The sequence below is a fragment of the Lissotriton vulgaris genome, unplaced genomic scaffold, assembly GCF_964263255.1.
Source record: "Lissotriton vulgaris unplaced genomic scaffold, aLisVul1.2 SCAFFOLD_461, whole genome shotgun sequence".
NCBI lineage: Eukaryota > Metazoa > Chordata > Amphibia > Caudata > Salamandridae > Lissotriton > Lissotriton vulgaris.
In genome coordinates this window covers 1-521,607 of record NW_028254792.1, presented here as the reverse complement: position 1 = coordinate 521,607, position 521,607 = coordinate 1, and the positions used below count along the sequence as shown (strand labels likewise).

Sequence of the window (521,607 nt, the reverse complement as noted above, 5' to 3'; positions counted from 1 at the left end):
CAATATTTTATTCTCCTAGAGTTGTCTTCCTATCCCAGTGTGCATGTTGTGTGTAGCCCTTTGTCTCTTTGTTTTGAGTATTTCAGCATGTATGCCCCAGTTCTAAGGTCTGTGGCCCCTCATCTCAATGTTTGTGTGCCGGTCTCGCATTGTACCTATCATAATTTGTATTCCCCTACTCCTAGCTAGCTTGTCTCTTGTAATGAAGCTAGTGCTGCAGGGACTGGAGATGGGTTGGAGGTCCCAGTGACTCTGGCTAAGCAAGGCAGAGTGGAACCATTGCAAGCAGCAGCGCGCCTGGAAGAGCTGATGAGAGTCACGCGGGAGAAGTCGTCTGGAGACCGTAGATATTGCCAGATGTAAAGGATAATTGGATTTTCACCTTGTTTCTTTTTCGTTAAGCGCTCCATGAGAGGGCATGCGTTATCTTTATCTCATTCCCTTTTGCGCGTGTCTTCCTGTCAAATACCCACCCTTGCGCTGTGTTGCTTTCTCTTTATGTGTAGCTTTCGCATTCTCTCCCTGCCACCCTCACCTCAGTTACATGTGCTCTGTTTCTCGTGTGCTGCTTTTCCATCCAATTAAACACCAAAGGATGATCGGTCAAGGCAAGTAGGACCACAGATGCATTACTTAAGATTGCTAACCAATAATAGGTAGACACGAGCTCCCTTCAAAATGGTCTTCCATGCTGCAACTTGCCTGGCCTGTCATATAAAATGGTTTCAGTGCACTACACCTGTACTTACCGCCCTAAATAGGCTTTCCATCTAACATCACTCAACGTATAGGACTGCATGCATTACCTACAAGTTGAAACACCTGAACAAACTTGAATACCCATAACAAAAAGAAGCCGAGCTCGGATCAAACTGGACATTCTCAGATTTAGGAAAGAAACTCACTCAAACCAGCAGCAGTGTAGCGGGAGCAAGAGTTTTGGGGCAGCAGTCTCCCCCCACCCCTGCTCTTACCTGTGGCTGCCGGGGGGTGGGAGGCAAACGCAGGGGGCGCCACTGGCAGCCTAAGCCATAGCTACGCCATTGCAAACAATCCTTATATGGAAAAGCATCAAAGATTTGGAGTACTCCCCCACTACACATCAGACAACTTGTAAATCCACAGCTTCAAGAGGGTCCTCACACAGCACTTTCTTAATACCTTGACTTCTCCCGCCCATGAAGATATTGGAAATTGTACGTATATTGTAAATTATGTCACATCCAGTAGTAATTCGCATCACTTTACTTTTTTTGTAAACTGCTCTGCTACCCATGATCCTGATGGCCTATATCAACTCAATTAATGTATGAACCCTACAGCGCAGACGCACTGACAAAAGTTGAGTCCATATTCACTGCAGTCATACATTTTTAAGAAGCTAGTGCTGCAGTTCTAATAAGGGAAGCGTTTATGGGATACTCGCACCTCTCCTAAACTCATGGTACTTCATTCTATTCGTCGGCTTGTTTACGGCTTGCAAATTGACTCTAGTAGACTTTAAAAGTCACATTGAAACATGGGTATTTAACAATGAATGTACTCGTCTTTTACTTTTAAATAATCTCCCAGCGATGCATGTTATCTGGTATCTACCAAATGGAAGACAAACTATTACCCAGCAGCAGAGCTTATATAACTAGGGGGTTAATTGTGCAATTACTGAGAGTCCTGAATGCTAATGCTCCTAGCACACATTTGTTCAGCTTTTGTTTAATAACACACCTCAGAGATGGGGAACACTCAGTGTTGTGAAAAATACCCCTCACACACCAACAGGCCCCTTGGTGTCATGCTTCATCATCGGGGTCTTCGCATCCCGCTAGAGGGATGCGGCGTGCTACGACCAGCGACTACGCGGGAGCACTATCGAAGTTGACTATGTGTGGTGTGTGTTAAGTTCAAAAGATGGGGTATTAGAAGTTACTACAGTATTGGAACTTTCATAGATTCCCATTGCTTGTATCATTCCCCGTCGTCGGAATGGGAGCCTCGGTAATAATATATATATATATACACCTAGGTAAATACACCCTAATAGGTGTAAAAAAGGTAAAAAATTAGGCCTAGGCCTCATTATCTTTTGCAGCCTATTGCTGTCATTATGTAAAAAGACCCAAAGTCCCCTTAGCAACCAATCAGATCAGCCTCACCCTGTAGAACCTTCCTGAGAAAGCTCAGAGCCTCAGATTTTCTACCGCTTCGTTGGTGACAGGGAGTCTCCTTAGAGCTCTGCTCTAACTTCAACTTGAGGTACTGTTTAAACAGTTTTTCTTTGAGGATTTCTTTCAGCCTTGTCATGGCTGATAAGGAAAAGAAGAGCCTTTTCAGGTCTTGTGCCACTTGTGGCAAAAAACGACTTTATGCAGAGGATCAACATCAAGACTGTATTTACTGTCTATACCCAGACCATAAGGTTGATAAGTGTAGTATATGCAGGAGAATGTCTGTTAAAACCCTCCGTGATCGTGAGGGACGGCTGCTTCTGTGGCTCAGGAAGTTGGAAAGGAAGGATGAGGTAATGTCTGGTGATGAGGAAGATGCCAGATCGACATCTTCAAAGACTTCATTGAAGAGGGGCGGATCGTCTGTGGACACTTCAACTGAACCCCCCTTAAAGGCTGTGCGTGTGACCTCTGATAGGTCTGGCAAGCCAGGGCCTATCGAATCTCCTCACGTGAGTGTAAAGGAGAGGGAAAGGCAGGCACTGCAGGTGCAAAAGGCTAAACTGGATGAGAGCTCGGCTGGGCCTTCCCACCAGGTTAAAGTAGCCAAGTCCGTCAAGAAACCGACTGTAGAGGCCTCTACAGGGGTCAAAAAGGACTCTAAAACATCTGAGGTGATTTTGTCTCCTCAGTCGTCGACGAGCCACCCAGCGACGACGAGGACGACGACGAGAGCGTCGACTAGGACCTCTATGTCGATTCCGTCGACGAAGACCGGATCGACGACGGCGTCGTCGACGATGACCACGTCGACGGTTACCACCACGTCGACGAAGACCATCCCGTCGACGATGACTATTCCGTCGACGGTGGCAATCTCGATGACGACGATCCCGTCGACGAGGACGACGAGCCCGTCGACGACGACAGCTCCGTCGACGAGCTCGTCGACGGTGGACCCGTCGACGATGACAGTTCCGTCGACGATCCCGTCGACGGTGGACCCGGCGACGATGATGGTTCCGTCGACGATGCCGTCGACGGTGAAGGGACTCTCGTCGACGGTCCCGTCGACGACGATTCAGAACAAGGAAACGGTGGATTTGTTTTCAACGCCGTTGACGACAGGAGTGCCAGAAAACAGCAGAAGGAGGAGGATAACCCCAGATATGACTTCTCCAAGGAAGGTGCCATCACTTCCTCCACCCCTTTTGTTAGATGAAGACGACTACTCAGAAGAGGAAAATGAGATGTATGGGGATGCTTACAGTCCATCTCAATTGAATCTGAAATACCATGATTCGGATTTGGATGAGGAATATTATTATCAAAAGGAACAGCGGCCAGAAAGACAGGTTGCATACCAAGATACCCAACCGCAGCAGGGCATGGTAACGATGCCTATGAGTCTTTTGACAGACTTAAGGGCAATGCTGGAGGAGTATAGGAGCAAGAAAGGGTCGCAACCTGTGGAAGGTCAAGCACAGGTGCAACCGCAGGTGGTGGCACCACAATCAGTACGGCCTACACAGGAAGAACATGAGAGGGAATATCCTCGGCAAGTCCAAGAGGATACCTCGGATGAAGATGACACGGGGCAAAACCAAGATCAAGACCAGGAGAGTGAATGGAACCAATATATAGCTCCGGATCCGGCTTCACCAGTGCCAGACCCGGTCGACTCGCCACCGGCTGATGTAGGAGGTTTCTTCAGCCTGATGGAAAGAGCCACAGCGCGCTTTAAGTTAGCAATGCCTACAACATCTACGGATTGTTTTTTATACGATTTCAAGGAGGCATACCGTAAGGCCGTGCGCTCGATTCCCATTGTGGAGCACATATGGGAGTAAGGAAAGAAAGTGATGCAGACCCCAGCGACGGTCATTCCAACTCTTCCGCGCTTGGAGAAAAAATATAAAGCTCCGGATGACAGTCCCGCCTGTTTGATTGGACAACCTAGACCTGACTCGGTCATATCGCAGGCGGCACAGAAGAAATCGCGGAATCCTTCGGCCACCCTCACGACTCCGCCGGATAAGGAGGGTAGGAGGTTGGACAACGCTGGGAAGCGTTTTTCGTCAATGGCTAGCTTGCTGGTCAGAGCGGCGAATGCCTTGGCGATCCTAGCAAGGTACGACCGCCAGATGTGGAGTGATGTTGCACACTATGTGAATCTGCTAGCGGATGACCAGAAAGCGGAAGCACAGAAACTTCTGGAAGAGGGACAACGTTCCTCTTCGGAAATGATTGATTGCGCGATGGACATCGCCACCATCTCTTTCCGTGCCCTAGGCAGTGCAGCGGTTCTTCGGCGACAAGGATGGCTGAGAGCTACATACTTCCGGCCAGAGGTCCAGAATAGGATTTTGGATTTACCCTTCGACGGAGACATGTTGTTTGGGAAACATGTCGACGAGACCCTACAGGGTATAAAGAAAGACACTGAGACAGCAAGGGCTCTGGGGAACCTGCAATATAGAAAGACACCGTTCCGTGGAGCACGAGGAAGAGGTTTCTCTTCACCTAGAGGAGGTTATCAGCAACAGCGATATTCACAGCAGTCGCAGTCTTACAGACCACAGTACGGCAATCAATACTATCAGCGGCAGTCGCAATCCCAATCTTTCTCTCGCCAGAACGCTCGTGGACGACAGGGGCGTCAGGGCAAGGACGCTGGCAAGCGTCAATAGCGGCCTCCCGACTCTGCCAACTGTTCCTCCGCTTCTGAGATCTCCAGTGGGCGGCAGGATATCACAACATCTGAGCAGCTGGGAAGAGATTACATCGGATCAGTGGGTATTAAATATCATCCGGAATGGGCATACTCTAGAATTCCAGGACTTTCCACCTACAAGAGCTCCCCACGCCACTACTTCCAACCATCTGAACCTTCTTCAAGAGGAAGCTCAACAAATGCTTCAAAAAGGGGCGATCCAGCGTGTTCCCCTATCACAGAGGGGAGAAGGTTTCTATTCCAGATTTTTTCTGATCCGAAAAACAAAACAAAAGTGGCGTCCTATCCTGGACTTGAGGGAGCTCAACACCTATCTCACGAAACTATCGTTTCGGATGATTTCACTCCAGGACATATTACGCCTCTTGAACCCAGGCGACTACATGGCAACATTAGACCTGGAAGATGCCTATTTTCATATCCCGATCCATCCAGCTCACAGACGTTTCCTTCGCTTTACAGTAGGCAAGAGTCACTTCCAGTTCATGGTGCTCCCATTTGGATTAAAGTCCGCTCCTCGGATATTCACAAAGGTGCTGGCACCGGTAGCTGCATTTCTGAGGAGACAGTCGCTGGAAGTATTCCCGTACTTAGACGACTGGCTGCTGAAGGCCCCAAGCTTGCAGGAGGCATCGAAGGCAGTGGACACGTGCTTGAACCTCTTTATACATCTGGGTTTACAACTCAACAAGGAAAAGTCAGTTCTTCAACCTGCAAGTACGGTGAAGTTCTTGGGAGCGATACTCAATACTCAGGAGTGCAAAGCCTTCCCATCGGAAGAGAGACAGATGAAACTCATATCGTCAGCCACCCGTTGCCAAAAGAGAAGTTGGATGACGGTCAGGATGTACAAATCTCTTCTAGGGTCGATTTCATCCTGTATTCAATTGATCCCGCATTGCAGACTGCGAATGCGCCCCCTGCAGGAGGAGCTGGACCTTCAGTGGAGACAGGTGGAAGGTTCGTTCGACGACAGGGTGACGATAACCCAGCGGATGAAACGGTCGGTTTCATGGTGGATAAAAAGATCTCACCTCACTGTGGGACTCAGTTTCAAGGCTGCAAGGGCTCCTCAGGTCATTACCACGGACGCTTCTCTTCAAGGTTGGGGAGCGGTCATGCAAGACCTCCAGGTCAGTGGTCACTGGACTCCGGAAGAACGTCGTCTACATATCAACGTTCTGGAGCTAAGAGCTATTCGACTGGCAATGTTGGCTTTCCTCCCAAGGATTACAGATTCAGCAATCCTGGTGCGGACGGACAACACCACCGCAATGCATTACGTCAACAAGCAGGGAGGCACAAGATCGCCACTGCTTTCACAGGAAGCCCAAATACTGTGGGAATGGGCGATAGCGCAGAACATCACACTCGTAGCAGAACACCTTCCAGGAGTGTGCAACACGAAGGCGGATACGCTAAGCCGCCTGAGAGCAGTCTCGCACGAGTGGGAATTGGAGGACGCAGTGATCAAGGACATCTTCTCCCGTTGGGGGACCCCAGCGATCGACCTGTTTGCAACACCGGGGAACAAGAAATGCCGGTGTTACGCAAGCAGGGAACACCATCGAGGGTCACTAGGGAATGCCCTTTCGATGTCCTGGTCAGGCGCGTTTGTTTACGCCTTTCCGCCATTTCCCCTAATTCCTCGAGTCCTCAAGAAACTCAAGATGGACAGGTGCAGGATGATACTAATAGCGCCTGCCTGGGCTCGCCAATTTTGGTACACGGAGCTGCTTCTTCTATCAGAGACACCGCCCATTCATCTGCAACCCAGACTGACACTTCTCTCTATGTACAACGGCCAGGTTCTTCACCCGAACCCGAGCTCGCTTCAGTTGGCGGCTTGGCTCCTGAATACAGAGAGTTTAAGGATTTAAACATCCCAGAAGAATGCAGGACCATCTTGGCACAGGCATGAGCCCCTAGCACTAATAAGACATATAGAGCGAAATGGAAGAGGTTCCATTTGTGGTGTCAGAGGGAAAAAGTACATCCTTTCTCGTCAGCTCCGCATCAACTCTTACCTTATATTCTTTCTTTGGCACAAGCAGGTCTGGCTCATGCTTCTATTAAGGTCCACTTGGCAGCTATTTCCAGGTATAGGAGAACAAGATCGGGTCCCTCTCTATTATCAGCGAGAGTAATCAAACAATTCTTGAAAGGACTGTTTAGAGTTTTCCCGCCAGTTAGGCCCCCACCTCCGGTGTGGCACTTGAATGTGGTCCTGGCCCAGCTAATGAGACCGCCATTTGAGCCAGTACATAAAGCGGACCTGAAGTTCCTATCATGGAAAGTGGCGCTTCTTTTGGCACTCACCTCTGCAAGGAGAGTAGGAGAGCTTCAGGCTTTAACCATCAAAGAGCCCTTCTTACAGTTCAAGAATGATACAGTTATCCTACGGATGAACCCCAAGTTCATTCCGAAGGTACCGACGGACTTTCATCTTAACGAGCCAGTGATTTTGAAATCCTTTTTTCCTCGGCCTTCAACCCAGGCTGAGAGGACACTTCATTCTCTAGACGTTCAGAGATGTTTGAAATTCTATCTACAACGCACAGCTGGATTTCGAAAGTCACCCCAACTGTTTGTGGCTTTCGGAGCCCCAAGGAAATGATTTCCTTTGTCAAAACAAGGGATATCTAGATGGATAACTAGTGCGATCCGGTTCTGCCACCAGGCGGCAGGCAAACCTTTACAAGGACAGGTGAAGGCACATTCCACAAGGTCGGTCTCAGCATCAGCGGCGCTGTTTGCTGGAGTATCCATAAAGGACATTTGCAGAGCAGCCACCTGGAGCAGTACGCACTCCTTCACGAGACATTACTGCCTGGAGGCGGCTGCGAAGGAGGATTCGGCTGTTGGACAGGCAGTCCTGAGAAATCTCTTCCAGTAAGAGGTGAGCTTTCCTCTCTTCCCTCCTCCTGTTTTTTCAAACATTTCGTTTATTATGCTTTGTTACTGCTTTATAGTTGTTATAATCTGTGATGTCATTAGCTTATAATGATTCTATACTGTGCACGAAATGTTTGAGGTATGCTAACTGCTATCTACTCTGATACAAGCAATGGGAATCTATGAAAGTTCCAATACTGGAGTAAGAAACAAGTTACTTACCTGTAACTTTAGTTCTCCAGTATTGGTAACTTTCATAGATTCCCATGCGCCCACCCGCCTCCCCTGGGAAAGCTCACTTTAGGGCTAGGTGATTATGTGGCAAAGCAACGGCTACGAAAATCTGAGGCTCTGAGCTTTCTCAGGAAGGTTCTACAGGGTGAGGCTGATCTGATTGGTTGCTAAGGGGACTTTGGGTCTTTTTACATAATGACAGCAATAGGCTGCAAAAGATAATGAGGCCTAGGCCTAATTTTTTACCTTTTTTACACCTATTAGGGTGTATTTACCTAGGTGTATATATATATATATATATTATTACCGAGGCTCCCATTCCGACGACGGGGAATGATACAAGCAATGGGAATCTATGAAAGTTACCAATACTGGAGAACTAAAGTTACAGGTAAGTAACTTGTTTCATGTGAGTGGAGGGTGTGATGAGGATTAAAAAGTACCTGGCTAGTGGGTTCTATGAAAAAACTTTATTTGAGACCCCTAGCTGGTGCTATTAAAAACAAGTGCAAAGTGAGGTCAGTTGTCTTTATTATGGACACTACCTCTGGTGTGCGTCGACATGTTTCGGAACTCGGTGTTCCTTCTTCAGGACGGGTGCCAACTTCCCAACCCTACTCACGTGTCTTTAAGAAAAAATGTATTTCTCTTAAATTAGAAAAAAGTGAATTTATTTACAGTGAAAAAAAGGGCTACTCTGTGCCTACAGCGGTTTCTTTGGGGTCATGCAGTTGCATGTCCTAAAAAGAAAAAGAAGATGAATCAGTTTGGTTTCCACAAGGGATTGGCTCAGAAAGGTGCAGTCACCTGGAGCCCCAAATGGTTAAATAAACCTGTAAAGAGAAAAGACACACATGACACATAACACAGATCACACACTGCTTGTTTGTAATGGTTCTGAAAATCATACTCATAGTGACTGTTGTGTCCTGCCTCATGAGCATATCCAGGACGCCAGGGTAGGTAGGTGGATTCTCAATCTGTGTGGGTAAAGAGTTGGTTTCAGTATTTTTACTCACTGTCTGGGTTCGTGCCAGGTAGGTCTCTAAAGGATTGTCTATCAAATACTCACAAAATCCGCCTGAGTCAGCCTCCTTCTACCACCCTGCGATGCTCCGCTGGTAATGCTTAGCGTTCAGGGTTGTGGTATATAAGGACCTCGAGGTGCTCATTGATTCGTTAATTGACGGATGTGGTGTACTGACCAAATAAGGAACATCCGCCTTAGCGCCTATCATAATCATGGACCTGTACCATGTGTCGTTCTGAGCATGTTAATTTTGGTAGTGACTGTGGAGCCAATGGGGCGCATGCGTGTATGTCATAGATACTGACGTCAGTCGCTACTACTGGGCGCATGGGTAAATGGTGTAGTCTATGAGATGTGCGCTTAGGTTTTGTTACACTACTCCCATACTAAGTGCTAAGGGAATATTACTGATATGTGGCACAAGGGACAGCGTATAGGATGGATAAGTGAGTATTAACATAGGTTTGTTAAAAAAAGAGGGATTACACAGGCACAGCCCTTACGGTTACAGATTGATAAGAACCATTATTTCTCTAAATACAGGCACGGCCATAGGTTGCAGATCCTTCGAGGTTTTAGGTTTTACCCGGACAAATGGCCCCATGGGATATCATCATTTAGGCCTTCAATGTGGGTGCCCAAACGAAAAACCCATCGTTGTTCTTTTTGAAAAAGGCCGGTTTCTGATTGCATGCGTTCAATTACGGTCCAATGCAGATCATTGACACAATGTTGTTGTTCCAAGAAGTGGGACGCCATCTTTGTGGTTGTTTTTTTGCAGCGTATGTTGCTTTTATGTTCTCCTATTCTCACTTTTACAGGTCGGGAGGTCATGCCTATGTACTCGAGGCCACATGGGCATGTTATCATGTAGACAACATTTTTTGTGTTACAGTTAGAAAATTGTTGTTGCTCCCATGATGTCCCATTCCTGAAATTTATGACCTTGCTTTTGTGAGTTAGGTGGCAACTACTGCAGTCTCCACAGGGGAAATGTCCTTGGACTCCAATGGTGGTCTGTCTGCCGCTTGGATTTTGACGAGGTCTTGTGTGTACCAGTATGTCCTTGATGTTTCTGCCCCTGCGGTGTGCATACATTGGTTTTTCGAAGTCCAATTTGCCACAGTTCAGTATCCTCCAGTGTTTGTTGATCACTTTTGATACTTCGTTGGACATGGTTGTGTAGGTCGTGACACATATTGGTCTTTTGATCACTTCCTTGTCTTGTGGATTGTCTTCAAGGAGTGCGTCCCTGTGATTGTTCCTGGCCCTTTTCATTGCCCTATCAATGGTTCTGACCGGGTATTGTCTCTGTATTAGCTTTGTTTTAAGATCTTTGGCCTGTTTTGTCCATATGGTAAGTTCTCCCTGAGGTGTCTGGGGTGGAAACTATCGTACCGTAATAAGCAGTTCCTGGAGGTGGGTTTGAAGTGGGTTTTCCTTTTCAGCCTGCCATCCTCCGTGTATATGCTTAGATCCAGGAAGATCATTGATATGTAGGATATGGTGCTTGTGAATTTCAGATATCTATTCTGATTGTTCAGCCATGTCACAAAATTGGAGGCACTCTCCAGATCGCCATCCCAAATGATGAAAATGTCGTCTATATACCTTTTCCAGGTATTGATCTGGGAGTGATATGGGTTGTCTGTATTTAGGATTCTGTTTTGTTCCAGGTGATACACATACAGACCAGCCAGACTCGGAGCAAATGTACTACCCATGCTTGTTCCATGGGTCTGTAAATATAAGGTCTGGTCGTATTGGAAAATTTTTTCTTGCAAAGCCATGGAGATGCATTCTAGGACCAGATTTCTCGGAGTTTGGTATTTCCATCTACTACTGAAGAGAACTTCCTCTATGATTTGTAATGTCTCATCATGAGGGAGACTGGTGTATAAGCTCTCTACATCAAGGCTTAGTAGGAACTGTTTTGATGGATCAAATTCCTTTTCTTCGAGTAGTTGTAAGACTGCCTTGGTGTCTTTTAGGTAAGTGCTGGTGGCTTGTACCAAAGGACGGAAAAATGCATCCACAAATTTTGACAGGGGCTCCAGGATGGACCCGATCCCGGAGACGATAGGTCTCCCTGGTGGATTGTTGATGTTCTTGTGTATTTTGGGGATGCAATAAAAGTACGGTGTCCGTGGTGATGGTTGTTGTAAGAAGTCAGCCTCTTTTTTACTTAACCAGTCGTGGGCTAGGCCCTCCTCCACCATGCCTCCAATCCTGATACGTAGTCTTTCGGTTGGGTCATCGTGCAGAATTTTGTAGTTACGTTCGTCGGATAGTAAACGTCTGCACTCCGTATCGTAGGCCTCATGGGTTTGTAATACGATAGCACCCCCCTTGTCTGCTGGTTTGATAACCAGTTCGCTATTGTTTGTTAATTCCCTCAGGGCTTGATGTTCATCACCACTGGTGTTGTGGAAGGTGCTCCTTTCTGTCCTGTTGAGTTGGTTGACCTCAGTAATGACCGCTTTTTCGAAAGTTAGAATTTCGACTGGTATTGTAGAGTCCGTTGGGGTGAAGGTTGATTTTACCATCACCACGGACACCGTACTTTTATTGCATCCCCAAAATCCACAAAAACATCAACAATCCACCAGGGAGACCTATTGTCTCCGGGATCGGGTCCATCCTGGAGCCCCTGTCAAAATTTGCGGATGCATTTCTCCTCTGTAGGAACACCGGCGTTGCAATGTTACCTCACCCACAGGAAGTGGGTGCACAGGGTCGAAGTGGCGTCGGGTTTTGACACGCAGGTTCTTGGCGCTTGGAGCTGAAGATGCTGCAGGCGATGGGAAGCAGAAGTGTCCGGTGGATCCAATGGTGGATCTGAAGTGGTGAAGACCTGAAAGCAGAGGGGACAATGTTCAAAGTCACTGACCAGTGACCACCGTGGAACCAGATTGGAACCAGGCAAAGTCGGGTGCAAACAGGTGATCAGGGGTTGCTTCTCTCTGCAGCCACGTGGACACGAAGAGGTCAAGGACGTCCAGGAGTCGATCACGAGCTGTCCCTCAAAGGCTCTAGCTGATGGCGGTGTCGGCAACTCGATTGAATCAAACAAGCCTTGGCTAATGCAAGCCACGGGGAAAGTGAAAAAGGCTTATTACTCGGACCAGCAAGGTCAGAGCGGGTACTCCTTTCTACAGGAGCGAGGGCAGGTCTGGAGCAACCAGACCCACAGGGTAAATCGTAGGTTTCGTCGCCAAGATGGCCGCTGACCACGTGACAAGCGGCCGGGATGGCGAGTCGAGTGTCACAAAACAAAAGGGCCCCACGCAGATCGTGGAGATGCTGGAGGGCTGATCTTTGGTGGAAATGCTGCTCGGTTGTGGGGCTTCCTAAACCCCAAAGCACAGAGTCGAGGATGCCTCGGGTGCTGCGCAGTCAGCGTCTCGGGGGTCTTTCAAGATGTCCGCTCCCACGTCTCTCGGTGCCTCCACGGGTCCCTTCTTTGCAGGGACTGTGGATCGGGCTGGGTGAAGTCTGGATAGCTGGGTCTTGTCAGGCTTTGCACTCGGGCTCCGGCGGGAGGCGGCGGCAAAGCAGACGTCGAGGTGCTGGGTGATGCCTGTGTTCACATGATGGCCCCTCCTAGGCCACAAGGGAGATGCTCTTCAGTCTTCTGTTCATCAGAATGTCGAAGTCCAGTCGTCTTCTTAGTTTAATTTCAGGATGATCTGAGTTGCATTGGCACTGCTCCCACTCTTATTCCAATCTGAGGGGTGGATCTCCTGCTAGGTCCCTCCCCTATGGGTGGGACCAGGAAGGGGGGTGGTTACACCCCCTTTCCTTTGTCCAGGTCTCACTGGAGCTGGGGCTGGGCTGCCCCAGAACCGGTTTGACCGGATTATGCAAGGGGAAGCCTTGTGCTCCCCAGGCACTGTCTGGTTTCTTTCAAACCTCCCTGCTACAATCCACTATCTCCTGTCTGGGGTGGTGTCACACCTCCCTGTGACAGGAAAGCCTTTGTCCAGGCCTCCTCTGCTGAGTTTCGGTCAGCAGCAGGAGGTCAGACATGTGTCTGTGGCAGAAGCATCCATTTTGTGGATCTGAGGCTCTTTTAAAAATCAACCGCGTTTTAGCAAAAGTAACATGTCGTCCCCTCTAAAGGGGTGGAATGCTACCCCCGTCGCCAGGACTGGCGAGGGGGTAGTATTCCAGTTCGTATGACACCTTACACAACATGTTTTGATAAAGCCAAACCAAAGTTAACATATAACCGCGAGGATTATAATGCACTTAATAGTATATGGTTTGGCATTATCCCGGGACAGCTAAGGGAATTGGTCCCGACCGCTGCAGACAGGCTCAGCTCATGCTAAAGCACCATCTCACATTAAACCACGCACTCTGCCTTCAGGATTGTTAAGGCCTGCCATAGGAGTGGCTCACAGGTTTATATGTGTCCAGATAGGTTTAGATATAGGCATACTATATCTAAGCAAGGGGTGATTACACCACCTTGCCCCAGCTGAGTGATCAGCCAGTTGTGTCAATTTTAGATAGCCAGCCAGGGGTGGCAAAAGATATGCTGCAGCCCCTGGTAGGCCTTGGATGCACCTATGCCCTGGGCACCTATAGTGCTCTGTACAGGGGCTGATAAGGTGACCCAAGCCAATCTAGTTATGCACCTAGGGTACATGGAATCCATTTTACAGAGAGAGCAGATAGCCTGGGGCCCTGATTAGCAGGGAACCAGGCCAACTAAGTCGAAAACCAGCTAAACACAAGGCAAAAAATCTGGGGTAACCATAGTCAGGTAGCCACCTTCCTACAACCCATATCACTCCCAGATCAATACCTGGAAAAGGTATATAGACGACATTTTCATCATTTGGGATGGCGATCTGGAGAGTGCCTCCAATTTTGTGACATGGCTGAACAATCAGAATAGATATCTGAAATTCACAAGCACCATATCCAACACATCAATGATCTTCCTGGATCTAAGCATATACACGGAGGATGGCAGGCTGAAAAGCAAAACCCACTTCAAACCCACCTCCAGGAACTGCTTATTACGGTACGATAGTTTCCATCCCAGACACCTCAGGGAGAACTTACCATATGGACAATTCTTGCACCTGAGAAGAAACTGCACAGAATTGAACCAATTCAACAAACAGGCCAAATATCTTAAAACAAAGCTAATACAGAGACAATGTCCGGTCAGAACCATTGATAGGGCAATGAAAAGGGCCAGGAACAATCACAATCGCACTCCTTGAAGACAATCCACAAGACAAGGAAGTGATCAAAAGACCAATATGTGTCACGACCTACACAACCATGTCCAACGAAGTATCAAAAGTGATCAACAAACACTGGAGGATACTGAACTGTGGCAAATTGGACTTCGAAAAACCAATGTATGCACACCGCAGGGGCAGAAACATCAAGGACATACTGGTACACACAAGACCTCGTCAAAATCCAAGCGGCAGACAGACCACCATTGGAGTCCAAGGACATTTCCCCAGTGGAGACTGCAGTAGTTGCCACCCAACTCACAAAAGCAAGGTCATAGATTTCAGGAATGGGACATCATGGGAGCAACGACAATTTTCTAACTGTAACACAAAAAATGTTGTCTACATGATAACATGCCCATGTGGCCTCGAGTACATAGGCATGACCTCCCGACCTGTAAAAGTGAGAATAGGAGAACATAAAAGCAACATACGCTGCAAAAAAACAACCACAAGGATGGCGTCCCACTTCTTGGAACAACAACATTGTGTCAATGATCTGCATTGGACCGTAATTGAACGTATGCAATCAAAAACCGGCCTTTTTCAATAAGAACGATGGGTTTTTCGTTTGGGCACCCACATTGAAGGCCTAAATGATGATATCCCATGGGGCCATTTGTCCGGGTAAAACCTAAAACCTTGAAGGATCTGCAACCTTTGGCCGTGTCTGTATTTAGAGAAATAATGGTTCTTATCAATCTGTAACCGTAAGGGCTGTGCCTGTGTAATCCCTCTTTTTTTAACAAACCTATGTTAAATACTCACTTATCCATCCCATACGCTGTCCCTAGTGCCACATATCAGTAATATACCCTTAGCACTTAGTATGGGAGTAGTGTAACAAAACCTAAGCGCACATCTCATAGACTACACCATCTACCCATGCGCCCAGTAGTAGCGACTGACGTCAGTATCTATGACATACACGCATGCGCCCCATTGGCTCCACAGTCACTACCGAATTTAACATGCTCAGAACGACACATGGTACAGGTCCATGATTATGATAGGCGCTAAGGCGGATGTTCCTTATTTGGTCAGTACACCACATCCGTCAATTAACGAATCAATGAGCACCTCGAGGCCCTTATATACCACAACCCTGAACGCTAAGCATTACCAGCGGAGCATCGCAGGGTGGTAGAAGGAGGCCGACTCAGGCGGATTTTGTGAGTATTTGATAGACAATCCTTTAGAGACGTACCTGGCACGAACCCAGACAGTGAGTAAAAATACTGAAACCAACTCTTTACCCACACAGATTGGGAATCCACCTACCTACCCTGGCGTCCTGGATATGCTCATGAGGCAGGACACAACAGTCACTATGAGTATGATTTTCAGAACCATTACAAACTAGCAGTGTGTGATCTATGTTCTGTGTCATGTGTGTCTTTTCTCTTTACAGGTTTATTTAACCGTTTGGGGGCTCCAGGTGACTGCACCTGTCTGAGCCAATCCCTTGTGGAAACGAAACTGATTCATCTTCTTTTTCTTTTTAGGACATGCATCTGCATGACCCCAAAGAAACCGCTGTAGGCACATAGTAGCCCTTTTTTTCACTGTAAATAAATTCACTTTTTTCTAATTTAAGAGAAATAAATTTTTTCTTAAAGACACGTGAGTAGGGTTGGGAAGTTGGCACCCGTCCTGAAGAAGGAACACCGAGTTCCGAAACATGTCTACGCACACCAGAGGTAGTGTCCATAATAAAGACAACTGACCTCACTTTGCACTTGTTTTTAATAGCACCAGCTAGGGGTCTTGAATAAAGTTTTTTCATAGAACCCACTAGCCAGGTACTTTTTAATCCTCACCACACCCTCCACTCACATCTTCTAATACCCCATCTTTTGCACTTAACACACACCACACATAGTCAACTTCGATAGTGCTCCCGCGTAGTCGCTGGTCGTAGCACGCCGCATCCCTCTAGCGGGATGCGAAGACCCCGATGATGAAGCATGACACCAAGGGGCCTGTTGGTGTGTGAGGGATATTTTTCACAACACTGAGTGTCCCCCATCTCTGAGGTGTGCACTCTGAGTAGGATTCTTCTTGTTTAATTACCAGTGCCCGTGGAGTGAGAATCCTATCTCTATACTCTACCTCCCCCCATTGTTATTTTTTGTTTAATAACATGCACACCATTGTCTCAGCACAAGTTTTGTATTGGCAGTTTTTCTTAATTTTTAATACTGTAAAATTTGACGGAGTCCGTTCCTTAGAAAAGAATAGTGGTCTAAATACCAATCATCAGTTGGCACCATTTCCATACAGATCAAATTCCTGCCTATCAAACACATCAAAATTGCCGTCTAGCTCTGACAAATTATAGTGCAACCAAAGTCTGAAAATCAAAGAGTTTTTTATAGTGACACTTTCTCACTACACCTGTTAACGTCATTATTGCCCATAGGTGCCCTCAGTAACGCTTAATTGTGCTGTGTCTATTTGTGAACTGGATAAACGGCTCTTCTATTTTTTAGACTTTATTCTCTTCAGTGTGTATGACTTGAGGCTCTAAAGTATGCTAATTATATGCTCCCATATACTTTTGCCATGATTATTTTACAGTCCTGCTCCGTTCAGTAATCTCCAACTCTTTGGCAGAAAAGTGCCTCTAAACACCAAAACCCGCATGGAGAATGTCTGCTTTCCTGTTCTGCAAAGTCCTTGTGCCTGTGGCTATCATGCTAGCGCCAGTTACTGAACAATTAGCGAGTGCTGCTCTTTGGTTCACACTTAACAGTAGACTTGTAGCTGAAAACGTATGCGTTTTTAGCAAGATTTTTATCCCCCAAAAATATTTCTAAGCACACAAGTCTAATGTTTGGTAATATCTTGGGGATAATATATTTTTAGAATTTCTAACGTTTTTCGCCTGCTCGCTTCTTCAAAACTCAACGGCGGTAATGTTGATAGCAGATGTGGTACAGGGATCCTCAGTCCCAGAAACTATGAGGCAAGTGATTACAGATCAGTGCTGTGGTGTAGCAAGGATGCTAAGGGCCATAATGCAAGCACGGAAAATTGAACCCTCACCCGCCTGTCATTCGTAGGTTTTTAAAACCAGACATATTTGACTGCCCACACACACCCCTCTGGGCACCGGTACCACTCCACATGCTGCATTAATGACGTTTACATCAAGTTTTAGTCCTTTAGTATGATGAACAAGATATGTGACTACCTGCCTTTACATGTGCTGATTTTTAGCTTGCCAGGCAGACTGTGAACGCCTCTCCAAATGGATAAAACACATAGTTGATTAATTTCATTTCCTTATACAACTTCCACTGAATGGTATTTTGTACCTACAAGGTCCCTATAATATTGTTTCGAAAAGCGCATTTGTTTTAAAGAAACCAAAACCTATTTTAGGAAATACCTCCATTCTTTAAACTGTGCGAAGAAAGAATAACTGAAACGTATTTCTTCTCATAGAATTAAATTAACAAGCATTTGCAACGCAATAGGTCTCGTATTAGTGAAAGTTTAAAATATTGGCGTTGCAAATGATAATGTGTTTTTTATTTTAAAATATACCAGCAGTAGCATTAGTAATAAAAATCAACTCAGCAAGGAATGGTTGTAGTACCACAGACTGTTACTACGTGTCCCTGTGGTGTTTTAAAGGGACCTCTGTTAGTTACATAAGATACAGCACCTTTAATGCAATTATTAATAGAATAATTGCAGCTGAGCATACGTTTTCATTTGGTTGTAAGTGAGATTTTTGTTAGTTTGCATTTTAAAAACACTTAAACAACAATAATGCACTTTTTAAATACAAGCTCACAAAAAATCTCACTTAAAATAAAAACAAAATGGATACATCCTGAGCTGCAATCTTTCTCTTTATAATTGCATTAAGGGAGCAGTACCTTATGTGGCGAATAGTAAATGTACAGGTATTTATATAGCGCAACTCACCAACCGGTCTCTAAGTGCTTGCTTAGGGAACCCGTCCTGGTATTCCCCTGTGAGATAACCCCGGCAGGGTTTCCGCAAGGTGAAAGCCAGGCATTCCGCCGCTATGGGCCGTTGTGGAGATTAAGCAAGCTATTGCCCAGAGTGTGAACCCGTGAATCGAGTAGGCACCGGAGCGAGAATTGTCGAGTCCATGGACATTTTAGTACTCAAGACCCCGCCGAGCCGGGAATTGAACCCTGGTCCCGGGCTGACCTCTGCTTCCACGTCTTCCTCCTCTAACCAGTGAGCCACACTTCTCCACTGTGGTCCCTTTACAACTCCACAGAGACACCTAGTAACAGTCTGTGGGGCTGCACCTTTTCCTTGTTGCAGGGAATATATTGTATTACTTATGCTACTGCTGGGATCATTTTTATCCAAAATAACCCCAACAAACATTAGCATTTACATCGGCAATAGCTGAAAGTGTCACTAATGCTAGACCTGTTGCATTGTAAATGCTTCTGCTTGTTCTCCCATGGCTCCCTATCCTTTCGGCTGTATCGCAAGGTTTACATGCTCCATTGCCACCAAGGTTCTCTTCAGTGGTTGGGTTTATCTGCCCCTAGTGCAGTCTGTGTCTCCAGGTGGCATTGTGTTGGATTCCCTGTTTCCTATTTCTCACTCCTTGTGGTTATGTCTCCCTGTCCCAGTCTCCTATCTTCAAGTCATAATGGATGCCTCGCCAGGCATCCAGTCGGACTTGTGTCCATTTCCTTGACACTCTCTGTCCCAGTATCTGCCTCCCGTTTCTCTGTCTGACTGGCTCTTTTTCCATGTAATATGGCTTCCTCTCCAATTCATGGCCCATTAGTATGTTTATGTACCCATGACCTCTGCCTCTGTCAAACTAGCACGGTCTCTGCATTCATTTCTCACTGTCTCGCGATCCATGTTTGTGTTTCCCCTCCAGCACAGTGCAAGTGTTTGTTTACCAATGTGTTTTTTTCTTAATCATTTATGAATAAGACTGTTGGCTCACCAAAGATCATTACCTGTCTCTGGTCCAGGAGTCCTTTATGTGGTTTCAACTATCGAAGCAGAACCATGGGGGAGGATTTAGGGGAAGGTCGGTACCTGTGGTACAGGTGCAACTACATTAGAGTTCTATGGTTCATTAAAGCCCAACATTCACTGCATTGATTTACGCAGGTTTGGAATGCAGCATCAGTTAACATGTAGACTACGATGCCTCCCGACACTATGTCTCCACAGGCTTCTGCACCAGTGCCTATGGTGAAATCAAAAGCCTCCCGATGCTGTTCCTCTACAGGCTTGTGCCCGGTGCCTATTGTGAAATCGAAAGCTGTTAGGACGTTGCTACGTGTTCTCTCCGGTCCTTCTTCAGCAGCGACTTCAAAACAGAGTGTGACACCATCCACTGAGCCGACTTTGGCCATGGAGCTGATAGGAGAAAATATCATCTGTGTGGTAATGAAGAAGGACAGGGCTCATTTTAATGATGAACCATACTATGGGTCCATCACATGGCCCGAATTACACCTGCTTGGAGGCTATTTTCCATGCAGATATTTTGGCTTTGGAGGGTAATTACTAAGGTGTAACACAGTCTATACCACTAAGTAGAAAGGGGGTTGACAACTGAAATCCTATGGAAGGCCACTACTCCAGCATCTGAAACAGAACAGAAAAAACAATACTCAACTGGAGGACAAAACGAAATCTATAACATACTCCTGTTACCCCCACAGAAGCCGACGGATAGATATTGAGGTAGGACAAACGCCAAGATTTGGTGCATGACAAGGAGGAAGAGAGAAGGGCATGGATACATTTGAGAATGAGGAGGCAGAGATAACAACCAGAGATGTTGAAGAAGAAAAAGGAAACTGATGTGACGCTACCTGAAGCTACTCAGCGGTGAACCAAGCAGCTCCGTCACTTCAATTTTTTTTTTATATATATTTTTATTATTGCACAGTGGGAGCAATTTTTAGAAAAAAGAAAACAATTAATACAGTCAAAAGTTTAAACCATAAATACATACATCAAATAACATTATCACATCTCCATATGTTCATTAATTGCCCCCCAAATCACCATGCCAGCTCTACGCTTTTTTGCCCCTTTTATAGCATAGACTCCATTCTTTTTCAAACAAGTTGTACAATTTTGCACGCCAAAATTCAAAAGCTGGAGGTTCCAGTTGTAGCCAATCCGATGCAATACATAGGCGCGCTGCGGTCATTGCTACAAATAAAAAGTACCTATATTTATATAGAGGTGTTCCATTTCCCACAATTTGCCCTACACCTAATAACATAAGTGCTGGGGAAATCTTAACGGTGGTCCGAGTTATAGCTGTGAGAAAACTTTCAATACTAGTCAGGAATTGATGCAACGTAACGCAGCTGTAAAATATATGCAAGCTGTCAGCGTTATCGCTCCCACAGCGAAAACATTTGCCGTCATATCGAGTTCCCCATTTAATCATACGATCGGGAGTGTAGTATAGTCTAAATAAAGTTTTAAAAAATTGAGCCTTCAGATTGGCAAAAAAAAGGCTGCTTTGAATATCAAAATAGCACCCTCTATCATCAAATCTGGTTCCCCCAACATAGACTGCCAATATGTATTATGTTTCTGTAAATCATCCGATCTAAATTCTAGCAGTATTTTATACAGGCCACTAATTTTTTTCTGAGAGCGAATCGCCTCAACTAGGGCATTGGGTACAGGGTGTATAATATGTTAGTTTCCCTAGTTTTCTCTTTCTAGATACCTTCCTCCAGACTTTAAATGCCGAATCCAGTACTTTGAAACGAGTTCTTATATAGTAGTTACCTTCAAATTCTCTAAATAGACACCTCCTAGCTTGAGTCCCTAGAAGTAACTAGAATATTGATGGTGCTTCAGCAATTTCGTCTATCTGCTTCCCCGTCAGTAAAAGACGCATTCTTTGCAAAAAACAAACATAGAAATACAAAGTAAAATCTGGAATAGCCCGCCCCCCTCTTTCAACAGTAAGTGTCCTCAATCTCATCGCCCGCCGTGGTTTCCCCGGAGCCCAGAGAAATCTCGAACGTAAGGATTGCAGTGGTTGCAGATATATTAAAGGTATCTCAAGAGGAATAGCTCTAAATAGATATAGTGCTTTTGATAAAATACTCATCTTCATGATATTTCCTCTTCCAATTAATGTTAATTGAAGACGTCCCCATCTGTCTAAAGATTGTTTTATATGTTGTAATGTGGTCACCCAATTGACTACTATTTCTTTCATGGTTGTCTTGATTTTGATGCCCAGATACGTGACTTCTGATACTACTCTGGGATCCAAAATTAGATTGTTATGCGTGCACAAGACTTTAGTTTTTGAGGCGTTTAATTTATATCCTGAGGCTAGACCAAATTCATTGGCCAGCCGCTCGATCTCTGCTAGAGCCTCAACCGGATCCACTGTAACCACTGCAATATCATCCACGTACACGAATACTGAATGCGAGATGTTTTGCACAATAAATGGTTTTATTTGCTGACTATTGGATAATCCTTCTATAAAAGGGTTTATATATAGACCAAAAAGCAATGGGGAACAAGGACAACCCTGCCTTGTCCATCTTGTGATTCTAATCATGTCAGATTTCATACCCATAGCAGCAATTCTTGCATTTGGAGAAGAGTAATACCTGAATTGCCTTTAAGAACTTTTCTACAAACCCTGCTCTGTGCATTACCTCCCATAAATAATGCCACTTTACTCGATCGAACGCTTTCTCAGCGTCTAGTAAAATCAGTCCAAATTCACATTTTTCTACTTGAGCAATATCGAATAAAGTGATAACTTTATTTATGTGTGTCACAGTTCCTCTGTTAGGGATAAATCTGTGTTGATTTATTGAGACTAATGGAGTAATGATTTTTGAAATACGATTAGCTAAAATTTTGGAATAGATTTTACTGTCACAATCGAGCAGAGAAATCGGGTGGTATGAACCAGGCAACTCCGGAGGCATACCCTTCTTAATAAAAACCACGATGGTGGCATCATCCCATGATTTCGGTGCACTATCTAGCTGTGCTGCTCTAAAGGTTTCTAACATTACAACTTTTAGTTGACCGAAAATGAGTTTATTAACTTCTCCCGAAATAAGATCGGGGCCAGCAGCCTTCCCATTCGCCAAGATTTTTATGGCATTCTCTAGCTCTTCCATAGTGAAGGGGCTCTCCAGCCATTCCTTCTCACTAGCCTCTAATTGTCTAAAACTCCCCTAGTCTACTGTTAGGTCTGCTCCCACAACTTTCTGCTATGTATATAGTTCTGTATAGAATTGAAGAACAATATGTAGAATCTTCTCTGGTTCGTGACATAAGTTTCCATTCTGATCTTTTAAACTTACTATAAGTCTTGAGGTTTCCTACATCCTTAACTGTAAGGCAAGACATCTCCCTATTGCTTCCCCATACTCATGACATTGTCGTTTGTATACCAAATATTTCCTAGCTATCTTGCTACTCCAAACCCCCAATATTTTGTCCCGACAACGAGCCACTATATCCTCAAAATCCGAGATATTCCCTTGGTTAATTGTTTTTTGGATTTCTTTTGTTAAATTCTCTTCTGCAGTTCTTAATTCAGCATAAAGATCTCGCATTTCTGCCCTTAGTTTTTTCTGATGAAAATTCCCATAGCTCAAGACTTCACCTGTAAAACAAGCTTTGAAAGACTCCCATACAATATCAATACTAGTGGAGTGCAAATTAAAATTAAAAAATTCCGTTATCCAATTTGACATGTAGGTTTTAAATTGGTCACCCAGACATAATTTTCTATCAAAGGTGAAACCTCTCCGTATATATTTAATCTTTAAGTCCGGTATTTCAATTAGGATTGGAGCATGATCGGATGATATTCTTAGAAATAATTGCACATTTGCCCCAGTTAATAACGACAAAGGGGTGAAGAAATAATCTAATCAGGCCATTTTCTTATTTGGGAAAGAGTAGAAAGTGTACCCCAGGCTAGTAGGATGAAGATTACGCCAGGCATCAACTAGACCCTGATCTACTAAAAGATTATAAAGAGCTCTAAAGACACGGGATTTACGGCTTGTGTAATTTTCAGGCCCCCTGCTAACTCTTGCGTAGTCAAATTGATGTTAATATCACCACATATAATCAGGGGTGATGCCCAAGTTTCCAGTTCTATGTTCAACCCCTCCAAAACCTCTGCCTCTTCCAAATTGGATCCATAAATTGAACATAGAGTAACTTGAGAGCCACTGATCTTTAGTTCCGTTATGGCCCACCTTTCCCATTTGTCAGTTAAACTACGAACAGCTATACAGAATTGTGGTTTAGACAATATCATAACTCCCCGGGTCATCGACGTTTGTTGTGAAGCAGAAATTAAAGAATATCCTAAGTCAGCTACTAGATGCCTATTGCTCCATGACAAGTGTGTCTCCTCTGGACATAAAATATCTGGTTGTATATATTGAATTTCCGCTGCAACCCTCTTTTTCTTATTTGCTTTATTGACACCTGACACATTTAGGGAGCAGATTTTAATACTACTCGACACCATAATAAATCGTGTTTGATATACACATTGTACACATTATACCAAGCTTAAGACTATTTTACCGATTTTGTTTTATCAGTATTTTCTCTTGCCCCAACTGTGGATTTTACCCCTTTTTTTCCCGGCCACACTACATTCACCCCCTAAACGCCCACCCCAAATTCTCTCCCACCCCCTTACCGAGACGTTAGGACTGATAGTCCTGTAGATGTAAAGCTTCCCGAAACCACCTGCCTTTCCTCACAGGGACACAGAGAAGTAAAATAACTAAGAATTAAGAGGAAAAGAGAAAAAAATATAGGAAAAAATGTCCGTAATCATATGAGAAAGAAACAAAAAGAAAACCCACAATTTGAGATCCGTATTTGCATACTAGCTATTTCAACACATCATACTAGGCCTACATAGAATATAGGAATTCTTTCGCAGCCATCGCATTTGTAAAAAAGCTTGTGTTCTCTTTATAAATAATTTTAAGTTTAGCAGTATTCATTAAATACGCTTGAGCGCCTTTACTCTGAAATTGGGTAATCAACTGGCGGAGTTGCCAGTGGCTCTCCATTGTGTATTTACAAAAATCAGGCGTAGCGAAAAATTCACAGCCATCCCCGCTCTTTTCTTATTGGGTCTAGTATTCAAGAACACATCCATCTAGCAAGAAAGCTGTTAAAAGAGATAAGAAGGGGCCTAGGTTTAGACTCCACTTGCCCTGGGCGCGGGCGAATATTAAACGGATATCTATGCGCCCTTTCAATTTCTCTCACCCAATCCCACTTTGTGATTTCAGGAAAAGCGGTTTAAAATAACTCTACAATTCCGTCACTTCAGGAGGCAAAAGCAGAACCCAAAGATCCTCTTGTAGTTTAAATCTCTGTAGAGGCCCTTGGTCCCGCCGTGCTGCAGGAGAAGCATGGCTTTCCCAGGTGAGTGCCAGACTACGAGGGGTGGCAGGTACAGGTATTAAAAGAAACCATGAATACTAGATCATTAAACCAGACAAACCAAAAAGTGAAATTGCTTCTGTTCTACTTCTCCCCGAGACCCTATACTACATTACAAAAGACAAGAAAAAAACTCCTAAAGATCCAAGGAAAAGGGTTTTCTAGACCTATAAACAAGGAGATACCTAAAACGATGATAGTGGTACTCGTGTATTTCTTTGTAGTTGGACTTTTAGGTTACAAACCATGAATTGAGATAATACCTATGTAAACTTCTAAGAACGATGCAGCCAATGCTTGTGGGTATATTGACAAGCAAGAGCAAAGGAAACGACTATCCTTCTCGGAAAAGGGGGGGCTTCTGCTCAGAAGCAGGAAAGGATAAAGAGAATGCAATATACTTACCTGGGTTTTGTTTTCTTTCTGGGGTCTCTTGATGGGATTCATCCTAAATAGAGAGTAAAGTTCATGACAAGAGAAACACACTAAGCAGCCTGTACCTGAGAGCGGGATCAATTTAAAGGATGGCCAGTTCCTATTTGGAGTTTGTAGAGTCGTGTGAGATGCAATCCTACACTTGAGTTGAATAACGATCTAATAAAGACTTAAAACTGCATTGGTTCCCAAGATTTATTTTTTTAAACAATACCAAACCTACATATGGCATGATAGAGGATGAAGACTCTGATCACCTACTGCAGTCATACTATACTGATGCTTGGCTCTGCTGGACTTTCAGAATTCTAGCGGCTGGAGTACTTCTCCAGAAAGTGACATTTGCTACCCATTTTTTCCCTGCCTCAAATATAGTTTCACTTTTTCCAACAATTGGTTCGAAGGGCTGGAAGCCTTAGAATTACTTTTCCCTCTGCAGAAGTAAAATTTAACATTATGATGGAAAGCGTTTGGTTCCATTTAATGAGACTCTACTAGACCCTTTCATAGGTCGAGGGAGAAACACTTTTTATGCCCTTTAAGGATTTCTCCAAACAGCTTTTTTTAATACACTATGATTGGGTTTCTAGGAATATTTCTATGTATTCAAATTGGACTTCATTCAGTTCTAAACAGATTAATAAACAATCTCGGAGGTTTTCGATAAATTCCTGCAACAAGGTCCAGGGTTCAGCAACAATGCTCCCTGTTCTGAACCATGCAGTAGTTATACTCAACATCTTGAGAATACCACCTATCTTTGAGGCCGAAACATCCATCCCTTATGATATTTGCTAAACATGCAGTTATCACTTGGCCAAAGCACATGAGAAAGCTATTCTCTGACATAGTCAGTGATGGCCTGGGTGCATCAAAATAGGATACAATCCTTTGGTCTGCGTTTTCCTGCCTGAATTCCACTGGATTTTTAGATGTCCACGCTACCATTATAAACTAGCCCTTGGATGGTGATCATCTATTTGGAGCTGATTGAGACTCCTCCTTACTTCAAAGACTGCAAGTTTACAAGCCGCACACCGGGTGCGGCCTCGCCTGCAAAGCAGTGAGACTCGCAATATCGAGTGCTATGGTATATTTTGGGCTCCTCAAATGCAGCCATCTCCGCTTGTTCCACAGACAAAACAACTATATCACTCTTTACGGGGCAGAGGAAGTGTGTAGAGGGAGTTGCCTGTAGCGATCCAGTCCCTACTATCCTTTTCAGGCTTTGAGGTTCACCCCAACATCACGTTCCATTGTGTCATGCAGTAGCTATAAACCTATATCGGATCTGCTCGTTTGAAAAACATAGACTGTGGGAATGGTGTCCAGACTGATTTCAGAAACCCCCACCGAGTATGTTTGCCTGTATACCAGCTATCTCACTGTGCCACTAGAAACCCTTCTTATCAAGGAGAGAATAGTTCTTGGCAACTATGGAACATTACCAATTTATCCCTTCATGGATCGTGGAAACAGTACAGTAGTTTTCGCTGTGTCACTCCTGCTCACTCTGTCTCAGAGAGAGATATCAAGACGGTACACCAGACTAGAATGATATAAGACTAGGCCCCTGAATAGGCTGCCTGTACCAGGGTATGCCACTTGCCCCTAAAGCACCTAAGTTTAATGTTAGAAAAAGGGGGTTCTACACCATGTACAAGTAGAAACTACCGCTCTAGTCAAAATAAGTTTAGTACACGCTAAAAGTTTACCTGTGCTCTGGTAACTTGGCACAGAACAGTCAGGCTAAACTAAAGAGGCAATTTGTAAAGTATATGTGCACACACACACACAGTAACACAGTGAAAACACCACATAAGTACTCCACACCAGTTTAGAAAAATAGCCAATATTTATCGGATTAAAACAAGATAAAAACAACATACACAAGTCAAGATGTACATTTTGCAAACTTTAATAAAATCATAGCGTAGAGAAAACTATAACTCCAACTGGGGCTATCTAGTTGCATCTTACCATGACAAATCCACAAATCAGTCTGACCTTGATGGTGCCTGAGCTCCATGGGTGAGTCATGCAGACCCGGCTCAAAGTATCTTGGATGTGTCAGAAATAAAACGTGATGCTAGGTGCAGAGGAGGTGGGGCATCACAAAAGCAGGTGATACATCAGTTCCTGAAGGTGGTGCATGGTTGTAGGAATATTGGTGTTCTGGGATAATGACTTACGCAAAGGAGATGTTGCATTACTGTAGCAAGGGAAGCGTTGGTTCCTGGAGGTATTGCAGCATCTTTGAGCCAGTAACGCCCGGGGGCGATGGCATGCCCAGAGGAAGTGATGCGTCAGTTGTAGGTGCAAGACCTCGGTTCCTGAAGGCAACATGGTGTCAATGGTGTACCGATGTCATACTGCGATGCGTCAATTCCACAGCTAAAGATGTCAAATCATTGAGCAACAGGCACTGCCTTGGAGTCACAGTGAGGCGTCACTGACTTCCAAGAAGCGGTGCACGAGATGCACGCAGTGGTGATTTTTTGGAAGTGCTACGGCAAAGTCAGGGCTTGCATTGTAAGTTGTGGTTCTTGCATCGCGCACCCAGTGAACAGGGACCATGGGTTTAGTATAGGCAGAGATGATGAATATGACTCGTTATTTCACATACCATTACTATGCAGCTTTTTACTACAAAGTTTTTACATAGCAAATACCGTTACTACTAAAGTTTTTAGTTTGCATACCTTTACATTGCAAGTGTTAATGTATGCGAACTAAAAACTTGCCTAGTAATAAAAACAGACATTTACCCCAACATTACATTAAATACTAAATACACTCTAAACATAACAAACTCTAAAACACTACCCAAGCCCCCAAACACTACCCTACACTACTCAAACACCACTATACTACCCTAAAACCATAAATCCGTACACCCCTGCATGACCCTGCCCCCAGTCCATTCCCTACACTGAATCACTACCCTGCACGACCCCCCGACACTACCCTAAACCCTAAAACACTACCCTACACTAAGCAAACACCACATTACTACCCTAAAACCTAAAACACTACCCCCAGCACAACCCTGCCCCAACCTACGGTCCTGTCCCTACACCCAAACACTACCCTGCACAACACCACCCAAAACCGAAACACACTATCCTACACTAACACCACAACAATACCCTACAACAATACCCTAAACACTAAAACACTACCCCCAGCACAAGCATGCCCCCACCCCAGTCTCTACTACCCTAACACCTAAAAATAACTACCGCCTGCACGACCCTCCCCCTAGGACAACGCCCCGGCTTACCTCTCCTGGCGTCCTCGTAGGTGAGGAACCCTATCCTGGACTCCTTGGCGCCCATGGCCCCCTCACTTCATGACGACGGGGGCCGCTCTCCCTATCCCTGAGCCGCTGCTCCCTGTCACCTCCCCTGCCTCGGACACTGCTCGCTCCGTTTCCTTCTCACTCTGCCGACGCACCATAATGAGGCAGTTGTCATTGCACACGTTCCTGGGTGTGCTCATTCAGGTCAGCCTAGCAGCGTCGCCTCCTTGGAGGAGTTCTGTCTGAGCCGCCTTGACAATACCGTTATTCCCTCAGTCGAGCACAATAAGACTATGACTTCACACCAAGGATACACCCATTTGTATCTCTTTGGAAACTGTGCACTTCCTTCATTTGGAATGGTACTGGCCAAATAATTTTCCTGTTGTTTACTGACGTATGCAGGGTAAAGGTCATGTGTAAAAAGTCGCCTTCTCTGTGAGTGAATGCAGTACCTTTAGCACCGTTGTTTAGTCATTACAACCATGTGTTGTTACAACGCATTCGATGTAACAACTTGCGAAGTAAGGGCTATGCGTTGTTACACTGCATGCGTTGTAACGCTTGCGAAGTAATGGTATGCAGAGTAAAGTCTCCTTAGTAATGGGTAATTACCAGCGGTGATGCGTCAATTTCGCAGAGATGCACTGGTTCCAAAGTGACACTTGTAGTTTATGTGTTGGTTTCTCGTTGCAGCACAAAATCTCCCTTGCAAGAGCTCAGAATAAGATTTTGCACCACTTGGCAATGAAGGGCTCTCAGCAGAGGAGCCCATGGACTACAGGCGAAGTGTTTGACAGCCCTGAGACTTCAAAGAGGAGTAAAGCCCAAGTCAGTCCCTTAGAGAAACTTTAGGAAGCAGGATGTTCAGACCAAAGTCTAGTCCTCTCACTCCCAGGACAGAAACAGCAGGCAGAAGACCAACAAGCAAAGCCAACAGCAAAGTGGTAGTCCTCCTGGCAGCACAACAGCTCTTCTTCCTGGTAAACTATCCTCCTTCCAAAGTCTTCTGAGTATATGATGTCAGAGGTCCAGTACTTCTACCCATTTTAGCCTTTGAAGTAGGGAGACTTCAAAGAAGTATATTTACTAGCCCGAGCTCCAGACACTATGCAGTGGGGTAAACAGCTCTTTATATGGACACATGAACAGCCTGTCAAGTGATAGCTCCTCCCACCACTCTAGCTCAGGAAGATCCATCAGCATGGTGATAGGCCATCAGGATATGCAGGACACATCTCAGCTCACTTTCTTGTAACTGTCTAGAGTGAATGCACAGAATGGTATACAGTAAGAAAATGCCAACTTTCTAAAAGTGATTTACAAAAGGGGGTGGTGATGAACAGAGTGTCTGAATTGAGCAGACCACTCTTACCCAGTCCAAAGATCAGGGCTTGATCCATCACCGTTATTTATCTCACTGCCCCATCCCAGCTCAGAACCTGGCTATATGCAAATCAGTCTGTCCCTGGCCCAGTGCATCATGGGAACAGGGCAGACTAAACTACCAAGCCAATTCTTTACCAGAAAGGAGACAAGCTACCGGGGACCGGTTTCTGGCATTTCAGCCTCTTCGGCCCGGCTTGCTTGAATCCTGATGGAGCAGTGAGAAAGGGACTCATGTCTGAGTATACCCTGCCACACCTATAGTGGCCAAAATCGATTTACAAAAGGGGGTGGTGATGAACAGAGTGTCTGAATTGAGCAGACCACTCTTACCCAGTCCAAAGATCAGGGCTTGATCCATCACCGTTATTTATCTCACTGCCCCATCCCAGCTCAGAACCTGGCTATATGCAAATCAGTCTGTCCCTGGCCCAGTGCATCATGGGAACAGGGCAGACTAAACTACCAAGCCAATTCTTTACCAGAAAGGAGACAAGCTACCGGGGACCGGTTTCTGGCATTTCAGCCTCTTCGGCCCGGCTTGCTTGAATCCTGATGGAGCAGTGAGAAAGGGACTCATGTCTGAGTATACCCTGCCACACCTATAGTGGCCAAAATCGATTTACAAAAGGGGGTGGTGATGAACAGAGTGTCTGAATTGAGCAGACCACTCTTACCCAGTCCAAAGATCAGGGCTTGATCCATCACCGTTATTTATCTCACTGCCCCATCCCAGCTCAGAACCTGGCTATATGCAAATCAGTCTGTCCCTGGCCCAGTGCATCATGGGAACAGGGCAGACTAAACTACCAAGCCAATTCTTTACCAGAAAGGAGACAAGCTACCGGGGACCGGTTTCTGGCATTTCAGCCTCTTCGGCCCGGCTTGCTTGAATCCTGATGGAGCAGTGAGAAAGGGACTCATGTCTGAGTATACCCTGCCACACCTATAGTGGCCAAAATCGATTTACAAAAGGGGGTGGTGATGAACAGAGTGTCTGAATTGAGCAGACCACTCTTACCCAGTCCAAAGATCAGGGCTTGATCCATCACCGTTATTTATCTCACTGCCCCATCCCAGCTCAGAACCTGGCTATATGCAAATCAGTCTGTCCCTGGCCCAGTGCATCATGGGAACAGGGCAGACTAAACTACCAAGCCAATTCTTTACCAGAAAGGAGACAAGCTACCGGGGACCGGTTTCTGGCATTTCAGCCTCTTCGGCCCGGCTTGCTTGAATCCTGATGGAGCAGTGAGAAAGGGACTCATGTCTGAGTATACCCTGCCACACCTATAGTGGCCAAAATCGATTTACAAAAGGGGGTGGTGATGAACAGAGTGTCTGAATTGAGCAGACCACTCTTACCCAGTCCAAAGATCAGGGCTTGATCCATCACCGTTATTTATCTCACTGCCCCATCCCAGCTCAGAACCTGGCTATATGCAAATCAGTCTGTCCCTGGCCCAGTGCATCATGGGAACAGGGCAGACTAAACTACCAAGCCAATTCTTTACCAGAAAGGAGACAAGCTACCGGGGACCGGTTTCTGGCATTTCAGCCTCTTCGGCCCGGCTTGCTTGAATCCTGATGGAGCAGTGAGAAAGGGACTCATGTCTGAGTATACCCTGCCACACCTATAGTGGCCAAAATCGATTTACAAAAGGGGGTGGTGATGAACAGAGTGTCTGAATTGAGCAGACCACTCTTACCCAGTCCAAAGATCAGGGCTTGATCCATCACCGTTATTTATCTCACTGCCCCATCCCAGCTCAGAATCTGGCTATATGCAAATCAGTCTGTCCCTGGCCCAGTGCATCATGGGAACAGGGCAGACTAAACTACCAAGCCAATTCTTTACCAGAAAGGAGACAAGCTACCGGGGACCGGTTTCTGGCATTTCAGCCTCTTCGGCCCGGCTTGCTTGAATCCTGATGGAGCAGTGAGAAAGGGACTCATGTCTGAGTATACCCTGCCACACCTATAGTGGCCAAAATCGATTTACAAAAGGGGGTGGTGATGAACAGAGTGTCTGAATTGAGCAGACCACTCTTACCCAGTCCAAAGATCAGGGCTTGATCCATCACCGTTATTTATCTCACTGCCCCATCCCAGCTCAGAACCTGGCTATATGCAAATCAGTCTGTCCCTGGCCCAGTGCATCATGGGAACAGGGCAGACTAAACTACCAAGCCAATTCTTTACCAGAAAGGAGACAAGCTACCGGGGACCGGTTTCTGGCATTTCAGCCTCTTCGGCCCGGCTTGCTTGAATCCTGATGGAGCAGTGAGAAAGGGACTCATGTCTGAGTATACCCTGCCACACCTATAGTGGCCAAAATCGATTTACAAAAGGGGGTGGTGATGAACAGAGTGTCTGAATTGAGCAGACCACTCTTACCCAGTCCAAAGATCAGGGCTTGATCCATCACCGTTATTTATCTCACTGCCCCATCCCAGCTCAGAACCTGGCTATATGCAAATCAGTCTGTCCCTGGCCCAGTGCATCATGGGAACAGGGCAGACTAAACTACCAAGCCAATTCTTTACCAGAAAGGAGACAAGCTACCGGGGACCGGTTTCTGGCATTTCAGCCTCTTCGGCCCGGCTTGCTTGAATCCTGATGGAGCAGTGAGAAAGGGACTCATGTCTGAGTATACCCTGCCACACCTATAGTGGCCAAAATCGATTTACAAAAGGGGGTGGTGATGAACAGAGTGTCTGAATTGAGCAGACCACTCTTACCCAGTCCAAAGATCAGGGCTTGATCCATCACCGTTATTTATCTCACTGCCCCATCCCAGCTCAGAACCTGGCTATATGCAAATCAGTCTGTCCCTGGCCCAGTGCATCATGGGAACAGGGCAGACTAAACTACCAAGCCAATTCTTTACCAGAAAGGAGACAAGCTACCGGGGACCGGTTTCTGGCATTTCAGCCTCTTCGGCCCGGCTTGCTTGAATCCTGATGGAGCAGTGAGAAAGGGACTCATGTCTGAGTATACCCTGCCACACCTATAGTGGCCAAAATCGATTTACAAAAGGGGGTGGTGATGAACAGGGTGTTGGATCTAGCCCTGATCTCTTGACTGGGTGAGAGCTTTCTGCTTAATTCAGAGACTCTGTCCCTCACCACCCCTTGTTGTAAATATTTTTGTCCACCCTAAGCGTGGAAGGGTATTCTCAGATGTGAGACCCTTGCTCATTGCACCATCAGGATTCAAGCAAACCGGGCCGAAGACGGCTGTAATGCCAGAAACCGGTCCCCGGGAGCTTGTTTCCTTCCCAGTGTAAGAATTGGCTTTTGTAGTTTGGTTTGCCCTGTTCCCATCATGCACTGGGACAGGAACAGACTAATTTGCATACAGCCAGGTTCTGAAACTGGGATGGTGCAGTGAGCTAACAAAACGGTGTTGGATCTAGCCCTGATCTCTTGACTGGGTGAGAGCTTTCTGCTTAATTCAGAGACTCTGTCCCTCACCACCCCTTGTTGTAAATATTTTTGTCCACCCTAAGCGTGGAAGGGTATTCTCAGATGTGAGACCCTTGCTCATTGCACCATCAGGATTCAAGCAAACCGGGCCGAAGACGGCTGTAATGCCAGAAACCGGTCCCCGGGAGCTTGTTTCCTTCCCAGTGTAAGAATTGGCTTTTGTAGTTTGGTTTGCCCTGTTCCCATCATGCACTGGGACAGGAACAGACTAATTTGCATACAGCCAGGTTCTGAAACTGGGATGGTGCAGTGAGCTAAAAAACGGTGTTGGATCTAGCCCTGATCTCTTGACTGGGTGAGAGCTTTCTGCTTAATTCAGAGACTCTGTCCCTCACCACCCCTTGTTGTAAATATTTTTGTCCACCCTAAGCGTGGAAGGGTATTCTCAGATGTGAGACCCTTGCTCATTGCACCATCAGGATTCAAGCAAACCGGGCCGAAGACGGCTGTAATGCCAGAAACCGGTCCCCGGGAGCTTGTTTCCTTCCCAGTGTAAGAATTGGCTTTTGTAGTTTGGTTTGCCCTGTTCCCATCATGCACTGGGACAGGAACAGACTAATTTGCATACAGCCAGGTTCTGAAACTGGGATGGTGCAGTGAGCTAAAAAACGGTGTTGGATCTAGCCCTGATCTCTTGACTGGGTGAGAGCTTTCTGCTTAATTCAGAGACTCTGTCCCTCACCACCCCTTGTTGTAAATATTTTTGTCCACCCTAAGCGTGGAAGGGTATTCTCAGATGTGAGACCCTTGCTCATTGCACCATCAGGATTCAAGCAAACCGGGCCGAAGACGGCTGTAATGCCAGAAACCGGTCCCCGGGAGCTTGTTTCCTTCCCAGTGTAAGAATTGGCTTTTGTAGTTTGGTTTGCCCTGTTCCCATCATGCACTGGGACAGGAACAGACTAATTTGCATACAGCCAGGTTCTGAAACTGGGATGGTGCAGTGAGCTAAAAAACGGTGTTGGATCTAGCCCTGATCTCTTGACTGGGTGAGAGCTTTCTGCTTAATTCAGAGACTCTGTCCCTCACCACCCCTTGTTGTAAATAAACTTTCTAAAAGTGACATTTTCAGACCTTCAATTTAACAACCAGCTTCACCAAAATATTTGTTTCTAAATAGTGAGCTTAGAGACTCCAAACTCCAATTTTCAAACTGCCCCAATGGGAAATACCAATTAAAAGATGTTTCAAGGTAATCCCAACTGAAACATATGGGGGAAATCGATTAGTTCATAATGTGGTATTGGTATATCTGTAAGATCAATGCAGACTTTGTTATAGGGTTGGTTACCACAAGGAAATCATGAAGCTCTCCTTCTTTTGCCGGTCAGCAGAAAGGATGAAGAGTTCAGAGTCAGACAGCAGACTAGGGTGATACATATGTCAAAAGAATCTCATATCGGAAAACGTGGTTGTGGCAAGATCTTGGGTCTAGGTAGTGAGGAAAAGAGCAACAACAGATTGAGGAACAGCCACAATCAAGTAGAACTCAATGTAAAGGTTTCAGAGGCTTCAACAAGGTGGAAAGTAGTTGCTATGGAGCAGTATCACAAATGGAGTCTACTGCTATGGGGTCTAAGGAAGAGGAATAGTATGCTATGGGCTTTTACTGATCATCATGATCCTTCCCGAGTGGGATGGGTATGCTCAGACGTGAGTCCCATGCACTCCACACCACTGGATTCAAGCAAGCGGGGCTGAAGACGGCTGGAATGCCAAAAACCGGTCCTCGGAGGCTTGTTTCCGGTCCAGGGAAGGCATGGCTTGGCAGTTCGGGCTGGACTGTTCCCATGAGGCACAGGGTCAGACTGATTTGCATATGGCCATGTCTGAACTGGGGTGGTGTGGAGTGCAAAAAAACGATGGATTTAGGCCCAGATCGCTGTACTGGGGTGAATGTATGACATTGTTCTGCATTCTGTCCATCAACTGTGGTTTTTGAATCATGATCCTTCGCCAGCACTCCAGGGCCAAATCCATCTTGTTCACTGCAGCACAATGTAAATAGTTGTGCATAATCGAGAAGCTATAAAGCGGGCAGAGAAGGAAGAACTTATTTTATTTGTATAAATGGAGGGTTAGCTTCTTTAGACCATTGCAAAGGTTCAAGGATTCCTTTTTGACATCATTTTTCGAAGGATTTCCCAAGGTGATATACCCAAGAATCTACTGTTTACAATAAGACGTCATACTCAAGAAAGTTTGAATGTGGTTATTTGAAGTGGTAACTTCAATGCATTTGGTCACTGGTTGGCACTTTGCTTTGGAGATCTCATCACCTAAATGATTCACCTAGGGAATTCAAAAGTGCAGTGTCTGTTCTGAATCCTCATACCCTTTCTTAGCCAGTTCAGTGACAAGACAGACAGCATTGTTCTAATGTAACATAGACAAGCAGAAGGTCATCATTGGGTTCCATCCTCACACCAGAACCAAATGGTACCTGGTGTGGGCTACAACTCTCCTATGTAGGGGCACTGAGGTGTTTTCAGTTTTACATGAGCACTACATATGGATGGGAGGCAGTATGTTGTACAATGTGGTGAGTCTAAATCTTCTTCTAGTAGGCTGAATGTAAGTTTTATTCTGGTGCCCCGTGGATAGGAGAAACATGAAGGCGATTTTGAAAAAAGAGCTCTCCTTAAAAGGTCAACATGTGTCTGCCCTAAAGTGGCCTATCTAGGCTTGAGAGTGAGCAGAAATTCCATTTTGAGGGTAAGATTGTTCATCACTTCGCCTAAATCATTGGTGGTGGGCACTCTCTCACTCGGATCTATGCACATTACTTTGTTAGTGGACTTGTGTTCATTGATATATTTTTTGAATGCTTTCAAATGTTGTCATTTGTCTCTTTACAATTTAGTTTAATGGTGGACCCCAATAACAAATACATTGGGAACCATTTTCTGTATCTTCTGGCTTATGATGAATAGGTCAGAACCAGATTTTATATTTATGTTTGTTATCACAGAGTGGCTGACACCAACTGGTCCTGACGAATGTCCCTGAACCCTGAGCAGGGTCACTCTAAGTCAGAAACATGTTGACTCTTTTTAAGGGGAGCATTTTTTCCAAATTCTTATTCACATTTCTTTTATTCCTATTCACTGGGACACCAAAATAAACGTACCCAACCAGGAGGTAGTTTTATATTCAACACATTATATACATAGCACTCTGCCTCTTACCCATATGTAGCGTTCTTCTAAAACTGAAAATGCCTCAGCTCCTCTCCGTTGGAGAGTTGTAGCCTACACCAGTTACCATTTGGTCCTGGTGTAAGGAGGGAACCCAATAGTGAAGCATGCCACCCTTGGGTGTGTGAGGGTTCTTATCCTACAAAAAGTGTACAATTATACCCGCCTGTTAACCAGATGTACCCTTGTGGGTGTTTAATTGTTAGGGAGTAAGTCAAGTCAAGTCAGAAATTTATATAGCGCGCTACATACCCAGAGGGTCTCAAGGCGCTTGAGGAAGGGATGGGAATTACTTGTCGAATATCCAGGTTTTAAGTTGTTTTCTGAATGTTAGGTGGTTCTGAGTGAGGCGTAGGTGAGTGGGGAGTGAGTTCCAGGTTTTAGCTGCAAGGTAGGAGAAGGATCTACCTCCCATGGTGGTTTTATTGATGCGAGGAATGGTAGAAAGGGCTTGGTTGGAAGATCGTAGCTGGCGAGGGGGGGTGTAGAAGGAAAGTAGTTTGTTGAGGCATTCGGGTCCAAGTTCGTAGAGTGCTTTGTGAGCGTGGGTTAGGAGGCGGAAAGTAATCCTCTTATTGACGGGGAGCCAGTGGAGGTTTTTCAGGTGGCTGGAGATATGGTCTTTGCGCGGGATGTCTAGTATGAGTCTGGCTGATGCGTTCTGGATGCGTTGGAGTTTTTTCTGGAGTTTTGCGGTGATACCGGCGTATAGGGTGTTTCCGTAGTCCAGGCGACTTGTGACCAGTGCATGGGTAACTGTTTTTCTGGTTTCGGTGGGGATCCAGCGAAATGTTTTTTTGAGCATGCGGAGGATGTTGAAGCATGAAGATGAGACTGCGTTGACTTGTCTGTTCATAGAGAGTGATGAGTCCAGGATGATGCCCAGGTTCCGTGCGTGGTCCGTCGGGATGGGCGCTTTTCCAAGGGCCTCTGGCCACCAAGAGTCGTCCCAGGCGGAGGGGGAGGTGCCTAAGATAAGGACTTCTGTTTTGTCTGAGTTCAGTTTCAGACGGCTGTGCTTCATCCACTCTGCTACTTCCTTCATACCTTCATGTTGGTTGGTTTTGGCGGTGTTGGGGTCTTTGGTGAGTGAAAGGATCAGTTGGGTGTCATCTGCGTAGGAGATGATGTTGAGGTTGTGTTGGCGAGCGATGGTCGCGAGGGGGCTCATGTATACGTTGAAGAGGGTGGGGCTGAGTGAGGAACCTTGGGGTACGCCGCAGATGACTTAGGTGGCCTCGGACTTGAATGGTGGGAGGCGGACTCTTTGGGTTCTACCGGTGAGGAATGAGGTGATCCATTCCAGTGCTTTTCCTTGGATTCCGATGTTTTTGAGGCGCTGTAGAAGGGTTCTATGGCAGACTGTGTCAAAGGCTGCGGATAGGTCGAGGAGGATGAGGGCGACTGTGTCTCCGTTGTCCAGTAGAGTTCGGATGTCGTCTGTTGCTGCGATAAGTGTGGTCTCCGTGCTGTGTTTGGCTCGGAAGCCGGACTGTGAGGAGTCGAGGGATTTGTTGCTTTCGAGGAAGGCGGCGAGCTGGTTATTGACGGCTTTCTCGATGACTTTGGCCGGGAATGGAAGGAGCGAGATGGGGCGGTAGTTTTTGAGTTCGGTGGGGTTCGCTGTGGGTTTTTTCAGAAGGGCGCTGAGTTCGGCGTGTTTCCAGCTTTCCGGAAAGGTGGCGGAGTTGAGGGAGCAGTTGATGACGTCTCGAAGGTGTGGTGCTATGATGGAGTCTGCTTTGCTGAAGATGTGGTGAGGGCATGGGTCTGTGGGGGATCCTGAGTGGATGGAGTTCATCAGGCGGATGGTGTCCTCGGTGGAGATGGGGTTCCAATCGTTAAGGATGTTCGAGGGGGGTGAAGGTTCTGCAGAAGGTTGGGTGGGTTGGTCTCCGGGTCGGTTGTCGAAGCTGTTGTGGATGTCAGCGATTTTGTTGTGGAAGAAGGAAGCTAGGGAGTCGCAGAGGGCTTGGGAAGGGGTGATGTCGTTGGAGTTGGCTGATGGGTTGGTGAATTCTTTGACGATGTTGAATAGTTCCTTGCTGTTGTGGGCGTTGTTGTCTAGTCGGTCTTTGAATGCGGTTTTCTTGGCAGTCCGGATCAGTTGGTGGTGTATGCGGGTGGCGTTTTTGAAGGCGTCCCTGGTGCTGGTGTTTGGGTCTTTTTTCCAGGCCTTCTCGAGGGAGCGGCAGAGTTTTTTCGATTTCTTAAGATCATCGTTGAACCAGGAGGCGTTTTTGCTGCCAAGTTTGATTTGACGTTTTTTCTGCGGTGCTAGGGTGTCAGCGCTGTTGGATAGCCATTGGGTGAGGTTAATTGCTGCTTGGTCGAGGTTTGAGGAGTGGGCGGGGGGGGTTTGAAGAAGCGATGAGGAGATCTGGTCGATGGTGATTTTGTTCCAGTTTCTTCGTAGAGTAGGTTGGGGTTGGTTGCGAGTGGTGGTTTTATTGTAGAGAAAGTGTACGCAGCTGTGGTCCGTCCACTGGAGGGTAGTGGTGTGACTGAAGGAGACATGTTTGCTGGAGGTAAAGATGGGGTCAAGTGTGTGACCTGCGATGTGGGTGGGTGTAGAGACAAGTTGTTTGAGTCCGAGGTTGGCGAGATTGTCCCGAAGGGAGGTGGTGTTGCTGTCGTTGCTCTTCTCCAAGTGAAAGTTGAGGTCTCCTAGTAGGATGTATTCCTCGGAGGGGAGAGCGTGTGGGGTGATGAAGTCAGTGATAACGTCGCTGAATTTTGCGCGGGGTCCTGGAGGCCTGTATAGGAGGGTTCCTCTGAGTGTGGTCTTGGGGTCGGTGTGGATCTGGAAGTGAAGGTGTTCGGCGCTAGCGAGGTTGATGTCTGAGCTGGTTGAGATGCGGATGGAATTCTTATGGACGATAGCGATGCCTCCTCCTGTTTGGTCGGTGCGATCCTTACGGATGATCTTGTATCCTTCCGGGATGGCAATGGTGATGTCAGGAGCTGATGAGGCGTTCATCCATGTTTCAGTCAGGAAGGCGACGTCGGGAGAGATGGTGTCTAGTAGATGCCAGAGTTCGATGGCGTGTCTGTGGACTGAGCGGGTGTTGAGCAGGATGCATTTTAGGTGGTTGGAGTCAGGTATCTGATTTGTGTCCGTGGATGAGGAGTTGATGTTGCTGCCTTCGAACTTGCAGGATTTGCAGGAGAAGGGACCATGGGTGTGTTCAGGAGTGGCTTGGACGCAGTGGGGGAGTCGACCGGGGTTAAGGGCTAGGAGGGTGGTGGCATCGTAAGTAATGCAGGGGAGTTGGGTGGTGCGAGGGCCAGGGGGTCTGGCGCTGGGCGCGCTCCAGGCGCGGACGGGCGTAGACGGGCTTACCTTTGGCGCACCTTTGGCGCGACTGGGCTGCGAACGCTGCGCGTGGACGCTGCGCGGAGAGGCATCTGTCATATATGGGTAGTGGGAGGGGGAGGGGCGAGGGAGGATCCTATGGGAGGCGGTTGCGTGGTGGAGGGGGCGGTCTCAGGGCAACAACAACAACACAGCAAATGGCGGCGGAAATAACACGCAAGCAGACCGACTTACAGGAAACTTTGAGCGTAATTGATGAAAACACGATCCCAACAGTGAACAGAATCAGCTTTTCATGCACAAGGGTTAAAAAACATGAGTCTTAGCAGGTACAATTGCGCACAATCAGGCAGGCACGTTCGAGCGCTAAGCGAGGGCAGCAGCGCTATGTACAGTAAGTGTGAAAGTGAGGAGAGCAGCGTTAGGAAGGCTTAGCAGCGCAATGAAAACGATACCAGGCAGCTCTGGGTAGAAGTCAGCGAGGGCAGGAGGGAGCGACCGTTCTCAACCAGGTCGAGGCGGTCACAGCGCTGTGGTGGACAGGGGTGAGCCTAAATACAAAGTGGGAGGGAGGATCCTATGTGCGGCGGTTGCATGGTGGAGAGGGCGGTCTCAGGGCAACAACAACAACACAGCAAATGGCGGCGGAAATAACACGCAAGCAGACCGACTTACAGGAAACTTTGAGCGTAATTGATGAAAACACGACCCCAACAGTGAACAGAAGCAGCTTTTCATGCACAAGGGTTAAAAAACATGAGTCTTAGCAGGTACAATTGCGTACAATCAGGCAGGCACGTTCGAGCGCTAAGCGAGGGCAGCAGCGCTATGTAAAGTAAGTGTGAAAGTGAGGAGAGCAGCGTTAGGAAGGCTTAGCAGCGCAATGAAAACGATACCAGGCAGCTCTGGGTAGAAGTCAGCGAGGGCAGGAGGGAGCGACCGTTCTCAACCAGGTCGAAGCTTTTTGGTTAGATTTCTCACTCCCAATGACTCATTTAAATATTTACCATAATGATGGTTCTCAAATCATGGACAAATCTGTATACATTTTGCTTACCCGCCTTTTTGATAGGAAGTAGAGAAATATTACAACTGCTAGCAATCAGTACCTGTTAGACCTGGCAGCCTTAGTGTGGTCTTCCCCCAAACCATTTGCTGGCTTCCCTCCATTTTGTGTGTGCTATAAGTCATTGCTGAATGTCTTAGGACTCTGTGCACTTCACCACTGCTAACCAGTGCTAAAGTTTTTGCGCTCACTCCATTACACATGGTAACATTTGTTCATACCTGATCGGTATCTTTAATTTACTTATCAGTCCCTTGTCAAATGGTAAACTATATACCCAGGGCCTGTCAATTAAATGCTACCAGACTGCCTGCAGCACTTATTTTTAGCACACACTTAAGTCGCTCCTTGAAGCATGTCCCAGGTCTACCTTGCAGCCGGAATGCAGTTTTAAAATGTCAATTCTACTTGTCAATATACACCTCTTGTCAAGCCTTAAAAACTCCTATTATTGCAAATATGTAACAGCTAACGTAGGCCCTAGGTAGCCCATAGGCAGAGTGCAATGTAATTAAAAGGTTAGAAGCGTACTTTTAAGTTGTCCTGATAGTGAAAAACAGCTAAAATAATCATACACTACTGTGAGGCCTACTTGTCTCATTTGATAACATTGGGTTGACTTGTTACATTTAATAAGTGCTAACTTTTGTTTGGGACCAGGTAAGCATTTCAAGTCTTGTATGTGTGAACTTTTAATACAATTCCCTCATTAATAGCAAAGGTGGATTTTAGATTACAATTTTTAAATTTCCACTTTTAGACAGTTGGCATTTTCCTGCGCTTAGCCATTGGGTACCTGCAGCCTGTATTAGGACACATGACTGGGTGTAACAGTCATTTAGACCTCGTGAAATCCTCCCCCAGTTACACAATAGAGGGATTAGGTGTACCTGAATTGGCCATCTGCAGGCAAGATGGGAGGTTTTGCTGGGAAGAACTTCACTTGCAAAACGATAGGCTGTGCTGTGCCATCACACAAAGGGGTAGTCACCACTGCATTGTTCCTGCAGCCAGCTTGAAACGAGGGCAAGAGAGTCACGAAATTCCAAACACTTCAAGACAGAACTTCTAGAAACTTCTCCCAACTTCAAATAAATCACAGAGAATACAAATATGGTCCTAATGACTACTCTTCAGTCTACTTTCTGTACATGGGAAAGGTTACTCGGAGGACTGCCTGCTGATGTGGCTTACTCTGTACTCCATAAGACTGTGATGCTGCACCTGCACAGACTGCTTTGCTACCTGGAGTCTGTCTTGAACCCTCAGAGGCCTGGCCTGCTGCTTGAGCCCTATTTCAACAATTGAACCCAGGACTACCAGAGTGACTCCAAGGGCTAGTTTGCTTGCCTCCTGGTTGGAGCCACAACCATCTGCGATGCCCAGCCTGCTCTACATACTACAGTGACGACGATCTGCAATGCCCGGCCTGCTCTTCACTTTACTACGAAGACCACCCACGACACTCTCCCTCCTCCGTGCGGCCCCTTGTAATGTAATGTAGTGTAACATAAGGTGGATTTGTAGAGGAATGCTTGTCACCCATGAGTATTTCAGGCCCTTGCCACCATGAACGGAACTCGTTGCACTGGACTGTGAAGTGAAATCTTTCATAGGTACTCACATGCTCCCTGTATCTCTCCCGCACTCCATTGCGGTCGACCTGAACTTGTGACTTTCACCCGTTCTCGCATAATCAGATTACTGTGGCTTTTTTTTTGCTCTATTTTCACTTACATTTTTTTAAACTTCATAACTGTGGTTCTACTGATTACATTTGTTTCACTTTTGTGCCAAATAATTTATTAGAATTTACTGTTGTTCTAAATTGGTGTGGGGTTTTTCTTTGCTGTATTTTCACTTAATTATTGTTCCTGTGCTTCATAAATACTAAACACAATGCTGTTAAGTTAAGCCGGACTGCTTTTTATGCCAAGATACCTAGGGTTAAGCAGAGGTTAATTTAGTGACTTTTTGTGATTCACCCTGACAAAGGCTGTTGCTTGACCAGGAATCACACATAACCAGCAATCTAATAACTCACAGTACCAAAGCAATTTGCTTGATAAAATTTGAGATTGCTGGTTGAATTCTTGCTTTTACTTCAGGTTTTTCAGGAAACTGTGGAATATGAGGCAACTTTTTTTTATATGATTCCACTTCGTAGTTACTGGCTTAGTTGATAAGATGCAACTCAGGTTGTTGAACACTGTGTGCCATAAAGTGGAGGACACCTGAGCAAGCAATTCAGACAGATCTTGAAACATTTCAGTGTTATAAGCAGTAAGTATACAATTCATTTCACACAATAGGGTAAGCACCTCGTCTTCCTTGCTCTGTGGCACATTAAGATGGATTCCTTCAGGTGCATGGATAAACAATAAACTAAGTGTACAAACAAAATCACAACCCAATAGGTTAGTTCTTCCGGTACAGCCTGAAAGGTTGCTTGTTTGTGATGGAACCATGAGGTATTGAAACACAATTCGCAATGGGGAGTTTCACTCTTTGATGTCAAATACCAAATGGCGCCAAGACAATACATACAGTGGTAGTGAAGGGAGCTCAGAGCTTTCCACGACAGAGCAGCTTGAGCTAGACTCAAGTGATAGCCTTTCCATCTATCATACAATCACTTTAAGTACCTTTCTGGTATATGGAAATCAGGGTGTTCACAGTACAATTGACATATATCAGGTTGCCCTAGTATTCAAGATAAGGATTTTGTATAATCCGATTAAAACCTAGTAGGACAGTTGAATAAAGCACATTTGATACAACAGTAGAACAACCTCTCTTCCAATGTCCCACCTGTCCACAGGTAAGACATGACACTCTCACTTCTGACTCTTCTCCCTTGCCTCTCATATTTCCTCTGCCCACTCACGGTCCATCCTGTCCCCCTCCTTGTCTCCCACCTGAATGAGTTCCCCTGAATTCACCAAATCCATGTAAACCCCAATCTCATCAAATTACTGATACAAAGCCCCTTGTCCCCACAACATGTAATGTGCGTTCTTAAAGAGTCGATGAACAATCTCGATCCGACTCCTCAAGCAGGGAGTAACTGGAATACCAAAATCTCATAAGCACAACCACTCCCCATAGACCAGCTTCTAACAGCAGATGCATTTCCTATTAGCAAGCTGAAATAACTGAAACGAGAATTGGAAAAATATATGAAATGACCATTTATGGGTTAGCTGCAAGGTACATGGCAAATGCATTTCACTGAGAGTAAAGTTAGATAGGATTCTTGTAAAAAAAATTATAGTAATATGCATGAAAATCTGGGTTCAAGAAGGAGCGAAAACTTTCGGAGATACATGTTGAGCCAGGAAAGGGTATGGAAGGGTAACCTGGAAAAGGCTAGGAAGATTGGGCTTAAGAGGCATGATTATATGAATTTGCCAAGCCTTGAGAAGGCCGTTTGTTATGGCTTAGAGAAGAAAAGACTTGGAAATAACCTTTGAACAGTGGAGCTGGAGGAACCATGGCGTATCTGCAACAGTAATTACAGAATGTTTTGAAGGAGAGATGGGCATGGATGTTGGTAGTAGGAAATGATGTATGGAAGAAGGTAGAGGAGAGACCATGGCACTAGCAGTGGATGTAGAAGAAACCTAGGAGGTAGTCTTTCATGGGTATGTACAGAGTGTCTGAAGGGGGAGTCTACAAGGTACAAGGGGTGATGGTCTTCAAGTTGAATGAAAGAAGAGTCCACAATAGTGACTCGGGAAAACAGGACTGTAAAAAAGCTTGAAAGGGATTGGTTGCCAAAGTACCTTGGCAAATCAGAAAGCAAAAAAAATTTCATGTTTAGGAGGAACAGACAGAGGAGAGGCTTTTGTTTTAAGCTCATGACTTGTATTCACTGCACTCCTTTCTAACTAGAAGACGTAACAAGAGTGGCTGATGCCAAAGAGTTGACTAATGCTTGTCACAGGTGAGCAGCAACTCGGTCAGATGTAAGGGCAGATATAGACAGTGGTGAGGCAGACCTAATCAAAGATGAACATACTTCTTAGCAGGCAGTTTGATCGCAAGACTAACATCTAGAGTTGGAGAGCTTAATGGAGAAAAAATGCTTTGGATGGAAATGGCTGAATTAATTTTAACTCTTGGCAACAAACCTGGTTCACAATCTATTGCGAAATGTTTTGCTCAATCTGCCTTTGCTGCCAGTGGATGTCACCAACGGGAAAGAGCTCTGCCAACCAGGAGGCAATGTTCCCTTATAGTGTGAGTAGAGCGGCATGAGATATTTGACCTTGGCACAGTAAGGTCTAGTAGGAGGCTGAAATTGCAGGATGTAGATGCCATTTTATTGTCATTGATCATTGCATGCTCCTCCTTAGATGTGTCAGACCACTTCATTTGAACTGAATTTAATCTGTATTCTCATGTAGGGAACACTCACACATATGCTCCTAAAAAAGGAGCCATGGGATGAATGACAAGGCTTTTGGTAGCGGATCAAATTTTGGCCATACCCAGGGAACTGAAAATATTTGGCAGCAGGGATGGAGGGAAGTACAATGCTTTCTGTGTCAACTATGCAAAAATCTGGGAGGGAGAAATATGTTTGGATCTCAGTGAATGTGATACTGAAAGGGTTGGATTGGGTTACGGTTTTACTAATCATCTCTGCAAATAGTTTTGTTTATATTTTATCAATAAGGAGGTGAGAGGGAGCACTTGCATGAGTAGAGACAATTTCAAATCTATAATTATTTCACACTTTTCCTTTTCTGAGGAGCTAGGTTAGCCAAATGATGATAACTGGTTTTCCACGACCAATGTACATTAACTTTACTTAGTCTGTGACCATGGAGGTGGGACAGGAGATATTGGGTACTGTTGAAGCATACGCTCTTTTTTTTTCTCGCTGTGGAAACTAAAAGGTCAGTTGGGGCTGGAGTCAAGGCTGGAAATATTGCGCCAAGTTATTCGATGAAAGGAGAATTCATGACTTTCTATAGGCTCAGTTATTCACATATTCAAATCTTCACTATCTTTACATCTACCAACAGAACCAGATATAGCCATCCATCAGAACTCACCTCGCTGGAACATGCCATCATACACTTCACCCCCACCCACCCACCACACACTACACCCACCAGAGACAACGCACCCTACTGCAGCTGGACCAAAGCCACTCAGCAATAATGGACAGAAACCCTCAGCACCTCCAAGCCAATCATCACTCCCAACCTGGACCAAAGAGTAGATACCTTTGACGCCTCTATCACCCACGCTACCAACCAAGTGGCCCCCACCAAACCACCCAAGAGAAAAAGACCTACTAAACAAACCAGCTGGAACTCACCACACACCAGCATCTGAACATCGATACACAAATGCAAACAACTAGGAAGAAGATGCCAAATCTGCAATAACAACACTGATGAGCCACCTACAAAGTAACTCTCAACAACTACCACTGCCAGCTCAAAGCTGCAAAATAGTCCTTCACATGCCACATCGAAACCAGCTCCAATCTAACCAAGGATCTCTTCACCATCATCAGAAAATTCTCCCGGCTTTCAGCCACGGAAAACGTGATCCTTCACTTACAAGAACTCGACAACGCCCTCGCTGACCACTTCTTTAACAAGATAGCAGCTATCTACATAAACTTCAAAACCCAACCCTCCGACAACCTTAGCTACCCATCAAACACAACCAGCAACTACTCACTCACCACAGCGTAGTACACCAACAACCACCACCACCCTGATGAAATCAATCCATTCTGGAACAGCCACTGACCCCTGCCTCACTCGGATCTACAACTGTGGAAGCAACAAGATCAGTTACCAGCTCACAACCACTCTCAATGCCTTCATCACTACAACCATCTTCCCTGATGCATGGAAGCACATGGAGGTCTGGCCTCTTCTGAAGAAACTGTCAGCAGACCAGAACTACTGACCCATCTCCCTCCTCCATTCCCTGCCAAAGCCCTGGAGAAAGCCATCAACCTCCAACTCACCGATCATCTGGAAAGAAACGTGCTACTGGATCCATCCCAGTCATACTTTAGAGTCAACCATAGCACTGAGACAACCCTGATCACAGCAACAGATAACATCTGAGCCCTACTTCACAGAGGAAAAACGGTCATCGTCATCCTCCTTGACCTCTCCACAGTCTTCACCATCTCTCCCACCACTCACCCATCCAGCAACTTTGCTGAATTGGAATCCCACACGATGCACTCAGATGGATGGCGTCCATCCTCACAGATCACACCCAGAAAATTCACCTCCCCCCTTCACCTCGCACCCCAAATGCATCATCTGATCTACACGACCGCTAACCTCGCATTCGCACAGACTTCATGCATCCACCACAGTCGCTCTTGGGGATGCTCCTTCTCTCACCTCGCTGCCAAAGCCTGGAAAACCTTCCCTCTCCACCTCCTATCCTCACCATATATGAACCACTGCAGGAAGGAACTCAAGAACTGGCTCTTTGACTGAAACCAGCAGCACAAGACCTGGAGACATCCCTGGGTGACAAGCCGCAATCCTGAAATGCCTTTTGATTGATTTATTGATAGATAGTTATAACAAACTTCATTGAGAAACTGTTCTTTGTGTTAAATGCTTAAGTCCATTCTTGTCTCATTGTTTTCTTTACTGTGCTGCGTGTGGACGTGATAAAGATGTGAAACCTACTCATTTCTCTGTAGTGTGCGTCGCACTCTCAAGGTAAAGATCACACCAACCAGACATAAATGGCTTAAGTTATTTGTTCTTGGGAGATGGAATGTTTAAACATGGCAACTCTTCAAATCATATGTTTCTCTCCCTATCAACAGCCACAATCCTGACCTCAGTCATGGGGGAGCGACTGGTCATCACACGCAGCATCATTTAGTAATGGCGACGAGCACGTGTATGCACGTGCCACTGCAAGGATATTGGTGGGATGCAAATGGCAAACAAGAAACATCCATGCAGCACCAGATATGTTACTAAGTTCTCACACTGTCACTCACCCACCATGCTCCACGACTCATGTTTCTCAAGGCGGCTCTCAAATACACTCCCAGTCCTCCCCTCCCAGGCCACAGCTGCCAGCCTGGAAGGGGTTCACTTGTCATAGCTCTGCACTCTTGGTGGCCAGGCTTTTCTCTCTACATGACTTTTAACCTCCCACCACTTTTGTAGAACATGAATAATGTGTATGGTGGCTTATTTAAAAAGCAAGGTAAAATGTCAAACTTTTAAAATGTCCTTTGCCACGTCAAATAGCACATTGTATTGTGAACCACCTTCTTTTCTTGTTCTATGGGGAGTGGGGGTCTTTTCCTACTCGTTTAAACATTTTCTCCACCATGCTTGCTAACAGGTAGTTTCGTGTGTTTAGTTCTCTTTCCATGAATCAGAATGTTCTCTTGTACTTCTAAGTTTTACCATCAACGTGTCCTTATTACTTAATAAGTATAGGTTTGAGACATCAAATGAAATGAAAGCAATAAAATAGATAAAAATAAGAATCTGCTGTTCCTTAACTTCTGTTGTTCAAAAGTGAGAATCTTATTTTAAGAGCAGGGTAAAATGTCAAAACATTCCACTTGTCCCTTGATAAATTAAATAGCACATTTGGTCACAATTTCAAGATTTTTATTCAACTGACTTATGAGAAGTCAATTATAGTTAGTATGTAAACTTATCTAGATTAATGGGCCAATAAAATAAAGTACTTGTATACCTACGTGCACTTAGAAACACTTAGAAAAACAAATACTTTCACTTACAAGTTAGAATTCACATTAATGGTACACAAAATGGACATTTAGACTAACAAATGGATGTATTACATTTAGAGTTATGCCAGCATTGCATAACTTTAAGTATGACACATCATTGGTGTATCTCTGGTGTTCCAGGTCAGGAACACCAGCTAAAGATGACAACACCCAGGTAATGGGAATTTACAAACCATCTACAGATAGTTTCCATCCTTGAAGACAGTCTCATAAATCCATCTCCATCGAGGGAAAAAGAGAGACAGTTCGGAAGTTGTTGGCTTTGTTGGAGGAGTGGTTTCTCCAAAGAATAAGCTACCACTCCATGAAGAAACAAAAAGGTTCTGTAGTGATAGACCACATTTTTACATAAACATTTACTCCTGGAAAGCCAGAATAAACTGATCTTTTTTTGTAAATTAGACCTGTACTGAAAAGGTGCAGTATTTATTTTATTATTGTAGGAGTGTGTGAACGTGTGCCATATTACAGCTCACAACTATGTATAGTATCTTTGAAATTATGGGAGGTATGAGAATTTTTAGTGCAAGTATGTATAAAAAGCATTGGTAAAGCCAATAGGACGCGCCCATGCGAGACCTGTTTTCTTTTCCAAAGTCTTTGGCCATGTAGTACAGCAGCCAGGCTACTGTGAAGCATGGCTAAAAGTTTGAAAAAAAGTACTATGATGTGACCAGCGCTGGTTACGTCATAGCACTTTTTTTCTTATGGTCGTTGGGGATGTGCCAACATGGACAATGAGAGGGAGGGCGCTAGACAGCGGGCAACACAAGCAACAGGACCGAAGCTAGCAGGCAACAGAATGGTAAATAAGAGTGCAAGGATGTGATCAACGCTGGTCCTTTCATAGTGCTTTTTCAATATGGCAGGTGGGGGATGGGCGGGGTGAAAAGCAACATGGACAGAGGTGAAGGGGTTAAATGCAACACAGAGAAGGGGATGGCAGGCGTTAAAATCAACACAGAAACAGAAATGAAGGAGGCTTTCAAAGCAGCACGAACAACGGCAGGGAGGGAATGTGTTTAAAGGCAACACAACCAACCTGGGGAAGAAGGGGGTTTAAAAGCAAACCATACACAGGCATTAAAAGGAGCAAGGGGCGTTACAAGCTGTCATAGGCCAGACCGATAAAGGAGGTTCATCTCTAGGTATCTCGGGAATGGAGCTCCTAAGCTGATCTGCTACCTTCCTGGAGAGTCAGGGCTGGCCCCCATACCTACACAACCAACTAAATCATGTGTACCCTTCTTCTCACAGTGTAGTCTAGCCTAGCATGTCCAACCCCCGTCAGCCTTTTCTCCCCGCTTCACTCTGCTCTCCTGCCAGCCATTCTATTTTCTGTCCTAGAGAAGTCTATACTTTCGCTGTACTGAAACCACTTACATCATATATGGAAGCCACAACTAATATATCACCTAAAAATGGTAGAGTCTAGCTCTGTGTATGTTATTAGCTAAGCATAACATCAATAAATTATGCATCACATAACAACAAATATCTTATTAAAGGTAATGGAATCATTTATTTGCATGGCTTGCCATCAAATTTTACTTCTTGGTGCTGTGTGTGAACGAGGCTTCATAAGAATCGCACCCTATGTCTTAGCAAGTGTTGTCAGGTAATACATTGACATTTCTACTGCAGATCTCCTATTGTAAGTATCAGCATATTTAAATATGAAGAGGAAGGAAATTGCACTTGACTGTGGCGGTCTAAATTCTGATGTACGTAGTGTATGGTTTGCTATTACCAAATTTGTGCAATTTGCTGTTTGTTTATCGCAAACACCAATGTACGAATGTGTCTTTGATCCATTTAGCAATTCCCAGTGAGTCGAAAATAGACCTACTTCATTAATATTCATGAGGTAGGTCTTGGTTTGCGATCCATTGGTGTGAGAAGTTGGCCTGATATGTAGTGTTTCCAATTCTCGAACCACTTGGTATCAGTCCAAACAAACCCCAAAGATGTCTGGTTGTAAGTCAACCTTGTTAGACAAGCGATCCTAGTGGTAGCATGGACTAAGCAGCCTTAAAGGCTTAACTTAAGAGGTCGTGTTAAGCGAGCTGTTTTACCACATACAATCCAGTAAACAAATGAAAGGACACCACACAAGTATATATTGTAAAAATATATGTATTTATTTCTAAATTACTCCCCAGTACTCTTTATGAGGAAAGGGGCACAAGCGTTAAATCAAAAGCACAGTATAACATACAAAGTTGCACAATTTTGGATGAGAGCCGGTGGCCACTCAAACCATATACTAAAAAAGTGGTATAAGAGATACCAATCGAACAGTGGTTAGGCCTAGGGCCTAGAGAATCGCTGGGAGCAGTCAGGACTAGCAATGCTGAAGTCGGGAGTAGCCCACGGAATTCGGGTGCAGCACGGAAAGTGCGGCTTGCACCAATGCAATGTCAATGGTGCGTAAAAGTTACACAAAGTGAGTTTAAAGATACTTCCGCTGAACCTAGAGGAACAAAACTTTAGACACAGACCCTATAGGTGTGTACCAGTGTGGGAACACCGGTGTTGCAATGTTACCTCACCCACAGGAAGTGGGTGCACAGGGTCGAAGTGGAGTCGGGTTTTGACACGCAGGCTCTTGGTGCTTGGAGCTGAAGAAGCTGCAGGCAATGTGAAGCAGAAGTGTCCGGTGCGATCCAAGGGTGGATCGAAGTCGAAAAGTACCTGAAAGCAGAGGGGACAGAGTCTGGGTCACTCAGCAGTGACCAGGGTGGAACCAGGACGGAACCAGGCAATGTCGGGCGCAATCAGGTGGTTGTCGAGAGGCTTCTCTCCGCTGTCACGTGGGCTCTGGGGCATCTGTGACGTCCAGGAGCAGGTCACAATCTGTCCCACGTAGGCTCTCGCCGTCAGCACCGTCGGCTTCAAGATTGCAGCAAACAGCACTTGGCAAAAGCAATCCACGCGGAACCGGGAGATTGCTTCTCACTCGAACCAGGAGGGTCAGAGTGGGGGCTCCTTTTCACAGGAGCTGGTGCAGATCTGGAGCAACCAGAAAAGCAAGTTGTATTCGAGTTTTCGTCGGCACAGGGGCCACAAGCCAGCTGGCAAGTGACCGGGCCAACGCGTCGAGCCAACATGAGCAGAAGGGCCCCAAGCAGCACTCGTCGAGTGTGGAGGGGGTAGCTTTGGTGCAAGTGTAGCTCGGGGTTGGGGCTTCTCAAACCCCGGTGTACAGCTTCGAGGGTCACTCGTGGGCTGCACGGTCAGCGTCTCGTGGCCTTTTCAAGATGGCATGCCCCACGCTTCCGGTCGCCTCCACTGGTCTCAGCTCTGCAGGGACTGTGGATCGGGCTGGGAGAAGGCAGGCAAGCTTGATCTCGTTGGTCTCTGTCGCTCGAGTTCCGGCGGGAACTGCAACAAAGCAAGGGTCGAGGGCTGGATGGTGCCTGTTTGCACAGGGTGGTCACTCCTTGACCACAAGGGAGATTCTTCCATCTTCTATGTTGACTAGAATGTCGAAGGGTCCAGAATTCGTTTCTTATGTTTCTTCAGGATGATCTGAGTTGCATTGGCACTGCTCCCACTCTTATTCGAATCTGGTGGGCTGGACATCCTGCTAGGTCCCCTCCTATGGGTGGGACCCAGAAAGGGGGTGGTTACACCCCTTTCCTTTGATCCAGGCTGCGCTGGGACTGGGGCTGGAAGGCCCCAGAACCGGTTTGGCCGGATTATGCAAGGGGCAGCCTTGTGCTCCCCAGGCAGTGTCTGGTTTCTTTGAAACCTCCCTGCTACAATCCACTATCTCCTGTCTGGGGTGGTTTGACACCGCCCTGCGACTGGAAACCCTTTGTCCAGGCCACCATTTGCTGAGTTTCGGTCAGCAGCAGGAGGCCAGACCCGTGTCTGTGGCAGAGGCATCCATTTTGTGGATCTGAGGCTCATTTTAAATCAACCGCGTTTCAGTAAAGTAACATGTCTTATCCCTCTAGAAGGGTGGAATGCTACCCCCGTCGCCAGAACTGGTGAGGGGGTAGTATTCCAATTCGTGTGACACCTAACACGACATGTTTTGATAAAGCCAAACCAAAGTTGCTATATAACCGCGAGGATTATAAGGCGCTTAAGAGTATATGGTATGGCATTATCCCGGATCAGCTTAGGGAGTTGTTCCCGACAGCTGCAGACAGGCTCAGCTCATGCCAGAGCTCCATCTCACATAAAACCACGCACTCTGCCTCCAGGATTGATGAGGCCTTCCATAGGAGTGGCTCACAGGTTTATATGTGTCCAGATATAGGTTTAGATATAGGTATACTATATCTAAGCAAGGGGTGATTACACCCACTTGCCCCAGCTGAGTGATCAGCCAGTTGTGTCAATTTAAGAACCAGCCAGGGGTGGCAAAAGCTATGCTTCAGCCCCTGGTAGGCCTTGGTGGCACCTATGCCCTGAGCACCTATAGTGCATGGTACAGGGGCTGACAAGGAGTCCATTTCCAATTGTGGTATGTACCTATAGCACATGTATATAAATTTAGAGAGAGAACAGCAGGCTGGGGGTCTGATTAGCAGGCCCACAGCCTCAGTCAGTCGAAAACCAGTGAAGCAAAAAGCAAAAATTGGGGTGACCATAAGATAGCAGACCCTACTCTCCTACACAATCCCCCCCCCAAACGCAGGGACATTAAACTTAACCTTGACCAGATAAGTCTTCATGTTCTAAGTAGAAGTACCTGGAGAGACCATCTGCATTACCATGGTCAGTCCCTGGGAGGTGCTCCACTGTAAAGTCCATCCCCTGTAGGGAAATGGACCACCTGAGCAGTTTGGGATTTTCACCCTTCATCTGATTTAGCCACAAGAGGGGCTTATGGTCTGTCTGAATTAGGAAGTGAGTACCAAACAAGTATGGCCTCAACTTCTTCAGGGCCCAAACCACAGCAAAGGCCTCCCTCTCAATAGCTGACCAACGTTTCCCCCTGGGGGTAAGCCTTCTGCTAATAAAAGCAATGGGCTGGTCTTGACCATCTTGATTAAGTTGTGAAAGCACAGTTCCCACCCCCAACTCAGAAGCATCTGTCTGTACAATGAACTGTTTGGAGTAGTCAGGACTCTTCAGGATAGGTGCAGAGCACATGGCCTTCTTCAGGTCATCAAATGCCTTTTGACAGCTAACTGGCCACTGAACCTTTTTGGGCATCTTCTTGGATGTCAAGTCATTCAATGGTGTCACAATGGACCCATAGTTCTTTACAAATTTTCTGTAATACCCAGTCAGGCCCAAGAAGGCTCTGACTTGTGTCTGGGTAGTTGGAGGGGCCCAGTCCTGTATGGTCTGGATCTTGCTCTCCAGTGGTTGAACTTGACCCCCACCTACTAGGTGGCCCAAGTACACAACCTTGCTCTGCCCTATCTGGCACTTGGTAGCCTTGATAGTCAGGCCTGCCTTTTGCAGGGCCTCCAGAACCTTCTTCAGGTGGATCAGGTGATCCTCCCAGGTGGAGCTAAAGACAGCAATATCATCTAGATATGCTGCACAAAAGTCATCCAACCCAGCAAGGACTTGATTCACCAACCTTTGGAAGGTGGCAGGTGCATTCTTCAAACCAAAGGGCATTACCACAAATTGATAATGTCCACTAGGGGGAGAGAATGCTGTTTTGGCTTTTGACTCTTCAGCTAGTCTGATTTGCCAGTAGCCAGCTGTTAAATCAAATGTGCTCAGAAACTTGGCAGAAGCCAATTTATCAATGAGCTCATCTGCTCTTGGAATGGGATGGGCATCTGTCCTAGTGACAGCATTGAGACCTCTGTAGTCCTCACAAAACCTCATTTCTCTCTTCCCATCTTTGGTATGAGGTTTTGGCACAAGGACCACTGGGCTAGCCCATGGGCTCTCTGATGGCTCAATCACTCCAAGCTCCAACATCTTTTGCACCTCAGCCTTTATACAATCCCTGACATGGTCAGGTTGCCTGTAGATCTTATTCTTCACAGGCAGACTGTCACCAGTGTCCACCTCATGGGTGCACCAATTAGTCTGGCTGGGTGTGAGTGAAAACATATGTCTGTGGGCCTGCAACACCTGTCTGCAGTCCACCTGTTGCTGTTCAGTGAGGCTGCCTGCCAAGGCTACTCCATCAACTGAACCATCATCAGGGTTCTGGGAAAGCAGGTCTGGGAGAGGGTCACTCTCTTCCTCCTGATCCCCATCTGTGGCCATGAGGAGACTCATGTACTCCCCGTCAACAAATGCTTTCAAGATGTTTACATGGAGCACCCTGTGGGGGCTCCTAGGGGTGCCAAAGTCAACCACATAGGTGACTTCTCCCTTTTTCTCAATGATAGGGTAGGGTCCAGTCCATTTGTCCTGGAGAGCTGCTGTGCCCACTGGGTCCAACACCCACACCTTCTGCCCTGGCTGGAACTCAACCAGAACAGCCTTTTGGTCATGCCAAGCTTTCTGTAATTCTTGACTGGCCTCAAGGTTTTTGGATGCTCTCTCCATGTATTCAGCCATCCTGGAGCGGAGACCAAGTACATAGTCCACAATGTCTAGTTTAGGCTTTTTGAGAGGTAACTCCCATCCTTCCTTCACCAAACTTAATGGACCCCTCACAGGGTGGCCCAACAAAAGTTCAAAAGGGCTGTAGCCAACCCCCTTCTGTGGGACCTCTCTGTAAGCAAAGAGCAAGCAGGGTAAAAGGATGTCCCATTTCCGCCTAAGCTTCTCTGGTAAACCTTTTATCATTCCCTTTAGGGTCTTGTTGAACCTTTCAACAAGCCCATTGCACTGTGGATGGTAGGGTGTGGTAAACTTATAGTTTACTCCACACTCTTTCCACATTGCTTTTAAGTATCCAGACATAAAGTTGGTACCTCTGTCTGAAAGAACCTCCTTTGGAAAGCCCACTCTTGAGAAAACTGCAATGAGGGCTTTTTCCACCACAGGTGCTGTGGTGGTCCTCAGGGGAATTGCCTCTGGGTACCTGGAGGCATGATCCACTACCACCAGTATGAATCTGTGCCCAGATGCTGTTTGAGGATCCATGGGACCCACAATGTCTATTCCAACTCTTTCAAAGGGTACCCCCACCACAGGTAGTGGTATCAGGGGGGGCTTTGTTGTGCCACCTGACTTACCACTGGCTTGGCAAGTGACACAGGAGCGACAAAACTCCTTGACATTTTCTGACATGTGAGGCCAGTGAAAGTGTGGAACAAGCCTGTCCCAAGTCTTATTCTGGCCTAAGTGTCCTGCAAGGGGAATATCATGGGCCAAGGTAAGAAGGAAACCCCTAAGCTTCAAAGGTATAACCAACCTCCTGGTTGTGCCAGGCTTGGGGTCTCTAGCCTCTGAATAAAGGAGTCCTTCATGCCAATAAACTCTATGGGTACCTTGAGCATTTCCTGCAGCCTCAGCAGCAGCTTGCTGTCTGAGGGGTTCAAGTGAAGGGCAATCTAATTGGGCCTGCCCCAGGTCTGCCCTTGAGGGTCCCCCTGTCCCCAGAAACTCAACCTGGTCAGGTTCAAGCTCCTCTGAGACAGTCTCCTCTTGGACTGCAGAATCAGTTTCCTGTGAAACTTGATCCTCAACCTGGGGCAAGTGGGAAGGCACAGCCTTAACCCTCTTGCTCCTTATCTTGGGTTGTGGTTGGTCTATTGTTTCAAGATCCACTACTGGTTCAGGAAGGCACTTCTTAGCCTGAGACCTTGTCACTGCAAGGACATGAGCTGAAATCCCTAGCATTTCTGCATGAGTCCTGTACTCCACTTCTGACCAAACTGAGCTTTCAAGATCATTGCCTAACAGACAGTCTACTGGGAGGTCTGCACTCACAACAACTTTCTTTAGGCCATCTACCCCTCCCCAGGAGAAGTTCACAACAGCCACACTATGTGAAGTAGTGGAGTTGCTTGCATTGGTCACTAGGTAACTTTCACCTAGTACAATCTGACCAGGGTCCACAAAGTCTGGTGTCACCATAGTGACACTGGCACAAGTGTCCCTGTAGGCCTGAGCCAGTTTCTCATTGATTAAGGGAGTCTGCCTATATTTTCCCAGGTTACTGGGGCTCACTGCAGTGGTCAAAGATAAGTCCACATCATATAGGAGAACTGCCGGTGTGGGGATTCTGACTAGGCCAGATTCCACCTCAGTACCCAAGGTTAACCCTACTATACCCTTAGGTTGTGCACTACCACTGCTGACTGTACTAGGGGGTGCAGTTGCTTTAGGAGCTGCAGTGGTAGGAACTGGATTTTTCTTAGTGCATTCACTGCCCCAGTGTGAAACTGATTTGCAGGTATTACACCAAGGTTTCTTTGGGCCATCATTCTTCTTTTTCTTGTTTCCATTTTGGGAACCCCCCTCCTTATTGCTAGTTTGGGGGCCTGAAGACTTCTGGTCCTTTTCTTTATCTTTCTGATTCCCACCCTTCTGGTCTGTTTTCTTCTGGTCACCTTGGTTCTGGTTTTTCTGCTTAATCCTTGTTCTGACCCATTTGTCTGCCTTCTTTCCCAATTCTTGGGGAGAGGTCAAATCAGAGTCAACAAGGTATTGATGCTAAAGCTGGTTCTGACAGTTATTAAGGATCTGTTCTCTCATCATAAGATTGTACAATCCTGTATAGACTGAGACTTTACTTCCCTGCAGCCAACCCTCCAGAGCCTTAGTGGCACAATCAACAAAATCAGTCCAGTCCTGAGTCTGTGCTTTTTGGGTGTCTCTGAACAGCAACCTGTATTGCTCAGTGGTTAGGCCAAACCCTTCAATAAGAGCACTCTTCAGGACAGAGTAGTTTTTGGCATCCTCAGGTCTAACAGTGAGGAGCCTATCCCTCCCTTTCTCAGAAAAGGAGTACCATAAAATTGCTGCCCACTGATCCTCAGGGACCTGCTGTACCATGCAGGCCCTCTCAAGAGCAGTCATCCATTTTTGGATGTCATCCCCTTCCTTGTAGGGGGGCACAATTTTTGTCAGGTTTCTATTGTCATAGGCCCTGTCTTTTTCTTTAGGAACTTTGCTGCCACCAGTGGCATCTAAGCCACACAATTTTCTTTCTCTTGCTAAAGCAAGTTTAGCTTGAGCCAAGGCTACCTCTTCCCTCTCTATCTGGAGTTGGACAGCCCTCATTCTAGCCCTATGCTCTTTCCTCTGGGAGGGAGTCATCCCTCTTTGAGATTCTCTTGAGGCACTAGAAACATGAGAGGCCCATGATTGAGATCTCATTCTACTGTTGCCTGGGAGAATTAGGTTATGAGATCTGGAGAGGTGCTGGCCCTCTCCATTCCCATGTAGGTCTAGGTTGGCCTGGTTAAGCCTGCCAAACTGTACCTGGGTCACCCTCTGATCCTGATCTTCAGGCTCTTCTTCTTCTGAGCCTTCCTCTTCCTCCTCCTCTTCTTCTTCATCTGGAAGATCCTCATTCTCAGGGGAGTTTACCCCCTCACCTGAAACTAAGGGAGCCTGACTCACCTTATCTAAGTCATCCTTTTCCAGGATAGCTATCAGGGAAGGAATAGTAGGGCCTCTGCCCTTTTTTAGCCCCCTGGCTGTGCAAAAGGCACTCAGGTCTTTGTGGCTAAGGTTGTCATATCTGGAAGTTGCCTTGATAGGGTCAACTGCTACAGGAGCAGAGCCTGAGGCTCCACCTGTATCAGACATGACTGCTAGTGAGGTGTAAGTGATGCACTTACCTACACTAAGTGTTTTCCTACTGTACCTTGCTAGTGAGTTGTAGTCAGGGTGTGCTAATCCCTTTAATCTACAACTACTAAGTTCAGTAGAACTTAATATGCTAAGCTTTTGATTTATATGTACCTAAGGTACTTGATGTGATCTTTCAATTTGATATAAAGATTGCAATGGTAAAACAAACAGCAAGCTCAAATCCGCACCGCTGCAGACCAATGTGAGAAGTTGGCCTGATATGTAGTGTTTCCAATTCTGGAACCACTTGGTATCAGTCCAAACAAACCCCAAAGATGTCTGGTTGTAAGTCAACCTTGTTAGACAAGCTATCCTAGTGGTAGCATGGACTAAGCAGCCTTAAAGGCTTAACTTAAGAGGTCGTGTTAAGCGAGCTGTTTTACCACATACAATCCTGTAATCAAATGAAAGGACACCACACAAGTATATATTGTAAAAATATATGTATTTATTTCTAAATTACTCCCCAGTACTCTTTATGAGGAAAGGGGCACAAGCGTTAAATCAAAAGCACAGTATAACATACAAAGTTGCACAATTTTGGATGAGGGCCGGTGGCCACTCAAACCATATACTAAAAAAGTGGTATAAGAGATACCAATCGAACAGTGGTTAGGCCTAGGGCCTAGAGAATCGCTGGGAGCAGTCAGGACTAGCAATGCTGAAGTCGGGAGTAGCCCACGGAATTCGGGTGCAGCACGGAAAGTGCGGCTTGCACCAATGCAATGTCAATGGTGCGTAAAAGTTACTCAAAGTGAGTTTAAAGATACTTCCGCTGAACCTAGAGGAACAAAACTTAAGACACAGACCCTAGAGGTGTGTACCAGTGTGGGAACACTGGCGTTGCAATCTTACCTCACCCACAGGAAGTGGGTGCACAGGGTCGAAGTGGCGTCGGGTTTTGACACGCAGGCTCTTGGTGCTTGGAGCTGAAGAAGCTGCAGGCGATGTGAAGCAGAAGTGTCCAGTGCGATCCAAGGGTGGATCGAAGTCGAAAAGTACCTGAAAGCAGAGGGGACAGAGTCTGGGTCACTCAGCAGTGACCAGGGTGGAACCAGGACGGAACCAGGCAATGTCGGGCGCAATCAGGTGGTTGTCGAGAGGCTTCTCTCCGCTGTCACGTGGGCTCTGGGGCATCTGCGACGTCCAGGAGCAGGTCACGATCTGTCCCACGTAGGCTCTCGCCGTCAGCACCGTCGGCTTCAAGATTGCAGCAAACAGCACTTGGCAAAAGCAATCCACGCGGAACCGGGAGATTGCTTCTCACTCAAACCAGGAGGGTCAGAGTGGGGGCTCCTTTTCACAGGAGCTGGTGCAGATCTGGAGCAACCAGAAAAGCAAGTTGTATTCGAGTTTTCGTCGGCACAGGGGCCACAAGCCAGCTGGAAAGTGACCGGGCCAACGCGTCGAGCCAACACGAGCAGAAGGGCCCCACGCAGCACTCGTCGAGTGTGGAGGGGGTAGCTTTGGTGCAAGTGTAGCTCGGGGTTGGGGCTTCTCAAACCCCGGTGTACAGCTTCGAGGGTCACTCGTGGGCTGCACGGTCAGCGTCTTGCGGCCTTTTCAAGATGGCGTGCCCCACGCTTCCAGTCGCCTCCACTGGTCTCAGCTCTGCAGGGACTGTGGATCGGGCTGGGAGAAGGCAGGCAAGCTTGATCTCGTCGGTCTCTGTTGCTCGAGTTCCAGCGGGAACTGCAACAAAGCAAGGGTCGAGGGCTGGATGGTGCATGTTTGCACAGGGTGGTCACTCCTTGACCACAAGGGAGATTCTTCCGTCTTCTATGTTGACTAGAATGTCGAAGGGTCCAGAATTCGTTTCTTATGTTTCTTCAGGATGATCTGAGTTGCATTGGCACTGCTCCCACTCTTATTCGAATCTGGTGGGCTGGACATCCTGCTAGGTCCCCTCCTATGGGTGGGACCCAGGAAGGGGGTGGTTACACCCCTTTCCTTTGATCCAGGCTGCGCTGGGACTGGGGCTGGAAGGCCCCAGAACCGGTTTGGCCGGATTATGCAAGGGGCAGCCTTGTGCTCCCCAGGCAGTGTCTGGTTTCTTTGAAACCTCCCTGCTACAATCCACTATCTCCTGTCTGGGGTGGTTTGACACCGCCCTGCGACAGGAAACCCTTTGTCCAGGCCACCATTTGCTGAGTTTCGGTCAGCAGCAGGAGGCCAGACCCGTGTCTGTGGCAGAGGCATCCATTTTGTGGATCTGAGGCTCATTTTAAATCAACCGCGTTTCAGTAAAGTAACATGTCTTATCCCTCTAGAAGGGTGGAATGCTACCCCCGTCGCCAGAACTGGCGAGGGGGTAGTATTCCAATTCGTGTGACACCTTACACAACATGTTTTGATAAAGCCAAACCAAAGTTGCTATATAACCGCAAGGATTATAAGGCGCTTAAGAGTATATGGTATGGCATTATCCCGGATCAGCTTAGGGAGTTGTTCCTGACAGCTGCAGACAGGCTCAGCTCATGCCAGAGCTCCATCTCTCATAAAACCACGCACTCTGCCTCCAGGATTGATGAGGCCTTCCATAGGAGTGGCTCACAGGTTTATATGTGTCCAGATATAGGTTTAGATATAGGTATACTATATCTAAGCAAGGGGTGATTACACCCACTTGCCCCAGCTGAGTGATCAGCCAGTTGTGTCAATTTAAGAACCAGCCAGGGGTGGCAAAAGCTATGCTTCAGCCCCTGGCAGGCCTTGGTGGCACCTATGCCCTGAGCACCTATAGTGCATGGTACAGGGGCTGACAAGGAGTCCATTTCCAATTGTGGTATGTACCTATAGCACATGTATATACATTTAGAGAGAGAACAGCAGGCTGGGGGTCTGATTAGCAGGCCACAGCCTCAGTAAGTCGAAAACCAGTGAAGCAAAAAGCAAAAATTGGGGTGACCATAGGATAGCAGACCCTACTCTCCTACAATTGGGAACCGCAAAAAACACAGGGATGGCGGCATGCTGTGGCCACTAGACCACCATGTCTGTGATTGTTTTCAATAAAGCAATTTTTTTGTAAATGCAGCCCTTTTTTCTTAAAGGAAAGTGTGATGCATCTCAAAAAGAAAAACATTAAAAGTTTTCTCCTCATTTTTCAAGAGTAGGCAGTGATGTGTGAGACCACTGTCTTAAAAAAATTTTTTGCAAACATTCTCAAAGAGAAAAGGGTTCTGTAGGGACCTGTTTCAATTTGCAAATGGGCTACAACATACTTCAAGTATGCAGTAAAATTCTAATGTTTTGCTTCTTCATTTCGGTAAAAAAGCATTCATACATACCATGCGATTCAGTATTAGTAACGGTTGCCCTAAACATGCGCTTCCTAATACCAAATCGCAAACTCGATTCAGTAATAGATTACTAAATTGAAATTTTGGACCTTTGTACATTAAAAAAATGTGGAGTGTCGCAAATTTCCCGATTTTGTGATTTGAGCCATGTGCGACCTCACAAAAGTTTTGTGCATCTGGCCCTAAGTGATTACACTAGCAGCTCTTCTGTTTAAAGGTACATTATAATACACAAGGTTAGCTTGAAAAGAATGTAAGATTGTCTGTGAGAGACTGATAAGAAACCTATGTGGCCATTCCTTTTCGTTCAAATCATTTTTATTAAGGACAATTCAGGGCCTAACAATACAAGAAAGAAAGAAAAATCAATAAATACAAAATGAAGACATCATGAAAAAAATTGCAACCTGAGTAACATTGCCTGATCGGAATAAAGCAAAATCATTCAAACACAATAATGACTCTCCTGTGTACATAGTTATAATGGCATCAATGGTAAGAAGACGATCGCAAAAGAAAGGAACACAGGAGAAAGGAAAGAACAAAGAATAAAAAGGACAATAGTTAGCGTAGACTTATGCAAGAAGTCGCAACAGTGACAGTAATTATATAAATATCTGCGCCCAATGTGATATGACAGAGTCAAAGTGTAAAATATAGGGTGATAACTACTAATCAAGGCTCATGGCGGGTCATAGCATAGTTCTGAGGAGTCAAGTGAATTCCAAAATTTGTTGTGCGATTTACGCCACGATGAAGTATGAAGTGTTTCATTGTCTGCACCTCATAATGAGAACAGCCACTCCTGCCACATTTTTAAGGAGACCTCATTGGCACTCTTCCACTTACTTAGAATAACTTTACACACAAGTGTAAGCATAAGATCCATTAGGTGTCGATCGTGATCATTCACTAGCGTCGGGTCTATGGCCCCTAATAACACATAGGCGAACTCTCTGGTAGGGCGGTAATGAAAGGTTTTTTTAATATAATTATAAATCTTGTCCCAAAAGGATTGTAGCAGTGGGCAATGGAAGAGCATGTGAGTCAAGTAACCCACCTGAGGCTTGCAATTCCAGCATAGGGGGCTGTCAATGAGCCTAAGCTTAAAGAGTTTCTCTGGGAACCAATACGTTCTATTTATAAGCATTAGCTTGGTCTGAGAGAGTATCAGTGATATTTTGTTGGAATGAGGGGTCAGGTATATCTTCCCCCAATCAAATGATATGTTGGAAGAGTTATGTTCTTTTTCCCAGGATACTTCACACCTCCTATGGGTCTTTTGAGAGACTGGGGAGAGGATTTTGTATATCTTTGAAACCATGTGACCCAATTTTATGAGTTGGGACAATTTACCGCATATTGTAGGGTCGTGCGGAGAGATGGCACTGGCAGAATTTAATGATTTGAGGCGTTAAATCCTATAGAGGTCAATAGTTTGTAGACATAACTAGGACTGTATAGTGGAAAAAGGTAGAGGCGAGGAGCCTACAAATAGATTCTTAACTAAATTCACCCCGCTTTTTGACCAGTATTCCCAATAGAGGGATTTACCATCAACTTCGAAGCACGGATTATACCATAAAGAGGCTAGGTTGGATATGATTAGTTTGACCTTGACTTTATAGTGTCTCTCCAGGTTTAGGAGGGCCCTCTTAGTATTGAGCAATATGTATCTAGACTGGGGAAAGGCAGAGATATATGTCGTCATTATTGCTGATAGAGGTAAGTACTTAATGATCGCCTTTTCAATATGTACGCGCACAGGAGTATATTCCGAGTGAGGCAGAAACCAATTTGCTCCTTGTTTGCACAAATATGCGGTCTGATAGCACCTGAAGTATGGCAGCTCTATGCCTCCCTTATCTTTCGGCAGTTGGAGTTTCCGTAGAGAGATTCTTGGCTTTTTTCCCTGTCTTAGAAAAGTATTGAAAAGTTTGTACACCTTTTTTAAGAATTCGTCCGACAGCAGCATAGGCAGCATACATATCAGATAATTGACAAGGGGGGTAATCATCATTTTCAACATTTCTGCTCTGCCCCACCATGACAAGAATTTTGGGGACCATCTGTCTAGAAGGGACAATATATTTTTGTGGAGGGCATGCTCATTTATTTTTTATCCCAAAGGAGTCGGTAAGAAACCTTGGTGTAATGCTGGACTCTAGCCTCTCGTATAAGACCCATGTCAACAAGGTCTTAGACCTTCTCCCCCCCGCAGCCAGAAAAACTATTGTCCATGCTATGGTGACTCCACACCTGGATTATGGAAATGCCATGCTGATAGGACTAAATCAAAAAGCCCTTCATCAACTGCAGTGCGAGCAGAATGCCGCCGCTCGCCTAGTACTTGGGCTCCCACGCAGAGGCTCGGGGAAGTCAGCTCTGGCTAAACTCCATTGGCTCCCCATCAGGGAGCGAATACAATTTAAAGTCCTCACCTTTGCGCATCGCATTGCCCAAGACAAAGGCCCGGACTACCTAAAAGATCTCCTTGTCATTCATCGCCCGACCCGGAACCTAAGATCGTCTGATGTGATGCTGTTTAAAACTCCCCGCATCCTTAGGGCCAGAATGGGCGGACGCTCATTTAGGTACCTTGCCTCCAAACACTGGAACGCTCTCCCTCTGCATCTTAGGATGGAGCCGTCTGGAATTAGATTCCGGCAGAAACTAAAAACACACTTGTTGCCTATTCTGTAAGTCCTGCGGCCTTGGCATCTTCGACCCCTTGGGCATTTTTTCAGTAGTTAGCGCAGGGACACACAGTTCCTTGTGTAGCCAGGCGCTTTACAAATGACAAAAAAAAAGGGTGCTGATTAGATCTTTTTCAAATTCCAGACCAAGATATTTAAAGCTTTTGCCAAAACAGGCCTGAGTTACCCATAATGCTTTTGTCCCCTAAACTATTTAGGAGTTTTACCTCCGTTTTATCTCTATTTAGCTTGTATCTGGACATCAGGGTCGAGATGGACGAAAGACAACCGCCTGCTCTTACTCTTGCAGAGGGGTAAGGATACAAAGCCATCACCATTCGAATAAAGTCTGCTTCCAGATTGAATTTATTTAAAGCAGCCTCCAAGTAGGTCCAGTCGACCTTATCAAAGGCCTTCTCGGCGTCTAAGGTGACTGCCACGGTTGGTGAGTCGATCAGCCTTGCCCTTTCTATTATATGTGCCAGGATACGTGTGTTATCGCTAGACAATCTGTTGTTTAGGAACCCTACCTGTGAAGGGTGAATGAGTTTGGGCAGGACTCTCTGAATCCTTTTAGCTAATATCATAGCGTAGATCTTGCAATCAAAATTAATTAGCGAGATCTGTCTGCAATTCTTCGGGGATGACGGATCCTTCCCATCCTTCAGAATTACAGCTATAATAGCCTCTGCAGGGGGGCCATTGACTTGACCACTGTTAGTGAAGTCTTCATACAGGTCTTTGAGGGGCTCGGTCAGGATTTAGGAGTAGCTCTTATAAAACACAGCGCTAAACCCGTCCGGTCCGGGGCCTTTCCCAGTTTTGAGAGTTTTAATTGCATTTCCAATTTCCTCTGCAGATATGGGGAGGTTAAGTTCTGATTGGTCTTGCTGCGAAAATGAAGGAAGTGAGCATTTGTCTAAGTACTCTCCTATTTTTGAATTGACGAGATCTTTGTTTTTGCTGTATAAGTTGTTGTAAAAGTCTTTAAAGATGTCAGCAATTTTAATGGGATCTGAGTGTGACGTCCCAGATTGGTCAGTTAAACTTTTGCTAGCTGTTTGTTGCAATTTAAATTTCAGGTAGGATGCAAGGCTCTTTCCAGCTTTGTTGGAGTTACATAGCCTAAAGCTTTTTTGATTCTTTAGCCAAATTTCTGCTCTATCACTTACTATTTTGTTGTACTCATATTTTTTATTCATTAAGTCGCCCAGTATGAGAGGGTCTTTCGAGATTATATGTCTCTTTTCTAAAGCTGATATCTCCTGTTCTAGACGTTTCAGATTATGATTGGCGTCTCTATTCATGGCTGCCCGTATCTTAATTATTACACCTCTAACGGTGCTCTTAAGGGCATCCCACCTTGTGAGATCAGCAGTATCCCCCTTTTTATTGTTTACATGGTAATCTTGTATGGACAATTTAATAGTGAGTCTATTCGCATCTTTTTTCAAAACCGCATTATTGAATCTCCATAGGTTTGTTTTTTTAACCTCATTTTGTACTGCTAGTGTCACCGTGATGCAAGAGTGGTCAGAGATCACACGTGGCTCAATTGAAGTTTCCTCGATGTCGGCAGAGGAGTGACCGGAAGTGAGAATGTAATCTATGCATTAATATGAGTTGTGGGGAGGTGAATAGAAAGTGTAGGCTCTCCCTGTGGGATTCAGTAATCTCCATGAGTCTATCATGTTGAAACGGGTACAGAGATTAATGAGTGCTTTATGCGAATTGTTAAAACGTAAGGTACAACGAGAGTCCCTTTCTAACAGAGGGTCTAGAGGGAGATTAAGGTCACCACCTTAGATGTGTGTAACATTGTCCGGTAATGTGTTAATGTGATCCCACAACTCCTTCCAGAAAACCGAGTTGTCCTTATTAGGGGCATAGACATTTGTGACATAGATTTCCCTGTTATCTTTCGAAAGTTTTGTTGAGACCCACCTACCCTTGGCATCCGCAGTGCTCTGTAACACATCAATATTGGCCTTTTTTGCAATTAGAGTCAAAACTCTGTTTCTTTTCCCTAGAGCATCAGAACCAATTGCCTCACTGTACGTTCTGTTCTTCATAGAATTAAACTGTGACAAGTCAATTTTTGTTTCTTGTAGTAGTATTATATCACCTTTTTGTTTGTATATATAATCAAGTATCTTCCTTTTTTTGATCGGGTGATTGATGCCCTTAACGGTCAGCGAGACAATTTTAATAGTTTCATTTTTTTGAGCCATGAGATTAGAGGGAGTATGTCTGAAAATGAGTCATGTTGAGTGTGCCATATGTTGCTCTAATTACCAGGTACATACACTGTAATGGGCGAGTGAACCAAGAATTAGGCGCATATTGAATGAGAGCGAAGGCAATAATGTGGTATAAACCTAATGATTCATCATGTATTGAAAGGTACACAAATCGGGTCCTGTCACTGAAGTACAAAGATTAGCTATTTAAGATTGAAATCAGACTGGAAAAAAGAATAAAATAGAAAACAAACAACAATACAATCAGGGCCCCTTCCCAAACCCCATCTCCCCGAACCCTCCCCCACCCACCCCAAAAGTAATCCATGGTAAATCTAGAATTCACCCTGCTTATTCGCAATTAAATCTGGAAACAACCAGTGCTAACTGAATCCAGGAGCTTAGCCAGTGAATAATACATAAAGGTTAACGAACATTAACTAGAAATAGCATACACAGCTTGTACGGTAGAAGAATGCTAACAATATTCGGTTCTGACCATACTGCCTCTGAGATTGCATCCTACTGCTTTTACCACACCGTGGAGCACATCGTGGGACATAGCACACTGCGTCTTACAACTGCCATAAGAACTGTGAGTGGATCGACATGCGGACCTGAACCCAAGGGAGACCTAACTGTAGACAAAAATGCCAAATGTAACAATGGAAACTGCATGTCTATGGACAAAGGAATGCCAATTGACAGGCCTGCTAGAAGATCCGATATAGACATTAGACTTGGAAGGCTTGGATAGCGATGCGATGGACGTTAAGTGCCCACACCAAGAGCACTCGATGCCGCTGTATCCATTGAGAAGTCGTCCGTGCCATCTAAAAACTTCGACAGATGCGTCGGGTCTGTAAATATTTGCGGACCAACTTGTATTAGGACTCTGAATCTTGCTGGACCTACAAAGCCATACTGATAGTTTAGGTTACGTTGCCTTGGTCTGACAGCAAGAAAGCCTTTTCTTGTGTCTACCGTCTCTATGCTTTAGTCCTGGGAGATGAATATTATGTTAGCTTTCCATAGAATGTGATTGTTTTTGCACATGAAGGCCAGGATTTGTTCGACGTGCTGGTACCTGAGAGGTTTACATACAATTGGTCTAGGTCCCCTTTGACTTGGTGTAATGAAGACTGGAACTCTGTTGGCCCGATCAAATTCTAACGAGTTGTTGAATGAGAGGTTAGTGGCTTGCGTGAACCAGGACTCCAGGAATGATATGCACAATACATCTTAATCTTCAGAACCCTCTGGAATTCCGGAAATATACAGGTTCCCTCTTGGGTTCCTGTTTTCCAAATCAGAGAGTCGTCTTGTGATGGAGGCCGTTGTTGTTGATAGCTCCTTGATAGATTTGCTCACCTTCACCTCGGTATCTTCCAATTGATTTATTCTGCATTCTGTCTCGGATAGTCTGACATTTGTGTCTCTGATGTCCTACCTGACCTCAGATATTTCCTCTCTGGTGGACTTAGCCAGGTCATGGAACTCAGCAAGTGTGAGCAATATTGTATCTAGTGTTGCGTTGATGTCGCGCTTCCCTTTAGTTTGATTCTGGATACGGAGGGGTCTTGAGATTTTTAGCTTCTTTTTCCCCCATGGTTGAGGAGCTGATAGCCACTGTAGTTTGCAGGCCACAAGTCGTAAGGCACGGCGCAGAAGTAATCTCTGTGCTGAAACTATTGCCTGGTATTTGTATTGCTTGAAATGTGTACACTGCTAGTTATTTGCAGTCGTAGAGCATAGCTGAAATAAATGAATGAAATGAATTTGTACTTGTATAGCGCAGTTATACCCTGAGGCGTCTTGGCGCTGTACGCATACCGCTATGGAACCCTTTCTGGCTTTTCCATGTGAAATGCCCACTCCTGGGCACCCCCAAGGTGAAGCCAGGCATCCCAGCGCTGTTGGGGCCGTTGTGGAGATTAAGCAAGCTATTGCCCAGAGTTGCAGAGTGGGACCCATGATTAGAATAGGCACTGAGGCGAGAATTATCAGGTCCGAGGAAATTGAGCCCAAGACCCGCCTAGGCAGGAATTGAACCCTGGTCCCGGGCCAGACCTCTGCATCAGGGTCTGCCGCTCTAACCATTGAGCCACACGTAGGTAGCGTAGAGAGGCTGGAATCCGCTCTCCGTTAGATGAGTGAGGCCCAGATATGTGACAAGAACCAGCCCCAGAGCTACACTGGATTAAGAAAAACAAGATGTGTCTATATTGTCGGCCATCTTAGGGTCAGGCAAAGATAGTGATGTTAAAGGGTCCTGTGATCAGCATCCATTTTGAGGTCAGGCATCAACAGTCCATAGCAAAGAACATTAGGTGAGTTTAGTCAAGAACATAATTTATGACAACTGCGATGCTTACATCAGGAAAAGTAGCTGTTGAAGTAGGGTTACATTGGGTAAAATTGGGTAAAATCGGTTGCATTCTGCTACTCGTGCTGTTTACCTGTATGACCTGTTGTTGCTGCCGAGATAACATGACAGGGCGGCCTCCCTCGTCAGGTACTAAGCAAGGAGACATAAAATGTGAGCAAAGTCAGTATTCGCACGTTTCGTCACGCTGGTGCATAAGGTGAGAGGAGACAAGCAAGAACGATCGTATCCAGGAGTCGGAGCTGGCTCAAACGATTATGGCCGCCATCTTGAGAGCTAGCGCATGTCGTACCTCAAATGTAAAGGAGAGCCTCCATGTGTTACAGGTGATCTCCGGACTCCGGTAAGCAGAGCGAGGCGGTCGTCAGCATAGGCAGGTGAAGGTTTGGGGGCTCGGGTAACTCGGCGGCGTCACAGGGCAGTGTAACGGGGTCCCATACATGTTGTCATGCCAGCCGCTACCAACACTGCATAAAAGTATGTACAAGGGCGCATTGAGGGCATCCAGGAGCTGTCATCAGGTTCCACGCGTGTTCTGCTGCATTACCCCACCTCTGAAGTAAGTGGTCGGTTGCAGGGAGGTGCCGAAATCTTGAGAAAACTCGGTGCCACAGGAGGAGAGAAAAGCTCACACCGCCATCTTCTCCAGCGTCCAAACCACGCCCCCCTATGTGGCCATTCCTGTCCTACACTGGCTCCTGCCCTACACAAAGAATGAGACCGTATTTGCCTTCATGGGGAAAGTGGCCAACTCTGGCATATCATTTCTCAAATGAAAGCAGCTACTATTGGCCAGTCAAAGCCAGCACATTGCATTATCTGTAATTGGACCAGTGTTCTTCTTTGGCTTAGAGCGCATTCTCTGAATTATTGTGTATGTTTGAGTGAAAAAACTGACCCTATCAGTCCACACCATGAGAAACACATAAAGGTAACTAAGGGCTGGTGTTGTATTTACTATTGTTAAATGTTGTATTTACTCTTAGCATATGACTGATTTCAAGCACTACAGCTAACTTATAGTATTTATCTTTCTCCTGTCATTACAATTCTCTAGAATTCTGCCCGAGTCCAGACACCACATTTTTGGAGAGCTACTAACCATTGCATTAAGGGAAGATCATTCCTCAAAATCTTGACTCCTTAATACTTTGGGCAGAAGATCAGGACAACCTATCTACTGGCATATCCCTGCCCCCGATGCTTAACACAATGGGAATTGTTCCATCAATATTCCAATCTGTGATTGCCAAACTTAAAGTTAATCACCCACACAGCCAGCCAAATTCGACTCAAACAATTGACCTCAATTTTGCCGAACTGAAGCATTACAGCTAATTCAAAATTGGCAAAATCAAGGCAAACTAGGGAAGTTGTTGCCTCTGCTGAGATTCACTGACATCTTGCACAAAGACAAGATCTAAGTGACATTGTGTTGACACACTTTGCAACAGCAACACACAGGATAGAGTTACCAAGCTGAGACTGACTTATATTTACCAAGATTAGCTATGACTCTCTGTCCAATATTGCCTACAGCATGCCATACAAAAAAGAAGAAAACAATCAAACCCCTGTGAAAAAGCCTGGGCTCGTAAGGAAAGAGCCATCGCCCACCTCAACAATGAACCTATTGAAGAGAAGTACGAAATGGTATTAACAGAACTGTTCCGCTATCTCCAAATTCGTCATGAACTCATGACCATCATTCCAGCAGAAACTACCCTCCCAGAGGTTACCCCATTGGAGGATAGGTTACCTTTGGAATGTATTGACCGGAGGGCTATCTCTCTGACCTACCATTAATTAATAAATAACCAACCAGACCCCACAGTGAGTCTCTGCGAGGAATGGCAGGCAAACATTGGGGAGCTAGATAATATAGATAGGCAGGAAGTGCGAGAGTGACTGTGGATAGTGGCAATACCCTCTAGATTGCGACTGGTGCAGCTCTAGGGGCTCCACACTCCACCCTAATGGAACTTCACTTTTTGTGGTGGTCCGTGGCGTAGAAACCAGCGTGATATTTATCAGGCAGCACTAAGCCACTTGTTTTGGCTTAATGCTGCCTGCTAAATATCAGTCCCTTTAACGCAGTGTTCTGCGTTAAAGGGGCGTACAATGGGTGTTGCTGGGGGCGTTCCCTTTTGACCCTGCCCTAGATTTACGAGAAATCGTAAATCTAAGGCAGTGCCAAAAGCTTTCGCCTCTGCAGGGGAGGCGTAAGGGAGGCTCAACCGAGAGAAATATCTTTATTTCTCCCAGTTTTTCCTTTTTCTATTCTGCAGCACACATAGAAAGAGGAAAAGCCTCTTGTGATTATTTTTGTACAGATAGGTTTCCCTTCCTGTACAAAAATAACCCTTGCACCATTGTGAAAGGTGCCTGCGTTGGCGCTCGTCAGCCCACTATGCGCCGTCGCAGGGGGAAAGGACATGAATGCGCCGTATCTCATAGATACGTCGCATTCCTGCCCTTTTCTTTTGCTGTAGGGAAGTGCAGCAGGAAGACCTGCTGCGCTGCCCTACGGCAAAACCTCATAAATGAGGCCCTATGTATTTCTCCAGGCTGACACTAACCATAATGGGGAGAGCTAATAGCCAGCTCTGTTGGCGGCAATGTGGGGCCATAGGCACATTCTTCCATACGTTATGGGCCTGCCCAGACATTCAAGAATACTTGTGGTATTGGGTTCCCAAGGCCTACATACTCCGCAGAATACCCATACACCGAAAGAACTGTTGGCACGGAAACTGAAAAGTACAAAAGACAAGTTTATTAAGACCCCATGGGGTGGTGGTACATTCCTACAGCACCCTTTGGCAATGCAAGAAGTATCACCCCGAACGTTGGTGCGAGTCCTTCTTTTATACAGATTTACAGTAATAAAAAGGTAGGCGGTACATGGTTACAGAGTTTTAGGTACATATATGGTCATTTTTGGAACACAGCCAACTCATGGGAGGGGTTACAACACCACTGGTCAGTTTGGCGGAACATTCCTAAGTGGTGACTGGTCAGTCAGAACTGCACATGTACAGGCTTGACCGTTACTAAAAATAGCCTGTTGCTGGGCAAACTCGAGTGGTCAGTGGTACGGACAAAGGACTAAAGGGCACGCGGGACACGAGGCGGCTCATTCTCTAAAATGGCCGCCGTAACATACAAGATGGCATTTTCGAATAAGGCCAAGATAAGGGAAATAACGTGTAGCAAAGCTAAGCGCTAACCCAGCCATCGTCAAATTACGACAGACGACCCTTTTAGCGTTTAGCTGAAGCTACCTCATAGTGGACAGAGTCAGGATACTCATCTTCTATATCAATTGACATAATTTGGGCCACTTCTTTATGAAGCATCAATTCATTTTGGGCAAGAGCTCGTCTAGATGGAATACAAGCTGATAGACACATAGAACATAATGCAGGGCCACATTGTATACATAGACACAAGAAGAATAATATCCCAACTATGATACATAAGATTGTCAGTAGCTTCCAGCCCCATGTACTAAGCATCGACCAGAACCACCCCGAAAAGGTCCATGTACCATTGTCCGGATATATCTCAGCAGCAATTTTGTGTAATTTAGATATGGCATCATATACAGATGGTGAATTGTCTGGAACGTACACACAGCAGCTATTTCCAATAATTCTACATGCTCCCCCTCGATCGGCTAGAACTACATCTAGAACCATCCGGTTCTGGAGCGTGACAATTCTAGATATTTGAAGCTCTTCAGTTATATTTCCTAATGCGAAAGCAGTATCATTAGCTACAGCCTCGACAACACGAGTCAATCGTCGTATCTTTCGACTGTTTAAAGCAGCTCCCACAAAGGAAAACAACCCCAAATTAAAGTCCACATATTGTTGCAGAGCAGTATCGGTCTGATCGATATCTTCAAGGACTACAGCACGTTTGACTCTATTTAGCACAAAATCATGATATAAAATATAGTCATTATGGTACATTGGTGAGGCAATGAATACAGGGGGCAATACAAAAGAGATATAGCACGTGCCTAACCATCCTAACGGGAGACGATGATAGCCTTTATTACCACAGATGAAGTATGTATTTCGGGATGCCACAAATGATATGCCATTCGGACTCTCAAATGTAAGTGTGGTGTTACATTCACTTTTTCCAACAGGGATTGTACCTTTATTTCGTATGCAAAGATCAGCCTTAGTATCTATAATATTAATAACATGAGAGCTGGACATATTGATGTTCCGTTGGTTACTGTAAATTCGAGGTGCTGACACATCGTCGGGGCAGTACTCTTCCCATTCGAATCGAGTACCCTCAGCTTGTGGATAGCCGTCCCGATCATGATAACATATCTTGTTTAAACGGAAAAGCAGCCCCCCCCTTTCGTTGGCCAGCGCAAAGTGAATAGAAGAGTATACCAAGCATTGCAGGAACCATTGTGGGAAAACGGGAGTGGGATAAGCGGTGTGCCTCCTTTCTTCTGGTGCTCAGGCAACATCCCACATACCCAACAGTTAGAAGTGTTCGTCATGTTGTGAGTATGATGCAAGATTTGAATAAAGCTATTGTTCAAATAAGTCTGTCGGTGCCGTTCTTCATGGTAGGGTAAGGTGAAGTGAAAATGTTCAGATGGAGCAGGGGTAGTCGGCAACAAATGTTCTCGTACAGGCACCACAAGTTCTACTACCCAGGCTATCACTGCTATCACCACAATTGTCAATACAAACAATATAGCACCAAGAATTCTTTTGTCTCGTGATGCAGAAGACGCCATAGTTCAAAAGAGTTCACAATGTCCTAAATATACAACTAAAAAAAACAAAAATGTGAGTGCTGAGCTCCGAGGTAGCCGTTGTTTTCTTCTCCGGGGTTAAGACGGGTGTCGCTACTCTTGGCAGAACTGATCCCCCCCCTTGAGATTCCCGGCTTCCGTTTCACAAACCCCAGAGCGGTAACTCAACCAGTCTCGCACCAAAAAAAAATCTTCTTTCTATCGTGGCCGCAGATTGTAACGCTGTTGTCCAGAAACGGAGTGGTCCAGGAAGGCTCCCTCAGATTCGGTCGACGTCACAGCTGGGCTTTTCTCCTCGTCCAAGATGTCTCTGTAATCAGACAGCACGGTGGGATTCACAAGGTCCAGAGAGATGCGACGGCAGTGAGTTGAATGCACCCACCGCTTCCTGTTGGTCACTCGCACAGCCGTTCGAGTTGCAAGCAGGACTTGCTCGGGGCCACGCCACCTCGGTTCCAAGCTGTTCGCTCTCTCAAACGATTTTACCATAACAAAATCACCAGGACGAAGATTGTGAGCCTCTCCAATAGAATTGTCGGGGAGCGCTTCTCGTACCTGTTGGTGAATAGAAAGTAAATCATTTGTTAATCGTGCCAAATAATCGTTCATCATTATACAAGGCACATCATGTAACAATCGCGGCTTAGGAACTCCCCATATATTCATTGGTCTTCCAAACACCACTTCATAAGGTGTGAGACCAGTTCGAGAGTGGGGCACTGACCTAATAGAGAGTAATGCTAACGGCAAAGCATCCGGCACTTCAAAGACGTGGATGCCACAATCTTACCCAACTGTAGTTTCAAAGTGGCACTGTACCGTTCGACAAGACCTGCGGATTGAGGATGAAACACAGCATGAAACTTTTGCTGAATCCCCAATCCCTTCAGCACATACTCCACAATTTTCCCAACAAAATGAGGACCATTATCGCTCCACAAAAATTTGCAAACTCCATATCGAGGGAAGTACTCTTTTAGCAAAACCTTAGCCGTTGTCAAAGCCGTATTATCTTTCGTGGGGAAGGCCTCAACCCATTTTCTAAAAGCACATACCACCACTAAGACATACTTAAGGTTATTGCAACGCTCAAGCTGGATATAATCCATCTGAAGTACCTCAAATGGCGCAGAAGGTGGAACGAACCCTCCTTTCCGAGTATGCGTCCCTTTTGCAGGATTGTGCTGTAAACATATCAAACAAGTCTGCACTACTCTCTTGGCGGTGTTGGCAATCTCAGGATGCTCCCAAACTCGTGTTAACAATCGAGTGATTGCAAGAGCTCCAACATGTGCCAACCCATGTGTCATCTGGACCATCGCTTGCAAGTAAGCTGCAGGCAATTTCCATCGTTCCATGTCCTTGCTCCTCCAACAACCCTCATCATCCAGCACCCCCTCTGCTGCCCATGTTACAAGTTCTGCTTCAGTCGCTGATTTCTGGATGTCTAATATCTCTGCTCTAGCATCATGCCATCGCTCGGCCTGCGACTTCACTACATACATGGGGAAGTCGTTTCGTGACATAGCTTTTTGTCTTGCTATACTATCTGCAAAAGCATTGCCTTGTCCCACTTTCTCAGTGACCTTTTTATGTGCACTGCATTTGATTATCACCACTTTCTTTGGAAAAAGCAACGCATTTAGGAGGTCACGCACTAGCTCTCCGTGCATAATGTGTACTCCATGCGAAGTCAAAAACCCACGCTCTCTCCAGAGTAGGTCAAAGTCATGCGCTACTCCGAAGGCGTACCGGCTGTCTGTGTAGATGTTCACACATAGGCCAGCACTCAGTTCACAGGCTCTTATCAAAGCTATCAGCTCCGCTGCTTGGGCTGATTTCTGGGGTATTCGTGCTGTTTCTACCACCGTCTTAAGTGTCGTGATCGCATATGCTGCAGAAGTTGTACCATCTGGCAGCCTTAAACACGATCCATCAACCCACAGTTCCCCATCTACATCTGGAAGTGGCATATCCTGTAAGTCGACACGACCCTTTGTTTGTTCCTCAGTCAGGAAAACGCAATCATGGTGCTTTTCCTCCTGGCCCTCTTCAACCGGATATGGCAATAAAGTGGCAGGGTTCACGGTAGCGCATCTTTTCAGTGTGATATGTGGCGCCAGAAGTGTGAGCTCATATCCTGTTAAACGTGCGCTCGTGAGATACTGTGTTTTCGTTTGATTTAACAGGGCATCTACTGCATGGGGAACTAGCACCAACAATTTGTGCGACAAAACTATTCTCTCACTCTGCCGTATAGCTACTGCTGTTGCTGCAACTGCTCGGAAACACCCAGGTAACCCTCGCGCTACAGGATCCAGGATGGCTGAGAAGTACGCACATGGCCTCTGCTTATCCCCGTGTGCCTGCACTAACACTGATAACGCGCACCCATCTTTCTCGTGCACGTACAACGTGAAAATCTTTGTATAATCTGGTGTACCTAACACGGGTGCAGAGCAAAGGGCTTGTCTCAATTGATCAAAAGCATTTTGACATTCATCTGTCCATTCAAGGGGCATCGGTGTAGTTTTGGACAATAACGCTAACAAAGGTTTGATAATGTGCGAAAACCCCATAATCCATTGTCTACAAAAGGACGTTAATCCTATGAAGGCGCGTACATCTCTCTGAGTGCGGGGGACTGGCGTATCTAAAATCGCTTGAATCCGATCAGATGTTAATGCACGCCCCTCCTTAGACAAAAGATGACCGAGGTAGGTCACCTTGGGTCTACAGTATTGCAGCTTTTTCTTAGAAACTTTATGATTGTTCTGAGCCAAAAAGGAAAGCAAAGCAAGTGTATTCTCCTCACATTGTTCATAGGTGTCTGCAGCCAACAGAAGATCATCAACATACTGTATAAGGGCTACTCCGGATTGCAATTCAAAAGAGTCAAGCTGTCTTTTTAAAGCCTGACTATAGATGCTAGGACTCTCTGTGTAACCTTGAGGAACACGACAAAATCTATACGATTTATTATTTAACGTGAAGCCAAATAGGTATCTACTGTCAGGATGGATGGGAATGGAAAAGAACGCGTTCTTAAGGTCAATAACAGAAAAGGTCGTTGCAGTTGGGGGGACCAATGTAAGCAATGTCGTGATATCAGACACCACCGGATATTGGGGAATGACAATTTTGTTAATTTCTCTCAAAATCAATAATAAATCAATAGACTTTGTCATCAGTGTCTTTCTTAAGAATCAGAAGAATAGGGCTGTTACAAACATTGTAAGGAACTTCCTCCACTACTCCTGCAATGATTAAATCCTGAACAATGTGCGTCAGGGCAATTTCACCTTCCCTAGAGATCTTATACTGCGGGACACGTGGCAAAAGTACTCCATCCTTGACAGTAATTCGAATAGGCGGATTGAGCATCTGTCCCACATCCCTATCTGAGGTCGCCCATAACGTGTGCGGGAGAGAGGCTAATGCTTCAATTTCCTTCATTGTACAAAATCTGTCTGAATCTGGGTAATTGTCGTTTAAAATAACCCGCACTCCTTCAGGAGCGCAGCGTATCGTTGCTCGAAAATATTTGAGCAAATCAATACCCATAATGTTATCTGGAGTGTGAGGCGACAACAAAAATTTTGCAAAAGCTAAAAAATGTGTCAATACAAAGTGCAAGAGGCTGTGATAATGGGCTAGGGGAGGGTGTGCCGTCAAACCCTATACATGTTATCGTTTCGCCAGACAGGGGAGCCCTTGGAACCAAGTTTTTAGACAAAGCACTACGAGTAGCTCCTGTGTCAACTAAAAACTGATTAGTAGAACCCAAAATGCCCGCTGATACATATGGACCTCTTTGATCTACTGGCACTTCAACCGATTCCACACCCCATCCTACGCAATCCTATGCATGCACATAATCCTGATGCTCCACATTCTCACCCTCCGAAAGGTGTTTCGTTCATCCTGACCACGACCCCTCGCTTCAAAACGACCACGATCACTTCCGCCACCTCTCGCTCCTGAATAACTATTCCTCGACCTTCCACCTCCTCGCCCGCGCTGGCTACGTTGCTCACGAAGCACCGGACAATCTTCAGCCCAATGCCCAAACTCTTTACAATATGCGCATTGGTCCTCAGCAATATCGGTACGACCGTATGACGCATTACCCCCTCCACGCCTGCCTCTATCATTCCCTCTAGATTGCGTACCACAAACCTGTGCCAACATCACCTTCGTTTTCGATTCCATCTTTATCTTATCAACACTTTCTTTAGCCTCTATTTCCTGCCGCCCGTAATACTGAGCCATAGTTAACAAAGACGCAGGGGTCGCTGTGGTCCAAGAAATTTCACTTGCTTTCAATCTTTTTGCAATCTCCGGTAGGAGATTAGCCACATACTTATCTACAAACAAATGCCTACCCGTATCATCTATTAATGATTGACCACTGTAATCATGAAACGCTTCTTCAAAACGTGTGAAAAAGTCAGATACCGATTCGTCTTGCTTCTGTTTGCACGAAGCTAGCATAGTCCAATTGATCTTTTTAGGGGAAACAAGCGTTTTTAATTTATTCAAAATAGCCGTTGGAAGGTCTAAAATTAAATCACATGGTATGCATGCAGGTTCCCTGTCTAAGTCAGCCTGGCCTATCTCCTTCCAGGTTGCCCCAAACATCGTTTGGTCATTAGTCTTACGAATCGCTCTCCACATATCCGGGGGAAGTATTAATCCAAAGAAAAGATCTATATCAACAAGAGTCATAACACAAGAGGAAATGGCCCCCTCCACCCCTTCATAGAATGCTGCTGGATTCTTACGGATATCAGGTAAAGCGTTTTTCAATGCCATAACATCTGCTCCGTTCCAAGGCGTATACACCCAATTATATATAAAATACCCCTTTGCATTTGCCGACATTTTATCTTCATCTGTACAGTCCCCTTTAGGGGGAACATACAAAGGTGCAGCTTCATGCATAGGCATAACATGCACTTTAGAATTCTTATCTGAACCCAGGATAGAACACTGTTTGGATTGTTCCGTCGACCCTGGCGCGGACTGTTTTTCTGCTTTTCGTGCTTCCCGCAATCTGGACGCTTCATCTCGTAGCTGGACCAAACGTAGGAAAAAGTCATCTGCATCTGAAATATTAAATAGACCTTTACGCATATGCTCATGATAAACTGATATGTCCTTAGATTCTAATTCCTCTGCATTTTTACGAAATCGGGCAACGACTTCATCTGCAAAAGTACTTAAAAAACACATCTGTTCTCGTTCTGACCACTTATTCCGTTCAGCATTAAGTTCTGACATAGTTATGCTATTCAGATTCAGTTTCCTAGCAAAACTACGCAATTCCGCGGCTCTCTCAGCAGTTAACCTGGTACTCGACTTATCCCGACCTTCATCACCGGAATCCTCGGACGGGGCTGTAGGCTGAACATACGGAGGCGGAGATCGATCTAATAACGAAAAATCATCAACTTCATTATTAAGGACAGGATAAAGCGGATGACGAATAGGAAATTGACCGGTCGTTTGCAAATTACGTTCCCGTGCCTCCCTATCTTTCTTCTCCTGCGCCTCCTTCTCCTCAAGCTGTAAAGCTTTATCTCGAGCAGCCTTGCGCTGCTCTTTGTCCGCCAAAGACAACCTCAAGCTTCATACGTTCACGCACTGCTTTCTCCCACATTCGCACACAATCAAACATGTCCTGTCTAGACCTGCACTGAAACAAACATTTCTCAACAAACTGAACCTTTCGCAAATCAAACAACCCATGTAGTGGCCATTGCAACTCCGGATCGGTTCTAGTATATTTATGCCATAATTTACTGTACAGTATAGGGGGAAGGCCAAATTTGACATACATATCACGATTAGGTGTCCCCTCTGTGGGAGCCGGCTGATATTCGTTTAACCTATATGAGGCACCATTTCCAAGACAGCACATCCCTCGGAGTGTGCTTAAAACAGGCATGTTCAAAAAGTACCACGAAAGCGTGATACCGTAAAAAATGGCACTTACAATACTTCACACAAATGTGCCGCTCAAAGTACGAACAAAGTTAGAGAAACATCTCTACATGCCTGCCTATGTGAAGTCCACTACACATATGTTTCAAATTCACAAAGTCAAAATGTTAGCTAACTCAAATCATAGTCATATTCATAGAACTTCAGTAAGCGTCCGCAGACTACCTTACCGATCACAAATCTTACCCAAATCTCAAATATCCAGATTCCAACTGCCAAGGTCTTTGATCGAATCAGCCAAACGGGCACTGTACAGCAACACAGACGAGCAGGATCTCAGTCGGAGACCGGCGCCACCTGGAAGGTCAGATCAGAAGGAAGGGAAGAAAACACCGTGGGTGCCAAGACTCGGGTCACTCAGTGGCAGCGTACGCGTCCATGGCGAGTTTCCAATCCTTCGTCACGACCTCTCCTTCGAGCATCCGAGTCGCCGATGAGTCCCTTCGTGGTCATCAATTTGTGGTATTGGGTTCCCAAGGCCTACATACTCCGCAGAATACCCTGAGGAAAAGTGTAAAATGACTCAGCCTCCCCACCAGGGATCTATCCAGCAGTTTGCATAATAAAGCAGCAAAGGAATTGACAGCCAATCTGTAAAATTAAAAGACATCTTACACCTTCGGGTGTGATGCCGGCGCGTAACAAGCCCATAAATAAATAAATAAATAAATTATAATTAATTATGAGGCTTCGTCGTCCAACCGTAGTTTTACAGCTGAAAGAGGGAGCCTGCTTGAGCTTTCTCAGGCAGGCTTTTTATACAAAAAGTTTGGCCCTAGGCTCACATTCTTGCTTTGAGACACATCATTGTAGGTCACTCCCATGTTACTAACAAAGCATGTTATAATTACAAATACCAGTTTGCTTGCCCAAACTGTCCAACCCATCTTCCATCATGAACATATGTCAAAGTTCACATATTTTCCTGTGCAGGCCGGAGAAACTCACAATAGAACTGGTTTCCTCCCCATCATATAAACGGTCACCTCCTCATTGTAAAAGCCCAGAAGCAGAGAAACAGAGCCAGGTGTGGAAGATAGAAATGTAGGATAAGGGAGGCTTGTGGGTCATAAACAGGCATGGCTACTGTATTCGGCCTTCTAATCTTGCTCAGGCCAATGTACACAACAAGTTGCTCAGATCTTTAATATAGATTGACTAGAGGGCATGGAGTGGTTAGGTGAGGCCAACATCACGTAGGCAGATTCAGCCTGTTTAGGTCAAATGGGAGTCAGGAAGAACTCAAGCTAAGGAATACGTGTCCTTTAATACTTGCTCTACCAGAATCATTGGCTCATGTATATGCCTATGTAAAGGGCAACACCTAAGATGGCTGCTGTTCGCAACATGGGACCTGTGGGCTCAGAATGAATTTGCCAATAACTCCTGCATGCATCATTGTATTGTGATGAAAATACACACACATATAAAACTTGCCATTTTCGTTTCTCTGATATCAAAATCATAGCAGAATAATGATATTTTAAACACAGGTTCAGATTTCAAAGAACCTCAGACGCCCCTTTTGCCCTTACATAGGCAATTACTCAGTCTATATTAGCAGCTGTGTCCAAAATCCGTTATAAGCCTCTTGGAAGGCTTCTATTGTCCATCAAATCCGCTTCCATCATCTTCTTCCTCGTTGGGCCTCTCGATCCAGGCCTTTTCATGCTCAATAGGAGTGCCCTCCTGGAACACCCACGGTTCATTCAAAGTCTCAATGTCTCAAAACAAATGCACCGGTGTCTCTTCTCTGTGATACCTCAGGAAATGTGCTCTTCATTGATCAAGGGCACAAAACATCTTGTGCAGAAACAAGCACCACTGAGAAACACTCTCTCAAGATCAGTAACTCCTTTCAGACTCCAACACTCATCAATTAGTGTCAGAGGACGATCAAGCTGCTCTTCTCATGGGCACCGGAATGTAGATTCTCAGGTGCACTGCCTTTCTGCTGGAGCAAAGGCAAAAGAGGTGTGTGTGGGGAAAGGCCAAAAACTCAGGCCAAGGGGGTCAGGGGACCGCGCGCTGCCAGAGGTTCAAGCACATGACAGTTTGAACAAATTGCACAAAGTGGATGACAGTCCTGCCATCAAAAGCAGGGATCCTTCGCATCTTTGCACTGAACTTCTGAGGCAAAACAGAAAATCAGCTCCTTTTTTCTTTTCTTTTTACAACGCCTTCTGATGAAACAAATGGCTTGCTTAGGAGGTACCACTGGAGGCACGCTGATGATCGCTGTCCATGCTGATGACAGCTGCCCACGCTGCTGATTGCTGTTCACGCTGCTGATTGCTGTCCACGCTGCTGATTGCTGTTCATGCTGCTGATTGCTGTCAGGAATTTCAGGGCCAAGAAGTCTGTAGTCGTCTGCCAAGCTCACTGATGGGGACCAGGCTTTTTTTTTTGATCACCGGTCTGCAGGATAACATTCTTCCTTTTTGACTCTGGAAGATCCCGCAGGACCTAGTGATATAATAAATGTAACACAATTTTTAGTTTCCTTCAAGTTAGATACAAAAACAGTTAACGGGTTGGCTTTTTGACAAGAGGACTGCAAGCAAGTGGCCTGCAATCTGCAAAGGAGTGGCAATACGTCATGGGAACCTAAATGGATGCTCTAACACAGTGGCATTATCTAATGGGATACATTATTTAATGGGGTAAATACATATTTTCCTTAATGATGAAGCCTAGGTGTTGCTAAACTCCTTATCTAGAACATCTCAAATAGAGCAATGACATAATACACATTATCAAGGACATGAAGAAGTCCCTTCTTTAAACAATGTGCATCAAATGCGCTATGTAATACAAAGGCTACTGATCAACTGTGCAGACAAAAGGGACAAGAACTAGAGAGTCCTGGTATCTGCATGATTAGAACACATCTTATAAAAAAATTGGAACAGCAGAAACAGAAGAGAACTGAAAAATTAAAAATAGATATTAAAAATATGTTGTACTAAAAAGAATGTAAACTTGAGATATCTCCTATTGAGATGGAAAATCTCCTATTGAGCTGAAAAACTTGTATTGGGTCAATTAACCAGGCTATCACTATCCTGACAGTCAGTCTGAAAAGACATTTGAAGTGGGCCTAAAGAAAATTCTTGAAAACTAGTCTGATCAATCAAAAGGGAATGTATGTGGCATAAGGGGGGTTCCTACTACATCACTGCAGTTTAGAAGTGTGAACATGAACAATACACCCATAATAATAAATGGGTTGACTGGTGAAAGGAAGATGGAGAAGGGAAAATGGAAGTAGGACACAACTAAAATCTTCAATAACTCAACATGATGCAACATTGGTCAGGGAAGAAGCAAAAAGAAAAATCTAAAGGAAGGACAAGAGTTTGCTTGGGTGGCCTAAGGCATGTGACACAGCACCAAGAGCACGGGGATACATGAAAGACCAATGTTACAGAAATGTAACTCTACCGCTGACAATCTATACCCTACACGGTAATTCTAACTAATGTTCAGTTGTCTCTTCAGGGAAAAAAATGAATCCATAGGCTTATTCAGGAATCAAAAAATGCGATAAAAAAAATGTGATATCGAAATTAGGCCACCTTTAGTCACGGATCTATAATTCCATCCTTAGGCCCAATCAAGGATACATAAATGCAGACCTGCCTGTCCTTAAGGAAAAAGGGCAGTTAAGTGACTAACAACGGATAGCACACTTTGATCCAGTATATCATTTTAGTTTTCTTAAAAATCATTACAGCCAAATTTAGGCATGCACTGGAAAAACTGCTGCCTTATTCGCTCACAGTATGAGGTCCATATCTGTGAAATTTATCTTAATACAATATTCATCCAAATTATTGTGAAATAACACATATCGTCATATGTGTTCCTTCACAACACAGGGGAACTTGTAATTCAAAGTAGCACCATAGAACAGAACATACACACAAAACATTAAAAAAAAAATACACATATCAAGCCATCTCAAGCCATAAGATATACTTGCTGTATATCAAGCACAAGGAAAAACAGCCCAGACAAACAAACAGCATATATGAATAAACGGTCATGCATAATACCATGGCACATGTACTGTATACTATAAACCTGCAGCCCAATCTCAATTGTCAAGTCTAAAATCCTATACCCTTCTTTTGACAGCACGGCATCAGGTAATTGATACACTGCAGTCAAATATAATGTCGCTGTGTCAAATAACGCGTTTCAGTGGACCAAATGTATAAATGAAACATAAACACACACATTTTTTCTTAAAGAAATAACGCAAAAAAAACCTTTCTCTTCAACCAGCCAACTCACGTGTCTTGTGAATTAATCCATGAATTATCTGTAGGAAGAAGCAGAAAAGATACACAACACACACATTTCTCATAATACAATATCAATTATAACCCTTTTATCAGACTACAAAACATGACACAATGTGACATACAAAAAATTTTCATTATTTACCTGTAACTTTTTGTCCATGTACCTTGCAAAAACGCCCATTCTCACTCAGGCCTAAGGCCTTTAAGTTGCAGAATTTTGGGGAAGGGCTTCTACTTATTGCCTATCTAAAACTTAATGTAACACTTCGTTTTTCTTTTTGTCAAATAAACTTAACTAAAAAAAAAATTAGTTCCTAGCATGGAGACACACATATACCAGTTCTACAGATAATTTAGCAGAATGTTTGATATTTTTTTTTTCAAAGAAATCACTTTTGCATTTGCCCTTTTTAAATCATGTTCCCTCATTTTACACAGTGCTTAATTTGTAAGACATGAAGTGCAGGTGCTACAATTTTGCATGAGGAATACCTTTCCTATTTGTTTATTATCTCAGATGTGCGCTTTTAACGCAGATGTAATGTGAATGCGGCAAATGAGAACAAGCCAGCCTGCAATGAATGAAGGTTACAGATTTAAATCATATACAATCAACTACATCTCATATAAAGCGCTTGTGTGCAGCATTTTGAAAGCAACTGGGAGCTATGCAAACCACGTGTGGGCTCTACAATCCTTCAGGGTACTGACAAATGAGGCTGCAGTTTTACAAATTAAATAGTGTTCCTTTTATTATTATTAGCGGGATGCAATGCTGTGTCAGCCCTGCCGTATTTCTAATTTGAGACAAATGTGTTGATGACATAATTTACCGAACAACAAGCGTTTTGTAGGAACATGCTGGAGCTATTATTTATTCTTTGGCTAAAATGCAACCATCATTTGCTGCACATGGCCCTGCATCCTTTGCTCATTTTAGTTCCCAAAAACGAAAATCCCATCCCAGCTAATGTCAGATTTGTAATGCTCTAAGAAGATACTTTTAAATTATAAACATGAGCAGGAATTAAATTTATCGGAGCAAGTCAGGCTATTCAAGTGACCTCAGGTCAGGACCGTGGCAGGGGCAAGGATTTAAATACAAAGAGGCAGCTGAAGTTAGCATCAGATGCATGTTTTACCATGTCATGCTGCATTCCACAGGCGAGGCCCTAATTAAAAGGTCACAAATGTCAACAAGACAGCCTTACAAGATAACATCTCAGCCGCTACTGCTGGAACACGTTATACAGGTTCTGCCAGTCCCCTGCTCGTGGTAACTGAAGCTGACAAGGCCAGTAGGTTTAACCACTTCCACATAACCTGCAATATTTCACTATATTTAAAACAATAATTTCTCTCTTTTTTCTTGCAATTCTATGACACATTGACTCGCTGAATCATAAGGAGGCACAACCTGCAAACATATATATTAAGATCTAAATGTATCTATTTACTAAAGAGACACTTTAAAAAGGGGCCCTGAAACCATTTAAAACAGTCTATTTATCTGAAAATCGACTTTTGCATTCTGGATACTAAGAAATAAATATCCTACAATTTTTTTGCATAATGGGTATTACTAGAATGTCTACTACCCAATTTACGAGTCATACATTTGAAAATAATAATTTATACCTTATAGAAATGAGCTTGTTTGCGCCTAGGGTAAGGGAAATTGCGCACAGAAGTGTTTGGTCATTTTCGTGGTACAACATAACTTAAATCAAACATTTTAATGCTAGGGGGTCATAGTATGAGTGTTAAGCTTCACAAATATTAAAAAACGATTTTTGTAGCACTTTGTTTTTAATAATTATTTTTCATAATTAATAATTATTTTCTCCTAATGAAGCCTAATTATTGCTATTTGTGACTGTTCTACATATAAAACGCTCACTACATCCCTAGCCTATTATTTAGATACATTTTAACACACAAGCCTAGGTGCAGCTGCCTAACTGGGAATGCGTGAGATTACTGCGCCATATTTATTTAAAAAGGACTGTTTGCAAAATTCCACCACCCGTGTTTAACTAGAGAGGTGCTGGCTGAATGAACATTCTTATTAGATATACTACAGCTGAAAAGACTTGGCTGTGAACATCTAACACCGTGCGTCTAAAGAACAGGCAATTTCGTTTTTTCATTTATTTTTCTTTGGAGCCTTATTTACATCTATTGAACGTGACCCATACACATACATACATTGAGCTCATTCCAGACACAAAACAGAAGGGGGGTCAAACACACATTTCTATGACCTCACTATCTCACCTAGAATTAAAGATCAAAGAAATGCTCCCACATCTGGTGCTTAATAAATTGAACAATTCAACAGTAGGCTACACAGTCACTACTCATTTACGAGGTAAGGCATAGGGATCTCAGCAAATTGGATTTGCAATAGAGTTGCTATTCATTTACGATGTAAGGCGCAGTGATCGCAGCAACTTGGGACAACCAGGAAGATTCTCCCCTCAATACCTATGAATTTAAGGGACACAGTGGTCTCTGTGTTGATATCATCAAGATTGGATCCTTGCAATGCTCTTTTGACTAGTGCTCCCAAAGCGCTGTATTCAAAAGCTGCAGACTGCGCAAAATGCAGCAGCAGGAGCACTATTAGGAGTTTCCAAATATGAACAAGACACAATATATTTTGGGTAGGGTTAGAGGCCAAAGTTTATAGACACACCGGAATATGCAGCCCCATTATCAATTTGTCAATACACAATATATTTGACCGATGTTTACCAGGGAACGGCTATTTTTTGAAACTGTCCCTTTGCACTGTTTTTAACTTTTGATCGTATCAGACATCAATAAAGTTGGAGTCTGATTTGGCTTTGTAGGAAGGTGGCTACCTGACTATGGTTACCCCAGATTTTTTGCCGTGTGTTTAGCTGGTTTTCAACTTAGTTGGCCTGGTTCCCTGCTAATCAGGGCCCCTGGCTATCTGCTCTCTGGAAAATGGATTCCAGGTACCCTAGGTGCATAACTAGATTGGCTTGGGCCACCTTATCAGCCCCTGTACAGAGCACTATAGGTGCCCAGGGCATAGGTGCATCCAAGGCCTACCAGGGGCTGCAGCATATCTTTTGCCACCCCTGGCTGGCTATCTAAAATTGACACAACTGGTTGATCACTCAGCTGGGGCAAGTGGGTGTAATCACCCCTTGCTTAGATATAGTATACCTATATCTAAACCTATAGCTGGACACATATAAACCTGTGAGCCACTCCTATGGAAGGCCTTATCAATCCTGGAGGCAGAGTGTGTAGTTTAATGTGAGATGGAGCTCTAGCATGAGCTGAGCCTGTCTGCAGCTGTCTATGGTATGGTATGGTATATGGTATGGCATTATGCCGGAACAGCTTAGGGAGCTGTTCCGGCATAATGCCATACCGTATACTATTAAGTGCCTTATAATCCTCGCGGTTATATAGCAACTTTGGTTTGTCTTTATCAAAACATGTCGTGTAAGATGTCATACGAATTGGAATACTACCCCCTCACCAGTTCCGGCGACGGGGGTAGCATTCCACCCCTCTAGAGGGAGAAGACATGTTACTTTGCTGAAACGCGGTTGATTTTAAAAGAGCCTCAGATCCACAAAATGGATGCCTCTGCCACAGACACGGGTCTGACCTCCTGCTGCTGACCGAAACTCAGCAGATGGGGGCCTGGACAAAGGGTTTCCTGTCGCAGGGCGGTGTTACACCACCCCAGACAGGAGATAGTGGATTGTAGCAGGGAGGTTTGAAAGAAACCAGACACTGCCTGGGGAGCACAAGGCTGCCCCTTGCATAATCCGGCCTAACCGGTTCTGGGGCACACCAGCCCCAGTCCCAGCGTTGCCTGGATCAAAGGAAAGGGGTGTATCCACCCCCTTCCTGGGTCCCACCCATAGGAGGGGACCTAGTAGGTAATCCAGCCCACCAGATTCGAATAAGAGTGGGAGCAGTGCTAATGCAACTCAGATTATCCTGAAGAAACATAAGAAACGAAACTCTGGACCCTTCGACATCCTACTCAACGTAGAAGACTGAAGAATCTCCCTTGTGGTCAAGGAGTGACCACCCTGTGCAAACAGGCACCATCCAGCACCTTGACCCTTGCTTTGTTGCAGTTCCTGCTGGAACTCGAGCGACAGAGATCGACGAGATCAAGCTTGCCTGCCTTCCTCCAGCCCGATCCACAGTCCCTGCAGAGCTGAGACCCGTGGAGGCAACCGGAAGCGTGGGACACGCCATCTTGAAAAGGCCACGAGATGCTGACCGTGCAGCCCACGAGTGACCCTCGAAGCTATACACCTGGGTTTGAAAAGCTCCAACCCTGAGCTACTCCTGCACCGAAGCTCACCCCTCCACACTCGACGAGTGCTGCGTGGGGCCCTTCTGCTTGTGTTGGCTTGACTTGTTGGCCCGGTCACTTGCCAGCTGGCTTGTGGCCCCTATGCCAATGAAAACCTTAAACCGACTTGCTTTTCTGGTTGCTCCAGATTTGCACCAGCTCCTGTGAAAAGGAGCCCCCGCTCTGACCCTCCTGGTCCGAGTGAGAAGCAATCTCCCAGTTCTGCGTGGATTGCTTTTGCCAAGTGTTGTTTGCTCCAATCTTGAAGCTGACGGCGCTGACGGCGAGAGCCTGCGTGGAATAGATCGTGACCTGCTCCTGGACGTCGCAGATGCCCCAGAGCCCACGTGACAATGGAGAGAAGCTCCTCGACAACCATCTGATTGCGCCCGACATTGCCTGGTTCCGTCCTGTTTCCACCCTGGTACTGCTGAGTGACCCAGACTCTGTCCCCTCTGCTTTCAGATACTTCTCGACTTCGATCCACACTTGGATTACACCAGACACTTCTTCTTCCCATCGCCTGCAGCATCTTCAGCTCCAAGCACCAAGAGCCTGCGTGTCAAAACCCGACGCCACTTCGACCCTATGCACCCGCTTCCTGTGGGTGAGGTAACATTGCAACGCCGGTGTTCCCACACTGGTACACACCTCTAGGGTCTGTGTCTTAAGTTTTGTTCCTCTAGGTTCAGCGGAAGTATCTTTAAACTCTCTTTGTGTAACGTTTACGCACCATTGACATTGCATTGGTGCAAGCCGCACTTTACGTGCTGCACCCGAATCCCGCAGGCTTTTCCCGACTTCAGCATTGCTAGTCCAGACTGCTCCCAGCGATCCTCACCATAAGGGATTGTTTCGACTGATACAAGGTGGTTCCAGAATTGGAAACATAAGATAAATCAGGCCAACTTCTCACAGGCTTCAATTTTAGAATTCACATCACATTTTTGCACTGCACCCGTCTTTCCCATACACTTAACAAATTATATCTGCTCACATCTGTACCTATAACTTTGAAAACATCCTTGGGCTCCTCCATCATTAGGGTGGATTGTTAGCCCTGTTATAGGAGACTCAGATGATGAAGCATGTCACCTGGAATGGTGAGTGATGGGAATCTCTACACATTTTGTATATTTTTGTAGAGTCCTAGTGAGTTAAAGTATTCTTTGTTCTTCTTCATCAGACTTCGGGGTATATATTGTGTATTGACAAGTTTCCAAATATGATTCTGTATCCACAGGCATACTCCATCTGTAACGGCTGCTGGTAGTTAAACCGATCAAGTTTAAGTCGCTTTGCATTGCCTTTAAAACACTTAATAACTTAGGGCCAATTCTGCTGGCGAATTTCCGGAAGCCATATGCTCCAGCAAGATCTACTCCTGCATTGGGCCCAACTTAATTACAGATTGGAAATGGACTTACAGCACAGGATGATGTCATGACTTTCCTTTGCCTCCAAAACGTTCCACATCCGAACATTCTCTTTCCATGATCCGTCTGTACACCGTGATCCGAGATTGCCTTCATTTCTTCCTCCTTCTTAGATTAGGAATCCAATGTGTTCTCAACCTCTATGCTCATAGCAGCAACACCATCTTCATTACTTGGTCACCCAGTGCCTTGAAGTTCTTGTTAATGCCCAAGAGAGACTGGAAGCTAGGTTTGCTTTCAGGGCCTACATTTGTGTTGTCACCATGTGGTAGGGTTTATCATGCTTTTTAGATCATCCATCGTTATAGACTCCCTGTGAGAAGCTGGCCTGGTATATGATGTTCACGTATGTAAGCAGGCACCCTGCACCAGTACAGTCAACCCTTATGGTGATTTAAGAGGTCTTAGACAACCTTTGAAAGCTCTCTAAGCGGTAGCTGTAGAGAGCAGGCTTCAGGCTTAGTCCAGAATGCGTGTAAAGCAGCTTGTTTTACCAGAATGAAATCTTATGGTGTAGATTAAGTTAAAAAGAACCACACAAGGTATTTATAAAAATATGTATTTATTATATGATACTTTCTAACACATACAAATCTCTCCTACCTGCAGATATGCACAATGCGCACAATGATTTGAACAGAAATCACGTAAATAACACGAAATACACATTGGACCCCAGGGGGGACCAAACCATAGACTAAGAAAGTGTTATAAGAACCACGGCTGGGGTGAAGACAATATCGAGAGGATGTAGAAGTGACGTTGACCCAAGTAACCACCCAAGGTGAGTGACTAGAAACCACACGGAGAGCGTTTGCAGTATGGGAACCCGACCAGTGCTCGGTATAAATGAACTTGTGGATACCCTAGTACCCACGTTACCTACACCAGGGAATCTGGTTGAATATTTGTGAAGTGGTTTTGGAAACCACCATTAAACCCAAAAGAGGACTTGAGGAAATTGCCACTGCTAAAGAAGGAAAAATGCAGTTGTGAGGACCAAGTAATGCTGAGGAAGACCAGGAGCCAAGCACGATCTGTCCCACGTCGGATGGAGCACCAACCTTCTTTGGCAACTGCAACCCATAGAGAAGTCAAAGAAGGTGAAATGTCAGGACCAGCAAGGTCCAGGGAACTCACCACAAGCAGGGGAGTCAGGACAGGCCCCGAGAAATCAGGGGAGCACAAAAGAAGTAAATATGACCCTCAACAGGAACCACGGCCAGAGGCATTGCATTCGCAAGAGGACCTCGAGCAGCTCACCAAAAGATGCAGGCCACAGTACAAACAATGTGATATGGATGAAGACCTTCGTCACTGGGGGTGCTTGAGGTTGGGGCTACTTGAAATCCAAAGAACTTGGTCAACAAGCCTTTGCAACTGCAAGTCAACCTGTTGCACAGTAGTTCAGTTCCTGCGAGGGATGCTGTGAGGGATACTGGCCTTAAACTTGGTGAGAAGGCAGGGCAGGCCTCGGGAGCTGTGGCTAATTGCCATCTGTGTTGCATAACCTGTCAGAGTCTGTAGGAGCTCAAGATCAGTAGACCTGTCAGCTTTAGAGGTACCATTAGGCTGAAACATGTTGACCAACACCAGTGCGATATACCAGTAACTGGGTCTATACAAGGACAAGTGTGTTTTTAATTTTCCACATAAAAATCTCAGGAATAAAATACACACGAGAAGCGACGTAGGGAATTTTACTAAACACATCTGAGCACGAGCACGCCCTCTTTTTATTCCTGGCCACTACTGAAAAGCCAGTTGGTCTTCCTCCATGTGGAGGTCAGCATACTGACAAAGGAAAGAACCCTATGATAATGCTGTTACGGTACAATGAGGCGGAGAATCAACATATACTGCCCATCGCCTGTGTACCTATATGAGGGGTTTTTACAATGATGGTCTCCCACGTTAACTAAGACCCTGGTTATACAGGACAAGTGGTCCATTCTCTACCCATTTAGATTTTTGTATCAAAGAATTAGTCATGATAGTGAGTGTGAACCAGTATTAGTGCGAACGTGAGTGAAACTTACTGAAACAATATGAGTAGATTGTAGGAAAGTCATAGACCCATTTCTACATTATCAATGGTTCTAAAAGTTTGACCTTTAAGAATAACGTAAAATGATGTTACCAGATTATTATAATGCGAATGCTTCTACACGCATGCTACTGTACTCAGACTTACCCGTTTAGTAGCATGGAGTTACGTAGACCGATTTCCGTGGTGCCATAGCCAGTGTGTTCCGATATATGCAGTGAACCAGTTTTAAATCCTAACTTGACCCGGAAGTGTATAACGTACACAAAGCTTAAATGGTGAAAAAATGGAGACAAGACTCGCAATAAAAAGAACAACGGACAATTTAAGCTGTTGTTAGAAAGTGAATGTCAATGGCAAGTAGGTGAGTAATGGAAAAAGCCTCCGGTAATTCAAATATTTATCAGCTCATCCCCATATAATATATCTAGTGTCAACAAAAAGCTGTCTCTGTGTAATACCTTACTGTTTGGAAATCACTACCCAAACTTTTCTTCCCGATATAATATGTACAAAGGAATATATAGCAACTAAAAATACATCAAAAATATACTGCTGGAACAGGAAAATGAAATTATAAAACAAGTCATTCATATTACAGACTTTCCAAAATCCCCTTAACACATTCTTTCATGCAATTACCGAGCGATGGGAGTGTAAAGGATTCACAATGTACAACATAAATCAACTGAAAGATGCATTTGTTGAATAAGCTGAACAACTCTTTTAAACAACGCTTTTGATAGAGAGCCCACTCCTATGAGATATATATTCTATATGTCCGACAATGATATTAACTATCTATCCCAACAACTTAAATCCATGGGTTCATTTAGGCCTTTGGGAGTGACAGTATCAAAATGGTTAATCCAGAAGATGTCTCTTTGTAGAAAAATTGGGTATTGTCTCTATGTTGAAGGAGGTAAAGGCGAAATCAGCGAATGATTCTGAAGAAAACGCCTAGTCAACGATGTCTTTGACGAGAACGTCATTGACAGATATAGAGATGTAAGAGTTAATGTTGACGGTTGTTTGAGGCTCACTGTTGTATGCAGCATCATCAGCTTTGTCGATGGTAGTTGTGTCTGTGTCATCGACGAGGACATAGTGGGAAGCAATGACAAAATTATCGTCTCCATCATCGTTGATGTGGATACTGTCGTCGCCGTTGCAGTTGTTGTTGACGAAGAGGTGGTCATCGACGACGAGGATGTACACATCATAGAGGAAGTTGTCATTGACTGAGTGTACATTGTCGAAAAGGAAGTTGTCGGCAGTGAGGGTACCTTAAGCGCTGGTACAGGCATCGTTGGTGGAGCTGCCGTCAATGGCGCATCAGAGATCTGCGTCCATGATGAGTCATCGATGGCAAAGGAGTGGTAACATACCCAGGTGGTGATTTCTGCGTTGACAGAGACCCAGAGGACAGTGTCGTTGACGACAAGCTTTTTAGAGACTGTAATCTTCATAGAAGGCTATGAAGAGGGTGCCTCATGTTTTGAGGTTAGATGGGCTTTCTCCTCAGCAAGAAAAGGATGCTTTCCTTTTTGTGGGGGACCTGCTGCTTCATGACTGGATTTTTTAGAAGATTATCTGTTACCCTTAGGAGACTGCGACCTCTCCTTTTAGATTTTTCCAGAGAGGTATGTGAGGTTGAGCTACCCTCATCATCAGAGACAACATCAAATTTACTTTTAAGTCTCTGTAGCCAAATCAACAACCTATCCTCTCTATCTTTAAGGATTTTGGTTGAGAAGGTTGTACAAATCTTGCAGTCCTTTACCTTATGCTGGGGGTACAAACAGTAACTACAATTCTTATGGGGATCTTCAGCATGGAGCCTCTTCTTTCGGCATGCTCTACACGACCTGAATAGACTTTTCTTTGAAGAATCAACATTTTCTAGAAGGTATCTGGTAGTATGAAAAAAAAACTGAGCTGAGCCCAGGGAGACTTACTCTCATACGACATGCAGCTAAACATCTACAGGGTACTGTTACCTGATTTGTTATAACTTCAGTTTGGTAAAACACCTTCACTCCGCATTTTTTACTCCGCATACCTTTACTCCTCATACCTTTATAACGCAGGTACCGTTACTCCGCAAAATATTACAACATATGCCATTATATATTATATACTTTTACCACGCATGCTTTTCTAACGAAATTCGTTGTAAAAGCATGAATGGTAAAAGCATATGTTTTTTATATTTAAGTGTAAGGTAAGATATGGTTTTAGTTTGTGGGTGTTGGAGTATATGTTTTAGGGGTTCAGGGTTATTTTAAGGGTGGGTTTGGGTTATGGGGTACAGGGGTATTTAAGGGTTAAGGGATAGGTTTGGGTATTGGGGTATAGGGGTATTTTTAGGCTTCAGGGCTAGGTTTGGGTTTTGGGGTACAGGGGTAATTTTAGGGTTCAGGGCTAGGTTTGGGTTTTGGGGTAGTGGGGTATTTTTAGGGTTTTGAGCTAGGTTTGGGTTTTGGAGTACAGGGGTATTTTTAGGGTTTAGAGCTAGGTTTGGGGTACAGGGTTATTTTTAGTGTTCAGGGGTATTTTTGGGGTACAGGGGTATTTTTAGGTTTCAGGGGTAGGTTTGGGTTTTGGGGTCCAGGGGTATTTTTAGGGTTCAGGGCTAGGTTTGGGTTTTGGGGTACAGGGGTATTTTTAGGGTTTAGGGCTAGGTTTGGGTTTTGGGGTACAGGGGTATTTCTAGGGTTCAGGGGTAGGTTTGGGTTTTGGGGTACAGGGGCAATTTTAGGGTTCAGGGCTAGGTTTGAGTTTTGGGGTACAGGGTATATTTATAGGGTTTAGATGGGTTAGTGTTTAAGGGTGTTGGGGTATTTTAAGGAGTAAGGGTGGGTTAGGATTTTGGGGTGCTGGGGTATTTTAAGAGAGCAGGGTGGTATTAGTTTTTAGGGTGAAAAGTGTATTTTTTAAAATGTAATATAATAATAATAATAAAAATATAAAATTTAATATATATATATATATATATTTTTTTTTACAATTATTTAAAAAAAATATAAATGTTAAATATATATATATATTTATATACATAAGCATTATTTGGTATATATATATATTTTTATATATTTGTATGTATGTAGATATATATATATGTATGTATGTAGATATATATATGTATATTACCTACTGGCGTGTCGCCAGTAGGTATATATAGTTAGGATTTTTTCCCTATGGGATTTTTGAAAATTCTATGTCTAATAACTTTGGCGTTTGTGGACGGAATCGGCTGAAATTTTCAGGAAAATGGCATATTTTGTTTCTGAGCAGCCCCTGAAAATTTGGGGGGGTTTCGTCAAGGGGGGGCCGAGAAAAAAGGGGGGTCCCAAAACGCGTTTTTCCCATGTTAATTTCCAAGGGGCCTTTGGCCTCACTTTTAGCTCGAACGGCTGAATGGATTTGCACGAAACTTGGCAAAATTGTAGGGACTGTTAGCCCGATGTGCCTTTGCTAGGTCTCAATATATGTGCTCCAGTGGATTTTGAGAAATTAACGTTCAAAACAAGATATATATCTGTAACAGCGCTCCGGGCTGCGCTCCGGTCCGCTTACTTTTCGCGAAACGGAACTTTGCGATGCGAAGCTGATTGGCTCCCCGGTGTCTGTCAACATTCTAAACAGTCCGGAGCGGCCGCCATCTTATCTCTCGGTAGGATCGAGAGAGAAGAAGAGGTGAAAAACGAAGGGGGAAATTAATGAAAGGGGGCAAGGTATACCCCTCTTGACCCCCTAGGAATGTTGTTGGGGTTATTAAAGGGTCCCGTGGGGAAAATAAAAAAAATTATTTTTCACGGTACAAGCGCTTCCCGGGCCGCGCACTGGGCCGCAAACTGGTAGCGAAACGGGAATTCGCCATTTTGTGCTTCGTTTTAATTAAATTACTAGGTATAAGGGGGTGCGGGAGACCATTTTGTGCTTCGTTTTAATTAAATTACTAGGTATAAGGGGGTGCGAGAGACGTATCCTAATCCCTTATGTTTTCTGAGGGTGGCTGAGGAGGCTCATATATGTTGATACATGTCTTCCAGCGGCTGTGCGTGAGCTTTTTTTTTTTTTTGCTGCGTGACGTCTGTTAACGTTCGATTTGATGGAAATCAGGAAGTGTTGACCACCAATTTGTCAGTGCGATAAAATATTTTGTTATAAATGAATCCTTATTGATAAACATTGTCTGCGCCATCTTGCCTTTTTTCCAATGCCACAATTTTGTCGTGCACGGCAGCCATTTTAGATGCCAGGCCGGTCCCAGGCTATCACCTAGCCCTGCGGATGTAGTTTATGGCCCCAGCTGTAGAGAATCCAGACATGCCAACCCTCCCGATTCAGGCGTGAGACTACTGATTTCAGTGCTAGTCTCCCGCCTCCCGATTTCTGCAAGCAAAAACCCGGGGGCATATTACGAACAACTAGCGATAATTTTTGTCTCTAACTTGTTTAGAGACAAAAATTATCGCCGCACATCGGCGATTTTTATCGCAGATAAACCTTGCTATTATCGCAGAAAAGTCAGCGATATTCATGTATTATCGAGCAAATGCTCTTAGCCATGTTATCCACCTGCCAGCAACTTCCAGGCCAGGCAGTGTTCAACACTTGCATCACCCTTTCTCTGCCTGCTATTGCGCTCCATGCTTCGGAAAGGTAAGAAAAAGAACGTGCATTTGAGTTTGAAATGTCCGATCCTGTAGCAGTACACTTGCAAAGCCCACACATGACAATAACCCGATTCAAGGCCCCATTCACCCGTTGTTTAAAAAAATATATAACACTCCAACAAAGTAGGATTATAAAACTTTATTAACTTTTAAATATAACGAACGGAACAAAAACTGTAAAAACATTTAAACATTTTTGACAAAAAAAAGCAACAATGGTCAGAAGCTGTCTTTTGTGCGAATAGTCCCAAGGCAGCACAACGTGCTGAGTTCTGGACGGCACCCAGGTGATGTCACCTGGGTGCCGCACTGGTTTTTGGGATCCTACAATGCAGCAAAGAAAAACAGCGTGGGGCGTCCAGGGTGGTGCGGAGGGAGGCCTCGTCAGTAGCGGTCTGTTGTGCGAATAGTCCCAAGGCAGCAGAACGCGCTGCGATGTTGATGGCACCCAGGTGATGTCCAGTAAACTGCCGCACTGGTTTTGGTATCCTACAATGCTGCTCCGAAAATTGGCGTGGGGCGGCCCGGGAGGGGGCGTGGGGGAGGCGGCGTGAACGGGCCTCCCCAGGTGGCGGCCATCCAGCTGAGTTGCGCCCGCTCTTGTGGCTACAGCGTCTCGCTCACCATGTTGTTGAGTTGCTCCCACTCTTGCAGTGCAGCGATAGGCGGCTGCCACATGACTCTTAAAATGGCGGACGGCTCTTCGGTTTTGGGCCTGGTCCACTAAAATGGCCCTGGGACACCTTGGAACTCGGACGCTTGCCTGCTAGGGCTTGGGCTCCATTCTCGAAAGCGTCCCCTCAGCTGTGAAGATTCTACAAAAGTCTTGGGGGCCCTCGACTCCTGCAGGCTTCCGGTGGGGAGCGGCTGCCATGATTGCTCGCAGGAATGACCACGACGGAGCCACGAGATGGTGGTGCTCTCATGCTGACGCCAGCTTCAGTCTGAATCATCCAGAAACAAGGTGGGGCTTTCATCGTTTGGGAAAAAAAAATGTTCTAAACCAATGAAAAGTGTTATTTTTAGGTCATATGACCAAGCCTTCCATCTTTAGGAAACCAAAAGTAAAATGAACCAATGAAAAGTTTTATAAACAAGTCACATGACCTGTTATGCGGCATAGGGCTACAAAAAGCGTAGAAAATCCGTTGGCACGTGAGGCGGCGTCAGTAGCGGACCGATGTGCGAATAGGCCGAAGGCAGCACAACGCGCCGAGATTCGGATGGCACCAAGTTAGTGTCCAGCAAGTTGCTGCACTGGTGTGGCTATCCTACAATGCTGCGCCGAAAGTCGGCGTGGGGCGCCCCGTTGGCCTGTGAGGTCGCGTCAGTCAGTGGGGGCTGTGCGTCTCCCCCAAGATGGAGGCTCCTCGGCTGCAGTGCGGCGCCCCTTAGCGTTTCACTCGCCGTGCAACTGAGTTGCCTCCGCACTTGCGGCTACAGTAGGCCGAAGGCAGCACAACGCGCCGAGATCCGGATGGCACCGAGGTGGTGTCCAGCAAGTTGCCGCACTGGTGTGGCCATCCTACAATGCTGCGCCGAAAGACGGCGTGTCCAGCTGAGTTTCTCCCGCTCTTGCGGTACAGTGACTCGAACGCGCCGAGATCCGGATGGCACCGAGGTGGTGTCCAGCAAGTTGCCGCACTGGTGTGGCCATCCTACAATGCTGCGCCGAAAGTCGGCGTGGGGTGCCCCGTTGGCTTATGAGGTGATGTCAGTAGTGGACCGATGTGTGAATAGGTCCGAACCAGCACAAGGCGCCAAAATCCGAATGGCAAGTCCTGGATGTTGAGTGCCATAGTTGAGAGTTCTGAGCAGTGCTTGTAAGACTGTCTGAAGCTTATTTGCACCTGCTGCAGCTTCACTATTGCCCTGGTGTGGCCAAAGATCGCACATGACATAGGCGGCCGGCTCCCGAGGTCCGACGGAACTTTTTTCCTTTTCCTTTTTGCTTCTTGTCCCACAATCCGTTTCATCTGAAGACATGACCAGGTCCCTGAATGTGTGCAGGGGGACGTTATTGATTGAATCAAAATGGCGGCTTGACACAAAGCTGACTCAAGCGTTGCTGTTGAAGCTATACAGACAAAAATTGGTTTTCAGTTTGTACATTCTTCAGGATTTTTTTTTCCATCCAAGGCTGATTGAGAGTTTGTAGAAAAATGGCTTCAGATTTTCCACATACTACTCTTCAACATTCTTCCTAAATGTAACAATGTGAGACTCACTAGGAGAACGGCTGTTTATGTTTCCTTTCAAAATGCTGCCAACAATATTTTCTGAATGGAAGACACCATCTTGTAGCATAAAGGGCCGAAAGGGGTTCTGGGCTGGCCGATGGTTGGTGGAGACATTTTGACTATATCTTGGACCTGCCCGGCCTCGCCCAAAATGGCGCCAGTATAAATGGGACTCGTAACTCATTGTTGTGTACTGGTTGAACAACCTTGATATCACGAGATATGAATGCAGTTTTGATGCTCATGGCGGGCGGGGACGAGAATTGATTGAATATTTCGACATCCCTATTGATATTAAGTTCTGATGTGTTATTGATTACTGTACTATTGAAAGTTCGAATTAACGTCACCCATGGTACTTGCACGCAAATGTATATCTAGATAACTTTTTTGTAAGTGGCCCTGTCGTATTTTAATTACAAAATGTACGTCCACCGATTCCGCAACTGTTAGACACCTTAGTTCTTGCAACCTAATGGCTTGTTCGTTACGTTCCTCTATAATGTAAATGTCTCCTCATCATATACGATTTCAGTTTGCTCCGTGGCCGGCCCACGTGATTATAGGCCCGTATTTGTATACTGACATTTTCACAATAAAGGTTTTTAAAACAAAACATGGTAGTAGTATTTACATTGGTAAAGTTTTTACTTTTAGTCACTGTTTTCGAATCAGTAAAAGGCAAGTGAAATAAAGCAGTCCAATTACATGACGGATAAAAGGTATAATATGTAGGAACGCAGTAAAGATAAATGGTCAAGGGCAGTTGTGTTTTCCACTCTTGCAACATAAAGTGATCGATAAGAATCTGATAATCAGGCGTATCGGCGACTAAGACAGCAGGCCGAGTCTCTTTTACTCAACGGCTCCGTCATGGAACGAAGAAACGCCCTTTTTCTCGAAAAAGGAATATATTTTACTTGCAGGACAGTTGTAAATTTTCCGGGAAAGTACATTAGCCTGGAATATTATAACATATATGTTTTTTAAAAAAAAGTTTGAAATCAATAAAAAGCGTATTTTTTAGGTCATATGACCAAGCTTTTCATTATTAAAATAACCAAAGTAAAATGAACCAATAAAAAGTTTTATTAACAAGTCACATGACCTGTTATGCTTACGTTACGCGCTGCGCGCCGCGCCCCGGATTACTTCCGGGTGCGCTAACGCGGCGTGTCATATAACGCATTACGCGACAACGTAGGTCAAGAATATAGTTAAAATGTCTCCACCAACCAGCGTTCGGAACACAACCCCTTTCAGCAGTCCAAAAAGTTCTGTAAAATGACAACAGAGGGGACAGGCAACAAGAACCATCAGTCAAAGAGGGGAGGGCAAGTTCTTCTCTACCGGGTCATGTTGGGGCGCTACCGGAACTGATCGAATTGGTAGTCTACAGTGTTTCTGGATGTTTCAGACTAAAGCTGGCGTCAGCATGAGAGCACTACCATCTCGTAGCTCCGTCGTGGCCATTCCACGAGCAAACATGGCAGCCGCTCCCCACCAGAAGCCTGCGGGAGTCGGGGGCCCCCAAGATTTTTGTAGAATCTTCACGGCTGAGGGGACGCTTTCGAGAATGGGACCCAAGCCCTATCAGGGAAGCGTCCGAGTTCCAAGGTGTCCCAGGGCCATTTTAGTGGACCACGCCCAAATCTGAAGAGCCGGCCGCCATTTTGAGAGTCCTGTGGCAGTCGCTTATCGTTGCATCGCAAGAGCGGGAGCAACTCAACTACATGGTGAGCGAGACGCTGTAGTCGCAAGAGCGGGCGGTAAACAGCTGAATGGCGGAAGAGGCACAGTGTAGCAAAAGCGGGCGGAATGGCAACTAAAACGGTAAAGGGGCGCCCCACTACAGCGTGTCTTCAGGTCAAACGGATTGTGGGACAAGGTCCAGAATAGAAGAGTCATCAAAAGGCAAAAAGTTCCGCCGGACCCCGGGAGCCGGCCGCCTATGTCGGGGGCGATCTCAGGCTACACCGGTGCTATAAGACTTGGAGAGGGGGTCGGAGCCAAGCGTCTTCTCCGAGTCCATGGCCATCACACCGCCCCTCAGGGGCCTCCGTCAAGCGGTTTAGGAAGGTAACATATCACATTGTTTTCAAATGCAGTCAGGTCCACAAACGACACTCACTTACTTTGAGAATAGTGAAGCTGCAGTAGGTGGAAATAAGCTTCAGACAGTGTTACAAGCGCTGCTCAGAACTCTGAACTATGGCACCCAACATCCAGAACTTATGCCATTTGAGAATGGCAGTGACATTGAAGCAACTCAGGGACCAAAACCATTAACGTACTTTCACGTATGAAAATCTTACTTGGGGAGGGGGCAGGAGCGAAGCGCCCCCTCCCAGTCCGCGCCACCACACCGTATGTTGAAAATCTGAAGCCATCGTTCTACAAAGTCAACCAACCTTGGATGGAAAAATCTAGAAAAATGTACAAACTGAAAACCAGTTTTGGTCTGCATAGCATCAGTAGCAACGCTTGCTATCAGAGTGCATGAGTTTCATGCTCGATCGATTGAGCTAGCCGGATCGGGCAATAAAAAGTATAAAATAGTTATGTAAATAGTTATTTAATAAAATGTTTTACCCTGTTTCTTTGCTGGTGTGTTGTCTATATTTTTAATATTTGCATAGGGTTTGTCGTTATTTTGGGCGGGGTGGGTGACGGAGCCGAGCTGTCTTGCAGCCCTCATGGTGTGGAGCTCAGTTCATCTCACTATTTTCGTATTTCTCATGAAGGGTTGTTCGTAATATTTCTATTTTAGCGAGGTCAAAAAGAGATCCAATTAGTGGCCTACTGATTTTGCTTGATTACTTTTATTTTTTTACACGATTTTTCATGATTTTTCACTATCTGCAAAGACTAAACAGAGTATTGCGACTTTGTGCTTGTTAGTAAATAGAGAATGAACCAAAGAGAATCAATTGTAAAACAGTAAATGCTTGGATAACAATCAATCAAATGGAGAGACAAGCAGGCACGACGGATTACAACGGGGGGTAAAGGCCTGCGTTAACTACTCTTCACTATCTGCAAAGAGAGAGTACTACTAAGAGAAAAGAGGGGAGGGGGGCAGCATTCAAAGCACATCAGCGTGCATAAACACGAAAAAGTTTTTACCTATCACATACTTGACATTTTACAGCTTTTGATATTTGCTATTAAAAAACCAATGAAATTCACTGAAAAAACCATAGGTTATAGGCCATATATAGTTAGGAATTTGCATTTACAAAACCTTGAAAATTCACTGAAAAAACCATTGGTTATAGACCATATATAGTTAGGGATTAGCCTTTTCAAAACCTTATTTTACTCACACAAAACCATTGAAATTTCATATATAGTAAGTTCCACTAACTATATATCGCGCACCCGCAATCCACTGCTGATGATGTCACATATTACATCATTCATGACATGGTTAGTGACATCACTGATGACATCACTGATGACATCTCAAATGACATCACTGATGACATCTCAAATGACATCACTAATAAAATCACTGATAACATCTCATTTGACATGACTGATCACATCACTGATGATATCATTCATGTGATAATACCATGAACCTCTTCAGACTCTGATATAACCTTAGATACAATCAGTGTAAATAGACAGTCACAGACTGTCACTCATCCATAGAGTTACTCACACACCTAGTCAGTTATGCAAAAAATCAATCACACCTCCATTTTCTCAACTATACAGTTATACACACCTTACTTATTCAAACATATACTAACACATTTACTTTACTCTCTTATACAATCCCTGATACATGTTCACAATGATCCATACAGCCACTCACACATTCACTGGCTCTTATGCACAGTTATTTATATATGTCAACTCTCACATGTACTGTCTTTTACATATGTACTTACTTTGACATGTAGCACTGAGATATCCATTCACTCACTAATACACTCATGCACAGTCAACCGCCCATACAGTTGTTTCCACATGCACTTTTGAACCCATACATATAGTGAATCAACTACTCACACATCTATGTACAGAGTCACACACCTCCCAGCCACCCATACACACACACTCAGTTTCCCATACAAATACTTGGACAACCAATGAATAACCCATACAGTTACTCATATAGCTACTGATCAACATATGTAGCAGGTTGTAGAACAACAGATATAATGATGCACAAATTAAAATAGTTTAGTCACTAACCCATGCACTCAGTGAGACACATTTAATCACTCACTCATACAGTCAGTCATGCACCTACTAAATCCTTCATCCAGACACTTATACATCCACTCATTCTTCAATATGTAAGACATATTTTAACTTTACAGAAACATACAGTCACTGGATGTTGTCATCAGTGATGTCATCAGTGATGTCATTTGAGATGTCATCAGTGATGTCATCAGTGATGTCACTAACCATGTCATGAATGATGTAATATGTGACATCATCAGCAGTGGATTGCGGGTGCGCGATATATAGTTAGTGGAACTAACTATATATGAAATTTCAATGGTTTTGTGTGAGTAAAATAAGGTTTTGAAAAGGCTAATCCCTAACTATATATGGTCTATAACCAATGGTTTTTTCAGTGAATTTTCAAGGTTTTGTAAATGCAAATTCCTAACTATATATGGCCTATAACCTATGGTTTTTTCAGTGAATATATATATACATATCTATCTATCTATCTATCTATCTATCTATCTATCTATCTATCTATCTATCTATCTATCTATATATATATATATATATATTCACTGAAAAAACCATAGGTTATAGTCGATATATAGTTAGGGATTTGCATTTACAAAACCTTGAAAATTCAATGAAAAAACCATTGGTTTTAGGCCATATATAGTTAGGGATTTGCATTTACAAAACCTTATTTTACTTGCATAAAACCATTGAAATTCCATATATAGTTAGATGCGCTAACTATATATCGCGCACCCGCAATCCACTGCTGATGATGTCACATATTACATCATTCATGACATGGTCAGTGACATCACTGATGACATCACTGATGACAACTCAAATGACATCACTGATGACAACATCCAGTGACTGTATGTTTCTGTAAAGTTAAAATATGTCTTACATATTGAAGAATGAGTGGATGTATAAATGTCTGGATGAAGGATTTAGTAGGTGCATGACTGATTGTATGAGGGAGTGATTAAATGTGTCTCACTGAGTGCATGGGTTAGTGATTAAACTGTATTAATTTGTGTATCATTATATCTGTTGTTCTGTAAACTGCTGCATGTGTTGATCAGTAGCTATATAAATAACTATATGGGTTATTGATTGGTTGCTCAAGTATTTGTATGGGAGACTGAGTATGTGTGTGGGTGGCTGGGAGGTGTGTGACTCTGTGCATAGATGTGTAAGCAGTTGATTCACTAGGTGTATGAGTTCAAGAGTGCATGTGGAAACAGCTATATGGGGGGTTGACTGTGTGCATGAGTGTATTGGTGAGTGAATGGATATCTCAGTGCTACATGTCAAAGTAAGTACATATGTAAAACACAGTACATGTGAGAGTTAACATATATAAATAACTGTGCATAACAGCCAGTGAATGTGTGAGTGGCTGTATGGATCATTGTGAACATGTATCAAGGATTGTATAAGAGAGTAAATATGTATTAGAATATGTTTCAATAAGTAAGGTGTGTATAACTGTATAGTTGAGGAATTGGAGGTGTGTTTGATTCTTTGCATGACTGTCTAGGTGTATGAGTAACTCCATGGATGAGTGACAGTCTGTGAGTGTCTGTTTTCACTGAGTGTATCTAAGGATATATCAGAGTCTGTAGAGGTTCATCGTATTAACACATGAATGATGTCATCTGTGATGTTGTCAGTGATGTCATTTGAGTTGTCATCAGTGATGTCATTTGAGATGTCATCAGTGATGTCATTTGAGTTGTCATCAGTGATGTCATCAGTGATGTCACTGACCATGTCATGAATGATGTAATATGTGACATCATCAGCAGTGGATTGCGGGTGCGCGATATATAGTTAGCGCATCTAACTATATATGGAATTTCAATGGTTTTATGCGAGTAAAATAAGGTTTTGTAAATGCAAATTCCTAACTATATATCGACTATAACCTATGGTTTTTTCAGTGAATTTCAATGGTTTTTTAATAGCAAATATGAAAAGCTTTAAAATGTCAAGTACGTGATAGATAAAAACATTTTCGTATTTATGCACGCTGATGTGCTTTGAACGCTGCACCCCCCCCTCCCCTCTTTTCTCTTAGTAGTACTCTCTCTTTGCAGATAGTGAACGGTAGTTAACGCAGACCTTTACCCCCGTTGTAATCCGTCGTACCTGCTTGTCTCTCCATTTGATTGATTGTTATCCAAGCATTTACTGTTTTACAATTGATTCTCTTTGGTTCATTCTCTATTTACAAACAAGCACAAAGTCGCAATACTCTGTTTAGTCTTTGCAGATAGTGAAAAATCGTGTAAAAAAATAAAAGTAATCGAGCAAAATCAGTAGGCCACTAATTGGATCTCTTTTTGACCTCGCTAAAATAGAAATAGTAGGAACAACCCTTCATGAGAAATACGAAAATAGTGAGATGAACTTAGCTCCACACCATGAGGGCTGCAAGACAGCTCGACTCCGTCACCCACCCCGCCCAAAATAACGACAAACCCTATGCAAATATTAAAAATATAGACAACACACCAGCAAAGAAACAGGGTAAAACATTTTATTAAATAACTATTTACATAACTATTTTATACTTTTTATTGCCCGATCCGGCTAGCTCAATCGATCGAGCATGAAACTCATGCACTCTGATAGCAAGCGTTGCTACTGATGCTATGCAGACCAAAACTGGTTTTCAGTTTGTACATTTTTCTAGATTTTTCAATCCAAGGTTGGTTGACTTTGTAGAACGATGGCTTCAGATTTTCAACATACGGTGTGGTGGCGCGGACTGGGAGGGGGCGCTTCGCTCCTGCCCCCTCCCCAAGTAAGATTTTCATACGTGAAAGTACGTTAATGGTTTTGGTCCCTGAGTTGCTTCAATGTCACTGCCATTCTCAAATGGCATAAGTTCTGGATGTTGGGTGCCATAGTTCAGAGTTCTGAGCAGCGCTTGTAACACTGTCTGAAGCTTATTTCCACCTACTGCAGCTTCACTATTCTCAAAGTAAGTGAGTGTCGTTTGTGGACCTGACTGCATTTGAAAACAATGTGATATGAAACCTTCCTAAACAGCTTGACGGAGGCCCCCGAGGGGCGGTGTGATGGCCATGGACTCGGAGAAGACACTTGGCTCCGACCCCCTCCCCAAGTCTTATAGCACCGGTGTAGCCTGAGATCGCCCCCGACATAGGCGGCCGGCTCTCGGGGTCCGGCGGAACTTTTTGCCTTTTGATGACTCTTCTATTCTGGACCTTGTCCCACAATCCGTTTGACCTGAAGACACGCTGTAGTGGGGCGCCCCTTTACCGTTTCAGTTGCCATTCCGCCCGCTTTTGCTACACTGTGCCTCTCCCGCCATTCAGCTGTTTACCGCCCGCTCTTGCGACTACAGCGTCTCGCTCACCATGTAGTTGAGTTACTCCCGCTCTTGCGGTGCAGCGATAGGCGGCTGCCACAGGACTCTCAAAATGGCGGCCGGCTCTTCGGTTTTGGGCCTGGTCCACTGAAATGACCCTGGAACACCTTTGAACTCGGACGCTTCCCTGATAGGGCTTGGGGCCCATTCTCGAAAACGTCCCCTCAGCCGTGAAGATTCTACAAAAGTCTTGGGGGCCCCCGACTCCCGCAGGCTTCTGGTGGGGAGCGGCTGCCATGTCTGCTCGTGAAATGGCCACGACGGAGCTACGAGATGGTAGTGCTCTCATGCTGACGCCAGCTTTAGTCTGAAACATCCAGAAACACTGTAGACTACCAATTCGATCAGTTCCGGTAGCGCCCCAACATGACCCGGAAGAGAAGAACTTGCCCTCCCCTCTTTGACTGATGGTTCTTGTTGCCTGTCCCCTCTGTTGTCATTTAACAGAACTTTTTGGACTGCTGAAAGGGGTTGTGTTCCGAACGCTGGTTGGTGGAGACATTTTGACTATATTCTTGACCTACGTTGTCGCGTAATGCGTTATATGACACGCCGCGTTAGCGCACCCGGAAGTGATCCGAGGCGCGGAGCGCAGCGCGTAACGTAAGCATAACAGGTCATGTGACTTGTTAATAAAACTTTTCATTGGTTCATTTTACTTTTGTTATTTTAATGATGAAAAGCTTGGTCATATGACCTAAACATTACGCTTTTTATTGTTTTCGAACATTATTTTTTTTTAAACATATGTTATAATATTCCAGGCTAATGTACTTTCCCGGAAAATTTACAACTGTCCTGCAAGTAAAATATATTCCTTTTTCGAGAAAAAGGGCGTTTCTTCGTTCCATGACGGAGCCGTTGAGTAAAAGAGACTCGGCCTGCTGTCTTAGTCGCCGATACGCCTGATTATCAGATTCTTATCGATCACTTTATGTTGCAGAAATGAAAAACACAACTGCCCTTGACCATTTATCTTTACTGCGTTCCTACATATTATACCTTTTATCCGTCATGTAATTGGACTGCTTTATTTCACTTGCCTTTTACTGATTCGAAAACAGTGACTAAAAGTAAAAACTTTACCAATGTAAATACTACTACCGTGTTTTGTTTTAAAAACCTTTATTGTGAAAATGTCAGTATACAAATACGGGCCTATAACCACGTGGGCCGGCCACGGAGCAAACTGAAATCGTATATGATGAGGAGACATTTACACTGTAGAGGAACGTAACGAGCGGGCCATTAGGTTGGAAGAACTAAGGTGTCTAACAGTTGCGGAATCGGTGGACGTACATTTTGTAATTAAAATAAGACAGGGCCACTTACAATAAAATTTTCTAGATATACATTTGCGGGCAAGGAGTTACGAGTCCCATTTATACCGGCGCCATTTTGGGCGAGGCCGGGCAGGTCCAAGATATAGTCAAAATGTCTCCACCAACCATCGGCCAGACCAGAACCCCTTTCGGCCCTGTATGCTACAAGATGGTGTCTTCCATTCAGAAAATATTGTTGGCAGCTGTAGGAAGGTGGCTACCTGACTATGGTTACCCCAGATTTTTTGCCTTGTGTTTAGCTGGTTTTCGACTTAGTTGGCCTGGGTCCCTGCTAATCAGGGCCCCAGTCTATCTGCTCTCTCTGTAAAATGGATTCCATGTACCCTAGGTGCATAACTAGATTGGCTTGGGTCACCTTATCAGCCCCTGTACAGAGCACTATAGGTGCCCAGGGCATAGGTGCATCCAAGGCCTACCAGGGGCTGCAGCATATCTTTTGCCACCCCTGGCTGGCTATCTAAAATTGACACAACTGGCTGATCACTCAGCTGGGGCAAGGTGGTGTAATCACCCCTTGCTTAGATATAGTATGCCTATATCTAAACCTATCTGGACACATATAAACCTGTGAGCCACTCCTATGGCAGGCCTTAACAATCCTGAAGGCAGAGTGCGTGGTTTAATGTGAGATGGTGCTCTAGCATGAGCTGAGCCTGTCTGCAGCTGTCGGGACCAATTCCCTTAGCTGTTCCGGGATAATGCCAAACCATATACTATTAAGTGCATTATAATCCTCGCGGTTATATGTCAACTTTGGTTTGGCTTTATCAAAACATGTCGTGTAAGGTGTCATACGATTTGGAATACTACCCCCTCGCCAGTCCTGGCGACGGGGGTAGCATTCCACCCCTCTAGAGGGGACGACATGTTACTTTTGCTAAAACGCGGTTGATTTTTAAAAGAGCCTCAGATCCACAAAATGGATGCTTCTGCCACAGACACATGTCTGACCTCCTGCTGCTGACCGAAACTCAGCAGAGGAGGCCTGGACAAAGGATTTCCTGTCACAGGGAGGTGTGACACCACCCCAGACAGGAGATAGTGGATTGTAGCAGGGAGGTTTGAATGAAACCAGACAGTGCCTCGGGAGCACAAGGCTTCCCCTTGCATAATCCGGTCAAACCGGTTCTGGGGCAGCCCAGCCCCAGCTCCAGTGAGACCTGGACAAAGGAAAGGGGGTGTAACCACCCCCCTTCCTGGTCCCCCCCTTAGGGGAGGGACCTAGCAGGAGATCCACCCCTCAGATTGGAATAAGAGGAGGAGCAGTGCCAATGCAACTCAGATCATCCTGAAGAAACATAAGAAACGAATTCTGGACCCTTCGACTTTCTACACGACGTGAGAAGACTGAAGAATCTCCCTTGTGGTCAAGGAGTGACCACCCTGTGCAAACAGGTACCATCCAGCCCTCGACCCTTGCTTTGTTGCAGTTCCCGCCGGAACTCGAGCGACAGAGATCGACGAGATCAAGCTTGCCTGCCTTCTACCTGCCCGATCCACAGTCCCTGCAGAGCTGAGACCCGTGGAGGCGACCGGAAGCGTGGGGCACGCCATCTTGAAAAGGCCACGAGACGCTGACCGTGCAGCCCACGAGTGACCCTCGAAGCTGTACACCGGGGTTTGAGAAGCCCCAGCCCCGAGCTCCACTTGCACCAAAGCTCACCCCTCCACACTCGACGAGTGCTGCGTGGGGCCCTTCTGCCTGTGTGCGCTCGACGCGTTGGCCCGGTCACTTGCCAGCTGGCTTGTGGCCCCTGTGCCGACGAAAACTGAAATACGACTTGCTTTTCTGGTTGCTCCAGATCTGCACCAGCTCCTGTAAAAAGGAGCCCCCACTCTGACCCTCCTGGTTCGAGTGATAAGCAATCTCCCGGTTCTGCGTGGATTGCTTTTGCCAAGTGCTGTTTGCTGCAATCTTGAAGCCGACGGTGCTGACGGCGAGAGCCTACGTGGGACAGATCGTGACCTGCTCCTGGACGTCGCAGATGCCCCAGAACCCACGTGACAGCGGAGAGAAGCCTATCGACAACCGCCTGATTGCGCCCGACATTGCCTGGTTCCGTCCTGGTTCCACCCTGGTCACTGCTGAGTGACCCAGACTCTGTCCCCTCTGCTTTCAGGTACTTTTCTACTTCGATCCACCCTTGGATCGCACCGGACACTTCTGCTTCACAGCGCCTGCAGCTGCAACAGCTCCAAGCACCAAGAACCTGCGTGACAGAACCCGACGCCACTTCGACCCTGTGCACCCACGGCCTGTGGGTGAGGTAACTTTGCAACGCCGGTGTCCTTACACTGGTACACACCTCTAGGGTCTGTGTCTAAAGTTTGGTGTCCCTAGGTTCAGCGGAAGTATCTTTTAATTCACTTTATCCAACTTTTACGCACCATTGACTTTGCATTGGTGCGAGCCGCACTTTCCGTGCTGCACCCGTCTCCTGTGGGCTACTCCCGACTTCAGCATTGCTAGTCCTGACTGCTCCCAGCGAATCTCTAGGCCCTAGGCCTAACCATTGTTCGATAAGTGTTCCTTATACCACTTTTTTAATATATGGTTTGAGTGGCCACCCGCCCTCATCCATAATTGTGCAACTTTATATGTTTTACTGTGCTTTTGATTTAACGCTTGTGCCCCTTTCCTCATAAAGAGTACTGGGGAGTAATTTAGAAATAATACATATATTTTTACAATATATACTTGTGTGGTGTCCTTTCATTTGATTACAGGATTGTATGTGGTAAAACAGCTCGCTTAACACGACCTCTTAAGTTAAGCCTTTAAGGCTGCTTAGTCCATGCTACCACTAGGATAGCTTGTCTAACAAGGTTGACTTACAACCTGACATCTTTGGGGTTTGTTTGGACTGATACCCAGTGGTTCCAGAATTGGAAACACTACATATCAGGCCAACTTCTCACATTGGTGTGCAGCGGTGCGGATTTGAGCTTGCTGTTTGTTTTACCATTGCAATCTTTATCAAATTGAAAGATCACATCAAGTACCTCTAGGTACATATAAATCAAAAGCTTAGCATATTAAGTTCTACTGAACTTAGTAGTTGTAGATTAAAGGGATTAGCACACCCTGACTACAACTCACTAGCAAGGTACAGTAGGAAAACACTTAGTGTAGGTAAGTGCATCACTTACACCTCACTAGCAGTCATGTCTGATACAGGTAGAGCCTCAGGCTCTGCTCCTGTAGAAGTTGATCCTATAGGGACAACATTCAGATATGACAACCTTAGCCACAAAGACCTGAGTGCCTTGTGCACAGCCAGGGGGCTAAAAAAAGGGCAGAGGCCCTACCATTCCTTCCCTAATAGCTCTCCTAGAAAAGGATGACCTAGATAAGGTGAGTCAGGCTCCCTTAGAATCAGGTGAAGGGATAAACTCCCCTGAGAATGAGAATCTTCCAGAAGAAGAAGAGGAGGAGGAAGAGGAAGAGGAAGGCTCTGATGTAGAAGAGCCTGAAGATCAGGATCAGAGGGGAAACCAGGTACAGGTTGCCAGGCTTAACCAGGCCAACCTAGACCTACATGGGAATGGAGAGGGCCAGCACCTCCCCAGATCTCATAACCAAATTCTCCCAGGTAACAGAAGGGAGAGATCTCTATCAAGGGACTCTCACCTTTCTAGTGCCTCAAGAGAATCTCAGAGAGGGATGACTCCCTCCCAGAGAAAAGAGCATAGGGCCAGGATGAGGGCTGTCCAACTCCAAATAGAAAGGGAAGAGGTAGCCTTGGCTCAAGCTAAACTTGCTTTAGCAAGAGAAAGAAAATTGTGTGGCTTAGATGCCACTGGTGGCAGCAAAGTTCCTAAAGAGAAACCCAGGTCCTATGATAGTAGAAACCTGACAAAGATTGTGCCCCCCTATCAGGAAGGGGATGACATCCACAAATGGATGACTGCTCTGGAGAGAGCCTGCATGGTACAGCAGGTTCCTGAGGAACAGTGGGCAGCAATCTTATGGTACTCCTTTTCAGAGAAAGGGAGAGATAGGCTCCTCACTGTCAGACATGAGGATGCCAGCAATTACAAAGTCCTGAAGAGTGTTCTAATAGATGGGTTTGGCTTAACCACTGAACAGTACAGGTTAAAGTTCAGAGACACCCAGAAGACACAGACTCAGGACTGGACTGATTTTGTTGATTGTGCAACTAAGGCTCTGGAGGGTTGGCTAAATGGCAGCAAAGTACATGACTTCACAGGATTGTATAATTTGATTATGAGGGAGCAGATCCTAAGTAATTGTCAGAACCAGCTCTTACACCAGCACCTGGTGGACTCAGATTTGACCTCTCCCCAAGAATTGGGAAAGAGGGCAGATAAGTGGGTCAGAACCAGGATTAGGCCTAAGAATCAGGACAATAACCAGAAGAAGGAGTCTACCAAGCCTCAAGATAAGGGTGGGGATAAAAGTAAAGAAAACACTTCCCCAGGGCCCCAAAACTCCAAGAAGGGGGGTGGGTCCCAAGACACTTCATCAACTGAGAAAAAACCTTATTGTCATGCCTGTAAACAGGTTGGGCATTACAAAACAGACAGCTGTTGTCCCAAGAATGGCAATAAAGAAAACATACCTCCAAAGTCAGCTCCAACACCTCCTGTTACTGTCAGCAGTAATCCCCCAGGAAGTGGGAGCACACCCAGGAATCTGGGTGGGTTTACTTTTGGAGCCCAAGGGGACCCTGGCCTATCCAGGTCCCCATCCCCAAATAATCTTGTTTATGAGACTGGCATGGGGTTTGCCAACTTCTCTGTTTGCCCAAATACCTTGAGCAAATATAGACAAGAACCCATCATCAATGGTTTGAAAGTTGAAGCTTTTAGAGACACAGGGGCTAGCATCACCATGGTGGCTGACTGTATAGTCCCCTCTAAGCAACTTTTACCAGGTGCCACATACCAGGTAACAAACATTGATGGTATCCAAACAAATCATCCCATGGCAGTAGTAAGTCTCAGCTGGGGAGGTGTCACTGGCCCAAAGAGAGTGGCAGTGTCACCAAACTTGCCTGTAGACTGCCTACAGGGTAATGATTTGGAAATCTCAGCCTGGGCTGAGGTTGAACAGGAAATCCATTCTAGAATGGTAAACTCGAATGGAAAGGTTAGTGGGGCTGTACTGGCTATAGCCCCAATTCAAGATGTCCTTCCTGAAAGGGTTGGTAGGGCTGAGCAACTCTCTGCCCCATCTTTACAAGAAGCTCTTCCAAAACAGAATAGCAAAGCTGTTATGATAACAGCAGAAACCCAAACTGAGTCTCCTCCTGAAAAGGTTGGTGGGGCTGTGATGGCCACAGCCCAAACTCAAACAGATATGTGTGTTGTGAAGCCTGAAATGATGGATCACTCCACCCAAACTGAGAGCATGGAGGAGGAAGAGAAATCTCCCCCTCACCAGACAGTAGGACAGGATCAGCCTCCTCAGGGAACTGATCTTACCCCTGATGAAGGAACTGCCCCAGAGGTTGTTAGGCCTGGCCTGACAGAGCCTCTGATGGCAGTGGACCCTTCTCAGGTGGGATCCAGTCTGGAGCAGGTAACCTGCCCCTCTCTACCTTGCCTTAGTCAGCCCAGGGCTGCAGAGGACAAGAAGGACAGTGCGACCCAGAGGGCCCCCTGTCAAATAAAGCACCCCCATCAACAGATTAGGGGCACCAAAACTAGTAGCCCTAGTAAGGTGAAAACTTTAAAAACTCCTGAGGGAGCCCCCTTAAAAACAGTTAGGGACCTCCCACAGATGGATTCTGTTGGGCACAGCCAAACCTGGGACCCAAAGGGCCCAAACCTGAACTGTCCCTCCAGCAAGCCACACAGAGGGACCCAGCCTCCAGCTTTAGGTAGCCAGAGGTTGACCCTGAGAGCTCAGTGCAACTCAGTTGAAGAAAGAAAGGCACACATGGTGGAAGATAATTGGAGGAAGTTGAGCCCAAAATTAGTGGAGCCTCACTTCAATACTCCATATCCAAACCAGCCTTTAACTTTGCATAAACACACCCAAGGTAGTGATTCCCTATGGTGGAGACCCTCTAATACCCCTAGGGTGAGGGACTGCTTAGTGGACCATGAGACAGGGGGTACCCATGCTAGTGCAGGTACTTCCTTATATGGCCACTCAGGCAATAAAGGCTTACCTGGACAAGGATAGCCTTATCTCCTTTCGTTTGGGGGGGGGTTATGTAGGAAGGTGGCTACCTGACTATGGTTACCCCAGATTTTTTGCCTTGTGTTTAGCTGGTTTTCGACTTAGTTGGCCTGGTTCCCTGCTAATCAGGGCCCCAGGCTATCTGCTCTCTCTGTAAAATGGATTCCATGTACCCTAGGTGCATAACTAGATTGGCTTGGGTCACCTTATCAGCCCCTGTACAGAGCAATATAGGTGCCCAGGGCATAGGTGCATCCAAGGCCTACCAGGGGCTGCAGCATATCTTTTGCCACCCCTGGCTGGCTATCTAAAATTGACACAACTGGCTGATCACTCAGCTGGGGCAAGGTGGTGTAATCACCCCTTGCTTAGATATAGTATGCCTATATCTAAACCTATCTGGACACATATAAACCTGTGAGCCACTCCTATGGCAGGCCTTAACAATCCTGAAGGCAGAGTGCGTGGTTTAATGTGAGATGGTGCTCTAGCATGAGCTGAGCCTGTCTGCAGCTGTCGGGACCAATTCCCTTAGCTGTTCCGGGATAATGCCAAACCATATATTATTAAGTGCATTATAATCCTCGCGGTTATATGTCAACTTTGGTTTGGCTTTATCAAAACATGTCGTGTAAGGTGTCATACGATTTGGAATACTACCCCCTCGCCAGTCCTGGCGACGGGGGTAGCATTCCACCCCTCTAGAGGGGACGACATGTTACTTTTGCTAAAACGCGGTTGATTTTTAAAAGAGCCTCAGATCCACAAAATGGATGCTTCTGCCACAGACACATGTCTGACCTCCTGCTGCTGACCGAAACTCAGCAGAGGAGGCCTGGACAAAGGATTTCCTGTCACAGGGAGGTGTGACACCACCCCAGACAGGAGATAGTGGATTGTAGCAGGGAGGTTTGAATGAAACCAGACAGTGCCTGGGGAGCACAAGGCTTCCCCTTGCATAATCCGGTCAAACCGGTTCTGGGGCAGCCCAGCCCCAGCTCCAGTGAGACCTGGACAAAGGAAAGGGGGTGTAACCACCCCCCTTCCTGGTCCCACCCATAGGGGAGGGACCTAGCAGGAGATCCACCCCTCAGATTGGAATAAGAGGGGGAGCAGTGCCAATGCAACTCAGATCATCCTGAAGAAACATAAGAAACGAATTCTGGACCCTTCGACTTTCTACACGACGTGAGAAGACTGAAGAATCTCCCTTGTGGTCAAGGAGTGACCACCCTGTGCAAACAGGTACCATCCAGCCCTCGACCCTTGCTTTGTTGCAGTTCCCGCCGGAACTCGAGTGACAGAGATCGACGAGATCAAGCTTGCCTGCCTTCTACCTGCCCGATCCACAGTCCCTGCAGAGCTGAGACCCGTGGAGGCGACCGGAAGCGTGGGGCACGCCATCTTGAAAAGGCCACGAGACGCTGACCGTGCAGCCCACGAGTGACCCTCGAAGCTGTACACCGGGGTTTGAGAAGCCCCAGCCCCGAGCTCCACTTGCACCAAAGCTCACCCCTTCACACTCGACGAGTGCTGCGTGGGGCCCTTCTGCCTGTGTGCGCTCGACGCGTTGGCCCGGTCACTTGCCAGCTGGCTTGTGGCCCCTGTGCTGACGAAAACTGAAATACGACTTGCTTTTCTGGTTGCTCCAGATCTGCACCAGCTCCTGTAAAAAGGAGCCCCCACTCTGACCCTCCTGGTTTGAGTGATAAGCAATCTCCCGGTTCTGCGTGGATTGCTTTTGCCAAGTGCTGTTTGCTGCAATCTTGAAGCCGACGGTGCTGACGGCGAGAGCCTACGTGGGACAGATCGTGACCTGCTCCTGGACGTCGCAGATGCCCCAGAACCCACGTGACAGCGGAGAGAAGCCTATCGACAACCGCCTGATTGCGCCCGACATTGCCTGGTTCCGTCCTGGTTCCACCCTGGTCACTGCTGAGTGACCCAGACTCTGTCCCCTCTGCTTTCAGGTACTTTTCTACTTCGATCCACCCTTGGATCGCACCGGACACTTCTGCTTCACAGCGCCTGCAGCTGCAACAGCTCCAAGCACCAAGAACCTGCGTGACAGAACCCGACGCCACTTCGACCCTGTGCACCCACGGCCTGTGGGTGAGGTAACTTTGCAACGCCGGTGTCCTTACACTGGTACACACCTCTAGGGTCTGTGTCTAAAGTTTGGTGTCCCTAGGTTCAGCGGAAGTATCTTTTAATTCACTTTATCCAACTTTTACGCACCATTGACTTTGCATTGGTGCGAGCCGCACTTTCCGTGCTGCACCCGTCTCCTGTGGGCTACTCCCGACTTCAGCATTGCTAGTCCTGACTGCTCCCAGCGAATCTCTAGGCCCTAGGCCTAACCATTGTTCGATAAGTGTTCCTTATACCACTTTTTTAATATATGGTTTGAGTGGCCACCCGCCCTCATCCATAATTGTGCAACTTTATATGTTTTACTGTGCTTTTGATTTAACGCTTGTGCCCCTTTCCTCATAAAGAGTACTGGGGAGTAATTTAGAAATAATACATATATTTTTACAATATATACTTGTGTGGTGTCCTTTCATTTGATTACAGGATTGTATGTGGTAAAACAGCTCGCTTAACACGACCTCTTAAGTTAAGCCTTTAAGGCTGCTTAGTCCATGCTACCACTAGGATAGCTTGTCTAACAAGGTTGACTTACAACCTGACATCTTTGGGGTTTGTTTGGACTGATACCCAGTGGTTCCAGAATTGGAAACACTACATATCAGGCCAACTTCTCACAGCAGCATTTTGAAAGGAAACAGAAACAGCCGTTCTCCTAGTGAGTTTCACATTGTTACATTTAGGAAGAATGTTGAAGAGTAGTATGTGGAAAATCTGAAGCCATTTTTCTACAAACTCTCAATCAGCCTTGGATGGAAAAAAAATCCTGAAGAATGTACAAACTGAAAACCAATTTTTGTCTGTATAGCATCAACAGCAACGCTTGAGTCAGCTTTGTGTCAAGCCGCCATTTTCATTCAATCAATAGCGTCCCCCTGCACACATTCAGGGACCTGGTCGTGTCTTCAGATGAAACGGATTGTAGGAAAAGAAGCAGAAAGGAAAAGGAAAAAAGTTCCGCCGGACCTCGGGAGCCGGCCGCCTATGTCATGTGCGACCTTTGGCCACACCAGGGCAATAGTGAAGCTGCAGCAGGTGCAAATAAGCTTCAGACAGTCTTACAAGCACTGCTCAGAACTCTCAACTAAGGCACTCAACATCCAGGACTTGCCATTCGGATCTTGGCGCCTTGTGCTGGTTCCGACCTATTCACACATCGGTCCACTACTGACATCACCTCATAAGCCAACGGGGCACCCCACGCCGACTTTCGGCGCAGCATTGTAGGATGGCCACACCAGTGTGGCAACTTGCTGGACACCACCTCGGTGCCATCCGGATCTCGGCACGTTCGAGTCACTGTACCGCAAAACTGACCGGAACTCAGCTGGACACGCCGTCTTTCGGCGCAGCATTGTAGGATGGCCACACCAGTGCGGCAACTTGCTGGACACCACCTCGGTGCCATCCGGATCTCGGCGCGTTCGATTCACTGTACCGCAAGAGTGACCGCAACTCAGCTGGACACGCCGTCTTTCGGCGCAGCATTGTAGGATGGCCACACCAGTGCGGCAATTTGCTGGACACCACCTCGGTGCCATCCGGATCTCGGCGCGTTGTGCTGCCTTCGGCCTATTCGCACATCGGTCCGCTACTGACGCCGCCTCACGTGCCAACGGATTTTCTACGCTTTTTGTAGCCCTATGCCGCATAACAGGTCATGTGACTTGTTTATAAAACTTTTCATTGGTTCATTTTACTTTTGGTTTCCTAAAGATGGAAGGCTTGGTCATATGACCTAAAAATAACACTTTTCATTGGTTTAGAACATTTTTTTTTCCCAAACAATGAAAGCCCCACCTTGTTTCTGGATCATTCAGACTGAAGCTGGCATCAGCATGAGAGCACCACCATCTCGTGGCTCCGTCGTGGTCATTCCGTGAGCAATCATGGCAGCCGCTCCCCACCGGAAGCCTGCGGGAGTCGGGGGCCCCCAAGACTTTTGTAGAATCTTCACGGCTGAGGGGACGCTTTTCGAGAATGGAGCCCAAGCCCTAGCAGGCAAGCGTCTGAGTTCCAAGGTGTCCCAGGGCCATTTCAGTGGACCAGGCCCAAAACCGAAGAGCTGTCCGCCATTTTAAGAGTCATGTGTCAGCCGCCTATCGCTGCACTGCAAGAGTGGGAGCAACTCAACAACATGGTGAGCGAGACGCTGTAGCCGCAAGAGCGGGCGCAACTCAGCTGGATGGCCGCCACCTGGGGAGGCCCGTTCACGCTGCCTCCCCCACGCCCCCCCCCCCCCGGGCCGCCCCACGCCAATTTTCGGAGCAGCATTGTAGGATACCAAAACCAGTGCGGCAGTTTACTGGACATAACCTGGGTGCCATCAACATCTCAGCGCGTTCTGCTGCCTTGGGACTATTCGCACAACAGACCGCTACTGACGAGGCCTCCCCCCGCACCACCCGGGACGCCCCACGCCAATTTTCGGAGCAGCATTGTAGGATCCCAAAACCAGTGCGGCACCCAGGCGACATCACCTGGGTGCCGTCCAGAACTCTGCACGTTGTGCTGCCTTGGGACTATTCGCACAAAAGACAGCTTCTGACCATTGTTGCTTTTTTGGGTGAAAAATGTTTAAATGTTTTTACAGTTTTTGTTCCGTTCATTATATTTAAAAGTTAATAAAGTTTTATAATCTTACTTTGTTGGAGTGTTTATATATTTTTTTTAAAACGGGTGAATGGGGCCTTGAATCAGGTTATTGTCATGTGTGGGCTTTGGAAGTGTGCTGCTGCAGGATCGGACATTTCAAACTCAAATGTACGTTCTTTTTCTTACCTTTCCGAAGCATGGAGCGCAATAGCAGGCAGAGAAAGGGTGATGCACGTGTTGAACACTACCTGACCTGGCAAGTTGCTGGCAGTGCCCCCCCGCCCGCTCCTGAAAGAGGGCACACACACACCGCCGCCCCGAGTACTTCACAAATCTTTAAAAGACCATGCGCTTGTTCATGAGGCTTAAATGGTTTATCACCTCTTCTAGAACCCCTGCATCGACCCTCTGACGTTTCCTGGAAAAATTACCACGTAACACAATACCAAGCCCTGTCAGCTGAAACCCCCGAGGAATCGTGGGGCATATTATCAAGGGGGTTTATCTCCGCTTTTTTGGCTTTAAAAGCCATGAAAGCGGAGATAAAATTATCTCCCTATTACCAAGCTGTCGCTAACACCAGTTAGTGACAGCTAAAAGGAGATAGCGACCATCTTGGGCCCCGCTTTGCATGTCAGTGATACTTATCACTAATGACATGCAAAGTGGGCGTGCCAAGATGTTAGCGACTGTAAACAGTCCCTAACATCGCTATCTCCTATTACCAACTTTTGGAGATATTCGCGCTAAACGCGAATATCTCCAAAAGCTAACACCTGCCCTGAGCAGTTCTCAGCCATGTTATCCAATGGGAGGTGGATAACATGGCTAAGAGCATTTGCTCGATAATACATGAATATCGCTGACTTTTCTGCGATAATAGCAAGGTTTATCTGCGATAAAAATCGCCGATGTGCGGCGATAATTTTTGTCTCTAAACAAGTTAGAGACAAAAATTATCGCTAGTTGTTCGTAATATGCCCCCGGGTTTTTGCTTGCAGAAATCGGGAGGCGGGAGACTAGCACTGAAATCAGTAGTCTCACGCCTGAATCGGGAGGGTTGGCATGTCTGGTTTCTCTACAGCTGGGGCCATAAACTACATCCGCAGGGGTAGGTGATAGCCTGGGACCAGCCTGGCATCTAAAATGGCTGCCGTGCACGACAAAATTGTGGCATTGGAAAAAAGGCAAGATGGCGCAGACAATGTTTATCAATAAGGATTCATTTATAACAAAATATTTTATCGCTGTGACAAATTGGCGGTCAACACTTCCTGATTTCCATCGAATCGAACGTTAACAGACGTCACGCAGCAAAAAAAAAAAAAGCTCACGCACAGCCGCTGGAAGAGATGTATCAACATATATGAGCCTCCTCAGCCACCCTCAGGAAACATAGGGGATTAGGATACGTCTCCCGCACCCTCTTATACCTAGTAATTTAATTAAAACGAAGCACAAAATGGCGAATTCACGTTTCGCTACCAGTTTGCGGCCCAGTTCGCGGCCCGTGAAGCGCTTCTACCGTGAAAAATCATTTTTTTTTTTATTTTCCCCACGGGACCCTTTAATAACCCCAACAACATTCCTAGGAGGTCAAGAGGGGTATACCTTGCCCCCTTTCATTAAATTCCCCCTTCGTTTTTCACCTCTTCTTCTCTCTCGATCCTACCGAGAGATAAGATGGCGGCCGCTCCGGACTGTCACGCAGCAAAAAAAAAAAAAGCTCACGCACAGCCGCTGGAAGAGATGTATCAACATATATGAGCCTCCTCAGCCACCCTCAGGAAACATAGGGGATTAGGATACGTCTCCCGCACCCCCTTATACCTAGTAATTTAATTAACGAAGCACAAAATGGCGAATTCCCGTTTCGCTACCAGTTTGCGGCCCAGTTCGCGGCCCGTGAAGCGCTTCTACCGTGAAAAATCATTTTTTTTTTATTTTCCCCACGGGACCCTTTAATAACCCCAACAACATTCCTAGGGGGTCAAGAGGGGTATACCTTGCCCCCTTTCATTAAATTCCCCCTTCGTTTTTCACCTCTTCTTCTCTCTCGATCCTACCGAGAGATAAGATGGCGGCCGCTCCGGACTGTTTAGAATGTTGACAGACACCGGAGAGCCAATCAGCTTTCTGCACGCAAAGTTCCGTTTCGCGAAAAGTAAGCGAACCGGAGCGCAGCCTGGAGCGCTGTTACAGATATATATCTTGTTTTGAACGTTAATTTCTCAAAAACTACTGGAGCACATATATTGAGACCTAGCAAAGGCACATCGGGCTAACAGTCCCTACAATTTTGCCAAGTTTCGTGCAAATCCATTCAGCCGTTCGAGCTAAAAGTGAGTCCAACCGCCCTATGGAAATTAACATGGGAAAAACATGTTTTGGGACCCCCCTTTTTTCTCGGCCCCCCCTCGACGAACCCCCCCCAAATTTTCAAGGGCTGCTCAGAAACAAAATGTGCCATTTTCCTGAAAATTTCAGCCGATTCCGTCCACAAACGCCAAAGTTATTAGACATAGAATTTTCAAAAATCCCATAGGGAAAAAATCCTAACTATATATACCTACTGGCGATAGCCAGTAGCTAATATATATATATATATATATATATATATATATATATATATATATATATATATATATATTACCTACTGGCGGTCGCCAGTAGGTATATATAGTTAGGATTTTTTCTCTATGGGATTTTTGAAACTTCTATGTCTAATAACTTTGGCGTTTGTGGACGGAATCGGCTGAAATTTTCAGGAAAATGGAACATTTTGTTTCTGAGCAGCCCCGGACAATATGGGGGGGTTTCATCAAGGGGGGGCCGAGAAAAAAGGGGGGTCCCAAAACGCTTTTTTCCCATGTTAATTTCCATAGGGCGGTTGGCCTCACTTTTAGCTCGAACGGCTGAATGGATTTGCACGAAACTTGGCAAAATTGTAGGGACTGTTAGCCCGATGTGCCTTTGCTAGGTCTCAATATATGTGCTCCAGTGGATTTTGAGTAATTTAGGTTCAAAAAAAGATATATATCTGGGCGGAGCCTAACCACACATCTGATCTGATTGGCTGTCAGCACTTCATCCAAGAAGTGTTGGCAGCCATCTTGGGACCAATATACATGATAGCACCTCATTAAAAAGCATTGTAGTTAATAGAGGGTTTTAGGACTTTAGTTACATTATAAATCATTTGTTGATGGTACCATACTCGTTTTAGGAATTGTGGTAGGTTCTAAGGTGATTTTACCATGTGAAAAAACCTTCTGCTGTGATATCAAGAATATTGTTTGAAAGAAAACTAATATCTCATGATTTTCCCACAGTGGTTTGGAAGGGGATCTATAATCTAAACTGAAAGCATATTTTCTGTAAATTCACATTATCTTTCTCAGTCATGTGAAAATGAAGTCTGACATTCTCAGTAAAACATGTACATCCAACAAGGACAGAGACTGTCAGTTGATTCCTTTGTGTTCTACTGCCGCCTCCTGGAGTGTTCTAAAGAACAACTAGAGCGCTAACAGTCCTACTTATTACAAAGGTATGGCACACCTGAAGCCATCTTGATTGGAATAAAGTGGTAACTCTTAAAACATTTAATTTAAAAAGGGGTATATTTTGCCATAGAAAGTATGATTAGTGCTGCAGAAAGAAAAATTAGGGCACATTTTGAGTGACTTCTCAAATCCTTTTCTATTTCATTAAAACATTCTGACATGCAGTCTCCCAAGATGGCCACCAGAGACAAAAGAGCCTAAATGTAGCCCAAATATCACCCAGATGTACCCCAAGTATAGCCCAATGACAGAATGTCCCAGAGTGTTCTAAAGAACAACTAGAGCGCTAACAGTCTTACTTATGACAAAAGTATGGCACACCAGAAGCCATCTTGATTGGAATGAAGTGGTAAGTCTGAAAACACTCAATTTAAAAAGGAACAACATGGGGGGGGTTAATTTTGCCATAGAAAGTATGATTAGTGCTTCAGAAAGAAAAATTAGGGATCATTTTGAGTGACTTCTCAAATCCTCTTCTATTTCATTAAAATAATTCTGACATGCAGACTGAAACATGCACTTTGAATACCAGCAGCAGACGTCCCTGGTGAGCAGTAGCTTTACTACAGTGATCTAATGTGCAACTAGAGTGCTAACATTCAGAATTTATGGCAAATGTGTGACACATCTGAATGCCTTCTTGATGGAACCAAAGTAAACAAGCATTGAAAATGCAATAGATCTCGCCCTCGTTTAAGTTAAAGCCATTCTGTTTGTAATGAGGTGGCTTTTTAGCTTTGCTTTTATTAGTGTTTTTTCAACTTTCATGTAAATAACATGCATCTGTATGCATATAAGTATATGTATGCATGCATTTATGTTTGTATTTATTCACTGAAAAAACCATAGGTTATAGACCATATATAGTTAGGAATTCGCATTTACAAAACCTTATTTTACTCACACAAAACCATTGAAATTCCATATATAGTTAGTTGCACTAACTATATATCGCGCACCCGCAATCCACTGCTGATGATGTCACATATTACATCATTCATGACATGGTCAGTGACATCACTGATGACATCACTGATGACATCTCAAATGACATCACTGATGACATCTCAAATGACATCACTGATGACATCACTGATGACATCTCATTTGACATTACTGATCACATCACTGATGATATCATTCATGTGATAATACGATGAACCTCTTCAGACTCTAATATAACCTTAGATACAATCAGTGTAAACAGACACTCACAGACTGTCACTCATCCATGGAGTTACTCACACACCTAGTCAGTCATGCAAAGAATCAATCACACCTCCATTTCCTCACAGTTATACAAACTTTACTTATTCAAACATATACTAACACATATTTACTCTCTTATACAATCCCTGATACAAGTTCACAATGATCCATACAGCCACTCACACATTCACTGGCTCTTATGCATAGTTATTTATATATGTCAACTCTCACATGTACTGTGTTTTACATATGTACTTACTTTGACATGTAGCACTGAGATATCCATTCACTAACCAATACACTCATGCACACAGTCAACCGCCCATACAGCTGTTTCCACATGCACTTTTGAAACCATACACCTAGTGAATCAACTGCTCACACATCTGTGCACAGAGTCATACACCTCCCAGCCACCCACACACACACTCAGTCTCCCATACAAATACTTGGGCAACCAATCAATAACCCATATAGTTACTCATATAGCTACTTATCAACACATGCAACAGTTTACAGAACAACAGACATAATGATGCACACATTAAGACAGTTTAGTCACTAACCCATGCACTCAGTGAGACACATTTAATCACTCACTCATACAGTCAGTCATGCACCTACTAAATCCTTCATCCAGACACTTATACATCCACTCATTCTTCAATATGTAAGACATATTTTAACTTTACAGAAACATACAGTCACTGGATGTTGTCATCAGTGATGTCATCAGTGATGTCATTTGAGATGTCATCAGTGATGTCATCAGTGATGTCACTGACCATGTCATGAATGATGTAATATGTGACATCATCAGCAGTGGATTGCGGGTGCACGATATATAGTTAGTGCAACTAACTATATATGGAATTTCAATGGTTTTGTGTGAGTAAAATAAGGTTTTGTAAATGCGAATTCCTAACTATATATGGTCTATAACCTATGGTTTTTTCAGTGAATATATATATATATATATATATATATATATATATATATATATATATATATATATATAGTGTAAGTACATTTTCTAAGTTTACCCCACATATAACTTCACCACACATGCCTTTGCGTTGTAAAGGCATGCGTTGTAAAGTTATATGCTGGGTCAAATTTTGCTGCGTGATTGTACTGCGAAGTAATGGCTCCGCGTTGTAATTAATGCGTAGTCATGGTATGCAGGATTTTTGATTGCAGGATTTTGTCACATATTCCTTAAGTTTGGTCCTTTTTTTCAAAAGAAAGTGGTTAGGCTATAGCAGTGACTGTTCGTTGCATTGTTGCCTACGATAGTATTCGCTACTTGTTTTATAAGGATACTGTGGGACTCCCACTACTATGACAGGGATGATTCAATCATGTGAATCTATGATAAGATCCAATACTGGGGAAAAATTCTTTTTTTGCCTAAATGCATCCACTGGCATTGTCGGTGTGCATCTGTTCGTAAATTTGGTACTGAAATTGTCTTCCATTCGCTCATCAACTCTGTGTTTTTTCATGCATTGCTGCACTACCTGCTTTTTTTATTTATCTGGGACACAATGCGCACATTATTGCACTACATGTGAGCTAAAAAAAAACGCTTTTATTAAAAGAGAAAGGTTTCGATGAAATTGAAAAGACTGTTCAGTTTGATAAAAGTAGCCAGTACCCACTATTCTGTCTACCAATTAAAAAATGTTTGTGCTTCTAGCCTGGGAATCAGATCACTGAAGTGTGCTTATATTTCTTAGTGTGTTTAAGCATGCAGTATTATCTCATGTCTACAGAGACAGAGGTGAGTAAAACATTAAACATACATGATGTAACACAGTCTGTCACAAGGTACATTTTTAAAAAGTTGTAAAAATCAACACAGATGTTTCTGATTTTGTTTTTGGTCATTTAAAGGACAATGCCTTGTGGGCCTTGAAATCAACAGTGTGTGTGTTATCACACATGAGTCTACACAATGATAGTAACATAACTCCCCTCACCCCCACCCCCCCTGCCGTACCAAATGCTAACCATTAGAGGACAATGAGTGACTATTTCATGCTGTTTTTAACATGGAAAGTGAGGTGGTGGGGAAGAGTTAGAAGGAAGACATGGTGTTAGCTCTCTCTTCCACTGAGACAGGTTAGAAGACGCTGCTACTGATAGTATGGCGCATGCTACAGCTCCAGATCCCACCCACCATTCGCTCCCTATGCACAGTCAAAGGATACTTAAAATAGTGGCAGCTGTATGCTTCTGAAAATACAGAGCATGGCGCTGTTACATGGATCCTTCTTACACCCCTGGTAATCAGTTATGGCATAATGTTAGCAAAACTGTTGTATTGGTATTGGAGGAACCAGAGGAACCAGCCTTTGGGTTTCGAAACTTCCACATCTCCAGGTATCCCACACTTAGGGGCATAATTACAAGGGCTTTATCTACGCTTTTTTGGCTTAGAAAGCCAAAAAGCGGAGATAAAACTATCACCCTATTTACAAGAGGGTGCTAACATGCATAATCGCATGTTAGCACCCTTTTCATCTGTAATGAGATGCAAAGTGGGTGTCACTGGGCGTTCCCTGGATGGACTACCTTGTAAATATCGCTGAAGTTCACATCGCTATATTTACAAGCCTGCCCCAGCATTTTAGCACACATTAGTTTTTGGAGAAAACCGCTGTTTTAATCCAAAAACTAACATCTGCTAAAATGCAGGCTTACCTATCCCTAACATTGGGGTGAAATATGTTGATACGATCCTGTGGGTCGTATCAGCAAGGTTATCGCCGTTTTGCAAGGAACATGGCTGGATGTTCCCTGCAAAACAGTGTTAACCTCGCTTTCTCTGGAATTTTTATCACCCTGCAGAAACACGTTGTTGGTAACGCGCTACCAGGACGATAAATTCCAGAGATAGCCAGCGATAACAGAATTATCGCTAAGCACCGCCAGCGATAATTATCGCTGGCCATTGATAATATGCCCCCAAGTTTCTCCTAACGTTGAGCTATGAGTAGCCTTCAGCTCTGAGGGTTGGTGCTGTCCATTTCATCAAGACACCTCTGCTGTTACAGGTCCATTTTGGTAATGCTGAGCAGGCTGCTCGTAAAAGGTAGTTAAGAGTCATGTTTTGGGAGGTTATGACTCATGTGGTATAAAATAGTATTAGGAGACAGAGGAAGCCTGTAGGCTAAACATCATGTAATTAATAAACTGCTGTTAGTAAGCCACATCAGTCATGGGCATTTTATCGTCCAAAGAGAGATGAAGGTATGAGTCAGCCCCATTGTGCTTGTAACTCCCTCTGACTGCATATAGCATGGGTATTCACAAACTTTCTCTCGGGGGCCAAATTTATAGTGTGGTTTATGTCCGAGGGCCGCACCGGTGGGGGCGGGGTCAGTGGGGGAAGGGGCGGGGCTAGAGCAAGAAAAAAAACTGTGACCATGAGGTTGATCACAGGTCCCTGCAGCTGACGCCTTCGTCCACTTAGCAACCAGACCCGGCATACAGACATCTCTCTCTCTCTCAGTCTTTCTCTCTCTCTCTCTCTCTCTCTCTCTCTCCTGCTCTCTCTCTCTCTCTCTCTCTGTCTCCATCTGTCTCACTCACTCTGACTGTCTCACTCCCTCCCTCCCTCTCGCTCACTTTGACTGTCTCACTCCCTCTCTTCCTCTGTCTCACTCACTCTGAATGTCTCACTCTCTCTATCTCCCTCTCCATCTCTGTCTCCCTCTCCATCTCTGTCTCCCTCTCCATCTGTCTCCCTCTCCCTCACTCGGTTTTCCTCTCCCTCAGTTTCCCTCTCCCTCCCTCAGTTTCCCTCTACCTCTGTTTCCTTCTCCCTCACTCTGTTTCCCTCTCCCTCAGTTTCCCTCTCCCTCAGTTTCCCTCTCCCTCACTCTGTTTCCCTCTCCCTCAGTTTCCCTCTCCCTCAGTTTCCCCCTCCCTCACTCTGTTTCCCTCTCCCTCACTCTGTTTCCCTCTCCCTCAGTTTCCCTCTCCCTCAGTTTCCCTCTCCCTCACTCTGTTTCCCTCTCCCTCAGTTTCCCTCTCCCTCACTCTGTTTCCCTCTCCCTTCTTCCCTCTGTCTCCCTCTCTCCTTCCCTCTCCCTCCTTCCCTCTGTCTCCCTCTCCTTCCCTTTCCCTCTGTCTCCCTCTCTCTCCCTCACTCTGTCTCCCTCCCTCCCTCTGTCTCCCTCCCTCCCTCTGTCTCCCTCCCTCCCTCTGTCTCCCTCCCTCACTCTTGGTGAGCTCCCTCACTCTTGGCGGGCTCCCTCACTCTTGGTGGGTTCCTCACTCTTGGCGGGCTCCCTCACTCTCCTTCCCTCTCCCTCCCTCTCCTTCCCTCACTCTCCCTCACTCTCTCCTTCCCTCACTCTCTCCTTCCCTCACTCCCTCACTCTACTTCCCTCACTCTACCTCCCTCACTCTACCTCCCTCACTCTACCTCCCTCACTCTCCCTCCCTCACTCTCCTTCCCTCTCCCTCCCTCACTCTTCTTCCCTCACTCTACCTCCCTCACCTTACCTCCCTCACCCTACCTCCCTCACCCTACCTCCCTCACTCTCCTTCCCTCACTCTCCTTCCCTCACCCTCCTTCCCTCTCCCTCCCCCACTCTCCTTCCTTCCCTCGCTCACTCTCCTTTCCTCTCCCTCCCTCACTCTCCTTCCCTCACCTTCCCTCCCTCACTCTCCTTCCCTCCCTCACTCTCCCTCCCTGACTCTCCCTCCCTCCCTGACTCTCCCTCCCTCCCTCACTCTCCCTCCCTCACTCTCCCTCCCTGACTCTCCCTCCTTCCCTCACTCTCCCTCCCTCACTCTCCCTGACTCTCCCTCCCTCACCCTACCTCCCTCACCCTACCTCCCTCACTCTCCTTCCCTTACTCTCCTTCCCTCACCCTCCTTCCCTCTCCCTTCCCCACTCTCCTTCCTTCCCTCTCCCTCGCTCACTCTCCTTCCCACTCCCTCCCTCACTCACTCTCCCTGACTCACTCTCCCTCACTCTCCTTCCCTCACTTTCCCTCCCTCACTCTCCCTCCCTCACTCTCCCTCCCTCTCCCTCACTCACTCTCCCTTACTCACTCTCCCTCACTCACCCTCCCTCACTCTTCCTCACTCTCCCTCCCTCTACTTCCTCACTCACCCTCACTGTCCCTCCTTCACTCACTGTCCCTCCCTCACTCACTCTCCCTCCCTCACTCTCCCTCCCTCACTCTCCTTCCCTCGCTCTCCCTCGCCCTCGCTCTCCTCTCCCTCACTCTCCCTCTCCCTCACTCTCCCTCACTCTCCCTCACTCTCCCTCGCTCTCCCTCGCCCTCGCTCTCCCTCGCTCTCCCTCGCCCTCACTCTCCCTCTCCCTCACTCTCCTTCCCTCACTCTCCCTCACCCTCGCTCTCCCTCGCTCTCCCTCGCCCTCGCTCTCCCTCGCTCTCCCTCGCCCTCACTCTCCCTCTCCCTCACTCTCCTTCCCTCACTCTCCCTCACCCTCACTCTCCTTCCCTCACTCTCCCTCCCTCACTCTCCTTCCCTCACTCTCCCTCCCTCACTCACCCTCCCTCCGTCTCTCTCCCTCCCTGTCTCTCTCCCTTCCTTTCCCTCCCTCCCTGTCTCCCTCCCTCCACCTTGCCTGTGGGTGCCCGGGCTGAGACAGCTTCTGGGCACACACAGCCTCACCGGAGCACTTCACAGGTCTTTAAAAGACCATTCGTAAGTTAATGAGGCTTTGTCACCTCTTAGACCCTTGCAGCCCCACTTTGACTACGACAGAAATCGTCCGGTCCCCACAGAGCAGCAGTCTGAGTCGCGCTGCAGCAGGGGTGTTTGCTGACACTCTGTAAAAAAGAAAAGTTAAACACGGGTACATGTATGCAAGGTCCGCGGGCCGCCAGGGAAGGCTTGCCGGGCCGTACTATGAGTACCCGTGATCTAACTGGACTGTAGGTGCATAGTAATGACGTGCGATTTAGGGATTCTGTATTGAAACTAGATGCTATACCCTTTGCTTTCAAACATTACTTTTTGGATTCCAGTAGCCTGCTTAACTGTTTTACCCTAATTGTAAACCCACAACAAACTAGCTGCTAAAAATAGAGAAGGTGGGCGGGCAGAGTGGCGCTGTGTACACCTCACAAGCCTGGTGCAAAGTGCAAGGTTAATCGTTTTCCAACTCCTACTTTAACAAGCCCCGATGTTTCTTTCGGTCTCCTTTCCCTCCCTCCCTCTCCCTCTCTCCGCCCCACTACCTCCCTTTGTCACCCTCTTCACCTCACCCTGCATGTGTCAGCCTGGGCCGAGACAGCCTCCTGGCACACACAGCCCCACCCGAGCACTTCACAGGTCTTTAGAAAGACCATTTGTATGTTAATGAGGCCTTCCTGTACTTAACCTCTTCTTAGGCCCCTGCAGCTCCACTATCATTGGAATCATCCGGCGGCCAGCCCCCACAGAGCAGCAGAGTCTCTCAGACTCGCGCTGCAGCAACCAGCAGTGTTTGACATTTTCATTTTCAATTTAAATACAACACGGGTTTACATTTTCATTTAAATACAACACGGGTTTACATTTTCATTTAAATACAACATGGGTACGATGTCAGGAAGGTCAGCGGGCCGCCAGGGAAGGCTTGCCGGGCCGCCACTGGCCCGCGGGCCGTACTATGAGTACCCGTGGCATATAGATATCTGTAGCAGTTTTAGCAGTGATAAATCTCACCAGCTAGCAAGACGTTCTCAGTATACTGACTGTACAGGGTATGCACCTGTTACAACGCATTTTTTACAACGCACTACCACTACAACGCAGGTATTACAACGCATACCATTACAACGCATTGCGCTGGGGGGCGCTCTAGGATAAGAGGTAAGTTTAATTTACTATCCAACACCTTCCCTAGGGTCCACGGGGACTGGAGTTAGAATAGTAAATTATACTTACCACTATCCAGCACCCCAAAGCGCTATGCGTTGTAATGGTATGCGTTGTGAATACCGCGTTGTAATGGTATGCGGAGTAAAAGTATGCGTTGTAACGTCATACATCCACTGTACAGTAAAGCTGGCTCCTCCAGGCTGAGTGTTTTCCACAAAGAGATAAGAGACAACAGAGGAACCAGTCATTGCCAAAGCCACCAGGCCGCGTCTGTGGCCCTGTTGGTTTGCTAATGTCTTCTTGTGATACTGTAGAACTTCAGAACAATACATTAAGGTGCTATGACATGGACGCTAACGGCAGCTGCGTCATTTCAAGCGTGCACACAAAAAAGCAAGCTTAATTCCTAAAGAAGTCCAGGTTCTGGTGTGAACCTGGGCTTCTATGGAAATTGACAAGGGCATATTATCAAGCCCATTATCGCCGCTTTAGCAAAAGTTTCCTGCCGCAAAATCGGCAATAATTTTAACGCCGTTGTTGATAATATGGCCCGAGTGCTTAACCAAAAAGTAAAAAATAGGTACCTCAACATGAGCAGTGCAAAAAGAATACAAGTCAGCAGATCAAAATAAAGGAAGAGAAGCTGTTCTCCAGAGGAGGGACAAATACAAGATGGGTCAATGAAAACTATTGAATAAGAAGCATACAAATAAGAATAGCAATAAAGCCAAACAACAAGTGCAAGCTCATGGTCAGCCCACAAAAGGTCATTTGCAATGTTGGCTAGTAGGCGGGACTTTATTATATCTCGTTCCTTATATTTTATTTATGGATGTATGGACCATTTTCAAGTGCTTTTATCAAAATTCACGTTACAGTGTTTATAGTACCGTCCGGCATGCTCCAGCTTTTACCCCAACTCTCTATATCTTCTGGTCATGCTGCAGAAAGCTTGCCACACTGCCCCTACTCAGGTGTTCTATCCGGATACAAGCTGTGTGCACAGAGCTGTCACCTACAGACATCCGGATTCAGCGGTGCTTCAGATGCAATCCAAACATGGCTCATTGGAGACGAACCCTTACCCTGCCAACTGATGAGGAGCGATGCTTGTGTTTTGATGCCTGATTGCAATGGATGCTACTGCCAGTCATTCGCTTGAAAGCATTAATTAACAAACATATATTTACATTGCTACAAGCAAAATATATATTATATATATATGTATATATATTACTTTTAAACAAAAATGACGCCACACTCAGGATTCACCGTTTGTATTTATTGAACAAACAGTTCCAGTCTGTCCGGTTTGACTCTTTGTTCAATAAATACGAAGAATCCTGAGTGCGGTGTCGTTTTTGGTTTAAAAAATTAACTCAGGCCACGGATTTGGCCTCACGACGGCAACTGCTGCCGAGCACTCTAGCTGGGAATCCCACCTATTGTATGGAATGTATGATGTTACTTATCATGCCATTACTTAGCATGCTTTTTTTACGAAGTTTTTACTTCGCAAAAGCCTTTACTTAGCAGTATTTTACTACGCATGCCATTACTTCCCAAAAGCAATTAAAAGCATTAAAGTGGCTTTACTTAGCAGTACTTTACTTCGCTGGTTTTTACTACGCATACAGATTCTTTTTTTCTTTTTTTCCCTACACACCAACACTACCCTCAACGCCCCCTACACTTCCCTAAACCCCAAAACCCTACCCTACACTACACATGCACTACAACACTACCCTAAACCCTAAAAAACTACCCCCGACACTACACATACACTACACTACCATAAACTCTAAAACACTGCCCCCTACACTACACATGCACTACAACACTACCCTAAACCCTAAAACACTACCCCCTACACTACACATACACTACAACACTACCCTACACCCTAAAACACTACCCTACAGTACACATACACTACAAAACTACCCTAAACCCTAAAACACTACCCTACACTACACATACGTTACAAAACTACCCTAAACCCTAAAACACTACCCTACACTACACATACACTACAAAACTACCCTAAACCCTAAAACACTACCCCTTACACTACACATACACTACAACACTACCATAAACTCTAAAACACTACCCTACACTACACATACACTACAACACTACCCTACACCCTAAAACACTGCCCCCTACACTACACATACACTACAACACTACCCTACACCCTAAAACACTACCCCCTACACTACACATACACTACAACACTACCCTAAACTCTAAAACACTACCCTACAGTACACATACACTACAAAACTACCCTAAACCCTAAAACACTACCCTACACTACACATACACTACAAAACTACCCTAAACCCTAAAACACTACCCCCTGCACTACACATACACTACAACACTACCATAAACTCTAAAACACTACCCTACACTATACATACACTACAACACTACCCTACACCCTAAAACACTACCCCCTACACTACACATAAACTACAACACTACCCTAAACTCTAAAACACTACCCTACAGTACACATACACTATAACACTATCCTAAACCATAATGCACTACCCCCTACACTACACATACATTACAACACTACCATAAACTCTAAAACACTACCCTACAGTACACATACACTACAAAACTACCCTAAACCCTAAAACACCACCCTACACTACACATACACTACAAAACTACCCTAAACCCTAAAACACTACCCCCTGCATTACACATACACTACAACACTACCATAAACTCTAAAACACTACCCTACACTATACATACACTACAACACTACCCTACACCCTAAAACACTACCCCCTAAACAACACATAAACTACAACACTACCCTAAACTCTAAAACACTACCCTACACTATACATACACTACAACACTACCCTACACCCTAAAACACTACCCACTACACTACACATAAACTACAACACTACCCTAAACTCTAAAACACTACCCTACAGTACACATACACTACAACACTTTCCTAAACCATAAAGCACTACCCACTACACTACACATACATTACAACACTACCCTAAACCCTAAAACACTACCCCCTACACTACACATACACTACAACACTACCCTAAACTCTAAAACACTACCCTACAGTACACATACACTACAACACTATCCTAAACCATAAAGCACTACCCCCTACACTACACATACATTACAACACTACCCTAAACCCTAAAACACTACCCCCTACACTACACATACACTACAACACTACCATAAACTCTAAAACACTACCCTACACTACACATACACTTCAACACTACCCTACACCCTAAAACACTACCCCCTACACTACACATACACTACAACACTACCCTAAACTCTAAAACACTACCCTACACTATACATACACTACAACACTACCCTACACCCTAAAACACTACCCACTACACTACACATAAACTACAACACTACCCTAAACTCTAAAACACTACCCTACAGTACACATACACTACAACACTTTCCTAAACCATAAAGCACTACCCACTACACTACACATACATTACAACACTACCCTAAACCCTAAAACACTACCCCCTACACTACACATACACTACAACACTACCCTAAACTCTAAAACACTACCCTACAGTACACATACACTACAACACTATCCTAAACTATAAAGCACTACCCCCTACACTACACATACATTACAACACTACCCTAAACCCTAAAACACTACCCCCTACACTACACATACACTACAACACTACCATAAACTCTAAAACACTACCCTACACTACACATACACTACAACACTACCCTACACCCTAAAACACTACCCCCTACACTACACATACACTACAACACTACCCTAAACTCTAAAACACTACCCCCTACACTACACATACACTACAACACTACCCTAAACCCTAAAACACTACCCCCTACACTACACATACACTACAACACTACCCTAAACTCTAAAACACTACCCTACAGTACACAAACACTACAACACTATCCTAAACCATAAAGCACTGCCCCCTACACTACACATACATTACAACACTACCCTAAACCCTAAAACACTACCCCCTACACTACACATACACTACAACACTACCCTAAACCCTAAACACTACATCTTACTCTACATATACACTACAAAATCACCCTAACTACACTGCCCCACTTACCTCTCTCTACCCACACTACATGTACACTACAACACTATCTTAAACCCGAAAACTCTACCCCCTACATCACACATACACTACAACACTATCCTAGACCCTAAAACACACACCCCTACACTACACGTACACTACAACACTACCCTAAACCCTAAAACACTACCCCCTACATCACACATACACTACAACACTATCCTAGACCCTAAAACACACACCCCTACACTACACGTACACTACAACACTACCCTAAACCCTAAAACACTACCCCCTACACTACACATACACTACAACACTACCCTAAACCCTAAAACACTACCCTACACTACATATACACTACAACACTACCCTAAACCCTAAAACACTACCCCCTACACTACACATACATTACAACACTACCCTAAACCCTAAAACACTACCGCCTACACTACACATATACTACAACATTACCCTAAACCCTAAACACTACACCTTACTCTACATATACACTACAAAATCACCCTAACTACACTGCCTCACTTACCTCTCTCTCCTCGTGGTCCCTCTCTTCATCTTCAACCATGGATCCACTCTTCTCCTGCGAAGTAACGACATATGCGAAGTAACGGCATATGCGTAGTAAAGGCATGCTAAGTAGAAGCATGCGTAGTAATGGACTATGCAAAGTAAAAGTTGCTAAGTTGCTAAGTAAAAGAATAGCGAAGTAAAAGTTGCTAAGTAATGGTTATATATATATATATATATATTCACTTAAAAAACCATACGTTTCAGGCATTTTTTAGTTAGAAATTAGCATTTAAAAAACCTTAGAAATTCACTGAAAAAACCATAGAAACAAGGTAACCGCGAGGATTATAATGCACTTAATAGTATATGGTATGGCATTATCCCGGAACAGCTTAGGGAATTGGTCCCGACAGCTGCAGACAGACTCAGCTCATGCTAGAGCACCATCTCACATAAAACCAAGCACTCTGGCTCCAGGATTGTTAAGGCCTGCCATAGGAGTTACTGATAGGTATATATGTGTCCAGATAGGTTTAGATATAGGCATACTATATCTAAGCAAGGGTTGATTACACCACCTTGCCCCAGCTGAGTGATCAGCCAGTTGTGTCAATTTTGGATAGCCAGCCAGGGCTGGCAAAAGATATGCTGCAGCCCCTGGTAGGCCTTGGATGCACCTATGCCCTGGGCACCTATAGTGCTCTGTACAGGGGCTGATAAGGTGACCCAAGCCAATTCAGTTATGCACCTAGTACATGGAGTCCATTTTACAGAGAGAGCAGATAGCCTGGGGCCCTGATTAGCAGGGAACCAGGCCAACTAAGTCGAAAACCAGCTAAATACAAGGCAAAAAATCAGGGGTAACCATTGTAAGGCAGCCACCTTCCTACAGATGCTTTCTGAAGCAAGCACGACCTTTTTGTCAAATTTGGTGTAATTCTGTTCAGCAGGTTCAGCTATAGCCGTGTCTAAACTTTCCTATGGAAAATGCATTTTTTTACCTCTTTTTTAAACATTTCTCAGGAACTACTGAACGGATTTACACCATTTAAAAAAAGTACTCTTCTGAACCAAGGGCTACTTTTTGCAAAATTTGGTGTAATTCCGTTCAGCAGTACAGGCTGTAGCCGAGTCTAAAGTTTCCTATGGGAATTAACATGGAGAATACACGTTTTGGGACGCCCCTTTTTTCTTGGCCCCCGCTTGCCGAATCGCCCGAAACTTTCAAAATAGGAGCTGACTGGAGTGCCCCACTAGTTTTGAAACTTTTGCTAAGATTCATCAACCGGCGCCAAAGCTATTAGGAAAAACAAAATGTTTTTTAATAGAAACAAGGACCTAACTGTAACTATCTACTGGCGACCACCAGTAGGTATGAGATATATACTTTCCGACTATTACCTACAGAAAGACTAAATCCATGCAGAGCACTTTGGTAAAAAATAGTCCAGAATTGGATACTTCAGGCACATGGCTGAAACCAAGGCAAGGCTTTTTTAAATGTTCTTCCTGTCATGCCTGTAAGTTTGATAATAATACCGCCAAGTATACAACCCCATTTTCAGATGTGGACATTGTCATCAAAGGGAATTACAACTGCAGGATGGAGTATGCTGTATATGGCCTGGCGTACACCTGTGGTTTGCGTTATGTGGGAAGCACAAAGCTGCAGGTGCAAGTAAGGATATTGCAGCATATTAGGCCTGTAGTTATTGTAAGTTGGACATTTCACTCGTACAAAACCAGAGAAATTCTCCTGTTATAGTTAGTTCAGCTAACTATAACTCACGTCTGCGTAATGCACTCCTGATGACGTCACATATTACAACACTCATGACATGGTCAGTGACATTACTGATGACATCTCAAATGACATCACTTCCAAAATCCAAACCAAGTTTGCTATGATAGGCAGGATCCGCACGATCCTCAGGGCCATCACAGGCTCCAGGAGGGGGGCCACCTGACCCCCCTCCCAAAGTGTTGGAGGTGGTGGTCCCCCGGGCTCGGGGGTCCATCATGGACCCCAAAATGTGAATAATTAGTGCCCCTAGGAGTTGGTGGTCCCCGGGGCATGTGGGGGCTTGAGCCCCCCACACAGTTGTTTTCTTTTTCTTAAAAAAAAGCCCTATGGGTGGTGGTCCCCGGGGCAGCGGAGGGGCGTGTGCACCCCGCAAATTAAATAATAAAAGCCGCGGGGTGGCGGTCCCCGGAGCTTGGGGGGCCTTGGTGGCACCCAACCCATTAAAAAAAAGCCCCATGTGTGGCGGTCCACGGGGCAGCGGGGGGGGGGTTGTGTGCCCCCGCAAATTAAGAAATGAAAGTCCCACGGGAGCCCGCACTTCGTTTTTTTAAATTTTGTGGCGGGACCGCGATCTTCTGTGAATTTTGCGGATTTTTTTTTAAATGTTTATTTTGGCCCTGGGGTCCTTGTGGGACACCTAGGGGGTCAGGGTGCTTTTACCCTGCCCCCTTTTCTTGTTTTGCATGCTTGTTTTACTATATTCTTGTGCCTCGGTTCCACGAAGGCACAAGATGGCTGCCAACACTTCCGGGTTTGGAGTGTTGACAGACAATCAGCATAAAGCTCGTGGTCGGGAGGGTGCACGGATCCTCTGTGGCTCTAAATATCAAAACTTTTCATTTTAATTTTCTCAGCAACAACTGAACGGATTTACACCATTTAAAAAAAAGTATGCTTTCTGAAGCAAGCACTACCTTTTTGTCAAATTTGGTGTAATGCCGTTCAGCAGGTTCGGCTGTAGCCGTGTCTAAAGTTTCATATGGAAAATGCATTTTTCGACCTCTTTTTAAAATATTTCTCAGGAACTACTGAACGGATTTACACCATTTAAAAAAAAGGTCTCTTTCTGAACCAAGGGCTACTTTTTGCAAAATTTGGTGTAATTCCGTTCAGCAGTAGGGGCTGTAGCTGTGTCTAAAGTTTCCTATGGGAATTAACAAGGAGAAAACACGTTTTGGGACCCCCTTTTTTTCTCAGCCCCCGCTTGCTGAATCAACCCGAAACTTTCAAGATAGGAGCTGACCAGAGCGCCCCACTAGTTTTAAAAATGTTGCAAAGATTCTTCAACCGGCGCCAAGTTATTAGGAAAAAAAATGTTTTTTGAATAGAAACAAGGTCCTAACTGTAACTATCTACTGGCGACCACCAGTAGGTATGAGATATATACTTTCCGACTATTACCTACAGAAAGACTAAATCCATGCAGAGCACTTTGGTAAAAAATAGTCCAGAATTGGATACTTCAGGCACATGGCTGAAACCATGGCAAGGCTTTTTTAAATGTTCTTTCTGTCGTGCCTGTAAGTTTGATATTAATACCGCCAAGTATACAACCCCATTTTCAGATGTGGACATTGTCATCAAAGGGAATTACAACTGCAGGATGGAGTATGCTGTATATGGCCTGGCGTACACCTGTGGTTTGCGTTATGTGGGAAGCACAAAGCTGCAGGTGCATGTAAGGATATTGCAGCATATTAGGCCTATAGTTAACAGCGATACGTCCTTCCCTGTAGCGAGACATTTTCAAGAAGACACATGGCAATGATCTGAGCTGTCTCACGTATTTTGTGATGAATGCGATACCACCCCCTTAGAAGATGAGGTAACAGGGAAAAGCTTTTAAGACAGTAAGGCCCCATATCGATTTTAAAGGGTTATTAACGACATATCAATATGTGTTATGACTGACTATAGTTATGGTGTCTACATCTATAGATAAATTGTTCTTAACTGAATATGTATTTTTTTATATTTTTTATATATTTTATACATATTATAGTCAGTGTGACTTTTAGCATATTCATGCTTTTATACATTTTTGATATATGTTTATTTATATATATCATAATGATAGGTTTTAATATGTGTCATTTTTAAGCCCGTTTTATTCCACCATTTTTCTGGGAAAATATCAATTCTACTATATTTTAAAGTTTCATCAAATTAGAATGGCTATAAATTTCAGTTTACATGTAGTAATGAAAGCTTTTTATCCGGTAAAGATAAAATGTCAACAGCACTGATGACGGTTTCTTCTATATCTATGGTCATGTGACACGGGTAGGTGCACACCCAGCAGTTTAAAAAGTTATGGCGAAATGGCTGTTTGTGTGTGAACAATGGCACGGCTGTGCTCAAAACACATCAATAAGTAAGAAAATACATTTGTTCCTGCCATCACTATTTGGGTCTGATTCCCTCTGTTCGCCGCTGCTGATGCTGTTGCGCTGCTGTGGTGGTTCCAGAGTTCTTGGCTGTATATATATATATATATATATATATATATATATATATATATATATATATATATATATATATATATATATATATATATATATATATGCGGTATGTGTCGTCCTCAGCTTGTTAAAGCTCAGCTACTTGCAGCCAAAGGAAGATGCGAGACCCGATTTCTTAGGTGTTATTAAGTATTTATTTTGAACCCAAACACCAGTTTGCCACGACGCGTTTCGGCCAAAGCCTTGATCACATGACGCAGTCATGGGGGCTGGCCACCCATTTAAAGTGAAAGGTGCATGACACGCAAATGGACATAGAGGAAAAACTTTTTCTATATATAACTGCATAAATGCTTGTACAGTCTAGGTTAGCACTATAACGTTTCATAATCACCGTATAAATACATTGGCTAGTGTATAGTCATAAATTCCATATGTTGTATATTGAACAACCTGATCTATAGGAGAGGTTAAAAATTGTGCATTACATGTTATAAGTAAAATTGCAACTATAAATAGCTAAAATACCATAAAACTATGTAATATTTTCAACTGGATCTAAAACTAATCAGTCAAAACATGTTTAAAATATCAACCGTATACTAAAATAGTAACAATAAGATATGTAAACATAATACACATTAAAACCTCTCTAGAGTGGACCTGAAATGACAATTAACATTTAATAATGCGTCTAGCCCATGTGGGCTGAGGTCCTGGTGATTGTGCAAATTGCGCAAGTGTAATTAAACCTAGTTGTTTGCATATAAAAATTTGCGTTAAAAAATGTGATGTAAAGTGCTACCAGTGAATAAATATAAAGTGGACTAATCATGGTAATATACTTACAGATGTACAATTTCAATATGTGTTAAAATCATCATGTGGAGATCAAAGGGAATGTTATCACAAGCTGTAAAGATGTTGATTAACAGTATAGACAAAAAGGCATGGTCATAATACATCTGTATTATACAGAACTACAAGTTACATTGAAAACTGTATAGTATCAAGTTCAAAGGTGTGTGTAACAATCCTCGCTATTGTTTAGGCCATTAGGAGTCTTAGTGTCCAACATAATGATATACCTAGTCTCTAATTTTCGCAACATCATCTCCCGGTCACCACCACGCCTCTGTGGGGGGACATAGTCAATGACGTAGTATATGAGGCCCGTGGGATTTTTGTCATGTTTTACTTCAAAATGTCGTGCAACAGGGTAAGTTGGATCAGCGTTGTTAATTGCTCTCAAGTGCTGCAAGATTCTTTTATGTACTTGAGGACGTGTGCTGCCAACATATTTAAGCCCACATGGGCATTCTAATACGTAAATATATATATATATTACAACAAAGGTTTGATCCCTGAGGAAAAAACGATGGTCACACCAGGAAACTCCGTTTCAATTGTCCTTTAATGAATTTAAAACAAGCAGCTTGCGGCTTAAGTCCGACATGTTTCGTTCCGCTTGGAACTTTTTCCAAGGTAAGCCTCGCTCATGCATCACCCCACAGTCCGATGTTAAAGTCATTTTGTTTGCCTCCAATGGCATTCATTTATGGAATCACTTCCTGTTGAAATGCATTATGGGACTTGTGGTCGTGCCCTAATCCCAGACCCTTTGGTGCACAGTCCGAGTTTTTTAAGGGTCGTTTTTCATTGTTTATTTCGTGTCTCCCTTGGTGTTGTCTCCAATTAAATTGTTATTTTCTGACACTTGAGGTCGGACTTGTGATTCAAAGAGTCTGTTCAATTTTTAAAAACCCTCCAGTGGGTAGAGCGCTACGCTGCTGTTCTTGCGGTGCTTGTTTCAGAGTACATCAGTTGGATGACGAGCTTCCGCGGGTCAGCCTGCATGGAGACTGACACTGACGAACCAATCTCGGCGGCTGTTGTGGGTGACGGATTGTATGTTACTACGCGGATACCAGTACCGCGCTAAGGGGCCCCCGTTTCACCAAGGCGACTCTGACCCTGCTGGTGGCTGCTTTGGTGGCGTTCTGGAGTTGCCCGGGGTACCGGGATTTGTTGGAGTCCACCTGCCTGTCTGGGTCCAATACGGCGGTGTTGGGGTTAACTAGCTCCACGCTGGACCGGGCTTGCATTACAGCCTTGTCCCCGCTTTTTCGACACCAGGAGCAGGCAGGTTGAAACGGAAGGAGACCGGAGGGGGCAGCGTGTTCTTCCACAGTCCGATGGGGAACAATTGGAAAAGAAAGACGCTTTGCCATCTCAACGCAACGCTTTCCAGACATCAAGCAACAAGCATTCTGGGAATGGTAGTCATCAAACTAGACTAGCCAATGGACATTTGCGTTTGCCTTGGGGCCGAAGGAGGTGGAGCAAAGCAGGCCAAGTCAGGTGGGGCGTGACTTTGGGTCAGATAAATGTGCCGCTGCCTGACTGATGGTAAAACACTCGCGGCGCTGAGGAAGGCTATTTTCTAAGCCGAAATGCATTCGCCTGGATAGCGAGTGTGCAATGTAACCCTACCAACTGCGGAAGAATAAAGACTGTTCTCACCTGTTCTCCTGTGCAGGCCTCTTCACTCTCGGCGGCTGTTGTGGGTGACGGATTGTATATATATATATATATATATATATATATATATATATATATATATATATATATATATTACCTACTGGCGGTCGCCAGTAGGTAGTTATAGTTAGGATTATTTTGAATAGGGAAATGGCAACATTCTATTGTGAATAACTTTGGCGCCGGTTGAGGAATCTGCCTGAAAATTCCCTCAAATTTGCTCATCTCGATCCGGTCCTTCCCTGAAAGTTTGGTGGGGATTCGTCAAGCGGGGGCCGAGATAAAAGGGGGGTCCCAAAACGTGTTTTCCCCATGTTAATTTCCATAGGGCGGTCGACCTCACTTTTAGCCCGAACGGCTGAATGGATTTACACCAAACCTGGCAACATTGTAGGGACTGGTAGCCCGATGTGCCTTTGCTATGTCTCAAGATATGTGCTCCAGTGGATTTTGAGTTATTTAGGTTCAAAAAAATATATATATCTATAAGCGTGCCCCGGTACTCGCACCGGGACGCGCTCCAGCTCGCTACGCGAGTTCGCGCGCGTAAAGCTGATGGGCTCTCGGGTGTCTGTCAACATTCCAAACAGTCTGGAACGGCCGCCATCTTGTGTCTCGGTAGGATCGAGACACAAGAGGTGAGAAAAACAAAGGGGGAAATGACCATAAGGGGGCAGAGTAGACCCCCCCTGACCTCCTGATTTGCGCGGGGGGAGCGCCCGGTACTCGCACCGGGGAGCGGACCGGGGAGCGTACCATGGGGAAAAAAGAATGACAGAGTTTTTAAAAAATTTAGCCTTTTTTATAAATTGGAGTTAGTTCTAAAAAGAACTGTTTTTTTTCTTCTTTTTGTTGTTTTATATTTTTTTTGTTTTTTGGAACATTTTATACTTTTTTGGGCTGTTATGAACAGTTTTATATATATTTTTTATTTTTTTATTGGGATAAACAAAAAACCGGGAATTGTAAACAGCTCAACTGGAGCAAAAAAAAACAGGAAAAAATGAAGGCTTCTTTGGGTACCGGTGGTTGTCTCCAGCACGGTTTATAAGTTTGATGCTCTGCTCCCCATAAGAAATGGTAGTCCCACAAAATATACAAGTAATATTGTATTCTCCAAACTGGCGTTGGATGCATGGGACCATCTCTCTAGTTTTAGGACCCGATGGCTGGGTTCTTTAGAGGTGCTCGGAGAAGATTAGGGAGGGTTTCGGGTCAGTTCTCTGACCTCTGCTGCAGAAAAGTTATTGGGGTGCTTTCGTTGCATGTGGCATAGCATTGTGGGATTCCCAAATGAATATTTTTTTGCAGGGTTCCCCCTGGAAAGTTCAGCGCCACAGAAGAGACAGGTCACCTTTGCAGCATTAACTTTTTTTAACCCTTTGGGAATTAAAAAAACTCCCATATAAAGTGCTCCTTAGGTGTATATGGGGGATTGTCTTCATGCAGGAACTGCCTTCTCTCCTCCTCCTCCTCCTCCTCCTCTTCTTCTTCACAGCCAATGTGATGTTGTGGTGGTCTTTGTGGTGGTGGTTATGGTGGTGCAGATGCTCCAGCTGCTGCTGCTACTGTAGCCATTTCTCTATCAATAGAAGCAGGTCTTCCTCACTCAAAGAATAAAGTGAGAATAAGGAAAAAAGGTGGGGGCTTTCATCATTTGGAAAACAAAACTGTTCTGAACCAATGAAAAGTGTTATTTTCAGGTCACATGAGCCGGGCTTTTATCATTTGGAAACCAAAACTGTTCTGAGCCAATGAAAAGTGTTAGTCTCAGGTCACATGACCCGACGCGCATACGCTACGCGCCCCAGTGCGCGCCCGGCGGCGCTTACGTAGCGTGTTCGTATGCGCGTGGATGCTGCCGGGTGCGCTCACGCCGACGCAGCTACGTGATACGTCAGGATGATGTTTTCGTTTGCGGCAATAGCACAAACGGGACGCTCACCGGTACGCGCCCTGGGGCGCACTGCAAGACTGCGCTTACTGTTGCGCTCACCGGGACGGGCACCGGGAGCGCTCCAGGGCAAAAAAAAAAAAAATGAAGAATATACATATAAAAAATAGTATTACATAAATATACAATATAGGATTCATTAAAAAAATATTATATTTCATAGCTATAGAAATTTGCTATTAAAAAACCTTTGAAATTCACTAAAAAACCACAGGTTTCACACCAGTTATAGTTAGGAATTAGCATTTAAAAAACCTATAAAATTCACTGAAAAAACCATAGGTTTGACACCAGTTATAGTTAGCTGGAAATTTTACTGACATAAAACCATTGAAATTCCCACATTATAGTTAGTTGGACTCACTATAACTTGCGCGCCTGCAATTCACTGCTGATGACGTCACATATTACATCACTCATGACATGGTCAGTGACATCACTCATGACATATTGAAGAATGAGTGGATGTATAAGTGTCTGGATGAAGGATTTAGTAGGTGTGTGCCTAACTGTATGAGTGAGTGATTAACTGTGTCTTACTAAATGCATGGGTTAGTGACTAAACTTCCTGAATGTGTGCATCAGTATGTCTGTTGTTGTGTAAGCTGCTGCATGTGTTGATCAGTAGCTATATGAGTGGCTATATGGGATATTGATTGGTTGCCCAAGTATTTGAATGGGAGACTGAGTGTGTTTGTGGGTGGCTGGGAGGTGTGTGCATAGGTGTGTGAGCAGTTGATTCACTAGGTGTATGAGTTCAAGAGTGCATGTGGAAACAGCTATATGGGCGGTTGACTGTGTGCATGAGTGTGTTGGTGAGTGAATGGGTATCTCAGTGCTACATGTCCAAGTAAGTACATATGTAAAACACAGAGCATGTGAGAGTTGGCATATATAAATGACAATACATGAGAGCCAGTGAATGTGCGAGTGGCTGTATGGATCATTGTGTACTTGTATCAGTGATTGTATAAGAGAATAAGCATGTGTTAGTATATGTTTGAATAAGTAAGGTGTTGTGTGTATAACTGTATAGTAGAGGAAATGGTATTGTGTTTTTGTTTCTTTGCATGACTGACTAGGTGTGTGAGTGACTCCATGGATGAGTGGCAGTGTGTGAGTGTCTGTATAGGTGTATGAGTGCATATGATAGTGTTGTATTGATGAGTGACTGTATGTATGAGTGATCCTATGGGTGAAGGAGTGAATGTGTGTGTAGACCTAGGAATCAGTGAGTGCGTATGTAGTAACTGGTATTGGTGTGTCAATGGTTTCAAGAATGGTAGTCTGTATTTAACACTGGGTGTATTAAAGGTTATATCAGAGTGTGAGGAGGTGCATCGTATTATCACCTGAATGATATCATCAGTGATGTGATCAGTGATGTCAAATGAGATGTCATCAGTGATATCATCAGTGATGTCATTTGAGATGTCATCAGTGATGTCACTGACCATGTCATGAATGATGTAATATGTGACATCATCAGCAGTGGATTGCGGGTGTGCGAAATATAGTTAGTACAACTAACTATATAGGAGCAATTTTAATGGTTTTTTTAAATGGTAATTCCTAACTATATAAGGCCTGAAACCTATTGTTTTTTAAGTGAATTTGTAAGGTTTTTAAAATGCTAATTCCTAACTATATAAGGACTGAAACCTATGGTTTTTTAAGTGAATTTGCAAGGTTTTTTAAATGCTAATTCCTAACTATAATACTATATAAGGCCTGAAACCTATGGTTTTTTCAGTGAATTTGCAAGGTTTTTTAAATGCTAATTCCTAACTATATTAGGCGTGAAACCTATATTTTTTTCAATAAATTTCAAAGGTTTTGTAAATGCTAATTCTATTAGCGGATAACGTTTATATATGTTATTATCCTTCTGGGACCACCTGAGCAGCCACCTTGTTTCTCAGGAGAAGTGAGGCACAAGAGAGCACAAAACAAGAGTGGAAAACGCGAAAAGGGGGCAGGGTAGAGACCCCCTAGTCCTTCTCAGGGGTCCTAGAAGGACCACCAAGTGCAAAAACAAAAATAATAATTTAAATCGCGGGGTACGCGCACAGTACGCATACCGTACTCGTACGGTGTGCATACCCCTCAATTTTTTTTTTTTTTTGAGGGGTCAATACCCTGCCCCTTTTCGTGTTTTCCACTCTTGTTTTGGGCTCTCTTGTGCCTCAGTTCTCCTGAAAACAAGATGGTAGCCAACACTTCCTGGTTTGGACAGTTTGGAATGTTGACAGTCGACTGCCAGCCAATCAGACACTCGCTCGCGCACGTAAGGGTAAGCGCACGTATGCGTACTGTACGCGTACCGTACACGTAGAGTGCGCGTACGGTGAGCGCATAGAGATATATAATTTGCTCAAATTAAATTTTCTCAACAACTACTGGATGGATTTTCACCAAATATAGAAAAGGCACTACTGCATACCTGTCCCTACCATTTTGCCAAGTTTGGTGTAATTCCGTTCAGCTGTTCGGGCTGTAGCCGTGTCTAAAGGTCCCATAGAAAATGCCATTTGAAAACATTCAAATTCAATTTTCTCAAGAACTACTGGAGGGATTTTCACCAAACATAGTAAAGGCGCATTTGCAAATCAGGCCCTGCCATTTTGCCATGTTTGGTGTAATTCCATTCAGCCGTTCGGGCTATAGCCGTGTCTAAATGTCCCTATGGAAATTAACATGGGGAAAACACGTTATGGGCCCCCCCCTTTTTTCTCATCCCCCGCTTGACAAATCCCCCCGAAACTTTCAGGGAAGGAGCGGAGCATAGATGAGCAAATTTAAGGAAAGTTGCACGCAGATTCCTCAATCGGCACCAAAGTTATTCCCAATAGAATGTTGGTGATTTCATATGGTAACTAGGTCCTTATTATATATACCTACTGGCGACCGCCAGTAGATAATATATATACATATATATACATATATATACATATGTATATATCGTGCTCCTGGGTCTGCCACACAAATAAGGGAACACTCGAACAGCTGCCAAAAGTATGACCCTTAACCTTTTATTCATTGGTACAGATTGCACTCGCACGCAGACAGGATAGCAGTACCTTCGTCATGCCTGACGCGTTTCAATTAATTCTTCCTCAGAGGCTTAGCGACGGAGGTCACATGCACACTTCCCTACACTGATGTTTTGAGCCATATTGTGCCTACTGCGTAATGGGAGTTGCAGGTCCTTTGATGGACGCCCTTTCTTAACTGCTGCTCTTTTAGGAGTCCAAGCTCTGGATGAGCCCCCACGTGCGCCTTTAATATATATATATATATATATACGATCAAGTCAGGGGATTTTGCAGAAACGCGTTATAGCCCTCAGAAAATGCCAATAAAATAATTCTGGAGCAAGATACATTGATCGCTGTGTTGCATTCCGGTGTCAGAAGGATACGCGCTGGTTTTTGTTCAGATATATATAAACATCCTACTCAGATTTGAGTTCAGCCATCGAAAGTGAGGCGGAAAATGAACCAGTTCAAACATCCACAAGTGGAGGGCTCCCGAAACCATCGCCAGCAGAAGAGCTTGATTTTTTAGAAGAGGAGTGGATGCAATTACTCTGCCCGAGGACACAAAGGAAGCAAGCAGGAAAAAGAGAAAACGCCGCCGTCGGCAGAGGCAAAAGGCAAAAAGGGAAGCCAACCTCAAACAAAAAAAACGGGGCCACGACTGGTGGAACCGCAAGTAATAATAATAATAATAATATGCCAGTTTGTAAAGCGTCTAGTTACACTAGGCTAGTGTGTCCCCGCACTGTGGTATCTTCCACCAAGAGGCAAGCTGCCGACACTCTCTCCCCACCATTCAAAACCCTGCCACCTAAAAAGCTATTCAGCGAAACATGGGGAATGTTTTAAGCAGGGAAAAGGAAGATTTTCAACTTCTTGCGGAAGACTGTCTCCGAGGCCTCCAGCCGAAGGTACCCTGGGAGTTTGTTCTACTGTTGAGCTGCCAGGAAACAGAAGGAGCGTCGCCCAATCTAGCCCTCCTGATAGCAGGGATCTTGACCTGCCCCATTCCGCTGGATCTCAGTTGGCATGATGGGGTATACGCGGTCAGAAGGTTATGTAGATAAGTGGGCCCCTTCCTGTTTATAATCCTATGGCTTACACATAGAGGCTTGAACAGGATTCGCTCCTTGATTGGCAACCAGTGCAGGGCAACCAGGGCCCTACTAGAGGAGGCTCTCTTGGGTAGCATCAGAACCATGCGGGTAGCTGCGTTTTGGATACGCTGCAGCCTCTGAATGCAGTTGACATTAGTACCCAGGTACAGGTAATCAAGGAAGAGGAAATAGAAAAGACTGTGATAAACTTAACGGACATTAATTTAAACAGAGCGGAGAAGCAAATTTTAGCATTTGGTCTATCCTACTGTCCAGAGACCAATTTTGATTACGCTAACACTAGAATGGACATATATAAATTAATTTGCAAGCTCAAATTTAAAAAGCATCATTTTTTATTACAACAACAAAAAACAAGTAAAAATGCCCCATCTGATGGAATTTCTATTTCAGAAAAAGTAAAAAACTACCGAACAAATCCTCCTGGAAACTCTTGTTGCTCTAAAAGAGGAAACAATGAGACTGAAAATCCGAGCCTAAACCTGTCAGTGACACCAAAACCCTTTCAAGAAAAAATCAACTTGTACTCCAGTTATGATTAGGGACAGAATTGACATTTTTTACGAGAATGTAATACATGATATCAAGAAACGGAATTTCAAAATACAAAATCAAAAAAGAAGAATTAATAATAAAAATATGCAATATCATCAACTAATATCTAAGCTTAAAAAAATTACAATATCCTCATCCAATGCTCAGATAAAGGTGACAATGTTGTTTCATGACAGAGACAAGAATATGTGTTGGAGGCTTTGTTCCAATTGAATGACAGGGAGTGCTACCGCACAAGCCACTTCCTGGCATTTAGGGGAATGTACGACGAGTTTTATGGTAAATTGGTAGCCTGGAAAAGTGCGGGCTCCTGACAACCAATGAATACAAGTTTATCAGATACGACAACTCCAAGGTACCCAACATCTATTTTATCCCAAAAATCCACAAAAATGCAGCAAAGCCACAAAGAAGGCCGATCATATCGTCACAGAACTGTCTACTGGAAAATGCTTCAGTGTATGCAGATATTTTCTACAAGATCTCGTTAAAAAACTGCCATCCTACATAAGAGATACTAGTGATTTCATCTTGAAAATGAAGGATTTTGTTTGGAAGGGGAATTATTTGTTAATGACTCTTGATGTGGTGTCATTATATACGTGTATAAATCACAAAGATGGACTATGTGCCTTGAATTTTATCTAAGAACTAATGAGACCAATTTATCCCCACATAGACAATGTTGATAAGTATGATCAGTTTTTGCCGTTATCATATGTATTTTTATTTGACAAAACGTATTATCAGCAAATGCGTGGAGTAGCAATGGGAGACAGCTTCTCCCCAAGCTATGCCTGTTTATTTATGGGCTGGTGGAAGAAGCTCGTCCTGGGGGTGGTACACAAAGAATACATGTTAAAGCATATTTTTATTTCATAGATGACTTGTTCATTGTTTGGGAAGGAACTGTGGAAAAAGCGAATGAATGTTTAGCTGCTGTAAACAAAAACAATATGAACCTAAAATTCGCCTCGACCATCAGTCAGAAAAATATTCACTTTTTGGATGTAGAAATGTATATAGCACATAACAATATCAAAACTAGAATATACAGAAAAGAGACAGTGGGCAATTCGGTGTTGCATTCTACTAGCTTCCATCCCCGACATCTAATTGAGAGCATTCGCTATGGAGAAATGACCAGACTAGAGAGAGCATGTAGTAACCCGTCATATTTGACTGCCGCACAACTAGGAAGTAAAAAGAGATTTCTGGAACGAGGTTACTCTAGGAAGACAATAGAGGCAGCTATTACAAAATCCAATACTAAAGATACTACATATCAAAACAACAAGAGAGGAAAATGTAGAGCAACAGATACCAGAAGTTAGGTTGATTTTAACGTACAATGCCCAACAACGAGAAATAAAGAAGATCATGCAACATAACTGGCAAATCGTGAGAAGTAACCCAGTAATTGGTGATACTTTACCATGGAATTTAGGGGTGACCTATGAAAGAGCTCTGTCCACGCATAACAGTTTAGTAAGTAGCAGCCCAGAATTTAAGGAACAAAGAAAACGGTGGCTTCAATATGGGTTTACAAAATGTAAAAGCTGTAAGACATGCCAATATGGCATCAACACTAAGACCTATAAGTCAGCATTTAGTGATAACATTTTAAACATTAATAAACCAATAAATTGCAAAACAGAATATGCTCTTTACATATTAGAGTGTTCCTGCAACCTAAAATGTGTGGGCAGCACTAAGCTGCCCACCACAAGAGAATTTTGCAACATATCAGAGCGATCAATAACAACGATCACACTTACCCTGTTGCAAGACACTTTAAGGAAACACATCAAAATAACCTTAACAATTTCTCGTATTACCTGATTGACACTATCCCCCTAAATAGGAGAGGAGGAAACAGAGAAGGGCAGCTGAGAAAGTTGGGAACAAGATACATACTCAACTTTGACAGCAAGACCCCAGGAGGTCTGAACATAACCGAAGACCTGTATGCATGTCTGTAAATTAAATGTCGGGTTTATGCTCAAGTCAATTAAATGCCCTATTTAATATCTAAATGGAGTGTGATATAAAACGACTATCGGAACCTAGTGAGACCGCCTGACCAACCTAAACCACAGGTATAGTGTTTTTTTCATTTACCCTCCAAAAGCAATTTTACTAAAAGAAAAACTAAACAAACAAGGTTTTATTTTCATTATCTTTGTTTATGGGATGTGCAAATTTTTCTTGTTTCATTTGTATCACGTAGCATTTGCACTTTATTGAAACGGTCCTAAGAGACGGCAAAAAGACAGACTCCAGGGGAGTCTGTATTGGCTTCCATTCATGTCAAGATAAAGGGGAAGTAGGAAATTGTCAATGTTTCGCGAAACTATGCATTTATGCACAAATTCTAACTGCCAAAAGGAGTTTTGCTTACCTCAAAAAATCATATTGATAAACCAATAATTGATTTTTAAGAATATGTATGTATTTATATATTTATTCAATTGAATTGTATGGAAATTAAGAGTTTTAACCCCTTCCGTGCTGATGACGAGCCTACACTCGTCATGCAGCACGGTGCTCGTGTGCTGGTGACGAGCCTAGGCTCGTCATGAGCCGTGGAACGCTCACACGCGGGGCTAATTTCCCCCGCTGTGCTGAGCGTTCCATTGCGCAGGCGTGGTCATGACGAGCCCAGGCTCGTCACCAGCACACGAGCACCGTGCTGCATGACGAGCCTGGGCTCGTCATGAGCACAGCGGCGCCGTGCGCGGCCCCCTCCCCCCCGCGCTGTGGGGAAATTAGCCCCGCAGCGAAGGGGTTAATCATACTGTTTATTGACACTGTTTTTACTTGTGAATGAAACATTTTAGACTTTTTTTATGAAGTCGCAAATGTTGAACTATGTTGGGGACCACTGAATTATGCATTGGACCAATCAACCAACTGGGGTTTTCCTTTCTCCTTTCTTTTAACCATTTTAGTAGATCAAATCTTTTACAAATATATGGATGTATAAAACATTATGTATATAAACACCTTGGGGCATATTACCAAGCAATAGCGATAATTATCACTATTGCTTGGTTAGAGAAAAAATTTACGCTGAGCTGCGGCGATTTTTACCGCAAATAAACATTGGTATTACCAAGGTTTATCGCAAATGCGATAAAAATCGCCGCAATGTATGAATATCGCTGAAAAGTCAGCGATATTCATGCATTAGCGAGCTAATGCTCTTAGCCATGCTATCCACCTCACATGGCTAAGAACTGCTTAGGGCAGGTGTTAGCTTTTGGAGATATTCGCGCTTAGCGCGAATATCTCCAAAGGTTGGTAATAGGAGATAGGGATGTTAGCAACTGTTTTCAGTCGCTAACATCTTGGCACGCCCACTTTGCATGTCATTAGTGATAAATATCACTGACATACAAAGTGGGGCTCAAGATGGACGCTATCTCCTACTAGCTGTCGCTAACTGGTGTTAACGACAGCTAGGTAATAGGGAGATCATTTTATCTCCGCTTTCTTGGCTTTTAAAGCCAAAAGAGCGGAGATAAACCCCCTTGGTAATATGCCCCCTTATTTTTTCTATGTCTATTGCAATTCTCCGATTGAATTCTGCACTTGTCACTTTAAAAGGGGTGAAATAAATTATGAGCGTTGTCAAGTGATCAAGGTCCAGCTGTGACCACATGCCAAATGTAACAACATTTAAATTTCAATATACGATTAAAAGAGGGTGAAAAAATCACTAATTTTTAATAAAATTGTTTTATTCTGTTTTCCTGATTAATCATGCTAAATTCACACGCACTGTTCTGCAAGTTGGAAATAATTTTCAAAGACTATCTATAGATTGTCAATTGTTAATCATTTCAACCACGATGTTTTCAAGGTCTTGAATTTTAAATTGTACCTCAGGAAGAAAGATATAAAGTTCATATTAAATGTATAACATTCTTTAAGGCGGACCGTTTTGTAGACTTCCAGGCGCCGTTTAGAGTGATCACAAGGTAAACTTGTTAATGAAAATAAGTTTAAAAAATACGTACGATGTATAGAATTAAAGAAGCACACAGTTTCTTCCTCGTTTGTATCTGGATGTCTGTTTCCTACTGAGTTCAATATTCTATTTTATGTAATCAAACTATTTCACTCAAGGAGGTAAACAGGACAATGTTAATAACATGTTGGTTCTGATCTAATATTTGAGACATGCAGTTGCTGGCGAATAACACTCATCAGGTCGGCTCACTAAGATCATTTTTTGCCACTTAAGTCTGTACTGATCTGCAGGTCAAATACACCTGTTATGCTATATTATGCACAAGGCTTAGAAATGGTAAAGGCGCAGTACGAAGCACAATATAAAGAAAGCATTTGCAAAGCAATCAGTCTCGCCTTGGGTACCTTATATGTATTTAGCTATGCAGCACAATAGCCAGGGTGTGAAAAATCTACTGTTCTTTAACATGGAGGGAAAGTAAGCACCAAACTGCGTGACACGCCAGGTATGGGAACACATGGAGAAAAAAATGTGGCTTCTCCAATGGGAAATGCTATAGTCCAAAGCTCTGTTTTTAATATAAAATCAGAGACTTCTGTGGTCATATCACTGAAAATACAAGATTTGAAAAAAAAATATTATTCTCTATGGATGCTCATGGAAGACTATTTCTATGGACTGGAATCTAGAGAATGCTAAAGTGTTTCTGGTACTTTACTGACCTCTACTGGTCATTTTCTATCAAGACAGCTAAATAGAAGCAGTTGAACAGAAAAAAAAGTCCCTAAGCGAAAGCAGACAAGTCCTATTGCTGATCTCCAGAGCCCACAAAGTACCTTCACATATAAGTATATACTAAATTATATACAAGAGGTCTTGAATATTCGACCAAAAAAGGAAAATATACGTAAGGGCATGATTTGTTAAACATGACTCGTTTGCTTTTTGAGTCACATATATTTTCTCTGACACTGGAATCTTTTTTGCGTCAATGAGTGTTACAATGAAAAACAAGCACTGGCAAAGTAAATAGGTCTTGTCTAAGAGAGCTATTGCTGTTGCAAATGCTTCGTTTGAGCTGTTGTTGGGTTTTAAAGAACTCTCCGGAAGCACTAGAGCACTGAAAGCCATCGGACTTTCCTTAGGATATAAGCTGCTATGGTATGGAGAACTTGGATGTGCAAACGCTAGAACCAACGGAGCCACTGCAGCCTGGTTAGAATTGCAATTACTTGAGAACGGAACCTGTTCTCTCATTTTTCTGTAGCCTAGAACAACCACCTCTCTCCTTGCACTAAAACAACTAATTTCCTGCTCCTACCTTCAGGAATTCAATTGTGCCTTGGGTTTGCTCGGGTGGCGTGCTGGCTCATCTGTACCACCCAAAGGATGATGGGCCTCTGACTGAAGACTGTAGTGAGCCATCCGGCCACTGCAATACAGTGTATCGCATTCAGCCTTCCGGGCTGGCGCGGACCTGAGGTGCAACAATTACCTGTGGTTGTCTGCACGTACCCAGTAACAGTAGTGTGTCTTGTTACTCTGTGTTCCCCAGAGGTTGGCCCACTACCCCCGTATTCCCCCTTACTACAAAAACTACCATTATAAAAGAATGAATTATAGAGATACAACACACATTTGGAAGGGGTAATGAGGGGCATATTTACAAGGGCTTTATCTCTGCTTTTTTGGCTTACAACGCCAAAAAAGCGGAGATAAAACCAGCCCCCTATTTACAAGAGGGTGCTAACATACATAATCGCATGTTAGCACCCTTTTTCCCAACACCTGCCTTTGCATCTCCAATGAGATGCAAAGTGGTGGTTACTGGGCGTACCCCAGATGGATTACCTTGCAAATATCGCTGATGTTCACATCACGATATTTACAAGGCAGCCCACATTATTTTAGCACACATTAGAGTTTTGGTGAAAATGGACGTTTTTGCAAAATCTAACGTCTGCTAAAATCCTGACTTAGCCATTCTTAACATAGGGGGTGGATTGTGCTGATACGACCCTGTGGGTTGTATCAGCAAGGTTATCGCCCTTTTGCGGGGAACATCGCTAGAAAACCAGTGATGTTCCCTGCAAAAGGACGATAACCTTTCTATCTCTGGAATTGTTATCACCCTGGAGTAACGCATTGTTAATTGCGTACTACCAGGGCAATAAATACCCGAGATAGCCTGTGATAATATAATTATCGCTAAGCACGGCCAGTGATAATTAATATGCCCCTCAGTTCTTGGGAGGCATGTGTTCTGATAACGAAAGGCACTTTCATATGGCAGAACAAAATAATAGAAGCATTGTCCATCTAGGCCTCTGGAAAGAATAGAAACAACCATAAATAATATACGCTTTCTTTTAAATCTTCGCGCTGTTTATTCTATTTACTTTTTGATGTCATATCAGGAAGTACTCCTTGTGCTGGTGGTCAACGACCACACATTGGAATGCAGCACAGACTTATTGCAAGATGCAAAATAAACAAGGTAGGACAGTAGTATTGTGTATCAGGGACATGCACCCATGGAAAAGGTGCAATGTCACCCAAAAGTTATAAATGTGACTGTTACACCAGTTTAGGTTCTTACAAACTCAACCAGAATGTTGCTCCTAACTATGAATATATTCTCAGCATGGCTCTGATCCCCGCTGCTGACGTTAGTTGAACAAGTAAGGTCTTACATACCTGTATCCATGAACATATAAGTGAGCCAAGTACTCATGTCACTGTATTTATTTCACTATAAACCAAAAACAGTACCAGTATTGCCTAACTAATTGAACTTGGACCAAGGATGATCACTTGAATCGCTGACTGAAACAGTGACTCTCGGAGAAAAAGTTTTGTCCGAAATGAATCAAATGACTTTAATTATTTTTTCATCATATGCATCATATCAATGAGCAATTTCTTGTTTTTTAGATACACATTTAGATAACTCCACAAAAGTATGTCAAACAACAGAATAGAACGAGTAAAAAAGACACTTTGAAGACAAATTGACAACTTGCATTCAACACTCATACGGGACAACACATTGATATATATACACATATAAACATTCGAAAATTCTATTTACAACATGATTTTTGAAAAGCATAGCATTGGAAATAAACAACTAAAGAGTTTTCATGTGTTTAAGAATAAATCGAAAAATCCTAATGCTGGGTAGAGAAGGTCTACGCGTTTCGATGACCCCTTGTTGTGGGGAAATCTCGTCAGGACAAAGCGCCTGTGAATGGAGAAACAAAATTGGGTCAACCAAGGGGACCGGACTCTACCTCTCAACGCTTCAGTGGGGGTGAGGGAAACTAATCATACCTTTTAGTTGCTGGGTTCTCTTTTGAAAGTGAGACTGTAATAAAAACAAAACCTGTTTTAACCTCTAATTCAGAAAAAACCGCAATAGCACTTTCCTGATTGTCACATTCACTCGTGAGTACTTACATAGTGTTGCGCGTGGCGCGCTCTCAATAAGTCTTGTGTTCATCAATTAGTGATGGAGGTGGAGATCTACAAGAATGGAAGGACTAGTCAGGGTACTTAATGGTTAAGCTGGTGGCGGTGGCTGCTATCGTTAAAACGAGGGGTACTTACATGTAGTTGAAGCGTGGAGACGGGGCTGTTTCCCGGGTTCGCACGGTGAAACGCCTTTTTGTATTGATTGATTCCTGAAAGAAATTGAAGGCTCCTGTCAGTACGGAAGAAGGATGCTTGTTTCAACATAAGCAACTGTTCTGGAAACACGAAAAGTTTACGAACTGTAAATCGAGATACGTCATCTACGGCATAAAATGCCCTTGCGACATGCTATACATCGGCAAAACAAGTCAGGAGATAAGATGCCGCATCTCTCAACACAAATCACGGATAAAAAAGAAAGTCACAAGTGCCCCACTTGTCAACCATTGGATCAGTCACAAACATACACTAGAGGATCTAAAATGGACAGTAATCGCAAAAATTGAAAAAGACCCCAGAGGAGGAGATATTGAAGTAAAACTATCCCGCCATGAAGCCATGCTTATAGTCAAGTTTAATACAGCGATAAATGGTCTTAACGAACTCTCTGAGATCTACCGTTTATAAAGACTTCAAACCCATCTAAGACATATGAATCGATTCGGGCTTCCGTCTCCTGCGCAGGCTGTGAGCCCGATTACACATGGTCACATGACACATACAACGTCTCCATGACGACGAATCTCTCAAAAAACTACAATCCCCACAAACCCCAAGACCAGGAAGTGAGTTAAGAACCAGGACACACGAGATCAGAGACATCGACTGGATGGTGCCGGTAACTGCATTCATTGACAGAGACCGAAGAGCGTGGACCCCCAGATTTACTCATCATACTACAAACTAACAGGTATATCGGAACTCCGTGGTAGAATTGTACCACCGCTCATCTAGTTTTTCCGAAAGAAACTGACAGGAGCCTTCAATTTCTTTCAGGAATCAATCAATCCAAAAAGGCGTTTCACCGTGCGAACCCGGGAAACAGCCCCGTCTCCACGCTTCAACTACATGTAAGTACCCCTCGTTTTAACGATAGCAGCCACCGCCACCAGCTTAACCATTAAGTACCCTGACTAGTCCTTCCATTCTTGTAGATCTCCACCTCCATCACTAATTGATGAACACAAGACTTATTGAGAGCGCGCCACGCGCAACACTATGTAAGTACTCACGAGTGAATGTGACAATCAGGAAAGTGCTATTGCGGTTTTTTCTGAATTAGAGGTTAAAACAGGTTTTGTTTTTATTACAGTCTCACTTTCAAAAGAGAACCCAGCAACTAAAAGGTATGATTAGTTTCCCTCACCCCCACTGAAGCGTTGAGAGGTAGAGTCCGGTCCCCTTGGTTGACCCAATTTTGTTTCTCCATTCACAGGCGCTTGGTCCTGACGAGATTTCCCCACAACAAGGGGTCATCGAAACGCGTAGACCTTCTCTACCCAGCATTAGGATTTTTCGATTTATTCTTAAACACATGAAAACTCTTTAGTTGTTTATTTCCAATGCTATGCTTTTCAAAAATCATGTTGTAAATAGAATTTTCGAATGTTTATATGTGTATATATATCAATGTGTTGTCCCGTATGAGTGTTGAATGCAAGTTGTCAATTTGTCTTCAAAGTGTCTTTTTTACTCGTTCTATTCTGTTGTTTGACATACTTTTGTGGAGTTATCTAAATGTGTATCTAAAAAACAAAAAATTGCTCATTGATATGATGCATATGATGAAAAAATAATTACAGTCATTTGATTCATTTCGGACAAAACTTTTTCTCCGAGAGTCACTGTTTCAGTCAGCGATTCGAGTGATCATCCTTGGTCCAAGTTCAATTAGTTAGGCAATACTGGTACTGTTTTTGGTTTATAGTTTATTGATGGTGAGGCTTGTCCTTATTGCCAGTGAGCCCAGACCCTGTTTTGGTTTTGGTACTTTAGCAGAAGACGTTCTGCGAGGTTGTTTTCGGCCCCAGTGGGAGTAGCTGAATTATTGTCATTGAAGTTGTTGTTGTTTTTGTTGTTTTCATTTTGTTTATTGAGGATTTTTGAGTGTGAGTGAGTTATACACAGTATGTCTGAAGAACAAACATTTGCCTACAGCGAAGACCATATAAAGGGCCTATTGGCAAAACCCCCTCTCTTCGCATCAGCCACTTTGAGTACTACTGCTAGGAATCAAAATGAAACCGGGAAACTCTTAAGGCTAAAAAAGAAGCAAATCCGCACAGACCTGCACGGTCACTTCCTCCTCCAGCACTTGAGAGCTGGTACTATCCCATGAGGACTCCAGATTAAAAATATCCCCGTGATATTTACAGACGACCCGATCTATAAAAAAGGATACAGTTTTATTGAGACCAAGTGTAGCCGAGACCTCATGGTCTTAACGGTTGAGACGGCACAAAGAATCTCATTACAACAACTTGAAGAGATAAAAACCTTGGAAACTGAGATAGAAAAAAACCAACAGATTCCGGACGCAAAATCATTACTTGAGAAAGTAGAAAAAGAGATCCTAGAATTCAAGGACTACACAATTAACCAAAAGGAAAATCAGTTTCAGAAAGACAAAAAGAATTTCAACCTAGAAAAAACATATCCATACCTTCAAACAGATTTCTACTCTCGAGCAGACTCAAGGAGATATTTAGGAGAATACCAAGGACGATCAACGAATAAATTCATTTCCTTCTCAGATACCTCGTCAGCATTAAGTGGTAGTGAGAGTGAGAATAACAACCCAAGAAGAGGAGGTAACAAAAGAGGATCATTCCAACAGCAACCAGGACCCTCTTCGGTTCCTTTTTTAGGAAGAGGCCAACCACAAAACCGAGCACGCCCGCGGTACAATCAGCCATGGGAGATGTCGACACGGAGGCACAATTACAAGAACTGGTAGTCTCTCCAATCTTCAATCTATCAAATAAAATTCTCACCTCAGCAGAAACTAGTATTTTGGAAAAAGGACTCTCCTTTGTCCCCATGAGACATACCAATTTCGTTAAACTCAAAATGGAGGCAATTGAATTCTGTCGGAAAATAAAATTAAAATCTTTTTTCGCACAAACACCGACCCATTTACCATTAGAAGTCACAGGTCTGAGGAGAAAGTCTACGTTTTGCCCACCAGGAAATAAAGTAGCAAAAGAAATACTCACCTTTGAAAAAACCATCCTGTCAGCTATAAGTAAAATGGAAGAAAGACGGAATTGGACCAAATTTAACATCTCACAAGCTGAAAAAAGTGCGCTAGACAATCTCAAAAAGGACACGTCAGTTACAATAAAACAGGCAGACAAGGGAGGATCAATAGTGGTATGGGACACGGAAAAATACATCGGAGAGGTGATGAGTCAACTTAACAACCCTAGATGCTACAGAAAAATAGCCAAAAATCCTACTGCAGAACTACAACAACTACTTAACCCAATTTTGGATAAAGGTTTGGCTGAAGGAATAATTGGGAAGAAAGAATTCGAATATCTTAAATGTAACAACCCAAGAATACCCTTATTTTATGTCTTACCAAAAGTCCACAAAGACATTAATGCCCCCCCCGGAAGACCAATTGTCTCCGGGTGTGAGTCTCTGTTTGAACCGGTATCAAAGTTTGTGGATTTTTTCTTGAAACCCTTCATGTCCGAGGTTAAATCATTCCTCCGAGACACGACTGATTTTATTAATAAACTACCAACAATTCCGTTTGAACAAAATGAGGATTTCCTTGTAACAATGGACGTAAGTTCACTGTACACCCAGATCCCTCAGAGTGACGGCCTGGATGCTATCCAGTACTACCTTGACCAACGACCAAAACCGACTAGAGTACCAACAGAGTTTATCATGCAATTAGCTACATTGGCCCTAAAGAAAAACCACTTCAATTTCAACGGAGATTTCTTCTACCAGATAAGCGGTGTAGCCATGGGGTGTCCGTTCGCCCCAGAATTGGCTGTATTATTTATGTCATTATATGAAGAGAAATTTGTTTACCAGTCAAATCCATTTTCTGAAAAAATCACGAGTTGGAGTCGTTACATTGACGACGTCTTTTAAACTTGGAGAGGATCAGAAGAAGATCTAAAGGAATTTCATGAGTGGCTTAATACACGCACAGAAGAGATCAAATTCAGCATGAACTTTTCAAAAGTCAAAATGGCATTCCTCGATGTCGAGGTATACCCAACAGACGAAGGCTTGGTGACGACATTATACAAAAAATTGACAGACAGAAACAAGGCTTTACATTTCAATAGCAATCATCCGCGAAACTTAAAAGAAAATCTCCCATTCGGACAGTACTTGCGGATAAAAAGGAACTGCCATTTCAAAGACGAATATATGTTCCACGCTTCCAATCTGACAGACAATCTAGCGTCAAGAGGCTATCCCGTAAAACTACTAAAAAGAACTATGAAGAGAGTATGGTGGATCCCCCGAGAAACACTACTAGTAAAAAAGAAAAAAACAACTCTCAACAGGATAGTATGTGTCTCCACATTTTGCCCCAATTCGAATCAACTCAAGAAAACCATCCTACAAAATTGGCATCTAGTAGAAAATGTAGATGAGACACTAAAAGAGAAGCCATTATTTGCCTTTAAAAAAGACCAGAGCGTGGCCAACCACCTAGTACGAGCAGCAATGAAGCAGAACTCACCTACAATTAACACCATGCTAGGACTACCACCTATACAGGGACACCACAAATGCAGATCTTGTATTTGTTGTGCAAGTACGGAAGAAGGATGCTTGTTTCAACATAAGCAACTGTTCTGGAAACACGAAAAGTTTACGAACTGTAAATCGAGATACGTCATCTACGGCATAAAATGCCCTTGCGACATGCTATACATCGGCAAAACAAGTCAGGAGATAAGATGCCGCATCACTCAACACAAATCACGGATAAAAAAGAAAGTCACAAGTGCCCCACTTGTCAACCATTGGATCAGTCACGAACATACACTAGAGGATCTAAAATGGACAGTAATCGCAAAAATTGAAAAAGACCCCAGAGGAGGAGATATTGAAGTAAAACTATCCCGTCATGAAGCCATGCTTATAGTCAAGTTTAATACAGCGATAAATGGTCTTAACGAACTCTCTGAGACCTACCGTTTATAAAGACTTCAAACCCATCTAAGACATATGAATCGATTCGGGCTTCCGTCTCCTGCGCAGGCTGTGAGCCCGATTACACATGGTCACATGACACATACAACGTCTCCATGACGACGAATCTCTCAAAAAACTACAATCCCCACAAACCCCAAGACCAGGAAGTGAGTTAAGAACCAGGACACACGAGATCAGAGACATCGACTGGATGGTGCCGGTAACTGCATTCATTGACAGAGACCGAAGAGCGTGGACCCCCAGATTTACTCATCATACTACAAACTAACAGGTATATCGGAACTCCGTTGTAGAATTGTACCACCGCTCATCTAGTTTTTCCGAAAGAAACTGACAGGAGCCTTCAATTTCTTTCAGGAATCAATCAATCCAAAAAGGCGTTTCACCGTGCGAACCCGGGAAACAGCCCCGTCTCCACGCTTCAACTACATGTAAGTACCCCTCGTTTTAACGATAGCAGCCACCGCCACCAGCTTAATCATTAAGTACCCTGACTAGTCCTTCCATTCTTGTAGATCTCCACCTCCATCACTAATTGATGAACACAAGACTTATTGAGAGCGCGCCACGCGCAACACTATGTAAGTACTCACGAGTGAATGTGACAATCAGGACAGTGCTATTGCGGTTTTTTCTGAATTAGAGGTTAAAACAGGTTTTGTTTTTATTACAGTCTCACTTTCAAAAGAGAACCCAGCAACTAAAAGGTATGATTAGTTTCCCTCACCCCCACTGAAGCGTTGAGAGGTAGAGTCCGGTCCCCTTGGTTGACCCAATTTTGTTTCTCCATTCACAGGCGCTTGGTCCTGACGAGATTTCCCCACAACAAGGGGTCATCGAAACGCGTAGACCTTCTCTACCCAGCATTAGGATTTTTCGATTTATTCTTAAACACATGAAAACTCTTTAGTTGTTTATTTCCAATGCTATGCTTTTCAAAAATCATGTTGTAAATAGAATTTTCGAATGTTTATATGTGTATATATATCAATGTGTTGTCCCGTATGAGTGTTGAATGCAAGTTGTCAATTTGTCTTCAAAGTGTCTTTTTTACTCGTTCTATTCTGTTGTTTGACATACTTTTGTGGAGTTATCTAAATGTGTATCTAAAAAACAAAAAATTGCTCATTGATATGATGCATATGATGAAAAAATAATTAAAGTCATTTGATTCATTTCGGACAAAACTTTTTCTCCGAGAGTCACTGTTTCAGTCAGCGATTCGAGTGATCATCCTTGGTCCAAGTTCAATTAGTTAGGCAATACTGGTACTGTTTTTGGTTTATAGTTTATTGATGGTGAGGCTTGTCCTTATTGCCAGTGAGCCCAGACCCTGTTTTGGTTTTGGTACTTTAGCAGAAGACGTTCTGCGAGGTTGTTTTCGGCCCCAGTGGGAGTAGCTGAAATATTGTCATTGAAGTTGTTGTTGTTTTTGTTGTTTTCATTTTGTTTATTGAGGATTTTTGAGTGTGAGTGAGTTATACACAGTATGTCTGAAGAACAAACATTTAACTACAGCGAAGACCATATAAAGGGCCTATTGGCAAAACCCCCTCTCTTCGCATCAGCCACTTTGAGTACTACTGCTAGGAATCAAAATGAAACCGAGAAACTCTTAAGGCTAAAAAAGAAGCAAATCCGCACAGACCTGCACGGTCACTTCCTCCTCCAGCACTTGAGAGCTGGTACTATCCCAGGAGGACTCCAGATTAAAAATATCCCTGTGATATTTACAGACGACCCGATCTATAAAAAAGGATACAGTTTTATTGAGACCAAGTGTAGCCGAGACCTCATGGTCTTAACGGTTGAGACGGCACAAAGAATCTCATTACAACAACTTGAAGAGATAAAAACCTTGGAAACTGAGATAGAAAAAAACCAACAGATTCCGGACACAAAATCATTACTTGAGAAAGTAGAAAAAGAGATCCTAGAATTCAAGGACTACACAATTAACCAAAAGGAAAATCAGTTTCAGAAAGACAAAAAGAATTTCAACCTAGAAAAAACATATCCATACCTTCAAACAGATTTCTACTCTCGAGCAGACTCAAGGAGATATTTAGGAGAATACCAAGGACGATCAACGAATAAATTCATTTCCTTCTCAGATACCTCGTCAGCATCAAGTGGTAGTGAGAGTGAGAATAACAACCCAAGAAGAGGAGGTAACAAAAGAGGATCATTCCAACAGCAACCAGGACCCTCTTCGGTTCCTTTTTTAGGAAGAGGCCAACCACAAAACCGAGCACGCCCGCGGTACAATCAGCCATGGGAGATGTCGACACGGAGGCACAATTACAAGAACTGGTAGTCTCTCCAATCTTCAATCTATCAAATAAAATTCTCACCTCAGCAGAAACTAGTATTTTGGAAAAAGGACTCTCCTTTGTCCCCATGAGACATACCAATTTCGTTAAACTCAAAATGGAGGCAATTGAATTCTGTCGGAAAATAAAATTAAAATCTTTTTTCGCACAAACACCGACCCATTTGCCATTAGAAGTCACAGGTCTGAGGAGAAAGTCTACGTTTTGCCCACCAGGAAATAAAGTAGCAAAAGAAATACTCACCTTTGAAAAAACCATCCTGTCAGCTATAAGTAAAATGGAAGAAAGACGGAATTGGACCAAATTTAACATCTCACAAGCTGAAAAAAGTGCGCTAGACAATCTCAAAAAGGACACGTCAGTTACAATAAAACAGGCAGACAAGGGAGGATCAATAGTGGTATGGGACACGGAAAAATACATCGGAGAGGTGATGAGTCAACTTAACCCTAGATGCTACAGAAAAATAGCCAAAAATCCTACTGCAGAACTACAACAACTACTTAACCCAATTTTGGATAAAGGTTTGGCTGAAGGAATAATTGGGAAGAAAGAATTCGAATATCTTAAATGTAACAACCCAAGAATACCCTTATTTTATGTCTTACCAAAAGTCCACAAAGACATTAATGCCCCCCCGGAAGACCAATTGTCTCCGGGTGTGAGTCTCTGTTTGAACCGGTATCAAAGTTTGTGGATTTTTTCTTGAAACCCTTCATGTCCGAGGTTAAATCATTCCTCCGAGACACGACTGATTTTATTAATAAACTACCAACAATTCCGTTTGAACAAAATGAGGATTTCCTTGTAACAATGGACGTAAGTTCACTGTACACCCAGATCCCTCAGAGTGACGGCCTGGATGCTATCCAGTACTACCTTGACCAACGACCAAAACCGACTAGAGTACCAACAGAGTTTATCATGCAATTAGCTACATTGGCCCTAAAGAAAAACTACTTCAATTTCAACGGAGATTTCTTCTACCAGATAAGCGGTGTAGCCATGGGGTGTCCGTTCGCCCCAGAATTGGCTGTATTATTTATGTCATTATATGAAGAGAAATTTGTTTACCAGTTAAATCCATTTTCTGAAAAAATCACGAGTTGGAGTCGTTACATTGACGACGTCTTTTTAACTTGGAGAGGATCAGAAGAAGATCTAAAGGAATTTCATGAGTGGCTTAATACACGCACAGAAGAGATCAAATTCAGCATGAACTTTTCAAAAGTCAAAATGGCATTCCTCGATGTCGAGGTATACCCAACAGACGAAGGCTTGGTGACGACATTATACAAAAAATTGACAGACAGAAACAAGGCTTTACATTTCAATAGCAATCATCCGCGAAACTTAAAAGAAAATCTCCCATTCGGAAAGTACTTGCGGATAAAAAGGAACTGCCATTTCAAAGACGAATATATGTTCCACGCTTCCAATCTGACAGACAATCTAGTGTCAAGAGGCTATCCCGTAAAACTACTAAAAAGAACTATGAAGAGAGTATGGTGGATCCCCCGAGAAACACTACTAGTAAAAAAGAAAAAAACAACTCTCAACAGGATAGTATGTGTCTCCACATTTTGCCCCAATTCGAATCAACTCAAGAAAACCATCCTACAAAATTGGCATCTAGTAGAAAATGTAGATGAGACACTAAAAGAGAAGCCATTATTTGCCTTTAAAAAAGACCAGAGCGTGGCCAACCACCTAGTACGAGCAGCAATGAAGCAGAACTCACCTACAATTAACACCATGCTAGGACTACCACCTATACAGGGACACCACAAATGCGGATCTTGTATTTGTTGTGCAAGTACGGAAGAAGGATGCTTGTTTCAACATAAGCAACTGTTCTGGAAACACGAAAAGTTTACGAACTGTAAATCGAGATACGTCATCTACGGCATAAAATGCCCTTGCGACATGCTATACATCGGCAAAACAAGTCAGGAGATAAGATGCCGCATCACTCAACACAAATCACGGATAAAAAAGAAAGTCACAAGTGCCCCACTTGTCAACCATTGGATCAGTCACGAACATACACTAGAGGATCTAAAATGGACAGTAATCGCAAAAATTGAAAAAGACCCCAGAGGAGGAGATATTGAAGTAAAACTATCCCGCCATGAAGCCATGCTTATAGTCAAGTTTAACACAGCGATAAATGGTCTTAACAAACTCTCTGAGATCTACCGTTTATAAAGACTTCAAACCCATCTAAGACATATGAATCGATTCGGGCTTCCGTCTCCTGCGCAGGCTGTGAGCCCGATTACACATGGTCACATGACACATACAACGTCTCCATGACGACGAATCTCTCAAAAAACTACAATCCCCACAAACCCCAAGACCAGGAAGTGAGTTAAGAACCAGGACACACGATATCAGAGACATTGACTGGATGGTGCCGGTAACTGCATTCATTGACAGAGACCGAAGAGCGTGGACCCCCAGATTTACTCATCATACTACAAACTAACAGGTATATCGGAACTCCGTGGTAGAATTGTACCACCGCTCATCTAGTTTTTCCGAAAGAAACTGACAGGAGCCTTCAATTTCTTTCAGGAATCAATCAATCCAAAAAGGCGTTTCACCGTGCGAACCCGGGAAACAGCCCCGTCTCCACGCTTCAACTACATGTAAGTACCCCTCGTTTTAACGATAGCAGCCACCGCCACCAGCTTAACCATTAAGTACCCTGACTAGTCCTTCCATTCTTGTAGATCTCCACCTCCATCACTAATTGATGAACACAAGACTTATTGAGAGCGCGCCACGCGCAACACTATGTAAGTACTCACGAGTGAATGTGACAATCAGGAAAGTGCTATTGCGTTTTTTTCTGAATTAGAGGTTAAAGCAGGTTTTGTTTTTATTACAGTCTCACTTTCAAAAGAGAACCCAGCAACTAAAAGGTATGATTAGTTTCCCTCACCCCCACTGAAGCGTTGAGAGGTAGAGTCCGGTCCCCTTGGTTGACCCAATTTTGTGTCTCCATTCACAGGCGCTTGGTCCTGACGAGATTTCCCCACAACAAGGGGTCATCGAAACGCGTAGACCTTCTCTACCCAGCATTAGGATTTTTCGATTTATTCTTAAACACATGAAAACTCTTTAGTTGTTTATTTCCAATGCTATGCTTTTCAAAAATCATGTTGTAAATAGAATTTTCGAATGTTTATATGTGTATATATATCAATGTGTTGTCCCGTATGAGTGTTGAATGCAAGTTGTCAATTTGTCTTCAAAGTGTCTTTTTTACTCGTTCTATTCTGTTGTTTGACATACTTTTGTGGAGTTATCTAAATGTGTATCTAAAAAACAAAAAATTGCTCATTGATATGATGCATATGATGAAAAAATAATTAAAGTCATTTGATTCATTTCGGACAAAACTTTTTCTCCGAGAGTCACTGTTTCAGTCAGCGATTCGAGTGATCATCCTTGGTCCAAGTTCAATTAGTTAGGCAATACTGGTACTGTTTTTGGTTTATAGTTTATTGATGGTGAGGCTTGTCCTTATTGCCAGTGAGCCCAGACCCTGTTTTGGTTTTGGTACTGTATTTATTTCAACACTCAATGCTATGAAGAAAGCACAGGGGGAACACAATATATGTATACATTGACTTCCAGAAGTTTATAGTTAACTTTATTTACTAGCCGAGTACAAAAAGAAAAAAAACATGAGAAAGCGAAATCCTCATTTCATAAAGGTATTCACTGCTACCAAGCCATGGCAAACTCCAATTAAAAATCTTACAAAGGAAATAATGTCTGAGCGAGAATATACTTCAAATATACCTTTTACAGAACTATAACAGTGCTGCGGTGTAGTAACAAACAGGTCAAACTTATAGAAAGCAAACAAAACTCAGTCTGTTAAATATTATGCTTACTTAACACAGAGGTCTAAAATTCACTTGAAAGTGTGAGGCAGGAGGGGGGCAGTCTTTAAAATGGACATATCCTTTCAACAATAGGGTTGATGTAGTAAGGCACTGCGGATGAAACAAACTTGATACGTGGTCTGCAGAAGGGACACATTTGCATGTGTGAACAGATCTTTCAGATACATACATGAATGGACACTCAACAGTGGATGGGTCACAATACTGTGGCCAGAAATCATGAACAGAGTCCAATAGAGTAAGTCATCAGTCAGTCACTTAAGTTCAGTAAAGATCAAGCTTGGACGAAGCCACTAGATCTCACCTACATGAGCTATTGGCTCTGTGAATGTTTTTAGCTATGTTGCACAGCAGCAACATTATAGAATGTATGTGGCCTACTCAGTGTATATCGACATTTGTACTGGAAGATATACCTCAAATAAAAAACCCATTAAAAACACTCCACTTGTCTTTGTGCTCTAGCACGACATTAGCATGGTGCTAAAAAATACTTTTTTTTTCCTTGAATGCAGCCACTGGCGTTGTTAGTGTGCATCTCTTCGTAAATGTGGTATTGAAATGGTCTTTCATTCACTCACCAGTGCTGTGTTTTACAAGCTTAGCTACGCTTCCTGCTTTGTGATATATCTGGGACACAATGTGCATATTACTGCATTTCATGTGATCCAAAAAATGCTTTAATAAATAAAAAAGGATCAGATGAAATTGAAAAGTCTGTTAGGTTTGATAAAAGTAGCCAGTAACCACTATTCTGTCTCGCAATTAAAAAATGTGTTTGTATCTATGCTGGTAATCAGATTACTGAAGTGTGTTTAGATTACTTAGTGTGTTATCACACCTGAGTCCACACAAGGATAGTAACACAACCTACCCACACATACACACACATGCCAACCCCTCTCCCCCACCATTGCAAATGCTTACCATTAGAGCACAAATGACTCTTTCCTGCTGTTGGCCATAAGCAAAATTGAGCTGCTGTGACAGAAGATCCTCCTGAAGAGGCAGTCTGATTGGAGAATCGATGGCCATGCTCAAGAGCTTCGGATACTAGACTTTTCGTGCCCAGTCTGGAGCCACAAGAATGACTTGGGCCCGGTTGCACTTGATTTTTTTTCAGCACACTGGACAGAAGTGTGCTGGCAGGACGGGGATATGGAAATATGCGTTCTGCAAGTCCAACACTACCATCTAGTCTCCGAGCTCGAGGGCAGACAGGACCTGAGTGAGCATCTTGTACTTTTTCTGGAGGAAACAGTTCAGGGCTCTGGGGTCTGAAATAGGATGGAGGCCTTTGTCCTTCTTGGGTACCAGAAAGTAGTGGGAGTAGCAACCACAACCTACTTCTGGCACAAGGACCCTTTCAATAGCTCCCTTGGCCTAGAGATCTGCAACTTCCTTGTAGAGGAGGTGCAAGTGAAATTCCAACATGCGATAAAAGGATGGTGACATGGAGGGAGGGGTGGTCTCAAGGGGAGGGAGTAGCCCTTTCAGACTATCTGCAATACCCACCTGTCCAACATGATGGTGTGCCAGTGAGGGAGTTGATGGCAAATCCTCCCACCCACTGGCCTCTGCTGGCCCTGAAAGGTCAGACTACATGGGTTTGGAGGTTGCTGCAGAGGGTTAAGGATAGACTGGCCAGCCAGCTGGCCCCCTGACCCACGAGGTTGCTGGGTTAAACACTGGGTCGTGGGTGCAAGTTCTTTTTTCTACAATCTTCCAGTGTTAATTGTATATATGTAAAGGATGTGTGTAATGGTTCTCACATGACACAACACAATCCTCTGTGTGCTCTGCATGTACCCTTTGTTGAGATAAATAGCAATGTCATTACACAAAGAAGTTATTTTAGTACCTTCTACTTCCTAGAGTAAGAAGAATCTAATTTTTAAACTCACATATATAAATATATATATCAGTCAAAGTCTGCCAAAACAGTGAGGACGCCACACAGCTAGGAGTTGAATGCCTTTAATGAGATGCTGTAGCTCGGCGGGGTGACATACTCGCTTCGAAATTCAATATGCAGCCCAGCGCGTTTCGAGCACTATGGTGCTCTTGTTCACAGGCAAAGTAAAGGCAAATGACCGGCAGTTCTGCAGGAACGCTGATAAGCATTTCAAGTAATCCCGCCCGTATGGGCGTGTGCACGCCAAGCATGCTGGTACTTAGAGTTCCTGCAAGTTGTCCAAGTGGGTGCTTTGTCATTGCTCAATTAATATCCATAATCTTTCCCCAGTGGGTTGAAGGGAGCTGACAACCATCCGCAGAGCCTTCCTCACGATCAAATCACACGGCACTCCCAGCTCCAAACGGGTTCGTGCGTGCGAGCCCCGGATCTGCATACCAACAGCGGAGCGTCCTCGCGACCAGGCCGGCCGCTCAAAATCAGTCAAAGTCTGCCAAAACAGTGAGGACGCCACACAGCTAGGAGTTGAATGCCTTTAATGAGATGCTGTAGCTCGGCGGGGTGACATACTCGCTTCGAAATTCAATATGCAGCCCAACGCGTTTCGAGCACTACGGTGCTTTTGTTCACAGGCAAAGTAAAGGCAAATGACCGGCAGTTCTGCAGGAACGCTGATAAGCATTTCAAGTAATCCCGCCCGTATGGGCGTGTGCACGCCAAGCATGCTGGTACTTAGAGTTCCTGCAAGTTGTCCAAGTGGGTGCCTTGTCATTGCTCAATTAATATCCATAATCGTCCCCCAGTGGGTTGAAGGGAGCTGACAACCATCCGCAGAGCCTTCCTCACGGTCAAATCACACAGCACTCCCAGCTCCAAACGGGTTCGTGCGTGCGAGCCCCGGATCTGCATACCAACAGCGGAGCGCCCTCGCGACCAGGCCGGCCGCTCAAAATCAGTCAAAGTCTGCCAAAACAGTGAGGACGCCACACAGCTAGGAGTTGAATGCCTTTAATGAGATGCTGTAGCTCGGCGGGGTGACATACTCGCTTCGAAATTCAATATGCAGCCCAACGCGTTTCGAGCACTACGGTGCTCTTGTTCACAGGCAAAGTAAAGGCAAATGACCGGCAGTTCTGTAGGAACGCTGATAAGCATTTCAAGTAATCCCGCCCGTATGGGCGTGTGCACGCCAAGCATGCTGGTACTTAGAGTTCCTGCAAGTTGTCCAAGTGGGTGCCTTGTCATTGCTCAATTAATATCCATAATCTTCCCCCAGTGGGTTGAAGGGAGCTGACAACCATCCGCAGAGCCTTCCTCACGGTCAAATCACACAGCACTCCCAGCTCCAAACGGGTTCGTGCGTGCGAGCCCCGGATCTGCATACCAACAGCGGAGCGTCCTCGCGACCAGGCCGGCCGCTCAAAATCAGTCAAAGTCTGCCAAAACAGTGAGGACGCCACACAGCTAGGAGTTGAATGCCTTTAATGAGATGCTGTAGCTCGGCGGGGTGACATACTCGCTTCGAAATTCAATATGCAGTCCAACGCGTTTCGAGCACGACGGTGCTCTTGTTCACAGGCAAAGTAAAGGCAAATGACCGGCAGTTCTGCAGGAACGCTGATAAGCATTTCAAGTAATCCCGCCCGTATGGGCATGTGTACGCCAAGCATGCTGGTACTTAGAGTTCCTGCAAGTTGTCCAAGTGGGTGCCTTGTCATTGCTCAATTAATATCCATAATCTTCCCCCAGTGGGTTGAAGGGAGCTGACAACTATCCGCAGAGCCTTCCTCACGGTCAAATCACACGGCACTCCCAGCTCCAAACGGGTTTGTGCGTGCGAGCCCCGGATCTGCATACCAACAGCGGAGCGTCCTCGCGACCAGGCCGGCCGCTCAAAATCAGTCAAAGTCTGCCAAAACAGTGAGGACGCCACACAGCTAGGAGTTGAATGCCTTTAATGAGATGCTGTAGCTCCGCGGGGTGACATACTCGCTTCGAAATTCAATATGCAGCCCAGCGCGTTTCGAGCACTACGGTGCTCTTGTTCACAGGCAAAGTAAAGGCAAATGACCGGCAGTTCTGCAGGAACGCTGATAAGCATTTCAAGTAATCCCGCCCGTATGGGCGTGTGCACGCCAAGCATGCTGGTACTTAGAGTACATGTAAATGTATATATAGTCTGACACACTTCAGGACTGGGCCCACGATCCGTGAGGGAGAGGCGCTCATTTGTCAGGAACGAGTGACAGAAGCGAGGAGCTTATTTTAAGGGTGCCTCCCGGCTGCGACAAGCTACAGGAGACGAACCTGATGGGAGAGGCCACTGTGTGAGGCCCGCCTCGGTCGGGCGAACGGAATTTAATAGCAGCTAGGGTATGCGGAAGAACTTTCTGAAGCACGCCAAACTTGGCGTTTTGAATAAAAGGCTACATCAATGGTCGTAAAACTGTACCTGCACATTGTGGCCGAGATATGGAAATGTCCGTGTTAATGCGTGAATCGCACTCTGCACACGTTGTGAGAAGTAGAGTTTTGCCATTATCAACACTGAAAACCGGTGAAGAAAACGGAGTACAGGTAAAAAGGACTCTGGGAACTGTATTCCCATATAATTGAAGAATACACCAACGAGAGTAAGCAGCAAAGGGAACCATAAAAAAACGAACATTCTTTAGGGGTTACTATTAACCACCAAATAAATATGGTACTCACCTCTGCAGCTGGGATGAACGGTAACCATTTAAAACATTTAAGAGTAACGATGGACCTGTCCCCTTAAATCTGGAAGAATACTGACTTTGGTCCTTTTTCAGTGTTTAAGAAGCTACGTTCCTTTAAAACCTGTAACGAACCCACTGATGTAGGAGCTACGGGCATTTGACAAAGAGTCATGGGACTCGAAACGCGTTATGCTTGAACTTTCAATTTTAATAAAATCAACCTGAAGAGTATTGTTGGTGTGGCCTGGATTGCGTCGCAGAAGCAGCACGTGAGGTTGTATATATATATATATATATATATATATATATATATATATATATATATATATATATATATATATATATATATATATATATATATATATATATATCCAAAGGAAACACTCCAACCACTTCCAGTTGACCCCTGGCGAAGAAGGAGACTTAGACCTCTGCAGCATTAATTCAGGCGAGAAATATTTATTGTTCACAACTTGCGACGACGCGTTTCGTGCTGCCCAGCCCTTCATCACATACAGCGTTTACTGCGCCATTTTTTTCTTTTTATACATCTTGTGATCATGCACACCCAATTTGCATTGGTGAAAGTCACGTGATCGTAGACATTGAGGGCAGACTGCGATCATGATATGTAACGCTAGGATTACTCGCCCTACAGAGAAATGCATGTTCGTTGCTAAAATGTGAAAATGTCAGTGCATTTTTAACAAAAAAAAGTACCAAGCATAAATAAATCACTGTATGAATACAAATTAATCTCCAAGTTAAATAAATACATAATAGCATTTACTATTCTAGCTGGGTAAATCCATAATACATAAATGCCTATGCAAATTATTCTCGTGACAATAACTGGATGAATCCAGAATGCATAGAGACCTATAAAGTGCCTAAGTGCTAACTATATTATAGTGAAATACTTATAAGGTGCTTAGAATATTGTGCAAATAACAAACCCATCCCCTATATCAAAAGGGGAAAGTACAGTGCAGTAAAAAGATATACATTAAGACCATAGTTAAATATAATAATAATTCATAGCAAACGTGCATTCCAATTCATTGATAATAAAATACTCCAGCCGGAGCAATTATTAAAACAATTCTAAAATTGGTAAAAAAGTTTGCTAAAAAACCTACAAAATATTAACAAATGGTCATGGAAAGATTCTGCGTGAAGCGTAAAAAATGGGAATGGTGGAAAAATATATAATATTTACAATTCTGATAAACATCATACTGCAGCGATATATGCTCAACCAATACTACAAGAAAGTGTGCATATCCTACGTATTGTTTAGCCCCTGTGGCCATTTGCTATCAAAAGCTAACATAAACTTTGTTTCCAATTGTCTTAACTGACGTTCCCTGTTTCCACCCCTCTTGGACATGGGCACAGCACTGATGACATAATACATCAGACAATTAATATCTTTATCATGGCAACTGGAAAAATGCCGGGCCACAGGGTATGTGGAATCATTATGCAAAATTGCCCTAATATGCTGCAATATTCTGACATGCACCTGCAGCTTCGTACTACCGATGTAGTTAAGGCTGCAGGTACACGAAAGAAGGTAAACAGCATATTCAGTCTTGCAGTTGTAACTGCCCTTAATGGGGACAGGGGAGGTTTCAAAAGGGGTGCAATCAGTAGTTTTGTTGCAACCTAATTTACAAGCACGACAAGATGTGCATCTTCTGAACCCATTTACATTTTGTAACCACGTTATTGGTTTCTGGTATCAGGGTAGTTTTTATCTAACACTGTACCCATCGATTTGCCCTTTCTAAAAGTAATGGATGGTAATCTGGGCAGTTTTTCTCGTAGAATGCTGTCTGTAAGCACAATGGGCCAATGTTTCGACACTATGGATGTTATTTTTCTCTCTTGTTTAGAGAAGGTAGTGATAAACCTAGGGCTATCTTGTATATCATTTTCAACTGCAGCCCCAGTGTTGCCCTTCTAAAACAAGGTATCCCTGGGTCGGTCGTTCGCTTTTGTGATAGCCTTGTTTATGATTTTATCACTGTAGCCTCTCGCCTTTAAACGCGCACGCATTTCAACTTGGCAAATCCTGAAATCCTCATTATTGCTACAAATCCATTTCAGCCTGAGTACTTCGCCATATGGTATACCAGCTATAAGATGTTTAGGATGGGAACTTTTGGCATGTAGCGTAATGTTCCCAGCGTAGTACACAGCACGCCCTCCCTGACTTGTAGCCTCACGTCAAGGAAATCGATCTGTGATTTGTCACTATTGGAGGTGAAGTTCAAGTTTAGAGAATTGTTGTTAATCTCAGAAATGAATAATTCTGCCTCCAAATGTGTCCCGCGCCATAACAGGAACACGTCATCGATGTACCGATAGTATGTGTGTCAAAGGCTGCCTTGTGCGTGCTCCTGAGGACCTGTTCCTCCCACCAGCCAACATGCAAGCATGCATAACTGGGGGAGAAACAGGCCCCCATGGCTACTCCTCTTAGTTGTTTGTACAGTACATTGTTGAAGAGGAAAAAGTTATTGTAAAAGCACCATTTAATTAATTCAACAATGATTTTACTGTGTCTATAGTATTCTATTGGTCGATTAGACAGATAATACTTAATGGCCTCTAGTCCCTGAGAGTGATCTATGCTTGTATACAAGGATTCTATATCAAGCATTATTAATAATAGATCCTTCGACCACACTACTTCATTCATTTTGCTCAGGAAGTCGCCTGTACCTTTAATGAAACTGGGGAGAGCACTAACCAAATCTTGTAAAAAGTGGTCCACATATTAATGTGGAAAAGTGTGGCTCACTGGTTAGAGGAGGCAGACCTGGAAGCAGAGGTCAGCCCGGGACCAGGGTTCAATTCCCGGCTCGGCGGGGTCCTGAGTCCTAAAATGTCCATGGACTCGACAATTCTCGCTCCGGTGCTTACTTGATTCATGGGTTCACACTCTGTGACTCTGGACAATAGCTTGCTTAATCTTCACAATGGCCCCTTGCGGCGGGATGCCTGGCTTTCACCTTGCGGATACCCTGCCAGGGATATCTCACAGGGGAACACCAGGACAGGTTCCCTAAGCAAGCGTTCAGAAACTGCTCGGTAATTTGCGCTATATAAATTCCTGTACATTTACATTTACATAACTAATGTTAACACTGTCAATAGCGGAAATAATGGGTGTCCCTGGAATAGGTGTTCTTCCTTTGTGTATCTTAGGAATGAGTTACAATATGGGTAGCTTAGGGAACTCATTGTGGAAGTATTTAAATACTTCATTAGAAATCAGATCTTCTCTTTTATATTGGGACAGTAGCTTGTAAATTGTTGCCCTTGCTTTATCATACTCCTTTAGAGTTGATTTCTCGTAACATGCTATATCGTTTAACTGCCTATCTGCTTCAGCAATGTACTCTTTCTTAGGCCACAGCACCAAGTTGCCCCCTTTATCCGATTTTTTCCACCACAATATCACAATTGTCTCCCGATTTGTTCACCAAGTTTTTATATGCCAAATTTCTAAATAAAACGCCTCGTTGCTGTTTGTTTTTTTTGACAGTGTGGTTTAAACTTTTTAAATCAGTGATAATCATATTGTGATATGTATCTACTGCGTCTTTAGGTATAATAGGTACAAGAACAGATTTAGATTTGAACGCGCTGAGCCCAGCCCCTTTCTGAAAACAATCGATCCTACACGACCTACTTTGAGTAGACAAATCAAAACAATCATTTGCTGTTTGCTCATCTCCTGTACTATTGAACTCATGCAGGGTAAGTAAATTAAATGCATCAGAAACCAACAAAGATGGAGTTCCTTCCTCCTCCCCCCGCTCATTGGGTCTGACCTTTTGCTCCTTGCTGGTTTTTGAAGCAAAGAAATTTTTAAGTTTAAGTTTTCGAATGAAGCAATATACATGAATGCGTGTTCTAGCGTAATTGAAATTTTCTCCTGGGCAAAAGTTCAGTCCTAGGGCTAACAATTGTTCTTCAGCTTTGGTCAGCTCGACATTACTGAGATTGATTACACTTTTGTCCATTAACGTTGTTTCTTTTACCAGAATGTCTTCTTTTTTGTGGGTTGTTTTAAACCTTTTGCGTTGTTCGCGTCTTCTTTTGTTTTTAAATTTTCGTCTGGCCTCCTTCGCTCCTTGGACGCAGCGTTTTCAGTCTCTCCTCTACTAAAAAATCCAATTCCTCACTTACATTCAGATGGATTTTTCTATTGCTCGGGCAATCGATATTCTCACTCGAGTTGCTTGTAAGTGATACAGTATCTGTATTAGAGCAACTGTCATTGAGGCTGATAGAAGATGCGGTGTTAACAGTATTATTTGTTAGTTTTGAGCTGTATTGCTTCCTCTTTGCCACATCGAATTTACGTGCAAAAGTAAAAATCTGTCCATTCTCGTAGTCTGCCAGATCCCTGGCAAATTTCTGGGCTTTACGTGCCCTGATTGTGTCTTCATGCCTTTTCAGCCTTTCTTGTATCGCTGCTTTTGTATTAGTTATGTACTCTGTTACTGGTAATTTATCTAATTCAGTATTTAATGCCTCTATTGCTTTCAGTATTTCCACACCGTCTATTTTGACATATTTGGTTAGGATTTTGACGAGATTCATGGAGGCATCAAAATTACTTTCACCCCATTCCCGAAGCATGTTAGGGTTGGGTCTATCGAAGCTGGGAGCAGTAAGATTCGTAAACCTTGCGGCACACGTACCGCTTCTATATATTTTGAAAGGGACTTGTTCTCCCACCATTTGGTGATTTATAATTAGGACTTTTTTTCCATATTTTTTAACAATAATTTAACATCTCCTTCTCCGTTAGCATTAGTAGTGTATGCTTTTACTGCAGTGCCAGATGTACTTGGCAAATTCCCAAACAGCTCGTCCGCCGCGAGCTCGCGTTCTCTTTCCATTTCCGCTGACATAGCAGGCTGTGAGATGTATTCCAAATACACAAAAGCGGCAACCACCGATGCAATTACGCTGATTAATGCTGCTGCTCCCCTCCTACTGTTTTCGCTGTGAATAACTCAACGGCAATTTGTCGCGTTTTCAGGGGTCCACCGACCCGAGGGCACACGCCGTTCAGACGGTTGCGTTTATTTGCTGGCGATTGTAGGGGGAAACTGCCAAAATTTCCACCACAGAACACTTGCAGTACCGGTTGTGGGCGGTTTCCTACTTGCGAGGAGGAGGTCCTGGTAACGAAGGTAACCAACCTCCATGAAAGTAATCCAAAGGAAACACTCCAACCACTTCCAGTTGACCCCTGGCAAAGAAGGAGACTCAGACCTCTGCAGCATTAATTCAGGCGAGAAATCTTTATTGTTCACAACCTGCGACAACGCGTTTCAGGCTGTCCAGCCCTTGATCACATACAGCGTTTACTACGCCATTTTTTTCTTTTTATACATCTTGTGATCATGCACACCCAATTTGCATTAGTGAAAGTCACATGATCACAGACATTGAGGGCAGACTGCGATTATGATATGTAACGCTAGGATTACTCGCCCTACAGAGAAATGCATGTTCGTTGCTAATATGTTAAAATGTCAGTGCATTTTTAACAAAAAAAAGCACCAAGCATGAATAAATCACTGTGTAAATACAAGTTAATCTCCAAGTTAAAAAAATACATAATAGCATTTACTATTCTAGCTGGGTAAATCCATAGTACATCAATGACTCGTAATAAATGCCTATGAGAATTAATCTTGTGATATATATATACATACATACACAGAAGGTTGAAGCAAAGTCCAGAAGTAAAACATTTTTCCCAGGAAATATCGATAGTCACCGGGTGTAGATTTTCTCTTTCAACTGGTTAACGGTTTGTCGCTACAAAGCCTGGCTTACTGCATGGACCACGTTTCAAGGTAGCCCTTGCAAAAGGCGTTTCCCATAGTACCATGTAGCATGTCAAGGGAGCAACAATCATTTTTTAAACACTATAGAAAATTAAGAATTTAGTTTGGTAGCTTCATCTGCTTCATCAGCATTCATACCAGCACTAGCAAAGTCAACAGATTTAAATACTTATTGATCTTGCTAATGAAAGCTAACTTGAAAGCGGGCAGGGAGGACCTGTGGCAATGGTGCAAGCAAGGAAAGCGCAAGATGCGTTTGAATTTAGAGAACGCTGGAGGGCAGAGGATGTGGCCCTATATATACAGGCTTTGAAACTGAGGGGCCAGGTAACAGTCCCTGCGTCAGCACAATATCCTGTGATTCTGGGTACACCACTTATGCGGTATCCCTTTCCAATCCCTTTCCAGCTGAAATGAGACTAGAATACCAGGCGGGTAGAGGCAGGTAAGATGCCTTTTTTGTTGCCTCTCTACTCCTGCATGCTTCCTGCTCAAACCCTTTCCTTGTTATGTGATCTGTTCGTTCCCTAGAGGTCACTTCCTGTACCTTGGTGATGGACTAGTTGACGAGGTCCTAGATTGACTCCACACCTCCCCCTTTTTATACTAACAGCTGTCAAATCTCCTCTATCAGTCGACGGGCTCTGTTTATGGATCATCCTGAGCGTGTTTTTGTTTACTGCTGAAGAAGAGTTATCCGGTCTTCAGCTCTTCCACTCGGGATGGATCCTGACGTCTCCTCTTCTGACCCTGGGTCCTTTGTAATGATCTAGCTGCAAGATTACAGTTGATGGTCTTAAATTGTATGGCTTCCATGTGCTGGACTACCAAGTCAGGTCATGGTGATCATGTTGCCTTTCCTCTCTGCCACCCGTAGTGGGTCCAGATTTCAGGGCTTGTCCAACTTCTACCTTTGTTGTGTTTGACCACCACCCTTTCCCATTCCTTTGGGGTTACTCCCTGTGCTCCTCAATGGGTCCCTGCCTATGTCTTCATATTCCATTTCTTCTCTCCAAGGCTCCGAGTTTGTGGTCATCTTTTGGGGCAATCCATGCAACAGTTTGGTGCATATGGGCATTCCAAACATGAGGGTGGTTGGGCATTCTCACTTTTTTGAATGTGTGTTGTTTTGGTATGCTCTCAGTATTTGGCACAGTGCCTTTGTGACTGCTATGTCCTCCATGTTGGCCCAATGTACTGAGCTCTTTAGTGTTCCCATGAACCTTTCCAACATGCCGTTTGCTTGTGGCCATACAGGGTTAGCCTTTGGTGTTGAATGGCTAATTGAGGTAGGAAGTTTTGCAATTGCCACTGGTGAATAGCGGGCCATTGCCTCCCTTCAAGCTGTGAAGATGTAATCTGGCATTGGGATTTCCTTCAAAGCGCAGATGGAAGAGACAATTTTCATGTGTGAAAATGGGGATCATTCATCCATGAGTGCTAGAAGTTATTTGCTTGAGGGAATGGGACCCAAGAAGGTGATGGCCACCCTGTACCATTGTGGAAAAGTTGCTCGCAAGCATATAAACATGTATAAAAAGGTAATTGTTTTTTAAGTTCAGCTTAATATAGGATCCATTCAGGCTACCACATCAGCAGGAGACCTACTGACAAAAGAAACACTTTCACAAACATTCTAAATTCAAAATTCTCAATTCTCTAGTGTATGTTCCAACAAACAAGCCTTACCACACATCTTCCTCTTTTCACGAAAAAAGTAAACAAAACGAGAAAAATAGGATAACATAATGTAAACCAACACAAAAACTTAACAAAACATTAATAAACATTTCAAATTTCCATTACTATCTAAACATAATCATTCATGTATTTGAGAGGAGTTACCATCCGTTTACTGCATCTTGGCTCACCCTCATTCCTCACATCCGAACATTTCCTTTAACTGGGCAACGCCGTACCACCACAATTCTGTTTAAATTCAAAATTCAGTGGTCATCTAGTCTAAGAGAATTAGGGCCAGATGTACGACATGATTTTGCATGCGAAAACGGGTTTGTGCATGCAAAATCACTGTGGGCCATGTACAAACACTAATTTGCGAGTCACAGAAAATTGTGACTCGCAAAATAACGTTTTGCGACTTGCTATATTCCCTTTCTAAAAGCGATCACAAGCTATTTATGAATGTTTTGCGACTGCAATTGCGGTTGCAAAACACTCTTCAAGAGGGTGGTAATGGATTTAAAAATCCCCTTTGTGACTGGCTCTAAAAATATTTTTTGAGGACAGGCAGTGGTCACAGGGACCTGCCCTTAAAAATTGAAATGAAAATGTAGCTTTCCTTTTTTTTTTTCAAATTTAGCCCTTTTTTCTTTAAGGAAAATGGGATGCATTTAAAAAAATAAAACACACTGCTTTATTTATAAGCAGTCCCGACATGGAGGTCTGCTGAGCCCAGCAGGCCACCATCCCTGGGAGGGCCAGCCATTCCCAATGGCGTAGCAAATTGCGAGTGGCTCATTAATATTCATGTGCCTCGCATTTTGCAACCTCATTGGGAATCACAATCAGTGTCTCTGACAATCTGGTACATTCCAAATTGCGACTCGCAATTTGTGACTTGGAATTGAGCGCAAAGTGCGAGTCGCAATTTGGAATGGTTGTACATCTAGCTCTACGTAAATAACTTAGGGTCCGATTTGGATGTCAGCGGAAAGCCATCCCACAGTCTGTCAGATGCTTACCGCTCGACATCCAGGGTTTCTGTCCAACTGCCATATTATGATGATGGCTGTCAGAGGGAAACCTGTGGGGGGTTTGGAGATTCCATTAGAAGAGGAGCAGGATTGTATACCCTTCAATGACGGCAGAGCCAGTATCAGCTCCGCCGTTGGAATTACAATATTGGTGTCTAACAGCCTTTCCATGTCAGCCTTTCCAAAATTGAAAGCTACGGAAACCCAGCAGGGCCATATTTTCCCCTGGCCCTTTGCTATGAGGGCCAACATCTCAACACCATGTGGCAGACACTGCCTGGTGCTTGCCATATGGTGAAAGGATGTCCATAAACATCAATTTTTCAATGGAAGCTTGTGCTGTGCGCATTTTGTGCCTGTCGCACAAGCTGCCATTGAAAAATGGATGTTTACAACCGCCCTGTGGGTGGTCGCATCCTAATACACAGGTCGGACCACCGACCTAACTTCCGGCAGTTCCAAACCACAACAGTGTCGGGCGGATGTAATGAGGCCCTTAGTAACAATGAAAATAGAAGGACATTTTGAAGCTCAATTTTTCAGGGGAAGCCTCACTTTTACCATGTCACCCACTTTTATTTTTGCTTAATGGACAGTCTTTCTCTCATCAAAATGTTTTTTTCTTTTCCACATTTGTTTTGTTGATTTATTTTCACATTCCTCATTGCCTGGCAACATCTCTGTGGATGACTGGCATGTGATACAGGAAGGTTTCGCCATAGTTTTTGGCTTTCTGCTCTAAAACAATTCAAAGGGTACCTTTGTCCATGAGTGGGGTGTTAAATGATAAAGCTTGACTCTTTCAAATAAGTCTTCCTTCCAATCCTTGTGTAGATTATTTTGAGACCCTATTAAACCTCTCCACTATTGGGTTGGTTTCGGAAAGATAAGGAGAGCATTTTAAATGTTTTATTTGCCTAAGGACCAGAAACTCTTCCATTTCTTTAGAAACTGACTGAACACTATTCATTGTCAGTCTAAATACATCCAGGAAATCCCTTCCTGCTAAAAATGTCTCTGAGAAAGGCAATCACACTGCCAGTCTCAAAGTGCTGCATGATGCGTATTTGTGGCCAGTTTATACACATATCCATCACAACCAACACATACGATTGGCCAGTTCTGCCAATAGCTGATACTAGAATACCTAAGGCTACCACCTGCTGCACAGTTGGCAGGCCTCTCTCACCCACATTGGTTGAGCTCTGGTTTTACAATTCTTGTCAGATGAACAGCATTCCATGCAATCCCTTACAATACGCTCAACTTGGGTATCTATTCCAAGCCACCAGAAATGTAACTTGATACTTTCCTTGGTTTTAGAGATTCCCAAGTGACCTTGATGATGTAACTGAACAATTTGGCTTCTGAATTTACTGTGGAGAATCAATTTAGTACCTCTACACAGCAAGCCTTTGCTCTCAGACAGTTCTTCTCTCATGTTCCAAGACTTAAGTCCACTCTCACTCACACCTTTTCTTGTGTTCTACACATTCTTGACTAATTTGATTACTTCAATTAACACTGCGTCTTCACTCAAAAGAGACTTCCTTTCAAACTCGATGATTATGCCATAAGTGATCTCACACACTGTGAACTAATCTAAATCCTGTTCATCATCATTGTCATCAGGCTCGGCATCACAGTGGTCAGGGACCAAAAGCAAATGATAATCAGTGACTTTTTTTTCTGCCCCAGAGGGGTATTTGAGTTTGAAATCACAGTCTTGCAAAGCCACTACATACTTGCAAATTGATATGAAATTGGCATCTAAAACGTTCTAAAAAAGCATATATTTAAGGGGCTTATGGTCTGTTATTACTACAAAATTCATTCCTCAAAGAAACTTCTTAAGTTCCTTTATGGCCCAGTAAATGCAAAGTGCTTCATTCTCAATCACAGAATATCCGGTTTCTGGTTCTAACAAGCTTCTGGATGTTTTTCTTTACCACCACCTTCACTTGTTTGAACACAGCTTCCAATTATTTGGAGCTGGCATCCGTAACTAATATATAACGCTTCTTAATATCCAAACTCTGTAGGATGTAACATTTCCTAAATCACCCTTAACATCTTGAAACTCAAGATCGCAAACTGGAGACCAACTAAACTTTAAACCTTTTTTTAACAGGGCTCATATTTTGTAGCTGCGGCTAGCAAAACTCGGTAAACATGTGTTGTAATTTAGACATTCCAAGGAGCGTTATTAACTCTTCCTTATTAACCGGAAAGTATAAAGGATCAATTTTTCTTTAGGTTTTACACTTTCTTTGGATAGCATATGTCCACAATTCTCAGTATCAATATTTCTGTTTGATTGAACTTACATTTGTTTACTCTCAAAGTTAGAACTTCTTGCCCTGAATAGCTCCAAAATCATTGTTAGCTTATTATCATGTTCCTCTTGGTTAGACCAATAAATCAATACATTGTCTTGGTATATCTTTACCTTTAACTAAAACAAATCCTAACACATCTTTCATCGCCCTGTGGAAGACTGAGGAAGGCTGATATAAGTCCAAGGGGCAAACTAGTGAACTTAAATATTCCAAATGGTGTATTAATGGACGTAAGGTCCATGGAAACATCAACTAATTTAATCTGATGATAGGCAGGGCAAAGATTCCTTTTTTTAGGTCGAGGCCTACCAGACAGCAACATCTTGAGAACACTTAGAAAGCTTCCTTGGGAATGCTTTCCGCCCTTTGCTTACCAGTCATTTTTTGTTTTGTTACTCACATTTTCTTGTTTTCTATTTGCTGGCTTTATTTGTTTTAGTGTGTCCTGCTTGGGCTTGTCCCTTCTTTGGCCCAAACCTTATTTACAGTATCCTTTCGAGTGTTCCCTTTCTGTAAACAGACCTTTAAATCTTGTTCTTATTTTGTCGAATTTGCTGTGCATTCAAAGACAAAGGTCAACTGTCAGGCTCCGTATTACGAGAGAGCTTGGTGTTTAGTATTGTTTCTCTAACTTCACAGTGAGAGGATTTATGTGATAACCATGCTGGCTACTGTGGGCAGTTCTGAAGTATGGTGGAAACAAATATTTTAATACCATTATTACAAATCAATACACTGGGTGATGACATTTCCACACATTTAAGTGTGCGTGCTGTATACTTTTATCAGTAAAACTGTATGTCTGTGCAAATGTAAAGGTCATTTCATTTGAAGATGTGTTTGTAATGGCAGTGCATGCATACTCCACTTTACCTCTCACCACTCTACTCTGCAACCCTCGTAGCCACTACAATCTATTCTACACCACTCATACTATGCCACCACACTCTATGTCACTCCACACGGTGTCAATGCACTCTCCTCTACACCATGCCACTATTTGCCACTTCAGTCTACCCCTCTCTACTCTGCATCAGTCCATGCCATTGCACTCTACCCCACTCTACTCTACTGTGTAACACTGCGCTCTATGCCACTCTACTCTACAACCATGCAATCTATGCCTATGCACTCTACTCTGTACCTCTCAACTCTACGCCAGTGCACTCCATGCCATCCACTCTGACATTCTATTACACACTTCACCATTGCACTCTATGTCCACTGCACAACTACAATCTACTGTGCACCATTCCACTCTCAGCCACTTCACTGTACTCTGAAACAATACTCTATGCCACTCTACTCTGCAACCCTGCCCTCAACGCCATTGCACACTATGCCAATGCACTCTACACCACTTAACTAAAAAAAATGTACTCTATACCAATTTACTCTGCACCACTGCATTTTACCTCACTATACTCTACTATGCAATACTCTACTCCACTGCACTCTACAGCATTCTATTATACTCTTCATCACTGTACTCTATGCTACACGCTTTATGCCACTCTACTCTGCACCACTCTACTTCACTGCACTCTACTCACTCTACTATACACCACTGCACTCTATGACAGTCTACTCTGCAACACTCGACCCTCTGCCAATGAACTCTATGCCACTCTACTCTATGCGACAGCACTTTTAGTCACTGTAGTCTACTCTGCATCACTCTTCCATTCACCACTTTATGCCAATGCACTCTCTGCCACTACATTCTACGTCACTTTACTATGCATCACTCCTCTTAACTCCACTGAACTCTAAGCCACTAAAATCTGTTCTGCACCACTGCACTCTACTCTATGTCACAGCACTCTATGCCTGTTCACTCTACTCTGAAACAATCTACTCTATACCACTGCACTCTACACCACTGTATACCACTCTGCACTATTTAACTCTAATCCACTGCACTCTACACTGCAGCACTACTCGCCAATGCACTCTACACCACTTTACACAAAACCAATACACTCTACACCAGTGTACTGTACCCCACTATACACTACTCGACAACACTCTAAACCACTACACTCTACGTCACTCTGTTCTGCTCTGCACTACTGTACTCTATGGTACTGTACTCTAAAACTCTCTACTGTACACCACGTCACTCTACCACACTCTACTGCACTCTCCGCCACTCTATTCTGTACTACTGCTGGGGTTCAATTACATAATATCAGCATTTACCAATATCGACCCATCACAATTATCCTCACACGAATGTCAACAACAAAAATATCGACAACTAATATTATTTTTTTTAAACACATATATCAATGTCAAAATATCGTCATAAAACACATTGGACTAAATAATATTAAACACTAAAATATCATCAGCATTAAATAAATATAGCACATAACAGAAATATTGAGACAATACTTTTAGAGTATGTAAATATCATACAAACACATTAACGTAACCCCCATAACAATAAACATTTCACATATACAATAAAAAATACAATTTTAGAAAATACCACATATAAACAAATATATTATCTCCATATTTCTACTTTCCTAAAACACCACTATACATTTTTAAAATTACATTATTCACCCAAAATAAATATCATAAACACCACAAACAATAAATAAATATGTTTCATACATTAATTAAATTACTTACCACATGAAAAAAATACTTTTATTTCATGATATTAAAATGTAAAATGTTAAACTAAATATTCCTTTAAATACAACTAATTGCCTTATCCCAACAAAGGACATGACTGTCATAATAATTAAATAAACACTATAATAACAAATAAAATAAAGGTACCAATAACAACCACCAGTAAAAGTCTAAGACCAATTAAATGAACACTATAAAAGACAGCAAACATTACAAGCAAACAACCATTCAAGCTGCAAGTACTGGAGAAGGCTGAATCTCTGACAGATTTTTACCAGAACAAAACAGGTTTAAATATGCACTTCAAACACCAACTTTCCAAAGTAAGTATACTATCTACTTCATATAAAAATAAACTAAACTACAGTTAACTGCAATACAAAATAAAAAATAAATGATTAATGATTTTATTCTATGCATTTTCTCTTCTCTACAGAATTTTCCTACTTCAACATAACTAACTACAAGGAAAAATAAAGAAAACCTACTATCGGAAGAATTATGCTGCTGCTTACATGCTGGTAAGTTACGTTTAAAAGTCTCTTACTATGTGATTGGTATTTTTCTAGACAGGTGAAAGGCCCTACTAATCTTACTCCTTTGCAAGTTTGCACTTCTTGGGCTGTTTATGTAAGAGAGGTTAGAGAACTTCAGTTAGGTAATGCAGACTAGAGAGACTCCTTTCCTTTGTCCTGTCACTAAGATACTGGTAGGTAGTTATAATTAGTTTCTTAGTATTGATGGTAATGTTTTGGATGGCGGCATGACGCGTCCTCTGTCACGTGCTGTTCACTCCTTAGTATAACCTTTTGTAGCTTTTTAGTGAGTGAATGATATAGCAACTCAGCACATCAGCAACCAACAAACAATTTGGTGTATGTAATATACATGCGGCCATCTATGCATTTTTGAGGACTAAAATGAATTCAGACTTGGAGAATTGGTCCATCAAAGAGGAAGATTCATTGATGATTGAGAATAAGATCGGAACTTAGAAGAAGCAAATATAATTCTTGGCAATTCATTCCAAAGTTTTTGGAATAGGCAGGCTAGGTGGTACTCAGGTTTAGAATTCTGGAATCGGAATAGAACAGTGGAATACTAAAGAGATGAAACTAGTCTACAACGACTAGTTTATCTGATTAGATAGGTCAATTTTATTGCAATTGCTATTTCCTGTCAAAAAATCTTTTTGGAGCAATTTTTAAAATATTTATTATTTGTTTTACACCAATCAATTTTTGTCTCTTTATTATGTCTTACATGATCAGCATCCAGGGGCTAGAAGACAATGGGGTCTGCCGAGGCGGGAGATGGGGGTGCCTCCCAGGATCGCTCTTCTACAGATGGCTCTGCTGCTGGCCCTGGTAAGTCCTCCTGTTGTTAATAATAATTATATTTCCCTAACTTTTACTGCACCTTATTTTTTTGTACTATTATTATTGTAACTAAAGGCCTCTTCTATCTTACTTCCACTCAGCTGGGAAAGTTTTATGAAGAAGACTAAGAGTCAGACAACCTTGATGGATGGGTTGAACGAAAAATAAAAGAAGAATGGAAGGAGGAAGGACGGGTGACTGGCAGAGAAGGATGCATGGGTGAAGGAAGGGGGCCCAGGACGCATAGATGGCTGATAGGACACATGGGTCGTTGAAGGATGGGTGAAAGATGAAAGTAAGGATGCCTGCCTGAGTGTGTGCAACTGTATGAGTGAGTGGATACCTCTGGGGGATTTGATGGGTCAAACTAAAAGGCAAGCAAAGACACATGGGTGGTGGTTTAAAAGAATGAAAACATGTTGTTGGTGAAAGGTTTGTTGAGAGATTAAGAAGAATGATAACCATGTTTACTTTGAATGGATGGATGCCTGGATGGTCTTCAATCAGAGCATGGGTGGAGACTGTCACTGGATGAAAAGAAAAATAAACCGTTCCAGAGTAGCAAAGCCAAGGGTGAAGATATGAAGAATAAGATTAGAATAAAAAAATAATGCTAGAAGAGCAATGCAATGATAAATGGAAAAATCGCTGGGAAGAAAGAAACAAAGACTGTTTTTTTTCAAGGTTTTTGATTCAAGGTTGAGTTTCAGAATACTCCTTTGACTTACAGTAGTTTGCAATCACAACATATATATGGTGTATGTATATACCCATACCCACCTTTATCAAATGCTTCCCTCCGACTCCAAGGCCCACTCGCTACCTATGTCATTTCGACCGTGTCAGCCATCGGTGGCCTATCTGCTGCATGGTTACACAATCAAACAATAGTAGCAGTAGTACCTCACGTTGTCTAATATCTAATCATTCGTATCAGATATCATCTGCCTTGTTGTAGTAGTCAGGAGGAAAGAGAAATAAATTGAGCAGTTGCCATTAATTTAACAGAGTATGGCCGTAATAGAAAAATAGATTATTGTGCAGTTGTAGACTACAGGTGCCCCACCTGCAGAAAGTAGTTCCATAACATGAGTCTGCGACTGATACACAAGTATGTCTGTCTAGGGTTCAAACTGACTGAGCTGGCATGTCTGCAAGGTTAATTGAGCCAACCAAGAGCGAGAAGAAGACTTGCCTACTCCATAGTGCCTAGTAATGCCTGAAGCTCCTACACATGTTAGAGGCCAAGGAGGTGGGAGGATATCACTAATGGTATGTGCTGTGCTTGCTAGTGCTACAGTATTCTTAGAAACAAAGGTTCTCAGCTTTTTTGAAGATAGAGCAAATACTATATAGAACACAATAGGCTACTATATGTTTGAACTTCCTTGTCCAGCCAGGCAAGGAATTTATTTGTCAACAGATATCAAGTAAAGGGTTATGATACATTTCTACAGCAGTAGCAAGACACAATCCTATGCTGTACTGGGAGGGGAGAAGAAAATAGGAAAGAGTGAAAGGGGTGTTTTCAGGCAAAAGAAAGGAGCAGGCAGGGCACTGTTATAGGTAAGGAATATTGACAGTGTCGCCTGGAGTAGTACATACAAAACCAAATATAAATTATTTTCATGTATGACAACTCATGGGTGTCGACGTTTCGATCCCTCGCACAGTTAAAAAAAGGGGATCATCTTCAGGACTTATGTAAATGGGTTTGCCTGAATTGGGAGCGCCTGTTGGAGAAACAATGAAGAACAAAAAAGAAGGGAAATTATCAGGCGAGGATCCTGGAGGGCGGTCAGTCCATACCATTCTTAACAATTACAGCATTCGGAATCGCGGTGTGTGCAAGGTGATGGTGACAGTGGTAGCCTTTTAATTCAGGTCCAACAGTAATATGCAATTGTCCTCGGAATCGCAGTGACATTTATATTGTGGGTGGATAGTCTGGGGTTGTGCAGAACAAGTGATTAAAAAGTTGCTCGAGGCTCAGTGATCTGATGATTGAGCAGAGCAATGTGCGCCTATGGTTATACTGGGGCAGGATTCTATGTGGATGTGGTGGGCGAACGGCGACCTGAGCATTGCCTAGAACATACGTCTTAGGAAGAGGTGAAGGATGGTAAAGTTGGTTTAGGCAAAATGGTCCTAACGCTTCCGTGCGCAGATTATAGCCACGGATATACAGGAAGCCCACTGAACGCAATACCTTGTTGAGATATGACAGTAACCATCCAATGGCCCTCAAAGACTCACTCCCATATTCCCAATTCCTACGGATCAGGCGTATTTGTTCATCAAAACCTGATTATTTTAGGGAGGCTAATATCTTGTCAAATAAACTAAAAGCCCGCGGCTACCTCAGGAGATTAGTCAAGAACGCCTCCAAGAGAGCCTGGTACTGTCCCCGCAAAGTCTTACTAGAACCCAAGACTCGGGAGAGAGCAGAGAGAATTGCATGTGTCACCACCTTCTCTCCGGTCTCGAATAAAATCCGCAAAATCATTCTGCAACATTGGCCAACAATAAATGCAGGCCAATTAAACTTAGATAAACCACTCTTTGCGTTCACAACAATGTAACTGTTGATATGAGAGGTCTCACAAATTGTAATAGCACAAATGTAATTTATGCAGTTGTATGTCCATATCCAAAAATGTATGTGGGGCAAACTACCCAAAAGGTCAAGACGCGCATATGCCAGCATAGGAGCCGCATAAGATGTGGTACTCCCAATGCCCCTTTAGTTGAACATTTTGCATCCTTGAAACATACAGCATACGACCTAAGGTGGACTATTCTGAAGTCTGTAAAACTACCACCGAGAGGAGGCAACCTACAACAACTTCTGAACCGTGAAGAACTTAAGTCCACAATTCAATTAAACACCATCCACACGGGACTCAACCGGAGTGAAGACTGGACAACACTCCTGTGAAAGAACTATCTCCTGTATATGACTTAAGCTAAACTGAACATTTACAAAATAAACAGTGTTGCTGGGCCCAGTAACCTGTTGATACAGTTTTCTGATATTGACTGAACTGAGAATGATTCATATTTATTATTTTTATTTTTTCACTTGTGTTCAAACTTGCATATCACTGTCAATCCTGCATGTCACTACTCCTTCACGATTGCGATACCGGTTGAATCACCGATTTTATGATCACCCCCATAGCCCCCCGCCGCGTTCATTCCATAAACCAATGCAAATGGCACCCGGTAGTTTCCCAATACCCACTCGAATTCTTTCAGCCCTTTAGCAGCACTAACGTCACGTTTGAAATATAATTGAAACGGTTATTATGCAGAATAATATCTGCTAGACTACCACTACAAGATGGCGCCCATTACCACCCTCACGTGACCGGGTGCGAGCCCTTACATGTGGCCCCGCCCAGCTTCCAAATCAGGAATCGGCAGTAGGACCAAGTACTCCGACGGTGCCCCGCGAGCTCGACTCTGACCCGGTAAGCACACCCTACCCGGCTGGCTAGCCAACCCTTTAAGCCCACGTTTCTCCACGAGATAACCGGCACTCATTAGTTGTATATTTCATTTACAGCGGCCCATCATCGACATTGTTCGAGCGGCGGCGACGGCCATTGAGCCTCCCACCCATAATCTATCCTAAGCGGAAATCACAAAAAACTGTATGTTTTCAACCCTGTATCTTACCCGCTGTACCTAATCAGGCCACTCTCCCTAATAACGGCTTCCCATTGAACCCACAGCTCGGCGCCACGCCGCAACCGGCACAGTAAGGAAACCGACAACCCTTCACCTCCGCCCATAATCTATCTTAAGCGGAAATCACAACAAAAAACGGTATGCTTTCAACCCTGTATCTTATTCACAAACCCCCGCTGTACCTATTCAGGCCATTCTCCCTAATAACGGCTTCCCATTGAACCCACAGCTCGGCGCCACGCCGCAACTGGGACAATAAGAAAGCTGACAATCCTTCACCTCTCAATATACAATCAGGGCCACAGCTTTGTTATCTAAGGTACGCCACCAACGCGCGTAAATGTTGTGAACCCGGCAATACAGAATAATATATATGCCCTCCCATTCATAATTCCTTCATTACAGGAACAAGCTTCCTGGCTGCCCTGCTGCCACAAGCCCCGGCGCCATCGCCTATGATCTGCGCACGGAAGCGTTAGGACCATTTTGCCTAAACCAACTTTACCATCCTTCACCTCTTCCTAAGAGGTATGTTCTAGGCAATGCTCAGGTCACCGTTCGCCCACCACATCCACATAGAATCCTGCACCAGTATAACTATATATAGGAAACAATGTCCCACTAGGTATCAGTAACAGAGACAGTTTGAAAATTGCATACAATACGTATTACAGGAAAGGAACCAAAGGAGTCTCAGTACATTTGTGAAAAGGTTATTAATCACCAATTTTAATGGAAATGTGAAGCACAGTTAAAAAGCAGCACTGTACATGAAAGACATTCATGGAGCAACTCAAATGGCCTGAATAGGTACAGCGGGGGTTTACCTTCACCTTCACTTTGTTATCAAGGTGATAACAAAGTGAAGGTGACGACGCAAGTGAACGTGGTGAACAGCGTGGTCGGCGCAAAGTGATAAAAAGCAATCAAACATAGGCTTCACATTGAGTCTACAGAATTAAAATGTTCAAATTCGGCACAGTTATGAGCCTATTGATAGTGCGCCGTGAAATCGCGTTGTGTTTGTCGACGGCGTTTCGATCCTCTATGATTTGGGATCCTCTTCAGGACAGGGTTGACGTAGATTTTGGAGTGCTGAAGTCAGGGAGCGCTGACAGGGCGGGGGGGTCAGTCGTCCTTAGGTAGTAGGCCCAGGCGATCAGAGGTGAAGCAGTGATCTTTGCTGGGGGATCCAAGTCTCGGCGAGTCAAGCCGGTATTTATTCGGTTTATTCGGCTCCAGTGCCAGATTAACTCAGGTGCTTGACTCGCCGAGACCTGGATCCCCCAGCCAAGATCACATAGAGGATCGAAACGCCGTCGACAAACACAGCGCAATTTCACGGCGCACTATCAATAGGCTCATAACTGTGCCGAATTTGAACATTTTAATTCTGTAGACTCAATGTGAAGCCTATGTTTGATTGCTTTTTATCACTTTGCGCCGACCACGCTGTTCACCACGTTCACTTGCGTCGTCACCTTCACTTTGTTATCACCTTGTCACCAAGTGCCATTTGGGTTGCTCCATGAATGTCTTTCATGTACAGTGCTGCTTTTTAACTGTGCTTCCCATTTCCAACAAATTGGTGATTAATAACCTTCTCACAAATGTACTGAGACTCCTTGTGTTCCTTTCCTGTAATACGTATTGTATGCCATTTTCAAACTGTATCTGTCACTGATACCTAGTGGGACATTGTTTCCTATATATCCTTTATACCCAGTCCCAGTCTGGTCTATGGGTTTCACTCCTGTTTCTTTTCACCCAGTATAACCATAGGCGCACATTGCTCTGCTCAATCACCAGATCACTGAGCCTCGAGCAACTTTTTAATCACTTGTTCTGCACAACCCCAGACTATCCACCCACAATATAAATGTCACTGCAATTCCGAGGACAATTGCATATTAATATTGGAACTTAATTAAAAGGCTACCACTGTCACCATCACCTTGCACACACCGCGATTCCGAATGCTGTAATTGTTAATAATGGTATGGACTGACCGCCCTCCAGGATCCTCGCCTGATAATTTCCCTTCTTTTTTGTTCTTCATTGTTTCTCCAACAGGCGCTCCCAATTCAGGCAAACCCAATTACATAAGTCCTGAAGATGATCCCCTTTTTTAAATGAGCGAGGGATCGAAACGTCGACACCCACGAGCTGTCATAGATGAAAATAATTTATATTTGGTTTTGTATGTACTACTCCAGGCGACACTGTCAATATTCCTTACCTATAACAGTGCCCTGCCTGCTCCTTTCTTTTCCCTGAAAAACCCCCTTTCACTCTTTCCTATTTTCTTCTCCCCTCCCAGTACAGCATAGGATTGTGTCTTGCTACTGCTGTAGAAATGTATCATAACCCTTTACTTGATATCTGTTGACAAATAAATTCCTTGCCCGGCTGGTCAAGGAAGTTCAAACATATAGTAGCCTATTATGATCTATATAGTATTTGCTCTATCTTCAAAAAAGCTGAGAACCTTTGTTTCTAAGAATTCATTTGATACCCATGGTTCATAGCTACCCGCTGGGTCCCTCTTGTTTGTCTTAAAAATGCTAGTGCTACAGTGCCACTATACTTTTATGTGTAAAGTTAATTTTATGTTACTGTTTTGCTAGGAGTATTGGTCACTATTATCTTTTTTCTTTCTTGATATAGCTACTCGCTGCATGTTTCTGGCGGAGGAGGAGGCAGCAGCGGCAGCATCCTCTAATGCTCGGGCCATATCAGGTTCACCCAGTGCATCCAGTGGTATGGCACTGTGGTCTAGCAGCCGCCCACTGAACTTATTGAAACACTGCTTCTCACCCCTGTTCATGCAACTGCAAGACCTTTCAGTGCCACATGGTCCTCCGGATATTACACCTAGAGGAGAGGAAGACCTGGCGAGCAGCCGCTAAACCTACGTCACCTTGCCCCTTTTAAAATGTTTGGTGGGTGGGAATTGGTCATTGGTGAAAATTGTTTTTTGGGGGGTTTTATGGACATTTTAATTCATGGATATTGGACTCAATGATGGACATTGGTTGGGGTTAGGGAGAGGGGTGGGTCAAGTGTTGTGTTTTTTCCCATTCTAGTTAGTTTATTTGTTAGGGGAATACATTATTTATAGTTTACATATGATGTAAATCTTTCATGGGGGGTGTTACTCTTTTACTTCAAACTGTTACCTTTGCTGCATGGCCCTAGCCAGTTTTTGATCAATATCTGCCGATAGTGTAACACACCAACAGATAGATGCGGTACCCTCACGTGTCCTACTAGTACAGTAAGTCTCTCCTCCTAGCCTATGCAGTATGCAACTAAAACGCCAAGGGACTCAGGAGGGTGTGGGTGTGTGGATTAATTCATTTCCATAGTATATAAATTATGCCTCCCCAAATCTACTTCTCTTACCTGTGATTGATGCTTATACTTAGGCAAAGCGATTGCTTGGTTTCCTAAGGTGCCATGGTGGTGGTTGTAGTAATAGACACTGACAGTAGCATTTGCAGAAAAAGAAAATGAGACAGACAGTCACCTGAGGGAGACTAGGGAATGAGTAGCAGGACTACACTACACAAGAAGACTGCCAAACAAGAAACCATGATGACGATAAGCAATGCTAAAGTAAAATAAACCAGAAAGATTGGAGGGCTAGTCTAGTACAAGTTACAAACTGAAGTCGACTCTAGCTATGAAGCAGCCAAGCTGCTTCATAACCTTTAGTGGTGGAACTAGGATGATTGATGATGACTTGATGCTGGCAACCAATTATATTATGATGGATAATGCTCCTCTGGGGAAAGAAATGGAATATTGAATACTGTGCATGGGTGGGCAATCTAATTTTGCCAGTGTGTGCTATAGTATATATACTTTGAGGAGAGGAAGAGCCTCGCCATGCCTTGGGTTGTGTTGCTTCTATCACATCCGCCCCAGGTTGTAGACAGAATATCGAGAGTGAAATGTCGACTTACAAATATAAAGTTGGAAATATTGTGACACAGAAATATCGACAGCAAGAATATTGTGGTCTAGAATACCGACTTTGAGGTAAAAAATATTGTTTTCAAAAATATCAGTCATTAATATCATTTGCAAAAATATAGTTGTTTAAAATGTCAATTTTTAGTTAGTGATTTGTATTTTAGTTTATATTTTAAATGTATATCATCTATTTTTTGAATAAGTATTGCTTTTGTTTTTTAATATATGTGTTTAATTTTTAGCAGTTATAAATTTTATTTTAAATAAATTTCGCATTTTTTGTTCTTTAGTGGATTGTTAGTTTAAAGGGGAATAGGGTGGGAAGTAATTTAATTCTAATAAATTAACTATTATTTTGTATTTATTAGAATTTATTTAATTTATATTTTATAGTGTAATTGTGGGAATTAATTCATTAGTAATTATTTTTTATTTTGTTGTTAATTATTATTAATTAATTAATATTCATTTTAGATGTGAGTTGTGGGGTTTATAGTGGTAAAGGGTGGAAAGTAATTTCTTTTAGATTAATTAATGCGTTGTTTGTAATTGATTTTAATTTATTAATTTGAAATTAATTATGGAAATTGTGTAATGAATTTTAGGTGTGGGTTGTGGTGTGGTGTTTAGTGGGGTAGAGGGTGGAGAGTAATTTATGTTTCTTTAATTATTAATTAATGAGCAAGGCTTCAGAGTAAGCCAAAACATGTTGTTAAATAAATAAACACTCTTGGATGTAATACCTGGTGAACCCTCGAGTTACTTTAAGCGCACGACACTGCTGTCATTTTTTTATGGACTTATATACCGGCGTGCTCCATGGGCGTGTGCGCCAATTCCCACGGGGCCCGAGCAGTCCAAAGGAGCTACTTTTGGAAAGTACATTTTATATATGTATGATTACATTTTTTCAATTACATTTATTTGTTATATTTGTTAAAATGTATATAAAATCTTAATATTTTTTAAGTTAATTTTATTTTGTGTGTGTTGTTTTTTTAACTTAAAAATCAATATTTTCTACAACTATAATTTTTACATTAATATTTTTTTGATACTTTTATACTTACAATAATAAATATAGGCTGTCCATATTTTTGACATCGATATTTATACCTCAATATTTGTGTATGGGGATATTATGGGGTTCGATGTTCTATCAGTGTACCTTGCCCCAGCAAGTGTGTGATCAATAATTGGGGTAAATTTAATTTAGTCACACCTCTTTATAAATCACTCAGCCCCGGAAAAGAGGGTTAGGGTTTCATGAATGGTTATGAAGGGGGAACACTACTAGGGACAAACACTACACATGGACAACACACAACACACATAATCTTGGTAGCCGCCCATCATAAATCTGTTAAGCGAGCAAATGGAAATGCATGCATGTTGATGACTTGATGAGTGTAGTACAGTATATTATTTAGTAATATGCAATTGCTTTGCCTGTCTGCCCCCAGAGAGACACAAGTTACATATATTTTTTTCTTTTGTTGTACTGTGCTTCCTTTGAAAGATAGCAAAGAAAATTTAAAAATATCTGTAGGATACATCAACACACACAGTCGTAATGATTGTGGAGAAAAAGTCAAATGAAATGATTCTATAAATATGGCCAAATTGGGAATTGCATTTCCGCATTCCTCTTGGTCCTTCCTTTGACTGTCAGTTTGTCAATCTTGGGTGCATGCCTGGCAAATGCATTTTGGTCTGGTAAGTATGAGTTTTTTCCAGTACAAGACGGAGTAAAGCACGGCCTGTAGATGGAAAAAAAAGGATATTGAACGATGACAGAGAAAAGTTAAACTGCATAAATTAAGGAGGCATGCAACAAGAAGACTTTAAGAGACAGCATGGCTAAAACATGTCTGTTTCCAGCAGTTACCTCCAACAACAGGAGCAAGTCCCCCACCCAACCTCACTTAGCTTATAATTTGAGCCAGACAGCACTGAGCACACATTCATACACAGTAACATTGTATTTTCCAAATTAAGTCGCAAAATTAATGTACCGCTGTCAGTTACATCATCACACTTGCCTCCACCACTACACTGACATGTAGGTCTGGTGTTGTTGTTTACTTTTAGGCCACTTCATGAAACACTGCAAGTTATTCCATCAATCATTTCCGATCCTACTGACTGACTGTGAGTATGGTAGAGTCAGCCTGCAGTAGTACAATTTTGTTATTGAACAACAAGAAGGGAAACATTGACTTGAGTCACCTTTTTGTGTGTAGAATACTAGTAGACATCATGCACAACAAACACAAATCACTCATAATCAGTGTGCAATACATGCCATCATTTACCTGTTCGCTTGGGGCAGTCCCTCTAGGCTCGGAAAGTAGGATAGATATATAGTCAGGTTTGCTGGGACTTGAGGCAGGCACATATTTCACATTTGATGTACTATTCTCCATCCAATGTCTGGCTTGAGGGACATGGCTTTAGGGCGGTAAGGAGACATGGACTCCCTTCTTCACTGACTGCACAAAGTTGCAACTCCAATCCTGCAATAAAAGAGTTGCTTTTCGAGCACGACGAAAATACGAGCTGCACAGATCTGAGGCAGCGCGAGGCAGTGCGAACATTGGAATGCACTGGCAATTTTTCTTTTTCGTTTGAAAGGACTCCGGATGTAACAAGTCTGCCCACTTTGCCTTCTGAGCTTCAACAGACGGGTGTTCAATATGCAGACACCATTTCATCTGCATATTTTTCTGAGGCAGTTCACCGGCTAACCTGCAAACTCCATACTTCATATTTCACAAGCGTGACTGTTTTCTGCTTACTCATGCAGTCCTAGTGCAGGGGTTTCTGGGAATTATAGTCTTCGACTCCCTTTCCCCCCCACCCTTTTTTTTTAACTGCCACTGGGATCGCCAGGTTTCCTGCCAAGAGGGGTGTTTTGTGAAACTGTGAGCCGCTGCACCTGGACGCGAGAGAGTACGCTGCTACGAGAGGGACTGCATGTCTCAGGGGGCTATTGTTGCTGCCCGCACCTGAACCTGCTTCTGTTGCTATTTAAATCACCATTATCCCCGCTAAGCGGGCTCACGCCGGACGAAGCCCGGGCCAAGGGCGGGCCCGTTCGAGAACAGAAGAGGACGGGCCGGGCCCCCCCTCTGAATTCAACTATATTTTAAGGTCAGTGTACATTAGTATATCCGTGCTAGTACCCTGACGAGGCGAACAAGCTTGTGGGCTAGTTGCTGAGATAGTTCCAATCTCACGATGGCCACCAGAGGAGGAAAGGGGAGGATTCCTTTAATGGGAGGAAATGTGGCAGGGACATTGGACCAGTTTATGATTAGAGCAACATCAGTACTGGTCCACAAAATAGCCCTGACTGAGCGACGTTTATCGCTGGATCCCATGCAATCAAAAAGATCATCTTTGGGGGGGACTGGTGTATGCAAGGTCACCTGAGCAACAGTTAGAATCGGCTATTAAACTTCATGCCTCGGTTGGAGGCAATACCCAGTCAAGGCAGGACCCAGTGAATCAAGTGAACTCAGTCAATACTTCTCTAACTTTGGAATCCCGCTCTAGTCCCTCGCTCGATGCTCCAGCAACAAATGAGACAGTTTGTAGTATACCTCCCGTGTTTCAACGAGGTCTGCCCGTAATTCTATATCGCAAGCCATGGACCAAGCGCCGGAACGCGAACAAAGAGAAAGCGGGGTGGGGGCCCCCAGAGGAAAAAAAAGGCAAAGATACATAAAACTAATAGGAATGGTGTGCTGGAGATTTCAGTAATGCCATCCATACCGGAGCCTCAGTAACTTACTCCTCCCATGGGTGCCCATAACTCGGACATGGTTGGCGTTTACCCACCTCATGCTGCAGAGGGATTCTGGGTTAAAATGGGAGCCCTACTTACTTTGTCTTTCTCACTAATCCTTGAAAGACTATCATTAAGTTTATTGATAAACTGTGCGATTACTTAAAATCATTACAGTGTATAAAAATGCAGTTTGATTCAGATAAAATACAGTAAAATGCAGTAAAATACTCCCCCCCCCTGCTCGACCTACACCAGTCAGGGACCATTGGTGCAGCTATGTGGTCTCGATACTGACTGTATGCACTTGTATTGTACATTATTAATACTAAAAGGAATTAAAATGTTTAGAGTCATCATGAAGCGTGCTTTACTAGAGTCTAGAAGGCGTGTAAAAGTTCGGCATCCTCAGTTGCACTGTGGGCTTTATTGGCCCCTGAGTCGGCCCCAGCTTTTCGGCGACTCCCTGTGTTATCTGTGGATTACCAACTTTAGGGCGGCGGGTCACAGGGCTCTTCGGGATGGTGTCCTTTAGTTGATTTTCGAGTGCCATTTTAACTTGATGAATGAACTTGCCTATCCTGGCTAATAAACATGTTGTGGTTTCAGAGAAACACCAATCCGAGGCCTCTCTGCAAGTTCTGAGACCCAGGATACGTAGTGCCGGACGTAGCAATCGATGTCGGTCACTGGCCAGCTTAGGGCAGCAACATAGCAAGTGAAGCCAGGATTCTCTGCGATATTGGCAAAGTCGGCAGGCAGTGGCTCCGTCCGAGCGTGCCCAACGTGGATTAAAGTCCATTATCCTGAGGGCCAAGAGGCGCATAGACAGATTTATTTGTCTTGCTACGGTTGTTAGTGAGTCTTGTAAGTATGGCTGGGGTTTACCAGGAATGTAGGACTTGTCCAGAGCCAACGTTAGCGGGTTGGGCCGGAGCGAGGAGAGGTCTAGCTCAAAGGAAATAGACTGGACTTGGCGCTTGATGGCTTTTGCCCAGGCGGAATATGGGATTTCGTGTAAGTGCAGATTCCGCCCCTCGATTTTCAGAAGGTCAATGGCTAGTTCCACCTTGGCTTGCCATGGGGAGCCTTCTTCCCCAAAGATGATTTTTAGCGAGTGCTTCAAGGTGTTTTCAGGCGACTTCAGAACTCTGATGTAGTATTTTAGCAGTTCCCCCAGTAGTACCAGTTCAGGACGTTTCAGGCCCATTTCCAGTCTCACCCTGCTATTCCGCGCCTGTTTGGGGGCTCGTAGCACCAACTTATAGGCTTTCACCTGTGCCGCTTGGACCACTTTCTCAAAGGCCCCTGGATAGGCTATATGGCCGTACGTAATGGCGGGGATCAGTTTAGCCCTAAGTACTGTCAGCATCGGATCTGCAGAGGGACTGGCCAGGCCGTGGCTTAGACGTCTTAGAGATGTAATTATTTTATCAAGTTTTGGTTTAAGCGTCTTCAGATGTTTGAGTGCCGTGGCCCTCTCTGATACCCATGTGCCCAGGTAGTTGTAGGATGGGACCGTGGTGATACGGTGTTCCCCCAAAGACCATGAAGCTTTTGTTTTGTGTGGATGTTTGCCAAAGATTATTATCTTAGTCTTGCTCACATTAATGAGTAGCTCGTTCTCCTTGTTATATGTGGCGAGACTGTTTAAGGCTCTTTGGAGGCCTACCCTGGTGTGGTCAATAATTACTGTGTCATCTGCATACTGGAGCGTGCCCAGAACCAGCTTCCCCAGTCTGGGTGGTGCTAGGTTTGCATCTTTCAGGGCTTGCCCCATGTCTGCAGTGTACAAGTTGAAAAGCAGGGGGGCCAGGACACACCCCTGCTTTAATCCCGAGTTAGTGGCAATTCTTGTGGTTGCAGATGTAGCGCTTAGTTTCACCTGAACCCAGGTTCCCTCGTAAAATGCTTTTATGGCCTTTAGAAGATCTCTGGGGATCCCCCAGGACTCTAGTTTTGCCCAGAGCCGACTTCTGTTCACGCGATCAAAGGCCGTTGAATAATCGATAAAGCAACAGAACAGGGGCAGCTTATTCCGCATGTTGGCCTTCTTAGCGAGGTACGAAAGCGCTATGATGTTATCCAGCATAGAACAGTTAGCTCTGAAGCCAGTCTGTGAGGGCGGGAGTATGCCGTTCTTATCTACCCAAGTTTCCAGGTCCTTAAGTAGGAGGCGGGCATAGACCTTAGCTTCAATGTCAAGGAGGGCTATCAGTCTGTAATTAGCCGGGTTAGAGTGGTCACCTTTTTTATGTATAGGAAAGAGGATTGAACCTTTCCAGGAAGATGGCAGGGTTGCGGTTGCAAATGCGTGGTTAAATAGAGGAGTAAGTTTGGAAGCGAAGAATGCAGGATCTTTCTTAAAAACCTGTGCGGGGATCCCGTTAGGTCCAGGGGCACCATCGGTTCTGATGGCTTTGATGAGCTTTACAATCGCCGCCTCCGAGAATTTTCCAGATCGAGTTGGACTTAATTCTTCATTCGGGGCACTTTCGGAGCTGATGGTAGCTGCCGCCGCCTTGGACCAGCCGGATATGCAGTGAGACATCCGCTTTGGCTCACAGGTGTACAGCCCCTTTGCATACTGTACCCATACTTTTCCTCCAACACTGTTAACCTTGTGTGCGCCTCCTGATGTCAAGCTGTTGATGTAGCGCCAGAGCTTGCTATTATCTTTGCCTTTGATTATGGAGAACACTGTCAACCAGTTCTGATCGGTCCGTTTTCTTTTCAAATCCCAAATGTTCTTTTTGTACTTAGCTCGCAAAACAGCAATGGGGGGCCCCCCTGGCGGGTAGATACCTTTCTTGTTTGCTCTCACTGCCTTGTTAAGCGCCTGCTTAGCCAGCTTAAGACTGTGGGATTTTTGGTAGCCTGGGATAACATTTTTTTGACCGCTTCTTGATTGGTGAATGTTGCCCAGGTGCTTCAATAATAGAGAAAAACCTTTTGCACTTTGAATCACTTGTTGTATCCAATTATGCTACCATCAACAAGTCGTTGGGGGGAAACGCTGGGTTTCCTGTAACTACAACAAATGTGATGTGTAACCCACCTATTTCCACTATTTTACCATCTACTTCATTATCATCTAATATAATATTAGCACCACTTAGTTGGAATGCTGGGGTTGGTACCATTTCTAATCTTGGTAATGTGACACATGCTGGAGTAGAAAGGGATGAGAATGCGAGATCAGACACCTACTCTGTGGGGAGGCTTGGCGCATAAAACTCAGAGAAAAGATAAAGCCTGCGATCGCCGCACATGCCCTCCCAGCTCTGGTGTAATGAATCCTAGCCTGCCACGTATAGATTTACCACCTGCATGATTTCCATACATTGTTGTATTGGCGGGGGTTCCCGAGTTGAAAGGATGCAAAGCGGAGTCGTATAGTGATCTAAAAAACAAGTGTACCCATTGGTTAAATATAAATAGACCACTCCCACCACAGGTGTTTAGTGAAATTCTATATGGCCGTAGAGTAAGTTGGGTGTGACAAAGAGAGAAACTAATTGAGGCTGATTGTATTTTGATCCATTTTAGAGACAGGCGGGCGGTTAAATATATCTGTGATTGGCGTCAACCGCGGGCGGTAACTGGAATACAGACCCTTTCTTTAAGCTACTTTTACCCTCCTTGCCGTCCATCAGAGAGAAGGGGTAACTCATGGGAAAGATGGGAACTGAGAGCTCAGGCAGTAAGTGTAAATAACAGGCATTGCAATTTTGATACCTTCCTACCAGTTGCCCTCTCCGTGAGTAACAGTAACAGTAACAGATTTAGGGCCAGATGTAGGTACATTCCATTTACGGATTCTAAAATATCAAATGTTACCGATTCGGCATTTCAGAATCGATAAATGGTATGTAGGTAAGTATTCGGTAAAGTTTACCGAATCGGTAATATTCGGTAATTACCCATAGGAATAAATGGGAATTACCGAATCAGTATTTACCGATTCAGTAATGGAGGAACACATCCAAGGGTGGCACATTGACACCCTGTTGCACCCCTGAATAGTGCATGGGTGCACATGTGGCACACATACATGCCCTAAGAGCATGTATGTCTGCCACATGGCACTTTTGAAAAAGCACAAATTTGCTTTTTCAAAGGTTTTCGATATTTACCACCAACTTTTATTTGGTGGTAAATACCGAATCCTTAACCATGCAATGCACTCATTTGAGTGCTCCCTACATTTCAGATCCGGTAATTTACCGATTCGGTATTTTAAGGAATTGGTAATTTACCGATTCCTTAAATTACTGATTCGGTAAATTGCCGAATCTGCAATGTAGCCTAATACCGGTCGGTAACGGCCGAAATTCGGTAATTTCGGCCGTTACCGACCGGAATTAGGCTTCCTACATCTGTCCCCTAGTGTTCTAGATCAGGTAGATTGACTGATCCCCAGTAGCCAACATTCATCTCCCACTGCCCAACAGTTAGGTTTGCCCCTATTTGTGAGGGAGCTGAGGGAGCTGAGGCCCACGATCAGTTATTTGTCTTGAGTAGTGAATTGGTGATAGAATAAATTTCCATGGGAACCATTGATGATACTCACGAGGCTTCAGATAGTATTCCATTTGTGAGGGTAGGGACCCTGCCTAGCACACCTGAATGTGGGGAGTCTACTTTTGTGTCCCAGGCTATGATAGTCCATAGGTTACAAGGAGCTGTGGTTACTGATCAGCTACCAATCTTAAACAATGAGTGGACATTAGCAGAGAATGCCATAGGAAGAGTTGATAGTCAGGTTGAGGCCCCCTTTGATACCACTGGTGGTTATGAGGAGGTGAACCCTCTCATCGTATCTGAAAGAGGGGAGCCCTATATAGCTCCGCAGAGTACTAAGGTAGAAGTGCCACAGGGCCTAAGGATGTTGTCTTGGAATGTAGCTGGATTGAATGCTAAAATGGATCTCCCCGATTGGGGCGAATTCATTGATACCCATGAGATCTGTTTATTTCAAGAGACCTGGGCATTGACATCTCTGCACAGAGACATATTGTAAAGCGGCCGTTCAGGGGCCAAGGGGGAGACCGTCGGGGGGTTGAGTATATAGGTTGGTATACATCTTGGCTGTACAGTTAAAATGATAGAAACACACTCCCCTGACATTTTATACATCGTTATCTCCCTTAGTAATTTTCCAAAGGTAGCTATTATTAATGTTTATTCTCGTCCTGAGAGGTATGGGCAGACCTCACAGACGTTAGACTGCTTGGTTGCTTTTCGTTCCACGCTGCCCGAGCAAACCTACCCTATCATCGGTGGGGATTTTAATTGCCACTTTGGACCTCTTAACGGTTTATCTTATTCTATTACCAGCAATGAGGATTCAACCTGTGGAATTCCAATGTGTAACCTTTACCCGATAAGTTCTGTTTTGGTACTGTTATTTAATTGTGTGTGTAGCCATCACACTTTAGTAGTGTAGCACCCTTGTACACATATTGTTTAACCAACTTAAAGGATAAGAATTGAGTGCTCCTCTTTCCCGAAGGGATTTCTTTCTAGTAATATAGGTAAGGCCATGGTTGATAGTTGCTATTTCAGATACTGCGTTTGGCACACTGCATTGACATCATTGTTCAAGACTTTTTGAAAAAAGAAGACATAGTCAGCAACTTACTGACCACCTGCAGAATCAGCCATTCATTTAAAGCCTGGAAGCAGCTGAGGACCCTTCATGTCTTTTCTCTGAGACCCACAAAAGAGATCCAGTGTGTAGTGATGCACATGAAATAGATGGAATGGCAACAGTTCCACATGTCTGTTGTCGGGTGGATAGTGTGAACAGCACTCTGCTGCAAACCTTATTTAAGCAATTCCAGCATATTGTGGTGTAGTGCTGAAACAGGAAATAGGACCTGCTGGGAACCTTCCATTTCAGGCAGATTGCTGCCACAATTAAAGAAAACCCACCGCTTCCACAAAAGTAAAAGGGAGGAGGTGCAGCGCTAACATTTTAGCTAGCTACGTGTTGTACAAATGTGCTGGTGGGTGCTTGCGTTTATACTGCCACTCCGACCTAAACATGCTGAGAATGGTAGCATGGATTTTTTTCTTTTCTGGTGCCACTGATGCAGGTGACTTCTTGATACCCGATGTTATGCTTAATGCACGTTTGTTCATTGTGGTGCTCTCTTGCCTTGGACCCCTTGGTGTCTCAGCCTGACTCGTGCCATTGTGATGCTGCTAATGATGATGTGGGCGGTACCGCTGCACTTCTGGGTCAGGGTTGCTTTGTGTAACAGAGAAAATTTCTCCCTACTGTTCATCTTTCACCGTGATCGGATCTTCTTCTGTCCTATGCCCTCCACAACAACACATGCAGTTTTTTGACCGCTAAGGTGCATCTCCAACTTGATCAAGTGGTGTTTTCTCAGATGGGTTGTTTGGCCTCCGGTACCATAGTATGTACCAAACTTACCCCAAATAACGCCTTGTCGACAAATGAAGCATTTAGCAATGTTCACCTCCTTTTTGCTAACCAAAAAAGTCCCAAACTGGGGAGGTCAATTTTCTGGCGCTGTTGGTGCCATTTTCAATATTGGATGAACTGGTATGTGGGCGTGACGTTTGACTCTCTGCAGTATCTACTGCTACTGAGGTTGTTGTGATGGATGTAGGTCGCTTATGATGAAATATGGATGCTGGAGTTGGTGTTGGTTGTACGTACGTTTCGGTGAATGTCACCTTCCTCAGGGCCAAGGACAACATGTAAGAAGATATATATATAACATAGATACAAATTCTCTACTTATTTTTAAAAGAGCGAGGGCATGGCACAGTTTTCTGAAAATAAAGAGAAACGTTTGTAAATATAATCTTTCTAGTAATATAGGTAAGGCCATGGTTGATAGTTGCTATTTCAGAGTACTGCGTTTGGCACACTGCATTGACATCATTGTTCAAGACTTTTTGAAAAAAGTCGTTATCTGACATTGTAATTCAGTGGCATCAACTATATACATAATTTTACATCACTTGTAGGGTTAGGATTACATGTTATTAGAGGGCACATTTGTTCTTATGCTTTACTTTTTTGCATTTGCACTTTATAGATTTTTTTGAAAATACTTGTGCAACAGTCATGAATTTGTTGAGCATGATATATGATGAAATGATATGTACAGCTGCACAAATGTCTCAAAATATATTTATCTGAAAAAAGGAAAAAATAAAAATAAAATGTTTATGTTTTGATAATACTTTGAAGTTTCCACTTTCCTATTTGGCATCCTGTTATAAAAATAGCTTGGACTTATTCAATGTTAAAGTAATATAGGTCCCTATAGAGGTATTTCGTATTTTTTGCTTGTCCTCACTAGAGATGCCCTAATTCTAGTCATCCTAGCACTGATCACTTCCAGACTCGACTATGCCAACACGTTGTATGCCGGAATCCCATCAATCCATCTCCACCGGCTACAACTTGTCCAGAACCAGGCAGCCCGCCTGATTTTTCGCCAGCCAAAATATCAGCATGTTACCCCTCTTCTGCGTAGCCTTCACTGGCTCCCTATCACTAAACGCTGCATCTTTAAACTGGGCTGCATTACCTTCAAAGCCCTATCTGATCTAGCCCCTGCATTCATTTCTTCTTGCCTAACACGGTATGTTCCCCACAGAGACCTTCGCTCTGCAACTCTTAATCTCCTTGTCATTCCCAAAACCAGACGGAAAAAGCATGGTGGTCTGAGTTTCTCTGCCATGGCCCCCACCACCTGGAATTCCCTCCCAACTGCACCCCGCCTCTGTCCCAACTACGATCACTTTCGCAGACTGTTAAAGACTTTCCGGTTTCAGTCAGCACTTGAGTAACTCCTCCACCCCAGCTGCCGTTATGTCAAGAGCGCCATGAAACCGTTGGTGAACGTGAGCGGTATAAATATTTTTAACGTAACGTAACGTAGATGGGAACCCCTAATGCTTTTCACACTGTCAAACTTGATACCGCCCTGGACTCAATGTGCGGCAATCAGGGGTCACCCAGAGGTAGGCTGTTTCCTTGTCCAACTCCCCTGTCCTCTGATGGAAAACCTCTGACCTAGGGAGGACAGGACAGATACAAACCTCTGGCATTTTATAGGACCGTTACCTCTTTGACCAGGCCACCAGTTCCGACCACACCTTCTCTGAGCTCTCTGCTCGGCACGCTATGTCCATCTTACTGACTTCCATAATATTTTGTAAACAGTCAGTGAACCTAGGAGGGGCCACTGATTTCCATTCTTTACAAATCTTTCTCCTTGCTATAACCATCACAGAGAATATAAATTGTGAGGAATAGTTGTTAATATTGTAACCAGGTGGTAAACCAAAGAAAACTAACCTCGGAGAGCATATAATAGTGGTTGTTAAAACCTCCCCCAGGAAATCGACAATCGCCTTCCAGTATTCAAGAATCTCTGGACATTCTAAAAATATATGTATATCATCAGCTGCCGGGATTTTACAGCGAGGGCCACAATAATTCTCCAGTGTAACCCTGGACAGTTTAGCCGGGGTCCAATACACCCGATAAACCGTGAACAAATGACTTCTCCTTAAATTAGCTGGTTTTATTAGACTCTGGGACATGGAGAAAGAATCTATCCAGATCTTCCTGGTTTCTTCGGGGCTATCTGATATCACATTACCCCAAAGACTCGCCAGCTCACAGTTTAACATTACTGTTACCCCCGTTAGTGCCCTGTACCAAAACGAGACCTCTCGTTTCCACCATCCTACCCTGCAGACGGAATCAAGGATCCCAGCATCCCTTTCCCGCTGCAACTCCTGCCTTGACCACCAGGCGGAGAGTTGGTAAAACTTGAATCCCGTTAAAGACCCATTTGTCAGTGACACTAAAGAGTCCCAGTCCATAAGACCAAAGTTGACCCAGAGATACCCCCATCTCCTCACACCTACTGCTTTTAAAGTCTGGGACAACTGGTCCTGAAGGCACTCCAGAGTGCCCGGGGAGTCCCAAACTGGGGCTACAGGATACAGATACCTCTATATTAAATCTATCTTTTACCTCTGATTATGCCTTGTTCACCCTTAATCGCGGCACAAGAGGGGGTGGAATTGCTATGGCAGTGAAGCGCCGATATCCTTGTGAATGGAAGGACTTAAAGCTTTCGGGGTGTGAATGTGCCCGGTTTAAAATTTCTTTTAACCATCATTATACCTTCTCTGGCCTTTTAATATATTGTCCTCCGGGCTGCGCTGCTGCCTTTAGGGCCGCTCTCCCGGATGTTATTAGCTTGGAGGCTCTCGGATGTGCGAATTTTAATGTACTAGGAGACCTCAACCTGCATTTTGACTGCCCATCTCAGCTCTCCATTCGGAGCTGTTTGGCTGATCTAGAAGCCTTACAGCTCTCGCAGAGGGTGACCTTCCCCACCCAACGTGATGGGCATACACTGGATCCATTCTTCTCTAATTTAGAGGAAATAAATATAGGCTCCCCCATCCAGCTGATGTGGACTGACCACAGGTTGGTGAAAGCTTCTATCCCTATTTCTGACCCTCTTTTTATACTTCAGAATAAAACTACCCTCACACGACAGTGGAATAAATTAAAGTTAGAAGATTTTTATCTTCTACTGGAGAAGGCACCTTTGTGCCCCTTCACCAATGTTAACAGTGCGTACGAATCCTTCTGTGATTGGATTGTTACTGCTTTGGATTTCTTGGTTCCCTTGGTCCGCTCTAAAGGTCGGACTAAAGTTCGCAGTCCTTGGTATGATGAGACCTTAGCGTCTCTCAAGAGAGACTGTAGGCAGGCTAAAAGACGCTGGAGAAAGTCCTTCGACCCTGCGCTTAAAATCTGCTATTCGACCCAAACTAAGCTTTATCATTGAGCGGTTATAGAGCCCGTGCCGCCTACTATGCTCAGGAGTTCCGGAACAGTTCTAACCCCTCTAAACTGATTTTTAAGGTCCTAAAGGACCTCATGAACAAGAGGGCTACCGCCGTTGAAATATGCACAGATTCCCACTGTGACAGTCTGGCATCCTTCTTCATGGAAAAGGTGCAAGCAATTTATCGCACTTTTCCGACCCACCTGCAAAACTCTGACTCAATTGGCTTCCCTACGGGTGATGATGTGGTTTTGGACTTGCTGCCCCCTCTGTCTGAGGAGGCGTTTGATTTACTGAGCCAGAAAATTAAATCGGGATCCCCTGTGGACCCACTTAAACCTGCTCAGTTCAGGAACATGCAGCCGTCATGTCGTAACTCCTTGTTAGCCCCAATCAACCTGTCGCTGGGCTCAGGGATAGTGCCCACGAGGTGGAAACAGGCGGTAGTCACACCCATCTTAAAGAAGGCTATCTTAGACCCTTCAAAACCCGAGAACTACCGCCCCATTTCACTGCTGCCTTGGGCTACTAAAATTGCCGAGGCCCATGTGAATGGGATATTAGCTGGCCATCTTGCTAAAGCCAACATCTTAGACCCTACCCAAAATGGGTTCCGTGCGGGCCACAGCACGGTAACTGCCTTGCTGTTTATGGCTGAACATCTGCGCTCCGTGCTGGATACCAGTCGGACAGCGGCACTCCTTTTATTAGATCTGAGTGCCGCGTTCGACACGGTTTCTCACGGGATCCTTTTGCAGCGGCTTGAAGAAGCGGGAGTTAGAGGGGCCGCCTTGTGTTGGTTCCGGTCTTTCCTCACCGATAGATCATTCCAGGTCGCTATTCCACCTGGTAAATCTGCTTCATACCCACTGACACTGGGGGTCCCACAGGGATCATCTTTGAGCCCCACCTTATTCAACTTGTACGTTAGACTGCTGGCTGCGGTAGTCAAGCGTTGGGGCCTGACAATGGTCTCGTACGCGGATGACACGCAGCTGGCGGTCACGTTGAGTGGGGACTCTGATGTGGAGGCCCTCAGGTTCTGTGAGGGTATACGTGCCGTGGCCAATTGGATGAATCTGAACTGTCTCCAATTGAATACTAAGAAGACAGAGGTCATGGTAGAAGGAAAGCAGGCAGAACGGTGGAATGACAACTGGTGGCATTCGGAATTGGGAGTGACCCCTTCCCCTGCAATGGAAATAAAAAATCTTGGGGTCTGGCTGGACCCGACACTTAGTTTCACGGACCATACCAAGAGAGTGGCAGCCTCTTGCTATAGTATTATTAGGGGCCTCCGTCCAATACTTAATTTTTCGACGCCCCCACCAGACAGCTAGTGGTTCTGGCCTCATTATTATCGAGGCTAGATTATGCCAGTGCACTGCTGGCCGGAATTAACCAGGCTGAACTCACACGGCTGCAGCGAGTGCAAAATGCTGCAGCCAGAGTGGTGGTGGGTCTGCCTAGGCGATGTTCGGTCTCCAGTACACGGCAATCGCTCCACTGGCTGCCCGTCGACCAGAGGATCAAATTTAAGGTGCTATGCCTGGCTTTTAAAATCTTAAAAGGCAGGGCTCATCAAATCTTGGCGAAACTTTTGACCCCTTATGTTCCTGCACGTTCCTTGAGATCGATGGGTCAGAATCTGTCGTGGTCCCACGCTTCAGGCTGAGTCGAATTGGCGGCAGCTCCTTTCGAGTAGTGGCCGAGAAGTTGTGGAACTCCCTTCCCGCTGAGATTCGAGCACTGGATGATCATCTCCAGTTTAGACGGGCCATTAAAACTTTTCTCTTCGCTTAAAATTCTTGATTGAGTCTCTTCTTAATGCTGTGTTGTGTGCACCCTCTTATTGCGCCAGGACGCCCCTTTGCTGGGGCATCTGTGCGCGGTATAAAAACAATTAACATTACATAACATAACATAACATTTGTGTGGTAATATGGAATTCCCAGAGCTCTCCGGACATATACCCAGTTCCTAAGTGCCATTTGCAGGATCTTAAGACAGACTTTTTAATAAAATTTCTGGCCACCAAATTTTAATTAAAAAAACTCCTGACCCTGTGGTAGATCATACAGCAATGCCCTGGAATAAGCGGCCCTGCGAAGTTGAGTCCAATTTGTTAGTCAATAACCTAAAGTTTTTAAAATGAAAGTCATGGCAATATATGAGTAAGTCTGGTAGGGGCAACCCTCCCAATTTTTAACCCCCTCCTTAACTTTTTCCAGCCTATCCTGGGAGATTTACAAGCCCAGATAAAGGAACGAATCTAGCCTTGAAGGCTCATAATCTCTTTCTGTGGGAAAGATAAAGGGATGGAATTATAAAGAAACGTTAGTTTAGGGAGTATAGACATTTTAATGAGAGTAATTCGTCCGTATTTATTTAATGGCAGACTGCCCCATCTTGTTAATGTTTTGATAATTTCTTTCACTACTATCTGCCAACTAATTTTCGGTATATTCTTTAGTTCTTGAGTCAAGTAAATTCCCAAGTACCTCATTTTATGTTTTGCACCCTGAATGGGCGTACTATTATTCCATCCCATTATTTCTGTCTTCTCCCTATTTATTTGATATCCCGAAAGCCTTCCAAATTCCTCAGCTAAATAAAATAACCTAGGAATGGCATCCACGTGATTGGAGATGTATAAGAGAAGGTCATCTGCATACAATGCAGCCTTAAGCTCTAGGTCTGCTATTCTAAAAGGTTGAATTACATGATCCGTCCTGATACAACAAACAAAAGGTTCAATATAAATATTTTAAAAAGGGAGGATAATGGGCAGCCCTGCCTCGTGCCGCGGGAGAGGACAGGCCACCATTAACCAGGACTTTTGCTTGTGGATTCTGATACAAAGATTTATGTTATGTTATGTTATGTTATAATGCGTTTATATAGCGCACGGCTACTCAAGTGAGTGTCCTGGCGCTTTCCACATGCAGCTCAGAGTAGAATAACACAACAGAGCATAAACAAACACCAGATAGGAAGAGGAAAACAAAAAGGCCTAAAGGTTAAAAAGCCAGGTCTTCAGGCTCTTCCTGAACTGAAGCAGATTGGCGGTGCTGCGTAGCGTCAGCGGAAGCGAATTCCATAGCTGGGGAGCCTTACAGCTGAAAGAGCGCCCCCCAGCGTGGGCCTTCCTCACACGCGGAACCACAGCAATAAAGAGGGATTCAGACCGCAGGGTGCGGGCTGGACGGTAGAAGGCCAATCTCCGCTGCAGATATCCAGCACCTGTGCTAAACAATGCTTTGTGCATCAGCGTCAGGGATTTGAACATGATCCGCTTCCGGATGGGCAGCCAATGGAGCGTCTGTACTAACCCGGAAGCTCGTGCTCGCCTGTGCAGGCCGAAAATTGACCGGGTGGCAGAATTCTGCGCCACCTGCAGGCGCTGGACCAGATAATCAGGAAGGCCAAGGAAGAGGGCATTGGCGTAATCCAGCCTGGATCCAATGAGGGCTTGCACAGTAATCCGCCTATGCTCCACAGACAGCAGTGGTAAAAACTTGCGGAGCATTTTCAAAATGCCATAGCAGGTGCCGGCCAGACCGAGAACATGCGTTCTCAGCGAAAGCTGATTGTCCAGCTTGACTTGTAATAACAAAGAAGGAGTGCCTCCTTGACAATGAGAAAAACAGCGATTTACTTTTCCCAACAATGTGTGTTAACAAAAGCACTAAGTGCCCCAACACCGTTCACAGGACAGTAATAATCAATAAAGTCTTGAACGGAATAGTACTGGCCCTTTTTAATATACCCTCACACATGCATAGTTAGCACATATAAAAAACAATATCCCGCTCCACTGTAATCAGGTGTCGTAGCACACCCTGTAGGCATTCGGCCTACGGGGTGGGACCCCGATGATGAAGCATGTCACCAACCAGGTTGGTGAGTGAGGGGTCTTTTTAAAGGATTATTACTGTCCTGTGAACGGTATTGGGGCACTTAGTGCTTTTGTTAACACACATTGTTGGGAAAAGTAAATCGCTGTTTTCCTCATTGTCAAGGAGGCACTCCTTCTTTGTTATTACAACTTAACTACGGGGACCAGGAGTTCCTACCACACATAGTTATATGTAAATTTCCCTCACTCTCCCTTTGTTACAAACATGTCCAGCTTGACTCCCAGGTTTTTGGCAACCAATGATGACTGTGCAGGAGGACACATATCAGACGGCCACCATTCCCGCCACTCGGGATCGGTGGCACAGCCGAAGAATAAAACCTCCGACTTACTCGAATTGGCTTTCAGACTGTTCCGCTGGAACCAGTCGAAGACCATTCCCAGGCAGCCCCGAATACTCTCTCCATCAAGCACCTGATCTTTACCGCATGTGAAGAGGAGTTGCGTATCGTCGGCGTAGGACACGATCTGGGCCCCATGTGCCTCCACCGCGGCCGCCAAAGGGGACATAAACAGCGTGGGGCTCAACACAGAGCCCTGTGGAACCCCGACTCCCAATGGCGGCATTTCGGCGGAACTCTGGGAAACCTAGATCATCTGGCGGCGCCCCTCAAGAAAAGATATAAACCATTTGAGCACCGTCCCCCTAAGGCCGATGTCATAAAGCCTGGCAAGAAGCACCTCGTGGGGGACGGTGTCGAAAGCCGCCGACAGGTCTAACATGACCAACATGGCCTTGCCGCCAGCATCCAAGGTCTCCCTGATGATCTCAGAGACCTCCAACAAAGCCGTTTCCGTACTTAAGTTAGGACGGAATCTGGATTGGGATGGATGGAGCAGATTGTTAGCTTCCAAAAAGCTCGACAGGACACCATGGACATGTTTTTCTGTGATCTTGGCTAGAGCCGGGAGAAGTGAAATTGGCTTATAGTTGGCCAAAACCTCGACGTCAAGACCCGGCTTTCTCAGGAGGGGGATCACCAACGCCCTTTTCCAGGTGCGAGGGACACTCCCCTCCCTCAGGGAGGCATTGAGGATGGGGTTGACCAAAGGGTTCACCACTGCCGCCATCCCGGCCAAGAATTTGGCAGGGCAGGGGTCTAGTGGCGAGCCAGATTTAAGATTGGCCAGCAGCAACCTGGACGCATCGCTGGAGACAGCTGGAAAGTCTGACAGCACAGCCACAGGCGTGCACGATGGACCGCGTCCCGCCCTGGGGCCGCAGCATCCCTCCTCCGACCTCTCCACGAAGGAGGCCTGAATCGCCTTGATCTTGTCGGTAAAAAAACTAGCGAGATCACATGCCCACGCATCCGATGATACTAGCGGGGGCGATTGGGAGCTGGGGGTCGTGAACTCCTTCACGATGGTGAAGATCTCCTTGCAGGAGTTTGCAGACACCTCAATCCTCCTAGCCAGATATTCCTTCTTAGCTCCCAGGATGTCCCGGTGAGATTTAATGCCCTCTATAAAGATTGGGGGGAATACAAACCCAGCCATAGTGGCCCACAAGTATTTCCAGTTTACCTGGTCAAAGCTTTGGCTGCATCTATCGCAATTAAAGCTAGCGGCAGCCCTCTATCCTCTGCATAGTCTATGGCTCCAATCACCTGAAAAGTTAGCTCGTTCAGCTGCCTCCCCGGGATAAACCCTCTTTGGTCCCGGTGAATTATAGATTTCATAATTTTGGCAAGTCTAGTTGCCAAACTCCCTGAGTAAAGCTTCAGGTCTGAATTCAGAAGAGAGATAGGCCTGTAGGATTCGATTTTTTGGGGATCTTTGTTAGGCTTCGCGATGAGAGTGATTGTGGCTTCAGCCCATGTGGGGGGGATACTGTGGCCATGAATCAGTAGATGATTAAAAAGTGTGGTGAGCACGGGTACCAATGACTCTGAATAATCAATATAAACCTCACTAACCCATCCGGGCCAGCAGCTTTACCCCGCTTCATTTTATTGAGTTGATCACCTTCCCCTTCCATGATCTCACTCTCCAAATACCTCCTATCTGTTTCTGAAATTTGGGGCAGATTTCTCTGACTCAGCTAAGTCTGGGCCTCCTCCATCCCGAAACTCTTATCTCCCGTATATAAGCCTTGCATGAACCCATTAGCTTCCTCTCTAATCCCCCCATCCTCCATGATTGATATGCCTGTCTCGCTTTGCATTAGGACTTTGATATTATTCCTGGATCTTTCTTCTCTAGATTTCCAGGCGAGAAGGGCCCCACACTTTTCTCCATACTCGAAATTTTTCAATTTACTGGCCTCCCACTTTTCCCTAATGGTCTTTTCATCACTGACTTTAAGAGAGAGTTGTAGATCAAAGAGCTCCTTCTCAAATTCCGGAATCCTCTCTCTGTCTGAAACAATAGCCACCTGTAGTTTGGAATCTTTTTCAATAATTGCTTTCAGATCATCAAGCTTTTTTTTTTAATAGTCTTCCTCTTATAGGCCATTAAAGAGCTCAGTACACCTCGTAGAAAAGCCTTATAGGATTCTCACACGATCTGGACAGTGGAGGAGCCGACGTTGATAGTGAGAAATTCAATAGCTTTTTCTCTCACTTCTGCTTTACCCGGTCATCTAAAAGCAATGTCCATCTGATATCTAAGGGTCTGGAGCTTAATGAAAAAACCAATTCGACAACAGCTTGATCTGATATCCCCACCGGTGTTGATCCACCAGGAAGTAGTCTATTCTCGAATAGTGTTTATACTTCTTACTATAGAATGTTTACCCCCTAGTAGAGATATGTTTAGCTCTCCAAACATCCAACAAGTTAAAATCTTTCATCATAGACCCAAGGGCAGAAAGTGATTTAGTAGGAGTGTGGTACTTAGCCTTAGAAGTCCTATCCAAGGTATAATCAAAAACCAAATTAAAAACACATCCCAAGATCACTGGACCCGAGGTCTCAAGTAGACCTGCCGCCAATTTCAAAAGAGGACAGGTATAGCAAATACTGTAAATGGAGAGGGCCGCCACAATCCATCTACCTGTCTGGTCCGTTTCACACCTTATCAGCCTTATCCCCCTATTTGCCCTGACAATTATCGCATCCCCCCTAGTTGCTCCCCTCTGTCTGGAACAAACGATTTCCTGCACCCACCCCAGTTTCTCAAAAAGTGCCTTACATGCGTACAGCTCAAGGTGTGTTTCTTGTAATAACATAAGGTGGGCATCTGTGTTTCTTAAAAATTCGCATACCCGAGATTGCTTTCTCCCTTCACCCATACCATTGACATTCCAGGAGAGGGTTTTAATACTAATTGACCTACTCATAGCCAAACTCTACCTTTCCTCCCATCCTGAGCTTGTGAAATCTTTTTTTCTTACTATGAGGACTTTTTAACTTTTTTCCCCACCACCCACCACCGACCGGCCCCGCCCCTGAGGAACCCGTCCGACATACCTGAAAATGAAAACCGCCTTTAGGACCCCAGCAGAACTGCCTTAGGCTAAAAAAAAATAAAAACTACAGCTACATTCATCAACAGGATATTTATTATGGCACCAACTATAGGAAAAGGTAGCGCTTAAATGAATACAATTCTATTATCGTTTTTTTATTTTTACATAGACCCCATGTGTCCCATGTGTCCCTATATATCCCTATGTGCCCTAATCTACCTCCAATATTTCATACCTTCCTCATTCCAAGCCTCCCTCCCGTCTATCTGATTTTCCTTCTTGACCTAAGGTTTTTTTTTTTTTCCATCTCATTTCTGGCTCATCAAAGCTAGAAGGTCATCCACATCCACAGGCTGAATGCAATTATACATTTTATTCCTCCACATAATCTTTAGAAGGGCGGGGAACTTCATTTGTACTTGGGCTCCAAACGATCTTAAATCTGGCATTCTGGTGCCCAACTCCCACTGCCTCTGGGCTGTTCTCCCTCCTATATCAGATGTAATAAGATATGGAATTTGGCGATAGTGCAGGTCCGACTTACAGAGACATCTCCCCAAGATTAACTCTTTGATACTGAAGGACTGAAAATTCACCAAGATCTTCCTTGGCACCTTCCTGCCTGCATGTAACTTGAGGGGGTCCTTATGCACCCGTTGTATTTCAGCCTCCAAGTCAATCTCAGGACTGTCTTTTAGGACCCCGTCCCTTTAAAGATTACAGACAAATCCTTTAATGTCGTCCAGCTCCTCTCTCTCTGGTATCTTTAGAATTCTCAGGTTGTTTCTTCGAGCTTGGATTTCCAGCCTCTCCAAGTCCATAGCCAAAGATCTATTCTGTACTTTTAAAGTTTCAATATCTTTTGAATTCCCTTGGACTGATTTAGTTAGGGCTACAACTTCCACTTCCAGTTTCCCGGTCCGGATAATAACGTCGTCTAGATCAAACCTGTTGTGGATCGCCTTTTGATTACCCTCCGAGATCTCAAATTTAGTCATCAAGTCCCCCCTTAAGGACTGAAAAAGGGAACCCAACCTGTCCCCATCCAAACTCTCTGATTCTCTCCAACCCCCCTGTGTCTGAACCAGGCCCAGACCCTGACCCTGAGCCAAATTCTTTTCCTGAGTTATAACCACACATTGTGGCGGGGGGACTGCCATTATCAAAAGGACCTGGGACCCATATGAGGCTTCCAGGACTTGACAGCTATGAGAGGGAGGAGGGGAAAGAGGGGGAGAGGAACTTGATACTGACTGGTCAGCCCGGGGCTCTAAACCAGTACCTCCGACCACCACCTTGACCTCCATCAGTTCCGGCTGTATCCCACTCCCGGCATCAGACAGACCCGCCAAGGGGGAAAAATTATTCTCTAAAGGGAGCACGGGAGCCTCAGTGCCCTGTATAGTAAGGTTGGTCTCTGACTGTATATCTAGCCTGCTCCATTATTTTTAAAAAAGTTTTAAGGGAAGGAGACATTTTATTTTAGGGGGCAATTGCACAGTTTTAGATCCCTTAGCTTTTATTATACTACCTGCCTTTTTCCTCCCCCTACAGGGGGTTAATGGCATAGGCCGCTCTCTTTCTACAGGGTCTAACACCCTGCCTGCTCTCAGCTCCTGCTGTGATCTGAGCTGGTATCTGTTCTTTTGTCTCCCAGGCGGGAAAAGGGATGTAACTAGCTGCTGGCCTTGTTTCCGACTTAGTCCTTTAATAACTAGTGCAGCAGCTGGTATAGAAGCCAAAACAGAACCAGAACCAGCCGGGGTGGGTCGGGGTTCTCAATTGGCCTCTGCCTCATAACGCGCTCTTGGCGCTGCTCTCTGTATTGCTCGCTTGTGGGTTCAACCGGGGCGACAATTCCTAGTTCAAGCTCCATATAATCGCGCTTCAGCGCTGACCCCTCTCCACAGCACCTTACCGCCTGTGTTTGCTCAAATAACGCATCAAACGAGGAGACACAGTAGACTCCCACACAAACCGGCCCTCGGAGCTGCAGCTGCGCGAGTGCCGAACATGTCCGAACCCACAAGCTCCTCCGGCGTCCTCCCGAGCTTCCCTCCTCCAACACCTCCTTCCGAGTCATACGAGACACTCCAAAGAGGGGGTCCTAGTGCCACCGCCGCTAATAAGCCCGCGTGTGATCATAGATATACCTCAGGGAGCAAAGGAGAAATAGGAGGGGAAAATTAGATCAACAAAAACCCCCTCATTCTCGCATCGTCTCCATCCAAATCTTACCGCCACTAAGCGCCTATTCCAGCTGCCTGACGCCCCGCTGTATTCCCTTGGCGTTTTCAGCCATCGGGCAGTCTCCCGGAGCCGCTGCGAACGGCGTTCAGCCTGCCGCCATGTTGCTCGCTAGCTCCACCTCCACGCGAGCCCCGGCTAGCAAATCTTGGGGTGCTCATAAATTAATGGGAAACCTTTTTGGCAATTGCAGGCGCCCGGTAAGTCGCTCCCACAAGTGGTGAAATGTGTACGTCAGTACCCTAGCCCAACAAGCAAAGACCAACAACACAGTGGAAGGGTAGCATAAAGGCCTTTCAATCCACAATGGGAAGAATTGTACCAACCCAACATAAACTGCTAGAAGCTATACAAAAAAACAAAGCTACCAATAATTAAGGGCCTGATTATGAATGCCGCAATCACTGTGGTCCAGCTGCCATATTACGACAACATGTCACCGTAGCAACAAAGTCGTACCCTAGCAGAGTCGTAGCTGTGCCACAATGTTATATGCTCAGCAGGACTGGCACAGTCTTACAGAGCATATTACAAATTCCTGCCCAGCCATGAAAACACTGGTGGTGTAGAAACAAAGGGGGCCCTACAGGGCTCCCATGACCTCCCTGCCATTGGAATACATAAAGGGGACACAAGTGGCGCCCCCTATCTCTAATCCCCCAAAGTTCCAACACAGCATGGACGTCACAGTCGATTCCGTGCAGGAACTTTTTTTTGCAGTTTTCATTGTGGTACCTGTTTTTCCAGGCACCGCCATAGGAAAGGGAAAAGACCATCCACCTTACACGAGTTCCACTTATAATTAGGTGGGGATCCTTACACAGCTATGGTAGTGCTGTGTTGACGGAGAGCCAGTGTAACACAGCCAAAGTCATAGTTAGGCCTTAAGACTAGACCAATCCTTAACACAACTGTGCCCTAAACTAACTAAACAAACTAAACAAACTAAAACAATGTATGCGTATGTACAGAGGCGCAACTAGAACCACATTTTGGGGGTGGGCTAAGAAAATTTTTCGGGGGGGGGGGTTGAAACTCTAAGCAATAGGTAGAGTGAAGCTGCAGGAGCTCTTGGGAGGGGTGACACAACATCAAAGCCCCATTACCATGTACAAGGTTTTTAAAAGACCTGTGAAGTGCTCGGGTGCAGCTTGTGTGAGGCCGGGAACCGTCTAAGCCCAGGCTGCCACACTCGACGGGGGGAGGGCTGCAGCCCTTTGATTCCAGTGGGTGTTGCGCGCCTGCGCATGTACAATACAAAGTTAGACTGTATCCAAATACTGAAGGTCTGGAATGCCTAGAAACATAGCAAAATCCATACTCTAAATCATACCCTTAACCAAGAAATAACAAAAATATATCAAAACAAAACATTACTCCGTAACATTTTTTTAAATTTTAAAATATTAAGATTGTTAAAACATATTTATATAATATTTCATTATTATTTGACATAAAAATATGTTTAACTAAAAAAACAATTACTAAAAAATATCCTCATATTTATATATGAAATAACCAAACAAATTCATCATAATCATCCACACATAGTAAATAAAACAATTCAGATCAATTTAAACTAATAATCACAAATAAATTAATAACATTTTCCACCCACTTTAAATAAATTAAAATGACTTACACTTTTGTAGCTGCAGAACTTTATCCAAAGAACAATAATAGGACAGTAATCCTTCAAAATATTTTTTTTAAAAATTACAATTAACCCCAAAAATTGAAAAATACAACTGTGCAAAAATAAATCCTCTGACATATTCCTCTGTAACATAGAATCATAAAAACCCATAAAATATAATAAAAAAAGAAGTAATTTATCATGAAACCTGAAAAATAACGGAAAAGGAAAATAATTATTTGTTTGTAATAAATTAATATACATTTTCTTTAAAAAACATATCCCTCCCATACAATATACTTTTAATACTATAGATTTCATTAAAAAAAAACTAAAACTACTTAACACATACTCAATTAATCATAAACAGTAACCTACAACACTATGGGTCTCAATACAATGACGGACTGAAAGCCTCCGACCAGTGGCCAGAGGCTTTCCGCTCGACATGGTAGGATTACAGTCCGACCGCCGTATTAGGATGATAGCGGCCACGGCACAATGTTCCATTGGAAAATTGATGTTTGTGACCGCCCTATTGGCAGTCGAATTGTCATCTTGCCGTCGGTACCGCTGAACTATGATAGGTCTGGTCTAAACCGCTACGGTGTCTGCCCCACATATCATTAGAAATACGATGCACTAACACTCGTAAACTTATTACTTCAAACACACTGCTCTTTGTAACAACATAAAAAATAACACAATCCATATCCTATATCATGCTACCTTACCCTGCTATTAAATTACCACTTAGACCAACAAAAAAAGGGCTGCCTAATTAAGCTGGCAAAAATACTATTTCACACAGAACCCAATGTAAAATAAAACTATTATAAAAATGTATATATTTAAAATGTTTAACCTTTTTATTTGATAAAATGTTAGTAATTACTTTTATGAAAGTGTACAATATATAGCAAATAATATTAAATGGTATAAAATATATATACTATATATTATAAATTGTTTCTGTTGCTTAAAAAAATGTACAATTAAAAACCACATATAAGCCAGAAATAAATAAATGTACCTGAAATACAATTTTTTGTATTGATTTGATTTATTGAAAAATATATTATTAAATAACATTATATAAATATATCATAAATATTTAACATACATAGAAAATGTGACACATACAAATAAATACATTATAATGTATTGACATGTTTGTAAAATATATACAATAATATATAATAATATACATTCTATAAAATTATTTAATCTATATTAAAATTTTTGATCCAAAACAACTACAAAAAAATGTACATTATAAAACATGTTAAAATGTAATATAAATGTATATGAACATACAAAATTGCAAAAACATTTATCTTCTTAATTTAAAAAAAGTATATGTTTATATACAAACAATATAATTCACAAGATGTAAATTAAACATTATTATGAATAATATTACTTAATGAATATTATTGTAAAATATGTACTTTTCAAAAATAATACATGTCTGCCACACGGTGCAGGGATGTTTACAATCCTCCATTTGTCAAAGGAAGCTTGTGCTGCAGTCCTTTTCTGTCTTCCACACAAGCTTCCATTGACAAATGGAGGTTTCCGACTGCCCTTTTGGCTGTCGCTTTGTAAAAATGCGGTAACCGCCGAAATAAGGTTGAACTGTGCCAAACTTCCACAGTATCCGCCCGTCAATGCGTCGGACAGACCACATAATCCCTTAAATATGGCGGCTCCACCGTCCGGATTAGATGTTGGTTTACAACAGCCATTCCATGTCATGCTTTCCAACAAGGAAAGCAAAACACACAATGATGTACGGAATGTTGCACAATGGCAAAACATTCACCCCCAGTCACAGATCTGGGTTTAATCCATCGTTATTTTGCTCCCCAAGCCACCCCAGTTCATACATGGCCATATGCAAATCAGTCTTGACCCTGTGCCTCATGGGAACAGTCCAGCCCGAACTGCCAAGCCATGTCTTTCCTGCACCGGAATCAAGCATCCTAGGACCGGTTTCTGGCTATCAGCCGTCTTCAGCCAGTATAGCTTGACTCCAGTGGCTAGTGAGCACGGGACCCACGTCTGTGCATACCCTTCCCACAAAGGGTGAACAGCCAAACACACAAGATGCATAATGGCAAAACATTCACCCCCAGTCACAGATCTGGGTTTAATCCATCGTTATTTTGCTCACCAAGCCACATGGCCATGTCTGAACTGGGATGGTGTGGAGTGCAAAAAAACCATAGATTTAGGCCCAGATCTCTGTACTGGGGTGAATGTATGGCATTGTTCTACATTCTGTCCATCAACTGTTGTTTTTGCATTCCAACAAGGAAAGGCTGTCTGAAAGTGACACTGAGGCCCCTTTGAGGGTTCCCTTACCCTCTGGTCCTCCACAAGGTGCCTGCCACATGGTGCAAGGATGTTTACATGCCACCATTTGCCAAAGGAAGCTTGTCCTACAGTCCTTTTCTGTCACCCGCACAAGCTTACATTGACAAATGGAGGTTTGGTACTGTTCTTTGGGCAGTCACATTGTAATACTGCAGTCAGAACCGCTGACCTAAGGTTGGGTGGTTCCTTTTCCTCAAAGGTGTGAGCCTGACATTTGAATTAGGCCCTAAGCATAAAAAATTTACTCTTCTCATTCCAATATAGCTAAAGTCACAGGAAGCGCTAGACACTAAACATACATAATTTATTATTCCTTCTCCATACAGCTTAAATTCGGGAAGGCAGTGGACACTAAACATACATAATTTACTATCCAAACACCAATATTGCTTAAGTCTAGGAAAAAACTAGAAATTAAACATACATAACATACTATTCCAACTCCAATATAGCTAAGTCAGTGAAAGTGCTGGACACTAAACATACAAAAATATCATTCCCTCTCCAATACACTTTATGTCATGGAAGGTGCTGGAAAATTACATACATAATTTACTATTCCCACTCCAATATAGCTTAAGTCAGGGTAGGCGCTGGACACTAAACAAACATAATTTACTATCCCCACTCCAATATAGCTTAAGTCAGGAAGGCGCTGTACACTAAACATACAGAAATATAATTCACTCTCCAATACAGTTAATGTCAGGGAAAGCTCTGGAAACTAACATACATAATTTACTATTCCCACTCCAATATATCTTAAGCCCTTCCACGCTGATGACGAGCTGGGCTCGTCATGGCGTAGCCTCCTCGCACGCTGATGACGAGCCCAGCTCGTCACGTAAAGTGCGTTTTCGCAAATCCCAGCGTGCGAGGGGGCTAAACTTCAAGGAGAAGTAAAAAAACATTAGTTGGTTTATACTTGCTGTTACGGATAGTGAGGCGTTCAGGTATAGCTCCTCTTCCACCTTTAGCTCCTGTCCTCGACCGTCGCATGTGCTAACTCTGCAAGTGGCTGGAAGTCGCTACCGGGTCTGTTATTAAAGACATACCGCAATGGTCACTGAAAATAGACTCGCTTGATTGATGCGAGTTCTGGAGAACAATTGATATAATTTTGATTTATTGCTCAATCAAAGAGGAAGTTCTTAAAATAAAATACGGAATCAGAGAACACTGTCTGATTTTCGGCTGAGAAATGGTGGTAATTGAAAAAAGATTTAGTTAAATAGCTGGAGTTTTTTTTTCGGGCACATAAAACAGTTCTACACCTCAATGACATTAATAAATCCTCCGATGCTCAAAAACAAGAGGTATTGCCCATTTCAATCTGTTATGTTCGGACTGGATAATGATTGTCACTGAGGACAGACTAAGTCATTGGGCACGGGTCTTTTTAGAACATGATTTTAATGAACATGTGCAGTCCTATTGCTATTCAGCTATAAGGGATTTACTAACCAAATAGAACTGCTGTGAGGCATCAGGCCAGTTAAGTGATAAATTACACTGGCAGTTGTGCTGGTAATGTTTGTTTTAATACAGAAAAAAATTCTGTAAATCTGAATGTAACTAATTTTGGCCTTCAAATGAGGAATAAAGGAATTCATTAGAGTTAGGGAGGTTCCTCATATTGATAATAATTTGGTAACTTTACTACAGCCCTAGTGACGCTGTTACTCAATTTATGAAGAGGAGGATTGTGATTTCGCCAGGCTCAGCCAATGAATATTGTCATTAAGGCCTATGGAATCCGTCTTAAGCCTATGGATCCAACGTTGTTCCTTTTCGAAAAGGATCTTCTCTGCATTCCTGTCTTTGGTGGTCAGGGTCTCTAAAATGACCCAATTGAGCTCTTCTACTGTATGGCCTGTCTCTAAGTAGTGATTGGCCATCTTGGTGGTGCTTTTTTTACATTTGACATTGCTGCGGTACTCGCATACCCTCTGCTTAGCCTTCCTGCGCGTCATGCCGATGTATCGCATCTTGCACGGGCAAGTTATCATATATACCACGTTATTGGTGTTGCAGTTAGTGTGGCTCCTTATGGTCCATTTGAGGTTGTGTATTTATATCTTACAGGTACACTGTGACCATTTTGAAAAGAAACAGGTTGAAAATTTCCCTTTTTCTCACTCTGTTTACAATAGGACAAAGTTTGTTGTAAACTTTCACTGTTTTCACTATTCACTGTTGGTCCTGAAGAAAGCCCAAAGTCCTAACCTGGCATATTGGGCTGAACTCCTAACTTCTTCTCAGAACGCACATTTTCTAGCATTCCCTGATGGGCTACCCGAATCTAGACCTAATAAAGTAAAGCATCTGGCTGTCCGGGTATTTTAATTAAGCACTGTCCACATCACCAGATCACTACTGTTTTAACCATGGGTAAGAACCTCCTGGTGGAGGCTGCATAACCAAACTGACCCTATGATTATGCACACACGTGTATGAAGAGCGGAGAATCAACATTTACCGCTACTACGATTTCCCAAACACGTGCATGAGGGTTTTTTTATCTGAGACACCCCACATCAGTACTTCCTCCTCCCCCATTTGATTGATAGATAATAATCCCCTATTCATTTCAAATGTATTTCAAATATAAAAATATATTTCATGAATTGTAAATACATACCTAAAACCATACCATACAAAACAAATAACAAATTAAATACAGATAATTTTTCACAATACATAAATAAAACAATTATTACAGCAGAATAAATAAATAAAAGTAGAGTTAAAAAAATGTCAACCTTACAATTCAATTTAAAATACCTTTATTCAAAATCTTTTTAGAGTTCCAAAAAAGTACATACAAATAGTGTAATAGAATCTAATAATAAATATGATTCGATACATATGTTAAAAACAAATTCAATAAAATAATTAATAAAAACATTATTAAAAAAAACTCAGAGTATCTCGATGTTAAAAAAGCTTATCGTTCTAAAAACCATCTTTCAAACATCTTCATAAACAGGTTATCCAGATGTACAAGGGATTTCCTTCTTTCTACAGCTGGGGTGATGTGTCCTGAAACCACACGGCACACTATTTTATTCTCTAGAGTACATAAGGCGATCATTGCATCCTTATAAAAAAAAAGTTTCTTAGTTACAAATATTCGTCCTAAAATGTCTCAGTAGTTTTCCTATCGCATTGACACCTATGAATTGCTTTCTTCCATTTTTCATGTCTTGGGAATACCAAAAGTTTGTGAATTGTGCCCAGCCATAGCCTTGTCATATAAAATCTATTTTGCACATTGGTAACTTTGACTAGGTATTCAGGTAACCATGAGACTGTTATACTTGACACATATCTGGACACACTTGTTTTTTTTCTTCTCTGCTATCTCTCTCTGTCTTGGTGCTGTTTTTCCATGTAAATCATTTTAAACTCTTTTTTTACCATATTTCAATATTCCTGCAGGTGTTATCACTGACAGGTCTTCGTTCACCTTTTTTTTAACTTATCTATATAGACCAACCATGTGATTTTCTTATAGTGGGTCAAAACTAAACAATCCTCAATTAGTGCCCTGGTAAGCTATATTCCCTTTTCACACCAAATATTTAACCAGGAGCATACATCTTGCACTTGTATAGCTCACTGTTCTAAGTTAGGATTTTGACTTATAAACTGCAAGTAACAAAAGGATCTCTCTGACAAAAGCAGTAGCCCACTGACCTATTTACATTATGTGCACTTTGTGATCTGCATGGCACATGTTCTTTGCTGCCGGTACAGTAACCCTCTGAGCTACCTTTCCATGAGTCAAAACTTCCACTAGACAAAATTCTGATCTCTCTCTAGGAAGAACATTAATCACCAGAGTCATCATGACATTTTTATTGTTGCCGAAAATTGCTGGAGGCCAGGAAGGAGGCAGCAAGCATTTTTAAAACCATAATATACTAGCAAACATGATGCCTCCACCTAAAGTCAACGCTCCGTCCATCACCCCCTTTGGTTTTTCTTTGTTCGCCCTTAGGCGAACAAAGAAAGGGGAGAGGTGTGGCACCGCGGCCAGGGTGACTGACTCCGGAATCTGGGGATCACGGTTCGATCCCCAGTGCCGGCGGCAGATTAGCCCAGCACCATGTGACTCTAGGCAATAGCTTGCTTAATCTTCCCAACGGCCCCCAGCGCCTAGAGACCCTTACGGGTGATTGTGCACTTTACAAATGTGGAATATTATTAATATTATTAGTTGGCAGGGTATGCTTAGACGTGAGTCCCTTGCTCACCTTGCCACTGGATTCAAGCAAGCCCGGCTGAGGACGGCTGCAGTGCCAGAACCCGGTCCTGGGAAGCTTGATTCCGGTCCAGGGAAGACATGGCTTGGCAGTTCGGGCTGGACTGTTCCCATGAGGCACAGGGTCAGACTGATTTGCATATGGCCATGTCTGAACTGGGGTGGCAGAGGGAGCTAAAGAACGGTGATGGATTAAACCCAGATCAGTTGACTGGGGGTGAGTGTTTGTATTGTCAACGCTCCGTCCATCACCCCTTTGGTTTTTCTTTGTTCGCCCTAAGTTGGCAGGGTATGCTCAGACGTGAGTCCCTTGCTCACTTTGCCACTGGATTCAAGCAAGCCTGGCTGAAGATGGCTGTAATGCCAGAAACTGGTCCTGGGAAGCTTGATTCCGGTCCAGGGAAGACATGGCTTGGCAGTTCGGGCTGGACTGTTCTCATGAGGCACAGGGTCAGACTGATTTGCATATGGCCATGTCTGAACTGGGGTGGCAGAGTGAGCTAAAGAACGGTGATTGATTAAACCCAGATCAGTTGACTGGGGGTGAGTGTTTATATTGTCAACGCTCAGTCCATCACCCCCTTTGGTTTTTCTTTGTTCGCCCTAAGTTGGCAGGGTATGCTCAGACTTGAGTCCCTTGCTCACTTGGCCACTGGATTCAAGCAGGCCTGGCTGAGGATGGCTGCAATGCCAGAAACCGGTCCTGGGAAGCTAGATTCCGGTCCAGGGAAGACATGGCTTGGCAGTTCGGGCTGGACTGTTCCCATGAGGCACAGGGTCAGACTGATTTGCATATGGCCATGTCTGAACTGGGGTGGCGGAGTGAGCTAAAGAACGGTGATGGATTAAACCCAGATCAGTTAACTGGTGTGAGTGTTTGTATTGTCAACGCTCCGTCCATCACCCCCTTTGGTTTTTCTTTGTCCACCTAAAGTCAGCACCCGGTGCGGTCACACTGGTTGCACCACCCTAGAGCTGGCCCTTCTCAAGGGTCCTGTGACCTCAGTGACTGCCCTTCATAGGCCTGCCCGCAAGACTGGAGGTAAACTTCAATATGGATAGTGGTGGACAAGCCTTGAAGGTTAACCTACACTTGTAATGCTAGGGTCCACCTGCTGGTACGAAGACACCAGGACTTCTAAGGTGTTGCGAAGCCTTCTAAGGTCTAGCATGTGATTGTAGTCTCGCAGGAGAGTGGTCTGGTGGACTGGTTATTAAGGCTGAACCTGGTTCCCAGTTCCAAATTCAGCAACTCTAACCAAAGTGCCACATCCTCTCCCCCACTGAACACCATACTGCCCAACTGAGAAAAACTCCCACTGTCTTCAACTACAACCTAATTTTTGCCCAGTATAAACACCTGGATGCGGCTAAATTACGCACTAGCCCAGAGCAATATGCGCCTACAAAAAAAAAAGTTACAACATCCTGGAAAAAGCAAACACTTATAGGGAATGCAAAATTTAGCAAACCATGGGAAATGTAAGCAGGAATAACATGGTTACCTTAATGCTTTTACACTCACTATTCAAAAATCAGTGAGTGCTTTTGCCTGAAAAGTTAAGGACACGACCACAGGGCCCTGAATGGACCCAATTCAATGGCCATTGCTTATACCCTTGTAAATGTAAGCAGTATGGTAAAAAGACCACATCCCTGGACGCAAAGCCGTAGTACGCATTTTGTTTTCCAATCCACACATTGAAGTACCTCCAGGATTGGTGCACTAGTACCAAGTCCAGGGAAAACAAAGACAAGAAAATAAAAATAGTGCTTCACTCGCAAACTTGTAAAAGTGTTGCTAATGTGTTTCAGTGTGAATAAAATCAGTTTGGCCAGTTTGCTACCGCTCTGTCTTACTTTATTTAGTTATTTATCTATTTTTCATATTTTTTGCCTTTTATTCCCAATGCTGCACTTTGGAATTAAAATGTCAGAAAAATGACATTTCCAGCAAAAGTGTCTTTCTGTTTTGGATCCATTTCACAGGGAAGCAAATAACAGAAAGGAGGGGAAAGAGAGTGAGAAGCCCGTCTTGAAGTCACGGCTTTCATGGGCGTCTGCAGGGGGGGCAAGGAGGGTCGCCCCGCGGACGCCCATGTATGTGAGGAATTGTGCACAGAGGGTGCTGCTAGGCGCAGAGCTTTGCAGTGCCAAGATTGTTATACCCGGGCCATCAACCGCTTGGCGTCTACAACAAGCATCCAGGCCAGTCGCAGCATTGAGATGCCGCGTCAGTTCACACATGCTGCACAGGATATTGCAAATGCACTTTTGCAAGTTACAACTGCTGTGGACGAGCTGCGGACAGTACGCACAACAGGGCAGTGCAGTCACCCCACCACCCACCTTGGCGAGGCGCCGTAGTGGCAGGACCAATAGGCCTACACCTTCCAATTAGCATCACGCTGTGCAACATCTCACTCCTTTCTTTATAGCACTGTGACTGAAACATGTGCCAAAGATATGTAGTATGACTACTGTGCCTGAACGTTTAGTATTATTATTTTTCCTGCAAGTAAGGATTAAAAACCACATTCAAACTTACAAGATTTGCATTGTGTGATTTTTCCTAACCTAAAAATAGTTGCGCGCAATCTCATCACGCCTCTGGCGCCGAGCTGCTGCAACAGCTCGACCAGCTACCATACGTCCCGGTCCAGGCCCCTCCACGTCAGAGGATCCTGAGTCACTCAGCACCACTGGTGTGCGTTTTCTTGTGGCAATATTATGCAGCATGGTACATACTATCACTATTTTGCAACACGTATTGGGGCTGTATTGGAGTGCACCTTTAATTTTATGGAGGCACCGAAATCCGATTTTCAGGATCCCAAAGGTCCGTTCGATGGTGCCTCTGGTTGCGATGTGTGCCCTGTTGTATCTGCGTTCACTAGCATTGGAGGGATTGAGGTAGGGAGTCAAGATGAAATCCCGTACTGCATATGCACTGTCACCTGTGGGTTTGAAATTAAATGGTTAGTCTGTGAAATGCACATGGTAGTTAGTACAAATGAGCCCTATGTCTGGAGGTATTTACCGAATAGGTATCCCTCGCCAAACTCCCCTCTTGAGAGTCTACGGTATATCCCACTGTGACGGAAGATGAATGCGTCATGAGTGCTGCCAGGATACTTTGCTACAATGTCAGTTATGATGAGTTTGGCATCACACACCACTTGAATGTTCAGTGAGTGGTAGCATTTCCGGTTCCTGAATATGTATTCATTGCTTGAGGGGGGGATATAGCAACATGTGTGCCATCTATGCATCCTTTCACGTGTGGGAATTGCAAGATTTGGTAAAAGTCCTGCTTTGTCTGGGCTAGTGCCTGTGGGGTGCTGGGGAAGTAAATGTGATGTTGCATCCTCTGAACCAGGGCATCTAGAAAGGCATGGAAGAATCACGAAAGGGCACTTTGTGACACCCCTCCTGCTGTGCAATCACACCCTGGAAAATTCCTGAGACCAACAGGTGTAATGAACACAGGACCTGGATTTCAGTGGAGATGGCATTTGTCCTGCATGTGGGTTGTTCAAGCTAGGGTCTGAGTTCTTCAATTAAATCATTAATGCTGTCTTCATCTAGCCTGTAATGGGTGTAGAGCTCCTCCTCAAGGCGCTGGGGGATGCTGACGCGTAAACGGAATATTCTCTCCTGGCGTCCCCTCCTCTGTGCAGCAGCTCTCAGACGCATCCTCCTAGCTATCAGGTAAAGCCCCGCCATTGTTGTAAACAGTTTGTGGAATTCTGTTGCTGCTTAAATAGTTTGCACCTCGTTACCACCTGCTCCTACTTGGTGGTAATTGCGATTCTGTAATGTGTGAATTTCCGGAACTCACTAATTTCGAACTTTTCATACATACCATTGCGATTCCTTATTTTGCAATTATGGCCATTCTGCGATTATTCTGCGCTTACCTACATTTGCGATTTTCCATTTGCGATTTTCGCAAACTGAGAACTCGCAAATATAGGGAATCGCAGAATAATCGCAGATTGGCCAATTTCGCAAATTAGGGATTCGCATTTTTAGCGATTCCTTGATTCCCAATGATTTTGCATTCACACATACCATTTAGCTAATTCGCATTCACAAAGGCTTTTGCGAATGCGAATTGCAATGATACATATGGCCCCAAATCTTGCATCTCAACCTGGGTCTACCTTACCTTAGTGATTGCAAAAGATTGGCATCAGGCCTGCTGTGGCAGAGGTCTAGGGTGGACCTGACACAAACTATTAACAAGGATTGCTGTATTACTATAAAAGGATTGGGTGGTTAAACCATGTAGCGGTCCAACTGAATGCCCATGGCTGGGAGAACTATTTAAAGACCCTGATTCCTGCAAAAGGATCACAAAGAATAGGAAAACAGACGTATTCAATCAGAGAGCAAATTATAATCGAAGGGTGAAGAAATGTTTTCATTACTATTCCATTGCCTACGATCTGGTTCCTCCAAGACCAGGGGAGGGTTTCTATTATCTATCTTGCATTAATAATGCGCAGCATAGAATTATTCTATTGCGCTTCTGATACAATATAATCCTGTCACTCCTGGGGTATCCGGCAAAGAGATACGAACTGGCAGACCTGTCATCTTGTCCCTGCAATAACTTTGCCGGGCAGTCAGACCCACACATAATACTGTTTTGCAAAAAATATTCAGACGAAAGAAAAATATGAAGTATCATAATTTTAAAAAGTATTGGGTGGCTATGTATTTTTTAAAGGCCCTATCGGATCCAATTGTATGCTTTGCGGTAGCCTCATTCCTGTGGGCATGTTTCAGAATAGGAAAATGGTGGGATGATCCCTTACCAATAATGATTGATCTTAACTTTAACAGATTTTAATGGATTTAAAAAGTTTTATCTGAATTGATTATTTTGATCGTGGCAAAACTGTTTCATTATTTTTTAACACTGTACATAGGTTTATATGTTTGCCATGTAGATTTTATTATAGTATGTGCTTTTATGGTCTGTTTTTATAAAGATCGAATAAAGCTGTGTGACTTCACTTGACTTGGCCTGACCTACAATACATAGTCAGCATTCCTGACTGCACAAAGGGGCATGCCTGACCTTTGATATATAGTCCGCAATCCTGGCTGCAGCAAGGGATATACCTGACCTCCGGCACATAGTAAGTCCTTACTGCAGCAATGGGTATGCCTGACCTCCGATAAATTGTAAGCATTCCTGACTACATCAATGGGTATGCCTGACCTCCGATACATAGTAAGCAATCCTGACTGCAGCAAGGGGTATGCCTGAAGTCATGCTCATAGTAAACATACCTGACTGCAGCAAACGGTATGCCTGACCTCCGGCACATAGTAAGCAGTCCTGACTGCAGTAAAGGGTATGCCTGACTTCCGATACATAGTAAGCAATCCTGACTGCAGCAAGGGGTATGCCTGACTTCCGGCACATAGTAAGCAGTCCTGACTGCAGCAATGGGTATGTCTGACCTCAGATAAAGTGTAAGCAATCCCGACTACAGCAAGGGGTATGCCTGAACTCCGATACATCATATGCAATCCTGACTGCAGTAATGGGTATGCCTGACCGCCATCACATAGTAAGCAATCCTCATTGCATCAAGGGGTATGCCTGACCTCTGGTACACAGTAATCAATCCTGGCTGCAGCAAGGGGTATGCCTGACCTCCCACACATAGTAGCCAATACTGACTGCAGCAAGGGTATGCCTGACCTTTGGCACATAGTAAGCAATCCTCATTGCAGCAAGGGGTATGCCTGACCTCCGGTACATAGTCAGCAGTCCTGACTCCAGCAAGTCGTGCATAACATAAACATGTTTTCTGGAATAAAACTACACAAGCATGTTACTCTTATGGAGCCATTTATTTTAATGTTGCCTGCAAAGTTTTGTGCAGTAGTCACATAAAAACAAAACAATACGCTACTCTGTAATTCTGGCATCGAAGCACAGCTGGGCTGCACTGGGCTGGCCAGCTGGGAACCCATTGATGAAGCATGCCACCAAGTAGGTTGGTGGGTGAGGGTACTTTTTCAAAACCCTAGTGGTTCCTAGCACTCCAAGATGTATAGTAGAGTCGTGCTTGCTTTAGGATTCTTCTGTGGGTCTGTCCACATTTTTTTTTAGTATAAAGTAGGGGAAAGGGACACACCCCGGTCATAGTCCTCGCTTTCTCTTTTGTTTCTTGTCTGACCTGTGACCTTCACCGTGTATAGTTCCTCTCATATAAACATGCAAGTGCAGAGAAACATGAATGTTCTGCGTTCATATAGTATGTCTTGTTTGTTTTTCTGTATTATTGATGAAATCTAAGAAATGACTTGGGGGGGGGGGGGTCTGTGGCTTCCAGTTGTAATTCAGCAGGTCAACAGAAATCAAAGCTTTAAGAAGAAATACTCTATGCGTAAGTACTTGCTAGAAGTGTTCAAAGCCTGCAACTAGTTTGTTTTTTCATATATTTTAAGCCCAGTAGTGGCCTCCTAAAATGTGCAATGCATGATTAGATGTGTTTATGGTAGAGATTCAGTAGCCTACTTGTTTGTATACCCATGGGGTTTCACTGTGTTTAAAAAAATGTTCCCTAAAATCTTGGCAAGGCAGATCATTCAATCAAACAGGCTTTATAGCGCACTGCTAACCACCCGTGAGGGTATTCAGGCGCGGACTGATTTGGGAGTTTGCCAAAGAAGCTTCTTGAGCATACTCCATCTGCATGATATTGTCAATGTCAGGGTGCCCCTTTATCTATACCCTTGATCCCAGTTTCCCTCTCTCCTGCCTCCTTCATTCACTCCCAGACCCCCTTGACAGAGGGTTGTTTTGGTTACCAATACCATCCTCTGGGGACATGCCCGTGGCAGCGTGAGGCGATGTGAGCTGGGGGTGGGCTTTGATGAGAAGTGCCACTCGTACTGCCCTCCTTCACTTGTTCTTTGTTTGGCACCTGTAGGATGGGCTTCTGATTGGCATGTACCTTCCCTTCTGTGGATGTAGGTCCTGGATTTTCTGTACTGTGCTTGACTGCATATACCTTCTGTTTGTATTAAAGGAAAACGAACAAACTAATGTTGCAAAAAGAAAATACAAAATAGGGGACTATTTCAACTTGTTGGGAAGGGACCTTGAGTGGGAGAATCATTACTAAGCCAATGCCAACTGATGGCAAAAAGGTGACATTTTTTTAAATAAATTCACTTTTATTGGATCCACCGGCACTGGTTCTGAAGATCTGGGGAATTTCTCTTTGCCTATTATAACAATTAGTCTCAATTTCCTTGCGGTTTTAGGAGATGTCGTTACAGATGAATGTGGACTGAGTGGAAAGTTATTTCTGATGGTGAAATCTTGTCAGCAAAGTAATTTAGTAATTCGCTACATCTCTGAGTTAAAGTCCAGGACCATTTTTCAAACTGTGAGAGATGCAATCTGCTGTAAAGGTATTCTGTCTGGATGCTGGATTGAGTGATAACTCCATTTGACCTTCAAACAATTTGACACTGGAAGCTGTTATCATGTTTGCATTTCTCCAACAGGGATTTAAGTTTTGTGTGAAGAATTAGAGAATTTTCTATGTTGCAAATCTATCTTTTTTATATTAACAGCTTCAGAATTGTGGCTTACTGGGCTCAAGGGGTGTAAGGACATGGACTACCAAGGACAAGTTCTTGGTGTTTGCAGATTGCATGCAATCATCATCATCATCTGTGTAAAAGCAATGAGACAATTTCTGAACACTGTGTGCATGGGCCGTCAGATTGTGCAGTGAGTGCTTCCAGATTTTCTAGGTCGAGTTTTGAAAGGAGAAGATGATTGTAAGTTTGTTGGTTGGAAAGGAATTGAAAAACAGTCAGACTAGGCCCTCTTACTGGTAAGATGGCATTTAATCGATGTGTGGTCAGCAGTGGTGGGGTCTAGAATTTGACCATTATTGTGTCTCGCTCAGTATGAGTGATGATGAAGGTTGTGAAGCTGCAAGAGTTTGCTTTATTTTCTATTGCATCTATTTTTCAGATGGTTTGGTCAATGCTTGCTCCCCAGTCCTTCTGTGCCACTCCCCTACTTGCTTCAGATAAAAAATAGTACCTCGTCCATTTCAATGGAGGTGGACAGCTAAAAAAAATTGTGAGGAGATCACCATCCTGGCTTGTTTACATTGTGATGACTTTCTGCTGCTTGTGGTCTTTGGTGGGAGGGGTGCTTGCTGCTTGGAGCACATGTTTGCCTTTGAGAACATTGCAGGAGCGTCCAGTTTGGACTGGGAATACTGCATTTGTCCAGTTCTCAATGTGCCCTTGATTCTACATGAAGTGCTGTGGACATGTCCCAACTGAGCAGAGTGACATTCTTCATGATTCTTATTCCAAGTTTTATTAATTCAAAGGATTAGATGAACATGAGGGCTTCAGAAGTTCAGCTTGAGGGGTTCAGTTGAGAGTTCTAGTCCATACGTTTATCTTTTCAGACTTGCATGTTGAAAAAACAAGCTCCATTAGGTTGTGTAATATTATAGGTCATATCCAATTCTGCCTGCAGAGTTTTGAATAGTTAGCAAACTATGTAGGTTTATAAAGATTAACTCCATCATCAAGCCTTCGCTGGAGACCTTTTCAAATACTTAGGGCCTCATTAGGATGACGGGCAGACTTTGCCCGCCCGTCATCCCATCGTAAATCAGGACCGCCCGCCATAAGGGCGGGGGTCCCAAGGGTGCTATTAGTATGTGCCCGCCTCAGTGGCGGGCACATCCTGTATTTTCAGCATTGTGGCGGGCGGTGCTCTCTGCACCGCCCGCCACAATGCTGAAAATGCACTTTCACATTGTCTTTTACAAAGCGGCAGGCACCGCGCCGTGCCTGCCGCTTTGTAAATGACATCGAAGGGGGTTACCACAGGTACCCCCCATGTGCACCCCACACCTGTACTTCAGTCTGGGGGCCCGCAGGGGGCCCCCAGAGTGAAGACCCCATGCCTTTCCGTGGCGGCATCGCCCCCGCGGAAAGGCACTGAAACCAGACATAATAATATGACTGGCGGTGTCTATTAGACACCGCCACCATATTATTCCTATTCCGCACCGGCCGCAAGGCGACTGGGGTGGAAAAGCGGCGAACGGTCTTTCCGTCCGCCATGGTCCCCCCGCCATCCTAATATGGCGGGGGGAAATCTGGTTATGATATCGGGCGGATTGCTACCGCTAGCCTGGCAGAGGCAATCCTCCCGATATCATAATGGCCCCTTAGAGTGTATATATAACTGTACTAGCTATTCATAGTTAATTAGTTTTTTAAAATTATTAATGTATAGTCTAGTTTCGGACTATATAAAGTTTAATTCTGTGCATGCCGAATGTGCTCTGCTCTCTCACTCCATCTGTCTGAAGTTTTCCAATGGAGCTGCAACTGTTAATTGGTAGTTATTCAGTATACAAAGCAAACACCTCACTCAAGACAGTGCAGGGTCCACAAAGTCATCTTTGCTCCATGGAGCATTGATAAAAGCTGGAGTCTTTGATTTCAGACTGTGTCAGATGTGTTTGAGCCTCTCAGTTGTGTGACTCTGCCACAAACTATCAATGTGTGTTTTTGGTGATTCTTTGAGAACATTATTTACATGCTGTTTTTACCCTCTTTCTTTCTGTTAGGCTTTAGAAAGACCACTTGGCCTAGTCCACTGTCCTCCAAGGTGCAGTTCCCCGTCCAGGCTTCAGTGCTTTTCACAAGCGGCAGAAGTAGTGGAAGGGGCTGAGGACTAAGGAGTGCCTGGATGAGCTTCTGTTAAAGACTCTACACTCACCTCCGGCCCTGGAAGACGGCCCGCTTCAGTTGGAGGAGCGGCGACTGCAGCTGGACATTGAGATGGAGGATTGGTGCTTGTAGCTGGAGCAGCAACGCCTTGAACAGGACCGTGATCACAAGTTCCATATTTTCAAAGTCTTTACAAAGACACTCACAATCCTGAAGCGGGGCACCATCCCCACCTCCTTTGCCACCACTCATCCTGTAGGCCAGGGTCTGGTGCAGCTCTTCGCCAAAATGGCCAGCTCAGGACTGAAGGGAAACATCTCTCAGGAAGCCCGGTCAATTGTGCCAAGCACACAGAACAACCTTCACACAAGCAGCCAGTTCCAGAGCAGCCCCTTCTTGTCTGCAAGAGGGAACATGCTCTGTGGCCTCCAAGGACCATCTCAAGAAGGTGCCAAAGCCTACAGCATAGACAAGTATGACGAGGATAAGAATCCAAATGTGAGTATGTCTGGGGCAGTCTCTGGATCTTACCTGATTGTTTTGAATTCCAATGAGTAGAGAAGCATTCTGACGTGTTATAAGGCACACATAACTGAAATGCAGGCCTGCCCGATTTGCCACGTCATTTCTTGTACTTGGTTAGGCCAAGATGCCCATTCTTTTAAAGAAACAGATAAGCCTTCTTTACCCTACCTGATCAAATTCAGAAGACCATGTGCATATTGTACCATATTATGTTACGTTGTGTTACAATATTGGGCGTTAGAGTGCAAACATATACTTGCAGGCTTCCTGTTCTTCCAATCAATCAATCAATCAATCAATCAATCAGGACACTTATAGAGCGCACTACATACCCGTGAGGGTCTCAAGGTGCTGGGGGGAAAGGATGGGTGGGGATGCTGCTACTGATCGAAGAGTAAGGTCTTGAGTAGTCTTATGAAGGCCAGTAGGTCTTGGGTCTGCCGTTGGTTGGTGGGGAGGGTGCTTCAGGTCAATGAGTTGTTGTGTACTCTCTGTCCACTTCTCAGAAAGGCTTCCTTTATTAATATGTCGAATGCAAAGAACACAGACATTTTGTTTGACAAAACACACTCACAAGGCCCAGGTTTTTACTTATTCAAAAATGATAATTGACTCTTCCGAGATGATCGGTCTTCGTTTCATGTATTTTGGCCGTTTTAATATTACTCTAGTTACAAGTACCGAATTATTAAAGACTATTTAAGCGGTTTCTGAATTAAAAAATAGTTTAAAAATGACCAAGTAAAATTTGTAATTTTCTATTTTAAAGAATTGTCAGTATAACATGTCTTCTGTTGTCCACATCACGACCTTAGCCCCTTTTCTTCAGGCTAACCTGCATTTTATAAAATGAAAACACTGTAGCAATGTCCCCTCTGTGCACAAAACAATACAGGTGCCGTGTCTGGAGACACGGCATCTGCTCCCATGTCCTCCAGCCTACACTTCACCCCTTAACTGGCCTTCTTGTAAGTAGGGTTTTCTGCAAACTCCGCCCTTTTGCACAGGTGTTCCTTGATCCTTTGTATTGTCACCTCTGCATAACGCTCCCATTCTGCTCTGGACAGTCGTATTTTACTAAATACATTACACAGTAAATAGTGTTTCTTCCTTCCCTCTCACAGACACTCATTGCCTCAACATGAACCTTTTCAGACTTTCTTTTAAGAAAAGCAGGGCAGGTGTGAGGCTAAAGCAATGAAACAAAGAAGTGTGACTCAATGATTAGAGCGGCAGACACTGATGCAGAGGTCTAGCCCGGGACCAGGGTTCAATTCCCGACGCGGCAGAGTCTTGGGCTCAATTTCCGCGGACCTGATAATTCTCGCCTCAGTGCCTATTCTAATCATGGATCCCACTCTGCAACTCTGGGCAATAGCTTGCTTAATCTCCACAACGACCTCAACAGCGCTAGGATGCCTGGCTTTACCTTGGGGGTGCCCAGGAGTGGGAACTTCACAGGGAAATGCCAGGAAGGGTTCCACAGCGGTATGCGTACAAGCGCATGACATATACCTTCGGGGATTGATTCGGTGCGCTATACAAATACTACTACAAACTACAAACAGATACTACAAAAAAATATAACTTTACTGGAGAGTGTTAGGGAAATATCAGAGCATTCATTTTGATCCAGCGGGTGAGCAACACTTTATTTAAAGTGTCCATGTAATCAGGGAAGAGCTCTGCACAGCCCTAATGTTTCATATGGATCAATCCTTGAGTCTACAGTGATGTGTGCTGGAAGTGACAGATTATGTTTAAGTATCAACTCTCCCTAGGGGAGAGAGATCCCTTTAGGACAATGACCCTCACTCACCATAGGTGACATGCTTCATCATTTGGGTATCTCCTCTCAGTGGAAAAAACTAGTTCCACTGAGGGCTACAACCCCCTCACTGTTAGAGAGGAGCTCAGGAATGTGTTTATGTAGAAGCTGCTGCACTCTCTGGGATCCTAAAGTCCTGTGGTGAATGAGGTTAGATGCAAAAACTGCAGCACAAAGAAGAAAATGTGATTTAAAACTACCTAATGAATAGCAAATGGATCTAACTTTATTAGCTTGCTCCCACTGGTAGGGATAAAAAGCAGTGAAAACAGCAACATGGAACTTAGACTGCTGGTTTTAGACTAGGTTTTTCCACTGAGAGGAGATGCATGTCACCTATGGTGAGTGAGGGTAATCGTCCTAAAGGGATCTCTCTACCCTAGGGAGAGTTGATACTTAAACATAATCTGTCACTTCCAGCACACATCATCACTACAGACCCAAGGATTTTTTGTGTCATATATTTATGTAAGTCGGGGATTTTCTCCTTGCAGGTCTCTAAGTTCAGTCCCTTGGACCCTCCACTCTCTGTCTTTGTTGTTACTTCATATGAATCAATGCCACATAGTTTCTTGTTTCTAGCTTCAGAATCCGAAAGTAGCACACATGATTTCAGTACAGGGGGAGACCTCTATAAGAGAGCACCTTTCATTGGGAGAGCTGCACACATACTGCACAGAGCCCTAAACCTAAAACAGGCAGGCTATGGGGCATGGAAGCAGCACTTTGAGGGCAGAGGCAATGCGTGTTTTGCGTTTGGCAAGCCGATCACCAACGCATACCTCCTGAAGAATCTTAAAGATCATGTAAGTTGACAAAAAGACATCATTTGGTCATTCTTGCACATTTCAGTCATGGACATGACATTTCACTTGAAGTGATTTGCATTCTGTTATTTAGGCACAGATTGGGGGAAGGTCATGGTTGTGAAATGCAAAAAGAACAATTGACGGACAGAATGCAGAAAAATGTCATATATTCACCCCAGTACAGAGATCTGTGTCTAAATCCATCGTTTTTTTTCTCCCCATGCCATTCCAGTTTGGACCCAGCCATATACAAATCAGTGTTGACCCTGCGCCCAATGGGAACAGTCCAGCCGGAACTGCCAGGCCAGGTCCTCCCTGGACTGGAAACAAGCATCCTAGGACCGGTTTCAGGCTTACAGCCCTCATCAGCCAGGATAGCTTGTTTCCAGTGGCATGGAGAGTACAGGACGGATGTATGATGTTACTCCGCATACTATTACTCCGCATACCGTTACAACGCAACTTTTACAACGCATACCATTACAACGCATAGCGCTTTGAGGTGTTGGATAGTGGTAAGTATAATTTACTATTCTAACTCCAGTCCCCGTGGACCCTAGGGAAGGTGTTGGATAGTAAATTATACTTATTCCCTATCCTAGAGCGCCCCCCAGCGCAATGCGTTGTAATGGTATGCGGAGTAAAAGTCGCGTTGTAAAGGTAGTGCGGAGTAAAAGATGCGTTGTAACGGGTGTATACCGTACAGGACTCACGTCTGAGCATACCCTGCCAACTTAGGGAGAACAAAGAACACACAAGGAGATAATCGACGGAGTACAGAACAATGTCATACATTCACCCCAGTACAGAGACCTGAGCCTAAATCCATCGTTGTTTTGCTCACCATGCCATTCCAGTTTGCACCCAGCCATATGCAAATCAGTCTTGACCCTGCGCCCAATAGTTGTGAAACAATATTTTATCAGTTCTTCGAAAGTAATAAGGTGTCCTGGTACTCTCGTTGAACCTTTGTTCATCCCTGAACCTCAACCTGTACCTGCAGAATGTTTCAGTTGATTCTTTTCAGCTTCTCTTGCAGCTTCTAAGGGTTGTTGTCTTCTCTTCATGAAGATGTTTTGGAGCACTGGACTGCAAGCCCTTTGTTTCATGCTGCATTATACTCCTGGGCAGGTCAGTGCTTACTTTAGTTAGGTAAAACAATATGTATCTGAGTGTAGGTAGCGCTTAGTTTAGGTTACATACAGCAGTTCTTACCCCACTGCAGGTTATCATTTAGCTTAAAGTGCATGGAGTGGTGCATATCGGGGTGCAGGTAACCACCTAAGTTAGGTTAGATGGAGCAATACGCATCGGAGTGCAGGGCAGTACTTTCCTGGTTCAGTGACAGGTAGTGCATTTAGGCGATTGGCTGAGTGACAGGTCTTCATGTAGATAGGTCAGGCTATTTGTGAAAAAGACTTGCCTGACAAGGGCAGTGATCAGTTGCGTCTAAAATTTTAGGTAGATTTTCAATTCTGGGTCGAGTATTCTACATTTTGTGGTTTGTATATTTATTCAAATAGAATTATGGGTTCTTATAAACCATCACAATTTCAGTCTAAAAATTAAAACCAAGTATAACAGTAAAATATATGAAAATTATTTTCCCACAAATCCCTGTTGTTTAAATTTGTAAGTTACTGTTCGTTTTAGTGTCACAGAGGGAGGGAAAATCGACATACAGTGTCACACGATGAAAAATGCTGGAGAAACAGACCCCAGCAGTGACAAGGACCTGCCCATGAAGTTTTTTAAACGACAAATGAGCTGTCCATCCTCACCTTTTTAAATAGTGGCTAATTGCTTCTTTGATAGTAGAAACATCGACTTTAATAAAAACTGCCTCAAGTGGTTTTGTGTACCCCCCTATGTCAAATTGGAGTTTTTACAGGCTGATGCTAGCCTGCCAGTGTGCGTTGACTAGGGTGTGGTTGGCGCTGATGGGAAGCAGGTAGTATTTCTGCTTCCTGTGGTTTTATGTACCCCCTAACTCAAAATGTAGCTTATACAGCCTGTACTAGGTTTGTAGTGTGCGTTGACTAGGGTTCGGCTGGCGATGATGGGGAGCAGATAGCATTTCTGCTCCCCGTGGTTTTGTGTACCACCTAAGTCAAAACATACATTGTACAGGCCTGTTCTAGGTTTGTAGTGTGCGTTAACTAGGGTTCGGCTGGCGGTGATGGGAAGCAGATAGCATTTCTGCTCCCTGTGGTTTTGTGTACCCCCTAAGTCAAAAGGTACCTTATACAGGCCTGTTCTAGGTTTGTGGTGTACGTTAACTTGGGTTCGGCTGGCGGTGATGGGGAGCAGGTAGTATTTCTGATCTCTGTGGTTTTGTGTTCCCCCTAAGTCAAAAGGTCCCTTATACAGGCATGTTCTAGGTTTGTAGTGTATGTTTACTTGGGTTCGGCTGGCGGTGATGGGGAGCAGGTAGTATTTATGCTCCCTGTGGTTTTGTGTACCCCCCAAATGGGAGTTTTTACAGGCTGATGCTAGCCTGCCAGTGTGCGTTGTCTAGGGTTTGGTTGGCGCTGATGGGGAGCAGGTAGTATTTCTGCTCCCCGTGGTTTTGTGTACCCCCTAGGTCAAAAGGGAGCTTATACAGGCCTGGTGTAGGTTTGTAGTGTGCGTTGACTAGGGTTTGGCTGGCCCTGATGGGGACCAGATAGTATTTCTGCTCCCCGTGGTTTTGTGTACCCCCTAGGTCAAAAGGGAGCTTATACAGGCCTGTTCTAGGTTTGTAGTGTGCGTTGACTAGGGTTGGGCTGGCGGTGATGGGGAGCAGTTAGTATTTCTGCTCCCTGTGGTTTTTTGTACCCCCTAAGTCAAAAGGTACCTTATACAGGCCTGTTCTAGGTTTGTAGTGTGCTTTGACTAGGGTTCGGCTGGCGGTGATGGGGAGCAGGTTGTATTTCTGCTCCCTGTGGTTTTGTGTTCCCCCCTATGTCAAATAGTAGTTTATACAGGCTGATTCTAGCGTGCCATTGAGCGTTGACTAGGGTTTGGTTGGCGCTAATGGGGACCAGATAGCTTTTTTGCTCCCCGTGGTTTTGTGTACCCACTAAGTCAAAAGGTACGTTATACAGCTTGTTCTAGGTTTGTAGTGTGCGTTGACTAGGGTTCGGCTAGCGGTGAGGTGGAGCAGGTAGTATTTCTGCTCCCTGTGGTTTTGTGTACCCCCTAAGACAAAATGTACCTAATACAGGCCTGTTCTAGGTTTGTAGTGTACGTTGACTAGAGTTTGGCTGGCGCTGATTGGTAGCAGGTAGTTTTTCTGCTCCCCGTGGTTTTGTGTACACCCTAAGTCAAAAGGTCCCTTATACAGACCTGTTCTAGGTTTGTAGTGTGCGTTGACTAGGGTTCTGAGGTTCCGTGACGATTTGAACCCGTGTTTTCAAGTTTGTCGGAAATACATAATATTAGTATCAGCGAACCGCAAATGATCCATTTAGCATATCCTGGTGTTTTCGCTACGATACGAGCAAGAGCACTCCTGTTATGAACACATTTCTGATCTACCCACGGCATCCATCTTAGATCATGTCCGCCATTTTGTGTTTCTTGCCCTCACATACGCAATAACCTCTGATCACTTCATTTTGATTAAGGACACGTAGCCTTAGCCGGAGATTCACCTCTTTCATGACACGTGTACCTTAAACCAGATCATGCTGTAGCTGCATGACTTGACAAAGGCTGCCTCCTCTGCCCGAGGCCAGCCCACCTGAACTGGTTCTCGTGTCCATTGTCCCGATCATGATTAGGCGGCCGAAGCCGGTAGTCTTGCCCATTTACAACCCACAAACATCTCTTATCCCGCTTTCCTATCTCCTGCACCTGGCTCTGCTCCTTTCCTTCTGGGCCTTTATTAGGGGGAGGTAACGAACTTTACGATGAGGCGGTCCCGCTCTTGAATGCAATATTGACAAGGGATTGTGATGGACTAGTGGGAACCCCTCTTCGTGATGTTTGGCATCAGATATTATCGACAGTTCCTGTGTAACGCCAAATATTTATTGTTTAAGATACAAAGGTTTAGGAATGTACTGACATGTGAAATATTTGCCTGAAGCACAATTTTTAGTATATAAGGAGCAACCCTCAATGTACAAATCGAACAGGCTCCTGGTTACTGCCCATGCGTAGTTTCTGTGACTTCTGTGTCCCTGCAGTAATAAACCTTTGGTCTTTGACGCCACCATCGAGAAGCCCGTGTTTCTGTTCATTTGCGCACCAAGGCAGGTGGAACTCCGGGGTCTTTGGGTGTTGTTCCCTGACACCTCTGGACGGAACCAAAAAGTCCAGAACTCCAATTGGCGCCCAACGTGGGGCGACGTCATTCGGTACCGGTCCAAAAGCCTGAAGAGTTCGAGGAGCTTCGTGTGAAGATTTCCGAGGGAGGCGCCCCACTTCATCGATCCCGGCATATCGCAAAAGTGGCCCGAAGTTCTCTTCCACGAGGGTTCCCGTTCAGGACGGCTGCAGTGGGCCGTTGCCTTGACCGTCGCCCTGTCTTGGACCCGAGGTGCAGCCCTTAGTACAGCGAAACGTGACGGGTTTCTCCTTGGTGACGTCTTCAGTGCCTCAGTTAAGTATTTAGTGATAGCTAGCTGGTTACTTTGTGAGGATTGTTAAAATCCTTGATCGGTTCTTGGTTTGGTTTGGTTTCGTAAGATTATCACTAGTTGTTCTGGTTACGATAATCTATTTGGTTCAGTTTGGGTATCGATACATTAGTTTGGTTTTGGTAGGCCTAAGTTCTTGGTTCGAGTGCACATATTTGTTCCGTGTTTTGTTTGTTTTGTGTTCCAGACTGAAAATGGTAAGTCGGAAAATGTTGTCTTGTTTCGGTTGCAACCATGACTCACGATTGGAGGATTCCTGTCTGGTTCCTCCGATTGGGACTCCCCTTTATGACTTATATTGTAAACATGGTGTGGGTCCTATATCTTATAATGAGGTATGGGTCCGTTACTGTAAGAAGGATGGTGTCCTTAGTTGGCCACTACATGGTAGTTTTGAACCCGAGATTCTTGATAGTTTAGAAGCGAAATTGTTTAGTAAGAAAGCCCGGCCGGCAATGTTTGATTCTTTCCGTTATTGGCGAAAAGAGTCCAAACAGAGAGAAATGAAAAGGTTGAAGAAAGAACAGAAAGAGAAAGAAGAGCTAACTCTAGAGCAAGCAACTAAACAATTGCAAGATAATGAGTGCGAAAAGGCAATAGATGTAGCAATTAGAGAGCATAATTTAGCGATTGACAAGTGCTACCCTGCCTTGCCATCGAAAACAGCTAAGATACTGGAGGATCCCGAAAACGATCCTCTGTTGTCTTATCTGTTACGGTCACCTCCACCGTATGCACAAGGTGCTACGGCCCAACTTGTACCGAATGTCCAATTGCCGGTTGCTGGACAACCTGGTGTTCTTGTTCCTCAGAATCAAGTTCCTGTACCTCCTGTGGTTAATGTGAATATTCCTACGGCTCCTCCTCTTCCTGGGTTGCCGTCTTCTATACCTGTATCTGTCTCGCTTACACCTACTACATCACAAACTATTTTTCTCGATACTCCTACTACCTCGCTATCTGTTCCTACCTCTACTGTGTTCTCTACGTCTGCAAGTGTGTTAACTCCACTTTCTGTACGTCGAAAGATAACTGATTCTGTTGCTAATATACTGTCTCCTTTATATAAATCTTTAATTAAGACTCCTACTCCTGATTCAGTTCAGAGACGTAGTCAGCTACCAAGTACTGAAGAACGGGGAGTTTTAGATTCCACGGCTCTCAGATGGATTACGAAAGTTAGAAGATATAGTACGAGAGATGTACTAGATACGTTTATGCAGTGGAAGGAACCAACGCAACGGTACGTCTTTGATGAGATGTGCTCGTTGTTACGTGAGGAAATAGAGGAAGATGATGTTGAATCAGACTTGGAAGATTTAATTATAATTCAAAAAGAGTTTGCTGCAGGAATGATAGTGGGTGATAATATAAAAGAAGCGATGGAACTTATTTTAAGTTTTAGGAATGATCCATCTCTTCGTTCGCCGAGAGATTTAGAGAAAGGTAAAATGAAGCCAAGTCGCCAATATCCTATGAGGGAGGTTCCTCCAATCTGGCGCGAAGCAATACAACGTGATGATAATGCGGGTATTGCAGCTGCTCCAGCACAGTTCCAACGAGTGTGGATACACATTCCATGGAAGCGAGCTGAAGTGCTAGCGGTGAAACAGGCCTTGCCAGATCCGCGTAAAAATCCAGCTGGATATTACAAGGAATTAACACAGACAGTTGAGGCTTGTATAATGAACTTAGCGGACATCGATATGTTATTTGGCAATGTAGTTCCACAACCAGTGTGGGCTAAAATTCGTAGGGAGGATCATCAAGTAGCCTTAGGTGGTGATTGGGCAGCTATCACTGCAGCGGATGGTCAGCAAACGGGTGGTGCAAAACCCGAACCCCTAATTGCTAATCTTCCAGGTAGAATAATTGACTTAATGAAGACTCTGATGCCTGCGTTGCGTGTTAATTGGGATAAATTATCCGCATGCAAGCAAAAGAAAGATGAAAGTGTCTCCGACTTCTTCACGAGGTTCGAAGAGACATTTGTAGATCATAGTGGTCAGGATATGAGCACTGAAGGAGGACAGAGACTGTTTGTCGATAAATTTGTGCATAATTTGTTACCTGAATTATGCAATAAATTAAAGGATTCAGAGAGCGCGTGGGCTGTTTCCACAACTGCGCAAATACTTGCGACTGCACAATACTACGAAAATAGGGATAAAGAGGACAAGGAAAAATCAGAGAAGAAAACGAAAGATTTAAAGACTAAAGTTCTTTTACAGCAGGCGTATCCGCCTCGCACGAATCAGACTAATATGCAACAGAATTCGTATCAGAGGACAGATTATAGTTCAACCAGGCCCCAATACCAGTGGAATCAGTGTGCATACTGTAAGAAAGAGGGTCACTACAAAAATGAATGTCCAATCTTAGCGCAAAATAATGCAGCAGCAGCTCAGAGAGGTCGTGGTGGTTTTGTGCAGAATTCTAGAGGTCGAGGACGAAGTGCTATGTCTCCGCAAACGAATGATCGTCCCTCCAATCACTTTGATCAACGAAATGTACAGTCAGCTCAACAAAATAGATCTCAGCAATACCTTGTTGAAGATTATTGTGAAGTGGATGAGGGATTTCAGCAAAATGGGTACTAGGACAGCCATGGACAGAGAGAGGGAGTAGTATCAGTTCCAGTGGATCAGAGTGGGCCTTATGTCGCAGTAGCAACATCAGGTGTAGTCGAACCGTTTCTGTTGGATACTGGTGCCGCAAAAAGTTCTATCATTCATGCGAAACTCCCTGGCGCACCTTTGTCCGGCTCAACAAATGTTTCCGTAGGTTTTTCAGGCGCCCCTGTTTACAACCCGATATCTGGTCCTTTGTCTATTTCTGTTGGACCGTGTCAATTGAAAGCACCCTTGATTTTGACGACAGGTTGTAATGAAAATCTGCTTGGTTTAGATTTGTTAAAACGACTATATGCGACATTGTACTGTTCTCCGGAAGGGGTACAGCTTACTTTGGGTAAAAGAATCACTTCTCCGATGTACTTGTCAATAGACGCACTCCCGCCAGAGCTGCGCTCACTCCCTGATTCTCTTTGGGCGACTGGTCCTAATGATGTAGGCCTTTTAGAAATACCACCGTATGTAGTAACTTTGAAAGCAAATGTAAAATTTCCAAGAATTCCTCAATATAAAATATCTAGTGAAGGAGAACGTGCACTTTTATTGATTGTGCAAGATTTGATTAAGAAAGGTGTGGTTGAAGAAACTCGAGGAAATGTTTGTATTAGTCCTGTATTGCCGATTCTGAAACGAACTGATCCTACGAAACTTCCAGTGTACAGGTTTGTCATAGACCTTAGAGAAGTTAATAAAATTGTGGTTCCGCAGTTTCCTGTGGTTCCAGACATTACTGCATTGTTAACATTGATTCCTGCTACAGCCACTTGGTTCTCAGTCATCGACTTGAAGAATGCCTTTTTCAGCATTCCGATAGCCGAGGAAAGCAGAGACATTTTTGGCTTCTGTCTAGGAGGTCGAAGTTTCAGATTTAAACGCGCTCCACAGGGATACTGTGAAAGTCCATCTATTTATAGTCAAGCATTAAAAAGCCAGTTAGATTCTTTTGTCCTTCCTCCAGGTTCTGCCCTAGTACAGTACGTAGATGATCTTTTAGTAACTGCCGATGACAAGGAAACTTGCAAAGCAGCTACGGTATCGTTATTGCATCATTTGTCTGATTTGAATCACAAGGTATCACCTTCCAAGATGCAATACTGCTGCCAAGAAGTGACCTACCTAGGTCATCTCTTGTCAAAGGAGGGAAGGAAGTTGACCCCAGAAAGAATAAAAGCAATTACGCAAATGAGTGTTCCACGCACACAGAGAGAAGTACGTGCCTTTTTAGGTATTACCTCCTACTGTAGGCAGTGGATTCCAAATTTTTCTCTTTTAGCGAAACCATTGGTAGCTTTGACTGGGAAAAATGTTCCGAGTCCGGTGCCATGGTCTGATGAATGTCAAGAGAGTTTTACTGAATTACGAAAAGCCTTGTGTTCAGCTCCTGTATTGGATACACCTGATTACAGTAAGCCATTCACGCTCTACGTACACGAGAGAGAAGGTTGCGCGTTGAGTGTCCTGACACAGAAGTTTGGTGATAAACAACGCCCTTGTGCGTATTTCTCATCAACATTAGATCCGGTAGCTAGAGCGTTGCCTAGTTGTTTGAGAGCTACAGCGGCAGCTGCGGCTTCCATTCGGCAATCTGCTGGTTTGGTGATGAACAACATGCTAGTGGTCATGGTTCCTCATGCAGTGGATACACTCATGAACCGAACGAAGACACAACACCTTACTAGTGCGAGATAATCTGGTTACGAGTTGACATTACTAGCGAGTCATATTCAGATCAAAAGATGTAATGTATTGAATCCAGCAACGCTGTTGCCGACTGATCAAGAGTCGAGTGATTCTGAGCCACATGACTGCTGTTTTAAAACGGAGGAAGAGACAAAAGGACGCATCGATTTGAAAGATACTCCGTTATCCGATCCGGATGGTACGCTGTATGTGGACGGGTCATGTTTTAAATTGGAGAATGGTGATGTGACTGCTGCTTACGCGGTAACGACGTTGAAGACGATTGTGGAGACTGCAAGAGTGAGTCAGAATTCTGCCCAAGCTGCAGAATTAATAGCTCTAACGAGAGCATGTGTTTTAGCTGAGGGAAAGAGAGTGAATGTATTCACAGATAGTCAGTACGCATTTGGCGTGGCCCATAGTTTTGGCCGGTTGTGGAGAGAAAGAGGTTTCATTACGTCCCATGGGACTAAGATTCAACATGGTCAGCTAGTTAACGACTTGTTGGAATCTCTAACCTTGCCGACTGAAGTTGCAATTGTAAAGTGCAGTGCTCATAAAGCAATCACGGATGATGTTGGACGTGGGAATGCTTTTGCTGATGAAATTGCTAAACAGACAGCTAGAGACATGATGAGTAGAATGTATGTTGCAACGTCTGCAAGATGGATCGCTGAGTCTGGGATGTGTGAAGATACAATGGAAAGTGTGAAAGAGATTCAGAAAGAAGCAACTGAGGAAGAGAAACGTGTATGGAGAGAGAGTACGGGCAAGTTGGACTCGAATGGATGTTGGATTGATTTGACAGAGCAGCAGCGTTGGATGTTGCCGGATGCGTATGTGCTTGCAGTAGTGACAATGGCGCACGGAGTAGCGCATATAAGTTCTAAAGGGATATGTAAGATGTTGGCTCCAGTCTGGAAAAATGAGGGAATCAGTAAGTGTGCAGAGAGAGTGGTGAAAAATTGTATGGTGTGCTTGATGCATAATCCTGGCAAGGGAACTCCAACTCCAGCTGGTCATTTCGCTCCTCCTTCCTGCCCCTTTGAAGTGATTCAGTTAGACTTCATTCACATGGAACGCTGTAATAATTTAAAATATGTCTTGGTGGTGGTTTGTGCTTTTTCCAGGTGGATAGAAGCATACCCACTGAAGGACAATACTGCCTTATCAACTGCCAAAATTCTTCTCAAAGAATATTTCCCTAGATTTGGAATGCCACGGATTGTATGGTCAGATAACGGAAGTGAGTTTATAGGGAAAGTTATGCAGAGTGTATGTGCAGGCCTAGGTTTGAAACAAAAATTTCACAGTGCGAACCATCCCCAGTCAGCTGGTTTAGTGGAGGGTTACAATGGCACCCTCAAGCTGAAGATAGCTAAAATACAAGCATCCACAGGTTTAGCCTGGCCAGACGCACTTCCTTTGGCTTTGTTATCAACAAGAGCAACTGTACATTCTAGAGTGGGGCTTAGCCCATACGAGGTAGTCTTTGGCCGCCCAGCAAATATCTGGGGTGTGCCAAGGCCTAAGGAATTTAAGTCTATAGAATATCCTATGTTGATAGACTACCTTTACGACTTGACTGCTAAATTGAGTCTTATTCATCAACAGGTTTTTGATGCTTTGCCAAAACCTCCGGAGAGTCCAGGGCATCAGCTGAAACCAGGAGATCTGGTTGTCATCAAGAACTTCGCGAGGACGAAGAACCTTCAACCAAGATTTGTGGGGCCCTTTCAGATCTTACTGACAACGAGGACAGCCGTTCGTGTAGCTGGCCGCAAGCATTGGGTGCACGCATCTCATGTTAAGCGTGTACCCTTGCCGCTACCTTACGACGACTGGGTGAAAAAGGGAATTGGTGCCTCCGAAACTGAAAGCACACCGAAGTTCATCCCTTTCAGCGATGCCGAATTGATTACTGACACTCCAAAATCTGACTCTCCTCCTGAAAAGACTCTTTTGAACACTGAACATTTGTCTCCAGCATCAGAAGAAACTTTGCTATCTGCGAACTTAAACACTGCAACAGCTGCTAGTGATACACTATTTTCCGATCAGACAATACCTGCGAAGCAGAGATACAACCTGAGAAAACGTAACATGGACAAATAAAGCAGGCAACTGCATATTGTGATTTTGATATATTGGACATTTGCCTTCAGTCAGGAAGTTTACTATTGTTTATTATTTTTTTTTAAATTGCCTTGCCGTCTGGGTAGCCGTAGGGTCGTGGCTGTGTGCCTAGTTTGAATCTGCAGGGGTCTGACACAAGGTCGATCTTTCTGTTGGTTCTGGGAACTCCCAGGGCTGACAGAGGCATTTTCATCTACGTACACATCATCAGTGGTCGCGAGCGGATTGTAGAAGATGGAGCTTCCTGCGCTGCAACGAGAAAATGTGATTTATGTTCGCAGAAACAGACTGTACAGAATTCTTCGTAGCAAATGCTTTTTGATGCAATGTGCCGTTACATTTTTGATTATTTTAGCAACATTGGTGGGTGGAATCGTCTTTAGTATAAATCTGATTTTTGTGCCAGTTACTACAGTACCTCCCCTTGATCCTGCCATTTCTACTGTTTCTTCTATACACTCTTTTCACTCGTTTCCTGAACATGAGCAAGCCCGACGCACAGAGTTCATTAACAACACTTTTGTACAGCTCTTGCACCAACACCAATTGGTAGTTAACACTACAGACTGCTGGGTGTGTGGCTTGATACCCCACACTATGGATAAAGGTATTCCCTATCTGGTTTTGCCTTTCAGCTACAATGGATCATTTCAGGCCCTTCAAACCATCTTTGCTTATGCCCTTGAGACCTATCCTCCACGTCCACCACGTTCCACTAGATATAACTCTGCCAACAAAGCTTTAGTCCAGGGAATTATTGACATGATCAAGGATGTCAATAATACTCCATCTTACCCTAGAGACGAACTACGAGTGTATTTAAGTTGGAATACTTCAGAGTATCGCCTTAGTTTAGGAGAAAGCAAGCGTAAAAGCTCAACTCCAATCTGGGTCGTACCTCACCGAGGTCAGGTCTGTTTGCAAGGGAATGGGAGAAATCCGAGAGCTCAGCTAGGGAGGAGTGAGTGCGTTGAGACTTATGTGTTTCCGGCTAACTCTTCCCCTGCCTTCCTTACTGCTAGGGGTACCTACTTCATTTGTCGAGACCGAGCTTATACATGGTTGCCTGCTGACTTTTCAGGTTCATGCTATATTGCTCGATTGTTGCCTCCAACATACACTGCTTCATCTGATTACCACAGAACCAGAATAGCGAGAGGTGTCTTCAGCAAGGAAGATACTGCTGGTCAGGAAGCTGGAGACTTCTTCAAAGGCTTCCTTCCGTTCTGGGGGCCTATGGCCAATAGTAGTAGAAACATACGTCAGCTAACACGGGTAGTTGAATCTACTATTACTGAAACTGCTGGTGCCCTTAGCAATTTGACAGCTGAGCTTCAGGCGGATAGACTCATGACGTTGCAGAACCGTATGGTTCTAGATGTTATACTTACAGATCGAGGTGGGGTATGCAGAATGATCCAATCGAGCTGCTGTGTCTTTATTCCTAATAATGCTCCAACAGTCTATGAGGCGATCTCTAAGCTACACAAGATTTCCGACTCTATACATGTAGACAAGGGAAACTGGTCCTTTATGGAGTGGTTTTGGACTCTGATCTCAGCGTGGGGATGGAAGGTTCTAATGGTCATCGGTGTCATCTTAGTATTCCTATTCTCATGCTGCCTGATTATCCAGTGTGGTCCTGCTCTGTGTAGTTTTTGCGCTGCAACTTGTCTCAGAAAATCACCTGCGTTTGGAGAAAAGGCACGAGAAAGGATGATGATACAACAACATGTTACTGACCTGATGAGTATAGAACTAGACTCTGATATAGACTGAGTAATTGCCTATGTAAGGGCAAAAGGAGGGTCTGAGGTTCCGTGACGATTTGAACCCGTGTTTTCAAGTTTGTCGGAAATACATAATATTAGTATCAGCGAACCGCAAATGATCCATTTAGCATATCCTGGTGTTTTCGCTACGATACGAGCAAGAGCACTCCTGTTATGAACACATTTCTGATCTACCCACGGCATCCATCTTAGATCATGTCCGCCATTTTGTGTTTCTTGCCCTCACATACGCAATAACCTCTGATCACTTCATTTCGATTAAGGACACGTAGCCTTAGCCGGAGATTAACCTCTTTCATGACACGTGTACCTTAAACCAGATCACGCTGTAGCTGCATGACTTGACAAAGGCTGCCTCCTCTGCCCGAGGCCAGCCCACCTGAACTGGTTCTCGTGTCCATTGTCCCGATCATGATTAGGCGGCCGAAGCCGGTAGTCTTGCCCATTTACAACCCACAAACATCTCTTATCCCGCTTTCCTATCTCCTGCACCTGGCTCTGCTCCTTTCCTTCTGGGCCTTTATTAGGGGGAGGTAACGAACTTTACGATGAGGCGGTCCGGCTCTTGAATGCAATATTGACAAGGGATTGTGATGGACTAGTGGGAACCCCTCTTCGTGATGTTTGGCATCAGATATTATCGACAGTTCCTGTGTAACGCCAAATATTTATTGTTTAAGATACAAAGGTTTAGGAATGTACTGACATGTGAAATATTTGCCTGAAGCACAATTTTTAGTATATAAGGAGCAACCCTCAATGTACAAATCGAACAGGCTCCTGGTTACTGCCCATGCGTAGTTTCTGTGACTTCTGTGTCCCTGCAGTAATAAACCTTTGGTCTTTGACGCCACCATCGAGAAGCCCGTGTTTCTGTTCATTTGCGCACCAAGGCAGGTGGAACTCCGGGGTCTTTGGGTGTTGTTCCCTGACACCTCTGGACGGAACCAAAAAGTCCAGAACTCCAGTTCGGCTGGCGGTGATGGGGAGCAGGTAGTATTTCTGCTCCTTCTGGTTTTGTGTACCCCTTAAGTCAAAAGGTACCTTATCCAGGCCTGTTCTAGGTTTGTAGTGTGCGTTGACTAGGGTTCGGGTGGCGGTGATGGGGAGCAGATAGTATTTCTGCTCCCTGTGGTTTTGTGTACCCCCTATGTCAAATGGGAGTTTATACAGGCTGATGCTAGCCTGCCAGTGTGCGTTGACTAGGGTTTGGCTGGCGCTGATGGGGAGCAGGAAGTGTTTCTGCTCCCCGTGGTTTTGTGTACCCCCTAGGTCAAAAGGGAGCTTATACAGGCCTATTCTAGGTTTGTAGTGTGCGTTGATTAGGGTTTGGCTGGCGCTGATGGGGAGCAGATAGCATTTCTGTTCCCCGTGGTTTTGTGTAACCCCTAAGTCAAAAGGTACCTTATACAGGCCTGTTCTAGGTTTGTAGTGTGCGTTGACTAGGGTTCCGCTGGCGGTGATGGGGTGCAGATAGTTTTTCTGCACCCCGTGGTTCTGTGTACCCCCTAAGTCAAAAGGTACCTTATGCAGGCCTGTTCTAGGTTTGTAGTGTGCGTTGACTAGGGTTCGGCTGGCGATGGTGGGGATCAGATAGTATTTCTGCTCCCTGTGGTTTTGTGTACCCCCTAAGTCAAAAGGTACCTCATACAGGCCTGTTCTAGGTTTGTAGTGTGCGTTGACTAGGGTTCGGCTGGCGGTGATGGGGAGCAGGTAGTATTTCTGCTCCCTGTGGTTTTGTGTACCCCCCTATGTCAAATGGGAGTTTATACAGGCTGATGCTAGCCTACCAGTGTGCATTGACTAGGGTTCGGCTGGCGGTGATGGGGAGCAGGTAGTATATCTGCTCCCTGTGGTTTTGTGTAACCCCTAAGTCAATAGGTACCTTATACAGGCCTGTTCTAGGTTGGTAGTGTGCATTGACTTGGGTTCGGCTGGCGGTGATGGGGAGCAGGTAGTATTTCTGCAGCCCGTTGTTTTGTGTACCCCCCTATGTCAAATAGGAGTTGATACAGGCTGATGCAAGCCTGCCAGTGTACGTTGACTAGGGTTTGGCTGGTGCTGATGTGGAGCAGGTAGACTTTCTGCTCCCCGTGGTTTGGCATACCCCCTGGGTCAAAAGGGAGCTTATAGAGGCCTGTTCTTGGTTTGTAGCGAGCGTTGACTAGGGTTTGTTTGGCGCTGATGGGGAGCAGGTAGTATTTCTGCTTCCTGTTATTTTGTGTACCCCCTAACTCAAAAGGTACCTTATACAGCCTGTACTAGGTTTGTAGTGTGCGTTGACTAGGGTTCGGCTGGCGATGATGGGGAGCAGATAGCATTTCTGCTCCCCGTGGTTTTGTGTACCACCTAAGTCAAAACATACATTATACAGGCCTGTTCTAGGTTTGTAGTGTGCGTTAACTAGGGTTCGGCTGGCGGTGATGGGGAGCAGATAGCATTTCTGCTCCCTGTGGTTTTGTGTACCCCCTAAGTCAAAAGGTACCTTATACAGGCCTGTTCTAGGTTTGTAGTGTACGTTAACTTGGGTTCGGCTGGCGGTGATGGGGAGCAGGTAGTATTTCTGATCTCTGTGGTTTTTTGTTCCCCCTAAGTCAAAAGGTCCCTTATACAGGCATGTTCTACGTTTGTAGTGTATGTTTACTTGGGTTCGGCTGGCGGTGATGGGGAGCAGGTAGTATTTCTGCTCCCTGTGGTTTTGTGTACCCCCCAAATGGGAGTTTTTACAGGCTGATGCTAGCCTGCCAGTGTGCATTGTCTAGGGTTCGGCTGGCGGTGATGGGGAGCAGGTAGTATTTCTGCTCCCTGTGGTTTTGTGTACCCCCCAAATGGGAGTTTTTACAGGCTGATGCTAGCCTGCCAGTGTGCGTTGTCTAGGGTTTGGTTGGCGCTGATGGGGAGCAGGTAGTATTTCTGCTCCCCGTGGTTTTGTGTACCCCCTAGGTCAAAAGGTACCTTATACAGGCCTGTTCTAGGTTTGCAGTGTGTGTTGACTAGGGTTCGGCTGGCGGTGATGGGGAGCAGGTAGTATTTCTGCTCCCTGTGGTTTTGTGTACCCCCTATGTCAAATGGGAGTTTATACAGGCTGATGCTAGCCTACCAGTGTGCATTGACTAGGGTTCGGCTGGCGGTGATGGGGAGCAGGTAGTGTATCTGCTCCCTGTGGTTTTGTGTACCCCCTAAGTCAATAGGTACCTTATACAGGCCTGTTCTAGGTTTGTAGTGTGCATTGACTTGGGTTCGGCTGGCGGTGATGGGGAGCAGGTAGTATTTCTGCAGCCCGTTGTTTTGTGTACCCCCCTATGTCAAATAGGAGTTGATACAGGCTGATGCAAACCTGCCAGTGTACGTTGACTAGGGTTTGGCTGGTGCTAATGGGGAGCAGTTAGTCTTTCTGCTCCCCGTGGTTTTGCATACCCCCTGGGTCAAAAGGGAGCTTATACAGGCCTGTTCTTGGTTTGTAGTGTGCGTTGACTAGGGTTTGGTTGGCGCTGATGGGGAGCAGGTAGTATTTCTGCTTCCTGTGGTTTTGTGTACCCCTAAGTCAAAAGGTACCTTATACAGCCTGTACTAGGTTTGTAGTGTGCGTTGACTAGGGTTCGGCTGGCGATGATGGGGAGCAGATAGCATTTCTGCTCCCCGTGGTTTTGTGTACCACCTAAGTCAAAACATACATTATACAGGCCTGTTCTAGGTTTGTAGTGTGCGTTAACTAGGGTTCGGCTGGCGGTGATGGGGAGCAGATAGTATTTCTGCTCCCCATGGTTTTGTGTGCCCCCTAAGTCAAAAGGTACCTTATACAGGCCTGTTCTAGGTTTGTAGTGTACGTTAACTTGGGTTCGGCTGGCGGTGATGGGGAGCAGGTAGTATTTCTGATCTCTGTGGTTTTGTGTTCCCCCTAAGTCAAAAGGTCCCTTATACATGCATGTTCTAGGTTTGTAGTGTATGTTTACTTGGGTTCGGCTGGCGGTGATGGGGAACAGGTAGTATTTCTGCTCCCTGTGGTTTTGTGTACCCCCCAAATGGGAGTTTTTTACAGGCTGATGCTAGCCTGCCAGTGTGCGTTGTCTAGGGTTTGGTTGGCTCTGATGGGGAGCAGGTAGTATTTCTGCTCCCCGTGGTTTTGTGTACCCCCTAGGTCAAAAGGGAGCTTATACAGGCCTGATGTAGGTTTGTAGTGTGCGTTAACTAGAGTTTGGCTGGCGCTGATGGGGACCAGATAGTATTTCTGCTCCCCGTGGTTTTGTGTACCCCCTAGGTCAAAAGGGAGCTTATACAGGCATGTTCTAGGTTTGTAGTGTGCGTTGACTAGGGTTTGGTTGGCGCTGATGGGGACCAGATAGCATTTTTGCTCCCCGTGGTTTTGTGTACCCACTAAGTCAAAAGGTACCTTATACAGCTTGTTCTAGGTTTATAGTGTGCGTTGACTAGGGTTCGGCTAGCGGTGATGTGGAACAGGTAGTATTTCTGCTCCCTATGGTTTTGTGTACCCCCTATGACAAAATGTACCTTATACAGGTCTGTTCTAGGTTTGTAGTGTACGTTGACTAGGGTTTGGCTGGCGCTGATTGGTAGCAGGTAGTTTTTCTGCTCCCCGTGGTTTTGTGTACACCCTAAGTCAAAAGGTCCCTTATACAGACTTGTTCTAGGTTTGTAGTGTGCGTTGACTAGGGTTCGGCTGGCGGTGATGGGGAGCAGGTAGTATTTCTGCTCCTTGTGGTTTTGTGTACCCCCTAAGTCAAAAGGTACCTTATACAGGCCTGTTCTAGGTTTGTAGTGTGCTTTGACTAGGGTTCGGCTGGCGGTGATGGGGAGCAGGTTGTATTTCTGCTCCCTGTGGTTTTGTGTTCCCCCCTATGTCAAATAGTAGTTTATACAGGCTGATTCTAGCGTGCCATTGAGCGTTGACTAGGGTTTGGTTGGCGCTAATGGGGACCAGATAGCTTTTTTGCTTCCCGTGGTTTTGTGTACCCACTAAGTCGAAAGGTACGTTATACAGCTTGTTCTAGGTTTGTAGTGTGCGTTGACTAGGGTTCGGCTAGCGTGAGGTGGAGGAGCAGGTAGTATTTCTGCTCCCTGTGGTTTTGTGTACCCCCTAAGACAAAATGTACCTAATACAGGCCTGTTCTAGGTTTGTAGTGTACGTTGACTAGAGTTTGGCTGGCGCTGATTGGTAGCAGGTAGTTTTTCTGCTCCCCATGGTTTTGTGTACACCCTAAGTCAAAAGGTCCCTTATACAGACCTGTTCTAGGTTTGTAGTGTGCGTTGACTAGGGTTCGGCTGGCGGTGATGGGGAGCAGGTAGTATTTCTGCTCCTTCTGGTTTTGTGTACCCCTTAAGTCAAAAGGTACCTTATCCAGGCCTGTTCTAGGTTTGTAGTGTGCGTTGACTAGGGTTCGGGTGGCGGTGATGGGGAGCAGATAGTATTTCTGCTCCCTGTGGTTTTGTGTACCCCCTATGTCAAATGGGAGTTTATACAGGCTGATGCTAGCCTGCCAGTGTGCGTTGACTAGGGTTTGGCTGGCGCTGATGGGGAGCAGGAAGTATTTCTGCTCCCCGTGGTTTTGTGTACCCCCTAGGTCAAAAGGGAGCTTATACAGGCCTATTCTAGGTTTGTAGTGTGCGTTGATTAGGGTTTGGCTGGCGCTGATGGGGAGCAGATAGCATTTCTGTTCCCCGTGGTTTTGTGTACCCCCTAAGTCAAAAGGTACCTTATACAGGCCTGTTCTAGGTTTGTAGTGTGCGTTGACTAGGGTTCCGCTGGCGGTGATGGGGTGCAGATAGTTTTTCTGCACCCCGTGGTTCTGTGTACCCCCTAAGTCAAAAGGTACCTTATGCAGGCCTGTTCTAGGTTTGTAGTGTGCGTTGACTAGGGTTCGGCTGGCGATGGTGGGGATCAGATAGTATTTCTGCTCCCTGTGGTTTTGTGTACCCCCTAAGTCAAAAGGTACCTCATACAGGCCTGTTCTAGGTTTGTAGTGTGCGTTGACTAGGGTTCGGCTGGCGGTGAAGGGGAGCAGATAGTATTTCTGCTCCCTGTGGTTTTGTGTACCCCCTAAGTCAAAAGGTACCTTATACAGGCCTGTTCTTGGTTTGTAGTGTGCGTTGACTAGGGTTCGGATGGCGGTGATGGGGAGCAGGTAGTATTTCTGCTCCCTGTGGTTTTGTGTACCCCCTAAGTCAAAAGGTACCTTATACAGCCTGTTCTAGGTTTGTAGTGTGTGTTGACTAGGGTTCGGCTGGCGGTGATGGGGAGCAGGTAGTATTTCTGCTCCCTGTGGTTTTGTGTACCCCCCTATGTCAAATGGGAGTTTATACAGGCTGATGCTAGCCTACCAGTGTGCATTGACTACGGTTCGGCTGGCGGTGATGGGGAGCAGGTAGTATATCTGCTCCCTGTGGTTTTGTGTAACCCCTAAGTCAATAGGTACCTTATACAGGCCTGTTCTAGGTTGGTAGTGTGCATTGACTTGGGTTCGGCTGGCGGTGATGGGGAGCAGGTAGTATTTTTGCAGCCCGTTGTTTTGTGTACCCCCCTATGTCAAATAGGAGTTGATACAGGCTGATGCAAGCCTGCCAGTGTACGTTGACTAGGGTTTGGCTGGTGCTGATGGGGAGCAGGTAGACTGTCTGCTCCCCGTGGTTTTGCATACCCCCTGGGTCAAAAGGGAGCTTATACAGGCCTGTTCTTGGTTTGTAGCGTGCGTTGACTAGGGTTTGTTTGGCGCTGATGGGGAGCAGGTAGTATTTCTGCTTCCTGTTATTTTGTGTACCCCCTAACTCAAAAGGTACCTTATACAGCCTGTACTAGGTTTGTAGTGTGCGTTGACTAGGGTTCGGCTGGCGATGATGGGGAGCAGATAGCATTTCTGCTCCCCGTGGTTTTGTGTACCACCTAAGTCAAAACATACATTATACAGGCCTGTTCTAGGTTTGTAGTGTGCGTTAACTAGGGTTCGGCTGGCGGTGATGGGGAGCAGATAGCATTTCTGCTCCCTGTGGTTTTGTGTACCCCCTAAGTCAAAAGGTACCTTATACAGGCCTGTTCTAGGTTTGTAGTGTACGTTAACTTGGGTTCGGCTGGCGGTGATGGGGAGCAGGTAGTATTTCTGATCTCTGTGGTTTTTTGTTCCGCCTAAGTCAAAAGGTCCCTTATACAGGCATGTTCTAGGTTTGTAGTGTATGTTTACTTGGGTTCGGCTGGCGGTGATGGGGAGCAGGTAGTATTTCTGCTCCCTGTGGTTTTGTGTACCCCCCAAATGGGAGTTTTTACAGGCTGATGCTAGCCTGCCAGTGTGCGTTGTCTAGGGTTCGGCTGGCGGTGATGGTGAGCAGGTAGTATTTCTGCTCCCTGTGGTTTTGTGTACCCCCCAAATGGGAGTTTTTACAGGCTGATGCTAGCCTGCCAGTGTGCGTTGTCTAGGGTTTGGTTGGCGCTGATAGGGAGCAGGTAGTATTTCTGCTCCCCGTGGTTTTGTGTACCCCCTAGGTCAAAAGGTACCTTATACAGGCCTGTTCTAGGTTTGCAGTGTGTGTTGACTAGGGTTCGGCTGGCGGTGATGGGGAGCAGGTAGTATTTCTGCTCCCTGTGGTTTTGTGTACCCCCTATGTCAAATGGGAGTTTATACAGGCTGATGCTAGCCTACCAGTGTGCATTGACTAGGGTTCGGCTGGCGGTGATGGGGAGCAGGTAGTGTATCTGCTCCCTGTGGTTTTGTGTACCCCCTAAGTCAATAGGTACCTTATACAGGCCTGTTCTAGGTTTGTAGTGTGCATTGACTTGGGTTCGGCTGGCGGTGATGGGGAGCAGGTAGTATTTCTGCAGCCCGTTGTTTTGTGTACCCCCCTATGTCAAATAGGAGTTGATACAGGCTGAAGCAAGCCTGCCAGTGTACGTTGACTAGGGTTTGGCTGGTGCTAATGGGGAGCAGTTAGTCTTTCTGCTCCCCGTGGTTTTGCATACCCCCTGGGTCAAAAGGGAGCTTATACAGGCCTGTTCTTGGTTTGTAGTGTGCGTTGACTAGGGTTTGGTTGGCGCTGATGGGGAGCAGGTAGTATTTCTGCTTCCTGTGGTTTTGTGTACCCCTAAGTCAAAAGGTACCTTATACAGCCTGTACTAGGTTTGTAGTGTGCGTTGACTAGGGTTCGGCTGGCGATGATGGGGAGCAGATAGCATTTCTGCTCCCCGTGGTTTTGTGTACCACCTAAGTCAAAACATACATTATACAGGCCTGTTCTAGGTTTGTAGTGTGCGTTAACTAGGGTTCGGCTGGCGGTGATGGGGAGCAGATAGTATTTCTGCTCCCCATGGTTTTGTGTGCCCCCTAAGTCAAAAGGTACCTTATACAGGCCTGTTCTAGGTTTGTAGTGTACGTTAACTTGGGTTCGGCTGGCGGTGATGGGGAGCAGGTAGTATTTCTGATCTCTGTGGTTTTGTGTTCCCCCTAAGTCAAAAGGTCCCTTATACATGCATGTTCTAGGTTTGTAGTGTATGTTTACTTGGGTTCGGCTGGCGGTGATGGGGAACAGGTAGTATTTCTGCTCCCTGTGGTTTTGTGTACCCCCCAAATGGGAGTTTTTTACAGGCTGATGCTAGCCTGCCAGTGTGCGTTGTCTAGGGTTTGGTTGGCGCTGATGGGGAGCAGGTAGTATTTCTGCTCCCCGTGGTTTTACATACCCCCTAGGTCAAAAGGGAGCTTATACAGGCCTGATGTAGGTTTGTAGTGTGCGTTAACTAGAGTTTGGCTGGCGCTGATGGGGACCAGATAGTATTTCTGCTCCCCGTGGTTTTGTGTACCCCCTAGGTCAAAAGGGAGCTTATACAGGCATGTTCTAGGTTTGTAGTGTGCGTTGACTAGGGTTGGGCTGGCGGTGATGGGGAGCAGTTAGTATTTCTGCTCCCTGTGGTTTTTTGTACCCCCTAAGTCAAAAGGTACCTTATACAGGCCTGTTCTAGGTTTGTAGTGTGCTTTGACTAGGGTTCGGCTGGCGGTGATGGGGAGGAGGTTGTATTTCTGCTCCCTGTGGTTTTGTGTACCCCCCTATGTCAAATAGTAGTTTATACAGGCTGATGCTAGCGTGCCAGTGAGCGTTGACTAGGGTTTGGTTGGCGCTGATGGGGACCAGATAGCAATTTTGCTCCCCGTGGTTTTGTGTACCCACTAAGTCAAAAGGTACCTTATACAGCTTGTTCTAGGTTTGTAGTGTGCGTTGACTAGGGTTCGGCTAGCGGTGATGTGGAACAGGTAGTATTTCTGCTCCCTATGGTTTTGTGTACCCTCTATGACAAAATGTACCTTATACAGGTCTGTTCTAGGTTTGTAGTGTACGTTGACTAGGGTTTGGCTGGCGCTGATTGGTAGCAGGTAGTTTTTCTGCTCCCCGTGGTTTTGTGTACACCCTAAGTCAAAAGGTCCCTTATACAGACTTGTTCTAGGTTTGTAGTGTGCGTTGACTAGGGTTCGGCTGGCGGTGATGGGGAGCAGGTAGTATTTCTGCTCCTTGTGGTTTTGTGTACCCCCTAAGTCAAAAGGTACCTTATACAGGCCTGTTCTAGGTTTGTAGTGCGCGTTGACTAGGGTCCGGCTGGCGGTGATGGGTTGCAGATAGTTTTTCTGCTCCCCGTGGTTCTGTGTACCCCCTAAGTAAAAAGGTACCTTATGCAGGCCTGTTCTAGGTTTGTAGTGTGCGTTGACTTGGGTACTGCTGGCGATGGTGGGGAGCAGATAGTATTTCTGCTCCCTGTGGTTTTGTGTACCCCCTAAGTCAAAAGGTACCTTATACAGGCCTGTTCTAGGTTTGTAGTGTGCGTTCACTAGGGTTCGGCTGGCGGTGAAGGGGAGCAGATAGTATTTCTGCTCCCTGTGGTTTTTTGTACCCCCCTATGTCAAATGGGAGTTTATACAGGCTGATGCTAGCCTACCAGTGTGCATTGACTAGGGTTCGGCTGGCGGTGATGGGGAGCAGGTAGTATATCTGCTCCCTGTGGTTTTGTGTACCCCCTAAGTCAATAGGTACCTTATACAGGCCTGTTCTAGGTTGGTAGTGTGCATTGACTTGGGTTCGGCTGGCGGTGATGGGGAGCAGGTAGTATTTCTGCAGCCCGTTGTTTTGTGTACCCCCCTATGTCAAATAGGAGTTGATACAGGCTGATGCAAGCCTGCCAGTGTACGTTGACTAGGGTTTGGCTGGTGCTGATGGGGAGCAGGTAGACTTTCTGCTCCCCGTGGTTTTGCATACCCCCTGGGTCAAAAGGGAGCTTATACAGGCCTGTTCTTGGTTTGTAGTGTGCGTTGACTAGGGTTTGGTTGGCGCTGATGGGGAGCAGGTAGTATTTCTGCTTCCTGTGGTTTTGTGTACCCCCTAACTCAAAAGGTACCTTACAGCCTGTACTAGGTTTGTAGTGTGGGTTGACTAGGGTTCGGCTGGCGATGATGGGGAGCAGATAGCATTTCTGCTCCCCGTGGTTTTGTGTACCACCTAAGTCAAAACATACATTATACAGGCCTGTTCTAGGTTTGTAGTGTGCGTTAACTAGGGTTCGGCTGGCGGTGATGGGGAGCAGATAGTATTTCTGCTCCCCATAGTTTTGTGTGCCCCCTAAGTCAAAAGGTACCTTATACAGGCCTGTTCTAGGTTTGTAGTGTGCGTTGACTAGGGTTCGGCTGGCGGTGAAGGGGAGCAGATAGCATTTCTGCTCCCTGTGGTTTTGTGTACCCCCTAAGTCAAAAGGTACCTCATACAGGCCTGTTCTAGGTTTGTAGTGTACGTTAACTTGGGTTCGGCTGGCGGTGATGGGGAGCAGGTAGTATTTCTGATCTCTGTGGTTTTGTGTTCCCCCTAAGTCAAAAGGTCCCTTATACAGGCATGTTTTAGGTTTGTAGTGTATGTTTACTTGGGTTCGGCTGGCGGTGATGGTGAGCAGGTAGTATTTCTGCTCCCTGTGGTTTTGTGTACCCCCCAAATGGGAGTTTTTACAGGCTGATGCTAGCCTGCCAGTGTGCGTTGTCTAGGGTTCGGCTGGCGGTGAATGGGAGCAGGTAGTATTTCTGCTCCCTGTGGTTTTGTGTACCCCCCAAATGGGATTTTTAACAGGCTGATGCTAGCCTGCCAGTGTGCGTTGTCTAGGGTTTGGTTGGCGCTGATGGGGAGCAGGTAGTATTTCTGCTCCCCGTGGTTTTGTGTACCCCCTAGGTCAAAAGGTACCTTATACAGGCCTGTTCTAGGTTTGCAGTGTGTGTTGACTAGGGTTCGGCTGGCGGTGATGGGGAGCAGGTAGTACGTCTGCTCCCTGTGGTTTTGTGTACCCCCCTATGTCAAATGGGAGTTTATACAGGCTGATGCTAGCCTACCAGTGTGCATTGACTAGGGTTCGGCTGGCGGTGATGGGGAGCAGGTAGTATATCTGCTCCCTGTGGTTTTGTGTACCCCCTAAGTCAATAGGTACCTTATACAGGCCTGTTCTAGGTTTGTAGTGTGCATTGACTTGGGTTCGGCTGGCGGTGATGGGGAGCAGGTAGTATTTCTGCTCCCTGTGGTTTTGTGTACCCCCCACATGGGAGTTTTTTACAGGCTGATGCTAGCCTGCCAGTGTGCGTTGTCTAGGGTTTGGTTGGCGCTGATGGGGAGCAGGTAGTATTTCTGCTCCCCGTGGTTTTGTGTACCCCCTAGGTCAAAAGGGAGCTTATACAGGCCTGGTGTAGGTTTGTAGTGTGCGTTAACTAGAGTTTGGCTGGCGCTGATGGGGACCAGATAGTATTTCTGCTCCCCGTGGTTTTGTGTACCCCCTAGGTCAAAAGGGAGCTTATACAGGCATGTTCTAGGTTTGTAGTGTGCGTTGACTAGGGTTGGGCTGGCGGTGATGGGGAGCAGTTAGTATTTCTGCTCCCTGTGGTTTTTTGTACCCCCTAAGTCAAAAGGTACCTTATACAGGCCTGTTCTAGGTTTGTAGTGTGCTTTGACTAGGGTTCGGCTGGCGGTGATGGGGAGGAGGTTGTATTTCTGCTCCCTGTGGTTTTGTGTACCCCCCTATGTCGAATAGTAGTTTATACAGGCTGATGCTAGCGTGCCAGTGAGCGTTGACTAGGGTTTGGTTGGCGCTGATGGGGACCAGATAGCATTTTTGCTCCCCGTGGTTTTGTGTACCCACTAAGTCAAAAGGTACCTTATACAGCTTGTTCTAGGTTTGTAGTGTGCGTTGACTAGGGTTCGGCTAGCGGTGATGTGGAACAGGTAGTATTTCTGCTCCCTATGGTTTTGTGTACCCCCTATGACAAAATGTACCTTATACAGGTCTGTTCTAGGTTTGTAGTGTACGTTGACTAGGGTTTGGCTGGCGCTGATTGGTAGAAGGTAGTTTTTCTGCTCCCCGTGGTTTTGTGTACACCCTAAGTCAAAAGGTCCCTTATACAGACCTGTTCTAGGTTTGTAGTGTGCGTTGACTAGGGTTCGGCTGGCGGTGATGGGGAGCAGGTAGTATTTCTGCTCCTTGTGGTTTTGTGTACCCCCTAAGTCAAAAGGTACCTTATACAGGCCTGTTCTAGGTTTGTAGTGCGCGTTGACTAGGGTTCGGCTGGCGGTGATGGGTTGCAGATAGTTTTTCTGCTCCCCGTGGTTCTGTGTACCCCTTAAGTCAAAAGGTACCTTATGCAGGCCTGTTCTAGGTTTGTAGTGTGCGTTGACTTGGGTACTGCTGGCGATGGTGGGGAGCAGATAGTATTTCTGCTCCCTGTGGTTTTGTGTACCCCCTAAGTCAAAAGGTACCTTATACAGGCCTGTTCTAGGTTTGTAGTGTGCGTTGACTAGGGTTCGGCTGGCGGTGAAGGGGAGCAGATAGTATTTCTGCTCCCTGTGGTTTTGTGTACCCCTAAGTCAAAAGGTACCTTATACAGGCCTGTTCTAGGTTTGTAGTGTGCGTTGACTAGGGTTCGGCTGGCGGTGATGGGGAGCAGGTAGTATTTCTGCTCTTGTGGTTTTGTGTACCCCCTAAGTCAAAAGGTACCTCCTACAGGCCTGTTCTAGGTTTGTAGTGTGCGGTGACTAGGGTTCGGCTGGCGGTGAAGGGGAGCAGATAGTATTTCTGCTCCCTGTGGTTTTGTGTACCCCCTAAGTCAAAATGTACCTTATACAGGCCTGTTCTAGGTTTGTAGTGTGCGTTGACTAGGGTTCGGATGGCGGTGATGGGGAGCAGGTAGTATTTCTGCTCCCTGTGGTTTTGTGTACCCCCTAAGTCAAAAGGTACCTTATACAGGCCTGTTCTAGGTTTGTAGTGTGTGTTGACTAGGGTTCGGCTGGCGGTGATGGGGAGCAGGTAGTATGTCTGCTCCCTGTGGTTTTGTGTACCCCCCTATGTCAAATGGGAGTTTATACAGGCTGATGCTAGCCTACCAGTGTGCATTGACTAGGGTTCGGCTGGCGGTGATGGGGAGCAGGTAGTATATCTGCTCCCTGTGGTTTTGTGTACCCCCTAAGTCAATAGGTACCTTATACAGGCCTGTTCTAGGTTGGTAGTGTGCATTGACTTGGGTTCGGCTGGCGGTGATGGGGAGCAGGTAGTATTTCTGCAGCCCGTTGTTTTGTGTACCCCCCTATGTCAAATAGGAGTTGATACAGGCTGATGCAAGCCTGCCAGTGTACGTTGACTAGGGTTTGGCTGGTGCTGATGGGGAGCAGGTAGACTTTCTGCTCCCCGTGGTTTTGCATACCCCCTGGGTCAAAAGGGAGCTTATATTGGAGTTCTGGACTTTTTGGTTCCGTCCAGAGGTGTCAGGGAACAACACCCAAAGACCCCGGAGTTCCACCTGCCTTGGTGCGCAAATGAACAGAAACACGGGCTTCTCGATGGTGGCGTCAAAGACCAAAGGTTTATTACTGCAGGGACACAGAAGTCACAGAAACTACACATGGGCAGTATCTAGGAGCCTGTTCAAATTGTACAAAGAGGGTTGCTCCTTATATACTAAATTTTGGCCTTCAGGCGAATTCTTCACATGTTGGTACATTCCCAAAACCTTTGTGTCATAAGCAATAAATATTTGGCGTACACAGGAACCGTTGATAAAATCTGATACAAAACATCTACGAAGAGGGGTTCCCACTAGTTCATCACAATCCCTTGTCAATATTGTATTCAAGAGCCGGACCGCCTCATCGTAAATTTCGTTACCTCCCCCTAATAAAGATTCAGAAAGAAAGGAACGGAGCCAGGTGTGGAAGATAGAAAAGCGGGATAAGAGATGTTTGTGGGTTGTAAATGGGCAAGGCTACCGGTTTCGGCCGCCTAATCATGATCGGGACAATGGACACGAGAACCAGTTCAGTTGGGCTGGCCTCGGGCAGAGGAGGCAGCCTTTGTCGAGTCATGTAGCTACAGCGTGATCTGGTTTAAGGTGCACGTGTCATGAAAGAGGTGAATCTCCGGCTAAGGCTACGTGTCCTTAATCGAAATGAAGTGATCAGAGGTTATTGCGTATGTGAGGGCAAGAAACACAAAATGGCTGCCATGATCTAAGATGGATGCCGTGGGTAGATCAGAAATGTGTTCATAACAGGAGTACTCTTACTCGTATCGTAGCGAAAACACCAGGATATGCTAAATGGATCATTTGCGGTTCGCTGATACCAATATTATGTATTTCCGACAACATTGAAAACACGGGTTCAAATCGTCGCGGAACCTCAGACCCTCCTTTTGCCCTTACATAGGCAATTACTCAGTCTATGTCAGAATCTAATTCTATGCTCATCAGGTCAGTGACATGCTGTTGTATCATCATCCTTTCTCGTGCCTTTTCTCCAAACGCAGGTGGTTTCCTAAAACAGGTTGCAGCACAAAGACTACACAGGGCTGGACCACACTGGATAATCAGGCAGCATGAGAAGAGGAATGCTAAGATGACACCAACGACCATTAGAACCTTCCATCCCCACGCTGAGATCAGAGTCCAAAACCACTCCATGAAGGACCAGTTTCCCTTGTCTACGTGTATAGAGTCGGAAATCTTGTGTAGCTTAGAGATCGCCTCATAGACTGTTGGAGCATTATTGGGAATAAAGACACAGCAGCTCGATTGGATCATTCTACATACCCCACCTCGATCTGCAAGTATAACGTCTAGAACCATACGGTTCTGCAACGTCATGAGTCTATCCGCCTGCAGCTCAGCTGTCAAATTGCTAAGGGCACCAGCAGTTTCGGTAATAGTAGATTCAACTACCCGTGTTAGCTGACGTATGTTTCTACTATTGGCCATAGGCCCCCAGAACGGAAGGAAGCCTTTGAAGAAGTCTCCAGCTTCCTGACCAGCGGTATCTTCCTTGCTGAAGACACCTCTCGCTACTCTAGTCTTGTGGTATTCAGATGAAGCAGTGTATGTTGGAGGCAACAATCGAGCAATATAACATGAACCTGAAAAGTCGGCAGGCAACCATGTATAAGCTCTGTCTCGACAGATGAAGTAGGTACCCCTAGCAGTAAGAAAGGCAGGGGAAGAGTTAGCCGGAAACACATAAGTCTCTACGCACTCACTCCTCCCTAGCTGAGCTCTCGGATTTCTCCCATTACCTTGCAAACAGACCTGACCTCGGTGAGGTACGACCCAGACTGGAGTTGAGCTTTTACGCTTGCTTTCTCCCAAACTAAGGCGATACTCTGAAGAATTCCAACTTAAATATACTCGCAATTCGTCTCTAGGGTATGAAGGAGTGTTATTGAGGTCCTTGATCATGTCAATAATTCCCTGGACTAAGGCTTTGTTGGCAGAGTTATATTTAGTGGAACGTGGTGGACGTGGAGGATAGGTTTCAAGAGCATAAGCAAAGATGGTTTGAAGGGCCTGAAATGATCCATTGTAGCTGAAAGGCAAAACCAGATAGGGAATGCCTTTATCCATAGTGTGGGGTATCAAGCCACACACCCAGCAGTCTGTAGTGTTAACTACCAGTTGGTGTTGATGCAAGAGCTGTACAAAAGTGTTGTTAATGAATTCTGAGCGTCGAGCTTGCTCATGTTCAGGAAACGAGTGAAAAGAGTGTATAGAGGAAATTGTAGAAGTAACAGGATTAAGGGGAGGTACTGTAGTTACTGGCACATAAATCAAACTTATACCGAAAACGATTCCACCCACCAACGTTATCAAAACAATTAAAAATGTAATGGCAAATTGCATCAAAAAGCATTTGCTGTGAAGAATTCTGTAAAGTCTGTTTCTGCGAACATAAATCACATTTTCTCGTTGCAGCGCAGGAAGCTCCATCTTCTACAATCCGCTCGCGACCACTGATGATGTGTACGTAGATGAAAATGCCTCTATCAGCCCTGGGAGTTCCCAGAACTAACAGAAAGATCGACCTTGTGTCAGACCCCCGCAGATTCAACTAGGCACACAGCCACGACCCTACGGCTACCCAGACGGCAAGGCAATTTTAAAAAAAACAATAAAACAATAGCAAACTTCCTGGCTGAAGGCAAAAGTTCAATATTTCAAAATATCACAATATGCAGTTGCCTGCTTTATTTGTCCATTTTACGATTTCGTAAATTATATCTTTGCTTCGCAGGTACTGTTTGATCGGCAAATAGCGTATCACTGGTAGCTGTTGCAGTGTTTAAGTTCGCAGATAACAGAGTTTCTTCTGATGCAGGGGACAAATGTTCAGAGTTCAAAGGAGTCTTTTCAGGAGGAGAGTCAGATTTCGGAGTGTCAGTAATCAATTCGGCATCGCTGAAAGGGATGAACTTTGGCGTGCGTTCAGACTCGGAGGCACCAATTCCCTTCTTCACCCAGTCGTCGTAAGGAAGTGGCAAAGGTACACGCTTAACATGGGATGCGTGCACCCAATGCTTGCGTCCAGCTACACGAACTGCTGTCCTCGTTGCAAGCAGGACCTGGAAGGGGCCGATGTATCTCGGCTGAAGGTTCTTCGTCCTCGCGAAATTCCTGATAACCACTTGATCTCCTGGTTTCAGCTGATGCCCTGGACTCTCCGGAGGCTTTGGTAAAGCATCGAAAACCTGTTGGTGAATAAGACTCAATTTAGCAGTCAAGTCGTAAAGGTAGTCTATTAACATAGGATATTCTAGAGAACAAAACTCCTTAGGCCTTGGCACACCCCAAATATTTGCCGGGCGGCCAAACACTATCTCATAAGGGCTAAGCCCCACTCTAGAATGTACAGTTGCTCTCGTGGATAACAAAGCCAAAGGAAGTGCGTCTGGCCAGGCTAAACCTGTGGTTGCTTGTATCTTAGCTAATTTCAGTTTGAGGGTGCCATTGTAACCCTCCACTAAACCAGCAGACTGGGGATGGTTCGCACTGTGGAACTTTTGTTTCAGACCTAGGCCGGCACACACACTCTTCATAACTTTCCCTATAAACTCACTTCCGTTATCTGACCATACAATCCGTGGCATACCGAATCTAGGGAAATATTCTTTGAGAAGAATTTTGGCAGTTGATAGGGCAGTGTTGTCCTTTAGTGGGTATGCTTCGATCCACCTGGAAAAAGCACAGACTACCACCAGGACATATTTCAAATTATTACAGCGATCCATGTGAATGAAGTCTAACTGAATCACTTCAAAGGGGCAGGAAGGAGGAGCGAAGTGACCAGCAGGAGTTGGAGTTCCCTTGCCAGGATTATGCATCAGGCATACCATACAATTTTTCACCACTCTCTCTGCACACTTACTGATCCCATCATTCTTCCAGACCGGAGCCAACATCTTACAGATTCCTTTAGAACTTATATGCGCTACTCCATGCGCCATCGTCACCACTGCAAGCACATACGCATCAGGCAACATCCAACGCTGCTGTTCTGTCAAATCAATCCAACACCCATTCGAATCCAATTTGCCCGTACTCTCTCTCCATACACGTTTCTCTTCCTCAGTTGCCTCTTTCTGAATCTCTTTCACACTTTCCATTGTATCCTCACACATTCCAGATTCAGCAATCCATCTTGCAGACGTAGCTACATACATTCTGCTCATCATGTCTCTAGCTGTCTGTTTAGTGGTCTCATCAGCAAAAGCATTTCCACGACCAACATCATCCGTGATTGCTTTATGAGCACTGCACTTCACAATCGCAACTTCAGTCGGCAAGGTTAGAGATTCCAACAAGTCGTTAACTAGCTGACCATGTTGAATCTTAGTCCCATGGGACGTAATGAAACCTCTTTCTCTCCACAAACGGCCAAAACTATGGGCCACGCCAAATGCGTACTGACTATCTGTAAAGACATTCACTCTCTTTCCCTTAGCTAAAACACACGCTCTGGTTAAAGCTATTAATTCTGCAGCTTGGGCAGAATTCTGATTCACTCTTGCGGTCTCCACAATCGTCTTCAAAGTCGTTACTGCGTAAGCGGCAGTCACATCACCATTCTCCATTTTAAAACATGACCCATCCACATACAATGTGCCATCTGGATCTGACAATGGAGTATCCTTTAAGTCAATACGTACTTTTGTCTCTTCCTCCGTTCTAAAGCAACAATCATGTGGTTCGGAATCACTCGACTCTTGATTAGCCTGCAACAACGTTGCTGGATTCAATACATTGCATCTTTTGATCTGAATATGACTCGCTAGTAATGTCAGCTCGTAACCAGATAGTCTCGCACTAGTAAGGTGTTGTGTCTTCGTTCGATTCATGAGTGTATCCACCGCATGAGGAACCATGACCACTAGCATGTTGTTCATCACCAAACCAGCAGATTGTCGAATGGAAGCCGCAGCTGCCGCTGTAGCTCTCAAACAACTAGGTAACGCTCTAGCTACCGGATCCAATGTTGATGAAAAATACGCACAGGGGCGTTGTTTATCACCAAACTTCTGTGTCAGAACACTCAACGCGCAACCTTCTCTCTCGTGAACGTAAAGCGTGAATGGCTTACTGTAATCGGGTGTACCCAATACAGGAGCTGAACACAGTGCTTTTCGTAACTCAGAAAAACTCTCTTGACATTCATCAGACCATGGCACCGGACTCGGAACATTTTTCCCAGTCAAAGCTACCAATGGCTTTGCTAAAAGAGAAAAATTTGGGATCCACTGCCTACAGTAAGAGGTAATACCTAGAAAGGCAGGTACTTCTCTCTGTGTGCGTGGAACACTCATCTGCGTAATTGCTTTTATTCTTTCTGGGGTCAACTTCCTTCCCTCCTTTGACAAGAGATGACCTAGGTAGGTCACTTCTTGGCAGCAGTATTGCATTTTTGAAGGTGATACCTTGTGATTCAAATTAGACAAGTGATGCAATAACGAAACCGTAGCTGCTTTGCAAGTTTCCTTGTCATCGGCAGCCACTAGAAGATCATCTACATACTGCACTAGAGCAGAACCTGGAGGAAGGACAAAGGAATCTAACTGACTCTTTAATGCTTGACTGTAAATAGATGGGCTCTCACAGTAGCCCTGTGGAGCGCGTTTAAATCTGAAACTGCGACCTCCTAGACAGAAGCCGAAAATATCTCTGCTTTCCTCGGCTATCGGAATGCTGAAAAAGGCATTCTTCAAGTCGATGACTGAGAACCAAGTGGCTGTAGCAGGAATCAATGTTAACAAGGCAGTAATGTCTGGAACCACAGGAAACTGCGGTACTACAATCTTATTGACTTCTCTGAGGTCGATGACAAACCTATACACTGGAGGCTTTGTAGGATCAGTTCGTTTCAAGATCGGTAATACCGGACTATTACAAACATTTCCTCTAGTTTCTTCAACCACACCTTTCTTAATCAAATCTTGCACAATCAATAAAAGTGCACGCTCACCTTCACTAGATATTTTGTATTGCGGAATTCTTGGAAATTTCACATTTGCTTTCAAAGTTACTACATATGGTGGTATTTCTAAAAGGCCTACATCATTAGGACCAGTCGCCCAAAGAGAATCAGGGAGTGAATGCAGCTCTGGCGGGAGTGCATCCATTGACAAGTACATCGGAGAGGTGATTCTTTTACCCAATGTAAGCTGTACCCCTTCCGGAGAACAGTACAATGTCGCATATAGTCGTTTTAACAAGTCTAAACCAAGCAGATTTTCATTACAACCTGTCGTCAAAATCAGGGGTGCTTTCAATTGACACGGTCCAACAGAAATAGACAAAGGGCCAGATATGGGGTTGTAAACAGGGGCGCCTGAAAAACCTACAGAAACATTTGTTGAGCCAGACAAAGGTGCGCCAGGGAGTTTCGCATGTATAATAGAACTTTTTGCGGCACCAGTATCCAACAGAAACGGTTCGACTACACCTGATGTTGCTACTGCGACATAAGGCCCACTCTGATCCACTGGAACTGATACTACTCCCTCTCTCTGTCCATGGCTGTCCTAGTACCCATTTTGCTGAAATCCCTCATCCACTTCACAATAGTCTTCAACAAGATATTGTTGGGATCTATTTTGCTGGGCTGACTGTCCATTTCGCTGATCAAAGTGATTGGAAGGACGATCATTCGTCTGTGGAGGCATAGCACCTCGTCCTCGACCTCTAGAATTCTGCACAAAACCACCACGACCTCTCTGAGCCGTTGCTGCATTATTTTGCGCTAAGATCGGACATTCATTCTTGTAGTGACCCTCTTTCTTACAATACGCACACTGGTTCCACTGATATTGAGGCCTCGTTGAACTATAATCTGTCCTTTGATATGAATTCTGTTGCATATTAGTCTGATTCGTGCGAGGCGGATACGCCTGTTGCAAAAGAACTTTAGTCTTTAAATCTTTCGTTTTCTTGTCTGATTTCTCTTTTTCCTCTTTATCCCTATTTTCGTAATACTGTGCAGTTGCAAGTATTTGCGCAGTTGTAGAAACAGCCCACGCACTCTCTGAATCCTTTAATTTATTGCATAACTCAGGTAACAAATTATGCACAAATTTATCGACAAACTGGAGTTCTGGACTTTTTGGTTCCGTCCAGAGGTGTCAGGGAACAACACCCAAAGACCCCGGAGTTCCACCTGCCTTGGTGCGCAAATGAACAGAAACACGGGCTTCTCGATGGTGGCGTCAAAGACCAAAGGTTTATTACTGCAGGGACACAGAAGTCACAGAAACTACACATGGGCAGTATCTAGGAGCCTGTTCAAATTGTACAAAGAGGGTTGCTCCTTATATACTAAATTTTGGCCTTCAGGCGAATTCTTCACATGTTGGTACATTCCCAAAACCTTTGTGTCATAAGCAATAAATATTTGGCGTACACAGGAACCGTTGATAAAATCTGGTACAAAACATCTACGAAGAGGGGTTCCCACTAGTTCATCACAATCCCTTGTCAATATTGCATTCAAGAGCCGGACCGCCTCATCGTAAATTTCGTTACCTCCCCCTAATAAAGATTTGGAAAGAAAGGAACGGAGCCAGGTGTGGAAGATAGAAAAGCGGGATAAGAGATGTTTGTGGGTTGTAAATGGGCAAGGCTACTGGCTTCGGCCGCCTAATCATGATCGGGACAATGGACACGAGAACCAGTTCAGTTGGGCTGGCCTCGGGCAGAGGAGGCAGCCTTTGTCGAGTCATGTAGCTACAGCGTGATCTAGTTTAAGGTGCACGTGTCATGAAAGAGGTGAATCTCCGGCTAAGGCTACGTGTCCTTAATCGAAATGAAGTGATCAGAGGTTATTGCGTATGTGAGGGCAAGAAACACAAAATGGCTGCCATGATCTAAGATGGATGCCGTGGGTAGATCAGAAATGTGTTCATAACAGGAGTACTCTTGCTCGTATCGTAGCGAAAACACCAGGATATGCTAAATGGATCATTTGCGGTTCGCTGATACCAATATTATGTATTTCCGACAACATTGAAAACACGGGTTCAAATCGTCACGGAACCTCAGACCCTCCTTTTGCCCTTACATAGGCAATTACTCAGTCTATGTCAGAATCTAGTTCTATGCTCATCAGGTCAGTGACATGCTGTTGTATCATCATCCTTTCTCGTGCCTTTTCTCCAAACGCAGGTGGTTTCCTAAAACAGGTTGCAGCACAAAGGCTACACAGGGCTGGACCACACTGGATAATCAGGCAGCATGAGAAGAGGAATACTAAGATGACACCAATGACCATTAGAACCTTCCATCCCCATGCTGAGATCAGAGTCCAAAACCACTCCATGAAGGACCAGTTTCCCTTGTCTACGTGTATAGAGTCGGAAATCTTGTGTAGCTTAGAGATCGCCTCATAGACTGTTGGAGCATTATTGGGAATAAAGACACAGCAGCTCGATTGGATCATTCTGCATACCCCACCTCGATCTGCAAGTATAACGTCTAGAACCATACGGTTCTGCAACGTCATGAGTCTATCCGCCTGAAGCTCAGCTGTCAGATTGCTAAGGGCACCAGCAGTTTCGGTAATAGTAGATTCAACTACCCGTGTTAGCTGACGTATATTTCTACTATTGGCCATAGGCCCCCAGAACGGAAGGAAGCCTTTGAAGAAGTCTCCAGCTTCCTGACCAGCGGTATCTTCCTTGCTGAAGACACCTCTCGCTACTCTAGTTCTGTGGTAGTCAGATGAAGCAGTGTATGTTGGAGGCAACAATCGAGCAATATAACATGAACCTGAAAAGTCAGCAGGTAACCATGTATATGCTCGGTCTCGACAGATGAAGTAGGTACCCCTACCAGTAAGAAAGGCAGGGGAAGAGTTAGCCGGAAACACATAAGTCTCTACGCACTCACTCCTCCCTAGCTGAGCTCTCGGATTTCTCCCATTACCTTGCAAACAGACCTGACCTCGGTGAGGTACGACCCAGATTGGAGTTGAGCTTTTACGCTTGCTTTCTCCCAAACTAAGGCGATACTCTGAAGAATTCCAACTTAAATATACTCGCAATTCGTCTCTAGGGTATGATGGAGTATTATTGACGTCCTTGATCATGTCAATAATTCCCTGGACTAAGGCTTTGTTGGCAGAGTTATATTTAGTGGAACGTGGGGGGCGCGGAGGATAGGTTTCAAGGGCATAAGCAAAGATGGTTTGAAGGGCCTGAAATGATCCATTGTAGCTGAAAGGCAAAACCAGATAGGGAATGCCTTTATCCATAGTGTGGGGTATCAAGCCACACACCCAGCAGTCTGTAGTGTTAACTACCAGTTGGTGTTGGTGCAAGAGCTGTACAAAAGTGTTATTAATGAATTCTGAGCATCGGGCTTGCTCATGTTCAGGAAACGAGTGAAAAGAGTGTATAGAGGAAACAGTAGAAGTAACAGGATTAAGGGGAGGTACTGTAGTTACTGGCACATAAATCAAACTTATACCGAAAACGATTCCACCCACCAACGTTATCAAAACAATTAGATATGTAATGGCACATTGCATCAAAAAGCATTTGCTGTGAAGAATTCTGTAAAGTCTGTTTCTGCGAACATAAATCACATTTTCTCGTTGCAGCGCAGGAAGCTCCATCTTCTACAATCCGCTCGCGACCACTGATGATGTGTACGTAGATGAAAATGCCTCTATCAGCCCTGGGAGTTCCCAGAACTAACAGAAAGATCGACCTTGTGTCAGACCCCCGCAGATTCAACTAGGCACACAGCCACGACCCTACGGCTACCCAGACGGCAAGGCAATTTCAAAAACAATAAAACAATAGCAAACTTCCTGGCTGAAGGCAAAAGTTCAATATTTCAAAATATCACAATATGCATTTGCCTGCTTTATTTGTCCATTTTACGGTTTCGTAAATTATATCTTTGCTTCGCAGGTACTGTTTGATCGGCAAATAGCGTATCACTGGTATCTGTTGCAGTGTTCAAGTTCGCAGATGACAGAGTTTTTTCTGATGCAGGAGACAAATGTTCAGAGTTCAAAGGAGTCTTTTCAGGAGGAGAGTCAGAGCTTGGAGTGTCAGTAATCAATTCGGCATCGCTGAAAGGGATGAACTTTGGCGTGCGTTCAGACTCGGAGGCACCAATTCCCTTCTTCACCCAGTCGTCGTAAGGAAGTGGCAAAGGTACACGCTTAACATGGGATGCGTGCACCCAATGCTTGCGCCCAGCTACACGAACTGCTGTCCTCGTTGCAAGCAGGACCTGGAAGGGGCCGATGTATCTCGGCTGAAGGTTCTTCGTCCTCGCGAAATTCCTGATAACCACTTGATCTCCTGGTTTCAGCTGATGCCCTGGACTCTCCGGAGGCTTTGGTAAAGCATCGAAAACCTGTTGGTGAATAAGACTCAATTTAGCAGTCAAGTCGTAAAGGTAGTCTATTAACATAGGATATTCTAGAGAACAAAACTCCTTAGGCCTTGGCACACCCCAAATATTTGCCGGGCGGCCAAACACTATCTCATAAGGGCTAAGCCCCACTCTAGAATGTACAGTTGCTCTCGTGGATAACAAAGCCAAAGGAAGTGCGTCTGGCCAGGCTAAACCTGTGGTTGCTTGTATCTTAGCTAATTTCAGTTTGAGGGTGCCATTGTAACCCTCCACTAAACCAGCAGACTGGGGATGGTTCGCACTGTGGAACTTTTGTTTCAGACCTAGGCCGGCACACACACTCTTCATAACTTTCCCTATAAACTCACTTCCGTTATCTGACCATACAATCCGTGGCATACCGAATCTAGGGAAATATTCTTTGAGAAGAATTTTGGCAGTTGATAGGGCAGTGTTGTCCTTTAGTGGGTATGCTTCGATCCACCTGGAAAAAGCACAGACTACCACCAGGACATATTTCAAATTATTACAGCGATCCATGTGAATGAAGTCTAACTGAATCACTTCAAAGGGGCAGGAAGGAGGAGCGAAGTGACCAGCAGGAGTTGGAGTTCCCTTGCCAGGATTATGCATCAGGCATACCATACAATTTTTCACCACTCTCTCTGCACACTTACTGATCCCATCATTCTTCCAGACCGGAGCCAACATCTTACAGATTCCTTTAGAACTTATATGCGCTACTCCATGCGCCATCGTCACCACTGCAAGCACATACGCATCAGGCAACATCCAACGCTGCTGTTCTGTCAAATCAATCCAACACCCATTCGAATCCAATTTGCCCGTACTCTCTCTCCATACACGTTTCTCTTCCTCAGTTGCCTCTTTCTGAATCTCTTTCACACTTTCCATTGTATCCTCACACATTCCAGATTCAGCAATCCATCTTGCAGACGTAGCTACATACATTCTGCTCATCATGTCTCTAGCTGTCTGTTTAGTGGTCTCATCAGCAAAAGCATTTCCACGACCAACATCATCCGTGATTGCTTTATGAGCACTGCACTTCACAATCGCAACTTCAGTCGGCAAGGTTAGAGATTCCAACAAGTCGTTAACTAGCTGACCATGTTGAATCTTAGTCCCATGGGACGTAATGAAACCTCTTTCTCTCCACAAACGGCCAAAACTATGGGCCACGCCAAATGCGTACTGACTATCTGTAAAGACATTCACTCTCTTTCCCTTAGCTAAAACACACGCTCTGGTTAAAGCTATTAATTCTGCAGCTTGGGCAGAATTCTGATTCACTCTTGCGGTCTCCACAATCGTCTTCAAAGTCGTTACTGCGTAAGCGGCAGTCACATCACCATTCTCCATTTTAAAACATGACCCATCCACATACAATGTGCCATCTGGATCTGACAATGGAGTATCCTTTAAGTCAATACGTCCTTTTGTCTCTTCCTCCGTTCTAAAGCAACAATCATGTGGTTCGGAATCACTCGACTCTTGATTAGCCTGCAACAACGTTGCTGGATTCAATACATTGCATCTTTTGATCTGAATATGACTCGCTAGTAATGTCAGCTCGTAACCAGATAGTCTCGCACTAGTAAGGTGTTGTGTCTTCGTTCGATTCATGAGTGTATCCACCGCATGAGGAACCATGACCACTAGCATGTTGTTCATCACCAAACCAGCAGATTGTCGAATGGAAGCCGCAGCTGCCGCTGTAGCTCTCAAACAACTAGGTAACGCTCTAGCTACCGGATCCAATGTTGATAAAAAATACGCACAGGGGCGTTGTTTATCACCAAACTTCTGTGTCAGAACACTCAACGCGCAACCTTCTCTCTCGTGAACGTAAAGCGTGAATGGCTTACTGTAATCGGGTGTACCCAATACAGGAGCTGAACACAGTGCTTTTCGTAACTCAGAAAAACTCTCTTGACATTCATCAGACCATGGCACCGGACTCGGAACATTTTTCCCAGTCAAAGCTACCAATGGCTTTGCTAAAAGAGAAAAATTTGGGATCCACTGCCTACAGTAAGAGGTAATACCTAGAAAGGCAGGTACTTCTCTCTGTGTGCGTGGAACACTCATCTGCGTAATTGCTTTTATTCTTTCTGGGGTCAACTTCCTTCCCTCCTTTGACAAGAGATGACCTAGGTAGGTCACTTCTTGGCAGCAGTATTGCATTTTTGAAGGTGATACCTTGTGATTCAAATTAGACAAGTGATGCAATAACGAAACCGTAGCTGCTTTGCAAGTTTCCTTGTCATCGGCAGCCACTAGAAGATCATCTACATACTGCACTAGAGCAGAACCTGGAGGAAGGACAAAGGAATCTAACTGACTCTTTAATGCTTGACTGTAAATAGATGGGCTCTCACAGTAGCCCTGTGGAGCGCGTTTAAATCTGAAACTGCGACCTCCTAGACAGAAGCCGAAAATATCTCTGCTTTCCTCGGCTATCGGAATGCTGAAAAAGGCATTCTTCAAGTCGATGACTGAGAACCAAGTGGCTGTAGCAGGAATCAATGTTAACAAGGCAGTAATGTCTGGAACCACAGGAAACTGCGGTACTACAATCTTATTGACTTCTCTGAGGTCGATGACAAACCTATACACTGGAGGCTTTGTAGGATCAGTTTGTTTCAAGATCGGTAATACCGGACTATTACAAACATTTCCTCTAGTTTCTTCAACCACACCTTTCTTAATCAAATCTTGCACAATCAATAAAAGTGCACGCTCACCTTCACTAGATATTTTGTATTGCGGAATTCTTGGAAATTTCACATTTGCTTTCAAAGTTACTACATATGGTGGTATTTCTAAAAGGCCTACATCATTAGGACCAGTCGCCCAAAGAGAATCAGGGAGTGAATGCAGCTCTGGCGGGAGTGCATCCATTGACAAGTACATCGGAGAGGTGATTCTTTTACCCAATGTAAGCTGTACCCCTTCCGGAGAACAGTACAATGTCGCATATAGTCGTTTTAACAAGTCTAAACCAAGCAGATTTTCATTACAACCTGTCGTCAAAATCAGGGGTGCTTTCAATTGACACGGTCCAACAGAAATAGACAAAGGGCCAGATATGGGGTTGTAAACAGGGGCGCCTGAAAAACCTACAGAAACATTTGTTGAGCCAGACAAAGGTGCGCCAGGGAGTTTCGCATGTATAATAGAACTTTTTGCGGCACCAGTATCCAACAGAAACGGTTCGACTACACCTGATGTTGCTACTGCGACATAAGGCCCACTCTGATCCACTGGAACTGATACTACTCCCTCTCTCTGTCCATGGCTGTCCTAGTACCCATTTTGCTGAAATCCCTCATCCACTTCACAATAGTCTTCAACAAGATATTGTTGGGATCTATTTTGCTGGGCTGACTGTCCATTTCGCTGATCAAAGTGATTGGAAGGACGATCATTCGTCTGTGGAGGCATAGCACCTCGTCCTCGACCTCTAGAATTCTGCACAAAACCACCACGACCTCTCTGAGCCGTTGCTGCATTATTTTGCGCTAAGATCGGACATTCATTCTTGTAGTGACCCTCTTTCTTACAATACGCACACTGGTTCCACTGATATTGAGGCCTCGTTGAACTATAATCTGTCCTTTGATATGAATTCTGTTGCATATTAGTCTGATTCGTGCGAGGCGGATACGCCTGTTGCAAAAGAACTTTAGTCTTTAAATCTTTCGTTTTCTTGTCTGATTTCTCTTTTTCCTCTTTATCCCTATTTTCGTAATACTGTGCAGTTGCAAGTATTTGCGCAGTTGTAGAAACAGCCCACGCACTCTCTGAATCCTTTAATTTATTGCATAACTCAGGTAACAAATTATGCACAAATTTATCGACAAACTGGAGTTCTGGACTTTTTGGTTCCGTCCAGAGGTGTCAGGAAACAACACCCAAAGACCCCGGAGTTCCACCTGCCTTGGTGCGCAAATGAACAGAAACACGGGCTTCTCGATGGTGGCGTCAAAGACCAAAGGTTTATTACTGCAGGGACACAGAAGTCACAGAAACTACGCATGGGCAGTATCTAGGAGCCTGTTCAAATTGTACAAAGAGGGTTGCTCCTTATATACTAAATTTTGGCCTTCAGGCGAATTCTTCACATGTTGGTACATTCCCAAAACCTTTGTGTCATAAGCAATAAATATTTGGCGTACACAGGAACCGTTGATAAAATCTGGTACAAAACATCTACGAAGAGGGGTTCCCACTAGTTCATCACAATCCCTTGTCAATATTGCATTCAAGAGCCGGACCGCCTCATCGTAAATTTCGTTACCTCCCCCTAATAAAGATTTGGAAAGAAAGGAACGGAGCCAGGTGTGGAAGATAGAAAAGCGGGATAAGAGATGTTTGTGGGTTGTAAATGGGCAAGGCTACTGGCTTCGGCCGCCTAATCATGATCGGGACAATGGACACGAGAACCAGTTCAGTTGGGCTGGCCTCGGGCAGAGGAGGCAGCCTTTGTCGAGTCATGTAGCTACAGCGTGATCTAGTTTAAGGTGCACGTGTCATGAAAGAGGTGAATCTCCGGCTAAGGCTACGTGTCCTTAATCGAAATGAAGTGATCAGAGGTTATTGCGTATGTGAGGGCAAGAAACACAAAATGGCTGCCATGATCTAAGATGGATGCCGTGGGTAGATCAGAAATGTGTTCATAACAGGAGTACTCTTGCTCGTATCGTAGCGAAAACACCAGGATATGCTAAATGGATCATTTGCGGTTCGCTGATACCAATATTATGTATTTCCGACAACATTGAAAACACGGGTTCAAATCGTCACGGAACCTCAGACCCTCCTTTTGCCCTTACATAGGCAATTACTCAGTCTATGTCAGAATCTAGTTCTATGCTCATCAGGTCAGTGACATGCTGTTGTATCATCATCCTTTCTCGTGCCTTTTCTCCAAACGCAGGTGGTTTCCTAAAACAGGTTGCAGCACAAAGACTACACAGGGCTGGACCACACTGGATAATCAGGCAGCATGAGAAGAGGAATACTAAGATGACACCAATGACCATTAGAACCTTCCATCCCCATGCTGAGATCAGAGTCCAAAACCACTCCATGAAGGACCAGTTTCCCTTGTCTACGTGTATAGAGTCGGAAATCTTGTGTAGCTTAGAGATCGCCTCATAGACTGTTGGAGCATTATTGGGAATAAAGACACAGCAGCTCGATTGGATCATTCTGCATACCCCACCTCGATCTGCAAGTATAACGTCTAGAACCATACGGTTCTGCAACGTCATGAGTCTATCCGCCTGAAGCTCAGCTGTCAGATTGCTAAGGGCACCAGCAGTTTCGGTAATAGTAGATTCAACTACCCGTGTTAGCTGACGTATATTTCTACTATTGGCCATAGGCCCCCAGAACGGAAGGAAGCCTTTGAAGAAGTCTCCAGCTTCCTGACCAGCGGTATCTTCCTTGCTGAAGACACCTCTCGCTACTCTAGTTCTGTGGTAGTCAGATGAAGCAGTGTATGTTGGAGGCAACAATCGAGCAATATAACATGAACCTGAAAAGTCAGCAGGTAACCATGTATATGCTCGGTCTCGACAGATGAAGTAGGTACCCCTACCAGTAAGAAAGGCAGGGGAAGAGTTAGCCGGAAACACATAAGTCTCTACGCACTCACTCCTCCCTAGCTGAGCTCTCGGATTTCTCCCATTACCTTGCAAACAGACCTGACCTCGGTGAGGTACGACCCAGATTGGAGTTGAGCTTTTACGCTTGCTTTCTCCCAAACTAAGGCGATACTCTGAAGAATTCCAACTTAAATATACTCGCAATTCGTCTCTAGGGTATGATGGAGTATTATTGACGTCCTTGATCATGTCAATAATTCCCTGGACTAAGGCTTTGTTGGCAGAGTTATATTTAGTGGAACGTGGGGGGCGCGGAGGATAGGTTTCAAGGGCATAAGCAAAGATGGTTTGAAGGGCCTGAAATGATCCATTGTAGCTGAAAGGCAAAACCAGATAGGGAATGCCTTTATCCATAGTGTGGGGTATCAAGCCACACACCCAGCAGTCTGTAGTGTTAACTACCAGTTGGTGTTGGTGCAAGAGCTGTACAAAAGTGTTATTAATGAATTCTGAGCATCGGGCTTGCTCATGTTCAGGAAACGAGTGAAAAGAGTGTATAGAGGAAACAGTAGAAGTAACAGGATTAAGGGGAGGTACTGTAGTTACTGGCACATAAATCAAACTTATACCGAAAACGATTCCACCCACCAACGTTATCAAAACAATTAGAAATGTAATGGCACATTGCATCAAAAAGCATTTGCTGTGAAGAATTCTGTAAAGTCTGTTTCTGCGAACATAAATCACATTTTCTCGTTGCAGCGCAGGAAGCTCCATCTTCTACAATCCGCTCGTGACCACTGATGATGTGTACGTAGATGAAAATGCCTCTATCAGCCCTGGGAGTTCCCAGAACTAACAGAAAGATCGACCTTGTGTCAGACCCCCGCAGATTCAACTAGGCACACAGCCACGACCCTACGGCTACCCAGACGGCAAGGCAATTTCAAAAACAATAAAACAATAGCAAACTTCCTGGCTGAAGGCAAAAGTTCAATATTTCAAAATATCACAATATGCATTTGCCTGCTTTATTTGTCCATTTTACGGTTTCGTAAATTATATCTTTGCTTCGCAGGTACTGTTTGATCGGCAAATAGCGTATCACTGGTATCTGTTGCAGTGTTCAAGTTCGCAGATGACAGAGTTTTTTCTGATGCAGGAGACAAATGTTCAGAGTTCAAAGGAGTCTTTTCAGGAGGAGAGTCAGAGCTTGGAGTGTCAGTAATCAATTCGGCATCGCTGAAAGGGATGAACTTTGGTGTGCGTTCAGACTCGGAGGCACCAATTCCCTTCTTCACCCAGTCGTCGTAAGGAAGTGGCAAAGGTACACGCTTAACATGGGATGCGTGCACCCAGTGCTTGCGACCAGCTACACGAACTGCTGTTCTCGTTGCAAGCAGGACCTGGAAGGGACCGATGTATCTGGGCTGGAGATTCTTTGTCCTCGCGAAATTCCTGATAACCACTTGATCTCCTGGTTTCAGCTGATGCCCTGGACTCTCCGGAGGCTTTGGTAAAGCATCGAAAACCTGTTGGTGAATAAGACTCAATTTAGCAGTCAAGTCGTAAAGGTAGTCTATTAACATAGGATATTCTAGAGAACAAAACTCCTTAGGCCTTGGCACACCCCAAATATTTGCCGGGCGGCCAAACACTATCTCATAAGGGCTAAGCCCCACTCTAGAATGTACAGTTGCTCTCGTGGATAACAAAGCCAAAGGAAGTGCGTCTGGCCAGGCTAAACCTGTGGATGCTTGTATTTTAGCTAGTTTCAGCTTGAGGGTGCCATTGTAACCCTCCACTAAACCAGCAGACTGGGGATGGTTCGCACTGTGGAACTTTTGTTTCAGACCTAGGCCGGCACACACACTCTTCATAACTTTCCCTATAAACTCACTTCCGTTATCTGACCATACAATCCGTGGCATACCGAATCTAGGGAAATATTCTTTGAGAAGAATTTTGGCAGTTGATAGGGCAGTGTTGTCCTTTAGTGGGTATGCTTCGATCCATCTGGAAAAAGCACAGACTACCACCAGGACATATTTCAAATTATTACAGCGATCCATGTGAATGAAGTCTAACTGAATCACTTCAAAGGGGCAGGAAGGAGGAGCGAAGTGACCAGCAGGAGTTGGAGTTCCCTTGCCAGGGTTATGCATCAGGCATACCATACAATTTTTCACCACTCTCTCTGCACACTTACTGATCCCATCATTCTTCCAGACTGGAGCCAACATCTTACAGATTCCTTTAGAACTTATATGCGCTACTCCATGCGCCATCGTCACCACTGCAGGCACATACGCATCAGGCAACATCCAACGCTGCTGTTCTGTCAAATCAATCCAACACCCATTCGAATCCAATTTGCCCGTACTCTCTCTCCATACACGTTTCTCTTCCTCAGTTGCTTCTTTCTGAATCTCTTTCACACTTTCCATTGTATCCTCACACATTCCAGATTCAGCAATCCATCTTGCAGACGTAGCAACATACATTCTGCTCATCATGTCTCTAGCTGTCTGTTTAGCGGTCTCATCTGCAAAAGCATTTCCACGACCAACATCATCCGTGATTGCTTTATGAGCACTGCACTTCACAATCGCAACTTCAGTCGGCAAGGTTAGAGATTCCAACAAGTCGTTAACTAGCTGACCATGTTGAATCTTAGTCCCATGGGACGTAATGAAACCTCTTTCTCTCCACAAACGGCCAAAACTATGGGCCACGCCAAATGCGTACTGACTATCTGTAAAAACATTCACTCTCTTTCCCTTAGCTAAAACACACGCTCTGGTTAAAGCTATTAATTCTGCAGCTTGGGCAGAATTCTGACTCACTCTTGCAGTCTCCACAATCGTCTTCAAAGTCGTTACTGCGTAAGCAGCAGTCACATCACCATTCTCCATTTTAAAACATGACCCATCCACATACAATGTGCCATCTGGATCTGATAATGGAGTATCCTTTAAGTCAATACGTCCTTTTGTCTCTTCCTCCGTTCTAAAGCAACAATCATGTGGTTCGGAATCACTCGACTCTTGATTAGCCGGCAACAACGTTGCTGGATTCAATACATTGCATCTTTTGATCTGAATATGACTCGCTAGTAATGTCAGCTCGTAACCAGATAGTCTCGCACTAGTAAGGTGTTGTGTCTTCGTTCGATTCATGAGTGTATCCACCGCATGAGGAACCATGACCACTAGCATGTTGTTCATCACCAAACCAGCAGATTGTCGAATGGAAGCCGCAGCTGCCGCTGTAGCTCTCAAACAACTAGGTAACGCTCTAGCTACCGGATCCAATGTTGATGAGAAATACGCACAGGGGCGTTGTTTATCACCAAACTTCTGTGTCAAAACACTCAACGCGCAACCTTCTCTCTCGTGAACGTAGAGCGTGAATGGCTTACTGTAATCGGGTGTACCCAATACAGGAGCTGAACACAATGCTTTTCGTAACTCAGTAAAACTCTCCTGACATTCATCAGACCATGACACCGGACTCGGAACATTTTTCCCAGTCAAAGCTACCAATGGTTTCGCTAAAAGAGAAAAATTTGGGATCCACTGCCTACAGTAAGAGGTAATACCTAGAAAGGCACGTACTTCTCTCTGTGTGCGTGGAACACTCATCTGCGTAATTGCTTTTATTCTCTCTGGGGTCAACTTCCTTCCCTCCTTTGACAAGAGATGACCTAGGTAGGTCACTTCTTGGCAGCAGTATTGCATTTTTGAAGGTGATACCTTGTGATTCAAATTAGACAAGTGATGCAATAACGAAACCGCAGCTGCTTTGCAAGTTTCCTTGTCATCGGCAGCCACTAGAAGATCATCTACATACTGCACTAGAGCAGAACCTGGAGGAAGGACAAAGGAGTCTAATTGGCTCTTTAATGCTTGACTGTAAATAGATGGGCTCTCACAGTAGCCCTGTGGAGCGCGTTTAAATCTGAAACTGCGACCTCCTAGACAGAAGCCGAAAATATCTCTGCTTTCCTCGGCTATCGGAATGCTGAAAAAGGCATTCTTCAAGTCGATGACTGAGAACCAAGTGGCTGTAGCAGGAATCAATGTTAACAAGGCAGTAATGTCTGGAACCACAGGAAACTGCGGGACCACAATCTTATTGACTTCTCTGAGGTCGATGACAAACCTATACACTGGAGGCTTTGTAGGATCAGTTTGTTTCAAAATTGGTAATACAGGACTATTACAAACATTTCCTCTAGTTTCTTCAACTACACCTTTCTTAATCAAATCTTGCACAATCAGTAAAAGTGCACGCTCACCTTCACTAGATATTTTGTATTGAGGAATTTTTGGGAACTTCACATTTGCTTTCAAAGTTACTACATATGGTGGTATTTCTAAAAGGCCTACATCATTAGGACCAGTCGCCCAAAGAGAATCAGGGAGTGAACGCAGCTCTGGCGGGAGTGCATCCATTGACAAGTACATCGGAGAGGTGATTCTTTTACCCAATGTAAGCTGTACCCCTTCCGGAGAACAGTACAATGTCGCATATAGTCGTTTTAACAAGTCTAAACCAAGCAGATTTTCATTACAACCCGTCGTCAAAATCAGGGGTGCTTTCAATTGACACGGTCCAACAGAAATAGACAAAGGGCCAGATATGGGGTTGTAAACAGGGGCGCCTGAAAAACCTACAGAAACATTTGTTGAGCCGGACAAAGGTGCGCCAGGGAGTTTCGCATGAATGATAGAACTTTTTGCGGCACCAGTATCCAACAGAAACGGTTCGACTACACCTGATGTTGCTACTGCGACATAAGGCCCACTCTGATCCACTGGAACTGATACTACTCCCTCTCTCTGTCCATGGCTGTCCTAGTACCCATTTTGCTGAAATCCCTCATCCGCTTCACAATAGTCCTCAACAAGATATTGTTGAGATCTATTTTGCTGAGTAGACTGTCCATTTCGCTGATCAAAGTGATTGGAAGGACGATCATTCGTCTGTGGAGGCATAGCACCTCGCCCTCGACCTCTAGAATTCTGCACAAAACCACCACGACCTCTCTGAGCTGCTGCTGCATTATTTTGCGCTAAGATCGGACATTCATTTTTGTAGTGACCCTCTTTCTTACAGTACGCACACTGGTTCCACTGATATTGAGGCCTCGGTGAACTATAATCTGTCCTTTGATATGAATTCTGTTGCATATTAGTCTGATTTGTGCGAGGCGGATACGCCTGTTGCAAAAGAACTTTAGTCTTTAAATTTTTCGTTTTCTTGTCTGATTTCTCTTTTTCCTCTTTATCCCTATTTTCGTAATACTGTGCAGTTGCAAGTATTTGCGCAGTTGTAGAAACAGCCCACGCACTCTCTGAATCCTTTAATTTATTGCATAACTCAGGTAACAAATTATGCACAAATTTATCGACAAACAGTCTCTGTCCTCCTTCCGTGCTCATATCTTGACCACTATGATCTACAAAAGTCTCTTCGAACCTCGTGAAAAAGTCGGAGACACTTTCGTCTTTCTTTTGCCTGCATGCAGATAACTTGTCCCAATTAACACGTAATGCGGGCATCAAAGTCTTCATTAAGTCTATTATTCTACCCGGAAGATTAGCAATTAGGAGTTCAGGTTTTGCACCACCCGTTTGCTGACCATCCGCTGCAGTGATAGCTGCCCAATCACCACCTAAGGCAACTTGATGATCCTCTCTACGAATTTTAGCCCACACTGGTTGAGGAACTACATTTCCAAATAACATATCAATGTCTGCTAAGTTCATTATACAAGCCTCAACTGTCTGCGTTAATTCCTTGTAATATCCAGCAGGATTCTTACGCGGATCTGGTAGGGCCTGTTTCACTGCTAGCACTTCGGCTCGCTTCCACGGAATGTGTATCCACACCCTTTGGAATTGGGCTGGAGCAGCTACAATACCATTAACATTGTCAGCTTGCACAGCTTCGCGCCAAATTGGAGGAACCTCCCTCATTGGATATTGGCGACTCAGCTTCGTCTTACCTTTGTCTAAATCTCTCGGTGAACGAAGAGATGGATCATTTCTAAAACTTAAGATCAGTTCCATCGCTTCTTCTATATTTTCACCTACTATCATACCAGCAGCAAACTCTTTCTGAACCTTAATTAAGTCTTCTAAATTCGATTCAACATCAGTTCTGGACTTTTTGGACTTTTTGGTTCCATCCAGAGGTGTCAGGGAACAACACCCAAAGACCCCGGAGTTCCACCTGCCTTGGTGCGCAAATGAACAGAAACACGGGCTTCTCGATGGTGGCGTCAAAGACCAAAGGTTTATTACTGCAGGGACACAGAAGTCACAGAAACTACGCATGGGCAGTATCTAGGAGCCTGTTCAAATTGTACAAAGAGGGTTGCTCCTTATATACTAAATTTTGGCCTTCAGGCGAATTCTTCACATGTTGGTACATTCCCAAAACCTTTGTGTCATAAGCAATAAATATTTGGCGTACACAGGAACCGTTGATAAAATCTGGTACAAAACATCTACGAAGAGGGGTTCCCACTAGTTCATCACAATCCCTTGTCAATATTGCATTCAAGAGCCGGACCGCCTCATCGTAAATTTCGTTACCTCCCCCTAATAAAGATTTGGAAAGAAAGGAACGGAGCCAGGTGTGGAAGATAGAAAAGCGGGATAAGAGATGTTTGTGGGTTGTAAATGGGCAAGACTACTGGCTTCGGCCGCCTAATCATGAACGGGACAATGGACACGAGAACCAGTTCAGTTGGGCTGGCCTCGGGCAGAGGAGGCAGCCTTTGTCGAGTCATGTAGCTACAGCGTGATCTAGTTTAAGGTGCACGTGTCATGAAAGAGGTGAATCTCCGGCTAAGGCTACGTGTCCTTAATCGAAATGAAGTGATCAGAGGTTATTGCGTATGTGAGGGCAAGAAACACAAAATGGCTGCCATGATCTAAGATGGATGCCGTGGGTAGATCAGAAATGTGTTCATAACAGGAGTACTCTTGCTCGTATCGTAGCGAAAACACCAGGATATGCTAAATGGATCATTTGCGGTTCGCTGATACCAATATTATGTATTTCCGACAACATTGAAAACACGGGTTCAAATCGTCACGGAACCTCAAAACAGTCTCTGTCCTCCTTCTGTGCTCATATCTTGACCACTATGATCTACAAAAGTCTCTTCGAACCTCGTGAAAAAGTCGGAGACACTTTCGTCTTTCTTTTGCCTGCATGCGGATAACTTGTCCCAATTAACACGTAATGCGGGCATCAGAGTCTTCATTAAGTCGATTATCCTACCTGGAAGATTAGCAATTAGGGGTTCAGGTTTTGCACCACCCGTTTGCTGACCATCCGCTGCAGTGATAGCTGCCCAATCACCACCTAAGGCAACTTGATGATCCTCTCTACGAATTTTAGCCCACACTGGTTGAGGAACTACATTTCCAAATAACATGTCAATGTCTGCTAAGTTCATTATACAAGCCTCAACTGTCTGTGTTAATTCCTTATAGTATCCAGCAGGATTCTTACGCGGATCTGGTAAGTCCTGTTTCACTGCTAGCACTTCGGCTCGCTTCCACGGAATGTGTATCCATACTCTCTGGAATTGCGCCGGAGCGGCTACAATACCATTAGGAGCATCAGCTTGCACAGCTTCGCGCCAAATCGGAGGAACCTCCCTCATTGGATATTGGCGACTCAGCTTCGTCTTACCTTTGTCTAAATCTCTCGGTGAACGAAGAGATGGATCATTTCTAAAACTTAAGATCAGTTCCATCGCTTCTTCTATATTTTCACCTACTATCATACCAGCAGCAAACTCTTTCTGAACCTTAATTAAGTCTTCTAAATTCGATTCAACATCATCTTCTTCTATCTCCTCACGTAACAACGAACACATCTCATCAAAGACATACCGTTGCGTTGGTTCCTTCCACTGCATAAATGTATCTAGCACATCTCTCGTACTATATCTCCTACTCTTCGAAATCCATCTGAGAGCCGTGGAATCTAAAATTCCCCGTTCCTCAGTGCTTGGATGCTGACTACGTCTCTGAACAGAATCAGAAGTAGGAGTCTTAATTAAGGTTTTATAGAAAGGAGACAGCATATTAGACACGGAATCAGTGATTCTTCGACGAACAGAAAGTGGAGTCAACACACTCGCAGACGTAGAGAACACAGTAGAAGTAGGAACAGATAGCGGAACAGTAGGAGTATCGAGAAAAATAGTTTGTGGAACAGTAGGTGTAAGTGAGACAGATACAGGTATAGAAGTCGGCAACCCAGGAAGAGGAGGAGCCGTAGGAACATTCACATTAACTACAGGAGGTACAGGAGCTTGATTCTGAGGGGCAGGAGCAGGAATACCAGGTTGTCCAGCAACCGGCAATTGAACATTCGGTACAGGTGGAGCCGTAGCACCTTGTGCATACGGTGGAGGTGACCGTAACAGATAAGACAACAGAGGATCGTTTTCGGGGTCCTCTAGTATCTTAGCTGTTTTCGATGGCAAGGCAGGATAGCACTTGTCGATCGCTAAATTATGCTCTCTAATGGCCACCTCTATGGCCTTCTCACACTCGTTATCTTGCAACTGTTTAGTTGCTTGCTCTAGAGTCAACTCTTCTTTCTCTTTCTGTTCTTTCTTTAATCTCTTCATTTCTCTCTGTTTGGATTCTTTTCGCCAGTAACGGAAAGAATCAAACATTGCCGGCCGGGCTTTCTTCCTAAACAATTTCACTTCTAAATTATCAAGAATTTCGGGTTCAAAACTACCATGCATTGGCCAACTAAGGACACCATCTTTCTCGGTGTAGCGGACCCACACCTCATTATATTAACTAGGGTTCGGCTGGCGGTGATGGGGAGCAGATAGTATTTCTGCTCCCCATGGTTTTGTGTGCCCCCTAAGTCAAAAGGTACCTTATACAGGCCTGTTCTAGGTTTGTAGTGTGCGTTGACTAGGGTTCGGCTGGCGGTGAAGGGGAACAGATAGCATTTCTGCTCCCTGTGGTTTTGGTTACCCCCTAAGTCAAAAGGTACCTTATACAGGCCTGTTCTAGGTTTGTAGTGTACGTTAACTTGGGTTCGGCTGGCGGTGATGGGGAGCAGGTAGTATTTCTGATCTCTGTGGTTTTGTGTTCCCCCTAAGTCAAAAGGTCCCTTATACAGGCATGTTCTAGGTTTGTAGTGTATGTTTACTTGGGTTCGGCTGGCGGTGATGGTGAGCAGGTAGTATTTCTGCTCCCTGTGGTTTTGTGTACCCCCCAAATGGGAGTTTTTACAGGCTGATGCTAGCCTGCCAGTGTGCGTTGTCTAGGGTTCGGCTGGCGGTGATAGGGAGCAGGTAGTATTTCTGCTCCCTGTGGTTTTGTGTACCCCCCAAATGGGAGTTTTTACAGGCTGATGCTAGCCTGCCAGTGTGCGTTGTCTAGGGTTTGGTTGGCGCTGATGGGGAGCAGGTAGTATTTCTTCTCCCCGTGGTTTTGTGTACCCCCTAGGTCAAAAGGTACCTTATACAGGCCTGTTCTAGGTTTTCAGTGTGTGTTGACTAGGGTTCGGCTGGCGGTGATGGGGAGCAGGTAGTATTTCTGCTCCCTGTGGTTTTGTGTACCCCCCTATGTCAAATGGGAGTTTATACAGGCTGATGCCTGCCTACCAGTGTGCATTGACTAGGGTTCGGCTGGCGGTGATGGGGAGCAGGTAGTATATCTGCTCCCTGTGGTTTTGTGTACCCCCTAAGTCAATAGGTACCTTATACAGGCCTGTTCTAGGTTTGTAGTGTGCATTGACTTGGGTTCGGCTGGCGGTGATGGGGAGCAGGTAGTATTTCTGCAGCCCGTTGTTTTGTGTACCCCCTATGTCAAATAGGAGTTGATACAGGCTGATGCAAGCCTGCCAGTGTACGTTGACTAGGGTTTGGCTGGTGCTAATAGGGAGCAGGTAGTCTTTCTGCTCCCCGTGGTTTTGCATTCCCCCTGGGTCAAAAGGGAGCTTATACAGGCCTGTTCTTGGTTTGTAGTGTGCGTTGACTAGGGTTTGGTTGGCGCTGATGGGGAGCAGGTAGTATTTCTGCTTCCTGTGGTTTTGTGTACCCCCTAAGTCAAAAGGTACCTCATACAGCCTGTACTAGGTTTGTAGTGTGCGTTGACTAGGGTTCGGCTGGCGATGATGGGGAGCAGATAGCATTTCTGCTCCCCGTGGTTTTGTGTACCACCTAAGTCAAAACATACATTATACAGGCCTGTTCTAGGTTTGTAGTGTGCGTTAACTAGGGTTCGGCTGGCGGTGATGGGGAGCAGATAGTATTTCTGCTCCCCATGGTTTTGTGTGCCCCCTAAGTCAAAAGGTACCTTATACAGGCCTGTTCTAGGTTTGTAGTGTGCGTTGACTAGGGTTCGGCTGGCGGTGAAGGGGAGCAGATAGCATTTCTGCTCCCTGTGGTTTTGTGTACCCCCTAAGTCAAAAGGTACCTTATACAGGCCTGTTCTAGGTTTGTAGTGTACGTTAACTTGGGTTCGGCTGGCGGTGATGGGGAGCAGGTAGTATTTCTGATCTCAGTGGTTTTGTGTTCCCCCTAAGTCAAAAGGTCCCTTATACATGCATGTTCTAGGTTTGTAGTGTATGTTTACTTGGGTTCGGCTGGCGGTGATGGGGAGCAGGTAGTATTTCTGCTCCCTGTGGTTTTGTGTACCCCCCAAATGGGAGTTTTTACAGGCTGATGCTAGCCTGCCAGTGTGCGTTGTCTAGGGTTTGGTTGGCGCTGATGGGGAGCAGGTAGTATTTCTGCTCCCCGTGGTTTTTTGTACCCCCTAGGTCAAAAGGGAGCTTATACAGGCCTGGTGTAGGTTTGTAGTGTGCGTTAACTAGGGTTTGGCTGGCGCTGATGGGGACCAGATAGGATTTCTGCTCCCCGTGGTTTTGTGTACCCCCTAGGTCAAAAGGGAGCTTATACAGGCCTGTTCTAGGTTTGTAGTGTGCGTTGACTAGGGTTGGGCTGGCGGTGATGGGGAGCAGTTAGTATTTCTGCTCCCTGTGGTTTTTTGTACCCCCTAAGTCAAAAGGTACCTTATACAGGCCTGTTCTAGGTTTGTAGTGTGCTTTGACTAGGGTTCGGCTGGCGGTGATGGGGAGCAGGTTGTATTTCTGTTCCATGTGGTTTTGTGTACCCCCCTATGTCAAATAGTAGTTTATACAGGCTGATGCTAGCGTGCCAGTGAGCGTTGACTAGGGTTTGGTTGGCGCTGATGGGGACCAGATAGCATTTTTGCTCCCCGTGGTTTTGTGTACCCACTTAGTCAAAAGGTACCTTATACAGCTTGTTCTAGGTTTGTAGTGTGCGTTGACTAGGGTTCGGCTAGCGGTGATGTGGAACAGGTAGTATTTCTGCTCCCTGTGGTTTTGTGTACCCCCTATGACAAAATGTACCTTATACAGGCGTGTTCTAGGTTTGTAGTGTACGTTGACTAGGGTTTGGCTGGCGCTGATTGGTAGCAGGTAGTTTTTCTGCTCCCCGTGGTTTTGTGTACACCCTAAGTCAAAAGGTCCCTTATACAGACCTGTTCTAGGTTTGTAGTGTGCGTTGACTAGGGTTCGGCTGGCGGTGATGGGGAGCAGGTAGTTTTTCTGCTCCTTGTGGTTTTGTGTACCCCCTAAGTCAAAAGGTACCTTATACAGGCCTGTTCTAGGTTTGTAGTGCGCGTTGACTAGGGTTCGGCTGGCGGTGATGGGTTGCAGATAGTTTTTCTGCTCCCCGTGGTTCTGTGTACCCCCTAAGTCAAAAGGTACCTTATGCAGGCCTGTTCTAGGTTTGTAGTGTGCGTTGACTTGGGTACTGCTGGCGATGGTGGGGAGCAGATAGTATTTCTGCTCCCTGTAGTTTTGTGTACCCCCTAAGTCAAAAGGTACCTTATACAGGCCTGTTCTAGGTTTGTAGTGTGCGTTGACTAGGGTTCGGCTGGCGGTGTACGGGAGCAGATAGTATTTCTGCTCCCTGTGGTTTTGTGTACCCCTAAGTCAAAAGGTACCTTATACAGGCCTGTTCTAGGTTTGTAGTGTGCGTTGACTAGGGTTCGGCTGGCGGTGATGGGGAGCAGGTAGTATTTCTGCTCCTGTGGTTTTGTGTACCCCCTAAGTCAAAAGGTACCTCATACAGGCCTGTTCTAGGTTTGTAGTGTGCGTTGACTAGGGTTCGGCTGGCGGTGAAGGGGAGCAGTTAGTTTTTCTGCTCCCTGTGGTTTTGTGTACCCCCTAAGTCAAAAGGTACCTTATACAGGCCTGTTCTAGGTTTGTAGTGTGCGTTAACTAGGGTTCGGCTGGCGGTGATGGGGAGCAGATAGTATTTCTGCTCCCCATGGTTTTGTGTGCCCCCTAAGTCAAAAGGTACCTTATACAGGCCTGTTCTAGGTTTGTAGTGTGCGTTGACTAGGGTTCGGCTGGCGGTGAAGGGGAGCAGATAGCATTTCTGCTCCCTGTGGTTTTGTGTACCCCCTAAGTCAAAAGGTACCTTATACAGGCCTGTTCTAGGTTTGTAGTGTACGTTAACTTGGGTTCGGCTGGCGGTGATGGGGAGCAGGTAGTATTTCTGATCTCTGTGGTTTTGTGTTCCCCCTAAGTCAAAAGGTCCCTTATACATGCATGTTCTAGGTTTGTAGTGTATGTTTACTTGGGTTTGGCTGGCGGTGATGGGGAGCAGGTAGTATTTCTGCTCCCTGTGGTTTTGTGTACCCCGCAAATGGGAGTTTTTACAGGCTGATGCTAGCCTGCCAGTGTGCGTTGTCTAGGGTTTGGTTGGCGCTGATGGGGAGCAGGTAGTATTTCTGCTCCCCGTGGTTTTTTGTACCCCCTAGGTCAAAAGGGAGCTTATACAGGCCTGGTGTAGGTTCGTAGTGTGTGTTAACTAGGGTTTGGCTGGCGCTGATGGGGACCAGATAGTATTTCTGCTCCCCGTGGTTTTGTGTACCCCCTAGGTCAAAAGGGAGCTTATACAGGCCTGTTCTAGGTTTGTAGTGTGCGTTGACTAGGGTTCGGCTGGCGGTGTTGGGGAGCAGGTAGTATTTCTGCTCCCTGTGGTTTTGTGTACCCCCCTATGTCAAATAGGAGTTGATACAGGCTGATGCAAGCCTGCCAGTGTGCGTTGACTAGGGTTCGGCTGGCGGTGATGGGGAGCAGATAGTATTTCTGCTCCCTGTGGTTTTGTGTACCCCCTAAGTCAAAAGGTACCTTATACAGGCCTGTTCTAGGTTTGTAGTGTGCGTTGACTAGGGTTCGGCTGGCGGTGTTGGGGAGCAGGTAGTATTTCTGCTCCCTGTGGTTTTGTGTACCCCCTAAGTCAAAAGGTACCTTATACAGGCCTGTGCTAAGTTTGTAGTGTGCGTTGACTAGGGTTCGGCTGGCAGTGATGGGGAGCAAGTAGTATTTCTGCTCCCTGTGGCTTTGTGTACCCCCTAAGTCAAAAGGTGCTTTATACAGCCCTGTTCTAGGTTCGTAGTGTGCGTTGACTAGGGTTTGGCTGGCGGTGATGGGGGGCAGATAGTATTTCTGCTCCCTGTGGTTTTGTGTACCCCCTAAGTCAAAAGGTACCTTATCTAGGTTCTAAGTTTGTAGTGTTCCTATGACTAGGGTTCGGCTGGCGGTGAAGGGGAGCAGATAGTATTTCTGCTCCCCGTGGTTTTGCATACCCCCTAGGTCAAAAGGGAGCTTATACAGGCCTGTTGGTTTGTAGTGTGAGTTGACTAGGGTTTGGCTGGCGGTGATGGGGAGCAGATAGCATTTCTGCTCCCTATGGTTTTGTGTACCCCCTAAATCAAAAGGTACCTTATACAGGCCTGTTCTTGGTTTGTAGTGTGAGTTGACTAGGGTTCGGTGGGCGGTGATGGGGAGCAGGTAGTATTTCTCCTCCCTGTGGTTTTGTGTACCCCCCTATGTCAAATGGGAATTTATACAGGCTGATGCTAGCCTGCCAGTGTGCATTGACTAGGGTTCGGCTGGGGTGATGGGGAGCAGGTAGTATTTCTGCTCCCCGTGGTTTTGTGTATCCCCTAGGTAAAAAAGTAGCTTATACAGGCCTGTTCTTGGTTTGTAGTGTGCGTTGACTAGGGTTCGGCTGGCGGTGATGGGGAGCAGGTAGTATTTCTCCTCCCTGTGGTTTTGTGTACCCCCCTATGTCAAATGGGAATTTATACAGGCTGATGCTATCCTGCCAGTGTGCATTGACTAGGGTTCGGCTGGGGTGATGGGGAGCAGGTAGTATTTCTGCTCCCTGTGGTTTTGTGTACCCCCTAAGTCAAAAGGTACCTTATACAGGCCTGTTCTAGGTTTGTAGTGTGCGTTGACTAGGATTCGGCTGGCGGTGATGGGGAGCAGGTAGTATTTCTGCTGCCTGTGGTTTTGTGTACCCCCTAAATCAAAAGGTACCTTATACAGGCCTGTTCTAGCTTTGTAGTGTGCTTTGACTAGGGTTCGGCTGGCGGTGATGGGGAGCAGGTAGTATTTCTGCTCCCTGTGGTTTTGTGTACCCCCTAAATCAAAAGGTACCTTATACAGGCCTGTTCTAGGTTTGTAGTGTGCGTTGACTAGGGTTCGGTGGGCGGTGATGGGGAGCAGGTAGTATTTCTGCTCCCTGTGGTTTTGTGTACCCCCTAAATCAAAAGGTACCTTATACAGGCCTGTTCTTGGTTTGTAGTGTGAGTTGACTAGGGTTCGGTGGGCGGTGATGGGGAGCAGGTAGTATTTCTCCTCCCTGTGGTTTTGTGTACCCCCCTATGTCAAATGGGAATTTATACAGGCTGATGCTATCCTGCCAGTGTGCATTGACTAGGGTTCGGCTGGGGTGATGGGGAGCAGGTAGTATTTCTGCTCCCTGTGGTTTTGTGTACCCCCTAAGTCAAAAGGTACCTTATACAGGCCTGTTCTAGGTTTGTAGTGTGCGTTGACTAGGATTCGGCTGGCGGTGATGGGGAGCAGGTAGTATTTCTGCTGCCTGTGGTTTTGTGTACCCCCTAAATCAAAAGGTACCTTATACAGGCCTGTTCTAGCTTTGTAGTGTGCTTTGACTAGGGTTCGGCTGGCGGTGATGGGGAGCAGGTAGTATTTCTGCTCCCTGTGGTTTTGTGTACCCCCTAAATCAAAAGGTACCTTATACAGGCCTGTTCTAGGTTTGTAGTGTGCGTTGACTAGGGTTCGGTGGGCGGTGATGGGGAGCAGGTAGTATTTCTGCTCCCTGTGGTTTTGTGTACCCCCTAAGTCAAAAGGTACCTTATACAGGCCTGTTCTAGGTTTCTAGTGTGCGTTGACTAGGGTTCGGTTGGCGGTGATGGGGATCAGGTAGTATTTCTGCTCCCTGTGGTTTTGTGTACCCCCTAAATCAAAAGGTACCTTATACAGGCCTGTTCTAGGTTTGTAGTGTGCGTTGACTAGTGTTCAGCTGGCGGTGATGGGGAGCAGGTTGTATTTCTGCTGCCTGTGGTTTTGTGTACCCCCCTATGTCAAATGGGAATTTATACAGGCTGATGCTAGCCTGCCAGTGTGCATTGACTAGGGTTCGGCTGGGGTGATGGGGAGCAGGTAGTATTTCTGCTCCCTGTGGTTTTGTGTACCCCCTAAGTCAAAAGGTACCTTATACAGGCCTGTTCTAGGTTTCTAGTGTGCGTTGACTAGGGTTCGGCTGGCGGTGATGGGGAGCAGGTAGTATTTCTGCTCCCTGTGGTTTTGTTTACCCCCTAAGTCAAAAGGTACCTTATACAGGCCTGTTCTAGGGTTGTAGTGTGCGTTGACTAGGGTTCGGTGGGCGGTGATGGGGAGCAGGTAGTATTTCTGCTCCCTGTGGTTTTGTGTACCCCCCCTATGTCAAATGGGAATTTATACAGGCTGATGCTAGCCTGCCAGTGTGCATTGACTAGGGTTCGGCTGGCGGTGATGGGGAGCAGGTAGTATTTCTGCTCACTGTGGTTTTGTGTACCCCCTAAGTCAAAAGGTACCTTATACAGGCCTGTTCTAGGTTTGTAGTGTGCGTTGACTAGGGTTTGGCTGGCGGTGATGGGGAGCAGGTAGTATTTCTGCTGCCTGTGGTTTTGTGTACCCCCCTATGTCAAATAGGAGTTGAATGGTCAAACACCAAGTCGATATCCTACAGTTACTCATGTCTGAAAGCCCCGATGTCCTGCTGCTATCAGAGACTTGGCTCACCGACGACTCCCTCCCTGACATCTTGGCCACGCTACCCCCCGACTATTTTCTGCTGAACACCAACCGAGCAGGGGGTCGCACCGGGGGAGGGGTGGCGGCGATCATCCGCAAGGATCTTAAGATCATTGCCTCTGCGGCCATGACCTTGCCGGAAGTGGACACCTTGGTCCTCAGCCTGGGGACTGAGGTAGGCGCAGTCACTCTGGTGCTATTATACCGTCCCCCCCACCCTATGCCCTCTTTCCCTTCTTCTTTTATCGACCAGCTGACCAATATTGCTACCTGCTCCCCCCGTATCGTCATCATCGGTGACTTCAATTACTGGTTCCAGCATGAGGACGCTGGCCCGCATGCTACTGAACTGTTCGAGGGTCTCTCGAGCCTGAACTTTACCCAACTAGTCAGGTCAGCCACCCATAAGGGTGGCCACATCCTCGATCATATCTGGACCCATGGAGTCACGTCCTCCCGCCCACTCATAACTCCTTGTGTGTGGTCAGACCATTTTCTGATCAACACCACATTCTCGGCGGCTGGTCAGATCAGGGCCCCCCTACGGGAGGGTGGCATGGCTCGCAAGTGGAAGGCTGTCGACCCCCCCAAACTATTGGATCATCTTTCCCAAACGTCTCCCCTGCTACCCAATGACACGGGCACCGATGAGCTATGCAGGCTCGTGACAGACTGGCTTACCACAGCCAGTGACATCTTTGCTCCCCTCACTAAGTTTCCCCAATCCCGCCACTGCCATTCTCACAAATGGTTCACCCCCCACTTAAAAACCCTTCACTTAGAACTCCGCCAGTCTGAACGCAAGTGGAGGAAGGACTACTGCTCCACAAGCAGAGACGCCTATGTGTCTGCACGCAATAGGTATAAACTTGCCATCTTGGATGCCAAAAAAACCTATGCCTCTGGAAAAATTCTATCTGCCCCCTGTCAGTCTAAGGAAATCTTCAAGGTGCTTACCGAATTCACTTCCGACCCCAGAACGCTCCCCACTCAGGCCCCCACACAGGAAGCATGTAACACTCTCAGCACCTTCTTTATCGACAAAATCGTATCAATCAAGGACACCATACCCATTATGATTCCTGGCGCTGGATCTGTTTCCCCTCCTCACAATTCTTTCTCTCTCACCCAACTTCCCCTCTTAGATTCTACATCTCTGGCTACTCTTGCTACCCGCGTCAAGTCGGGATCTCCAGACGACTGTTGCCCCCCCTCCATACTCCGGGACATCTGCCATTCTTTACCCCCACTGCATCCTCCCTCTGTTAAACTCTTCTCTTTCTTCTGGTATGGTGCCGGGTTCCTTCAAGGAGGCCGTGCTGGTGCCCCTCCTGAAGAAACCGGGGGCTGACCCCGCTGTCCCGGCAAACTACCGCCCCATCTCTCTCTTACCTTTTTTTTCAAAGATCCTGGAAGCCCACGTCACCTCCTGTCTTTCTCTGTTCATCGAGAATTCCAACTTCCTCGAGACCAACCAGGCAGGCTTCAGACCCGGCCACTCTACGGAGACAGTGATCTTGGCCGTGCTGGATGCCCTGAGAGACGGTGTGGACAAGGCCGTTCCCCAGGCCCTGGTATTATTAGACCTTTCAGCCGCCTTCGACACGGTGGACCACAACATCCTTCTCCACCGTGTCGAACAGGCTGGCATCCAGGTCCTGGCGCTGGCCTGGGTCAGATCCTTTCTGACAGGCAGGTCTCAGACCCTCAGCCTGGGCTCCTTCAGAGCTCCCAGAGAGCATTCGCTCTGCGGGGTTCCCCAGGGTTCTTCTCTGTCCCCTCTTCTTTTCAATCTCTATCTTCGCCCCCTTCTTTTCTCTCTGAGGCAGTGGGACGTCACCGTGTTCAACTACACGGACGACCTGCAACTCATCTTTTCTCTTAACTCCCCTTCTGCTATCCCCAACTTTCAAGCAGTTATGTCCCACATTCTCCAGTGGATGGGCCATAATCAGTTAAAACTGAACCCCGGAAAGACGGGGCTCCTTCTCCCCGGCAAGAGTGCCACCTTCTGGGGGCCTCAATTCTGGCCGGTGGAAATGGGCCCCCCTCCCACTCCTGCAGCTTCGGTGAAGAGCTTGGGGGTCACCATCGACTCCGCCTTATCCCTAGGGCCGCAGGTAGGGACCGTGGTCTCGTCCTGCATTTACCAACTGCGCAGGATCAGGAAAGTGGCATATCTCTTCACACCCGATGCCCTCCTGCATGTCATCATGGCCCTCGTCCTCTCCCGCCTAGATTTTTCCAATTCGATCTACCACGGCCTGCCCAAAACATCGATGGCTAGACTGCAAGTGGTCCAAAATCAGGCGGCGAGACTGGCCTTAGGGATTCCGAAGTGCCAATCTGCCAGGCCCCTTCTTGTCAAACTCCACTGGCTCCCTGTCGTCTCCAGGGCAGCCTTTAAGATCGGCTGCCTTGTTTTCAAGTCACTACTCGGCCCCTGCCCTGCTTTTGTCAAATCCCTCATTAGTCCCTACTGCCCATCCCGTAACCTGAGATCCTCTCACCTTCATCTTCTGACTGTTCCTTCCTTCAAGCTCTGCAGATCTGGAGGCCGGAGATTTGCTCACCTGGCCCCCAAGCTTTGGAACTCTTTCCCCCTCCCTCTCAAAATCTCTAACTCCCTAACCCTTTTTCGTAAGTCTTTAAAAACCTGGCTCTTCCCCCAATCTGCCTAGTCTCTCTGTCTTCTGTACTCTCAACCAGCGCCAGGAAACCCATGGTGTCAGTGCGCTTTATAAGCTCCCCCTACGATACGATATGATACGATACGATACAGACTGATGCAAGCCTGCCAGTGTGCGTTGACTAGGGTTTGGCTGGCGCTGATGGGGAGCAGGTAGTCTTTCTGCTCCCTGTGGTTTTGCATACCCCCTAGGTCAAAAGGAAGCTTATACAGGCCTGTTCTTGGTTTGTAGTGTGAGTTGACTAGGGTTTGGCTGGCGATGATGGGGAGCAGGTAGTCTTTCTGCTCCCGTGGTTTTGTGTATCCCCTAGGTCAAAAGGTACCTTATACAGGCCTGTTCTAGGTTTGTAGTGTGCGTTGACTAGGGTTCGGCTGATGGTGATGAGGAGCAGGTAGTATTTCTGCTCCCTGTGGTTTTGTGTACCCCATAAGTCAAAAGGTACCTTATACAGGCCTGTTCTAGGTTTGTAGTGTGCGTTGACTAGGGTTCGGCTGATGGTGATGAGGAGCAGGTAGTATTTCTGCTCCCTGTGGTTTTATGTACCCCATAAGTCAAAAGGTACCTTATACAGGCATGTTCTAGGTTTGTAGTGTGTGTTGACTAGGGTTCGGCTTGCGGTGATGGGGAGCAGGTAGTATTTCTGCTCCCCGTGGTTTTTTGTACCCCCTAGGTCAAAAGGGAGCTCATACAGGCCTGTTCTAGGTTTGTAGTGTCCGTTGACTAGGGTTTGGTTATTGCTGATGGGGAGCAGATAACATTTCTGCTCCCTGTGGTTTTGTGTACCCCCTAAGTCAAAAGGTACCTTATACAGACCTGTTCTAGGTTTGTAGTGTGCGTTGACTAGGATTCGGCTGGCGGTGATGGGGAGCAGGTAGTATTTCTGCTCCCTGTGGTTTTGTGTACCCCCTAAGTCAAAAGGTACCTTATACAGGCAAGTTCTAGGTTTGTAGTGTGCGTTGACTAGGGTTCGGCTGGCGGTGAAGGGGAGCAGATAGTATTTCTGCTCCTTGTGGTTTTGTGTACCCCCTAAGTCAAAAGGTACCTTATACAGGCCTGTTCTAGGTTTGTAGTGTGCGTTGACTAGGGTTCGGCTGGCGGTGATGGGGAGCAGGTAGTATTTCTGCTCCCTGTGGTTTTGTTTACCCCCTAAGTCAAAAGGTACCGTATACAGGCCTGTTCTAGGTTTGTAGTGTGCGTTGACTAGGGTTCGGTGGGCGGTGATGGGGAGCAGGTAGTATTTCTGCTCCCTGTGGTTATGTGTAACCCCCCATGTCAAATGGGAATTTATACAGGCTGATGCTAGCCTGCCAGTGTGCATTGACTAGGGTTCGGCTGCCGGTGATGGGGAGCAGGTAGTATTTCTGCTCCCTGTGGTTTTGTGTACCCCCTAAGTCAAAAGGTACCTTATACAGGCCTGTTCTAGGTTTGTAGTGTGCGTTGACTAGGGTTTGGCTGGCGGTGATGGGGAGCAGGTAGTATTTTTGCTGCCTGTGGTTTTGTGTACTCCCCTATGTCAAATAGGAGTTGATACAGACTGATGCAAGACTGCCAGTGTGCGTTGACTAGAGTTTGGCTGGCGCTGATTGGGAGCAAGTAGTCTTTCTGCTCCTTGTGGTTTTGCATACCCCCTAGGTCAAAAGGGAGCTTATACAGGCCTGTTCTTGGTTTGTAGTGTGAGTTGACTAGGGTTTGGCTGGCGATGATGGGGAGCAGGAAGTATTTCTGCTCCCCGTGGTTTTGTGTACCCCCTAAGTCAAAAAGTACCTTATACAGGCCTGTTCTAGGTTTGTAGTGTCCGTTGACTGGGGTTTGGCTATTGCTGATGGGGAGCAGATAACATTTCTGCTCCCTGTGGTTTTGTGTACCCCATAAGTCAAAAGGTACCTTATACAGGCCTGTTCTAGGTTTGTAGTGTGCGTTGACTAGGGTTCGGCTGGCGGTGTTGGGGAGCAGGTAGTATTTCTGCTCTCTGTGGTTTTGTGTACCCCCTAAGTCAAAAGGTACCTTATCCAGGCCTGTTCTAGGTTCGTAGTGTGCGTTGACTAGTGTTCGGCTGGCGGTGATGGGAAGCAGGTAGTGTTTCTGCTCCCTGTGGTTTTGTGTACCCCCCTTTGTCAAATAGGAGTTTATACATGCTGATGCTAGCCTGCCAGTGTGCGTTGACTAGGGTTTGGCTGGCGCTGATGGGGAGCAGGTAGTATTTCTGCTCTCCGTGGTTGTGTGTACCCCCTAGGTCAAAAGGGAGCTTATACAGGCCTGTTCTAGGTTTGTAGTGGGCGTTGACTAGGGTTAGGCTGGCGGTGATGGGGAGCAGGTAGTATTTCTGTTTCCCGTGGTTTTGTGTACCCCCTAAGTCAAAAGGTACCTTATACAGGCCTGTTCTAGGTTTGTAGTGTGCGTTGACTAGGGTTCGGTGGGTGGTGATGGGGAGCAGGTAGTATTTCTGCTCCCTGTGGTTTTGTGTACCCCCCCATGTCAAATGGGAATTTATACAGGCTGATGCTAGCCTGCCAGTGTGCATTGACTAGGCTTCGGCTGGCGGTGATGGGGAGCAGGTAGTATTTCTGCTCCCTGTGGTTTTGTTTACCCCCCTATGTCAAATAGGAGTTGATACAGACTGATTCAAGCCTGCCAGTGTGCGTTGACTAGGGTTTGGCTGGCGCTGATGGGGAGCAGGTAGTCTTTCTGCTCCCTGTGGTTTTGCATACCCCCTAGGTCAAAAGGTACCTTATACAGGCCTGTTCTAGGTTTGTAGTGTGCGTTGACTAGGGTTTGGCTGGCGGTGATGGAGAGCAGGTTGTATTTCTGCTGCCTGTGGTTTTGTGTACCCCCCTATGTCAAATAGGAGTTGATACAGACTGATGCAAGCCTGCCAGTGTGCGTTGACTAGGGTTTGGCTGGCGCTGATGGGGAGCAGGTAGTCTTTCTGCTCCCTGTGGTTTTGCATACCCCCTAGGTCAAAAGGGAGCTTATACAGGCCTGTTCTTGGTTTGTAGTGTGAGTTGACTAGGGTTTGGCTGGCGATGATGGGGAGCAGGTAGTTTTTCTGCTCCCCGTGGTTTTGTGTATCCCCTAGGCCAAAAGGTACCTTATACAGGCCTGTTCTAGGTTTGTAGTGTGCGTTGACTAGGGTTCGGCTGATGGTGATGATGAGCAGGTAGTATTTCTGCTCCCTGTGGTTTTGTGTACCCCCTAAGTCAAAAGGTACCTTATACAGGCATGTTCTAGGTTTGTAGTGTGTGTTGACTAGGGTTCGGCTTGCGGTGATGGGGAGCAGGTAGTATTTCTGCTCCCCGTGGTTTTGTGTACCCCCTAGGTCAAAAGGGGGCTCATACAGGCCTGTTCTAGGTTTGTAGTGTCCGTTGACTGGGGTTTGGTTATTGCTGATGGGGAGCAGATAGCATTTCTGCTCCCTGTGGTTTTGTGTACCCCCTAAGTCAAAAGGTACCTTATACAGGCCTGTTCTAGGTTTGTAGTGTGCGTTGACTAGGATTCGGCTGGCGGTGATGGGGAGCAGGTAGTATTTCTGCTCCCCGTGGTTCTGTGTACCCCCTAAGTCAATAGGTGCCTTATACAGGCCTGTTCTAGGTTTGTAGTGTGCGTTGACTAGGGTTCGGCAGGCAGTGATGGGGAGCAGATAGTATTTCTGCTCCCTGTGGTTTTGTGTACCCCCTAAGTCAAAAGGTACCTTATACAGGCAAGTTCTAGGTTTGTAGTGTGCGTTGACTAGGGTTCGGCTGGCGGTGAAGGGGAGCAGATAGTATTTCTGCTCCCTGTGGTTTTGTGTACCCCCTAAGTCAAAAGGTACCTTATACAGGCCTGTTCTAGGTTTGTAGTGTGCGTTGACTAGGGTTCGGCTGGCGGTGATGGGGAGCAGGTAGTATTTCTGCTCCCTGTGGTTTTGTTTACCCCCTAAGTCAAAAGGTACCGTATACAGGCCTGTTCTAGGTTTGTAGTGTGCGTTGACTAGGGTTCAGTGGGCGGTGATGGGGAGCAGGTAGTATTTCTGCTCCCTGTGGTTATGTGTACCACCCCCATGTCAAATGGGAATTTATACAGGCTGATGCTAGCCTGCCAGTGTGCATTGACTAGGGTTCGGCTGCCGGTGATGGGGAGCAGGTAGTATTTCTGCTCCCTGTGGTTTTGTGTACCCCCTAAGTCAAAAGGTACCTTATACAGGTGAGGTTCCGTGACGATTTGAACCCGTGTTTTCAATATTGTCAGAAATACATAATATTGGTATCAGCGAACCGCAAATGATCCATTTAGCATATCCTGGTGTTTTCGCTATGATACGAGCAAGAGTACTCCTGTTACAAACACATTTCCGATCTACCCATGGCATCCATCTTAGATCAGGGTAGCCATTTTGTGTTTCTTGCCCTCACATACGCAATAACCTCTGATTTCTCCATTTCAATTAAGGACACGTAGGCTTAGCCGGAGATTCACCTCTCTAGTGACACGTGCACCTTAGATCAGAACACGCTGTAGTTGCATGACTCGACAAAGGCTGCTCCTTCTGCCCGAGGCCAGCCCTGCTATACTGGTTCTCGTGTCCATTGGCCTGATCACGATTAGGCGGCCGAAGCTGGTAGCCTTGCCCATTTACAACCCACAAACATCCCTTATCCTACTTTCCTATCTTCCACACCTGGCTCCGTTCCTTTCTTTCTGAATCTTTATTAGGGGGAGGTAACGAAATTTACGATGAGGCGGTCCGGCTCTTGAATGCAATATTGACAAGGGATTGTGATGAACTAGTGGGAACCCCTCTTCGTAATGTTTTGACATCAGATATTGTCGACGATTCCTGTGCAACGCCAAATATTTATTGTTTAGGACACAAAGGTTTGGGAATGTACTAACATGTGAAGAATTTGCCTGAAGGCCAATATTTAGTATATAAGGAGCAACCCTCTTTGTACAAATCGAACAGGCTCCTAGATACTGCCCATGTGTAGTTTCTGTGACTTCTGTGTCCCTGCAGTAATAAACCCTTGGTCTTTGACGCCACCATCGAGAAGCCCGTGTTTCTGTTTATTTGTGCACCGAGACAGGTAGAACTCCGGGGTCTTTGGGTGTTGTCCCCTGACACCTCTGGACGGAACCAAAAAGTCCTGAACTCCAATTGGCGCCCAACGTGGGGCGACGTCATTCGGTACCGGTCCAAAAGCCTGAAGAGTTCGAGAAGCTTCGTGTGAAGATTCCTGAGGGAGGCGCCCCACTTCATCGATCCCGGCATATCGCAAAAGTGGCCCGACATTCTCTTCCACGAGGGTTCCCGTTCAGGACGGCTGCAGTGGGCCGTTGCCTTGACCGTCGCCCTGTCTTGGACCCGACGTGCAGTCCTTAGTACGGCGAAACGTGACGGGTTTCTCCTTGGTGACGTCTTCAGTACCTCAGTTAAGTATTTAGTGGTTGCTCGTTGGTTACTTCGTGAGGGTTGTTAAAATCCTTTTTTGGTTCTTGGTTTGGTTTGGTTTCGTAAGATTATCACTGGTTGTCCTGGTTACGATAATCTATTGGTTTAGTTTGGGTATCGATACATCAGTTCGTTTTTGGTAGGCCTAAGTTCTTGGTTCAAGTGCACATATCTGTTTCTTGTTTTGTTTGTTCTGTGTTCCGGATTACAAAATGGTAAGTCGGAAAAATTGTATGTTGTCTTGTTTTGGTTGCAACAGTGATTCACGATTGGAGGACTCATGTCTGGTTCCTCCGATTGGGACTCCTCTATATGATTTGTATTGTAAGTTTGGTGTGGGTCCTATATCTTATAATGAGGTGTGGGTCCGCTATACGGAAAAGGATGGTGTCCTTAGTTGGCCACTGCATGGTAGTTTTGAACCCGAAATCCTTGATAATTTGGAAGCGAAATTGTTTAGGAAGAAAGTCCGGCCGGCAATGTTTGATTCTTTCCGTTACTGGCGAAAAGAATTCAAACAGAGAGAAATTAAAAGGTTGAAGAAAGAACAAAAAGAGCAAGAGTTGACTCTAGAACAGGCTGTTAAGCAGCTGCAAGTCAACGAGTCTGAGAAGGCCGTAGAGGTGGCCATTAGAGAGCATAATTTAGCGATCGACAAGTGCTATCCTGCCTTGCCATCGAAAACAACTAAGATCGTAGAGGACCCCAAGAGCGATCCTCTATTGTCTTACTTGTTACGGTCACTGCCACCGTATGCACAGGGTGCTACGGCTCTGCCTGTACCAAATGTTCAATTGCCGGTTGCTGGACAACCTGGTATTCCTGCTCCTGCACCCCAGAATCAAGCTCCTGTACCTCCTATAATTAATGTGAATATTCCTTCGGCACCTCCACTCCCTGGGTTGCCGGCTTCTTTACCTATACCTGTATCGCTTACACCTCCTGTTTCACAAGCTGTCTTACCTGATACTCCTACCGTCCAGCTATCTATTCCTACTGCCTCTGTGTTCTCTACATCTGCTAGTATTATGACTCCGCTTACTGTTCGTCGAAGAATCACTGATTCCGTCTCTAATATTCTGTCTCCTTTCTATAAAACTTTAATCAAAACTCCTGCCTCTGACTCTGTGCAGAGACGTAGTCAGCTTCCAAGTACTGAGGAACGGGGAATCTTAGATTCCACGGCTCTCCGATGGGTTTCGAAGAGTAGGAGATATAGTACGAGAGATGTACTAGATACTTTTATGCAGTGGAAGGAACCAACGCAACGATATGTTTTTGACGAGATGTGCTCCCTGTTGCGTGATGAGTTAGAAGAAGATGATTCTGAATCGAACCTAGAAGAATTAATTAATGTTCAAAAAGAGTTTGCTGCAGGTATGATAGTGGGTCAACATATAAAAGAAGCGATGGAACTGATCTTAAGCTATAGGAATGATCCATCTCTTCGTTCACCGAGAGATTTGGAGAAACAAAGTACGAAGCTGAATCGCCAATATCCAATGAGGGAGGTTCCTCCAATTTGGCGCGAAGCTGTACAAGCTGATGCTATTAATGGTATTGCAGCCGCTCCGGCGCAATTCCAGAGAGTGTGGATACACATTCCGTGGAAGCGAGCCGAAGTGCTAGCAGTGAAACAGGCCTTGCCAGATCCGCGTAAAAATCCTGCCGGATACTATAAGGAATTAGCACAGACAGTTGAGGCTTGTGTAATGAATCTAGCGGACATCGACATGTTATTTGGGAATGTAGTTCCGCAACCAATTTGGGCAAAAATTCGTAAAGAAAATCATCCAGTTGCCCTAGGTGGTGATTGGGCAGCTATCATTGCAGCAGATGGTCAGCAAATAGGTGGTTCCAAACCCGAACCTCTAATTGCTAATCTTCCAGGTAGGATAATTGACTTAATGAAGACTCTGATGCCAGCACTGCGCGTTAACTGGGATAAGTTGTCCGCATGCAGGCAGAAGAAAGACGAAAGTGTCTCCGACTTCTTCACGAGGTTCGAAGAGACTTTTGTAGATCATAGTGGTCAGGATATGAGCACAGAAGGAGGACAGAGATTGTTTGTCGATAAATTTTTACACAACCTGCTACCAGAGCTCTGCAATAAATTGAAAGATTCCGAAAGTGCGTGGGCTGTCTCTACAACTGCACAAATACTTGCAACTGCACAGTATTATGAAAACAGGGATAAAGATGAAAAAGAGAAATCAGATAAGAAAACGAAAGATTTAAAAACTAAAGTTCTTTTGCAACAGGAATATCCGCCTCGCATGAATCAGACTAATACACAGCAAGGGTCATATCAAAGAACAGATTATAGTTCACCGAGGCCACAATATCAGTGGAATCAGTGTACGTACTGTAAGAAAGAGGGTCACTATAAGAATGAGTGTCCAGTCTTAGCGCAAAATAACGCAGCCGCAGCTCAGAGAGGTCGTAGTGGTTTTGTGCAAAATTCTAGAGGTCGAGGACGAGGTACTATGCCACCACAGACGAATGATCGCCCTTCCAATCACTTTGATCAACGAAATGGACAGTCTGCCCAACAAAATAGATCTCAACAGTATCATGTTGAAGACTATTGTGAAGTGAATGAGGGATTTCAGCAAAATGGGTACTAGGACAGCCATGGACAGAGAGAGGGAGTAGTATCAGTTCCAGTGGATCAGAGTGGGCCTTATGTCGCAGTAGCAACATCAGGTGTAGTCGAACCGTTTCTGTTGGATACTGGTGCAGCAAAAAGTTCTATCATTCATGCGAAACTCCCTGGCGCACCTTTGTCCGGCTTAACAAATGTTTCTGTAGGTTTTTCAGGCGCCCCTGTTTACAACCCCGTATCTGGTCCTTTATCTATTTCTGTTGGACCGTGTCAATTGAAAGCACCTTTGATTTTGACGACAGGTTGTAATGAAAATCTGCTTGGTTTAGACTTGTTAAAGCGCCTATATGCGACATTGTACTGTTCTCCGGAAGGAGTACAGCTTACTTTGGGTAAAAAAATCACCTCTCCGATGTACTTGTCAATGGATGCACTCCCGCCAGAGCTGCGTTCACTCCCTGATACTCTTTGGGCGACTGGTCCTAATGATGTAGGCCTTTTGGAAATACCACCATATGTAGTCACTTTGAAAGCAAATGTAAAATTTCCACGAATTCCTCAATACAAAATTTCTAGTGAAGGTGAACGTGCACTTTTATTGATTGTACAAGATTTGATTAAGAAAGGTGTGGTTGAAGAAACTAGAGGAAATGTTTGTAACAGTCCTGTATTACCGATTTTGAAACGTACTGATCCGACAAAGCCTCCAGTATATAGATTTGTTATCGATCTCAGAGAGGTTAATAAGATTGTGGTTCCGCAGTTTCCTGTGGTTCCAGACATTACTGCCTTGTTAACATTGATTCCTGCTACAGCCACATGGTTTTCAGTCATCGACTTGAAGAATGCCTTTTTCAGCATTCCGATAGCCGAAGAAAGCAGAGATATTTTCGGCTTCTGTCTAGGAGGTCGAAGCTTCAGGTTCAAACGCGCTCCACAAGGCTATTGTGAAAGTCCGTCCATTTACAGCCAGGCATTAAAAAGTCAGTTAGATTCTTTTATACTTCCTCCAGGTTCTGCTCTAGTACAGTATGTAGATGACCTTCTAGTGGCTGCTGATGACAAAGAAACTTGCAAAGCAGCTACGATTTCGTTATTGCATCATTTGTCCAATTTGAATCACAAGGTGTCACCTTCGAAATTGCAATACTGCTGCCAAGAAGTGACCTACCTAGGTCATCTCTTGTCAAAGGAGGGAAGGAAGTTAACCCCAGAAAGAATAAAAGCAATTACTCAGATGAGTGTTCCCCGCACTCAGAGAGAAGTACGTGCCTTTCTAGGCATTACTTCGTACTGTAGGCAGTGGATCCCAAATTTTTCTCTTTTAGCAAAACCATTGGTAGCTTTGACTGGGAAAGGTGTTCCGAGTCCGGTGCCATGGTCCGCTGAATGTCAGGAGAGTTTTTCTGAGTTACGAAAAGCATTGTGTTCAGCTCCTGTATTGGGTACACCCGATTACAGTAAGCCATTCACGCTCTATGTTCACGAAAGAGAAGGTTGCGCGTTGAGTGTTCTGACACAGAAATTCGGTGATAAACAACGCCCTTGTGCGTATTTTTCATCAACATTAGATCCGGTAGCTAGAGCGTTACCTAGTTGTTTGAGAGCTACAGCGGCAGCTGCAGCTTCCATTCGACAATCTGCTGGTTTGGTGATGAATAACATGCTAGTGGTCATGGTTCCTCATGCTGTGGATACGCTCATGAACAGAACAAAGACACAACACCTTACCAGTGCTAGATTATCTGGCTACGAGTTGACACTGCTAGCAAGTCATATTCAAATCAAAAGATGCAATGTATTGAATCCAGCAACATTGTTGCCGACTAATCGAGAGTCGAGTGATTCCGAGCCCCATGATTGTTGTTTTAGAACTGAGGAAGAGACAAAAGGACGAATTGATTTAAAAGACACTCCGTTATCAGATCCAGATGGCACGTTGTATGTGGATGGGTCATGTTTTAAACTGGAGAATGGTGATGTGACCGCTGCTTATGCAGTAACGACTTTGAGTACGATTGTGGAGACTGCGAGAGTGAGTCAGAATTCTGCCCAAGCTGCAGAATTAATTGCTCTAACAAGAGCGTGTGTGTTAGCAAAGGGAAAGAGAGTGAATGTGTTCACAGATAGTCAGTACGCGTTTGGCGTGGCCCATAGTTTTGGCCGTTTGTGGAAAGAAAGAGGTTTCATTACGTCCCATGGGACTAAGATTCAACATGGTCAGCTAGTTAACGACTTGTTGGAATCTCTAACCTCGCCGATTGAAGTTGCAATTGTGAAATGCAGTGCTCATAAAGCAATCACGGATGATGTTGGTCGTGGGAATGCTTTTGCTGATGAGACCGCTAAACAGACAGCTAGAGATATGATGAGTAGAATGTATGTTGCTACGTCTGCTAGATGGATTTCCGAGTCTGGAATGTGTGAGGATACAGTGGAAAGTGTGAAAGAGATCCAGAAAGAGGCAACTGAGGAGGAAAAGCGTGCATGGAAAGAAAGTACGGGCAAGTTGGATTCGAGTGGGTGTTGGATTGATTTGTCGGAACAACAGCGTTGGATGTTGCCTGATGCATATGTGCTTGCAGTGGTGACAATGGCGCATGGAGTAGCACATATAAGTTCTAAAGGAATCTGTAAAATGTTGGCTCCAGTCTGGAAGAATGATGGGATTAGTAAATGTGCAGAGAGAGTGGTGAAAAATTGTATGGTATGCCTGATGCATAATCCTGGCAAGGGAACTCCTACTCCTGCTGGTCACTTCGCTCCTCCTTCCTGCCCCTTTGAAGTAATTCAGCTAGATTTCATACACATGGATCGTTGTAACAATCTAAAATACGTCCTGGTGGTAGTCTGTGCATTTTCCAGATGGATCGAAGCATATCCACTAAAGGACAATACTGCCCTATCAACTGCCAAGATTGTTCTCAAAGAATATTTCCCTAGGTATGGAATGCCACGGATTGTATGGTCAGATAACGGAAGTGAGTTTATAGGGAAAGTTATGCAGAGTGTGTGTGCCGGTTTGGGCATTAAACAAAAGTTTCACAGTGCAAACCATCCCCAGTCTGCTGGTTTAGTTGAGGGTTACAATGGCACCCTCAAACTAAAACTAGCTAAAATACAGGCATCCACAGGTTTATCCTGGCCAGACGCATTACCCTTGGCTTTGTTATCCACGAGAGCGACTGTGCATTCTAGAGTAGGGCTTAGTCCATACGAAATTGTCTTTGGCCGTCCCGCTAATATTTGGGGAGTGCCAAGGCCAAAGGAGTTTTGTTCTCTAGAATATCCAATGTTGATTGATTACCTTTACGACTTGACTGCTAAATTGAGTCTTATTCACCAACAGGTTTTCGATGCATTGCCAAAGCCTCCGGAGAGTCCAGGCCATCAGCTGAAACCCGGCGACCACGTTGTGGTACGAAATTTTACGAGGACGAAGAACCTTCAGCCCAGATTTGTTGGCCCCTTCCAGGTGTTATTGGCGACAAGAACTGATGTTCGTGTAGCTGGTCGCAAGCATTGGATCCAGGCAACACATGTCAAACGTGTGCCTTTGCCACTTCCTTATGACAACTGGATTAAGAAGGGAATTGGTGCCTCTGAATTTGAGCGATCACCCAAGTTTATCCCTTTCAGCGATGCCGAATTGATAAACTGACACTCCGGACTCTGACTCTCCTCCTGAAACTACTTCTTTGACTCCTGAACACTTGCCCTCTGCATCAGAAGAAACTCTGCCATCTGCGAACTTGAACATTGCAAACTTTACAGACACTACACTGTTTCCTGATCAAACAGTTCCTGCAAAACTAAGATACAACTTACGATCTCGTAATATGGACAAATAAAACAGGAAACTGCCAATTTTACACATCTGAAATTTTAACACTTTGCCTTCAGCCAGGAAGTTTGCTATTGTTTTATTGTTTTCAATTGCCTTGCCGTCTGGGTAGCCGTAGGGTCGTGGCTGTGTGCCTAGTTGAATCTGCGGAGGTCTGACACAAGGTCAATCCTTCTGTTAGTTCTGGGAACTCCCAGGGCTGATAGAGGCATTTTCATCTACGTACACATCATCAGTGGTCGCGAGCGGATTGTAGAAGATGGAGCTTCCTGCGCTGCAACGAGAAAATGTGATTTATGTTCGCAGAAACAGACTTTACAGAATCCTCCATAGTAAATGTTTTCTGATGCAATGTGCTATTACATTTTTAATTGTTTTAATAACGTTGGTGGGTGGAATCGTTTTTGGTATAAATTTGATCTTTGTGCCAGTAACTACAGTACCTCCCCTTGATCCTGCTTCCTCTACTGTTTCTTCTATACACTCTTTTCACTCGTTTCCTGAACATGAGCAAGCTCGACGCTCAGAATTTATCAATAACACTTTTGTACAGCTCTTGCACCAACACCAACTGGTAGTTAACACTACAGACTGCTGGGTGTGTGGCTTGATACCCCACACTATGGATAAAGGTATTCCCTATCTGGTTTTGCCTTTCAGCTATAATGGATCATTTCAGGCCCTTCAGACCATTTTTGCTTATGCCCTTGAAACCTATCCTCCGCGTCCACCACGTTCCACTAAATATAACTCTGCCAACAAAGCTTTAGTCCAGGGTATTATTGATATGATCAAGGATGTCAATAACACTCCATCTTACCCTAGAGACGAATTGCAAGTATATTTGAGTTGGAATTCTTCAGAGTATCGCCTTAGTTTGGGAGAAAGCAAGCGTAAAAGCTCAACTCCAATCTAGGTCGTACCTCACCGAGGTCAGGTCTGTTTGCAAGGTAATGGGAGAAATCCAAGAGCTCAGCTAGGGAGGAGTGAGTGCGTAGAGGCTTACGTGTTTCCATCTAACTCTTCCCCTGCTTTTCTTACTGCTAGGGGTACCTACTTCATCTGTCAAGATAGAGCGTATACATGGTTGCCTGCTGACTTTTCAGGGTCATGTTATATTGCTCGGTTGTTGCCTCCAACATACACTGCTTCATCTGATTATCACAAGACCAGAGTAGCAAGAGGTGTCTTCAGCAAGGAAGATACTGCTGGTCAGGAAGCTGGAGACTTCTTCAAAGGTTTCCTTCCGTTCTGGGGGCCTATGGCCAATAGTAGAAACATACGTCAGCTAACACGGGTAGTTGAATCTACTATCACCGAAACTGCTGGTGCCCTTAGCAACTTGACAGCTGAGCTTCAGGCGGATAGACTCATGACGTTGCAGAACCGTATGGTTTTAGACGTAATACTTGCAGATCGAGGTGGGGTATGCAGAATGATCCAATCGAGCTGCTGTGTCTTTATTCCCAATAATGCTCCAACAGTCTATGAGGCGATCTCTAAGCTACACAAAATTTCCGACTCTATTCATGTAGACAAGGGAAACTGGTCCTTCATAGAGTGGTTGTGGACTCTGATATCAGCGTGGGGATGGAAGGTTCTGATGGTCATTGGTGTCATCTTAGTATTCCTATTCTCATGCTGCCTGATTATCCAGTGTGGTCCAGCTCTGTGTAGTCTTTGTGCTGCAACCTGTTTTAGAAAACCACCTGCGTTTGGAGAAAAGGCACGAGAAAGGATGATGATACAACAGCATGTCACTGACCTGATGAGCATAGAACTAGATTCTGACATAGACTGAGAAATTGCCTATGTAAGGGCAAAAGGAGGGTCTGAGGTTCCGTGACGATTTGAACCCGTGTTTTCAATATTGTCAGAAATACATAATATTGGTATCAGCGAACCGCAAATGATCCATTTAGCATATCCTGGTGTTTTCGCTATGATACGAACAAGAGTACTCCTGTTACAAACACATTTCCGATCTACCCATGGCATCCATCTTAGATCAGGGCAGCCATTTTGTGTTTCTTGCCCTCACATACGCAATAACCTCTGATTTCTCCATTTCAATTAAGGACACGTAGGCTTAGCCGGAGATTCACCTCTCTAGTGACACGTGCACCTTAGATCAGAACACGCTGTAGTTGCATGACTCGACAAAGGCTGCTCCTTCTGCCCGAGGCCAGCCCTGCTATACTGGTTCTCGTGTCCATTGGCCTGATCACGATTAGGCGGCCGAAGCTGGTAGCCTTGCCCATTTACAACCCACAAACATCCCTTATCCTACTTTCCTATCTTCCACACCTGGCTCCGTTCCTTTCTTTCTGAATCTTTATTAGGGGGAGGTAACGAAATTTACGATGAGGCGGTCCGGCTCTTGAATGCAATATTGACAAGGGATTGTGATGAACTAGTGGGAACCCCTCTTCGTAATGTTTTGACATCAGATATTGTCGACGATTCCTGTGCAACGCCAAATATTTATTGTTTAGGACACAAAGGTTTGGGAATGTACTAACATGTGAAGAATTTGCCTGAAGGCCAATATTTAGTATATAAGGAGCAACCCTCTTTGTACAAATCGAACAGGCTCCTAGATACTGCCCATGTGTAGTTTCTGTGACTTCTGTGTCCCTGCAGTAATAAACCCTTGGTCTTTGACGCCACCATCGAGAAGCCCGTGTTTCTGTTTATTTGTGCACCGAGACAGGTAGAACTCCGGCGTCTTTGGGTGTTGTCCCCTGACACCTCTGGACGGAACCAAAAAGTCCAGAACTCCACAGGCCTGTTCTAGGTTTGTAGTGTGCGTTGACTAGGGTTTGGCTGGCGGTGATGGGGAGCAGGTAGTATTTTTGCTGCCTGTGGTTTTGTGTACTCCCCTATGTCAAATAGGAGCTGATACAGACTGATGCAAGCCTGCCAGTGTGCGTTGACTAGAGTTTGGCTGGCGCTGATGGGGAGCAAGTAGTCTTTCTGCTCCTTGTGGTTTTGCATACCCCCTAGGTCAAAAGGGAGCTTATACAGGCCTGTTCTTGGTTTGTAGTGTGAGTTGACTAGGGTTTGGCTGGCGATGATGGGGAGCAGGTAGTATTTCTGCTCCCCGTGGTTTTGTGTATCCTCTAGGTCAAAAGGTACCTTATACAGGCCTGTTCTAGGTTTGTAGTGTGCGTTGACTAGGGTTCGGCTGACGGTGATGAGGAGCAGGTAGTATTTCTGCTCCCTGTGGTTTTGTGTACCCCCTAAGTCAAAAGGTACCTTATATAGGCATGTTCTAGGTTTGTAGTGTGTGTTGACTAGGGTTTGGCTTGCGGTGATGGGGAGCAGGTAGTATTTCTGCTCCCCGTGGTTTTGTGTACCACCTAGGTCAAAAGGGAGCTCATACAGGCCTGTTCTAGGTTTGTAGTGTCCGTTGACTGGGGTTTGGCTATTGCTGATGGGGAGCAGATAACATTTCTGCTCCCTGTGGTTTTGTGTACCTCCTAAGTCAAAAGGTACCTTATACAGGCCTGTTCTAGGTTTGTAGTGTGCGTTGACTAGGGTTCGGCTGGCGGTGATGGGGAGCAGGTAGTATTTCTGCTCCCTGTGGTTTTGTTTACCCCCTAAGTCAAAAGGTACCGTATACAGGCCTGTTCTAGGTTTGTAGTGTGCGTTGACTAGGGTTCGGTGGGCGGTGATGGGGAGCAGGTAGTATTTCTGCTCCCTGTGGTTATGTGTACCACCCCCATGTCAAATGGGAATTTATACAGGCTGATGCTAGCCTGCCAGTGTGCATTGACTAGGGTTCGGCTGCCGGTGATGGGGAGCAGGTAGTATTTCTGCTCCCTGTGGTTTTGTGTACCCCCTAAGTCAAAAGATACCTTATACAGGCCTGTTCTAGGTTTGTAGTGTGCGTTGACTAGGGTTTGGCTGGCGGTGATGGGGAGCAGGTAGTATTTTTGCTGCCTGTGGTTTTGTGTACTCCCCTATGTCAAATAGGAGTTGATACAGACTGATGCAAGCCTGCCAGTGTGCGTTGACTAGAGTTTGGCTGGCGCTGATGGGGAGCAGGTAGTCTTTCTGCTCCCTGTGGTTTTGCATACCCCCTAGGTCAAAAGGGAGCTTATACAGGCCTGTTCTTGGTTTGTAGTGTGAGTTGACTAGGGTTTGGCTGGCGATGATGGGGAGCAGGTAGTATTTCTGCTCCCCGTGGTTTTGTGTATCCTCTAGGTCAAAAGGTACCTTATACAGGCCTGTTCTAGGTTTGTAGTGTGCGTTGACTAGGGTTCGGCTGATGGTGATGAGGAGCAGGTAGTATTTCTGCTCCCTGTGGTTTTGTGTACCCCCTAAGTCAAAAGGTACCTTATACAGGCATGTTCTAGGTTTGTAGTGTGTGTTGACTAGGGTTCGGCTTGCGGTGATGGGGAGCAGGTAGTATTTCTGCTCCCCGTGGTTTTTTGTACCCCCTAGGTAAAAAGGGAGCTCATACAGGCCTGTTCTAGGTTTGTAGTGTCCGTTGACTAGGGTTTGGTTATTGCTGATGGGGAGCAAATAGCATTTCTGCTCCCTGTGGTTTTGTGTACCCCCTAAGTCAAAAGGTACCTTATACAGGCCTGTTCTAGGTTTGTAGTGTGCGTTGACTAGGATTCGGCTGGCGGTGATGGGGAGCAGGTAGTATTTCTGCTCCCCGTGGTTCTGTGTACCCCCTAAGTCAATAGGTGCCTTATACAGGCCTGTTCTAGGTTTGTAGTGTGCGTTGACTAGGGTTCGGCAGGCAGTGATGGGGAGCAGATCGTATTTCTGCTCCCTGTGGTTTTGTGTACCCCCTAAGTCAAAAGGTACCTTATACAGGCAAGTTCTAGGTTTGTAGTGTGCGTTGACTAGGGTTCGGCTGGCGGTGAAGGGGAGCAGATAGTATTTCTGCTCCCTGTGGTTTTGTGTACCCCCTAAGTCAAAAGGTACCTTATACAGGCCTGTTCTAGGTTTGTAGTGTGCGTTGACTAGGGTTCGGCTGGCGGTGATGGGGAGCAGGTAGTATTTCTGCTCCCTGTGGTTTTGTGTACCCCCTAAGTCAAAAGGTACCTTATACAGGCCTGTTCTAGGTTTGTAGTGTGCGTTGACTAGGATTCGGCTGGCGGTGATGGGGAGCAGGTAGTATTTCTGCTCCCCGTGGTTCTGTGTACCCCCTAAGTCAATAGGTGCCTTATACAGGCCTGTTCTAGGTTTGTAGTGTGCGTTGACTAGGGTTCAGCAGGCAGTGATGGGGAGCAGATCGTATTTCTGCTCCCTGTGGTTTTGTGTACCCCCTAAGTCAAAAGGTACCTTATACAGGCAAGTTCTAGGTTTGTAGTGTGCGTTGACTAGGGTTCGACTGGCGGTGAAGGGGAGCAGATAGTATTTCTGCTCCCTGTGGTTTTGTGTACCCCCTAAGTCAAAAGGTACCTTATACAGGCCTGTTCTAGGTTTGTAGTGTGCGTTGACTAGGGTTCGGTGGGCGGTGATGGGGAGCAGGTAGTATTTCTGCTCCCTGTGGTTATGTGTAACCCCCCATGTCAAATGGGAATTTATACAGGCTGATGCTAGCCTGCCAGTGTGCATTGACTAGGGTTCGGCTGCCGGTGATGGGGAGCAGGTAGTATTTCTGCTCCCTGTGGTTTTGTGTACCCCCTAAGTCAAAAGGTACCTTATACAGGCCTGTTCTAGGTTTGTAGTGTGCGTTGACTAGGGTTTGGCTGGCGGTGATGGGGAGCAGGTAGTATTTTTGCTGCCTGTGGTTTTGTGTACTCCCCTATGTCAAATAGGAGTTGATACAGACTGATTCAAGCCTGCCAGTGTGCGTTGACTAGAGTTTGGCTGGCGCTGATGGGGAGCAAGTAGTCTTTCTGCTCCTTGTGGTTTTGCATACCCCCTAGGTCAAAAGGGAGCTTATACAGGCCTGTTCTTGGTTTGTAGTGTGAGTTGACTAGGGTTTGGCTGGCGATGATGGGGAGCAGGTAGTATTTCTGCTCCCCGTGGTTTTGTGTATCCTCTAGGTCAAAAGGTACCTTATACAGGCCTGTTCTAGGTTTGTAGTGTGCGTTGACTAGGGTTCGGCTGACGGTGATGAGGAGCAGGTAGTATTTCTGCTCCCTGTGGTTTTGTGTACCCCCTAAGTCAAAAGGTACCTTATATAGGCATGTTCTAGGTTTGTAGTGTGTGTTGACTAGGGTTCGGCTTGCGGTGATGGGGAGCAGGTAGTATTTCTGCTCCCCATGGTTTTGTGTACCACCTAGGTCAAAAGGGAGCTCATACAGGCCTGTTCTAGGTTTGTAGTGTCCGTTGACTGGGGTTTGGCTATTGCTGATGGGGAGCAGATATCATTTCTGCTCCCTGTGGTTTTGTGTACCCCCTAAGTCAAAAGGTACCTTATACAGGCCTGTTCTAGGTTTGTAGTGTGCGTTGACTAGGGTTCGGCTGGCGGTGATGGGGAGCAGGTAGTATTTCTGCTCCCTGTGGTTTTGTTTACCCCCTAAGTCAAAAGGTACCGTATACAGGCCTGTTCTAGGTTTGTAGTGTGCGTTGACTAGGGTTCGGTGGGCGGTGATGGGGAGCAGGTAGTATTTCTGCTCCCTGTGGTTATGTGTACCACCCCCATGTCAAATGGGAATTTATACAGGCTGATGCTAGCCTGCCAGTGTGCATTGACTAGGGTTCGGCTGCCGGTGATGGGGAGCAGGTAGTATTTCTGCTCCCTGTGGTTTTGTGTACCCCCTAGGTCAAAAGGTACCTTATACAGGCCTGTTCTAGGTTTGTAGTGTGCGTTGACTAGGGTTTGGCTGGCGGTGATGGGGAGCCGGTAGTATTTTTGCTGCCTGTGGTTTTGTGTACTCCCCTATGTCAAATAGGAGTTGATACAGACTGATGCAAGCCTGCCAGTGTGCGTTGACTAGAGTTTGGCTGGCGCTGATGGGGAGCAGGTAGTCTTTCTGCTCCCTGTGGTTTTGCATACCCCCTAGGTCAAAAGGGAGCTTATACAGGCCTGTTCTAGGTTTGTAGTGTGCGTTGACTAGGGTTCGGCTGATGGTGATGAGGGGCAGGTAGTATTTCTGCTCCCTGTGGTTTAGTGTACCCCCTAAGTCAAATGGTACCTTATACAGGCATGTTCTAGGTTTTTAGTGTGTGTTGACTAGGGTTCGGCTTGCGGTGATGGGGAGCAGGTAGTATTTCTGCTCCCCGTGGTTTTTTTACCTCCTAGGTCAAAAGGGAGCTCATACAGGCCTGTTCTAGGTTTGTAGTGTCCGTTGACTAGGGTTTGGTTATTGCTGATGGGGAGCACATAGCATTTCTGCTCCCTGTGGTTTTGTGTACCCCCTAAGTCAAAAGGTACCTTATACAGGCCTGTTCTAGGTTTGTAGTGTGCGTTGACTAGGATTCGGCTGGCGGTGATGGGGAGCAGGTAGTATTTCTGCTCCCCGTGGTTCTGTGTACCCCCTAAGTCAATAGGTGCCTTATACAGGCCTGTTCTAGGTTTGTAGTGTGCGTTGACTAGGGTTCGGCAGGCAGTGATGGGGAGCAGATAGTATTTCTGCTCCCTGTGGTTTTGTGTACCCCCTAAGTCAAAAGGTACCTTATACAGGCAAATTCTAGGTTTGTAGTGTGCGTTGACTAGGGTTCGGCTGGCGGTGAAGGGGAGCAGATAGTATTTCTGCTTCCTGTGGTTTTGTGTACCCCCTAAGTCAAAAGGTACCTTATACAGGCCTGTTCTAGGTTTGTAGTGTGCGTTGACTAGGGTTCGGCTGGCGGTGATGGGGAGCAGGTAGTATTTCTGCTCCCTGTGGTTTTGTTTACCCCCTAAGTCAAAAGGTACCGTATACAGGCCTGTTCTAGGTTTGTAGTGTGCGTTGACTAGGGTTCGGTGGGCGGTGATGGGGACCAGGTAGTATTTCTGCCACCTGTGGTTATGTGTAACCCCCCATGTCAAATGGGAATTTATACAGGCTGATGCTAGCCTGCCATTGTGCATTGACTAGGGTTCGGCTGCCGGTGATGGGGAGCAGGTAGTATTTCTGCTCCCTGTGGTTTTGTGTACCCCCTAAGTCAAAAGGTACCTTATACAGGGCTGTTCTAGGTTTGTAGTGTGCGTTGACTAGGGTTTGGCTGGCGGTGATGGGGAGCAGGTAGTATTTTTGCTGCCTGTGGTTTTGTGTACTCCCCTATGTCAAATAGGAGTTGATACAGACTGATGCAAGCCTGCCAGTGTGCGTTGACTAGAGTTTGGCTGGCGCTGATGGGGAGCAGATAGTATTTCTGCTCCCTGTGGTTTTGTGTACCCCCTAAGTCAAAAGGTACCTTATACAGGCAAATTCTAGGTTTGTAGTGTGCGTTGACTAGGGTTCGGCTGGCGGTGAAGGGGAGCATATAGTATTTCTGCTTCCTGTGGTTTTGTGTACCCCCTAAGTCAAAAGGTACCTTATACAGGCCTGTTCTAGGTTTGTAGTGTGCGTTGACTAGGGTTCGGCTGGCGGTGATGGGGAGCAGGTAGTATTTCTGCTCCCTGTGGTTTTGTTTACCCCCTAAGTCAAAAGGTACCGTATACAGGCCTGTTCTAGGTTTGTAGTGTGCGTTGACTAGGGTTCGGTGGGCGGTGATGGGGACCAGGTAGTATTTCTGCCACCTGTGGTTATGTGTAACCCCCCATGTCAAATGGGAATTTATACAGGCTGATGCTAGCCTGCCATTGTGCATTGACTAGGGTTCGGCTGCCGGTGATGGGGAGCAGGTAGTATTTCTGCTCCCTGTGGTTTTGTGTACCCCCTAAGTCAAAAGGTACCTTATACAGGCCTGTTCTAGGTTTGTAGTGTGCGTTGACTAGGGTTTGGCTGGCGGTGATGGGGAGCAGGTAGTATTTTTGCTGCCTGTGGTTTTGTGTACTCCCCTATGTCAAATAGGAGTTGATACAGACTGATGCAAGCCTGCCAGTGTGTGTTGACGAGAGTTTGGCTGGCGCTGATGGGGAGCAAGTAGTCTTTCTGCTCCTTGTGGTTTTTGCATACCCCCTAGGTCAAAAGGGAGCTTATACAGGCCTGTTCTTGGTTTGTAGTGTGAGTTGACTAGGGTTTGGCTGGCGATGATGGGGAGCAGGTAGTATTTCTGCTCCCCGTGGTTTTGTGTATCCTCTAGGTCAAAAGGTACCTTATACAGGCCTGTTCTAGGTTTGTAGTGTGCGTTGACTAGGGTTCGGCTGACGGTGATGAGGAGCAGGTAGTATTTCTGCTCCCTGTGGTTTTGTGTGCCCCCTAAGTCAAAAGGTACCTTATATAGGCATGTTCTAGGTTTGTAGTGTGTGTTGACTAGGGTTCGGCTTGCGGTGATGGGGAGCAGGTAGTATTTCTGCTCCCCGTGGTTTTGTGTACCACGTAGGTCAAAAGGGAGCTCATACAGGCCTGTTCTAGGTTTGTAGTGTCCGTTGACTGGGGTTTGGCTATTGCTGATGGGGAGCAGATAACATTTCTGCTCCCTGTGGTTTTGTGTACCCCCTAAGTCAAAAGGTACCTTATACAGGCCTGTTCTAGGTTTGTAGTGTGCGTTGACTAGGGTTCGGCTGGCGGTGTTGGGGAGCAGGTAGTATTTCTGCTCCCTGTGGTTTTGTGTACCCCCTAAGTCAAAAGGTACCTTATCCAGGCCTGTTCTAGGTTTGTAGTGTGCATTGACTGGGTTCGACTGGCGGTGATGGGAAGCAGGTAGTGTTTCTGCTCCCTGTGGTTTTGTGTACCCCCCTTTGTCAAATAGGAGTTTATACATGCTGATGCTAGCCTGCTAATGTGCGTTGACTAGGGTTTGGCTGGCGCTGATGGGAAGCAGGTAGTATTTCTGCTCTCCGTGGTTGTGTGTACCCCCTAAGTCAAAAGGGAGCTTATACAGGCCTGTTCTAGGTTTGTAGTGTGCGTTGACTAGGGTTTGGCTGGCGGTGATGGAGAGCAGGTAGTATTTCTGCTGCCTGTGTTTTGTGTACCCCCCTATGTCAAATAGGAGTTGATACAGACTGATGCAAGCCTGCCAGTGTGCGTTGACTAGGGTTTGGCTGGCGCTGATGGGGAGCAGGTAGTCTTTCTGCTCCCTGTGGTTTTGCATACCCCCTAAGTCAAAAGGGAGCTTATACAGGCCTGTTCTTGGTTTGTAGTGTGAGTTGACTAGGGTTCGGCTGATGGTGATGAGGAGCAGGTAGTATTTCTGCTCCCTGTGGTTTTGTGTACCCCCTAAGTCAAAAGGTACCTTATACAGGCATGTTCTAGGTTTGTAGTGTGTGTTGACTAGGGTTCAGCTTGCGGTGATGGGGAGCAGGTAGTATTTCTGCTCCCCGTGGTTTTGTGTACCCCCTAGGTCAAAAGGGGGCTCATACAGGCCTGTTCTAGGTTTGTAGTGTGCGTTGACTAGGGTTCGGCAGGCAGTGATGGGGAGCAGATAGTATTTCTGCTCCCTGTGGTTTTGTGTACCCCCTAAGTCAAAAGGTACCTTATACAGGCAAGTTCTAGGTTTGTAGTGTGCGTTGACTAGGGTTCGGCTGGCGGTGAAGGGGAGCAGATAGTATTTCTGCTCCCTGTGGTTTTGTGTACCCCCTAAGTCAAAAGGTACCTTATACAGGCCTGTTCTAGGTTTGTAGTGTGCGTTGACTAGGGTTCGGCTGGCGGTGATGGGGAGCAGGTAGTATTTCTGCTCCCTGTGGTTTTGTTTACCCCCTAAGTCAAAAGGTACCGTATACAGGCCTGTTCTAGGTTTGTAGTGTGCGTTGACTAGGGTTTGGTGGGCGGTGATGGGGAGCAGGTAGTATTTCTGCTCCCTGTGGTTATGTGTACCACCCCCATGTCAAATGGGAATTTATACAGGCTGATGCTAGCCTGCCAGTGTGCATTGACTAGGGTTCGGCTGCCGGTGATGGGGAGCAGGTAGTATTTCTGCTCCCTGTGGTTTTGTGTACCCCCTAAGTGAAAAGGTACCTTATACAGGCCTGTTCTAGGTTTGTAGTGTGCGTTGACTAGGGTTTGGCTGGCGGTGATGGGGAGCAGGTAGTATTTTTGCTGCCTGTGGTTTTGTGTACTCCCCTATGTCAAATAGGAGTTGATACAGACTGATGCAAGCCTGCCAGTGTGCGTTGACTAGAGTTTGGCTGGCGCTGATGGGGAGCAGGTAGTCTTTCTGCTCCCTGTGGTTTTGCATACCCCCTAGGTCAAAAGGGAGCTTATACAGGCCTGTTCTTGGTTTGTAGTGTGAGTTGACTACGGTTTGGCTGGCGATGATGGGGAGCAGGTAGTATTTCTGCTCTCCGTGGTTTTGTGTATCCTCTAGGTCAAAAGGTACCTTATACAGGCCTGTTCTAGGTTTGTAGTGTGCGTTGACTAGGGTTTGGCTGACGGTGATGAGGAGCAGGTAGTATTTCTGCTCCCTGTGGTTTTGTGTACCCCCTAAGTCAAAAGGTACCTTATACAGGCATGTTCTAGGTTTGTAGTGTGTGTTGACTAGGGTTCGGCTTGCGGTGATGGGGAGCAGGTAGTGTTTCTGCTCCCTGTGGTTTTGTGTACCCCCTAGGTCAAAAGAGAGCTCATACAGGCCTGTTCTAGGTTTGTAGTGTCCGTTGACTGGGGGTTGGCTATTGCTGATGGGGAGCAGATAACATTTCTGCTCCCTGTGGTTTTGTGTACCCCCTAAGTCAAAAGGTACCTTATACAGGCCTGTTCTAGGTTTGTAGTGTGCGTTGACTAGGGTTCGGCTGGCGGTGTTGGGGAGCAGGTAGTATTTCTGCTCCCTGTGGTTTTGTGTACCCCCTAAGTCAAAAGGTACCTTATCCAGGCCTGTTCTAGGTTTGTAGTGTGCGTTGACTAGGGTTCGGCTGGCGGTGATGGGAAGCAGGTAGTGTTTCTGCTCCCTGTGGTTTTGTGTACCCCCCTTTGTCAAATAGGAGTTTATACATGCTGATGCTAGCCTGCCAGTGTGCGTTGACTAGGGTTTGGCTGGCGCTGATGGGGAGCAGGTAGTATTTCTGCTCTCCGTGGTTGTGTGTACCCCCTAGGTCAAAAGGGAGCTTATACAGGCCTGTTCTAGGTTTGTAGTGGGCGTTGACTAGGGTTCGGCTGGCGGTGATGGAGAGCAGGTAGTATTTCTGTTTCCCGTGGTTTTGTGTACCCCCTAAGTCAAAAAGTACCTTATACAGGCCTGTTCTAGGTTTGTAGTGTTTGTTGACTAGGGTTCGGCTGGCGGTGATGGGGAGCAGATAGTATTTCTGCTCCCTGTGGTTTTCTGTTCCCCCTAAGTCAAAATGTACCTTATACAATCCTGTTCTAGGTTTGTAGTGTGCGTTGACTAGGGTTCGGCTGGCGGTGATGTGGAGCAGATAGTATTTCTGCTCCCTCTGGTTTTGTGTACCCCGTAAGTCAAAAGGTACCTTATACAGGCCCGTTCTAGGTTTGTGGTGTGCGCTGACTAGGGTTCGGCTGGCGGTGATGGGGAGCAGATAGTATTTCTGCTCCCTCTGGTTTGTGTACCCCCTAAGTCAAAAGGTACCTTATACAGGCCTGTTCTAGGTTTGTAGTGTGCCTTGACTAGGGTACGGCTGGCGGTGTTGGGGAGCAGATAGTATTTCTGCTCCCTCTGGTTTTGTGTACCCCCTAAGTCAAAAGGTACCTTATCCAGGCCTGTTCTAGGTTTGTAGTGTGCTTTGACTAGGGTTCGTCCGGCGGTGATGGGAAGCAGGTAGTATTTCTGCTCCCTGTGGTTTTGTGTACCCGCCTTTGTCAAATAGGAGTTTATACAGGCTGATGCTAGCCTGCCAGTGTGCGTTGACTAGGATTTGGCTGGTGCTGATGGGGAGCAGGTAGTATTCCTGCTCCCCGTGGTTTTGTGTACCCCCTAGGTCTAGGTTTGTAGTGGGCGTTGACTAGGGTTCGGCTGGCGGTCATGGAGAGCAGGTAGTATTTCTGATCCCCGTGGTTCTGTGTACCCCCTTAGTCAAAAGTTACCTTATACAGGCCCGTTCTAGGTTTGTAGTGTGCGTTGACTAGGGTTCGGCTTGCGGTGATGGGGAGCAGGTAGTATTTCTGCTCCCCGTGGTTTTGTGTACCCCCTAAGTCAAAATGTACCGTATACAGGCCTGTTCTAGGTTTTTAGTGTGCGTTGACTAGGGTTTGGCTGGTGCTGATGGGGGGCAGATATCATTTCTGCTCCCCGTGGTTTTGTGTACCCCCTAAGTCAAAAGGTACCTTATACAGGCCTGCTCTAGGTTTGTAGTGTGCATTGACTAGGGTTCGGCTGGCGGTGATGGGGAGCAGGTAGTATTTCTTCTCCCTGTGGTTTTGTGTACCCCCTAAGTCAAAAGGTACCTTATATAGGCCTGTTCCAAGTTTGTAGTGTGCGTTTACTAGGGTTCGGCTGGCAGTGATGGGGAGCAGGTAGTATTTCTGCTCCCTGTGGTTTTGAGTACCCCTAAAGTCAAAAGGTACCTTATACAAGCCTGTTCTAGGTTTGTAGTGTGCGTAGACTAGGGTTCGGCTGTCGGTGATGGGGAGTAGGTAGTATTTCTGCTCCCTGTGGTATTTGGTACCCCCTAAGTCAAAAGGTACTTTATACAGGCCTGTTCTAGGTTTGTAGTGTGCGTTGACTAGCGTTTGGCTGGCGCTGATGGGGAGCAGGTAGTATTTCTGCTCCTGTGGTTTTGTGTACCCCTTAAGTCAAAAGGTACCTTATACAGGCCCGTTCTAGGTTTGTAGTGTGCGTTGACTAGGGTTCGGCTGGCGGTTATGGGGAGCAGGTAGTATTTCTGCTCCCCGTGGTTTTATGTACCCCCTAGGTCAAAAGGGAGCTTATACAGGCCTGTTCCAGGTTTGTTCAAGTTCAAGTTCGGGCATTTATATAGCGCACTGCTCATCCAGAGGGTCTCAAGGCGCTAGAGGGAGGGGTTCATTATTTGTCGAATAGCCAGGTTTTCAGTTCTTTTCTGAAGGAGTTGTGGTTCTGAGTAAGGCGGAGGTGGGTGGGGAGTGAGTTCCAGGTCTTGGCAGCTAGGAAGGAGAAGGATCTGCCACCCATAGTGGATTTTCGGATGCGCGGGACTGCGGCGAGGGCTTGATTGGATGGTCTTAATTGGCAGGTGGGATTGTAGAAGGACAGTCGAGTGTAGAGGCATTTGGGTCCTAGATTATAAAGGGCCTTGTGTGCGTGGGTGAGAAGGCGGAAAGTAATTCTTTTGTTGACGGGAAGCCAGTGGAGGTCTTTTAGGTGTCCGGTGATGTGCTCTTTAAGCATGGGCGAATTTTGCGGATCTCGCGTTCGCGAATTTTGCGGATTTGCGGATTCGCAATCCGCAAAATCCGCGAATTCCCGCGAATTTGCGGATTTTTTTTTTTTGTGTTCGCCCGTGTTTCTGCCAGTTCGCGAGGGTTTTTACAATTTCGCAATTTGCGAACTTACCTGTCGGGTCGCAAGTTTTGCGAACTTGTTGTTTCTACATGTCCAGCCTGTTTGGGACACTCTTTTTCATCACTGCCACTCTCTGTCACCACTGCCACTCTCTGACTACTCATGCCACCCTCTGGCCCACCCATGCCACCCTCTGTTTCATCACCACACCCTCTGGTTGTCCAGTGTACATTATTTTCGGCAAAGCAAAGCACACCTTCCCTGCCTCAAGTGACTTGAATTAATTTGGGGCTGATTAATGTGTCACAGAATATTTTTTTAGCTGGCACCTGCTTCCTTAGTGCGCCCTGATTAGTGATCTTTTGCACTTGCTAAGTGCTTTCATTGTTGCAAAATTAGTTACAACACCTGCCCTGCCCCAACTGACAATAATGAATTAGGGGCTAATTAATGTGTCACTGAAAGAATTTAAAGTTCCAGCCTGGCACCTGCTTGTCTGCTCCTTTAGCTGTAAATCAGGACCTTTGTGGCATACAGTTAAGGTCAGAGCAGGGTCACACAATAGTTGCAAGCAGGCAACCGAATTCTGGAGGGCCCCCTCAGGAAGCACTACAAAGAATCGTTACAAATCATGAGGTTGACCTTTTGCACCTGCTCATTGCTTTTGCTTTTGCTGAAATTGTTTTTCGTTTTTTTTCGCGCTATTCGCGGGGCGCGGCGTCGTGCGAAACCGACCGCGGAAGCCGCCAATTTGTGCGAATGAGCATTTTATTTTTTTGCGGCTTGTTGTTTCGCGAGTTTTTTTGCAGTATTCGCGAGCCGCTTGCAGCGCAACACGCGAATTTACCCCAAGGTCGAGTACGGGCGCGGCCATTTTGTTTGCGTGACGTATTTCCGTTTCCGCCCGCTATGTATAATCTCGCGCAGTAAGCGCATTGCGAGTAGAGGGTCGCACGAGATCGCGCGGGAAATCTAGAGGTTCGCACGAGATCGCGAGGAAAATCTCGCGTGAACGGGCGCCGGCCATCTTGTTTTTCATTCATTTCCTGTGTCTGGGCATGGTGTTTAATCCTCTTGGTATCTTTGCCATCCTTTGCTTGTTTTCAGTTTTTTTTTTACGATTTTGCTTCTTATCTATCCCTCTCTTTTCCTAGCTGTATATTTTTGTCTTTTCTGCTATTTTTCTTTACTTTTAAACTACATTTTTAAACTCTTTTCTTTTCTTCTTCCCTATCCTATTCTTTCTTAATTTTCTACTTCTTCCTACCTTACCTGCCCAGACCATGGTCAAGCCAGGCGCCGTGAAGCTGCCCAGGCACTTGAGGGCCGCAGCGGCGGCGGGGAGTAGTGCTGGACCCAGTGGCAGGACAGCATGCGGGAGATTGAGGGGGGAGCAGGTGACGCGACGGGAGATCTTCAGCCCGGAGGAAGTGGGCGCGCTGGTCTACTTCGTCCAGCGCCGCCTGCCCAAGACCATCGCGGGAGGCGGCAGGATCGCGGCCGGCGGGTACAACATGCGGGAGCGCCGGAAGCGGTGGGAGAAGGTGTGCTGGGCCATATCCCACCTCTACGGGGTCCAGCGCACCTACAGCCAGGTCACCCATCGCTGGACGGACCTCCTGGACCGCGAGCGCGACCTGCTGGACCAGCTCGGCTTGGAGATCCCCGGGCTTGGTGAGTAGTAGTAGCCATTTAATCACTCACTACTATGATGTTTTCTCCTGCTCTGTGTTGTTGTATTGCAAATATTTGTTTTTTACATGGAGCAAGCCAATAATGCCGCTGATGACGATTACATTGTAGTTAAATTATATTTCAAAATCTTCTGTGCATTTCAGGTGCACTGCTCTCCTTCTCAGTGGCGTTGCTACTATGCTTATTTGTTTTCTATTTCGTGGTCTCATTGGCCTGAGTAACTATTATGTATGAGTGTACTTTACAGAACTGCGTAATGCTAGACACTAGGGGGCAGATTACATTTACAAGCCCCTTGCGCCACGTTTACGTTGCCTTGCGTGACGCAACAGCGGCGTAAACGTGCCGCATCCCTGCGAGTCATTTACAGCATGACGCATCTAGGAGATGCGTCATGTTATAAAGCCATGGGCCTGCACCACAATGGGTGCGTTCCTAGTACGCAGGGTGGGCGCCGCGGTCCAGCGGCTGTGCGCCTCGCAAAATTGCCTGCGTGAAATGTACAAGATTTAACGCAGGCACTTCTGCGACGCTGCTACGTCAATTCAATTCCTTATGTCTGCTCGAAGCAGGCGAAAGGACTGACACAGCATGTTAAGTATTGGGTGGCCCTGAGCATTACTGGAGTTGCATTGCGTTGGCGACGTGACTCCAGCGATGCGCCGCTCTTACGTGACGAGATGCCTCACGCAAGTGCCTACCCTTGCGCCAGGGCGCGCCGCATTGTAAATGAGGCACATCTGCCGTGTCGCAAGGGTAGTTTTGCGTGACGCATTTGATCTGGCGCATCTCTGGAGATGCGCCAGAACGCGTAAGTAAGTATGCCCCTAAGGGGCAGAATTGCAATTACCGTCGCATCCCTGCAAAGTAGCAGGGATGCGCCATTAATTGTGCGGCCCGCTACCACCACCAAACATGGTGCGCCGTATTTGCAATGCGGCGCACCATGGGCCCAAAACGTCACCGAAGCTTTACTGCTGGAGTTGCGTCGCAACGATGGCGCAGCTCCATCAATGCTCTGGGGTACCCTATCTCCCCAATGCTGGGTCAAGCCGTACGTCTGCTTCAAGCAGGTGCAGGGTTTGTGTGACGCATCATTGTCCTAAAGGTGACTGATTGATATTTTGTAGATTTCCCTCAGCCACTATTAGGATGTGTTCCAGCGCAGGAATGCCCTCCCTTGCGCCGGAACGCCCCCTGATGGCGCAGGGCTTTATAACGGGATGCATCTCCCAAATGCGTCACGTTGTTATAATATTATACGCCGCACCATGGCGCCCTTTTTTGTTTAGCTGCTGCGTCACAAAAGTCACGCAAGAACGGCGCAAAAGAGCCGCAAGGGCTTAAATCTGCCCCTTCCTTTGTAACCCTGACAATAAGAAAAATAGTGGCGGTGGATTGATAGTTTGACTATTTAAATGACTGGTAATGTAGCAGGCAACTGTTAGTGTTGTCACTGATCTGACTGAAATCACAATGGAGTTTGTCTGTCACTTTGCGTCTTGCCTGCGGACTGCTGCCTGCCAGTCCTAGGTGAACGTTTCAGTACTTTGTTTAGTGAGTTACGTGACTTTCGAAGTCACAGGTCCGCATATAAATGAAAAGTAACCATAATCAATATAATTTCGCAGAAATATTTTGTTATTGTTCTTTTGAAATGTTTGATTTGGTTGACATTGACAAGCAACAATCATCCATGTTTTCTGTTCTTTCTTTCATGTTGTACGTCAGCTCCCCCCAGGGGCGAGAGGAGGACACAGGAGCAGCAGGCGGCGGATGCTGTTCATCAACAGGGCCAGGATCGGGCAGGCGAGGGCTCCTCTGCTGGCCCCAGTAAGTTTTCATTTTAGACTAGTACCTATTTTTCCTAGCGTTCCTCATTTGACTTTTTTCAAAATTGTCTTTGCTCTTCTTGTAGACTGTATCTAAATTCTTATCCTGCCTCTACTATGACTCCCTGTGGTATTACTAGATTATTCTTATTAGTCTGTCTGTGTAGCTAACTAAGATTGCACGGTTGGCGAAACTCCCATGATTCTAGTCAGCAATAGCTCTATCAACTTAGTGCAGTCCTCTGGGATTGTCCATAATGTCTTTTGAAGTGTTCTATCTGGACTCATGCTTGCAAAAATTGCAAAACCTTTCGCTCAGTCACTCTAGTCTGGACCAAAAAACACAGATTGTATTTAAGTTTAAAAGCTTTATTAAAAGTAAACACATTTATTAAAATGAAGTCATAATAAAACTAAACGTTTAACTGATAATGGAAAAGTGGTTAGTGCTGACGATTAATTGAAGACATTTCTTGTGGTCGAGCCGAGCTCTCACCTGGTTTCAACTTGATCTTGTTGTTAGAAGTCCATCTTCTGTCTGTGTGGAGAAAAATGGTGCGTGTTAAAAAAACAGCCTTCATCAGTTGTGCCAAAAAGTGCAGCAAGACAACCTTCCCTGGAAAAAGGGACATTTTTTTTTTAACTTTAACGACAGTCACAAATTACATTGTTTTCACATGTCTTCATTCCTAGACCAAATACTAGTGACTGCTTTATTCTAACATTCTTAAATGTACTTTGTAGGTGGAACATCTGGTGGCGGGGCCAGTGTGGAGGTGGTGGTGCTCGACACCGAGGCGGAGGGCGAATCGGGCGATGCTTCAGGGGAGGAGGCGGCGGCGGCAGCTGTGAGAGTTGAGACGGTGGTGGTGGCGGCCAGAGGTAAGCTCTTATATATTCCTTACTTATTGAGATTGAAGACTAGCTGGGAAGGCAAGAATATGAGATGCATGGCTGGGTGAATGATGAAGCAATGATGGGTGGAAGGACAACAGCCTGGGTGGGTGACACAGAAACTGTATGTGTCCATATACCTGGATCATGCTACTATCTGACTCTTAGATAGCATATGTGTATCTAGAGCAGGGGTACTCCTAGTACGGCCCGCGGGCCGGTGGTGGCCCGGCAAGCCTTCGTTGGCGGTGCGCTGACCTTGCAGACAATCACTGCTCCCCCGGCCCCCACAGAGCAGAGGCTTTTTTGTATTTCACCTGTTAGCGCCCCTGCATCTCCACTCTGACAATCACTGCTCCCCCGGCCCCCACAGAGCAGAGTGGAGATGCAAGGCCATAAAGAGGTGAAATAGAACTAAGCCTCTGCTCTGTGGGGCCGGGCAAGCAGTGATTGTCAGGGTGGAGAAGCAGGGGCGCTAAAACAAACAAAGCCTCAATAATATGTTAATGGTCTTTTAAAGACCTGTTAAGTACTTTGGTGTTGTTGTCTGTGTGTGCGCGTTGAGGAAGCGGTCTCAACCCGGGCTGAAGGCTGACACAGATAGACACACACACAGTGAGATGACAGAGGGGGAGGGAGAGGGAGGGCAGGAGGGAGAGAGAGATGGAGGGAGGGCAGGAGGGAGAGCAGGAGGGAGAGAGATGTATGTAAATGCTGGGTCTGGTGGCTCAGTGGATGAGGGCATCTGCTGCAGGGACCTGTGTGCAACCTCATGGTCACAAGTTATCGTTTTGCTTTAGCCCCGCCCCCTCTGACTCCGCCCCCACCAGTGCGGCCCTCGGCCCCAAACTACACTGTAAATGTAGCCCCTGAGAGAAAGTTTGTGAGTACCCATGATCTAGAGAGAGTAGACGGTCAGTGGATGAACTAAGTGTAACTTTGAAGAGCATGTAACACTAACACTGCACCCGCACGTCCGTTCCAGTGTAGGAAAGGCAAGGAAAAGAACTTTTAATTTTGTCCAAATACTACCATAAATAGTAGCAGTAGTTTGTATTGCAAGCACTGCATAGATCCGGTTATTATGGTGGCCACTCCCTACCTCTCTTAATAAGTTTAGTAGTACTCAGTCATTCATGTGTGGATGTATCACTGGTCACTCAATAAAAAGCAAAGCACCTAAAGTCATCCCATATATAAGCAAAAACATCCCATGTGAAGTGATAGATAATCAGATTATTTATCTTCTTCAATTTTCCATTTCTAGTACTCATTTCCACTGTAGGGTGAAAGTTAAATTAATTAAGCAGTAGCCCTTGAGTTGTAACAGAGTATTCTCAGTGCCACCCGTACTAGAAAAGTAAGAGATTCACCACCTGCATGTACTGGACGGGTACAGTAACGCAACGGCAACGCAAGTCTAGGTCACTCCTCATGGCGTGCGTCTCTTTTTCTCGGGTGCAAGTTTACCGCGCTGGCATTATGCCGGCTTGCAGAAAATAACGTACCAATTTTCCAAAACAAGAGATAAGAAGAAGAATAAGACTGGTGTACTTTCATAGTCGACTCCAATGGAAGTCCACAGTGCTCGTAGACTTTGTTCCTTAAACTCCCACTAATGTTAGAGCAAGGATGAAGAAGTGTGAGGTTAGATAGATACTGGCCTCAATAGTTATGTAATGCGCTTGCAAGTTGCTAGTTGTACTGCAACACAAATTTCTGCTGAATGATTGAGTTAATCTAAAAGAGCATTGGTTACAGACTATGTCTTTCTTTCTTCATATAGGTTCTCCTTCCAAACGGACAAGGAGGAAGGAGCTGGCTAGAGCGGCCCGGCAACGGAGGATCGAGGCCACTGTTGCGGAATATCGGCGGCTGGTGGCCCTGGAGGACGTGGAAAGTGTGCAGTCGACAACTACAACAACGTCGTCTGCATCGGCCTCCGTGGCCCCACGGGCTGCCACCCAGCACAGTGGTCCACCCAGACTGAGCCGGGCTGCCAAAGGCAAACGCCACCACCGAGCAGCAAGGCCAACAGCTGCCTCTCACAGGCATTGCACCTGCAAGGCAGTGAAGGCACGCCTGCGCCGCACCACCCTGATGGTGTCCCGCCTTCAGCAGGAGCTCGCCTTGCTCCGCGAGGAGCATGATGCCCTGGCCCAAAAAGTGAACAGCATCCACCCATAGTGTCCCTTGCCCCTTTTTTAGAGACTTTTGGGGGGTGGGAATTGGGAGTTGGGTTTTTGGGGACTTTTGAAGGACAATCGTTGGGGTTAGGGAGGGTCTTGCGGGAGATTATTTTGTTAGGGATATAAATATACTTTTTCAAACTTTATCTGAGCATACCTGTTTTTTACTGCTTGCCTGGTGGGTGGGGGTTTAACGTTGACTGTTTTCCTGAAAGTTTAGTTCCATTTTCTTCCTTTAAGTGTAAATGCCCAAATGTTTTCAACACTAAGTGCCTCTCACAGACTCAGTGAAGTGAATCCAAGAGTCCTAGGACTTTAGTAGTACTACCTTCAGTCTCTCGTCTCTCGTACTAATACTCCATTATACCCCCAAACCACCAAACGCTTATCTTACCTGTAATTTGTGTTTGAAAGTAGGGCTAGACCCAGGGCTGGCTCCACGGGAAACACCGAATAACGTTGGCAATCTTGGTCGGATAAAATTTCCTCATAGCGGTGGTACTATTGTTGTGACACAGTGGCAGTTGCATGCCTATGAAAAAAAAGAAAATGAAATCTGGTTTGTCCTCCTGAGCAATTCAACGGTACAACTGAGAATATAGCATGTGACAGAAGTACAGTAGAGCAGTGCCACATTGTAGCCTAACAAATGGTAAAGTATAACTACTAATTCGGTTGAAGTTCTTTCACATTAGCAATGGTTCTTTGTCAAGCTGAGTAAGAATATATCATCGACAACTGTGGAAAGAAAGAATGCGACAGTACAGGGCCTGTGTGGAATTATTGATAACGATATTCAACATAAGGTCTCTGTAGCCAGATACCCGAGAGCCTTGCTGGTCACTATAAATCCATTCACAACAACACTCAATGGGGTTGGTCTGGAAGGTGTCCGGTTTACTCCCCGTGATCCAGTCGATGCAAATATGGTTCCACTTCCAAATGTCACCAACACCCAGAAGTGTAAACACAGGGTGTTCGAGGCATTAGGCGGGGGAGAAAAATAACAAACTAAAATAAAAAATGTGGGATGGGTAAAGGTAGGGTCAGCAGGGAAAGGATACCTGTAACAGAAGACAAGACAGGCATCAGTGAAGTGCTGTCCTAACATACAAGAAGAAGGTATAGTAGATAGAAAAGGAGAAATTGCTTTTTTTCTAGGTGTCCCCTCACTCACCAGGGTTGCCCCTTGGTGACATGCTTCATCATTGGGGCCATCCCAGTCCTCTACGGCCTGGGGCGTGCTGCGACTTGCGAATTACGTAGGAGCACTTACAAATGACTATGTGTGGTGCAGATGTGATAGTGGAGTGGACTAAGTGATGTGTTAAGGGATCAATGTAGAAGCAGAGAGAGAGCCAAGAAATGCAGTCACAGTCAGAGAAAAAGGCAAGGGATACTGTATCTATGTGGTTGTAGTGGTCCTGTTGGAAGTGGTAAGTAAGTTGCCCGCAGAAAAAAAATCCTCCTATTAGCGGCACTCCTCCATTGCAGCCGACGCTTCGTCCATCGATGTTGGTCACCAGAAGACACCCTGTCCACTGCCTGCCTGATGCTGAATTGTGGCTCGCTACTGTGAAGCCTGACTCCATCCTTTTTTCCCCATTGCAGAGACTGAAACCCGGCCTGTAATTATTCAACGAAAAACAGGAAGTGATATAATATTACAACACCACTGATAAATAAATATAAGGCATGTAGGCTGTGGAGTGCAAAAAGTCACAATTTGTTTTTCCTAGTAGACAGTACAATGTTTTTGAAAGTGCGTACTCTGAGTCACCTTTTGAAGGATGTATGGCGAAATTAATGTATCGGATCTTGCCCCTCAAGCTAGGTGTACTGTAAACTGTGTTTTAGAACAAAATTAGATCTTCCTAGCAGTGCTCCCACCCAGACCCTTACTAAAGCCAGTCGCAAAAATGTAGAAGACCCCCAATCAAATCTCAAAAAACGAGGCCTAGCAGAAAACTGGTGACAAAACTTACTTTGAAAGTAAAAGTAGGCCGAAGTACCCTAATTACCCATTACCCACCGTGGATTGCATTCAAACCACTTGCAAGCAACCAAGCAAAAGTAGCCATAGCCAGCATCGCTCCAAGACTCGAAATCCCCCCCACTCAAACACATGCAATAGAAATACTGCTAACCCTAACGAACCCTAAGTTAAGAATAGTGGCAAAGGCTTTCTTTAACTATGCCAAATCCCCCCTTTCCCACCATGGATTTTCTTCAAATGACTTGCAACCAAAATTACACATTCTCACGAGTGCTCTAAGACCCCAGAACTCAGTTTGAAAAATCTAGAACACCCCGAAACACATGCAATCCTGCTGCTAGGGCTAACCCTAACGAACCCTAAGTTACAAAAAGTGCCAAAACTAAAGGCTTTTCCGCGCGGATTTTGTCCCAACCACTTCTACCCGGTATTAGACCTTCCCAGGAATGCCCCAAGACCCGGCAACCCACCCGCCAAGAAGCGTAACACCCCCAAACAGGCCAAAAGCAAAATCTCATACTTGCAATATTTCTGGGCCTTCGGTCCAAACGCGCTGCGTAGCTAGGCCATAAGTCGGGGTTGGCACGACGGATTTCCTGAAAAGCAAATGCAATCAAGATTAGAGTGTCCCAGCAGTGCTCCCAGACCACGAAACTCACCCGCAAACAGACGGAACCCCCCCTAAGAGCACCTCAAAGGCAAGCAAGTCATCAAAAACACAAAAAAAATTCCGCCTGGGATTTGGTCCAAAACACTTTTATCCGGTATTAGAGCTTCCCAGCAATGGCCCCAGAGCCGTCAACCCAGGAGAAAATGAGTAGAAGACCCCCAAACAGCCAAAGAGCAAAAGTACAAAAATGGGGACTTAGTCACTTTTTCACAAATTTCCCAAATCACTCCGCGCGCGCTCTGCAGCTAGGCCCTAAGTCCCCTCAGCCACCATGGATTTGCTTCAAACCTCTTGCAAAGTAAAGTATATATAGCCAGCAGTGCTCCCACACCACGAAACTCACCCGCAAACACCAGGAAGCCCCCCAAACAGGCCCCCGAAAACGCTACATAGAGCAAAATGTCTGAAATAGCCCAAAAAAAAATCGGCCTGGATTTTGTCCCAACCACTTCTACCCGGTATTAGACCTTCCCAGGAATGCCCCAAGACCCGGCAACCCACCCGCCAAGAAGCATAACACCCCCAAACAGGCCAAAAGCAAAATCTCATACTTGCAATATTTCTGGGCCTTCGGTCCAAACGCGCTGCGTAGCTAGGCCATAAGTCGGGGTTGGCACGACGGATTTCCTGAAAAGCAAATGCAATCAAGATTAGAGTGTCCCAGCAGTGCTCCCAGACCACGAAACTCACCCGCAAACACCAGGAAGCCCCCCAAACAGGCCCCCGAAAACGCTACATAGAGCAAAATGTCTGAAATAGCCCAAAAAAAAATCGGCCTGGATTTTGTCCCAACCACTTCTACCCGGTATTAGACCTTCCCAGGAATGCCCCAAGACCCGGCAACCCACCCGCCAAGAAGCATAACACCCCCAAACAGGCCAAAAGCAAAATCTCATACTTGCAATATTTCTGGGCCTTCGGTCCAAACGCGCTGCGTAGCTAGGCCATAAGTCGGGGTTGGCACGACGGATTTCCTGAAAAGCAAATGCAATCAAGATTAGAGTGTCCCAGCAGTGCTCCCAGACCACGAAACTCACCCGCAAACACCAGGAAGCCCCCCAAACAGGCCCCCGAAAACGCTACATAGAGCAAAATGTCTGAAATAGCCCAAAAAAAAATCGGCCTGGATTTTGTCCCAACCACTTCTACCCGGTATTAGACCTTCCCAGGAATGCCCCAAGACCCGGCAACCCACCCGCCAAGAAGCATAACACCCCCAAACAGGCCAAAAGCAAAATCTCATACTTGCAATATTTCTGGGCCTTCGGTCCAAACGCGCTGCGTAGCTAGGCCATAAGTCGGGGTTGGCACCACGGATTTCCTGAAAAGCAAATGCAATCAAGATTAGAGTGTCCCAGCAGTGCTCCCAGACCACGAAACTCACCCGCAAACACCAGGAAGCCCCCCAAACAGGCCCCCGAAAACGCTACATAGAGCAAAATGTCTGAAATAGCCCAAAAAAAAATCGGCCTGGATTTTGTCCCAACCACTTCTACCCGGTATTAGACCTTCCCAGGAATGCCCCAAGACCCGGCAACCCACCCGCCAAGAAGCATAACACCCCCAAACAGGCCAAAAGCAAAATCTCATACTTGCAATATTTCTGGGCCTTCGGTCCAAACGCGCTGCGTAGCTAGGCCATAAGTCGGGGTTGGCACGACGGATTTCCTGAAAAGCAAATGCAATCAAGATTAGAGTGTCCCAGCAGTGCTCCCACACCACGAAACTCACCCGCAAACACCAGGAAGCCCCCCAAACAGGCCCCCGAAAACGCTACATAGAGCAAAATGTCAGAAATAGTCCAAAAAAAAATCGGCCTGGATTTTGTCCCAACCACTTCTACCCGGTATTAGACCTTCCCAGGAATGCCCCAAGACCCGGCAACCCACCCGCCAAGAAGCATAACACCCCCAAACAGGCCAAAAGCAAAATCTCATACTTGCAATATTTCTGGGCCTTCGGTCCAAACGCGCTGCGTAGCTAGGCCATAAGTCGGGGTTGGCACGACGGATTTCCTGAAAAGCAAATGCAATCAAGATTAGAGTGTCCCAGCAATGCTCTCAGACCACGAAACTCACCCACAAACAGACGGAACCCCCCCTAAGAGCACCTCAAAGGCAAGCAAGTCATCAAAAACACAAAAAATTTTCCGCCTCGGATTTGGCACAAACCACTTTTAGTGCTTCCCAGCAATGGCCCCAGACCCGTCAACTCACCTGCAAAGAGGTAGAACAACACCCCCACAAGTGCTGAGTCTTTCTTCATTGGGCGTAAACCAGCCCTCTGCTTTGATGGAAATAGGAGTCTGGAGGAGGAGGATAGAGGAGCATGTTCTTCTGAACTTGTGAACCTGAGGAATGCAGACTGCGGCACCTTCAAATAAATTAGCAAACAAGTGAAGACAGTTCTGCTGATGGGCTTGTCTTTGTGATTATCTGATTAAAGTTTGAATTATATTAACTGTGCACAACAAAGAAAGACAGACACACAGGAATAAAAGTGAATAAGGATGAAAAAGAAAGTTATTGATTCGTTGTCTCATTTTCAGGGCTCGAAGTCGGTATCACGGTCCAGGAATAAGAATAAGGCTTCGTCATCATACTCTGCGAATTCAGCCCGGGTGAGGTCAGTGCCACCTGACAGAGTAGAAATTCCCTCATCTATGGTGCTGGCCACCTCCTCTTCATCCGGCACGCTCTCTCGTACTCTTATATCTGGTGGTATGAGGTGCTGATTCATCTTGATCATTGTTAACCTCTCCACATTTTTGGGCGAGAGGCGGCTCCGTTTGGGAGTTACAATCCCACCAGCCGCACTGAAAACCCGTTCAGAAGACACACTTGCGAGTGGGCAAGACAAGTAGTTTAAAGCCAGGTTGGTGAGCTGTGGCCACAATTCTTTTTTCCCATGCCAATACGCCAATGGGTCAGAATTAACATAGACCTCTGTGGAGTCATTCAGATAGTCCTTCACCATCGACTCAAGGTCCTCCTCCAAGGTTCCTCCACTTTGCGTAGCTCTTGCTGTGCCTCTGACCTTTTGAGAACCAAACCCACGCAGAGCTAGCCAATCCTCTTCAGCCTCCAATGTTTCTGTTGTCTTTCGTGCAGATGATCCGGTTGCCGGTGTCTTTAACGGCTGAGAGGTCACTTGTGCCACAGCCACAGGTGCAGAAGTGGATTGTTTTGACTGGGGATGGCCTGCTGATGTACTGCCATTTCCTTCAATTTCCAGCCGTTCTGTTTCAAACTTCTTGGCTGACAAGGCTAGCCAACGTTTGTACTTTGTAACATCTTCATCAGCAAAAGGAAAGAATGCTCTGCCTGCCAGCGCCTTTTTGTAGCGTGGATCCAGAATAGTAGCACAAATGTAATGCTGTTCTGAGTGGATCTTTTGAAGACGTTCATCACCTTGTAGGAGCTCTAATAATTGCTCAGCCAGAAGCAAAGAAGAGTCTTTCTTTTTGTCATCTTTTCGAAACACAGAACACACCTCCTTCAGTTGGTCCTCCAGCATGTACAACAATGGGATAGCTTTTCCCAAATTAGAGTCCTCCTTGCTGACTGCACGCGTGAAGACCTCAAAAGGACGAAGCATGCGTGTTAGGCTTTCAACTATGTTCCATTGCGGCCCACCCATCCTCAGCTCCTCTATACCCTCTTTCAAGAAATATTGATCGAGTTGCGTATACTGCTCATACAGACGCTCAAGCATGTAGAAGGTTGAGTTCCAACGTGTTACCACCTCCTGGATGAGTGCTTTCACTGGCATTTGACATTGATATAGCATGCTCCTCAGCTGCTTGCGGGCCTTAAAAGAATGCCTGAAATGCTTGCAAATTTTTCGGCAGTTCTCCAATACACTGTACGCTGCACTGCGTTTATTACCCAAGAATTTTTGGACAACCAGGTTTATACAGTGCGCCAAACACGGCACTCTGAAATAGTAACCGTCCCTCATGGCCTTAACTATATTGGAGCCATTGTCCGTGGAAACATAACCAACCTTGCGTTTTAGTGGGGACAGACAGTTAAGGACCTTTGTGTTAAAGACATCCAAAATGTTTTCTGCTGTGTGACGTTTCTCCAAACCAAACATGGCTAGTGTTGCATGTTTCCGAGCACCTTTAAAAACAATGTTAGTGTCAACACCTGAGTTTAGCTTTGCTTTAGCCCCTGAAAAAGAGACCCAGTGTGCAGTGATGCACATGTAATCAGCGCCTGCGCCACTGGTCCACATGTCTGTTGTCAGATGTATAGTGTGAACAGCACTCTTCTGCAAAGCTGCCCCAATCGCCTTCAGAACATCTTCATGTAGTGCTGGAACCGCAACTCGGGCAAAATAGAACCGGCTAGGAACCTTCCATTTAGGGCAGAGCGCTGTCACTAATTCTAGAAAACCAACCCCTTCGACAAAAGAAAAAGGGAGAAGGTCCAGAGCTAGCATTTTAGCCAGCTTAGTGTTATACAGACGGGTCATTGGGTGGTTGCGTTCATATTGCGCTTCTGTAAACAACATCTTTTTAATGTTGCCCTGGACCAATGATTTACGGGATGATGATCTCTTCGACCCAGTTACGCTCGCTGATGAACTTTTCCGCATTGATGTCTCACTCTCTCCCACACTCTTAGTGTGGCTCCCATGGGGTGTGCTGCTGACATGGGAACTGGGTGTAAGTGAAGTGTTTGAATCGTCTTCTTCTACCTCCTCGTCATCAGCAGATGACAAATCAACGTTTTCATTACGTGCAATTCCGGCTTTCTTGACCGCCTCTAGGTGCGGAAACCATTCGACAGCGTGCCTTCTCTCAAGATGACCTCTCTGGCCTCCGGTACCATAGTTAGAACCAAGCTTACCACGACTAAATCGAAGCTTACAAAGGCTACAAATGGCTACGTTTTCCTTTTTTGGGCAAACACTAAAGAAGTCCCAAACTGGAGACTTGAAATGTCTTCGGGGGCCGCCGCCGGAGGAGGCGGCGATACTGGTGGTGGTGGTCCTGCTGCTAATGACAGATGAAGTGGAGGATGTGGATTGCCGAACTTCAGTACGTTTTGCACTTTCACCACCACGAATTGAGGTCGAGGACGAGGTGGGTACCTTCTTGCGAAGAAATATGGAAGCGGTAGGTTTTGGTGTACTACTTAACTCCAAATCTAATGATTCCATTTCCATTGCCTCCTCGCCGACATCATCATCACGCTCAGCAGCTTCTCGGGATAGGGTCAAAATGTCTCTTTGCTGCATGCCCGGTGGGGCTGCAGTGACCTTTGTGATGACTGGCTCGTCGTCATCGTGAGAGGCTTCATCACCAGCAGTATCTGTCACTTCTTGTTGAGCCTCATCACACTCCATAGGTTTGAGTTTTTGGACGACCTTCCTTTTACGCTTAGGAGGTACCGGTGTCAGATCATGGTGTGCCTCTGCCTCACTGTCAGACCGCAGTTGTGGTTCCCAAGACAGATCACTTGCACCAGAACGAGGTGGGCTTGAAGAAGATGTAGACACCCCCCTTGATCTTTTCCTTGCTAGGGATGTGGAAGACAATGAATGATCATCAGGAGGAGTGGCTTCCAATGATACCTCAGCTTCAATGTCGATTTCCAAATGTGCCCCTACTTCGGGAGGAACAACTATTGTGGGCACTTGTGAACGTCCATGCACCTTTGCTTGCGCATCTCCTTTTGCTGCCTCTCCTTCCACATGTACTTGGGCGTGTACTTGCACATGGTGTTGTTGTTGCGGCTGTGGTTGTTCAACACTTGTCAGATGAGTTACAACAACCTGTGTTGATTCAGGGACATTGCTGCTACTTTCTTGCGATGAGCCAACATCACTGGTCGATGGTGATTGGAGAAGTACACTGACTGCCTCTGAAGCACTCAAGGGCTTTGACTTAAGTTGGCGTGGTGGTGGAGGCACTGAACCCAATGGAGCAGGGGTGCTGCTCTCAGGTTGGTCCCCAGCAGATCCTGCTGCTGCAGGCGTACTTTTTTTTTTGCTCCCAAAAAAAGTGGCGGGTGGCACACCAGCCTCCTTGGTAACTTGCTTCTTCTGCTCCTTACTAGCAACTTTCTTGCTAGAGGAGCTACGGAGAACTTTCTTTGGGGCCATCTTCTTCAGAGCAGGTCAGACAGCAGGCCGCAGTTGCACGAATTGTAGAGTTGTCTGAGGCCAGACGTGACGTCGCGTGACGTTATGCTGCACACACACACCGCTGCAGGACTTCTTCCTGGCACTGGTGGTTCTCTTGAGTCTTGTGCACCTAAAAAAAATGGAAGACAGAGGAACATCAGTTCAGTTGTAGAGCACAAAAAAATCGAAAAACACTGCAAAATCAGCACAATCCCAATCCATCCATGCCCTCCATAATGTTTAAATTCAAGACAACCCACAGAAAGACTAGGCCCATGCAAGACTCACTACCCCTGGGCATAAATAAAGGTTGAAAAGTAGGCAAAATGGTTGGAGGCCTAACAACAAAGCCTGCATTCAAAATGGCCACTTGCCTGCCAGCACATGGCCAGTGCCTGTAGCTGCACTCAAAATGGCCACCAGCCACATGGCATGTCCCTCCCCATGAACACCCCCAAAAATCGAAAAACACTGCAAAATCAGCACAATCCCATTCCATCCATGGCCTCCATGATGTTTAAATTCAAGACAACCCACAGAAAGACTAGGCCCATGCTAGACTCAAATACCCCTGGTGAAAAGGCCACAAGTACAGGCCCAAAAATCGAAAAACACTGCAAAATCAGCACAATCCTATTCCATCCATGGCCTCCATGCTGTTTAAATTCAAGACAGCCCACAGAAAGACTAGGCCCATGCTAGACTCAAATACCCCTGGTGAAAAGGCCACAAGTACAGGCCCAAAAATCGAAAAACACTGCAAAATCAGCACAATCCTATTCCATCCATGGCCTCCATGATGTTTAAATTCAAGACAGCCCACAGAAAGACTAGGCCCATGCTAGACTGAAATACCCCTGGTGAAAAGGCCACAAGTACAGGCCCAAAAATCGAAAAACACTGCAAAATCAGCACAATCCCATTCAATCCATGGCCTCCATGATGTTTAAATTCAAGACAACCCACAGAAATACTAGGCCCATGCAAGACTCACTACCCCTGGGCATAAATAAAGGTTGAAAAGTAGGCAAAATGGTTGGAGGCCTAACAACAAAGCCTGCATTCAAAATGGCCACTTGCCTGCCAGCACATGGCCAGTGCCTGTAGCTGCACTCAAAATGGCCACCAGCCACATGGCATGTCCCTCCCCATGAACACCCCCAAAAATCGAAAAACACTGCAAAATCAGCACAATCCCATTCAATCCATGGCCTCCATGATGTTTAAATTCAAGACAGCCCACAGAAAGACTAGGCCCATGCTAGACTGAAATATCCCTGGTGAAAAGGCCACAAGTACAGGCCCAAAAATCGAAAAACACTGCAAAATCAGCACAATCCTATTCCATCCATGGCCTCCATGATGTTTAAATTCAAGACAGCCCACAGAAAGACTAGGCCCATGCTAGACTCAAATACCCCTGGTGAAAAGGCCACAAGTACAGGCCCAAAAATCGAAAAACACTGCAAAATCAGCACAATCCTATTCCATCCATGGCCTCCATGATGTTTAAATTCAAGACAGCCCACAGAAAGACTAGGCCCATGCTAGACTGAAATACCCCTGGTGAAAAGGCCACAAGTACAGGCCCAAAAATCGAAAAACACTGCAAAATCAGCACAATCCCATTCAATCCATGGCCTCCATGATGTTTAAATTCAAGACAACCCACAGAAATACTAGGCCCATGCAAGACTCACTACCCCTGGGCATAAATAAAGGTTGAAAAGTAGGCAAAATGGTTGGAGGCCTAACAACAAAGCCTGCATTCAAAATGGCCACTTGCCTGCCAGCACATGGCCAGTGCCTGTAGCTGCACTCAAAATGGCCACCAGCCACATGGCATGTCCCTCCCCATGAACACCCCCAAAAATCGAAAAACACTGCAAAATCAGCACAATCCCATTCAATCCATGGCCTCCATGATGTTTAAATTCAAGACAACCCACAGAAAGACTAGGCCCATGCTAGACTCAAATACCCCTGGTGAAAAGGCCACAAGTACAGGCCCAAAAATCGAAAAACACTGCAAAATCAGCACAATCCTATTCCATCCATGGCCTCCATGATGTTTAAATTCAAGACAGCCCACAGAAAGACTAGGCCCATGCTAGACTCAAATACCCCTGGTGAAAAGGCCACAAGTACAGGCCCAAAAATCGAAAAACACTGCAAAATCAGCACAATCCTATTCCATCCATGGCCTCCATGATGTTTAAATTCAAGACAGCCCACAGAAAGACTAGGCCCATGCTAGACTGAAATACCCCTGGTGAAAAGGCCACAAGTACAGGCCCAAAAATCGAAAAACACTGCAAAATCAGCACAATCCCATTCAATCCATGGCCTCCATGATGTTTAAATTCAAGACAACCCACAGAAATACTAGGCCCATGCAAGACTCACTACCCCTGGGCATAAATAAAGGTTGAAAAGTAGGCAAAATGGTTGGAGGCCTAACAACAAAGCCTGCATTCAAAATGGCCACTTGCCTGCCAGCACATGGCCAGTGCCTGTAGCTGCACTCAAAATGGCCACCAGCCACATGGCATGTCCCTCCCCATGAACACCCCCAAAAATCGAAAAACACTGCAAAATCAGCACAATCCCATTCAATCCATGGCCTCCATGATGTTTAAAATTCAAGACATCCCACAGAAAGACTAGGCCCATGCTAGACTCAAATACCCCTGGTGAAAAGGCCACAAGTACAGGCCCAAAAATCGAAAAACACTGCAAAATCCGCACAATCCTATTCCATCCATGGCCTCCATGATGTTTAAATTCAAGACAGCCCACAGAAAGACTAGGCCCATGCTAGACTCAAATACCCCTGGTGAAAAGGCCACAAGTACAGGCCCAAAAATCGAAAAACACTGCAAAATCAGCACAATCCCATTCCATCCATGGCCTCCATGATGTTTAAATTCAAGACAGCCCACAGAAAGACTAGGCCCATGCACCACTCACTACCCCTGGTCAAGGCCCCAACAACAGGTCAAAAATCGAAAAACACAAAATTTTACAAAAAAAAAAAATCGAAAAACACAGAAAAATCAGCACAATCCCAATTCATCTATGGCCTCCATGATGTTTAAGTTCAAGACAACCACAGTCCACCCACCACTGAGTACCCCTGGGGAAAAGGCCCCAAAACAGCCCAAAAATCGAAAATCCCAAAATTTTAGTTGCAGCAACTGTAATGCCCCAAACAAACTTACTTGTAAAATTTCTAATCCAACAGTGATCCAAAGAAAGTCAAAAAGGCCTCAAATCCAAAGATCCAGCAGCATCCACAAAAAGTAATCCTTCCAGGTCCACATCCGAATGAAAAGTGACCAGGAGATGGACAAAGCACTGGGAGGAGCCTGCTGAACAGGAACAGGAAGTTGAAGACTATGGGGCACTTCCTTCCTCCCACCCCCCTGCCCCCCTCCCCAAAATGGACTCCTCGCTAAAAAAGTGCAGGCAAATGTCAAACTAAGGAGTTATTCACATAAAAATCATCATTTCTAGAAGGTTTATGCTGCTTGCTGGTGGATTTCTTGTGCAGAATTGCAAATTTATATTTTCGCTCGCCGCATCTCAAATCTCGCAATTGCGAAGTACCGCGAGACGTGATCTCGCCGTACTCGCGTTGACAAACTATCGCTGGCAAGCCGCGATGACGTAATCGCGCTCGCCAATTCCCGCGGGATCACGCAAAAATTGTATCACCAACGCCGCGCGCCGCCAAAAAAATCCGCTGCGTGCGAATTTGCGGATTTTGCGGGAAATCCGCAAATCTCGCGGATTGCGGATTTCCCGAAAATCCGCAAAATCCGCGAGCGGAACGGATTTTCCGCCCACGCTTAGTGCTCTTGCGCGGGATGTCTAATATGAGTCTCGCTGACGCGTTTTGGATGCGCTGGAGTTTTTTCTGTAATTTTGTTGTAATTCCGGCGTAGAGTGTGTTGCCATAATCCAGTCGACTCGTAACCAGTACATCGGTGACAGTCTTTCTTGTTTCGAGGGGGATCCAGCGGAAGATCTTTTTGAGAATGCGAAGGACGTTGAAGCAGGAGGACGAGACGGCGTTGACTTGTCTGGACATTGAGAGAGAGGAGTCTAGAATGAAGCCAAGGTTACGTGCATCGTCTGTGGGTGTGGGTGCTGTGCCCAGAGCGGAAGGCCACCAGGAGTCGTCCCAAGCTGAGGGGGAGGATCCTAGGATGAGCACCTCCGTTTTGACTGAGTTGAGTTTTAGGCGGCTCTGTTTCATCCATTCGGCTACTTCTTTCATGCCTTCGTGAAGATTGGTTTTGGAGGTGTTGGGGTCTTTGGTGAGGGAAAGGATTAGCTGGGTGTCGTCGGCGTAAGAGATGATGTTGAGGTTGTGTTGACGTGCGATAGAGGCGAGAGGACTCATGTAGACGTTGAAGAGGGTGGGACTGAGTGAGGATCCTTGAGGTACGCTGCAGATGACTTCGGTGGCTGCTGAGTAGAATGGGGGAAGTCGGACTCTCTGAGTTCTCCCAGCTAGGAACGAGATGATCCAGTCCAAGGCTTTTCCTTGTATGCCGATGTTGCTGAGGCGTTGTATAAGGGTGCTGTGGCAGACTATGTCGAAAGCGGTGGATAGGTCGAGTAGGATGAGGGCCACTGTTTCTCCGTTGTCCAGGAGTGCTCGGATGTCATCGGTCGCTGCAATGAGGGCGGTTTCGGTGCTGTGTTTGGCTCAAAATCCGGATTGAGATGGATCAAGGGAGTTGTTGGATTCAAGGAAGGCGGCGAGTTGGCTGTTGACGGCTTTCTCGATGACTTTGGCCGGGAAAGAGAGGAGGGATATGGGTCGGTAGTTTTTCAGTTCTGAGGGGTCTGCTGTGGGTTTTTTCAGAAGGGCGCTGAGTTCGGCGTGTTTCCAGATTTCTGGGAAGGTGGCGGAGTTGAAAGAGCAGTTGTTGACTTCGCGAAGTTGGGGTGCGATGATGGAGTCAGCCTTGTTGAAGATGTGGTGGGGACAGGGGTCAGAAGGCGAGCCAGAGTGGATTGAGTACATGAGGCGAATGGTGTCTTCAGTGGTGATTGGGTTCCAGGCGCTGAGGTTGTTAGTTAGAGGAGTGGGATCTGAAGGGGGTGGGGCGGGTTGATCACTGGGAGTATTCTTGAAGCTGTTGTGGATGTCGGCAATTTTGTTGTAGAAGAAGGAGGATAGCGCATCGCAGAGGTCTTGGGAGGGAGTGATGTCGTTGGATGCTGCGGTGGGGTTAGTGAGTTCTTTGACGATATTGAAGAGTTCCTTGCTGTTATGAGAATTGTTGTCGAGACGATCCTTGAAAGCTGATTTCTTGGCGGATCGCATCAGTTGGTGGTGTTTGCGGGTGGCTGTCTTGAGGGAGGCCATGTTGTCTGAGGTTGGGTGTTTTCTCCAATTCTTCTCCATGGTGCGGCATAGCTTCTTGGATTTTTTAAGTTCATCATTGAACCAGGGAGCCTTTTTGTTGGATGATTTCAACTGGTGCTTTTTTAGGGGTGCTAATTCGTCTGCACTGTGGGTATCCATTGCCTGAGGTTGGTGGCCGCTTGGTGTGGGTCCATTGCTAGGGTGGGAGCGTTTTTGTTGAGTGATGTGAGGAGTTGGTCGGTGGTGATTTTGTTCCAGTTTCTCTGGGGAATGGGTTGTGCACGGTTGTGGGTCAGGGTGGTTTTGTAGCTGAAGTGAACACAGCTGTGATCCGTCCAGTGGAGAGCTGTGGTGCGATCGAAGGAGATGTGCTTGCTGGAGGTGAAGATAGGGTCGAGCGTGTGTCCGGCTGTGTGAGTGGGGGTGTCAACAAGTTGTTTGAGTCCGAGATTGGCCAGGTTATCCAGAAGGGTGGAGGTGTTGCTGTCGTGTTTGTTTTCAAGGTGGTAGTTGAGGTCACCTAGAAGAATGTAGTTCTTGGAGGCGAGGGCGTGCAGGCTGACGAAGTCTGTGATGTCGTCACTGAATTGAGTGCGGGTACCTGGAGGCCTGTAAATGAGGGTGCCTCTAAGGGTGGTCCTGGGGTCGGTGTGGATCTGAAAGTGGAGATGTTCGGCGGTTGCAAGATTGTCATCGGAGCTGGTTGTGATTTTGATGGTGTTCCTGTGGACGATGGCGATGCCTCCTCCAGTTTGATTGGTGTGGTCTTTTTGAATAATCTTGTAAGCATCCGGTATGGCTATGGCGATGTCGGGAGCAGAAGATGCGTTTATCCATGTTTCAGTAAGGAAGGCGATGTCAGGTGATGTAGTGTCGATTAGGTCCCAGAGTTCTGTTGCGTGTCTGTGGACCGAGCGGGTGTTCAGTAAGATGCAGTTCAGGCGGTTGGGTTCGGAGCTGTGTGTGGAGGATGTGGGTTTGGTGAGGGTCCTGAAGCAGTTGAACTTGCAGGAGAGGCAGGCGAATGGGCCGTCGGTACGTCCTCGGGTAGCTTTGCAGCATAGTGGGGTGCGTCCGTGGTTGAGGGCGAGGAGAGTAATGGCATCATATGTGACTCTGGAGGGTTGGGAGCGGCGGGACCAGGGGGTCTGGCGCTGGGCGTGGTCCAGGCGCGGACGGGCGTAGACGGGCTTACCTTTGGCGCACCTTCGGCGCGCATGTTCCAGGTTTGTAGTGTGCGTTGACTAGGGTTTGGCTGGCGCTGATGGGGAGCAGGTAGTATTTCTGCTCCCTGTGGTTTTGTGTACCCCCTGGGTCAAAAGGGAGCTTATACAGGCCTGTTTCAGGTTTGTAGTGTGCGTTGACTAGGGTTTGGCTGGCCCTGATGCGAAGCAGATAGTATTTCTGCTCCCCGTGGTTGTGTGTGCCCCTTATGTCAAAATGGAACTTATACAGGCATATTCTAGGTTGGCAGTGTGCGCGGACTAGGGTTTGGCTGGAGGTGATGGGGAGTAGGTAATATTTCTGCTCCCCGTGGGCTTGTGTATCCCCTTATGCCAAAGGGAGCTTATACATGCCCATGCTAGCCTGCCAGTGTGCGTTGACTAGGGCTTGGCTGGCGGTGATGAGGAGCAGATAGTATTTCTGCTCCCCGTGGTTTTGTGTACCCCCTTATGTCAAAAGGGAGCTTATAGAGGCCGATGCTAGCTTGCCAGTGTGCGTTGACTAGGGTTTGGCTGGAGGTGATGGGGAGCAGATAGTATCTCTGCTCCCCTTGGTTTTGTGTACCCCCTTATGTCAAAAGTGAGCTTATACAGTCCTATTCTAGGTTTGTACTGTGCGTTGACTAGGGTTTGGCTGACGGTGATGGGGGGAGATAGTATTTCTGCTCCCCATGGTTTTGTGTACCCCCTTATGTCAAAAGGGAGCTTATACAGGCCCATGCTAGCTTGCCAGTGTGCGTTGATAGGGTTTGGCTGCGCAGATGAGGAGCAGGTAGTATTTCTACTCGCCGCGCTTTTCTGTACCCCCTTATGTCAAAAGGGAGCTTATACAGGCCGATTGTAGGTTGGCAGTGTGCGTTGACTAGGGTATGGCTTGTGGTGATGGGGAGCAGATAGTATTTCTGCTCCCCGTTGTTTTGTGTACCCCCTAAGTCAAAAAGTCATACAGGCCTATTGTAGGTTGGCATTGTGCGTGGACTAGGGTTTGGCTGGAGGTGATGGGGAACAGATAGTATTTCTGCTCCCCGTGGTTTTTTGTACTCCCTTAATCAAAAGGGAGCTTATACAGGCCTAATCTTGGTTGACAGTGTGTGTTGACTAGGGTGATGGTGTTTGTATACCCCCTTTGCAGCTACTTAATCATTCTAACATATCATTTCTGCACTATCTTTTCTGTTTTGGACAAAAGAGTGTTACCCCAGTGTCTTGTCATCATGTACAATATCTTTTTCACCTTTTTAGGGCTTGCAAGCGAAAAGTCCTTTTACTAGAGTTTCAAAAATGGACCTTGAAATTCCACATAGCTCGTGCATTTGCATTTCAATGTCCATTTTGATTGGACTTTGCATGCGTGCTGTGTTATAACAGAACACGCAATAGGCCATAGGTGGTCGCGTAGCTCAGCCTATGGCCTATTGGTGTCTGTTACGCACACCAAAGCCCATATGTCTTCATTTATGGCGGCCAGACTCGGCCGCCATAATTGAAGACATATGCTCGCAGTGGCCAGTGCGGCACCACTCACGAGCTTCATTTTTTTTGGATCCATTTCACGGCCGAAGCAACTAAACGCTGACGCAATGTTTAATTTCTGACGGTGGCTCGGTTTAGGGGCTCTTGAGGGACCTCCTTGTCTAGACACTCAGCGCCCCACCGGGCGATGTGGCTCTACATCTGTGAGCCAAAACCGTTCCCATGGCAACCTCATCACCATCAGGCATGAAGAAAGCCCAAGGAAGGGGGATGAAGGGGCTGCTTGGGGGAGGGGGCAGGATGCTGTAGGACACAGAAGTGAGATGGATTCTGAGAACATGTATGTACAAACCGGGGTCACGACACCCAATGTTTTAAAACAGGGCTCTCAAAGGCCAGTACACGTGGGGTAGAGTCAGTCAATCTTCCAGCTGGACCATGTTCCCAGTCCGCCTGGGGTTAACTGTCATGTGCCAGGTGAGTGAGGTACGGGGCCAATAGGGATCGACATTCAAGCATGTTCCTTCTCTCACAAAGAATGTCAAATGTCGTCCACGTAAATGCATTCTCCCCCTCTCACTGTCTCTCACTCTCTCTATCTTTCTCACTGATTTTCTCTCTTTATGTCACTGTCTCTTTATTCCCTCAATTTTTTTTATTTCTCTCTCACTTTCTCACACTCACCCCTCTCACTTTGTTTCTCTCTGCATCTCCCTTTTGCTTCCCTCTCTTGCTCGACCCCACCTCTCAGTTTTTCTCTCTGCTTCTTTGGCTTCCTTCTCTCTTGTTCCCGTTTTTTCTCTCCCCCATCTCTCTGCTTCGGACAGTTATTGATCACTTGACCTTGATTTGTTCTGTAGTGCAGAATTAATATAGCGCTGGGACGCTCAAGGGCAGCCATGCGCTTTATAAATCTCTTTTCATTTCATTTCATTATAGCACTGTATACTCCTGGCGGGGATGTAAGGCACTATCTTCCTCGCACACTCTCTTTTCACACTGCTTTTCTCTCTTTCTTCCGCTATCTCTTTATTCCCTCACTCTTCTTGTTTCTCTCAGCCTCTCCCTTTCGCTTATCTCTCTTGCTCTACTACACCTTTCAGTTTCTCTGTCTTTTCTTATCTGGCTGTCCCTCTGCTTTCTCTTGAGTTCTTGTTCTTTCTCTGCCCCTATCCCTCTGCCTTGGACAGTTATTGGTCACTTGACTTGACTTTATACCACTGGCGATGATGTAAGGTGCTCTCTGATTGCCAACAGGGTCTAGGGAGGCTCTTTCGTTGTGAATGGCTGAAAGAATGTGGGATGTAATCTGGCTTTTATGGGAAGTACTGAGCGTAATTTGTGTGAGAATCAGAGACATTGAAAAATCATTGTGCGGCAAATATGTACCTGCCCTTAAATCTGAAATGGTGGAGAAACATGTGAGTACAGATGGGGTTGTGCATGCGAGTGCACAGGGACGTACCTTCGGGAGGCGGGGTGTTTGTGGTGCTACAGCCCCCTAATAAATGCATTTTCTGGTAAATAGTTAGGCACAGATGCTTTTAGTCGGGTATGGTGAGGTGTCTGTAGGATTTCACAAACACATACTATCTAAATGAGGGTCTAAGGGCTACTTTAATGACTCCATACTGGACACATGCCCCCAAAAGAACTACTTTCAACAAAAGGTATCCAGGAGTCACAACCCTGTTGTCATGCTTTAGACTAACCACTATATGACTAACAATTTAAATTGTGAGTTAAATACAATTAATGTGTAAACACCATCTAGACACTCATACATATGACATACAACCAAGGCAGGACATTTTTCCCATCAGTTGTCGTTCTGTGCCACCACTATTACATCATTTGGGTTCTCCTTACCCAGGAGTTAGTATGAAGTCCATCACCCTAGTTGAAAGGTGAGGACTGTATGAGTTAGGAGACTGATGTTGGTATTAGTGTTGTTGCTGGGTGGTGTCAGTATGGTGTTGGTATTTATAACTGAAAAAAAGCAGTGCAAGTGAAAATGAGTGAAGTGAATAAAATTAGGTGGAACTGAGTAGAATGAATATTTTAATGTTTTCTCTCAGACCCCTAAATTTAAAAACAGGTGAATAGTGAAAAAAAAGTAGATTTAACATAATATCTACTCAGCAAGTGGTCAACATGTTTCTGCATATAGATGGAAGTAATCCTATGCTTTCATCAGGACCAAGATGTTGCTACTGCTGTATATTATTAAGTGAAAAAGAATAAAAGGAAGAAATATCACCTGTTTGTCAGGTGTTGATTCTCCACCACAATCTAAAATAGTCATGATAGAAAAAAGAGAAAAACAGGCATATTTATCACAGAATGCACTTCTCAGTAGTGGTATTCTTGTCGTCATGTACATATAATTCAAATGACATGATAGCACTCACCCAATTTCTGTGGGGATGGCGCCTCACCTCACCTGGCTGCAGTTCAGGTAAATAAGGAGCACCGCTCTGTTTAGCAAAATACAATCGTAAAAGCACTCAACCAATTCATATCAAGGCAACATAGACAGGTAATATCCTTAAGCATTCAAAAGATTGAGCAAAGATCTGCTCAAGATATTACGAAATCGCACATTTATAAATGTGAAACAGTTATTGTGTAAGAAAACATATAACATATAACACTGACAAGTTGTGACTTATAGCCTCTCTGCCATGCCCACGAGATAGCACAGTAAACTCCATATGGACGCTTTCTGGCAGACAGGCCAGGCGTTTTATGTTAAGGAAACCATGGGCGATACTAATTGTTCCACTTGTTAAAGAGAATGTCACTCGCAGCCCAATTCTTATTTTGCATGGTACTAAATACAAGCCGATCGTTAAATGCGACGAGCACCGTCAACAAAGTGTCTGCCGTGCCCACGAGATGGCTATGGGCAGTACAAGGAATAATCAGATATGCCGCTCATTGGGGAAAATTTCACACGCATCTGTTTAGTTCAGAATGGTATTCATTACGAGCCGTTCGTGCAAGTCAGCGAGCAGAGTGTTTTTAAGTGAGCTGCTTGTTTCAACAGAAATCAGCGCGGGATATCTCTCGCAACTCTTTCACACGGAACTTAATGCCAAACACTCACAGAAAACGGCGAGCGCAGCAGACAGGCGATGGATAGAGAGAGCACACCCTCCATCTGCTTACCTCTCCGTCGGTGTCTCCCAGCGTCCCTCTGATCTGTTCTGGGGAGGCACCGAACGGAGGAAAAAACGGCTATTTCAAACGCGACCTGGTGCGCAATGGTTTGTGGGAACGGTAGTTTCCATGAGTTGCGAAAAGTATATCAAGTATATTAAAATGATCTTCCCAATTTGTATTAGCACCATTTTAACCATATTCTCGCTGCAAAGTGAAGACTCATTCAATTTATTTAGAACAAGCAAATTTACTGTCAAAAGCATCAACTAGTTATTTTCAATGGATATTTCAAAACAACACACGCTATGAGTAGGCAATGTATGTATCCTAGATGGTGTAAGAGTGTGACAGTCTAGGGATATATAAATTATACCCAATGTGTGTATCCTAGCTGGTGTTTTATCGGCACACATTCAATGAAAAAAGGCTACCACACAAAGGTTTGGTTGTTGGTTAGACCTGTTTAAACATATTCTCACTGCTTAACTGGGACTTCTTATTCGAATCTGGTGGGCTGGACATCCTGCTAGGTCCCCTCCTATGGGTGGGACCCAGGAAGGTAGTGGTTACACCCCTTTCCTTTGATCCAGGCCGCCCTGGGACTGGGGCTGGGATGCCCCAGAACCGGTTTGGCCGGATTATGCAAGGGGCAGCCTTGTGCTCCCCAGGCAGTGTCTGGTTTCTTTGAAACCTCCCTGCTACAATCCACTATCTCCTGTCTGGGGTGGTTTGACACCGCCCTGCGACAGGAAACCCTTTGTCCAGGCCACCATTTGCTGAGTTTCGGTCAGCAGCAGGAGGCCAGACCCGTGTCTGTGGCAGAGGCATCCATTTTGTGGATCTGAGGCTCATTTTAAATCAACCGCGTTTCAGTAAAGTAACATGTCTTATCCCTCTAGAAGGGTGGAATGCTACCCCCGTCGCCAGAACTGGCGAGGGGGTAGTATTCCAATTCGTATGACACCTTACACAACATGTTTTGATAAAGCCAAACCAAAGTTGCTATATAACCGCGAGGATTATAAGGCGCTTAAGAGTATATGGTATGGCATTATCCTGGATCAGCTTAGGGAGTTGTTCCCGACAGCTGCAGACAGGCTCAGCTCATGCCAGAGCTCCATCTTACATAAAACCACGCACTCTGCCTCCAGGATTGATGAGGCCTTCCATAGGAGTGGCTCACAGGTTTATATGTGTCCAGATATAGGTTTAGATATAGGTATACTATATCTAAGCAAGGGGTAACTACACCCACTTGCCCCAGCTGAGTGCTCAGCCAGTTGTGTCAATTTAAGAACCAGCCAGGGGTGGCAAAAGCTATGCTTCAGCCCCTGGTAGGCCTTGGTGGCACCTATGCCCTGAGCATCTATAGTGTATGGTACAGGGGCTGACAAGGAGTCTATTTCCAACTGTGGTATGTACCTATAGCACATGTATTATACATTTAGAGAGAGAACAGCAGGCTGGGGGTCTGATTAGCAGGCCCACAGCCTCAGTAAGTCGAAAACCAGTGAAGCAAAAAGCAAAAAATTGGGGTGACCATAGGATAGCAGACCCTACTCTCCTACACCCCCTCTGATTAAAATTCAGCTCCGGCCCCGACTGCAGCACTCCACAAATGGAATATTCTACATAATTTCCGAAAATGCTTGTTTTTCTGGTTTAAAAAGTGACCTTGTGTGATGTAACTAGTGTTCATTTAAAGCGTTGTAATACCTTCCGATAGAGTTCGCGCTTAATAAAAGTGCAGAAAAAACACACAAGAAAAGTCGAACTCTTTAAAGCAAGAAAGGAACACCTCGATGGGTGAGTCACCCAGCTGGTGTCACAAGGCCCCCATAGGCAGAGCGGATGTTTCTTGCCATCCCCAGCTCTGCTGATTATCCAGCAGCTACCAGGCCTTACAGTGACACCTTGTCCCCCAGAAAACCCTCGGCCCCCTCTCCAATCTCACACCTCACCAAAGAGCCTTTGATCAGCATTGAACAGGCCAGTGCTCCCCCTGGGGCGCTACCTCCGACCATAAAAGACCCAGAGCTTTGAAGTATAGCACTGCAAACCACAGCCTGAAACATGCACTGTCTTCGCACAGACAGCGCCTCCGGGACAATAGAGCTCTACAGCTAGCACCTTCCACTCCGGTGACGTCACTAGCTGAACAGTGTCTCAGCAGCACCCGCAGCGCACTATGCCAGGGCATGTTTGAATAGAGCATGCGCAAATACAAAATGTTAGGGGATACACGGAATATTGGTGGGCCTTGTGGGACGTCATGTGCCATAATGTGCGCATGCACAAACGGGTGGGTGTATATAACTCGATAGGGTACAGAGCTCCATAGAACACCTGAACATTTTTTTGCCCCCCTGGACAAGTGTGTTTTAAAATGTATTTCTTTTTTAATCAATTTAAAAATATATTTTAGACAAGAAATAATGGGAAGAGGTAGGCTGTGGTATGTTGAAGAGGGTCCACGGTAGACAACATTTACTACATATTCAGAGATTAGAATTGCAGGATCCTCGTATTATATTTTTGAAGATATCAGGTATATTCTAAATTATATTTTACTGGCTAGCTGGTTCTATAAACGATCAATAGATGTATGGAATTTGCACAGCACTTACGCACTTGCATTTTTGATATCATATATGCTGTTATGGAAACAGTATTGCATAATGAATGCATTGCGCATCATTTGGGCTACTACTTAACTTTTTCGCATGGGGTTCGTCCGAGCTCAATTTAATATTAATTTGAAAAGAAAGTGTTGCAAGATGTCTTTGTATTTGCACTTTAAATTATCTTCTTGCACCTTTATGTATGTAGCATGTATATTGAAAAATGTTACAACATGTCTCTGTATATGCCTCGTACTGATGTTATGAATAGAATTTTAAGATGCTATCGAAGTTATAGATTTTAGAGTATTTAAGTACACTGTTTGACCGAAACTGACATATCTGTATGTGACCATATTGGTGAAATTGATTTAACATTTGCATACTTGCACACCTACTTGTAGCAAACTGCTAGTATCTCCTATTACTCAACAAAATTAATGTATTTATGGTTTTATATGTATTTTTATGTTTTTACTGTTATTATAGCTGCGGATGATTTGTAAAACCAAAGCATTTAAGAAACTAGCCATTTGCGGGCACATGCATCAATGTAGGCTTTTGCGATTCCTTAATTACGATTATTAAGGAATCGCAAAAGCCTATGCATGTAGGAATCGCTATAAAATGTGCAATTCCCAAACATTCCTTAATTGCGACTCGCAAATTGTGAGTCGCTATTAAGGAATGCCTTCCCATTCATTCCTAAGGGCCTAGATGCCCATAGGAATGAATGGGAGATTGCATGCGTAATTTTCGTGTACCCAAGAGGTACTCGCAAATTGCACATGTAATTTCAAGGGTGCAAGGGTGTCAAAAGGATACCCTGTTGCACCCCTGAAATTGAACTGTGCACACATGTTGCTCACACACTTGCCCCAAGGGCATGTGTGTGTGTAACCTACAACTTTGAAAAATGCACTGAAGTGCATTTTTCAAAGTTTTTGCAAATTACCATCAAGTTCAAATTGATGGTAATTTGCACCCCCTATTAGCAAAATTGCTATTTGCAATTCCATCATGCATTGCATTTAAGGAATCGCAATTTGCTATTCCTTAAATGCAATTGCTAATTTAAGAAATCACAATAAATTGTGGTTTCTGAAATTGCGAGAGCCTTTCAGTTTCACGCATTCGCAGAGGTCCTTTTTGCGGGCGCACACGGACAGTTTTTAGCGAATTGCACCGTTTGCGCCCGTAAAAAAGGTTGATGTATGTGCCTGAAAGTGTGAGGCTTGCGCCTCTCAACAACATTTACTACATATTCAGAGATTAGAATTGCAGGATCCTCGTATTATACTTTTGAAGATATCAGGTATATTCTGAATTATATTTTACTGGCTAGCTGTGAGGTTCCGTGACGATTTGAACCCGTGTTTTCAATATTGTCGGAAATGCATAATATTAGTATCAGCGAACCGCAAATGATCCATTTAGCATATCCTGGTGTTTTCGCTATGCTACGAGCAAGAGCACTCCTGTTATAAACACATTTCTGATCTACCCATGGCATCCATCTTAGATCATGGCAGCCATTTTGTGTTTCTTGCCCTCACATACGCAATAACCTCTGATCACTTCATTTCAATTAAGGACACGTAGCCTTAGCCGGAGTTTCACCTCTTTCATGACACGTACACCTTAAACCAGAACACGCTGTAGCTGCATGACTCGACAAAGGCTGCCTCCTCTGCCCGAGGCCAGCCCAACTGAACTGGTTCTCGTGTCCATTGTCCCGATCATGATTAGGCGGCCGAAGCCGGTAGCCTTGCCCATTTACAACCCACAAACATCCCCTATCCCACTTTTCTATCTTCCACACCTGGCTCCGTTCCTTTCTTTCTGAATCTTTATTAGGGGGAGGCAACGAAGTTTACGATGAGGCGGTCCGGCTCTTGAATACAATATTGACAAGGGATTGTGATGAACTAGTGGGAACCCCTCTTCGTAATGTTTGGCATCAGATATTATCGACGGTTCCTGTGTAACGCCAAATATTTATTGTTTTAGACACAAAGGTTTTGAGAATGTATTGCATGTAAAGAATTTGCCCCCAGCTTAAAATTTAGTATATAAGGAGCAACCCTCTTTGTACAAATCGAACAGGCTCCTAGACACTGCCCATGCGTAGTTTCTGTGACTTCTGTGTCCCTGCAGTAATAAACCTTTGGTCTTTGACGCCACCATCGAGAAGCCCGTGTTTCTGTTTATTTGTGCACCAAGACAGGTGGAACTCCGGGGTCTTTGGGTGTTGTTCCCTGACACCTCTGGACGGAACCAAAAAGTCCAGAACTCCAATTGGCGCCCAACGTAGGGCGACGTCATTCGGTACCGGTCCAAAAGCCTGAAGAGTTCGAGAAGCTTCGTGTGAAGATTCCGGAGGGAGGCGCCCCACTTCATCGATCCCGGCATATCGCAAAAGTGGCCCGACGTTCTCTTCCACGAGGATTCCCGTTCAGGACGGCTGCAGTGGGCCGTTGCCTTGACCGTCGCCCTGTCTTGGACCCGAGGTGCAGTCCTTAATACAGCGAAACGTGACGGGTTTCTCCTTGGTGACGTCTTCAGTGCCTCAGTTAAGTATTTAGTGGTTGCTCGTTGGTTACTTTGTGAGGGTTGTTAAAATCCTTTTTGGTCCTTGGTTTGGTTTGGTTTCGTAAGATTATCACTGGTTGTTCTGGTTACGATAATCTATTTGGTTTAGTTTGGGTATCGATACATCAGTTCGTTTTGGTAGGCCTAAGTTCTTGGTTCAGGTGCACATATCTGTTTCTTGTTTTGTTTGTTTTTGTGTTCCGGACTGAAAATGGTAAGTCGGAGAAACTGTATGTTGTCTTGCTTTGGTTGTAACAGTGACTCACGATTGGAGGACTCATGTCTGGTTCCTCCGATTGGGACTCCCTTATATGACTTGTACTGTAAACATGGTGTGGGTCCTATATCTTATAATGAGGTGTGGGTCCGATACACTGAGAAAGATGGTGTCCTTAGTTGGCCACTGCATGGTAGTTTTGAACCCGAAATCCTTGATAATTTAGAAGCGAAATTGTTTAGGAAGAAAGCCCGGCCGGCAATGTTTGATTCTTTCCGTTACTGGCGAAAAGAATCCAAACAGAGAGAGATTAAGAGATTGAAGAAGGAACAAAAAGACCGAGAAGAGTTGACTCTAGAGCAAGCGGTTAAACAGCTGCAAGTCAACGAATCTGAGAAGGCCATAGAGGTGGCCATTAGAGAGCATAATTTGAAGATCGACAAGTGCTATCCTGCCTTGCCATCGAGTACAACTAAGATACTAGAGGATCCCGAAAATGATCCTCTGTTGTCTTACTTGTTACAGTCACCTCCACCGTATGCACAGGGTATTGTGGCTCCACCTGTACCGAATGTTCAGTTGCCGGTTGCTGGACAACATGGTATTCCTGCTCCTGCCCCTCAGAATCAAGTTCCTGTACCTCCTGTGGTCAATGTGAATGTTCCTACGGCACCTCCTCTTCCCGGGTTGCCGACTTCTCTACCTATACCTGTCTCGCTTACACCTACTGTTCCACAAACTATCTTCCTCGATACTCCTACTGTCCCGCTATCTGTTCCTACTTCTACTGTGTTCTCTGCATCTGCCAGTATGTTGACTCCGCTCTCTGTTTGTCGAAGAATCACTGATTCCGTCTCTAATATTCTGTCTCCTTTCTATAAGACTTTAATTAAGACTCCTACTTCTGACTCTGTTCAAAGACGTAGTCAGCTCCCAAGTACTGAGGAACGGGGAATCTTGGATTCCACGGCTCTTAGATGGATTTCAAAAAGTAGGAGATATAGTACGAGAGATGTGCTAGATACATTTATGCAATGGAAGGAGCCAACGCAACGGTATGTCTTTGATGAGATGTGCTCGCTTTTACGTGAGGAAATAGAAGAAGATGATGTTGAATCGAATTTAGAAGACTTAATTAAGGTTCAGAAAGAGTTTGCTGCAGGAATGATAGTAGGTCAAGATATAAAAGAAGCGATGGAACTGATCTTAAGTTTTAGAAATGATCCATCTCTTCGTTCACCAAGAGATTTAGAGAAAGGTAAGATGAAGTTAAGTCGCCAATATCCAATGAGGGAGGTTCCTCCAATTTGGCACGAAGCTATAGAAGCGGACGCACCGAATGGTATTGTAGCTGCTCCGGCGCAATTCCAGAGAGTGTGGATACACATTCCATGGAAACGAGCCGAAGTACTAGCAGTAAAACAGGCCTTGCCAGACCCGCGTAAAAATACTGCTGGATACTATAAGGAATTAACACAAACAGTTGAGGCTTGTATAATGAACTTAGCGGACATTGACATGTTATTTGGCAATGTAGTTCCGCAACCAATTTGGGCTAAAATCCGTAAAGAGAATCATCCAGTTGCCCTAGGTGGTGATTGGGCAGCTATCGTTGCAGCGGATGGTCAGCAAATAGGTGGTGCAAAACCCGAACCTCTAATTGCTGATCTTCCAGGTAGAATAATCGACTTGATGAAGACTCTGATGCCAGCATTGCGCGTTAACTGGGACAAGTTGTCCGCATGCAGGCAGAAGAAAGACGAAAGTATCTCCGACTTTTTCACGAGGTTCGAAGAGACTTTTGTAGATCACAGTGGTCAGGATATGAGTACAGAAGGAGGACAGCGACTGTTTGTCGATAAATTCGTGCATAATTTGTTACCTGAGTTATGCAATAAATTAAAGGATTCAGAGAGTGCGTGGGCTGTCTCTACAACTGCGCAAATACTTGCAACTGCACAGTATTATGAAAATAGGGAGAAAGAGGAGAAAGAGAAATCAGAGAAGAAAACGAAAGATTTAAAGACTAAAGTTCTTTTGCAACAGGCGTATCCGCCTCGCATGAATCAGACTAATACGCAGCAAGGTTCGTATCAAAGGACAGATTATAGTTCACCTAGGCCTCAATATCAGTGGAACCAGTGTGCGTACTGTAAGAAAGAGGGTCACTACAAGAATGAGTGTCCAGTTTTAGCGCAAAATAATGCAGCAGCAGCTCAGAGAGGTCGTGGTGGTTTTGTTCAAAATTCTAGAGGTAGAGGGCGAGGTGCTATGCCTCCACAGACGAATGATCGTCCTTCCAATCACTTTGATCAACGAAATGGACAGTCTGCCCAGCAAAATAGATCTCAACAATATCTTGTTGAAGACTATTGTGAAGTGGATGAGGGATTTCAGCAAAATGGGTACTAGGACAGCCATGGACAGAGAGAGGGAGTAGTATCAGTTCCAGTGGATCAGAGTGGGCCTTATGTTGCAGTAGCAACATCAGGTGTAGTCGAACCGTTTCTGTTGGATACTGGTGCCGCAAAAAGTTCTATCATTCATGCGAAACTCCGTGGCGCACCTTTGTCCGGCTTAACGAATGTTTCTGTAGGTTTTTCAGGCGCCCCTGTTTACAACCCCATATCTGGTCCTTTGTCTATCTCTGTTGGACCGTGTCAATTGAAAGCACCCTTGATTTTGACGACGGGTTGTAATGAAAATCTGCTTGGTTTAGACTTGTTAAAACGCCTATATGCGACATTGTACTGTTCTCCGGAAGGAGTACAGCTTACATTGGGCAAAAGAATCACCTCTCCGATGTACTTGTCAATGGATGCACTCCCACCAGAGCTGCGTTCGCTCCCTGATACTCTTTGGGCGACTGGTCCTAACGATGTAGGCCTTTTAGAGATACCACCATATGTAGTCACTTTGAAAGCAAATGTAAAATTTCCACGAATTCCTCAATATAAAATTTCTAGTGAAGGTGAACGTGCACTTTTAATGATTGTGCAAGATTTGATTAAGAAAGGTGTGGTTGAAGAAACTAGAGGAAATGTCTGTAACAGTCCTGTATTACCGATTTTGAAAAGAACTGATCCTACGAAACCTCCAGTATATAGGTTTGTCATCGACCTCAGAGAAGTTAATAAGATTGTGGTCCCGCAGTTTCCTGTAGTTCCAGACATCACTGCCTTGTTAACATTGATTCCTGCTACAGCCACATGGTTTTCAGTCATCGACTTGTAGAATGCCTTTTTCAGCATTCCGATAGCCGAAGAAAGCAGAGATATTTTCGGCTTCTGTCTAGGAGGTCGAAGCTTCAGATTTAAACGCGCTCCACAAGGCTATTGTGAGAGCCCATCTATTTATAGTCAAGCGTTAAAAAGTCAGTTGGATTCCTTTATCCTTCCTCCAGGCTCTGCACTAGTGCAGTATGTAGACGATCTTCTAGTGGCTGCCGATGATAAGGAAACTTGCAAAGCAGTTACGATTTCGTTATTGCATCATTTGTCCAATTTGAACCACAAGGTATCACCTTCGAAAATGCAATACTGCTGCCAAGAAGTGACCTACCTAGGTCATCTCTTGTCAAAGGAGGGAAGGAAGTTGACCCCAGAGAGAATAAAAGCAATTATACAAATGAGTGTTCCCCGCACACAGAGAGAAGTACGTGCCTTTCTAGGTATTACCTCTTACTGTAGGCAGTGGATCCCAAATTTTTCTCTTTTAGCGAAACCATTGGTAGCTTTGACTGGGAAAAATGTTCCAAGTCCGGTGCCATGGTCTGATGAATGTCAGGAGAGCTTTTCTGAGTTGCGAAAAGCATTGTGTTCAGCTCCTGTATTGGGTACACCCGATTACAGCAAGCCATTCACGCTCTATGTTCACGAGAGAGAAGGTTGCGCGTTGAGTGTTCTGACACAGAAATTTGGTGATAAACAACGCCCCTGTGCGTATTTCTCATCAACATTGGATCCGGTAGCTAGAGCGCTACCTAGTTGTTTGAGAGCCACAGCGGCAGCTGCGGCTTCCATTCGACAATCTGCTGGTTTGGTGATGAACAACATGCTGGTGGTTATGGTTCCTCATGCTGTTGATACACTCATGAATCGAACCAAGACACAACACCTTACCAGTGCGAGACTATCTGGTTATGAGCTGACATTGCTAGCGAGTCATATTCAGATCAAAAGATGTAATGTATTGAATCCAGCAACGTTGTTGCCGGCTAATCAAGAGTCGAGTGATTCCGAGCCTAATGATTGTTGTTTTAGAACGGAGGAAGAGACAAAAGGCCGAATTGATTTAAAGGACACTCCATTGTCAGATCCGGATGGCACGCTGTATGTGGATGGGTCATGCTTTAAATTGGAGAATGGTGATGTGACTGCTGCCTATGCGGTAACGACTCTAAGAACGATTGTGGAGACTGCAAGAGTGAATCAGAATTCTGCCCAAGCTGCAGAATTAATAGCTCTAACAAGAGCGTGTGTTTTAGCTAAGGGAAAGAGAGTGAATGTTTTTACAGATAGTCAGTACGCATTTGGCGTGGCCCATAGTTTTGGCCGTTTGTGGAAAGAAAGAGGTTTCATTACGTCCCATGGGACTAAGATTCAACATGGTCAGCTAGTTAACGATCTGTTGGAATCTCTAACCTTGCCGACTGAAGTTGCGATTGTGAAGTGCAGTGCTCATAAGTGCAGTGCTCATAAAGCAATCACGGATGATGTTGGTCGTGGGAATGCTTTTGCTGATGAAACTGCTAAACAGACAGCTAGAGACATGATGAGTAGAATGTATGTTGCTACGTCTGCAAGATGGGTTTCTGAATCTGGAATGTGTGAGGATACAGTGGAAAGTGTGAAAGAGATTCAGAAAGAGGCAACTGAGGAGGAAAAACGGGCATGGAGAGAAAGTACGGGCAAGTTGGATTCGAGTGGGTGTTGGATTGATTTGTCAGAACAGCAGCGTTGGATGTTGCCTGATGCGTATGTGCTTGCAGTGGTGACAATGGCGCATGGAGTAGCGCATATAAGTTCTAAAGGAATCTGTAAGATGTTGGCTCCCGTCTGGAAGAATGATGGGATCAGTAAATGTGCAGAGAGAGTGGTGAAAAATTGTATGGTATGCCTGATGCATAATCCTGGCAAGGGAACTCCAACTCCTGCTGGTCACTTCGCTCCTCCTTCCTGCCCCTTTGAAGTGATTCAGTTAGACTACATTCACATGGATCGGTGTAATAATTTGAAATACGTCCTGGTGGTAGTCTGTGCTTTTTCCAGATGGATCGAAGCATATCCACTAAAGGACAATACTGCCCTATCAACTGCCAAAATTCTTCTTAAAGAATATTTCCCTAGGTTCGGAATGCCACGGATTGTATGGTCAGATAACGGAAGTGAGTTCATAGGGAAAGTTATGCAGAGTGTGTGTGCCGGTCTGGGCATCAAACAGAAGTTTCACAGTGCAAACCATCCCCAGTCTGCTGGTTTAGTTGAGGGTTACAATGGCACACTCAAATTAAAACTAGCTAAAATACAGGCATCCACAGGTTTATCCTGGCCAGACGCACTTCCCTTGGCTTTGTTATCAACGAGAGCAACTGTACATTCTAGAGTAGGGCTTAGTCCCTATGAGATTGTCTTTGGCCGCCCGGCAAATGTGTGGGGTGTGCCTAGGCCAAAGGAGTTTTGTTCTCTAGAATATCCTATGTTGATTGATTACCTTTACGACTTGACTGCTAAATTGAGTCTTATTCACCAACAGGTTTTCGATGCATTGCCAAAGCCTCCGGAGAGTCCAGGGCATCAGCTGAAACCCGGCGACCACGTGGTGGTCAGAAATTTTGCGAGGACGAAGAACCTTCAACCGAAGTTTGATGGCCCCTTCCAGGTGCTGCTTGCGACAAGAACCGCAGTTCATGTAGCTGGTCGCAAGCACTGGATCCATGCATCTCATGTCAAACGTGTGCCTTTGCCACTTCCTTACGACGACTGGGTGAAGAAGGGAATTGGCGCCTCCGAATTTGAACAAACGCCAAAGTTCATCCCTTTCAGCGATGCCGAATTGATTACCGACACTCTGAAATCTGACTCTCCTCCTGAAAAGACTCCTCTGAACTCTGAACATTCGTCCTCTGCATCAGAAAAAACTCTGTCATCTGCGAACTTGAACACTGCAACAACTACTCGTGATATGCTATTTGCCGATCAAACAGTACCTGCAAAGCAAAGATACAATTTACGACCTCGTAACATGGACAAATAAAGCAGGCAACTGCCTATTGTGATATTTTGAAATTTTGAACTTTTGCCTTCAGCCAGGAAGTTTGCTATTGTTTTATTGTTTTTAAAATTGCCTTGCCGTCTGGGTAGCCGTAGGGTCGTGGATGTGTGCCTAGTTGAATTTGCGGAGGTCTGACACAAGGTCGATCTTTCTGTTGGTTCTGGGAACTCCCAGGGCTGATAGAGGCATTTTCATCTACGTACACATCATCAGTGGTCGCGAGCGGATTGTAGAAGATGGAGCTTCCTGCGCTGCAACGAGAAAATGTGATTTATGTTCGCAGAAACAGACTTTACAGAATTCTCCATAGCAAATGTTTCCTAATGCAATGTGCTATTACATTTCTAATTGTTTTGATAACGTTGGTGGGTGGAATCGTCTTTAGTATAAATTTGATCTTTGTGCCAGTAACTACAGTACCTCCCCTTGATCCTGCTACTTCTACTGTTTCTTCTATACACTCTTTTCACTCGTTTCCTGAACATGAGCAAGCTCGACGCTCAGAATTCATCAACAACACTTTTGTACAGCTCTTGCACCAACACCAACTGGTAGTTAACACTACAGACTGCTGGGTGTGTGGCTTGATACCCCACACTATGGATAAAGGTATTCCCTATCTGGTTTTGCCTTTCAGCTACAATGGATCATTTCAGGCCTTTCGAACCATCTTTGCTTATGCCCTTGAAACCTATCCACCGCGTCCACCACGTTCCACTAAATATAACTCTGCCAACAAAGCTTTAGTCCAGGGAATTATTGACATGATCAAGGACGTCAATAATACTCCATCTTACCCTAGAGACGAATTGCGGGTATATTTGAGTTGGAATTCTTCAGAGTATCGCCTTAGTTTGGGAGAAAGCAAGCGTAAAAGCTCAACTCCAATCTGGGTCGTACCTCACCGAGGTCAGGTCTGTTTGCAAGGTAATGGGAGAAATCCGAGAGCTCGGCTAGGGAGGAGTGAGTGCGTAGAGACTTACGTGTTTCCGGCTAACTCTTCCCCTGCCTTTCTTACTGCTAGGGGTACTTACTTCATCTGTCTAGACAGAGCGTATACATGGTAACCTGCTGACTTTTCAGGTTCATGTTATATTGCTCGATTGTTACCTCCAACGTACACTGCTTCATCTGACTACCACAAGACCAGAGTAGCAAGAGGTGTTTTCAGCAAGGAAGATACCGCTGGTCAGGAAGCTGGAGACTTCTTCAAAGGCTTCCTTCCGTTCTGGGGGCCTATGGCCAATAGTAGAAACATACGTCAGCTAACACGGGTAGTTGAATCTACTATCACCGAAACTGCTGGTGCCCTTAGCAATTTGACAGCTGAGCTTCAGGCGGATAGACTCATGACGTTGCAGAACCGTATGGTTCTAGACGTAATACTTGCAGACCGAGGTGGGGTATGCAGAATGATCCAATCGAGCTGCTGTGTCTTTATCCCTAATAATGCTCCAACAGTCTATGAGGCGATCTCGAAGCTACACAAGATTTCCGACTCTATTCATGTAGACAAGGGAAACTGGTCCTTCATGGAGTGGTTTTGGACTCTGATATCCGCGTGGGGATGGAAGGTTCTGATGGTCATTGGTGTCATCTTAGTATTCCTATTCTCATGCTGCCTGATTATACAGTGTGGTCCTGCTCTGTGTAGTCTTTGTGCTGCAACTTGTCTTAGAAAACCACCTGCGTTTGGAGAAAAGGCACGAGAAAGGATGATGATACAACAACATGTCACTGACCTGATGAGCATAGAACTAGATTCTGACATAGACTGAGTAATTGCCTATGTAAGGGCAAAAGGAGGGTCTGAGGTTCCGTGACGATTTGAACCCGTGTTTTCAATATTGTCGGAAATGCATAATATTAGTATCAGCGAACCGCAAATGATCCATTTAGCATATCCTGGTGTTTTCGCTATGCTACGAGCAAGAGCACTCCTGTTATAAACACATTTCTGATCTACCCATGGCATCCATCTTAGATCATGGCAGCCATTTTGTGTTTCTTGCCCTCACATACGCAATAACCTCTGATCACTTCATTTCAATTAAGGACACGTAGCCTTAGCCGGAGTTTCACCTCTTTCATGACACGTACACCTTAAACCAGAACACGCTGTAGCTGCATGACTCGACAAAGGCTGCCTCCTCTGCCCGAGGCCAGCCCAACTGAACTGGTTCTCGTGTCCATTGTCCCGATCATGATTAGGCGGCTGAAGCCGGTAGCCTTGCCCATTTACAACCCACAAACATCCCTTATCCCACTTTTCTATCTTCCACACCTGGCTCCGTTCCTTTCTTTCTGAATCTTTATTAGGGGGAGGCAACGAAGTTTACGATGAGGCGGTCCGGCTCTTGAATACAATATTGACAAGGGATTGTGATGAACTAGTGGGAACCCCTCTTCGTAATGTTTGGCATCAGATATTATCGACGGTTCCTGTGTAACGCCAAATATTTATTGTTTTAGACACAAAGGTTTTGAGAATGTATTGCATGTAAAGAATTTACCCCCAGCTTAAAATTTAGTATATAAGGAGCAACCCTCTTTGTACAAATCGAACAGGCTCCTAGACACTGCCCATGCGTAGTTTCTGTGACTTCTGTGTCCCTGCAGTAATAAACCTTTGGTCATTGACGCCACCATCGAGAAGCCCGTGTTTCTGTTTATTTGTGCACCAAGACAGGTGGAACTCCGGGGTCTTTGGGTGTTGTTCCCTGACACCTCTGGACGGAACCAAAAAGTGCAGAACTCCAGCTGGATCTATAAACGATCAATAGATGTATGGAATTTGCACAGCACTTACGCACTTGCATTTTTGATATCATGTATGCTGCTATGTAAACAGTATTGCATAATGAATGCATTGTGCATCATTTGGGCTACTACTTGACTTTTTTCCATGGGGTTCGTCCGAGCTCAATTTAATATTAATTTGAAAAGAAAGTGTTGCAAGATGTCTTTGTATTTGCACTTTAAATTATCTTCTTGCACCTTTATGTATGTAGCATGTATATTGAAAAATGTTACAACATGTCTCTGTATATGCCTCGTACTGATGTTATAAATAGAATTTTAAGATGCTATCGAAGTTATAGTTTTTAATTATTTAAGTACACTGTTTGACCGAAACTGACATATCTGTATTTGACCATATTGGTGAAATTGGTTTAACATTTGCATACTAGCACACCTACTTGTAGCAAACTGCTAGTATCTCCTATTACTCAACAAAATTGATGTATTTATGGTTTTATATGTATTTTTATGTTTTTACTGTTATTATAGCTGCGGATGATTTGTAAAACCAAAGCATTTAAGAAACAGCCATTTGCGGGCACATGCATCAATGTAGGCTTTTGCGATTCCTTAATTACGATTATTAAGAATTCGCAAAAGCCTATGCATGTAGGAATTGCTATAAAATGTGCAATTCCCAAACATTCCTTAATTGCGACTCGCAAATTGTGAGTCGCTATTAAGGAATGCCTTCCCATTCATTCCTAAGGGCCTAGATGCCCATAGGAATGAATGGGAGATTGCATGCGTAATTTTCGTGTACCCAAGAGGTACTCGCAAATTGCACATGTAATTTCAAGGGTGCAAGGGTGTCAAAAGGACACCCTGTTGCACCCCTGAAATTGAACTGTGCACACATGTTGCTCACACACTTGCCCCAAGGGCATGTGTGTGTGTAACCTACAACTATGAAAAATGCACTTAAGTGCATTTTTCAAAGTTTTTGCAAATTACCATCAAGTTCAAATTGATGGTAATTTACCATCAAGTTCAAATTGATGGTAATTTGCGCCCCCTATTAGCAAAATTGCTATTTGCAATTCCATCATGCATTGCATTGAAGGAATCGTAATTTGCTATTCCTTAAATGCAATTGCTAATTTAAGAAATCACAATAAATTGTGGATTCTAAAATTGCGAGAGCCTTTCAGTTTCACGCATTCGCAGAGGTCCTTTTTGCGGGCGCAAACGGACAGTTTTTGTGAATTGCACCGTTTGCGCCCGTAAAAAAAGGTTGATGTATGTGCCTGAAAGTGTGAGGCTTGTGCCTCTCAACTGGTTTTTTTGCCAACATATTTAAAATAGTGATGTTATCCAAGCTCTCACATACTTTCCTAACACATGCCTGAAAAAGCGCAAAGGATTTGCTTTGTTTACTAAGACTACCGATTGTTCCAAGAGGATACTTGTGAACTGCTTAGTATCTTTATCAAATAAGGACATTTTTACATAAACCTTGACTCCCAGTCAAGTCTCCTAGACTCAGGGGTAGTTGAGGAATCCAAGCAAGTTAAAAAATTAATAGTGGCCTTAAATAGAAGGCCATATTTGCTTTGCATATACACTTGGGAATTTCATTGAGGATGGGGGCACCTGATGAATAGTTGACTTGTAAAATATTTCGACCACTGTTTCTGACTAATAGCTAAAATGTATTGTTTCACTGACAACCCATCATAATACATCCAGTGTTTAGTTGAAAGAGCTTATATGTGCGACTCGCTACTGTATCAAATTTAACTCGTGCTTGGATGCACCTCCTTGTAAATATGTCATTTGATTGTGCTGATTTAATTCTATCACCCCACCGTTTTAACCAGTACTCTTATCCTGCAAACCATGCAGCCTTTATTTTTTTAATACAGTCTTCATTTCCTTTAATACTACCACCTGATCCACTTTATCCAATTATGCCCACATGCATCTTTGTAACATTTTGCGATTTCTTAATTGCAAAAATTAAGGAATCACAATTAAGAAATCGCAAAATGCTATGCATGAAAAAATCGCAATTTTATTTGTGATTCGGTATTTTTCCTTAATTGCGATTCACAATTTGTGAATTGCAATTAAGGAAAACCCTTCCAATTGATTCCTATGGTCCAAAAGGCTCATAGGAATGAATGGGAAGGCATTCACATTTTGCGAATTTCAAATTGCGATTCGTAAAATGTGAATGCAATTTCAACGGTGCAGGGGGGTTCAAAGAAAACTAACTGTAAGTGCAATGTACACACACACATGACCCAAGGACATGTGTGTGTGTAAATGAAAACTTTCAAATATGCAACTAGTGTATGTTTGAAAGTTTTAGGTAAATTAGCATGAAGTTCAACTTCATGCTAATTTACCCCTACCAAATTGCGAATTTGCAATTTCTAAATAATCATGCATTGCATTTTAGAAATCGCAAAATTGCGATTTCTGAAATGCAATGGCAATTTAAGAAATCGCAAATAAATTGCGATTTCTTAAATTGCGAAAACAGCCAAAACCTTAATGCATCACAAAAAAGGGTTTTGCATTCGCAAACGGACGATTTTTGCGATTCGCACCGTTTGCGAATGCAAAAACCCTTGATGCATGTGGGCATTATGTTTTGATTTTCATGTCATGTTGTTAATTTGTTGTTTCAAGTGTAAACATTACAGCTAAACGAGGAGGTAGTAAATTTCTTCATAAAGAGTCTTCTTTGGTACTCGAATAGATTTCTTTTCTATTGAAATCAGTTGAATAATTCAGTATGGCATAGAATCCAGATCACTGTAGCCTGTGAATGCTGTTACCAGATTTCCAGTTATGATTCTGAGGTTCCGTGACGATTTGAACCCGTGTTTTCAACATTGTCGTAAATACATAATTTTGGTATCAGTGAACCGCAAATGGTCCATTTAGCGTATCCTGGTGTTTTCGCTGTGCTACGAGCAAGAGTACTCCTGTTACAAACACATTTCTGATCTACCCATGGCATCCATCTTAGATCATGGCAGCCATTTTGTGTTTCTTGCCCTCACATAGACAATGGACACGCAATGACCTCTGATTTCTTCATTTCGATTAAGGGCACGTAGGCTTAGCCGGAGATTCACCTCTCTAGTGACACGTGCACCTTAGAATACAACACGCTGTGGCTGCATGACTCGACAAAGGCTGCCTCCTCTGCCTGAGGCCAGTCCTGCTATACTGGTTCTCGTGTTCGCTGGCCTGATCATGATTAGGCGGCCGAAGCTGGTAGCCTTGCCCATTTACAACCCACAAACATCTCTTATCCTGCCTTTCTATCTTCTACACCTGGCCTTGTTTCTTTCTTTCTGGACCTTTATTAGGGGGAGGTAACGAAATTTACGATGAGGCGGTCCGGCTCTTGAATGAAATGTTGACATGGGATTGTGATGGAATAGTGGGAACCCCTCTTCATAATGTTTGACATCAGATATTATCGACGATTCCTGTGCAACGCCAAATATTTATTGTTTAGGACACAAAGTTTGGGAATGTACCAGCATGTAAAGAATTTGCCTGAAGGCCAATATTTAGTATATAAGGAGCAACCCTTCTTGTACAAATCAAACAGGCTCCTAGATACTGCCCGTGTGTAGTTTCTGTGACTTCTGTGTCCCTGCAGTAATAAACCTTTGGTCTTTGACGCCACCATCGGGAAGCCCGTGTTTCTGTTTATTTGTGCACCAAGACAGGTAGAACTCCGGGGTCTTCGGGTGTTATCCCTGACACAACTGGATGGAACCAAAAAGTCCAGAACTCCAATTGGCGCCCAACGTAGGGCGACGTCATTCGGTACCGGTCCAAAAGCCTGAAGAGTTCGAGAAGCTTCGTGTGAAGATTCCTGAGGGAGGCGCCCCACTTCATCGATCCCGGCATATCGCAAAAGTGGCCCGACGTTCTCTTCCACGAGGGTTCCCGTTCAGGACGGCTGCAGTGGTCCGTTGCCTTGACCGTCGCCCTGTCTTGGACCCGAGGTGCAGTCCTTAGTACGGCGAGACGAGACGGGTTTCTCCTTGGTGACGTCTTCAGTGCCTCAGTTAAGTATTTAGTGGTTGCTAGTTGGTTGCTTCGTAAGGGTTGTTAAAAACCTTTTAGTTCTTGGTTTGGTTTGGTTTCGTAAGATTATCACCGGTTGTTCTGGTTACGATAATCTATTGGTTTAGTTTGGGTATCGATACATTGGTTCGTTTTTGGTAGGCCTAAGTTCTTGGTTCGAGTGCACATTTCTGTTTGTGTTTTTGTTCGTTCTGTGTTCCGGATTACAAAATGGTAAGTCGGAAAAATTGTATGTTGTCGTGTTTTGGTTGCAACAGTGATTCCCGGTTGGAGGACTCATGTCTGGTTCCTCCGATTGGAACTCCTCTATATGATCTTTATTGTAAACATGGTGTGGGTCTGATATCTTATAATGAGGTTTGGGTCCGATATACAGACAAAGACGGTGTCCTTAGTTGGCCACTGCATGGTAGTTTTGAACCTGAAGTCCTTGACAATTTAGAAGTGAAATTGTTTAAGAAGAAAGCCCGGCCGGCAATGTTTGATTCTTTTCGTTACTGGCGAAAGGAATCTAAACAGAGAGAAATTAAAAGATTGAAGAAAGAACAGAAAGAGCAGGAGTTGACTTTAGAACAGGCTGCTAAACAGCTGCAAATCAACAAGTCTGAGAAGGCAATGGAGGTGGCTACTAGAGAGCGTAATTTAGCGATCGACAAATGCTACCCTGCCTTGCCATCGAGTACAGCTAAGGCGGTAGAGGACTCCGAGAATGATCCTTTGCTGTCTTATTTGTTACAGTCACCCCCACCGTATGCACAGGGTGCTACGGTTCCTCCTTTACCGAATGTTCAATTGCCGGTTGCTGGACAACCTGGTATTCCTGCTCCTGCTCCCCTGAATCAAGCTATTGTACCACCTGTGGTCAATATGAATGTTCCTTCGGCACCCCCTCTTCCTGGGGTGCCGGTTTCTTTGCCTATACCTGTATCGCTTATACCTACTGTTTCACAAGCTACCTTACCTGATACTCCTACTGTTCCTATTCTATCTGTTCCAACTGCTACTGTGTTTTCTACATCTGCTAGCATTATGACTCCGCTTTCTGTACGTCGAAGAATCACTGATTCTGTCTCTAATATTTAGTCTCCTTTCTATAAAACTTTAATTAAGACTCCTGCCTCTGAGTCTGTACAGAGACGTAGTCAGCTTCCAAGCACCGAGGAACGGGGAATCTTAGATTCCACGGCTCTCAGATGGATTTCGAAGAGTAGGAGATATAATACGAGAGATGTATTAGATACTTTTATGCAGTGGAATGAACCAACGCAACGATATGTGTTCGACGAGATGTGCTCTCTTTTACGGGAGGAATTAGAAGAAGATGACTCTGAATCGAACTTAGAAGAATTCATTAATGTTCAGAAAGAGTTTGCTGCAGGTATGATAGTTGGTCAAAATATAAAGGAAGCGATGGAACTGATTTTAAGCTATAGGAATGATCCATCCCTTTGTTCGCCGAGAGATTTAGAAAAACGTAGTACGAAGCAGAATCGCCAATATCCAATGAGGGAAGTTCCACCAATTTGGCGTGAAGCTGTGCAAGCTGATGCAGTGAATGGTATTGCTGCCGCTCCGGCGCAATTCCAGAGAGTGTGGATACACATTCCATGGAAGCGAGCTAAAGTGCTAGCAGTGAAACAGGCCTAGCCAGATCCGCGTAAGAATCCTGCTGGATACTATAAAGAATTAGCACAAACAGTTGAGGCTTGTGTGATGAATCTAGCGGACATTGACATGTTATTTGGGAATGTAGTTCCGCAACCAATTTGGGCCAAAATTCGTAAAGAGAATCATCCAGTTGCCCTAGGTGTTGATTGGGCAGCTATCATAGCGGCGGATGGTCAGCAAATAGGTGGTTCCAAACCCGAACCTCTAATTGCTAATCTTCCAGGTAGGATAATTGACTTAATGAAGACTCTGATGCCAGCATTGCGCGTTAACTGGGACAAGTTGTCCGCATGCAGGCAGAAGAAAGACGAAAGTGTCTCCGACTTTTTCACGAGGTTTGAAGAGACTTTTGTGGATCACAGTGGTCAGGATATGAGAACAGAAGGAGGAAAGAGATTGTTTGTCGATAAATTTGTACACAATCTGCTACCAGAGCTTTGCAATAAATTGAAAGATTCCGAGAGTGCGTGGGCTGTCTCCACAACTGCGCAAATACTTGCAACTGCACAGTATTATGAAAATAGGGATAAAGAGGAGAAAGAGAAATCAGATAAGAAAACGAAAGATTTAAAAACTAAAGTTCTTTTGCAACAGGCATATCCGCCTCGCATGAATCAAACCAATACACAGCAAGGGTCATATCAAAGGACAGATTATAGTTCACCGAGGCCGCAATATCAGTGGAACCAGTGTGCCTACTGTAAGAAAGAGGGTCATTATAAGAATGAGTGTCCGATCTTAGCGCAAAATAATGCGGCAACAGCTCAAAGAGGTCGTGGTGGTTCTATGCAAAATTCTAGAGGTCGAGGACGATGTGCTATGCCTCCACAAACGAATGATCGTCCTTCTAATCACTTTGATCAACGAAATGGACAGTCTGCCCAGCAAAATAGATCCCAACAGTATCATGTTGAGGACTATTGTGAAGTAGATTAGGGATTTCAACAAACTGAATACTAGGACAGCCGTGGACAGAGAGAGGGAGTAGTATCAGTTCCATTGGATCAGAGTGGGCCTTATGTCGCAGTAGCAACATCAGGTGTAGTCGAACCGTTTCTGTTGGATACTGGTGCCGCAAGAAACTAGAGGAAATGTCTGTAATAGTCCTGTATTACCGATTTTGAAACGTACTGATCCTTCAAAGCCTCCAGTTTACAGGTTTGTTATCGATCTCAGAGAGGTTAATAAGATTGTGGTTCCGCAGTTTCCTGTGGTTCCAGACATGACTGCATTGTTAACGATGATTCCTGCTACAGCCACATGGTTTTCAGTCGTCGACTTGAAGAATGCCTTTTTCAGCATTCCGATAGCCGAGGAAAGCAGAGACATTTTCGGCTTCTCTCTAGGAGGTCGAAGCTTCAGGTTTAAACGTGCTCCACAAGGCTATTGTGAGAGTCCATCCATTTACAGTCAGGCATTAAAAAGTCAGTTAGATTCTTTTGTACTTCCTCCTGGTTCTGCTCTAGTGCAGTATGTAGACGATCTTCTGGTGGCTGCCGATGACAAGGAAACTTGCAAAGCAGCTACAATTTCATTATTGCATCATTTGCCTAATTTGAATCATAAGGTGTCACCTTCCAAAATGCAATACTGCTGCCAAGAAGTGACCTACCTAGGTCATCTCTTGTCAAAGGAGGGAAGGAAGTTGACCCCAGAGAGAATAAAAGCAATTACGCAGATGAGTGTTCCCCGCACACAGAGAGAAGTACGTGCCTTTTTAAGTATTACCTCATACTGTAGGCAGTGGATCCCAAATTTTTCTCTTTTAGCAAAACCATTGGTAGCTTTGACTGGGAAAGGTGTTCCGAGTCCGGTGCCATGGTCTGCTGAATGTCAGGAGAGTTTTTCTGAGTTACGTAATGCACTATGTTCAGCTCCTGTGTTGGGTACACCAGATTACAGTAAACCATTCATGCTCTATGTTCACGAAAGAGAAGGCTGTGCGTTGAGTGTCCTGACACAGAGATTTGGTGATAAACAACGCCCTTGTGCGTATTTTTCATCAACATTAGATCCGGTAGCTAGAGCATTGCCTAGTTGTTTGAGAGCTACAGCGACAGCTGCAGCTTCCATTCGACAATCTGCTGGTTTGGTGATGAACAACATGCTAGTGGTCATGGTTCCTCATGCTGTGGATACACTCATGAACAGAACAAAGACGCAACACCTTACTAGTGCTAGATTATCAGGCTATGAGCTGACACTGTTAGCGAGTCATATTCAAATCAAAAGATGCAATGTATTGAATCCAGCAACATTGTTGCCGACTAATCAAGAGTCGAGTGATTCCGAACCCCATGATTGCTGTTTCAGAACAGAGGAGGAGACAAAAGGACGAATTGATTTAAAAGACACTCCATTGTCAGATCCAGATGGCACGTTGTATGTTGATGGATCGTGCTTTAAATTGGAGAATGGTGATGTGACTGCTGCCTACGCAGTAACGACTTTGAGTACGATTGTGGAGACTGCAAGAGTGAGTCAGAATTCTGCCCAAGCTGCAGAATTAGTAGCTCTAACGAGAGCGTGTGTTTTAGCAAAGGGAAAGAGAGTAAATGTGTTCACAGATAGTTAGTACGCATTCGGCGTGGCCCATAGTTTTGGCCGTTTGTGGAAAGAAAGAGGTTTCATTACGTCCCATGGGACTAAGATTCAACATGGTCAGCTAGTTAACGACTTGTTGGAATCTCTAACCTTGCCGACTGAAGTTGCGATTGTGAAATGCAGTGCTCATAAAGCAATTGCGGATGATGTTGGTCGTGGGAATGCTTTTGCTGATGAAACCGCTAAACAGACAGCTAGAAATATGATAAGTAGGATGTATGTTGCAACGTCTGCAAGATGGATTTCCGAGTCTGGAATGTGCGAGGATACAGTGGAAAGTGTGAAAGAGATTCAAAAAGAGGCAACTGAGGAGGAAAAGCGTGCATGGAAAGAGAGTACGGGTAAATTGGACTCGAGTGGATGTTGGATTGATTTGTCGGAACAATAGCGTTGGATGTTGCCTGATGTGTACGTGCTTGCAGTGGTAACGATGGCACATGGAGTAGCACGCATTAGTTCTAAAGAAATTTGTAAGATGTTGGCTCCAGTTTGGAAGAATGATGGGATTAGTAAATGTGCAGAGAGAGTGGTGAAAAATTGTATGGTATGCCTGATGCATAATCCTGGCAAGGGAGTCCCAACTCCTACTGGTCACTTCGCTCCTCCCTCTTGCCCCTTTGAAGTGATTCAGTTAGATTTCATTCACATGGATCATTGCAACAACCTAAAATACGTCCTGGTGGTAGTTTGTGCTTTCTCCAGATGGATCGAAGCATATCCACTAAAGGACAACACTGCCCTATCAACTGCCAAAATCCTTCTCAAAGAATACTTCCCTAGGTATGGAATGCCACGGATTGTATGGTCAGATAACGGAAGTGAGTTTGTAGGGAAAGTTATGCAGAGTGTGTGTGCCGGTTTAGGGATCAAGCAAAAATTTCACAGTGCAAACCATCCCCAGTCTGCTGGTTTAGTTGAGGGCTACAATGGCACCCTCAAGCTGAAACTCGCTAAAATACAGGCATCCACGGGTTTGTCCTGGCCAGACGCACTACCCTTGGCTTTGTTATCAACAAGAGCGACTGTACATTCTAGAGTAGGGCTTAGTCCTTATGAAATAGTCTTTGGTCGTCCTGCGAATATTTGGGGAGTGCCAAGGCCAAAAGAATTCTGTTCTCTGGAATATCCAATGTTGATTGATTACCTTTACGACTTGACTGCTAAATTGAGTCTTATTCACCAACAGGTTTTCGATGCATTGCCAAAGCCACCGGAGAGTCCAGGTCATCAGCTGAAACCTGGCGACCACGTTGTTGTACGGAACTTTGCGAGGACGAAGAACCTTCAACCCAGATTTGTCGGCCCCTATCAAGTACTGCTAGCAACGAGAACTGCTATTCGAGTGGCTGGCCGCAAGAACTGGATACACACAACGCACGTCAAACGTGTGCCCCTGCCGCTTCCTTACGATAACTGGGTGAAGAAGGGAATTGGTGCCTCTGAGTTTGAGCGAACGCCCAGGTTTATCCCTTTCAGCGATGCCGAATTGATAACTGACACATCGAACTCTAGCTCTCCTCCTGAAACTACTTCTTTGACTTCTGAACACCTGCCCTCTGCATCAGAAGAAACTTTGCCTTCTGCGAACTTGAACATTGTAACCTCTGCTGATAAGACACTGTTTCCAGATCAAACAGCTCCTGCAAAACTGAGATACAATTTACGGTCTCGCAATATGGACAAATAAAGCAGGAAACTGCCTATTGTAATATTTGAATTTTGACACTTTTGCCTTCAGCCAGGAAGTTTGCTATTGTTTCTATTGTTTTAAATTGCCTTGCCGTCTGGGTAGCCGTAGGGTCGTGGCTGTGTGCCTAGTTGAATCTGCGGGGGTCAGACACAAGGTCGATCTTTCTGTTAGTTCTGGGAACTCCCAGGGCTGATAGAGGCATTTTCATCTACGTACACATCATCAGTGGTCGCGAGCGGATTGTAGAAGATGGAGCTTCCTGAGCTACAACGAGAAAATGTGATTTATGTTCTCAGAAATAGACTTTACAGAATTCTCCACAGCAAATGCTTTTTGATGCAATGTGCTATTACATTTTTAATTGTTTTGATAACATTGGTGGGTGGAATCGTCTTTGGTGTGAATTTGATTTTTATGCCAGTAACTACAGTACCTCCTCTTGATCCTGCTACTTCTACTGTTTCTTCTATGCACTCTTTTCACTCGTTTCCTGAACATGAGCAAGCTCGACGCTCAGAATTCATTAATATCGATTTACAAAAGGGGGTGGTGATGAACAGAGTGTCTGAATTGAGCAGACCACTCTTACCCAGTCCAAAGATCAGGGCTTGATCCATCACCGTTATTTATCTCACTGCCCCATCCCAGCTCAGAACCTGGCTATATGCAAATCAGTCTGTCCCTGGCCCAGTGCATCATGGGAACAGGGCAGACTAAACTACCAAGCCAATTCTTTACCAGAAAGGAGACAAGCTACCGGGGACCGGTTTCTGGCATTTCAGCCTCTTCGGCCCGGCTTGCTTGAATCCTGATGGAGCAGTGAGAAAGGGACTCATGTCTGAGTATACCCTGCCACACCTATAGTGGCCAAAATCGATTTACAAAAGGGGGTGGTGATGAACAGAGTGTCTGAATTGAGCAGACCACTCTTACCCAGTCCAAAGATCAGGGCTTGATCCATCACCGTTATTTATCTCACTGCCCCATCCCAGCTCAGAACCTGGCTATATGCAAATCAGTCTGTCCCTGGCCCAGTGCATCATGGGAACAGGGCAGACTAAACTACCAAGCCAATTCTTTACCAGAAAGGAGACAAGCTACCGGGGACCGGTTTCTGGCATTTCAGCCTCTTCGGCCCGGCTTGCTTGAATCCTGATGGAGCAGTGAGAAAGGGACTCATGTCTGAGTATACCCTGCCACACCTATAGTGGCCAAAATCGATTTACAAAAGGGGGTGGTGATGAACAGAGTGTCTGAATTGAGCAGACCACTCTTACGCAGTCCAAAGATCAGGGCTTGATCCATCACCGTTATTTATCTCACTGCCCCATCCCAGCTCAGAACCTGGCTATATGCAAATCAGTCTGTCCCTGGCCCAGTGCATCATGGGAACAGGGCAGACTAAACTACCAAGCCAATTCTTTACCAGAAAGGAGACAAGCTACCGGGGACCGGTTTCTGGCATTTCAGCCTCTTCGGCCCGGCTTGCTTGAATCCTGATGGAGCAGTGAGAAAGGGACTCATGTCTGAGTATACCCTGCCACACCTATAGTGGCCAAAATCGATTTACAAAAGGGGGTGGTGATGAACAGAGTGTCTGAATTGAGCAGACCACTCTTACCCAGTCCAAAGATCAGGGCTTGATCCATCACCGTTATTTATCTCACTGCCCCATCCCAGCTCAGAACCTGGCTATATGCAAATCAGTCTGTCCCTGGCCCAGTGCATCATGGGAACAGGGCAGACTAAACTACCAAGCCAATTCTTTACCAGAAAGGAGACAAGCTACCGGGGACCGGTTTCTGGCATTTCAGCCTCTTCGGCCCGGCTTGCTTGAATCCTGATGGAGCAGTGAGAAAGGGACTCATGTTTGAGTATACCCTGCCACACCTATAGTGGCCAAAATCGATTTACAAAAGGGGGTGGTGATGAACAGAGTGTCTGAATTGAGCAGACCACTCTTACCCAGTCTAAAGATCAGGGCTTGATCCATCACCGTTATTTATCTCACTGCCCCATCCCAGCTCAGAACCTGGCTATATGCAAATCAGTCTGTCCCTGGCCCAGTGCATCATGGGAACAGGGCAGACTAAACTACCAAGCCAATTCTTTACCAGAAAGGAGACAAGCTACCGGGGACCGGTTTCTGGCATTTCAGCCTCTTCGGCCCGGCTTGCTTGAATCCTGATGGAGCAGTGAGAAAGGGACTCATGTCTGAGTATACCCTGCCACACCTATAGTGGCCAAAATCGATTTACAAAAGGGGGTGGTGATGAACAGAGTGTCTGAATTGAGCAGACCACTCTTACCCAGTCCAAAGATCAGGGCTTGATCCATCACCGTTATTTATCTCACTGCCCCATCCCAGCTCAGAACCTGGCTATATGCAAATCAGTCTGTCCCTGGCCCAGTGCATCATGGGAACAGGGCAGACTAAACTACCAAGCCAATTCTTTACCAGAAAGGAGACAAGCTACAGGGGACCGGTTTCTGGCATTTCAGCCTCTTCGGCCCGGCTTGCTTGAATCCTGATGGAGCAGTGAGAAAGGGACTCATGTCTGAGTATACCCTGCCACACCTATAGTGGCCAAAATCGATTTACAAAAGGGGGTGGTGATGAACAAGTGTCTGAATTGAGCAGACCACTCTTACCCAGTCCAAAGATCAGGGCTTGATCCATCACCGTTATTTATCTCACTGCCCCATCCCAGCTCAGAACCTGGCTATATGCAAATCAGTCTGTCCCTGGCCCAGTGCATCATGGGAACAGGGCAGACTAAACTACCAAGCCAATTCTTTACCAGAAACCGGTCCCCGGGAGCTTGTTTCCTTCCCAGTGTAAGAATTGGCTTTTGTAGTTTGGTTTGCCCTGTTCCCATCATGCACTGGGACAGGAACAGACTAATTTGCATACAGCCAGGTTCTGAAACTGGAATGGTGCAGTGAGCTAAAAAACGGTGTTGGATCTAGCCCTGATCTCTTGACTGGGTGAGAGTTTTCTGCTTAATTCAGAGACTCTGTCCCTCACCACCCCTTGTTGTAAATACAGAATTCATTAATAACACTTTTGTACAGCTCTTGCACCAACACCAACTGGTAGTTAACACTACAGACTGCTGGGTGTGTGGCTTGATACCCCACACTATGGATAAAGGCATTCCCTACCTGGTTTTGCCTTTTAGCTATACTGGATCATTCCAGGCCCTTCAGACCATTTTTGCTTATGCCCTTGAAACCTATCCTCCGCGTCCACCACGTTCCACTTAATATAACTATGCCAACAAAGCTTTAGTTCAGGGAATTATTGACATGATCAAGGACGTCAATAATACTCCATCTTACCCTAGAGATGAATTACGAGTATATTTGAGTTGGAACTCTTCAGAGTATCGCCTTAGTTTGGGAGAAAGCAAGCGTAAAAGCTCAACTCCAATCTGGGTCGTGCCTCACCGAGGTCAGGTCTGTTTGCAAGGAAATGGGAGAAATCCGAGAGCTCAGCTGGGGAGGAGTGAGTGCATTGAGACCTATGTGTTTCCGTCTAACTCTTCCCCTGCCTTCCTTACTGCTAGGGGTACCTACTTCATCTGTCAAGACAGAGCGTATACGTGGTTGCCTGCTGACTTTTTAGGTTCATGTTATATTGCTCGATTGTTGCCTCCAACATACACTGCTTCTTCTGATTATCACAAGACCAGAGTAGCAAGAGGTGTTTTCAGCAAGGAAGATACCGCTGGTCAGGAAGCTGGAGACTTCTTCAAAGGTTTCCTTCCGTTCTGGGGGCCTATGGCCAATAGTAGAAACATACGTCAACTAACACGGGTAGTTGAATCTACTATTACCGAAACTGCTGGTGCCCTTAGCAACTTGACAGCTGAGCCTCAGGCGGATCGACTCATGACGTTGCAGAACCGTATGGTTCTAGACATGATACTTGCAGATCGAGGTGGGGTATGCAGAATGATCCAATCGAGCTGCTGTGTTTTTATTCCCAATAATGCTCCAACTGTTTATGAGGCGATCTCTAAGCTACACAAGATTTCCGACTCTATCCATGTAGACAAGGGAAACTGGTCCTTCATGGAGTGGTTTTAGACTCTGATATCAGCGTGGGGATGGAAGGTTCTGATGGTTATTGGTGTCATCTTAGTATTCCTGTTCTCGTGTTGCCTGATTATCCAGTGTGGTCCCGCTCTGTGTAGTCTCTGTGCTGCAACCTGTTTTAGAAAACCACCTGCGTTTGGAGAAAAGGCGCGAGAAAGGATGATGATACAACAGCATGTCACTGACCTGATGAGCATAGAACTAGATTCTGACATAGACTGAGTAATTGCCTATGTAAGGGCAAAAGGAGGGTCTGAGGTTCCGTGACGATTTGAACCGGTGTTTTTAACATTGTGGTAAATACATAATTTTGGTATCAGTGAACCGCAAATGGTCCATTTAGCGTATCCTGGTGTTTTCGCTGTGCTACGGGCAAGAGTACTCCTGTTACAAACACATTTCTGATCTACCCATGGCATCCATCTTAGATCATGGCAGCCATTTTGTGTTTCTTGCCCTCACATAGACAATGGACACGCAATGACCTCTGATTTCTTCATTTCGATTAAGGACACGTAGGCTTAGCCGGAGATTCACCTCTCTAGTGACACGTGCACCTTAGAATACAACACGCTGTGGCTGCATGACTCGACAAAGGCTGCCTCCTCTGCCTGAGGCCTGTCCTGCTATACTGGTTCTCGTGTTCGCTAGCCTGATCATGATTAGGCGGCCGAAGCTGGTAGCCTTGCCCATTTACAACCCACAAACATCTCTTATCCTGCCTTTCTATCTTCTACACCTGGCCTTGTTTCTTTCTTTCTGGACCTTTATTAGGGGGAGGTAACGAAATTTACGATGAGGCGGTCCGGCTCTTGAATGAAATGTTGACATGGGATTGTGATGGAATAGTGGGAACCCCTCTTCATAATGTTTGACATCAGATATTATCGACGATTCCTGTGCAACGCCAAATATTTATTGTTTAGGACACAAAGGTTTGGGAATGTACTAGCATGTAAAGAATTTGCCTGAAGGCCAATATTTAGTATATAAGGAGCAACCCTTCTTGTACAAATCGAACAGGCTCCTAGATACTGCCCGTGTGTAGTTTCTGTGACTTCTGTGTCCCTGCAGTAATAAACCTTTGGTCTTTGACGCCACCATCGAGAAGCCCGTGTTTCTGTTTATTTGTGCACCGAGACAGGTAGAACTCCGGGGTCTTCGGGTGTTATCCCTGACACCTCTGGACGGAACCAAAAAGTCCAGAACTCCAATTCTGCTGATTATGAAATTACCTGTCTTCATCCAGACTGTCATTAGCTCACCAAAGACCCTCACATGGGGATTTCCCATGGGCTCTCAATTGAACAGTGTGATCATTTGGATTTATTTTTATTTTATTGTGAGTTTCATTATGCTTCATGTTAATGTATCACCACTGCTGAATTTATACTATAAACTAGAGTATTATAACTTGTGTTTTATTCTATTTCTCTAGGGTATTATCAGTTTTGGCATCAGTGAAAATACGCTTTGTTTTGACCTAATGTCCAAGCGGGTAAGTTCTGCATTCCTGTTGCAAGTTTGCACGAGGGTCAAGAACTAAATGGAATCCTATTCTAATACTGCGCGAGATTGTGGTTTATTGTAGCTCATGTTCCATGCACCCAGTCCATGTTGAACCCCACACTTATACTACATACTTGTCCTTTACATATTTTACTTTACTGTGTCATTCCTTTGTTTTTTAGTGTAATCTTTTGCTGTTATATTTATAATCTGATTATCGGTAATCAATTATGTATTGCAATATCCCTAGTGAAAAACACAGTTAAAGTGACACTAAGGTTGTACTACAAAACCAAATACATCTTAACATAAGACAGTTAGGTTACAATGAAATCTTTCCTGTGTACTGCACATGCTTCATTGTATGAGCCACTGAAGAAATCCACTTTTGAAGGCCATCCAGGGCATATGACAGTGTTGTTGGTTGCATATTTGTTTGACTTTTTCCTCTTTTTTCTCATGACTGCTGCATAATGAAGTTGACCCAGAGCGACATGAACCACATTGAACCCCCGCTCCTGCAGTACCCAGACTGGAAGGGCCATATGTTGTGAGTAGCTGTCAGTACCTGTGTAGGTTTATGGTATACTGTGATTGAGGCACCATCAAGGTGTCTGTAGGCATGACATGTGTCCTAGCTGCAAGGAGCCGTATAAAGCATGCAATGAGTTTAGAGGTGGCAAGCTTCAGCAGCAGCTGGCATATGTTGAGATAACATATGCACATTCTGAATATTTCATAATAAAGAAGTTAGATTATTTTAAGGTCATACCGATGAATAGTAACCTTTCTTACTTCGCTTTTGTTACATCAGACAAAAGAAAAACATTGTTGCTGTATTCTCCTCCCCAGTCAAGACATGTAACAGACCACGCCACATCTGGCTTGCACGTCTTGCAACCGTTAACATTATTTACCACACCAAACAGATTATGTAATACTTATAAGCAGTCCACCGAAGACCACTAGAGGCCTCACACATACAAATACAGGATACAACATTTGCCCCTTTGTTAAATAACAATTACAAACATATATATATATATATATATATATATATATATATATATATATATATATATATATATATATATATATATATATATATATATATATCCAAACTACTCCTGCTTCTCCAATGCGGCATGCAGAAATTACGGACCACCAGAAAGCTCTCCAGTACACAGGGAGGTTTATTAACTCCTCTTGGTTTTGAGTTTGAGTTTGAGTTTGAGTTTAAAAGTATTTCTAGAGCGAGCGTACACCAGGCGGTTTCATGGCGCTATAAAGTACTGGACCCAGAGGAGCAGGAAGGCCGGGAAAAATAGAGAGAAGCAATTATGAAGAGAAGGCTTGCGTGAAGAGAAAAGTTTTTAGAGCCTTGCGGAAGAGTGTGTAGTGAGCGCAAGATCTAAGGTGGGCCAGAAGAGAGTTCCAAAGCACTGGGGCGAGTGTGGAAACGAGGGACTATGAGGAGTTGTTGGGCAGAAGAGCGTAGCTCCCTGGCAGGGACGTAAGGCTTCATTTCTGAAGAGATGAAAACAGGGGCTGTGCCGAGCTGGGCTTGAAAGGTGATGCAGCCCAGCTTGACCTGGGCTCGTTCTCGGATGGGGAGCCAGTGTAGGGACTTGAGTAGGGGAGTGACGTGGTGTGATTTGGCCAGGTTAAAAACCAGGCGAGCCGCCTGGTTTTGGACCAGCTGAAGTCGACGCATGCTATATGCGGGCATGCCGCAATAGAGGGCATTGTTGCCATAGTCCAGGTGAGAGATAACCATCGCCAGGACAATAAGCTTGAGGGCAGAAAAGGAAAAAAAAACCGAGAGACTTTTCGAATGGTGCGGAGTGAGAGAAAGGAAGAGGACACGGCAGAACTGACTTGGGAGTGAAGGGTGAGTTGGTCATTCAATTTGAAACCAAGAGTTTTTACAGAGGACGAAGGGGAGGGAGGTGAACCTAAAGAAGGGGGCCAAAATAAAGGGGACCAGGGACTGGAGCAACCACCGTCAGTAACAGCTCCGTTTTATCGGGGTTTAACTTCAGGTGGTTGTAGTTCATCCAGTCCCGGATGAAAATCATAACGGACTGAAAATTGGCCATGGACTCAGAGGATGAGGATAAAGAAAAAAATAAGCTGGAGGTCATCCGCATAGTTATATACAGAGACCTTCAACTGTTGGAGAGCAAAAATGAGGGGGGCAATATACACCTTAAATAAAAGAGGGGAAAGGGAAGAGCCCTGGGGGACCCCGCATTGGGCTGCGCGGAAGTCTGCTGAAAAGTCGCCCAAGCGCACAGCTTGTGTGCGTTCTCGCAGAAAGGAGGACAGCCAGACCAAGGCCGAACCTCCAATCCCCGCTGGACACGGTTGACCACAACATCTTACTTTCCTGTGTCAAGGGTGGCAGAGAGATCTAGAAGGACCAGGGCCTGGGGATGGTTGGTGTCCATGCCCTCTCTAAGATTGTCGAGGACCGATAAGACTACTGACTCCGTGGAGTGTGCAGGACGGAACCCAGCCTGACGGGAAGCCAGTACCCTATTCTCCTCCACATAAGTGCTAAGCGTTCTAGTCACATGGCGCTCCAATACCTTCGCCAAAAAAGGCAAAAGTGAGATGGGACGATAGTTGACAAGAACTGAGGGGTCAGCGCCAGGTTTTTTAAGAATGGGCAAGATGGTAGCCGATTTAAGGGGAGGAATGACGATGCCCTGTGACAGTGAGCTATTGAGGAAAGTGAGCACGCAGGCTGAGTAGATCTGTTAAAGAATGTGTGCCGGACAAGGGTCTAGTGGGGGACCTGATTTCACCATGGGCAGGAGGGTGAGGAAGGATTCTTTGGTGAGGGGTGGAATAGAGTTGAGGCGTGCTACGACTGAGGGACACTCAGAGTAGATAAAAGACGAAGGGGGGGATGTTAGCTCTAATTTTGGAGATTTTATCTAAAAAAAATAATTGAGGGAGTCGCATAAGGGGTTGGGAAGGAGAGGGTTTAAGGGAAGTCCGGTCTGAGTAGGCGAGATCGTGCACAATGGAGAAGATTTCTCTGGGCTGATTTTCTGCAGTTAGAATTTTAGAGGAAAAATAAGCATTCATAGTCGCCAAGATAGATTTTTTGTACAGGGTCAGAAGGGTGATGTACTGATTTTTAAGGTTCGGGCAATAGTCTCGCCTCCATGTACGTTCCGCTCGGCGGACCTTGAGTTTTAGAGCTTTCAGTTCTTCGTTAAACCAACGGTTTGCGTCGTTGGTGCGCCTGGATGACACCCTCTTTAAGGGAGCGACTGAGTCACAGCCTATTCGAAGCCATGAGTTGATGGAGTCGGCTTGCGCCGAGGACAACAGCCCGTGGAGATCCGGGCTGGATGCGGAGAGTGTGGTGGACAACGAGGCCACATCCACGTGGTTCCAGGAGCGCGCCCAGATGTTTTTGGGAAGAGGAGACTTGAGGGCTGTGCCGAGGAGTAGGGAGAATGATATTAAGAAGTGGTCGGACCAAGTGCAAGGGGAAATAGACAAAGAGGTTACTGGGCAGTTAAGAGATCAGTTCTGATCAAGGAAGTGGCCCTGGATATGGGTAGGGGAGTGCACAAGGGGGTTGAAGTTGAGGGAGTGGAGGGTCTCTGAGAACTCCTTTGAAGTAGAACATTCGGCTGGGTCTGATGGCCAAAAGTTAAAATCACCTAGGACCAAGATGGAAGAGTTATTAACCACTAGGGTGGCCACCAGATCTTGGAAACTAGGAAGAAAAAGTTGAGAAGGTGAGGGGGGGTGGTACATAAGAAGGCAGGTAAGCGGGGTGCTAAAGGAAGGTGAACGAGCTACTAAGAAGAACCGATGGAAGAGAAAACTAGAGGTTGGAAGGAGATTTCTCCACGGGCGATCAAGGCGACTCCGCCACCCAGTTTGCCGGGGGGTCGGTCGGCTGGTAGGCGTAATATGAGGCAGGGAGCGCAGCCAATAGGGAGGGAAGGGAGTTGTTGCAAAACCAAGTCTCGGTGAGAAATAGAAGATCAGGTTTATGCAGGTCCAATAAGGTGAAAAGTTCAAGGCAGTGCTTAACTGCTGGTCTGGTGTTAAGATAATAGGCGGATAATGCGGTGAGGGGAGGGCGAGTCGGCCGGTCGAGACAGGGACAGATGGTGGGAGGACAAGATGAGGGGAAGGGGTGAGGGGAAGAGTACGGGGCAGTCAGTCCCAACCTGGCGATGCGTGCGCTCACAATATCATCCAAAGGCCACGGGCCCTGGAGTTTAGTCAGCTGCACGGGGGAGTATTGTATTATGAGGGCATTATGGAGGGCCCCTAGTCCCGGTCGGACGCAGACGGGTGCAGATGGGCTTTACTTTGGCGCGCCTTCAGCGCGCAGACGCCGCACCCACTGCGCTCGTCGCTGCGCGTCCGAAAAATGCACATGTTTTATGGATGTGTGGGTAAGGCGGAGGCCAGGGGGCGTGGCCTCCGGGCGTGCCGGGAAGGCGGCAGTGAGTGTTTGGCTCGAAGGGTTCGTGACAGCGATAGATCGGCTGCCGAGCCTAGTAAGGAGCGAGGAGGGTAAGTGCTGAGGCCAATATTAAAAAGAGTACATTTAATCAAGTGACAATATCAAAACACAGCAAAGTTAAAAGCAAAGTAAAAAAGCTCTAAGCTCCCGGCTTCTGCCTCAGGAGCACAATACTTCACAGCAGCGTTTGTAATCGGGTGTAGGGATCGGCGGGGGCGTGGCCTCCGAAAAGGGGGCGTGGCCTCAGGGCGTGCCGGGAAGGCGGCAGTGAGTGTTTGGCACGAAGGGTTCGTGACAGCGATAGATCGGCTGCCGAGCCCAGTAAGGAGCGAGGAGGGTAAGAGCTGAGGCCAATATTAAAAAGAGTACATTTAATCAAGTGACGATTTCAAAACACAGCAGAGTTAAAAGCAAAGTAAAAAAGCTGTAAGCTCCCAGCTTCCACCTCAGGAGCAAAATACTTGTTTGGCATCATATATATATATATATATATATATATATATATATATATATATATATATATATATATATATATATATATATATATATATATATATATATATATATATATATATATATATATATATATATATATATATATATATATATATATATATATATATATATATATATATATATATATATATATATATATATATATATATATATATATATATATATATATATATATATATATATATATATATATATATATATACATACATACATACATACATACATACATATATATATATATATATATATATATATATATATATATATATATATATATATATACATATACACATTAAAACTCCTTGATGAGTCACTGAGGTACACACACCAGTCTTTCGGTTCTAGTTTAACGAGGTAGAGGAGGAGCACTTCCTCTGGTATCTCTGGAGAAGAGTCAGATGCTTGACTTTGGAAATTAAGTGGACCTGTCTCACTCATGAGGCGTGGAGCCGATGAACATTGAGGCAAATGCTTCAAGTGTGACGAGTCTCCAGATTTTTCAGGTTGTTGGTCAGTTACCATTTGTCCTTTGCTCGCTACAACTCTAAGCTGTTCAGCAACAAACGAAACATCAGTCTTGTGTGTCCACTTTTGCTTGACAAAAACTTGCTCTCCTTTCTCGAAGACCATGTTTTGCATGTATCGCCACTTATTGGCGCAAGCTTTCATTTTGCGAGTAGTGCCAGTGACATGAGTCTCGTCAGGGTCTATAGAGGGACCAGTGGTCCATTATGGTACCTTTGTTTCAAGTGCTGTCCCAAATAGCAAGGTGGCAGGACTTCCTCCTGTTAGCCAAGTAGGGTTGGGCATAAAGCTGAACCACCCTTTCCAAAGTACTCACAAATCATTCAACAACACCATTTGCCTGGAGCCAGAGAGGTGTACTGTTCTGATATTTGATGTTTAAACAATTTTAAAAGTCTTTGAGCTCCCTGCTATTGAAGGGTTGGACCATTGCCAGATTTGAGAATGGAAGTAACACCCCAAACTGCAAAAATCTCATCCAGCCTCTTTATTTATTTATTATGCAATTTATACTGCGCAAACTAAACCCGAAGGTGTCAAGGCGCCTATCAAAAAGATCAGAAAGGCAAAGCACAACTACAGGTACGCGCGTACAAAGAGATGGGTCTTCAGGGCAGTTCTAAATAATTGTAAAGTGGGAAGAGACCTTAATTCCAGTGGGAGAGCGTTCCACCACTTTGGAGCCAGATTGGAAAAGGCTTTACCACCCCATCTAGTTTTCCAAATACGCGGAACTGAGAGAAGAAGTCTGTTTGAGGAGCGAAGATTCCTGCCAGGATTGTAATGAGACAAAATGGATCCAATTCCAGTAAGGCTTTTTTTTGCTAAAGCCTTGTAAACCATACACATGGTCTTAAAAAGTATCCGGTCCTCAACAGGAAGCCAGTGGAGCTGCTTCCTGGCAGAGGTGGCAGAGGCACATCGGGGTACAAATCTGGCTGTTGCATTCTGGACCACCTGCAAGCGCTGCAGCTGACTTTTATTCAGTCCCGCATACAGCGCATTGCAGTAGTCCAGACGGGAGCCCAGGAGGGCAACAGCAAGCCTCTTGACTTTGTCATGTGGGGTTGATGGTAAGTCTTCCACTAGAGGAAAACGTGAGTACTCCTTGACAACTTCCATGAGATAACGGCCATTATTGACGTCCTTCCCTTTCATGGAGATCTCACTGTCCAGACAAAAATGCCAAAATAACTTGACCAGCTTCGAATTGAAAGAAATATCTAACAACCTTACCATATTTAGAGAGGAAAAATGCAGAAAACTCACCTGCAAACCCTTCTTAATTTCTCCAGTAGAGTCCTCTGAATCTCTGCTGCCTTAACCATTGTCCCACTGGGAATCTGGTAAAGAAGGTACCTCACTCCTTCTAACCCTGCTATAGGTTCCGTTTTCTAAAACCTTGCCCACAGTAGAGACTTTTGGAATACTGGCCCCCGCCAAGAGCCTCTTGGCTTGACTGCCCCACCAAAACTCCTAGGGCCAAATGCTTTATGGAAGTAAACCTGGGCCTTATCCAGAAAACATTTTTACTTATTTCCCAAACTCTTTAGGAAAGGAGGCATTATACAAAGAATTCTGGGCATCTGTTTCTTAAATAATTTAAATAGCACGTTCTCATCCGAGCAGTGGTGTTTCTTGTTAGAGGAGATCCAACCTTAGGCGATTTGCAGACATCGAAGTGGACCTGGTTGCCCAACTAAGGGGTACGCACTCCGTCATGAGCCTGCTCCTCACTTTTTTATAAAGGCTAATACAATCGTATGTGCAAAAATGTTTTTCACCTTGTCCAAGAGGACCCAATTTGAGAATTCTGAGGATGATACCAGTAAGCAGGATTGAAAATCCCTTCCCCGCATCATCCGTGACCCTGCCTCTTGGAGTGTATTCCACCTGATGCTGAATTACATAATATGTCATCTTTAACAAGCCTTTGACCGGAATCCAAGGGTGTGACTTTCAATCTCACCCGTCAAATTTATCTAAGAAATATCCTTGTCTACTCCCGTTTCAGAGGAGTTGAGATCCATAGGAGTAAATTTTCAAGGGATATCATGGCCACCCCACACCTTGGTACTCACATCCTGCCAGGCAGAGGGTGCTGGGTACAGTCCTTTGCTCGGGCAGGAAGGCTTCTTTCAAAAGTAGACAATGATTTAAAGGAGGGTCATCCTTCCGCTTAGCTTAAATATTTAATGCCACCTGCTTTGCCCTCTCGCTCTTAGCATTTTTTGAGCTTCTTAATTTCTTAGTCGTCGGACAAGGAGTAACATAACTTGCCTACAGGTCAATTTTAACAATACTTTGACTAGTGGTACTAAGGCTGCAGAAATTGCATGCTACATTGGTGAGTCCACAGCCTTTGAAGCACCATCTTTCATGTGTATCTTTTATCATAATCATCATGTCCTGCATGGAGGTGCCTGCACCACTCATTTGTGCCATCTAAACAACACAACGCACTGTGATTGTCCAAGAGCTACCTTCCCTGTCTCTGTGTGTTGCAGAACATCTTAGTCTAAGTGGTTGGAAAACCTTCAACAAAGAGTTAGGCCTCAAGTTAGCTCTGAAAATCAGAGTTAAAAATCAAATCAAAATACAGACTGTCACGCTGAATCTAGACCAGCCTCAAGTAACGCCACATCATGGTGCACCCTGCATAATTCTGGAGGTTCACAATGCCCCCTTTCAGAGCATTAAGTGAGAAAACTGCCTGGATCTGCACTTGTGCAGACGAATCCTTCTGGTGACCACCAATAGGAGAGAGGGGCTGCTTGGAGCCGACAGCCTTGTCCATAGCACTCAATGCAGTCTGAAAAGCACTCAGGTGCTACCTCCCAAAGAAGGATTGCAGTGCTCTTTTCCACATTCACAGTCACCTGCCCTTAGTTCTCTCTGAATGGTGTTCCTAAGTTGGAGCTGCTTCCAGTGATACGACCATTGAGAGCAGTGCTGCACAAACATACAAAGAAAAAAGGAGGTATGAATACAAAACTTTACTGAGGCTGTTTAGCAGAAAATCCAGGTTATTTTGGAGTCATTAGTTTCATAAAGTGTTGGACTGACTGATCTGTTGCGGTCACATTTTCTGTGTTTTTTTTGTTGATTTCAGGGGCGCAACTAGACCCAAACTTTGGGGGAGGGGGGCTAAGACTTCCAACCAGGGCTGGCCCTAGCATAGGCGGTGCACGGTCCAACAATCTTTTTTAGATACCCATACACATTTACTCCTTCAACATGAGAATTCCCTCACTACCACTCGGATACAATGCACCTCATCTCTCTATAGCCTCTTTATGACAAACATTTCATTTTGTTTTATAGGGATACTCATAGTTTACTCACATTCAGTACAGTGATCTGCGCTGTACACTTTCTTTGTAGCAGGCACATTAACCTTTTGCACTGTATTTGTGACAGGAGTGCCCTTGTGAGTGCTTGGTGAGCGATATGACAGCGTGAGAGGATTGACTGCAGGGTGAGTGAGGTGACCAATATGAATTTGTGTGCGGATGTGAGTGCAGGGTGGGTGGTTAGTGATGAGCTTTTATGAGTGAGATTGCAGAGTGAGCACTGAAGGGGACTGGTGAGAGAAGTGTCCCATGAGTGCAGGGTGAGTGATGTGCTAATGTGACTGCAGGGTGAGGTACAGGGTGACTTGCACAATTGCACTGTGAGTGCAGAGTGATCACTGTGAATGCAAAGTGAGATGTGTGCTCATGTAGCAACAGGGTAAGTGAAGGGAGAATGGTGTCACTTCATGGCGAGTGGCATTGTGACTGCAGGGTAAATGGTGTTAGGGCATCGTGATCAGTGAAAGTGAAGGGCAGGGGGCATTACCAGACACTTGAAGTAACTCAGCATGGTATTGAGGGCTGGCGTAGGGTTTCAGAAATAAGTTAAACTATTGCTATTATGGCATTATTCAGGGACAGGTCCCGGCTGGCCATAGCGGGTTACGTGCAGTTTCTCTGAGGGCCGGAAGGGTGGGGGCTGGTTTTGGACTGGTGGGGGTGGTTTTGGGTACAGGGGGCTGGTTTCGCAGCAGTACTGCAATATCGGCCCCCCTGTACCAAAAGCAGGTGCAGTGTATTCCACATTGAACCCCATCTATCCCCTCAGCCGGGCCAACTCAATTGCCAAGGCCGATGTGCGTTCCCAGTCCGGCCCAGTTCAGAGATCGAGGGTGGAGGAAATAAATATTGTGCTCATCCTGCAACAAACTTCTAGTCTTGTGATTAGAGTTGCCAGCTCATTATATTGATTTCCCAGACCGTACAAAAATAAGCAGTCACCTAAAGCCTATTTTCAGCACTTATCTATGCATAATTGGAACAGCAAATATAAATAGAAAGCATTTTTAATTGTGTTCTAGAGATGCCTGAATGATCCATGACTAATAAATAAAGGGAATAAAGACAGAAAAGTCACATTACAAATGAAGACACACAATTTTATTTATAATCCTATTTAGTCTCAAGACAAGGCTTTTTGCAGTCTCTTTAAACAACAAATGGCTAGTATTTTACTTTTGGCAACAATACTTTCTTATCCTTTTCATAAAATGCATTCTCACACTACGACAATAAAAGTAAAATACAAATGTAAGGAATAGGCAGAGTGGGGACTCGGGGGGTACTAGAACCAGAAAAAACTAAGCATTGTTAAACAGTTTACAAAGGTATGTAAAAATGTAAACTGTCTTTAAAGACATGAAAAAATTGATGCCCGGAGATAAGACTCCAGACACTGTCCAGCCGAACCCACAGCAGCTCGAGCATCAGAAGCCCGGGCTGAGACACTACGGGGGTGGGAGGGTAGAGGGGGCTGAAACCCTTTGAGCCCTATGTACGTTGCTCACTTGGTAGATACCCATGAACTTACGTAAAGTGTAATTGTGAGGGTTATGGCCCTCTTCATAAACATACATTTACAACCAAATGTACTTTTTTTTTACATCTGCCATGAATTCACATTGGAGTTAATTGAAGCTTAAATGTATTTACTACTGCTGATATCTCTGCCATGATGCCAGAGAAACTTTCCATATTTAATCCCTGTCAACTGCTGGAAGCGGGCGTTCCAATGCAATGTTTATCTTAAAAGTTTTCGACCCCAACCAACATGCACATTTGCGGGCATCCAACCCAGTTCCACACAAGAATTTGTTGGGGATGTACTTCTGCTTAGCCCTTGAGAAGCTTCCTTTCCATGTGGGAAGAAAAAGATTCTCTAGATTTGGTGGGGTGCAGGGGACTTCTCAATGGGGACAATTGTTTATTCCGCGGGGACAAAAAAGACCTTGATTTGCGCAGGACTCTCTATTACCACTGTGTAGAGTTCTCCCAGATACGATTTGCAGGCATATAACTGGGAAAATGTATTTTTGACTGCTGTGAGCAAAAGCGAAAATTGAATCTTGGTAAATGGGTATATGTAGTCTAGTGTCTGAAACCAGGAGACTGCGATTGCGCTCCCTGCGTCGTAACAAATCACTTAATCTGATCCTGGGCAAATCACTAAGGGGCATATTATCAAGAACGGCGCTAAAAATTATCGCCGGTTTAGCGGGAGAAAAATGCCGCTAAAACGGCGATAATGGGCTTGATAATATGCCGTAGAGAATTCCAATAGAAGTCCATGTTCTGGTGTGAACTTGGGCTTCTATTGGAATTCTCTACGGCATATTATCAAGCCCATTATTTCCGCTTTAACTGCAGTTTTTTACCACTACAGCGGCGATCATTTTTAACGCTGCTCTTGATAATATGCCCCTACTTTTCCTCCGCTTCATTTTCCTCTTTAACAATGAGGCTGAATGCTGGTGTAAAGTGGGATTTAAAAATACTGTAGGTAAGAACTGATCCCCAAGGACGCTTCTAGTGAAAGAAATTTAAATGTCATTTCTAGCACCAACATATCAATAAGTCTAATATTTAATGGCAAATTTATTTAAGATGTTTACAACGGATACCAGAATAGTGGAGACAACAAAAACCCCTTTTGATTACATTCTAAAGAAAATCCACATGCAACAAACAATGATTAATAATATTTCCATGTTTCAATCTTAGACTTAAAGAGTTGAAAGTGTCTTCCTTTGCTGATCGTTTGGTTCATCAACCGTCTGTTATCCATTGGCCCCTTGTAGGTTGATATCATGCCATGCCATAGTTTTCTAGAAAGCCTCTAGAGATCAGTAATTACAAAATCAAGGAGCATATTATCAAGGGGGTTTATCTCCGCTTTTTGGGCTTTAAAAGCGAAGAAAGCGGAGATAAAATTATCTCCCTATTACATGCAAAGTGGGCGTGTCAAGATGTTAGCGACTGGAAACAGTCGCTAACATCGCTATCTCCTATTACCAACTTTTGGAGATATTCGCGCTAAGCGCGAATATCTCTAAAAGCTAACACCTGCCCCTGAGCAGTTCTTAGCCATGTTATCCAATGGTAGGTGGATAACATGGCTAAGAGCATTAGCTCGGTAATGCATGAATATCGCTGACTTTTCAGCGATATTCATGCATTATTGCCGATTTTTATCGCATTTGCGATAAACCTTGATAATAGCAAGGTTCTTAAGCGATAAAAATCCCTGCAGCTCGGCGATAAAAATATCCCCGCTAAACCAACATAGCGATAATTATCGCTAGTTGTTGGTAATATGCCCCAAACACTTTAATGAAAATCGGCCTACTTGGGAAGCTGGTCAGGTAAGTGAATGTCCTTTTTAAGTTTATCAGCTAATGTGTGAGACCGGTCTGTTAAACTAGAGAGAGTGTTTAAAAAACATCTTATTTAAATTTCTAGCAATTAATAGAATCAGAAGTGATCCTAACCACCTAACTTTTTAATTTCCTTGCAGTGTAAGGGAAGAGGTGGCCAGCTTCCTGACATATTACTGCAAGGCACCTGCTCCCCTGAATGCGGAAAACGTGAGTCATTCGTTAAGTATCTGTACAGGTTGTTTCCCAGGAGTACTTGTAGTTTTACATGTCTTAGTTGCATAACCCCTTTCATCTTGTGTAATATTGTTTTACAGCCTCACTTGTATGACGTTTCTCATTCAGTATTGGCAAAAAAGCTTGTGTAAAACCTTGATTACTTCTCACAAACTTGTTGTGAATAAATTAATTACTACTTTCCCACCACAAAGAAGCTTGTAATATCCATGCCTCTGATTACACTGTACCGGCGTGAGGTGCCACCGGCGTGAGGTGCCCTAGTATTTAAAATGCTTAGAAACTTGATCTGTAAGTAGCCCCATATGTGCTCCCTTCTCAATCGCTGCATGCTGCCACTTCACAGCTCCTCTCAGCTCAGTTTATTTTAGGTCGAGCGTAAGCGTACAACCTCTTATATACTTTAGTATACATATATCTCTGTGGGCCAAATGCCTTTCCTTGCTTCTCATTTGTTTGTTTCAATGTCCTTTAAAAATCTATGCTTACTAGTGGCCAGTCCTGCCTCTCTGTCCCTCCTTTTTTTCCTCCAAAGAGCAAGGTCTTAGTACAATATCATTACACTTTGTTCTGTTGATCTGCTCGTGGTGGGGTGGCGAGGGGGGGTTATTTTATTATGTTTTCAACCTCTTGTTACACTGTGGGTGCTCAGACATAATTGCTTATATTTTATTGCATCATTCATGTCTTGTCCTTCCTGTCTGAAGCCAGCAGCAGCCAGTCAATCGTTCTAGCTACTGCTGCTCTAAATCATGTAAAAAGTTAAACCAAAACTTAAACACAGCTTGAAATGATACTTTAATATGCATGCTGCCTGTGTTTGTTTCTCCTCTCCAGTATTTGTGCTTGGCTGCTGGCTGAGGAGTTGGAGGTTTCGCCTCATCAGTTTTGCACTGAGGCCAACATATTTTCTTGGAAAAATGTCCCCTTTAAAATGTGCATTTGAATGTATTACGTTAAATAAAAGCAGAACAAGAAGACAGGGCCAGCACAAGGGCTGTGAAATCGCACTGGATATTGACTTCAGAGGGGAAATGTTTCCGAGTTTATTTGCTTTTAAAAGCAATCCAGACATTCTTGGCCTGCTGCAGTTTCCATGATAAAAATGTCAAGATAACTCTGGTGGTTGGTGATCAGAGTTGTCTAGTGGAAGAAGTTTTAACTCATTGCAAGGTAGCCAGAGGGTTAATATGCCAGCTGCATAGAAAGAGTACCATGCAGATTACAAAGTGCATAATATGTAAATAGGTCAATGGGTTACTGCTCTTCTGTTACTTGCAGCTTATAAGCTAAAATCCTAACAGAAGAGTGAATTTATAACTGTCATCAAAGAACTACATGCACTGCAAAGTAAAGATTAGAGGATATATTACATTAGCAAAAAGGGTTCATCTGGATGGAAATTGTTTCTTTTCATTTAAGAGAACCCCCAGCTATGGTGTTCTGTTTTTAATTCTAAGTTTGTATTCTGGGGCTCAAGCACTCTTTAGAAATGCTGCCTACCAGTATGCATGACTTGTGACTCCCACACCCTGTAGTCCTCTTTGTTAAATAATATTTCCTTTACACTAATTTATACACTTATGATTGATTGTGTCTGTGCAATTTGTGTGTGATGCAAAGTGCTCTAACACCCTACACTGGAATGTGTGGCATTTTAAAACTAATTAAATGCATTTGAACATTAGTGGTTCTGGAGCCTTAAGGGGCAGTGTTAAAGAGTGATGGTGAGGGAATCTGTATCACTCAGCCTCACCTCAACATCACCTGAGCACCGTCTCAGCATAAACACATCACCACCTCCTCCTCAGTGCACCACCAGTGCAGCACCAACTCAGCATCAGCGCAGAACCACTTTAACATCAGCACTGCACAGCACTATCTCAGCATCAGTGCACCACCTCCAATGCAGCCCCACATCAGCATCAGCGCACCACTGCCTCAGCACAGCACCAACTCAACATCACCGAGCCCCACCTGATCACCAGCTCAGCACCACCTCAGAAACAGTACAACACCACCACCTCAGCATCACTCAGCATCAGCACAGTACATCAGCATCAACACAGCACTACCTCCTGATCAGTGATCCATCACCACCTCAGCACCAACTCAGCATCAGTGCAGCACCCCCTGAACACCACCACCTCAGCATCAGCACAGCCCCATCTCAGCATCAGCACAGCACTACCTCCTCATCAGCGCAGCACCATCTCGGCATCAGCACAGCACTACCCCATCAGTGCACCAACAACTCAGCATCAGTGCAGCACCACCTCAGGACCAGCACAGCACAACATAAACATCAGTACAGCACCATTTCTGCATCAGTGCACCACCACCACTTCAGCAGCAACTCAGCACCCATGCAGCACCACCACATCAGCATCAGCAGAGCATCACCTCAACACAGCACCACCTCAGCACCAGCGCTGCACCACCACCTCAGCATGACTCAGTACCACAGCGTCACTTAGCACCACCTCATCATCACTCAACACCACCTCAGTAACATTCAGTATCACCTCCACACCAGCACACAACTACCTCAGCATCACTTAGTAATACCTTAGTTTCATTCAGCATCACCTGAGCATCACACCTGTACCAGCACACCACCACCTCAGCACCACTCCATCTTTCCATAGCACCACCTCAGTTTGCCCTCAGAATCTGGTATCTGTTGATTTTCTCCTAGTGTCCGTCCGCTGCTCATGTTGTAATTCAGGTAGTATTTCTCAATCTCCAACCTCCTATTGTTTATGTCCCTGCATAACTTTAATTCGTGAGTCTCCTGAGGCGGAAGCCGGGAGTGAATCTTCTGCTTTACTCCCTACTTTCCCTTGGTGACTCAGGATTTTAGCGCCGGGACACCCCTTCGGGGGTAGCTGCGCGCTCTATAAACTACATAAAATAAAATAAATAAATAACAAAAGAAAGCTATAACAAACAAGCATTACAACAGGCAGGACGAGATTGCCAGCATTGCAAGGACAAAAAAAACTAGAAGACCTTTTTTGATAATTCTTTTTTAAAAGAGTCATTCAATTGTACGCAATGTCTTCTTTAAACTCCACTTCATAACATTCCACAGCACAAAATACCACTCCACACATTTACAATCCATTACACACATTTTCACACCACATAATTCCAATGTACTCAAAAATACAATATTAGAATCCACATAATACAACTGCACACAATACCATATACTTCCACTACACAAATCCACATCACACCGTTTCACACCACACAATCCCACAACTAACAAGTCCACTGCAACCCACATAATTGGTACACAGCACATACATCCACTCCAATCCATAACTCATAGGTAAGAGACATTTACATTTACAATGCCAATAGCCTAACTCTTTCCTTTTTTTGAAAAAAAAACTCATAGTTCTTATGCTTGCTCTTACCTATTTGTTCTTTTCCATCACCAAAAACGCAGTTATACACAAAGTTCCATGCCACACAATTCAGCTCCACACATTTCCAACCCACATCATGTAATTTAACACCAAACCACACAGCTAAAATAGTGCAATATGAAGTATATTGCTTGAAGTATACATAGCCTAATTGGACCTGGTCATTGTTGTTTGCATAACTTTATGAGTGGAGGGCGACCTGTTTCTTTCCTTTCCCTCTATGTTCCTAATTGTGTGCCTGCTACACTGTGCCTGCATGGGAAGTGGGGACCCATCGGTACCCCCATTGGCCCGATTCGGAAGGCCCTGGGTGTAGGGGGGCCTGCTACTGGCCCCCAAAGTCAGATTCCGTCAGCCATGTCAGAACTATTGATTTGGAAAGACTGTCCGAAACTGACATCCTAATCGCTCGGCTCGAACCGTGGTCGGTAGACCACTACGATTCGGCTTCTAACGATTAGGTTACTCCCAATGCCTTAAAGAACTGAGTGGGACAGTCTGAATGCTTTACAACCATTGTGATTGGTCGTTCAGAAAAGTGTTTGAGTCGGTGTTAGAAGGTGGTTCTGACACTCTGGGCTGACCGGATTTTTTGCTTTTTGAGCACCTAATTGTTGAGCTTTTACTGTGGGGGAGCTTCATAAGTTGGGACTCACCCACAGTGAACTCATAATGAAAGAGACTGCATGGGGATTTTACTGATGTCCCACTGGCTTGACTAGGCCACTGCGCAGCGGCCTGAGTAAGGGACACCGGGATGGTTACATGCAGACACAGTTGTACAAGCATGTGCACCTGTGTAAGGGCTGCGCAGGGGAGATACCTAGTGGGCAGCCCAGGAGCAGCTACAAAGTAAATGGTGTGACAGTACTTATGCAGAATTGGGTGGTGACATGGAATAGGCTTTATACACTGGGAAGGAACATGCCAAGGAAAGTCAGTGTGTTTTACTGTTTTTCACTTCATTATTCACCCATTTGCATGTGGAGCCCATGGGCTAGAGTAACTTTCATATGGCCTACAGATTCTAGACACGCACTAAAGTCCACTGTAACGGATGTGAGAAGGTGTATTCTGCAGAGTCCAAAGTCATATTTGCACTGCTTTTGTGTCATCCAGAAATGCCATATTTCTCTGAGTCAGCCATAACCAGGGCCTGGCTGAGGGCTGACCTCCGCAGGAGGGATTGATAACCTTTCTTCCACAAGCTAAGGCCTCCTCTCCACGAAGAGAAGATGGATGGGGCTACAGGCTCATCCATCAGCACTGGGTGCCAGGCACCAGGCTGCACAAGGAGGGAAGGCAGCGAGGGAGGAAGGGGCTTTTCCCGAGACCATGTGGTCAGAGACCCTGGACGACGCCATCTTGAACCAACCCAGAGGCCTGGGCAGGAAGGAGGGAGCAGGGGCAGTGAAGTGATGTGTCGCTGTTTGATAGGACAAACAGAGACTTCCTGCCAGCTCCCTACTCAACATTTAAAAAGTGCTTGCACAGGAAGAGAAGCTCTCTCTGGGGTGTGGTCTTCTGAGGCAGAAGGTTCTTGAGCCTGGCGCATTGGGCAGTTGGAAGGAGGAACCACCCAAAAGCCCCCAGGGTCCTGTACAGCGCCAGGAGGAGAGTCCAGGAGCAGTGCGCAGAAGCAGGGGCCTCAGCGCAGGAAGAAGAAAGGCCTAGGAGGAGAGCAGGCGAAAGGAAGGCGCAGGGAGCCAGTGAAGACAGCTCCCTGCTGAATCACCTCTCAGAGACACAGAGGGCAAAGGAGAGTGCCCCTAGTGGCTGGGGAACGCCACCGGGAGCAAGAAGAGGCCAAAAGCAAGAAGAAACCTCTGGGGGCTGATATATGCCCCCCAGAAGGTGAGCAACCGACGACAAAGTGCATGGGGCTCTGCCGCCGGTTCAGAAAATGCCCCCGGGGTGAGTCAGGTCCCAGGGGCTGCCTCCACAAGAAGAAAAGTCGGGGAGCACGACAAAAATACCCTCCTCAGGGAGCCAGGAACCCACCCAGGCCCCGGCCGAAACTGGAGGCAGGAGAATGCCATCATGTCCCCCTGGGAATGGGAGGAGGGGCCCAGGATCCCAACTCCGAGCCCTGTGTGAGATGAGGAGGCAGGGAGCTCCGTCTCTCCCCCGGGAAGCTGGAGGAGCCGGTGAAGATCCGAGCGTCTGCCCGCCGGGGCGGGTTAACTAGAAGAGGAAGCCGGCACCCGCTGCAGCACGCAAGGGTGCTGGCCAAGCAGGGAGCCGGCAGGGGCAACCGGGGGTGGGCTCCCTGAACTACCCTCCACTGGGCAGGCATGTGGCAGTCATGGGTGGGACCGGGACTCCGGAACAGCAAGAAAGTGTGGCGAAGGCCCGGGTGGGACCGGGCCCCCTAAAGTTGGCAAAGGCGGCCGGGGGTGGGCTCCCAGATCCGTTACACTCACCTGAGGGTCCAGGTGGGACAGGACCCTCCAACGAGGGATGCCACGGCCAGAGGCCCACATCGCTGTTCTCCCCGAAGCAGCAGGAGAGCCGCTGTTATAATATGCATAGAAAGGAGTCTGAAGCGCCACATAATGCCTTGCAAGGCATAAGGGACAACCACCGTTTTTGGTGCCTGGTGGCCCCCAGAAGAGAGGGGACACCCACAGTTGTGAAAGAGGCGCCGGGGGAGCTGCTGGAGAAGCGCAGTCTCCCCCTCAGCACGAAGAGAAATTCTTCTCTAGGTCACATGGGGACTTGAAAAGCATAACCCCTCAAGGATTCAGCCCGCGTTTTAACTCCTCTTAGGCTGAAACCTTCGTTCTACAGCTGGAGGAGGGTTGAGAAGTGAATCGAGGAGTGAAAGGCTGATTTGGGGATGTCTGGAGAAAGGCATCCCCTGGAGGTGAAGAGGTGTAATTGCACCCACAGTGCATTTAATAATGTTATTTATTTTAGAGGGTCTGAAGGTCACATGTGTAATGTGTAGTGCCTGTGTAAGGTGATGTCATAGGCAAAGTGGGGTTATGTTGTCAGACATTCCTGCTGTGTCTGGCTGTATATGCGTAATCCTGTGAGTTCGTCGGTGATGCATTTAGGGGCTGTAATTGCAATGCATTCTAATGATCCACAAATGTGATGCTTAAACATGTATTCTTGCTGCTGCACTTAGGTGAAGAACCCAGATTGCTAGCCCTTAAGATGTAGAGGTGTATACTTCATAGTCAGTAGGAAATGCTCAGCCAGGGCTATGTGTTACCAAGGCAGGGTTACCTATTTTAAATGCTTGCTGAGGCAATGGGATGGATCGCCACTGGGATGGTGCCAGTGCACAGGGCCCTCGCTTCAGTTTATGTTCAACTAACTGCATTGGAAGCAAGATGATGTGCATATACAGGAGTGGTGGTACAAGACCCCATCCCCCTACGGGAGGGGTGGAGATGTTATGCAATATCACAAAGTAATTCCAACAGCTTATGTATATTTGTAAATTGGTGCATAGTATTGAGTAGTGTGTGTGTTTAATAAATGTACTCTTACTTTTATAAAGCAAAGTACAGACTGGACAATCAATTATTGAGTGTTACTAGCCCACACCACCTCCCTTGAGTAAGCCTCAGACTGCTCTGCAACGCTACCCTCTGAAAGTCAGGCGCTACAATTGGATGTTTGGTTTCCATTGAAGGACAAATGTAGTCATGGTATTTGTGCAGTCCTCACAGATACTGCTTCGTTTTCCAACAGTCGGTCTGAAAGGCGGGTTCCAAATCGGATTTGGGCAAATCAAATGCCGTTGTGTGCCTTTTCGTACCACATCGTAGTCAAACCCTTAGTCTGGGAAAAAATGTTAGCTGTTTTTTCTTCTGACTTTCCTGTTCTAGGATGCGTATTTCACTCCCACATTGTCTGTTTGTGTCACAGATCTTAAAATGTAGTAAAAAATGCAACAGGGAATTTGTCAAAATGTTTGGAATGTAAATTATCTGATTCCAATGGAACTCTGATTCCACAGGAAAAAAATCAATGTTTTCATAACTCTCTTTATAACTTTGTGAGACCATGATCAGTCTGTGAGTGTAGATGGTCAGGGCTTAATCATCTACTGAGGCAGATGGTATTACCAGCAGTAGCTACATTCAGTCGTAGCTACAGGCAGAACATTTGAGGCCAGTAGGTATAGATAATTACTACTGGTGGTACAGGCCCCAGGTGAATTATGTAATCTCACTGTAATGGTAACACACACTTTCTCCCTTTGTGAACATCAGTTAAGACAGTCTCTGAGTCCAGGGGTTTTTCACTCTGAACTTTTAGCCATTAGTGTAGAGACTCTGCCCAGACCCTAAACTAATCTGAATTGAGTTAGTATTGCCAGCCGAAGGGGGAACGTGTCTAAAGTTCCTAGCATCCATTGAAAAGGGCCAAGGGTGGTAGGTGGATAAGGCACCAGACAAACTTTAGAATGGACCAGTTCAAGTAGTAGGTGGTCAAGGTGAGAACAATGGATATTCAGAATTTGGACTGAAACCCACAGTGGGCTCCCCAGAGATGAGAAACGTTATAGGCCAGTAGCTTTCAAATGGGTGGTCAAGATAGAATTTGTTTGAGCCATCTCCAGTTTTGACGGCAACAACTGGTTCACACCATCAATTGGGGATTCACCAGTTTAGGGTTGGAGTCCTTGCCCACCTTTAAATGTGAATTCCCCAGGAACTGTGCTTCATAGAGTGCTGTTTGGATTAGTTGCGGAATCATGTCAATCAGCTGCAGGTAACTGTACAGAGAAGACTAAAATCGGTGCATTGTGGATCTCGCCTACTAGTGTCTTACATGCAGGACTCACTGACTGCTTGTGCTTTTCTCTCAGTCCAGGGCAGCACCTTTGCTCTTTTAGTTCAGGCTGTGTGGCCCCTCCCCAGATACAGCACATCCAGGGAACTAGCTCTAGATCCCCAAGCTGTCCATATAAACATTGAATACTGTAGGGTGCATCTTACTTGGCGGGAAGGGGACAGCATCAGATGCTCAAGGGGGATATGGGTTGAAGCGGCACAGGGGAGACTTTCAGAGATGAGTCTCTTGCCCGTTTCTCACAACCCTTCTTTCTCAGGCAGAGAGCGGGCCTTCCATCAGGTGAACGTGGATGACTAGGTCTAGTCTGCTCTCAAGTCTAAGGTAATGCTCAGATCTATCTGGCCCTGTATTTGGTCCAATGGAACTAAATAAGTTTGGTTAGAAGACAGAACCGTTTTTATGACTTTTTGTTGCAATGAAATGTAATGAATGATCTGTTACAGGACACGACCAGGGTGTTTGGGCCGCCATGTATTTACTTTAATCAGATCTTGACCAGATATACAATGTGAAGCAATAGCTATTCAAAGAAGCACTATAGAGACCAATTACAAGCCTGGTGGCAAATGGCTTTTTGTTTGTCCCTCCTTCTGGAGGTACTAATACCTGGTGCATCAGTAACACCCAGAGGTGGAAATAGCACCCCACTCCACATTTATGGGGTAAAATATATGGAAACTATAGTTTCTGCACTAATCCAAGTTTTCGCTTGGTATTTCTCACAAGCAGGCAAAATCTCTGGATAATCACTCCTAAATCTCAAAATTAATGTGAATCTCGTAATCCCGAAGGGGTTGGTAACTCTTTTCAACAGACCCATTGGATTACAGCAGCACTCCATTGAGTCTCTGTTAGGGTTTTTCTCTGGGTCCTGTTTCACTCTGATTGCTGGGCTTTGCCATTGGCGGGTACTGTAATTTACCACTCATGTCACTGATCCCTAGAACTACATCACTCCATGTGGGGAAGTCACTGCCTTTGTATTCCTGATTCTCCTAGGGCATCAAGCACAAGGGATCAAGGCACGTGTCATATGTTTGTTGTAGCTTGGACACTTTGCAACCACACACAATAGAGCCTGGAGTGCTGCGATGCATGTGGCTTTTGTCGTAGTTTCGAACCTGCCCTGGTTGGCTCGGAAAGGTTCAGTGTAGGCTACTGAAATGTTGCACACCTGCCACTTAGCAACAGATAGCTACTCATGCTACCTTAGTCATCACAGGATGAAGATACCTGTCAGGTTGGTTGTAGCCAGCTGGGCTCCACATTTAAGGGGCTTCTGTGCAGGCTTTCTTCTTGAGCTATACACCACAGTTGGGCATTGTATTGCTTCTCACCTTTGCTGGGAAGTTCAGCCGCTTTTTTTCAATCAGGACACGGCAACATGGCATCTCCATAGGGAGACTAGGCCAGCAACTTCAAATTTCTAGAATTAGTAGGCTGCCTTTCTCAGATGGTGTATCAACACTTCTAGAGAAGTCCTGCCAAATGCAGATTATGGGCTTTGGATGGATAGTATGTATTCTGGGCCAGGCACGAATATGGAATGTTTAAAATCCATATATTTTCAAACACCCTGTGCAAAAGATGGTCCTGACTGCAGCATAGGGGCAAGCACCATATGATTGAAGGGGGTGTTGATTTCAGAGGCAATTGCTATTCACTTTGGTTGCAAGGGCATTTTGGGTGTACTTCTTGTCCATTTCAGTTGGGGTGGCAAAAATAAAACTGGAGCATTCCCAATGACCCAAAGTTGTCCTGTTACAAGGGGAGAATGTTACAGAGCAGACTAGAAAAAACACAGATGAGGGCTAGACCTATTCAGCTGTACATGGAGTCTCATGCTTAGAGACACCACATGGAACAAGCATTGGTAAATGTATTAGGTTTGGGATTGTTAATATGTTAAAAAGTGTGGGAGCAGTATAAGTGTAGGGAGAATGGTGTGAGTGCTCTCTGTGCAGGGTGAGTGGTGCATGAACGAAGAACTATGGTCATGTGAGTTGAGGAAGTATTCGGATTTGTATACCCTATAACATTATACATTGTAACATGGTCATCTACCTCACCCTATAATGTAGGGAACAAGAATGTGATATTGGAGGAGTGGGGGGCATGGCCCTTTAGTCACACAGTGTAATGTCTAGTCATATCCAGGAAAGATGCCAGGAACACAGAGTTCTGCGTGTTAGGAAGAAAAGAGCAGACACTTAGTCACATGAATATTCCCAGAGTTCTCTCCAAAAAGGTAATGGTTGCCAAATTACTCACTTTGTCAATGCTGCTGTGTCACAAGTTGGCACAGGTAGGTACTTTTGACAAATAGGGACCCTTGCCGCTAGTCAGGATAAGGGGATTACACTCCTAAAATAACCCATGTTCACCCCCTTGGTAGTGTGGCACGAGCAAACAGGCTTATCTCAGAGGCAGTGTGTTAAGCATTTGTGACCACATACAGTAACTCAGTGATAACACTACAGATAGACACTACACAAAGATTCTTATATCAAAAATAAGTATACTTTATATAGAGTTACCACAAGACCATAAACGACAAAAATACACAATACTGTTACTTTAAAATGGTAGATTTAAGCTTAGTTCAGTTCAGTACTTAGATGCGACACTTTGTGTCAATGTACCTTAGGTTGCATTGCGCTACCACGACAAGCAATGTCGCAGCGAGGGAAATGCGGCAAAGTTCAGGTGCAAAGAAATAAACACGTGAAGATCTGCCAGATGCGGCACGCTTCTCGGGGATGCGAGTAGTTCTCGGTTCGATTTGTGGACTGCAGCGGTGAAACCCTTGTTCCGCAATGCGACGGCAGCAGCTCCAGCGTCGACACTCTTCTCCCACGATGCGTGAACGTTCCGCACGATGCGACAACTACAGCGGCGACATCCACGATGCGACGGCAGCTGCTCCGACGGCGGCGCGCTTCTCGGGGGATGCGAGGTGCTCTTCTTTGATGCGGTGCAGTGCGACAGTTCCAGCGGAGACACCCTCCTTCGGAGTTGCGAAAGCAGGCGCAGCGATGGCGACACGCTCCGACCTCGTTGTGAGATTCTTCTCTTGATGCGGTGCAATGCGACAGCTACAGCGGCGACACCCTCCTACGGAGTTGCGACGGCAGCAGCAGCAACGGCGACATGCTTCCTCTTTGTTGCGGCACGCTTCTCTCCGATGCAGTGCAGTGCGACAGTGCCAGCAGTGACACCCTCCTTCGGAGTTACGATGGCAGGCCCAGCGACACGATTTGTTCTTGTTGAGTCGCGCTTACAGCTCCTTGCGACACGCAGTTCCTCAGAAGGCCCAAAACAGCAGCAGGCACTTCCAAAAAAACTCTGGGGAGCTGGGGGTTGAAGTCTGTTGTCTCTGAGACTGCAGCAGGAGGCAAACTCTTTTCCAAGCCCTTGCAGATCCTTCATAATTTGAAAACAAAATACACAAAGCTCCTTTCTCCTTCCTATGGCAGTAGTAAGGCATCCACTGCAGCACTTCAGCTTGGGAATACTCTCCCCTCAGTTTCTTCAGGTTCCTCTCCTCAGTAAAGGTTTCTTCTTGTAGTCCAAAAGTGATCTAATTTCATGGGATCAGGGTCAGAAACGTCAGCCGCACCCCAGGAGGTGGAGCCAGCATTGTTGAAGGCAGACACAGCCCTATTCAAGGTTCAGGTGCAACTACACCCTCCCATCTAGATTCAGAACTCTCTATTCACCACTGGGCTGACTCATCCTGTCTCTTGGAATTCCCCAGTCCTGTCACTCACAAAACCAGACAAAGGAATACACACCCTAGCAGAGGCAGGCTTGAAAGGTTTGGAAAGCAAATACCTACTCTCTAAAAGTGGTATTTGCAAACACAGAATATTAAAATCAACTTCACTAAAAGATGTATTTTATTATTCTGAGTCCAGGCATACTAAACTCGAATTTCTACCATGTTTTCTGAGTCTGTTAGAATTATAAGCATGTAATAATCTAACAGCCCATTCTGGCCTATGGAGAACAGGTAGCCTTGCAATAGTGAAAAAAGAAAATGGCTCTAATTCACTATTAGGACATGCCACACACATCAGGGCTTGTCCTACCTTATACTTACAATGCACCCTCCCCTTAGACCTACCATAGGGGTGACTGATATGAAGAGAAGGGAAGGTTTAGGGACTGGCAAGTGGGTGCACTTGCCCAGTCAGCATGCCAGTACCAGACTGCACGCAGGTTCTGCAATGGCAGACCTTAGACACATTTTACACGACTGCTTCTGTGGGTGGCACAACCAGTGCTGCAAGCCTACCAGCAGCATTTGGATTTATACGCCCTGTGCACACTTAGTGCACTGTACTAGAGTCTGACAAGTAAACCAAACATCCAATCTTGGAATCACCAAACAATACATTAATTTACAACAGGGAGTACTCGTACTGTGGCACTGGACAGCAGTGGCACAGTGCCCAAAGCATCTAACACCAGCAAAAATACATGAGGCAACAGCAAAAATGGAAGTGAGACCCACGCCAATGGTGCTAAGTCTAACACCAGCAAAAACACATGAGGCAACAGCAAAAATGGAAGCGAGACCCACACCAATGGTGCCAGGTCTAACACCAGCAAAAACCATGGATAGATTTGTCTGTCATACAACTTTTCAGTGAAGAAAACCTCAATTGGCCCGTCGAAGAGCTGCTCATAATATGTATTTGTCCCCATACCCGGGGCCTAATATATACAGAAACACAACCGCAAAGAATATAGATTGACTAATCACAGTATATAAATAGGAAGAGTGCTTTGAAGTGCTAAAAACTGATGATGTGTTTGTACGAGTAGGTCTGTAGGCAGTGAACCTAAGCGGCAATAATGCATTCAGTGAGGCTGCCTTGTGAGCGATGCAAATCACTGCCTGCAGCCTGCATGCCTTCTGAACAGAACCGATAATATTTATTCATTTTTCGAGATTTATATTGTGCAAACTTGACTCGTGGGTATCAGAGCGCTTTACAGAGTATGCAATAGCAAACTTTATAAACAATACACAAGGAAAATAATTTGAAAAAATAGGCATACATGGTAATAATATATAAACAATGGTGGAACAGATGGGCGATACAGTTCAGAGGTTGTGATGAAAGGTTATTTCAAAAGTTAGGGGAGTACACAGCAAATTTTAGAGGTAGAGTGTTCAAGCTCATTGAGGTTGATGAGGGAAGTGCATGAGGGGAGTCAGTGTGCTGCTGTTAGTGAGAAGCACTAATGCCCAAGGGTAAAAATATTGCAGAGCTCTTTGAGAGACACTCTGCTTCTGGTAAAATCCACTGCAGATCACAGTGAGGGGCATTCAGTTACCTGGTGTGTGTCACTGCAGACCAGTGAGGGATATGGTGCTTCCTGGTGTGAGTCACTGCAGATCTCAGTGAGGGACATGCTGCTTTCTGGTGTGTGATAGTGCAGATCTGAGTGAGGGACATGTTGCTTCCTGGTGTAGGACACTGCAGACCTCAGTGAGGGACATGCTGCTTCCTGGTATGGGGAAGAGCAGACCTCAATGAGGGACATGCTGCTTCCTGGTATGGGGAAGAGCAGACCTCCATGAGGGACATGCTGCTTCCTGGTGTTGGACAGTGTAGACCTCAATGAGGGACATGCTGCTTCCTTGTGTGGGACAGTGCAGACCTCATTGAGGGACATGTTGCTTCCTGGTGTGGGACAGTGCAGACCTCAATGAGGGACATGCTTCTATCTGTGTGGGACAGTGCAGACCTCAGTGAGGGGCATGCTACTACCTGGTGTAGGACAGTGCAGATCCGAATGAGGGACATGTTGCTTCCTGGTGTTGGACAGTGAAGACCTCAGTGAGGGACATGCTGCTTCCTCGTATGGGGAAGAGCAGACCTCAATGAGGGACATGCTGCTTTCTGGTGTTGAACAGTGCAGATCTCCGTGAGGGGCATGCTGCTTCCTGGTGTTGGGCAGTGTAGACCTCAATGAGGGGCATGCTGCTTCCTGGTGTGGGGCAGTGTAGACCTCGATGAGTGACATGCTGCTTCCTGGTGTGGGGCAGTGTAGACCTCAATGAGAGACATTCTGCTTCCTGGTGTGAGACAGTGCAGACCTCAATGAGGAACATGCTGCTATCTGATGTGGGACAATGCAGATCTCAGTGAGGGATATGGTGCTTCCTCGTGTGGGGAAGAGCAGACCTCAATGAGGGACATGCTGCTTCCTGGTGTGAGTCAGTGCAGACCTCAATGAGGGACATGCTGCTTCCTGGTGTGAGACAGTGCAGACCTCAATGAGGGACAAGCTGCTATCTGGTGTGGGACAGTGCAGACCTCAGTGAGGGATATGGTCCTTCCTCGTGTTGGACAGTGCAGACCTCAGTGAGGGACATGTTGCTTCCTGGTGTAGGACAGTGCAGACCTCAGTGAGGAGCATGCTGCTTCCTGGTGTAGGACAGTGCAGATCTGAGTGAGGGACATATTGCTTCCTGGTGTAGGACAGTGCAGACCTCAGTGAGGGACATGCTGCTTCCTGGTATGGGGAAGAGCAGACCTCAATGAGGGACATGCTGCTTCCTGGTGTTGGACAGTGGAGATCCGAGTGAGGACATGTTGCTTCCTGGTGTGTGTCACTGCAGACCCCAGTGAGGGATATGGTGCTTCCTAGTGTGTGACAGTGCAGACCTCAATGAGGGACATGCTGCTTTCTGGTGTGGGACAGTGCAGATCTCAGTGAGGGATATGCTGCTTCCTGGTGTAGGACAGTGGAGATCCGAGTGAGGGACATGTTGCTTCCTGGTGTGGGACAGTGCAGACTACAGTGAGGGACATGCTGCTTACTGGTGTAGGACAGTGCAGACCTCAGTGAGGGACATGCTGTTTCCTGGTGTAGGACAGTGCAGGTCAGAGTGAGGGACATGTTGCTTACTAGCTGTAGGACAGTGCAGACTTCAGTGAGGGACATGCTGTTTCCTGGTGTGCTACAGAGCAGACCTCTGTGAGGTAATATGAGAGATATAACAATCCTTGTTTTTCTGCCAAGTGTGAATATTTTCGAAGCATCAGGTAATTACCTGGACATGAGAGCATGAGGCCCTCGTCAGTATCAGACTCTACTATGGAAACGCCTTCTACGTGGGAGCCCCGGCCAAGCTCATCAAACGACTGCAACGGATTCAAAACACCTCTGCACGTCTGATCCTCGACGTACCACGCCACTACCACATCACACCCCACCTGAGAATCCTGCACTGGCTCCCCGTCAACAAGAGGATCACCTTCATGCTCCTCATCCACGCACACAAGGCACTCTACAAGACCGGCCCAGCCTACCTCAACAGACGACTCTTCTTCTACATCCCCAACTGCCAGCTTCGCTCCGCCGACCTCGCCCTCGCCACCAACCGTCGCATCCGAAGAACAACCACCAGCGGCAGATACTTCTCCCACCTCGCCACCAAGACCTTGAACACCCTCCCACTGAGCCTACGACAGACCCAAGACCTGCTGACCTTCAGGAGGATACTTAAGACCTGGCTGTTTGATCAGATGCGGCCCCCACCTCCCCCCCAAGCGCCTTGAGACCCTAACAGGTAAGTAGTGCGCTCTACAAATTCTTGATTGATTGATTGATTGATTGATAATCCTTGACTGTCTGCCTTGTGTGAATATTTCATTGAATGAGACGCAATACTGAGGAGCGATAAGCAATTGACCATCTCCTTTTAGCTACTACTCAAGAGTTGAAAGAGAGCCTGCATAGTATTTCTTGACAGATGTTTTACATTCCACAAGGGCATCAGAACAGAGTGGAAGTAATGATTTCCTATCAACTGTTCTTAAGTGAAAGACACACAGTTGATGGACAGAATGCAACATAAACCAAAAGATTCTCCCCCAGTCAAGAGATCTGGGTTAAATCCATCATTCTTTTTCTCACCATGCCACCCCAGTTATGCCCTGACCATATGCAAATCAGTCCTGACCCTGGACTCATAGGAATAGTCCATCCCGAACTGCCAAGCCAGGTCCTTCCCGGTCCGGAAACGAGCATCATAGGACTGGTTTCGGGGTTTCACAACTCAGCCAGGAAAGCTTGAATCCAGTGCCAAGAAGAGCCTGGGACCCACGTCTGGACATACCTAGAGCACTTAGAGCGAGAAAGCAAAAGACACACAGTTGATGGACAGAATGCAGAACAAATCAAAACATTAATCCCCTTTCAAGAGATCATGCTTTTGCTCACTATGCCACACCAGTTTAAACCTGGCCATATACAAATCAGACTTGTACCTGTGACTCATGGGAACAACCAGCCCGAACTGCCAAGCCAGGTCCTCCCTGGACCGGAAACAAGCAACCTAGAACCAGTTTCGGTATTTCATCCCTCATCAACTAGGATAGCTTGACTCCAGTGGCAAGATGAGCCTAGGACCCACGTCTGGACATACCTAGCGCACTTAGGGCGAGAAAGCAAAAGACATACAGTTGATTGACGGAATGCAGAATGCCTCATCGCAGCCACCGATGACATCCGAGCCCTGCTCGACAACGGAGAAACGGCGGCCCTCACCCTCCAGGACTTCTCTGCGGTATTCGACACTGTCTGCCACCGCACTCTAGTGCAGCACCTCAGCAACGTCGGAATCCAGGAGAAGGCACTGGATTGGATCATCTCCTTCCTCGCCGGGAGGACACAGAGATTCCGTCTAACCCCGTTCAGATCAGAAGCCACCGAAGTCATCTGTGGCGTTCCTCAGGGCTCCTCGCTCAGCCCCACCCTCTTCAATGTCTACATGAGCCCCCTGGCGGCCATCGCACGCCAACACAACCACAACATCATCTCCTACGCCGACGACAATCAGCTGATCCTCTCCCTCACCAAGGACCCCGCCACCGCCAGAGCCAACCTACACGAAGGGATGACAGACGTAGCCGAGTGGATGACGACCACCTGCCTGAAACTGAACTCAGACAAGACGGAAGTTCTCATCCTGGGCTCCTCACCCTCCGCCTGGGACGACTCCTGGTGGCCCCCCGCCCAGTGCAGCGCACCCAAACCGACAGACCACGCACGTAACCTAGGCTTCATCCTGGACTACTCCCTCTCCATGACCAGACAAGTCAACGCCGTCTCCTCGTCTTGCTTCAATATCCTGCGCATGCTACGTAAGATCTTCCGGTGGATTCCCAACCGAGACCAGGAAGACGGGCACCCAGGCCCTCGTCACCAGCCGACTTGACTACGGCAACGCCCTCTACGCCGGAACCACTGCCAAGCTCCAGAAGAGACTCCAGCGGATCCAGAACGCCTCAGCAAGACTCATCCTCAACATCCCCCGACACAGCCATATCTTCCGGACACCTGAGAGACCTGCACTGGCTCCCGGTCAACAAGAGAATCACCTTCCGTCTCCTCAACCACGCTCACAAAGCCCTACACAACCAAGGCCCAAGATACCTCAACAGCCGCCTCAACTTCTACACTCCCACCCGCCAGCTTTGGTCGACCAGCCACGCCCTCACCGCCGTCCCCCACATCCGAATAGCCACAACAGGAGGAAGGTCCTTCTCCTACCTGGCCGCCAAGACTTGGAACTCCCTCCCGACCCACCTCCGCCTGACCCAAGACCACCTTGCCTCCAGGAAGTAGCTCAAGACCTGGCTGTTCGAGCAGTAGCGGACCCCCTCTCCCCAGCGCCTTGAGACCCTCCGGGTGAGTAGTGTGCTATATAAATGTTTTTGATTGATTGATTGATTGCAGAACAAATCAGAACATTCACCCCCAGGCAAGAGATCTGGGTTAAATCCATCATTTTTTTGCTCACTATGCCACACAGTTTAGACCAGCCACATGCAAATCAGTCTTGACCCTGTGCCTCATGGGAACTGTCCAGCCCGAACTGCCAAACCAGGTCCTCCCTGGACCAGAAACAAGCATCCTAGTACTAGTTTCGAAATTTCACAACTCATCAGCCAGGATAGCTTGAATCCAGGGGCAAAGTGAGCCCGGGACCCACGTCTGGGCATATCTAGCGCCCTTAGGGCGAGAAAGCAAAAAATACACAGGTGATGGACGGAATGCAGAAAAAATCAAAACATTCACCCCCAGTCAAGGGATCTGGATTAAATCCATCATTCTTTTGCTCGCATGCAACCCCAGTTTAGACCTGGCTGTATGCAAATATGTCTTGGCAGGATAAGCCCAGATGTGGGTCCCTTGCTCTCTTTGCCACTGGAATCAAGCTAGCCTGGCTAATGAGGGCTGGTAGCCCGAAACTGTTCCCAGGATGCTTGTTTCCAGTCCAGGGAAGACATGGCTTGGCAGTTCGGGATGGACTGTTTCCATGAGGTACAAGGTCAAGACTGATTTGCATATGGCTGTGTCTGAACTGGGGTGGTGAAGTGAGCTAAAGAACGATGATGGATTCACGAGTGTGCATGCATATATGAACCTACCACCCAAATTCGAGAATGGGTTGTGAAAGTAACAAGTAACAGAGATTAAGACCTCTTGACGTGGTCAAGGATGAGAAGCAGACCAACCATTCATTGAGACAGAGTTTGCTGACAGAAAGACCAGTTGGGGTAACAACCCCAAAAGTACTTGCACAATGGGGAGGATGGATAAACGTCGTAAACCTTCCTCCAAAGGGTTATTGCTATGATATCTAATTCTAAGTTAAGGAATCTGCGGCTAGATGTCTCTGTCAGATGGACAATTTACTTACCTTCGGTAACGATACATCAATCAATCAATCAATCAGAGTACTTGTAGAGCGCGCTACTTACCCATGAGGGTCATCTGGTAGAGACATAGTCTAGCCACAGATTGCTTAACACCCATCCATGTTTCCTACTGTTCGAGGACTTTTTCAGGTTGGGTTGTTACGCTAACTGGTCTTTCTGCCAGTGATCTCTATCTCAATTAATGGTAGATCTGCTTCACATCCTTGACCACGTCAGGAGGTCTTATTCTGTGTTACTTGTTACTCTAGCCACCCATTCTCAAATTTTGGGTGGTAGCTTCATATATGCATGATCACTTTTGCACCCTTCCAGTGTGGGGGTGGTGGGTGTCTCTTTGCCTGTGACACTGTCAATGGATCATCTTTGGTGTGTATTGTTGAACACTCTCTGTTGTTGCAAGATTGTTGACATTTACCGTGCCATTCCTATCAATTACTGCTTGTCTCATATGAGGTTATGATTCTTCCCTTATGTAGGACTTTTCTGTGGGGTGTGAACCCGCTTCAATTTCATTCTTGGCTATTTTTACTAAATCCATTTCTGATATTTCACACCTTTTGTTTCAAATACTTTTTGATCTATTTGGCACATTTTTCCCAAATCCAGTTTTAGTAGTGGCTCCGCGTTCTGGTGCGGAATAGTTTCACAGCAGAAAACTGACATCAGTGCGCAGGGAGGGACTTATGTGGCTCCACTGTATATCCGTGGACGACGTCAGGACGGCGTCAGGGCTAAGCCATGCAACGCCGAACTCTATCGTGCAGAGGTACTGCTGAAAGATCTCTGGATCACGACTGTCGCCTGGGGGAATTCTAAGTTAAGAAATCTGTGGCTAGATGTCTCTATCAGATCATGTCCTTTACATGTGCATTTTTGTGTCAATCCTGAGATTGTGTCGGTGGCAGTGTTCTCTCTAGCCTTGACTATGGCATTACTTTGTACCTTGGACTTCTTGAATCCTTGATTACTAGGCTGTAGAGAATTCGGAAAATGGCTGTCAACATCTTGGTGGCTCGAACAAACAAATCATGTGCTTCCGGTGAATTAAGGAACTCTCTTTAAGACTCTGTGCAATATTTATAGAGCATCCTACAATTCCAGCCATTCTTTCTAACACAATTACCAGCCCTATGTACTCAATTGAGGCTTCTCGCATCTGGTGAGTTGAGCCTTCTTAAAATCCTATGGGGCAGATTTACAATCCCCTTGCGCCTCATTTACGCCGCCGTTGCGTCACTTTTGTGATGCAGCGGCGGCGCAAATCCTGCGCCATGATGCGGAGTACTTACAACATGACGCATCTGGGAGATGCGTCACGTTGTAAAGTCCTGCGCCACATGTAGGCGTTCCTGCGCAGGGGGGGGCGTTCCGGCGCGGGAACGCCTCCTAAAAGTGGCTGAGCGAAATCTACAAGATTTCACTCAGTCACTTTTAGGCCCATGCTGTGTCAAAACCCTGCGCCTGCCTGAAGCAGGCGTAAGGATTGACATAGCATTAACTAGATTGGGCCCCCAGAGCATTGCTGGAGCTGCGTCGCGCTTGCGACGCAACTCCAGCAATGCGCCACTTTTTTGGTACAGATGCGTCACACATCTGTGCCGTTTTTGCCCCATGGTGTGCCGTATTGTAAATGCGGCGCATCCATGATGGCGGAGCTGTGGCGCACAATAACTGGCGCATCCCTGCTGATTTGCAGAATGCACCAGTTATTGTAAATCTGCCCCTATGCTACGAGTGTGCTTGATATAGAATAGAGCCAAATCAGGGAATTGTTTGCTGCCTGAACTCTTTTCCACTGATTCCCTTCTAAAAAGCAATGAAAACTCAGCTCTTCTGCTAATTCTCTTTCTCTTTTCCTGCAGTGGTGTGTTTGGGTCCCGTAGCTCTTGACTCCCTCTTGCAAAGGTATGCAGTTGTGATAGTGGCACTCTGTTAACAGATAAGGCGTTGCTGTCCTTTATCTCCCACATTGTTTCTCTCTAAAATGCCACAGGCTGAGGGTATATACCCTAAGGGACTCGCATGCCTCCGAAATAAGAACAAAGCACGGTGACATTATTCATAGTAAAAAAGAACAGCACCAAACTCAGGGAGAGGAAGCTCCCTCTGAGGTCTTACTCTGTAACACAAGGGGCATATTATCAACGGCCAGCCATAATTATCGCTGGCCGTGCTAAGTGATATTTTTATTATCGCTGGCTATCTCTGGAATTTATCGCTCTGGTAGTGCGTTACTAACAACGTGTTACTCCAGGACGATAAAAATTCCGGATATAGCGAGGTTATTTCCGTTTTGCAGGGAACATTGTTGGTTTTCCAGCGATGTTTCCTGCAAAACAGCGATAACCTTGCTGATACGACCCACATTGGTCGTATCAGCATAATCCACCCCATTGTTAGGGATAGGTAAGTCTGCATTTTAGCAGACGTTAGTTTTTTGAGAAAACAGCAGTTCTCTGCAAAAACTAATGTGTGCTAAAATGCTGGGGCAGCCTTGTAAATATGAGATGTGAACATCAGCGATATTTGCAAGTTGTCCATCCGGGATACGCCCAGTGACGCCCACTTTGCATCTCATTAGAGATGCAAAGGGAGGCGTTGGGAAAAAGGGTGTTAACATGCAATTATGCATGTTAGCACCCTCTTGTAAATAGGGTGAATGTTTTAGCCGCTTTTTTGTCTTTTTTTGCCAAAAAAGCGGAGATAAAGCCCTTGTAAATATACCTCTTGGCGTTCTTCTTAGGGAGTCGAACTTATTGCCGGGTGGTTCTGCTGGCCCCAGTGAAGCAGACCTTTAGGGTACAGGGCTGGAATGTGTAATTTGAAATTAGCTTTGTCCTATATCCTGCCTAAGGAAGGGAAATATATTTGTTTGCAAATAAATTTGGGTAGGAATTCTTTGCTGGAGAACTACGGGTACGTGCGCCTCTTTCTTGGGAAATAATTATGGTTGAAGTATGCCTACTTTCTGAAAAGAAGTTGTTGCTCAGTACAGTAGTCTGGTTAGGAAATGTGATGTTCCATGTGCATGTCCAAGCAGCGTGTGCCGCTTTATAGACTTAGCAGGAATTTCAGAGGCAGTCAGGTTGGTTTAGAGAGTTTAACCTTAATAGAGATAAAAACAGTATGGGGCAAATTTACAAGCCCCTTGCGTCACTGTTGCGCTGTCGTTGCGTCACATTTGCCACGCCTCAGTGGCATAAGAGTTGCAACTTCTTTACAACGTGACGCATCTAGGAAGATGCGTCACGTTGTAAAGCCCTGCTTCAGGTAGATTTCACTGCGTGACTTTTAGGACGCAACTGCGTCAAAACCTAACGCCTGCTTGAAGCAGGCGTAAGTAGTGACGCAGTGTATTGGGAATAGGCTGCAACAACAACTGCTAGAGTTGTGTCATGCTTGCGACACGACTCCAGCAATGCGTGACTTTCCGTCAACAGATGCGTCAGAATTTCTTACGCATCAGTCAATCCTTGCGCCATGGTACACTGTATTGTAAATAGGGCGTATCCATGGTGACCAAGGGTTATGCATGGTGGCGCAGGGAAAGTGACGCATCTTCTCAGTTACATCACTTTCTTGTAAATCTGCCCCTATGGATTTGGAATAGTGCTTATGACCCCTTCATTAACTGATTGTGTGATCTCACCATCACAAGCGTCCGCCAACCCTCCACATTCTTTGGTGGAAGAATTATTATCCCGTTGTTGATAGAGAGCACACTGGCAATGCACCGCTTGTGTTAACCAGCTTTAGATCAATGGATAGAAAATGCTTTGGTTCCCTCGTGCCAGTGCCAACGAGTCTTCTCTGCATTCTTGTTCCATTGCAGGATGGTGATGAATCCATTTACTTATCTACCAATCACTCTCCTCACTCTCTTTGTCTTTCTGTTCCTTAGGTGGTAGTGATGAATGGCTGTGGATCACTCTTTTCGGCGTTGGCTTCAGTTCTCTGTGATCCTGGGGGTAAGGCAGGAGTGTTTTCTGCTGGTACCAATACATGACTGTGTTTGTAGTGCACAAACTGCATTTTAAGTGCTATGCAAATAAGACTTTGTGAGTGGTCTTGCAGACAGATGTGTAAATTTGTGAAAATGTATAAATTCAGGTGGTACGAAAACAACAATGGCTTCAGATTGCTGAAGTTATCTACTGATTTTGCCGAAACACTGATTGCATCTGATTAATGGTTTATCAGTTAGTGATTAATATGTATGAATATACAACACAGACCTCTAGTTTTGTAATGCAGGAAGCAAAGTTATAGTGGTCACTGTAAAAGTAAAACTGTTGAACATAGTATCACTAAGGCTTTCTGCTGCATTGGCACTCACACACTCTTGGTGGGGGAGAGGACCTCTTAAAAACAACAGTAAAGGGAGGCATGGCTTCAAGCCCAGAAAAGAAGGCCACTTGAAGTGCAAACTCCGGCAGCCGGGGGAGATTGATTTTTTAAATTTATTTAATACGATTTTACATAGTGCAAACTTTATTCGAAGGTATCAGAGCGCTTAACAAAAGGGACGAACCCTCCCCCAGGACGCCTGATAGTGTCAGGCAGTGATTCTTTCCTCGAGCCACTGAGTAAGTTCTGTGACTTTTTTCTACGTCCAATAGTCACGAAAACCCACACTTACCTGAGGGACTCTACAGAGGTCCTCAATCAGATCGAAAATTTTGCAGAACCAGCAAGAATCACCCTTTTGGTCACCTCAGACGTCGAAGCACTCTACACTAACATCCCCCAGGACGCTACACTGGAGGTGGTGGAGACATGCTATAGAACATTGACCCGTGGTCATATGACACACCAGTCTTATTTATCTGTGATTGTGCCTCATTGGCCCTCAAGGAAATCTTTTTTGCTTACCAAAAACAACTGTATCACCAAATCCAAGGGACCAGCATGGGAAGCACATTTGCGCCAAGTCTAGCCTGTCTGTACAAGGCGAATTCATTCTGGGCAAAAACAACCCCTACAGAGAGCAAATAATGATTTAGCAAAGTAATATTGATGATATTCTGCTCTTCTGGGAGCGGAGATAGAGACCAGTGCACAACATTTTGTGAATGGCTGAACACCCTTGACCCTTTTATAAGATTGACCAGGACAATATCAAAGGAGAACGTCGCATTCTTGGGCCTCTGGATTACTATGCATGAAGGAACATTGTTTACAACAAATTACAAAAAAACAATAGACCACAATATTATGCGAGAGTCACCACCACCCCAAAGCACTCAGGGACAATTTCCGGTGGGGCAGTTTTTGCGAATTTGAGAAACAATCTACTATTTTGTCAAACAACCTGATGGCTTGTAACTACCCATAAGGGACTAAACAATAAGCACATCAACAGGCTAGGAATAATCACAGGGAAGCCCTGTTAGTAGTGAAGAAGAAGTCCCAATATGGATCACTCACATGTGTAACCAGATTTACTCCTAACTCCAACCAAATCCAAAAACTGATTAAAAAGCATTGGAACATTCTAGAGACTGGAGCATTCATACCTAGTCCAACTTCTCTGTTCTTCTTCAAACAAGCAAAGAACTTTAAGGACTTCTTGGTTCATACACAACCTACACTATCTAACACCACTCAACCTACATTGTGACATCTAGCGCATTACCACAAGCTATTACCATTCCGAAGTGTTTTGGTGTTTGCATTCCGATATTTGAGAAAAAAGGCAACACACACTGGTGTCAAATGGTATTGTGATCGAGATCATACACCCCAGACCAACGCAGATCACAATACACTGTTCAGCACAGGCTGTACATATACACCCCTAGTCATCATATGTGACTAAAGACTTATGGTATTCAAAGCATAAAATGCATCCAAGCACGAATTATACCGGAAAACCCCTGGGAAGACATTACATCCTTGCGAGCCATCTCTGTCCTTTTTCCCCCCCAAAAACAACTTTTTTGTTTGCTTCACATTTAAAAGATTAATAATTTTTTTTGATCACTTTTAATTAGGTTTCATAATTATTATTTATTGTTTTGAGTCCAGCCATTTCATATGCGCGTTCCACTAATGACACATGCCCCCTATTAGTATCAAGAGCATACTTGTGATACTGGGTCATGCACTCAATGATTCCAACATGGCCGACAGCTTTAGTACGTTTGATCAGCTAGACTCATTATAGTAGTTGACTACCTCTACGAGACCATGCCCCAGGCTCAGTCCCAAAAACTTCCCTGAGTACACTGTTTTAACCTGGCGACCGGTGTGGTTCATTTCTCTAGCTTCAAACCAGTGGCAGGGCAGGTATTGAGCCATTATGAAGGGGAGCACTTGTGAGTATTCCTCTGCTGACTCTCAATCAGGAACACAGTTACGTCCAGCATCGCGTTGGGCTCATGTCTATAACCATTGTCCCACAGATATCCCCCTACGATGCCGCAGGGATTCACCGTGGAGGCACTCCATTCTATTGGGAGGAGTAATTTGTATGAATGTTTTGAATAAGTGTGTTTCCTCACAGAGACATTGAGTAATGTATTGGTATATCTGATAAAGAGTGGTTTGCACTATCAAGCAGTGTAATGAACTGCCTAAGTAAACCATTACAACCACACCTCCTTGTTTAAACTTATCGATGGTTCTATGTACACAACGGAATCGGTGGCCACCATGATTCAAACAAGTGGGTTTAAATGAATCACAAGGGGAAAGCATGAGGTGCACACACGAGGCCAGTGCATAGGACCTCCCCACGTACTATAGACAATGACATTAGTATACTGTCACACATGCAAATATGGCACTATGACAATGTCAAGGGTACATAATCCTGCACTTGCCACAACAAGATGCATGTCGTAACCTAATACGCAGCTGCTGTAATTAAGTTAGTTGTGGATAATAATGTATTCATTGCTACTTTTGTATGTCTCTATATTTTTGTGCTCCACTCCTGTTGTCTTTCTCCATCAGGTAATAACTGGAACACGATTCAGATGTTCCCATGGACGCTATGATGTATTCTCACCTTAACAGAGGTATCATGGTGTTATTTTTCCCTGCTCCTATTTTCATTCACGAACCCACATTGCACGGTCCTGACGAAGTGCACTAGGATCCATTACGGACCTTTTTCCTAGCGCACAACATGTTGACCAAATTACACATTCATAAACACAAACGGGCACTGAGAGCAGCAGAGTAACACTCTGCCTCTACTATATTTGTTACTAGAGGTGCTCCTTCTCCCCTAAACACATTATTTTACGTTTACCACACGGACCTACGAATAAAATTGACTTCAGGGTACCGGGGGTAATTTTAATACACCTACACTCATCCCTTTTCGGCCCACACAACCGCATGCACAACTGCAGCGTCTCCTAAAAAGTTTTCCGACAAAGAGCCCTCGCGCGGGGCCCGTGGAGGGCAGCAGCGCCACCCCCACGAGGAGCGACGCCCGATGATGAAGTATGACACTTCATCCGGTTTGTACCTTATATAGAGACAACCACTGTTTTCTTCTATTTCCATGTAACCTTAATAGGTTATAGCTTTTGTTTAGAAACAGTTACCAGCCAGTGAATACATGCTAGTCCTTGGGAGCAACGGTACTGGACCTACCTTTTTTTCTTAATTAATTGTGGGTTTCAAACACGCTAGAATCGACTCCCGAAGGAGTATCTCTGCGCAGTAGACCGCTGGGGTACCCGTCCTGGCTATCCCTGTGAGATGGTCCCTACTGGGTATCAACAAGGTGAAACCAGGCATCCCCGGCATATGTGGGGGGCCGTTGTGGAGATGAGGCAAGCTAATGCCCAGAGTTACCGAGTGTGATCCCTGGTTAGAGTAGGCACCGAGGTGAGAATTATCGAGTCCGCTGACCCTGGTCCACGACCCTGCCGTGTCGGGAATTGAAGACTGGTCCCGGCCCGTCCTCTGCTCCCGGGTCTGCCGCCTCTAACCAGTGAGCCACACCACTCCCCTACCCCCTCTCTAACAGTGTTTTATAATCCTTTAGAATAGGACCAGTTACATTACATAAGGACTTCAAAGTACATGAGTTACATAAAAGATACAAACAGAAACACTCTAAATTCACAATAAAAAGGGTAGTAATTACAAATGTCTACTACAGATACTAGTGGTTAGAGTTACATTTATACAAGATTACATTTATGTCCATCAATCCATCACCATCCACCACCAACGGTATAGATAAGGGAGCCAGATGACCCCCTAAGGGCTAAACAGCCCTCGAAGCTCCTTAGCCCTCTGTTTTACGCTGACTAATATCCGATCACCCGAACTCTCATCATGTCAGGTGAGGTAAGAAAATGGCGTTTGCGGTGCCAGATAGATCCTCTTACCCTCCGCGATCCAATCTCCTGAAGGCCTGAGAGCCCTTTGAATGAAGGGAAAATACGCTCACCAACCAAGGTGGTAAATCTCTCACCCCATCGCATATTTCCCCCATATTGCAACCCTTATGTGCAGCCCTCCTCCTGAGCAATAGACAATGATAGAGATTGATGAGATAGAGATGCAGTATGCACCCAGGCGCGCCCATCAATCATGACTTAGCACTGACTTGAGGCTGCAACAAGAGGCCCTGCGATGAAGCCCAGTGTAAGACTAGCCTAGCATAAGACTCTCTCAGAGGCATGTGCTATGTAGAGTTAACTTTCATCCCAGCCTCGCCTCCTGCAGCGAATCAACATCTCTGCTGCCTCTGAAGAATGCACCGTTGGTGTGAGGCTGATGGGAGGGCTTTGATTGGTGATTCACGACCTTGCACTCCTAGGGCACCCATTCCACTCCCAGGCGCACCCATTCCACTCAAAGATCTGTGCGTACTAGTGCGTTCTCCATTTAGCCTCTGTCATAATAGCTGGCCCATCCGAAGGCTGGGAAAATTGAGGCTCTTATTATGAATACAACACCACCCTATATGATGGACCCAGCCATATGCAAATCATCTTGACCCTATTCCACATGAACAGTCCAGCCCAAACTACCAAGTTCGGGCTGCAAGCCCAGCCCAAACTGCCAAGCAATGTCTTCCCCGGACCAAAAACAAGCATCCTGAGACTGGTGTCAACTAACAGCCCTCATCAGCCAGGCCAGCTTGAATCCAGTGGCAAAGTGAGAACAGTGAGCTTGGCAGTTTGGGCTGGATTGTTCCCATGAGGCACAGGGTCAGGTCTGATTTGCATATAGCTGTGTCTAAACTGGGGTGGCAAAGTGAGCTAAAGAACAACAATGGATTCAACCGAGATCTGTGACTGGGGGTGAGTGTTTGAAATGTTTCAGCACTCCATCCGTCATCTCTTTGTGTTTGCTTTGTTCGCTCTAAGTTGGCAGGGTATGCCAGGACATGGGTCCCTTGCTCATTTTGCCACTCGATTCAAGCTAGCCTAGCTGATTAGGAATGTTACCCTGAAACCGGTCCTAGGATGCTTGTTTCTGGTCCAAGGAAGACATTGCTTGGCAGTTTGGGCTGGACTGTTCCCATGAGGCACAGGGTCAAGTCTGATTTGCACATAGCTGTGTCTGAACTGGGGTGGCGAAGTGAGCTAAAGAACGATTATGGATTCAACCCAGATCTGTGACTAGGGATGAGTGTTCGAAATATTTCAGCACTCAGTCCATCATCTCCTTGGACCCGATTCACAAAAGTAATCCGAGACAAAATCCTAATTTTACTACTTTCGGTATTCACAAAAGGCATTTAGGAGTAGTAAAGTTAGAGTGTTGTCTTACGTTTGTCTAAAGTTCTGGTCTTAAGACAAAATCCTAACTTAAGTTTGACTACAGTTTAACTTTAAAGTTAAAAAATAAAGCCCTTGCTGATATGCCCCTTAGTTTTCTATTGATTATCTTCTCTTTTTTCTTGTTTTCCTGATTCCTGTTTTTCTATCCCCCCTGCCCCCTTCCCCTCCTTTTTTCTACCCGGGTATACATCAATACTATGCGTCCAAGTCCATTCTACCCTACACCCCACATGACATACCACAACCTAACTACACCTCTTGCGTTTCAGATCCTCTCAAACTCTAACTAGGCCCCCACTGTATATATATCATGCCTAACAACACTCTCAAGATCCTCTCGTTAAACACGAAGGGGCTAAACCACCCTGTCAACAGGAGGAAGATGTTTGAATACTGCCATATGTTTAAAGGTAATATTTTCTTTCCCCAAGAGGCAAGAATAGATATGGATATAGCCTGTAAACTCTTAAATCAGTGGTACTTGAAATTTGCATTCTCGCATGACTCTGACAAGAAAACTGGAGATGCCACCGTCTTTGCCAGAGCGGCAGACATTAAAGTCCAGCAGAATACACATCATACAGAAGGCAGACGGGTCATCTCAGAAATATCCAAACACAATAAGGAATTTTTTATCGTAAATATTTAAATAACCTCTTCCGACTGCTTCTCATTCTGGTCAAACTAAATCAAGACTAAGTGAGATTCCTAATGGCTCTAATATACGAATATGAAGAGATTTTAATCTTCCTTTTGACCTATTGCTAGACAGACTATCCCCCTGCCAACTTAAACCAGGTGAATCCCACAAACAAATGAAAACTTTATGCTCAGCACACAAGCTAACTGACATATGGAGGCTATTCAACCCCACTTTCTACTCACACCCGCAAAGCTCTCACTGAAGGAACGATTACATCCTGACTAACCAGAAACGTACAACTTCCTGCTCCAATCACCAAATTGGACCATGCCTGTATTTCATTAGACATTCCAATATCCAACGTTAAAAACCCAAATAGACTATGGCGTCTCAGTGAGATGCTACTAAGTGACCCACTCGGAAAAGAAGAAATATGTATTACAATCGTTACCTACTTTAATGATATAGCCTCCCCGGACACCTCTCTAGAAACACTCTGGGAAGCAATAAAAGCAACAATCAGAGGCAGAATGAACAATATTATGAACAACAAAAACAAGACAGCCAACAAAAAACTTGAAGAAATGGTATCTAAAGTAAAACAGCTTGAGAACATTCTGGTCTCCAAACACTGCACCCAAAAGATCAACAAACTAAAAATCCTAAAATAACAGTACAATAAACGAATAGGCGAGTGTTCTCACCTATAGCTGAACACCAACAAAGCAAAAAAAAAACAGTGAATTCAACAAAGCCTGGATATTACTAACACCCTGCCTCAAGGTCAAAAGCCAGAACTCCTTGATTATTGCAATCAAGAGCAAATTAGGGAAAACAGAGACAGTAAATTACAACATAGCCAGCTGCTTTGCACAATTCTACTAAGAATAATATAATCCAGATTTGCAACCAGGTATCTCAGATTGCGAACAATACCTCCCAAACAACCATCTCCCCTCACTCAAAGAGGAAGACTAGAACACCCTACACAAACCGTTTTGAAATACAAGAATCAGATAAAGTGATCAAATTACTTATAATAAAGCACCAGGGCCTGACAGCGTCATAGGTAGCTTCTAAAAAATTGTCTAGTCACAAATCATGCTGCACCTAAAATTCCTCCGATTTTTATTCCTCTAATGGCAAAACAGGACTAAACTTCTCCGAGGCTATAATAATAGTTATCCACAAAGAAAACTAAGACCCACTAAATAACAAAAGTTATAGCCTACTAGGGGGGCGATTCCGATTCGGTAAAATGCTCTCCAAATAGCTGGACGTAGCTTTTTTCCCATATGAACCGTATGCAGAACCGTACCCGTACGTCTGATGTAGTACGATGTGTACCCAAAGCAGTTCTCCGTACGAATCGTACCGAAGACCGTACAACTCACTAATCCGTACGAATCGCATTCGGAACGCGCAGTACTGCATTTTCCGACCCAGTAAGTACGAATCGTATCAACAACACTCCATATGACTCTTTTTCTACGGGAACTTAAAGCGTCCGTAAAAGCAGATTTCGCCTCGAAATGCGTATGAAACGGACCCCACAGGTACGGTGCGTACATTCCATCATTGCAGGGGTACGGTGCATCAGGGTATGGTGCGTACACCCATGGATTTCAGGGGTATGGTGCGCATGTCCCCGTGCGTACACCCCATGATCGTAGGTGTAAGGACCGTAGGGGTACGGTTCGTACACCCCAAGTTCGTAGGTGTATGGTGGGTACACCCCATGCGTACACCCCTTGATTTTAGGGGTACAGTGCATATGTGTTACTGTTGCCCTTCGTACGAATTGCTCATACGTGACGTTTACCGTACGAATCGCGTACTCATTCGCCGCTCCGGATGGTACTTGACGGGTCGTTCGGCATTTTTACGAATCGCACGGTTCACTGTGCGGATCGATGTCGTACGGATTTACCCTTCATTTTCGTATGGTTCGCAATGATTCTGACATATTTTCTCGCAACGGAACGTACTACGCGATTAGTACGGATTCGTATGATTCGTATGGAAACGGCTACAAATACGAATCGTCGTACGGATTAGTTTCCCGAATTGTAATCGACCCCTAAATGTAGATAATAAAATCTATGCAGAAATACTAGCTACAAGATCGGAAAAATTACTCCCCTCACTATAAGTCCCTCCCAAACCGCTTTCATAAAGGAAAGACTTACAACTGATAATATCAGACTCTTAGCACATGTCCTAGAAAAAGCCCCCTCCTTCACTTTCCAGGGATGGCTATGGCCATGGACGACAAAAAGGTTGTTGACAAAGTATCTTGCCCTTTCCTAAGACCAGTAATCAATAAATTCAATGTAGGACTTTGCTTTGAATGAATGGTATATATGACAACCAATCGCCCAAAGTCAGAGTAACGGTTCCCTCTCTGAGAGGTTCAAGCTATCCCAAGGCTCCAGGCTAGGATATCCACCTCTCTCCTTTACTCTTTCTCCTAGCCATTGAGCCCCTCCTAACCTCACTATGACACAAACCACCATAAAAGACACCATATTTGACTCTAAAACCAATTAGGTGGCACCATATGCAGGCAATGTCCTTATCTTCTCTGAAGATGCAGACACAGCCATACCTGAAATCCTAAACCTGATTAATGCCTATGCCTAAGATTCGGGCTACACAATAAATAGAGGTCTTCACCCCTAAACCTGCTCTGCACCCCTACAATTCTCAGTAATTGCAACCTCCAATGGCAAAAGGATCACCTTAAATACTTAAGCTTTCAACTCTGTAAATCGCTGCCCGACTCACAGACACATTGAAAACAATCTCCCTAAAAAACATACAGGACCTTATTGAGGTATGGCCATCGAAAGACAACATGGTGGGCCAGACTAGATTGCATCAAAAGCACCAAAGGCAGATTTCATATATGCATGCTTCCCCAACAACTTTCTACCACCTTTTTCAAACTGCTCATCAGGTCTATCACTCCATTTGTTTTGGCACTGTAACGGTTTTTGCCTGGAATCTCAACCAAAGGCGAAAGGAGAAAGGTGGAGATTGTCTTTATAACTGCAGCAAACTTAAAATAGCATAATTTATTTGAAACGTTTTATATAGCCCAAACATGACCCATCAGGGTATTAGATCACTGTACATAGAATCAGACAAGATAAGCAGGTAAAGGTATAAATACTAAACGTATACATAGCTAAGAAAACAAAATGCAAGAAAAGAACAGCCTGCAGCATAATAGATAGTAAGCAGAAAAAATTGCATAGTTGAATGTTAGGCCAGTGTTGCAAACAAGAATTATATGTTAGTTTGGGTGGCTTCAGGTATATTGTTGCAGGTAACTTTTCAGAAGGAATCCTTTGACTTCTTTTTTGAATGAGGCGGAAGAAGGGTTCCCTCTGATTTCGGGAGGAAGCGTGTTCCATATTCTAGGAGCAAGACCAGAGAAGGAGCCGTTATAAGTTCTCTTCTTTTTGAATGTTTCTGGTTTCAACAGTAGAGTGTTAGTGCTTCTTAGGGCCTGATACAAACCAGATAGTACAAGATTATTTGTCAGATAACTGGAGTGTTATAATAAAGTGCTTTGTGAATCATGCAAGCTATCTTGAACCAAATCCTTGCTTCGAGAGAGAGCCACTTGAGTTGAATTAGGTCTAGTGTGATGGGGTCACGTTTTCTTGATTCAGTGATGAGTCTGGCAGGGGCCAGTCTAGCTTTGGGTAGACCTGCCAGAGTCACAATTCCGTAACTCACACTGGAGATAACTAGTGATTGGACTGCTTTTTGCTTGTCATCAGGAAGCAAGTGCAGTTTGATTTTCCTTAATGTGTTGAGTTGGTGAGTCGCTCCTAGAGTTGTTGCAATGATGTGGTCTTACATCTTCAGGTCTTTATCCAGAGTTATGCCTAATGATCAAGTGGAGTCAACAACATGTGGAGTGCAGTTGTGAGCTGTTGGTTGTTTGAGCCAATCATGAATGGAGAGAGATTTATTGTGGGGGGCAATCAGAAGAAATTATTATTATTATTACCACTTATAGAGCGCATTGCTACCCCCAACGGGGGAGTACCTGCGCTAGCAGCAGCAGGATGGAGAAGGCTAGGAAATTCATGGAAGGCTAAACAGCCAGGTTTTCAAAGTTTTCCTAAACAGTCTCTCTTTTTTGGCTTTCCTGATGTGTATTGGCATGGTGTTCCAGAGTGCAGCTGTTTTTACAGTAAACGAACAACCGCCGATACGGGCTTTTTCATAGCGAGAAACTAATAAAAGTTTCTGATGGTTGGATCTAAGGGATCTGGTCTGGGTGTATTTCTGAACTCTAGCTTTGAGATACTTGGGATCTCTCTCTGTCAAAGCCCTGCGTGCTATGGTTAATGTTTTGAACTCTATTCTTCTCTTTACTGGGAGCCAGTGAAGGCTCCGCAGGTGAGGGGAGATGTGATGACGGAGTGGGATGTTCCTAATCAATCTTGCAGCTGAATTTTTAATTATCTGTAGATTCCTAATTAGATATGCAGGGAGGCCCAGAAAAAGACTGTTGGAATAGTCTAATTGTGAGGTAATCAAGGCATGTACCACTGTCTTCCTGCTATCCATAGGGAGAAAATGAAGAAACCTACTAAGCGTTTTTAATTTCCAAAAACATTGAGAGGAGACATGATTAACCTGTGCTTTGCCTGAGAGAGCAGAATCACATTTAAAGCCCAGGTTTTTTGCAACCTGAGCAGGTTCTAATGGGGGATTCAGCTCCATCGGCCACCATAGCTCTGCTCTTAGCGGTAGTGCCTGATTAAAAAATAACACCTCAGTTTTATCAATGTTTAACTTCAGGCACTTGTCCGTCATCCAAGAAGCAATATTGAGCAGACACTGTCTGAAGTTGGAGAAAGCTGCCTCTGTGTGCTCCTTGAAGGAGAACACCAACTGGGTGTCGTCAGCATAGGAGACAGCCTTAACATCCCATTCCTCAACCAGATAGGCAAGTGGGGCAAGATAGGCATTAAAGGGTGTAGGACTTAATGCCGACCCTTGGGGCACATCACATGTAAGAGCTTTTGCCGAATAAATATGGGGATGGAGGGTGATTAACTGGTGCCTGTCTCCAAGAAATGATTTGAACCAAGCAAGCACAGTGCCCAGTACACCCATCCTTTCCAACCTTTTGATCAATATCTGGTGGGAGACCGTATCAAAGGCCGCAGAGGGGTCCAATAGCACCAGCATTGCGTAATTTCCCTGATCAACTGTTGCACGCACAGTCTCTGCCATCTCCAGCAGAGCTGTCTCAGTGCTATAGCCGGCCCTAAAGCCTGACTGTGAATCGTGAAGAAGGGCATTGGACTCGAGGTGAGCTGTTAACTGTCTCTGGACCTCTTTCTCCAGGATATTTTACGATATGTGGAGAAGAGAGATCGCCTATAATTTTTGAGGACGGTGGGATCAGCATCTTCTTTTTTTAGGATTGGTCTCACATATGCTGTCTTCCAGGGTGCAGGGAAGGGTCCTAAACTAGAGAGAAATTTCAAATAGCATTAAGGACAGAATTGAGGACCGTGGCCAGTGGTTTAAAAAATCTGTCCGGAAAGGGATTCATACGTGAGCCTAAACTTATACTATTTAGATCAGCGAATGAAGTATCCAAGCTGAACATGCCAAATTCTAACCAAATACTCACTGGTTGGGAAACACAGAGGGAGTTGTCTATCTTCTCTGCCTGCGAGAAGGAACTATAACTTGTCTAGATTTTCTTATGAAAATAAATGGCTAGATCTTCACAGAGAGCAGGTGAAGAGGTGTCCGAGCTCTTTAAAGCCTGTGGTTTAACAAATCCTTGCAATAGGTTAAAGATCTCTTTAGTCTGGTTTTTTGAGATTTTAATCTGCTCCGTAATATAATCCCTAATAGCGTGTTGTTTAAGTTTCTTAAATTTCTTCAGCAACATTTTATATGTATTTTTTGCTGCAGTATCGTAGTGTTTTCTCCATGTACACTCAAGTTTTTTACAGGCACTTTTACATGTCCAAAGTTCTGTGGAGAACCAGGGAGCAGAGGGTTCTTTCCTAGTGCGCTTTACTTTTTTTGATTTTTTTGGAATAATATTATCGAGTGCTGATGACACCCAGCAGAGAAAGATAGAATTATCCCGGCTATTATCCCGGCTAAAGTCACCTGTTAGCTCTGGGGAGGTGTTTAATAGTTCTTCTTCTAGTAATTTTAAATCCAGTTTCTTCCAGTTCCTTCTAGTGTCATAAGTGACGACCCCCTGTTTAAACCTGAAGGTGCGGGTCAAGTTGAAAGGTATAAGTCGATGGTCTGACCAAGTTAGCTGGAGAGATAATCAGACATCTAAAAGTCGGTCATTAGTAAAGATAAGGTCTAATATGTGTCCCGCCTTATGTGTGGGTGATGGTACTTTTTGCATTAGATTTGGCCATTGGAAAGTATCATTCAATTTAGAGGCAAGGGCGCACTTTTCATTGTCCATAATGACATTAAAGTCTCCAAGTACCGTAAGATTGGTGTATTTCAGAGATAGGTCTGCAATGGTGTCATATAAATTGGAAAGGTACACAGCCGATGAGTCAGGTGGTCTATACACTAGTATTCCAGTAAATGATGAGGTAGGTGAGAATTTAATACAGTACAGAAAGGCTTTAATCTACCCCACTTGTTCTATTTTTTTGTGAGTAATAGTCCAGTACTCCCTCAATATTATCGCAAGTCCTCCTCCCAGTCTATTATTTTCTCTATTAAGAGTGGAATTGCTAAGGATATGTTAGGGTTGCTATTTTCCCATAGCCAAGTCTCAGTTAGGAACATTATATCCCAATGTTCATTCATCAGGGTAAGCCAAATGTCTTCCGTATGTTTGAGAAAAGATCTACAATTGACTAGGCAAGCTTTATAGATGCGTTCTGGGTCCATTACCAATCCTTTATCACTTGTAGTATTGAACATGAAGGAGCAGAATTTACAGCTCTCCAGGGAGTCAACATCAAGTTCGAGGTGGGATGGATTCTCACATTGTTTAGGCCTCAGGGCTTTTAGTTGTTCAGCAGACCAGAACAAGCTTGCCTGGGTTGCGAGGTCCAAACGGACAGCTTGACTAGGGCTGATTGCGTTTCGGTCGCGGATGGGCGCAGGCGGACTCGCCTTTTGCGCGCCTTCTGCGCGCCAGCGGCGAGTCCGCTGCGCGTTTGCACTGTCATAGTTTTATGTAGGCTGGGTGTCCCAAACAACTAGCACGCTCACCTGCCGGAAGCGGGAGTTACTGGAAGTGAGGGTGTGTGGAAAGCCCTGTCTTTACCCTCCGTACAATCGGCACTTGCCGTGATGGCCTGGGGTGTGGTCAGCGAGGTGAGTGACACAGCACTCCCTAGCACCAAGCAGTGTAGTCAAACAGAATACCCTTTAAAATGGCGTAATTAAAACAATAGAGCAAACGCTATCAGCAGCGCTATATCGGAGTTCCCACCGTCTTGAGTGTATTTAGCCTAAGGTGATTGTGAGTTAACCAATGCTGAGTTTTCACAAGTGCACAGTTAAGAGTTTTGATATCATCCGGTGTAGACATTTTCATGTACATTGAGTATCATTGGCATACATATGATAGTGTATGTTGGAGCAGTTCAGAACTTCGGTGAGAGGTTCGATGAACAAGTGGCAAAGTATGGGAGAGAGTGCTGATCCTTGAGGCACTCCAATTGAGACCGGCATACTGTTTGAAAGGGAAAGGTTGACTTTGATTCTTTTCATTCTATTATGTAAGAAGGAGGCAAACCAAATAAAAACTGGACTCAATATCGCCCTCCTTTTTTCACGAAGGTCAATCATGTTGCCATATTTGACCATGTCAAACACCAAGGAAAGATCAAGAAGTATAAGTAGGCACCGTTAATTCTGGTCAAGTAGTCTCAGGGCATCAACAACAATGTGTGTTAGAGCAGTTTTGGTGCTATGTCCCAATCTGAAGCCTGACTGGTGTTGGTCAAGAATTTTAAACTGTTCGATGTGTGCATGCATTTCTCAAGTAGTATGGCTACATTCATGATATTTGAAATTGGCCAGAAGTTGTTAGGATCAGTTAAGTCTGCATTTGGCTTCTTTGGGATGGGGGTGACTTGACCTTTCTTGAGGCTATCAGGAATCATGTCCTACACAAGATATTCATGGACAATTTGAGTGGGAGAATAGAAGACCTAAGGAATTTGAAGAACTTGGAAGGACAAAGGATCTTTGAAATGATTTGAAGGTATTAATGTAGTTTGATTTTTGAGTGGCTCTGCATCATCTGGTAGTATAAAGGTATTCCACAACACAATATTTAATGTAGTATAACCCATAGAGCCAGAAAGAGGGGCACTCGCCAAGGTAGGCTTGGATAGTTAGTGAGCTGGGTCTGGCAATGCGTATTTGGTGAGGTGAGTTGCAGTTCCAATTCAAAGTTTCTTGTCTTCTCAATGAAGTATGCAGAGAACTCCTCACTGCTAGTGATTGAGTCCTTGAGTGCAGAGTGTTGGTTAGTGGAGTGGTTAACTTGTTGTTTGAACATTTAGAAAACATTTTTATGGTCTGTTTTTGGCGTGGTTGAGTTGTGACCTAAAGTGATCGGCTTTTCGCACTACGGATATGTTTGTTATACGCACATCATGACATCCTCAACTGCTTGTAGTTTGTTATGGAAGGAGAGTTTCTCCATGATCTCTCTGCCAGCCTTGATTTGCGTCATTCCTCAGTAAGGGAGCAGTTGAACCAGGGTTTAGAAAGTTTGCTGGGAGTCCTTTTGAGTTTCTTTGGAACAATTGAGTCATATATATCTGTCATGGAGTGGATGTTATGTTCAGTAGGTCATACAGATTTGTCTAGTTAGGAAGCAGAGGAAGTAGGTTATCACTAATGTAGGTTAGATCATTTACTTTGATTTTCCTCAGATTTTGTGACCATTGTTTGGCCTAACGAGGTTGTCATTGTCTATTCACCACCCTTTCCAAGATGAGAAATAAGAGTGTGAAGCCCTTGTTGTGGGTAGGTCAGTTTCAGGACAGGGTGACGTTTCGGCCAGAGAGAAAAGATTTGAAGGCGCACAGTAGTGGATCATTAGCATTGTTCCCTTTATTAGTTTAAATCCACAAGGAAGAAATGGTCAGGGTGCTGATCAGAGTTACAGTATATGGTCTCCATTTTTTTTCAAGGAAAAGAAGATTATCACCTGGGGGTGAAAGAACCTGTGGAATGTACAATCTATGTTGTCATTATTCCACATTTCAATGTCAAGGTGTTCACAGGTGGACATCAGAGCAGTTTGCGTATGTGTCAGGTTGAGAATTGAACGAAAGATACATGCTATGCTGCCCCCAACATTAACAGGTCTATCCAATCTGATCATGTCATATTCGGGGGGGAACTAACATGTCCAAAATAGGTGAGGAAATGACATTGAGCTAAGTTTACTTAAGATTAGGAGGTCTAGTACTTACTCCCACATGCATCAAACTAAAAACCGGTCGCAAATGGGCAGATTTGCAGAATCAGCCCCTTTGCGGCCAGTATTTTTGCTTTTGGGATGCATCATCCCAAATGCAAAAATCACAATCACAATATAGGATATTGAAAATTTTCAATTACTTAAATTGCGATTGCATTTAAGGAATCGCAAATGGCGATTCCTAAAATGCTATGCATGATGATATTTAAAATTGCGGTTTCGCTATTAATGGACGCAAATTATTGTCAAATGTAACTTGGCGGTAATTTACAAAAACTTTGTGCATTTTTCAAAACTTTCTGGGTACACTCACACATGCCTAATTCCTTAATAATCACAATTAAGTAATGACAAAAGCCTACCTTGATGCATGTGCGGGTAAGTTACTACTGATTACTTAAACAAGCTATATATTGGATTCACCCAAACCCTCTGCTCCCCCACCTATCTCGACAGACATCCAGATAAGTCTGCTCTCGTCATTCACACCCCTAGCTGCTATCACAATGAATCACTTTAAGCCCATACAAAACTCAAGTTTAATCAGGGAAACAATACTGGCAGTAAAACACTGGGACAGCAAATTCACTGTAAAACATAAACACTCTTCCTACCCCTCCCTATGGCACAAAATGAAAATTGACAGTAAAATCCTCCACTGGCATACCTGGTCATCGCATAACATTTTATACATTAAAGATGTGATATGATCACTTACCTAGGCATAACTCCTACTATTTGTGTTACTACTCACGTTAAGAGTCAAAACGATCCTTTGTGATTGGAAAAGACTTCAAATCTATTTCTTACCACACTTGTTGGGCCTGGGTATGCTTCCTCAGATACTCGGACAATATTCAAAATGAAAATTTCAACAAGAATAAATCTAGACTGCTTTGGTTATCCTAAGACACTTACACAAAAACTACAACACCTGTTTCTGAGCAGAATTTAATCCAGAAACGCTCCTCCCACAATTAGGCTCTGGGATATCCCACCCCTACCCCCTCCAACCCTCCTCACTTCTTCATTTTTTAACTATTTCTCTTTCCGACACTTTTCTTTCCACTCTCCTTTCCCCTCACAAAAGAAGTATAGGGCCAGATGCATCAAGCGAAATGCGCTCGCAAAAGGGCCAGATTCTCAGAATCTGGCCCTTTGCGAGTGCAATTTTTGCATTTGGGATGCATCATCCCAAATGCAAAAATCGCAAATAGAGAATTCGCTAAAATGCGATTGTTTGTATTTAAGGAATCTCTAATTGAGATTCCTTAAATGCAATGCATGAAAGTATCAAAAATAGCGAATTCGCTAATAGGGCACGCAAATTACCATGAATTACAACTTCATGGTAATTTGCAAAAACTTTGAAAAATGCACTTTTGTGCATTTTTCAAAGTTTCATGTTGTGCACACACATGCCCTAAGGGCATGTGTGTGCGCAACATATGTGCACAGATCACATTCAGGGGTGTAACAGGGTGTCCTTTGGACACCCCTGCATCCTTGAACTCGCAATCTCAATTTGCGAATCGCTAATTGCGATTCGCAAATTGAGAATGTCTTCCCATTCATTCCTATGGGCCTCTAGGCCCATAGGAATGAATGGGGAGGTATTCATTAATTGCGACTCGCAATTTGCGAGTCGCAATTAAGGAATCGCTATTTTTTTGTGATTGCTTGATGCATTCCATTTTGCTATTCTTTATTAGCGATTCCTCAATTTTCGCTAATAAGGAATCGCAAAATGGATGCTTGATGTATCTGGCCCATAGCATCAACACCTAAATATGGAAGCATTCCACAACTGCTACAAATGATAACTTTCGCTGATCAGAACTATCCAATACATTTTTTTTACCATATCTTTTTATTTTGATAAAATCTGGGATTTCTTTCACGTCTATTAGAGTTGATCTAGCTGCAATAGAGTAATCAAGGAGTTTATGAAAGAATTATTGAGAATGTTTGTGCCTGCTCGTAAGCTGGCTACAGAATGGGAACTAAAAACAGTATTAGCAGCTGTAATGTGGCTGCTATTCGAATCTATTCATATAGCATCAATTGAGCATATTTCATGAAATACTGCATTTCTTCTGTCTATTACATCAGAAAGAAGAGTTGGTCTTGTAAACAGCTCAATTTTTCAAAGGATAAAGGAACTGACAACCAACCCAGAATTTATTCAGAGTTCTTACGGCATTTCATAGTAGACAGAGTATTATTTTACTATCATTTTTCTGAATCCAAGCACAGCAGAAAGGTTGTTGCATTCAATTTATATAATGAGGTGTATTTAATTTGATTTGAACAATGCAAAGAAATTAAAAAAATCGAATCAGCTATTTGTACCTTTAGGCGTGGTAAACAAGAGCAATCCAATAACTAAGCACACTTTAGCAAGATAGATTGCTACTTGCATCACGATGGCTCATAAACCTATGAACAAACTGAAGATAAGAAAAGTCAAAGCACATTCCTTGAGGGCTGAGGCAACGACAAGTGCCCTCTTTGTTTGAATGTATCTAAAAGACATTTGTAAAGCAGCAACATGGAAAATGGCACATACACTAGTCTATAACTACTCCATTGATGTGGAAGCAACCAGAGATACTGCTGTGGAATAGACAGTGCTGAGAAGCGTCTTTTCATAATATCTTTATTCAACCTTGTAAATCTGTGAAAGATCCAATGCCTGGCGAAGGAAAAAGTACCTACCCATAACTCCATTTTCTAGCATTGGAATCTTTCATAGACTAACATGTGACGTGTACACCTCCCCTTGCCATGAGGCAGAAGTTGCTGGTCTGTGATTGGCTAAAGTGTGGATCATTTCATATGAAATGGATAGGACTTGGATGGTTTGAAAAAGTTCAGTGTTATTGAGTGTAAAAGTACATAGAACTATCCAATATATTTTGCTTATTTGATCTGCAATGCCTTCACATTGCTGTTTATGAACTCTACAAATGGTTTTTATTGGCTTCTCATATAAAATGCAAAATACCACTGTACTCTCTTTACTTCTTGTCTATACCCTTTTATTGTATTAAAATGTTAATAAAATGTTAAAAAGATATAAAAAACACAACAATAATAGAGTCTTCTCTGGACATATTCAAACATTATCTGTATAAAAAGAAATGTGTATACATTGATCTGCCATAAGTGTGCATATTTCTTATTCTTTACAATGATCCTTCTTCCTTGTGTTGTGTTTTAGATGCTGTGCTGATTGCCACTCCCTTCTATGGCGGGATCAAGCAAAGTATCTTTCTCTATAGTAACGTCAAGATGGTTTATGTTCATTTAGATAGCAAGGTATGACCTGTGCCCCATCTATTGCAGTCAGAACAAGAGTCTTTTGATCTTCTATTAAGCACAGGCCAAGAGACTACAAAATCACCTACAGCAGGTTTAAATTCCGGCTGCAAATGCCAGACATTTTTCCATCCATTAGTTTATTGAAGTGGCTCTTTGAAAAGTCCATGTTTAGAAAGTCCTCATTGTATTGGCATTACAAAGGCTGTGAAGATTTCAGTAGGTATCAACCCAAAATGAAAGGCACTTAATGCTTGACTCACCATTCACTCACTACATCTATTTTCTTCAGTGGAAAAGATGCTTCTAGCTGCCACAAAACACCAAATGGACTGTCACACTGACCAGCAAGCTAGACTAAGGTAACATTCTTTAAATAGAAATCTCCATACAAGTTCTACAAAGAGTCCAGACCGCTCAGAATGCCAAGACTCACAACATATCTTATCATATTTTATTTATGTTTTTGGTCAATAAAAACCTTTGCACCTTCATTCATTCATTACATTTAGGCTGTCCGGTTTTAGGTTTAAACCTATAATAACTGATTAAACCCCACTGAAAGAGAAATAGCCCTCACCAGTGAAAACATATAAACACTGAAAAAATACCTGCACAACCACAAACTAAATGCCAGTTAAAGAAAGGAAAATGGGACTGAAAGAGTCATTTTCTTTCTTCCTGGAAGGGCCAATACAATGTAACTTTGTTAAACAAGCTAGCAGTAAGAAAGTCTGGGCTAACATTATTCTGCTAGAGTTTTGTTGTTTAGGGATGCCACTAAAATATAGTTTCTGCTTCCATTTATTTTTTCAGGTCTGTGGCCTTTGGTCTAAAGATGCAGAGTTTAGAAGCATGTTTTAGGTCTTGCTTATTTATTGTATAAACTGTAGAGAATCAGAAAATATCAAAAACTTATTTGATTCTTTCACTAATAGGTAAATTGGATGGTTTCCTAAGAATCGTTCCTAATATGTGTCATCACATTACCCACAGAGAATTGGTAAAAACCCTTAATACATCAGCCTCCAGTTTCTAGTGAGTCAGTGTTGATAGTAGGCAAATTGCCAACACCTCAGGCTTTAAACATTCAATACAAGGTATAGTGAGAAGTATATGTGAAAAGAGCGCTATCACTAAGCATCCGAGATAGTGGTTAAAATATGACACTAGACTTTTGGAAAACATAAAATGCAGTGTCACTTGGAATGCTCTGCAAAAAAACTTCTTTCCAAGTTCAACAAAGATTGGAGTGATATTGTTTGTATTTGCAGTGATTCAAATACTTATATGCAAAAGTTGTGTGATGACCAGTCAAAATTGATACCTGAGCTGAACGGCCTCCCTGTGAGAGATCCTTGCCACTTGTTAGATGGTATACTGAAAGCATCTTTACAATCTTCAGAGTTAATAAGGAATGCTATTGACTTTTTAGTCCATTCTGAGCACTGTTTTATTATGCACAGGAACTAAAACGCAAATATTTATTATTTTGTGCTTTGTGTGGCATCAAACAAAGAGTCATTCCAACTATGTCACTTAGCTGATGGTTCTCAGTCCAAGGGGCTATGAATGCTATATTATCCATGTGGTAACCGTTTACAGGAGTTTTGCTGAGTGATGATGCCAAAGGCAAGAAATGTGAGGATCTTTGGTCACATATTGATAGTGATGTGAAAAAATGTACACTCTACTGCATTCTTGGTTCAGTGACTAAACATCGAGAGTCAGAATATCGACTGCCCAGAATATCGATTCAAAAATATCGAGGGACAGAATATAGAATTCCTATCTCCAAACAGGTAAGTACTCAAATATTGAGTGCGTAATATTAACAGTTAAAATATAATTGACTAAAATATCGAATTTTTTAAATATATTAAAAATAATATAAAAGTAATTAAATAATAAACAAAATTAAATAACACATAGTTAAAATAATGGAAAAAAGCTTAAAATGTAAATATAATAAATATAATGTAAAAACACATATTTTTTTCAGCATTTATATTTACCTAATAATATGATAAAATAATTATTAATCTTAACTATAAAATATTTAAAATGTTATTAAAAATATATTTACTTATATATAAATAAACCTATTATATAAATATAAAAATAAATAACATATATTCATTTAAATAATTAAAGTAATTCTTTTTATGTTAATTATTAATTTACACTACATTAAATATAACAAAATTAAAAACATTACATAGCCAAGAGAATAAAATAGTATTCACACTCCAACAAGTGCAAAAGTAGAGTATATGTGTATACGTGAAGTAGTTTGGCTCACTGGTTAGAGGCGGTAGACCCGAGAGCAGAGGACGGCCCGGGACCAGGGTTCGATTCCCGACGCGGCAGGTTTCTGGACCAGGGTCAGCGGACTCGATAATTCTCTCGCCTCGGTGCCCACGCTGATCAGCGATCACACTCGGCAACTCTGGGCACTAGCTTGCCTCATTTTCACTAACGGCCCCATCAGACCGCCGGGGATGCCTGGTCTCACCCTGGAGATACCCATTAAGGGACCATCTCTCAGGGAAGCCAGGAAGGGTTTCGCAGCGGTCGAAGCGCGGGGACACGCCGGTGGGCGTAAAAACCCAGCACTATATAAATGCCCCTATTACTATTATTTTACTATATGTTGGATAGCGGGCGGGTACAAAATACTATTCCCACTCCAGTGAGTTGAACAGTAGGGAAAGTGTTGGATAGTGGGAGGGTACAAATTACTCTTCCCACTCCAGTGAGTACAACAGTAAGGAAAGTGTTGGATAGCGTAGGGGTAAAAATTACTATTTCCACTCCAATGAGTGTAACAGTAGGAAAAGTGTTGGATAGCAGGTGAGTAAAAATAACTATTCCCACTCCAGTGAGTGCAACAGTAAGGAAAGCGTTGGATAGTGGGAGGGTATAAATTACTATTCCCACTCCAGTGAGTGCAACAGTATAGAAAGCGTTGGATTGCATAGGGGTAAACATTACTATTCTCACTCCAGTGAGTACAACAGTAGGGAGAGTGTTGGATAGCGGGTAGGTAAAAATGACTATTCCCACTCCAGTGAGTGCAACAGTAAGGAAAGTGTTGGATAGCGTAGGGGTAAAAATTACTATTCCCACTCCAGTGAGTGTAACAGTGGGGAAAGTGTTGGATAACGGATGGGTAAAAAGGATCATTCCCACTCCAGTGAGTGCAATAGTAAGGAGAGTGTTGGATGGTGGGAGGTTATAAATTACTATTCCCACTCCAGTGAGTGCAACAGTAGGGAAAGCGTTAGATAGCATAGGGGTAAAAATTACTGTTCCCACTCCAATGAGTGCAACAGTAGGGAAAGTGTTGCATAGCGGGAGGGTTAAAATTACTATTCCCATTCCAGTGAGTGCAGCAGTAAGGAGAGAGTAGGATGGTGGGAGGGTATAAATTACTATTCCCACTCCAGTGAGTGCAACAGTAGCGAAAGCGTTGGATAGCATAGGGGTAAAAATTACTATTCCCACTCCAGTGAGTGCAACAGTAGGGAAAGTGTCGGATAGCGGGAGGGTAAAAATGACTATTCCCACTCCAATTAGTGCAACAGTAGGGAATGTGTTGGATAGCGGGAGGGTAAAAATTACTATTCCCTCTCCAGTGAGTGCAACAGTAGGGAAAGCGTTGGATAGCGTAAGGGTAAAAATTACTATTCCCACTCCAAGGAGTGCAACAGTAGGGAAAATGTTGGATAGCTTAGGGGTAAACCATTACTATTCCCACTCCTGAGAGTGCAACAGTAGGGAAAGAGTTGGATAGCGTAGGGGTAAAAATTACTATTCCCATTCCAGTGAGTGCAACAGTATGGAAAGAGTTAGATAACGTAGGGGTAAAAATGACTATTCCCACTCAGGTGAGTGCAACAGTAGGGAAAGTGTTGGATAGTGTAGAGGAACAATTTAGTAGACCCAGTCCTACAATGTAATTCAAATTAATAAAAAAATATATATATTTAAATTTAATTTACTTCCCACGATTTTCCACAATAAACGTCACCTCCAATAATCTAAATTATTAATAAAATAACATATTTAATTAACATTTAATTAATTAGCTAATCACAATAAACAAAAATATAAAAACAATGATATATAAATTAATTAACACAATTAACAGTATAAATAACTTCGATTAAATATTATATAAATATTGATAACAAATTATTTTCAAATATAATAATAAACACCATACTTTCCTACAAACACTCAACACACTCCTAAAAAAAAATATTAACATAATTAATATATTAACACATTAATTATTCGTAATTAATATTTAATTAATTACTAATTCGTGACAATTTACACAATTTACATATTTATCTATTAATTAAAAACTGTTAATAATAACTTTGTTAATATTTAATAATACCTTAAATAACGTAGTTAGCAATATTAATTAATAACCACAAGATTATTAATTACCAAATTATTAATATTTTTTATTTTAAATAAATTACTTTCCACCCTATTCCCCTATAAACCCACAACCGGCTACGGAACTAATATAAGCAAACATTAATTACCAATATTAATTATTAAACAATAAATTATTAACATATACATTAATAATCTCTTTTTATTTAAATTAAATAACTTCCCACTCTATTCCCCTATAAACCCACAACCTGCTACGGAACTAATATATGCAAAAATGAATTAAAATATAATTAATTATCTTTAAAAAAAATGGTAACATACATTAAAAAAATTATATATACTTTTAACAGTGGTTGGCTAAGGCTGACGCCAAAGCTAGGCAGAAACCACCATTCTAGCCAGGGCAAGGGAGTCACACGCCAAAATAACCCCTGCTCACCCACCTGTAGCATGGCACGAGCAGTAAGGCTAAACTCGGAGGCAATGTGTAAAGCATTTGTGCCAGCACACAACAGCAACAACATCCTAGGCACACCACAAAAGGAACTCCACACAAGGTTATAATAATAACATTCAATATTATGATTTTTTTTATTATAACATACTATTAAATGACATTCGATATAATGACATTTATATTACCTATATGTCAATATTATTTCCAACTATATTATGTCCATTCTATATGGTTAGAGCGGCAGATCCTGATGCAGAGGTCTAGACCGGGACCAGGGTTCAATTCCCCGCCTCAGTGGGTCTTGGGCTCAAAAATTCCACGGACCTGAAAATTCTCGCCTCAGTGCCTATTCTAATCATAGGGTCCCACTCTGGGCAATAGCTTGCTTAATCTCCACAACGGCCCCCAAAACGCTAAGGATGCCTGGCCTCCACCCTGGGATTGCCCACGAGTGGATGCCTCGCAGCGAAAGCCAGGACGGGTTCCACAGCGGTATTCGTACAAGCGCCTTGAGACCCTTGCGGGTGAGTAGTGCGCTATACAAGTATCAATTTACATTTACATTTATATTCTGTCCTCTCGATATTTTTCATTCGATATTATGTCCTCTCAATATTTTTTATTCTATTTTTTGGGTGTTTACCTGCATTCTTAGATGATTTTCACAGGAAAACATAACTGCTGTAGTGGACATAATAAAAAAAAACTACAGTCTGAAACTACCCTTGTCTGCCAAGTGTTCAGCATAATTGGTGTAAATGTGAAATATCTCCTTGTGAGTAGGCTGGGCAGCACCTCTAGTGACTTTGGCACTGCAACATGTTCAGTGTTAGAGATTGTGCCCCTTGGTAAGAAAGCAATGATGAAGAGCAATTCAGGAACTTTTATTTTACGATATATGAGAAACGGCTTGCAATGATGTATAGAAATGTACCTTCACCCCAAATGGTATTCGAAGTCAATGAAACCTCACTGTGATACTCTGTTCTAGATCCCTTCCGTAAAGGGGAATTTCCTCAGTAGTTTCAACAGTGCTGCTTCATTTTTGACCGCTTCAATAACTCTGAGGGCATAAGTGCCCAGAGCAGCGCAAATGCTGCAGAACTTGCCCTGAGAATGGCAATCTTCAAGTAAACCAGTATTGGCATGGAAAGCTATGTCAGTGGCCGGAGTTAACAAATTGTGTACTGGGTGTTTTGGCATTGCCCATCTCAAGTGCCAATGTTGAGAGGGCCTTTTCACAGAAGTTTACAGGGAAAGAAAAGAAAGAGCACACATGAACAAAGACTCACTGCAGAAGTATTGTATGGTATACTACAATAACTTTAATTTGCAAAAATCTATTTGGACCTCATACACACTATACACTATACCTACACTGTCTATATACCATGCACTATCGGTGCAGAAAGCAAGCAATAATAAAAGGGAAACGTTCCATTAGTACCGGAAAAACACTCTTTCTGTAGTTTTTAATGGCGCGATAATGTGTAAGCACTGATAACCACTGTTTTTTAAGGTATTGAAATCACTCGAAAGCACTGAAAAAACCCCACCAGAATTTACCAAAAATATTAACTGAAAACAGGAAAGCCGAATTACATTTCATAACAATTGATCATAACTTATGTTTCTGATGACTCTTTTAAAACAAACTTGTACTACCATTTTAAAAATAAGTATAACAATTACATTAATACTATTCTAGTATGGAATGTCTGACATAATATCGACAGACAGAATATCGAAATACAAAAATATCGGCACAAAAATATCGACATCAAAAATATCGGAGTCATATCTTCATAAAGGTAAGTACAAAAATATCGAAAAAATAATATCGTAGTACAAAAATATCGAAATTAAAAATATCGTTTTTTAAATGTATTAATAATAATGTAAAAATAATTTTAAAATACATATAATTTTACAAATAATAAATAAAAATATTAAAACAAAATTAAAACTAATACATATACATTTAAAATAAATAAAACACTTAATAATTTAATGTAATTTTTTTTTTTTAATTTCATTTAATTGATTTAATGTAAAAAAAATATTTTTACCCTGTACGCCTGTACCCCAAAAACCCAAAACTGACCCTGAACCCTAAAAATATCCCTGTACCCCAAAAACCCAAAACTGACCCTGAACCCTAAAAATATCCCTGTACCCCAAAAACCCAAAACTGACCTTGAACCCTAAAAATACCCCTTTACCCAAAAACTGAAAACTGACCCTGAACCCTAAAAATACCCCTTTACCCAAAAACTGAAAACTGACCCTGAACCCTAAAAATACCCCTTTACCCAAAAACTGAGAACTGACCCTGAACCCTAAAAATACCCCTTTACCCATGAACTGAAAACTGACCCTGAACCCTAAAAATACCCCTTTACCCAAAAACTGAAAACTGACCCTGAACCCTAAAAATACCCCTTTACCCAAAAACTGAAAACTGACCCTGAACCCTAAAAATACCCCTTTACCCAAGAACTGAAAACTGACCCTGAACCCTAAAAATACCCCTTTACCCAAAATTAATTAATATTATTTAATTACCAATTAATTATTAATTAACAATAACAATAAAGTAAATATATTAGCACATTAGCTGTAATTAATTTAATTTAATTATTAATATTATTTTTCCCAATTAATTAATTAAGAATAACAAAAAATTATATATAAAAAAATTACTCTAATTAATATAATTAACTAATTATTATTAATTAATTACCAACTAATTAGTAATTAAAAATATGTACAAAATTATATTAATTAATTAACTAATTAATATAAATTAATTACCAATTAATTATTAATTAAAATATCTACAAACATATATTAATTAATTAATTATTATTAAATTACTTCCCACCCTATTCCCCTATAAACCCATAACCCACTACAGAACATATCTATCAATTAATCAATCAATTAAAATTAATTAAAAATTAATTCTCAATTAATTAATTACTAATTCCTACTAATTAATAATTAATTTAACATAATTAAATTACTTCCCACCCTATTCCCCTATAAACCCACAACCCGCTACAGTAGTAAAAGACAATATTTAATTAAATTACATTAAAAATAAATAATAAAACATAATAAATACAATATAATATACACTAAATTTATTTAAAAATTGATATTAGTAACATCGAAATTATTTATTTCGATATTATTGACATCGATATTTAAAACTTTGATATTACTGATATCATACTAATATCGATATTAAGACTGTCGATATTACTTACCTTCGATATTTTGTCCCATCGATATTTAAACTTCGATATAATTGTATATCGAAATTTAAAACTCGATATTTTGTCTGTGTACCTCTAGTATGGCATCAATTTGAAAAACTAGCTACTCTGTCCATGGAATTTTTTCTCAGTGCTTTATATAATTCCATTATTCAATATACACAAGCTAGTTCATAAAGTGCTATTATGCAGAAGTGCATTTTAATTCAAATGTCTTTTTTCTTCTTATAAGACCAATGGTTTTGACCGTGCACAGCCTAAACACTAAACCATATTCTGAAAGTGCTTGTGCTCCAAAGAATAACTCCCCGCACAAGAGAGAATGAATAACTAAAAGTTGCACCAACACGGATGTATTGGTGTCTCCTTGGGCACAGATGTAGGCGCTGTGTACTACAGCAAGACTTGAAATGATACAATCAATCTTCTTTTTTCTTTTTTATCAACCGTAAGTGATTTTATTCACTTACCGCATGAAGAGAACAGCCCCATGGTTTAATGGGGAGCTGCGGCTGACCAAGGCAGAATGTAAACGGGCGGAAAGATTATGGAGGGTAGCGTATGACAGCCAGGCCAGGGAACTGTTTTTAGTAAAGAGGCGGATACATCACAGGCTGATTAAGAAATCGAAGGCGGCATTTTATGCAGGGAAAATCCTAGGGGCAAAGAACTCGTCTAAGGAGCTCTTCTGCATTTATAAGTCCCTGACTACTATAGAATCATCTGCAGACCCGGAGAACTGTTCGGTGGAATCATGTGATCGTATCGCCGACTACTTCTCTACGAAGGTTGCAAAGATCTACTCGACCTTCCCGAATCCTCCCTCTACAGGGGTTGAGCCTGTGGTAACATCTGGGGGCACGCAGAGCTTGGGGCTTCTTACAAATTTCATCACCCCCCTTCCTGAAGAGCTAATCAGGATATGTCTCTCAGTAAAATCTGGCTCCCCTCTTGATCCGGTGTCCCCTAAACGTTTGGGGGACAGCCTGGAGGTCCTGGAATCCTATATAAGGCATGTCCTGGATGTCTCTTTAAAGACTGGCATGCTACCTAGGGGAAGGAAAACAGGCAGTGGTGCTCCCCCTTCGGAAGAAACCTCATATGAGTTTTGAGGTGTTAGAAAATCTGAGGCCCATCTCTCTCTTGCCTTTTATGTCTAAAGTGGCTGAGAAGGTGGTAAATGCTCAAATCATGGAACATGTGGAGGAGGCAGGGCTACTCCATACCATGCAGTTTGGCTTTAGACCTCGCCATTCGACGGAGTCTGCCCTCCTGATGGCAACAGAGCATCTGAGACAGGGTGTAGATGAGGGGCAAACGATGGCCTTGATCCTGTTGGACCTCAGCGCAGCGTTCGACACTGTAGTACATTCCACCTTGCTACAGTGTCTGAGCAGAGGTGGCATCGCTGATACTGCGCTGAGGTGGATTCAGGCCTTCTTAACTGGCAGGGACTTCCAAGTGAGGCAAGGAGATTGCTACTCTAAAAGGGTTTCTTTGGGCCAGGGTGTGCCTCAGGGCTCGTCCCTGAGCCCGACCCTTTTTAACCTGTATGTAGCGCCTGTTGCCTCCATTGTAGAGAACCATGGCCTCCAGATAGTATCCTAAGCCGATGATACGCAGCTGGTCATCTCCCTGTCGCACGCGCCCTGTCTTGCTGCAGATAGTTTCCGGTCGTGTATGAAAGATCTTGCCGACTGGATGGCTATGAACTGTCTGAAACTCAACGGCGGCAAGACAGAGGTGCTTGTGGTGGCGAGAGACCAGTCTGCTTGGTCGTCGGCTTGGTGGCCATCCTGTTTGGGGCCGACCCCCACCCCCTGTCAGGAGGCAAAAAACCTAGGGATGTGGTTTGATGAGGGTCTCACTTTTGGGCCCCAAATCAACCGTGTGGTGGGTATGTGCTTTGGAGTTTTAAAAAGGCTGAGGAAAATTCTGGAACTGCTGCCCACAGAGGTCAGTTAAACCTTGGTACATGCTCTGGTGACCGCAAGGTTGGATTATGCGAACCTGCTGTACTTGGGGGCATCTGGGAAAAGTCTTGGTCGCCTCCAGGTGCTGCAGAACGCAGCAGCACGCCTGATCCTCAGGCTGCCCAAAAGGGCGCCCTCGAGGGAGGCCTTGCAGAGGCTACACTGGCTCCCTATGAGGAGCAGAGTAGAATACAAGGCCCTCTGCACCTGCCATCGTATTTTGAATGGCAGGGCACCTCGGACCATGCAGAGCCTGATTAAGCCCTATGAACCTGCTACTAAGATCTGCGGGTGGGGGACTGTTAATAATCCCCAAGGTGAAGAAAGCCCGCATGGGAGGTAGATCGTTCAGGTTTTTAGCTGCAAATCATAGGAACAAACTTCCGGTGGAGTTACGACTAGAACCGGCAGAAACTAGGTTCCGTGCTAATTTAAAAACATATCTATATGTCAGGTAGACTGCCCACCCCTCAGTTAATTCCCTGCTCCCGCCCCTTCACCATAGCGCGGGGACACGCCGGTGTGCGTAACTCAGCGCTCTACAAATGCCCCTAATATTATTATTATTATCATTTACTGCATCCAGGTAGGTAAGCAAATATATGTATTTATCACTTCTGGGTTTCCATATTAAATGTAATCTTTCATTCCCAATGCATTTTGGCTACTGCTTTCATCTGGGGAATATCTGGTGAGAAACAAATAGTGTACATCACTATAAATGAATATGTCACTAAACATTTATCCAACACCTAATGTGCGTTATCAGGTAAGTGAAATGTTAATGTGCTGATAGTCAGAAATAAAAGAGTACTTAAAATTACAGGAGAGGCTAAGCATTGGCTGAACATTATATAAAAAAACATTCAGTGTACTTTCGAACATATAAGTGCGAGGGTGAGGCCAGTGATGTTTAGGACTATTTTGCGGTGTACAGAGTATGGGCGCGTGCGATAAATGCGTGCTAAGAAGTGAAACGTAATTATTAAAAGTGTGGGGGTGAGGGATCAAAACAACATGATCCAATGTGATGGTTTACAAGTACAAGAACGAGGCAACCAAAAGTGTTCGCCCCAACCTTAAAACCGAAGATAGACAAATTCTGTGAAGTAACAGAACTACGTGATTAACGCTTACCGATTACAAAGACTGCTGTGATTCAATGCGGTTACAACTCAAACGCCGTTCTTTCGTGGAGCGTCCCTTCACCAACCCAGGATTGGGGCGTGTGCTATGTGACGAGAGGGGTAGTGGTTAAGTGAGCAAGTGCAGCTAACAGTAAATTAAATGTGTACACTCTGTGTGTGGGGAGTGTGTGCGAAACGGAACAAATAAAGTTCCAGCAACCAAAATCCCTAAAAAAAAACAGATAGCCAGAGTATATATAGAAGAGGAACCTAACCCGAGTAACATTTGTGTGATTTAGGAACAATAATAACATGAAGAAAATGTAAGAGCAAATAATATTAAAATATATTAAGAACAAATTAATATAAGGAAAAAAAACAGTGTCTCTCATGTACGAAACTGTATGTAATGATTTATAAATAAAATGAAAATTCAACCCTTTCATTCATGTCATTTGGTTTCAAGGTTTGAAGATAGTAAATCCAATAGTTCTTGCGTTTCAGAAGGGATTTCCTATTGTCTTTCTCCTCTGATCTTTCAATCATTTCCAGAATGCATGCTTTCATCTGACTCACTTGGTGATTAGCTCCAATGAAATGAGCCGCAACAACTGATTTTGCGGATTTGGTTCTAATATTACGTTTATGTTCCTTAAGTCTTATTTTGAGTTTCCGCTCTGTTTGACCAATGTATCCCATTCCACAAGGACATTTCAACATGTAGACAATATTACTGGTATCACAAGTAGCGTTCACATTTAAAGGTATATTATGCCCTTTCATGGGATGTGTGACGCTGTTACCCTGCAGAATATTATTGCAGTTGTTGCAGTTCCAGCACGGAACTGTACCTCTATATTTTTTAACAATAGCCTTTGGTGTAGATTGTTTGATCATTTCACCGATGTTTTTGGCCCTGCTGAAGGCGAACAGTGGAGTGTCATTGAAAATGTTATGAAAATCAGGTTCAGTTTGTAGTAGCAGCCAATGTTTCTTGATAATTTCCTTAAACTGAAAGCTGACCGTAGAAAATGTACTAACGCATGTGGTGCTGTATTTCTTCTGAGTACTTGTGGCAGTTAAAAGTGATTTTCGATTAGTAATAAATATGAGGTTTCAATCATGAGCTTGTAGAGCCACCTACTCACTCGTGAGGGTCTCAATCCACTAGTGAGTGGGGGAGCAGCTCTGGATAAGTTGAAGATCCAGGTCTAGAGATGCTCCCTGAACATGTGCAGGGTTGGGGAGCGTCTGATGTTCACAGGGAGCTCGATCCAGGCTTTGACTGCGATGTAGGAGAAGGCACTCCCACCTCCTCTGTTTCTGCGGATGCAAGGGACCTCTGCCAGGGCGAGCTCGGCAGAGTAGAGGTACCTCTTGGGTGCGTGGAAGGAGAATCTCTCGTTGAAGTATTTGGGTCCTTGGTTGAGGGATTTGTAGGTGTGGGTGAGGAGTTTGAAGGTGACCCTCTTCTCAACAGGGAGCCGGTGGAGGTCCTGTAGGTGTTGAGTCATGTGTTCGTGGTGGGGTTTCCCTAGTATGAGTGTCGCTGCGGCATTCTGGATGGTTTGGAGCTTACGTAGAAGATTTCTGTTGGTTCTGGCATATAGAATGTTGCCGTAGTCCAGTCTGCTGGTTATAAGCGTGTGGGTGATGGTCCTTCTGCAGTCGGGGGTATCCATTTGAAGGTCTTAAGGAGGGTGTGCAGGAAATTGAAGCTGGTGGAGGCGACAGCGTTGATCTGGTGGTTCATGGAGAGGGAGGAGTCAAGGATGATGGCGAGGTTTCGAGTGTGGTCTGTATGGGTGGCTGGGTTCCCGAGGGCGGAGGGCCACCAGGTGCTGTCCCAGGGAGAGGTGCAGTGTCCCAGGATGAGGACCTCGGTCTTCTCTGCTTTGAGCTTTCTTTCATCCAGGCTGCTACGTTCTGCATTCCTTCATGGAAGCAGAGTCTAGTGTCTTCGGGATTCTACGGGAGTGAGAGGATGAGCTGGGTGTTGTTGGCGTAGGATACTATGCTGAGGCCATGCTGTCTGACGATTGCGGCGAGGGGGGTCATGTAGATGTTGAAGAGCCTGGGGCTGAGCGATGATCCTTGGGGGACCCTGCAGTGGATATTGGTGGGTTTGGAGAGGAAGGGAGGGAGTCTGATCCTCTAGGTTCTGCCAGCGAGAAAGGATTGAATCCAATCGAAGGTGGCTCCTTGTATCCCTGCATTGTGAAGTCATGCTCTTTGTTCGCGATATGAAATGGTGTCGAAGGCTGCGGAGAGGTCTAGAAGGATGAGGGCCGCAGTGTGTGCCTGGTCGAGTAGCATGCAGATGTCATCGTTGACAGCAAGGAGGGCGGTCTCTGTGCTATGGATGCTGCCAAATTCAGATTGGGAGGCATCTAGGATGGAGTTCTCCTCGATGAAGGTGGACAGCTGGGCGTTTACAAGTCTCTCAGTGACTTTGGTTGCGAAGGGGAGGAGAGAGATGGGTCGGTAGTTCCGCAGGTCCTTTGGGTCTGCTGTAGGTTTCTTGAGGAGGGTTTGACCTCTGCATGCTTCCAGTCATTTGGGAAAATGCCTGAACTGAAGGAGGCGTTGATGGTCCATCCTAGTTCGGGTGGGATGGTGGCAGCGGCCCTGTGGAATATGTGTTGTGGGCAGGCGTCCGTAGAGGCTCCTGAGTGGGTATTTATCATAGTAGAGGTGATGTGTTCGACGGTGGTGGGATTCCAGGTCATGATGGTTGGTTAGTCGGTGACGGTGCCGAGGGGGTGGTGTCTGGCGTCTGCACGCTGAAGTTGTCGTAGAGGGCCTTGATCTTGAGATGGAAGAAGGAGCTGAGCTTGTCGCAGAGTTCCTGGGAAGGTGTGATGTCCGCGGCCTACCTGGGGGGTTTGGGGAACTGCTCTATGATGTTGAACAGTTCCTTGGAATTGGTTGCTTTGGTCTTGACTTTGTTCATTATGAAGGTCCGTTTGGTGTCTCTTATGCGCTGGTGGTATTCCTTCAGGGCGCTCCTGTGGTTAAACTGTGCTTCCAAGGTTTTGTTGTTCCTCCAGGTTGTCTCTAGGCATCTGCAGGTGCATCTGGCTTCTTGTAGTTTCTGTGGTGAACCAGGTGGACTTCAGAGGGCGCTGTTTGGCGGGGTGGCGAAGGGGTGCAAACTTGTTGGTAGCAGCAGAAGATCCAGGGGTGGAATTCCTTGGCTACAGAGTTAGACTAATTAGCACCAGTCTATTTACTTCTCTTAGAGGTCAGTGCTGGTAGCCTCAGTTTAGTTCACAATGGATACATATCCATGTGAATATAACACAGTTTCCTACACATCACTCATCGTGCAACCTTTATAGTTATTTAAGAGATCTTAGACAACCTTAGAAAGCTCTCTAAGTGGTAGCTGTTCACAGCAGCCTTCAGGCTTAGTCTAGAAGAATTGTAAAGCAGCTTGTTTTAGCAGAATGCAATCTTATAGGTATAGATTAAAGGAAAAATAACCACACTAGGTATTTATAAAAATATTTATTTATTACATAATACTAACATGTTTAGGTATCTCCTACATGGAGATAAACACAATGCACACAATACTGTGCATAGAAATCATGTAAATAACACAGAATACAAAGTGGACGCATGGGGGAGCAAACCATATACTAAGAAAGAGGTATGAGAACCACGATTTGGGTCAAGATAATGTCCAGAGGACGTAAAAGTGCGGGGACCCAAGGAACCACCCAATGTAAGAGACTAGGAGCCCCACGGAGATCGTGTGCTGTGTGGGAACAAAAAAAACGCATTCTCCGTACAAATCCACATGTAAGTCGCTGCTGCAATTTGAAAGATTAAGGAACCTTCCCAGTCAACCCTGAAGAAACCCTGTGGAAGACAGAAGGTTGGAGAGCCACTCCATCAGGGAAGCAGAGTGCATAGGTGTGAAGTGGTTTCAAAAAATGCTGTCAAACCAAATGGAGGACTTCAGGAAAATGCCGCTGCTGGAGAAGGAGAAAATGTCCGGTGGAATCCGAAGGTGGATTCAGGATGAGGAGAGGTGGCAGAGTCTATGTCACTCAGGATTGACCCGGACACCTGGAAGACGAATACCCACCAATGTTGGATGTTGCAGGAGAGTTGATGGTGACCTTTACTCTCCAGTTGTGAGGACCAGGCGTTGCTGAGGAAGACCAGGAGCCATGCACAAGCTGTCCCATGTCAGATGTCGAGAGTTGAGGATGTCTAGAGTTGAGGGGTCGGTGTTCGGTGGGAGCAGCAACAAGCCTTGGCAAAAGCAAACAATGTGGATGTCGAAGAAGGTGCATTGTCGGGACCAGCAAGGTCCAGAGGACTCACCACAAGCAGGGGAGTTAGAATAGGCCCTGAGAAATCAACAGAATCCAAAAGAAACAAAGGTGACCCTCAACAGGACCCACAGGCCAGAGACACCAGAGTCACAAGAGGACCTTGAGCAGCTCACCAAAAGATGCAGACCACTTTGCAAGGAATGCTGTGTGGATGTAGATTCTTGTCACTGGAGATGCTGGAGGTCGGAGCTACTTTGAGCCCGAAGATCTTGGTGGAAGGAAGCCAACAGACCTTTGCAAAAGCAAGTCAACATAGTGCCCAGTGGTTTGTTTCCTGCGGTTCTCACAAGTGATACTTGCCTCAAACTTGGTGAGAGGGCAGGACAGGCCTTGAGGGCTGTGGAGAGCCACCACATATCAAGTTCAAGTTCAAGTTCAAGAATTTATATAGCGCACTACTCACCCAGAGGGTCTAAAGGCGCTTGGGGACGGGGTTCATTATTTATCGAATAGCCAGGTTTTAAGTTCTTTTCTGAAGGAGATTTGGTTTGTGTAAGGCGGAGGTTTCAGAGTCTGTAGGAGCTACGGATCAGCAGACCCGTCAGCCTAGTTGCGGAGCCTGCACGTGCAGAGAAGTGACTTCTTCACTTCAAGGGATATTCCTTTAGGTGTCTTGGATGCCCACAGGCCTTAGAAGGTTCCTGAATGATGTACAGGCACAGAGGATGCAGCAGACCGAAATGGGGATGTAGTCAAGCTCAAACGAAGTCCAGCGAATCGCAGAATGCCAGACGGCAGAAGTTGAAGTCGTGTCTGAATTGAATCGTGTTTCATGACGCATCTAGGGGTCCACCCACAAGTAAGCCCTTAAGTATCCTTAGGAAAGGGTTGACATGATTCAGGGGACACTCCAAGGGGAGGGACTGGACAGTGGGGAACATACTCCCATGTCCTTTGTCCAGTTTCACGCCATATGGGGATCCAATGGCTCCCAGATCTGGTTTGAACTGGACCATGCAGGGAGGCAGATATCTGGTCCCAAAACACTCAGCAGCAGGAAGGCAGAAAAGGGTCTCTGGTCGGCAGTAGCCTTGTTGTGCTGTCTGGGTCTAGAATACTGGTATCAGGAGCACTGAGAGCCTAGCGGAGGGCTCTTCCAGTGCTTGGAATCAAACTCTCATATCGTTTACGGTGTGGGAGTATGATTCCAACATGTTGATATCAAATATAATAGGATTTGTTGCAGCCGTTTTCAAGATGGTCATCGCGTAATTATGCGGTACCATTCTATATAGTATATGACACTTAGAACCAGGGAGATTGGACTTCGTAGGTTATAGGGGTGTCCTGCTAAGGCCCGGGCACCCACATGCTTAGAACCAAGCACCCTGCCTTCAGTACTGCAAGGCTTGCTATAGAAGTAACTTGTAAGTTTTAATGCAGTGACCCTAGATATAGGAAACCTATATCTTTTGTAAGTGGTGCTAGCACCAATCTACAGAGGCTGCAATTGCAAACCTATAGTTACAGTTTGCATGGTCTCCCATTGGCACAATAATACATGATTTAGCATATTAGAGACCTCTGTGGTTCCTATGCCCTGGGTACATGAGTACCATATACTAGGAACTGATTACAGCACCCCAGTATCCAATCTGGGATGAACCTAATTACTTCTCATAATAATTTAGGGGAGAAAGCAAATAGACTAGAGTCCTGGTTAGCAGGATCACCGTCAGACTAGTCCAAAACAGCTTAGCAGCAGGCAAAAAGTGGGGGTAACCAGAAAAGCAGATCTAACTTTACTACACTAGACATCACTCATCGTGAATGAAGCAAACTGATGGTGGTTGGTCAGAATGCACGTTTTATTGAATTACTCTGACCCTTAATTTTCTTGTTGCTTGATCAATACGAGGAGGGGGAGATGGCAGTATGTAGATGTTTTTTTAAAGTTCTCGTTGCTTTATTTACATGGATAAACTGAAAACTTTCAACTCAAGCAGGGCCAGTATTCAAGAACCCTAAATGGTAGAGAATTATAAAAAAAAAAGCTACACCTGGAGGACATACCTTGTCCCTTACTTTACATAGAATGCAGTAGTTATGCATGTTTGTCTGTCATACTGATACATTGGAGCCATTTTTACAGTGAGTTACCTTTTCACATCTCTCTAATCACACTTTAACCTTATCAACCTACTCTAACAATGTCAGTCTTTGAACCTGAACTGCAATCTTTGCTGAGCCATCACTTGTTACAAAAAAGTGTTATATTTATGCAGAGTGCTTCTGTTTTTACACAGATAGGCGACACCACCACTCGCCCATTTCAGTTGACTGTCCAGAAGTTGGAAAAAGCTTTAATGAAAGCAAAATCTAAGGTGAGTGAGTTTTCCATGTTAGTCTTAGAAGAATTGAGCAGGATGTACCAGGCATTTATGGTATTGTACAATGCGAAAAAGATTCACCTACATCTTGGACCTGTCCTATTTTCAATTTGAACACCCAGATCTGGCATGTAGGTGGGGTGATGCCCCCTTCTTTTGTGCTTTTTCCCCTTTTTATGCAAACTAGTGCGGACTGAACCTCCTATTGTGCTCATCAGTTCCACCTTGTAGACCTTTAACCACAATGCCATTCTTGTTGTTGGCTGCCTCTTTGCTACTTTCGCTCAGGCAGTCTAAGCCTGAAGGATCAAGGTTCAATCAATGTGTACAGTCTGACAAATGGTTTGTAGTATGTGCCCAGTAGATGCCCGTGCTGTTGGGTGTTTGTGAGGCCTCCTGGACAAGTTCTCTAAAAGAAACCAAAGGAGACCCCATATCACAGGAGACGTTTATTATAATTCTTTTTAAAAAAATCAGAAGGTATGTACAGGAGCACCAAACCTGGGCCTAGTTTCAAGCATGTCCTCATACACAGTGTCGAACCCTAAAGGGCCGAATTCTGCAAGTGTCTATGATCTTTCGCGGTATTAAAGCCTGGGTGTGCCTGTCATCTTTTCTCTGGTATATGATGACTTATTCACCCAGATCAGATTGCCAAACTCCACATATGGTGCTTCCTGGCGAAGATCTGGAGACCTATCTAATACTAACACTAATCTATCTAATAATGCTGTGATGACATAATGTCACTGTTGGGATCAAGCCCAGCTACAATTTGAGGCTGATAGTTCTATTTAACCCCTGGACTTTGTCTCTGCCAACCCTTCTGAGCATGGTAACATCCGTACAGTGCCCCTATTTGGAAAGCTCCTGCCTCCCAAGGCAAGGTGCATATTACCTAATCTCCCCCATCATCTGTGGTTCCAGCGAGGTGGCATCAGGGGAGTTGAGATACTCTTCTTCCGTGAGTGTATTCCTATTCTCCCGAGTCCTCTTTCCTCTCTTGTGGTTGAGTCCCACTTGCACATAATGCAAGAGGTTGTTGAGAAGGAAACAGCAATTATGTTGGTGACTAAAGACAATAGAAGTAAACTTGGTAGTACTTCTACATCTCCAGCATTCTCCAGTAATTCACAGATGGGCAGAAAGATACACAGGTATGCTATGTTAAATGTTATGTTAAAAGTTTTATAGAGCGCTCAAATCACCCTGGGGCATCACGGCACTGCCTAGAAGTATAGGATTCTGCGGAAGGAGCACAGGGGATGAAGAGTGAGTTAAAACAGAAAGGCTTTCAATTGTTTTCTAAAAAGACCATAGCAGTGGATTTCTCGTAAAGTTTGGGGAGGCTAGTTCCAGTATTTTGGAGCAAGGAATGAAAAGCTCTACCGCCAGTCTGAGTAAGGCGGATTCGGGGAACCTGAAGAAGACCCCGCAAGCTCGATCTAAGTCTACTAGAGGGACAATATTTCAAAAGTTTTCTTTGTAGGTATAGGGGGCCTCTGTTATTCAAAGCATTGAAAGTTAGGCAACAGATTTTAAAAAACGATCTTTTTACCACTGATAGCCAGTGGTCATAGTGTACTGATACCCACGGATACCACATCACTGTATACCAGTATATGACTCAGTCAGTCAGTAATAACTTTATTCAACCTAAATAAATTAGATCATAAAAGTGCAATAAAAGATACATAAAAATACAATTAAAATCTGACATTTGACAATACATTTTATGATCACTTCATATATATATTCATTAGACCCTAATATTCTTCATTTATAGCATCCATACATTGTTTTTACATAATTGCTTTAACACAGAGGAAAAGTGAAAAGGATGAAGTGCAAAAACCTCAACTAAGGGTCCACAATGCCTTACTACCTAACTATTTTCTGATAGTCCTCTATTCTATTTCATTATTGCAGCTTTTGAAGATTTCTTAAAATCCAGGATTTATAATATATTTCACAACAATAATTAAAAAACCGTATTATTACAATGTTGTGTATCAGTTAATCATTTGAAAAATATTTTAAAAAGTAAATCATATCATCTATCTAATATTCTCTCTGGCATAAGAAACACCCCACAGAAAGCTCAACATTCCACAAAAAAGCTCAACAGTAGGCAGTGATTGCAAGAAAATAGGTGCAGGGAGACAATGTGTGACCCGTAGGGACCTTAGAAAAGGTAGGATGTAACGTTTTCTCCATTGGTTATAAAATGTACAAAAAAGTACCCCGTACATGGTGCTCTGAGGCATCATGCTGTCTAAAGGGCAAGACCTTAAAATTAGCGACTAACCCTTTGGTTCAGAGAAGCTTACCAGCCAATGGAAAATATCCATTCTAAAATGAGTAAGGACGATTCTGTACCTTAAATTAGATATATCTTTCAGATAAAGCTGCATGTCGTGACCAGTTAAAATTAGCAGATTTTTAAAACAGAGGGATTTAATAATTCAGCGGCCAACCTAAGGTTCTCTAAGTGCACAGTGCATTCTTTTTTAATGTCATTCTACTAATAGCTATCAGGGAATCAGGGTTCTCAAAGTAAGCTGGATGCCCCAAGAATCGACAAAAACATTGGATGTATACCGTCCATGGAATGCGAGTAAACAGCATTGATTTTAAGCGATCCCCAATAAAAGTACGGTTTAGGGCGGTATTTCCTGAGGTCCAGACTTTAGGCCAAAGTAATATGGGTTGCATCCTTATTAGGACAGTAAGAGACAGGACCCACAACCTAGCCTAACAAACAATAGTATTGGTGCTTTTGGGGGTGGCAAGTAGATACCTCAAAAACTGATTCTCCTCCAATAGCAGTGCTGTACATTTTGTATGCCCCCTTTTCCCCGCCCCATATAATGCTATGCTAATACATTTGGCCATATAAAGCGTAATCATCTCCGCTCGGGGGTTTGTGCACAACCTACTGGCGAAACCTCGTAAGGCCATGCTTACATTTCTAAATATTAGGGGGTTGGTAGATATAGCACAGATCCATGTACGCTCTTTGTCGAACAGGACACCTAGATAAGAAAAGCTATTTGTAAAATCTATATTGGTGTCACTGATTAATATCACAGTTTTCCTGCCACACTTTATTATAAATGTTAGAGCCTGATTAACTAGCAAGTTGTGATCCTGCATAAATTCAACAAAGGTGTTAAGTAGGGACCGGAAGGCAAGGGGAGTTCAGGCCATTAGTACGGCATAATCCTCATAGAAGAGGGCCGGCTCTAAATGATGACCTAGCTGAGGAAGGTCTTTAGAATGATACATCAGCGATGCGCCTACAATAATTATATATAAGGAAAAAAGAAGGATGCTAGGACTCAGCCCTGGCCTACCCCTCTCTCCACTCCGAAGAGCAGTGCGCATTCTCCCCTGATGCTGTATCTAACCATGATGCTCTATCCAACCCTTTTTGGATCCTTTATAGATGTCTCTCAAGAAATTAATGATCGGTGTCTCAACTCCTATGTCAAACATAATTGTCCATAGCTTAGAGTGAATGACACAATCAAATACTGAAGACAGGGCGACAAATCTCTGGAATAAATTCCCATCCTTAATCTTAGTATATTTTTCTATTAACATGCCTAAATGGAAACCATGTTCAAATTTACCCAACCCCAGTGCGAAACCCATACTGAATGTCTAACAAAATATCCTTTGATTCTGCTCACTCTTGTAGCCTGTTCAGAATAATTTGGCCCACTTGCTTCAATAAAATGTCAAGCCGGGAAATCGGCCTATAACACGCAGAATTATGTTGGGCTCCCTTTTTATAAATAGGTACGATTATTGATTCCGCCCATGTGGGAAGGTAGCCTACATTACAACAGGCCATTAATATAGCCTTATAACCCGCTGTAGAGGGCTATACCGGCTATTAAAGGCCCTCTCCTGCGTTAAAGGCCCCAAGCCGAAGGCGAGGGCCTTTAACTAGGGAGAGGGACTTTAATAGCGGTATAGCCCATCTACGAAGGGCTATAACGCTATTAGAACATTCTGTCACTAGAGGACAGAATGTTCTAACAAAAAAACAAAGCCTTTTGGGAGCGTGAGGGGATTGGAATCCCCTCGGGCTCCCTGAACCCTTTGTTCACATCCAGAGCTGTGAACAAAGTAACATTGGAATGTTGGAGCTCCAGGCTTATACCAGCCATTATAAGCCCAGAGCACTCCATTGTTTTCAATGGAGCTCCCAACATTCCAATGTTCTAATATAGCCTTATAGCCCGCCGTAGAGGGCTATACCGGCTATTAAAGGCCCTCTCCAGCGTTAAAGGCCCCGAGCCGAAGGCGAGGTCCTTTAACAAGGGAGTAGGATTTTAATAGCGTTATAGCCCATCTACGAAGGACTATAAGGCTATTAGAACATTCTGTCACTAGAGGACAGAATGTTCAACAAAAAAAAACAAAGCCTTTTGGAAGCATGAGGGGATTGGAATCCCCTCAGGCTTCCTGAAGCCTTTGTTCACAGCCAGAGCTGTGAACAAAGAAACATTGGAATGTTGGAGCTCCAGGCTTATATCAGCCATTATACGCCCAGAGCACTCCATTGTTTTTAATGGAGCTCCCAACATTCCAATGTTCTAATATAGATTTATAGCCCGCCGTATAGGGCTATACCGGCTATTAAAGGCCCTCTCCAGCATTAAAAGCCCGAGACGAAGGGCTATAAGGCTATTAGAACATTCTGTCACTAGAGGACAGAATGTTCAACAAAAAAAACAAAACCTTTTGGAAGCATGAGGGGTTTGGAATCCCCGCAGGCTTCCTGAAGCCTTTGTTCACAGCCAGAGCCAGCCAGAGCTGTGAATAAAGAAACATTGGAATGTTGGAGCTCCAGGCTTATACCAGCCATTATAAGCCCAGAGCACTTCATTGTTTTCAATGGAGCTCCCAACATTCCAATGTTCTAATATAGCCTTATAGCCCGCCGTAGAGGGCTATACCGCCTATTAAAGGCCCTCTCCAGCGTTAAAGGCCCCGAGCCGAAGGCGAGGGCCTTTAACAAGGGAGAAGGATTTTAATAGCGGCCCATCTACGAAGGGCTATAAGGCTATTAGAACATTCTGTCACTGGAGGACAGAATGTTCAACAAAAAAAGCAAAGCCTTTTGGAAGCATGAGGGGATTGGAATCCCCTCAGGCTTCCTGAAGCCTTTGTTCACAGCCAGAGCTGTGAACAAAGAAACATTGGAATGTTGGAGCTCCAGGCTTATACCAGCCATTATAAGCCCAGAGCACTCCATTGTTTTCAATGGAGCTCCCAACATTCCAATGTTCTAATACAAGTTAATAAGGGTCCACAGAAATGCGATGTTAGCTTTATACTGGTCCACTTGGATAGCATCAGGGACGGGTGCTATTCCACCTTTACTAGCAGTAAGTGCTCTGTTAACGTCCTCCAAACTAAACTTAAGAATTAGGGAGGATTGGGTTAGTCTAAGATATTATTATGTAGCCTTGGTGCATGATTAATCAAACCATCCATTTTTCTCTTTTTTTTGTTTCCTGGTAACAATGAGACACTTCTTCAACCAATGTGTCATTGCCAAAAAGGCAAAAAGATGAAACCGAACACCCAAAAGCTATTGCTTTTGGGTGTTCGTTTCACCTACACAGAGCTCAAAGTCTCCCTTTTACTTCAGATTAGTTGTCTTAAAAACCCCTCAGGGATAATCTGTTGCCACCGCAGGGAGAAGGAATTGAGAGTTGCTAGCTCAAGTTCTCCAGTCTGGGCCTTAATGTGGCTTCTGTGCTCTTGGTATAGCAACACGAGTGAAATTTGGACAGACTGAGGGAATTGATTGCTATGAGTATTAACATTAAAAGCGTGAGCGGCGCAATTATTAGATAATAAGATGCAGTCCATGACGCTGTGGGTATTTCTCCCGTTAAAAGTACACCTAAATGGGGCATATGCGAATTCAATTCATTAGAGAATGCCAACTTGAATTTAAATATCAGTTAATATAGCTACTCCCCATATAGATTATTAATAAAATGTGTTTGGCCAACATCATCTAAGTTGGTCAGACCACATATTTTTCCAGAAGGTAGACTACATAGTCAGGTGTTAAAGTCCCCCCGCCAGAGAATTAACAGGTTCTTACTACTACTACTTTTGCCAAATCATTCCAAGTCTTTATCCAGTTTTCACAAGTTTGTTATTATATCACATATGGCTGCATTATTATAGAAGTAACTCACTGGTAGCCATGCTAGGCCAGTACTTTCACATACAATTATTTGATAATAAGGATCAACTACTTCATAGATATTTTAACAGGTTGTCGATTGTTAGAAGCAAAGATGCATAACCCGTCTTTTGATCTTCCATGTGATGTAGGGGACGCAGGAACATGATATATTCTGTAACCATTTATGTGCAGAGGCTGCATGAGCCAAGTCTCTTGAAGACAGATAAAGTTGTAGTCCTCAGAAAATTTCTCACCATTTTGGATTATTGATTTTGTTTTGGAGACCTGACGCATTCCATAACAGAAATCCAATTGGTTCAGGGCAGATTTCGGGAGGGCTCACTACAAGGTTGATTAATGGGTTAACTGAGGTAGTGCCAGTAGTTAGCTGTGTAATAAATTCAAATTCTGGGCTAATAAGCCCACTAGATTCTTGAGTGAATATCCTGTTTTCAGAGTTGTATGGGGAGGTAACAATCTCTGATCCTTCCACAGAACCCACCGAATACTCCTCACCAAGTCAGTCTAGCCCATCAAGATTTGATACATTCTGAAACCGATTCTATGTTGGAATGTAGAAGTCGATTGGTGGTGTCAGAGCAAATGGGTTCTATGATCGATTAGAATGCGGTGACAAGCTAGGTTGAAAAATATAGCCTAAGGGGAGAGAGGAAACGGTGGTAGCAGATACATGTGTGGGCCTGGTACTGCTCAAAACAGCCTCCACCAACCTTGGCGTCTTGAAGGAGAGGATGACACAGTCTCTTGGCAGAGTTGTCTGTGTCCTTCCCACCTATTTAATTTGCCTTACCATCTTTATATCTTCAAACAAATGCTTAGGTAAACCTGATCTAACCCATAGCCAATGTAAAGCCTTATTTATGAGGGAGAGCAAAAATGCCATGCTCTGCAGAGGCAGAGTGGGACCTTTTGCCAGGATGAATGAAGTAGCATCCGGAGGTAGATCTAAGTAGTCAGTTATCTGAGCCAGAAAGGCTTGCAGAGGTCTAGTGTTGATTGAAGATAACATGACATTACCAATTTTCTTTCCTCCCGTTGGTCCACTCACAGGATAAACGGTAGGAGCTCTGATACATGTTTGATTTAATTGGCTCTGTGTACTACTTTTATGCGTATTACAACTGGCTGCTACATAAGCTGTGATATCACACGGTGTCTGAATGTACAATAATTCCAAAACAGTGGTGCATTTAGTTCCCTTCACAGAACTAACTTAAGATAAAATCTTAAACTTACTACTTTTGGTATTCATTGAAGTTAGGATTTTGTCTTAAGTTTGTCTTATTTTAATAATGAGGTCTGGGTTATTTCTGGTGCCTTGGGATTTTCACCATCCCCAGCGATGTTCCTTTCGCCCATATTTAATTTAAATGTTAGTTAACGAGCAGGATAACCAAACTATATAAATGCAAGCTAAGAAAAAGTTAGAAATTCTAAAGTTCAGAGTTAGTTGCTCCATCTCCCTCTTAAAGTCACTTAAAGTCACAGCACAGTCCAACCAAATGAATTTCTTATGCCTTTAGACCCCCTTTGTGTGTGTATATATATATATATATATATATATATATATATATATATATATATATATATATATATATATATATATATATATATTATATATATATATATATATATATATATATATATATATATATATATATATATATATATATATATATATATATATATATATATATATATATATATATATATGTATTTTTTTCCCTGTCAAATACTTCATGTGATAAAAGCATGCAGGGTGAAGGCATATGCATGCTAAAAGAAATGTGCAGGTAGGTATAAATACTTGTTTTGTATTCACACATTATATATTTTTTTTAACATATATTTATATATATCACCAAAGAACTCCTCCGGACGAGAGAGCAGAGGCCACTCAGGGGAACCATGGAAGCACAGTTATTTGATATATGGCAAATGCATTTCCGCCTAGACAGCCTTCGTCAGCACCAAAGTGTTCAGGAGGCTTCTAACACCGCATTGAACATGTCCTGCCGCACTACAATTGGTGAGAGCCCACTCTGTCCCTCAAATGTTCGCTCACCATTCACAGTTCATGGAGTTCTTGTGAACTGGAACTCTAAGAATACACTTTGCTTTTTATATTTTTTTAGACTGGGCACTGAAATAAATGAGTAAAAAAGAAGTTGCTGTGTGCGGCGTCCTTTGTGCAAAAAATTGTCTTTTGGCCATTGGTCTGGCCCAACGCCAGCACCAGCTGTGGAGCGATCCTGTGAGAAGACCACATTGTGTGAAATAAAAATATATACATATATATATATATATATATATATATATATATATATATATATATATATATATATATATATATATATATATATATATACACAAACAGTTCCCCGTTCTGGAGCTTGACCCTACAGAGTGGCCTCACAGAATGGGCACGGAGTAGCCCATTATTTCACCACGAAAGCAACACAACGTGAGGCCCAATACTGCTGACAGGTCTTTATTCATGTTTAAAAGCAGCACCGATTCCTTTGACCAACGTTTCGGCGCTCTGCCTTGATCACGGTAAGGCTTCTATTGAAAGCAGGTGTGCCCTGGCGCGCTTTTTAAAAAATGAGTACATCACATGACTGTTGTTGCATTCCTACAGGTCCCATAGTGCACTGTGAAAAGTGTTTGCCTTTCTACTGGAATTCCTCCGATTTTCTTTTTATCCAAGTGGAATTAATTTTCAACATCACAGGCACAGTTCATTAGCGGGCATTCCTGTAAAAGTCAGATGCATTGGAAACAAAGTGAAATACCTAGCATTTTTTCACCACCTTGAACAAAAGTCCGTTTTGCAGCACGATCATTGCAGGAGGTCACCTGCATAGAATCTCTTCCTCGCGCTTGATTTTTTCACTCAGTGGCATTTCCTCATTAGGTTTATAGCGCGAGTGGATCTGGCCCCTCAATTTAAACACACAAGTTCCCCGTTCTGGAGCTTGACCCTACAGAGTGGCCTCACAGAATGGGCACGGAGCAGCCCATTATTTCACCACGAAAGCAACACAACGTGAGGCCCAATACTGCTGACAGATCTTTATTCAGGTTTAAAAGCCCCCAAGGTCAGGATTCCTTTAGGCAGGGGCAAGAATTGCAATACATCCCGCCCAGCGTGAAGTTAATAACCTTACTGTAACCGCCCTATCTTCTCCCAAACACAAAGGCCGGCCAATCCAATACCTTTGAAAACAATGAAGAACTGCCGGAGCAGGAATATATATATACAGCATTTTTGGAATTGTAGTTGTGGCAGAACTACAGGAAGGTTGTACTCAATTGACCATTGGTTAGCGGACTTCCACCAATGGCAATGACTCTGGTGATTCAATGGCGGGGGAGGAGTGACTCTCGGTTACACAGCAGCATCTGAGGAAAGCCGTCAAGGCAGAAATGCATTATGCAAACGCTGTTTGATTTTAATTAAAGATTCTTCAAAGCTATCCCCGAGTGGCCTCTACCTGTTTCCTGTTGGAGTGAGTGTTTGTGGATATATATATATATATATATATATATATATATATATATATATATATATATATATATATATATATATATATATATATATATATATATATATATATATATATATATATATATAAAACCTACTGGCCCAGTAGGTAGTTATAGTTAGGATTTTTTTCAATGCAAACTCTCAAAATTCTATTGTGAATAACTTTGGCGCCGGTTGACGAATCTGCCTGAAAATTTCCACAAATTTGCCTCGCGAAGCACCGATCCTACCTTGAGAGTTTGGGGGTGATTCGTCAAGCGGGGGCCCGAGATAAAAGGGGGGTCCCAAAACGTGTTTTCTCCATGTTAATTTCCATAGGCGGTCGAACTCACTTTTAGCCCGAACGGCTGAATGGAATTCCACCAAACTTGGCAAAATTGTAGGGACTGGTAGCCCGATGTGCCTTTGCTATGTCTCAAGATATGTGCTCCAGTGGATTTTGAGTAATTTAGGTTCAAAAAAGTATATATATCTATGGCCGCTCCCCGGTATGCGCACCGGGGAGCGCAGTGGGTGTGACACACGAGGTGCGCACGGAAAGCTGATTGGCTCTCGGGTGTCTGTAAACATTCTAAACAGTCCGGACCGGCCGCCATCTTGTGTCTCGATATGATAGAGACACAAGAGGTGGAAAAAAAAGGGGGAAATGACCATAAGGGGGCAGGGTAGACCCCTCCTGACCCCTAGGTTTGATGTGGGGGCAATAAAAGGGCCCCACTGTGCAAAATATTTTTTTTTTTTGATTTGCGCGGGGGGAGCGCCCGGCACGCGCACCGAGGAGCGGACCGGGGAGCGGCCCATGGGGAAAGAAGAATGACAGTTTTTAAAAAATGAAGCCTTTTTTTATAAATTGGAGGTAGTACTAAAAAGAACTGGTTTTTTTCTTCTTTTTGTTGTTTCATATTTTTGTAGTGTTTTTGGAACATTTTGTACTTTTTTTGGCTTTTATGAACTATTTTATATTTTTTTGTTATTTTTATGGGGAGAAACGAAAAAATAGGGAATTGGAAATGGCTCAACTGGAGCAAAAAAAAAAAAAAAAAGAAAAAATTAGGGTTTTTTGGGGCATTTGTGGTTGTCCCCAGCAAGGACGATGAGCTTTATGCTCAGTTCACCATAGGAGATGGTCTTCCCACAATGAATACATGTTATTCGGAAAACCGCAAACCGTGGCTGAATGCAAGGGATCGTCTCCCTTGCCTCTGGTCCCGATGGAGTGGGTTGCTTTCTTTTGGAGGTGGTGCTTGAAGATTGGGGAGGGTTACTGCCCAGTTCCCTCATCTCTGCAGCAGAATAGTTGATCGGATGCCTGCGCTGCATGTGGCGAATCATGGTGTTGTTTCCAAAAGTGTATTTTTTATTAGGGTTCCCCCTTGAAAGTTCCATGCCACAGATTAGGCAAGTCACCTTGGCCGCATTGACTTTTTTCTTGCCCTCTGGGATCGAAAAAAACTCCCATACAATGTGTGGTCTTGGCTGGTATTTCGTATTGTGTTCTTGCAGCCACCTTCTCCTCCTCTCCTCCTCCTCCTCCTCTTCCTCCTCCTCTTGTTAACCACCAATGTAATCTTGTGGAAAAAAAAGTCCTGAACCAATGAGAAGTGTTATTTTCAGGTCACAAGACCAGGGATTTCATCATTATGAAACGAAAACTGTTCTGCACCAATAAAAAGTGTTATTTTCAGGTCACATGACCGACGCGCTTACGCGTCGCGTAAGCGTGTCGGATGTTTACGTTGCGCGATCGTATTCGCTCAGTGCTTCCGGGTGCGCTTACGCTGTGCGTATCACGTGGACGCGGCTACGCGATACGTCACGATGATGTTTTCGTTCGCTGCAATAGCGCTAACGGGACGCTCTCCGGAGTGCGCCCTGGGGCACTTCAAGAGATTACGCTTTCCGGGGCGCTCACCGGGGCGCGCCCCGTGTGCACTCCAGGGTAAAAAAGAATTAAAAAAAAAACAATATATACATTAAAAAAAATTTTTAAATAGAAATAAAATATAGGATTCATTCATTTTCAAAAATATTACATTTCATAGCTATAGACATTTGCTATTAACAACATTTTGAAATTCAAAGAAAAAACATAGGTTTGGGGCCTTATATATAGTTAGGAATTAGCATTTAAAAAACCTATGAAATTCACTGAAAAAACCATAAGTTTCACACCAGTTATAGTTAGGAATTAGCATTTAAAAAACCTATGAAATTCACTGAAAAAACCATAGGTTTCACATCCGTTATAGTTAGGAATTAGCATTTAAAAAACCTATTAAATTCACTGAAAAAAACATAGGTTTCACACCAGTTATAGTTAGCTGGAAATTTTACTGACATAAAACCATTGAAATTCCCACGTTATAGTTAGTTGGACTCACTATAACTTGCGCGCCTGCAATGACAGCTGATGACGTCACATATTACATCACTCATGACATGGTCACTGACATCACTCATGACATCACTGATGACACCATCCTTGTGACAGAGTGAGAGACCTCCTTTCAGTGTAATGTCACCCTTGAAACACATATTCAAAAATAGAAACTAACATTTTCATAAAAATGGAGTTACCCCTACCAGTTACAACAATCAATTCAGTAATTCCACCATCTAGATACACATCCACTCATTCACCAACAGTCCTATATAGTCACTCATACATATACTCACTATTCATATGTAGTGATACACCTATACATCCTGTTACACACCGACAGTCATCCAAAAGTTACTCACAAACATAATCACAGATGCAAATAAACTATTGAACATCCATTTATTTGCATATACAGCTATACACACACTACCACCTTACTTCTAAGGAAACTTACACATACTTACTCTCTTAAACAATCACTTATAGAAACACATACTTATTTAAACAGGAACTCTTACATTCTCTCACTCTCACATATACTCACTTATATACATCAATACTCACATATACTAGATTAAAACATATGTAGTTAGTGATAAAGACACCAGTGAGACAGTCATTCACTCACTAACACACACATATACACACACATCCACCCATACAGTCCTGCACATATGCTGTCTTCAAAAGACATAGAAACAGTGAGTCAATCATTGATGCATCTATGTGTTAAGTAACACCCCCACCTAACCATACAGACACTCATACTGATACTAAAAAAAACCATCTAATAACCCATATACACACACATGTAGCTACTCACCAACCCATGCAGCCACTTATACACAAAGTGAAACACTGATACAAACATTTAAATATTTAAACAATACTCGCTAACAATTAGCCAGTTAACCAATCTATTTTTTTTTAAACAACCATTAAGACACTTATTTAAACATTTATTCTTTCATCGCCCTTTTTCATATACATATATAAAACATATTTATTTTTCAGAAGACACACATTCACTGGATGGTGTCATGAGTGCTGTCATGAGTGATGTCACTGACCATGTCATGAGTGATGTAATATGTGACGTCATCAGCAGTGCATTGCAGGCATTGAGTCCAACTAACTATAACGTGGGAATTTCAATATTTTTATGTCAGTAACATTTCCAGCTAACTATAACTAGTGTGAAACCTATGGTTTTTTCAGTGAATATATATATACATATAATACATCTATGTATATGTTTACACAGGCATAAATGCATATGAATGTGCAGGTGTGTTAATACATATATTCTTAAAGCCACACAACCCCTCAACCCGGTCCCACACTACAACCTAGAATTACCCAAGTCACCCCAAAACCCATACCCAACCTAAACTCTAAAATTACTATTGCCACCCAAAAAAACATACCCAACCTAAACCTTAAAATTACTCTTTTCTTTTCGCAAACCCCTAACTACCCCGAACTCTAAAACTTCCCTTGCCACCCCAAAACCCATTCCTAATCCCTAAAATTACCCTTGCCACCCAAAACCCAAACCACTCGAAACTCTAAAATTACTCTTGCCACCCAAACTCCCATACCAGCCAAAACCCTGTAAATACTGTTGCCACACAAAAACCTGTACCCACCATGAACCCTAAAATTACCCTTGCCACCCCAAATCCAATATCCATCTTAAAAATGCCCACGCTAAAACCTTTAAAAAAAACTTTCTCTAATACATATATATATATAAATATATACTACCTACTGGGGGTTGCCAGTAGGTAGTTATAGTTGGTTTGTAGTTTCCATAGTAAAAGCGTTTTCTCATTTGCAAATAACTATAGCATTGTTTGACAAATCTTTGTGAAATTTTCAAAACTAATTGACGCTCACTGCAGCTGCTGTGCGATGATCCATCGAGCAGGGGCCAAGAAAAAGGATGGGTCCCAAAACGTTTTTTGTCCATGTTAATTTCCATAAGAAACTTTAGACACGGCTATAGCCCAGACTACTGAACTAAATTACAACAAATTCGGCAGAAATGTAGCTCTTGGTCCAGAATGCACTCCGTTTGTTAAATAGTGTAAATCCGTTCAGTACTTGCTGAGAAATTTAAAGATTTCTCAGATATACAACTGAGGCCGTAGAGGATCGACGACCCCTTCTGATCTTGTGCGTGGAATCTGATTGGCTCCCAATACTTCAAACCCCAGCCATCTTGCGATATGGTCGAATAGTCACAAGAATTTTTTTTTTTTTTAGAAGAGGGGACAGGGTAGAAGCACCCTGAACACGTAGGCCTCTGGGAGGGGTACCACAGGGACTCCCAGGGCCAAAAAAGCATCTTTTTCAAATTGTATTTTTAATGTGAGTCACATTGGATTCATGTCTCCTGCCGAAAAAAAAAAAAAAAAAAAGTGTGGGCTCCCACGTTTTATTTAATTAGGCCCCTAGGTGGGCAAAGTTCTAGGAGGGGCGCATGGGGCCCCCCTCCTCAGCCTGTTCAAAGCCCCGGGGAACCTCACCTCTACGGAGCAGTCATATAATTATATGCGGTGATGCCTCGCGGCTTCCCCGCCTTCCCGGGAACATCCATCTCCCCAGGGCATAGAAGAAATTAAAAAATAATGTGGGGGAGACCGTAGGGTCTTCCCGCTGCCCCATGGAATGCCACCTTCGTTGGGCTCGAATCATAAATAATGCGCGGGGCATGCGGCCCCCTTTCAGTCCCGGGGACCGTCATCTCCCGGGGCACATACAATTTTAAAATAAATGTGCTGGGGAGGCCCTACAGCCTCACCCGCTACCTAGAGGACTGCCACCTCCCTGGTTAATTTTACATCAAGAATGTGGGGGGACCCGTCCTGCAGCCCAGAGGACCGTCACCTTCCCGGGGTTAACATAAAGATTAACCTGTGGGGGCTCCGCCTTCCCCAGGCATCCCAGGTCACAAACACAAACATGAAGGGGGTATGTTGCTGACTCTTGGCCCCGGGGATCACCAACTTCCCGGGGCTAACTTTACAAAGTAGGAGGCTTGTTGAAAGCAGAGCAGCTCTGCTTCCGTGCTCGCTGTCAAGCGAGTTGGGAAACAGATTAAGCTTTGGGACCCAGGGAGTTGCATGTCAGCAAAGCAAAGCTGGCTCCCGCAGGAGCCGGGGAGCAGGCAAGGACCTCGTGGGTCTTTAGGCTCCCCGTAGACCCCAATGTTGTGGCATAGCCCAGTGGGATGAGGTGCCGGGGCCAAAGTTTGCCTAGGGATAGCCCCCCTTTCTAATAAGAAAATATATATATTAAGGCCTGGCCCAGGGGAATGGGATCCCGGGGGCCTAAATCTGCCTGGGGAGAGGCAGTGCATACCCACTCCCTATTTAATTTTTTTACTAAAAAAATAGGCGAGGCCCTAGGGGACGGGGTTACCGGGGCTGAAATCAGCCGGGAAGGGTAGAAATCAGCCCGGAAGAATAGAAAAAAAGGGCAACTAGCCAGACGCCCGCCACCTTTCTCCACCGCACTGCAAACACGCCTTCTGGCATGCTGCTGTTTGGGAAAGGAAGTCCCCTGTTATCTCCAGTAAGACTCACACAGTGGGATTGCTGAGAGGTGGTCGGAGGCCACGCCCCTTTCTCCTCCACTCTGCAAATTCCCCTCTCGGCGCACTGCTGGTGGGGGAATGATGTCCCCTTGCCTCCAGAGGGCCTTAGGAAGAAAATTGACCTCTTTCCTCAACCAAGAGTATGTTTGCAGAGTGCAGCTTTGTAGGTCTCACTGGAGGTAACAGGACGGCTAGTTGGCCCCCAAGGACTCTCAAGAGCCAAGGGGAATTCAACCACCAACTAGTAGAGCGGCAGGAAGCGCTTTTGTAGAGTGGCGGAGAAAGGGGAAGTGGCCACTAAAAACTTCCTTGTGAGACTTGCTGGAGGTAACAGGAGTAGTAGTTTTCCCCCAAGGACTCACAATAGCCAAGGAGACCTCACCCCCTACTAGTAGTGTGTCAGGAGGCGCTTTTGAAGAGTGGTGGAGAAAGGGGGCGTGGCCTCCTAACAGGTCTCGCAATTCCAAAGTGGGACTTACCGGAGGTAACAGGAGGGGTAGTTCGCCTCCGGAAACTTCTTTAGGTCCCAACTACCCCCCTCTTATCTCTAGTAAGTCACAGACATCGATATTGCTAATAGGTCTTTGGAGGCCATGCCCCCTTTCTCCACCACTCTGCGAACGTAAATACTAGTTAAACAAGCATTTACAATGCAATAGGTCTCGCATTTGCGAGAGTCTGAGCTATTTGCATTGTAAATGACAATGCCTTTTATTTATATGTTTTGAAAACCTGTAAGTGGTGCTTAAACACGCAGACTGTACTTATAGACATTATTTACAAGAAGCAAGGCTACCAGTAACTGCGCCTCTTTCACTGCCCTCCAGATGGATACATTGCTACTCCTCGTCTGGTCCTCTCTCCCATCCTCTGTCCAACTGACCACTTGAAAGTTAGCAAACAGGACCCAGGAATTCCTGCTTGCTTCTATAACACCAAAAAGCTGCACCATGATTAAAAACTGCCGATATGCAGGGGCAGAATTTTTTTGAGGCAATGGAGGGCAAAATTATCTGGCAGGAATGCCTAAATACAGCAACAAAGCGAATGTATACAGAATAATATGGCGGCCGTATTATTTTGCAATTTTTTCATTTTCACATATTGTCTGGTCGCCTTCTTAGCACGTGTTCGATACCGGAATGCGCCAATCAGCAACTGAAAGATGACCAGTTAACTTTTATAAATAACCTTCCAGGGCACTCCACCATGAGTGACACTTTTTAAAGTAACATGTAATATTTATGAGGTAGACAATGATTCGCAGAAGTCAGCAATTTAAGCAATAGATACTAGATCTTTGGATATCCCTTATTCCATAATTGTACGGGAAACACAATGGTAGCAGAAGAAAATGCCTCTCATATTGTGCCAGGAGAAATATGACATACGAATGCTGTGCGAGAGAAAAGATATGACGTTGATTACTGCGCCAAGACACTTGTGAGCTGGGATATTATGCCCGGAGAACTAGGACCCCAAAATATAATGGAAACTGACTAATCCCCAAACAGAGCCTGCCTCTTCCACCTCCCATTTCTCAGCAGTGGGACAGGCTCAAGGCCAAAGCCGGGTCTATGATGAACAACTCTCCTGCAATTTTATATAGCGCTAACTCGACCCCAAGGTTTCAGAGCGCTTTACAGAGCGCAGGATCCATTACAGACGGACGCATTCTTTTCAGTAGGCACTGGGAAGTTAAGTGATTTGCTCACCATCACAGGATGTACCGATGCCGAGATTTGAACCCGGTTCCCCAGCTCCAAAGTCGGAAGCTCTGGCCATTATGCCACTTGCCTAGCACTGGAGAAAGCTTTTATCCCGTTTTCTTCTAAAGTGATGAAACCCTGGGAATTTAGCTGCTCTATTAACCCATCTCTTTCCTGTATTACTTATGACCCCTCCCCCCTCGTCCCCCCAGGAGTAGGCACACACCCTGATTAGTCACAGACTTCTGTGAACCCACAGGCAACATTTATGCTCAGGATCTCACCGAGGCACTAAAACGACACCCCCTTCCTTGCTAGTCCAATTAGGGCTCACGGGCCCAGAAAAGCCACCATTTCCGTAATAATAATAATACTTTATTTATATACAGTGCTATAACGCCACTGGATTGTTAATAGACCGTTAATCACTACCGCAAATGAACTATGGTGCACATTATCAAGAACATTACACTAAAGGGGGTTTGAACCCCTGCAGTCACGGGGACCTGGGCGCTATGTGGTACATGTGGGTAAGGGGTTCCCGCAAAGAAAGGGTGTGTTGTACTAGCTACACACACTAACACTACTACACTCACTTACAAAATTCACAATTTCAAGAAATTTCACAAGTATTGCAATTTATTCACAACACTAGACACCTGCAATGGTGAATTTACTTCATATTATTTGATATTGGATAGAAAGCCCCAGAGGGGGAGAAAGGAAAAGGAGGGGGGTGCTTAAAGATGTGAAGTTCAAAGAAATAGGCTCATTTAGTCAAAAACAATTGTTGATACCACAATCAATAAAGAATCAAACATTTCAAATGCAAAAAGCCGAAATTTGTGGCCACTATTAATGAATTATTAAAGAGAGACATTCTACGGTCACAACCTATAGATGGAACTGTCAGGGGCTTGTGCCGGATGTTCAAGGAAAAAAAGAGCCGTCGACGTTTCGACCCCTATCTATAGGTTAGATTAGGTCCTTAGGCGGGGTCTTCATCAGGACAAACAAGGGAAGAGGTTGTGGGGCAATTATATCTGGAAGATTAAAAACAGAATGTCAGATATTGAGAGTGACAAAACTTAATTAAAGCTGTCGTAGTCACGACAGAGTAATTTCTTTTAATAGCAATTACCATGGTCAATAGGCCTCAGAGGGCTCAAAAGCCTATCCAAAACATGTAAGGAGTCATACCCCACAAAGTAGAGATAACAGATCGCCTACAGCGGAAGCGCTGTTTAGGCTCGACCTAAAAACCATGGACATTAACAGAAAAAAAAAGGTTGTACGGACGTTATAATTAGTGTCAGAGTTCACTCATCGAAAACCAGAGAAATCAGCAGCTATAGTTACCTGAGCTAACTATAACTTATGACCCCGCAAAGCACTCTTTATGGCCTCACACATTACATCATTCATGGCATTGTCAATGACATCACTGATGACATCTCAACTGATATCACTGATGACATCATACACAGAACCACTCACACACCTACTCACACACCCGTACAACCACTGACATATCCATTCACAGACCAATCCCAGTATTCACACACCCACTCACTCCTACATACAGCCACTCATACAACCAGCCATTCGCCCATACAGTCACTCATACAATCAGTTACTCACCTATACAGCCAGTCACATAACCACACATTCACCCATACAGCTACTCACACACCCATTTTTTTACCTACAAAGCAACACACTCACTCACTCACCAATCAGCCTCTCCACATAGCCACTCACCCATCCGTAAAAAAGCCATCCTACACCAAGTCACACACCAGTTACATATCAATTCACACATCCATGCAAGGGTGATGAGAAAGAATAAAAAATATCGACTTACATTAATATTAAGTGCAAAATATTGTGGAATGGAAATATCGAGTATAAGAATATTGTGGTCAAGAATATCAATTTTAGGGTAAGTAATTATTTTTTTATATATTTGATATGTATATGACATATATGTTTTTGTTTAGGTATTTTTTCTGATTAATTTATTTGTAAAAAGTTTAGTGGGTATTAATTTTCATTATTTTAGGCACCGTTGGGAGTTGTGGGTTTATAGGGCTACAGGGTGGGAAGTAGTTTCATTATAATAAATTAATGTTTATTTTATTATAAATATTATTTATTTAATTAAAAGAGAATAATAAATTGTGTTAATAGTGTAATTCCGTGTTTTAAATTATTAATTAATAGGAATTATTTAATAGGTACTGAATTAATTATGTTAATATTGTAAATAATATTTTACATTTAATTTGTATATGTGGATTGTGAGAGTAATTAAATTTAATTTTAAATCTTAATATAAAACATTGAACCTATACCTCTCAAATTTATAAATAATAATACCTGTCTCTTTAGCATCCTTCCCTCAATACGCCACCTACAAATTCTCCATAGAAGCCCACTAGAACCTGTAGATCAAAAGTTCACAACATATTCCGGGAAGGATAATACTAGTTACAAAATACTGGGGTGGGGTTCAACATATAAGGAACACGAAATGGATTTAAAAGCAAAAACGCAATCGTTAATCTTCGCATATAGATTACTGTATAAAAAATTGGGCTTCCGAACCATACCCATCTTTTAAAAGTGATGGCAGCACAAATTCCTCCAACATTGTCGTCTGGTGTGGTAAAGAAGCTGAACTGTTAAACGAACTCCAGATGAAGGTTTACAATGTCATTTTTAACCTACTAAAGACTGCCTCCCCAGCTCAGGTTCGGTTGGAATCGCACCCCACCTGCGGGACATTATCAACACCTCCTTCGACACCGCCACCTTCCCCGAGAGCTGGAAGCACGCCGAACTCAGCGCTCTACTCAAGAAACCTACAGCAGACCCCACCGAACTCAAGAACTACCGCCCCATCTCGCTACTCCCGTTTCCAGCCAAAGTCATCGAGAAGACCGTCAACAAACAGCTGGCCGCCTTCCTCGAGACGAACGGATCCCTCGACCCCTCGCAGTCCGGCTTCCGAGCCAACCACAGCACCGAGACCGCCCTCATCGCCGCCACCGACGACATCCGAGCCCTGATGGACAACGGAGAAACAGCGGCCCTCATCCTCCTAGACCTCTCCTCGGCCTTCGACACCGTCTGCCACCGCACCCTAGTGCAACGCCTCAGCAACGTCGGAGTCCAGGAGAAGGCACTGGAATGGATCGTCTCCTTCCTCGACGGAAGAACACAGAGAGTCCGCCTGCCACCGTACAAGTCAGTGGCCACCGAAGTCATCTGCGGCATCCCTCAAGGATCCTCGCTGAGCCCTACCCTCTTCAACGTCTACATGAGCCCCCTCGCGGCCATCGCACGCCAACACAACCTCAACATAATCTCCTACGCCGACGACACCCAGCTGATCCTCTCCCTGACCAACGACCCCGCCGCCGCCAGAGCCAACCTGCACGAAGGGATGAAGGAGGTAGCCGAGTGGATGACGACTAGCCGCCTGAAATTGAACTCAGACAAGACGGAGGTCCTCATCCTGGCCTCCACACCCACCGCCTGGGACGACTCCTGGTGGCCCCCCGCCCTGGGCACCGCACCCAAACCGACAAACCACGCACGCAACCTGGGCTTCATCCTGGACTCCTCCCTCTCCATGACCAGACAAGTCAACGCCGTCTCCTCTGCGTGCTTCAACATCCTGCGCATGCTACGGAAGATCTTCTGGTGGATCCCCACGGAGACCAGGAAGACCGTCACCCAGGCCCTCGTCACCAGCCGACTGGACTACGGCAACGCCCTCTATGCCGGAACCACCGCCAAGCTCCGGAAGAGACTCCAGCGGATCCAGAACGCCTTAGCCAGACTCATCCTCGACATCCCACGAAACAGCCACATCTCCGGACACCTGAGAGACCTGCATTAGCTCCCCGTCAACAAAAGAATCACCTTCCGTCTCCTCACCCACGCACACAAAGCCCTACACGATCAAGGCCCGATCTACCTCAACAAACGAATCAACTTCTACGCTCCCAAACGCCACCTCCGTTCAGCCAGCCGCGCTCTCGCCCCCGTCCCACGCATCCGTAGAGCGACTACAGGAGGAAGGTCCTTCTCCTACCTGGCCGCCAAGACCTGGAACTCCCTCCCGGCCGACCTGCGCCTGACCCAAGACCACCTCTCCTTCAGGAAGAAGCTCAAGACCTAGCTGTTCGAGCAGTAACGGCACCCCCCCCCCTAAGCGCCTTGAGACCCAACGGGTAAGTAGTGCGCTCTATAAATGTCCTTGATTGATTGATTGATTGATTGAATTCGTCCCCTAGAATCAGAAATTCCGGGACATGAGCGGCTTTGTGAAGTTTTGCCATAAGTTTTGCTTAACTGAGCCAGGGTCATTGAATAGTTTATGCTGGGAGGAAATTAAAAAACCGATGTCTCAAGACATACCAAATTCATGGGGAGCACATCTGAGAAAATCATTGGCGGAACTTGACATACAAATGACATACAAATGACATGGATGGGTAGATTGTGATTATTTCTTTTACATAAATAAAGCCTCAGGCTTACTTAGTAACCAATTTTAGCGTTGAGTTAAAAAAGAGCTTTATAGATTACCTTTTGGGCATGCACGATTTGAAAGACCTACAGCCATTCTGGAAAAGCAATCAACAAGTAGCACACTGACGCCTATGTGTTTTTTGTAATGAAACACTAACTCTCCTGCTATGTGCATGCCCTACAGTCAAGGATATGAGGTGATTGCTTTTAAAACTCATTTCTAATTATTTGAACATTCGCACTTGCAGACAAGCTGTGATACGTTGGTTGGCAGGGTCCCCCATAATCTTGGCTTGCTGGGGTGTAAAATATTTGGCAGTAGTAGGGAAACTTTTACGGCAAGCCGATTTAGAGGAAACTAAAAAAGCATGAAAACAGTTGGCATGGGTTAGCACTTCACAAGCCCATGTAACAAGTGGACTAAAAACCTAATCAATCAGGGGTTAACATGAATAATAGGAAATTTTGTAGATTGTTTACATTTTAATGTAAAACTCTGCACTTTTTATAGGCATATTTTATCTTAACAGGGCCAAATTAATGCATCTTCTTTTGACAACTTCAGTCGCCTGAGTCCCTTAACAAAATCTGAATAATAGTACTTTCGCAGATTGTTCAAATTCTTAGTTAACATTTTATGCGCATCATTAATGTCGTTCGGATTTTAAAAATCGCAAGGCTCGTTGCTATTGAGTGGCATTTAGTTGGATTTTTTTAGCAACCATGTATGTCTAAATATTTTAAATTGTAAATTGTAACGATTTTAAGTAATCATATATAATAAACTATTTATTGATTAGTTACAATCCATGAAATATATTAAAAAAATCCATCACGACTATATGACCGACATCATACTGGCAAAAAAATAATTTCTTTTGAAACGGTTAAATAAGGCAGAAAATTCTTGTAAGGAACTCTATCAAATCTTGAAAGAATTTTCAGCTCCTAGCAATCAAACAACAACTCCCAACTCTCAAGAATGGACTTATTCTCTTTCTAAATTCTTTGAAGATAAAATTGCAGTCATCCATCACTCTTTCCCATCACTACTTAATAACATCCACTCTGAAGATGTGCCTAGCATGTCCTCCGACCCCCCTCATATTTTGAACAAATTCATCAAATGTGATCTTAAGTCAGTTACAACTGTCATGCAGAAGATAAAATCCGGTTCTCCCATAGACCCTGTACCTCCAAAAATGATCTCCATTATTGCACTGGTATTATTGGAAAGTTTAACTGGTCTATTTAATAAATATCTTTCAGAGGCTGATTTTCCTGAAATGTGGAAAGCTGCTAGGGTATTACCGATTCTAAAAAAACACAACTGCAGACCCGATACTGCTCTTAAACTACTGCTACATCTCTTTACTTCCCTATTTTGGGAAAATATTAGAATCTCCCACAAACCAAATGAGAGCCATGGACTTTTCAACCATTCACAGTCCGATTTTATTGTGGCGCATAGTACAGAGACAACTCTAGTCGAGGTAACAGATAACATCAGGCTGGCCTTGCACAATCATCAGTCAGCCATCCTCGTCCTGCTCGACCTCTCCGCCGCCTTTGGCACCATCTCCCATAGCATTTTAGAACATCGGCTCTGGGAGATAGGTGTCAGAGGAAATGCTCTCAATTGGTTCAAGATCTATTTAGCCGACCGAGTAACAACTGTCCAAATTGGTAACAGTTTCTCGTGTGAGAGACCGGTCAAGATGGGAGTACCACAGGGCTCCATTTTGAGTCCAACCCTTTTTAACCTGTATATGACTCCACAGGCCAAGGTGATCAAATCCTATGTATTTGATGTCATATCGTATACAGACGTCACACAGATCCTGATCACCATCGGCCAATACCTTGTTGAAACCTAACAGCGTTTCCAAAAATGTATGTCTCATATTGATAAGTGGATGAGCTCCAACCACCATCAATTGAACATTGGCAAGTCAGAGATCATGCTTTTTGGTAAGGATCAGGAGCATTGGACACACAACTGGTGGCCATCGAACCTGGGCCCCTGCCCAATCCCCAAGAAATGGTACGCAAGCTTGGTTTCTACATGGACAACAAATTGTCCATGAAAAACCAGATTAATAACATCATTGGTACCTGTTTTGGAGTGATGAGCAGCTTGTGGAATGTTTTTAAATGGATTCCCACTGAGGCCCGGAAACCATTAGTCCAGGGACTTATAATACACCGAATGGACTGAGGAAATGCCCTATTCCTTTCTATTGATGAAAATCTCTTAAACAAACTCCAAATCCTGCAGTACACTGCTGCCAGGTTAGTCCTAGATCTTCCGCATAGATCTTCCTCTTCTCCTTGTTTAAGAGCCCTTCAATAGCTTCCGGTGAGAAAACAAATCCTTTTTAAGATCCTCTGTTTGACACACAAGCACAAGAAATACTGGTCTAAAAAACTATGGGGTTGATTAGGATCGCGGACGGACTTGCGTCCGTCCGCGACCCCAGAGCAGGAGGGAACCTCCGCATGGCATGCGGAGTTCCCTCCTGTGCAATTAGGATGTGACCGCCACCTTGGCGGTCACATCCTCTATTTTTACCATTGCCGCGGGTGCAGCTTCAAGCTGCACCCGCGGCAATGTTAAAAATGCACGCATTGCATTTGCATGCAGAAAGAGGCAGGCACCGCGCGGTGCCTACAGCTTTCTGCATGCAAATGCAGGGGGGTACCATAGGTACCCCCCATATGCAACCCCCACCCCCCCTTCACCTAGGGGGCCCGCAACGGGACCCCGCAGTGAAGTTCCGTATGCTTTTCCGCGGCGGAAAACCTGCCGCGGAAAAGCATACTTTACTGGCCATCCTAATATGGTGGACGGTGTCTGGAAGACACCGTCACCATATTAGAGCTTTTCCGCCGCGGTTGTAATCCGACCGCGGCGGAAAAGCTGCGGACGGAAACCAGGACCCACCAGCCACCCTAATCTGGCGGTGGGTCTTTGGTCAGTCCGCTGCGGATTTTCCGCATCCTCGGGGCCGGCGGTGGCTTCCGCCGGACCCGAGGATGCGGAAAATCCGCAATCATAATGACCCCCTATGTTGGTATCAGCCACGTAGGGTGCTCAGATCCAGTAATGAATCATTACTTACCCCTCTTAGAATCTGCAATGCCAGAAAAGGAGGGAGGTCTTTCTATTTTTTTGCGCCGGCATCATGGAACAAAATTCCTCCACACTTGCGCACCATCCCCGATCATAACTGCTTTCGTAAGAAGCTGAAGTCATGGCTATTTGATTACTAGCTAGCATCTCTATCAGAGCCATCTGCAAGAGCCATGAGACTTTCAAGTGATGTATGCGCTACACAAATGTCCCTGATTTGATTTGATTTGATTTTGATTTTTAAAATGTATCTGAGAATGTGAATGCAGAGACTGAGGACTGGTGCCCCTTATAGGCCTCAATCCCTGCATTTGTAGCCAATCACAGGGGGTATCAAATTATGACCTGCCTAATTAATATTAGGTTAGACAAGCTGTTTTTCATCTCCCTGTGAAGGGACAATTTGTGATGTAACAGAAGGGTGTTCATACCTTATTTTGCGCCTTTCATTAGCTCTATATTTATATAGCGCTCCTATAGTTTGTGTTGTACAAGTCAAATCACAGGATGATATTTGTATTTTTGCCAGGAGCGGTCATGAATACTTTGAAGAGGTGCAGCGGGGGCTGGGTGAAACACAAGAAAAACAAAATAACAAATAAATAAAACTTCACTTACCTGCTCCGAAGGCCGCTGCCTTACTCCTGATCCTTGCGCCCATGGCAGGAACCTGGTGCAAACTGAGCAGGCTCCCAGCTCCCGATCCCAGCGCTGCACACATGCTGGGAATGCTATTTCTTCGGTCGGCGCTCAGACATAGAGTGAAAGCCTGTGTTGGTTTCTCCACCAGGGCCGGACTGAGACCAGCAACCAGCCCTGGCAGGTTGCTTCTCCACCGGCCCTGGTAACGAGAGGGGAGGGGGTTGTTACCCGCAAAGCACTGCTACCGCTTTTCTTACAGTTGGCCGATTTTGTAGTGCTGTCACAAAACCGGCACTCTGTAAGAAAAGAGGCCCCCACCCCTCCAGCCCACCGGGGAAATGCCTGGTGCCCGCAAATGCCAGTCCGGCCTTGTTCTCCACCCAGCTGTACAATGCAGCTGGGTGGAGATAGGCTAGGCGGCCCTCTGGGTCCGGCTAAACCATCATGCACCTTTAGCAGTGCCCATCACTCCCCCCTTCTCCCTGGTGATGCCCCTGGTGATGCAGCTGCTGCATCACTGTGGCTGTCCCCACTCCTCCCTCAGCTGGCAGGACGCGAAATAAAATGATAATAACAAAGTTTTATTATCATGTTATTTGTCCTTGCCCCTGTTGGCTTTTAGCGGGGGTGGGGCAACGCTCCTTCACCATAAAGGAGGAGCCGCAACTGATATTTGTCAGCTCCAATTGTTATGCAGTAAATGTGGCAAAACTGTGCATAAGTGAATTCCCAACTCTTTAGTTTCCACTACCCTGAGTGTCAGAATGTTTAGGCCAAATTGTACTGTCTGTTGGTGAATCAATGGCTTGCTTTTCTTTTCAGGGCACCAATGTGAAGGCTCTGTTCCTCATCAACCCCCACAACCCTCTGGGGGATATTTACTCACTCGCTGAAATGAAGGAGTTCCTGGAATTTGCTAAACGGTAAGGACTGTGCACGGTCAGCATATCCTGCATGATGTCATAGAGTGCAAGGGTGAAGAAAGACTGTCCTGATTTGAAGCATAAAGCAAGGCAATTTGTTTTGAAAACAGAAAGCTTTAGACTTTATCAAAAGCTTATACCATTGTAATGTCATCTATGATCCTCTTAACCGTGGCAGCAATTCTGCCGCAGTGCGGTGGCTTCACGCAGTGGGTGCGCCGGGACGGCCAACAGACGTGCGCAGCACTACGGAGGTAGTGCGTGCGACGGCTGTTGGCCGTCAGAAGCAGCAAAAGGGATTTATTCCAGGAACCATGCTGTTCATTTGCAGAGTACAGTAATCGCAAACCATTACATTCATTAAAGTGCCATCCATATGGTACGGCCAGCAGTAATCAGGAAAGGGAGTCCACCATCTATGCATGATACATCTCTTAGTTTCACCAGGTCAAATCCGATATACACATGTATAGAAGAAAGGGCACACGTGTAATTAAAAATAATTGAGTTAGTTGCTTTTCGAAGATCATCAGGTCAGGATATGTTTCTTGTCTACATGCTGTGTGGCAGATTTTGTTTCTTATTTTTTTAAAGAGGCAGTTTACCTAATATGTAGATAGTTACGGATACGGCCCACATAGAACCTACAGCTGTGCTACAGGGATTGGAGTTCTACTTACCCCTATCGCCGCAAAGTTAGGCGGCAAGGAGGAATGCATGCAATTGGTATGCCAATATACTCAAACGACCCAAATGTTTGTGATGTGTGCTGTAATTAACCATGTGGCTGTTTACCACATACGAGCTGACACTCAACCGTTTAATCACTAGTTAAGCTAGGAAATACATTTCTAAATATGTTGACAAAACATGACTTGCTGGGTTTGTGGCACAACACTTCGGAATGTCTTGAAAGGTTTTTCTTTTTGTTAAACCATTGCTATTAAAAAGCATGTAACACTACCAATGGGAAACACAGCATTCAATCATGATATAAGAAATGCATGGGCTACGTCAAAAAAGTAATTAGTATGTAGGTCACTGATTAAATTAACCCATACTTTTCTCCGCAAGGGACTGGCAGCCCTACACAAATGAACTATAAAAAGGGGAGGACCTGGTGGGGCAGAGTGGTGCAGCAGACTTATTGTGTAATTGTTAGCATTACAAAAGAGGGGATGTCTTGCTTTCTAAAGGTGTGAAAAGATTTAGTGTGTCTGAACCCCGCTCTTGATAGGGATGGGGGTTCGCAGTTATTTCCCATGAACAAGGAATTCTCAGTAAGTGCGAAACATAAGCTTGTAGTGATAAAGTTACCGGAGGATGGGTGAACAGAAACCTCAGTTTCAGACCTAGTCAATAAAATATAGCACCGTGGGGCATATTATCAAGGGGGTTTATCTCCGCTTTTTTGGCTTTAAAAGCCAAGAAAGCGGAGATAAAATGATCTCCCTATTACCTAGCTGTCGCTAACACCAGTTAGCGACAGCTAGTAGGAGATAGCGACCATCTTGGGCCCCACTTTGCATGTCAGTGATATTTATCACTAATGATATGCAAAGTGGGCGTGCCAAGATGTTAGTGACTGGAAACAGTCGCTAACATCGCTATCTCCTATTACCAACTTTTGGAGATATTTGCGCTAAGCGCGAATATCTCCAAAAGCTAACACCCGCCCTGAGCAGTTCTTAGCCATCTTATCCAATGGGAGGTGGATAACATGGCTATGAGCATTAGCTCGGTAATGCATGAATATCGCGGACTTTTCAGCGATATTCATGCATTGCAGCCGATTTTTATCGCATTTGCGATAAACCTTGGTAACACCAAGGTTTATCTGCAATAAAAATCGCAGCAGCTCAGCAGTAAATTTTTGTATCTAACCAAGCAATAGCGATAATTATCGCTATTGCTTGGTAATATGCCCCACATTCTTTGACTGCGGCTTTGGGTCTGATGCAGAGGATGGGACAGGTAGTAGCAAAAGGGTTGGATATTGTATATGAAGTGTGTACCATTACCATTGTGGGACTTAACACATAGGTTAAGAGCAGACCCGTGCTGAAAGTGAAGGAGAACATCAAACTAGCATAAATCCAACATAAAAAGCAGCTCGACAGCCTATAAATATAACTAAATTCATAGATTTTTATGTTCAGTGAGAACATCTAGTATCATAACTCTGGATGGAAGAAATTACAATGACGTAGTCCTATCAATTTGCCATTCAGTAGTTCATACAAAGTGACGTCCATCCTATCTCGGCCCTTCGGTCAGTGTTGCTACTGATCCTTAAAACGCAGACTTTGGCATCAGCCCTTGTGTGGCAGCCATCTCCTCACATGAGAGTTCATACATACTGTGTCAGAAGCTGCACTATTATGGTAAGACTTACCACTGTATTGTCTCATATAGAACTCAGTTTGGCTCCAAGTCCTTGGCAAGTTTTGAACACATTCGGAATAGAGAGACGGATCCATGTACCTGCCTCCGGCTTTCTTCAGGAGCCTTTGAACACAGACGTACCCGCCCGTAGTTCCGTTTTTTTTAATCACTACTGATGGGGTACAGGATCTATTCGTCCTGCCTTACTCTCTACCCTCGCTGCTACGCTACCCTGAAGTATTAACACCCGTTTTTGACCGGGTTGGAATTATCACCGGTCCAGCGATCTCGCACGCTCTTTAATTCTACAGTCAGCCCTGAAGAGTCACGGATTACCACCCAGGTGACGAAACACGTGTCGGCTGGTGTTCATAATTTTGACATACTGCAAGTATAAATATTATCTATTATAAGCATACCACTGGTGTGGAACTTCGTGATTTCAACATCGAGTACTATAGTTTGTACATTGATACTCTAAATCATTATCTAGCACGTGTGCCCAGGACTTGTTCTCAACTTTATGTGTAGGTCCATACCCACATAACTGCAGGGGTTATCCAGATTTTCCTCTGACCTGGTAGCACCGTACCCGTACTTATTCTTCCTAAACCCCACCGTTAATCAGCCTGAGCACCATTCTTTCTACCCAGTCAAAACCCATCGCAGAACCATTATTTCCTTGGCAAGTTTTGACAGAACCATAAGATGAGTCTTATGTGACTATCTCAGATCTTACATCTCCAGCAGAGGTACTTGGATCTCAGATTTTGCCTAGGGTGCTTGGGTAGGAATCAGTTCCAGCACTGGAAGATCTTGAAATACCTGAACTTCAGTCTGGCTTCTCTTTATCCCTTGCAGCACTAATTTACCACTAGTCATATGTGAATATGCACATGGTTATTGTTCCGCCTCCGAAGAGATGCAGTGGATGTGCATATAAGTGTTACTCTTTTACACTGACATTAATTCCTTTTTTCTGGCTCTTGTATGTGAATCTGGATGATATTCCCAACTTTTTCTTCAGCATTTAGCAAGTTTTCTATCACAAAATTCTACTTCTTTCTCATGTAAAAGAGAAATATGTTCCCTCTTAAAACTACACTATTTATGTCTTATAGGGACTTGTTGAGGATCCCCAGGAGGTGTCCCCCACTGAGGGATCAATTCCAGAATCTGTCTCAATACAACCTAACTTTCCATCGGCAACGCCACATTGAGGCCTTTATAGAAGTCATGTTGCCTTTATAGAAGTCATGTTCAGAAATTGTGTTACTCTTCCGGCTCCCTCTGGTTTGCCTTCGGGCCCTAAGAATTCACAGAGGTTGCCAATCAAGTAACCATCAGCGATAGTAACCACTGGCTAGTTTTCCCTCTGTATTAGCTTTGCTTCCTAAGCCCACTTCTGGTTCTGCTCCAATGCCAGAGCTGACTTTCAATCCAGCAGCAAAATACACACTGAGACTGACGCCAAAACCTCCAGCACCGGAGGAAGACCTCATTCCTCTCCGACTGAGCTGAATTAATCTCTGCACCAACTGAGGCTGTGTCCGGAAACCGTATCCACACGTACAGCCCCTATCCAAGTCAGACAGAATATATGTCTTTGCCTCAGAGCTGCACCTCAGAGCTCTCACAACTTTCTGGTTCAGACTTTACTTAGAGCCAACCAGTCTTTTGAGATGATGAGGAGATGAAGGGGATTATCTTCCCCAGCACTACGATGATGACAAAATATATATGGATCTCAAGGAGGCCAGTGAGTTGGGCACTTTTCTTGAAACCGAGCAGTGTTTTCCTCATAGGTTATCAACGTTAAGGGAGTGCCTCCTTTGATGTGGTAATGAGAAAGGCACCCAATGTATTGGATTTACAACTACCAAACTAAGGGGCTGACAGACATTTTGCAACCTGGACACATTTCATACAAACACTTCCATGTAGTGAAGCCCTGAATGTCACCCTTTTGGGTGAGATTCAGCCTTGTCAACCACACCCCTCCTCCCCTCTCCCCCACTTGTGCACAGGCAGGTTGCCAGAGCCACATGCCCCTACCAGACTACCCTATATCTCGACACAGCAACCTATGCCGGAAACTTTGGGGGTCTGGCTTCCACCAGAAGGATGAACCCCACTACATTCCTTACAAACCAGACAGGGAGTCCAAAAGAATAGACTATTTGGTCAGTCAATAGCAGCTATTTTCTGGAGAGATATGCCCACACTTAATGTGACAGTTAGGAAGGTCTACCCAGCATCCCCAAGGAATGTCAGGCTCAAAACATTCAGGATTCCGCTGAATTAATAGTAATTTCTGGATGAGATCCATTGGCTCTTCTGGGGACGTGCTGGTTATGCATATCGATGGCACTCATTGTTTTTATATTCCCGCTGCCTCTACTTTCTACACGTGTGAGACAGTGTCCTCAACAGTTTTGTCCTTTTTGAGTTCCCAGAGTTGGGAAGAGCATCAAGAAAGACCAGGTAAAAATATTGGTGTTTGAGTCATAAGCCCATTTTCAGCACCAGCATTAAAATACGATTTATTACAATGTCTTTGTGCTTTGACCAGTCTCACGTTGTACCTTAATATGACCATATAAATATATTCTGTTGAGATACACACTTATTTTTTTTCATGTCCTTGTTTTAGGCACGAGTTGCACGTTGTAGTGGATGAGATTTACATGTTGTCCGTCTTCGAGGGTTCTGAAATGTTCCTTAGCATTCTGAGTATAGAGCAGTAAGTCAAATCTTTTTTTTATGATTACTGTTGCAAAGTCATCCTGTGCCCTGGTCACCACCCAACTTCTTGCTGACTGATACTAGTGGTAACTTATTTTGACTGACTCTGGGCTCTGCCTAACCAGCCCCAGGGCATTGCTATGTTGAAAGACACATTACAATACAGTTAAGACACCTACATACACTAGAGTACACAATGGTATGGTGGGGTACCCCTGTGATTGGCATGACCTTCCCTATAGGCCGCTAGTCTATATTAGGGCTGGGGGATTGAAACCACCTAGAAGTCCCCAGTACCCTGGGGCATGGCCGTTTAGAGGCAAGCAGCCTTTTTCTGCACTTGCATGTGTGCACTGCTGAAGCCTGAGGTCAGTTTAAAAACAGCCTTGGATGCTAGGACTGCTTGTAAAAAGTAAATTGTGCCCAAACTCGACTTTTGTGTTTGGGGCACTTAAAATTGGTAACCTACAATGTTTTGGCATATTGGGGACCACCAGGGTCTCCCCTAGGTATCCCAGGTACACCCTTATAAAATGAATTTTTGTATGCCTGGGTAAAGTGAAATGTCACATTTCACTCCCCACATTGTGGTAAAGTGCTGCTAAAATACGACTTTGATGCTAGGAGCACTGTACAGGCAGAATCTATCTGCAATATTTCTACAGATTCAAAACCCCTAAAGTCTCCCCTAGTGGCACGTGAGGTAAGGTTCCTGTAGATATAAGGCAAGTACTTATAAAATATGTTATTGTAAGTCCCAGTGCTGGAAAAATGGCCCAAGTCATTTTTCCCATTGCAAATCCCATGTTACATATGGTAACATGGTAGAAAGTTATTGATTAATAATTATTGATAGGAGAGGGCTAACAATGCCATTCAAAGACTTTCCAGAATGGTATTACTAAAACCAACAATATCATATTGTTGAATTTCTCCTAAAGTGTATATCCAAGAAGTTATAAGACTTTCTTGTTAGTAGGTACAAATTCAGCCTTCCAGTGGTGTGCCCTGATTGGTCAGAGTTAAGTGGATTAGCCAGGCTACCTTGCAGAGGTGATAAAGAGCCCCTGGGGTTAACCACCATGTCTGGCCAGGGGGAGGGGTCATAAACTTTGCTCTTCAAAGGGGAAAGCAGAGACCATTGTCAGTTACAGCTCTGAACTTCCCACCTTAGGCAGATTGTAGGATTAAGGAAGGTATGAGCAGATGCAAGTGGGAGACTCTAAGTAAATTAGCCATCCCATGTGTTTATCCAGCTCTTAACTCCTTGCTGGAAAATCAGCCATTATGGATTTAGAAGATTTGATGCACTCTGGGACAAAATAATGCCACGCACTACAGGATGTGGTCATAACTTTGAGGAGTTACCCTGCTGCCATTGGTCAGAAGTGACCACCTGCATGCCCCATAGAACTTGGAATAAGTATCTGAGAGGAACAGAGCCCTCCAGATCTGCTGCTTGAAACTGAAGAGAATCAGAAGGGTCTGTCTGCACTGAAGATTTTGAAGTGCGTTTACAAAGGTCAAATCCGCCTTTTTGCACCATTGGAAACTACAGCCCTGTGGATCAAACCTGCTTCAAAAGATCTAAAGAGTAGACTCCCTGCAAGCTACAGGTTACAGAGCTCACCTGGACATCCCCACAAATAATTCCCAGCCTGGAGTTCCAGGCAAGTGGATTGCGGAATTGAAGTTTCACACTTTCAAGGACCCTCTTGGAGATTCCAGAACCTTGGATTGTGTGTAGGATACTTTGGGACCCGCAAGCAGAACTTTAGGAAGGAGTTCTAACTAGATCCCGCCTGCTGGAGAAGGCGGCACAACACAGTGGTGAGATTCTCCAGAACACTTTTTAAAGGTGTGTTACTGTCAGAGAAAACAAAATGACTAAAAGTGGCACTGTTGGTTTCTAAGCACTAGAAAGTGACTAATCTTTAAAAATTCATATCTCTGGTTCCCTACAGTGGATAATTTTAGTTTAGGTGTCATTTAAAAGAAACACATATGACTATGTTTATAAATTGGTGTTGGATTTTTATTTTGTGTTGTGTCTTCATTATTTTCTGAAATTGTGTTTTTGAATGCTTTACATACCTGTCCTTGTAATTAAGCCTGTCTGCTCGCAGCCAAGCTACCAAGGGTTGAGCATAGGAATAAGTTTCTAAGACCTATGCTCAGTCCTACCATGTGTTAGTGGCCTTATTGCCAGTGACAAACCTACATTTGCCACTATCAATAACCCACTTTCCAACAATTACCAAATTTCTATTTTCATGGGGACCCGAGAAACGCAACCAGCTTTCCAGGCCACAACTTTATCCTTCACCACGCAGGCCACAATTAATCAGATCCCCACTGTAATCAAGTAAGTCAAATCTTAAATTGAGTTTCTCTCTTGATGTAAATTATGTGGTCCTGGCTATGCAGGAGAACAATCAAAACAGAATCTAAAAGGGTGTTTTCAGTTCAGAAATATCTTTGTTTTTAATTTACTCCCAAGAGGTGGCAGTCCCACATCTCTGTCTGTAAAGTTAAGGCACTCAGGTACTTCAAGTAGCAGAGCTACTATACAGATAGCTTTCCATGCCTCTGCCTTGATAGTGCTTCTTCCTTCTTCTTTGAGTGAAATGCCCACTCCTTGTGCCGGAAGTGCTTTACTCTTCTATGCTAATTAATCATTGGCTTCTCCACTCCCTCTGTGAAAGCTGACTCCTCTGTGTTTTGTCTCATTCAGACTGCCTGATCCTATGAGAACTCATGTGATGTGGGGCATCAGCAAGGTACGTGTCTTTTTCACAACAAATGTTATTGTATTTTCTGCCACAATATGGCCCAAAGGGCCAAAACACATGTGTCAGTGTACATAAGCATGTTTTTTTCATTAGATTCTATACACATCGTAAACAGAAATGCTGTGTATCAAACGAAGTGTGAAACATCATAACTATGCTTCAAAGCATCTGCCTCCCGCACCCCAATGTCCCGAACACATTATTGCTCACACATCTGTCTGATGAGCCGCCATCGCTTATCTAGAGTTGTGCTCGGGGAGGTAGACCATGATACTCCGTCCATCTGTGCCAAATCTTGGAGTGTTTTTGTGAGCATCCAAAGTTAAGAAAATTGGTAGCTCCAGACCCATGAAAAAGTCCACCCCCAGTTTCCATACATGTAAGAGAGGAGTTTTCCTTCCACAGCCTGGCAATGTCTCGCTTTAGATACGGAAAGAGGGCGTGGCGTAATTGTAGGTATTTTTTAGATTTGTTACGTGGCATGGCAAATTCACTCTGAAGCTCTTGAAAGGATTTGGGAATCAGCCATACATGACCTCCCTTAGAGAGTATATGCCAATATTATCCCATCCTTGGAACCCGGACAGAGTAGGTAGTTGGGGGAGGAAAGCATTATGCCAAAGCGGGGTCTCTGGCGTGAGGCAGCCCCACCACCCCATTGTTTCCGCACTTGAATCACCACCTGTCTCGCCAGCAACAAGGCCTGAGGCTCCGCTCGCTATAAAAATATGAGTGAAGGGAATTGTTGCCCATTACCCAGCGATCTACAGTGTAGGCCGGGTCATCTTTGGTACAGAATCACCAGTCATTGAGCACCTGTAGGTGTAAAACCGCATGATAGGATTGGAAGTCTACTGATGCAATAACACCGCGGTGGGTGGATTGAAAAGCAGGTACGTGGGGCCACCCAGGTCGCACCACTCCCCCATAAGAAGTGACTCAGCAGTGCATTCACCTGCTGGAATCAGATTGTAAGGATTGGGTAAGGGTGGTGTAATGAAGTGCACTGAAGCAGGGTGATTTGTGGGCTATTTTCTTTATTTGAGATCCTCATACAACAACGTCATATCCACAGGGCAAGCCAGGGATAACAGACTATCCCAACACTTGGCTATAGAGCCTTTTGTCATAAACATTCTAGGGCACCTTAGAGTTCCATAGTAACACGTCAGCTGACATGCAGCAGCATGTCAGACAAATACCACACACCTTCCCCGGATACCTAAAACAAGAATACATAAAAAGCAGTTCACCTAGAAGTACAACAATTTATAGGAACTGAAAACATAAAGTTTAATTAGTATACAAATATCACGCAGGGCACTGGGAGATTTGCATATGCAGGAGCTTCTGTGTAAGGGAGGCCCAACTTTGGAAGGAACATCAAGAGTATCTTGTATAATGCAGTTACCAGAACGAATGGGGCAATTCTACCCAAAGTCCGAATGCACCCATCATCAAGTTTCACAGCATCACGAAGTAACAGCACCACCTTAAAAGGCGGGGAGAATTTAACACCAACAGACTACTGAGGATAACGTACCTTCACTCTACCTCCCACACATACCTTTGTGTGAGAGACAACATGTCTTGTGTCAAAGTTGGCTTTTCTCTTGGCTGACTTGAGTTCCTGATTAACCTTCCACTCAGCGTCCATGACATCTTCTTTCCAAGCAAATTTCTCCCTCATCCAAGATTGAAACATTTGAGTGTTAGGAGTATGGCCCCTAAATAACTCAAAAGGGATTTTCCCTGTGGTCAAGTGAGGGGTCACGCGATAAACCATCACTCTTTCCATTATACAAGACCTCCATTCTTTACCCTGATCTTTAGCAAGTTGAATAGACTCTTTTAGCACCCGGTTGAACTGCTCTACCATTCCATTACACTCTGCATGATAGAGAGAACAACGCTTGTGTTTGATCGTTTTTTGTTTTACAAATGCTTCCTTTTCTTTTGACACAAGTTGAACTCCGTTGTCTGTCTAGCTGGATTCTGGGAGACCCTCTTTACAAACAATTTCCTCCAAGAACTAAGTAACGTCTCTACTTTCAATGCTCTGTGTCACTTTAACAACCTTGAGTACATGTCGACCAACAATAGGATGTAAAACTGGCCCGCCTTATTAGTGATTGGCCCCAAAAGATCTAAGGCCACATGCTGCCAGCACCTTGTGGGCGCCTCACGAATAACCATAGACTGTACTCTCGTCTTGTAAGTCTCATCACTAGCAATGCACTCTGCACAGTATCTTATCACAAGCTCTACAAGAATATCAATCCCTGGCCAACCAGAAGCACAACAAATCATCTCCTTGGTTTTGGAGATACCTTGATGACTCTGATTAGCTAAATTATGATTTACATTCTAACTCGTGTGGGAGGATGGAGTCTGTGCCCCTCCAGAGTAAACCCCCACTTACAGAGAGTTCATCACTAACGTTCCAGAACTTCCGAAAACATTCACTAAGAGTCATGATTCCAGGTCCACCTTCAGCAACCAAATTGCAAATTTCATTCATGACTACATCATCCTTCATCGCTTTCTTCCATTCTGCTTCAGAAATCACACATTTCACAATCTCGCACACCTTGTAGTCATCGTCTTCCCAAGGAAATTCTGGATCAGCTAAGAGACCCTCACTTTGTTTTGTGACTAAGCAAGAGAGACAGTCCGCAACTTTGTTCTCTGCTCTGGGTATGTAGCTTACAGTAAAATCATAATCCTGTAGAGCAATCACCCATCTACATATTCTGGAGAAGACAGCATCAAGACTTTTCTTGCAGAACACATCCTTTAAAGGCTTGTGATCAGAATGAACTATATACAAACTACCCCAGAGAAATTCTTTCAATTTCTTGATGGCCCAGAAGATACACAGTGCCTCTTTTTCGATCGCGGAGTATTGTACCTCCGGACCAACAAGTGTTCATGAAAGAAACATGATGGTCACTTCTTTACCATTTTTTACTTGTTTCTGGACAGCGCCTAATCCCTTCGCACTAGCGTCTGTAACTAGAATATAATTTTGCTCACCACGCCATGGCCATGTCTGAACTGGGTTGACGGAGTGAGCTAAAGAATGATGATGGATTAAACCCAGATCAGTTGACTGGGGGTGAGTGCTTGCAATGTTCAACACTCCGCCCATCATCCCCTTTGGTTTTGCTTTGTTCGCCTTGAGTTGGCAGGGTATGCCCAGACGTGGGTCCCTTGCTCACTTTGCCATTGGATTCAAGCTAGCCTGGCTGATGACGGCCCACTTCCGTCAGGAATCTCTCTGGCCCCCATGCATGGGCAGGCCTCCAACTCCCAAATCCGAGATTAAAAGCCTCGGACCATGGCTGGACCAAAATCTTACCATGCATACCCAAGCAAGGAAAACGGCTGGAGTTTGCTATGGTCTCTTGCGCTCCGCACCGGAAGATTCTACTGTTGCTACCTTTCCAATCGAGGAAACTCCTGATCCAGGGCCTCATTTTATCAAGGTTGGATTATGGAAACGCACTGCACCTTGGCGCCCCGGGGAAAGTAACAACTAAACTCCAGGTAGTGCAGAATGCGGCAGCACAGATTCTTACCAACACCAAAAGTCGCTGCTCGGCCAAGCCGGCCATTAGAGCGCTACACTGGCTGCCCGTCTTGGAAAGAGTGCGGTTTAAGGCGCTCTGTCTAACGCACAAAATTCTCAATGGGAAAGCCCCCCCCATCCTCAAAGATCTGGTTACTCCATACACCACCTCCAGATCCCTCCGATCTTCTAACGCCCACCTAACTCTGCCACATAGGATCAAGAGAGCAGAATCAGGAGGTCGGCGCTTCTCTTACAACGCCTCCAAATTGTGAAACTCCCTCCCCCCTGATCTCCGTGGACAACCTAATCTTCTGGCATTCCAAAAATTTCTGAAGACCTGGCTGTTCCCATAAGCTTCCCCTCTTGACTCCGCCTGTACTTCTGTTCAGCGCTGGGACGCTTACGGGCAGCCATGCGCTCTAGAAATCTTCTAACATTAACATTAACATTAACATTGGCCAGAAACTGGTCCCAGGATGCTTGTTTCCGGTCCAGGGAAGACATGGCTTGGCGGTTCGGGCTGGACTGTTCCCATGAGGCACAAGGTCAGACTGATTTGCATATGGCCATGTCTGAACTGGGGTGGTGGAGTGAGCTAAAGAATGATGAGGGATTCAACCCAGATCAGTTGACTGGGGATGAGTGCTTGCAATGTTCAACACTCCGTCCATCATTCCCTTTTGGTTTTGTCAATGTTGGACCAACCTCTGGGAAGATCGTAATGTGTTGGGAGTTAAAGGTGAGAGCTTCTTGCAACCTGGCTTGTCTAAGGATATTGTCTCGATCATGAAAGTTAAGAATTCTGGCAAAGACAGGCTGCAGCAGGGGGAGAAACTTCCCTGGTCGTCGCCCTCACAGTCATCTGGAAAGCCCACAAATTGTAGGTTGTTCCTGCTGTCTTGCCCGTCAGCAACCTCAACGTGTGTCACAAGACTTCTGGTGAAGGTTTTGAGTGTGTCCACTTTCTTTTGGAGTGTAGAGACACAATCTTCCATATTATAAACACCCTGTTCTCAGCCTCAGGAAGTCTCTGCACCGCGTTGCACAGATCCTGGTGCAGTAGTGTGATGTCCGAGCCAATTGCACCAATCTTGGCGTCTTACAGTCTCTGGATTAGGTAATGGTTGCTAGTAGTGTCACATTGTCTAGTGTCACCTCCGCCAGTCCCTCAGAAGCCGTGGCTGTGGCCCCAGTACCGGTGTGGTGGTCCATCATGCTATACTTAGAGGTGGTGCCTTCCAGCTTGTCGCGTGTCATCTTGGAGGGAGCTATTCACCTGGTGTCCTCAAGTCCTGCCAGAACGCACCTGGTTGGCAACACCAGACAAGCACAACTCATGCTTGAGTCAAGGTCTAGCCATGGGACCCCCACCCGGGGTGGTAGGACCAGTGCCTCACAAATGTACCTAGAGAACGTCTCTTGGGCCATGGTTAGCAAAGCTAACCATGGCCCATCAAGTAAAGGCTGCAGTTTTAGTTTTGATGCTTGTGGGAGGTCAGTGGTAACCAGGTCCCAAGTTAGGATCGCTGGGAGGACCTCTGTAGTATGGGGCCAGTTGACTTTGGGCCATGGGCCAGAGTGATGCAGAATCACAGAGAACGGACTCAGACAATTTATTCTTTGGCTTGAGCAAATCTGGTACTGTCGGGAGACAGAGTCTGTTAGTTGAGATCAGGGTAGGTCCTCTGGGCTCTGGGGATCCGCTGCTGCGGGACACACCGGTTTCTTCGCAGAAGGCAGGGTTTGATTGGGACAGGCTGGAAGGGCAGGAGCCAAGTCAGTTGATGCCCTCGGTTTCTTTCAGGGTTAGCACGACTCTATGGTCCTACTTCTTGCTTCCTCTAATCTGAGGAGGCAAGGTTCAGAGGCACCCCTAATACTAAATTTAGCGATGTTAAAGGGGTGTGTTGGTTGGGGTGGGTAAAACTCCTATTATGCCAACCTCCAGTGGGAGGGGACATGAGCCTCTTCCTAATTGGCTGAGTGCCTTCATCTTCAAGATTGCAAAAAGCACAGTTGATGGACAGAATGTAGAACAATGTCATCCATTCACCCCAGTACAAGGATCTGGGCCTAAATCCATCGTTTTTTTGCACTCCACACAACCCTGGGTTAGACACTGGCTATATGCAAATCAGCTCTGACCCTGTGCCTCATGGGAACAGTCCAGTCCGAACTACCATGCCATGTCTTTCCCAGACCGGAATCGAGCAACCAAGGACCGGTTATTGGCTATCAGCCTTCATCAGCCTGGATAGCTTGACTCCAGTGGTGTGGAGAGCCTGGGACTCACGTCTGAGTATACCCAGCACACTCGGGGTTAAAATTGCAAAAAACACAGTTGATGGACAGAATGTAGAATAATGTCATATATTCACCCCAGTACAAGGATCTGGGCCTAAATCCATCGTTTTTTTGCACTCCACACCACCCTGGGTTAGACACTGGCTATATGCAAATCAGCTCTGACCCTGTGCCTCATGGGAACAGTCCAGTCCGAGCTACCAAGCCATGTCTTTCCCAGACCGTAATCGAGCATCCAAGGACCGGTTATTGGCTATCAGCCTTCATCAGCCTGGATAGCTTGACTCCAGTGGTGTGGAGAGCCTGGGACTCACGTCTGAGTATACCCAGCACACTCGGGGTTAAAATTGCAAAAAACACAGTTCCCAGGTTCTCCACACCACTGGAGTCAAGCTATCCAGGCTGATGAAGGCTGATAGCCAGAAACCGGTCCTTGGATGCCAGAAACCGGTCCTTGGAGGCACAGGGTCAGAGCTGATTTGCATATAGCCAGTGTCTAACCCAGGGTGGTGTGGAGTGCAAAATAACAATGGATTTAGGCCCAGATCCTTGTACTGGGGTGAATGTATGAAATTGTTCTACATTCTGTCCATCAACTGTGTTTTTTGCTATTCTCACCCCGAGTGTGCTGGGTATACTCAGACGTGAGTCCAAGGCTCTCCACACCACTGGAGTCAAGCTATCTAGGCTGATGAAGGCTGATAGCCAGAAACCGGTCCTTGGATGCTTGATTTCGGTCTGGGAAAGACATGGCTTGGTAGTTCGGACTGGACTGTTCCCATACATAGAAGAGAATGGACAAAGGACTTGTTCTTAGAGAGTGTGTTTTATGTTAAGTGTACTGTATGTCTTGTATTTGCCCCTTTTTCACTCCAGGCACGAATTCACCAGTAGTTTGACTTTTACTGTCTAGTGATCGGAGCCCACACAATATTTTCTCCACAGGTCACTGCGCCTAGTTTTTGTTTTTAAAGGAGTGGACCACTAGAAAAATTCTTTGTACCCTTACTTTACAGGTCGAAATCAGCGACTCCATATCAGCCTGTAGGTACATATTATGTCCTGCACTCATTTTTCACTTTTGTAAATAACTCCATGTTTTAAGTAAAAATACGTGAGTCAGGTGGAGATTTGTGTACCCTGTCCTGAAGAAGGAGCTCAATCTCCGAAACATGACGACACACAAGGGAGGAAGTGCACATAGTCCTGCACAGCATACCTCCGTTTACTGCACGTTTTTAATAGTGCCAGCCCGGGGGCAGATTACAATTTTTTACCCCACGAGCCAGGCCCTTTTTAAACTTCACTCGCCGTCTACACCTCACCACTCACATAATATACCTTCACATACACCACGCATAGTCCTTATAAGTGCTCCCGCGTAGTCGCTGGTCGTAGCACGCCGCATCCCGTAGAGGGGTGCGAAGACCCCGAAGATGAAGCATGACACCAAGGGTCCTTTTGGTGTGTGAGGGGTATTTTACAACACAGGGTGTTCCCAACCAGAGTAGGGAAACCCTTCCTTGAGTAGATTCCTTTTGTTTATTAACTATCAGCCGTCTTCAGCCAGGATTGCTTGACTCCATTGGTGTGGAGAGCATGGGACTCATGTCTGAGCATACCCATGCCACTCGGGGTGACAAATGCAAACACAACAATTGATGGACAGAATTCTGAACAATGTCATACATTCACCCCAGTACTAAGATCAACATATTAAGCAGCCTAACAACATTATGGAACAATAAGAAATTGTAGAAGCGCTTAAAAATATATCTGACTCTAAGGCCAGTGGGTGTGACAGGATTCCGGTGGCGGTGTATTAGACGTTTGAAGATGAATTACTTCCTTTTTTAACTAATCTTTTGAACCAAATTAAATATGAAGCGGTTGTTCCTAAAGAATTTAAGAAGTGTTTGATTATCTTTCTTAAAAAGATATATATCCACGAGATCTAAACTCTTATCGTCCCATTAGTCTGCTAAATACAGACTAATTAGACAATGCGTTTTTATGAAAATTTTGGCGAAGAGAATTGCTCCAACTCCCCAGCAAGTGGTACAAATAGATCAGAATGGCTTCCTGCTGGGGTGACTATTGGCCAAAAATACCTAGTTTTTAATGTAAACAATTGATTACTTCTCTGCCAATCAGATTAAAGATGCAATACTCATGATGGATGCCGAGAGGCTTTTAATCTGGTAGACTGATGTGCTTTATTTCTAAAATTAGAGAAGTTTGGCTTTCCATACTAGCTGATAGGTATGCTAAAAGAATTACATAGCCAAGCTGAAGCCAAGATTCTTGTAAATGGAGCAGAAATAGGGAGGGTGAATATTAATATGTGCCCTCTGCACGGGTGTCCATCGGCCCCCTGCTGTTTTCTCTTTATATTGAGCCCCAAAAATATGATATAATCAGCAGATAATACCCCCTATGGCAAAGTTGTTGAAAATTAAATTATATGCAGATGATATAATTTTGTACCTTAAGGCAGAGGGATCAAACATAAAGAATGCTTTGGAAGAAATTGATTAATTTACAAAAATTGGGGGATACAGAGTTAATCAAGCAAAAACAGAAATTCTTACAAATAATTTGACCACCGCAGACACCCGCTATGTTTGCCGCATGTACGTCCGGCACCATTAGATACCTTGGGTTTCTAGTTACGAACCAATATGCTGATCTGTACTCATTAAACTATAGAAATATGCTGGGAAAGGTAAAAAGATTACTAAATAAATGGCCGCTGTTGCATTTATCACTAATTGGACTGCTTGCTATGGTTAAAATGTCAGTACTCCCACTGTTATTTTTAATATTCTCTTGTTGAAAATTCCTAACTCTTTTTTTAAAGATCTGGATGTTATGATCCGAAAGTTTGTTTGTGATAATAAACAACCAAGTGTAAATTTAACAACACTTTAATTAGATATAGCCTATGGGGGTTTAGCACTTCCACATTTTGCGATGTATTATCAGGCGTCACTGGTGAATCTGATAACTCAAATAGGTGAAGTAAATTCAGTTTATTATAACCTTTTTTTTAATCATAGGAATAAATGAGAGTGCAAGTAGATTACCAATTTTTCTACAAGTACCAAAACTCCCACCCAAAAAAACAAATATATGTTCTTAGTGGCATCATCAGATAGAATTCCGTTTTTTTTAAATCTCGAGATATTCCTTCTTATTACACCTATACCCTTATTCAAGATTTGTGCAGCAGGTGGCTTAATGCTTTCTAAAGGGCATTTACTACTAAGGGAAGTATTAGGATTTGTCCGACTTGGTAATTTCTTTATTATTGATAGGATAATTACATGGGAAACAGTACAGGTGCGATTTGGCAGCCAACGCATGGCTTTCTGTTTAAGTTTTTTTCAGATTTCGAGCTTTTAAAAAAAAATATGATGGCACTCTGAGCGATCCATCATGTCAGATTGCTAGACAGATGTCAAATTAAAACGCTGGGTGTAAATACATGGTACTGCCTGCTGCATCAGAGTATAAAAGTGGAAAAAGATGTCTTAGATAGACATCAGAATATTCATCATAGTGTGGGGTGCTAATGTTAAAAGGATTAATTTTCTGTCAAGATGGCTGGTGTATAAAACGCCCTTGAGAGTACATAAGATGTTTGCCATAAAGAGTAACCAATGTTTTAGATGTAATAAACAGGATGCAGATGACTGGGTACATATATTTTTTGAATGCAGTCATTTATTTTAATACGTTTTTATACGTATTTCTCGCTGTATGTCCACTACACTTGTCTCCTCGTGTATGTTGGTTTTATTTGGCTCTTCTGGGAAGGTTAAATGTTTTAAGAAAGATCAGCAGTATGTTATAATAATATCGATAACCGTGGCAAGATCACTTATGTTACAGAATTGGAGAGCAACTACTCTACCAACGATTGGTCATTGGACTAGTAAAATGTGTAGGACATATAGATTTGAGGAAACTTATGCAATGAGGGTTAGAACCACCCGAAGATATAGGGCAATATGGGCAAATTGTTCTTCCCTTTATATGAATTAATCAACTTTAATGTAACAGGATGAGTACTGTTTTTTTGCTATTTCACTGTTGACACTTCATTTTGAATTATTTTAGGCATGTTTTAGGCATGTATATAATCCTGCTGCTATTCGTGCTGCTCCATTCAAGATGTTCATGGTTTTGTGCAAGATTACTCAGCAATTATTAGGCTGTTCGGTATTCTTGTGAGGAGTTAAGTGCGGTTTTGCTGCAATCGCACTTTTGCACTGTTGCACTGTATTTCCTTGGTGCTACTCGTGCCAAATGGTTCTAGATTTCTGTGGCCTTATGTAAGAATATTTGGTAACTAGATCGCTGCCATGCACTCAAGCACTTTATTGGGTTTTCGCTAGCCACTATGTTTATGATGATACGTGGTGACATGTATATCCTTTTCCTTTATGTTTGTAATGTGGCTCTAGCTCTGCTGTAATAAAAAGAAGAGGAAAAAAAAGATTTGAGGGGCAGTATCGCCGCTTTAGCAGCACTTTTTGCCGCTAAAGAGGCGTTAATGTTAACACCCTATCAGTATGGACATGTTAGCGCATGTTTCCATGCCTTTTCGCCATTTCCCTGAACGTGCAGCTGTGCATCTCTAATGAGATGCAAAGTGGGCGTTCCTCCCCCAAATAACGTGACAAATCTCACTAAGCGACATTTCTCCTATCAGCAAGCTGCTCGCTAACCTGCGTAGCGATAAGAAAAGTAGCGCTAACCGCGGTTAGCGCTCCTTTCCTTACGCCTGCTTTCAGTCTGACTGAGCCATTATATCCAATGGAAGGTGAATATAATGGCTAAGTCTGCCCTGCCCTATCATCAAGCTGTCGCCAAACGTTGTGCGATTATCGCTGGATTCCCAGCGATTATCGCAAATCTGGCAGCTTGCGCATGGGTTTTATCGCTTTGGAGATAAGCATTGCTGATAGCACGCTATCTCAGCGATAAAATCCTGTGATAGCCGGTGATAAATATCCTCACGCTAAGCGCGCTGAGCGATTATTATCGCCGACCCTTGTTGATATGCCCCTGAGTGAGGTATGAGTGACAGCATATCATGGGAACCTATTGGCTGTGCGTCTGCAGTGGATTGAATTTGTATGAGGATGAGTATTTTTCAGCAGGAGCTGGACAGTTGCGAGAGAAGCTTAGGAGTTCTGTGCAGACATATCATGTTAGGCTGTGGCCTTTCAAACTCCCCAAATGCTAGCGTTTCATGGCCTGAAATGGGCCTCCCTTGTGGATTTATGGGATGGACAGCTTAGTGTCACACATGTTCGAACAACTAGTGGGCAGATTTCTCAAGGCTTTCTGTCATTGGACCATCTATGCAGCCCAGGCTATTTCTGGAGACGAAGAGTAGTCGTCTGGAAGCTGTACTTACCCAACTTCCATGCAGCAGTACTTGGGCTACGCATTGCGGGTCACCGCTTTAGGCCTGTGAGCCTGGTAGAAAATGAACTCAACAGGTTGGCTCCAGCTACATGTGCCAGGCCACACCTTCCTAGCCAGGGATGCAGGGCCTGTTGAGTCATTCAGTGGACCCTCAAGAAACTCTGGAGTGTCACACATGTTTGCATTGGTGCCCACCTACTGCTCTCTGTATCCCTCAATGAGGTGAGAAGGCAGCTCAGGCCTGTGTGAGAGGATAAAAGTACTTAAATTATGAGCAAGGTGATAGGTACAGGAGGAGAGTAAAGCGTCTCATTCTAGGTGTTTGATGGCAAGCAGGGCCATGTGTAATTAAATGCATATTCCATAGAAAAATATTAGCCTTTCCTTTGTAACCCACCAGGCTGTGGTGTTCCTCTTCGTTAGTATACTCCCATAAATGACTCTCTTGTGAGCACGCTGAGTGACATTAACAGTTTCCTGGAGTTGCAGAACTCTTTTTATTGGACAAGAAAAACAAGAACAAGGTACAAAACCTAACTCAGGAGGATTAATGCATAGGGGTATTTAGGTATATTGGGCTCATTATATCAGATACCACCACTTGTACAGCAAGCAGGACATAGGAAAAGTATTATGAGATTTCTGCAACCACACATCTGTTCAGTTCTGTCACTCATAACAGCCCACTACTGTTCAGGTGAGCTCCAGAGACGCAAAGATATACACACATACCGCCCACCCTATCGTGGGTAGCTGTTGGGTGTGATATGTAACCGATGGATAAATATTGGAAAAGTACTGACCAGGCATTACAAAGTAACCCCATCCAAGGTGCCATTCTGAGGTTTGTCTTGCTTAATACACTGGTGATGTTCAATATACTGGGGTGAGGTGGTATCATTTTGAGCATGAAGGACGGTAATTTGGTCAACGTGTTTCCAAATTTATGAATCTTCTGTTCACTTCTTATCGTAGGACTTTGCAGTTTCTGGGATTCGCTTTGGCACATTGTATTCCCAGAACCAAGATGTCTGCAAAGGCATGGCCTCCCTATGTTACTTCCATGGTGTCTGTGGGACCACTCAGTACAAAATAGCACAACTGCTGCGTGACAGAGGTAAGTGTTGACGTTTATGTCCTCACTAACGCAACCCCCACATCCCCTCCCCCCCCTCGAATCATAGTTATCTGAATTATCTCCATTTACAATATCGTATGCCACATTTGAGCTTTCAATATTTAAGTCACTTTACACCAAATGGTAATATCTGCACTGGTATTGTCAATTTATCACAATAAAATGTAAGTACTTCCTGGGTTTTTCTGTGATTGGTACTAAGTAGTAGATGTCCCTTTTGCCTGGCTGAGGTCAACTGAGTACAGCCAGCCTTTGGTTTAGACAGCTGTCAGTGACTGAGCTGAAATGTGCATTTTGAGACTAGCCAGGTGGAGGAACTGATATAGAGTGTAGAGGTCTGAAATAAGGTAGATTCTTCATCCTCCAGTTTTCCCTACACGTAGTGAAAATAGGTATTACTGCCCGCATTTTGTAATTATTTTAACTCCAATGTTCCTAAAAAGAATATCCTCTCATTCTCCTGCAGATGTTGTTGGTATGACCACTAGCACAGAGGTGCACTGATTAAAGGGCGGCTGCTGAAACAGTAACAAAGCGTTGATCTTCACCACCTTTTTATCTGTGGTTATCAACGTTGGAGAGAAGCCTTCCTTCTGCTGACTGGACATTCTAAAATGGTGCTGAGCATTCCAACTGCACCCACGGACAACAAGCCTTCTTGGCTTCTGTTAAGGCTAGAAGAGTCGGCTTTTAGTGCCAATGGAGAGGCTAACTTGTAGTCCCTAAACTGACTGCTCTCAAGTTTTGCTGTTGTTGTTCCATCGTAGCCAACCAACCCAAACCAGACGGTCCGCTTCCTTAGGTTCCATCACTAAGGCAGATATCTGGAACGGCGTAGCCTACATTTAGACTGAAACCTATTATTGCCTTGCATTGTAGATAACAGTTTTTTGAGCCCCATTACAACACCTGTGTGTACGATCCCAGGATAGGAGGGAAATATAGAGAAGGGATTGAGAATCATGAATAAAAAGTGAGGTGCACAACTCCGACGTGGAACCATGCATTGGGCCTAGCCTTCACTAAGGATTAGCCCAACACGTTAGCCAGGTTCCCACCCTTGTTAGTCTGAGGTTTCGTTTGAGGGAGATGAACATATCCTAACAACATTCATTTTTTCCCAGAGACCGGTGACACAGTTTAAAGAGTGCTGCCATCTTTGTTTCAATAATTGCAAATATGAAAGTCTTTGCCTCCAAACTTTATCAAGCATGAATGACCCAAGGCTTTTTCTTTCTTACATGCCACAAAGGCTGTGCTGAGGAGCAGCCTTTAAATCACATTTAAAAGAGAACCAACCCAAACTGGTTCTGAATCCTAAGACTGAGTTTCCTCATCCCCTGGGTGGCAAATGTCAACCCACTTTGTTCCAATCTCTAGTTCTCCTTGAATAAGGGAGTGCTTGACAGTGTATTTGTAAACTTGCTGTGTAATCAGTATGGTTTCTGCCTGACCGCCAGTCTCAAAGATGTGAGCTGGGGATCAGCCTGAAGGGCCTAAAAGTCTACTTGTCTTCAAAAAGAAGGAAGGAATGTGTGGGTCTTTGTAGGAGGACAGACTGCCCACCAAAATGAACTCTGAATACTGAAGGACGCTCGCCATTAGACACTGTTGTTAAAAGGTCTCCTCTGCGTTTTGCACTGTTCATGAGGTGAGCTGTATATGTTTCTGTTTTTTATTTATTTTAACTTTATTTTATGCGTTTTTATATAGCGCGGACTTTATCCGAAGGTGTCAGAGCGCTTCACAATAGGAACAGTACTGATACATGAGGAGAAAATTACAAATGAACAAATTACAAAAGCAAACCTTAAATTACATGAGGGAAAAGTGACAATTGTGAGCAAACAAAATACAAGAGGTAGCAAACGGTAATTACAGGAGGATAAAGTGACATGCGTGATGATTACAAAAGTGTACAAAGTACAAGTAGAGGTATAGTACTGCAATAAATGGCAGACACTCACACAAGAACAAACATTACGTAGGCAATGTTGGCACTTGTGCAAGTATCCAAAGCAAGCAAAATGTAAGAGGTAGCAAACAGTGTGTTACAAGAGAAAAGTGACATGTGCATGTTACAAAAGAGTACCAAACACAGGTAGAAGGATGATACTGCAATAAATGGCAGACACTGAAACCACAAGAACACACTGGGAAGGTACTTCCATAGTCATGAAAAAAAGAATTCTCTATAATGGAAGGTCTTCTCTGTGAGAATGTGCCACCTTGCAGTCAACAATGGGTTTGATTACTCAGTGCTAATGCTGCTCAAGAGCAAGTGTCTGTCACCACCGACCTGAAGTTTGATCTGCCGCTACTCAAAGATCTCACAGTGTGACAATTCACTGAAGAGGCAACTACCTCTAGTAAGCAGCTGCCTTCAGCCAACCAAGAAGGCCTCCACTGGTGAGCCAAGTGCTTCCATGAGGATCATCTCCCAATAATTTGTCTTACAACATGATAAGCAAAAGGTTTCTGCTGCCACCTCACATTAAAGAGCTCTCACCACAAAGCTGGGAGGGTGAGACCCCTTATGTATCATGCCAGATGAGAGACCTAAAGGTGTGCGGGATGATCTTCCTCACCCACAGTTGAGTAACGCTAACGGGAAGATAAATGGTTGAGTTGAGCTTTATACTTGAAACAGTGAGAGCATTTGAGTTACCTGCATTAATCCAGCTCACAGAAAGATGTAGATAGAAATAGTGGAACAGAGAAAGAAGAGGGGTTGTAGCACCTAACTGATAGGAAGCAGCATTCAGCAACCCTGCATATATATCTTCTGAATTGCGCAGTGTTTAATGGTGCGCGAGAACAGTGTCTGACGCCCCTCACACCTCATGGGCTGCCATCATGTCTTACAGTCTTACTCAATCAATCAATCAATAAATCAATCACGGCATTTGTAAAGCGCGCTACTCACCCGGAAGGGTCTCAAGGCGCTGCGGGAGAGGGGGACGTTACTGCTCGAACAGCCAGGTCTTGAGCTGCTTTCTGAAGGAGAAATGGTCTTGGGTCAGTCGAAGGTGGATGGGGAGGGAGTTCCAGGTCTTGGCTGCCAGGTAGGAGAAGGATCTTCCACCGTTGAGGTACTTGGGGCCCAGGTCGTGGAGAGCCTTGTGTGCGTGGGTGAGGAGTCTGAACGTGATTCTCTTGTTGATGGGGAGCCAGTGAAGGTCTTTCAGGTGTCCGGTGATGTGGCTGTGTCGGGGGATGTCAAGGATGAGTCGTGCGGAGGCGTTCTGGGTGCGCTGGAGTCTCTTTTGAAGTTTGGCTGTGGTCCCGGCGTAGAGGGTGTTCCCGTAGTCCAGTCGGCTGGTGACGAGTGCCTGGGTGGCGGTCTTCCTGGTTTCGGTGGGGATCCATCTGAAGATCTTGCGGAGCATGCGCAGGGTGTTGAAGCAAGATGAGGAGACGGCATTGACTTGTCTGGTCATCGAGAGCGAGGAGTCTAGGATGAAGCCCAGGTTGCGTGCGTGGTCTGTTGGTTTGGGAGTGGTGCCCTGGGCGGGGGGCCACCAGGAGTCGTCCCAGGCAGAGGGGGCTGACCTCAGGATGAGGACTTCCATCTTGTCTGAGTTCAGTTTCAGGCGGCTGTTCTTCATCCACTCGGCAACGTCTTTCATACCTTCATGTAGACTAGCTCTGGCGGTGGTGGGGTCGTTGGTGAGGGAGAGGATCAGTTGGGTGTCGTCGGCGTAGGAGATGTAGTTGAGGTTGTGTTGTCATGCGATGGCTGCGAGAGGGCTCATGTAGACGTTGAAGAGGGTTGGGCTGAGTGATGATCTCTGTGGTACGCCGCAGATGACTTCGGTGGCCTCGGATCTGAACAGGGGGAGGTGGACTCTCTGGGTTCTTCCGGCGAGGAACGAGATGATCCACTCCAGTGCCTTCTCTTGGATTCCGATGTTGCTGAGGCGCTTTCTAGCGTTCGGTGGCAGACAGTGTCAAACGCTGCGGAGAGGTCCAGGAGGATGAGGGCCGCTGTTTCCCCCTTGTCGATCAGGGATATGATATGGTCGGTGGCTGCGATCAGGGCGGTCTCGGTGCTGTGGTTGGCCCGGAACCCGGACTGCGAGGGGTAGAGAGATCCGTTCGTCTCGAGGAAGGTGGCAAGCTATCTGTTGACGGTCTTCTCGATGACTTTGGCCGGGAAGGGGAGGAGCGAGATGGGGCGGAAGTTTTTGAGGTCAGTGGGGTCCGCTGTTGATTTCTTCAGGAGGCCGCTGAGCTCGGCGTGCTTCCAGCTCTCTGGGAAGGAGGCGGTGTGGAAGGAGGTGTTGATGATGTCCCGGAGATGGGGTGCGATTATGGCGTTGGCTTTGTTGAAGACGTGGTGGGGCAGGGGTCGGTTGGGGATCCGGAGTGGATGGTGTTCATTGTGCTGGTGGTGTCTTCCATGCTGATCGGGGTCCAGTTTCAGAGGGCGGTGGTGGCGGGCGTTGGTTCTGTGATAGGGTGAGTGGTCTGTGCGTCAAAGTTGTTGTGTATGTCGGCGATCTTGCAGTGGAAGAACGAGGCGAGTGAGTTGCAGAGGTCTTGCGGTGGAGTGATGTCATTGTTTCCGGCGCTGGGGTTGGAGAACTCTTTGACGATTGAAGAGTTCCTTGCTGTCGTGGGCGTTGTTGTCCAGTCGTTCTTTGAGTGCTGTCTTCTCAGTGGCGCGGATCAGCTGGTGGTGTTTGCGGTTCGCGTGCTAGAGGGCGGTTCTGTTGTCTGAGGTCTGGTCGTGTCACCAGGCTTTCTCGAGGGTGTGGCAGTACTTCTTGGAGTCCTTGAGTTTGTCGGTGTACCAGGGGGTTTTCTTGCTGCCGGGTCTGCTGGGAGGGTTCTTTAGTGGTGCGAGGTCATTGGCGCAGCTGGTCAGCCACTGTGTGAGGTTGCTGGCTGATTCGTTGGGGTCCGTTGTGCTGGTGGGAGGCTTCTGGCTGAGGGAGGCGGTGATCTTACTCCAGCTCCGGCGAGGAGCCTGTTTCGGGTGGTGGTGGTGGGTCGTGGTTCTTCTGAAGTTGAAGTGGACGAAGCTGTGATCCGTCCAGTGGAGTCTGGTGGAGTGGCTGAAGGAGATGTGCTTGCTGGAGGAGAAGACGGGGTCAAGTGTGTGGCCGGCGTAGTGGGCGGGGGTGTTCACCAGTTGCTTGAGTCTGAAGTTGGTGAGGTTCTCCAGCAGGGTGGTGGTGTTGCTGTTGTTGTTGTTCTCAAGGTGGAAGTTGAGGTCCCCTAGGAGGATGTAGTCAGCGGAGGGGAGTGCGTGCGGGCTGATGAAGTCTGCGATGTCTTCGCGAATTATGTGCGTGGTCCCGGGGGTCTGTAGATGAGGGTGCCTCTGAGGGTCGTCTTGGGGTCGGTGTGTATCTGGAAGTGGAGGTGTTTGGCGGTGGTGAAGTTTTCGTCGGAGTTGGTTGAGATGCGGATGGAGTTCTTGTGTACGATGGCGATGCCTCCTCCTGTCTGGTTGACGCGGTCCGTCCGGGATGGCGATGGCGATGTCAGGCGCTGAGGAGGCGTTCATCCAGGTTTCCGTGAGGAAGGAGACGTCTCGTGCTGTTGTGTCGAGCAGGTTCCAGAGTTCAACGGCGTGTCTGTGGACGGAGCGGGTGTTGAGCAGGATGCACTTGAGGTGGTTGTTGCTGGGGCTCAGCTGTGCGGGAGCGGTGCAGGTCCGGAGGCAGGTGAACTTGCAGGTTTGGCAGGTGAAGGGTCCGTGGGTGCGTCTCGGGGTGGCACGGTAGCAGGTGGTGTTCCAGCCGGCGTTGAGTGCGTTGAGGGTGGTTGGCTCGTACGTCCGCCGTGTAGGCTGGCGTACGCTGGGTCCAGGGGTCCTGGCACTGAGTGTGGTCCAGGCGCGGACGGGCGCTGACGGGCTTGCCTTTGGCACGCCTTCGGCGCACAATCAGCGCTCCCGCTGCGCGTTAACGCTGCGCGTGGGCGACATAAGTAAGGAGCCGGGAGGGCGGGTCAGCTGGGTGGCGGCGAATGGGTGGCGGGGGCAGGGCCGCAGGGAGGCAGCGGCGGGAACGTAGGTGCGAGCGGCCGGCTCGGTGGTGGATGGGTCGCTCAGGAAAGGCAGTCAGCGTCAGCGGGAGCAGGAGGGGGCGACCAGGCCTAGGACAGGCTTCTTTTTTCCCTTCTCTTTCCTTCCTCTGGCACTTTTTTACCTTTATAGTTTATCATTAAATGTGATGTCCTATTTTTTAAACTAACCTGTAATTGTTGCTGTCTGACTTGTACTCTAGTTTTTAATTTAAATAATGTTTAAATTTCCATACCTTTTGGACCATTGATGTGTTGGATTCTAAGATTTCTGAAATTTGGTCTCATCTCACTTATGATGGTTCTAATGGTTATTCACACCTTCTTTAATAAAATCTTTCGGAACTTCAAAAGCCCATTAACTGCATAAATAGAGGTTCTGCAACCAAAATGTAACAATATGCGGAGATAAATTGGTTGTATGCAGTAATCAAAGTATTTTTTGTATTTTTTTATGATGCTGTGCTTGTATATTAATGACCTTAATGCCACAATATGGGTTTTGCTTGATTATTTTGATTATATTGTTTCAGTCTCTTAAAGTAAGTTACAATTTTTGTCATCTACAATAAACCAGTATACTACGTGTTTGGCATTGTTTACATTTATCTAGATTGGATTGATCAGGTCTTCTTGAGAACAAATCATGCCCGGCTGAGGGCAGCCAAAGCATATGTGGCGGAGGAGTTGGCGGCTCTTGGTGTCCCCTTTTTAAACCGCAGTGCGGGTTTATATCTGTGGATCGATTTCCGTAAGGTGAGTGAGACCCTGAGCAGTGGCTCGCCAGGTTTTACCCCTGGAGTGTAAATCTTGCCAGCGCAGGAGTAGACATGCATGAAGCATGATCCTGGAACGGGTGATGCTTGAGAAGGAAGAATGAGTCTGACATGTGATTTGAAACTGTACATGGGGAGAGAATGTGGCCTTACGGCCAGGGCAGTCGATCTCAGTGCTGGTAAACCGGGTTTGTATCAGCAAGGAGGATCAACATTCTGTGATTCTGGGCAAATCTCTTAATCTTCCCGTGCCTCACTAAAACGAATGTGTCCATCTGTAACGTAACTGCTGCTCATGTAAAGCGCTCGGATACCTACGGGTATAGTTTGGGCTTTATAAAACTCTTCAAAAAAAAAGATAGTTCTTCACTGTTGGCCCTTTTTGTTATTGTTATTGTTAATATATATTTGTAAAGCGCCAAATCACCAACGGTCTCTAAGTGCTGCAAAAATGGCCCTGAACCCAGAAGTCCCCTACTGCCAACCGATCGAGCACAGGTGGGGTAAGCATATCCAAATGCCTCGGTAAATAAGATGGTCATCAATTGCCTCCTAAAAGGAAGTAGCGTAGCTTCCCCATGTAAGCTCTCCGGTAGCTTATTGCAGAGCTGAGGGATCACAACAGAGAAAGCCCGCCCTCTCAGTGTAGCTCTGTTAAAGTGCCGACAGGTCAGCAAATTTCTCCCAGATGAACAAAGACAATGACTAGGCACATAAGGCTTCAATCGGTCTTTTATATAGCTGGGTGCCGCTCCTTACTGAGCTTTGTGTGCAATGCACAGGCCCTTAAACCTGACCCTCTGCTTAATCGGGAGCCAATGTAGTTGTTGTAGCAGGGGTGTGCTGTAGTTCTTCTTGACAGCTTAAAAATCAGTCTTGTTGCGTTGTTTAGTGTCTCCTGAAGTTTCCCCATGAGTTTTGCAGCGTTACCCCCAAACTTTTTACTCTTTCCTCCTATTTTTTTCTCGACCTGTTGTTGGTGGCTTTAGGACTCTGGGCACTTTACCACTTCCAATCAGTGCTACAGTGCGCAAACTCTCTGTTTAAATTGTTATCTTGATTGATTATCCATGATTGGCTTATTTTATTTACTACTAAGCCCCTAGTAAAGTGCACTGAGTGTGCCAGGGCCTCTAAATCAAATGTTATTAGTGGGCCTGCAGCACTGATTGTGCCACCCATATGAGTAGCTCTGAAAAGGTATGTCAGACCTGCCACTGCAGTGTCTGTGCGCAAGTTTGTTAACTGCCATGTCAACCTTGCAAGTGCACTCAATTGCCTGACCCTAACCTTCCTATGGTAGGCCCAAGGTACCCTGCTGGGTGGGGTGCAGTGTATGTAAAAGGTAGGACATGTTCTGGAAGTGTTTGACATGTCCGCTCAACCCCGCTGAATCATTTGCCGATGCATCCCGGATTTCCACACATCGTACCTGTGCAGCAAGGTTTCCCGACTCATCACCCACGGACCAGAACCGTCTCGGATTCGATACATCACTTCTCTTGTGTGCATCAGAACTGTCGTATCGGCTACCTATGGCCTCAGGAACTGATGCATATCTTTGTTTTTCAACGCTTCCATAGATGCTGCATGAATCGCTCGGAAAACCGCAATGAGTGATGCTACAAAACGTAGGGAAATCTGAGGCAGCACAGAAGATGATGCAGGCAAACAGAATCAATGTAGAGAAGATATAATTACCAAATGGATGGGCATCAATGTTTTAGGTAGACTGCTTAACAAACCTGTGGCATGAACCTGAGACCCGTCTGAATCACTTGTAGTCCTTTGTGTTTTCAGTTTCTATTTTTATTTTTTTTTGAAAACCTTTATTTGTGTAGATGGTTGCATACAAATACGGGCCTACAACCCAGAGGCCGGCCACAGAACAAACTGGAAAGCACCAATATCAATAAAAAGTACGGAGTGGTTACGCAATACTACACAATGCTGCGAGTCCATAATGCTAACTGAGTGTAACCCCCCCGGCACAGGATCACAGAAGGTTAATTTTATGGTAAAAGAATAAAGTATCGGCTGTATAATAAGCGTCCTGGTGCACATGGCGGGGAACCGAACCAACAACATTATAATAGGGAATCCACAGATCTGTCATCAGAATAGTCCAAAGCGTTCAAGCCATAGATGCCCTTGCAATTCTTCTTCGGTCAGTGTCCACCCGCAACCTCATGTGCCCAAAGACAAGCAGAACATCACTCTCATAATAGTAAAATTATCAGTGAGACGGATAAAGTCGCAATCATTATACAGCCCAACCCGGAGAGTAAAAGAAAACGGAAAATACTAGAAAAAAGGAAAAGGGGATTTACACGTTACTGTACCCGTCCCACGGCGATAATGGCGATTAACAATTCAGACAGCAAACATTCTTAGGGGCGGGGTGGCTAAGTCAGGATAAGCAGAACCTGAAAGTACCATATTATATAGGAATACCCAATCCTCCCCCCCCAGGCACTCACCCCGCGGGAATCACGCACAGTCATGGAGACCCAAGAAAAGGACACAAAAGAGCCATAGAAACAAGTAACTATCTAATAGACCCCAATCCACCCGCCCCACCCTGCACGCCTGCAGAAGGCTATGGCCTACCCCTCCCAGTAGCGTGCCTGTCGCCCTAAACATGAACCCGAAATATAGAATGAGATAATATAGGGAAAGGGAAAGAAAACAGATAAAAAGGGGAAAAGGAAAGCCAGGTGGAGGATACCATGTAACAAGGCACACGGCCCTCACCCCATGCCCATACAATTAGTGCAGCCCAAAACGAAACTGGCATGTTTTCAGGTAGCCATACATATTAAGGATTCGACAAGTCATCTCAATTTGGGGCAGTCCATAACTCCGTTCACCGAACAGCAGTCCTCCGGATTAAGAACCGGGCTCACCCCAGTCCTTTCTTAGCTATCGCCACGATGTATGTCGAAGTAGCGGGCATAAAACAAAGCGGAGAGAAAAGGCCGTGGAGCAGTCGCTGAACGGCCAATGGAAACAACTAATGGGATCTCCTCCGCCGACGGTAAGGCAAAAGCTGTTTACGGCAGTCATGTACACCAGTGTCAATGATCACCAGCAAATCTTCCCACATGCGAACCAAGACATCGCTACCCCCACCAAAATGCGGGAAGCAAACAGCAACCATCTCAGGCCCATCCGCATCTCTGAGGGACGGCCCGGGAGCAATGGCAGTCACCATATTGTCTTGCACACAAGAATCCCGGGCCAAGGTCACTTGCCAAATCTTCAGCGCTCGTAGGACATCGCCAATCGTGGGTTCACGCTCCCCAGTGCATGCCCCAGCACAGTACAGTACAGCATCGACATCGCGGGGCGTTCCACAGCATAAGGCATCAGCCGCCATTTTGCGGTTACAGCGCCGTCTTTTCGAAACCAACTCCTGGGGCGGGCTCACAAGCAGGGCCCCCGCGGGATCCCCCTCAAGCATCTAAACAGCAACCTCGATGCAGAAAGGAGGGCCACCAAAAGAGGGGGACCCGCCGGCGCCACCGCTCCGCTGGAGCCACTCTCCGCCACCGAGCGATGAAGTTCGGAATGGCCGGGCAAGGCAACAAGGGGGGGAGCATCAGTTTCTATTTTTGATCAATTCTTGGAGGGGGGGGTGAGTTTCAGTGTTCTCCAGTTTATTTATAAATTTATTTGATGATTAATGAAAATCATTACAACCGATAAAAACCATACATGAGCGATAGAAAATGATAGTATGACTACAAAGTCAATACAAAAAGGGAAAAGACTTGACTAATTCGTGCTTTGAGCGGCTACAATGTAGATCTACATTTACAAAATCATTATATACACAAATAAACAACTTGATACAGTTAACTCAGCAACAATAAGAAGCATGGGCAATAAGCAATATTTGTGGTAACAGTTCTTAACAGCTAAAATATATATTACATTAGCAAGCAAATTAGATATTATCAATAAACTTTATAATCGAGGTAAATGTCAAATAGTAAAGTGCATTTGTGCTGGCGTTATGATCATTATATTCCCACTATAATTCAAGCATCTTTATTCTCTAGATGTAATTATAACCACATTAATGGTCTATGCACCTATTTTATAAAACCGCATCATCACAAGATAATAGTTTTTTCTCAGCTATTAAAATAAACTTAAAACGAAAAGTCATTTGTGGCGATACACCAGAGAGGCATGTGATGATAGCATTTCTACAAGATCTTACCCCCAATTCATTAAAAATGGGTTTTAATAGGAATTTCCGCTCATCTAATAATTGGGGACACAAAGTTACAATATGAACTAGTGTTTCATCAAATAATCCACACAGCCTACATACTTTAGATGGCCATTTTTTTTCCCATTTTGGAAATCCATCCTTAGTTGGGTGTCGCCCAAACCGTATTAACATAAATATATTCTTAAGAACCGGTTTTAAATAGGACAACAACTATGGTTGAGGTTGCAGTTTTCTAAAAGAGTTAGCAACTGACCAGTTCTTTTTCCTAAGCTTATCATTGTCAGTTATAGTCGACAGTAAATTAACTGATTAATGTATTGATTTTTTTAATTTGTGTTTACTTTTAACTTCATCTTCTAATTTTGGGCATTCGAAATTAGGTAAGCACTCACTTAAAAATGATCTCCAACTACTTGCATGCTCACTACTCAGAATCTCGTGCCAATACTGACATGAGAGAGAACCTTTTTCTGAGCGTGATAATGATAGTAACGTTTTTAAATAAGTAGACTGCCGGGCCAAAATTTGTCTTTTTTATCAAAATTCTAATCTTACATTGGCACAGACTATATATCTGGGAATCCTATAGACTGATTTATAAACGTTTATCTGAATGTCATCTAAGATTTTTGCATTTTTGCAACAGAAGATCATCGAACCGTATTCCAAGGATGGAATCAGTTTAGCTTCAGCAAGTGCTCATAAATGGGCATGATAACTCATCCCTTAACTTTCTAAATGCAAATGATAACGATGTTGCCTTTGCCTCAAGGTTGCTGAATTGCTGCCTAAATGACATATTATCATCAAATGTTATTCCTTGATATTTGTATGATTTTACTGATTCAATAAATAACCCATTAATGTTTCATACTTTTGAACCTACTTTTTTTCTATAGTCATAATTTTTGTCTTTTTAGTATTAATGTTAAGACCATTCAGAGTAATATACTGGTTAAAAGAATGAACTATTCTATTTAGACCTACGGCCGTATGACTCAGTAAAATTGTATTGTCAGCATATTGCAAATATTTAATCTCTTTACCTTGTATGGTTGGATAATAGGCAGACATCATTAAAATGAGATGGTAGATCAGACATAAAGAGATTAAAAGGTTTGGAGCTAAAAGACAGCCGTGCTTCAAACCTGTATTAATTTCTAGCCGGCGTGTAGTGCTTCTACCGTCGCCGACTTTAATCTGGACCCATGTATCAGTGTATAAAAGTTTAATCATGTCTAATAAACGATTTGATTTGGAATGCCCCAATTCAGAAGCTTAGCAAATAATAAGTATTGTGGTACAGAGTCAAAGGCGGCTTTTAAATTAATAAAACATACATTCAGCGTCTGTTCCTATATTTAGCCCTGTCGGCCAATAAAGTCATTAAAATCAAGTTCATGTTGGTCGAATCTCTTCTTCTAAAACCAGTTTGAAAATTGGGATTAGATCATACCTTGATGCCCATGCTTCTAAGTCTTCAAGAAGACAACTCGCAAATATTTTTGCCTCTACATCTGTTAGGGCAATCAATCGTTAATTGGCGGGATTATCATGTGGGCCACTTTTATATATTGGCTGTATAATGCTTCCTGCCATGACTCCGGAACAGTTCCGGTTTTGATGATATCATTGAATAAATGTGTTAAAACCTCAGGCCAGTAATTAAGATTTAACTTAAATTCAGAATTAGGAAATCCGTTTGGACCCGGCGCACAGTTAGATCTGATCTTACTTATTGCCTTTTTAACTCGATCTGTCGTCCAAAAGTCATTGTCTTGAAGAGTATATGAATCATAGGCATCAGAGCTTGCACCATCAACCTTTAGGTTTCTTTGCTTGTTGTAGTGTTCTGTATAAGATTTTTTATATTCTTTTCTTTCCAGTGTGTTTATTTTTTGACAAACACTGTTGAAATCAGAACGGACAACCGAGGGGGCAGCATAAAGATTGTAGATATAAGAGGTCCAAACTTCATTCTTCGATATTGGCACTGTTCCCTCTATAATTACCAAGATCAAGATTATGAATAATACCCCAAAATGATTTTAAGTCTCTTGTTTTACCTGAATTATGTAATTTGGTCAATATACCTTTATAATACGCTTGTTTAGCTTTCCATATTTCATTTTTATATTGTTTTCTTTGCTTTATCAGTTGTTGAGATTCTAAAAAAGTAATTGAACCTTTACATTTTCTGCAAAATGCCCTAGTTGCTCTATTGGGATTTCTTTTCAAATGAAGCAGCTGGTTAGTAAACCATCCTGACTTTATTATTCTCATGGTTCCACCTTTCGATGTTGTCGCGGGAGGAAAATGATCCAAAAGGGCTGAACAGAGACGTGGCCAGGAATCAACCATAGATTTTCCTTCAGCAATTTCTTCTTGGGCTTTATTGATTAAGGAAGATAAGGCTTTCAATATCTCTTTTTCATTTCTCTGGTTTCATACCAGCCGTTTCAAATAAAAAGATATTGGAAAAGTTTCGATTATTTTCACTTCCTGAAAATGGTCCAACGAAAGTGCCACAGAAATTATTTGATCACTTTCTTTTCTCGGTATTACACAATAGTTGCAAAGAGATATTATTAGCACATTCAAAATTATTGAATAATCAATAATAGTTGGGTTACCCAGTTCCCCAGTGATTTCAATACCTTTAAAAGAACAGTGGTTATCAGTGATTACACATTTTCAAACCATTTAAAACAACAGAAACAGTGTTTTACCAGGGTTTATGGAATGTTTTGCTTTTATTATTGCTTTTTTTCTGCACTGATAGTTTATGGTTTATAGACAGTGTAAGTATAGTGTATATGAGGTCCAAATATATTTTTACAAATCAAACTTATTGTAGCACACCATACAATACTTCTTTCGTGAGTCTGTGGTTATGCACGCACGCTCTTTCTTTCCCATGTAAACTTTATTCTGTGAAAAGACCTTCTTAACATTGGCACTTAAGACGGGTAACGCCAATACAGCTTCTACACAATTTGCTAACTCTGGCCACTAACAAAGATATCCATGCCAATACTGGTGTATCTGAAGATTGCGATTCTTTGGAGCAGTCCTGCAAGATAAGCATTGAACTGAGCGGATATAAATATTTTAAATAAAAATAATTATTTTAAAAAAGTACCTTAAATAAATTAAATACATTAATTTAAGTAATTTTAATATTTATTGAAAAAGTAAATCAAAAAAAATAAAAGTAATTTTTACCCTTACACTATCCAGCACTTACCCTACTATGACACCCCCCTGGAGTTAGAATAGTATTTTTTACCCCTACAATTTCCAGCACTTACCCTACTATTACACCCCCCTGGAGTTAGAATAGGAATTTTTACCCCTATATTATCCAGCACTTACCCTACTATTACTCCCCCCTGGAGTTAGAATAGTCATTTTTAAACACCTACACTATTTAAAAAAAATATATATATATATATATATTTACAAATACATTAAAAAAATTAAATGTAATAAATAAAATTAATTACATATTTATTAATTACGTTAAAAAAACAAATTATATACTTACCTGTACTTACGTTGTAATGGCATGCGCTGTAATAGCATATGCGATGTAATGTCATGCGTTGTAAAGACATTCGTTGTAAAGGATCCTGCGTTGAAAAAATTGCGTTGTAATGGTATGCGTTGTAAAAGTATGCGTCGTAACGTCATACATCCAGCCTCATTGACTTCAAATGCCATGGTTGGTGAAGAGACATTTCTATGCATTACTGGTAAACTAGATTGCTTTCAGACATTCATTTTTTTGATTATGTCCAATACAGTAGTCACGTTTTCCTATTAAAAAAAATGTAGTAGAGAGTACACTATCCAGCACTTACCCCACTATTACACCCCCCTGGAGTTAGAATAGTAATTTTTAGCCATACACTATCCAGCACTTACCCTACTATTACACACCCCGGGAGTTAGAATAGTAATTTTTACCCCTACACTATCTAGCACTTACCCTACTATTACACCCCCCTGGAGTTAGAATAGAATTTTTAACCCTACACTATCCAGCACTTACCCTACTATTCTACCCCCAGGAGTTAGAATAGTAATTTTTACCGCTACACTATCCAGCTCTTACCCTACTATTACACCCCCCTGAAGTTAGAATATTAATTTTTAACCCTACACTATCCAGCACTCACCCTACTATTACACCCCCCTGGAGTTAGATTAATCATTTTTACCCCTACACTATCCAGCACTTACCCTACTATTACACCCCCCTGGAGTTAGAATAGTAATTTCTAACCCTACACTATCCAGCACTTACCCTACTATTACACCCCCTGGACTTAGAATAGTAATTTTTAACCCTACACTATCCAGCACTTACCCTACTATTACACCCCCCTGGAGTTAGAATAGTAATTTTTACCCCTACACTATCTAGCACTTACCCTACTATTAAACCCCCCCTGGAGTTAGAATAGTAATTTTTACCCCTACACTATACAGCACGTACCCTACTATTACACCCCCCTGGAGTTAGAATAGTAATTTTTACCCCTACACTATCTAGCACTTACCCTACTATTACACCCCCCTGGAGGTAGAATAGTAATTTTTACCCCTACACTATCCAGCACTTACCCTACTATGACACCCCCCTGGAGTTAGAATAGTAATTTCTAACCCTACACTATCCAGCACTTACCCTACTATTACACCCCCCTGGAGTTAGAATAGTAATTTTTAACCCTACACTATCCAACACTTACCCTACTATTACACCCCCCTGGAGTTAGAATAGTAATTTTTACCCCTACACTATCCAGCACGTACCTACCCTACTATTACACCCCCTTGAGTTAGAATAGTAATTTTTACCCCTACACTATCCAGCACTTACCCTACTATTACACCCTCCTGGAGTTAGAATAGTAATTTTTACCCCTACACTATCCAGCACTTACCCTACTATTACACCCCCCTGGAGTTAGCATAGTAATTTTTACCCCTACATTATCCAGCACTTACCCTACTATTATTCCCCCCTGGAGTTAGAATATTATTTTTAAACACCTACACTTTAAAAAAAAAAATATATATATATATATATTTACAAATACATTAAAAAAATACAATAAATACATTAAAATTAATTACATATTTATTAATTACGTTAAAAAAACAAATTATATACTTACCTATACTTACATTGTAATTCCATGCGCTGTAATAGCATATGCGATGTAATGTCATGCGTTGTAAAGACATTCGTTGTAAAGGATCCTGCGTTGAAAAAATTGCGTTGTAATGGTATGCGTTGTTAAAGTATGCGTCGTAACGTCATACATCCGGCCTCATTGACTTCAAATGCCATAGTTGGTGAAGGGACATTTCTATGCACTACTGGTAAACTAGATTGCTTTCAGACATTCATTTTTTTGTTTATGTCCAATACAGTAGTCACGTTTTCCTATTAAAATAAATGTAGTAGAGTGTACTTTTTTCACTTCACTATCAATATGCGATCGAAGAGCCTCACGTTTCTAGCCTTTGGCATAATCAATAAACCAACTTTCTGCGTACGGTCACCACATGATAATATAGTATTCATGGCCTCTAGAACTGAGAACCACCTGCTAAATGACACAGCTGGGATGGCTCTTTCTTTGATGCCACACAAAGCAATAACATGCAACATTTTCGCGTTTTAGTACCCATGTATTATGAAACCATGCACCAGAATGGACAACAAAGTCAATAGCATTCTTCATTAACTCTGAATATTGTAGAGATGCTTTCAGCACACCATCTAGGAAGTGGCAAGGATCTCTTACAAGGAAGAACTCTAGCTCAGGTATCAATTTTGACAGATTATCACATAACCTTTTCATATATACGTAGCGGAATCATTACAAATACAAACAATATTACCCCAATCATTGTTGAACTTGGTATCAACTTTTTGCAGCAGCATTCCAAGTGACACTGGGTTCCATGTTTTCCATAGGTCTGGTGTCATGTTTTCACAACTATCCCAAATGCTTGGTGACAGCACTCCTTTCACACATATCTTTCAATACACCTTGCATTGACAGGTAATAAGCATGGGGTGTATGGCAATTCACTAATCAATACTGACTCGCTAGAAAAGAAGGATTTACCCATTCTCTGTCTGTGGGCAAATGTGATGGTACATATTGGGACAAATTCTTATAAAACCAGCAAATTCACCTAAAAGTGAAAGAATCAAACATAGCCAAAATATCAAATATGATTTGATATTTCCTGATTCTTTATAATTAATAACATAATTAAATAAGACCTAAAACATGCTTCTAAACTCTACATCTTTAGACCAAAGACCACAAAACCGGAAAAAGAAAAAGAAGAAGCAATATTTTAGTGGCATCCCTAAACAACAAACCTCACGCAGAATAATGTTAGCCCTGTTTTTTTTACTGCTACCTTGGATAACAAAGTTACATTTTATTAGCCCCTTCAAGAAGAAATAATAATTACTCTTTCACTGTCCTTTTCCTTTCTTTGAATGGCATTTAGTTTATAGTTGTAAAGGTGTTGATCACTGTTTCAATGTTTACACTGGTGGGTGCTGTTTCCTTTTGGTGGGATTGTATCAGTTATTAGAGGTTTAAACCAAAATAGGAAACCCTAATCATTTGTCATAGGCTAGGACACCTTCCACTATCATTAGACCTTGTCACTAGATATTCAGGAGGATTCAGAGAGGGCGATTAGTGTCCCTGATTTCACTATTGACCTTCCATTAATCCCAGTGAACTACTGGTACAACATTGTTGGAATGTAGGAGGATTTGTTGTCCTTTGTTGTTATCAGTGGTCTTTCAGCCTCTATCAGCCATTCATGCTCTTATTAAATATTTTGTGTTGTCCAGCTGAGCTATAGAATAGCAGAATATAAGCATACACTTTAGTAACTTAGCCATACTTGGTTTTGTAAGCTCTCGCTAATGAGTGACTGGCCATTAGGCTCTGTCTTTGAATCCTTTACCGATTACTTTACCTCAAGCCAATTGAGAAGTT

General features: G+C 44.7%; 1 protein-coding gene across 1 annotated transcript; it reads left to right on the top strand.

Annotated features, from left to right (window-relative positions):
• Window positions 1-236,159: 236,159 nt before the first annotated feature.
• On the top strand, window positions 236,160-510,295 carry LOC147659413 (1-aminocyclopropane-1-carboxylate synthase-like protein 1; the record flags this gene model as incomplete). The annotated part of the gene is made up of 12 exons (XM_086951761.1): window positions 236,160-236,492; window positions 383,690-383,749; window positions 384,240-384,310; window positions 396,173-396,242; window positions 419,171-419,237; window positions 438,372-438,469; window positions 456,319-456,396; window positions 483,026-483,126; window positions 488,165-488,254; window positions 490,991-491,036; window positions 503,341-503,482; window positions 510,153-510,295. Coding segments are annotated over exons 1-12 (1,176 nt in total), but the record flags the coding sequence as incomplete, so codon positions are not given.
• Window positions 510,296-521,607: the final 11,312 nt, after the last annotated feature.